We start from the raw sequence: 538,091 nt of genomic DNA, 5'->3' as shown, positions 1-538,091 counted from the left end.
ATCCTTCATCCGTGTGAAACACAAACTGTGCAACGCATGCTGTACAAACAACACGAGTTGGCTGAAAAGGGGGCGGATAGTCTTTTATTAACATTCAGAGGCTGAAAATGTAGGCTGACACGCTCCAGTGAGTTTCACACCGCGCATATTGAAAGCGCAGCATTGAGATGTCATTTAGCTGCTGCCAAGTGAAACATCGATACAGAGGAATAAAGCTCAGATTGTTTCCACACATACATCAGTCGCTGTAGCCAATATGACTTTACACAGATATGAAAACTGAAGGGAAAATTAGCATAAGAAGTAAACATTCTTCACAGAGTAAATTATAGGTCTGTTAAGGATTAAGATTTTCAGAAGGGGGAGAGAAGATTGCATGGCATTTTAAGATAAGGAGGTACATAGTATGGTGTGTTTTAGCTTCTGTCGTACCGACTGTTCCCAGTGCAGTGTTGCATGAATTGCCATCATGGGACAGGGTGTTATTCTTCATCAAGAAGCTGGCTTGGATCTGCTCTTATGGAGGCTACCACAGAGACTCATTATCACAGCATCAGAGCAGCATGTCCCACATTCCTTATTTGTGATCCTCACCCTCCCACTCTTCTCGTTGTAGACACCAGGATTCTCAGTGAATATTTTGGGGTTTGGGTTTTATTATTTTAGTAGTGTGTCACTTTTATTTCTGGTGATTTTAGCACTGAGTATTTGATTCCTGTTTCTGCTTTATTGATATTCTAGTGCTGAGTTTCACTTTTGTAATCATGTCTTGTGGTTTGTGTCAAGTTTTATTAAAAGCAGCAGCTTTAGTTGTTTTAGCATTGCTCTGTTTCTCCCTCTGTCTTGTATTTTTGTAGCTGCAGAGTTATGAGTGGGTTTTTCCCCCCGTTTTTTAAGATATGTGTCTGCAAATACAGCTGGTCACTGTGTGTTGAGTGCTGGGGATATCGGAGGTGATATCTGCTCTTCCCATCTGAGTTTTTTTTATTTGTCTTTTTCACCTCTTCATCTTTGTTATTCTCTGTTTTGTGTCTTTGAGTCTTTATGTTGTCCTTCCATGTTGGTATGGTTCAGCAGGTGTGGAATCTCTATCTACTGACTATTCAATTCACTGGAAAATAGAGTCACCATTCCTGGAAGATCTTTGGGCATGGATAGTAGGAGGGCTACAGTTTCACCAATACTCTCAAGACATTCCGAAGCATCACTGGGAAATACCAGAAAAATCTATAAAATCTAAACACACCCATCATTGTTAAAATATTGTATATGTAATTAATGTCTTTAGTACATGTTGCTAAGTAGAGTAGATAATTATGAAATGAAATGGAAGAGCATAGAGCACGTACCAGGGAGAAACTACTAAACTAAACTAATAACAGACCTTTATTAAAGCACAAGCATTAATAATTTTCAATACCTATCTGTCAATGAGATCCTTGATAAATCACTATGTCAATAAAATAACAGAAATATTAAATATTAATATTAAATATTAATATTAACCATCCAAAATTCTAACATATAAAGCATCAAATCCTTTTGCATTTGGGATTATTACCTAATAGTTAATAAAATTAATATCGAAGCATTAAAAATCTGCTTTTTGTCAGTATTTAATTAACAGATTAATCACTGCAGTTTCACAGTGCCAGTCCAATTTATGTATTGTTTTGTTTTAAAATGTTGGCTCATGTGCATGTTTGTAGGAAGTTTGGTATACAGTATGTTTTTAGTTTATCTGGTTTAACGTAAGATAATTTTTTAAAGATAAATAAATCAGATCCAATTGATTTAAAAAAAAAAAAAATTAACGTATGAAAGAAGTTTTAAATCAAAGCTTTTCTTCAATGGTGAGCAGATTCGAGGTGAAGAGTCCCTTATCCTGCTGCAGTACTGAACAAGTGTGCACCAGGGAACTGAATAAAACCAGAATAACTCCGATCATGAAACAAATATCGTGTCAAGATGTTGCATTCACAAAGGCATTAAAGCTGGAAATTAATGAGAGGTTTCAAAGTGAAAATGTCTGTGCCAATGTGTCCGACAGATTCTCCTGAGCTTTTGACCCGTGACATTTTAAATAGGATACATTAGCAGAATTAATCATCCATGATGCAGTGAGCTGAAGAGAGACCCAAGAGATCCTGATAAAATGCCAGTCTGCTGCATGGAAGTATCTGTTTTTCTGTTTGAGCCTAAAAGCAAAGCTGTAAATTTGCCAGTTGATTTACTTCCCTACCCTCACCTATGGTCACAAGCTGTGGGTAGTGACCAGAAAGACAAAATTGCTAATACAAGCGGTGGACATGAGCATTCACCAAAGGGTGGCTGGCCTCTCCCTCAGAGACAGGGTGAGGAGTTATAACTCTTGGTATAAAGCTTGGTATACAGTATGTTTGTAGTTTTACTCAGTGTGTTTCTGCTTTAATGTTAAGAGTGCCGCGGGGCTGCCCGTGTTCGTGTGCAGTGGCGGTCCTAGCCTGTTTGGCGCCCTGGGCGAACACTCCCTCTGGCTATCTATCTATCATGAACACCAGGCCCAAATGAATTACACGCTGAGCAGGAGGGATGATGGTGGTTTGTACTGTCAGTCAAGAAGAACAAAATTCAAGTATAACAGATGTTCATCTATAATACTGGTTACACGCTCTGCATGTGGTAATCATCTATATATTGTCGTGTCACCTGTCTATTTTTCTATCTGTCGCCTCCATCATCACCACATTACAATTTAGCATTCAACTTTTATCCAAAGTATACTTTTGATTCAGTTATCACTTAGCGTGCAGTCATTTCAAGTAAACATTATTTGTGTTATAGTTACATGATGAAAACAATTGGGATCATTTTAACCCCAGTATAAAAGAGCTGAAATTAACACACAACCAGCCACCCAGCGTGCCCTGGGTCTGCCCTGGGGCCTCTCTTACATGCTCAGCTCTCTCTTCACCACAACAAACTGGTACAGTGTCCACATCACTGCACCAATCCATCTGTAAGTCTCCTGCTGCACTCTCCCGTCCCTTGTGAACAAATCCAGAGATATATATCTATACACCTCTTTTTGGGGCAGCAATCCTTCACACCCCAGAGTGGGCATTGCACTCCTTTCTGGTTGAGAACGATAGCTGCAGACTTGGAGTGTCAATCACTTCACATTCAGCTGCAAACTTCTACAGTGCAATTGGGACATCACCGACTGATGCTGCTATCCTGTATATATCTTACTTACTATTGTTTGAATACTTGCGATTGTTTTATTGTACTTTTTATATTTTACATTTATATTTATTATTGAAACTTGCACCAAGGGAGTGGCACTCCAATTTCGTTGTACTCTGTACAATGACAATAAAGGCTATTCTATTCTATTCTATTCTATTCTATTCTATTCTAAAAGAATCACATCATCTTCAAACAGCAGAGATGAGATCACCAAACCCAACACCCTCTTCCCTCCAGCCTTTGGCTGTGCTGCCAAATTCTGTCAAAAAGTATTGTGAACAAAATCAGTGACAAAGAGCAGCGCTGGTGGAGCTCAGTATCCACCAGGAATGTGTGCAACTTATTCCTGGCAATGGGAAACAGGCTCTTACTATGGCTGCACATGGACTGGAAACAACACACACACACACGCACACACCATGCGGTTATAGCACGCAGTTTCCCTCATGCTTTGCTAGGGACAAGCTGCCGTTTCCTTCCTGTCTGCCTTCCAGGACCTTTTTCAAATTCATTTTCTTGCCGAGCCTTGAACAGCCACATCAGCAGGTGAAATTTTCCGTCACTCATTGTTGTTCAGATTAGCGCTGTGTAGCACCATCAGTTTTCCTTTTCATGTGTTGCATGACCACAGCATGTATCAGTCTCAGGTAGATATAACAATGTCTTGCATACCCTTACCCCCTATTGAAATTGTATTAGACTTTCAATTAGGCTGATTGGCAAATATTAAGTGAACAAAAAGTTCACATGTTTGAAAATGTAAAGGCGAATTTGCAGATTTTGACTGCGACCCTAAAACATTTGTATTTTTAAAAAGCACTAATGTAGTGACATCGTTAGGTCATAAAAAATTGTAATGATAAAAGAAAATGCTGTGCGATGTAACAAAAAACACACCTCTGGGATCTACATGGACCACAGTCAGTGGCACGAGGAATAAGCATGTGAAACACAGACCCACACCCTTCACATCCTAGCAGCCAAAATCTTGGGTGGGCGAAACCATGATAGTGTTAATATTTGGTTCACGCTCATTTCTGCCTCATCATGATCTAATTGGTGCTGCTCAGGTGGGTCTCTGCACTTGCATCTCTGCCATTATTACAGGAATCAATGCACATGAAATGAGAACCCCAAAGACCAATGCACATTTGTCTTGACAGGATCTCATTTCGTTCCAAAGAAACAGGTTAATTTAACTCAGCTAAGTTGTCTTTCAGCACAGGGACAAAGGGGGGAAGTCAGCAGGGAACCACCAGAAAGGAGAAGACAAGTAAGTACTGCTGCAGCTGAGTATTTTAGCAGAGTTGTTATCAAACTTGAACTGAATCCTTACTCGTGTTTCCTTTATAATCTATAGGCGATTCATGGTGTTTTTCGTTCCATAAAGCATTGTCTGTTGGTAAATGGGTGGGCAGGAGAGTGTGAATCAGAGAAGCTTAGGTTTGTAATAAATCCTTCCTTTGCAGGCGCCTCAAGTCCAGCCAAGGCACGCACCAGAGGAAAACACCACAAAGAAAAACGGCTTTAGCCACAGGGCCTAATGAACTAATGAGAGGTTGGCATGCTAGCTGGACTGAAGCTGGGAACACCCCATTCCCAGAGAACAAGCCAGGAACCAAAGGATGCCCCCTGCTTCACCTGAGAGAAAAGAGATCAGGAGAAAAAGTAAGAGAAGGGAGAGAGGAGGCAGAGCGATCAGGCCTGCAGGACCATGACGGTTTCATCTGTTTGTTTGTTTTTAGTGATTTTTATTTATTAATTTATGTTTTAATTGTTTCAACTACGATGAGCTGGCCCTGCTTCTGTTTTTGTTGAATTGAGTTGTCCACACCCTGGAACAAAAGCTAATTTAGTGCAGAGGACCACATGAAATGAATGGTTTCTAAAAATGCCTGAAGGCTTTTCGGTTTTGAAACCTACTATTTATTCACCACTCCAAACCCCTGCGTACTTTATGACTATTCGGACAAACATTAAAAGTCTGGATTAACAATCACCTGGTTATTCTCTTACCTGTAATTAACAAATAACTGCATGAATTCAATATTTATAAGATCTGCCTTACTTTCTTAACTCTCCAAAACCTTCCTCCAGCTATATACATATTGAAACTTTTAAATTTGTGTCTCTCATCCTGCACTGTCAAACGAGGAAAATGACACACAGACCTCCGTGCTCCAGAAAATAATCTCCAGTTTTGAAGGTTTCAACTATAACACATCAAAAAGAAACAGAAGCTGTAAATTAAAACCAAAGATGTACAACTGAAGTTTACAAAAAAACAATTAATAGGTTTAATTTTTCTTGCCTTTAATCATCATTTGTGTCCCATTTGCTGTTAACAGATGCTGCCTTGTTGTATAACTATAATATTAAGTACTCTGGCATTTTTGTTTGCCAGATATAGTTTAGAGGAAATGTACATTGTCTCTGGATTGCATCTTCATCAATTCTGACATTACTAAAATGCCAAAACCCTAAAAGAAAAAAGCCACTGCTGCTACCTTTGATTGAAAACAGAGACCACGTGCTTCAGCATAACCACGGAAACCATTAAATATTTTCACTAGGGAAGAGTGATGTTAAGCAATGCGAGAGTGAATCAGTGTTGCCAACTTAGCGACTTTGTCGCTATATTTAGCGAGTTTTCAGACCCCTTAGCGACTTTTTTTTTCTAAAAAAAAAAAAAAAGTCGCTAAAAAAAAAGACGTGAAAGCGCCTATCGCTTTTACTCTCAACAAGCAGCGGGTGCTGTAACGCAGTCAATTCTTCTTTTACTCTTTTACTCTTATGCTGTTTTGTGGATCACAAGGTTTAAAACTACTTATAAACACACACACAAAGTTACTCCACCAGAGTGCCTATTTCGGGTCACTTTTGCCGGTCCAAGCCCGGGTAAAGGAGCAGGGTTGGAATTGTGACATTAAAAAAAACAATAATTGCTAAAATAAATTTAATTTGTAGTTCTAAATAAACTCTAAATGCATTTAGGACGTTTTTTACTCACTTTATGTCTCTTCCACGATGTTATTTCTCTCTCCAACAACATAGGTTACAATTATATTAGCATGACAAATTATGCAAATTAGGCGATGACGTCATTTAGCGGCTTTAGCGACTTTTAGGACAACCGAGCGATTTTCCTTACTGAGGAGTTGGAAACACTGGAGTGAATGACAGGAAGTGCAAATGTTAGAATGAACATCACTGCGACATGTTTTTTACGTTTGTCTCGAGGTTTATTTGCTTTTTTGAATTAGTAAACAGAGCTACGAGGTGGTTTGCTGGCAGGAGGAGGAGGAAGGACATCTTGCTTCTGGGGTTCCAGAGGGAGTTTAAAGATTAAACATGCAGCTGTATGTAATGAGAAATGGACTTCATTGAGTAAGCAGGTTGTAGTTCTGGTCATCGATCATTTAGATCAGCGGTCCCCATGAGTCATTTTGTACCGGGCCGCGAGAGTTGAGACTCGGGTGCGAAATGTATGGTTTTCAGTTTTTTTCATCGGCTTTTAGCGGGGGGGGGGTTCGTTAACTTGGTTTTCCTGGGTCTTTTCACGTGTGTTATGAATAAATCTTTTTTCGGTATTGGTACTAGTTTTATTTTGTTGTATTCATCCGCGACGCCTTAAAGGCCGGTCCGTAAAAATATTGTCAGGAACAAACCGGTCCGTGGCGCTGATTTAGACCATTTTTAATCTTTGCTGTCAAAATATTTGTAAAAGTTAAACTTTTTTTTTAAGCTGTTTTTAATACATCTATGAAAAAGGGTTTCTTGGTGCTTATGCAGTGCCTTAACAAATTAAAATAATATTCATTGATGGTTGTGTTTGCGATGTATGGCTTCGTCTGTTGCTCCTCATGCCTGTTTGCAGTAATAATAATTCTCACTGTAATTTCAACCTCCCTTGCAACTGAAGAAAACACCACCAATAAGAAAAACTCTGCAAAAGTACACAAAACACAACGGAAATAAGAAAAAAAGAAAACAGAAATAGGAAAAAATTGATTTCCAAAAGAACAAGGGAAGTGTTCCTGGGGAGACAATATCCCGACGGACCAGTTGCAGAAAAAACAACTGTTTTTGGGGTGGTGTTCCTGTTTTATCAGGGTTTTTAGGCTAATAGTTTTTAGGCGTGTTAACCTAATTAGGTTAACACGCTCACCTCATCTTTTCTTTTCTCACAAAACCGATAGATCCTCCACTTCTTTTAAGTGTCTCCCAGCGCAATTCTTAGCATATTTTGGTTCCTGCAACTGGTCCGTCGGGTTATTGGCTGTGTCCCAATTAAGAGACTGCACGCTTGAAGTACGCGCACTACGCGTACCACGTACGGTGCGTACTATAAGTACGAGAAGTGCGGAAGTGAGAGGCTTGTGAAATGGGACTGTATACGGTTCGTCGCGCTGTTCAGGTTGCCTAGCAACCATGATACTAACCACTGGAAACGTGTCATACAGCTTTGTTTGACAGAAATGAAGGAGAAAATCTTTTGTTTTTATTATCATACACACACACACACACACACACACACACACACACACACACACACACACACACACATATATATATATATATATATATATATATATATATATATATATATATATATATATATCACTGACTTTCAGCTTGTTGTGTTTGTGGATATATGACTGACTTTAATTATTACACATTGGCACATAAATAAGTGACGTCATATTCAGTACTTTTGACAGTTCACTCTTCGGCCGCTCCATCTTATTAGGGAAATTCCACATACATAAATGTAAATTTCAAAACTCAACCCCATCATTTAATTTGTTTTTGATTGAATATTACTTAAACTCTCTTAAATTAACTTCCAATAAAAAAGGTTTATCATTGATTGAAATTCAGTCAGAAATGTTTAACGAATGAGCTGTCACAACTTTCAAATACAAAGTTGTTATGAAGTCTGTCACATTCCCCCCTTTTTTCTTTTTTTATCCTTTATTTATTTATCCTTCTTATTTCATTGTACTGTATATTGTTACTCTTATTTGCCTTGTATGTCTACTGTACAAACTGAACTGGAATGACTGACTGTTCGCTTTATGATTTCAATAAAGTTTGGAAAAATAACCAAAAAACAACCTCTTCAGCCGCTCCCTTCTGCCGTATTTTGCGGCAAAATTATCCACACCCACCGCCGCGCTATGAATTGTGGGATATATGGGACCACGAAGCGTGCACCGGAGCACGCTTGATATTTGGGGAAATCGACGGAGCATTTGGAGTATGCATTTGAAGCACACTTCGAATTGGGACAGCCGTCGTCGCGTGGCAGTGACGTAACCGCACTTTAAATGCGTACTTCAAGCGTGCAGTCTCTTAATTGGGACACAGCCATTGTCTCTCCAAAAACACTTCCCTTGTGCTTTTGAAAATCTGTTTTTTTTCCTGTTTCTGCTGTCGTTTTTCCTATTTCCGTTGTGTTTTGTGTGCTTTTGCAGCATTTTTCTTATTGCTGTTTTTTTGTTGTTGTTTTTTTAAGTTGCAGCCCATTATCCTCTCAGGGCCACCGTAGAAAACCCGTTTGGTAATTTAAATGGTTTTTAAATTAATCACAGAACAGCGCATAGTTAGTGTTCTTGTCATGAGACAAGAGAATGATAAACCCGCGTGCAGAACGCTGTGAAAAGTGCAGGAAGTTTTATTTACAGATTGTTAGAAACAGAGAAAGTTGCTCTGTGGAAGGTGGTGTAGATCATTCTGGCGATCAGTGAGCACACACACAGGGAATTGTTGCTGGATTTGCACAGAAACACAGGTTAAAATTCAAAATAGCAACTGATGCACAGTCTTTGATGAAAGCTTACTGTTTTTTGAACTCCAGGGTGACAGGTGAATTTAACTTTGTTTACCCAATGCAGTACCTGAGATCTGACAGATGCCGGAGTCTGGCTCTGGCTGAGGCCCAGCAATAAAACGCTGGGAGGATTGATTCATCTCCTGTGGGGGAATCTGAGACTGCAAACTGGTAAGAGAGAGAACTGAATCGTGCAAAGAGTAATGACCACTTTTCTTGGTGGGAGTTCAGTGTCCACATCACGTATGTTCTGGAGATCTAACTTTGACAGGATGGTGACTAAAGTTATAGACACAAGTTGGTCAAAGGTGACTGGCAAGTCTTTTGGAACCAACTCACATTTCGTCAGCTTTATCAGGTCATGAAGGAAAGCACCATGAGGTGCTTTTTCCTCCCACTTGGTCTTTTAGCCAGTATCACAGTAAACACACTTTTAAAATTGTTAACAAATTCAGCATATGATGCCACATCATTTGGATTAATGACCATCTGTGCCAATTTAGTCAAATCAGTGGCTTTTTACAACTCATGGGCGAACTGGTTCAGGTGAGTGCAGTGCTCTCTTAGAAGGCTCCAGTAGAGCGGATGGAGGAGATGGAGCAGAGGTGTGAGGGGCAGATGCAGATGTAAGGGTTGGGTTTGTGCACACGTGAATTGCATCATTCCACCAAATTCTCCTATGTTTTGGAGCAGGATGTCTCGATTCAAAGTAACGTGATAAAAGACATCTTCTTGTTCATTCAGCTCTTCTCCTAGGGATGTGATTGTGTCCTGAGGTGATGGCTCCATGGTGGTCAGATCGGTCTGTCATAAGACCAACAGAATGATAGACCCACACAGAACACTGTGAAAAAGATTATTCACAAATTATTAGAGACAGAGGAAGTTGCTGTGAATTATAGAGAAGATGGTAGAGATAATGCTGGGGGTATGTGGGCGCACAAACACACACCATCACCAAGAAAGCATGAGGACTTCTGCACAGAAACACAGACTGAAATCTAAAACAGAAACTAATGCAGATAAGTAAAACGCTACCAGGAGTGTGAGACGTTACCAGTGAATTAATCAGCAGATCTTGTCACAAGTTGAATGGTGGCAATGCCAGGAGCCTCCTCTCTAAACAAACAAAAACACACAGAGAATTAGTTATTATCCAAGCCCACGTTTAAGTTTGTGTGACTCATGTGATGTATTTCTCTGATGTATAGACAGTAGAACAGCACAGAGAGATGCCAGCATAGAGAGAGAGAAAAACACAAAAAAACCTTTTGCGTCATGCGAGAACATCAAGCTCTTGGTTATAATCTTATTAAATGATCTCAGATGAAAGATGGCACCAAATTAGTGGTTAAGAAGGGAGGTGATATTTCTAAAGTGAAAATATGCATATCATCATTTTCATTTGCATATGAAAAAAATGCAAAATGTGAAGTATATGTAGTTCAGTTACAATATGTGATGTGTCTACAACTGACTGATTGTGTAACTGTGGCACAAATACATTTCTCTCTAGTAAAATTACAGAACAAACACCATCTCCTATAACACACAAATACTGTATTCATTGCTTGTATTCATCAGAAATATTAATGTCATAAAAACTAACTTAATTTTTCCATTAAACGTGTAATTTTCAGTGCAGACAGACACGAACAGACTACCGGGCGACAAGACGAACATTATAAAATGATCCAAAAATGAGCAAGAAGTAATTAAATCAAATGAATTACATTTCTGAGCGAAGAAAAATATTAAAAAATACGTTTTTAAATAGTTTTTAAATGCAGGTAGAAATGAATGAACTGGGTTCATGTGTTTGCTTTACTGATTTACTTGTGCTGTAATATTATTATTATTATTAGTAGTAGTAGTAGTAGTAGTAGTATTGTTATTATAACATAACTTCAGAGAAACGTTCAGCCATACCGCCCTCAAGAAGGAAGTGCAGAAGCATCAAAAGTAGCCCATATGGAAAAGATATATCTTATAAAGTTTGTATCTGTCTTGTGTGAAACTTGTATGAAAAGCATATAAGAGTGAAAACAGATATAAGATCCCTTGAAAAATTATATAATGAAACTTGTATGTTTTGGATACTTACTAAAAAAATGTATGAAAGTAATGAGAAAGTGGCCACTTTCATGAGTAATCACATATAAGTTTTTACTATTTCTTTTCCATATGGGAGAACAAGTTGATTAAGAAATAGCTTCTCCACATGGGCGGTAAGGACACTAAATACACACTCCTAACACTGATAACACACAGTGTTACTTTATGCTGGAGTCAGCCCAAGGATCTTTTGCACATCTTCAGCTCATTCAAAATGCTGCTGCCCGCCTCTTGACTGATACCCGCAGGCACAAACATATAACACCTATCCTGTCCTCTCTTCAATGGTTTCCTGTTCATGACAGAATCTATTTCAAAGTCCTAACGCTGGTTTATAAATGCCTAAATGGTCTTGGTCCTGCATACCTTTCCAAGCCTTATATTCCTTCGCAGGCCCTTAGATCAGCCGACCAGCTGCTTTTGGTTGTCCCGAAATCTAGGCTAAAACATAGAGGAGAACGAGCGTTTTCAATTATGGCTCCCAAACTTTGGAATACGCTGCCTTTCAATATTAGATAGGCATCTTTGTTTCCTGTTTTTAAGTCACTTTTGAAAACACACCTTTTTTCTATAGACTGGTGTGAGTTGATATGTTTATTATGTGTTTATGTGAGTGTCATTGTTTTTGTCTTACCCCTTTGTTTCTGTACAGCACTTTGGGCAAACTTTCTGTTTTTAAATGTGCTATATAAATGAATTGGATTTGGATTTGGACAGTATAACTCTCAGATCCAATAATTTGGTTGTGTGTGATTTAAGCAACATGCCTGTTTACTTGTGTTTGTTACTTTTTGATGTCTGCTTTCATGACTTTTCTGTTACATGTCTGTATTTCATTGTGTTTTTTTCAGTATTAATGCACCTTCAGATGTAGCATCTTATCTTATTTTATTTTGTCTTATAACCTGGTCAGCAGGTGAGGCTAAAGCAGTAATGCACCTCCTCTGTGAATTTAGCTGTGGGGAGCATTTATCAGATTCAGTTCTGTAATACATTTTATATACGTTTTTATATATTTTATAAATTTTATATATTTAACACGAGAGGCATTTGAACAGGTATCGAGGTATCGAGTTAAAACTAAGTGGGGGAAAGCTGCATGATGGGGTGGGGTTAATTTGCAGCCGTAAACAAGGCAAAGGTGGCAAGAGGTGGATGAATATGTTATTTTCTGGGGAGGCTCTTAACCTACATTCCAATAAAGCCAACCCACTGAGAGAGAGAGAGATCCACTGAGCTCCTGGAAGTCCACAGTGTTATCGGGATGTATTTAAGCACCATCTCAGTTTAACTTTGCACGGTACATGCTTAACTCGATAGTAATCCTACATTTTGAGGGTTTTTTTTTCTGAATTCCACATGTCGGACATGCTCTGAGACACTGGTCGGACTCGGACTTCACTCCTGTAGGCCTATTTTATTTGGCGACCTGCAGGTTATTTTATTTGGTCTGAGCATCGCCGCCGGAGCACTTGTGTCAAGCCAGCCTCCAATTCGAGACTTGCAGTCAAGCCAGCCTCCAGTTTGTTTTACGTTCCCTGTGTATTCAAAGTATCCGGTTGTTCAGTCTGACGTCACTAGCCGTGTCTGGGTCTAAACTCCGCTGCAGGTCCATATATCAAACGATCACTATGGCATTACTGAGAGTTGAAAAACTGTCTAAAGTCTTTCATCTTTAATAAAATGATCAGCGTTCTGCTCTACCAGGTGTAACAATTGAGTTTAACATCCAGGCATCCATGAAAACAGAATTTATGACATTTAACGGAGTTAGAAGTTAGCAGGGAGTTAGCTCGCTAGCTTCTATCTAAATACAATATAGCATGTCCTGACTGCGGGGTTTTGGAAACAAATTAAAACGTACAGCTCTGTTATCACTTCCAACATAAATGAAGACAGAAAGCTAAACAGCAGTGACGTTTGTAGGGTTACTGAAGTTTGGCTAGCTGGTATATAATGATGTGCTACGTGACCGCTAGCGACACAGCTATGTTAGCATAATATAAACAAGCTAACTTTTTTTCCACTTGATAAAAGTTACCGTGAGTGTTCTCGGTGGTCAGGAACAAATGTAATCGCATGGCAGGATGCTGTAAACGGACCAAACTTCAGCCAGGAGAACAACTGAGATAATCCATCCACAATACGAGGTTAGTCATTCATATACTGCTGCATGGGCTGGGCTGTAGTTACATCCTAAGGTTTTAAAAACTGAGCTTAAATAAATGATTAGCGGTAATAAAAGCCGAGGGAGGTCAACAGTGATCGCTGACTGTTTTAGGAGCTTTTTGAGATCAAATAGAAGAAAATACATAACATTAAACATGTTAACAACACAAATGCCATATTAAACGCAGACTACTTTAGACCCGGAAGTAGGATTCGTCGCGTCATCACTGAACAACCGGATTACGGGAATGGATGTGGAAACCGGATTTCAAAATAAAAGCCAACTTCGAGTGAATTAACAGATATGTTAAGAACATAATAACATATAATTTAGGCTTTTTTTTTTTTTTACAAACTCTAATGTTAGATCTATATGACACAGCCTTGTACCCTAATTGTGCCCTGTCACTATCAAGGCCATCTTATTTTGGATTTCAAAGTAAAAGCCCTGTGAATCTTCATTTTTGAACTACTCTTTCAATGACTTAATAATGCTCTTAAAAGCAAAAGTCGTATTTCCAAATACTATTTGAACTTTATATCAACACTTTCCAACCACAGTCTTTTTACAGTGATACCATATCAATATCAAGTCAGTCTGATTTTGCCTTTCATAGTAATGGCCCTTTGAAATTGTCCATAATTGACTTAATCTTCTAACGATTCAAAATGCTCTAAAATGAAAAATTCTTGTTTCCACAGGGTAATTCCACCTTAGATCAACAGTATACAGCCCCACAGTGATACCATATCAATATCAAGTCATTCTGATTATGCCTTCCAAAATAAAAGCCTTTTTAAATTGTCCATAATTGACCTAACTTTCAGTGATTTCAAAATGCTCTAAAATGGAAATTTCCTGTTTCCACAGGGTAATTCCACCTTAGATCAACAGTATACAGCCCCACAGTGATACCATATCAATATCAAGTCATTCTGATTATGCCTTCCAAAATAAATGCCCTTTCAAATTGAGCATATACGGCCTACTTTTTTGACGATTTCAAAATGCTCTTAAATTGCTCTTTATATTTTAAGTCTGTGGAAAGATGTCATTCTAAATAAAGAAATTACAAAACAGCTTGCAAACCAACCATGACATCTTTCCACAGACTTAAAACATAAACGTACTATCAATTACAACCTAGTGGCAATTTCAGCTTCCTTTTACATCATCTTTATGATTCAATTCTGTCATAATCAATTGAGTCTGATTTTGCTTTTCAAAATGAAAACCCAATATGTGTTGAAACAGCAATTTTCATTTTTAAATCATTCTGAAATAATTGAAAGAGTATATCACATATGGACAAATTCGACGGCGAAATCAGACCAACATGAAATTTACATGGTTTTACTGTCGGGTTGGATACTGTTGATCTAAAGTGGAATTATCCTGTGGAAACAGCATCTTTCAATTTAAGAGCATTTTGAAATCGTTAAAAGAGTAGGTCGTATCTTGGCAATTTGAAAAGTCTTTTATTTTGGAAGGCATAATCAGAATGACTTGATATTAATATGGTATCACTGTGGGGCTGTATACTGTTGATCTGGAGTGGAATTATCCTGTGGAAACACGAAATTTCCATTTTAGAGCATTTTGAAATCACTGAAAGTTAGGTCAATTGTGAACAATTTGAAAAGGCTTTTACTTTGGAAGGCAAAATCAGAATGACTTGATATTAATATGGTATCACTGTGGGGCTGTATACTGTTGATCTAAAGTGGAATTACCCTGTGGAAACAGGAAATTTCCATTTTAGAGCATTTTGAAATCACTGAAAGTTAGGTCAATTATGGACAATTTAAAAAGTCTTTTATTTTGGAAGGCATAATCAGAATGACTTGATATTGATATGGTATCACTGTGGGGCTGTATACTGTTGATCTAAGGTGGAATTACCCTGTGGAAACAGGAATTTTCCATTTTAGAGCATTTTGAAATTGTTCCAGGATCAAGTCAGATATGGGCATTTTGAAAATGCTTTTATTTTTGAAAGCAAAATCAGAATGACTTGATATTGATGTGGTAACATCGTGAGGTTGTATACTGTTGACCTAAAGTGAAATTATCCTGTGGAAACAGCAATTTTCACTTTTAGAGCATTTTGAAATCTTTAAAAGAGTAGGTCGTATCTTGGCAATTTGAAAAGTCTTTTATTTTGGAAGGCATAATCAGAATGACTTGATATTGATATGGTAACATCGTGAGGTTGTATACTGTTGACCTAAAGTGAAATTATCCTGTGGAAACAGCAAAATTCTTTTTAAGAACATTTTGAAATCGTTAAAAAAGTAGGTCGTATATATGCTCAATTTGAAAGGGCATTTATTTTGGAAGGCATAATCAGAATGACTTGATATTGATATGGTATCACTGTGGGGCTGTATACTGTTGATCTAAGGTGGAATTACCCTGTGGAAACAGGAATTTTCCATTTTAGAGCATTTTGAAATTGTTCCAGGATCAAGTCAGATATGGGCATTTTGAAAATGCTTTTATTTTTGAAAGCAAAATCAGAATGACTTGATATTGATGTGGTAACATCGTGAGGTTGTATACTGTTGACCTAAAGTGAAATTATCCTGTGGAAACAGCAATTTTCACTTTTAGAGCATTTTGAAATCTTTAAAAGAGTAGGTCGTATCTTGGCAATTTGAAAAGTCTTTTATTTTGGAAGGCATAATCAGAATGACTTGATATTGATATGGTAACATCGTGAGGTTGTATACTGTTGACCTAAAGTGAAATTATCCTGTGGAAACAGCAAAATTCTTTTTAAGAACATTTTGAAATCGTTAAAAAAGTAGGTCGTATATATGCTCAATTTGAAAGGGCATTTATTTTGGAAGGCATAATCAGAATGACTTGATATTGATATGGTATCACTGTGGGGCTGTATACTGTTGATCTAAAGTGGAATTACCCTGTGGAAACAGGAATGTGCCATTTTAGAGCATTTTGAAATTGTTCCAGGAGCAACTCAGATATGGGCAGTTTGAAAATGCTTTTATTTTTTAAAGCAATATCAGAATGTCTTGATATTGATATGGTAACATCGTGAGGTTGTATACTGTTGATCTGGAGTGGAATTACCCTGTGGAAACAGGAAATTTCCATTTTAAAACATTTTGAAATCACTGAAAGTTAGGTCAATTATGGACAATTTAAAAAGGCTTTTATTTTGGAAGGCATAATCAGAATGACTTGATATTGATATGGTATCACTGTGGGGCTGTATACTGTTGATCTAAGGTGGAATTACCCTGTGGAAACAAGAATTTTTCATTTTAGAGCATTTTGAATCGTTAGAAGATTAAGTCAATTATGGACAATTTCAAAGGGCCATTACTATGAAAGGCAAAATCAGACTGACTTGATATTGATATGGTATCACTGTAAAAAGACTGTGGTTGGAAAGTGTTGATTTAAAGTTCAAATAGTATTTGGAAATACGACTTTTGCTTTTAAGAGCATTATTAAGTCATTGAAAGAGTAGTTCAAAAATGAAGATTCACAGGGCTTTTACTTTGAAATCCAAAATAAGATGGCCTTGATAGTGACAGGGCACAATTAGGGTACAAGGCTGTGTCATATAGATCTAACATTAGAGTTTGTAAAAAAAAAAAAAAAAAGCCTAAATTATATGTTATTATGTTCTTAACATATCTGTTAATTCACTCGAAGTTGGCTTTTATTTTGAAATCCGGTTTCCACATCCATTCCCGTAATACTTTGAATACACAGGGAACGTAAAACAAACTGGAGGCTGGCTTGACTGCAAGTCTCGAATTGGAGGCTGGCTTGACACCAGTGCCGGAGCGCAGCGGGAGCAGGACAGCCTCACAGCCTCAGGATGAATGTACCTGCCGTCATGTTGCTCATCCACTTGACCCACATTCATTTGAAAGGTAAAGACACTTTAATGCATTCAATAGGTTATTTCAATTACTCTTCGTACTTTAAACAGATTCAATTTTTTTTTTATTTTTTGTTCATGTGCCAGCATGTTTGATGGACACGAATATCGAGAAACACGAAGGGGCAAAAAATCTGCGCAGCATTATTTACACTGTTAACTGCAGGATTGAAACCATGCGCTCCCCTTTCAAAGAGTCTCGTCTGTCCTGCAGTGATCTGAGACGGACTGAGGTGTTATTCCTGCCGCAGAGGGTGGAAAAGTCTCAAACACACTGCGAGTGCTCATTTCAGCGTGAGCAGAATGATCTGAGAGAAACAAAACGAACACAGACCCTAAAATTCAGGATGCGATACGGACGCTCTGATAGGCTTGAATTTGCATTGCCGAGAATTTGTGTAAGCGCTAAATTGCTCAACGGGACGAAACTGTATCAACCATTGTGACGAATTAAAGTATGAATGATATTATTTTACGTTTTTCTGATTTTTTTTTTCATCCACTGCAACATGAATGAACATTTCTTCCACAACTTGCCACCCTGAGACTCATCTCATCTCCCACAGCATTAGAAAAGTTTGACTGTGTGATGTTGTCTATAAGCGCCTAATTAACTCTTAAGAAAATCACCACTTCCTAATATGAAGATCAATAAATTATATGTGTTTAATACTGTAGGCTTTGTTTTTTTTAAAAAAAAACAAAAGGGGGACATTAATAATGAGCAGTGCTAACATCATGACGGAGGCATGTGTGAGTCAGGCGGCAAACAAGAGACCACACAACATTCACACTTCAGGAAATTATCAGCTGCATCACTTACAAGAGTTTATTTAATACATGTTTACAGAACGGACCCCATTTTTTACATTTTAATTCAGTGTCCAGGACGCTCTTGAGTTTACTGATTTAATCTATGAGTCATGGATCAACAAGCAGCTGACAGCACAGGTTGCGCCAGTCCTTCCCTCTTTCTGGTCAGGATTATTTTCTGTGTTCAGCTCACCTGCACTACAGATGTTTCCAGTTGTGCAGCCAGGGAGGTTCAACTGCAGAAAATACAGTGAAGCAAGAGCAATAATTCAGCCAGTAGTGAAACCCATTACTGTTTTTACAATTCAGTGTTTTGGGCTAATTTAGGTTTTGAAGTTACAGTGATGTGAATCAGAGGCTCCTCAGCTTATCTCAAAATCATGCTTATTTTTAAAATTTGGAGAAAAAAATCTGCAAATTGAAGAAGTTTTGATTTTATTAATATATTTAATATATTTACAGATATGCATAAAATCATCATTTGAGTATGTATTGGCGTTGATCACCTGATATTTGACCCGTTGGTGACTGAATAGAAACACTCGAGGTGAACAGGCAGCACAGAGGCAGACATGATGTCACTTTGTGTTCTTTCTCCACTGCTCTCTTTATGTGTGAATGTTCCCTCTGCCTCAGACAAAGGTGTGAAATTAAGTCTATCTTTATGGTTATTGGAAGACTCTCGAGACACCGGTATACTGTTTTCTTCCATGACTGCCTGAGTTCTCTCAAATGTGGTCATATTTCAAGTAAAGCAGGCTGTATCTCTCTTTCTATGTTCATCATACACAAAAACAGAACAGAGTGTTGATCCTTTGATGGAAGTGGCCTGTAATTCATCCAACAAACAACTCAGTCACCAACAATTTGAACATGAATTAAAACATGATGCATGCAGTGCGGGATTATACTAAACTCCACAAATTTTGCACGAGTAAGTTCTGGCTTTAAAATCAAAGAGTGAGATCACAAACTTAAAAGAATCGTGCTGTGAATATAACATTTCCATCATCCTGATTTCATCTTTTTTTATATTTCTTGCACTTAGGTTTTTCAGATTATCAAACAAATTTTAATATTGGACAAAAACATGCAGTGCAAATACGAAATGCAGTGTTCAAATGCTGATTTTATTTATTAAGGGGAAAAAGTCGACCTGACCGTGTGTGAAAAAGTCATTACAAGGCATTACGTAAAAAGAATATGATACCAACAATCAAACATGGTGGTGGTATACCACTATAGTGTGACGGTCTGGGGTTGCTTTGCTGCTGGAAGACTTGTTGTAATTGATGGAACCACGAATTCGTCTCTCCAGCAGAAAACCCTGAACAAGAGTGTCCAGAAGCTCGAGAGCACTTGGGTTTTACAGCTGTTTCACGGAGTTGTTCTGACCCTTGAGCCATATTTTGTGCCCATGAGAGGGTTTTCTTTCACAGTCATAGACATAACAGCAGCAACAGTTTATACCAGGGGTGTCAAATGTACAGCCCGTGGGCAGGATGTGGTGTCCAATACAATTATATCCACCCCAGTAGATAATTTTATGTGTCAGTTATTATTGGCCCGTTAGTAAGTGGGAGACTAACTTTAAACCCTGCTGAAAATCCTTGCAGGCAGGGATGGGACTGGCACACCATTCAGCCAATCAATCGGCCATTGTGTGAAGGAAGGAACGGGGCAGACGTTCCAAGACAGCAAGTGTAGTGCTGCAGGTCAAGTACACAGAGAGATGGCAGAACTGCCAAAACCTTTTTTATCTGTAATGTCCTTACTCGTATTGGTAAATAGACTAGTGGACAGGACAAAGGGGTTATATATGAAATATAATGTTTGCAAGTATCTTAAGGACCTCATCATTTTACCTACATTATAACCAATTAAAATATCTTTGTAGAACTATTGCTATATTTTTGCAATTTCTGCCGCCCACTTGGCCAGACCCTTTAACTGGATAAATAAAGGATATATGAAAAGTGCCAAAAACTACATGCTGACAGGAATGTTTGTAGCTCAAGATGAATTATATGAATTATACTGTTCACGAGGGACCATAATTTCACATGTTATGGACCAACGAGTGATTTATAGCTTTTATAGCGATTTTTGGCGGACAATCAATTTTTGGCAAAACACTGGATTCAAATGCAAGCGTGTTGGGAAAAAGTGAAGCAAACTGAGCAGTGTCTGGCTGCATTTCAATGCAAAGCTGAGTGCAGAATTTATAGAATTAGGGGCTGGCTACAGTGATACCTTTTTTTATTTTCAGCTATTTTCTATTGTGGAGGACAAAAGGTTTCAAACTTCTCCAATCCTGTTTTATGACTACTGTTAAAAAAATAAACAAAAATAAAAATAGAAAACTGGACAGTCTGAGCAATGAGCTGCCAGAACTTATTCTGTAATTTTGCAGAGTCACGCTGACAGATTTCCGTTTTTGTAACAGCAGCTTTTTCTTTAACATGTAGAAAAACAGTTAAAAAATTTGACTTCTTTACACAGGAAGCAGAGTTTCACCAGTTTGCCCACTTATGTTTAAAGCAGGCTGTATGTGGCCCGTGATATAAAACGACTGACACCTCTGGTTTCGAAGTACTGAAACAGGCATTCACAAAAAGAAGATGTCACAGCCACATTTCACTTTCTCTTTTATTAGTTGCTGCTTTTAGCTTCAGTCTCACAGTCCTGGCAGCCTGCAGGACCTTCGGTCACTAGGGAAAAGTGAGTATTCCTCGATTGGCGTCAAAGAGGGTTCCACGCTACAAACTTCCCTAAGACTGCTTTGGTTGGTGTCAGATTGCTAGGGCTGCCTGTAGTTTGCACTGAAGATGGCAATTTGCCTCCAAACACCCACTGACTAAACATCAGCAAGCAGTAGTAAATCTTAAAAAGCCTGAAACTTTCCGTAAGCCCTCACTATGCGCCTGTCACACCTTTATTTTAACTATATCGTTTATTTATTGTATATTAGACAATTTTTTTCTTTTTTCTATTATTTTTTTTTATTATTGTCAACTGAATAGAGAATTATCTATTTTCCTTAGCAACCAGTGGTTACTAGGGCGTTACTGACGGGTCTCTATGACCAGGGCTTTAGAAATTGATTTCACAGCAACTGCCAGGAACCTGAAAAACCACATAAAAGTGGTCAGGGAATTTTTGTTGTTTCTACATGAGTGGTGTCAATCATAAGGTTCAGGGGCCTGAATTGATCCTCAAAGACTCAAATCTGGCCCATTTGGAAAATTGGATCAATGTGAGCTGTATGTGGCCCTCAATTTAAGATGAGTTCAGCATCGCTGTTCTACATATTACATAAAGCATGGAAAAAACTTTAAGTGCATTGTTTTTCTTAATATTTATGTTGAAAGTAAATCGTTGCATTGTTTAAATTGCATGTTTTCTATCGCAAATTTTTACAGTACTGTTAATCACTATTATTAAAACTGTGGATCAGGGCCCACATTTTCTGACATGACACAAAGAAAACGGGGATTCGGTTTAACATACCAACACTATGAGCCTTAAAATTCCCTATTTGGAGAGCTCACTCATTAAGTCAGGTAACTTTACTTACACTGTAAGTGTACATAGCAACAAGATCACATAAACAAAGATTAAAAAAAAACATGACAGTAACCATTTAAATGAGATAACAAAATAAAATTGTATAAACGCCCTGGGTTAAATTTATAAAAGGGCTTAAATAAAAAAATCAATTAGAAAATTAAATGCACAAATAAAATCCAATGTAATGGAAACATGGTTTGACAAAACCACGAAGCATCTCAGGCTTGACTTGTGTTTGCGTTTGATTTAAAATTGCGAATCACTGGACCGGTTCTTATGTGGGAAGACAGATTATTCCAGAGCCCAGAAGCAACAGCAGAGAAAGCTTGCCTCGGCACGTTTTTTAGGAGAGAGGAGACCACTGAGAGAAGTTTTCGGGAGGATGACCTCAATGAACTGAAGGGAAATTGGGGAATTAAAATATCCATAACATATTGTGGATCTGATCGGCAGAGGGCTTTAAAAACTGTGACGTCTTTTCTTTATTCCCTGGTCAGTCACATTCACTTGCATTCCATTGAATGTGTTTTCGTTTTTTATGCTTAATGTGCAAAAAAACAACAATAAAAGCTGGTGGATCTAGCTAATCATTACACATTAATAATAAATGATTAATAAACCACGTGTGCACTGGCCCTGTTCTCTGGCACAGTGGGTTTGAAGTAAAACCTTGACTCGTTGTTTACATCTGTATTCTGATGAGAGCGAGGACATTCAAAGTGAATGTCAGCATTTTTTCCTCACTGTGTCATGTTGTGAAGTGACGAGTTTGGACCCAAAATGCAGACTCACAAGTAAATACAAAAATTCAACAAAATATAAAAGGTAGGGATGGACCAACCTGATATTACGTATCAGTCAATGTAATCCGATCCATTAAATATCACAAAAATATTTCACAAAACTTGCGACATGGCGTAGCCCAACTCGTGACCTCACGTCGGAGCGGTATGCGTCACGTGATAGAGCAGCTGTGGCGTGCGAGACATGTCGGCGGTCTGGTTGAGCATTTGTATTTTATAATCAATGCAACTGTTTTTTTTTAAATATCTTGCTGCATTTTGTATAAGTTCATACTCAAGTTTTAAAAAACAAAACACTAAAGCTATTCTGTTATACCTGTATGCAAAAAAATACACTGCACCCAAAGTTCAGCAATACTGATCAATCTAATAAACCTACACCATCCTCCCTATTCTGATATTTTAAAGAGTACTTGGGGGAAATATTAAACAACAATCAACTTCCAGCAAAAAAACATAAGGAACTACCCACCACCCTCTGCCTCATCGTAATCAACTTTAATTTAATGCATGTGTAAAACAAATGCACGGAAATCAATAATTTTTCTACAGTAATTAAATAGATTCAACACCTTTCTTCAACAGAATTGCAGACTGCACAGATGGTACCTTCCCAAAGGAAAAAAGAGTACATATCCTACTAACTATTAGACTTAACAGTTACTATATACAGTAATGGACTTATTTACATTTTACATCACATGAAAACTTTGGTTGTAAGATTCAGATAATTATTTATTAAAAGCTCAACATTTTAAATGAGAATAAGAAAGAAAAGTATGTCTTTGTGCCCCCTTTCCCCTGTTGATGCCCTACCTGCCCCCCCGGCAAAACTTTGCTAGACCCGCCCCTGCACAGTTACCAGCCGTCAGCTACACGTAGAAAGTAATATTAAATAAATTCTAACAACAGATTATCAAGCTTAAACGTGCTTCTGTTATTCAGCCGCTGGTTTCCTCTTTCTGGTGCGAAGTGGGCGATGAACAAACAAGAGAGGCGGACTCGCAACAGAAAAGCCGATCAACTGATCATTGATCAGTTTCATGATTTCAAGTAGCAACAGGAGAGGGAGAGAAGAAGAGGCAGTCGCTCTATATATCGGTTGTTAAGCTTAACGTGGGAATGCTTACAAACACATATTTCTGCTAAGTACTCTTTAAAATACCAGAATAGGGAGGATGGAGTAGGTTTATTAGATTGATCAGTATTGCTGAACTATGAAATATTTTGGGTGCAGTGTATTTTTTGCATACAGGTATAACAGAATAGCTTTAATGTTTTATTTTTTAAAACTTGAGTATGAACGTATACAAAATGTAGCAAGATATTTAAAAAAAAACAGTTGTATTGATTATAAAATACACTAAGATAAGATAAGATAAGATAAGATAAGATAAGATAAGATAAGATAAGATAAGATAAGATAAGATAAGATAAGATAAGATAAGATAGAACTTTATTAATCCCTCGGGTGGGTTCCTCTGGGAAATTCGATTTCCAAAAAAGCACAGCACCGACAGAAGTTACAGAGTTACAGAATATTATATATATATATATACACACACACACACACACACATATATAATACAGAGACAATATAAATAAAATATACGAAGGGGATAAATAGAATAAATAGGAATAAAAAATAAAAATAAAAATACAAGTGAATTGCACATTTCAAGTATTGAGGTCTATTGCACTGTTGACTATTTACAAAAGTATTGCACAAAAGGTATTGCACAGTGAGGTGAAGAGGCACTACAGCTTAGTTGTTCCCCCCTCCTTTGTCCTCCTGTTTCCCCTCCCTCTCCCCTCCAGAGAGGAGTTAAACAGTTTGATGGCGTGTGGGACAAAGGAGTTTTTAAGTCTGTTAGTTCTTGTCTTGTCACTATATCGGATTCATATCTGTATCAGCAGATATCCAAATTTATGATATCGGTATCGGACGTAAAAAAGTGGTATTGTGCCATCTCTAATAAAAGGCAACAAACTCTGGAAAACTAGAAACACTAGGAGGGGATGGTGACTAATGCTCTGTCAAGGGACAAAGAGAGACTCAGAAAGTAAATGTAGAGGCAGGTGATTAGAGGAAGAGGAGACACATGGGCACACAGCTAAACTGAATACACTTAATGTCACAAAACAGAACACGATGAACACAGGACAACAGACAGAAACTGAAACTGAGGCACACAAACTTCACAAAAGGGAAAATAAACATGGATTCACCACTGACTAAACATGGTACGTGGAACACAGGGGAGGCATGATAACGGATACACAAAGACTACAAAAAAAAATAAGAAGACCCGAGAACAAATATTAAACAGAGGAATTACAACTATAGTAAGAAGCAAAGCCTCAGAATATTAAATAACCCAAAATCAAGAGCCCAAACACATAAACGCTGGCTCCAGAGCCATGACACACTGTGAGTGCTAATCTGTAGCTGGTTAACAGATTTACTATACATACAAAACACCCACAGTTTGAGACTGTGAGCAGAGACAAACCCAACCTCAGAGGTCATGACTTAGAGAACTACTAGTGCTGGGCTCAAGCCTAGAAAAATGGGAGAGTTGCTTCAGGAGGGGCATACGGTGTAAACTCAGTGCCAATTCAAACATGCAGATACATGTGCTGTGGAGACCCCTGGAGAAATAAGGGATCAGCAAAATAAAATATCTTGTCAGTTTTCAAGAATAATTTCATAACTCGTAAGCAGTGTTGGTCAAGTTACTTGAAAAAAGTAATCAGTAACTAATTACTGATTACTTCCCCCAAAAAGTGATCCTGTTACTTTACTGATTACTTATTTTCAAAAGTAATTAATTACTTAGTTACTTTTTAAAAACACGATTTACAACCTGAATAATAATAATGGATACTTTATTGATCCCCATGGGGAAATTACTTGTTTTTCTCTGCATTTGACCCATTCACTCAGTGAAGCAGTGGGCAGCCCACTAAGCAGGCGCCCGGGGAGCAGTGTGTAGGGACGGTACCTTGCTCAGGGGTACCTCAGGGTAGCCGTTAAGTGGATTCGAACCGCCGACCTTCCGATCATGGGGCGACCACTTTACCTACTGAGCTATCCCTGCCCCTATAGGTGATAAAGCGATAGATCTTTCAGCCCAATTCTACTTTTTCTACATAATCCATCATACAAAATGTAATCAAATGGAAAAGTCTCTTTTTTTAAACTTGTTTTATCAGTTTTAATCTTTTAACTTTATGCATCAAGTAAAAATTTAATTATATGCAACATTCTCTGACTTGAATAAATTAGTTTAACATTTAAACCTATTTTCTACACATTCCAGCACATAAAATAAAATATTTTTTGTGTTTGCACTCAGTCTTTCAAATAGATGCAAGTAAAACACAGCAGAAAATAAATAAAGTCAAAGACTCAGAGGTCCTGTTGCTCTATTTTCACCTGTAAAGCAGGACCTTTACCCTGGTGCAGGTGTGCCGCGGTCAATGGAAGAATCCGTGAGTTTCTCTGCGAGTTTCCCATTACGTCATAGCGCACTAGGTGCTTGCTCGGAAGTTTAGCGTTTTTTTTCGCTGTAAAAAGAAGTTTTCTTCCCAGGCACGATGGACGCTAATGTTTTTGTCACTTTTTATGGAATCAAACTCAAAGTAAGGTCAGTACTTCCAAGCTTTAAACACTGCACGCTCATACTCTCTCCTGCACTCGATATATGATCCATTGTTGATCTGCACACAGCTGTTGTCACTACGTCACTGTCATGAGACATTCTCGCAAAAAATCACGGTTTTAGTAACGCAGTAACGCAGCGTTCCCACGGGAAAGTAACGGTAATCTAATTACCGTTTTTGCAATAGTAATCCCTTACTTTACTCGTTACTTGAAAAAAGTAATCAGATTACAGTAACACGCCCATCTCTGCTCGTAAGCAGTGTGACATATTATCCATTCTTGAGCTGTTGTCACGAACGTCGCACTTGCTTACATCATTGTCATGAGACACTCACAAAAAAATCATGGTTTAAGTAACGAAGTAACGCTTATTACCTTTTTTGCAATAGTACTAAGTGAATATGACAAGAACAATAAAAGTTTTTAGATAATTGATAGGGAGTTTCTGAGGAAAGAAAGATGGGTCACAAATGTGCCTGTTTTCTTGCTGAAACTTTGAGAACTGCTTTGATTAACAAAAAAAGTATTTTGAAATATTCACGTGTCTGTTTTTACACAGAGTTCTGCTAAACAGCTATCACTGATATTCCTTTAGCATTTAGTATAACGTGTGTACATACCGGAGCATTGAACAGCTTAAGGACCCAAATGTGTTTCTCAGGACTGTGTTTTACATCCAAAAAAGGCAATAAAATCATGTATTTTAAGGTTGAAATGCTGCACATGTTTTATGAGGTAATAATGTTACGTTAGGAAATTACATTAGGAGACAAGAACACTCTGGGTTTTGGGACTTTAACGGTTTATCTCTGCACTCTGATTCTTGTTTATCATCAGCATGAACAAGATGAGACTTTGGCCTGTTTGAATAATCCCGGTAATTGTTTCAAGCCCACAGAACATCAGGTTCATTGTTCATTAGATAAAAACTATTTTACATGTTTCTGCAGATTGATTCATTTCTGCCCTGCTGTTAATATTGGTTAAGCATTTTAACAGTGTGAGTTTCCGACCTTAATATTTTTCTTCAGTATCATGATCAAGCAAACAGAATGAGGCTCTAGTGAGCAGCTGCCATGATTAAACAATGGTAATAACAGATGATAAGTAATGATAAATGGTAAATTAAGCCCCAGCAGTGCTGTTTTGCTTTATTTTCCCCATCCCTGTTCCTCTTAATCAAAGCAGGTAACACTTGATCTATTTTGTGTAGAAGAAGAGACAAAGTGACAAATGCAGAAAAAGCTGATATCTGTCACTGGGATAGCCCAGAGAGATTTCTGTGTTTGTTGAACCAGCTAACGCTAAGAAAGCCTGTGGGTTTGTCACTCTTGGTTTCCAGTATACCTCTTTGGTATGAAAAAAAAATTAATACAAACTGCTGAAGCTCAAACTGAGCAGCAGAATGTGGGAATAAAGGTGATTTGAGGGACTTTGAATGTGGCACAGTTGTTCGTGTTGGTCTCAGAATTTTCCCACACAACCATCTTTAGGGTTTACGGAGGATGTTCCAAAAAAGAGGAATAAAAAAATCCTGTGAGCGGCAGTGCTCTAGGGTCTTGTAAATGTCAGAGGTCAGAGGAGAATGGCTAGACTGCTGTGAGCTGATAGGAAAGCAAATGTAATACAGAGTGGTTTTTGAAAAAAGAAAACAGGGACCACACAGCTAAGAACAGAAAATTAGGCTCTAATTTGCACAGGCTCACCGAGACTCAAAAATCCCAACCCCCTGGTCGCCCCGTGGCTCAGGGGGTTGGGATTTTTGAGTCTCGCATCTGTAACCGGAAGGTCGCCGGTTCGATCCCCGGGCTCTCTGTCCTGGTCGTTGTGTCCTTGGGCAAGACACTTTACCCTACCGTTTACTGGTGTTGGCCAGAGGGGCCGATCGCTTCTGTCAGTCTGCCCCACGGCAGCTGTGGCTACAGCTGTAGCTTGCCTCCATCAGTGTGTGAATGTGAGAGTGAATGAATAGCGGCATTGTAAAGCGCTTTGGGTGCCTTGAAAAGCGGTATATAAATCCAATCCATTATTATTATTATAGGCTGATAGGTCTCAGTTTCTGCTGAAACATTTGAATGTACGGTCAGAATTCATGCTCCAGGCTGCTGCTAATGGTATAATAGTTTGATGGTTATTTTCTTGGCACGCTTTGGCCCCATCAGTGCCAACTGAACGTTGTTTAAACTCAACAGCTCCTGAGTGTTGTTGCTGTCCCTTCATGTGTATCCATCAGCTGATGGCAGCAGGATAATGCACCATGTCAAATCATCTCAAACGGGTTTCTTGAACATGGCGATGAGTTCACTGTACCCAAATGACCTCCACAGCCCCCCAGATCTCAGCTCAACAGAGCATCAAGAATGTGCAGCCAAAAATCTGCAGCTAATAACCCCGTCTGAAAGAAATACTTCAAGACAGAAGATGGAAAAAAGCACTAAAAAGCCAATGTATATTTAGGTTTGATTACTGGTAAATCTAGTGGACGGGGAAAAAAACATGTAAAAGACGGAACATTTTGTGATTTTTTTTTTTTTATGTCAGGAAAAGGTCTGCATTCAGTTATTCATGTTTCTTTACAACAGGCAAAAAATAAATAAAAATAATGAGGAATTTCTTTCTGGTTTGTTTTAAAGTACATCATGCTAACTAAAGAGTCATGTGTCTGACTCACTGTGAAAGACCTTAAAATAAATGAATTCTCTGATCAGACACGATGGTTTACAAGTCGTTATGTGTGGGACACAGATGCAAAAGAAAAAAAGCAGTCTAGTCAAAGATTTAATGATACCTTTGATGGATTTATTAGGGGTGTTTTTGAAATAGTTTTTAAAAATACACAGAAAACCCTCAGATTGATGAATTCTTTATGAATTTCATGATTAAATTTGGTCTGCACCTGACGTTTTTGTTGCCTAGAGCTGCACGAGTTGATCTCTCCTAACTCACAGGTATCAGTGCAATATTATCAGCCCATTTTCATTTCTTTTAAATATGTTTTTGCATTATTTTCATTTTTGTTGTGTATTTTAATTCTTATCTGGATAAATTTGCACCTTCTTCTTATATTTTCCTCTCCCTTTCTCAGCTCTGGAGACCAGCTGGGTGGAAGAAGGGGTTAGATGCCCTCTTGGCCAATTCCCATGTGGAAACACGAGTGAGTGCCTCCCTCAAGTTTTGCAGTGTAATGGACACAAAGACTGTCCCAATGGAGCTGATGAGAGACAGTGTGGTAAGTGTGAGCCAGTGTAACAGTGGTTATAAATGACCAAAGGCAGTATTTACTTTTAAGGGAATAGTATGTTGTTTATATTGACTTTATTATATTTTCTTATTTTTTAATATAAGTTAGAATTTTTAAATAAACTTTAGATGTTTGTAGCTCGCATTTTATGAAACGCTGAACTAATGAAATGAAGATTTGGCCTTATTTAACCTTACATGAGTCGAAAATTCACATTTTAACCTGTGATTTCACTTCATAACTGTCTTTCTTTCAAGGTGACACTAAAAGTTTTAGCAAGACAAAGAGAACGACAAGCCCAGTCAGAAATATCCTGTAGTATAATATTATACAATAAGTTTAAGGTATTCATGTTTAGTTATTTATAAATCAGTGCCTGTTGTCCATTACCTACTCCTACTTTTTTTTTTTGTACATTTCAAAACAAAGGAATAAATAATATAAACAGCATTCAATAGTAGCATTAACGACTAGCAGGTTGTTTAGTGATCATGTACAATCCCTGCTTCCTGGTCGAAACTACACTGCATTCATTAAGGATCTTGTCTTCTCTTTTGTGTTTTATTGTGTTGGATCTTGTTCTATTTAATATAAACAACTGTCTAAAAATAGTCAGTGATCACCATGGGCTTCTCTGGGTTTTTATTACCCCTGTTCATCTGCAGCACATTTTAAAGCTCAGTTTTTAAAACCTAACGATGTAACTACAGCTGTTCGCGGTTTGCCTGACACCAAATATTTGAATGGGTCAGAAAAGAATCACTTTGAGGCTAACAAAGATTTGAGTGAGTACATGAATGTGAGGATCAGGACTTTTTCATAGCGAGTAATCTAAAACGTGCAGCAGTATATTAATGGCTAACCCTGTGCTGTCGATGTATCTCAGATGTTGACCTGACTGAAGTTTGGAAGCTTCTTCCTGACGTGCGATTGCATTTGTTTCCACCTATCGGGAACTCTCACGTTAACTTTTATTGGAAATAAAATCTATGGGAAAAAGTTAGCAGTTATACTCCAGTGTCGCTGTGCTAATGTGTTTATGTTATCCTAACCATAGCTGTGTAGAGAGATTCTGGGTTCAAATCCCGGACGAGCCCCCAATTATAAATATCAACACTTCACCAAGTTCTTTTGATTCCTCAGAGGCATCTAATGGAAGACAAAACACTGCTCAGTAGAATGTTTAACACTTTATTACTTCTAGAAGGGAGATGCGTCCTGCATGACACTCTGCCACGGATCTCAAAATGGTGGTGTGCCACTAACAGTTTTATTACAGAAGCTCTCTCATTCTAGTCTAAACAACAGTGTCTCAGTAACTTTCCTCTAGAGATGGTCCCCTCTTATCTACATTTTCCCAGGGAAGCGTGAGCGAGAGGCTACAGCTTTCTACTCCCCAAGGACACGTGGTCTCATGCCTTTATTTTTCAGGGTTGTGTCCACTTAATACTACACTATATAACTTTATAACAGTTATTATTAATAAGAAGCATAGCATTATTGAGGCACTACAAATTATTTAATCCCAACACTAGCAACCACGTAGCACACCACCATATGCTAGCTAGCCCACCATCGGTAACCCTAAAAATGTCACTGCTGTTTAGTTTTCCTTCTTCATTTATATCCGAAGTGAATGCAGAGCTATATGTTTTAATTTTTCTCAGTCAGAACATGGTATATCATCTTAAATAAAAACTAGCAAGCTAACTCCCCACTAACTTCTAACTCTGTTAAACTTCATAATCCTGTTTTTCATGGATGCCTGGATGTTAAATTTGATAGTTACACCTGGTTAGGCAGACATGCTGATCATTTTATTAAAGATGAAAGAATTTTGACGGCTTTTAACTCTCAGTCATGCTGTAGCGTTTGTTTGAGAACTGAAGGGCTTTTGGACCTGGAAATAGCTAATGATGTCATATTTAACAGGCAGATTCCCTTTAAGGTAAATACTGCTTCTTCTTAAAGTGTTAAGAAGCACTAAAAGAGTGCAAAACCTTATATAGTTGGAGTTTGCACTCTTGTAGTGCTTCTTCTTAACACTTTGACCTTCAGATCAATCTATTGCCCCTAAAAAGAGAGTCAGTGATCAAATATGAAATATTTTAAAACTTCATACAATATTATTGTTGAGAATTCACACCACACTTGTAAGAATCGTAGTTTCTAGGTTATAAGCTTTTGGTCAGTTTTCAATCAATAAAGCTGATCTTGAATACCTTAGTTTTCATTCAAAATTTTGAGGTACAGACAGCATGGTAGTCTTGCAGCAAGACTACTTGAAACAGGAGAAAAGCTGTTACACAAGAAGTACTGTAGAAGGGCGTCGATCAAGCATCAGGTCTGGTGTGTACTCCTTTGTGGGAGGAGGACCAGGACTACCAATGCCAGAGTCACACAAAATGACCTCAGATGGGATACTCATGTGCATATTTCTGACTAAACTGTCAGAAACAGAGTCCATGAGGATGGCAACGGGTCCTGACTTCCTTTATTCTGGCCTGTTGCCGCAGCCCAGCATTATGCATTTCAGTTCTCATTCACTAGAGATATACCTCTCCAGACCTTCACTTACCCCCTGCCATTGAGTGTCATAAATAAAGCAGTGAAGGAACTTCTGTTTGTTATACATCGATAATTAGGAGTGACATGCGCCTTAAACAAAAGAACCCTTCTTTTCTTTGGTGGGACTACAGACCAAATCAAGCCTCACTTTCCTACAACCTCTCTTGGGCCTCGGAGTATTAGCCACTGGATCAAACTCTCATGACAGTCTTCCTGCAACTGCAAATCAACCAGCTGAGCATGGGCACGAAGACTGTAATCCTGACAATCTCCAAAGCCTCAGAAAAAGACTGAAGCCAAGAGCCAAGAGTAATTTTCCAAAAGAAACATCCCGTTTTTGCCAGTTTTAGAGAACTAATCTGTTTCAAATTACCATTCAAGACCAGGGTCATCATCTGTTGGATATTACCTCTATTGTGTAAAAGAATACTATAAATGTTACCATGACATCCGAGAATAATCTATTTCTTTTAATTAACAGTCGAGAGTCGCTACGCCATTCAAATATTCATCAGTCATTGTCAATTAAAATGCCAATGTGTTTGTAACTATTTCGTAAACACTCCCTAGGATGCTTGTTTTAGCATTAGTCCCACGGTAAACATGAGTTAGTATTTTTTTGTTTTTTTTTGTTTTAATCATTTAAGCCCTTTTTATGAAACGTTTTCATTTCTGCAGAGCATAGTTTTCTCATCACCCAGGTCAAGAAGGAGCGCAAATTAGTTTCAGTCTGTCTGCGAGGGCATGCTAGTTATCAGAAATCCACTCTGTGTTATATTACTTCTCCATTCTTGTCATCTGCCTCACCACCACACTATGCAACACTGCCATAACGATGACAAGCACAGCAGTAAAGAAGTTCACTTTGTGCACTTTATCAATCTTCTTTTTTTTTTAATTTTCTTAGGAAAATTGGAACAGCAAAAGTACAGTATATAAGCCAAAAATGGAGTCTGTACAATGTTAACAAGCTTGAAAGTGAATATTTGGTATGAACACCTTTGTTCTTCAATACAGCCTGAACTCTCTTAGACAAGCTCTATTGTAATTTCTTCAGGAATCGTGCTCCATGGTGCGTTTTTACCATTATCATGCTCAAAAGTGAAGCTACTGCCAATCAGACACTTGACACAGACCAGTTGGTATTCAGGCTGGATCAGAATCTGATGGTACTGATGATACGTGAATTCCATCAATTTTGACAGGAGTTGTACCTCTCTCCTGACCTCCTCCATACACAGACCAGACCAGACCAATTAAAGATATCAAATTCATATTCATCACTCCATAAGACCTGTTCCCACTAATTTTCAGTCCAGTTCTTGTGTAATTTGCACAAAAGTATAGGTATTCTTTATTTAAGTAGAAGTTAAAAAGTACTGAAGTGCTTTTACTTCTTTACTTTATACAAGTTCAATCTGCTCTGAAATGTACTCAAAGAAGGAAAGTAAGTACTTTGTTGAAGGACATCATAAATCTAACCAGTTTATCCTGCACACTGTTTGTTTTGCAGATCGTTTCAGAAAACTTTCAAAAATTACCTGCCAGTTAAAAAATGTTTATCCCTTTTTTTGTTCGCTCTGCTTCTGTAAGTACTGAAGAAGTACTGCAACTAGAAGACAGAAGGACATCTGCACCAGTTCCAGATCGTTCTGCCCCCATGACAAAAGTACTATGAAGCTCTTTTTCATTTCCTTTTTATGCGATAATCCCTGGTAATGATTGCACCCATAAGATTTCTGTGTTTTTGTTCCCCGTTATTTACACTAGGCTCAAATCACTTTCATGCACATTGTGACCAGCTTCTAGTAAGAAATTACCTGAAGATCTAATTCAGGTTTTTTGTGCTAAGTTGTATGTTACCTGTAGACACAGAAGTGGTTCATCCCTTGAGTCAGGTGCTTTTTATATGATTGAATGATTTATGGGTGGCTTAACAAACAAATATTTCTCTGAAAATGGTCATATACAAGGACTGGACTGAAAACGATTGAAAAAGCAGACAATGTCCAAAGAGAAACTTTGAAAGACCGTTAAAAAAAAACAAAAAAAAAACAAGAAATCTGTCTCCTTGGAACATTTTTACACAGCACTGTGATAATGATTGGCATATTTTGTATGTTTCTTAAAGAGAAGCTTGATAACAGATTAGGGTTTTTTGTTAGTAGCTTTAGAAAGATGTAGCTATGGTAGATGAGGCTTTAGAGTTCATTTTGTGAAAAAACTGGGATAAAATCGTTTCAAAAAAGTAGCTCAGTCCCATAAAACAGAAAATATTGCTCCATCATTGCTGTTCCTCATCGGTACTGATTTGTCAAAGCTGTTTCTGATTTGTGGGCACTTATAGCTCCCAGTATAGCATTAGGGATGCGTTTAAAATGCTTATAATGTTCCAAGGATATGTCAGGTCATTTGACACAGTATAATGCTTATACTCTGGTGGTGACTTTGTGGTGAGGTGGGTCAACACATACGCCTAACATGCAACAGATTCCTGATTTGCGACTGGGAGTAGACAAACCCAGCGTCAGGCGGTCACGAGCTAATGTACTCCTAGCGCCGTTCCCAAGCCAGGAAAAATGGGAGAGTTGCATCGGGAATGGCATCCGGTTTGGATCCATGTACTGTGGTGATTCGTTTGAAAAGAAGGGAGCAGCTGAAAGTACCCATAATGCTCATGTGCTGGTGATGCCAGTGTAGGAAAACCTTGATAAACTATCATTACTATCCAGTCAAGTGAATTTAACTCTTTGTTCTTTGCTTTGGCAGGGGACAACATCGGATGGGCAGATTTATTTGCCCGCACACTACAGAAGACTAACCCTGTGGACCAGTACTTCCTCAATGAGTGTTGTAAGTGTGTGTGTGCACATTAATACACCCCGGGGTAGAAATATGGGACTCTCCACCATTTGACCCTAGAACTGAAAAAGCTTCTCGGATGAGAGGTGAAACCAACCTAAAGAAGTCCAGACGCTTTTCTTTGCAAGCTCCTTAGACTACGATGACCTGGATGACTGAGAACCTTCACAGATACATTAATACATGTAGACCACAGAGAGACATGATACAAATGATCAAAGAAGGAAAATATGATCAGTTTTTGACATCAGCTAGCAAATAATACAAATGATGTGACCTAGAAAAGAAAAAGTTGCCCCACCAAAGATTAATGGACAGCAATTAGCAAATTCTGACAGCTGGATACGACAGCACACGACTCACAGAATTGACTGTTATGTTGACACTGAGGGAGAACTGTGTTGGGCTCTGGAGAAAAACAAATGCCATGTTTTCATTCGACAAATAATTTTCAATGAGCCTCTAAATAAAAAACAATGTGTGTGTGTAGTATTGCAGGAGTTTCCAGAGAGCTGTGACTGCATACAGACAGATGTTGAGTGTGTGGAGGTCAGCCTGCAGGATGTTCCGTCGCTCTCGCCAAATGTTACCTGGCTGTAAGTGTCCTTTGACTCCAAGCACTCTGTCCTCTTCAAGTGATTTGTTATTTTGTAGGTTAGGTTATTACAAGCTGTAACGGCTTGGCAGGTAACAACAGCCCATGTCATTGTGGGTGTGTCACCGTGGCAAAATATGGCCTTGAAGACAGCTATACGCCAAGAACAACAAAAGAGGTAGTTTTGAGTACTCAAAGGTGTTTCTCTGTCTGTCACAGTCCCACAACCATACATGGTACAGCCACAAAGGTTTACAGGTTTGGAGAGCCCATGGATACTGACTAAATGGAGAAAAACCTCTCTGCATGTCTCTAAAGAAAAGAAAAAGAAAAAAAAAAAAATATATATATATATATATATCATTAATCTTGCTTTTCTCATTCCATCAGCTCAATTGCTTGTTACTGTAATAATTTATTGATCCATTGATTTGAATACTGAAGATAAAAGTTTAAAAAATTGAGATTGAAAAGTTGAAAAGATTTTTATTTATATTTTAGATCTATATTAAAATATTGAAGCACAGTTTAATATCCTGGGGGGAAAAATAGGGTATGATTGTCAGCAGACTAATTACAAAAGTTATACTGAGCCTTGTGTGAATTGCAGCTACAGTTCTTTCAAAAATCGCATTCACTTATTTTTATTAGTCAGTGCCAAATTAAATTTATATATATTATACATATTTCTGCATGCCTGTAGTTTGTGTGATGGTTTATTGCACATAACGTGTCAGACATTTCATCGCTTTCTCTCCGTTTTTTCCTCTTTGTGCAAAACGTATGTTTGTGTTTTTCTTACAGCCACATTTGATGGGTTGTGTTACAGGTCCCTGAGGAGCAATGAGATCCGAGTGTTGTCCGATTTTGTTTTCTCAGAATACTCTGCCCTGGAGAGACTGTGAGTATTTTTATGCTGCCATCCTTGTGTTTTTGTTTTTTCGCTGTCTGTTTCTGGGCAATTTAGTTTTTAGTAATGGCAAATGTCAAATCACTTTTATTTGATTTTATCCTTCCTTTAGAATCTGTAGTAATAGTAGCTCAGAAATGACAACGGCTCAAGGAGTGTATTGATTTCTACACTTTTAATACACGTTTTCATTTAGTAGTTTGGTACAGCGGCCTTATAGTGTGACATACTGGACCTGAGCATCCAGTTTTTCCAGTAAATGACTGTTCCATCTACTTGTCTGTTGACAAGAAGATACATTTTCTGTGTTATTTCTTAATAATTATGTAATAAAGGGTAACAATAATATTTCTCTTACAGGTGAAAATAGGATTTTAAGAGCATATGAAAGTTTTCTGTTTTTCCTATTGTCTCAAACATAGTTTGAAATAAAAGAGCATTTGTTATTTTTATTCTGTTCTGTTTTCAGGTTTCTGCAGAACAACAGCCTCCACTTCATATCTAAGCATACATTCAGCAGTCTGCACAATCTAAAGAGGTTGTAAGTATCCTGCCTCGTTTCCCCTGAAGCAAGTGTATTAATTTTGTTTTCCTTCAGTTCTCTTTTGTGTTACAGGTCAACTTCAATTAATTTTTTTTAACCTGAGTAGTACTTATTTCTTACATGGAGAAAAGCAGTTGTAATTTGTGTTTTGACTCCAGGCTTTTCTGTGGAGTCTGTGGGAATGAGCAAAGCTGTGCATTTAAAAAAAAAAAAAAAAAGAGAGAGAGAGAGAGATTTAGTTTATGAAATGTCAACAAATAAAACTGTGGAAAAAATGCCATCATTTATTTAAACTGTCTAAAGATGACTTCAATTTTTGTCTGACCAAGAATCATACCCAAAACTACGGGTATGTCCTATGATTATACCTTTGCTGTATTTTGTTACTTTCAAATGTAGTCATTATAGTTGCCTTTTTTTATGACCAAACTTCTTGTGCTTTTCATGCTTTCTCTCAGGTTTCTCAGTGAGAACTTAATCTCCTTCCTCAGTCCCGGTGTGTTCGGGGATCTAAATCAATTGGAGTGGCTGTAAGTAACTCAAAAGCATACAGATGTGCACTTTCAATAGTCACAAATACGAATACATGGTAGCAAGGAGACTGTGTTAAAAAAAAGTTATCCAAAGACTGCAACATTTTGTTAATTTTGCTTTTAATTTTAAAGGTTGAGATGCAAAAGTTGTCCATTTGATCCACAGGTTGGAAACAAATCCACTAGCTGGATATAAAATTATTTATTTAAGCAGCAGAGTGGAGAAGTGGAAATGGTGCAAAAATAACAAGTTTAAACGGTGCACAGATGTGTGGATTGAGCTTTTTTTCTACCCGTGAAATCTTACTTGACTCAAGTAGTTTTTTCCCTTCTTTCTAAATTCTTCTGTAAAACACAAGAGCTAATGTTGTACTGTATGCTGCTATTGTGAAATACTGAAAATCACATTTGTTTAAAAATCATATTGGGTCACATTTGTAACACTTATCTAAAGAAATTGTAATCACCAATGACTTATTTAATGCAATTAAGCAGTCAAACTGGGTAATCTTGTTTTGTGTGTCAGGATGTTGGACCATAACCCGCTAAGCAGCTTGTCCCAGGACACCTTCACTGGGCTCCAGTCTCTCATGTATTTGTGAGTTGCATTTTTCTTTTAATATTATGTAATAATTTTGACTTGGATTTGTTTCTAGTCTAGGTCTACTCTGAGGTCTTCACTTACAAAATCAAAAGTCTTAAACTCTTGCAAACCTGAAAGCACTCAGTAGGAAAATAAACCTTACTTTGCAGCACATGTAAAAAAAAAAGTGTTTATCATCTTACAAAAGTAATATCGTGCATTGCACTGAACTTTACTTATCTTTAAATATGCTACAATGCAAGCTATTTGCAAGAGGAAAGGTGAGAGTAAATCTATGATTAATGTTAAGAATTAAGTTTAATGCATGTTTAACTTCATATTACTGTTGCTTATGAGGGAGCTAGCATGCAGTACGGAGGCCTGTCAGGACAAAAATGAAGCCGCTAATTCCAGTGCACTTCAGATCACTTTGAGGTTTTCATCATCTGGAATCTTTCACTTTGATAGTTGTGTAATATCTTCCATATTCTTGGTTTCTACGCCCACTCATTTTATTCATTAGTCAAAAACCGGCCTGGCTTTAAGTGATGCAGAACAAGGTTTGTCTCTAAGAGTAGAGAACTTTCAAAATAATTGATGTTATGAATATAAGAAATATGAGATAACTATTGTTCTTGTAGTTTCATTTCCACTGAAGTCACAGCAAAGTGGATTCAGCCTCTCTTTTTATTTTGCTCAGTAGCAGTTACATGTTTTTGATTATCAACAACAATTTCATGGATTAACAGAATTTTTTTGTTTCCTTTTATTTTTTTCATGCTCACTAAAATATTTTTGAATGTTTGCCTCTGCCACTGGTTTCTCTCAAGACTTGTACCAACGATGATGTTTCATCTTTTATTTTGGGTTTTTATGAATGTCTTACAACAGGCATTGATTTTGTCACATAATGCTGGTTCAAGGACCTAAATGCAGACTCGGGAGATAAAATCATCAAACAAAAGGCAAACTTCTTATTGAAGGTGGTGGCAGGGCACATTGGGACAAAAATGAAATCCAAATTCTTCAAACAAGCAGTGACACAGCGATGATTCAACAGACACAGTGAGAAAGACTTCAAGGAAAGACGAGTCTATTTATACACATACGCATACTCTAAGGTCATCAGGGTAAGTGAAAGCAGAAGGTAAACAAGACACAGTTTGAAGACAATGAAGTCAGCGAGACAAGAGGAAGGAAGTAAAACTAAACTCAAGACACGGGACAAATAACTGCCCAAACAAAATGGAAAGTTAGAAACAATAACTAAACAGAGAAATGCAGACAAATAAATACACTTGACATGAAACACTAAAGGATTAAAAAACAACCTCTAATACAAACCAAAATGAGAGTTAAGAGCAAAACAAAATAAACGCTATAACCAAACTAAGAACTGATGATCGAAGATTTTAGTAAACAAGGCCAAATATTCCAAAGAGTCCAATATCCTGGGCCATGACACACTTCTGATTAACTAAGCTGAATTTAGGGCAGCTGATAGTAGGCTAACTAATCCACATTGAGGCCTGGCTTAATTTGAGCTTAGTCTGTGAAACCAGCCATTTAAGGGAGGGAAGAAAGACTGTGACAGGAAGTTTTGTCATATTCCTTTGAACAACCGTTTTACCTACTTTCACTTAACCCCTTGAACTCAACACAGAGATATAGTGGTAGAAATGTGAATACTGGAGTAAAGTGATGACAAGTAACACGCTTAACTTCGTTATTCATGACTCACAGACTACTTTAATCATATTTTAATATACTTTCTGAAACCTGAGCTGTCGTTTGGGAAGTATTTTTAATTTCTCCCAGCTGTTTGGGTTTAGTTGGATCAGATAATGTAAAAAATAAAAAAATCATAATCTTTTAACAGATATTAAGTCATCTTATGGGGACAATGGCTTAATATCAACAAAGTATTAAACACTTTACTGAGCAGGATGACGTATAAGGTGCAGAAAAGCCAAAACGTTATGTACCCATATGACGCAGGGTCTCAGGAGGTCAGGTCCTAAAGCCCTGGATTAATTTACACTAGGTAATGCTCAATCTCTCTTTACCTATTTTCCGCCCATCGTTCCCTTTAGATTAATTCCTTCTACTCTGTCCACTCTGACTCATAGACCTGGCCTAGCTCAACCCTAGCTGCTGCTCTTTCCACGACATGAGAACGTGATTTTGGTTCTCACAATACAATTTCTTGGAAATCAACTTCAGACCCGTCACCCTGAGCTGCATCTGCTTGGCTCATTCTCTGCATGTTTTCTTAAATCCAACCACAACAGGTATCCGTCTCACGAAATAACCCTTTTAATGTTTATGTTTCAGACATAAAATGTGTTCTCACTCCACCTGCCTCCTCAAAGAGTGTTTGCACTTCCACGGAGGGACTGTTAGACGGGGATGACCATATGTCTCTCATTTGATTCCCCATTCATCTTTGGAATCAGAGTCCCTTGTCCTTACTGCCCGCTGAAGTGTTGCCACCCAAAATATTAAACATTGTTTTGATATGGAAACTGTTTCAGAGTTGAGGTCTGCCTGTGCCATAATTCTTAAGCAAATAGGGATTTTTTTTACTCCACATAGTTAAAACCCCATCAGCTACCATTTATATAGCTGGCTCAATGTCTGATTTTTTTTTCTTTTGTTCATCTCAGCATCAGCAGAGATTTGAAGAAAGAAAATTACAGTGAACAGTTTGGTACATCCATTCTGTTATTGTTTGGCAGTGCAGTTGTGAGCATATGTCATTCCTGCCTTGGAAGAACTTATGTATCTAGCATATTTCTTGAGGAATGAAGCACGCTTCTCATTGGTTAGAGGGAAGTCAGTTTGACACAACTGTCCAAGTCCAGAACTGGCAAAACATCCCTACACTTGAATATTGGTGTTACTAAAGGACAAGATCAGAGAGGCTAAGGACAATTACAGGAGGAAGCTGGAGTGGAAACTCCAGCAGAACAGCATGAGAGAGGTGTGGAGGGGCATGAAGACCATCACTGGATTCAGGCCAACCAACAGCAGGGGAGCTGAGGGAGGTGAGAATAGAGCCGACGAGTTGAATCTGTTTTTCAATAGATTCGACACCACAGTGTCTGCTCCCACCCCCACAACCTCACCTGCAGTCAGCCTGGAATCCAGAGCCACACCACTGTGCCAGCCTCTCTCTTCACATGTTGCCTCCTGTGAGATTCCTGACACCCCTCCCCCACCCATCACCTTCACTCAATACCAGGTTGAGATGCAAATGAGGAGACTTCACTCAGGCAAGTCTGCTGGACCAGACGGAGTGAGTCCCCTTGTCCTCAAGGCCTGTGCCCCCCAGCTGTGTGGAGTCTTTCATAAACTGTTTATGCTGAGTCTGAGTCTGCAGAGGGTCCCGGTGATGTGGAAGACATCATGCCTCGTCCCTGTACCAAAGACGCCTCGTCCCAGTGGCCCCCAGGATTACAGGCCCGTGGCACTGACCTCCCACATCATGAAGACCCTGGAAAGGCTCATCCTGGACCAGCTGCGACCCATAGTAAGACCACATCTGGATCCCCTTCAGTTCGCTTATCAGCCTCGTCTCGGAACAGAGGACGCCATCATCTACCTGCTCAATCGTGTCTACACCCATCTGGACCAGCCGGCGAGCACTGTGAGGGTCATGTTTTTTGACTTTTCCAGTGCTTTCAACACCATCAGGCCGACCCTCCTGGGTGATAAGTTAGCAGCGATGCAGGTGGATGCTTCTCTGGTGTCCTGGATTGTTGATTACCTGACAGGAAGACCACAATATGTACGTCTCCCACAGTGTGTGTCTGACAAGGTGATTAGCAACACAGGGGCACCACAGGGGACTGTCCTCTCCCCCTTCCTCTTCACCCTCTACACCACAGACTTCAGCCACTGCACAGAGACCTGCCATCTTCAGAAGTTTTCTGATGACTCTGCGGTGGTTGGATGCATCAGCAGGGATGATGAGACAGAGTACCGGGCTGTGGTCGACTCCTTTGTCACGTGGTGTGAGCAGAATCATCTGCAGCTCAACGTGGCAAAGACCAAGGAACTGATCGTGGACTTCAGGAAGACCAGGAAACACTTGACCCCTGTTTCAATCCAGGGGGTCAGTGTTGACATTGTGGAGGACTATAAATACCTTGGAGTACACATTGACAATAAACTGGACTGGGCTAAAAACACCACAGCACTTTACAGGAAGGGCCAGAGTCGTCTCTATTTTTTGAGGCGACTGAGGTCCTTCAACATCTGCCAGAAAATGCTGAGGATTTTCTATGAGTCTGTGGTGGCCAGTGCGATCCTCTATGCTGTTGCATGCTGGGGGAGCAGGCTGAGGGTCGCAGATGCCAACAGACTTAATAAACTGATCCGTAAGGCCAGCAATGTTGTGGGGATGGAGCTGGACTCCCTCAAGGTGGTGTCGGAGAGGCGGATGCTGTCCAAGATAAAGACAATGTTGGATAACACCTCCCACCCACTCCATGACATGTTGGTCAGTCACAGGAGCTCGTTCAGTGAGAGACTGAGATTACCGAAAAGCACCACTGAACGACACAGGAAATCATTCCTGCCTGTGGCCATCTCCCTGTACAACGCATCCACTTAACACACTGTTTGCTGCTACAACTACACATGTTTCTTTTCCAAATATTTATTTATAAGTGACTTATGTATGTATGTATGTATATATATGTATATATTGTACTATTCTTAGTTAGCGTATTGTCTGTCTTGTCTTAATGTTGGTTTAAAATGGAGCACTGTAACAAAAAATAATTTCCCCCAGGGATCAATAAAGTATTCTGATTCTGATTCTGCTTCTGATTCCTACCACCTCATTTCAGTGTGGGCTTGATGCGCTGCCATATCATTCTCTGTCTTGTACATCTCAGACTTCTATTACTGGCAGAAACCAAAAACTTGGTTTCATCAGAAAACTGAGTTTTCCAGTCATCCGTGGTGAAATGCGGATATGTCTAAGCCAGGGCTGCCCAATCCCAGTCCTCGAGAGCTACTATCCTGCAGCTTTTAGATGCATCCCAACTCCAACACAGCTGAATCAAATGGTTTGATTACCTCTTCAGCATGCCATCGTGTTTGGCAAAGGCCTGATAACAAGCCATTCATTTGATTTGGGTGTGTGGGAACAAGGATGCATCTAAAAGCTGCAGGACGGTAGCTCTCGAGGACCGGGATTGGGCACCCCTGGTCTAAGCCCACCCAAAGCATCTGGACATGTGTTCCTTTCCCGAGAAGTGATTTAGAAGAGACCTTTTTCTATCACTGATGAGAAGCTTGATGTGTATCTTCTTTGAGGTCATAGCATTTTGGTCTCTCCGGCCATGCTTTGGATAAAAATGCTCCAGTTTCAACCCCTTGTTTTATAGCAGGTGAACAATGGCTGCAAGATCATTTAGTTAATTAGCCTCTAATAAATGTAATACATCCACCTGTGTGATATGAACAAAAGATACAACTCAAGGAACTGTAAGCTTTTAGATAAAACAGGTCCGTGCAAAACAATCAAGCTTCAACTTCATGGAGAGAAAAAAAATACTCAGAATTTCTGATTTTCTCAGCAAAGATGTACCTGTAACTTTATTTTGAAAGGTTCGTGGGTGGACATTCTTTTGTACATGCAAATATACTTACTAGAGATGGACTGATCCGATATTACATATCGGTATCGGTCTGATACTGACGTAAATTACTGGATCGGATATCGGAGAGAAATAAAAAATGTAATCCGATCCATTAAATATCAAAAAAGCACCACACAAAACTTTCGACACGGCGTAACTCTCCTCATAACCGTACCACGTTGGAGCAGTGTGCTCACGTGATAGAGCGGCTTTGTGTATTTGTAGCTTCGCTACCAAACCAGCATTTCATCTCCGAGGAAGTGATCCAGAGAGAAGTAAAGCAAGTGTGTAAGTTCATCTCTGAATGTTTGTAAAGCATTCCCGCGTTAAGCTTAACAACCCATATATGGAGCGACTGCCTCTTCTCTCCCCCTCCCTCTCCTGCTGCTACTTCAATCATGAAACTGCTTAATGATCAGCTGATCGGCTTTTCTGTCGCGAGTCCGTCTCTCTTGTTTGTTTATCTCCCACTTTGCACCAGAAAGAGGAAACCAGCGGCTGAATAACAGAAGCACGTTTAAGCTTGATAATCTGTTGTTAAAATTTATTTAATATTACTTTCTAGACCAGGATCCTTTTCTATGCAGCTGATGGCTGGTAACTGTGCAGGGGATCTAGCAAAGTTTAGCCAGGGGGGCCGATAGGACATGAACAGGGAGAAGGGGGCACAAAGACATACTTTTCTTTCTTATTCTCATTTAAAATGTCTAGCTTTTATTAAATAATTATCTGAATCTTACACCCAAAGTTTTAATTTGATGTAAAATGTAAATAAGTCCATTACTGTATATAGTAACTATTAAGTCTAATATACCCTAGTAAGCTATATTACTTTTTCCTTTGGGGAGGTACCATCTGTGCAGTCTGCAGTTCTGTTAAAGAAAGATGTTGAATCTATTTAATAATTCTTGAAAAATAATTTATTTCTGTGCATTTTCTTTCACACTGCATCAAATTAAGGTTGATTACGTCGATTAAGCATCATGAGGTGGAGGGTGGTTCCTTATTTTTTTTGTTTGTTTTTTTTGTTTTGTTTTTTTGCTGGGAGTTTTAGAGCCCTATTAGTTAGGTTGCTTACTCTTTAAAATACCAGAATAGGGAGGATGGAGTAGGTTTAAGTTTATTAGATTGATCAGTATTGCTGAACTATGAAATATTTTGGGTGCAGTGCATTTTTTGCATACAGATATAACAGAATAGCTTTAGTGTTTGTTTGTTTTTTTGTTTTTTTTAACTTAAGTATGAACTTATACAAAAAGCAGCAAGATATTAAAAAAACGTTTTATTGATTAAAAAACACATTATGTCGGATTCATATTGGTATCGGCCGATATCCAAATTTATGATATCGGTATCGGACATAAAGTGCTATCGTGCCATCTCTAATACTTACCTTTCAAAATGTATATAAAAGTTCCTGGGACATAATTTAATAACATCCCAAAGTCATATAAACTGTGTGATAATGTCGTGTATACACTAACTTTTCTTTTTAGAATTTACAGCCTGCCTTGCTGGTGAAATAACAGCCTGTACATAAACAAAGATAATAAAGTTATGAGTCAAGTATATGACATGTGAACATTTTTCCATGCAAACATGTTGCTGCTTCATGCTGTCTGTCTGACTTTTGACTCACTTTTGCTTGACTGACCCCCGATCCTACACTCTGAGGATCAGCACATTTATATATGGATGACAAGAAGTCCAGGAGTAAATTGGCCCTTAAAAGTCACAGTCTAAGCCTTACATCTGTTTAGTAGTCACTCTACAACTCTGTTCAGTCCTATTTAGTTTTGCGATTAAATGTCTTCCTCCCCCCTTCAGGTCCATGGTGAACACTTCACTGCAGCAGCTTCCTCATCCAAGCTTCTGTCAACACATGCCTGCCTTGGACTGGCTGTGAGTGAGAGTGTACTTGTGTGCATGCAGGTGTGTAGTGCATGTGATGTTAGTGCACTAAAAAGTGTAGCAGTTATGCTGATGTGTGTTTGTCCTTGTTTGCATATATAAATAACAAATTAAACTGGTATTATAGAGGTGATACTGAGTTGCATGACGGTTTGAGTCAGCCGATATCTCTGGGGTTGCTCAGATTTGCTTTATTTTTTTCTGAGCAGATTAAGTGCAAGAAAAAATATTCCATTTATTTTTTCTTTCATAACTTTTACCAAAGATCTATGAAAATTACACCCTTATATTTGTATGTTTAGTAAATGTACATTTTTATTTTCCCTCTCCTCCTGTTTTCACTACTCTCAGGGATCTTGAGGGAAACCAGATTCAAACTCTTAACTACTCTATCTTAAAGACATGCAGCAAGCTTGAAGTTTTGTGAGTATCCTGCTTTATTAAAAGTTCAATAAGAATGCTGAAAGCTCAGGGTTTAAATCTGCGCACCACACAGAAAGTTTCCCAAAAGATAAGGTAACGAGAGGTGTTGTTTGATCTTCAGATGCTGCATATATACTCAGCAGCTACTTTGTTAGGTACACTTGTTGAACTACTCAATAACACAAATATCTAATCGGCCAAACAAATAGCCGCAACTCTGTGCATGTAGGCATGAAAACATGGTCAAGACGACCTGCTGAAGTTCAAATGAATGTCACGAGGCTGAAGAAGTCACTTGAATGAGTGACAAAACGTTTCTCCCACTGAAAACACTATGCCCAGATGAACATAATCAAGTTTTTAGGATGTCTAAAGAAGACTGTAAAAATGTTGTCTGGTCTCATGAGTCATGATTTCTGTTGCAACATCTGGATGTTAGCATTTGGCATTAACAACAAGAAAGCATGGATCCATCCTGCCTTGTGTCAAAGCTCGGGTTAGTGGTGGAATAGTGTTGGGGATATTTTCTTGGCACACGTTGTGTCCCTTCAGACCAGTGGAGCATTGTTTAAACACAACAGCCTACCTGAGTATTGTTGCTGACCATGACCACAGTGCACCCATCTTCTCATGGCTCAGATCACTTCGAACTGGTTTCTTGGACATGGCCTCTCAACATCTCAACCCAGTAGAGCAGGTGTTTCAAACACAATGGCCCAACAAAGACAAAACTATGCATAAGACAAGACCCCCCCCCCCCCCCCCCCCCCCCCCACAGCCATTCAAATTAGTAGATAAACAATTAAATAAAAAGTTTGTGTCTTTCATTTTTTTGCATTTTACAAAGTGTCCACAGTAAAAAGAATCACTTGTTGAAATGTTGCTCGTGTCAGAACTATAACAGAATGTGATATAGATACAATATTACAGCTGTTGCATTGTTAGTCTACAGCAAGTGTTAGTTAAGTGTAATGAGGATGTGTTTGTGCATGTTTAATATATCTCTGAGGTCTCAGTTGTGCCTAAACGCAGTTAATGTTGTGTTTACAGGAAATACATTAGAAATGATGGACTTTTCATATATCAATGCAGTTAGTTAATCATCCTTAAGGGACTTAAGTGGCTTAAGTTTTTAGAAAATCTCCCACTTTAATCCTTTAATTATGTTTTATTCATTTTATTTTATCTGTTCATCTAAGTTTATCTCCTGTTCTCTCCCCTTGGCGCGCCCACCCTCAGACACACTTGTTTTCTTTTTATTTATTTCATTAATTAACAAAACAAATTCTGCTGTGCAATCAGATCTTTAAGAAATTGGTCAAACAAGCATAGAAATAGAAATTGGCGCAACTAAATGTGACTATCAGGCCTGGCCTAAACTTGCTTGGAAACTTGGCTCAGGCCAAAAATTACACTGTGGTAGGCAGGCCTGCTGATCTTGGCTTAATTAGGCTTCTCACCAGCTCTTTTCCTGCAGTCATACTTGGAGTTGGCCTCGGCATGCAATCATGTCACTAGACCCAATAGCTCTGGAGAATATGCTTAAGTAAAGCTTTTCCTGGGCACATTGTGCTCTTCATTTATTTTTATCCCAGATGTGGAGGGCCACTGGGTTAAATAGGACATAAACAGAAATTAATGCTCTGGGTTTTAGTCTGCCAGGTTATTATTCCAGGTCCGTCACTACCATGTGATAGTGAGCTTGTGGGATGGCACCTATTCATTCACTTGTCACCACATCTGCCAGAACACCATGTCTGTTGATTCAACTATAGGGTCAGTGGATTGTGTATATGGATCTTTTGCTTCCCACTGTCAACACGATCACCTCATACACCAACAGAAGCCAGACAAATGCCATACACTTAAATTGAACCCTTGTGTGGTGTTCGTATTTTTGTTACTCAGCCAGTGTTCATGGGTCTGGTGGACCCGCTAGAGTTTTGGCTTTCCAAATTAACACTATCAAACAATTTTATGTTAAATTACTCAACAGATGTTTACTTCATCCCAATTACAAGACATATGAACAGCAAACATGGTTAATTTTTTCCCTTTACCTTTGTTAGATCACATTTATGAATTAATGTGCTTCTCGTTTTTCTTTTATATAACATGTTATAAATAAATCAGTTATAATCAAGTGGAGTGAGTGGAAAGACACAACACATTTACACGTGAAAAAATAATTAATTGTTTAATTTTTCTTTTGAAAAAAACTGAACACGGGTCTCACAGACCCGAACACCATACAAGGGTTAAGCTCTTCCACTTCGGTGAGCCAAGTCGCAATCTCCTTGGTGGATGCTGCATCCCTGACCTCACCAAGGCTGCCGACTTGCTGTTTCACAAATGGCCCTGCAAAGCCCAACAGTAAAGCCTGTTGTTTTTAGGACCTATCAGAGCAGCTCATGTGCCTCAGAGGAGGTTAAACTGAGATCTAGACAGAAGTGCAATCAAGGTTTGTTTCAAATGAATGCATGTGCGGCATTTTTAAACTCCACAAATAAAAACACAACATAGGGCTGAGAGGAGATGAGCCATGAGGTTTGGCAGTGAAATGAGCTGAATTAGAGGAAAGGATTCACACGAAGTTCAGTGAGTACGGAGGCCTAAGCAGGGTCATGCAAACTTTGAGGACATGGTTAAGACTGACTAAAGTAAATGAGATTGTATCCATTTATACCAGTTTTCCAACAGCACTTTGCAGCTCTCTGCATGGTTTCTGACAGCAGCTCTGCCTTCTTCAGGTTACTGATAGACAACAGGATTAGGACAATTCCCGAAAACACCTTCCAGTCTCTGTGGAAGCTGGCCGAACTGTGAGTAAGAGCATATTCACAGAAAGCCAGTAAAACCATGTCAAAATAAATAAATAAATATACACCACTGTCTTCAAGTTCACTCAAAGAGATTCTGGTGAGGCTGGTGTTAGAGAGGTTTTGTTCTGATGAGATATGAAGTGTCAGGGATGAGTAAGAAAAGAAACCTGTGTAGAATTTCATGCAAACATTATGTATCTGCACATTTATTTAAAGCCTTTGCTGTTTTCTATGCATGTTTACGCTGTCCATGTTTGGAATTGAATGAGAAAAATGTAAATGTGCTATAAAATGAGTCAGGAGGTTTAATTTTTCCCTTGTTTCTCTTTCATCCTCTTTAGGGATCTGTCTAGGAACAGGATTAGGGAGCTGCCAAAAAACACCTTCAAGAGTCTCTCCAATTCCCTCCTTAAACTGTGAGTAAATGATAGTGTGGAAAATCATTCGTCATTATGTGGGTTTTGTAACAGGACTGAATTAGGACAAGGTCTAAAGTAGGATTAAGAAAAAATAACTTTGTGAAGGTTTCTGAGAATGTGACTTATTCTTAGTGGGATACATGGTGGCTGTAATCAGATGCAGAATAAAACTATTTTTGTTGGAAGCTCTGAAAGAAAGAATTTATAATGTAAAAGAAAAATCAATCACGAAACTGTTGCATTGAGTTAAAATAATAAGTGCAAGCATCATATTTTTAGATAAACTGAGTTTATTTATGTGCCAATTCTATATAATCCTCCATTAATCCTCTTACTTCATTTTCATTTAGTGGTATTTTGAGCTTCTTTTCCACTGTGTGAGAGGAAAATGATATATAGTAATGTAACATAAGAAATATTTACAAACTGAAGACAGGCAGTAAAATCCTGCATCAAACTGCAGTATGTAGTAGGGTTTTTTTGTACTTGATATTTAAGTATTACTTCACTGTATGTGACCCACAATGTATGATGACTTTGACTTCTCTGATGTAGCGGTTTCAAAGGCTCATCAAATCAAATATGATACACTCAGCGTTACAAGGTTAACTCTGATCGTCCGTGTAACTCACAGTTTTAGAGCTGCTCCTCGTATGCATTGTGTCGTGCATTAAGGCATATGGACTGTTTTGATTTTGTAGTGTTAATTGTATGTATAAAATGTCTCAGCCTTTTCTATGCATACTCAAATCTTCCACTTATTACGTAAAAACAACATTTCTGTACTTTTGCCTCTTAGTGCTGAAGGGAAAAAATGTATCAAAATGAATGAACTTTGAGACAAACCTGTTTATGAGCAGCAGCTGAAGACCTTTTTTTGGGAAAGGAGGGGCCAGGACTGGAGATGCTGTCAGTCAGAGTAACAGCGCATGAATAATTGCTTTCATAAAACTATTGCGCTCCAGTTGGTCCGCTGGCTCCGTGTGTGTGTGTGTGTGTGTGTGTGTGTGTGTGTGTGTGTGTGTGTGTGTGTGTGTGTGTGTGTGTGTGTGTGTGTGTGTGTGTGTGTGTGTGTGTGACTCCCTAACGATCACTAGCTAAGACTTAACTAGAACAATGAGATTAGGCTATTTTCCACAGCACGAGCTATCCATGGAAATGCTTTTGAGTCTTGTTGATCCCACACCTCACAGGAAAGAGACAGGCGGAAAAGGCGGATTAGGGGTCTGCTATTTGAATCACTCGCATCACAGAAGAATTGCTGTTTATTGAGACTTTTGGGACAATCTGCTGCCCTCATTCGATGTCACATAATGCACATACAGTAACACATCCAATGGAGTGCATCCCCCTTTCAGTGACAAAACGGGCCTGGCCCATCAAGGGTTGGACTCGACTAGACCCCGGAAGGTGTGCTGTGGTATCTGGCACCAAGATGTTAGCAACAGATCCTTCCATCGTGTAAACTGTGAGGTGGCGCTTCCATGGATCAGACTTATTTCTCCAGCACATCCTACAGGTGCTCGATTGGATTGAGATCTTAGGAATTTGGAGGCCATGTGAACACCTCAAACTCATCGTTGTGCTACTTTTTGCTTTTTGGTGCCCTGCAGTGGACACACTGGGTCCAAAAAGCAGCATGGTCAACATGGGTACCATGAATGATCTGTGAAAATGCAGCACAATACACAACAAACTGTGATGCACAGTATATTCTGACATGTTTTCATCAGTTTGCAGTACAACAGCTCATATGTTGGATCGGACCACACAAGCCAGCCTTCGATTCCCACGTGCATCAATGACCCTGCTGCTGGTTCACCACTGTTCTTTCGTTGAACCACTTGGGATAGATAGTGACCACTACAGACTGGGCACACCTCAAAAAAGCTGCTCTGACCCAGTCGTCAACCCATTACAGTTTGGCCCTCGTCAAACTCGCTGAAATCCCTACGCTTGCCCTTTTTTTTTTCTTGGAAGTGCAGGCTGATCTCACAGATCACTGCTGTCACTTCAAAAGCTGTCCATCGTGAAGTGACTTACAAAGCAGGAAAAAATGTATTATGTCAAAGTATCAAAATATGCTATTGCACAGATCTATCCTGCCATTGCTCATTGCAACATTTCTGGCTTGTAGTTATTCAGGCCCTCTAAAGAAGACTTTAAATCTACTCTAAACTATGTAATCTGAGCAGGGGGAAAAGTGCAGAAAGCATTCTGTATCTAATGTCAGGTGTAATTGGACACAGACCTGTTTTTTTACTTGTTTTAAACAATCAAGGATGTCAGGAATGTACTGTCATTTGGCCATTTGTTATATTTCATGTTGACAGGCTTTGTTGTGTTTATCATCTGTTTCTTGTTTCAGAAATATCTCCCATAATCCTCTCCTCCGTATTCATCCAAGCCATTTCCACCACCTGACACATCTTCAGTCTCTGTAAGTACTCTGACATATACACGTTTGCCTGTTTTTATACATGTGAGGACCTTTATTGCCCTGAGCCTCAAACATCACAACTACATGCTTAATTTTAATAACTTTCCTCTAAATGTTATTCTAACCTCAATCATGAATACTAGTTTAAATCTTCAAACACTTCTTTGAAGTCATCTGGGACTCTCCAGAATATCTTTCTAATGCATTAATGGCTTCTTCACTTTGATGTCTTAATGCTGAAATTGGTCTTCAGAGTTTGCTGTAGTCTAGTGCGGTGGTGAAATCTGTTATTTCCTACAGAGCGCTGGAGGGAATTGAGATCGCAGATATTCAGACTAAGGTGTTCCTTCCCATGAAGAACCTCTCCCACATGTATGTGTAACACACAGCCGTCACTTCAGAAGAACCAGCATGTTTTGTCATCTCTTCTTTGTCGGTTGTGTTTTTGTTTGTTTTTTACAATTTTTCTCTTTTCTCTACAAGCTATTTCAAGAAGTTTCAGTACTGTTCCTATGCACCTCATGTGAGGTCCTGTAAACCCAACACAGATGGCATCTCTTCTTTTGAGGACCTCCTGGCTAACATGGTGCTGCGGGTGTCTGTCTGGGTCATGGCCCTCATCACCTGCTTTGGTAATCTGTTTGTCATCGGCATGAGGTCGCTGATTCGTGCTGAGAACAACCTGCATGCTGCCTGCATCAAAGTTCTCTGCTGTGAGTAACAACGTAGCACCGGGTGAGACAGTCTCGCAAAATAAAAGTACTTGTAAAAGCAGCAATAAATCTAAATGTCAAGCTGTTCTTTTGGAAAGTGAATAAGTCAGCTTAGCCTTGCTTCTATCCAATGAAACAGGATGAAGAAGTTTGTTATACTGGGATGGGATCAAACTGCTTGGAGACTTCCCAATCTACACACTTCTCCTTCATTCTCCTCTTTCACATTCCCTGTGCCTTTCTATGCCACTGTTGCAAAGCCTACTCCAAAAATGCAAAAACTGGGATGTTTTGTAAAGTGGAAATAAAAACAGAATGCAGAAATGAAATAAGGAAAAAGTTCCAGATAAACTATCAGCTCATTTTGAAATCGATGATAGCAAAATTTACCAGTGTATAGCATCCTGCCTTCATTTAACATCAGTCCATAAAAGTCTGGGACCTGAGGAAACCAGCAGCTGGACCTTTAGAAGTGTAGCCTTTTCCCATTCTTGTCTGACAGAGGACTCTAGCTACTCGGCAATCCTGGGTCTAATGCACCCTCATACCATTAGAGAGCCAGGCATCCATGTTTTCCAAAATGAATTTTAAATTTCAATTTGTCTGACCACAGAATAGTTTTCCGCTGTGCCTCAATCCACTTTAAATGACCTTTGACCCAGAGAAGATGGTAGCATTTCTGGATCATGTTCACATATGGCTTGTTCTTTGCATCATAGAGCTTTAAACCTTCTTGGATGGCACAATGAACTGTGTTCACAGACAGTGAAATCTGGAAGTGTTACTGAGCCCATGCAGGGATTTCCATGACAAAATCAAGTCTGTTTTTATTGCAGTGAAGTCTAAGGACCTGCAGATTATGGGCATCCAGGACTGATATTTTTTTCCAGATGCATCTTTTGATGATATTATGTACTGTAACTGGTGAGGTATCCAAAGTCTTCATAAATTTGCAGTGAGGAAAACTGTTCTAAAATTCTTCAATTTGTGTTTTTTTTTTTTTTACAGATTTGTGAACCTCTGCGCATCTTTACTTCTTAGAAACTCTGCCTCTCAGAGATGCTCTTTTTATACCCACTCATGTTTCTGATTTGCTGCCAGTGATCCCAATGAGTTGCAAAAAGTCTCTGCAGCTGTTTCTTTTTAGTATCACTTACTTTTGTTTTCTGTGTTCTGTTGTGAATAGCACGTCACTATGGGTTTATGAGATTGGTATTTGTGTTTACACAGGATCCCAACTTTTTCTGGATTTGGATTTGTAGTTTGCGTCTCCCCTCATGGTAAAAAGCTTCCCTCCCTGAGTCTGTTTCTACTTGAGGTTGCTTCCTCTTTAGAGGGAGTTCTTTCACCACTCTGTTGTCTATGGCTCGCTCATATGGGATTGTCCAATCAAACCATGGGATTGTGGCTATATTAGACTGTCTGGAGGCAAAATTGTTTCCACTTGGTTTGTTTCCAGAAGTAAAAACATGTTTAATTTTTTTTTTAAATTTAATGTCAGAAATCTAACAGCATTGTGTTAGAGAAAACAAAAACAAGAGACTAACTCACTAAGACTCTGAGATGGAGGGAAAAGGAAATGAAGATGTTTGCTGCAAACCATGCAGGTTTTTGGTTTTTTGTTCTGCTGTACTTCTTAAATTGTTTACTTTGTCTTATTTGTACATTATTTATGGAGCACCTTTTCTTTGGAGATTGCAGATAGTTGCTTCTTTAATGTGAGGAGCAGATTGTTCTTTTGTTTTTGTTTTTTTGTTTATTTACTCTGTCATTAATGAATAAGTAAAGAAACATAATCATCTAACTCAAGGACGGGCTTTCTAGGAACATTAAAAATTTGATATAATAGATTAGACGTGAGAAGCAAGTGGGCTTGAGTTCAGATCCTTGATTAATAAATGGAGGTCAATTTTGAATCTGTGAGAAATGCCTCTTAAAATGCAGTTGAGGTCCTGTCAGATCATTAAAGAAATTCACAGTCACTCAGAGATTGTTTGAGCAGACCCCCACCCCCCAAACCTCGGGTTGAGAGGTTTAACAATAAATATATCAAAATTTGTAGCTAGTTGTGAAACTTTAGCAGCTATAATGCATTTAACATCTCACTAAAATTGCATTTTTAATCCAGGGGTGTCTTTGGTTACAGGGAATCATGTTTTTACAGCGGTAATAACTTAGTGAAGAAGAGATTATTGTGCAGCTATTAGTAAGTATAAATTTAGATTGCCATAGTCTTCTTAAAATTAAGATGCTAGCCACAACGACTGAAAATATGCTTTACGTTTAATTTCTAATATTCTAATAAGTAATTACACAGGACACAGAGGGTTCATGTGGTACTCATAAATATACTTTGATTAGTGTGTGATTACATCTTCCAACAAATTGATCTGTTCTCAAAAATTCTGATTTTATCCATTAAAAATACAAAGGAGCATGCATCGGTTTGTGGAAGCCACCAACAACAACAGCTGGTTATAAGCTAACATCATGTATCCAAAAAATCACAGTTTCCTTCTCATAAACAGTTTGTTTATATTCTTGAACCATAGGGTAGCGTTTTTTCATGAGGTGTCCGTTAGAGCCACTATAAAGGAAGTTTCACTAATGTTAATGTTAATGACTAACAGCAGCTAACAACAGCATTTCCCAACAGAAAAGTTTAGCATATCTCAAACAACAATCACTTCAGTATCACTGTCATCAGACGTGAGCTTCACTGTCTCATCGACTCATATCGGACTCCTTTCACAAAGTTTTACAGCCTCCTAATAGACACCAAACAAACTGACAGCAGACTGACAGCCTACACTCCCTACAGATGAACAGACACCAGAGCTGTTTGTCCTAGAGTGGCCACCATACCTAAGATTATGCACTTGAATTGGGAGGGGTAAGAAAACAGTTGACTGCAATCTAGTGCATCTAGATCTAGTGGTGAGATTTTACACACAGTTTTAGTCAACGCTTACCTAATTTCTTTCCAGCCCACCTACACTGAACAAAAATATAAACGCAACACCTTTGTTACTGCTCCCATTCCCCATGGGATGGACGTAGAGACCTAAAATTCATTCCAGATACACAATATAACCATCCCTCCCAAACAGTGGTCACAAATCAGTCCAAATGTGTGGTAGTGGGCACATTTGCTATATTGAGATAATCCATCCCACCTCACAGGTGTGCCACATCAGGATGCTGATCTGACATCATGAGTAGTGCACAGGTGTACCTCAGACTGCCCACAACAAAAGGCCACCCTGGAATGTGCAGTTTTTTGCGCTATTGGGGGTCTGGGGACCCAGAACCGGTCAGTATCTGGTGTGACCACCATTTGCCTCATGCAGTGCAACACATCGTCGCATGGAGTCTATCAGATTGTCAATTGTGGCCTGTGGAATGTTGGTCCACTCCACTTCAATGGCTGTGCGAGGTTGTTGGATATTCGTGGAAACTGGTACATGCTGTCGTATACGCCGGTCAAGCACATCCCGAACATGCTCAATGGGTGACATGTCCGGTGAGTATGCTGGCCATGCAAGAACTGGGACCTTCTCAGCTGCCATCTGCCCTGAACAATGTGAACCATGATTCATCCGTGAAGCGCACACCTCTCCAACGTGCCAGACGCCATCGAATGTGAGCATTTGCCCACACAAGTTTGTTACGGCGACGAGCTGGAGTCAGGTCAAGACCCCGATGAGGACGACGGGCATGCAGTTGAGCATCCCTGAGACGGTTTCTGACAGTTTGTGCAGAAATTGTTTGGTTGTGCAAACCAATTGTTCCAGCAGCTGTCTGGGTGGCTGGTCTCAGACGATCTTGGAGGTGAACCTGCTGGATGTGGAGGTCCTGGGCTGGTGTGGTTACACGAGGTCTGCGGTTGTGAGGCCGGTTGGATGTGCTGCCATATTCTCTGAAACGCCTGTGGAGACGGCTTATGGTTGAGAAATGAACATTCAATGCACGGGCGACAGATCTGGTTGACATTCCTGCTGTCAGCATGCCAATTGCACGCTCCCTCATTGCTTGTGGCATCTGTGGCATTTTGCTGTGAGACAAAACTGCACATTCCAGGGTGGCCTTTTGTTGTGGGCAGTCTGAGGTACACCTGTGCACTACTCATGATGTCAGATCAGCATCCTGATGTGGCACACCTGTGAGGTGGGATGGATTATCTCAATATAGCAGATGTGCCCACTACCACACATTTGGACTGATTTGTGACCACTGTTTGGGAGGGATGGTTATATTGTGTATCTGGAATGAATTTTAGGTCTCTACGTCCATCCCATGGGGAATGGGAGCAAAAACAAAAGTGTTGCGTTTATATTTTTGTTGAGTGTATCTGCATATAGCAAGATCCATCCATGCTTGTGGTTCCATTAATCTTGCCTGTTGTGGTGACTTAAAAAATATTATGATACTGTTTTTGGGAAGGATGTAGCTGACAGATGGGCTTATAATCACACAGGGCACATCTGCCTGTAAATAGACTCATAGATGTCATCCTTATCATCCAGGTGCTGACTGCCTCATGGGCGTGTACCTGTTTTTTGTTGGCGTATCTGATGTAAAATTCCGCGGTCAGTACAACCGTAACGCCCTGCTGTGGATGGAAAGTGCGGAGTGTCGGACCATTGGATTCCTGGCCATGCTCTCCTCAGAGGTACTGCCCATGTATATATCACACTTCAACACACGCAAATATGCATGCAGATTGAGACAAACTGATCTGTACTGTAAAACTGACACATCACAAGGAGTTGCACTTACACATCCTTCGCTTTTTGCTTGTACTTTTGCCCTGCTGTTTTCAGCTAAAGTAGCTTCAAGATTAAAATCATCTTTTGTTCCGCTCACTGGCTGTATCAGCTTGTTTTGGCTCTGCATTATATAAATATCATGTTTGCAGACTAAGGTACTCATATTATGCTCTCTTTTACTTTAAAAACGTGTTTATAATTCACTCTCACTCATTGCTTTTAGCTGTTGCAGATGGAGACATAACAAGCCTCAGCTGGAGTTTAACAACCTGTCTCAGAACTTTATGCACTTTCCAGGATAAATCATCATTAGACTGACTTTATAAATGATGTGAACCCAAGTTCCATCCTCTGCATGTTGATTCCTCTGTCATAATAGAGGTTCTACTAATAACAGTGCAGCCAATATTCAAAGCAGTGTTCAGTTTATAAGTTAAAAACATGTTGTTTTCATTTGCGGTGCATGTTTCTCCTCAGGTGTCTGTTCTCCTCCTGACCTACCTGACTCTGGAGAAGTTCCTTGTCATTGTTTTCCCTTTTAGAAATTTGCGCCCAGGCAAATTTCAGACAGGGGTAAGTTGCACTTTTCAAAATGGGGAACAATGTGCCTGATGAATGTCATCCAACTGTTGTCTTTGTCTACAAAGTAATCGTCACTCTTATTTTGAAGAAAAACTGCTGAAGAACACACTGCACAAAAGTCCTCAACGCTCACTGACTCAGTAACTGCAGAGCTCCAAACCTCCTCTGGCATTAACATCAGCACAAAAACTGTTTGCTGGGAGCTTCATGCCTTCAGTAGGTGTAAAGTGCAGTTAGCTCATTTTAGTCCACTAGTAATCTTAGCTGTAAGGGAAAACAGTTTGTGTGAAGAACAAAAGAGAGATATCCTTTGTTCTACTGGTTTGGTATGAAGTATAAAGTAACCCCTGAACATCACCATCCCCAAAATATTGACCATTTCCAGATTTACTACAGTCTACTATTCATTTTACTGCTTTGAACCAAGTCTAAGAGTCAGCCATTTACTGTAAATATGCCTCCACCCACCTCACATCCACCAGTAAAGAATTAAAAGACCTACTGCTTGTTCTCCCAGATTGTCCACACAGAGGCAGAACATGAAGTGACTCGTCAGTCAGCAGGAGGCAACTTGATTGAAGCAAATGCTTGAAATCTGATTAAATAAATGTCAACTAGAGTTTGGAAACCCAGGCAGTCATAACTTTTCTTATTTGGGGAATTTGAAGAGTACTTTGTGTGAAATCCTGACAGCATGTATGTTGTCCTGCTTTAAGGTGGTCCTGGCCTCGATCTGGCTGCTGGGGTTTATTATTGCAGCCGTGCCCCTAATGAATGAGGACGTCTTTGGGAACTACTACGGACGTAATGGGGTCTGCTTTCCCCTGCACTCTGACAGGCAAGAAAAACCTACTGCCAAAGGATATTCCACAGGGATTTTTCTGGGTGAATAGAAGATTTTGTTTTTCATGAATTTTCATTCCATATTTTATACTTACATAAGTAAGAGACAGCACTCAGAAGTGGGAATAATTCTTTGTATTATTGTAGGGTCTTTACCTTACAACATAAAACACCTTGAGGCAACTGTTGCTGTGATTTGGTGATGTATAAATGAAATTGAATTGAATTGGAGTTCAGTAAAATCTTTTTTTTAAATTGTCTTTTTCAGAAAAGAAAGACAATCTTCCATTTAAACTTTAAACACCCAAAGAAATGCGAAATTGTTCATTATCACAGAATATACAAAGTGTAAAGTAAAAAAAACTACGCAGGACAAATCTGTGAAGCAGAACTGTCCTGTGTTCAAAACCACTTAAATACTGTATTTAATACTGTATGAACTGCATAACGGTGTTTGATATAGTCCCAGCCAGCATGAAAAGCATTTGTATCTCTTTAGGTCTAAACCTGGTGGCTTTCCTGGTGATTGTATTCTCCTACTCCAGTATGTTCTGCTCCATCTATAAAACCGGCATCAATGCCACCGACCTGAGGAGCGGACTGCACAGAGATGTGGCTGTGGCCAACAGGTTTTTCTTCATCGTGTTCTCTAATGCCCTCTGCTGGATTCCTATATTTTTGGTGAAAGTCCTCTCGCTGCTGGAGGTGGAGATCCCTGGTAAGAAGTGAAACATATATATGTATAGATATATGTGTATGTATAGATATATGTGTATGTATAGATATATGTGTATGTATAGATATATGTGTGTGTGTGTGTGTGTATATATGTATATATATATATATATATATATATATATATATATATATATATATATATATATATATATATATATATATATATATATATATATAAAAACACCCAGCACGCCCCTGCGGGCGGTTTATCCTTCAAGCTCGGGTCCTCTACCAGAGGCCTGGGAGCTTGAGGGTCCTGCGCAGTATCTTAGCTGTTCCCAGGACTGCACTCTTCTGGACAGAGATCTCCGATGTTGTTCCCGGGATCTGCTGGAGCCACTCGCCTAGCTTGGGAGTCACCGCACCTAGTGCTCCGATTACCACGGGGACCACCGTTACCTTCACCCTCCACATCCTCTCCAGCTCTTCTCTGAGCCCTTGGTATTTCTCCAGCTTCTCGTGTTCCTTCTTCCTGATATTGCTGTCATTCGGAACCGCTACATCGATCACTACGGCAGTCTTCTTCTGTTTGTCTACCACCACTATGTCCGGTTGGTTAGCCACCACCATTTTGTCCGTCTGTATCTGGAAGTCCCACAGGATCTTAGCTCGGTCATTCTCCACCACCCTTGGGGGCATCTCCCATTTTGACCTCGGGACTTCCAGGTTATACTCGGCACAGATGTTCCTGTACACTATGCCGGCCACTTGGTTATGGCGTTCCATGTATGCCTTGCCTGCTAGCATCTTGCACCCTGCTGTTATGTGCTGGATTGTTTCTGGGGCATCTTTACACAGCCTGCACCTGGGGTCTTGCCTGGTGTGATAGACCCCAGCCTCTATGGATCTTGTGCTCAGAGCTTGTTCTTGTGCTGCCATGATTAGTGCCTCTGTGCTGTCTTTCAGTCCAGCTTTGTCCAGCCACTGGTAGGATTTCTGGATATCAGCCACCTCCTCTATCTGCCGGTGGTACATACCGTGCAGGGGCCTGTCCTTCCATGATGGTTCCTCGTCTCCCTCCTCTTTCTTGGGTTTCTGCTGCCTGAGGTATTCACTGAGCACTCGGTCAGTTGGGGCCATCTTCCTAATGTATTCTTGGATGTTCGTTGTCTCATCCTGGACTGTGGTGCTGACACTCACCAGTCCCCGGCCCCCTTCCTTCCGCTTAGCGTACAGCCTCAGGGTGCTGGATTTGGGGTGAAACCCTCCATGCATGGTAAGGAGCTTTCTTGTCTTTATGTCAGTGGCTTCTATCTCCTCCTTTGGCCAGCCTATTACCCCAGCAGGGTACCTGATCACGGGCAGGGCGTACGTGTTGATGGCCCGGATCTTGTTCTTACCATTCAGCTGACTCCTCAGGACTTGCCTGACCCTCTGCAGGTACTTGGTGGTTGCAGCTTTTCTAGCGGCCTCTTCATGGTTCCCATTCGCCTGTGGGATCCCCAAGTACTTGTAACTGTCCTCTATGTCTGCAATGTTGCCTTCTGGTAGTTCAATCCCCTCAGTTCTGACTACCTTCCCTCTCTTTGTTACCATCCGACTACACTTCTCCAGTCCGAACGACATTCCAATGTCATTGCTGTATAGCCTGGTAGTGTGGATCAGTGAATCGATGTCTCGTTCACTCTTGGCATACAGCTTCATGTCATCCATGTACAGGAGGTGGCTGACAACTGCTCCGTTCCGTAGTCGGTATCCGTAGCCAGTCTTGTTAATGATCTCACTGAGGGGGTTCAGGCCTATGCAGAACAGCAGTGGGGACAGAGCATCTCCTTGGTAGATCCCGCACTTGATGGTGACTTGTGCTATGGGCTTGGAGTTGGCCTCTAGTGTTGTACGCCACATCCCCATTGAGTTCCTGATGAAGGCTCTTAGGGTCCCATTGATCTTGTACAATTCTAGGCATTCCAGTATCCAGCTGTGGGGCATTGAGTCATAGGCCTTCTTGTAATCAATCCAGGCAGTGCACAGGTTGGTCAGTCTGGTCTTGCAGTCTCGGCTGATTGTTCTGTCTACCAGTAGCTGGTGTTTTGCGCCTCTGGTATTCTTGCCAATTCCTTTCTGTGTCCCGCTCATGTATTGACCCATGTGCCTGTTCATCTTAGCCGATATGATGCCTGACAGGAGCTTCCATGTAGTACTGAGGCAGGTTATTGGTCGGTAGTTGGAGGGGACCGGTCCCTTCTTGGGGTCCTTGGGGATCAGGACCGTCCGGCCTTCAGTTAGCCATTCCGGGTGTCTCTCGTTAACTAGCAGCTGGTTCATTTGTGCTGCCAGACGCTCGTGGAGTGCAGTCAGCTTCTTCAGCCAGTAGGCGTGAACCATGTCGGGCCCTGGTGCTGTCCAACTCTTCATACTGGAGACCCTTTCTTGGATATCTGCCACTGTGATGGTTACTGGACCCTGTTCAGGGAGGTCGCTGTGGTCAGCCCTCAGATCCTCTAGCCACTGAGCATTGCCGTTATGGGTTGCATCCTTCTCCCATATGCTCTTCCAGTATTGCTCCGTCTCCAGCCTTGGTGGTGCTGTTCTCTTATTGTTCCCTTGCCACTGAGAGTACACCTTTGCTGGTTCTGTGGAGAACAGCTGGTTTATTCTCCTGCCTTCTATCTCTCTGGTGTACCTCCTCAAGCGGCTGGCCAAGGCTGTGAGTCTTTGCTTGGCAGTTTCCAAGGCCTCAGGTATGGACAGCTTGCTGTATTTCTTAGGCACCTTATTTGTCGCACCTTTCTGCAACTCCGTTAGTTGGCTAACCTCCCTCCGTGCTACTTTGATCTTGCCCTCTAGCCTCCTTCTCCATGGAGGGTACTGCCCCTTGTCGCTGTTCAACTTGTAGCCAAGCATGTCACTGATCACTGTTGCCGTATTGTAGATCAGCTTGTTAGTGTCGGTAATCGTGGTTGTAGGTATTGCCCGTAGTGCTGCATTAACATCATCTAGCAGACCTTCTGAGGGAACTTCACGGCTACACGCCTTTGGGAACACAGGATTGCGAGTTCGATTCCTGCCTGGGGCGTCTGTATCCAGTAAGGGTCCTAAGGCTAGACCCCCTATATTAAGCAAGCCTACCGCAGACATGAGCGAGACGGATAAATATGAAGGCATGCCGGCTCGGACGTCGCCCGGATCAACGAGGTCCGCGTCAGGTGTTGAGGAACCAGGGTACCCTGACGAAAAGTGGGCTACTGGAACAGGAAGGCATCGGTGGGCAAGAGACAAAAAAAAGGGCGTTGTTGGAATGCTACTACGCAAGTAACCCCGGCGGAAGGGGCTACATGAATAGGATGAGGGACCTATGGATATATATATATATATACAGTGGGGCAAAAAAGTATTTAGTCAGCCACCGATTGTGCAAGTTCCCCCACTTAAAATGATGACAGAGGTCAGTAATTTGCACCAGAGGTACACTTCAACTGTGAGAGACAGAATGTGAAAAAAAAAATCCATGAATTCACATGGTAGGATTTGTAAAGAATTTATCCGTAAATCAGGGTGGAAAATAAGTATTTGGTCACCTCAAACATGGAAAATCTCTGGCTCTCACAGACCTGTAACGTCTTCTGTAAGAAGCTTTTCTGTCCCCCACTCGTTACCTGTATGAATGGCACCTGTTTGAACTCATCATCTGTATAAAAGACACCTGTCCACAGCCTCAAACAGTCAGACTCCAAACTCCGCCATGGCCAAGACCAAAGAGCTTTCGAAGGACACCAGGAAAAGTATTGTAGACCTGCACCAGACTGGGAAGAGTGAATCTACAATAGGCAAGCAGCTTGGTGTGAAAAAAATCAACTGTGGGAGCAATCATCAGAAAATGGAAGACATACAAGACCACTGATAATCTCCCACGATCTGGGGCTCCACGCAAGATCTCATCCCGTGGAGTCAAAATGATCATGAGAACGGTGAGCAAAGATCCCAGAACCACACGGGGGGACCTGGTGAATGACCTGCAGAGAGCTGGGACCAAAGTAACAAAGGTCACCATCAGTAACACACTACAACGGCAGGGAATCAAATCCCGCAGTGCCAGACGTGTTCCGCTGCTGAAGCCAGTGCATGTCCAGGCCCGTCTGAAGTTTGCCAGAGAGCACATGGATGATACAGCAGAGGATTGGGAGAATGTCATGTGGTCAGATGAAACCAAAGTGGAACTTTTTGGTATAAACTCAACTCGTCGTGTTTGGAGGACGAAGAATACTGAGTTGCATCCCAAGAACACCATACCTACTGTGAAGCATGGGGGTGGAAACATCATGCTATGGGGCTGTTTTTCTGCCAAGGGGACAGGACGACTGATCCGTGTTAAGGACAGAATGAATGGGGCCATGTATCGTGAGATTTTGAGCCAAAACCTCCTTCCATCAGTGAGAACTTTGAAGATGAAACGAGGCTGGGTCTTCCAACATGACAATGATCCAAAACACACCGCCCGGGCAACAAAGGAGTGGCTCCGTAAGAAGCATTTGAAAGTCCTGGAGTGGCCTAGCCAGTCTCCAGACCTCAACCCCATAGAAAATCTGTGGCGGGAGTTGAAAGTCCGTGTTGCTCGGCGACAGCCCCAAAAAATCACTGCTCTCGAGAAGATCTGCATGGAGGAATGGGCCAAAATACCAGCTACTGTGTGTGCAAACCTGGTAAAGACCTATAGTAAACGTTTGACCTCTGTTATTGCCAACAAAGGTTATGTTACAAAGTATTGAGTTGTATTTTTGTTATTGACCAAATACTTATTTTCCACCCTGATTTACGAATAAATTCTTTACAAATCCTACCATGTGAATTCATGGATTTTTTTTCACATTCTGTCTCTCACAGTTGAAGTGTACCTCTGGTGCAAATTACTGACCTCTGTCATCATTTTAAGTGGGGGAACTTGCACAATCGGTGGCTGACTAAATACTTTTTTGCCCCACTGTATATATATACATGTGTGTGTATATGTATATATATATGTGTGTGTGTGTGTATACATGTGTGTGTGTATGTATAGGTCACTGTGTTACTTTATTGAATAGTTTGCTAACAAGCATCAACACAATTATATTTCTCTAGATTTCAATCACTTGTGAAATGTTTCCTTCCTTAGGCACTATCTCCAGCTGGGTTGTCATCTTCATCCTTCCCATCAACAGTGCCTTGAACCCCATCCTGTACACCTTGACCACCAGCTTCTTCAGAGAGCAGGTGGAAGTTTTACTCTGTCACTGGCAATACTCCTAATACTCTTCTGCCAGGAGGAGTATTATGTCTGAAGAAAGACCGCAAAAGCCTTACCTCGTCCACAATCTTTATGGAGACGTCACGGGGTCTGTGCTACCAGCCACCCGTTTACCTCCAGCAGGTGTCACTTATAAGCGCAGATCCTCTCTATGCCTGATGATGTATTTGTAAAGATACAGCATTTTGTAAGCTACTAGTCCTTTTTTATTGTTTTACGTTCACATTCACACCCACATCCAGGATAGAATCACCAAATATCCTAACATGAACATATTTGGACCCAAATACAAATAGTACCCAAAGAGAGCCCATGCAGGCCAGACCTTTTTGCTTTGAGGCAAAAGACCTAACCACTGTTGCACTTCACCACTTGAATTAATAAAATATAATGAACATAATATAAAAATTCAAGATCTTACAACTGGTCCAGTCATAATTTATAAAATATACTGTTGATGTCAAGCCATCCTGAGGATGGCGCAGACCATAAAATGGGTGTCAAACATAGGGCCCAGGGGCTAGAATTGGCCAGGCAAAAACTCTAGTCCCATTGGGCTGCTTTGGGGAAATTGAAGGAGCTCATAAATCTTGGACTTTTTACCGTACTCTCATAAGTTTTACAGCTTTTTTTCTACTGATAAAAACCACGCTCCCCACTTCCTCCCAGTGAAAACAGAACTTTTTTAATGATAGGACACTCTGGGCAATGAGCTACCAAAACTTTTTATGTAATTTTACACATTTATTTCTTACTGTCAAAGCCCAAAAGTCATTCTGACAGATTTCTTTTTATTTACTTACAGCAGCATTTCTTTATCACGTAAAAGGAGATGCCCAATTTAAATTGCACTTTTCATTAATCTGTTAAGATATAGGAGGGATTAACTGTGCAGTTAACTTCTTTAAAACGATAGAAAAGCGCATTTCAGTTAAGATGAAAATGAGCTTTATGTGGCTCATGTAAAATGAGTTTGACATCCCTGCCTTAAAATTCCTTAAGTCTATCAAGAAAAGTGTTTAGATGACTCTTGTAAAATACACACATAGATCCTAAACAGTCCCTATGGTGAACTTTTTATGAAATTTAGAAGCTGTGGGACAAACACAGAGAGACTGACAAATACCAGTGGCATAATATTAATGAAGAACATATTTTATATACAGAGCTATCCAGTTAATCTCTGCTTACCTACTGGTTTCTTTTTTGTCTTGCCCTTTAATTCCTCCATGCCCATCACTTTTTGGGTTTTTATCAGCTTGTTTAACTATCCTCATAATTCTTGGTTTCATGTCATATTCTTCCATTTACATGTACTGTATCTGCTTTGACTGAACTAATGTTGAAACTGAACCAATATGGTGCTGGCCCTTTGTGCCATAGTCATGCTGTTTAAGAGAACTGTTCTGAACTCTTCATTTGACTGACAACTTGGATGAAAGCATTTTGTACACGTATGTCATATTACATGTAATTAACAAACTGACAAATGAGGAGACTGAATTGCGACACTCTCAACATCTGCACATGAGACTTTGGAGCTGGACTTTTCCAGATTTCTTTCATGTTTTGATGATTGATTTTTTTATTTTTTTTTAATCAGTGCACCAATGGACCTTTAAAAGCTCCTTTAACTTAGTGACAATCATTAAACGTGGAGGAGTTTAGACACTGATGACATGAAAAGGAAAGCTGGACAGATAAATAAAAATGGCTGTTTAATACTTGCATACATTTCTCATTAATATGCCAAGCAATGGAATCCTAACAAGGCCCTTATTTCCTGTTATGCTGTATTGATCTGCATATGTTTGTTTAGTGTATAAAATTCGGTACGCATCCTCTCGGTGTGAGTTGTGTGCTTTTTGATGGTGTTTGTTGGTGTCAGGCTCTATATTGGTTTTTCTTAAATTAAATAACAATAAAAAGACATGAACTAACATGAAGCACATTCATATATTTTTGGCTTTTTTGTATGAGCAGTAGTAGGTCATTCTTTAAGGCTTTCTGTAACCTGAAAGGAAGACAGCGCAAACAAAAATAAGCAGTGGTGTACTTTATGTATGTTTATTTACATACACACGGAGATGAATATTTCCCTATTATAAAATGAACATGACTGAAAACCTTGATTACCAAAAAACAGTGCTGGCATTGTTTTCCTCTATAAAACCATTCTAGCTAAACTTCCAGTTTAGCTCTGTATCCCTCTCTGTCCACATACCAATAGCTACCAGCTACACTTCTCTAAATGGTTACTTTGTCACTTTGGACATGGGATAATTTACAAAACAGACCTACATTTAAACATCCTTCTATCTTCAGTTTATTTTCTCAAGATTCCTATTAGCTGAAGCAGTGCAGCACCTTTATTCCTGGGGTCACAAATCCTTACATTTTAATAGTTTGCTGTTAAACATACACACACACACACACACACACAAACAAACAACAAAAAACAGCTTCTCACAGCACAAATTATACCTGATATAACTTTTACAGATCCAGGCTCATGTTAACAGTTTCTAACTGTAGTCAAAAGTGTTTCTCTCTATCTGCAGTGGCACCAAATTCTATTCCTTAAAGCACCATCTAAAATACTTCTTATAACTGAATTGGTACTTGCTATCGGTAATACAAATTGTCCTCCTTGCTGATTTTTTTGTATTAATAAATATTAATAAAGAATTATAAATTTTTAATACAAAAAATAACATTTCTAATCAATTTAAATGAAAAATGAAGTAATATTTATATATTCAATTTAAAAGCATAATAAGTAATGTAGTGAAGGACACTTGTGGGTGTTTCTTTTGAGAAGTCATTTAATGCTTTAATCTTCTATGTTATGACTATTTTTAGCCATAACAATAGCACTCATATTTTATATTCATATTATTATGTGTAGGATTGTGCACATTTTGTTGTATTTCTAGCTTTTTCTTTTTTTTTTTTTTTAGATGTGTTAGGTTGTATGGTCTCTAGTTTAGCCAGGTTTCTTTTGTAAACGAGATGCTGTTCTCAGTGGGAGTTCTTGGTAAAAAAAAAAAAAAAAAAAAAAGGTAATGATAATCACAATACAAAAATGAAGCTGTTTCACCTCCATATTAGTTTGTGCAGCTACGTATCATACACGTGCCTGTTATCCTGCTACAACGTGTCTTTGGACTTGTTTTCCACGGCTTTTACTTCTCTTGATTTGGTCTCACCTGCGGTTCTCAGCATCCTTTCATAGCAGGTGTCCTGCCCTTGGTCCAAGGTGCGCCCCTAGCGACACGTTTATGGACACAGCTGCTAACCAATAGGAAGCTTGTCTTGCCTCAGTTACCGGCTTCTTGGCGTTCGATTGGTTGCTAAGGGCGGGGCACTCACATCCCGAGCAGTAGCGCTGTCAGCTGAGGCGGCACGACTCCTGGAGGAGAGAGACGAGGAGGATTGATGAAAACAAGCCACCGAATCACATAAACAAAGAACTGGTGCTAGGAAATGATCCTGTAGTGGCCGAGGTCGACGCAGAAAAGGTACAGTTAATCTAAATGATTCGCCAGTGCTATGCCCGGTGCTGTTTAACGGCTCTGTGTCAACCACAAAGGGAACCGAGCAATTTCTTAATACAACATCGATAGCTCTAACTACCACGGGGGGCTTCTACTAGCTCTTTAGCAGCTGAGTTAGCCATAGGCTTAGCCGGTTACAGTGGTCGGCCATTAAAAGAAAGAAAAGGAGAATGTGACTTAACCTAAACTCGCTTCTTTAGTTGCCTCGGTGCCACCAACACAGCGAACAATGCCGAGCGGCTTTGTGAGGCAAGTTAGCTAAAGCAACAGTGTTTATCTAAAACAGCGACTATCATAGTAAATCACACTTTATGATGGCTACGCTACACTTTAGCTATCAGCGAGGGAGCTAATGTAAATACCAGCAGTGCTACTTGCCAGTGATTACAATCTGGGAGCATTAAAAAAAAAAGTGTGTCACGTCTGGAAGAGAAAACACGCACGTCTCTCAGTTCCGGTGCCCGTCTGATACCCTGTCTGGGCCTTTTGGACCCCTCACCGATGAGGTGTTTTTCGTCATTGAGAAGACGTATAGAGTTGTGGGCTGTGGATCAATGTGTAGTCCAGGTCGGGTGGTCTCCCGTTGTTATTATCCCATTGCTGAGATGTCCAGAAGCAGTCAGCTTGGATGTTTTGTGAGAGGAAGCCAGTGTTTGAGGATGTATCATTGCAGGCAGCAGTACCCTGCTGACTGTTTTAAATGTTTTGAAATCTGATTGATATTTAATAGGGGTTTTGTGCTCTTCTGTTGTGTTGTGTTGTACTGTGCTGTGCTGTGGTGAAGTGTGCTGCTCACACTGTTCACACATCTCAGGCTTACTCCCTTTCTTTCTCATGAATCATAGTCCTCTTCATCACTCCAGCTTTTTTGGCACAGCCAGTCAGCAGCAGCAGTAGGAGTGACCCAGTTAACTCTATTGTTTTGGGTATGGATTTACGCTACAAGTAACACACACACACACACACACACACACACACACACACACACACAGTTTGACATGTGTGTCAGAGTATTGTGCTTCTCTGAGGTTCCTTCGATCCCTTTAAGTTTGTTCCCAATCTGGATTTCAAGATGTACAATTCCTGAAATCCAGACTGGTGTTTTTGGAATAAGTTTCCTCTACACCAGTCTAGTTTGATTTCATTTTTAAATAAGCATAATGCATTTGCACAGATAGTGATTATTCTTACAGATTCAAAGCTTATTTAAGGAAGTCCTTCTTTAATTGTTTGAATCTGAAACTTTTTTTAAGATTTAAATTTTCTTGTACTTGCTGTTTAATACGTGGAGGTGCTTTATAATGCGCTGCCCCACTCGGGCTTCAATTGCCTTTGTAGCATGACTGATTTATACATCAGCACCACTGTAGTGGAGCAAAAAGCCCTGCATTTATTACCTTTTAGCATCATCAAACCACATTAAAAATTCATTTTGAGAGAAACTTTATTATTTAAAATTAGAATTGGCATTTGTTTCTGTGCATTTAGTTGTAGAGAATATTGGCTATTCAAACAAAGAGTTTGCTATCAGCCACTATCCATGTGAGAGTATCATTTTAAAATTTTTGGCCCTCTACTATCGGGTTTCTCAAGTTTTGTAGAGAAGCCTTCTTTCACCCCTTTTATGATACTTGAGACTCTGTTTTTTGGCACGTTAGTGTAAATGGCTGAGTTCTTTTAAGCTTTACCGTCTATTTGTCGACAGGCCCTTCAATCCCGCTCACAGGTCACAGAGATCAGATCTAAGGAGCTCATGACAACTTTTTTTTTATTTTTTCCAGACAACTTTTAACATGAGTGGCAGAGACTAATCTGGTATAATGCTGCTGTAAGTTTCCAAAATATATTTTTGGAAGCTTAATTAAGGTTGTACGGTGTGGATGAGCATGGCCACCCTTTATTTGTTTAAGTAAATCTGCCAGAAAGTAACTGCTCAGCCATCTCCACACACACACGCGCGTATGTGTGAACAACAGAAAGTGCGACCTCACACTCTGGACTGGTGAACCTCAGTCAGCTGAGCTCTCTGTCTTTCCTCACCCTCTTTGTTCCCATAGATACCACTAGACACCTCACTCCCACTGCCTTACATAACGTGGTTCTTCTGCCAGAGACACACCAGTTGACTCACACACAGAAGACATCATCACACAGTCCTTACCATCACGCTCCCTGTTTGTTTTGCCCCAGGTGCTCATTTTATGGGTGTGCTGTTCTCCGAATATTATTCAGAGAGCAGCTAAATAGTTTTTGTCTTACATGGCCTGTTAAGCCTGTTTGAGCGGCGTGTCGATGTATTGATTTAACAAAGAATTAATTGAATTTGCTTGTGTGTGTTTTGTGTGTGTGTGTGTTTGTTTTAAGATTTTAGGAAATTGTTGAGGGAGCGTTGTTTCACGCCTGTAGATTTAATGGAGCTCTGAGGCTGTTTGATTATGCATTAGCCCGCACATTGGAGACTCCAGAGATACTGTTATATAACACAGCTCTATATGGAAAGACATATTGCTGTGTGTGTGTGTCTGTTTACACGTACACTTCAATGGCTAGTGTGATGTAATGCCGTGATGCATTTTTTTGTAATTGATGTTTTGATGTCTCATTTTGTTTTTAAAATCAAGCCATCAGTCCTTGCTTTTATCTTTTCTGCGCTGCAGGCAAAGCTAATTGTGTTTAAAACAATCTTGTCAACGTACAAACTAACAAACCTGACCTCCTCAGAAAGAAACGCTATTGGTAAGCAGAGCTTTTGTTTCTGTAATGGGCTCAAGAGGGCACCATTGTAGAGCCGGTGTTTGGGCATGATAATGGCAGGAGAAAAAAAAGATGGAAGATAATCAGTTGTTAAACTACCAATGTGGACAATACAGCTACAATACTGAGAAAAAGTGCTGAGTCACTCCTCATTTCTTTATATTTTATCGGGAAAATGAAAAATAGGTGCAGTGATTTGTTGAAGCATGCAAAAATAATGCAAATACATTATATAATGCAAAAACAGAGTTTTTACACTTCTAACAAACTTGAAAGTCAATATTTGGTGTGACCACCTTTATTATTCAACACAGCCTGAAATCTCTTTGACAAGCTGTCTTGTTATATCTCTAAGTAGTCTTCAGGAATAGTTCTTGGGGCTTCTTGAAGCACATTCAAAACTCTTCTTTGGATGTTGCTGCCTTTTATTCTGCTCTCTGCCAAGATCCCACACTGCTTCAGTAATGTTGAGGTCTGGACTCTGTAGAGAGACGAATCCATGGCTGATAGTGTTGCTTTGTGTGTTTTTCTCTCCAGGTATGCCTTTACTGCATTAGAAGTGTGTTTGAAATCATTGTCATGCTAAAAAAAGAAGACTCCACTATGTTTTACTGATACCTGTAGACTGTTGTACCGCTCTCCTGATCTCTTGGTTCAAACCAAGTAGTTAAGATCTGTTTTTGATTTTTAGTTAGTCAAGTTCTTGTGCAGTTTGACATACCTTGGCTATTTCTCCCTGTTTCCCTTCCACTGAGATCATTTCTGATGAGACCACAGCAAACAGTAGATGGGTCAACTGAAAGGCCAGATGCATCTCTCAGGTCCTGTCTGGATCTGGCTTGTTTTCTATTCCTTAAAGACATGACTTTCAGATACTGTTCATCTGCTATTAATACATTTTTATATACCGCCACTTCTTTTTGTAAGATATGAGACATTTTGAGATAATAGCTCCTTCACATCTGCCTTCATGTCGGTAATTTTCATTGATTCAACTAAAGAAATGGGGTCATATTATGTTTTGTTTTATTTTTTTGTTTTTTGTGACAGGCTGTCTTATGTTATGGTTGAATGGTTCTTAGATTAGTGTTAAGTTGCTTAACAATTGAAAGACAATCCTCTGAAAATGGTCAGAGACAAGGACCGGACTGAAAGTGATTGAAAAAGGTATTTTAAAAGACCTGCAGAGAGCCTGAGGCAAAATATCACAATAGGGTGGCAGACAGTACAGTAATTGTAGTGGTGCATTGCAAACTTTTAAACGTGATCAATTTTAAACTCGTGACACATCTTTTCACTTGTATAGGCTGTTTTAATCAATTGAATCTGTTTGATGTTTGAGTTTAAGTCAACAAAAATGAATTATTAGTCTGATAATCAAGCCTTCCATTCTTCCCCAGCACTGGCTAAAAATAATTACACACCTTTATGGAATGCAATTCTTTTGCGTACAACCTTGTACGCAGTGTACAATGTGGTGTTCATACTTTACACTATAAAACAAAAATCAAAGTAGTTTTGAAAGCATGCGGAAAATGCAGCCGCTAAAAGTGAAAGTTTCATTTTCACTCCGAGAAGTCACTCTCAGCTTAAACCCTGCCCAAACATGCAGTAAATATAAACATGTCAGTTACTTTGCCTGTTTAAACCAGTTTTATGAAGGCATGCATGTATAAAGTAGGTGTTGTACTTAATCAGCTTTGTTCATCACACACCAACCAGCCAATTCTAACATTTAGTGACATCATGAAGGATTCCCTTACTTTTAATTAAATGTTAATTCCTTTGTACTGTTCACAAGGAAAATTTGAATGTAGGATTCTTACATGTAACTTTTACTTAAACAATAACAATTTACTAACCTTCATTTTCTTTATTGTCACACGCATCAATGATGATAATGATTTAGTAAGGCTGAAAGGTATTTGGTGCTTGATTTAACCACAAAGTAAAATCACTCTCCTTTATTATAAGTGTTAACTCAAAATATGCACTCAGTCATACGCTCTTGCGGGAGCAAATGTCCCCTGTGATCTGGACTGATGCTTGTGGTGAGGCGCAGGTGTCATTAACTGTGAACTGAATTAGTCTTGATTTGTTGCTTAAGACCAGAAGTAAACTTGTTTATCTTCTCTTGTTCGACCGGCTTGCTGAGTGTACGGGGGAGTCTGGAAACTGTTAACAAGACAACGTATTTGACTGACAAGAGAGATAAAAGTCCCCTGTCACAGAGGTCCCAGATGGTGCAATTTAAATAGTAGGTGGAGGGATGATCAGAGAAGAAATACAAGGGGTTGCTTTGGGCTGCTGAGGTTAAACTAAGAGGTACAAAGCAGAAAAAGGTGGAAAAAAATTGGGTTTAAAATGACCATCATTCTCAGATTAATAATTAATTCTATGAATCTTGTTAATCTGGGATGTGAACACATGGAAAAAGCAGCAAAATTGCAATTTTTGATTTTTAAAATAAAAGATCCCACAAAAAATGGTTGTGGCACAGTCTCCTTTGACCTAGACTGTGTGGGAGGAAGTAGTTTCTACATTTCAGACTGAATGTTGAATGTGAGACTGGATGGCTCCGCTTTGTCTTCTCAGCTCAACTTTCACCTCTGACTTGCAGGGACACATTTCTTTCTTTGTTGGCAGTGTTGTGGCTGATAACTAAAGTTGAAAAGCTGCACAGTCTACATAAAACTGAACAAAAACAGAGGGACGCTCAGGGGAGGAATCACAGTTAAGGAATGGCAGCTGTTTATTTTAGCCTATGACCCTGTGGTTTGTGTGTGTGTCTCTTTGGGTCTATTTGGTTGTCCCATAACACCAAACCATGTCTGTACTGCGGGCAGAAGCTGGTGCTTATCTCATAATTCATATTCAGGCTGATTTGTGTGCAGGCTGTTAAGTAACTCAGAAATTATGACTAAAAAACTAATATTATACTAATAGTCAGGTCAGGTTGTTTCTAATACATATCTTAATGCAGATAAAATGAAAATGCAGAAAAGACAGATACTTTTATCTGTGGGGTTTCTTTGATTGGTTGGTCAGAATTAAAGATTAAATACAGAATAAAAGTCTCCTGTTTGTGTGTGTTCATGTGAGGAAGAGTGAATGAGTCTGTTTTTAATAGTTGGCTGTTGTACTGCCTTAGGGGACGGCACGCCTCTCTAACTGACTTTGGCACCGAGCCTCACTGTGCCTGTTTGCCAGCCGTTAGCTATTTCCTTGCTCTTTGTTTTGTCTCCAGACACTAGCTTGTGTGATGTATTTATTTGACCTTTGACCTTGATGGCATTTGAAGTCTCCTTTGTTTGTGGTGATTGTGGAGATTCAAGAAAGACAGATTACAAAATTCAAGGAAGGAAAATTCTCATTTCCTGTTAGCAGCCAGTGGCAGGTGTAGCTTCAAGCAGATGGCCTGAAGCAGGGATGAGAAGAGGGCTACAGAGTTGTGGTAACGTCAATTCTTTCTAAAGCCACATGCCTTACGTATATATTTTTTCATTTTCAACAAAGACATCACTTCCTGTGTATAAAAAGCATCACCCTCTGCACAACACCATCTCGCTTTATCCAGCATTTTTCACAATGTGGTTTCCCACTCCACTGAACCTGCAAACAGTGTTTAATGTGTAAAGTGGGTTTAGTGTTTTCCCATACGAGAGAGTTTTAATCATCCTAATTAAACCTGTGTTGCAGTCTTTACATGGAGGGCGTGAAAGTTTTGTTTTCACACCTACATGCGCAAAATCCCGGGATGATTCACCAAGTGAAGCTGATGTCATGACGATGGCATACACAGCAGGAAGTCACCGGAGGATATGGAGCTCCCAAGAGATGTTTACCACCTTACCTGCAGAGAGAAGATTGAGTGAGGAGTAAAGAAAGATTACACTTTTTTAATAAAGAACATTTACTTGAATAATTCATGTAGTGTAAGTGTTTGAAAAAAGACCCTGCACATTATTTGCGAGGCTTTGACTTTAAAAATTTCCATTTACATATTGAGGAAGACTTTTAGTAATGTGAGTTAGGATTAAAGGATTAGCATTAAAGAAACACATAATTAGGGTTAAACTAAAACAGTGCAGTGTATTCCCCGTGAGATTTGTTTTTGGATAAGGGGCTGGGATGTCATTTGCGTTTTGACATTTGGCGTAATTCCTGGTCCCTTTCCAGAATTAGATCAAGGAAGTTTTACCTTCAACAGTAACAGTAGCCTACTTATATCATAATGTTGTAACACTTCCGTGTATAGCTGCCATTGTTTTCTTTTTTTTCATGAGTGTACATAAATATGCATTTGCCAGACTTTATTTGACAGATTTAAAACCACATGACAATCACACCCCACAGTTGTCTCTGAAATGTGTGTACTAATCAGCAGCTGATTGTTACAAACATAATTTTAGGCTACTGTGCTTCCTGTTTGTGTTTTCACCCACCCAAACACCCTACCCCCCACCCCTCCAAGCTTTGTTAATGGGTGTGTCTGTCCTCAGGAATCCTACACCATTAACAATTGAGGTTACTGTAACTGGCTAAACAGCTTCGACCAGTGAGCGCAGGGTATCTGACACACCAACACGCAGTGTTCCGGCTATCCAAAGCAGTAAACAGATGCCATTCTTTAATGCTCTACTGCTACGCGAGAGGGGAAAAAGGATGAAACAAGAGTCAGGAAGCAGGTGTGTGAGAGAGGACGCAAGAAAGAAATCATTTTTCTCATTGCCAAAAATGCCTCTGTGAGGGAAGGTGAGTAGGAGAGAGGAAAAAGAGAGGAAGAAAATGCGACGGAGTGGAGGGGTAAAAGAACCACCCAGATTTAACAAACCACCCAATCAAGCTGCGTTCTTGGAATTGGCTCCCTCCCCTTTTTTCACCACCTGAGAGTGAAGAAACACAGCTGTGCCTCAGAGGGCTGAAAAAGACAGAAGGAGAAACACTCTGAGAGCAGGTGAGAGTTGAAGTGGGGCACGCAAAGAGAAGAAAGGTTTTACAGAAAATCTGCTTTCAAATAAAATAAGATTTTTTTTTACAAAAAAAATGTTTTCAAAATCTTAAACAACTGTGAGAAAGCCTCGAGAGGAAGACCTGAACTCTCAGGAGAACTGTGTAACAACAAAGCGATGAGCTCACTGTCTCAGGATTGAATGAACACAACATAAAGCGAATAAACCCTGAAAGGAAACTGGATACCAAAATGTGGGGAAAAAGGTGAAGAGTGAAAATGGACTGAATGGCCTTTTTAAGTATTTTTCCTTCCTCTGGGACAAGGATTTTTTTTTTTTTTTGAGTCTTCTGTGGAACAATGTAAAGTTGTCTTTCTTCCTCTGAGGAGGGCCACATTTTGACAATATTCTACGAGGTGTCGGTGAGCTCCTGTGGAGACTGGCTAATGAGCAAATAGGGGAGACATGTCTCTAGAAGATGTCAAAAGCACCACCAGCCTTGGGGCTGAAAGCAGTGCTTCAGATCATTGCAATGGCCACTGTCTGAACCAACATCAGGATCACGGGGTGAACCAAAGTGAAGGCCAGGATGAGATCGTTCTGGACCGTATTGCCTCTCTGTCAGTGGATAAGTTTGATCCCAGTGACTTCACAGGGAGGTTTTCAAAGATCCAGTTGAGGTCCAGAAAGAGGAGAGGGATCATTAATAGAGGTATGTGGAGACTGGCTCTACAAATGTTGTGTGTTTTGGGGTTTTTTTTGTTTTCTTCTTCTGAAGAGCACAAATGTGAATGAACACAAGATGAGTCAACACAGAGAGGAGGCAATGAGATACATGTTTTGTAATATTCCCAGGAAGTTTGAATGTGATTGCTTATTTGTCATGACCTGAGGAGTTAAGTTTAAGGGTGGAAATGGCAGAAAGACAGGTCGAACATCCAGCTGAAAAAATGATCCTCCGCTCGCCAGCTGGAATGTGGGTGTGTGCGGTTTTTAGCCGCTTTGAGATTTTAAATAACTCAGATCTTCTGCTACCTGTTTAGACCCCGTCTGCCTCTTTATGTACACCACTGCAAAGCTCGTCTTTGTTGTCACTTGGAAACTAGACTCGACAGGTGTATTTGTTGTGGGTTTTGAAGACCCTGTGAAAACTGATACCCTCTGTGTCTTTAGAAAATGCCACAAGGTTACTCCACTGATCATGAATCCAGAAAGAGGCATGCCATTTCTGGCCTCAGGATTGTTGTTTTCCTCAAACCACTTGTTCTCTCTCAGCTTACCTTAAACTCTGTGAATTGTATGTCTATACACTTCCAACATTTTAGGGAGTCTTTACAGGTACACTTCGGATCAGAGTATTGTTTAAATTTTGTAATAATGTATCAGTTTTTAGATTTATTAAGTCAAGTAATACTGAATGGCATTTGAAGGAAGATCCAATTGAAGGCACTTTAGGATAAGAAAAGCAGAATGCTTATTTTGTGTCTCTGATTGGACTTGAAAAAAGATGGAAACATAGGTGCATGTTGAAGAGTGAAAAGGGGGAATTCTGGTGTGAGGTAGTGTCTGTGCAACAAAGCAGCACCTGCACAAACATGCCTTTATTGAGACTTCTCAATAAATGAGCTTGTAGAGTGCAAATGTCAAAGAAATGCGGTGAAATGTAAGATTATAGAAGCCTCTGCTGCTGAGATAATGTACATGTGTTAGTCTTTGATGGTACACAAATGTGTTCTCACTAGAGTTATCTGACCCAGCTGTGTCAAGGACACACTACTGTGTGAGCCCCGAGCCTCAAACAGCCTCTCTGTGGTCGTTTGAAGCAATTTATTTGCAATCTGTGTTTATGCGTGAGAGTGTGCTCATGTGCTGTGTTATGCTGGTTCGGTTAGCATGACAAAAACACATCACATTAACAGATGTCTGACACATGTTGACTTGTTTACTATGGTTTTTGTGATTGTGTCAATTTGATTTATGAAGCTGAAATGAGTAATACAATCACAGATGAACAGACATTTATGCTAGGAGTTCATTCCTTGATTGAAATGTAATATTAAACATCCACAGCTCCAACATCTCCATCATTAGGTCGTGAATGATAATGCTCCAGTGAAACGATGTCTGTCTGTGCTAGACACAATGTATCAAACAGTCTCTGTTTGACTGATGAAATTGTGTAATCTCACTGGGATTACATTTCAAGTGTGTGTCTTTGATTCAAAGATGTTGTTTAAAGGACATACCATTCGCTCCCTCTATTGTTATTGTAAATTGTTAAAGTCACAACTGTTAATTTTAATTTAAGAGAAACAATAAATTCTTGATTTATCTCAAAAGTTGGCAAATTAGTGTGATACTAAAAAAGTTTTTTAAAAAGTGATTCAGTTTTGAGGTACGGTGACGATCACATGGTTAACTATGACTGTGACTCTGTGCCTGTTATAAACTTTCTCCTCATGCTGAAAGTGAGAAATCGCCTCTTTCTGCATCACTCTCTGTGTTTGTGCTGATGTGGAGGGCAGCTATTTACACCTCTGTACCCATTCTGTGCCACTCAGCAAGTGGGAAGTGTTATATTCATGTAGTGTAAGACTGTCTCCACCCTCCCTGTGACAGCCACTCAACTTTTCTGGTTGAAACATTTTCACTGTCATATTAGATAGTTGACACATGGCAAATATTGGCATGAACAGCTCTGATCTTTCCAGTCTAGAAGACTTTGATTGTTTAGATGGAGTGGCCCCCTAGTTAGTAACCATCATTAGCAGTGGAGTCTTTTGGGCTAAGCTTTGTAGAAGTGTGCAGTGGCTCGATGTTTCCGAGGCTCAAAGGTAGCATACCTTGATGTGGATAACGTCCTCACACCTCCTCGCTAATGTATTGTTTTATAACCATCTTATAACTGCCACATTTTCAGAACAACAGGTTTGCATTATCTGATGCTGAGCAGCCTCATGCTTATTGATTGTATCACTCATTCATTGCACCACAAAAGGTCAGGTTATTATGTTAGACTTATAAACAGACGTATAAATACAATAAAAATGAATTGGTGACCCATTATACTTGTAGACCAAGTATAAATGAAATCTTAATTTACGCTTCACATGTATAAGTACCCTGTATATATGTGTGTGTTCATGTGTGTTTGCCTGTGTGAGTAAAGGAGTCACATTCCAACAGCTGGCATGCCCGGGCCCCTGCTCAGAATGTGAGGAATCTCAGCCGCTCCATAGGGGTGTGTTCATCTCTATGTCCATGATTTTTTTCTCTCTCTCTTTCTTATAGGCTCCATATGTGTGTCATTGTAACCCAATGGGAAATATGCCCCCTTTCCCCGTTGTAAGTCCTGAAATTTTATTGATGGTCCTATTGTGCATCTGCGCTGTGCTCCGGCGAACACTCTGCAGGCTTCATTTACATCAGTCAGAGCAGAAAGAGTCAAACGGCAGTACATAACAATTCAAATTTCCCATATATAGCCCCACCACCACCACCAGCCGGCACATGTAACTGTTTAACCTAATGTGGGTCAACAAGCAAACATGCAAACATTTTCATGCAGTCTCACGAGCAAGACTGGATGAGAAAGATAAGAGTGCAGACTTTTAAATATTTAGCTGTCATCTCATCAGTACAGCACTTGGTGCACCAGAAGTCAAGTGGTTGTTATACACAGGATGTTTTGAAAGTTTCAGGAGAACATTTTGAAAATTGCTTCATATCTAATGATTGTCAGTTGGGCTTGATTGTCTTGTATGCAGGTTAACAGACAAAATTGTGATTTGCTTATTCTGTCAGGCCCAGCACTGTGATGGGACAACAGACGTTGCAGACAGGAATAGGCTTTCAGTGCTTCTTTGATATATTTCTCCTCCTGTGGGATTAAACTGTAATTGTCTGTTAATATGAACCAGGCCATCCATGCTTGGCAGCTCTCCTGTGAGCTGCCAAGCTTTGCATAATACTGTATCCTATACACTCTTTACTCTTCCTCTCACTCTCATTTTTTTGCTCTCCCTCCCTCGGCCGCTCACATGTCCTGTGGCACTTCCGCTGTTCATCCAGGGAATTGCACAATGACCCTAATTATCCACTTGTACTTCCAAGCTTTTTCAGCCAACCGTAACATCACTGCCACAACTTTATGCTTAGGCAGACATTTTCAAAGGCTTTTTAAGGTAGAAAGAATTTAGTTTGTACTTAGGTACACCAAAGACTCAGTTAGAAGTTGAACTAAAGCTATGAGATGTGGCAGGTTATTATGAGATGCTAGCAGAGTCCTGACATACAGTGTGTTGGTATTGGCCTGTGTATCTACTTAAAGGAAGACAAAATTAAATATCAGCTGCACTGCTGAGGTAAGGGATGCTTCATCAAGCAAAGCAGATTCAAATCTCTTAAGCTGTGATAAGCAAAGGGAGCCAACTCTTTGCTTCGATTTGACTTTTCACACCATGACTCTGTATCTTCTCACTACACACTCAAGACAGCAGAGATACCTCGTTTGCAAAAAAAACAAAGAATCAAGCTCACATTCGCCACATTAAATATTTATCGTCTGGAAATGATATCCAGCAGCACCAAGGCACCTGAAATGATCACAAAAACATTCACTCAAATGTCGCGCTGTTAATTACGTGATCAAATTTGTAAAGCATGAACATTGCATCTAAATTATTGACAGGTTAATTTCCCATGTGCCACATGAATCATTTCAATTCTGCCAGAGGTGTGAAGCAGTTGTACCAGCTGATAAGTCAGGAATAAGTCAGACTTCATTATCAGTGTCAATGTCTAGGCTGGCTGACAACAACAACACATTTAATTAAAAAAAAAAATCTCTATTCATCTGAAGGGTGTAACAAAAAGGTTAAAAAATAACTCTTTTGCTTGATTTAATGAATAAAAAATCACTGCAAGCAAACTAGTGACAAAGATGATGATGAATCATGGAGGGAACATGAATGTCTGCACCCGATGTAACTTGCACATGTATTGAATGGTGTTAAAAATATCCATTTAAAGAAAGAGAAATATATTTTAGTTTTATTTTTGTTTATTTTTTGTCTTCTTCTTCCTTCTGGGATTTGGATACAACAAGAAAAGTATGCATACTATACACAAAAACACACTATTGCCCATTTCTTGTTTTTATACTTAAGATGAATTATTCTTAAATGAAGACATTGATCTGACACATGTAAAATGTAGCCAATTGTGTTTATTGTTATCATTTTATTATCATCTCTCTACCCTGTGTTCATTTGAGAACACAGGGTCGGGAGGGCCAGGATGAGGGCCGTCAACTCATCAATTGTTTCTGCATTTTGCTTCTCCAGTTTCTGGCATCTTTGCTTCACTCCTTCTAATGTTGCTTGTGTTTCTCCAAGCTTTTCTTTCAGTTCTTTAGCTGATGCCTCCTGTGTTAGATTTGCCTTAAGCATGTCTCTATTTCTCTCTTGTGCGTTGTTGTGCAGGTGTTCGAAGTGCTCATTTCTTCTCTGGATTTCTTTAAGCGTACGCTGCAGGTCGTCATGTATTTTCTCTTGTTGTTGCTTTTCCGCCTGCATTTCACTGTTCTGGCGCCTCAAGTTGTTGAAGTTCAACAAGATCCCATTAATGAGCTCTGATTATTTCTTGCAATTCCACTGATACTACGCTGCATCTCCGAGCATAGCTTTTCCACTTTTTCATTTTCTCCTTCCAGTTCAGTTGATTTTTCCTTCATTTCATTACAAAATTCTTGCAGTTGTACATTTTTCCTCTCAACGTCCTGGAGAATAAGTTTTTCTTGTTTCTGTTGTCCTTTCTGTTCCTCTTCTACCTGAAGAAGCATTTTATTTTTGAATTCTGTTTCATCAAGCTTTACCTTGAGCATTTGGTATTGTTCCTCCATGCCTTTGAGTTTGCACTGCATTTCTCTCTGCTTTTTGTCTTCTTCCTCCTTTTCTTGGAGGATTTCTTTAAATTTTTCCAGTGCTTCATCAAGTTTTGCTTGGCGCTCCTGATTTTTTTGGCTCATGTCTCGGAGATCCCACTGCATCACCTCAATAGTAGCGTTCCTGTCTTGAAGCTGGGCAGATATCTCTTTTACTTCGGCGCTCTTTTTCTTGTTCTCTTTAATCAGGAACGCAATCTGCTCTCGTGCTTGACCAAACATTATTCCCCAGCCCTCATTAATAATGTTTATGTCAGGCTGGCGTTGTTGTCTTTCTTCAAGGTGTCTATTTTGTGCTTCTATTTGTGTTCACTTCTCCTGGAGTTGAAGCTTCTCTTCTTCAAGGTGTTTAATTTTGTTTGGTAGGTTGTAGTTCTCCTTTCCTTTCCTTCTTTCCTCTAATGCCCTTTGAATGAATAAGGCGCCATCTGGGGAAATTGGCTGGCCACACCAGGAAGGAGAGGCGGCGTAATCCTTTTTTCTTTGTTGGTATTTTCTTGGATACATGTTGGAATCTGTGCACAGTTACTCTGAAAAGGTTTCCAAATATTTCCAAATGTATCTGGTCGAACGTTTGAAGACTGTGAACAAACTGACTAAAAATTGCTGCTTTTCACTTGTATTTATGGAAAATCAATAATCAAAGGACTTAAGATTCCTTGCCAATGAGATTGTGACATGGCATTTTAGAATGGGAATATTGTTTTAAAACCCTTTTCAAAATTAACTTAATATTTGAGTGAAAAGATTGAGGGGAAAAAAAGTGGTTTTTTTTCTACATAATAGAGCTATAATAAATGTTCTGGGGGGTTTAAGTACAGAAATCAGCTGCTAAACTATTTTTATTGACTTTTGGTGTTGGGAATGATTTACAGTCTGTTCTGTAGGAACGCTGAATTAATATATTGGCTGTCTGGCCCCTTCTGGATACATAATAGTTGCTGAAGGAGATTTTTTTTCATCCCCAGCTGATCTCCATCCATATTTATATAAAATCTAGCATGCTCCACACCACACAAAGTCAGAAGCCAGTTAAAATCTGTGTGTGATACCTGAGGTGGTGCTGCACTGACCAGTTGTTTCTGGCAATTTGCTGGTTCAGCCTGCCTATCACTGCTACTCTTGGCTCTTATTGGTCAGTGCAGGCTGACGGCATGCTCACTCAGCACAATATGAAACAGAGCAGGAAAACAATAGAAACATTAGTGCTGTTAGTCTGCTCCATTATAGCTACAGCGGTATGAAAACTGCCTTTTCATTGTCACTCACTCACTAGTTTTCACCATCCCAGTTTATCGCCCTCTATTTTCAACATACCCTCTATGTAGCACTAGCTGGTGTGTGTGTGTGTGTGTGTTTGCCCCCCCCCCCCCCCCCCCCCCCGCACTCTTTCTCTGTCTTCCCTCTAAGAGGATTGGCTGCTTGCGTCTACCAACATCTGTGTATCACTGTCCTGAGAGAGCAAAACAGAGAGGGGATGGGGGGTGTTAGCCAGCAAGATAGCAACACAGAGCTCAGGCAAGCCTGAGAGACACTATTTCTCTTTCTCTCTGGCATACACACACTCTTCCTCGTGCACACATGCAAACAAACACACACACTCAGCAGTAGACAGCCGCAACATCCGCATCGCTCGCTGCCCACCCGCATCCTTCTCCCCCTTTCTCCGAGCCTTATTCCTGTCGGAGCGCTCTCCTCTTTCTCTTACTTGCTCCGTCTGCAACGCCTCATCCTGCCGTCCTGTCCCCGCTCTGCTGTCTGTCACCGTGGCGACATAGCCTCTGCAGCCATGGCGACCAGCCAGCAGGATTCGGGCTTCTTTGACATCAGCCTCAAGTCTCTGCTGAAGTCCTTTGGAGGCAGTGAGTACAGCTAACAGATCACTGTTGTTGTTGCTTGCTGCTGTGCCCAACAAATGTGTGATACAGTCTGCCCTCAACTCATCATTAATGGATCCTGCAGTGTGCAGACTATGCTTATTTGTGTTTACGTTTGGAGTTCAGGGACAAACGGACGGCACACAATGTGATCGACACTGTCAACATTTGGCAATATTACGTAACGTAATAATGGAAGACAAGTAGTTGAGCAAGAGCTCCAGAGAATGAGGGTAAATCTGGCTTCTCAGCAGTTTTCTATACATAACATTACTTAACAGAAAAAAAGTGTCACTATTTGACTTTGAGCCTTTTACAGAAATTCTAAAGTCAATCAGAATTTGTCAATAAATAAAAACAAAACAAACCTGTCTGTTTACATGTGATATTATTATGTGCGGTCCAGAAGACTCAAAATATCTGTTTACAAAACAGAAGGTAAAGCCACCGTAGGTCGCTGTGAGGCAGTCCGTCACCGGCAGCATCTCTCTCGACTGTTTTAACTGGGACATACTGTACTTTACAAATCTGAGACATTACAGTAGTCAGAACACATCGCTGTATTATCGCCCCATTTGGACTCATCTGCGTGCAGCCTGTAGTTTACCTTGTAGAGAATGCAAAAATAAGGCTTTGTTGTTGTTGTGCTGCAGTGATTTTCCTGTACTGGCTGATCACTTCTTGTGGCAGTCTTCAGTTTGTTTATGTGTGCCTCTTTGAGAAGTCTCTAGATTCCACACAGCTCATGTGTCAGGTGTGCTTTGAAGGTTACTGACAGCAGGGGTCACGTCGGTGCAGTGGTTAAGGAGGAATTTCATGGGCCGTGTCGATGGTTCCCCTTGAGCTATTGGTGATGTAATAAAAAATGAAATCACTGCAGAAACAGACGTGTTTCCTCACTTGTCACAGCTGTAGACCAGACGCAGACATGTTGGTTTTGTTTGGCTCAAGGTCATGATATCGATAGCAATCAGAAGACTTAAAAGCCAAGAATCAGGCTTTTAGCTCCAACTTAGGTTGGTGTTTTAACTTTTAAGTTGCTGTGGAGTGAAATCACTAGACAAATAGCTGACCTCATCATCTCCTGCCATCGCTTTGAAATATTCATGCGCGTAATGTCAACTACTTCGGCTTTAGTTTTAATCCTTTTTTAAAATTACATCCTTAAAAACATTTCTAAATTCTTTCACCTGTAATGTTCACAACAACACGGCAGTATTTTGGATTACAGTGGCTAAGATTTGCACTGCTGTTGATATTCATTCAAATTTAAACCTCTCATAACTACACAACTATGGGTTAGTTCAAAAATGACCAAGAATAACACAATAAAAACTCCAGAATACCTTTATCTATCAGGTACCTTCTCTACCAGCATACAGGTTTAGCTCTTCTTGGTCTTGGTGAGTTGAGTCAGTGTGTGTTTGTGTTGTTGTCTGTGCTTTTACAAGTGATTCATCACAGTCCATATTAAACTGCCCTCAGACTGTGCAAGCATGTGCACAACTGATGTCTTTTCACAAGCCCATAAAAACATAAAGGTATTAAATGCTAACCTTAATTTAAACGTCCATATTAGGATTTCTGTGTGACAGCTGCATTGTTGATGCATCAAGATGTGTATGCAGTCACCCTGTCTCATAATGCGTGTTATTCATGACTCATCCCACCAGGGTGCTTGTCTGCTAGTATGACATGATGGTTGGAGGTAAACACCAGATGTAAATTCTCTCCACTTGGTCTATTTTTATCAGATAATCTGCTGATTATTTTTAAGACTTGATGCCCACAGTCCAAGTCAGGGTTTTAAAATGTGTTGCTGTCTCCATCCAGCATCAAAACGGCAGTGGAATTTCCTTCAGTGGAATTGTGGCTCAAGGAAAAACAGTGTTGTTATTGTCAATTCTGCTTTTTATTCCTCTTCCTCTTCGTCTCTTTGCCATTTCAGTCCCTTTCGTCCTTTGTCTCGTTCTCACTCGCACATTTTTAAATACATTTTTCTCAATTAAAATTTGAAATTTATTGTAAATGTAATTAAACCAAGGCAGGCTTGTATTGACTGGACATGGTAGAATTCTGCTGAATTACTCCCTTCATTGCTGAGTCATACAAATGGTCTACAGATGATCACAGGAAGTGCTCCACCGCAGCTTTCCTGGGCCGCCACGACTTTCGACTCTCAAACACAAGCTTGTACACCACTGTGTTTCACTGAGCAGTTGTAATAGATTATCTCAGTTTGAGACCACCTTCTATTGTGTGTGAGTGTGTGTGTTTCTGTATATTATGTCTTTGTGCTCATGTGTCTGCAATTGTGTATGAGTAGGGGTCAGTGGGAGTGGTGGGTATGTAAGAGAGTGACCGCCAGCAGTCTATATATAGCACCTCCCTCCGCCCCTCGGCTCGCTCTCGGAGCAGTGTTGAAATTCCAGCCTAACTCTTCTGGTCAGATCTCCACAAAGGGCAGACTTTACTTAACTGCTATTGGCTACTTAAGGACAGCCCTTAACCATTTTCAAAGAAGCACTTAATTTCAATACTTCTTTCCAAAGGGCTTCAAAGAATTCAAGGTCACAGGAATTGTTGTGCAGAGCAGTGTTGGCAGGTCGGAGGCGGAGCAGAAGCAAAAGTAGAAACTGATAGCTGACCTGTAGGCTCATATAGCTCTCGAGCACGAGGCCCTACGCAGCCTCTAATCTACTCAAACCTCTCCTGGAGCAGGACACTGGAAAGGTTTTTTGATCCCTGTTTGTAGATTGCCCTTATGACAGAATAAATGGTTGTTGGTTGTCTACTTTTATTTTAAGAAGACACTTCTGCACCTCCTCTTCAACTTTCAACTGGAGCTCTCTTGGCTCTGAAGCATCGAGGCATCTTCACTTGGGCGGATTTGCTCTGGCTATGGCTCCTCCAGTGTGTGGCTGCAGCTCATCACCCTGTTTGATTTGGACTGAATGTGGGATAGAGCTGTAGTGCTGCTGTCATGACAGTTTTCTTTTTGACCTCAGGCTCGTGTGTTTCGCTTTTTCTGTCGTTCATTTTCGTAAGGATGGAGATTTACACTTTTAGCTTTGGTTAAACCGACCTGGTGCCAAAGCTTTACATCAAAGGGACTTCTGTAGCATTTTTGACAATGGTGGAGTAGACAAACGTCCTCTGTGACTTTAACCTCTTGCAAGGAATTGCTTTTGTTTTTAATCATGGCTGCTGTATTTCACAGCCTGTAAAATCCCACCGTTTTTTTTTTTTTCCCATTTCACCCACTGTGTCCTTGTAAGGCTGTCTGCACCATGGAGGTGCCAACGAAATGGAGCAGGGCTAGTGTGATCAGCTTCATCAAGGGCCTTGGTAAGCGTAAAGGCTTGCGCATTCATATGAACACCTGTTTGCAAAGCCTGAGTGCTCAGGTTTAACTCAAGGGGCCTGTCATGTCCATGAGTTAGTATTTACATCTCACCTTTCCTGTGAGGTCAGGTCACATGGTCATGAAAGGTCAGGATCTGGCATCGTTCTTAATGCAAGCACACTAGACACATCTGGGAAATGTTGTGGTAATTATTGCTTTGTTTTGTTTGGGGGGTTGGGGAAGTACTTTACACGTTTTTTTTCCTCCGGCATATTCTGGGAATCAAACCTGCAAATGTTTCATTCTGTTTATTTATCCAAGTATGAGATTTATTACCACAGGAGATAGCACTCAGCTGCGTGAATGCAAAGCAGGGAGGATCGTGTAAGGATTGCCAGAATCGGTGTCCATCGCCGAGCCATAACTCAGTCGAAATTTGAACACACAGATGTGGTTTTTATTAGTTTGAATACAATTTATGCTCAAGAAGATGATTTTTACACTACCCCATTCCTCGTGACTCTACAAGTGAGAATCATCAACCATGAGAGCATTGCAAATATGAACTTCTAATGCATATTCAGCGCTGTTTGTCATGGTTCAGAAAGCAAAAGCAGGCTGAAGGCCCAAAAATGATGAGATCTGTAGTTCAAAAACCTTTAGCATTAAATATGCTCCAGTTAGCAGTAACGCTGATAAAAAATGTGTGCACGCTGGGGGCACAGAAGTATTTACTGTAACTCAGGGGTGACCCACAGAGTCAGAGTACTTCAGACTAACTGGCCTGTCTTATATGTCATCAGCTTCTCCAGTGGGGCTGAAGCCATCCATCCCACCAGCCAGCGGTCCCTTGGGTGAGAGGAAGGGCCCCGTCGTCATGGCACCTGTCAACGTGGACCCAGAGAGCAAGCCGGGCGAGTTTGTCCTAAAAAGCTTATTTGCCAACTTCACCTTGCTCTCTGAACGCAAGATCCGTATCATCATGGCTGAACCACTGGTGAGTGACCGAGCTTCGATTCGTTCTTTTTTTTTCTCTCCATGACGCTTAGTCCACTTCTGTCTGTGTTACAGCATCATAAACACGCATTTTGGCCCTCTTATTTCATTATGTTAGTCATCGGAACTTTGGATGACAGTGTATATTGGCTCGACATTTTTATGCAATCCACAGTTTCCAACCTTTTTTAACTATCCAGAAAATCCTTTTGAATTGAAATGAATTTGAAATCCTTTTCTGTTCCTTCATCTTTATTTCTCCCTTTCCTATCCCCCAGCCATGTCTGTCCTGTCTGTAACAACTGAAAATAAAATAAAATAAATAATAACAACAAAGGTCGATCAAATGGAACAAAACGACAAAGCCGTGACGATCCATTTGGCAAAGTAAATCCGTTGGGTATCTCTGTTGGCGTTCAGACATCAATTCTGATGGCTAAAAAAACAAATGGGAAAGGCAAAAAAAAAAAAAAATTCAGCCAAGCAATAAATGGACAAAGCAGTAAATCAGGGAATGCCTTCTCTTTATCGCTGTGTTTAGTGGATTGTATTTTACCTTGGAAACCCATGCACACTCCAGAGTCAGTGATCAAATACACATTTAACCCAAGGTTTTTTTCCTCTGTACTGTTATCATTTGAAAAAGCAGGCAGTCCTAAATAGTACAGGCTTACATGTACCTGTTAGTGTACTTGAACTGTGCATGTTTACACTTTTGCTTGTCTCTATATGATAATTTTCAGTTTATGGTTCACAATGAGACGCACTGTGTTTCCAGTTTTTTGAACAACAAAGTAACCCTAATATGTCTGAGCCAGAATATTGAACCTCTCATCTCACCTTTTTGTCTGTTTGACAAAGTAAACTTCTTCACTTTTTGTTACATTTAATAAATGCGACTATTAGCTTTGACCTTCTGACCTAGTGATTTATGAGTCTCACTCACTCTCTTTTTGGACACAATGACCATTTTGTTCTGTCAGGAAACTGAACTGAATTTCTTTTCCTTGAAATTCAAAGCAAAATATTTACTAATGCTAGTAGACTAACATGAGTGTTTTCCACCTCTGTCTGTTCTTATCTGGCAGGAGAAGCCACTAAACAAATCTCTGCAGAGAGGAGAAGACCCACAGTTTGACCAGGTGTGTGTGTGTCTCATGTGGACACATACTATATACACTGTCACATATTTTGAACAGGACTAACCTTTTTGCCATCCTTTCTCTTTGTCTCTTGGCTCCGTCTCTTCTTCCTGTCATCTGTCCAGCTGATTAACTCTATGAGTTCTCTTGCTGAGTACTGCCTGCCATCCATCCTGAAGACTCTGTTCGACTGGTACAAGAGGCAAAATGGCCTGGAGGACGAATCCCATGAATATCGACCCCGGGCCAACACCAAGTCAAAAAAGTGAGAGAAGATTAAAATATTGGAGCTGTTTGTGCACATGAACACATGAACTGGATCGTGAAATACCTTCCTTTTAAAATGATTTATTTCAAGCAATGTAGGCTCAAATATTCCCAAACCAGCCTGAAATTTAGATGAGGATGATTAGAGTGATGGTCAGTCATTGTCCAAACATAGGTGTGAATGTCGCGCTTACTCATTAATATAACATAGACATAGAATTTGAGGTAGAAACCAAAATATGACAACTTTGAAGACCCGGCAACATTAATGCATTACATAGCGCAGTCAAAAGTGACCTTCACAGCTCTGTGCACCTGGGCCTAACAGAACAGACACCGTTATTGTAAGTGTACTAATATCGTCTTATGTCTGTCTTTCTCAGTGATGAGCAACAGAAGGACTACTTATTGGAGCGGAGGGATCTGGCGATAGATTTCATCTTTTCACTGGTGCTTATTGAAGTTTTAAAGCAGGTGGGGCACATTTTGCAGTCTGATCTGTTTGGCATAACGTCTTTTAAATGTTTAAAGGAGAAGCACTGATAATAATGCATATTATTATTGTCCTTCCAGAATAGCTCGTATGTGTTTAAGTGACAAAGTAAATGTAATAAAATTACATTTTACTGCAGATCCCCCTCCATCCTCTTTTGGATGGACTCATCCAAGAAGTCGTTAACCTGGCCTTCAAGCACTTCAAATACAAGGAAGGGTAAGACAGACGACCTATAAAAATTATATTGATACAATAGAATGCATTAAATGCATTTTAGTTTTCAAATTCGTAAAAACTAACTAGTGCACTTGATTGATAATATTCATGTTAATGTTTAATTTTTAGGTATCTGGGGCCTAACACAGGGAACATGCACATAGTAGCTGACCTCTATGCTGAAGTAGTGGGAGTCGTTGCTCAGTCGAGGTATTGTTGAATTAATTACTGCTTACACTGTATGCATATTTGTGTAGCTGCACGCAATAAATGTTTGTGTCTCTCATGTAATTGTACCTGTTGCCAGTACTTTTTTATTCAGAAATAAATCTCCCTGAAGACCCAACATGTACAGAGCCAAAGCTCAATGAAAACTGAAAGCGAGTGCTTGATATTGAGGCCAGTGTTTTCAAAATGTAACAGCTGAAGTGGGTACGAGAAATCTTAATATTTCACAGTGTTATTGTTTTCCCAGATGTCTACAGTGAGTGGGGTTGTGGAACTCACAATAAAAAGAAAGTCCAGCTTGTCTCGTCAGTCTTTAAAAACTGCTGACTAAGGATGTGTGGTCATAGAGTAGAAATACAACAGAGAGAAAAAAAAGTATTTTTTGTCTTTAATTTGAAGTAGAATCCAGGTCGTGTTACAGCTGTGGGCCTGTTTGTCTGGGTTAAAAATTTAATATGTGGCAACAGTTGCTATCTGCCCTCTTTTTGACCCAATTTTCAGTGAAATCTGAGATTACAAATGCCGTCTCTCCGACTTCAGCACAAGTAAAGAACATAGTGTAGTAATAGCTGTGTTCCTCAAGTCTGAATGTGTGTTTGTGTGCATAAGGGTAATGATAAGGGTCCTCCAACTGTGTCACGTAATGTCATGTGCGATGAAGGATAAAAAAAGAAATAAAAAATCTAATTTTACTGAGTTATTACTATGTAATACAGTTACACATGGCAGCTCACAAACTGTCACACACAAACACACACACACAAAGATAATAACCCCAAAAATCCACAAACTTAATGGAACAAAGTTATCGACCAAGTATGAGATCTAATTGAGCAAAGGGAGAAAAACTGTCTTGTGTTCTTACACTAATCAAGTAGCATTCTGAATCACCTTTCTGTTATTTATTTGCACTGCATTCTGCACACACAGGACTATGACAAATTTGAGTACATACTCTTTTCAGTTTAGTTAATGATAACAGTGTTTATATGTGCTTTATTTAAACTCTCTGCACGTAGAACAAGGCTAATAACTATTTCACTTACTAAACTGCTGCAGTAACACACGTACATATTCCCTGCACATTGCCCCTCCAGCGCCTTTCTAAATATAGGCTTGTAGAGCACTGTTGTACTGTTGGTAGAATCTATCTGGCTGGTTGGTACATATGCAAAAAAGCATATACCCATGTGCATGTGTTTTTAAAAGAGCGGGGGGGGCAGACTAAATGTGCTCAATCTATGCAAATGAACAGAGATTAGAAGACTCTTGATGCTTTGTTTTAGTTATTCTTCAAATGTAACCCCCCCCCCCACTTAGACATAGATATAATGGTATTTACTAAAACTCACGAGACTTGCTCATATCTGGTCACCATTTCCTCGGCAGGTTCCCAGCAGTGAGGAAGAAGTTCATCTCCGAGCTCAAGGAGCTGAGGCAGAAAGAGCAGAGCCCGTACGTCATCCAGTCCACCATCAGCCTCATCATGGGACTCAAGTTTTTCCGCATCAAAATGTACCCAGTGGAAGACTTTGAAGCTTCCTTCCAGTTCATGCAGGTAGACTGAGCTACTACTGTAATAGCTTCCTTGCCAAAGTGGGCTGTATTTAGAAAGCTTAAAGGAATGATGTAGATTTTTTGTTTTTTTTTGGTTGGAATATTTGTACCTGGAAGCTCTTAAGTGTCATCATATGGCTTTCTAACCAAGTTCTACAAAGTAATCTGGGTTAATTGCCTTGTTTTTCACGCCTCTGATGTGAGTCGTAGTTGCAAGAATTCCCATGATCCATTGCAAAACAAAGCAATGGACACATACAGAGATTTTTTTTATCACTTTCTCTCTCTTTCTTTCTTTCCTTCTCTCTGTCTGCAGGAGTGTGCACAGTATTTCCTGGAAGTGAAAGATAAAGACATTAAGCACTCATTAGCTGGACTCTTTGTGGAAATACTCGTACCTGTAGCTGCTGTAAGTGCATTTAATCTTACTCCTCAGAACAAAAAAGAGTAGACATTAGGACAGGCCCAGATTGAAATTACTGCTCTCCATTTATATGATAAGTCTGATGTCTTAGGATCATCAGTATATAATGCTCCGTTTGTCTCGATCAGGTTAACAGAAATTGTTCTGGTGGGGGGAAAAATGAAATCCAATGTATATCGACATAACTTCTGCATTATCTCTCCTCCTCCAGACCGTGAAGAATGAGGTGAACGTGCCGTGTCTACGAAATTTTGTCGAAAGTTTGTACGACACCACACTGGACCTGTCCTCTAGGAAGAAACACTCTCTGGTAACTTTTTCCCCGTATTCGGTTTCACCACTGGTAATCTCTCTTCATTTCCTCTCCATTACTAGCAGTTGGTGAAAGCACTTACTGTAACTCTCCCAACATGTGGGCTTTTATCTCTTCGTGGGAACGAGATAAGAGTGTAGTGTACAGCGCACTGGCTATTTTTTGAAGCTGCGCCAGATGGAGAGTTTTTGCCTACAGCATGGAGGTAGGCAGGGAAATCAGCAGTTCATCTGACTCATTAAAACAGTGCACTAAGGCTAGGCTTTGATTACAAGGTTACTGAACTGTATGTGATTTTCAGTGCTATAACTTCCTTAAAATATAGACACAACTTCTCAGAAATTTCTTAGATGCATGACAACGCTCGCTGAGGTGGTGCATTCTCTAAGATGTAGCCCCACCTTTGGGATGTGTCCTGCGGTTATTTGACGGGCACATTTGATAACAAGACATGCCATCAGGCCGCTGTGCTGCATTATTTTTGCAGATTCTCTGCATACTCCAAGCCACCCATATGCAGCCAAGACCTGACACACCTCTCTCCAAACAAAAGTTCTTGTTTGGGGGGGGGGGGGTTCACTTTTTCCAAGTGAATTACACAGAGGCATGCACACTAACAAGCAGTCATCTGCCATGTCAGGGAGATCATAATTGACAAACATGACAGGAATGATAGCAATGTGGTGCTTTTCCATAATTGTTATTCATTTGCATTCTGGGTGTCTGAGTGAAAGAAAGAAATGGGCGAGAATCAGATAAAGAGTGCTCACTTTGATAAGGAGTGACAGGTGCGCTTCTCAAGGTTAGAGGTTCCAAAACCAGTCGCGACGCCTCTCTCGACCCGCGCTGATCATTAGCAAAGAATTTGTTTTAAAGAATGATCTGCATTCTGACTTACATAACCTTTACGAATGACTGTGTAGAGGAGATGTCAGGTCTGAGCCTGCTGGACATGAAATTTCTGTTAAAAATCCGTAAATATGAGTCACTTCTGAAAACTCACACTGTTGATGGTTTGATATACATTTTTGTTTTTAAAGGACAAAGATGGATTTCAATACCTGGGTTAAAGTTTGCAGCTAGTCAGACTGTCTCTGTCTCTTGTGTAGTTGGGGAGAAAGAATGAGTAATGAAATTTGCATTGATGTGCCATCATCGCACTACCTTTGAGCTTTCATCCAGAGTAAAATTGTAACAAATCAGAGAAGTGCTGTTTATCAACATCAATGTTTGGCTGACAGGTCGGTTCATCCCTCCCAAATTTGTCATGCGCCTCATTTAATTTTCTCCCATCTGTCTTCCCTCCCTGCACCAGGCCCTGTATCCTCTGGTGACCTGCCTGCTGTGTGTCAGTCAGAAGCAGTTCTTCCTCAGCCGCTGGCACATTTTTCTCAACAACTGCCTCTCGAACCTCAAGGTCAGCTGCTTCGTCTGTACGATGCAAATCCACAAATTACTGTAGAAAGGGCTGTTTGTTTCCCAAAACAGTATACTCATAAAAATAAATTATGTGTGAAAAGTGAACTGTACATGCACAAAACACTACAAAATATTTGCTCTACCCGCTAGCCCTTCAGCTTTAAAATCACCCGTCAGTGTTTATTGCTTCAAGTGAAGCACTGCAGCTTAGAGACTGACTGACCGGGGCTCATAAAGCCTCGTAAAGTTTATGATTACACTTTAAATCTTTAGAATCCAGTGTATGTTGGGCACACAGCAACAATTTATACTGTGCCTGTACAATAACAGAAAGAAATGCCCCTTAGGGTTTGTTTTGAGAGAAAACATTTCTGTTACCAATGTGTAACAAACTCTACCTGTTTTAAGTCTAATTGTTTTTTTGTCTGCATGCGTGTGAATGCAGAATAAAGACCCCAAGATGGCACGAGTGGCTCTGGAATCACTCTACCGCCTGCTGTGGGTGTACATGATCCGGATAAAGTGTGAAAGCAACACTGCTACACAAAGGTAATGCTACATCTGTTACTTTTCTGTAAAATAGCATGTAAGATGTAATCGGAAGCTCGGTATCATCATGTTAAGCAATCATTAGTTATCTTTCCAGAAATAATCTTCTTCTTCTTTTTTTTAAAATTGTGCCATAACTTGTATGATTAAGTTATTTAGTGGAATTTCCCTTAAACATGGTACACTTGTAAATATAGTCAAATGCATCAGGAATTACAATGCTAAGATTATTTACATCTCTTTGTCCCTCAGTCGCCTGACGTCCATCACCACCACTCTCTTCCCCAAAGGGAGTCGTAGCGTCGTGCCCAGAGACATGCCTCTGAATATTTTTGTCAAGATTATCCAGTTTATTGCCCAGGTATTATTATTATTATTATTATTATTATTATTATTATTATTATTATTTAACCATGAAAAAAATAAACTCTTAAGATTAAAAATCTCTTTTTCAAGAGTGTCCGGGGACAAGAAGAAAAGTGGTACGCTCATAAGTTGCATAAATTAATAGCACACACACATAAAAATCCATAAACCAGTTAAATATAGTCAAAGAGGAAAAAAATAAAACACAGAAACAACCAAGATTATAACCTTCATTATCTGTAAAAAATGAATACCTTGATAAATGGCATGAGTGACCAAACCACATAAAGTGTTGTTCTTGCTCAGAGAAATAAAGTCACATTTGTGTGCATAGCATAGTGTTTTTTTCTGTACTGTTACTGAAAAACAGACCAATGCAATGATTAATCCAAAATTCTGAGCTGACACGGTTCCAGTAACTACTCAAAAGCTAAACAGTAATGAAAAGTAGAGGCTGACCAACAATGTAGGACATGAGATGTTTTTTTACATTTCACTAGAATCCATTATCAAAATTGATTACATTCTATCTGATGTCTGAATTAGCGGCAGAGGGTTTTGAAACCTGCTCTAATGCTGTTTAAGTGCAGCGCACTCTTTGCTCTTGCATTTGCTGCTGTCATGTAGCAACCGTGTAAAACCCCAGTTGCTACATGACATGAGTTTCTGTGACTCCGACAAAATAAGAAGTATAAATAAGACCTTCAGTGTCCTGTTTTGTTTGTTGTTTTTCTTTGATTTTTTTTTTATAAATAGTTTTTATTAAAATGTCCCACTGCTGACAGCAGATACACCTGCTGCCTCACACCATGTTGCCTCTAAAATCCTGTAACTCCAGCATGTTTGTCCTTTCTTCAGGAGAGACTCGATTTTGCTATGAAGGAGATCATATTTGACCTGCTGAGTGTTGGGAAGCCTGCCAAAGCCTTCAGTCTCAACCCAGAGGTAAAAAGGAGCGGACACAGGCATTCAGTTGCACAAAGATCAACAGTGGATCTCCCCGGGACATTTTATAGATCTAAGCATTCCAACTTTGATTTCTATCAAAGGAATGTAAAGAACAGTATGTGGTCTGCTGGAAGCTTCAACGTAATTAGCCTGAAACGGAGGATATTCACTTTACCTAATAATAGTTAGGAGAGATGGACTTGGCAGTGAGCGTATCCTGTGTTGGACATTATGTGCTAAACTATCGATTGGTGTAATCTGACAGTGCAGTATGCTTTGCACAGTTTAAGGATGTTTACAGTCACAGTGAGGCTTTTTGACAGTATATCAACAGTTATATAAATAGATCCCGCTCAGCTACATTCACTGCAGGATCTGTGTCTTACTGGGAAACAATGTAATAATGTTGATCTACATTGAATTCTGCTTTATATCTTCCATTGCTCTTGAAAAACTGGCATAAAAACTGGCGCTGTATCTGTCTTCCAGCGTATGAACATTGGTCTGCGGGCGTTCCTGGTGATAGCAGATGCTCTCCAACAGAAGGATGGAGAGCCTCCTATGCCCAACACAGGAGCCACTCTGCCCTCTGGAAACTCTCTGAAGAAGAAGAAAACATATCTCAGCAAGACACTCACTGAAGAGGAAGCCAAGCTAATAGGTCTGTGTGGGTGTCTGGAGGCTGCTGTAATTTGAATGTCTCCCCCTTCATCGTCTCTGTTTCTGTCTGGTTCCCCACAGGCATGTCCTTGTACTACTCCCAGGTGCGAAAAGCTCTGGACAACATCCTGAGGCACTTGGATAAGGAGGTGGGTCGTTGCATGATGCTCACAAGCGTCCAGATGCTCAACAAAGAGCCAGAGGATATGATCACGTATGTAACTGCAAAGTGGAGTTTCATTCCGTTTGAAATTTTGCAAACGTGATCGAAAATAAGTGTCCAATGTACTCCTCCGTTTTCCATCTTTAGTGGTGAAAGGAAGCCTAAAATCGACCTGTTCAGGACATGTGTGGCTGCCATTCCTCGTATCCTTCCTGATGGCATGTCCAAGCCTGAGCTCATAGACTTGCTATCAAGGTAAGTTTCAGGTCTAGCTCAAGTTCCTCACAAATACAATAAAAAACTGAATCATTAAAAGAATAGAATACATTAAATTATAAGTCAAACTATATCAGTACAAGTTCTTGGTTTCAGTTTAGTTTTTTTAGTTTCTGTGTTACTTTAAGGCTTTTTTGTCTTAATGTGGTTGCATATTTTCAGGGGAAACATGTAGGAATTTCACAACAGGCATTCAGTGCAAACAATACACAAAAACTAACCAGATTTCCTGCTTCCTTATATTTTTATTATTGTTTTATCCTTTTTTTTTATTCAAATTTCTTTTCACTCAGTTGCAATTTTAGTTTAATTTTGGTGAAATACAAGCTTTGTAACACAAATCTTGCTTATTTTTTGTCTGTCTGTCCCTCAGACTCACAGTGCACATGGACGATGAGCTTCGTCTTATTTCCCAGAATTCCCTGCAGAGCCTGTTACTTGATTTCTCAGACTGGAGGGAAGACGTCCTTTTTGGTTACACACATTTCCTTTTACGTGAGGTATAGCACAACCTTCGGATGTTTTCATGCTGCTCTTCTAAAGTGTTAAAATCATACTACCTACATAGTGACATATTAGAAACATTTCCCCAGAACTAATTTAGATTCTCACAGAGTGATGTGGTCCTTAAACTGAAAGGTGAACATTTAGAACCATCATAGTAGCTTCTTACAATAGGACCTCTTTATTATATGCTTATTCATAATTTCAAAGTGTTAGCCATAAAACATTGTTACCAGTTATGACCGAAGGGGGTTCACTTCACAACAGGAGTGTCGTATGCTAAATACTTCCAGGTCCAAGACACCCATCAGTGTCTGCAGGATGCATCCGTCAAGCTTCTTCTCCAGCTGCTCACACAGTGGAGGTTAGCTCTGCAGCTCCAGGGGAAGATGCGAGGGGGAGTTGAGGTTTGTATAGAGTACTTTATCATTATGACAGTCACACTTAAGCCAACTATTTCCTTTCCTTTAGGAGACATGATGTTCAGTGTATTTAAAATTATATTAAAAACATTTAGAGAAGCCACTGAGCTTGAAAGGTTGTTGAGGTCTTCTGGGTTTGTCGGTCTGAAAATGCATGCTTAATTACTTTTTACTAACCCTCCTAACTTTCCATCAGGCCAGCCCTAGACTGCCAGAGCGAAGCCCTCATTGTTCAGTACTCCATGCGGTGGAGGGCCTTGCTCTGCTGCTCCTCTGTTCGTGTCAGATCAGCACAAGGAAGCTGGCAGTCGGCGTGTTAAGAGAAATACGCTGTCTCTTCACGGCACTGGGACATGCTGAGGTAAAGCACAGAAAACTCACATCTTCTCCTACCAGCTCACCAGCTTGTCTCACTTTATAGACGGTAACAAAGCAGTGAAGAAAAATACAAAAACAGTTCGGTAACAAATGCAACAGCAATCTTGTGACAAACTGTGATTAAAGAGGGAGAAAGGGTATGGAAATAGGATTGAAGGAGAGCCATCTGACTTGCTGTGATTAGACATGCATTGTGTGACGCTGTTATAAAAATAGCTGATTCTATAAATGTCTTTCCCTAAAGGACGATGACAAACCCATGATAGAGGTCATGGACCAGCTGAGCCCTGCTGTAATGGACAGCTTTGTTCACGTGGCTGTTTCTGACTCAGTATGTATATTTGTGCTTAGAATGTGAGAGTGATCAGTAACAAAAGTGTATCGATGTGATAAGTGATTTTACAAATGACTTATTTGCTCCTGTTGCCTCTCTCAGTCCACCTTGCCTCTCAGCCACCACGTTGACCTCCAGTGGCTAGTGGAGTGGACGGCTCGACTGGTGAGCAGTTCGTACGACGTGAAGAGCCCCAGCCATGTCTGGATTTTTGCCCAGTGTGTGAAGGACCCATGGGTGCTCTGTTTGCACATCTTTTTGCGGCAAGAGCATCTGCCTAAGCACTGCCCCGTTGCTCTAGGATACGCCTGGCCCTACGTTTTCACACGGCTACAGCTGCTGCTGCCTCTGGTTGATCCCAAGTACATGAATTCACATTTATTACATTACACTTTAAGGATTTCACTCTAAATAAAATGACATGCAATGATAGCAACTTGTGTATGAAAGATTAAACTAATGCATTTTCACCTGTCTTCATGCAGCAGCCCAGTGAACGCTAAGAAGACGAGCACGGCAGGCGCCAGCGACAGCTACATCTCACTGTGGCGCAATTACCTAATCCTCTGTCTCGGAGTGGCTAAGCCAAGCATCATGTCACCTGGCCATCTCAGAGCGTCTACACCTGAGATCACTGCCACCACACCTGATGGCAGCGTCACCTACGACAACAAGGTGCGCATTTGTCCTTCAGTTGATAGCAGAGACGTAGAGTTTAGAAATGTGCACAATTTTTTTTTTATTCCTATTTATTCTATTTATCCCCTTCATATATTTTATTTATATTTGTCTCTGTATTTATATATGTGTATGTGTGTGTGTGTGTGTGTGTATATATATATATATAATATTCTGTAACTTCTGTCGGTGCTGTGCTTTTTGGAAATCGAATTTCCCAGAGGAACCCACCCGAGGGATTAATAAAGTTCTATCTTATCTTATCTTATCTTATCTTATTATTTATTGATTTCCAACTAATGAAAAGCTTAAATGATTGGATCTGGAAACAAAGAGCAAAATGGACTTAAAGTGTGATATTTTAAAATGTAAAGATTGATCTCTGTGTGCGTGTGTTTTACTTATTTATTTACGTTTCATAGGTTATAGGCACGCCCTCTGTGGCCTGGCTTTTAAAGCAGCTCGTCCCACTGATGAGAGCTGAGAGTCTGGAAATCACAGAGTCCCTAGTGCTGGGATTCGGATGCACAAATGCTCTGGTCTTCAGGTACTGGAATAATAACCTACACAACAGTAATAAAACACAAATCCTGCTTTGATGATGTTAGCCTTGGTTTCAGTGCTAATGTTATTCTTGCCTTTGGCAGAGAATGAACTGAAAAAGACTGAATAGACAGAACAAATACAGTTCTAAGTAGATGATATGCCAGATTTGATCTGAATCTCTTCCATGAGAAAGACACGATTCTTCAGTGGGTTTTATCTTACCTACTCTCACCTGTCTGTTTATGAGCTGCATACCTGACACTGAGAGAAGAAAATGAGTCAGTGATGTAGAAGAGAAATTCTTGGAGGGGCAGAGACATATCACATTTTTTCAAAGCACAGAGGTTCCATTGTGACAGGATGGCATTTTCATTCTAAAGGAGATCAGCTATTTTTAACCTAGAGTATTTTCTGAAAAGGCTCTCATTGTTATTAAAAAGATTAAGGTCTGCCCAGACAAATTTGTTCCGTCATTACGGCGTCTGAGGATTAGTGGTTTTAGGGAACATGACATTTGGGTTGCACTGCATAGATTTATGTCACATATCTTCATTGTTCCCATGAATAATAACTATTTATATACAGGGGAGGATATCTCATTTAGCATTTTGGCAATCAGGTCATTGATTGATTGATTTTTTTTCTCCCTCAAACAGGGAGCTTGTCGAAGAACTCCATCCGTTGATGAAAGAAGCACTGGAACGTAGGCCTGAGGTAAAACACACACCGAGGTTGTGAGAGAAAACTGACTGTGCAAAATTGAGAATATTTTCTAGATTAAGTATAAAACTAGATTACTATAAAATCAGGGTTGTAGCTGATGTTTTCCATAGATTAATAATGTTTTGTTTATGAAAATGGAATATAGGTTTTGTCCACAGTCCACTATAATCAGAAGTACTGCATGTTGTACTGATGCTTTGGGCTGATTGGGACATGATGAATGTAAAAACAAAGAATTACCAGATTTTGTTTTACCTAATTTTTGTTTCTAAGACAAATGAGAGCCACATATAAGGATATTCATTTAAAATTTCAATAGAACAGTAACAGTATAATGTCCTTGTAAGTGGATATCAGGCCCTTGTAAAGCAAAACTGAGTATTTTGGTCTAAATAACCCAAAATGTGATGTCCACATATGTGGACCCCGGGTCCTAGGAGGTTAATCTCGATTTTGGACTTTCACTGTAATTTTTTTTCCTTAACATTTTAAAGCTTTTCCTACTGACAAATGACCATGGCCATATATACTACACCAAAGTAAAGGAGTAATAGATGAACATTTAAATGACAGAAAAGTTCAATTTTGTCCAAAATCTACAATAGAAAGAAAGAGTTAATTGCTAATTTCTTCCATTTACTACAGCAGTATTCCATTATCCTGTAGAAAAACAGAAATACTGCACTTCTTTTTTCTTAGCTGAAGATATCTGAGGGATTCAGTGTGTAGTTCAAGTTTTTTACACTGACAAAAAGGGGAGATTCACTGGTCTGACCTACTTAAGGTCAGAGTTGGTGGATTGTGGCCCAGGAAGTAAAATGACTTTGACATCCTGGATCTGCTTTGTGGCAGGAAACTAACAACCTGTCTGTGCTTCCAGAACAAGAAGCGTAGAGAGAGGAGGGATCTTCTCAGGCTGCAGCTGCTGAGGATATTTGAACTACTGGCTAACGCAGGAGTCATCAGTGACAGGTAGCACATACATGTATCATGCACTGAGTCATCTCGTTTTGTTTACTGGGCTTTGATCCTTATGCACACAAAAAGTTAGACTATATTCATCTCTCATCTCCTCCTGTCTGTAACTCTAGTCTCGTTTAGTTTACCAAGGTCATATTTTCCTCCTTGTTTTCCTGTAGCACTAATGGAGCTCTGGAGCGTGATTCCCTGGCCTTGGGTGCTTTATTCCTCGAGTACGTGGACTTAACCCGGATGCTTCTAGAGGCTGAGAATGAGAAAGAACTGGACGTGCTCAAAGACATACGAGCTCATTTCAGTGGGATGGTAGCCAATCTCATCCAGTGTGTGCCTGGTAAGATTATTATTTTACTTCTTACCCTTTTAATTTTATAGTAATTTTCTAGTTTGACTACTACACGTCCATTTTTCAGTATCAGGCAACATACTGGCCTTTTCGGAGTCATTTTGTCTCTTGTTCTCACCCTCAGTGTCTCTCTTTCTTTCTCTCACGTCTGTGCAGTCCACCACAGGCGCTTCCTCTTCCCTCAGCAGTCTCTGAGGCACCATCTCTTCATTCTCTTCAGCCAGTGGGCCGGGCCCTTCAGTGTTATGTTTACGCCTCTTGACCGGTACAGTGACCGCAACCACCAGATCACTCGCTACCAGTATAGTGCTCTCAAGGTAAGCAGGTCCCAAATCACCAAACTTCTTTTTGCAGTAATTCAGGATATTTTACAGAAATATAAGCATTGCTTTGCTTTTGTCTCCCAGGCCATGTCAGCAGTTCTGTGCTGTGGTCCAGTTTTTGACAACGTGGGTCTCTCTACTGATGGTTATCTCTACAAATGGCTTGACAACATCTTGGCCTGTCATGACTTACGGGTAGGTGGACTCAAGGATTTCTTGGTTTAACTTGTTGTACAGTTAGCTCTCTATGACATGTATTTTGGCATTTTAGTTTAATCTAAGAAGTTACAAATCAGTTTTTAATACATGCACCACAACACAATAACATGTCGTCCTTTAGGTGCATCGTCTGGGGTGTGAGGTGGTCATTCTGCTTTTAGAACTGAATCCAGATCAGATCAACCTGTTCAACTGGGCCGTGGACCGCTGCTTCACCGGGTCTTACCAGCTTGCATCTGGCTGCTTCAAGGCCATCGCCACAGTGTGCGGTAACAGGTCGGGAATCACACCCTGGTTCTAATCTGAACTCCTGATGTTTTTACCATCAGGGAACAGATGTAGATATAAAGCTTACTTTATTTACCACGATGCCCGCTTGCTTGTTAATACTCATTGGTTGAGTTCTTACAGTAACCAATAGCTCTTTCTATTTATTATGCCAGGAATTATCCATGTGACCTTGTGACTTTGCTCAACCTCGTGCTGTTCAAAGCCTCAGACACCAGCAGGGAAATATATGAAATCTCCATGCAGCTGATGCAGGTATGCTCACTTTCATGGCACATATTAAACAAAGTCATAAAGCCAAAACCTGGCAAAGATTTAAAAATAAATGTTTCCTGCAGGTGCTGGAATCTAAGCTGTGTGCATACTCCAAGCGGATGGTGGAGCAGAAGCCTGGTAATATTTTGTATGGGACGCACGGCCCCCTCCCTCCTCTGTACAGTGTCAGCCTTGCGCAGCTCTCCATCCAGCTTGCCAGCATGTACCCAGAGCTCACGCTGCCTCTTTTCTCAGGTAAATTCTTCTCATCTGTTCTTCTGTGGAATTCTTCCAAATGGTACAAATGCAACAAAAAAGAACAGTTAAATATAAACTAACTAATATATCTATATGCATTTTTAGAAAAAGGTATCTCCTTACACTTTAATGTGGAAGAGAAGTTAATAAGGAAGCAGCATAAGTTAAAAAAAAAATGAATAAGTGAATTCTCCTGGTATTTGCAGAGGTGAGCCAACGTTTCCCAACCACCCATCCTAATGGCAGACAGATCATGCTATCCTACCTGCTACCCTGGCTTAGTAACATTGAGCTAGTGGACACAGGTCTCTTACCTCCTGCTTCAAGTCCCTGCACACCAGAGGAAGAACCTCGAGGTCAGGCTCGGGGCCTGAGTGCATCCCCCAGCCTGAGAGGCAGCGGCTGGGGCTCCTTGCAGGCAACATCATTGGTGCTCAACAACCTCATGTTCATGACTGCTAAGGTGGGAAGCCGAGTTAATTCTTACTTGTGAAAACTCCCAAACGCACCTCTAGCTTTCTAATTAGATTTTTTTCTCTTTACAGTATGGAGATGAGGTTCCCGGACCAGAGATTGAGAATGCCTGGAACGCTCTAGTGTCGAACGAGAGGTGGAGCAACAACTTGCGAGTCACCCTGCAGTTCCTCATCAGCCTGTGTGGTGTTAGCAGTGACACCACATTACTGCCTTATGTAAGAGCATTTTTTAGTTAAATGCAGTAATCCTCACAAAGATATCATAACAAATATGCAGAAGTAATGCAAATAACCCAGAATTTCTAACTAATGCTTGCTCATCTGTTGTAGATTAAGAAGGTGGTGATTTACATGTGTCGCAATAACACCATCCAGACTATGGAGGAGCTCCTGTTTGAGCTGCAGCAGACCGACCCTGTCAACCCTGTGGTTTTGCACTGTGATAATCCTCCATTTTATCGCTTTGCTGCCAGCAACAAAGCCTCCACATCCCAGACAGGTGAGGGGATGTGTTCCTGTCACAGTCTGTGGAGTCAAATTAGATTTTCATCTCAACACTTACCCCTGGTTTGAACTTGACAGCTTTTTTCATGTGACAGATGGATGACTCTGCTGTGTTTCTGTTAAATGTGTAGGCACCACCTCCAGTAGTAACACCGTAGTGGCTGGTCAGGAAAACCTGCCAGAGACAGATGAGACCAAGATGGTCAGAGAGAGTGAAGAACGGTAAGTCATTTTTTATACCTTATATACTTATAGCTGCAGCATGGGTTGTCATGGTGATACAGTGTTTTATTTGGGTGAGACAGTCTCTCAAGAGGCTGTCATAAAGATAGCTAAAAAATGTCAGCATCGTATCAGTTACTGTATGTAGCGATGATAATACCATGAGGATATTGTCAATCAAATCTGGAAATGCTGAGTTTGACTTTAAATGTGGTGGATTTTTCACAGCCGGGCGAGGGCTCACAACAGACTGGAGTCTCGTTACAGCAACAGCTCCGGAGGCTCCTATGAGGATGAAAAAAGTAAGCCCTGACTTGGTTCTCATGAGGAATAAAGTACAATCTTTGACACACACAGAGCCCAGGGGTTTTCACAGCTTACAGCTGTTATTTGGAGAGACTCTGAGGATGTAGACTTTTCAGTGATAAATCTTCACCATTTTAACTTTAGACTTTAATGGTAATTGTTACTGACAGTTCTTGTGCTATAACTTCTCATCCCACATTTTTTTTTTTCTGGCCAGATACAGAGACTAAAAGCAAATGTTTTAAATGTGTTGTCATGCACCTTGTAATAGCAGCCATTGACATTCTTGTCAAAGTAGGTTAGATGATTCCTATAATTTAAACAGCTAGCTAAGGCCCCAGTCACACAGGCCAATTCATCAACCATCTACTACACAGCTACAGACCGAACACTGACTCCAAACGCCATCTTTCAAGCTTACTCTTTGTTTCATTCATGCAAAAAACAAAGTGTAAAAATGACAACCTCGTATGCGCTACAGTTGGTAGTATTTTTCAAACACAATAAAATGAAGTCGCAACAAAATTGAATCACAACTACAGTATTAAGGAAAGGTAAAGGTCCCTACAATAAAACAAATACCACTTTTTATTGAGTTTTCCAGTTATGGTGGACAAGGCAAAAAGTTAAGCTTTCAATTGATTTAAAACTCCAAGTCTGTGGTAACTAATAAGCTGGAGTGGAAGATTGCTGCCACTCCCCCTCCTCGGCCTGTGCTTTGAGGATTCTCAAAGGATCAGTCCTTATGCTTTTTAAGTGAAATGGTTAATTGTGCACTACTTTTAATTCAGAATTATTGCTTTGGTGGGATATATGTTTCAGATTTTACTAACCAAATCTTTCTGTGCTCATAGATGACCCACTTCCACCTTACGCTGGATGGCTGCTGAGTATTCTCGAGACCAACCGTCCTCAGCCGTTACCCATGCCTGTTAATGGAGGCTGCTGGGCACCTCTGGTTGACTACCTTCCAGAAACTATCACACCTAGAGGACCACTGCACAGGTGCACACGAACAAACACAGATGACCTTTAGTAAACTTCTGAAAAAACAGGATCTTAGCTAGAAGAGTGATGTTACAATCAGCAGGGCCAGACAGCGTTTCAGAGACATGTTACGCCTACTTTCAGATTTTTGGATAAACTCAAGCACAGAATGAAGCCAAGCCAGCTTGCTCAGGGTCTACTAGGAAACTAGTTCATATTAAAAGAGCTTTCCCACTTAATCTTCTCTGCCTGTCCTGACACTTCAGAGATCAATACTCTAAATAAATAAAATGAAGACTGTTGTAGAGAGCTTTGAAATCTATGATCCATGTACAGTTCATGCACTAGCACAGATTACAGGAAACATCAAACATCAAATGTTTCCATCAAACATGCCAAGATTTTATCGTACTCACATAAAATTTGTGTGTTCCTCAGGTGTAACATTGCAGTGATCTTTATGACCGAGATGGTAGTAGACCACAGTGTGAGAGAAGACTGGGCTTTACACCTGCCCCTACTACTACATGCCCTCTTCTTAGGTAAGCATAACTGAACTCATGTCACGCTTGAATCGGTTAAACCCTGTATGGATTAATTTTGGGGAAAATGGGGTAAGAAGAAAAATAAGCCAAAATCGCCTGCATAGAATGTACTACATGCATTTTGGAGAATGTGGAAGTGCTTGATGGGTTATATAAAAAATTCCTCAGTCTCACGCTGATAAAGCAAATGAAACACGTGGTAGATCGAAAAGAACTTGAACCAAAACAAGATAAAATCAAAAAGCGCGGGTGTCAGGGTGTTTGCCACCGAAACAAACACACAAAAATAGCCTTGAGATGTTGAAGGTATTTTCTGTGACGTCCACTGAGCTCATAGCGTGACGATGTGTTTTATCGCCATCACACAGAGACGTGGAAGTGGACAGGCCGTTCTCAAGTATCACAATGAAACACTTTCAATCTAGCATGTAGACACATACCTACCCCCACCCAGATGCCAGCTGTATTATTATGCGCTCAGCATATTCTACATACTAACTTTCAAGTTCATGAGATTCAGCATCATCTGGTCTTTTTGCATGAAGTTATCCAGGAATCCATGTTTGATTTGATTTGATTTTTATTTTTTTTAGCTTTTTTCATTCACTGTTGCACAAATTGAGGCACAACAAGCCTTTGTAATACTACAAAAGCTGTTGTTGTCTTACTCGGTGTGTACTTCGTTTTCTAGGTCTGGACCACTACAGGTCAGAGGTCTATGAACACAGCAAACGTCTCCTTCTTCACCTCCTCATTGCGCTCTCCTGCAACAACAACTTTCAGGTCAGATTTCCATTTTAATGTTTGTTATTATTCGGCCAGTTTATTACATGAAGTAGGACTGAAACTTACTTTACTGAGTTCTGCAAAGCTTTACATATTCACTGAGCAACACTTCTTTTTGGGGGTCCAGGTAATAGCCTCAGTACTGATGCTGACGAGAGAGATCAGCGACAACAAGACCCTCACAATCAAGTCCAGCTACCACACAGAGTACCAGCAGTCACGTAAGTAGAAAATATTGAGTGTGTATACAAGCATTTAACAGTCCTCTGACATTTACTAGAAAGATATGACCTGATGGACCACTTTTCATTGGAAAACTAAGAAACTAAACAGTGTAGTACACAAAAATCAGATTAAAGACTCCAGAAATTATATTACTGTAGCAGTACACTTCTCTATAGCATGTCATAATATTCCTATAGACGCACCAGACTTTTTGCGGGAGTGGCAGGCATCTCCCGTGGTGGACTCTGGTCTCAGCTCCACCTCCAACTCATCCTCTGCTAGCCTGGGTGGTGGCAGCACAGCCGGCAGTGTTGGAAATCTGCCCCTTGTAACACCCGATGACCTGGAGGATCTTGAAGATGCGCCCAATGAGACGGATGAGAAGACGAACAAACTCATTGAGTTTCTCTCCACCAGGTAAACACAACTCTGGTCATCTTTTGTGCTGTTCTCGAGGTGGACACTGCGTGTGGGTGTGACGTGCGCTTAAATTTCACTGTAGTCCACACTGTGTGAGCTGCTCGTGTAACGTTTATGTGGTGCTACTGGTGGTGGGTATACAGTGCTTGGAGTACTGTGTTGTTATTGCACAGATCATTTGGGCCACTGTGGGTGCATGAGGACATCACACCAAAGAACCCCAACTCCAAAAGCACAGAGCAGCTCAGCAACTTCCTGCGCCACGTTGTCTCTGTCTTCAAGGAGTCCAAGTCAGGTGAGAAACCACTGAATAACAGCTACAGCAGACCTCACCCAATCTTCACAAATGGAGCAATAATCGACTCATTTTAGACCTGCACAAGGGGTGAAATATGTCCATCTTCACAGACTTCCACCTGGAGCAGCAGCTTAGTGACGTGGCCTTACAGACGGCTCTGTGCAGCTCCTCGCGTCACTATGCCGGCAGATCTTTCCAGATCTTTAGAGCTCTCAAACAGCCGATCAACAACCATGCTGTCTCTGATCTGGTCTCACGCCTCGTTGAGGTGGTGGGAGAACATGGAGACGAGGTGCAGGTGAGAGAAGAGACATATAATAGAGATGTAGTGCTTTCAACCTGATGCATTTGGTGAAGATTCACATTATTGCTGATGTTCATACCTGTACCTGTTTCAGGGCTATGTGATGGAGGTGCTGTTAACTCTGGAGTCAGTAGTGGTGAATCTAGCAGAGTGTCTGAAAAACAGTGACCTTATGGCAGCTCTTACCAGGTTAGTCTGCTTTGAATGTTAAATCTTTGGAAGTAATAATAATTTGAAGATTACAACATATGTACAGATTTAAACAGCCTCCTTCTGGTGTTTCAGAGCTACTTGATACTCCAACAGATTCAACATTTTGCTTTCATTGTGTTTGATTTGTAGGACATCCTCTCCAGACTTTGTGACAAGTGACAAACTGATGAACAGAAAGAGCACAGGTCAGCTGAACTTCCCTGGCCCAGGATTTGTCGGCCTGTCATCGCAGCGCCACCAGCGCTCCTATTCTGTCCCCAAGAAGTTCGGCGAGTGTTGCAACCAGTCGAGTGATCCCCCTCGCAGTGCAACTCTGGATCGCATACAGGCAAGAAAGGAAAATTGCTGTGTAATCTGACACCTTAATGCTAAATCCTTAATGCTAATTTTGTACTCGCTTTCGGTCTACAGGCTTGCAACAGTCACGGCCTTGCACGAACAGGAAGAAGTTCAGGCTCCTGCACATCATCGACAAATCGCATTGATCCCAGCGTTCTGTCGGATCCCGCGCACGTGTCTCATCCTTCGTCGATACTGGCCACAGTCTTCTGGGTGGCGGTGTCGCTCATGGAGTCAGACTTCGAGTTTGAATACCAGATGTCACTTCGCCTCGTTCACAAGCTGCTGTCAAAGGTAGATGAGATAAAAAAAATTGCTGATTACAGAGGACAATGTATGTATCTGTAAAAACAACAGTTAACTTAAAGCCAAGATTAAGCAGAAGAAAGCAAACATTCCCTGTAACCTGTGTTTTCCCTTAATGCCATGAAGACTACGTCATCCTAAGACGCTCACACTGCTTCTATTTTAAAATGAAAGAAAGCTTTGGAACCTATTAATTCAAGGCCACCACAGACCTAGCAACTGGCTATTGATTCATTCATTGTTTTAGCATCTCAGATATTCAGTTTGCAGGTGGAAGACAATAAGTACCACAAGCAACTTTCAGCTTCACTTAAGCCAAAATCTCTCATTTCCCAGGTGCCCTTAGACAGAGCAGAGAACCGTGAGCGCCTGGAGAAGCTGCAGGCTCAGCTGAGGTGGAGCGGGTTCTCTGGGATTCAACAGCTTTTGTTGAAGGGATTTACCTCCCAGGCTACATCTGACCTGACCTTACAGCTATTCTGCCAGCTCACGCCAGTCTCCCGCGTGCCTGTTGTCGACAGCTCACAGTCTATAGGTAGGTACTGAGGATTTTATATTGTATCGTTTAGTAGTCGTACGGCAACGTGTTTATTTTTATTTATACTGGCTGTATCTGAAGTTCAAACTCTTCTCCCTGTGTAGGCTTTCCTCTGAATGTGCTGTGTCTGCTTCCTCACCTGGTCCAGCACTTTAGCCACCCAAATCAGTTCTGTAAGGAAAGTGCTGAGAGGATTGCACAGGTACTGCAATACTATGGATTCTTCAAGTGGGCTGAGTCTAGGCTTTAGTTTGCTTTTGCTTTACTTCCTTTGACTTTTTTTTAGGTTTGTTAGACAAACAGTAAAGATGTATATTTGGAGAAAGATAAAAAGCCAGAGTGGATTGGAAAAACCTGACATTTCAAAACACAGAAGAACAACTAAAAGATCAAAAAAGGCAATATTTCTCACATAACGTGTCTGTCTGCTTTTTTGTTTACTTTCTCAGGTATGTTTGGTGGAAAAGAACACAAAGCTGTCCCATCTGGCACATGTGATGACGCTCTATAAGACACGTTCCTACACGAGGGACCCTTTCTCCTGGGTCAGCGTGGTTTGCCGCTACCTTCACGAGGCTTTCTCTGACATAACGCTCAACATGGTCACCTATATGGCTGAGGTAAGTGCTTCTATATATGAAAATATGTCTTATCTTTCTCTATTTTTAGGATTTTACATTTATTGGATGTTTCTATGGAAGCTGGTGCAAGAATGTTGAGTGAGTGGTTTGTGCTGATTATTTGTTGGAAGCCTGTCCTGTTCACTGTTCAGCCAGTTGTTAAAGGACAATCCAATAATTTACAGTCAAGTTATACAAGTTATACAAGTTGGTTATACACATATTGACTTTGCCCTTAAGCAAGATTGGGTTTATGTCTGCGTGCTTACTGAATGTGACTTTCTCTCTCCAAGCTGCTGGATAAGGGACTTCCCAGTATGCAACAGTCTCTCCTCCAAATCATCTACTGTCTGCTTAGCCACATGGACCTGACTGCTGTGCAGGTCAAACAGTTCAACGCTGATGTCCTGAAGACCATTGAGAAGTTTGTCCAGGTGAGTGTCGGACAGTACTCGGTCTTCATTTTAGAGAAATGCACTGCATGCACTGCTGTTTCTCTTACTCTGTCTTTGACATGTGACTTTATAGACAGTACACTGGAAGGATGCCTTAAACATCTTGAAGCTGGTGGTATCACGCTCTGCCAGCCTTGTTCATCCAGTGTACGGCCACACACAGGGTGATCTTTCCAACCTAGAGGTCAGCAGAGTGTGGGACGGCTCTGCTAAAGCTCTCCCTGGGAAAACTCTGGATTTCACATTTGACATCTCTGAGGTAAGAAAGCTGCTGCTACTGAGCTTCTTTTTGTAAATGCCCATCATTGACTTGCAGTTACAGTACACCCCCATGTTTTGCTAGGTCATAAATAGAAAAGGATTTCCTCAACGCATGCAATATGCAAATCATCAAAAAATTTGCATGTCTTTCTGTTTGTTATCTTCCCAGACACCGGTGATCGGGCGCCGTTTTGATGAGCTCCAAGGATCAGGGGGTAGAGAGGGGAAAGCCAGAGCCATGGCTGTGACCCGCAGTACTTCCTCCACTTCTTCTGGATCCAATTCCAACACCATTCTGGTGCCTGTCAGCTGGAGGCGACCACAGTTATCTCAGGTAGCATCAATGCCCAAAACTAAGGTTTCACATCAGTGCTGCTTGGTTTTGTAAGACTTGTAAAAGAATATTATATTAAAATGTGTTGATCAAGTCATTCTTCTTTAGCATACTGACCTCAAATAGCCCAAGAAAAACAGATTTAAAACTTTCTGTTTATAACATGCTTAGAAATTATCCCTTGATCATCAAAGCATGAGGCATGTGAAGCGAGAAGAAAATCCATCACTTTACTGATGAGTTTTTCTTCTACATGCAGAAAAGAACCAGAGAGAAGCTGGTGAGCGTTTTGTCTCTATGTGGACAAGAAGTTGGACTTACCAAGAACCCATCTGTAAGCTAACTTCCTTGTTGTACTTGTTCTTTATGTACACAGTCAACAAAATTCAAGCTTGTATTTCTGTTTTTTTTGTTTCTATTTTGTAGAGGGAGTAAAACCTCTAAAGTTTTCTGGGGATGTTTCTGTTATTAAGATGGCTTCACTAATTGCCTCTGACAAGTCTAAAAACCTGTTTCTGTCTTCTTGTCAGGTGATCTTCTCATCCTGTGGTGACTTGGACATGATGGAGGTGCGGGAGAGCGGCGTGTCATCTGAGGACGGTGGTACCAGAGAGGACACATTAGATGACACCGCCAGTGAGCAGCAGTTTAGGGTTTTCAGAGACTTTGACTTCCTGGATGTGGAGCTGGAGGATGGAGAGGTGAGAGTCACAATAATACTGTATTTCACCTGTGTTCATTTGATTTATGCTGACACAGTGGTCCTTTCTTTCATTTTACCTTTACTGTGTCTTTCAACTTATCCACCTGTCTTTCTTCAACATATTTGAAAAGTATTTCTCTGTCCTCCCACCTCATCTCTTTCTCTCTAACTCTGTCTCTCTCTTTCTTCCCCTCGCTGCCTAGGAGCTCCAGGTAAGTCCCTCACATTGAGTACTTAACATTAGCCTTCATCAGCTCTTTGGTGTTCCTGCCTCTTTTGTTTTGATCTGGAACGTAAAAACAAAATCCTCTTTGTGCTTCATTTTGCTCTCACGGCTTGATTGCAGAACGACATTTATGACAGCACTGCTATTTTTTAAATAGAGATAAATATGTTATAGTTATTATAAAAGATAATTTTACAGGCTGAAAACAACCTTTCCAACATATAATCATATATTCATGCCATGAATAACAGTCCATCTTGCATCTTGTTCTTGTAACTAAAGCAATTATTTTGTGTTTTGAGAGATTAAAGTAAAAATGTTCCCTTCATCGCAGGGATTTTACTTCTACCGTTCATTGTGTCCATGTCTTCCAACATGTATGTGTGTGTTTGTTGTTGTTGTGTTTTTTTAAATCTAGGGTGAGACTGTCGATAACTTTAACTGGGGTGTGCGCCGGCGATCTCTGGACAGCACAGAGCTGCGCGACCTGCTGGAGGAGAGCCAGCACTCAGGCAGTACCCCCAGTCTGGGTCACGAAGACCCTCACGATTCAGACGAGTCATCAGAGGAAGAGGAGTCTTCAACTAGCCAGAGCCTCTCCCATTCTCAGCTTGTGTGTAGCCTTAGCTGCTGAATCAACACATTAAAAATCCTCTGAAGCCTTAAAAGGCTTATTATTTTTCCTGAGTCAACATTCATGATTTGCCTCCCTGTTCCAGACCAACCCGTCTCCATCAGAGGAAACCAATCACACCGATTCTCTGTCTACTTCATACGACACATCTGCTGACCCCCAGTCCCTCAACGCCACCACCCCGAGCCAGGGAGCTCTCCATGACGATCACATTGGTCTACATGTGAGAAATAATAGACTTGGACGTGGATGTGTTGTTTGCCTAGATACATTTTGAAACATCAAAAATGTAATGCTTTTGTTTTCTCAGGTGAGGGTGTGTGGTGAGGACGAGGACACTCAGGCCCAGGATGATGAACTGTCGCTGAGTGTCAACGAGCTCCCCCCCGGCTCCGACTGTGGAGAGAGCTTCACTCTGGATTTGCCGGGGCAACCTCAAAATCAGCTGCCAAATCTGGACCGTGGTCTTAACCCAGACTATTGCCAGCCTCCACTGGATTTTCTAGACCCAAACTGTCTGCCCAGGTAAGTTTGAAAGACAGGATTTAAATATTAATCCCTGCATGCTGAATACACTGCTGGATTGTTGCCAGAGTCTCTGTCAGGGTTTTTCCTACCGTAAAAACTTTTGGTGGCACACGGAAAGAAGTTTTCGCTCAAGCCAAAGGAAAATCACCAGTTTTGTTGCGTTTGATCAACAATAGAAACTCTGATAATGACCAAAAATGGCAGAAAATGTAGATTTTGTTTAATAGTGCAACAGAAAATGACTCCCAAAGCGTAACTACTAAGCCAGAAAAAACCTAATGGGACATTATTCATGGATGTTTTGCCTATTTTGTCCTATTTTTAACATTTTTGAGATATTATTAAACCCTGTTAGATACATTTTTCAAATACTTATCGTACTGGGTGCAAACAGCACAGACTCACTTCTTTCTCATCTCTGTTGTTAAAGCTTGCGTGATGATGTTGATGATTTGGAGGACCTTGGGTTTCCTCCTCCCCCCTCTCCATTTTTTTCCGCCATCTTGGCAGCGTTCCAACCCACGGTGTGTGACGATGCCGAGGAGGCATGGCGCTGCCACATCAACCAGCTTGTAACAGACTCAGATGGGTCATGTGCTGTCTACACATTTCAGGTCTTCTCATCACTCTTTAAGGTACATCACATGAAGGATTACCTTTAGGGTTTTTTTTTTGTTTTGTTTTTTATGTTTGTATTTCTTGTTTTTTGTACACCCATTTTTTTCAAGCTATCACTCATATTATGTATAATAATATATTATATCTCTTCCATTAGCATGAATTACAGTACAGTGTCTTTTTCCAGAACATCCAGGGAAAATTCTGCACCTTAACAAAAGATGTTGCCACTTATCTTGGCGAGGGATTAAGAGGCATTGGATCAAAGTTTCTCAGGTCCTCACAGATGCTCACCACATGCTCAGATTGTCCTACCATTTACATTGATGCTGACACGGTGAGTACAGTTGGCAGGCTTCTTGCTGATCACAGTATTGTAGCTGCTTCAGTCTATGGGAGTCTAAAAACCCCAAAGACAAATCTAATACTGAGCTCATTTTTACTGCTCCTTTCTTCTTGTTGGTCTGTATAGATCATGTCCTACGGCCTCCTCGAAAAGATGAAGTTCAGTGCACTGGAGCTGCAAGAGTACCTGGATACTTACAACACCAAAGAGGAGGCTGCTGTATTGGTAAGTGCACGTTTACTTATTTCCTCCTTCAAATGTGTGCCAGATAAAATATTTACCACCTTTTCTTCTGTCCACTCCTCTTTCCAATGAAGTTTTCCGTTTATTGTCTTTCAGTGGCTCAGGAACTGTAAGGACACATTTCCCAGATGTCCTGGTGACAGTGTGGTTACCTGCCAACCTGGAGATTCAGAGGAGAAGGTACAAACAACTTTATTTATTATTTACTGTACCAATGAAAGCACAGATTTTTACTGGCAAATTGATTCAGTCTATGTAGCTTAATCTTTGTGTTGTATTAATGGCTTTCTTTCTCTGTGGATTGAAATGTTTGCCCTCTTTGCACGCTGGCTCTGTCTCTATATCGTTATATCCTCCTGAAATTTCTTTTCCGTGCCGGAGTCGTTAAGTTTAAAGTTGCTGTTTTTTCTCTACAGTGTTGATTAATTCTTGGCAGCCTGGCTGTAAACAGTCAGGATTTTTAACTTGCTGTGCATGTGTTTGATTGATACTTTGTCTTCCTCTCACTTCACTCTTGATGCCCTAACATGCTCTCTCGCTGTCTAGCAAATGGAGTCTCTTGCAGTAAGTTCTCTTCACTTCACTCTAGATTCCTCTTAAACTGCTTAATTAACTTTGCACAACTGAATCAGTCAGTTTTGTTGTCACGTGTTTGTATTCCTTTGCATGTGCTTACAACAATTTGTGATTGTGATTGTTTGTGATCTCTGCTTCTGATAAATCTTAGCTTTTTTTTGTCACTTGTGTCTTCCAGCAACTGGAGCTTTGTCAGAGGCTTTACAAGCTTCACTTTCAGCTCCTCCTTCTGTTCCAGTCCTACTGCTCGCTCATTGGTCAAGTTCATGCAATAAGCTCTGTGCCTGAGGTGAGTCAAATCATTCTTCATTAAGTGTGACTTGCAGGCTAACAGAGGAACATGCTGGTTCCCTTATGTCTATGTGAGAGGATTCAGAGTCCAAGTAATTCACAATCAAACACATTAAATACCAAGATCTGCATGACTGTTGTTGTTCTAAATGTATTAGTTAAACATTAAATGTCCATCAAATTTGAGGTTTTCTAGGTCAGTGTGATTGATATCAACTAGGGCAATTTCCCCTTGTGACTTGGTCTTTCCTTGTATCATCCAGCTGTATGATAAGGAACATTCTAAGAAAAATGTCTATGATATATAGAGCCACATTATTTTTATTTAAATAGTAGGGGTGCAACGATACACAAAATTCACGGTTCGGTTCAGTTCGATACTTTGGTGTCACGGTTCGATATTTTTTCGATACAAAAAAAATGTTCATGCCTTTTTAATTTGTCATTTATTAAAATTATAAATATATATTTTAACTCAAAAGTACAGTTTTTAAATTTAATGTTGCTGAAACAAAAGTAATTAAAAAAATAAATATATCTCAGGGTTCTCAAAATTTCAAAATCCCTGGTAGCCCTTCGGGCAGGGACTCTTCAGTTTTTGGTAACCCAAAATAAATGTAAGTAGCCCGAATAAAAAAGAGAGCAATTTTTTGATTGATGTTTTGTTTCCTGTTTTGTTTCCTTTACAATATTATACTTTAATGTATAATATTGTAAAGGAAACAAAACATTAATCAAAAAATTGTTGAAAAACAAATTACAACATTGTATAAAAATTACAATCATCAACTCAAATACTTGGTTCTAATTGAACAGAAATTTCTATGAACTTGTAAGAACTGTGTAGGACATGAATCAGTCTGTGTCAGATCCTGAATTTGAAATTTCCACTGAAGTCACGGGTAAGAGACAAGTGGAACCAAGATCTAGGCCATTTGCTTTTTGAAGCAAATGGCCAGCTACATTTCCAGCTACAGCCCAGCTACATTTCCGAAAGAATGCAAAAGCATTGACATATATTTTTCCTTCCTACAATAGCCCGAGGGGCAGGGCAGAGATAGATTTTGGTAGCCCGACTGGAAAAGATCGCTAGCCCCGGGACGTCGGGCTAGCGATTTTGCGAGCCCTGTATCTGATTGAGGAATCACTCATCTTTGGAAAAGAGAGTTTATTACAGAGAAATGGCTCTTTCCAAAATAAAAGCTATACTATCCGCTTCTTCTGGGCTATATTCTCAGCAGCATATTGTAGCGGGTCAGGGCTGTTCATGGTTCTGTTTGTACAGTTATGTTTTGTTTATGTTGCCATAGTGACGGGTGACGCCCTCTCGCTGCAACGGTGTGTCCTTCCGGGGTCAGAGGGCGCCCTGTGTGTTGTTGTTGCTGTGCGGTTGCCACGCTGAGCAGTTAGCTAGCGGCAGTGTTCTTCTGCAGATGTCAATAAACGGCTGTGCTCCCTGGCTAGCTCACGGGAAGCAAGACCAAACGACACCTCCGTCTCCCCCTTGTCTGAGCTCGCCACATTGTTGTCAGAAGTGGGATGATGGTGGCACCCCATGTTCTGACCCGAGTGACTTTTCCCCCGCCGGTCGTGACCGGCCGGTGCGCCAAAAGAAGGCACCTGGACATTTGCAAAGTGAAAGCAAAACACAAGCGCAAATTCAAACGCGATTTCAATGTCACATATTGACAGTGGCTCACCGATGCCAATGACATAATTACCCAGCTACATTTCCGAAAGAATGCAAAAGCATTGACATATATTTTTCCTTCCTACAATAGCCCGAGGGGCAGGGCAGAGATAGATTTTGGTAGCCCGACTGGAAAAGATCGCTAGCCCCGGGACGTCGGGCTAGCGATTTTGCAAGCCCTGTATCTGATTGAGGAATCACTCATCTTTGGAAAAGAGAGTTTATTACAGAGAAATGTCTCTTTCCAAAATAAAAGCTATACTATACGCTTCTTCTGGGTTATATTCTCAGCAGCATATTGTAGCGGGTCAGGGCTGTTCGGGGTTCTGTTTGTACAGTTATGTTTTGTTTATGTTGCCATAGTGACGGGTGACGCCCTCTCGCTGCGACGGTGTGTCCTTCCGGGGTCAGAGGGCGCCCTGTGTGTTGTTGTTGCTGTGCGGTTGCCGCGCTGAGCCGTTAGCTAGCGGCAGTGTTCTTCTGCAGATGTCAATAAACGGCTATGCTCCCTGGCTAGCTCACGGGAAGCAAGACCCAACGACACCTCCGTCTCCTCCTTGTCTGAGCTCGCCACATTGCTGTCAGAAGTGGGATGATGGTGGCACCCCATGTTCTGACCCGAGTGACTTTTCCCCCACCGGTCGTGACCGGCCGGTGCGCCAAAAGAAGGCACCTGGACATTTGCAGGACTTTGTGTGGGGTAATGGGGTCGTCGGGGACGACTGACCCCTTAGGTGGGGGCTATGTAGCGGGTCAGGGCTGTTCGGGGGTCTGTTTATACAGTTATGTTTTGTTTATGTTGCCATAGTGACGGGTGACGCCTTCTCGCTGCGACGGTGTGTCCTTCCGGGGTCAGAGGGCGCTCTGTGTGTTGTTGCTGTGCGGTTGCCGCGCTGAGCAGTTAGCTAGCGGCAGTGTTCTTCTGCAGATGTCAATAAACGGCTGTGCTCCCTGGCTAGCTCACGGGAAGTAAGACCAAACGACACCTCCGTCTCCACCTTGTCTGAGCTCGCCACAATATTAAACATATCAGGTCCCCATAAGGAGAATCATGTGCTAACGGCTGTCTAAATGACTCGGGTAAAGTTTGTAGCATGCATGCTTGTTGTTTTTGTCTTTGCACTAGGATGACGTTGGCGTAAATGTGCAGTCATATTCGTTGTGTTCCCACTAGTGCTGTCAGCGTTAACGCCACAACACGGCAAATCTCCGTTAACGAGCTACCCCTGATCGCCGCATGCATGGGGCTAGACGGCCAACACGTTAACGAGCTAACTGCGCTAACACACTAGTTCCCACCCATGTAATTGAGCATTGCGTGGCACATCCAACATACTGTTTTACTTTAGTCCATGACGCACTTACCTTCAGGGTCATACGTCACATGAAAACCAAAATAATTCCAAACGCCAGATCTGAATGAGGGTGGGGGAGGTTCAATTTGCCATGTTGCAAGGAGAGCTTCTGTCTCGCTAGCTTGCCCTGCGCTCTTCCTTCTGAGATGCTGTCTGTGTTGAACTCTCAGTGGATCTGCGCTCGACAGTGCAGCCTAGGCGAAGTAGTCGAACGCAGATTCACTGAGCGCTCAACACAGACAGCATCGTCAGAAGGAAAGTTGATAAAATAAATTACAAATTTTGTACTGTTCATACATATGCGTACCGAACCGAAAGCACTGTATCGAACGGTTCAATATCGATACGAGTATCATTGCACCCCTATTAAATAGACATATGCTTTTATAAGTATATGTATGGTTTACTAGTTAAATTAAAATGATGTTGACCCTTAGAAAAACCCTGCTACACTGCAGACTTGATCTTGAGCATTTAATCTTTTAATATAGACATAAATTTCACATACACACTCACCCACCACCATCTGTTGTCCCTCCACCTCTTAGCTGCTGAACATGTCTCGAGAGCTTACTGATCTGAAGAGCAGCCTGCAGGCAGCAGAGGCAGCCGTAGCCAGCGACTTGGAACACAAACACTTGGCCCACACTCACTCACACGCCACCCAGGTGGCAGCCATGGTTGTGCCCAGCTTCCCCACCTCAGAGGCAGCGGTGCAGGCCATACTGGAGTGCCTTAGGAACCATGAGTTCACCAAAGCCGTGCGCTACATCCAGGAATGCAGGTGAGCAGCACGAGGCCATCAGCATACATGAGTGTATCCTGGGATTTAATGATTTTATTATTTTGTCTCAACGTAAAAGAACAAATGATCCAAAAAATGACCATGTGAACACACTGTGTCCCCATCACTTTCTCCAATCTTTACAAATGATTTTGAAGTATATAATAAGTAGACATTATAAAGGGCTGTCATTCCTGGCTGAGAAACTTAAGCTTGGGAGATGTTGAGGTCTATCTATCTCTCTTGTGCTTCTGTACGCAGATGATATTGTAGTATTGACAGAATCAGAGCTTCAGATGGCTTTAGATGGAGTAGAAAGATGTTGTGTAGACAGGAAAGTGTAAATCCTAATGAAAGTAAAATTGTAATGTTTGCATGAGGTAAAGTAGGACAGTTCTGTGGCTTTAAATTTGGAAATCCTGTAATACAAGTAGAGGAGGATCTAAGGCATAGGTGTCAAACTCTGGCCCGCGGGCCAAATTTGGCCCACAGCCTAATTACATTTGGCCTGCGAAGCCATACCAAATTATTATTAGAGCTGGCCTACTGGTATTATACAGCTAATATATATATTGTTTAGTATTAAGCTTTGCTTGTTCCATATTCAGTTTTCCAGCAAAACTTGTTTGAGTCCATAAGAAGAGATTCATTCTTAAATCTGGAGGAAGATTTTTTTTTTCAGTAAATATTAATGTTAGCCCGCGACTTTGTTCCAGTTTTGAATTTTGGCCCACTGTGTATTTGAGTTTGACACCCCTGTTCTAAGGAGCTTGGAATGAAAAGCAACTGAACTTCTTTAAATGTCTTGAAGATGTTTCACCTCTCATCCAAGAAGCTTCTTCAGTTCTAAGACCAAATGATGAAGACTTCCAGATTTTAAGCCCTAGAGGGGATTGCCCCGTAAGAGGGTCGTTGACCCACTATTGCTCATGTGGCTCATCACATGATCCAAGGTGTGAAAAAAAGGGTGTGGTCCATTATCAGCGTAAGCTTCGGGTGAAACCATTTTTAGACCTTGCCTCACCCTATCATTTGACTTATTGAGATCAAGAAGTGGGGAGATTTAAGTTGATAAAGATAAAGTTAAATGTAGGATGATTGGTTTTAGGTTTAGATTATCGAATGGAAATAGGAATAAATTGTACTTTTAATGTCTATTTTTCCAAAGAATCAATATGATAAAGGTGTTTTGAAGTTACGGTTAGGGAAGTTAAAACAAATATTTGATTATACGGGATTTTCTTATTTATGGGGATATACCGGAGTGGTGAATGACCGCTATATAAAAGCAGCTGTTAAGATGAGAATATCCAAACCTGAGGCAAAATTGATAGACCTGATATGTTTAACAATAGCATCTGTATAAATTACAGAATATTTAGGCAAGAGTTCGAACTGAAAAATTACTTGCGTAGTTTATTCTATATGGTGTTATTTGGCAAGGTATAGATGTGGGTCTAGTGGCATTCCTGTACTTATGGACACATTTTATCAAGTTGAATATATTAATTGTGTATTTATACTTTGTAGCTTGATCCAATGAATCAAGCTATATTGAATATAGAAAGTATGTCTCTTTATATCTACCTGTAATAATTATAATACTTTTTGTGTCCATTTCAGGAGGCAGTGGCCCAACGGAGTGTTTGGCGGAAGCTCAGAGAGTGAGGTTCAGACGCTGCTCAACGTCTACTTCCGTCACCAAACGTTGGGCCAGACGGGCACAATCGCCCTGGTCGGCTCCCGGCAGGACCTCAGTCTGATCTGCTCCAAGCTGCTGGAGCTCAACGGGGAAATCTGCGACATGATCCGCCACGCCCAGGGTTACCGGGTCGTCACAACTTACCTCCCCGATTCAAGTGCCTCCGCGACCAGTCTCTGACAGGACTTCAGGAGCCCCCCACCCCCTCCTTCTCCACCTTTACTCCCTCCATCACTGCAGCCATTGACCCTTCCAAGACAACCTCTGCAATCCTCTCAGCCTGCTCTTACAGAGGGGGCCCAGCACCCACATACCTGGCCCCTGCCGCCTCCTATGTGTCTGCTGCCCCAGATTCACAGCTCCAGGCAGATACCCACTTACCACCCTGCCCAGCACTAGAACCTGAATTAAACCTTTCATTCCACTCTTCATCCTCATCCACTGCAAACTCTGAGACCTCTTTACTTAATTTTCCCAAACCCCCCGACCTGTTCTCTGCTCATAGCTCCAACACGCCAGGCCAATCACATTTTACACTGCCGCTCACACAAGAGCCAAAGAGACGTTATCTAGATGAGAACGCAAGCCTTTATTATCCTATCAGAGTACATCCATCATGCAGTTTACCGCAATCACATTTCCACTGCAGCAAACACCCGATATCATCTCTCACATCCAGCTCTCTCCCAACTGTGGCCTCAGCGCCCACCTTGCTCACACACTCTTACACGAACCCATCGCCCATTTCTTCCCGGGGCTCTCATCTTCCCCATTTCCCATGCTCTCCGTACAAACACTCAAGCCCGTCCTCGATTCTGCACCCGGGCCGTGACACGGTCTTAACTCACAGCCCTTCATCGAGTTCATCTCTTCCCCCTCCCCCACCACCCCCTCCCTGTCCCACCGGCCCAGGAGAGGCTGCAGCTTGGGGTTGTTGTTGCTCCTTTGGCGGTGCTGCTACGCCTTTGACTCGCTACCTGGGGAAGGTGGGACAAGCTGCCCTGCCCTTACTGACAGTAGGGGGGCTCCTGAATACTGAACCGTCAGATGTCCAAACCTGAGACTTTAAAGTTACCACGCCAGAGGACCTAACGATCCAACATCAGGTCTTTGCATCTGAAAAGTAGACAATGACATACCAGAAATAACTGGACACTTTAAATGTTTAAGGACAGGGAATCATATCCCATGTATAATGGGATTTATCTCTGGATACTACAGATTGCTGCCTGCTGATAAGAATGACCTGATGTGATTATATACAAGCGCAGGCTTTGCTTCTAAAGCTAGATGTCGTGAAAAATAATGTACCTCCTTGTTTAAGTCCCGCTTGACGGTCATAATTCAGCATCTAATCTGTGCTGCACTCCGAGGACCTGTGAAGGCTTTTAGCTTGGACTTAAACTGGCTTCCCAGAGGAACTTTTAGACATGCTTGACACTTGCTGCCTCCTTCAGGAAGGATGAAAGAGACAGTGAGGAAATGAGCCGTGACACTACGTAGCATCACTGGAAGAAGTTTCCTCTGTGGAGTTTTGTTATACGTTTTTTCTAAATGTTGTAGAAAGGAGATCATGTATGTTTTGTTACTGTGAGAGAAAAAGGCTGTCACTTTTATTAAGAAGGAAAAGCCAAATGCTGGAGTGATTTTGTCTCTACTGTTCTGAGGCCTCCTCTGGAGGAAACTGTGCAATGCATGACCCAGCTGAATGCTTTCTACTGTACGCTCCCGTCCTGTCCTTTTCGCTTGGCCCAGACGTCTGACCTCAGCCTGATTGAAAGACTTGCTGACAGAGCAGATGCAGAATATTCAAGCGCATTTCTTTACGCTGCTCTTTGGCCTGTTTCTATTATTGATATTCTGTATCAGTGAATCAACTTGTCCCCTGACTACTGTTGTAAACATTGGTAGAGTAATCATGCCATTATCCGTGCGTGGCGTGCACCCCTCCGTGGCTAGCTGTAGCATCTTTAGTGAGCGTAAACACTATATTTCTGTCGACTTGTTGTTCACATGCAGAGAAGATGGCGCATGTACACAGTCAAGTATTTGCCCGTCTGTATACTGCTAATCGTTACTGTCACACAACCATAGTAGGATATGTTTGTGTGGTTTGTAGTTACCTTACACGTAAGGGAAATGCTGACATTCTGCACTCATTGTAGATGTGCGAAATGAAACCCACGCTACACACTACTGAATCTGAACTCGTCGTTGTCAGCCTTTTTGTGTGTGTGTGAGAGACTCTCCCTTGGTTCGGATCAAGCAATCATTTTGCTGTTGCTGTGCAAATGTCTTCTTTTCCTATTTATATCTGATCAGATATGAAACGACACTTATTTGACTTAAGTTTTATAATGATGTTTGTTCTCTCAAATCAAACTGCCATGCATGCATTTTCTGTTTACTGTATGGAGTGTTTGAAATATTTATTAACAAGATAATTTTATCTGAAAGATACGTTTGTATGAGGTACAAAAGGGAGCCACAAGCTCACGCGGGTATGTTTTTCTTTTTCCTGTGTGTGGGAGAATGTGTTTGCATGCCAAACAAGAAGTTGCACATTTTTAAAGCTTTTTAGATGAAGACAGTAGTTGTTTTTTCACCTTGTAAATATTTTCACAGCCTTTGTGAAGTTGTTTTGAGTTGAAGCTCTGTAAAAGTTGTTAAAGTAAAGACCTATAACTTATGTTGTCTTTTGGTGCTTTATAAATGACTGAAAAACTAATTGTATTCAAGGGGCTCTGCCCTCTTCCTACATCTATCAATGTTCTCTGCAGTCTTCCTCCTTCCTGGCAGCTCCATCTTTAACATCCCTCCTCTACAAATGTCCAAACCCTCTCAGCTTTGCTTCACTGTGTCTCCAAAATGCTCAACCTGAATGGTCCTTCAGGTATATTCATTTCTAATCCTCTTTCTCCTGATCTTAACAGCTTGAAATCTGAACATTTTTAGCTAGACACGCTAGTATTGTTAAAAAAAGAAGCTTGGAGTAATTTAGAAATTGTGCCATCAGTTTGTATGGGAGAACATTGTATCATTGCAGTAGAGTAACATAGTCTACTGTGTATAATAGGCAAGCACCCCATCATTTCCATTTTGACTTCATAGTGTATGTATACATTCAGGAATCTCAACTTTTAAGGTGCAGTGTTTATTTCTTCATACAAAAATAGTTTTCATGTTAGGTACCAGGATCAGTGAGGGGGAATGAATTTTTAAAGTTGGCTCAAACCAGGGCAGCGATTGGAGTGACTCTTCAAGTTTGCTACTGGGGGCGGTGGCAGCTTCTCTTTGTGGCATGACTTTACACATCAGCCTTATTGGTGTAACCTCAGGCTTTCACGGCGGGCAACTTAGACGATGTATTTGAAGCTGTAGGTGGCGTCACAGGACAGCTTCATTCCCTTGCAGCGACAGCACAGGTCCTGACGGTGAGGCTTCTTCATGTTAATGTGCCTCTGCTTCTTCTCACAGATGCAGCAAGTCTGAGAGCAACCCTGACAGGGGGTGTAAAAGAACATCACCAGCATAAGAAACAGCACAGGCTTTTCTCATCCCTACAGAAGGAATGCCTTACTGAGACTGATAGTGCCTTAGAAATGTGATCCAGTTTATTTAAATGCCCCACACAGAATCTGACTGACCCTGCGACTCCACTTTAAGTCCAAGTGAACAAATCATCTTGCGAAAGTTCCTCAAAAACAAGTTCACGTACCTTGCACAGGATAGATTCCACTCTGTAGGGGTTAAACCCCACTTGGCACTTCCGGCAGAGCTGCTTGTAGTACACCTGCCAAAGCAGTCGCTCTATTTTAGCTCAGCAGGCATTTGTTTGTGCAATGCTCGTTACCACTAACCTTACTCGTTCCAGAGATGCACCATACATAAGCACTCTCCCACCGGATGTTGCACTTTTTGCAGTGGAAAAACCCATACCTCTGCTCCAGGAACTGGAAAAAACAAAGATAAATAAAATTTGTACAAAATCTTTTTTTACCACAGCTGGGTTTTTCCCTGTGGGCTGCACTGACTGTAAACATTCTGATGATACTTTTATGGAGAATGTGAGTGAGTGCATAGATTTTGAACTTAACTATCGTGATATGTTTTGAGTTTCCCATTAATAATGGCTCTACCCCGTTACCATTCATACTACAAAGTAGTTAATAAACAAGATAGTTTTTCAATTTAAAAACATTTTTTTATCTTTTCTAAATACAGAACAGTCTGGGCAATTAGTATCTTATACTGCCCTTTATTTCTTTGTATTTTTGAACACGTTATGATCTTTTACACTTCTTAAATCTTAAATAAATCGAGTTTCGTTAGATGTTTTTTAGTGTAAAAAAAGTACCGAGTTAAAATCAGAACAAATTTAAATGAGCCTACGATGACATTTGCCAATTAACTAAAAGAATCTATATTTTCGGATGGATAATAGGTTTTAAATGACAGTCATACTAATTAGGCTATAGTTTGAGGGCTTGAACCATAGATGACTGAGGGACTTTTCTGAGTTACATCGTGGATTGGAAAGCTAAAGACAGTGCTCATTGCCATTTCCCCACACCAGGGGTGTCACTAGGTTTTAAGGACAGGGGGGGCTTAGCCCCCAAGAGATGCACACGACATGAACGAACGTAGTGAATGAGCACAAAATTTCACAAACAGAAAACAAAGACTGAGAAATTGTTTTCCTACTTTTTTGGACAGATTAAACATCCTAGGCCACCAATAGATCTATTGTTTTATTTCAGTCTGCTTTATAATACAGTACAACAAAAAAACAGAGGAAATGTGTTTGCTGCATCAATAACAAGAAAAAAACTGAAAATAAAAAAGTACATTTTTCTGGCTGCAATCACCAGTTACTTGGTGGGTGGAAGCATCAAAGAATGACGTCTGTTTTTAAGAGTGGCAAATCGGTCAATCACTCTGTTGTGACTCAGATGCTGAAGCGTGTCTTTTTCAATAGACATGACTGCAAGACTGTGAAGTCTTTTCTGACCCATTGTTTGACGCAGCCAGGAGTGCAGCCGACGCAGTGCACTAAAGGACCGTTCGCACGAGCAGCTGCTGACAGGCACTGTTAGGGCAACTTGGATGGTTGCCTTCAGAGAGGGAAACATGTCTGAATCAAGGAGGTTGTACACAGACAACATATTTTTGGGTGGACATCCAGCCTCTGTTTTCCGGGTAAGAAAGTTTCTGGCCACCAGAACCTCCTCTTTTTTCAGGTCAAGTCTGTAGTGCTTTGCAAGTTCATTCAAGTGTGGTTCACTCAAGAAGTTCTCAGATTTAGGACTGCATGCCTGGACGCCTTTTAGCAGCCCTGCATCTACACTGCAAAATCTTTGATCAAGCTCGCCAACCATCCGATCCACACAAGGGAAAAGTAACTCTCTTTTCAATGTGTCTGAGTTGTTCAATTCAGTGCGTGAACCCACAGTTGCCTCCAGGACAAAATCCTCCATTTTCCTCTGTTTGTGCCTTGTCTTGGCACCTGGTTCAGGGATACTGTGGGTGTTACACAGGGCCTTGGTTTTCTCATACAGCTCTGTAGCAAATGCATCTGAGTGTTTGCCCTTAAGTGTGTCACACACAGCTTGTTTGCAGATAAAAGCTTCTGCCAGGTCTAAAGTCTCTTTCTGCAGGAATTTGTGGAGTCCTTCGGTTACAGACAGAATCGACTGAAACATCAGTAGTGCATAGACTGCTGAGAACTTGTAGAGCTTTGCTCTGAGACCAACAGCTATGGGGGATCCAATTGCAGATAGGCACTCCAAAATGGCAGGCAATGTCTCAAGAACTGCACTGATTGATCGCAACTGACATGCCCAGCGAGTGTTTGAAAGTTGCACAAGCTCAGTTTTTGTCAATCCAAGCTTTGCCTGAGTCTCCATGAACTTATGATGATTGACTAGGGAGGTGCTGAAGAAAGAATACACACACTCCAACAAGCTGAAAAGCTCCACAGCCTCTGGGACAGCCTTGCAAGTATTGCACAAAACCAGGTTGAGTTGATGAGCATAACAATGCACATAGATAGCCTCAGGATGGAGCCTTCTAAAATGTGCTTGTACACCTCCAGTGGAGCCACTCATAACGGCTGCACCATCATATGTTTGTGCTACACACTTAAGCTCTGCAAGACCATAGTTTTGGATCTGCTGCTGAATCTCATTTGCAATGGACTGGGCATCAAATGATTTTATCTCTGCAAGTGCAAGGAAACGCTCCTTCACTGCCCCCTCTGACACGTACCTGACACAAACAGCTAACTGCTCTGCCTTTTTATCCCTTGCCTCATCCACCATGATGGAATAGACTTTAGACTTTGTCATTTCAGATACAATGACACTAGTAACTTCCTGGGCACAACAGTCAATCATGTCATTCTGGGATGTTGGTGAGATATACTGTGCATTTGATGGGGGATTATGTTTTTGAAGAAAAGCATCAAACTCCTTCAAAAGCTCCATGCACGCAAGAAAATTCCCTCTGTTTGGGCTGTCTTCACCTTCATCATGACCACGAAAAGGGAGTCCCTGTCTCCCTAACATAGAGGTGACTGCAACAATTCGTCTGAGATACTCTCTTCTTTCGACTATCTCCCTCACATTTGCAGTTGCTATCATCTGTGCAACGTTTCCCTGTTTGCTAGTTCCCTGGTAGCTTTTCCATGTAACAACACTGTCCTTATGTGTTTGTGCCATCTCATGCTTGCCAAAGATGACTAAAGCTTTCTTCCAGTTCTTGCAACAGTTACTGACCAAACTATCATGTTTGATGTTTTTGCCAAACACTCTACATGGGAAGCAGAAAGCTGCATTCTGGTTGACTGAATATTCTAACCAGTTGTGCTTTTCAAACCAGCTGTGGTTAAATGCTCGCTTCTGTGTACCAAAAGTATCATGTGGATAGCTCTTCAGCTTCACCTGTCTGGGCCCTGTGTCTTTGTCACCTAAATCAAACCCTGTAGTAGAATGAGTTGCTGCAGCTGCTTCATCATTTTCCCTCTCTTGGCCTGTTTGCTCTCCTCTCTCTGTAATAACTTGATCTTCCTCTGCCTCTCGATCTATTTGCTGCAGCTCCTCTGTCTCTCCTTGCTCTCTCTGACTTGAACTTGCCTGTTGACCTTTTTCTCCCTCAGCCACTCCTTCTGCCTCACCCTTCAAGATACATTAAAACATACTGAATTGTAATGTAAATTGCTAATATCATGACTTCTGCTCCCGCTCCACAGTAATTTGTTGCTCCCAAATATTTTGAAGTTACAAACATTATATTTTGAGCACGCATGTGACTAAAATGGTTGCAATTTAAAGCCCTGAAAAATATTACTAAATTACTTGAATTGAAGTAATATTAAAATAGAACCCTCAAAAATATGTGAGTCAGGCTAATTTGACTTATATACATATCTCTCTCTTTGCTCTCTCCACTTTTTAACCTTGACTCTCCTAAATAAAAGCTCAAGTTAAACAGGTCTTATATGTTGTACCGTGACTGAAATGTTTCATATTTCATATCCATATTGAGTCCCATAAAATTCTAATCAGACTGTCTCCATCACAAATGACTCCATCCTTTGACTCACCTCTCCAGCAGACGTCTCTCCCCTCTGCCTCTCTGTGCTCCTCTGCCCTGACTCCTACAGGTTAATGGGGATGGAGTGATTATTATTATTTCCACTGATGATAACCATACCTGAATGAGCTCAGCTGGATTTTTCAGAGCTAAAACGAGTGACAGAAATTAACATTATGCTAACAATTTAACTTAGTGCGCTAGCCAGGTTTTTATTTACAAAATGGGGAGCACCTGGTTCATTATTTACATGGGACTCTCTGCTGTTAGCTGGAGCTAACTAATTGTTACTACCAGCCAGTGATGAAAACTTACTTTCTTGAAAAACTTGCGTATATCCATGATTTCTTGCCGTTTGCCACATGCACGCTAGTGTTTCTGCAGGTGTATACGAGCGGAGTGTAAAGTAGCAGTGAAAACGAGGACTGGATTTTCAGTCATGTGGATGTCCCCTGTGAACAACTGGAAGGGATTGGATAACGAAGCACTGACGCTACCTTAACAATGTAAAGCGAAAGGGACCAACCGAGTTATGATCATATTTGTGTGAATAGCGACAGGTTTATATTATTATTTCTTTAAACTCATATTCCTGCATCTTTATATTGAATTTGTCTGCAAGTTCTGTAAAAAAAAAAATCGAATAAGTTAAAAAACAAAACAAAAACAAAAACAAAAAAAAAACCCCACCAAATTATTTAGGGGGGCTTAAGAATATTTTAGGGAGGCTTCAGCACCCCTAAAATAGGCCTAACGACGCCACTGCCCCACACGCATCCACCTGAAAGTTGGATCCCTTTGGAGACCGGTGGAAAGCTGTCTTGGAGTCTTCTGGGGCTTCCTCGCCACTTTGATCCCCATCGGCCTCGGACGTGGCCTGCTCGGCGGCGGCTTCACCTTCTCCTTCACCAGCGCAGTCTTCGAGTTTCTTTAGGAAGAGCCTGCGGTCAAACACCGGCGAATAGATGGACACGGGCCTCAGGAAGCGCAGGTTGCTCATTGGCGGCGTGTGGCACTGCGCCTTCTCCTCCGGTGTGGACGCATCGGGGCTCATGGGGAGCTTGCAGGGAGTGGGAAATTCATCGAAAAACAGCGTTTTGGGGCCCAGAGAGCACTGGACAATTTTATCCACCCTGGCGTTCACTTGCACGCCGCACTCTTTGGTGTTCGCCTTCTTGAGCTGAGGGGGTAAACTGGGGTTGACCTGGGACAGGAGGGTCTTGTAGAGCTCCAGGTAGTTGAGGCTCTGGGGGTTCATGAAGCGACCATCTCTCTTGCCCCAGTTGCCGACCTGAGCCGGGGAAGCGCAGACAGGGTTACCATATACATTGTATGGTGGAAACGTGGACAGGAACCCCTCCATCCTGGAGCCATGAAACCAGTCCAACTTCGTGCTCGTGAGATTTATAGCCTACGCGTACCTTCTCTAGGCACTGATTGGTTAATTGAGAACAGCGGCGTGCAGGCTCGAATATAGGTAGAGATACGGTGCCCTCTATTATTTATTAATAATAAGGCTCTGTTGACTACAGCAAGAATGGCTGGCTATGCATTTGAAAGTGTAGTGGTACATTTTTGGGGCCATCTTTAAAATTTAAGTTAAATTAAAATTGTTTTTATCAAAAAACTACAGAAAATCTCTGCTGAAACAAGACTCTGTGCCCAATCCACTTCTGCAGCAAGCGCGATGCTTTATTTGAACGATCCAAATCCGAAATGTTATATTGGAGCTCCCTCTATGGGCTGGCTCATGTTGGCCAGAGACCCATCGGAGAAAGACAAAGCAAGCAGGAGATTAATGAGGCATGCAGTTACATCTTTATTTATTTATTTATTTTTAGTTGGACGTTATGTGAACTAGCTTGGCAAGAAGGTTGTATAACTTCAGTAATATTGCTTTTTTAGTAAAGCCACTGAAGTCAGAAAATCTATCATTTGAAAGCCAAAAATGTGTTAGACGTATTAAAAATGTGAATGAGTAGGTTAGCAAACAAAGGAAATTGAGAAATAAATACCCATGGGCATTGTCCCATAAATGCGATTTTTATTTTTAAAATGTCTGTGTGAATAAATGACTTTATATGGTATATATTCTAACAGTAGGGGTGCACTTAAAACGCCAGAAGGGCCATTCAGCAGCAACTATTTATATTTGTAATTCCAGTTTACACAGGATTAACGTAAATGCACCATTACTGTCATATTCATGCGATCATTTTCACGCACAAACCCCTTTAGTTGAATCATGGGTTGGTGGTGAGTTCAGGCTCTGTCGGAATCCTGGGTTTTCCGTTTGATATGCAAAACAGACAACAATGCCTTAAAGAATAGTGTCAAAACATTATCGTTTGGATGTTTAAAACTCTATTTTTAAAACTGTGGGATTAAATGTAATCTCTGTTTAAGAAGACTAATGTTTTATTTGGCAGGGTTCGTGTATTTTATAGGCCTGTGCTAAATAAAATCCACTCTAAATTAATTTAGTGTGGGTTTTTTTTTATTGCAAATTACCTGCTTTTATCTTTAAAGTGCGCTTCACGAGGACTGTTAGATATATTACAGGAACTTTATTTTATATGTGTTTGAATACTCGAAATCTTTTTGGAAATTTTTACGAACAAAAACTGAAAAAGACGCTCTGCGCGTCACGTGAAGGGCTCAGCAGAAGTACCCGAACTCGCCCTATAGGTGGCGCTACCCACCCATCGATGGTTTTTACCCACGGGCACTGAATCTATACATATTGGCGCCATTTTGGAGCTAGGAGGGGGAAGAGAGCTGCAGAGGAGGACACGATTTATCACAATTCACCGTAACAGGTAAGAAAATGCACAACGAAGCGAATCGTTTTGATTGAAAAGCAGCGATATTTTCGGACGTCGTTGCCACAGAGTCGATGTGATCCAGGATGTATCCGCGGAGCTCCCGGGTTTCCAGCGCTAAAAAAGGCGGAGCAGAGCCCGCCTCGCTTGCCTGTGTTCTCGGCAGCCTTGTCCGATTCACAGCGCTGGTTGACCTGGTCCTGCGGCGGAACAAAAAAATGGTTAGCTAGTAAAATAGTAGTCTGCTGACTGGGCTCCCCGCAGCACGAACAGACAGTGGGGGTCGGGTTGGTTGTGTGAGCGGGCTCGGGATATTGATATGGATATAACGGTAGTTAGCCGGTGTGTTTTGTTCGGTGCAGCGTTACTCTCAGTCCGCCCTCTGTCACTGAGATTGCTCTGCTGCTAACGCTAGCTCGGCACGCTAGTTTTTAGCGTGGATACTAGCGAGCTAACAGCAGCTAGATGGATTAGCCACAGTCAACATAACAGCAATAAGGCAGCCTGGCCTGAACACGCTGCTGTACCAATAACAATACCCTCTATTCACGAACAGCTTCCCGACTGTGTAATAAACTCACCCACGTGAAATCGGCCTTGAGAATAAATTATTAGCCTAACTCTGGTAGTGATCTCGTAGTATTTTCGTTGTGACGCTCATTATTGCGGGCTTTTAGTGAAAGGCGCATTACTTTTTTTTGTTTCTTTAAATTGCAGAGACCTGATCCTCTAGCGGTAATTGTGTATTTAAGGCTTCTCGAGATTTTAAAGACTTTTACTTAACGAGTTTGCGCAACAATGAAAATATGAACACAAATAGAAGCTTTGGGGGTGAAAAAGTAGCGTGTGATCAAATAGGACATATTTATTTTTGCAGCTAAGTCGCTTCCAGAGAGCTGTAGGGCATCTGATGTGACCGCTATCAGTCTATATATGTATATGAAAAATATAATCTCTGTATATGTTTTTAATTTTATTATTGCTATTGTTTTTAAATCGCTTCATCATCAGCATTGCGTTTTGATGAGCGGATTAAAGATTGTAAGCAGTCTAAAATATCTGATTACATGGCCATGAAACGCTGGGTTAGATATTTGTTTCATATGGATTTCTCTACACACACACACAAACACAAACAAAATTAATAAATTAAAAAAAAATCCTCTTAAAAATAACACAATTTAAAATCCCAAATAGGATTTTAATGTATTCATTCTTTGTGCGAATTGCAAATAAAATAATGCTACAGGCAGAACTCATTTATCAGGAGCTGCTTTGCACTTCTTCAAGAGATAATTTGGCCCTATTTAAAAAATCAAATGCAGGCTGTGCTCCTTTAAGCATTAACTGAATTGTAAACTGAGCTCAATTATGTTTAGTCAAGCTCTTCCTCTTCAAAACCAAGATTTTCAGTTTGTTTCTCTTTGATGGTTGCCTTGTGGTGAATGGATACAGAGGAGTAATGATGTGTGTGCTGCCTAATACCCGTAGAGATGTGATTCAGCCTTCACTTGTCCATTTCATTTAATCTGAGGAAAAGCTCAACTCTTTGAAAGCGTTTCCCTTCTTCAGCCAGTTTCCATCGCTTTGTTTTTGTGAGAGTGCCCGTGCGGAGGTTGACGAGTTCGCCCTTAAAGCTGGCCGGTGTCCGGTTCCCTCTCTGTTTGCTGACATTCACCCTCATCCCTGTGATCACCCAAATGGGAGGGGGGTTAAAATCAAGGATGTCTCTGTCAGAGTTCGAATTAGGTTCGAAGAATGGAAAGTTCTCACATTTCTGCTGGCAGCTGCCTTTAAAAGACAAAAGTGGGAAGAGCATAAGCAACTAATGGGGGGCAGGAAAGGCTTTCGGTGGGGGGGATAAATGTGTTTTTACTGTGATAAACCAGTAATAAGCTGAAAGTAGCTCATGTTCAGGAGGTTGTGTATGGGACAGCTTGCTCCTTTGTGATTATTTAGTGCTGGTTCCCTGGTGGATGGTACCCACGCAGCCTCCCTAGGTTGAGAAATAATCTGCTGTGATTGGCTGCCAGAGCTCAACTGTGTATCAGTGTGGCAGAATGAGAGAGGGATGGACTCAAATTTGGCAGCAGCTGTGGGTGGAAAAGAAGGTCAGAATCAAGCAATCTGGCAGCTTGCCAATGTCCTGTGTGTGTGTCTGTGTGTTTTTGTAAAAGCTCAACTACAGCTACAGAAAACTGTTTGGTTGTGATTCATAACTAGGTTTTGGAGTCTGGTCTCTAAATCAAGCGCTTTTGTCAGACGGCAGACCCACTGACCGAGGCCGCTTCATAAATCAGTTTTTCTTTCGGGGTTAAAAGTAGCTGAAATTGAAGGAACAAACAGTTCAGTTGTGAGAGAAGAAAATAATCTGTTCATTTTTCAGGGCTTCTAATAGCTGCATATGTGCAGTGTTTTGTTTTTTTAATTGTATTTTGTTATGTAGTTGTATTGAATAAAACAACTACATTTTTTTTCTTAAGGAGCAGAAGGAGATAATATTAGAGCCAAGTAAAACAAAAAACATTTGGCTAAATTTCATGCTGCCTGGTCTGAACTGTGGATCGGGCAGCCTAACAAATGCCTGTCAGGGAAGCTGAAGTGAGCAGTTGGATGAGGAGGATCTCGGTTTGGCATTTTGTGCACTTTCCAAAGGAATCGTACAGATTTCCCCACTAAAAGGTACTTATCTGTTATGGTAAATGGACTGGTTCTTCTATGGTGCTTTTCTTTTCTACTTGAGCACTCAAAGTACTTTGTACAACTTTCCTCATTCACCCATTCACACTCATTTATATGAGCGTTTTTTTGTTGTTGTTGTTGTTGTTGTTGTTGTTTTTTACTAAGCTTAAATGCTTTCTGTCTAACACTTTGACACATTCACACTCCAATGAACGCATGAGAGAGCAACTTGTGGTTCAGTAGCTTGCTCAAGGATACTTTGGCATGCAGGCTGGAGCAGCCAGGGATCGAATCACCAACCTTCGAATTATATTGAAAGGTTATATTTTGAAAGCTCCAAGTAGGATACTGGGGTTTGTGAAATAAGTTTTTACTTTTGAGCAGACGTGATGCCTTTTTACAGAGAGATATTGCAGAGGTATTAATAGATATTATTGTAGGATCTTTACTTTACAATATAAAGTACCTGTTGTTGTAATTTGTTGCTATATAAATAACATTGAATTGAATAGAGATCTATATGCACGCATAACCACAGGATTGCAGAAACTAAGATTGGGATATGATCCCTTTTTTCAGAATACCCAACCGTAGTCTGGGTTTCTGCAGTCATATAGCAGTTTGTAACACCATGTCATGCACATTGCTTGACAGCTGTCTGTCATATTGGTGCTTGGTGAGTAATTCCTGGATGTTGCTGGTGGTTATTGGGTGAAATTGGTTACAAAGAAGAGATTTTTGCTGCACCAAAAATCTCTGCAAACGTGCTAGCCGAGCAGTAGTAAACTTGGAAAAAGTGTGAAGAAAACTGCATTTGCCTTCAGAGTAAAACTTGTTTCAGCACGACAGTCAGCAAGTTTTGCAAAGGCCTGGTTTGTACTTTGAAGGCAAACTGTCTCAGTTTTGGCAGTTTTCACATTATCACTGCTACTGGAGGAGTAGCTGGCGAGTGTTTGCAGACAAGCTGGCGTGTTCTGTGCATACTACGAGTGACAGCAGAATCAGCTAGGAACCAAAGCAGCATGGTGGTTTTCACCAGTTGTGGATACTAGAGCAGGGCGATATGGCCAAAAATATTTATCACGATATATATTTGAAAATTTGCGATAACGATATAACCGACGATATAATTGATGCGAGACAAAATACAACTCCACAACATTACTAGCGCAAAAAGACAACCTTCCATTTATTTTCACTTAAACAAGAAGCTGGTTTTTATGTACATTAAAGCTTTATAAAAATGTAACAGTGCAAATGCAAATTCCTTGCTGAAAGTTTAACCAAAAGGCATTTCCAGTAGAAATGGGCTGACATATCCTGAGCATAACCATGTATAATATCCACTGAAGTTAAAAAGAGGTGCTTTGCAACATTAAACTGCAGTGTGCAGTATGTATTTTTCGGACCATAAGGTGCACGGGATTATAAGGCACATTAAGCGAAACAAAGCAGTCAGATAAATCAAACTTTATTAAACTCATTCTTCTTGCTTCCTCCACTTCTGTACCATTGATTCATTAATGTTGAATTCTCTGGCAGCTGCTCTATTCCCATGTTGTTGCAATATATTAATGACTAACCTCATATTGTGGACGGATTATCTCAGTTGTTCTCCTGACTGAAGTTTGGTCCGTTTACAACATCCTGCCATGCGATTGCATTTGTCTCTAACCATGAAGAACCTTCACGTTAACTTTTATAAGTGGAAAAGTGTTAGTGTTCGTCCTCCAGCTTCACTGTTTATGTTATGCTAACATAGCTGTGTCGCTAGCGATCACGTAGCACATCATTATATACCAGCTAGCCCAACTTCAGTAACCCTACAAACGTCACTGCTGTTTAGTTTCCTGTCTTCATTTATGTTGGAAGTGATAGCAGAACTGTACGTTTGATTTTTTTCAGAAATCTCTCAGTCAGAACATGCTATATCATGCTTAGGTAACTAGCGAAACTAGCGAGCTAACTTCCGCTAGCTTCCTGCTAACGTCTAACTCCGTTAAATGTAATAACTTTAGTTTTCATGGATGCCTGGAAGTTAAACTTCATAGTTACACCTGGTAAAGCAGCAATGCTGATCGTTTTATTAAAGATGAAAGAATTTAGACAGTTTTTAACTCTAAGTGATGCTGCAGTGTTGTTTGACCTGAAGCATACGGAGTTTAGGACCCAGATTACTCCCAGATTTAAGAGCATCTTAGTCCGACAAATATGACAATAACAACGGCCGCTTGCATGTTCTGCAAAAAAATGTGCTTTGTCATGTATCTGACGGACAAACACCAAACCAGTTCCACATCACGGAAGTTGCACCATTTTTACAAACCAATTCTGGTTCATCTGTTTCACTCAACAATCGGCCATGTGCGTATGAAAACAAAGGCACTGCGCATGCGCGTTTTACTCCCATTCTATCGCGATATTTCATTTTCCTATCGTTGCCTAACATTATACCGGTATTACCGTGAACGGTATAATATGGCCCAGCCCTAGTGGATACTCCATTTTTCTTTCCTTCATGACCAGTGGTTGCCAGGTGATTGCAGACTGGTCTCTAGGCTTGTGTGACCTGACATTACACGTCCAAATTTCCAGTCAAGTTATCAGCATGTGCCTGCATATCCTGAATTGAAAGCACAGTAATTTGCTGCCCTAAGGTGAACTCACAATGGGTTTGAAGTGTGCCTCATGTGCCTTTAGCTGGTGTCCATATCTCTCTTTATGGACAGATTTTGTCAATAGGATAGCATCATAGTGTGGATGTGACAGTGAGCAAAATGAAGGCCAAGATCATTGGTGTGTCATTAAATCAGGTAACATTTTCACGACTACTAAGTGCACATGGGTTTTTTGCTATGTTAACATATCCTGAATACACCAGAGGCCTTTGCTATGAAGAAAGATTTGGATTGATCCAAGCACCGTCAAGCTTTTACCCAGTTTTCAGTGTGATCAGGTGATTAAGAGTCTAATTCTTAGTGGGGTGCATTGCAATGGTAAGTTATTCTGGAGATCTAACATGCTTACCTGACTTATTGAGATAATGGCCACCTTTGTATGACCGCTTAAGGGCTCATTATGGTTGCTGCAGTGGTCATTGTGCACACAAGTAGTGACGTCATCATTTATATCACCAGTGAGGGCGCACTGGGCTGGCTCCAGTATTCTCCTAAGCGGCAGAGGTGTCACCACTCATACAAAACCTCCACATCAGTGTTATTACTGGAGTACAAAAGTCTTTTGGGATTTTTTTTGTCTTTCCAACGTCTCCCTTGGTATAATCTGGAAATCTTTTGCTCTGATGAATCATTAGATCATTATCATACACTCATTCCTTCAGTGTGTGGTGATGCCACAGATGCAAGGTTGCAAAAACTGAAAGCCCCATGATATGCATGAGGGCTGCTTGCTCCATGGCATGTGATGTTTCGGTGATGCTCTGTTTTTTGTTTTTTTTTTTCTGGGGGGGGGGGGCTGCTTAAAGAGGTTGTACATCGGCATAGTAGTGCGGTGTGATGCCCTAACTGCTCTAAAGTATGGAACTCTAAAGCTTCCTCAGGGACAGCTACCTTGCCATGTTGACAAATCTATAAGCCACGTGATTGGACGGTCTGTCATCACATTCAAAAGGGCCCCATTAAACCTGAAAATGCAGAGAATCACGAATGTCACTGTCTAGGACTGAAAGCGACAGTGACTTTGTGTGAGGAGTTTAGGTGCGAGACAAACTGAAGCATACCCAGATCATTAAGCACAGTGTGAGTGCATGCCAGCGGGCGAGTCGGAAAGGGGCGGATACTTGGGCACGACACAAAGTAATCACATCCCCAAGTAGGGAGCTAAATTTCATTATGAGATGTGGGAGAGTCTGAGAAAATTAACAAACAAACTCCTCCACAGCGACGCACAACAGCGAGCAGCTAACACCTCTGCTGATTATCATAGCCGCCACTAAAGTTGCAGAGAAATATCAAGCTAGAACATCTAACCTGTGTGTGTTAACACTGACGCTTTTGCGGTGTGGTTTTTGTATATGACTCACAAAGGTAATCATTATCACTCGCTCTGAAACTTGATTGCATTATTTAAACCGCCATCTGATCTGATTTCATTACTGATGTATGACTGACTATGTGCAAGTTTGATTTTGATTCATTTTTATTTTAAATAACTAAAATTATAAGGAAATAATGAGATGTATGTAAATTATAATTGTATATAAAAGATGGCCCACCCGAGTTACATAGAGTCAAAGGAAGCGTCTTCAGATTGCTTGGTTTGTTGTTGAGAAACCCATTATATGACTCTTTGAATACTGGCTCCTTTAGTCAATGTTTCTTTGGACAGCATAGCAAATTATAAATTGCTTCCTATTACATGTGATGCAACAATTTACCATCTTGCTATCCTGAGGGGACTTTATGTTCTGATGGTTCTCTGGAAATTGAATTGAATTGAAATGGGAAAAGTAAACGACTGCAAAATGAGTCTGTGCACTCACGATCTTCGGCTAAGTACCTACATTCACATTAATCTGCTTCATCTATTAAATATTTTTACATGTCTGCGTTGTTAGCTGTTTTTGTGAGTTTATGTTAACGGCTAGAAAACTGACATGAAAATAGACCAAGACGTGAGTCTGGAGAAAATTACTGTTTTGGTTAATAGCAGCATTTCTGAGCTGTAACCGAGGAAAGCTGCCATGTCTTGGATTCTAGTTTCTAATATCAGGGTTTTGATATATTTAAACCAAGCAGCTCACTGGGCCTAAACATTGTGCAAAAGCTACAAGAGCTGCAGACATTTTGTTAGTTAATGTCAGCCTGCTGTTCTCTTTAAGCCACAACATGTTTTTAAAAAACAGCCTGCAAAGATTATAAAGAACAAGACAGATGTTATGACTTAGTACCCTTATTACCACTAATTAGGGTTGGCTAAATCATGCCAATGTACTCTCACATGTACACTTTTTTCTCTATAGCTATTAGTGTTGTCGTGGAGGGTAGAACAACAAGAACTGAGTGTCATGAAGTGCCCACAGGGGAGCACTGCAAAGCTAAATTAATGAGTCAGCGAGGTATGTCGAGCTTAAAGTTTGCGTTCTCAACATTACAGATGACTGGCTTTTTGCCTAGCTAGAAAAACCTGGCCCAAAGCAGGTTACATTAAGAGTTGAAATAGTCTGGAGTACCATTTTTAAGTAATTGTGTCACAGGCTTCTGACTTTATTAGATAGGGGGCAGAAAAGGGGCAGCGAGGGCCATCAGCATTTTATATATGCAAACTGTTGGGTCATGTCGTACTAATGCTGCAGAGGTTAAGTCACAAGTGATCAAAATGCAGCTCTTATTCACAGCGGTGCCCATGCATTCAGTTGGTTGCTCGTAGAGCTGGGCGATAGAACGATAACGATATGTATCGCGATAGAACTTTTTCTCGATAGAAAAATTAAAAAAAAAAAAGAACAGCCAATCCAAATTACGTAGCGCAGAGCCGAACCAATCACAGCCGCAGCGTCACGTCACATGACTTGTTACGTACAGCACAAGTGCCAAGCCGCACATGTGTATTTGTTTGGGAAGCAGCCAGCCACCGTACCGCCGTGAAGGTATTTCGGCTATTTCAAGTCTGACAAAAAACAGAGTAGCGTGCACTGTAAATTGTGCCGAAAGCAAGTCTGGAAATACAATAAACTTTTCTCTAGATTTTTCTATGCGTTTGCACCTTTCGTCCACACGTAAACAGCGTTTTTGGTCACTGAAAACAAAGATTTTTAAAAACTCCATTTTTGCATTTACTGTGGACTAGAAAAACGGAGAAAACGCAGCGTCAAAGGTGTTACGTTCTGGTCCCGGCAAGTAAATAAACGTAACAAATAGTTTGCCCCACTCACTTCCCACCCACGCAAAAACCCCAACAACGACACCGTTTTTAAGTATTTAAGCAGCCATTTATTTTCCTCAGCAGTGAGCAATGCCAAAACAATAAACAAAACTCCCTATAAAACAATCCCTAATCTTCCCTACACCAAAATAAAAAGAAGCCAAACAAAAGACAAGTCACTTACCTATCTATCTAACGAAAAACAGGAGAAAACTTGTTCAACAAAAGAAAACGGCTTCTCACGCCTACTAGGCTGCGACAGTGAAAGTTATACAACAAAGGAACAAAAAAGTGACCGCCACTGGTTAACTTATTTACAATTATTTACATGGCAAGGCTAGAGGTACACGTGAATACTCCAGCCTGCACTACAATAATCACACACACAACTCCGTGATCGAGTCAACGGGGTTCCCCAAAAACCCTGCCAGGTGTCTGTCATCCGGACGTTAAGTACTGGAGGTGGTCCATCAATTATCCAATCCGAGGATAGGTAAAGACTCCACCCGGATACTTAGCAGCCACGCCTAGGTGTCCACCTTCTAGGAGAGGGAAAAAGAAAGAAAAGGGAAAATACCACCAAACAAATCACTGGGTCATAACAGTTTTCCCCCACCCAAAAAAAAATCAAACATCCAACCCCACACAAAGATGTTTGATTTAAGCCCTAGAGAGGGCATCAGCCATAACGTTCTCTAAGCCCTTTTTATATCGGATCTCAATGTTGAAGTCCTGAAGGAGTAGGGACCAACGCATAAGGCGCTGGTTACTGTTTTGCATCCGAGATAGAAACTGGAGAGGGTTATGGTCAGAGAACACAATGGTTGGGACAGGACTAGATCCCAGGTACACTTCAAAGTGCTGCAAGGCCAATAGCAAGGCTAAGGCTTCCTTTTCAATCGTGCTGTAATGCAGTTGGTGTTTTAGAAATTTTCTAGAAAAGAAGCAGACTGGGTGGTCAATGCCATTGTCATCCTCCTGCACGAGCACTGCACCTGCCCCCAGAACACTGGCGTCCACCTCAAGCTTGAACGGATGTGTAAAATCAGGGGCGGCCAACACCGGAGCACTACAAAGGAGAGCTTTAGCAGCTTCGAAAGCGAACTGACATTTTTCTGTCCACACAAATGGCGATTTTGGACTGGCAAGACTGGTTAACGGGGCTACTACCTCAGAGAAGTTTTTGCAGAACCCACGGTAATAACCTACCATGCCCAAAAAACGCCGCAGCTCCCGGCGAGTCTGTGGAACTGGAAAGTCTACTATTGCCTGCACTTTCACAGCAACAGGGAGGACTCTACCTTGTCCTACTTGTTTCCCTAGATAAGTTACAACCGCCTTTCCAAATTCACACTTAGCCAGATTCAGTGTCAGAGAGGCATCATGCAACCGGTCAAATATTTCCCTGAGAATCTTGAGGTGTTCAGTCCAGGTGGAGGAATAGGCCACTATATCATCCAGATACACTTCGCAATTTACGACTCCCTGTAACACAGTGTTCATCAGTCGTTGAAATGTGGCGGGGGCATTTCTCAACCCGAACGGCATGACGGTATATTGCAAAAAATGATCGGGTGTAACAAAGGCACTGATTTCTGATGCGCGTTGAGTTAAGGGGACCTGCCAGTACCCTTTTAAGAGGTCAAGTTTGGTTACAAAGTTTGCCGAACCCACACGATCGACCAGATCATCCATACGTGGGAGAGGAAACGAATCGGGTTTCGTAACAGCATTTACTTTTCGGAAATCATTACAGAAACGGGGAGTTTGATCGGATTTTGGAACGAGAAGTGATGGTGAGCTCCAAGAGCTATTACTGGGGAAAGCAAAACCGTGGTCAAGAAGATACTGGACTTCTTGCTGCATAATGGCCCGCTTAGTGGGATTTACCCGGTATGCATGCTGCTTTATGGGCTTATGGTCACCCACATCAATATCATGACTTAATACATGCGTTTGAGTGGGGATGTCACCGAAAAGAGCAGAGTAGTTTGTAATGAGCTCACGGACATCAGACTTAGCGGGATCAGACAGGGGCGCCAAATAGGCATCCAAGTCAGCCAAGATTTCAGAGTTCCCAAGACGCGCACCCGAAACAGAGGTGTGCCTGTCATCCAACCCGTCATCGCCGGGACTATACAAGGGTGGAGAAACGGATACCGACACAATAGGTGACACAACAGGTGCCAAACTAGAGCGGTCACGATCAATGTATTCCTTTAGCATGTTGATGTGACAGACGCGACTTTTCCTCTTACGATCAGGGGTTAACACCACATAGTCCGTCTCACTTAGTTTGCACTCAATGACATACGGACCGGAAAACTTTGCTTGCAGGGAAAAACAACAACCGGCAAGAAAGCCAACACACGGTCACCTGACTGGAACATCCGTACTACAGACTTCTTATCAAAATGTGTTTTCATTCTAACCTGAGCCTTTGCCAGCATGTCACGAGCCAAAGCACAGGCATTATGTAGCCTCTCCTTAAACAAACTAACATAGTCCAAAATATTTTCTTTCGGCCGATGACTATCTGAGAGAAATTTCTCTTTCAGGAGACGTAACGGACCGCGCACCGTGTGGCCAAAAACCAAATCAGCTGGACTGAACCCCAAAGACTCCTGACATGTCTCCCTGACGGCAAACAACAGTAGTGGCACCCCCTCATCCCACTCACGGCCAGACTCCGTGCAAAATTTGCGAAGCATGTTTTTTAGGGTTTGATGGAACCTTTCTAATGCACCCTGACTCTCCGGGTGGTATGCGCTTGAAGTGTGATGAGTGACTCCGAGCTCTGTCATGACCTGGGCAAAGATTTTAGACATAAAGTTTGTGCCCTGATCAGTTTGGATGCGTTTAGGCAACCCGAAAGTGGAAAAAAACTTAACTAATGCTTTCACAATCCCACGGGTTTTTAATGAGCGTAGTGGAATGGCCTCCGGATAACGAGTGGTAATACACATCATGGTAAGTAGGTATTGATTTCCGGACTGTGTTTTAGGAAGAGGACCCACACAGTCAACAATGACATGTTCAAAAGGTTCCCCAACGACCGGGATGGGTTGTAGCGGAGCAGCGGGAATCGCCTGATTTGGTTTACCGGCAAGCTGACACGTGTGACACGAGCGGCAGAATCTTACCACATCAGATTTGAGACCAGGCCAAAAGAAATAACGGAGGACACGGTTATATGTTTTTGTGATTCCCAAATGACCGGACATAATGTGGTCATGTGCCAAGCTTAGGACCTGGGGACGAAGCGACTGCGGAACAACAATCTGCTGCACTCCCTCATGGGTGCAGCCAGAACTGGGAGTCCAGTAGCGCATCAGCACCCCATCCTCAATAAGGTAGGACGCAGATCTCCCACTCTTAGGCTCGGTCACATACGCCCAACAAGATGACAAGCTCTCATCATTTTTTGAATTTCTATAAGCTTGTCTTTATCTACTGACAGAGTCATAGTCTCCTCATCCGGCTGAAGTGATACAGAGACAGGGGTACCTTCACAGGCGGGTTGCAAGCTCAGTGTGTCTGAAGCGCTTAAGAAAAAGTCGCTAAGACCCACCACGTCACCCTGTTTGCGTGCCTGCGCACGTGTCACAGCACACACGGGAAACAAAGGAACAGCATTTGATGTAGCACAAGCGAAACCACTATTATCTGTAAGTGGTATATCAACTACTTCTGGCGACGGAAAAACTGTGCAGCCAGCTAGATCGTTTCCCAAAATGATGTCAATACCTGCCACCGGTAACTGGGGTCGCACCCCAAGCTTAACCTCACCAGACAAAAACTGAGACGAAAGCTGCACCAAATGTAAAGGAACCCGTATTACACACATCCTAACTCCCCAGGCTAACACATCAGCCCCACAATAGGATTGAGCTGAAAACGGTAAAACCCCCTCACGAATGAGCGACTGTTTCGCACCAGTGTCTCGCAAAATACTGACAGGAGCCCGCCGATCTTCCCCTATCAAGGAAACAAAACCGTGTGACACAAATGGCTTAAACTCCTCATCTACCTTATCATTTTCGGGTACCATCACCTCCCCCAAAGGAGGAGGGTTTATCTGTAGAAGGTTTATTGGGGAAGGAGATGCACCCTTCCTGGTCATTTCTTTTCTTTTCAGAGCAGGGCAAACCGCTATAAGGTGTCCCTGCTCATGGCAAAAAAAACACACGCGGTTCTCAACGGATGAGGGGATGGCACGGCGGGTGCCCCTTGGAGACCATCGGGGCGGGCCACCGGAAGACGAAAAACTGTGAGCAGGAGCCGAAAACATCACTTTATGTGTCAACACAAACTCATCAGCCCGTATAGCAGCAGCGGCGAGAGTCGTAACCTTCTGTTCGTTTAAGTAGGTTACCACAGTGTCTGGTAGTTGATTTTTAAACTCTTCTAACGTCACCAACTCACGCAGGTCTTCCAAGGTTTTTACTTCTGTAGCATGACACCACTTATCAAACAGAGTTTTCTTTTCTCTGGCAAACTCCACATAGGTCTGGTTGGCGGATTTTTTCCCATCCCTAAATCTCTGCCTGTAAGCCTCTGGCACAAGCTCGTAAGCGCGTAGGACAGCAGCCTTCACCATATCATAGTCAAAACTGTCCTCCAGAGAAAGAGCGGTGCATACCTCTTGAGCTTTCCCCACCAATCTACATTGGAGTAAAAGAGACCACACATCCTTTGGCCAGTGCAGCGCACCTGCGATACGTTCAAACACTGTGAAATACGAATCCACCTCAGTTTCCCGAAACGCCGGCACCATTTTGATGTGTTTACTCACATCAAAGCCACCACCTGGCATCGGGGCCGGTGGCTGCGGAGATGGCGACTGCGGGGATGATGACCCCGGGGAGGGTACCTGCGGGGATGATGACTCCGGGGAGGGTACCTGCGGGGATGGTGACTGCGGGGCTAACCGAGGTACAGGAGGGCTGGCAGACACAGAGGCTCCCCTCTCTACCTCCAGAGCCCTGATCCTCAAGTGCATAGCGTCCACCTCCAACTGCTGTTTCTTTAGCTCCACCTCCTTAATGCGCAGCGTTAACTGCAGCTCCTCCACAGAAGGGCTAGGCGGAACAGGGAGATTTTTCAGTGGGGCAGAAACACCAGCAACAGCCCCCAGCTCAACCCCCCCTGCAGGACCCGGCTCACCAAACAACCCCCTGTCCGTCAACTGGACACACAGGAGCTCCCTAAGCTCTTTCTTCTTCGCAGTCAACGGCACAGTCACATCAAAGAATTCAGCAACAAGCAAGAGGTCAGCCTTTTTACACCTGTCCAACTTCTCCGCAGACGGGCTCAGAGTGAAGTCCTCCAACTTAAACTCCATCCTAACACACACACCCCCCCACACAAGAAAAAAACCGCCAACCAAGAAAACAAGCCAAAAAAAGAACACAAAAGAGACGAGCCCCCAATATGTTACGTTCTGGTCCCGGCAAGTAAATAAACGTAACAAATAGTTTGCCCCACTCACTTCCCACCCACGCAAAAACCCCAACAACGACACCGTTTTTAAGTATTTAAGCAGCCATTTATTTTCCTCAGCAGTGAGCAATGCCAAAACAATAAACAAAACTCCCTATAAAACAATCCCTAATCTTCCCTACACCAAAATAAAAAGAAGCCAAACAAAAGACAAGTCACTTACCTATCTATCTAACGAAAAACAGGAGAAAACTTGTTCAACAAAAGAAAACGGCTTCTCACGCCTACTAGGCTGCGACAGTGAAAGTTATACAACAAAGGAACAAAAAAGTGACCGCCACTGGTTAACTTATTTACAATTATTTACATGGCAAGGCTAGAGGTACACGTGAATACTCCAGCCTGCACTACAATAATCACACACACAACTCCGTGATCGAGTCAACGGGGTTCCCCAAAAACCCTGCCAGGTGTCTGTCATCCGGACGTTAAGTACTGGAGGTGGTCCATCAATTATCCAATCCGAGGATAGGTAAAGACTCCACCCGGATACTTAGCAGCCACGCCTAGGTGTCCACCTTCTAGGAGAGGGAAAAAGAAAGAAAAGGGAAAATACCACCAAACAAATCACTGGGTCATAACAAAGGTGTGCGCATTTTTTGACGTCACACTGCGCCACGTTATTGTTTCGGTGAAATGAATTTCTACAATACTGTTAATTCTACTCTCTGCAGTGTTTAAATGCTTACATATACACACAGTTACTGTCCGTCCACACATACGACTCGGTTCTGCTTCTATGCCCCAGCTTTGTTTACTTTTTCCCACCGTGGCTTCTAGACTTCTGATTGGCCAACATTTCTGCACGGTTAGGAATCTAGCTCCACCTGCTGCTTTGGCATGTTCATAAGGCAAGGCAAGGCAAATTTATTTGTATAGCACAATTCAACAACAAGGTGATTCAAAGTGCTTTACAGAGACATTAGAAACAAAAACAAATAAAAAGCATGATTTAAAATTGATTAAAACAAGCAAACAAACTAACTAACTAAACACACACATTTCACACCTGTTCGCGCGATCTGAACCCTTATCGTAAGGGGAGCTACCAGTCCTTCTGTGGACGAGCTACTTTCTATTTTAAATTCCCTGAATTTAAAATACTCTCTAGACCCAGTCTAGACCCAGTTGGGGAGCTACCCAGAGCTCTAATCCCACACCTGTTCGCGCGATCTGAACCCTTATCGTAAGGGGAGCTACCAGTCCTTCTGTGGATAGCAGCGTTTTCCTTCATTTCTGCCTTTATGTGTGGACGGGATTATTTTTTAAAACGAAAACGGAAAATCTCCGTTTTCAAAAATACCCGTGTACGTGTGGACGTAGCCTCGGTCTCTGACTGGAAGCGCTAATTCGTCATTCGGCTTTTGTCAGACTAAAGTAACTGTTAAAACTGTTTGAAAAGCTCAGCTATACAACAAGGAGAGATTGAAAATTTCCTTTTAGTTCTCAGTTTATTTGATATTGACAAAAGTTAGTCAGTTTTGTCTGTTCTTCTGTAAAACAAACTAAGATTTATTTTTAGAATTAATATTTTGTTTCTAAGTGGAATTGACAATTTAGTCTGTTTCGTTTGTTCTATTTTGGAACTTAAACGCTTTAGCGGCTGCCTTTTGTGTAGTTTGCAATATTTGCCTTTATTTATCTGAAAAAGTCTCGTGTTCCTTAAGTACATCTACCCTGTTGAACTTATTATGGGAAATAAATATTTAAATAAAAACAAGCTGCTGATTATTTCACATTTTACTTGTGAGCAACGGCACATTTAAATCTTACAAATATAGTTATTTGGCTTATATCGTGATAGATATCGTTATCGCCTGAAATGAAAAAAATATATCGTGATATGAAAAAATCTTATATCGCCCAGCTCTAGTTGGCTTGTGATCCTAAAGAGCTGTCAAGTCTGTTTTTAAACTGCTGTAATGCCCACAAATGAGAAAATGAATCGGTTCATTTGAATCACCAAAACTTTTTAAATCTGTAAAATTAATTTTACTTTGATCTGACTAAAAACTAATTTGATTTCAACCTTCTCTGTTATTAGACTGTGGTACCATGTCAGAACTGAATGCACTGATGTTTAAATGCTTTAATTATAAAGCCTGAGAGCACTCAGAGTGCACCGGGTTGGGGGGGGGGGGGAAATACAGATATCTGCTTAAAAGATTAACCGTTTTCTGCAGCTTTGCTCTTTTTCCATATTTGCCACTGTTAACTTCTGCAGTAACATTTTTTTTGTAGATCTCTATCACATGTTCCTCTGATAATGTCTCTGACTGAAGTAGGCTGCACTCAGTTAATCCATTTTGTGCAGAAGAAGAGTTAAATTATGCCTCTTTTTGTCTGAGAGCACACAGAGCCTGAAGCAGAAATCCCGGGTTAACAAAGAAAGCCGATAACCGCTTCTGTGATACCTGTTATCTCTGACTGGGATTTTGTTAAGCCAGCTAACACAAAGAAAGCCTAGCTATGTCAAAATGATTTCATAGTGCACCCCTCAGCTCATTCAAGCTCTTGGTATAGTCATAAACCTTAGCCGGGCTTTAGTTTGTCTGACAATTCAGGCTTTAGGTGAAGAGTAAATTCTTCTTACTGGGTGCACACATTTCTGTTGCTTTTAATGTCATTAATGGGGGGGAAGCCACAGTGGGAATGGTTCATTTAGGTGTTTGAAAGGTGCCGCATGTATTATCTGGTTAAGAGCAGCTAAATTGGACGTCAAAGCACATTTTGTATCATGTGAATGCCCTAAAACGCAAACTGGGTGTAAATCCGTGAAATGCTTGTGGCTGCGGTAATGAAATGTGGAGCACAATGGTAGCAGAAGCTCACAAGGAAGGGAAAAAAAAAATCAGCCTTGCTCTCTGAATGCAGCAATTTCATCCTGGACACAGCTTGTAGGAAGCTATTGCTGCGCTGTGAATATCTCGCTGAATATTTCAGAGGTTGCTCTCTTTCAGGCTGCTTTAGAAGCTTTAAAGTAAAAGATTTCCTGTGGGTCTCAAGAAGTTAACATTGTGCCTTTTCATGCGCCCCCCCCCCCCAAAAAAAAAAAAAAAAAAAAAAAAAAATCAAGATTCAGCAAGTTTTCAAGGTTCTGGGGTTTGACTCTCTTCCTTTGCTCTCTGTCAAAATAGTATTGCTGCTCTTGTGTTTGTAATTAATGCTCTTGTGTCTCTCTGCAGGCAGTGAAGAGCTAAAGAGGATGGCTCACTCTAAAGCTCGAGCCACAGACGGGAAGGTGACCTACCCCCCGGGGGTCAAGGAGATCTCTGACAAAATCTCCAAGGAGGAAATGGTTCGAAGGCTCAAGGTCAGTGTCAGATTGGTCATTACTGCTTCAGTAGTAGTTTTAGGAGTCGTCTTCTATTGAGGAATATTGCTGATATATCAGTGAAAGAATAATCATCTTTTTAAAACAAAATGTTTCACTTTGCTTGGTGTACCTGAATAAACCCATTTTAAACCTCATTGTCTTGGAGTGATGATTGTTTTACCCCTTGCTCGGCCATTAACCTCGGGGACTTGCCTTCCCCCATTTAAAATGCCCCATCTCTTTTCTAGATGGTCGTCAAGACCTTCATGGACATGGACCAGGACTCTGAGGAAGAGAAGGAGCTCTACCTGAACCTGGCCCTCCACCTGGCCTCAGACTTCTTTCTCAAACACCCAGATAAAGATGTGCGTCTGTTGGTGGCCTGCTGTCTGGCAGACATATTCAGGATTTATGCCCCAGAGGCCCCTTACACTTCCCCAGACAAACTAAAGGTAGGGTGATTCATATTTTCTCGAAATGTCTTCACTCTGTCTTGTTAGAGTTACTGTTGTAATTAGACAACTCTGCTTTTGCTTCTCTAGAGGAATAATTTAATGCTAATTGGACAAATTGATATATTCAGTCAACAGGTGTACTTGAAATTCATTCAATGTGTGTCCTTTTATTAACAGTTTGAACATTTTCAATGTATTTCTATTTACTTTAGTGTAATTTTTTGATCATGCCTGAATTTTGCTTAGTAGAGCTGCTCACATGAAGGATTCACTGTATGCGTGTTTTTGTTTTGTCTAGGACATTTTCATGTTCATCACCAGACAACTGAAAGGCCTGGAGGACACTAAAAGCGCACAGTTCAACAGATACTTCTACCTGCTGGAGGTGCGTGACTGAGCTTTTGTGGCTAACGTGTAGCACTGGGGCTTTGGTCACAGTAAATTGAATTTGGTCCCAAGTAGTTTGATCAAAATACAGCGAGGAGTTTAATTTGAGCTTTTACAAAATTTGTGGTGTTGTGTTGTGCTGTCCTGGCTCTTTAATTGCAACAGTGGAGTGTGTGGAGTTGTTTGTTGTGACATTAAATACCAAGAGGTGTACACCTGGTTGCTACAATGGAGGCTTGTGCATCACAGAACTGTCAGGAACAGCCACTTGGATATTGGTTACTTCTTTTGCTGAAGGCTTTGCTCTGTGTGTGGATGCTATCTCTAAATGGCAGCAGAGATGCTTTTTTACAATAAAGTAGTATTTCTGATGTCTCTGAAAGGCATGTTAAAGTGCCACCGCATTCAGCATGCGTTGCATTGTGCAGGTAAAAGGTCAGCCGTGCACTGAGAAAGGATGGCTTCCTCTTTGCAATAGATTTCACTCAGCAACTCCTAGCAACCACTCTCTGTTTGGTCGGAGAGTACACCTTTTCCTTCCAACTTTGTGCGACTGAGGCCTAATGCATGTGTGCACTCCTGGTTGCATAATAAATGACTGTAGCTAACCGTATCTGAACTCCGTTTAAAGGATTAAAAAATGTACTGCGCCTTCAGAAAATTATTTATTTAAACTAAATTAACCTTTAGCATTTTTGGAAGCTCTTTGAAGAATCTCGTTCTGATTTGATTTTTCCCTCGTTAATGGTTTGTTTTGTTTTTCGGTCTTCCTGCTTGTGTGGTTCATTGCGGTGTGTGTGTGTGCGTTTTTCATTAAATTATGAGTTTGTGCCAAGAAGCAATTTCCCCACAAATTGAAAGAGACAAACTGCTTTTAATTGCAAGTCATTGTCTTTTGTATGCAACGTAATGATTATTAGGATTGTAATTAAAGCTGCAGTTCTAACTGTGGCATAAATGGGCCATTTGAAGACGAGGGAAATCTTGCCATTTTTATTCTTCTTTTTTTTATGATTATTGTTAATACAGCAACAGTGAAGTCCAAATGATCTGTTGTGGGAGTGTGTAATACATGATGGTCGTGAGAGATATCGTTTACCTGGGTAATGTTTTTGCTCGAAATTTAGCCTTGAAGCACTTCAACAACCTGCACAAATACTGCCATGTGATGAAATCGGAAAATATTGTCTTCCTGAGATGTTGTGACTTGGCTCAGTCTTTTTAACCAAATGCTTAAAGCCCTGCTTTGCCACCATGTAGCTGCATCAGTAATTTTCATCCACTGTTTGCTCTTACTGTCATATGGAGCGCAGCTAGTGAGTGCTCCAGTGAAGCTCAGTGGAGTTGTCTGTTTACCTTTGGGTCACATGTCACCAGCTGTTAGTATCTCCTCTGTAGACTGCTGGTACTCGGCGGTGTGTTTTAGCCTCAAGCAGTGAAACAACTTCAATGTTCCACCTTCAGAGGGAACAGTATTCTTGCATATTTTACAAAGTATTGTGCATTGTTGAGCTTTCTTTTTAGGTACTGGATCAGAGGCTGACACACAACTCTCGCTTTCAGACGTGCCTGGGCTTATTGTGTTGTAAAATGCACTAGGAAACATAAACACATGGCAATGATTTGACATTTTTATATCACTACAAATATCTCTACCTTACTATAACAGATGGTTTGATATGGCACAGGCCTAATTTATGAACTGATTCAAATTTGATGGTCAAGATCACTGTGAGCTCATCTCAGCCTTATATTAAGCAGTTCTGATGAAGAAGTAATCTTCCTGCAGTAGAGTCAGCTCACACTAACTTCAAAGCAGGCCAAGTTCATACTAACTAGCTTTAAAGAATATATGTTATCCTTACAAAGCATGCGGTGGATATGTAAAACATATCAGTGGAGAGTGGGAGTAGTGGAAAAGGTCACTTTTAAGCATGTTAAGTGGGTGGCTTAATGAAGAACTTGAATTGCTTTTTCAACTGCAAAGGTTTTAATTGTGCTAACAGCACACAGAGTAGTTGTTGGCTTTGGAAGAACAATTTCTCACTCTTTCTCAACATTTGCTTTCTCCACTGTCGTGCTATCTCAGTGCTTTCTGCTGTGTGTATCAGAGCAAGCCAGATCCAGAGCCATGCAGCCCTAATACACTGAAGCCCTTGCACTGGCCAGTATTGATATGCTTTATCATTAAACTTGGTCACTGCCCTGAAATACTGTTTCCTCTGGTGTCATTTGTCCTTACCTGTTGGGACTGAGTGCGAGTTTTATTTTAGTGTCCAATTTCAGTCCTCTTAAGAGGCGGCTGGTGCCTGGTCACGGTGTCACAGCTGAATACCCTCAGGCTTATTTTAAAAAACAAGACTGAATGTTACCTGGAAATGATTGCATTTATAGCTGTTGGTTTTTTGTTTGTTGGTTTTTTCCCTCTTGTTTAGCAAGTTCCATTAGCATAAGATTGCATGCATTACTGTACCCGGTACAGTAGGCACTTCTAAAGCAGTCAGACTTGCTGCAACTTATTGTTTCAAGATTGCTTTATTTGTAAGTCTCTCGTACTTGTTGGTGTTTGCCTGCTTATGTTAAACTACAATTTTGCATGTATTGCATCAAGATGCATTTCCATTAAATGTTGTAAAGCAATATGAGTTTTGACAACAACTGCAAATGTGTTGGATTGACAGTAGCAGTAGCCTTCCATAGAGGAGGATTCTACCAGCTACATGATAAGGACAGGTGGATTGGACCCTACAGTCTGTTAATCTATGCAGCTCCTGTAGATGTTATATACAGGTGGCCCAGTACTTTTGTCCATACAGTGTATATTTATGGATTAATGATAAGTGGCACAATATTTTTTGTTTGTACAGCCTATTAGGTTTTGGAACCTGCATAATATTTTAGTACCCAACCCTAGCACCCACTTAGCACCAACCTCCAGCTCAACCCAGTCAGAAAATGGGAAGTGAACTTAATGGGAGACACTTATTGGAGCGTTGAACTGTTAAAGGGCTTCAGAGGTTGGTGGAGACCAGAAATGAAGGTAAACCAGTTACAGCAGATTGCTGCTCCTCCTTGAGCCTGGTTCTCTCAGGATTTTTTTTCCCCTTCCCACTGCCAAGTGCTTGCTCAAAGGGTGCTCTTTGATTGTTGGGCTTTATCTCTGTGATACAATTTAAAGCATTTTGAGAAGACCGCTGCTGTGATTTGGTGCTAGATAAATACAATTGAATTAAAGGGGGAAGGAGCATTCAGCAGGTAGACGCATGCACACTTCACTGAGCTGCTGCTCGTTCATAAGAGCTGAATTTTGTCACCATATCAACTTTGAAGCCTATAAGTGTTTTAACCACTTGACAAGAAAACACAGCTGTGCTGCATGAATATTTTCATATATATCTTGTCGCCTCTTTTTCTTTTTTTCCCCCCAGAACATCGCATGGGTGAAATCCTACAACATTTGCTTTGAGCTTGAAGACAGCAACGAGATTTTCACCCAGCTCTACAGAACTCTCTTCCAGGTCATCAAGTGAGTCCCTATTTATAAGTCACAACCAACCACCTCGGTTTTCATGGTGTATTGCATGTGAGTCTGTGCCCAGATTTTTATTTTTTCTAATTCCTTCCTTAATTTTTTTTTTTTTTTTGCCTTCCTGCAGTCCTGACAGCACTAAGCTGCTGTGATTCAAACATCTGAAAATTGTCTTTGCTGCTGCATCGTAAAAATGCACAGTAGCGGTACAGTTGTTTCTAAGTGATTGCCCTCTCGCCTCTCTTCTTTTTTCTTCTAAACCCCCACCTCTCAATTTTACTGTGCTGAACACAACCTCCAGGGCTAAATTCTGCAGTACAGAATCTGGCTCTTTGCCACTGGAAAGATTGTGGTTGTCTGTGTCAAGGTTGTGCCAACACGGTGCTTAATTCTTTTTATTTTCTTTTTACTGCATTGAAAGAATCTAAAGAAGCCTGCTTTCCATTTAAAATATTCTCAGTGATCCAGCAGGTGTTGGTGAGATGGTGTTAGTATGTGTGGAAGTGGTGTTTCCAGAGAGTGCCACATAATGAGACTGGTAATGCTTGGTACTTTTAAGGAAGACAGTCAATCAGATTTAACTTTAGCTAATAAGCTTTGCTGCCCTGCTGTAGTGCAGATCATTATGAGCAGGTTTACCCACCCTTTGTGTGAGCGGTGCATTTTCAAAGACGCATAGTGTTTTGTTTGAGAGGAAGGTTACTTTTTGAAATGAGAGGTCCTGTCAGAAAAACAAGTCACATCAGTTATACAAAGAGTCCGTCCTTAATCTTTGTGCATTGTTTCCCTAGCAATGGGCACAACCAGAAAGTGCACATGCATATGGTGGATCTGATGAGCTCCATCATCTGTGAGGGAGACACCGTATCGCAGGAGCTGCTGGACACCGTGTTGGTCAATCTAGTGCCAGCGCACAAGGTATGTCGGGTGAAGTGCAGATGCGCATCCGTTTAACTGTCTCAGTAACGCGCTCGTAGTACCGCCACAAGAGATGATCCAAGTAGAACCGGCTCAGTAAAGGAAAACCTTAAAAAATAAATTGAAATGTTCACTAGACAGAGGCCAGTATGATTTTCCATCCTCTCTAATTCAGTGAGACCCCTGCAGGTGGGAAGAGGTAAAGCAGCTTAAGCACTGGTCCACAAGAATAAGTGGACATCTGCTCCCGAACTATCCAAATGGCATTCAGACAAGAGATGATGGACTACACCCTCGTCTTTCACAGCCACATCTCTGAACATTGCTGTGATTTGCTGTTTTATTCACCAATTTGTTTTTGTTGTTGTTATCCAGAATTTGAATAAACAAGCATATGACCTGGCCAAAGCTCTGCTGAAGAGGACTGCCCAGGCTATTGAACCCTACATCACCAATGTAAGATGAAATCTTTGACACTCTTATTTATAGTGCTGTTTTAATCCTTTACTTCATTTTACACAGGAGACATAGTCATATTTAAAGCTGTTAACAGTCATAACACTCAAAAGTGATACATTCAGAGGTGTAACTGTGGCTCTGAAGTCGGTGGCGTGTAGTGTGATATGAAGAATGTGATATTAACTCTACTTAAAGCACAGCCTGCCATGCTTGAAATGTTTCTGTGCTGTAGGAGTTTCATATCTATGCTAATGAAGCTAAGAGATATGGTGAACATTACGGCAAACTTCTAATGCCTCCTAATCCACGTGGTTTACACGTCCTTGGTTAAAATACCGAATCCCTCCCACCTTCAATAGCTGTTCTGTGATGGATCTCAGATACGTAAGATGATTTATGGTCTTGCACACACGTACTTACTCCTCTCTCCGCTAACGCAGTCCGAGTTTGAGTCGTGCGATCATGTAGGAGTTTCATCAGTAATCGTTACTCCTCCTGCTCTGTCGTCTGCATCAGTTTTTCAACCAGGTGCTGATGCTGGGAAAGACCTCAGTCAGCGATCTGTCCGAGCACGTTTTTGACCTCATCTTGGAGCTTTACAACATAGACAGCCACCTGCTGCTCTCAGTGCTGCCACAGCTGGAGTTCAAGCTCAAGGTATAGGGGAAAAAATCCACATTTATCTATTTATTTTATCTTTGTCTGTGTAGTTGTTTTGCATAATATTATGATGTTTACAAGAATTTAATATTTTTAAAGCAGTTGCATTGTGATGTTAGCAGTAGTTTTAGATTAAGCAGCAATACTTCAATAAGTATTGATATTATAACTACAGTCAAACTGCAAAAGCCTTAAGTCTTGTAGCCATTACACACAGAACTGCACATTTTCACTTTCTCTGCAGGTTTGTTGATTCATATTAGAAAGATAAAGCAGTCAGCATAATGTTGCCTCTGCAGTGTCTCATAAAGGCATCCCGCTGATGGATAACGCTCATTAACTGTTCATGGGGAGTGAGGATCACTGCTGTCTCCTCAAAATAATAGCTGTGATAAAATCTCTCTGCTTTAGACCAGAACCCCTCTCGCTCTCTTTCTCTCTCGCTCTCTCTCTCTTTCTGATGCTTGCTCCCCCTTTGCCTTTCTCTCACTCACGCTCGTTTCATCTTTTTATCTCTCACTCTTTCTTTCCTCTTTCCTCCCCCTATTGCACTTTTGTCTTTCTTTCATGCTCACCCCTTTCCTCTTCCTTCCTCGTCTCCCTTTGTCTTGCTTCTGATTTGCAAACAAGATTGATACCAAAGAAAGTACTGCCATTGTCTGTTATGAAAACGGTAATGTTTCCCGTGTAGTTAATGTAAATGACTTGGCACCTCGTTCCAATCGACTCAGCCGATTTTGGTGCATCATTTCTCTCCCCATCTCTTTGTCTTTCCCCGCTCGTCTCTGCAGAGTAATGATAATGATGAGAGGCTGCAGGTGGTGAAGCTGCTGGCTAAGATGTTTGGAGCCAAGGACTCTGAGTTGGCTGCGCAGAACAAACCACTCTGGCAGTGTTACCTGGGCAGGTGGGATTCAGTGTTGTGGATCTGACAAATGTCTCTATAATCGCGATTTGATTGATAACTTTGCTTTCAAAGAGACAAAAGAATCATCTTTTCTTTTTTAGCTTGCATTTAGTATCAATTGGTTGGTTCACTTTTGGATTAATACTATATTTTAAACCATATTAAAACTAAATATATTTTCTTTTTGTTGTGGTTACACTGGATTCTTCACTTTATTATTACTACATAAATGCCACACAAATCCTGTGTGATAAAACACAGCGAACTGTTTGCCATAGGCCGGAGAGATGATCAAAACAAAGACAGATGGAGAATCGGGTGTGAGCACGAGGCCGTAGATAATTAAAATAAATGAGAAAAATAGAACTGTGCTTGTCTTTAATGTACGCGTGTCATGGTGTTGCATTGAACAGTCGTACAATTGTATTATAAAATCAAGTCTTGCAAAGAACAAAGGGAAGAGTTGAGAATACTTCCTGCAGCTGATCAAGCAGTTTTCAGGTGTGGAATTGTGGGTGAACTGGCCCTTTAATGGCTCATAGATAATACTATGTATTAAAGTAGAGTAGATGAGAGCACAGGATGGAAACAAACGTTAGCAGTAGACTGCTTACATGCAGCGTATCTACAGTTTCCTGCTCTTACCATGAGAAATAAAATAGAATCTACTGGGTTCTCTTATATCAGGGTGTGTGTGAGCACGTCACACACCAGAAGTGTGAGTTTTTTCACCTTAATATATCTCTTAAACCCATTGGGAGAGTCTGGTGAAGCCTGTCTGTAGACGGTTAAACAGATTACATGTTGTTGTTAATCCACAAAGAGAGTCTGGGCTGTAATTTGTATCTCATTAGTTTTACAGGGTTCGACCCTGTCAAGTGCAGCTTAGCTAGTTTATCTGGCTTAGAGTTAGACTTATTCGGCCCCAATATACCTGAATTTTACTGCGTGTCCAAAATATGTGGGAGGGTTTGGCGGGAGTCATGTGACAGAGTGTAATATAAAGTGAGCTTGTTGATGTATGTTGTGTACCCACATGAGACGCCGTCTTCTTAGAGCTATGTTCATGTACGAGCCACCTTTTAAAGTCGCCGACATTAACGTCCGTTTCTTTTATCAAAAAAAGGTTTAATGACATCCACGTGCCTATCAGATTGGAGTGTGTCAAATTCGCCAGTCACTGTCTCATGAACCACCCAGACCTGGCCAAAGACCTTACAGGTAAAAACACACGGACACTTTCGTGCTTTTGTGTGCTGAGAACTGCATGTGCGTGAAGGCCGCTCGAGTGTGTGCTCGACGTCAAATGAGAAGCAGCTGCCTGGTGCTTTCTTTGCGTTCGAGGTAGCCAGTCCTCTCACGTCCCACTCATTTGTTCCTGTTTCCTTCCCCAGAATACTTGAGGGTCAGATCACATGACCCAGAGGAGGCTATTCGCCATGATGTCATTGTCTCTATAGTAACTGCTGCCAAGAAGGATTTGTCTCTAGTCAATGATGCACTGCTCAATTATGTAAAGGAGAGGACTTTGGACAAGAGAGTAAGTCATGTTTTTTAAATCCTGGTCAATAATGATGATGATGTTGTTATTATTAGTATTATTTTATTATTGATGTATCAGATTGTTTCAGATATAGTTACACTGTTGTTGTTTGTTTTGGGTTTATTGATCTAATAGTGAGATTTATAATTTGATTATTAATATTTTTGTTGGTACACGTTTGGCTTAAATGGCAGTAAACAGTCACATCAGCCGCTGCACCTGCCCGTTGAATATTTTATTTTCTAACTAGTAGTTTCATTGAAACGTTTTCTTTTTAATTTGCCGTCAGTGGCGCGTGCGTAAGGAGGCCATGATGGGCCTTGCATCGATCTACAGGAAGTACTCGCTGCAGGGAGAAGGCGGGAGGGAGGCCTCAAAACAGATTTCCTGGATCAAAGACAAGCTGCTGCACATCTACTACCAGAACAGCATTGATGACAGGTTTGTGTGCATGTTTTTCTGTTGGCTACAGTTCAAAATGTATTCATTTAGTACCTGGGAGTTTAACTTTTTAACTTTTTGTGTGATTGCAGAGGAAAAAGCTGGTAGTGGTGCATTTCAGAGTCTTAATTTACTGTGATGAACAATTCCTGCTCTGTGCATAACTAACTGAATGTAGAAAATGAGCTCTAATAAGTTTTTTCCCAGCAGAAACATTAAAATCTGCCTTTAATATCCACCTTTCTCTGCACTGCATTTATCAGTGCGGTGTCATAGCTGTATGGAGGAAGAGAGACTGGTTCTGTCACCCTGCCGAGGCTCATAATGTAGAGCAGTCCCAAATATTTTTGTAAGCGAGTTGTGTGCGTGGGACTTTTTATTATTCTTTGAGCAGCATTCCTTTGATGGTGTGTGATTGTTTCTCCATCTCTCCACCTACACTTACTCAACATGGAAACCATCATTCTGCAAAATGTCACCAGCTGAATTAGAAGTAGATTAGATGATACGAGGCAAACTGAGATGGGTTTTTAAAGCCTAAATTGAGTAAAAGAAAAGGGAGAGGAAGAGAACGAGGCGTCGGACTCGAATCTCAGTGGACTTTCTGTGGGTGTAGGTGATCTCTGCTGCTGTGGAGTCACTCAGCTGCTGGCAGGAAAGTGCCCGATGTGGTCGGAGTGTATGCATGTGTGTTGTGTGAACAGCAGGGTAGCTTTACTTGTGTTGGTTCAGCAGTTTCCCCTTGAAAAGCTCTAAAACTTCAGCACATAAAGGCTGAAAAGGGTTTTTTGTTGTTGTCGTTGTTGTTGTGACGAGTGTTGACATTTGAGCTTATGTTTGAATTAATTAATTTACATATCAGTGAGGTGTGTGATGGTGGTGCAGCACCATGAGGGCTGAGAGACAGTGACAGAAGGCTGATCTTAAGTGGGAGTAGGTGGAAGACACCCTGGAGAGGTGGAGGTATGATGTGGAGTAAAGAGGAATGAAAGTCAATAGAAGGAAGTCAGAATACTCGTGTGTGAATGAGAGGGAGGCAGGAAGTGTGTTTAAGCGAGTGAGTTTAAATATGTGTGGTCAGTAGAGCTGGGCGATATGAGATTTTTTCATATCACGATATGTTTTTTTCATTTCAGGCGATAACGATATCTATCACGATATAAGCCAAATAACTATATTTGTAAGATTTAAATGTGCCGTTGCTCACAAGTAAAATGTGAAATAATCAGCAGCTTGTTTTTATTTAAATATTTATTTCCCATAATAAGTTCAACAGGGTAGATGTACTTAAGGAACATGAGACTTTTTCAGATAAATAAAGGCAAATATTGCAAACTACACAAAAGGCAGCCGCTAAAGCGTTTAAGTTTCAAAATAGAACAAACAAAACAGACTAAATTGTCAATTCCACTTAGAAACAAAATATTAATTCTAAAAATAAATCTTAGTTTGTTTTACAGAAGAACAGACAAAACTGACTAACTTTTGTCAATATCAAATAAACTGAGAACTAAAAGGAAATTCTCAATCTCTCCTTGTTGTATAGCTTAGCTTTTCAAACAGTTTTAACAGTTACTTTAGTCTGACAAAAGCCGAATGACGAATTAGCGCTTCCAGTCAGAGACTGAGGCTACGTCCACACGTACACGGGTATTTTTGAAAACGGAGATTTTCCGCTTTCGTTTTAAAAAATAATCCCGTCCACACATAAAGGCAGAAATGAAGGAAAACGCTGCTATGAACATGCCAAAGCAGCAGGTGGAGCTAGATTCCTAACCGTGCAGAAATGTTGGCCAATCAGAAGTCTAGAAGCCTCGGTGGGAAAAAGTAAACAAAGCTGGGGCATAGAAGCAGAACCGAGTCGTATGTGTGGAGGGACAGTAACTGTGTGTATATGTAAGCATTTAAACACTGCAGAGAGTAGAATTAACAGTAACAGTATTGTAGAAATTCATTTCACCGAAACAATAACGTGGCGCACAGTGTGACGCATGCACCAGTTTATTGTATTTCCAGACTTGCTTTCGGCACAATTTACAGTGCACGCTACTCTGTTTTTTTGTCAGACTTGAAATAGCCGAAATACCTTCACACTACAGAACTTCTATGGCTCTTCCGTTCGACAATCTCTCCGGCATTGGAACCATCATCTGTTTTCTCTTCGGTCACGCTCGGTTGATTTTTCTAGTCGGCACACTCATTTCCTCCATTACGCGCTGGCTCCATTACCCGCTGGCTGCTTCCCAAACAAACACATGTGCGGCTTGGCACTTGTGCTGTACGTAACAAGTCACGCGACGTGACGCTGCGGCTGTGATTGGTTCGGCTCTGCGCTACTTAATTTGGATTGGCTGACTTAAAAAAAAAAAAAAAAAAAAGAGGACAAGAGCGGCGAGGTCTATCGCGATAGCTTAATTTCTCTATCGAGTAAAAGTTATATCGCGATACATATCGTTATCGTTCTATCGCCCAGCTCTAGCGGTCAGCCATCCAAAGCAGCAGGTGGTGCACGAGAGAGGTGAAGAAGACGGTCCAGGCTAGGCATGGGTATTGATAAGATTTTCACGATTCCGATTCCATTTTCGATTCTGTTTAACGATTAAATTCTTTATCGATTCTTTTTAAAAAGGAGTACACTGAGGTTGATTAGCTTAGAACTTTGTTTTATATCGTCTCTTTGAACAAGATAGAGATTTAGGAGTAACATGGCCTTACAAACCCAGCAGTGAGATCTTAAGAGATCCACAGCCTACGGCTCTTCAATGGGGTGTCACAGGGTCCCCAGGAAAAAAAATTGTAAATGTAAAATAATAAAATAAATATTCTTCTGTAGCAATAACAAAGTATAACATAAATTATTCTGTAGCAATTACACAAGAATATCCAGTAATGTCCCTGCCTACAATTAAACACATTCACATACCGAATGTCGGGGCATCTGCTGTGGCAAATGGGTGCAAGCCTTTGACCACAAACTTGGTCACTGCTCGGTGACATTCGTCTATCCTGGCCTGAAAGGAGACGCTACCGGTAGACTGCAGCGAGAACTGCCAGCATCTGAGCCAGACTCTGTCTGTCTCTCTCATCATGGTCACCTACATGTACAGTAATGGCAGGTTTTGTAATAAGGCAGATCGCGCTAACATAATATGCACTGTTAGTTGATTATTTACCTGCCGTATTAAGGGGAGAGGACGTGCAAACGTTAACGCTGCTGCTGGGTTGAGATTCACGAGTCCGGAGTGGAATTAAAAACACGACATTCATTTAAGGTTATCACGTGTTTTGTGAGCAAATGCTTTTGCATATTCGTAGTGTTTCCTCCCTTAAATGAAATATCTACTTTGCAAGTATTGCAAGTTGCCCCGTTGTCATCCGTTCTCGTAAAGTATAACCAAACTTTTGAGCGTTTGAGCCGCGTAGGCGCCGTGTTTCCTGCCAGGTAAATGACGCTCCGCAACGTGGTGACGTCATTCGGGGCGACTGGAATCAATAAGTGAATCGTTTGCAAAAATGCCAAACAATTCCAAGGAGTTGAAACAGTGGGAACCGGTTCTCAACAAGAACCGGTTTTCGATACCCATCCCTAGTCCAGGCAGGGTGGAGTGGGTGGAGATTCAGAGGTGATTTGTTACAGAAGGATAGAAGCAAGAGTGAAAGAGAGTATTTAGAGGATCAGTCGATGTGCTGATGGCAGTTTGGGTCTGAGCTCTGAATGCAGGCCCTTCGAGAGCCGAGGTGCCCTGACGTTAAAGGCGCAGTCCCGTCTAGACTTGAATTTAGACCCAGGAGCTGCCAGCAGGGTTTTGTTGAGGGTTTCTGGCTGCCCACAGGCTAATGGGCTAATTTAAATAAGTAATGAAGTAATGTCTGCAGTAAAGTAAAGCTCCCAGGAGCCATTAGTAAGAGTACTAAATCAAATCAGTAACCTGTGTAGAGATGCTCAGTGATGTCATATCGCTCTTCTGGTTTTAGTTAAAGGTTCAGCTGCTGCTTTCTGTACCGGCTAGGATCTATTAACTATTACTAACCACTCGCACCCAAACATTTTTATTATTTTATTATTATTAATTTAATTTTCTCCATAAAATGTGCCCTCTGTACGTACAGGTTGCTGGTGGAGCGGGTTTTTGCCCAGTACATGGTTCCTCACAACCTGGAAACCACTGAAAGAATGAAGTGTCTGTACTACCTGTATGCCACCCTGGACACAAATGCTGTTAAGTAAGTCAGTTTTTAATTGTTATGCAACAACATGTGTATTAAAGGAGGCCTGGCAAACACATCATTGTGTCCCTTGCTTCTTTCACCTGCAGAGCTTTGAATGAGATGTGGAAGTGCCAGAATCTGTTGAGACACCATGTCAAAGACCTGCTGGACCTGATCAAAAAACCCAAGGTAACTAACGCACACCACAGACTGTAATAACTGCACTATACTTGTCTCTAAAAGGTTTTTCTGTAACTGTGTGCTTGTTTGTTTTCAGTCTGAAGCATCCAACAAGGCTGTGTTTGCCAAAGTCATGGTGATCACAAGTAAGGCATCTCTCTGAATTCAGCACGTCCTTTCAAACAGGAAAAATGAACAAAAGTGATCGCAGGGTGACCTTCTCACCCTGATTTCACATCGATTTCACTGTGACATGCTGAAATTTCTCTGTGAACAGGGAACCTGCCAGACCCTGGCAAGGCTCAGGACTTTGTGAAGAAGCTGGCTCAGGTCTTGGATGATGATGAGCGAATCAGAGATCAGTTAGAAACCTTGGTCAGCCCCGCGTGCTCTTGCAAGCAAGCTGAAGTCTGTGTGGTGAGTGTTGAGTTCCTTTGAGATAACGATGTGGTTTCCTTTAAGCGAAATACTTTCATCCCTCCACTAGCTTTGTGTTATTTGACCCGATTCTTCATATAGGTACTGTAGTCGTAAATGTACTTATTTGTTCATAGAGTTCACATCTTCCAATTTTTGTGCATAAGACAACACTTTTATACACATGTCAGTATTTTGAGTCCAAAGTGTCCTTGTCTTTATTATATCTAATCTGTAATAACCTTTAAATGAGCAGTAACTCGACTTGAGTACATTCCAAAGGTGGTTTTAAAATGTTTAAGCTTGGTTTCATGACAGTTTTAGTGACCGATCGTTGTCACGGTGGGGAAATGTATTGAAACAATCCACCCCTGCTCCGCTGTAAGGAGGATGTTATTAGGGCTGCCCGCCATAATTTCTGTCTCTCTGTCTGATGTCTCGCCGAACACAGAAGACAGACTGAGACGTGTGACTGTAGCGGTCTTGAGCAGTAATTCTCCCGGCTTTCTGAAGATCCTTCAAAGTTTTTCTTTGGACGTCGGCTGCTCTTTCACTCATTTTTAATCCATTTATGGTACCTAATCATATACAGAGGATTTCTTTTTGTTTGTAAAACATTGACCTGTGAATCACTCAAGCACAAAAAGGCACCTGTGCGCCAGCGTTGTGTCTGCGCAAACAACTTAGCAAAGACACAATTTTACGTTGCGTCCTCAGACACTTTGTTAGTAGCAGCCTGATGCATAAACAAACGTTTTCCTGTTTCGTTAGTTGAATCTGCGAACGTTGCCAAAGGTAACAGTCTTGGCAACGTGGTATTTTTGCAACATGACGGTCATTCGAAAAGAGCTACTGGCCAAAAACTCGTATCTCAGCATGATGTGCAGCGTGTCCTTTAAAATTTGAGGAAACTAGACAAGTCGAGTCCAAAAAAAAAGTGGCAGACCTAAAGATCCATCTTAAGAATTAGGGGAGGAAAATATATCAAAGCCCTGACAGAGGACCTCAGAAATGCCTAGAGACCTTCAGTTGATCCATCTGCTACTCACTGAAGCCTCATCAGAAATGGTCTCAGTGGAAGAGCCATTCTTAAAGGAAACAGAAAAGGCTCAGGTATGCCAAGTTATACAGGACCTGGACTGAGAATCAATAGCACAAATGCAGAAAAGTACCACCAGATTTTGATCCAGCATGCAGTACCTTCTGGAGAGCATCTGATTGGCAGCAGCTTCAGGATGACAATGATCACAAACACACTGCCAGTGCACTAAAAGCATAGCTGGATAGAAAAGCACACAATGAAACACTATCTGTCAAGGATTGACCTTCCAAGAGCCCTGACCTCAATAGCATTGAAGCAGTGTGCTTTCATGTTGACCGAGAACAGAACGAAAAGCAGCCATGTCCTTCAAGACGTCTGGAGAAGTATTCCTGAAGATTAACTAAAGAAATTACAGGAAAAATCAGCTAAGAGAGTTGGTGGTCATACCAAATATTGACTTTCAAGCCTGTTAGAACTGCACAGACTCTGTTTTTGCTTTATACACTGTATTTACGTTTGTTTGCACATAAATCACTGTGCTTCTTTCCCATTTTTCTTGGAAAATGGAAAGAAATGAGGGGAAGCATGAGACACTTGCACAATAGAGTATTTCACTAGAAAGTATTTTTGGTATTTTTTCTTGTTGCTTAATCCTGCGGCAGATTTGCTAAGTTGGTAACAATTAAGTGAACTAAATGATGATGCTCACTGCTGTGAGTATATGAGATGTTGGGCGTTCATGCTGCTGTGTTTGTATTTCCACATTTTAAAAAAGAAAAAAAAAGAAAAAAGAAAAAAAGCAGCATTAGATTTTAGTCCAGCTGTGAAATATCACTCCAGGTGGCTTTGGTTTGGAAATACTGAAAAGGCACAGAGAATATTACGGCCATAAAACCCTGAGCTGGTGCTGTAAGCGTTGCCACAAAGTGCCTGCTCATAGGGGGTCATCTGATTGGTGGAGTTTTCTCTCTGTTAGGGTCTTCGTATTGTTGTGGTTTGGTGCTACATAAATAAATTGAAGTTCTTAATTGTCGTCCTTTCAGAGAGACATCACTAAAAAACTTGGCAGCCCCAAACAACCCAGCAATCCATTCCTGGAAATGGTGAAGTTCCTGTTGGAGAGGATTGCTCCTGTGCACATCGACACAGAGTCCATCAGGTACTGTGCGTCAGGATGCAAATTTTAGCTCATTCAATAAATAAAAAGAATGCAAACAACAGCCATATCAGAGTCTAGCGTGCAGAAATTTAACCTCTACCATCATCTCTCAGTGCTCTGATAAAACAGGTAAACAAATCTATAGATGGAACAGCTGATGACGAAGAGGAAGGTGTTCCCACTGAAGAGGCCATCAGAGCAGGGCTGGAACTGCTGAAGGTAAAGATCGGTAATAAACACGAACGCCTGTGGTGTTTATCTGCAGATTGACACGATGGATACTCTGTTGTAAGCCTTTTCATTATCGTGCGTGAGTGCACCATTTAACAAAAATAGAATACCTGCAAGAATTAATCTAAATTATAGGCTCTGCAGTCGCTCAGTAACTTCTGCTGCTGTCGTGTCAATTGCTACCTGCAGTCTAGCAATCAGTGATATATAAATTGTTGTTGGTTGAAATTGTGGAGTGACGGGGGAAAAAGAAGCACTCGGTGATGGATGATGTCTCCTGCAGTCCTGCCTTTTTATAGTGACACAAACACAACAGATAATTAATGAGTAAAACACACACACATCTTTTCGACCCTTTACGGTTTGCTTAAAATATCAATCACGCTTGTTTCTTTTCTTTCTAAGGTGAAAAGGTGTTGATTGTACTCTGCGCAGCTGTTTGACTCACCTTTCATCACTCGCAGGTGCTGTCATTCACACATCCAGTGTCATTCCACTCTGCAGAGACGTTTGAGTCTCTGCTGGGCTGTTTGAAAATGGATGACGAGAAGGTGGCAGAGGCAGCGCTGCAGATCTTCAAGAATACAGGCAGCAAGATGGAGGAGAGTTTTCCTCACATCAAATCGTGAGTTTGATGAGCTAAATTTGGCTGATTTGTTTGCCTTGCAGCGCTGTGTAATGTGCAGTGACACTCCTGGAATGCAGGGATGCATTATTTATACGCTTACTTAGGACACGCTGCTCTGTGCATGACTTGTGACCCAACTTTCTGCTGTGTTTTTGTTGTTCGTGGTGTTCTCCCGTCTGCTCCCCCAAGTGTTCTACTGCCAGTACTACAGGCCAAAGCCAAGAGAGGCCCTCCCCGCCAGGCTAAATATGCCATCCACTGCATCAACGCCATGTTCAGCAACAGAGACACACACTTTGCCCAAATCTTTGAGGTCAGTCACTTTGGTGCCAGGTTTTTATCTATGTGGTCAATGAGAGAGGATATCCCTATCCCTGGCTTAAATCCTGTTTGTGACGGGCAGCCAATCAAAATGAAATTCGATTTAAAAGGAAGGCGAAAAGACCTAAAACATGTTGTTTTAGACGGTGAGTGAACTCTGGGCCAGTATTGGGTGACTGCTGATTATCTGGAACTTTCAAAGCAACTGAATCTAAGAGGGGAAACCAATGTGGTTTGGAGTGCTTTACCCTTTAATTGTGTTATTTCAGCCGATTTTCCTGTTTTTTTGTGTTACAAAGAGAATCCGTCTGCATTCATGGATGTGCTCAGAATATTTACCCCAATGTGACGTCTGCATTAACTTTACATCAAATCCATCCTGAGATTTTTTTAATTTATTTTTTTTATGTGCTCCTAAAACTGTGTCAGTGACATGTTGTGTTTCTTCAGCCTCTTCATAAAAGTCTGGACACTGCTAACCTGGAGCAGCTCATCACTCCTTTGACCACCCTGGGTCACCTGGCCCAGCTGGCCCCAGAACAGTTTGCCGCACCTCTCAAATCTCTAGTCGCCAACTTCATTGTGAAGGATCTGCTCATGAACGACAGGGTATACACACGCATCCACGTATACCTCTTACTGTTCTGCAGTGTTTAAGCACGCCTCTTCTCTTTAGCCTTTTGAGCCTAAGATTAGTGCTTCTCCTTTACTATTATTATTTGTAACTTTTTTATTACTTTTCATTTTGATGTAATTAGTCTTGTTTTACTCATTTAATTATTATAAGTGGGGGGTTTTCTTCTGATTGCACTTTGGCTTAAATGTGCTGTATAAATATTCCCAGCTGTGTTGACCTAAAGTCTCAGTTTATGTGAATTATTCAAATTGTTTGTGTTATTTGTAGATCCCAGGAAAGAAAACAACCAAACTTTGGGTTCCCGATGATGAAGTGTCCCCAGAGACCATGGCCAAGGTCAGCAGTGAACGTTTGTGTGTCTCTTCAAAAGCTCCGTCTGGCTGCTGTTTTTGTTTTTTAAGTAGTTTAATCTGAAGATTACTCTGAGCCAGAATTCTCCTAATTACTTTGTCACACTCTTGATGTATTAATGCAAAACACTTAATCTTTCACTCTTTCATCTTCCTCATTCAGATCCAGGGCATCAAGCTGATGGTGAGGTGGTTACTAGGCGTGAAGAACAACCAGAGCAAATCGGGCAACTCCACCCTGAGGATGCTGACTGCTATCTTACACAGCGATGGAGACCTAACAGAACAGGGCAAGATGGGGTAATTAAAATAAATAAACTCTGCTTCTCAGACAAACCTAAGGTCCTGTGTGTGTCAGGCCCTTGAGCAGCTCAAAGAAAGCTTTGTCCTCAGATTAAGGTCGTGCAATTTTCAGTGAAGCGCTCACTTTTAATGGGTGCTCTGGACCTTTGAGGGTTTTGATGGTAAGAACGTTTGTAGATAAATGAATAAATCTGCTTCCTCTTGTTTCTCTCTAGCAAACCGGACATGTCGAGGCTGCGGCTGGCGGCGGCGTGCGCCCTGCTGAAGCTGGCACAGGAGCCCTGCTACCACGAAATCATCACGTTGGAGCAATATCAGTTGTGCGCGCTCGTCATTAATGTAAGAACTGCCATATTTAATTTGCCGGCTCTGCGTTTTCAGTTAAAGTCCTTTTCTGTGCAGCTCATCTTTATTCCACCTCTGCCTCTTCTCCCTGATATTGTCCCATTTCATCCTCCTCATCATCGCGTTTCCTGTTCTCCGTGTCCTCGTCTTTGCGCTATAGGATGAGTGCTACCAGGTGCGACAGTGTTTTGCCCAGAAGCTTCACCGGGGCCTGTGCCGTCTGCGGCTACCGCTGGAATACATGGCAGTGTTCGCTCTGTGCGCCAAGGACCCCGTTAAGGAGAGGCGGGCTCACGCTCGCCAGTGCCTGGTGAAAAACGTCAACATACGCCGCGAGTACCTCAAACAGCACGCTGCCCTCAGCGGTAAAGAAACCAAACGATATCTGATGATTTCGGATGACATTTGAGGGTGGTGTCATATTCACTGTGTGTGTACCCACAGACAAGCTGTTCTCTCTGCTGCCGGAGTATGTGGTGCCCTACACCATCCACCTTCTGGCACACGACCCGGACTATGTCAAAGTACAAGACATCGAGCAGCTAAAGGAAATTAAAGAGTAAGCGGTGTATGATCTCTTAAATGGGTTTTTAATATTCCAACCTGGCGTTTGTGGTTTCAGTCACGTTTTAGTCTGTTTTTATGATGGTTAATCATGACTTGTACCTTTTAATGTCAAACTTGCTGTCCTGGATAGGGCTCTGTGGTTTGTCCTCGAGATTATAATGGCCAAGAATGAGAACAACAGCCACGCCTTCATAAGAAAAATGGTGGAAAACATCAAGCAGACAAAAGACGCCCAGGCCGCCACCGATCCCAAAACGAATGAGGTGCTCATTTAACGTGCAGCTAATATGGACAGTAGATATCCAGCCAGTGTTTCAGCCGCCGTCATCAGTGCTGCCCTGACGTGCGTTTGTTGTTTCTTCCTTGTGCAGAAACTCTACACAGTGTGTGACGTTGCCATGCACATTATCATGTCGAAGAGCACCACCTACAGCCTGGAGTCTCCAAAGGACCCCGTGCTGCCATCACGCTTCTTTACCAAACCAGACAAGGTCGGTCTCTGCGCTCTGAAGAGTTTAAAGCATCCAAAACATTTTTCACTTTGTTAAAATGAGTAAACGACAGCATTGCTAGTGTTAGCAGATCCTTCCGAAGAGTTATGAGAAAGTAGCTGCCTTAAGTTTTGTATAAACGTGTCCTTGTTTGAAGAGAAATTATCAAAAAAGGGGGAAAAAACAAAAAAGCAGGCATGTTTTGTCTAATGAGATCGTCTGCTTGTGTTTCTGCTTTGTTTTAATTGCTGCTGTTCTCTCTGCTTCTCTCTTTCAGAACTTCAGCAACACAAAAAATTATCTCCCAGCAGAGATGAAGGCATTCTTCACACCAGGAAAGGTAAGCTCGAGCTTTTTAAATGATAATGTGGGCTCACTAGTTTTGTTGATCACACATCCGGCTCACTGCTCCACTCTGACCGCCTCTCCTTCCTATTTAAGCCCAAGTCTGCTAACGTTTTGGGGGCGGTAAACAAGCCCTTGTCATCAGCGGGCAAACAACTCCAGAGTAAAGCTTCTCGTATGGAGACCACCAGTAACGACTCCTCGTCCAACCCGGGCTCTCCGCAGCGCAGCAAAAGCAGGTAGGAGATATAACGGCAAGACTCCCACACTCAGAAAACGTAACGTATCAGCAATATTTTGGTCTGATAAAAGACTCGGATTAGCTCCAGGCACTCCGTGTTTGCACGTAGGATGTTTCCATACGTAGCTGCTCTGCCGTAGGCTTTTTCCTGTTAAAGGAGAGTTTTTCCTTCCCACTGTTGCCAACCACTTGCTCATAGGGGTTTGTCTAACTGTTGGGGTTTCATTCTAATATTGTAGGGTCTATGGATCATTTTCAAATGTTGAAAATTCAGGAGACTGTGTCACTTGTTGCACCCTGTTTTGTTTGTAACTAAAATAGTAACAAGTAATGATTGATGTTATTTTTCAGGCATGACAGCACAGAGATGGATCACAGTGAAAACGAGGACATCAGCCTAAAGAGAGCAGACAGTGTCGACAAGGTAAATCTCCTTTAGGCGCTGCGAGACTGATTGGAAGATAAACGTCGATGTGGCGATCACGTCTTTATTTCTGATGAGATCTTAACAGGATGTATTGTTTAATAATATGTGTTGAAAAAGTGTATTGGAGTAGTTATTGTTACAACCTTGATTGAAATTGATATGACTGTAATCTAAAAGCAAAGAGGCTGTGCAGACTTACTCTATTGTAAGTTATTCTTTCTAGTGTGGGGTGGTTTTTGTTTGTTTCTTTCGTTTGTTTGTTTTTAAAGTAAAACAAAAGCAAATAAGCAAAACCGTGATAAAAGATTATACTGAAGCTGATGGAAAGTAGTGAAGGGAGCGTTGCCGTGATTCGGCAGAGTGCTGCCTGTCGTAAATCCCCGTGTCTCTGCTTTATGATACGACTGTGCAAACACCAGCTGGATTGAAGTCGAGACTAGATTAACGTGTACAAATTGTGTAAACCATCATTATTGCTTTGCATGCATGATTTCATCTGACTCAGAAATCCTTCCTTTCAAAACAAACAACAGAAAAAAGTAATGGTATCTTTTTATGCAAAAATATGAATTTCACATGAGTTTCTCACTGAGTTTGTGGGTTTTAGAAGGGTTAACCTCAGGAATCGAGACGACTTATGTAATTTTTCAGCCTTCGGTAAGGTCACAGAAGGGCTCTGTGTGTTATTGCTTACAGATCAATTCACCAGTCACGTGTGAGAAACCACTCCAAAGATCTCAAATCTCTATCTCTCATCACCATTTTTCTTCTTCCTTTTCTTTGTGCTGCTGTAAAAACTGAATTTCAGTCTTTTTTACTGTGAAACAAAGAAATGGTGAACAATGAGTTTGTGTGCAGGATATCGAAAAGCCCCGGGGTCGCAAACGGGGCGTAACCTCCGGCGATGACCAGGAGAGCAAGCCGAAGCGTGGACGTAAGAAGGCAACTGCCAACACCACCGCAGCGGCTGACTCTGAGGACCCGTGGGACGAAGACAACCGGCCGGAGGACGAACAGAACAGTCCGCCCAAGAAAGGCCGCAGGGGCCGGCCTCCGAAGTCTGCTACGCCCAGTCAGGACACGCCTGCCAAAGGGAGGAGGGGGCGGAAGAAGGCAGCTCCTCCACCCGAGGAGGATGAGGAGGAAGAGGAGGAGGACGAGGAGAGGGGTGAGGAGGAAGTAGAGGATGAAGACGAGGACGACGACAGGAGCAGTGAAAACATGGAGGTGAAGACCAGGGGAGGAAGGCAAGCCAGGGCGCCACGACGATCACAGGGGTACGAAAACAGCCGGCGCACGCAGAAACACGAGATGTGCTTCAAAGTTCTGTCAGCGAGCTTCGTTTTTGATGGAAGTCGTTTTGTTTTGTCTTCCTTTAACAGATCTGACTCTGCAGAGTCCACGCCGCAGAAAAGGAGAGGACGTCCGCCTAAATCGGCTCAGCCGGCGGCCAAGAAGCCAACGTAAGATTCACTTTTGCAAAAATGCACATCAGCGACTGCGACTGCTCCTCCAAGGGCACAAAATGTAATATGTGCACGCTAAGCTGTTCCTGTTCTGTCCGCGGATACAGGCGCGGGGGCCGATGGAAGGCAGCTGCCACTAAGGATGAGTCTGAGGAAGAAGATGAAGAGGAGGAGGAGGAAGAAGTGGAGGAAGAGGAGGATGAGCCAACACCGAAGGTGTCAAGTGTTGTCACATCCATTTTAGTGTCTTTTAAAACAACTCAAGTATTTTAAAGGAGTTTATATGCTTGGTTATTTGTTCAGTTTTCATCCTTTTTCATTTCAGGGTCGCAAGAAGGCAGCTGGGCGAAGAAGATGAGCTAAAAAAACTTTAAAACAAAAACAGAGGACAAAAGAAGACGGCACGTCTCCTCGAGAGTCACGGAGGAATGACGCAAGAACGAAACAAAATAAATGGACATTGAACTTTTTAAAACTTTTCATAAGCCGACGCTCCTACTGTTACACCGACTTTACACACTTGCATATTCCACGTGCACACTACATCAATACATCCGCATCGTCAGCTGTGGGTTGTTGCTTTGTGCTGCATTGTGATGACGTTAAGCCACATTAAGTAGAAATGATTTTAACGAGGAAAAACAAAGGAAAAAAAATAGATCGCTCTTGTAAATAGTCTCTTATGTCTGTTTCATGTTCTGTTGTTGTGTTTGACGCTGACTGGGCGGATGCTGTAAAGCCTTTGCCCACTCATGTTATTAAAAGTGCTCCCAAAAAGCGGCGTTGCTTATCAAACCTCCCTCCGTGTCAACTTTTAAAAACTGAAAGAGATTAACCATTACCTTTTTTTTTATTTTATTTTTTTTATGTAATGTTAATTGTGAGAATTTACTTTTAAACAAAGAAATAAAACGTGCTCTTTTGTTTACAGCTCTGTATATTAAAAACTTTTTTTAAAACCATTGAAAAAGAAAGTGTCAGAACTGTCCGACTGTAGAGTTGCTTCTGGAAACGATTGTAGTGTGCGTCTCATTTTTAGGTTTGTACTTGCTGATAGAAGGAAGTCATGAGCAGCTGTGTTGCTAGTTTCTTGGTTTTGTTTTGGTTTTTTTGTCACTGCTGATTAACTTGGCTTCACATCCACCCAGTCAGACCCTCCATTGTATCAATATAATTCTCTATAAAAACCTGACATGTTCATTTTCTCTTTCTTTTACTTTGATGTGGTTTGTGCTTTATCGGTATGATTAGCTCTGATGCCAGAGGCTGTCGTGAATAGAGATATTTTAGCTATTAAGAATGTTTGAAAAGGGTGAGCCGTTTTTTTAAAGGGCTTGTATAATATCCAGTTGTAATCAAAACAGTTATGTGAACACATTTAATGTCAGTAGACTTCAAAACAACTGCACTGTTTAACCAGAACTTTAAAACCGTTGGTGAAGAATGACTGCATGACACCACAAGACAGCCCCAAAGGTACTGGGTTGGAGCTTTTATGGGGGGGCGCTCCTCGGTGTTAGCCAGGTGGTTGTAAATGAAATTGACAGCAGGTGAAAACCCTCAAAAGAAAATGGTTTTTACAGGTGGTTCAACAGATCACTGCTTTCTCTGGATCCTTCTTGACTGATTTTTCTCCAGTCTTGCTTTTTTGTTAGTGTCCTTGTTATGAGTACCTGCTGCACATTCAGGGTGCACAGGTAGTCCAGATCCTTCAGGATCACACATCCATATGTTATGCCTCCCAGCACAGTGTGGAGGAGATACTAGAAGATGAGCGCTTACACAAGGAGAACTGGACAGAGCCGGAGAAAGTCTCATAAACTCTATATCATGAGCTCCAGCAGGTTAGTCGTGCATATATCTGAGCACGCTGTCACAAACACACTCAGTCAGAGGGCCTCGCATGTTTTAGTCGGACCTCTCCTCAAAGCTCAGCTGGCATTCGCTTGAAGACACCAGAACTGGACCCGTCCCCTTCAGAGGAGAGCAGGCTCACACTGAGCACATGAAACGTTTCACCCCCTGAAACATTATCCAGGATGTCTGCACTGGGGAGGATGAGGGATTTCCTGGGAGGGTCACACAGACTGCTGTGACTGTTCATAGGCGCTGGGATGATGTCCTCAGACCCAGCGTCAGACCTTCTGCTGGTGAAAGACACTGTCCAGCCCATGTTGCCAGAGTTTACTCAATTCCTGGATGATGTAGACAGTGAAGCCACTGACTGACACACGTTTCCCAGACTTGAATCCAATTAAGAACCTCTGGGATGTTATGAATCAGTGACTGACGTCACCAAATAAGGCTCACTGGTGCTGGCATCCAGGTCTGGAGGGGAGGGGGGGTCCCCCGGGACACCATCTGCTGTCTCATCAGAATCAGGGTTTGCAATGCAGCCACATACACAACTGAGCCACAGTATAATGCAAGCTGGATGAGCAATTTCAGCTAGTAATTCTGATTTTTGTAGATTATGAATCCAGCCCTCAAAGGGTTGATGATTTTGTTTATTGAGATTTGATGTTTGTATAAAATCTTCTCTTCATTTCTTTGAGCACAGTAATCTAATGCATCTTACAGTAAACACCTTGTGAGGTGATGCTTTAAAACAAAACTGTGTAGTTTATGTATTAACGCCTTGCACACTCAGACATGTGCAGGTAGGGTCTGCTAAGGATTTGTAACACGGCTGGTTTCAGGATCCATGGACTGACATCAGCAGATTTCAAGTTTTTAAGGAGATGCAAACAGATAAGTCAGTGTCCTTCTTAACTAAATTTTAACCCAACATGAAGATTGCACTTTAAACTGCTGTCAGAGTGGACATCAAGCAGCATCAGATGTGGATTGTCTGTGTATTTAAATTATTTATTTGCAGAGAGTCAAAGCACACTCACGCTGTCCAGTCCAGTGTTTGTGCACTCTGAGGCTGCTAAGCGTCCAATGTTGCTCCTTTTCCTGTGTTGTTTATGAGGCAAGCTGTGCTCCTCGTTGCTTATGCACATGTACTTGAGTTTTGAACTTTTGCAGCGTAGCCCAACTCAGTGGAAAAACACCCACACACCACAATCTGCCTTCGGGTTATGGTCCGTGCCAGGCCTTAATCACATACTGTTCGACTGCCGGCTGAGTCTGTTTCCCTGCATTAGATAAACCACCTGCCTTTCAAGGCAAATTCAATAAATGACAAGAGCATGCACTTCTGTCCCCCGCTGAGCTGAGCTGCACCGACGAGCAGCGACTACACGCTCATCTCCAACGTCCCTGTTCAAATGCACAGAGCTGAATGAGGAAAACAGTTTGTTAAAGGTGTGCACGCATTTCTTACCTCCCATTAGACTAACCAGTAATGAGGATAATGGTTGCTTTATTCTGTAAAGACCTCATTGGCCCAGTCTCAGTTCGAGTATGCACCAGCCTCCACATGACCTTAGCTGGATGAACAATTGAGGGTTGGAAGGAAGCAAAGAAGGAAAAAGCTGAAACTGAAAATCATTCTCACAGTATGGATCCGGCTTCATTTGATGTCACTAATCTGGATTTCAGCAGGTGAACTCTGAGCTTTTCCAAACGGTATCACAAACTAAATCTGTCACTTGTTAAAATTTTGATTAAGTGGTCCAGATGGTCATTTGAACACTCGCGTGTCAGGACAGTCAACATGAGACAAACTGTCCCCATACAAACTCTTCTCATACCATCTTTATAGAGCCTTTCTTTGATCAAGTTATACATTTCCTTACGAGATATGGTTTATGACTTCTTTTCATATTTGTTTACATTTGTAAAGATGAGGACATAATTATTAAGACTACAGACCAAGGTCCAAAGATACCCTCAATTTTATCTTATTTTACAAGCTGTGAGGATTGCATAAGATAAAACACATCATTGCACAGTGGTGGTTTGTGCCATGGCTCAATAAAACGAAATAAAGCTCTTATTGTGTGCAAACAGGAATAATAAATAATACATTCTTTCTAAAGAAAACAAGTATGATTAGAAATGCTTTTGGACATATTTGTTTGCTGCCTTTATATTATTTAAACGATCTGCATTGAAATGTGATTGTGGCATTAGAACTGTATACAGAGTCTGGTGTAGGTTAAGGAGGTCAGGTTAGATTTGGAGTGTCAGGCTGGAAGCTGCCAGCAGCACCAACAGACTCATGTCTCTTCACATATTTATGCAGCAGCTATATGGACCAAAATAGCCGACAGCAAGAGAGGCCTGAGTTTCCAAGCAACCCAGCTGAGAGCAGGAAGATAAGGAAGTGATGTGCTGCAGGGTACACTCAGTCTGCTGTTTGCATACATCTCCTCTTCACCCCCCTCTCTTTCTGTGTGGGGTCCTGAGTGAACCGGATCCGGTGAGAAATGTCGATGAGCTTTTATTGCGCTTGATGTGTGACACCGGAATACAGTTATGAAATTATGTGCCAGCTGAGGATGCATAATAATAGGACCGTTACTGGGATTATATTAGGGGTGTTACACCTGGGCCACTCTCCTTTCCTGTGCTGTGAATACTTTATCACATCTAGACTAAAAAAGAAAAAAAAAAAGCCAAACTGCGGCCTTGCTTGAACAGACAAAACAAGCATATTTAATGTATCCATGTCCCATCAGTTGTTGTTAAAACTAATGTGGTTAAGCAAAGGATTGGCCATTTGGGGCTCTTAACATCAGGTTGTGCCTGGAGAGCTCGTTGCGTCAGGTGCTTTGGCTAATAATTGATAGATTTGGAGAGGCGGCGTGTGGTGGGTTCACAGCTGGCTGACTGCGCTCCACAGTCCCGTGTTTAGTGACTGAAAAGCTCCAAGCATGATTAAATAAGAGCCCCTTTAAGGGACAAAACTGGACATCCAAAGCCAGTATTGACGGCCACCATGAAGGCTTTGCTCACCTTCGTGACATTTCTTGGCTTCTTCACCCCCGTGACCGCAAAGCCTAACGCTGGCTTGAAAACCTGGGGTCGCTTCAATAAGCTGCCCTATCCGGCAGACAAGGCTTTCCTCTATGACACCTTCCCCAAGGACTTCATATGGGCGGTGGGTACGGCCGCGTACCAGGTGGAGGGCGCATTCGAAAAGGACGGGAAGGGGCTCTCCATTTGGGACACTTTTACGCGCGGCGGCACCCGAATGATCACCGGAGACGTGGGCAGCGACAGCTACCACAACATCAACGCTGACATCCGAGCCATTAAACAGCTAGGGGTCAGCCACTACAGATTTTCCCTGTCCTGGTCCAGGATTTTTCCCAACGGTACCCGTGGCAGTTACAACGAAATCGGCACCAACTACTACCGGACACTCATTAAGAAGCTGAAGGAGATCCGCGTGGAGCCGGTGGTCACGCTCTACCACTGGGACCTGCCAGACCACCTGCAGCAGACCCTCGGCGGATGGAGCAACCCGGAGCTCGTGGGGATTTTCAAAGACTACGCCGATTTCTGTTTCCAGGCTTTCGGGGATGACGTAAAGTACTGGATCACCATCGATAACCCCTTTGTGGTGGCGAGACACGGATATGGCACCGGAGTGGTGGCTCCCGGGATAAAGACCGACCCTGATCTTCCATTCCGGGTTGGACACAACCTGCTCAAGGTGATTCTATGTTGTTCCTGTGTGTATGTGTGTTTTTTAAAATATCTAAAATATGTGCTTACATTATTAAAGCAACTTTAGTGAAGAGGATTTGAAGAGGTTATTTCTAAAATAAAGAAATTACCTGTTTTGTAAGTATTCATTTGACTCTGTAGCCAATCCAATACTTAAAGCATCTTTACGTTACATTTTCTGCTCTCTGGGCCAGCTCTCCCATAAAAAGGACATTTTTAATGTCAATGAGACATTTTAGGATGATATAAAGTCATATAACAGTCACTTTACCAAAAACTGACTGGCGCTTATGCCTTGTGAAGGGAATGTTCTTTCTCAAATTCACTTGATATCATTCAGGGGAGATATTTTTGACAGAGTACAGGCCAACAAATCTAAAAAAATTATAACACTTAAACTAAGATTGCCTGAAGTATTTATTGTAAATGACTTGTTTCCATCCAACCTGTCAGTTTGGGGCATAAAGAACACTTCTGTTAATGGGAAATGCATTTTAAAGCAAAAAAGAAAAAAAAAAGCTAGATGTAGCAAATTTGATACAAATTAAAACTCATGTATGCCATTATTTCCCAGTTTAGTCTTTAAAGGGTTACAAAAGTCTTTTTAAAGCAAGATCTAGCCAAGAAATTGCAACAAAAATATGACATCACAGTATTATAAAGAAATTTAAATGGTCAAAAAGGACTTGATTTATTATATTGCAGGTACAATCACACAGAGTCGTAAAGATACTTGCAAAACATGTCATTATTTTATATATAACGTCTTTGTAAATCCTGCTGACTACACATTAGTTCACAAATAAGCAAAGCTATTGCAGACAATAACCTCACAGAAACAAATATCTTACTATGTTGATTGTTTTCTTAATTTTTCTCAGCACCATGAGTAACTCCTTATCATTTTCTGCCTGAGGATCTTTACCGACCTGCTGACAGCGAAGCTCATGGCTTTGGCTCGCCATGCTTATTTGGATTTGGACTCTCTTAAAAATTATGTATATCTTTTTTTATGGTCTTGTTTACTGGAGTGTAGAACGTTTCAAGATGCTTGAAATGTATGACTTACATGAAGACGAAGCGGGTGGAGCAATGACAAGTTTTTTTCTTTAAAACTGTTAATCTATAAACTCCATCATCGTGGATAACCTGATTGTGTAGGAACGAATATTTGATCGAGCTGCTCTCATGAGTAATAATGTATTTGTTTCTGGGCTGCTGTGAAAATAATAAATCTCAAGGCCTTATAATATTTAATATTATTAATGTTATATTTGTTTTGTGTCATCCTTCCCAGCATTTATGCCTACATCCCATCCACCCATCTCCCCTCTTTTTCTGTGCTTCTCCCTCCTCCAGGCTCACGCAGCTGCTTGGCATCTCTACGACCGCCACTACCGTCCACGACACCATGGCAAACTGTCCATGGCGCTGGCCTCTCACTGGATCAAGCCCAGCCGCACTCGCCTGGAAAGCCTGAGAGAATGTCAGTGCTCCCTGGACCACGTCCTGGGTTGGTTCGCCCGGCCACTGTTCATAGATGGGGACTACCCTCCCTGCATGAAGTCAAGGCTGGGCTCACGTCTGCCCTCCTTCACGCCGGAAGAAAGTGAACAGGTGAAAGGAACAGCTGACTTTTTTGCCCTCTCTCACGGAGCGGCGCTGAGCTTCCATCTGATCAACGACAGCCTCAAGTTTGGGCAGCAGGAGGATCTGGACCTGAGGATGCTGCTATACTGGGTCAACACGGAGTATGACAACCCCCCCATCTTTGTGGTGCAGAGTGGTTGGTAGGTGTAGACGCTCTGCTGATTGCACAGCACCTCTTTGATGCCACCTCATGTCTCTGTTGAACGTCTTGGTTTCCATGCAGGTACGTCCTCGGCAACACCAAGACAAAAGACCCAAAACACATGTACTACCTCAAGAGGTTCATCGCCGAGGCGCTAAAGTGTAAGTCCAGTGTCGTGCATTGACATTCTCATATCAGCATAAGTGGTCATAAAAACAATGGCAACCCGATATCTTCACACTGAAACTAAATATGGGTCATCTGCGCTGTTGTGTTTGTAATCCAGCAATCGTCATAGATGGAGTGAACGTGATTGGATACACCGCCTGGTCTCTGATAGACGGCTTTGAGTGGCACAGGGAATACGGGATACGACGGGGGCTTTACCATGTGGACTTCAACACTCCTGACATGAAGAGGGAGCCAAAGACATCTGCCACCTTTTACAGGCATGTGTTCAGTTCTTATCATTTTGTGCAGGTATCTGTTGAATTCCTCCAACAGCAGAATAAGTTACTATGATAATAAAATGCTGTACAGCAGCACAGCAGAGCGATAAAGCTGATGAGCCACACCAACAACTCATTTCCACTACCTTCATGTAGTGGGAAAGAGTTGTTGAAGCTGGATTAAGAAGAGATTTAATGATCAGTAAGCACCAGTACCAAGAAATGGGATGTTTACTTTGAGATCATTGATGGAGAAGATGTAGAGAAGGTTAGACAGCACAACATATCTGCAGTAACCGTTTCATCTTGGTTCAGTTAAGGACTCTTCTCTTTTTATATATATAAAAAAAATCACAATTATGTCTTACAAACACAGTAAAGAGACACAATAAAGGAAGAAAGTTTGTGCCGCTGTCATCATTCCTACAGAAACGTCATCCAGAGCAACGGTTTCCCAGAACTTCCTGAGAACAGACCAGTACAAGGATCCTTCCCCTGTGATTTCGCCTGGGGTGTGTCAGCCAACTCAATCCAGGTGCTTGTGGGTGTTTGTGCATGTAAACTGAGCCCGGGAGGAGATGGTGTGTAGGCACTGCAGGGGGTTTTGCAGATGGATGCGGAAGTCATGGCGGGCCAGAGGTCGGATAATGAATGAAAGGCGATTAGAATGCTTGTAACACACCCAAAAAAGATTCCAGGTCTGACCAACCGTCTCAGCCGTGGGCAAAAAGATGATAGTCAATAAAATTCTAAAAGATAATTTATTGACACGATAATCAAAAGATAAAACAGTCCAGTGTCCCATTTGCAAATCAAGTAAATACACACAGTCCCAAGGCCAGAGCCAGCTATGCCACAATGCCTGTTGCACTCCACATGTTGACTTCAACAGGGGTTAGCACCACCCTGCAAGTAGATAGCCAGTGGTCACTACAGCCTCTGCAACTCTGCTGCCTTTAGGCTGTGGCATATAATAGGCCCTGGCCTGCACAGAGAGACAAAATGAAACACTCACTATATAACTCACAGTGCAAAACCCATCCATCCCAAACATATCAGATTTCATTACATTACACAGTAAAGCGCTATATAAATACAGGCCATTTACCATTTTACACACCTGCAGAGAAAGACAAAATGACACAGCAGTGTTTGTAGTGTGGGCTATAAGTAGACCAGTGTATCAGTGCAATCAGGTACACCTGCCTCTAATTAGTCCAGCCCCATTACAGCCATTGGCTCACCAAAAATGTGACACAACCACTCCCAACCCAGTGCAACTTCAAAAAACAATATGGAGCTGAATTAATACAGGTACATTCGTCTACCATGTTACATGCTTCCTTGGAGATGTCAACTCAAGAAAATATTAACTTAACTGTCTCAGCTTTGATTCAGGGACTCACAATAGAGCTGACAATGGACCTGTTTACCTGTTTCTACCATCTGTGGGGCTGATATCTATAACATATTTAACATGACGGCTCTGTTGGACATTTTGAAGATTTATGCAGTGATTATAATATCTTATTTGAAAGTATTTCTCTTGCCCTGATCGAACTTGCATCGTGTGGATTACATTACTTCCAGCCTGCGTTTTCTATGGTGAAAGTCCAACTTAGAAACAGGGACAGTAATTAACCCTCTCTTAATCATAAACCACATGAACCCTCAGAGACATCCTGCAAAACTGCTTTGATCGTTTTGCATCGTTATTCGCACAGGTGGAGACCACGCCCACCCAGTTTGCAGACCCAAACGTTTACCTCTGGAACATCTCCAACAACGGAGAGCTGCTGAAGCTGGAGGACTTCAGCGCGCCGCCTCTACATCGAACCCCACACTGTGCCGATTACGCCACCATCCGCCAGCAGGTTGGCCATTTTACCCACCTGCCACCTGTTTTGGCTCTTTTTTGGGTTACAGCATGTAAAGGTTTGAGGGAGGTTTCTTAGTTTCAGTGTGTATCCCTCCTCCTTCTCCTCCCTAGGTGGAAGAAATCAGGCAGATTGGAGTAAACCACTTCCACTTCTCCCTCAACTGGTCAGCTCTGGTGCCTACAGGGGATGTGGCTCATCCTAACACCACCCTGCTGGGGTACTATCGCTGTTTCTCACGTCAGCTGCTCCAGGCTAATGTCACACCTGTGGTCACTCTTTGGCACCACACCCGCCAGCGCAGCAGCCTGCCGGCCCCGCTGGATACTGCCAACAAGTGGCTGAACAGGTCAGATAGAGCGCTTATATAAACACCGTTTGAGCTTGAAAATTTGCTCCGAATACAGAACAAATACACCTTAATTTCTATGAGTCATGGTTTATCACAGCTTACAGTAATGGGCAGAGTGGTGTGATATAAAAGCAAACATGCGGCGATGTTTCCAGGAACAGTGTGTCCATGTTTTCACCTGCGTGATCGCTGACTGCTCCGTGTTTTCTCTTCCTGTAATAAAGAGATACTAAAACCAGCAATCCCAATATTTGAAAGTCTGATGTGCTGGCATTTTTAACTCCATTAGTGACATCTGACGTTGTTTTTAAAGTAGAATGATAGCCACCATTATTATTTTTTGAAATCACATGTAAGTGCCTGAATGTTGTCACTGTGCAAAAGTCTTGAGCCACAGCACATACTTATACTGTGTATATACTTATTTTTTATTAGATATATCAGAGCAGCAAGATTACTTCCATTTCAGTTTCTTAATGTAGATATTGTTTTCCCTTGTAACAGTAAGACTCCAGAGGCCTTTGCAGACTATGCCAGGCTTTGCTACAGAGAGCTAGGGGCCTATGTGAAGATATGGATCACCCTGAACGAACCAAACGATGAGATGGTGAGCTACCCGGAGGGCCATGAGATGCTGCGGGCTCACGCGCTGGCCTGGCATGCTTACGACCGCGAGTTCAGATATGCACAGGGAGGAAAGGTCAGTGAAGTGCTGGTTCTGTGTGGACCAGGGGCGGATCTAGAGAAGCTTTCTTAGGGTGGCATGAGGGTGGCAAAGAAATCAAATGGGGTGGCAAAATCAAAGCCTCCCCCCCCAAACACATATGCAGGTGGTTACATATGGTTAGAATGATTCAGTAAGCATACACGTTTTTCATATAAATATAGTCTATAACTTAATTATTGTCTGTAGCCCACATAATTACACACTTTAGTTACATAAAACATGTGAGTTTTGATGTTATGTACTGTATAGCGTGTATAATAAATAAATATGTAGCCCAATAAGTATAAAATCCAGAAAGCTACACAACATGGGGCGGTTCGTTTACAAAAACAAGTCTAACTTAAGTTTCACACTGTTTTTTGTTAGAAAACAATCACATAGTTACAGCTTAAATTACACAAAATTTCAGAAATCTGCACTGTGATGAACAAAAATTTAAACCTAATTTTTCACGATTTGTTGGATTAACCCACTGAGGTCTGAAATACAAACGGCCATTTTTGACTCCTTTTGAGTTTACGTTTCACCCTCAGATTGTTTCATTTTATTTTTTCCCCCTTGCCTTGTTTGGTATCTTTTCAGCTCAACTGAATTTAGTTATTTTTTTCACTGACATACTGCATTAGTACTACTATTACTATTAATAGTACTATTACTGATCTGAAATCACACAAAGAACTTAAAATCCTAGTAGTATTTTTTTTACTGTAAAAAAACCCCACAGACATGTTGAGTACATTTTTATAACTTGAATTGCAAATATAAATTCTGTATATGTTTACAAAATGTACAGCTATTTATCTAAAAATGCAGCCAATACACCTGCCAGGTTTTTTTTTTTTCATTTTCTACAACCATTTAAAAATATTACTAAAACTAAAATGAGAGAACAATCAGGTTTTGCAGTAAGATGCCCCACAAATGACGTGTGCCAGTAAAAAAAAGTTTAAAATAGTCATGTGATTTGGAGGTGCAGCGTGTCCGTGGACCACAGAGGGTTAATAACACTCACCTTCCTTCCATTTCCAGAGTGCAACATCCAACCACCTGTGTAAAAGCCAAAATTCCCATGGTGTTGTTCAAAATGTGCTCTGGCACAATCACAAGCATCGCTTGCTACTAAAAACAAGAAAAAAGCAGGTCCTGCTATGGGCTGAACCATTTATTAATGGTGGTGGGGGGGACGGGACACTATCCAATATATTCAGTTTTAGCATTTATATTCACTGTTGACTGTAACTACACTCAAACTGTTAATGCTATCTTATTTTCATAAACAACACTGTCATATGTAAAACTGGGGTGGCACTTGGGGTGGCAAGGGATCATTTTAGGGTGGCACTTGCCACCCCGTGCCACCCTTCTAGATCCGCCCCTGGTGTGGACACCAGGAGAAAGAAATATTCTCAGATGCTCACCTGAACTTGGCATGCTTTGTGTAATATCAGGTGTCTCTGGCTTTGCATATGGACTGGGTGGAGCCGGCATTTTCATTCAGCCGAAAAGACGTGGAGCCGGCTAAAAGGGTTTTAGACTTCTGCGTCGGCTGGTTCGCAGAGCCAATCTTTGGCAGTGGGGACTATCCTGTGGGGATGAGGAGCTGGCTGCGGCAGCTGAACTCACTCGAGTACAAATCCTTCATTCACAGTGTGGTACAGTTTTAAAGCCTTGTGTGTAATATTAAGTGTACGCAGTTAAATTTTAGTTATATTTTATGTGCTTCCACAGACTGCCAGTTTTCAAGAAGGACGACAGACAGCTGGTTAAAGGGACGTATGACTTCTTTGCCATCAGCCACTTCAGTACCAAGCTTGTGACTCACGCCAAGGAAGACTCGTACGACCTCACTCCTCTGGACACTCCACTCTGTTTTAATATGACTTCAACACTATCCATGCTCATCAGAAATTATTTATTAACTAATAGGAAGTTCTTTAGTCACTCTTATTTTCTACATCTACAGATACACCTACACAGCAATGCTTGAAGTCCAACACATGATTGATACCACGTGGATCATGTCCCCAAGACCTGTCGTGCCCTGGGGACTGAGGAAAGCCCTCAACTGGGTAAGACTGTTGTGATGGTTGTGGTGTGCAACCATCTGTTTCCCGTTGCAGTTATGTGTTTTCATACTGAGTGGATGAAAACTTTCAGGTCAGATGTTGTTTCAGTGTAATAGCAGCATAAGAGGCTCTGTTTTTTTTTTTGCTCTGTAAGGTGAAAGAGCACTACAGCGACGTGCCCGTCTACGTGATGGCTAACGGGGTCCAGGAAGATCCGGCCCGCTTCAAGGACAGCCTGAGAGTTTACTACCTGTACAACTATATCAACGAGGCACTTAAAGGTGAGACTTTTTTGTGGATTAATGTCATGCAACTTGTGTACAATCCTGTAGAGATAAAGTCTTCTCCCCTCTGTGGCCTCAATGCAGTTTAATTATTAGACAGCTATTTAGGTCACTGATCCCAGCTCAGTCAGCTGACTTGGACCCACGTAACTGCAAACACAAATATCAACAGAGATGCACGCACAGTCCACGCTGAAGTTTTGAGTCAGGTCCCTGCCCTTGTAAAGCTTACTGTGTTACACCAAAGGATGATATCTTGTAGTGTTGCTGGAGCCACATTAAGTTTATTATTAGTCATTTTTTTAAGAAAAGCGATGGGAGAGACATTTTCACATGCACTTTGACTTTTGCCAAAGTACAGGAAATAACAAGAGCACTCAGACAGCGCAGCTCCACCCGAAGAGAAAGAGCTATACTTAAACTTTGTTTTATGCTGATGTCAGCATTGGTAATATGAATGTTGTACTGAAAAATAATGTCTTAAAGAGCTCAAACACACAAAGTGCTTATGTCCTCCAATCACTAATATGTTGCTTTAAAGTTTGGAGATAACCATGGAAACTAAGGGTTTTTCCTCATTTTTGTGACCCTGATTTGACCTATGACCTCGAAGAATTCTATAATAAAATGGTGTATTTAATTATCTTTACCCTTATGACTGGAGCAGAACTGGCTAAAATCTTTGGCTTCTATAAGATGTAAAAACTTTTAAAAGATATATTAAGATATATTCATGCAGGGTGTGGTTTTGCAAAACCTTATGGAGTGACATAAGGTGACATAAAAAAGTGCGCTCTACTGCTCTCACTTTGCCGTTTGATATGAAATATTGCTCAAGAGGGTTTGTCGAAATTATTTTTCAAGATCATTTGGCCTTGGGCGTCAACAGTGAAGGTCGATGTCAATTGCTTAGCCAACCTAGGCTGGAGGTTATAGCTAGAAATGTTTTTTTACTTCACTTGGTTGGACAGCTGTTATCTCAGGCTGTAAGGAGAGCATTTGTAGGTAACTTATTCTTAATACGGCGACAGCATCTATGCTTATTTGGTCTTTTTCAAAGTAGTTTATATACACAGGTTAGAGCAATTTTTATTAAGCTCCTGAAGCGCAAATGTAGAGCAATATCTAGCTGCATATGTTTGAGTTAATGAATTATAGAATAACTGTAGTATTTATGTGTTGTTGGCTGTATAGGGCATTAATGTTTTATTTACTTTTATTCATACTGAATATCTGAGGTTGCAGAAGACTGGGTGGTAGAGAAAGATGACTGGGAAAGTACAGCTAAGGTGCTGAGGTTCCTCTCTTGGATAGGGTGCCAAGAGAGGAACTGTGGTACTCCACAAGAAAGTCAGGAGCAGCAGAGAAGTGTGTGAGGTAGGTGAAGGACATGTATGAGGACAGCGAGACAGACAGGTTTAAGGTGGGGGTGGGATTAGGTCAGAGATTGACTAAGTTTATTCTTTTCTCCTGTCACTCAAGAGGAAAAGACAAAGACCTCAGAGAAGATTTATGGAGGCTTGTAAGAGTTTGAGATAGAGTCAGATGATCTGTTGTGGTGACCCCTAAAGGAAGCAACCAAAAGAAGACTCAATATCTAACATGCTGCCTTTCCTCCTCTGTCCTCCACAGCATACACTCTGGATGGTGTAAACCTGAAGGGTTACTTTGCCTATGCCCTGAACGATCAGAGAGACCCGGGGTTCGGCTTGTATGGCCAAGTCCACGAGGAAGTCATTGTCAAAGCCTCTCTTTCCAACTATCGCAACATCATCGAGCATAACGGCTTCCCGATTCAAGGAGCAGAGCCACAGCTGTGTCCCAGTGTGGCACCGCCCTGCCGTAGCTGCCACGTCCTGGGCAAGAGTCCTGTGATGGGCTTCTTGATTCTGGTAGGTTCAGGGGTGCTGATCACCCTGGGCCTCATTATTTACTATACAGCCAAGAGACACAAGGAATGTTACTGATGGCAGGAGCTGCTTCGACCAAAAGTGTGCTTGCAGCAGTGCAGTCTGTTCAGACTGTAATAGTTTGGATTTGATGCTAAAGGAGGTTTGATGTAAGACATGCTGCAATCAGCCTCACATTTTAGGCTTTATATGTCACTAAGTAATGCTGGTGTTAATAAAACATCTCTATTTTAGATAACCTTACGTCTCCAATACGTCTATTTGTTTTCATTGTATGGAGAGAGTGCAGAGGATTAACAAGTTCACAAATAATGGTCTGTCCAGGGTGACACATTCTTTCTCCAAGACGAGTACTAAATAAACAAAATTAAGCAAATGCTACAAGAACTAAGAAGTGGCTGAAAGAGAATCACAAATGAAGCTGCGCAGACATGTTAGAGTTGGGATCAAAGGTCTGACAGTCACAAAATTAATTTTGATTCGCAGGACACAAACCGCATTCATTCCACCTCTAAGTTACTTTGAGTTTAACAAGAAAGATTACAGGACAGTGAGCTTTTAAAAGACATGTAATTATTTATTTGGACACTTAACAAAAAGTGTAAATTAAGCTCTATAATTCAGCTTTTTTGTATTATTTGCATTAGTTTGGCCATTTTTGTTAGTGCAAGTGAATCTCTGTTTGTGTGTCCTGAAGTAATGTGGTTAGAGCCCACAGTTATATAATTACATACCTGCAGCACACATGCTTTGGCTCACCCTGGAAACATGTTGCATTACGCCCTTGTTCCAGCTGCCTTTACATACAGTACGTACAGCTGTGAAAAAGAAAGTTTTCACAGGAGTCTATGCAGGCCTGTGAAAAACCAAGTACACACTACACTCTAAGTGCACTTCCACAGGAATAAAGTAGGTTGCAAGAGTAACTCCTCTATAAAAGCAGAAATTTTGAGTTTGCTGCTCTGGAGCACTAAGCTGTGCGTTTACACGTGTACAGTTTTCCCAGGAGTGGCCTACAGCTCAGACTCATAGTCCTCAGTTAGCAGGTTAAATGTTAGAATTCATGACAATACAATTAAAAAAAGGCTGAACACATGCAGCGTCTTTGGAAGGACTGCCAGGAGAAAGCCTCTCTAAAAGGAACATGGCAGCACAGCTCAGATGCATCTGAACAAACCACAAGACTTCTGGAACAATTTTCTTTCGACAGGAAAAACAAAAATGCAGATGTTGGTCATGCTGCACAGCATTACTTTTAACAAAAGCCAATTAGCATATCAGCTCAAACACCTCATACCAACTAGTGGAGGGCTGATGATCTGGGCTCGTTTTGCAGCCACAGGACCGTGAAGTGGCCACAAACTCCTCTGTATGCCAAAGTATTCTGGTGAAATTAGGACAAGCAATAGGACAACGATCCCAAACACAGCAACAAATTTACAACAGAGAGGCTGAAAAAAGAAAATAAAGTGCTCCAATGACCCAAAGTCCACACTGAGGCCTGATGGAAATGGTGTGGAGGGACCTTCAGCGAGCTGTGCATACATGAATGAATGTATCACCCATCTGTAATTGTATTCACCCTAGTTTGGGCAATCTTGTTATCCATTTACTACAGGCTGACTCATCCTGAAATATGATGCGTTACATCCCCCTTTGCTCATACGTACCATGCATCAATATCTCGATTTCAGGTTAAAAAAAAGGCTCAGTGTTTATGATAATCATTATAGATTTGGTCACATCCATACAGCATACAGATCAGAATATCTGTAATCAAAGCAATTTATTGTTTTGTTCAGTACAATGTGAATCCCCCCCCCCCCGGGGTGGTCATCACACCACCCCTATTAGTAGTTTACACGACTACACAGAGAGATCAAAGTTTACTAACAGCGTTTAGCGCTGAGGGTTTTGGGCAACTACGCATAAAGCCAGAAACTGTAAGACTTATTGTGGAGTAAACTGTGTCAGCATCACCACAATGCCTAAAAAGAACAGAAGCCTGTCTCAAGTCCAGTGAAAGTTGTGGAGGCAACAAAGAAACGCAGCTGTTAAACTCCTGACCAGAAAAATATCGGTCTATTTAAAGTCCACTTAAAGTCAAAACATCATCGCATCCAGACCATCTTCCATGAACTTCTTGTAGATGGCCATGAACTTGGCAGTGAACGCCTCCAGGTGGTAGATGGCTTTGCTCCCCAGCTGTAGTCTGTGCTCATAGTAGGCTGCAATGTGAGCCACCTCCGTCTTCAGCTGCCCATCACAGTTATTAAGCAACTCTTTCACGAGACACTGTTAGAGGAATGAACAAGGACACTTTTACAGCCTCTTCATTAAAGACAACCACAAACTGCACTTTCACAGGAGATAACGTGAAGTAAACGATACCTTCATGATAATCTCAGGAGGGATGCAGTGGGTCAGGAGCTCATACAGTCTGGCTCGGACCTCCAACAACCTGGAACAAACACGGGTGGGAATTTTCATCAAAGTATCTCCACAAGTTTGATCTCTAACAGAACCAAATCTCTGTCACATGTACCTTTGAGGACTCTGCTGGCTGACGATGGCATTAGCCGTTTCTCTAAGATAAACCTCCCAGTCTGTCTCCGGGACGTCTTGGTCCACTGAGAATGGATACCTGTGAATAATAAGATATGCTAAATAAGTATGTGTTTAGGTTTAATTCCAACATAAGAAAGAAAATAGTAAGTTTTGCCACAACTTACTGCTGCACTCGGCAGGCTTCGCACATCAAAAGCGCTTTACGGAGGTTGCGACCAGATTTCTCGCCGATTTGCTTGGCCAGCTCAGGCGGGAGGACGAGACCCTCCTTTTTACAGACGGACGTAAGAACATTACAAACCTTAAAAAACAAGAATACAGCAGAGAAAAAGTTACTTTAATGAACAAAAACACAAGTTCCAAATAATGTAGATTAGTAAGAGCACGCCAAAAGACACCAAATTCGTCTCACCTCTTCTGTGCTCGGCAGAGGAACTCTAATCGCCAGACAACGGCTCCTAATTGGCCCGATGACTTTGGATGTAGAGGTGGAGCAGAGGATGAGTCTGCAGGTGGCCATGTACTTTTCCATCGTCCGACGCAAAGCGTGCTGGGCATCCTTCGTCAGTCTGTCCACCTCTGTTAGCAACACCACTGAGAAAAAGAAAAAGATAAGGGTGCCAATTGCTAAATAAGTGACAGGTAGATGCTGTGACTTCACAGAGCTAAATGGTAAATAGGTGAAATGAGTTCACAGATAAAACATAATCCCGCAAGTCTACATTTTTACTCTTAACGGTTAAGTCTTCATACATTTGACTACAGGCTAAATTAGCACACTTCTACCTTTGAAGTCTCTCTGTGTGCTCGACTGGATTTGCTGAGACTGTGCCACAGTTTTGATCAGCTCTTGAATCACCACGCGGTCCTGGTTCCCCGCATCACTGTACAGCACAGAACAGAAATACAATAAACAAACATTAAAGCTGAAGCAAAAAGGCCTTTTATAGCAACTATAGTTGTCACATGTACTGGAGGGAAAAAGTAAAGATACAGGAGTGCAACTATCAAGTAAGAATATCTCCTCACCTTGGATTTACTTCCAAGTGATAGTTGCTGGCTATGGTGTTAATCTCAATTTTCTTCTTTGAGGGAGCCTGCAGACAAAAACCACAAACTGGGAAATCAACTAAATCTTTAAGTTGTAAGTCTAAAAAGTTGAAGATTGATCAGAGATGTGACTCTAAATACAGCATGTGAAAGGTGTATTTTACAGAAGTTACTCGCTTGGGGAGAGTGATTGTTTAATTATTTTCCCTCTTACCACAATGGTCTGGTGCTCAATGCGAAGCTTTTCCACCCCAGGACCGTAGAGCTCCCTCAGCAGACACATGATGCGAGTCTTCTTGCCTGCACCTGATGGACCGTACACCAACAAGTGTGGGAAGTCACCACCCTGAACCTGAAACATTAACACAAAATTTGTAGTTTTTCTTTCTTTTTTCCTTGTGTTTGAAGTTTTTTTTTCTAAAGAATCAGACATTATATCTTTGCTTTTAAATATTACCAACATTGCGTTATGTTGCCAATGAGAGCAACACTGCTCTGCATGCAAAGAAAATGTAACAACTGTTATTAAACTTTACTTTTCATTATCTACAGTATATTATATACCTTTTTATATTACTTTTTCTTAGCTGTTCTTGTTCAGGAGTTTACGTCAACTCATGAATTATCAAGGTCATGTCATGGTTATTTTGGGATTTTGTTTCTCCAGCGTAAAAACGTTGTGCAGTATACATCTTAAATGACCAAAACACAAGACAACAACCCAAAAAACAAGAATTGGGTGAACAAGTTTAAATTTATTTTATTGATGGTGCTGAAGGTTAACTTCAGACCTATTAACTTCTCATTAGTTATCACAGTCGACTACAACTGGTAGTTTCTCTTTGCCAGCATAGAAAGGATTTGTTTGACAGCACTCATTGGACTGACCAATACTCAGAACAATGTAAAATGCCAAAGTCAGTAATTGAAGATGTGCCAGTGGTAGCGGTACACTGCACAGAGTGGATGGAATAATGGAGAAGGGGGACTACATCCAAAATCTAGATGGTTGAAACTTGGACAAAATTGGGTGCTGTAACAGGACAATCATCCTAAAAATAAACCAAAGCTGGTTTGGAAAAGCAGGCTAAACTACTAAAAGCTCCTGGCTAAACTGAACCCTTTTGTGGACTATGCTTAAAAGCCGGGTCCATGCTAGAAATCAACCAATTTAAATGAACTCTTCAGAGATGAGAGAAAATCTAAAATAAATTCAAACTTTTACAACCAATTATTTTTAAAGTCATAAAAGATATGCACCATGCAATCATTCCAACTTGGAAGAACAATAGTTTGGATGGATGGATAGATGGATGGAATGATTAAAAGCTCAATATTACCATTACACTCATGACCAAGACGTCAGTGGATTAAATTTTCTCACCAAAACTGTATGTTTTTGAAAACACCATTTTCAAGCATTCACATGAATGGAATAAGAAACACAAAAAGTATGAATAGTACCTCCTAAACGATGAACATATGTGAACAAGCACTTCAAAAACACAAGTTGTGTGTGCACAATACTCTGTCTAGGAAAGGATGGTGTGTGTGATGTGTATACAGAAAGTGTGAGAGGATGAGATCATCTTTAAGCGGATGTGAAGCCTTATTAAAATGGCATTTGCTCCATCAGATATAGGGATCTATTTTCCCTCTTGGTCAATACTGTGAGGTTCTGGCTCCATTATAGTGTCAAAGTGGAACAAGTTGCACATAGCTAGTAACGTCCACGATAGCATGAACGGGGTTGTTTTACAAGCTGTACACAAAAACCTCTTAACCAGCTCAGTAAATCCCCCCACAATTGTCTTGCAAAGCTAAACTTGTCGATCATGCCTGCTCACATGCAGCATTATTTACGACGCTACCGCCAATCTGAATAAACAGCCATCATGGAGGAGCTTATTTCTCTTACCAGGTTTTTGAGCTGCGCCGCCTGCTCTTTATGAAAGTCCAGTTTCCCGAGGGACGACGGACGATATTTGTCCACCCACAAACTCATTCTGCTATGGATTCAGTAAAACGTTACAGTCGTCCGTGTTGACAGCAGACACACTCTCCGCTTGCTAATCTCCCGCGAAATGTTATTCACACAGCAACCCGCGCGACTGGTTCCTGCTCGGCTACGGAGAGACGGAGAGGACAAATCTGCTACAGGCGCGTAGGTAAACCGGAATTTTCATTGCGCAAAAAAACAAAAACAAAACAGATATTTTTTTTTATATAGGACTCAGTAAAATAACGTAACTCAGTAATTCAATAATCTGTGAATGCGCTAAAATGTGATTTTTTTATTCCCTCCACATTCTAAAATACACTTTATATGTGATTTATTTAGCTTTTTAGCTACTACTATTGAGAGTTCTGTGGAGTCACACATTCGCAGTCAGCACATTTGTCTTTAAAACTGTGTGTAATTCCTCTAAACAGGCGATACCAAATGACCTTTGCTTGTGCCACTCATGCGTGACATCTCTCGTGTCCAGGTGCAAACGGACATTCATGTCATCGTCTTTACAGCAGATGACATGCCTTACTGGGTGGAAGCGATATAAAGGATTTGTTCATGGAAAACAGACTAATATCACAGAGGAATGTGAGACAGTTAATCCCATGCTGCAAAAACAAAGCTGTCATTTGACAATGAAAAGGTATGAGTGCGTAGTTTTTAGTTTTGGGGATTTTTTTCTAGAGGAGCTGACCTTACTGTACAATTATTTGCGTTTTCTATCTCTGTGATCATTATTTGGTCAGAGCACCTTTTTCTTTAACCCACGACTCTGGTTTTGCATCATTCATAAAAGTGAAAAAGTAAAAAAAGAAAAGAAAGAAAAGCAGAAGAAAATATACACTATATATACTTTAGTAGGCAAGCATTGTACTGGGTTTGGATCCCTTTTGCTTTCAGAACTGTCTTTGTTCTTTGTGATATGGGTCCATATGTTAACATTGGTAACATATCAGAGATGCCTCTGGAGGTCATTTGAGTACAGACAGTTTTTTTTAATGCTCAAGAAACCAGTTTGAGATGATTTGAGCTTTGTGACATGGTGTGTTATCCAGCTGGAAGCAGCCATCAGAAGATACATATGCTATGATCATAAAGGGATGGACATGATCAGTAGTCTGTAGCATTTAAACCATGCTCAGCTGGTACTAAGGGACCTAAAGTGTGCCAAGAAAATACCCGTGACACCATTACACCACCAGCAGCAGCAGCCTGAGCTGCTTATACAAGGCAGGGTGGATCCATGGTTTCATGTTATTTACACCAAAATCTGACCCTACTAGCAAAAATCAAAACTTATGAGACACCAGGTGACAGTTTTCCAAACTTTTGTCCAATTTTGATGAACCTGTGTTAAAATTAACCTCAGTTTCATGTTCTTAGCTGCTGCTGTAGCTTCAGGATTTGTCTTGTTATGTATTCAGAAATGCTACTCCACACAGCTTGATTCTAATGATTTTATTGAGTACTGTTACCCTCCTATCAGTTCAATGCAGTCTAGCCTTTTCACCCTGAGAACTGCTGCTCACCAGATGTTTTCTCTTTTTCAGGGCATTTGTTTTTATGAATGCTAGAGATGGTTGTTTGGGAAAATCCCCGTAGATCAGCATTTTCTTAAATACTCAGAGCAGCCTGTCTGTCAAAATCACCTCTCTTCCCCATTCTGATGCTCAGTTTGACCTCCAGCAGGTCGTCTGGACCATGTCTACTCAGTGAGCTGCTACCATGTGACTGGCCGATATAAATGAACAATAAATGCATGCTTTGAGTGTACGCTCAGGCTCACATCCACAGAACAGAAGCGTGTTTCTCTATGAGTCATTATATTTCCCTCCTTTATCAGAAGAACAGGTTCAGAATTTTAATACCTTGTTTTCTGCAACAACAGAGTTCAAAAGGTCGTTTTTCTTCTCTGATCTGACTGAATGTTTGCTGTCAAAATGAGGATTTATTCTCTTTTGCATTTCAAACAGTATATACATTCAACACTGTCAAGATAAAGCAGTTATTTCTTTCTGCAGCTACTCCTCATAAATGTTTGGTGTGACCCCTCCGTGGAATTGATTTGTACACTTAAAATACCAGAAACATGTTTTTTTTCCCTCTAAACATTCAAACTTTACCCATCAAACATGACCTTGATGTCTGTTTTTCTCCATTTTGTTTTTATTCTTTTCTTTTTACTCTGCTCAACCTGATCCAGGCGACTATACCTTTTTTTTCACAGGAATGCTACACGAAGCGTGTCTCAGCAGGTTAGCGTAGCTTGTATTGAAATACGTGCATGTTTTATTAATAGACTGGAGATAAATCATCACAGCACAGTGGAGCTGTGAAACATCTGGGGAAGGTTTATCAAGATTCTTCAAACAGGATCGCTCTCATGAATGTGAAGTTCTTCAAAACAGTAAAACATTAATCGCGATCGTCACAATTTAAAGTAAATGTTAATCTCAACATTTAAATAAGTCACGATGTTCCTGATGAACCAAAGATTTGGATGTGAAACTTTGAAGTTATTCTGGTTAGGATTTTATTACATTGCTGATGCCTAATGTAACGGCTTAAGTAATTAAGTAATACCCTGAGAAGTTGATGTCACAGTAAGCAAAGAGACTTCTACGGTCTTCCCCCTTGTCCGGACCTCTTCTCCCAAAAAACGGGCCTCAACAGGCGGGATCATTTTCAAGGTTAACATACAAATAGCAGAGCTTCACCCCAGACCACAGAGGTTCCCTCCAAAATGGGAAAATCTGTGTTTTCAAACAATCCTGAAAACTTTTCAGTCCATCCACTTCTCTGTAAATATCACAGGTCTTTCAGTTGTTGATGAAAGCGCACAGGCTGTTAGAAATAGTCTGGAAGGCGAGACATTTACAGAAGATAAGAAGAGTTTGAAGCATTACCTCATGTGCTGTTGAGGAATCTGCTTCTGAGGTGAAAAATCTTTTGCTCTGGGCCATATTGTATAGCAATGAGTGAACAGAGGAGGGAGGGAGTCTGGTTTGTCTTCGTGCAGATATTTAATCTGCTCGATCGACCAACAAAAAGATTTGATTTCCTTTGTCTGGAGTGAATCATTTACCCTTTTTTTCTTTTTTTTGCCTCGCACAAACTTTCATTCACATGAAAAATAATAAATAACAGCCGCACTTCAGACAGGCACGCTTACACAAATAATCTAAACACCTGCCCGTGGAGCTCTCTATGTGTTCTCGGTGAGGTAATGTAGGAGGGAAAAGCATTCCTCAGCCCTTCTTTCACTCTCCTCCCCTCTCAGCATTTCACGTCTTTCCCCACATAAACTTAGTCGGTTTCACGCTGTATAAACGCACAGGTCACTTTGTTAGATCTGCTACCCCCTGATCTTCAGCCTGCTCTGAGGGAAGACTTCCTGGGTGACACAACCTTTGTGCTAAAATGTCTGGTATGTTGTAAATATGAGTCTGTGTTTGTTTACAATGCAGCGTGCTTTCATTTATGTGTGTGCGTTTTTTAAGAAGTAGGTCAGAATCCCAAATTCTCTCATATTCTGTCAGTTAGAGAGGATTGAAATGATGTTGATGATGTTTCACATCTCAGCTAACATGTGGGAAATAGTGACATTTGCGACATTGCTGTATTAATCCTCTATGTTGGAAAGGATTTTTGCATGTAAATACTCTCTGTGCTCTACAGTGAATAAGTATTTCTATGTAATTTGAGGGTTAAACATGAGTGTGTCTGTGTGTGTGTGTCTGAAAGGCAACGAAAACATTGAGAACCAGGGTAGGAAAGGGTGTGTTGGCTCCAGACAAAAATAGCTATGTTGCAGGAAAAAACAATGCGTTTGAGAAAAATGCGAGAAAAGAAAAATAATGAAAATGTCAGAGTTACAGAGGAATCAGCCAACAATCACATTCATGATGTGACTGATATGAGTCACATAATTTCACTAAAAATGGAAAAATATTTTTCTACATATTAAAGTAATCTTGTAAAAGCACACTGCCGCTGAGCTATTTTAATTCATTTTAAGTGTCCTGTATGCAGTGTTGAATCGACAGCAGATTTTAATGGAGCACTAACCTTTGCTCGTTACCCCGAGAGTTATTCATTAAAACAAAACTAATGAATTCACAGAATGGGCCTCTGAAAACTGCCCAAGCAGCAGTTTCATGAGCGCTTCACGTAAGTTCCTCTACATCCATTTACAAAACAAATAGCTCTCTGTTACACATTCATATATATTTTTCGTCCCGCGTACATGTGAACATCGATCAGTTTACCCAAATATGCACACTCTGTTTCACCTGAGGAACACTGGAGGAGCTTTATCTTTGTAGGAGAATGATTTATACTCAAATCATGTGTTTTTTTAATCTATCTGTTTTATTTTAAAACTGCATGTGGCGATGCGGTGGTTGGTACTGTTGCCTTAAAGCAAGAGGGCTCCTGGTTTGACCCTGCTGGCTCATGAAATAATTGGCAGAAAATTCAAATGTTTTGACAACTGAGTGCTTATTGAACCGTCTGACAGTCAAAAAATATTGATTAATTTGCATATATGAGTATGAATTTGTATATTATGTGCTACATCCTTCATGTTTTGGAATTTATGTATAAAGGGGTTATTGAATGGATGGATTTTTAAATGTATTCTTGATTAACCGATTTCTGTTTTTCTTTCCTCTTCTCTATAACTCAGGCATCAAAGAACTTTGGGCCATTTAAATTTGGTCCAAACTGTAAATATCATCCATGCGTACTTTCAGTTTATCAGCTGCAGCTGGTCCAGTTCAGCTCCTTACAGATGGTTCAGTAGAGATGTATGAAGGTCCATCAGCTGCATTGCCTGTGCTGGAATAGTCAAACAGGCATACTTACCATCAGGTTGTCGATCTTCTGTTGGGTGACCTTCAAGGTCGAGCTACTTTCCTGCCTCAAGCCTCCATCGGCCATCTAAGAAGCATGTCTGAGTCTGTTCCTTTGCTGCTTTGTGCTCTGGATCCTGTAACCAGTCATACCACAAAATGGAACGAGCTGAAAATGGACAAGAGCTCCCTGCATGATGCTCCTGTGTCTGATTTCAGACAGAATGGACATTGTGAATGCAGACAGAGTTCAGACATGTCTCCTGGAGCAGGTCAGGACATGGAGGTGTCATCCCTGGATCGCAGAGCAGCTGTTCATAGTGATTCTCAGATGGAGGCAGAGAATGTAAAAGACTGTGGAGCTAAAATACCTCAGCAGAAAGATGAGAGCCCTGCAGAGACCCCAACAGTCCTGGACAAATGTTGTCATAAACGTCTGCCTGCATCTATGAATACACCAGAGGACGTGCTAAGAGTAGTAAAACACCACCCAAGCGCCATTGTGTTCTGTGATTACGACTGTGGGACTGGCAATCAGGTCATCAACGAGAGCTCTGATGGCGGAGAGTCATCGTCATCCACTTCTAAAGAGGCGGAGGGCGAAGACGGTGATGATGATGACTTTCCTGCAACGTTACAATATAAGGAATTCCTGGTCAGCCGTCGTCGTAGAAACTTGAGCAGGAACAGGAAGTGCTTAAGGAGGAGACAGGATGCCCAGCCTAACAGCACACCATTTGACTGGCAAAAACTCAACAAGGGCAAACCTGGGTTCACAGGTAGCCAGGAGGAGGAGGACACATGGGAGAAGAATGGAAAACAGGTAAGGAAAATAAGAGGGGGGCTTGGGCAATAATAAAAAACAAAGAAGTCTTGTTCACTTAGTAGAACAGCCAGAGAAAGCACTTGAAAAGCCTTTATCCTGTGTTAAATTGCACTGCGGAAAGCCTGATCCTTTTTCCACAGCAGAGAGGGATCCGGTCATAGCAGGAAAAGCACAAGTTTTACTCGTGAAATTAACAACTGCTCCATTCAAGTATTCAAGTGAGCCAAGGCAGCCTGGACTGTAACGCCAATTTTAGCCACAATTAATCTTATTATGTCGCCCCTCTAGTTTCCTAAAGAGACCTGCCAGAATGCCTGCAGCTAAAATCTTTTTTTGCAACTGTGATCCCTACAGGCGCCACCAGAGGGCAGCAACGTCAAAACATTTCGAACTTGATTTCATTTGAGGGCCAGGAGTGAATTTCCTAAATAGGAATACTTTCATATCATCTTTGAGGAAAATATTCATTGCATTCGTGTGCTGCGTGCACAGCAAGTTGTCATGTGCTGATCCAGTGCTGTATTTAGGCTATAGATGCAGGGCAGCAGGGGGTCTGCACAATGTATTTGAATTTTTTAAAGTAGCCTGTTTTGTTCTTTCTTTTTATTAAATGCATAAAACTTAAAAAAAAAAAAAGCTTCCATTTTTGTGTGCTACTAAATCTTTGCATTATTTCTTCAATTCAATTAAAAAAAAAGAGAGTCTAAGTAAATAGGAATCTTTCAGCAGGTTCCCCCCTGTTAGAAATTCCTCCCATATTTCCCTTGGCCTGGCCTGGCCTGGTCTGGCCCAGCATCTCCAATCCTCCCAGCATGCAACACACCAGCAGGCTTCCCGTAGTGTGACAGTGCCCCTGACTGTGTTCTCACACCTGTCAGAGCAGCCCTCAGCTGCTGGCACGTTTCCACAACAGTCCTCTGGTTTGCTGTACGCAGCTTTCCCGCCTTGGCCTGAAATAAAAGGATTATGACCAAGTAGCTTTTCAAGTTACTTATTGACAGACTGAGGCCGGGGCTCATTTGAATACCTGTTTAATTGAAGGGAACCCCACTGCTGTTTCACACATTCCTGGAATATTTTGGCCTGAGCAGTTTGGACACATCCCCTGAATGTGGACGACATTTTTGCCAAATTAAATGTTTAAAAGCAAGTAATTAAACTTTGCTTGGAATAAAATGTGTCTTGCAGGCTTGGTGATAATTATTCTGCCTTATTAATAGCTCAGATGTGAAGGTGTATTAATCGTTGCCACAGATTTGTCGTTAGTCTCTGGCAGCCTGCTGTCATGCCCCGAAACTTGAGAAAAATAAATCTGTGTTTTTACAGATAATGATATGACTTCACTTTCTTGAATTTGTGTCTGTGTGAGTATTATTTCGCCTGAGATAACCCTTAATATCTGTAGTTTTCTGAATTTGGATGAATATTGTAGAATTACTTTGCACCTCTACTACCAGTGCTTACAAATGTCAAAGTACACCTAATACTTAAGAAAGCAAAAGCATTATTGGAGACTTCCCATCTCTAATTCAAGTTACAATCTGGTTAATTGTGTTTGGGATAATGAAAGAAGATGAAGTACTATAAGGGAATTACAGTTAGGCCAGCTAGTACTTTACCCTTTGTCTGGGCTGACATTTAGACCAAGTCTAGATACCCTTTAAAGAGTATTGGACAAGACTTAAGCCATGTTTTTATTAGGTCCACTTACAAGATAATATTCAGCTGCGTGAAGTAAAAAGAGAAAATAGTATTTGCTATTTGATTTCATTTATTAAGGGGGAAAAGCTACCCAAAGCTATCTGGCCATTTTGTAAAAAAGTAGTTACTGTTTGTGTCATTTTTGGCATCAAGAGCTGAAATGTTAAAACTGTTTGTCATAAGTGGAAATGAGTCTTTCACATCACTGTGGGGGAATTTTAACCCACTCTTCTTTGCAGAATTGTTTTATTTCATCCACATTAGAGGGTTTTCCAGCATGAATGACCAGTTTAAGCTCATAGCAAAGCACCTCAACTAACATGACTCCAGACCTGTATGAGGCCACCCCATAAACATTCATTTTAGATTTTTTTTGAGCCATTCAGATGTGGACTTGCTGGTGTGTTTTGGATTATTGTCCTGCTTCAGAACTGGAGTGTGCTTCAGCTTGAAGACACAAACTAATGCTCTCTACTAATGTTAGAGAGGAGAATTCATGGATCCAACAATTGCAGGAAGTCTTCCATGTCCAGCAAAGCAGCCCCAGACCATCACACTACATTACCATGTTGGACTGCTGGTGTGATGCTGTGTTAGTTTATGCAGATGTCACAGGACACAAACCCTCCAAAAGTTTGAGGTTTGTCTCATCAGTCGACAGAATATTTTCTCAAAAGTCTTGGGGATCATTGAGATGTTTTTTGGCAAATGTGAAATGAGTCTTCTAACCAGTCCCAGTCTTTTGACTTGTGTCTATGTTGACATTCAACATTATTGTTGAATTGTGACCTCTGACTTTAACTGAGGCAAGTGAGGCCTGCAGTTCTTTAAATCTTCTTCTGGGTTCTCTCACGACTTCCTGGATGAGTCGTCAGTGTCCTGTTGGAGTAATTTTGGCAGGTCAGCCACTCCTGGGAAGGTGTTCCAAGTTTCCTCTATTTGTGGTTAATGGCTCACTGTGGTTGAGTGGATACCCAAAGCCTTTGAAGTGTCTCTGTAACCCTTATCAAACTGACAGATGTCGACTTTGTTTCTCAGCTGTTTCTTTAGATTGTGGCATGATGTGTTGATTTTTCTTTATCTGTTAGTCTACCTCACATTGTCAGACGGGGTCTATTTAAGTGATTCCTTGATTCAGCAGGTCTGGAAGTAATCGGGCTTGGGTGCGTCTACTGAAATCGAACTCAGCTTGCCAAAAAAAATGTGGTTAATCAGAGTTAAATTATGATTTAACAAGAGGGCGCAAGGGTGTGATAACCCTTAATAAATTAAATCATCATTTTGTATTTCCTTGGGTTACTTTGTCTGATATAAAAATTTGTTTGATGATCTAAAACATGTAAGTACAACAGGCAAACAGACTGTATATGAAAGTATTTATCAATGATAAAGCTGCAGGAAAAAAACTATATCAAAATAACAGGCATCTTAGCCTCTCCATATAATGAAAAGGTCTTTTAGCAAATATGTCAGGATGCATTAAAAGCTCTATCTTCTCTGATCCCTCAGAGAGAAGTATATTAACATTTCATGAGCTTTGAGAGCACTCTGTCTGTGCTTGTGTATGCTATGGTGTGCATTTGTGTTCGTGTTGGCACATTTACATTCACATGCTTGTGTCTGCAGTCACTCGTGCCATTGAAAAGCCTCCACTAGATGTGTTCTCCCGTCACTCTGTCACCCACAGTGAGGGTAAAAATAGCACCCCGGTGATAGAAACCCTTCTGTGTTCCCGTGTGTGGAATCTGGAGATGTGGGGGCCGTAACGTGCAGGAAATGACTTTGCTGCCAAAGCCCTTATTGCTGATATTTTTCAAACTGGTCAACATGATGGCTTTGGGAAAGGGAGTGGACAGAAGGGTGTGTTTGTGTCCGTAAGTGGGTGGGTGAGCGCATGCTTGTGTATAGCTATGCATGTGTGTGTGTGAGTGAGGGGGCTGTTTTTGGATTTCAAGCTCCTCAAAGGGGCCCTATGTGCTACTATCAGCCCCTGGGACTCTGGGGTTGGCAGCAGAGCCCCGAACAAAGCAGTTTGTTCATTTCCTGGAAGGCGAGTGAACAAGTGTCTCAGTCAGAGCCCGTGACCAATGGGTGTAGAAGGAAAGCGAGGGAAATTGAGGGTGTAGTGCATGACTATTGGTCTGGAGAGATACTACACATTTACATAACATGCAGTGCTGCTGTGATATGAAGCAAAGCTTACTCCTTACAGGCGACAGTCTTTGACATTGACTTGACAAAAATGTATCTGCTCTACAAAAATCACACTGAGACATGATTAGACTGCAAAGTCTACCCTTAGTTAGGCTGAAAAAGCCCAATGTTCATCTCTAAGGAGCCCTATAGGGAGTGAAAGGTGGAGTAGAAGAATGAGGAAGAGGAGTATATGGTTTTAGGTTCAGCATACACGAAAGGCGTAGTGTAAGATTATCCCCAGAGCTTGTCCTTGAGAAATATTTTCCTGCATTTGTTTTTTTTGTTTTTTTACCTATACGTTCAGGCTTCTGCGTATGACTCCATGACCCTGCTGATGAAAAAGTTGGACCACCTCAATGAGGGCATCCAAGAAGTCCAAGGCGCAATTTCCTCCTACTCAAATGAGGCCAGTGCTGATGAGGAGCAGCAGAGCACCACAGTGAGTCAAGTACAAGTAATGTTATGTTTATTCACATCAGGCTCTCAGAATGCTTTGAATGAATGAAGATTATACGTGGTGATTAAAAAGAAACTCACAGACTTAAAGCTGAAGGAACATAAAGGTGAAGCATTTCTTAATACACATTCACATGTAGCAAGTACGCTGTGCATCACTTAGAGAAACTTAGACAGTGAGGCTTGTAAAATGTAGAAGTTCACTGATTTACGCAGGTTTTTTATGCACGCATTCAAGTTGAGATTGCAACTGAATGCATTCTGCTGATGAAGAGAAGACATTAAACCTGGAGAGATTCTCTGTTCGGGAGGTATTAAATGAGGGAATTTATCAATATTAAAACTACAGCATATGCAAAAGTCATGAGTCACCCCTCATTTCTATATGTTTTGCTTTGAAAATGGGAAACAGGTGATTTATTAAAAAGTGTGCATAGAAAAACAGAAATACAGTACATAAGGATAACTGTACAATTCTAACAAGTTTGAGAGTCAGTGTTTGTATGAACCATTATTCCTCAGTATAGGAAGACGTCTCTCAGGCAGCTTTCCTGTAATTTATTGCTTGTGTCTTCACGGATAGTTCTCCAGGATTCCTGAAGGGCATTCAAAGCTCTTTTCTGGATATTGGCTGCCTTTTTTTCTGTGGTATTTATTTATGGTGAATTAAAGTCTGAATGTTCCCGTGAGCCTAATTCCATCAATTTTTATCTCCAACACTACTGACTGAATTGCAGCCTGAGCCTCAGATGTCTGTAGACACTCACTGTTGTACATCTCTCCTGATCTTCATATGCATTATACATACAGTACATACTGGACATAACACATATTAAACATGCATGAAGTCAACAATTTGAGTCAAAATTCCACATTTGGGTTTTTTGCACAATACTGTGGTATTCAGTGCAGTCACCAAGTCAAGAGGAAAGAGACGTTTTAACACCACAGTTGTTAGTTTTTGTAGCACAGTTTGTGCAGCGTGGTGACGGAGGCATCTTGTCTTGTTTTGGTTTCCTCCTCACAGACTGAACACATGTATGTGTTTACCAGTGATTTTTAATTATAAATGGATGAGTGTGAAGGCCATGAACGGTTATATCTCTCTCTCAGCCCTTTGTTGGACTGCCAATATCATCCAGGTTGGAAACTGCCTCTCACTCAAAGTCAGCGGGTAAATCAATGATAAAACTCAGTAATGACCACTCAAGACAAATTTGTTGTATCAGATAAGCTGATTTTTTTTTTCACTGGTTGATTTGCTGCACAAAGTTTGAATTCTAAGTGAAATATTAAATTGAGTATTGTGTGGGCCACTGCTTTGGTTATAGCAAAAATGATTGCTTTTTAAACAAAGCTTTAGCAACATTTTACTGACTGCGTATATTCATCATCAACACAGAATGTACCATTCACACATGTTAGACAGGCCTCAGTTTTCTATCTCCTCCCCCCTGTTAAGCTACCCACCTTTCATTTAACAAGGCAGCATAGCTAAGAATATTAGTTTGGATGTTCTCCAAGCCTGTTGTTTTTCCATCATTAAGGCATTTCACAAATCAAACAGATCTTGACTCATTTGGCATCCACCTGGATAAAGCGCCGTGTCTCCAGAAAGCAGATTACAGGAGCTGAGCTCATCATTTCGGCTCGCTGTTATTTTACAGGTGTATTTAACATAGTTTTTGGAAGAGGAACACGGTCTGCGGATGGCTGTGCTGCTCTGCTCTCACACAGCATTCCAGCTGCCTCATTACGCTTACCAAGTGTAAATCTGGTAACCTCAAAAGCTCTTTAACCAGCAGCACAGAACTTCAGGAATGTAATAAAATGGTGGTATTTAATCGCGCTAATCTCATCCAAACTGTCTGGAAACAGCAATAAAGCGCGTTTACAGTATCTCTCTGTTTTTAGCTTTATGTGCCACATTCTCTGTGGAGCACGTAAACACACTTTTATTTTCAGTGACAGCAGCATTTTGAATACAAGTGGTGAATTTAGCCGTCTTATGGTGGAAGAAGCACAGAATCTCTTTTATAGATTCACTAAACCCAATGACTTGCAATCTATTTCTTTCTTCTTCTTTTTTTATAGCAAAAAGGTCATCCTTGTTTTGGAGCACAACAGAGGTATTTATATGAGTTAAAAATATGCAATATCCAGCTAAATATCAAAGGTTCCTGGTATATACTGCCACGTTATTCCTCTAAACAACACTCTTCATCAGTCTTGCCTTTGATTTGGCCCAAAGTTTAAGGTCATGTGCTCAATATAGAAAAACTAGTGAGTTCAGTGCTCCAAATAATATTCTCTTTCATTCTTTCCTCAGACACTGTCCTGCAATCATGAAGTACCCTACATGCTCATTATACTTTCCAGAATTGCGTTAGCTATGTCGGTGTAAAAAGTTGTTATTTGTGTCCTTGCTTTTGTCATGATAGTCATAGAATCACAGCTCACATGGGTGATGGTCCCAGTCAAGCATTTGGATCCCGACTGCAATATCTCAACTATTAAATTGATCACTGTGACATTTTGATAGGGCGGTTAGGGATGTTGTTGGGTTCTCACATAGTCAACATGACTGAGTGACTTTCATCTAATGCAGCCATGAGGTTCATATTTATGCCTTTTAGTGAAATGAACGAATTACAGTGAATCTCAGGGCACATTTAAGTGCACCTCAGGAGGAATTGTGACAGAAACCTTCCAGTGAACTAATGTTCATGCTTCATGCTGCACTGTTCAGAGCTGCTAGAGCTGCTTTTGTGTAATGAAGAGGTGTGCACTGTGGTAATATCCTCAGTGCCCGGCTAGTTCATAGAAAGAACCGAAATATCAAAGTCAAACAAACCTTTTTACGTAAGAGTAACACAATTAAAATTAAAGATTAGTTTTGGGGACACGGTGTCCCTGATGTTTTTATGTAACTTTGACCACACAGTTATATAAAACTAGCAACAGCATCATGCCATCTCTATGATGGCAATGCTCTGCAAGGTCAGAGGGGGAATTTTCTGCACAGACAAGCCTTGTGTGCTGTAATAAAGAGAAAATGTGGCTCTCTATCCATGCACTTGTAGATGGAAATCTTGGTGGGGAAATCAGCATGCCGTTTACAGACACGAATGCCATCCCTGCTTCAGTTACACACGCTCACATTTGCACACACATCCCTGTTATCAACTCAGCGATGGACAGGAGGGAAGAGCGGGAAGCATGACGGCGGGTCTTCCCACTGCTGGGTACAGTAGTTGAGCAATCAGGTCAAGCTGGACTTTCCAGTGTTGTCACTGAGCGGAGATACTTATGGCATAAAGGGGGATTTTTCAGAATAAGAGAAGGGCAGATATATCATTACCAGTGTCTTATGTCTTTCATCACGCACCACCAACACCAGCTCCACGAAATACTCCACAGAAACCAGAGAGCTGCTGAAGAGACAGGTGACATGAGGACAGGGACTGGGGTAAGAAATTGAAGGGGACACAACTACATGGAAACTTTCTATAAAGAAAATTAGAGTTATGTTATTTAAACTGGCATTTGTCATGAGGAATTAAGATTTTGTTGTTCACCATGCCATAAAAAATTTTCAGAAATCAGGGATTACCATTGGTTATGAAACATGTTTTGACTTCATTTCTTCTGTTCTTCCTTATAGTTTTAATTCTTGATGGTCAACATGTATTTATTTTTTTTAATCGCTTATTGTCAAAATAAAATCTAAATATAATGCTAAATAAAATCATGTATGTCCTTTAAAAGCTTTGAAATCATTTTGTGTTCTGATGACGAGTGAGCTGAATTTGTTGTTGGATTTTTCTTCAGCTGCTGCTTTTAAAAGTGACACTGAACCTTCAGCTGGCTTGAAGTCTCATGCTGCTCCATCTCACTGTTTTTCTTCCCTTTGGTCCTCCGAGGGTTCTGTGGCTGTAGACAGGATGGTAAGCCGAGTAAATCAGGATCAGGGAACCTCCAGATTTCCAGACAAATCTGAGCCACTGTCCAGGCGCTGCTCAAGACCTTTGACCCGCAGCAGACCACTGACGCGCTCGTCCCTCTCATCCCCTATACACCTGCAGGCCCGCCGGGCTAGGGTGAGTTAGGCTGAGTTTCTATGTGTGTGAGTTTGTGAGGTGAGAGTGACACATCTGCTTGTCTAACTGAATGAGTCTTTGCTGTGAAGTCAGTGGATTAAAATGAGTGCAGTGCTCCTGATAATCATTAATACTGTAGACGAGGTAACAGGAAGGTGTTTGGAAGGATATGAGCTGCAGTCAAAAAGCTGCAGTCTTCAACATGAAAAAGCCCTTTTTGCTCAGTTTGATTACAGATTAATACATTACATCCTCAGACACAAGGTGATAAGATGTCTCACTTTGATTAAATTAATGCAAACCTAGAATCTTTCCAGCAGTTACTCCTGAGTTACTTTTTTGATAAACACACAAAAGATGATCCTGTAGACCGGCTCTGCAGATATATAGTCTGTCTGATTCAGCTGAGGTCAGTTATTTCGGGAAATGTTTTCAATTTGTAACACCAACTGAGTAAAACCTTTAGGCTGCGATGTGTAATTGTGAACAATCTTTGCACTTCCTCTTGTATTTTATGTCTAATATTGGGAATTTCTAGGCAGAGCTTTTAAGGAATGCGTCTGCTTGTTTATTGTTTTGACTACTAGTCAGGATTTATCCCCTGCCTTTTTCTGGGCCTCTGTCTAGTCTGCATTACCCCTGCTGTTGTGTAAATAAGGCGAAAGTCAAATTAGGAGACAGCTCCGCTCCATCCGGCAGTATGCAAGGTCACTGTTTTCTCTGTCAGCACTGCAGCAGCAACACAAACTATCACAAATACACCACTGCTCATCCACCAATGAGTGGAGGCCAGAAATAAGGAAAGGGGGAGTTATAGTCCACAACCTCCCCATACATTTTTGTTATTGAAATATAGTTTTTTTAACGAATGATGTGTGCAGTCCTTTTAAAAAGTCTTGAGGCTCTCCATGTTTCTTTATATTTTACTTCCAAGGAGACACACTTTCTTGTAGTTTTTTAAAGAGGACTTGATAAATTGTTTTCCAGTCTTACTGAAGGGCTTTCAAAGGTTTTCTTTGGATGTTTTTCACTGATTTTCAGTCCAGTCTATCTGCCTGAGCATGTTCAGAGGAATGATACGAACCGTTCATATAAATAAGGCTTCTAACTCAAGAGAAGAGCCAGTGTTGTGTCTCTTTACAACTCAGCAAACAAGCTATTTGAAATTATATGTTTAGGTGCTTTGTTACTAGCAGACTGTTTCAAAAACGTAACGTAAAATAGTATTTTGTTATCAACAAGGTGAATCCTAAACAGACATTAGCTGAAAACCTACTGTATCCTAGCATGGAGTTCAATGTGAGTTTTAAAATAACTGTGAAACTGGACAGAAAAAAATCTAGCAAATACCTGATGCAGGACTTAAGAGATGCATCCAGCCCTGATACAACTCTTTGGTCTGTATGCAGGTCAATTTTTAGTTGTGTATATGTTTGTCTGCACATATGTTTGTGGGGACCAAAAATTGGAATGTTAATATACTTGTGGGGACCAACAGTCCCTTATGGGGACAAAATGCCCATCCCCACGAGTTCGAAGCCATTTTTGAGGCTCAAAATGTGGTTTTAGTGTTTAGTGTTTTAATGGGTTACAGTTAGGTTATGGTTACGTTTAGGCATTTTTGATGGTTAGGGTTAAAGTTTGTGTGTGTGTTTGGATGGAGGTAGAGGGAGCTCTAGGGACCATGGGATCAAACTGATGCAGAGGCGTGGATTTATTTTCTTCTAACCATGACTGATAAAGCACAGCTGCCTAAACTTTCTCTCTTTCTTTCTCACACAGACACGAACACACACACACACACACACACAAGCACGAGAGAGATCAAGATCAGATCAAAGGCACATTTGCATCAAAGCTATTTGTAAAAGCTTTTCTGAAAATAAGCTGATCCACCCTTCCTTTGTTCACTTTTCAGCTGTGAACTTTAAAACAGCAACATTCAGATAAAAAGCTTGTAGGAGCTGATTGAGGGGCTGCTATACACTACTGTTTCAGCACCGAGCATGAAACATTAAACAAAAATCTACTGCTACTCTCACCTTCTGACTTTGTGGATCAATTAGAATGTTTTTACATTATTACATATATAGCAGACATTGCTGACAATCATCTATCATATGATTGTCAGCAAACAAGACTGTTTTGTTAAAATGAGCATTGAAGTGCTTTTATTTTGAAAGCATAACTGACCATTTAGACAATATAAATAACTGCTTTCATGTGAAACTTCACTTTTACTATGCATCTGTCCTTTTTAATTGTGAACTGACAGTAGAGATAACGATTTGAGTAATACACAGTTTGACCTCAGGAAAACCCAGGATGATCACACTGAAGTTCAGTGAATCTCAGCTTTTTTGCATGGATGTGGGGTTTTCCATTCGTTGCACACTGTCTGTGTCAGGATGAAGTTTCCCACACAGAGGAAATTGGACTCTTGGGATCCCAAATCTTTCAGTTTATCAATTTTTGTGAACAAGGATGCTAACTGCATGTGTAATGCTCATCTCCTCATCCGAGTCTAACCTTTTGTTCTGACTTGTGCTGTCAGAAAATCACACAGGGACTAAAATCTATCCACTGTACTCAAGTTTAATGGAATGATTTACGATGATTTAAGTAGCTTTTTCTCAGACAGCCCTCTGCCTCAATCACCAAAAGCATGTCAGCGAGTGTACCACATATCCTTCACATGTGACACTTTTTCCTTTTAATTCCCAATAAATCTTTGGTAATACTAGTAAATAAGCTGTCTGGGCTTTGTGGGTTTTCATGAGATCGTATGGCATAAACAGTCATGAAATATGTTTCTCTTATTTGAGACAGATTTGGAATTTGAGTCATATTCCCAGTGTAGCTACTGCTGCTGTACGAAAAGCGTGTATGAGGGAAACAATGAGATTACTCTGCACTGTTTTACACGGCATTTGTACTTAACTCCTATTTTTTCCTCTTCTCTTTTTCCACGCCAGGCTACTGGAAAGATGACCAGCGACTCGGCAGGTACGATACCTTTTACAACAAGAGTGTGTGTGCTTGTGTGTGTGAGTTGGCGGCTGTGTACTTTCACTGTCCTTTCTGTTGGATTGTTTGCATTCCCACTTTGGGATAAAGCTGGCTTCTGGGAATATCTCCCTCAGGATTTCCAGCCAGTAGGTCAGCCACTCAGACGTAATGATATACTGTTTCTGCTGAAAATGCACACACACACACGCACGCACACGCATACACATGTATATTTAGTTGCAAAGCCATAGATAGTAAAACACACAAGCCATCTCTGCTTTGAAGCTGTGGTTTGGTGGAATTTTTTATGTGATAACAAACAGAGGTTTAACATCTCAGTCAACAAAACACACAAAAAAAGGTCTTTAATCAAAAATATCTTTTCTTTTGTTTCTCTCTGGTCATCGCATTCCCACACACTGTGATACAAAGGTCTGGGTAGATGATTAATGAGCACAGCTCTGCCCCCGTCCGTATCTCTTATCCTCACAGTGTGTGTCCTTTGATTGACATGCACAGGCGTCACAGCTACTATAGTTAAGTGCAACCCAGGGAGATGTCTTGGTGACAGGGTCACATTCGCTGCACTGTGGAATTGTTTGCTTTTGTGTGTTTTGTCTGCATGTGTGTGTACCTGTATGTACGTTTGTGTAACGCTCGGAGTGTCTCAGATGTATTGCATCCAGTCAGACGTCTGGTGTGCGCAATGAATCCTTGGAGGCCGCGGGGAGGTCAGAGGTAACGCAGTCAGAGGCGATGCTGTGAGTGGCGTGTGACGGGGATGTTTGTGTATTTATAAGTAAGAAAATTTTTATACAGACGTGGCGCGCCGAGGGAGGAGTCCAGATTAGATTTGCCAGCGGCAGCATACGTGTGTTACAGTCATATCTCTGCTCCCATTGCTGACATTCACCCTGTGCTCTCTGACAGATAAACAGGGATTTTTTTGCATTTGCTTTAAACACAACTAATGGCAGCCATACTGCGTTCTGTGAGGGATCTCTCCTTGTTTGTTTGCAGATTATTGTAATTTTCCTCAGTGTGTATTTATTCATTGTGACAGGTTTATTGAATATCTGTGGCCGCGTATCACAGGGGATGGTATGCATTTGCAACTCATGCGTTTTTCAAGCCTGTGGAGAAAAACACCTTAATCCCTGCAAAGGTTATGCTTTCAACATGAATATGCAGTAACAGGCATTTACGCACTTTTGATCTTAAATTAATTTGCATGTGAAGGTTCCCTTCGTAGTGCCTGTGGCGTCTTACATCAGCATCGCTGAATGTTGCACTTTTCTGCACCTTAACCCACTTAGAAACTTAAAATGAGGACAACTGTGATCATTTTGTTTAACCGAAGTGTCATTTCCCAGAGTAATCTGTCAATCTACCGCGTTATCCTGATTAAAATGTTCTAATTAGGTTAGGTTAGATTAACTGGTGATTCTAAATTGTAGGTGTGAATGGTTTCTCTCCGTGTTAGTCCTGCGACAGAGTAGTGACCTCTCCAGGGTATACCCTGCCTCTCGCACTATGACAGCTGGGATAGGCTCCCCCACGACTGTAAATTGGATAAATGGAAGAGAATGGATGATGGATTCCAAACAAAGTAATGTTGCAGCAGCTAATCTCCTTAAAGCAGATAGAAAGGTGCAGACCTGGGACTTTATTAAGCAAAGCAGTGACCTCATTCTTCCTAGTATCAATAACAGGAACTCTTATGTGTTGAAAGTCCACTTCATGAAATTACCCTTTTTGGGTTTTGCATTTTTTCAGACAGGCCACACACTGTCACTTCTCTGGCAAAGGTATTTAAGTAGAGCGCAGCTATTTTATAGCAGCCGATAAGCTACAGATGACCTTGGTTTAAAAAATGCACACTGACACACATTCTCCCCATTTTCACTGCAGCCCAGGATTATACATAACATATAATCCATCAGTATTTTTTCATGATTGAAAGGTGCTTAGGGAGGATGTGAGTAGCCTATGGCCCGCTGCCCTTTAAGTGTGTCTTTTGTCGGTCTGTGATATGTTTTAAAAATGTCTGGCTAACCTGCAGCTCCTGCTGGCTTCTGGTTCACATTTTCTGCTGATATTTAGCCCAAATGTTTAAAAAACATAATTGTAGTTATTGTTAAAGTGACAAAAATCATCCTATTTAACATAAAACATGTTTCAGTTTGACTGTAAAATTCTGCTGCTGTGTGTTTTGGATGAGTAGAAGTTTGCTCAGCAATTATGTTGCAATAAACCTTTATAACTTAATGTGATGTGCAGACCCACCCTCAGCAAACATTAAAGGTTTGTAGTCTGATGTAGGAGGTCCCTTATAAAGCTTTTGCTTGGCATGTGTGCTACAGTGTGTGTTTGTGTGTGTGTAAATATTGCTGCAATATGCAGCAGTGCTTTAACAAGTCTGGAAGTGGATTTGGCTGTAGTCCAGCTCTCTCCTGCTCTTCCCTCCTTCACCTCCCTTTTCATTTTTCTGCTGTCCTTCTGCCCTCTGCTGTCTCTGTTGAATTTCTAAACTCCCACAGTGAATTTCTTTTTTTTGTTTTAATGTTTCAATATAAAATAAAAGACTCTCCCTCACCCTAAAAGCTCAGACTTGGAGACTTGGGCAGGATGTAGTTCAATTAACCACACAGCAAGCCATATTATTTACCAGGTAATTGCATTAAAACACTCCCAAAGGCACGGCTACCACGCCCGTCATTGAGAGGTCCAGTTCAGGGACTTGAATTAGCTGATGTGAAGCGTAGCAGACAGCTTCCAGTTAATGACACTTGTGTTTGAACCGTATAATGCACGACTTTCAGTCTTTATATAAAAATATACTCCCTGTTGTCTTGAAGGCGATTGAATCCACCCTTCGGAGCCACGCTCAAGTGGCCACTTTAGTTTTTGGCATTTCCATGTTGCCACTTTGTCCACAGCCGCTACTTGGCAGCAATGCTATGTTCACCTGGTAGCTGGTTGCTGATGGCTCTTTGCTGCACAGCAGTTAGTGTACAGTTAGAGTAGCAAAGTTCAGAAAGATGCCTACCAATGATCAAAGGCCTGAACCCTGTACTATGAAGTGAGTTCCACATACTCAGGGTATCTTTCCATTATCTGGATTCAGTTGCATTCCTGAATTCCTAACATTGTGTTGGGTGATCAGGATAAGCAGTCACACAAAGCTCGTTATCAACTTGTTAAGTTAACCCAGGGTTTACCCTGCACGTTCACATGAAAGGGTGGTCTTGGCAGCATCTGATCAATCTAAAAAAGGTATTACACGTGTCATATGACTCTTCATGTACAGAAAATGATCCCTATGAGTGCTTCCTACTGTTGCCAAAAGAACCAGAGAGGAATGCTGAAGAAAATCGTTAACCTGGTAATTAAGCACAGAGATTGGTAAAAGAAAGATTTTAATTCCAATTAATTATTTTATCACTAATTGCGCTCTCAGTTCTTCTGTTTATTTCTAAGGTCACAGCCGAAATTTTAAAGTGTCCATGTAGTGTATCCAAGTGTATCCACATTAAAGTTTGGACATTGCTTCAGTTTGTTACAGATTAACAAAAGAAATTAATTTGATTCAGTGAACAGGTATTCTTGCTGTTTAAGCATCAGAATACTTTATTAATCCCAGAAGAAATCGCAGTTGGCCCAATACAGTAAGAACAGCAGCAATCAAGTTAAAGCACTAATATTAAATAATACAATATATTCCCAAATATTGCATAATAGCTCTAATATATAAATATTCCCATATTACACAAAATTAAAATATAAAATAAAGTTAAAATTGACGTGCTCTTCTAATACTATCATACTCTTATTTTCTCTCTTTATAATACAGACCTCTGCACTACAAAGCAAGATTTTGTCTTATCCAGGTAAGTTCACAGTTAGCCCTGGGTTTTCAGTGCTACAAAGATGGTTACTTATGCTACAAAAATAATGACATAAATTCTTTTGTTTCCACAATTAACGTCAGTACGGACTTTAGAGTCTTGCAGTTAGTTTTACTTATTTAATTAAAATGTGTCCAGAAATGACAACAGAAAATGTAACAAACAGTGAGAACCATCCAAATGTTAAATACAGATGAAAGAAAATATAGACAGAAGGGTGACTGGGGCAGAGTGGAGACGTCTGGGAGACACAGTAGACACTAATGAGGGAAAACAAGAGAGGAGAAACAAAACTAAATAGAAAAGAAGAAGAAGAAACTATCAAAATAAAACTGGAAATAAGTCCTAAAAACACCCACCACACATACTTGACATTAGGATTCGGGAAACACAGGGAATGTAAAATAAACTGAAAACTCTAAACCTGAGCAGACTCCAGATAGCTATGATCAAGCTAAGGCCTGCGAATTAAAAGACAGAAACCAAGACCCCAAACAGGAATAATTACTGAAAGTGCAAAACTGAAACTCAGGCACAAGAACCAGCAGCATAATATACCCCAGGGTATAGATATAAAACCAGAATTCCCCAGGAATTCTCTCAGATTCTCAGATTATTCTGTCTTACTAACAGAGCTGTGATATGTGTGATATGTGATCAGTTTTTGGCATTAGGCATTTTTACCAACTTTCTTTCCTGGCTTCAAATAGGCTAAACGTTATTAATATATCGTCTCTATCCCAATGTGACTGACCAAAGAAGATAAAGCGCACGCTTTTACATTACAACGATTCTCCTCTCAAATACTCTGTGTTTTTCTTTCTGTGTGATTAACCTCTTCACATTGGCCCATCATATCGTTTCATCCTCCTTTGGAAAGTCAGCCACTCGGTTGCCAGTACACTTACTCTTAAACATTACACTTAAGTAATTGTGATTGGTCAGATGCTGCCAACGAGTCTCTGCTCATGTGAACACACAGAGGGAAAGCCTGGGTTTACTTAGGGTACGTGAATCGAGATAACGGAATGACATCCTCTGTATGTTGAACTTGCTTCATAGCACAGGCCTCGGAGCTGTGCCACAGGTCATAATCAATCACCAAAAAACAACGAGCAGGTCAAGGCATAAAATGCTCCACAAGTGCTCAGAGCGGAGCAGAACTGAGATGGATGATAACTCTGTGAGCTTGTCACATCCTTTAACACACAAAACACCATTTGATTTATTAATAATGTGAAAATATTAATAACAGCTGCTGTTATGTAAACATTCAGCCAGTCTTAGACAAACAGACTGACTAAATATAGCGAACGTGAAGAAGACACGGCGACTCGAGTTTCAGTCTGATTAGTCTAAATGTTTCACCGTAATCATACACTTGTAGTTAATTGTAACAAACGCTTCAAACATTCAACTGTACTACTTGTGTATTTCTATGTATATTTTGGTGTGAGTATTGGTGGTATGTTTTTATGTTTATCTTATGCAAACTTATGTGTTTACTGTGTGTGGTCTTGAAACCCTATCCCAACACTGAGGGCTCCAGGAAGGAAGTTAGTCCTTGAGGATTTTCCAGGTAAAAAATGTTTATTTTAACAGCTAGTGTCTTTAAAACGAGACAGAGGGCAATAAGGAGGTCTTATCAGCATATGATCTGCACTTCAATGACCTGTGGAGTTTCCCTATAGACCCCCCTCCCGGTCATGCCCCAGGTCCTTCTTCTTCCATGCCACAGTCTGCACCCCATGGTCTTCTCCATTTAGCTTGCAAACCCCCTCGTCTCTCTCCTCCTCTGTCTCCTTCGAGCCTGCTTTCCTCTTTTTCCCATCTGCATCGTCTCTCCCCTTTGGTCCACATGCCAAGACCATCACTTTGTGTCTCACGCCTCGGGTGGGCCACAGTAATAGCCATATCCTGTAGGTGATCCAGTCCCCAGAATAGGAGGTGGACAGTATCAACAGACTTATCTTCACAGGCTGGACAAGGGAAGTTGTTGTTGTTGTTACTGGAGAGTGTGCGGATAGAAACTCTGAATGAGCTCCTGACCCACTTTCCCCTCCTCCGGCTCTTTTTTCTGAGGGAGGTGACCGGAGTACAGCATTCCTCAATGACTGATGCAGAAACATCAAAGAATCTTTTTTTTTCTTTTTGCCTGTCCCGTTTGGCTCTTTTGCCATCAGAATTGTTGTCTAAAGGCAAAGAAAGATGCCCAACGGATTTACTTTACCAAATTGACCATCCCAGCCTTGCCATAATGGTCCATTTGATTCACCTTTTATTGTTTATTTTATTTTCACTTACTGAATACGGGACAGACTTGACTGGGGGAAAGAAGGGGAGAAAGAAAGAGGGAAAGAGAAACAGCTGAGAAGAGGGACGGGGGAGAAGGGCAAAAGACAAAAACCAACAGAACGGGCAGAAAAAAAAATGCATATATCAATCACCTGGGTCACCTGCTGAGAAAGAAAAAAGAAAACAAGCAGAAGAGAACAAGAGTAATAGAATAAACAGCATCACAATGATATATGGGAATATGACAGTAAATACTAAATATTAAACATTATTGTGCAGCACATCAGATCAACAGAACACAGTGTGCTTTGAGGTAGGAGCCAAAAAGGGTGTAGTTTGTGGGTGTGATCACCCGTGTGTACACCTGTGAGCATGGACGCGCTTGTTTTTTGTTTTTTAAAAGGTTCCTTCATGTAATGATCTGCTAGAGGGTGTGGGGGGGCCACAGCCCCGTCCTCCAGGGCATGAAGCGGGTATGGAGGAGATCAAAACTCCAGACATCCAGAGGCCCCCAGAACACAAGAGACCAAGGAAGACCAACAGAGGGGCAGCCGCGCCACTGTCCCAGAAAGAGCTGAGGAGAGTCCCAGATGAGGGCTCACTCAGCAGCCGCGGAGCAGAAGCCAGGGGGAGTTGCAGTGACGCGCCCGTGAGCTCCGCCGGCAGCCAGCCGCGCCTGAGTGACCGAGCCCCAGGCCGAGAGGCCGGGGGCACCCCACCTCCGAAGTGGCCCGAGCGAGCCCCAGGCTCCAGGCCCCGATAAGTGGCCGCCAAGGAGTGAGCCGGTGTGTACCTGGACGCCCATCCCCGGACACAAAGAACCACCAACGCACCGATGTCTGAGGGCGTCTGCCACTGGCAGGGGAAGTGGTGGTAGGGGGAGATAGGCCTCCATATCTTAGAGGTCCTGAGGTGTCCCCAGAAAGGTGGCGTCAGATACCCAACCTGACACATAGACACAGGCATACAGGCACACACAGATACAAACATCCATTCCCACCCTCATGCTCTCATATGCACTCACTCCACACTCAACCAACGTGGAGACAGACATAAAGAGACGCTGTACACACGATCACACTCCCCAAGCGTACTCTACAAACCGGGTCTAGGAAAAGAATCATTTTCACTCAGGCTTTTTTTTTCTCTTGAAAATTTAATATCTTCAAGATTTTTGGTAAACAGATTTTACATCTCATTTGACTTTTTTGTCTTATTTGGGTTTATCTCTGTTCTCGTCTGAGTGCCACCATTGTCTGTCTGTCCCCACTACTTATTTCCGCTCATGCTGAGGGTTCACTGTCTGCTGTTGCTGGAAGCACCTGCCAATCACAGCATCGCTCTGATGTTTCAAAGGTCAAAACAGCAATATCAGTTCTGAATACTAAACACTGCAGCTTTTGTCAGTCATAAAAGCTAGCACTAAGAGAAAGGCCTACTTTTCTTTGAGGATGTTTCATGTTTTTTTTATATTTACCTCTGTGGAAACTTGTATCCTTAAATAGAAGCAACAGTGACGTGTACATGGTAGTGTTGTCTTATTCTTTTGGCTGTTCCCCGTAGGAGTCTCCACAGCATCAGCTCTATCCCTAGTTTCTTCTTCTGTCACACCAACCCTGTGCATGTCCGCCTTCACTACATCCAAAAATGCTTGCTGTGCTCTTCCTCTTTTCCTCCTGCCTGGCAGATCTATCTTCAACATCCTTTGCCTACTATTTCAACTATGTCTTCCCTGTACATGTCTAAACCATCTAAAAAACCAACTCATTTCTAATCTCATCCTTAAACTCTGCCACCTTTTCATCAGTGCCACCGTCTCCAAACCATACATCATATCAGGGCTCACTACCATCTAAACCTATCATTGTGTAAGCCTGCACTCTTTTCTTCACCTCTCTCTTGCAATGTCTGTTGTGGGTGGTTAACTCCAGGTATTTAAACCCATCCACCTTTACTAACTACACCTCTTGCTCATTCACACACATGTGTTCTGTCTTGCTTATACTGACTTTCATTCCTCTTGTTTCCTGCATGCACAGGTATATCCAGCTTCATTCTCTCCATCACATCAGCCAGCCCTCTACCTACATTTAGTCCCTGAATTTAATGTCTCTACTCTCACCCTGACACTCTTCCCTTTCCGTCTCTCCTTTCTTTGTCTTCCTCCAGCAGTCGCATAGTTTCCATTGGGAATGAATCTCATTCTTGATCAAAGATTTTACGCCTTACGCCCTTCCTGATGCAACCCTTCTTATTTTTTCAGCATTGTGACCAGTACTACGAGTGCCCTGGCTTGTGACCCGCCCTTTTCTGTGGCTGGGTTACTTGTAAAGGGCAGTATTTTTATTTCATGTTAGGCTGCTAAAGGTAAAGTACACAACCAAGATTGAGCACATTAACAGATGTGATCTGAATCCTAAAGAGTTAGTCTTCATAATACTTTCTGAGGATGTGAGCATATGGAATAACTGTGATTCAGTGTAAGATGATTACGTGTGTGTGTCTGTGGGTGGGCGTGTAAGTGTGTGTGTGTGTGTGTGCTCTCATGGATAACTAAAACACATAGTATGAGGTAGGAATTTAGGTCGAGGTCACACAGTGCCATCTGTTCAATGGTTTCATTTAATCTGAAGGTTTTCCACTCAAGTGGGCTGCTGGTACTCACTGCAGGTGACACGATGACAATTAAATTTACTGACTGAAATGAGTATTTTTGCCACACACAGATGAGGTAAGCCTTTGTAAGTGACACAGGGGGGGAAAAAGGAGGTTATATGCATGCTCTTCAAGCTCAAACTGTTGGGTCCAGCGAGCTTTGCTGCTTGGCCTGAATGACTGAGTGTTGCTGAAAATAGAAGACAGGGAGCAGGGAGGGAGTAGCAGGGATGAGGAAAAGAAAAATGAGCTAGTGCAAGAGGAGGAGAAATGGATAGAGGGTACATGTTAGCTGAGAGGACATGGAGCATTTAAAGAAACGTTGAGAGAGTAGTTTGGTGAGATGGTTTTGTCACGGTCTTTGGTCACGTGATCTGTTAAATCATTGATTAGACTGAACTCGCTAACCCAGTCTCTGTGTGCAGCTATTGACTTTTTACAGTAATTTTATTGCGGTGAATGAGCGAAGCCTTCGACAGGGTTACATTTTTCTGGGAAAGAATGTGCAGGCCTTAGAAGATGACTATGTACATAAGCATATGGATGGAAAAAAAGACAGTGCGTGTAATGGTCTTTGTGATCAGTACATGCACGGGCACTGGCTGCACGATCTTTGCAACCTTAAATGACCTGATAGGAAAAAAGCAGGAGAAACTTGATTTCTCTTCCTGTTCTTCCTCCTCCTCCTCCTCTGCCCCTGGAAGACAGCAGCCTTTCCCAAACCATCCCTGTACATTCTTTTTTTTGTAGCCACTGCAAGATCTGATTGCTCCCCTGGTGGAGACGCCCATGCTCTGCTGTGTATTTGTTCAGAAATTCAGATACAGGGTCTGCCCAGAAAATATCAGTTGTGCTGCTTTGATTGGCTGTTTGAGAGCTGGAATGTGTTGGGTTTGGTGTTTTGATTGCCTGCTGCTGTGAGAGACGGTGATCCTGTGGTGCTCGTTCTCTCTGCCCAAAGCAGAGGTTGACCTCACGGACCAGCTTAGCATCCACATATCACAGCCTTCGACATCACAGGGATGAAACCCAAAACCAGAGGTGGGACCAAGTCATTGTTTTGCAAGTCTCAAGTAAGTCTCAAGTCTTTATCCTCAAGTCTCAAGTCAAGTCTCAAGTAATGTCAGGCAAGTCAGAGTCGAGTCTCAAGTCACTGGTGTAAAAGTCCGAGTCAAGTCACAAGTCTGAAACTTTGAATTTCAAGTCCTTTCGAGTCTTTAAAAAAAAAAACAACGAAAAAATAATGTTGCAGTTATATGCTAAATGTAAATATTAGACCATGTAATTTTAAATCTGTGTTTTTCTCAACACATGACAAAAGTGAACGTAGAAAATATACACAAATTGTGAAATTGCACCTCTTTAAAATGCAGCTCAATTAAACCTAGCTCCAAGAATAATTTTCACCGACAGTTCTGAGATAAGCTGCATGTTATTCTTGGATGCGGTTGTAGGACCAGCTTTAAAATCGCATGACAAAAATATCATACACATTAAAAAAACTGTATCACCAACGTAGCCTGGACAACATTTGCTAGTTAGATGAAGTCAGCTATCTCATCGTAGCATATTTATATGCATATTTATAATTATACGGTTCTTGGAGTGAGTGCATACACTCATGAAGTTTAGTAACTTCAGGTCACTGCAACAAGCCCAGGTACAGTTTACCGACGGATGGGTGCAGGACCTTGAAATGCACCGTGTAGAACGAAAGACCATCGTACGTATCATAAGTTTACCAGTCTCACAAATTGTCGTCATAAATACACATTCATTAACCGTTTATTAATAGGACCTTTGAGCTCAACGGTAATTAATTAGCAGTGGAAATAATTTCTGGTACCCATCACAGAAATGTAGCAGTGACAATAATATTGTATGCTGTAATCGTACTGGGCAATTAGTGATACAAAAAACCTGTTTTATCCTGTGAATAAAAGTATATGTTTTTGTCAATGTACCATAATAACAGAGGCGAAACGCAATATTGTGTCAGGACAATTCACTATTTATGCACAATAAATAAAGGAGCATAGCGCGACAATTTCTGTTCAGCGCCAGACTTGCTTGTAACCTATATCACCAATTATGTTATGAAAATGACGCATTAACTACAACAGCAGACTGACCTCCGTGTAAATGCTTGGAGCAGACTAACCTGTGAGCTGGAGTGTTCTGGGACGTTATATTTGATCTTTGAATGGCTGCAATCCAGTCGCGTCTTTGTTACTTTGGAAACATGGCTGAACAATTTCTCTTCAACGACGTAATCCGATAACAACCGATCTCTTTACCCGTCGGCTTCCCGTGGCTGTCATGCGACCGGCTATTGCAGTTAATAATACAACAGCTTCTTGACATTTTTGTGTTTCTTTTTATCGCTGTGTAACTGATTTTAATTGAAAGCCTGCGTGCGCTAGTACCGCTTGCCACGAGTTCCCAGAATCCTTTGCGGTTCTACCCGTGAATGACGTCACATTTTCAATCTCCATATAATATGCATGTTAAATTTTATATTTGGGGTAAAATATCAAGTCTTTTCAAGTAAACCGGTTCAAGTCCAATTCAAGTCCCAAGTCATTGGTGTAAAAGTCCAAGTCAAGTCACAAGTCTTAGAACATTTTTTCAAGTCAAGTCTAAAGTCATAAAATTAATGACTCGAGTCTGACTCGAGTCCAAGTCATGTGATTCGAGTCCACACCTCTGCCCAAAACTGACGGACTGTGGATCCAACTCCCGGGATGCAGTTTTCAGAGAAGTGCAGTCAGAGACCAGTTTTTCACTCTCATTGTACTGATATATACAAACAACACAGAAGAACCTCATAAGTGCGTTATTATGTGGGTTTTTTGTAAACACAGTATGTAATTATTTCATGTTTCTTGGTTAATTATTATTATTAGTATTCTTCTTTATTAATTGTTTTGTAAAAATAATAATTCATTAGTTACCCAGTTTCAGCTATGCATTAATAGATGTACATAAGTGTTCAAACACAGTGGGCCACTCTAAAACTAGAAGGTAAAGGTTTTAAATTTAATTTATTAGTTCCCCAAGCCATGACAGAGCCTCCACCGTGTTTTACACATGCGTGTAGATACTCACTGTTGTACATTCCTCCAGATCGTGATAGTATTATACATATATAATCTCAGTTATTTTAGATAAAAGGTTCAAATTTGGATTCATCACTTCATGAAGACCTGTTGCCACTGATTTTTAGTCCAGTTCTTCTGTAACTTTGCATACGTCACCTTTTACTCCCTGTTTCCCTTCCTTAAGAATGACCTCAGTGAACATCCAGATACATCTCTCAGGTCCCGTGGCAGCTCTTTGGTGGATTATTTACTGTTTCTTATGGACATTTTCAGACACTGTTCGTCTGCTGGAGATTATTTTAGCCCACCACATCTTTTGTATTCTCTTGTCCAGTTTATTCATAATTTTTAAGGACACGCTGCACACTGTGAATGCCTTCAATAGCAACAAAGTGTAAGACTCATTAAATTTTTCTTTTCCAAAATATATTCCCTCGTTTAGTGTCGTCTATTTACATATTCAACCAGTGAGCTCTAATGACAGCAAAGGTTTGGTTTTACCTGCAGCACTCTGTAAAGTGACCCACGGCACACGCTTTCTGCTTTTCCACGTAACCCAGCTTCTCTTTAGTTTGTCAGCTGTGCTTTGCTGCAACATGTACACTAGATTTTTTTTTTTTTATGTGAATGGAAAGAGTTAATGTTTATGTTTTTGTGAACCAAAGAGTGCTGCGGAATCTGGCTTTGCTTTACTCCAGATGCCTGCAGCTGGAAATAAGAACCTTGTTTGTGCTTTTCATGGCTCCCCTTAAGACATGTGTTACTTGTTTTAAAGGCACATACATGCTTAACTTCTGCACAGCCTTATTCTTTTTGCATGCTGTCATCATTATCATCATATATTTTATTTAATTCACAATTCCTTGGATGACACACAGGTGCACTGCCTCCGCATAGCCTCCCAGCATTCTCAGCATCATTAGTACACACCTACATTTCTATGGGGGCTGCCTGGCATCCTCCCCCCTTCTCCTCTTTCATTTTTCTGTTTCTGTTTTGAGTATGTGTAAATGTAAAAGACAGATCGGCATTTGTCTTATCCTCTTTTTGCAAAAATATTACTTGCTTGTTTGATTAAAGTAATGAAAACAGGAATTATAAAGCAAATGATTTAATGTTATCTTTGCATTCTCTCATCTTTAAGTAGTTCTGCCCCTCTTCTTTTTTTCCTCCCATGCACATGTTCCCCTCTTTTATCCTTCCAGCTGTTCGACTACAGGTTCATACTCCAGTCTCAGAAGTGAAAGAATATGAATCAATGGGACACTCTGCAGCTAAACTGTCAACTTACTCTGTGTCATGCAGGGCAAAGCAGGGAAAGTTAGACCAGCCTCCATCACCTTCACCTTCACCGTCTTTAATGTGGAGCAATTTCAGCTGCACAAGTCACATTCTGGGTGGAATTATGTCGCCAAATATTTGCTCAGTGCTTCGACTAAGATGGTGAGCCGTGCCAGTAAAGCAGCATTTGGCAGCCAGATAACCTCAGGATTCTGCTGACTGCTCAGGGATCCAGTGAGCAGAGACCTGATTCAATAGTTCATCTTGTCGAAACACGTGTTTCGACAAGATGAACTATTGAATCAGGTCTCTGCTCACTGGATCCCTGCTGACCTGCAATTTAACACCACAAACAGGACATCCGATGGTATCAGGCAGACGGCAACCGAGGAGCGTCCTGGTCGGTCTGATCGCTCGGTCTGGCATTCCTGGAATGACATGGGAATCTCTGAAATTCCCACCTCTTAACCTGTCAGAGGGGTGAATGTGGCTCTGAAAGAGAGGCAGCTCACATGCTCGAGCACTTTCACTTTAGGCTGCTGGCAGCAGCAGTACGCGACTTTATCTCAGTTAGTCAAGAAAAAGTCAGTTACTCAATCACCAGTTAGTGCTGTTACAGGTAAAGTTAGAAACTCCCTGAAGCACAAAACACATCTGTGAGAGCTTTATTGCAATTTTTCTTTGTCCTGTACAAAACTGGCAGCTTGTATGGTGTTAAGATCACAGACAGACATTTTTAAAGCAGCCACATCATGATTCAGCATTTTAAATTTGAGAATTTGCTGATGCTTTCTATTGGTAATTGCAAACGTGTTGGAAACATCACCTCGAGTTTTAAAGATTGTCTTAGCTAGTTGTCATAATTTCTGACAGAATTTAAAAGAAACAGAAACGGAGGACAAAAAATTAAGTTCCTGAGTACCAAAGCCCTCTCAGCTGCTCTCTGAGGTCAGACCTGTGACCAAAGCACAGATTCAGTCCCAAAATATCAAGGGGCACGCTGTAGCCAGCAACAGAAAGACATATTTTATTTTTCAATTTTTACAATACCACAATTCTAAACACAAACAGACTTTAATTATGCATATTCTCTACCTCGTTAACCTCCACTCACAAGTTAATGGTTAACACGAAGGAAAATCTGCTCTTTACCTGGAGATAATCTGTGGTTGCTGCTTGCTGATATTTGCAGATGTCTTTCCACTGAGTTTGAGATTCTTGCTGAATTGATCAAGCAATTTCAATAATTATTCATGCAATTTAAGATTCCCAAAACATAGACAGGATTGGTCGACACACAGCTCCAAATCACATCCTGTGCGTTCAGTTAAATCATTTTAAACTCTTAGATTCAGCACAGCATGCCGGTGTGTTTTTATTTTAGGCTCGTCTGTCCTGGCTGTGTTACCAGTAGCCTACTGGGATTGAAAGAGATCCTTGTTTGGGTGAGTGGGTGGGTTTGTGGCGTGGAGAACGCGTAGACTAGGTTTGGTTCTTGTGTGTGTGTTTGCATGTGTTTGAGAGAGAGCGAGTCCAACCCTTGTGGCGGGGGGCCGCCTCTCACATCTGGCTCGCCTTGTCAGAGTTCACGCCTCACATGCAGAAGTTATGTTTTAACATTTCTGCATCTCCGCCCTACAGACGTGGACGAGTAGGGCAGAAATGCAGAATTTGTTAAATCAGTACATCATTTTTTAGAGGGGGTCAGGATCCTGCCGGTAGGACCTCATCCGCCTCCACTGGTACAGGAAGGTGACGCAGCGCTAGAGGAGCTGTATACCAGGTGTAGCAGTGACGACTATTGCGGCAGCCAGACGCAGAAGCCGGGGCGCACTGCCTCATCCCGGGCTGTTCGCATAGCGGAATAAAGGAGCTGAGGAATGAGCGTGTGGTTGACAAGAGCAGTGGTTTCGTTTTTTTAATAGTCGGGGGAATATGAGTCCGGCTGCACAGCAATGACAACCCAGCGAAAGTCTGCCAAGCTACAGCTGCGGCGGTCGATCAGCGAGCAGCTGCGGGACTCAACGTCCAAGGCTTGGGATCTGCTGTGGAGAAATGTCCGGGAGAGACGGTTAGCAGGTCAGAGCCAAATACAAATATGCGGGATGCAGCTTGTCCTCACAGATGAAACAGCCTAACTGTAACCACAGTAAGAATAATGACGTGCTAGGCTACATTAAACCACCACTTACTTTTTTTCATAAAATCCTGGTCTGAAAATTCAGATTTTTTTCTGTTTTCTTTCTAAGTGGTTGAACATTTGCCTTATTTTTCCCTCACTCTTTGGTTGTATGATTTTACGCACCATCGTATTTATTCCTTTAGACCTTATAATATTATTAGAAGACAGAAGTTTATCTTCAGCCTATGTGCTGCATATAGAGCTGTTTGCCTGTAGCGTCACAGCAGCGCGCACCCTGGTATTTTGGGAAGGTCATTGTCAAATTTAGTCCTCAAAACAGCACCCAGGCATGTGCTGTGGACAGGAGTCCAAAGAAGGGGGGTCCAGATGCCAATCATTCACTTTCTGTTGTTCTAATCCGGACTCTGGTTTACTTTCACTTATTTTATTCTCGCTGTTTATTATTTCGGATTATGTCGTCCGGAGAAGGAGTGAAATATTCTCACAATGCAGCAGGTTCCCCCCCCCCCCCCCCCCCCCCCCCTTTTTTTTTTTTTTTTGGAAGGGTCGCTGGGTTTGCTCTGTATTTGGCCTGGATGCGCAGAGTTTACCATCTCTCTCTCCCCCTCTCTAAACTGTGCGTCAGAGAGCTACAGCTGTCCCCTCAGTTTAATGTAATTACCGAGATGTGCGCCTCTTAAGCAAATTAAACGATGAACATTCCCACATTCACGACAACACAAACCACCACAGACCAGGATGTCGGTCAAAGTCAGTGTGCCTATTCATGGTGTATTACAGTGCTTAGCAGTGATAGATTGCATGCACGGCCAGCAAAATGATGCTGGAGCCCTGCTAAAGATTGTTTTCAGCATTGCATGAAGGACAGCTACTACAGTGTTTGTTGCTTTAGTGAATCTTTGTGCACAATTAGAAAGAGAGTATCTGCCTAAGGAAGCATCAGAGAACACCTGCTGGCTGTGTAATCCTCTTTTTCCTTATTTCTAGCCCTTCCATCCTCCTTTCAGAGCCCCAAACCCACAGCCCCTCATCCAGCACCCCTCCTTCATCCTACTGCTGAACGCATCAGCTCAAAGGCACACAGTTCACATCTGTCTGGATCTGATATGGGGATGGGGAATCCTTAAAAATGTGCACATCTGGCCTTACAGTTATGCTGGCATTCAGAAGTGCATTTTCCACCCTATGAATTAGTCAGGACAGTGGAATATCTGGAGAATCCATGCTAGTCAAATGTTATGAATTTAAACCTGTTTTGTATTTTTGTTTGGTGGGGGGGGAGAGAAATACTGTAAGTAATTTTCCAGACGAGGCTGATTTTATTTTGATGGTGATAAACAGCACAGGATTAAATTCACTGACATGTAGTCATGGCAAATAATGTGAGCATCTTTTTAAAAAAAAGAAACCCTGCACTGATTACCAGATGTAATTCAAAGATTGTGCATATTAAGCAAAAGTCAAGAGGCAGATGCAAAAAAGCAGAGAGTGTGTGTATCTTTGTGTGTGAGAGAGAGAATTGAGAGTACAGCATAGCACCTGGATTTAGTTGTAATTCCACAGATTTTTGAGTTAGTAGTAAGTGTGGGTCTCCCTTTGAATGTGGCTTTTGCGAGCCTGAGTTTCTTTGGTGTGGGAGTTTATGTGTTCGTGTGCGTGTCGGTTTGTTAGAAAACACCGATGCAGAAGAAAGAATTTACACAAACACACAGGAACGTGCAAAAGTCTTGAACCACCATGCATTTTGTCATATTTTGTTTTCAGGAGCCAAACGTTGTTGTCATTTTAAAGTGGTCGAGTGATAGTTCTCCAGATTTTCTGAAGGTCTTTCATAGGTTTTCTTTGGACATTGGTTGCTTTTTCACTAATTTTCAGTCCAATCCTTGTACCTGACTATTAAACAGAAAAAAGGCACATTACTTGTGTTTGTGTCCATAGATAACAATTTAGCAAAGAACTGATTCACTGTCATACTCGCTGCCTGTTGGAAAAATACATAATTTGTTCCCATTTCTTTAGTTAATTTATGAAAAATACCAAACATAACATAGTTTGATAGTAGTTAAAGTTTCAACCAGTGTGATTCTAAATGATCCCAAACATCTTTGGGAAGATCTTTTTGGTTCATTTGCTGTAATCCTAAAGATTACAGGAGATGACCAGTATCTGAAAAAAAATCCTGACACATGACCTCAGAGATGAGTCTGACCTGTCAGTTGAGCCATCTACTGTTCAAGCCTCATCAGATATGATCTCATTGGAGGGGTGGTTGTCAAGAAGCCATTTTAAAGGAGGGAAACAGAATAAAGGGTGAGGTATGCCAAATTACACAAGAACTGGACTGAAAATCGGTGGCAACAGGTCATATGGAATCTAGATTTCCATAAGTTTGAACTGTTTCTGGATGTCAGGAGGAGTATCTACAGTGATATGTAAAGTACAGTTGAGGCTCTGTTGTGATTTGGTGTTTTGGAGATATGGTCAAAACTGATGGAATTACAAATACAGAAAACCACCATCAGAGTTCGATTCATCATGCAATACCATCTAAAATGTATCTGATCAGCAACAGCTTCACTTTCATCATGAAAATGATCCCAACTGAAGCAGTGTGGGATCTTTTAAAAAAAGAATCTACTTAAAGATATTACAAGAAAGCTTATCTAACAGAGTTCAGGCTATGTTGAAGAACAAAGGCGGTCGTGCCAAATCGCTCATCAGAGCTGTACAGACTCTGTTTTTGCCTTATATACTGTATTTGCATTTATGATTGAGCATAAATCACTGTGCCTATTTCTTATTTTCCCAGGAAAATAGAAAGAAATACGCAGTGGCATGAGACACTTGCACAATACTGTATTTCTCTAGAAAGTATTTTTTGAGAATACTGTTGCTTAATCATGCAGCAAATTTGGCAACTTGGCAACAATTAAGTGAACTAAATGATGACGCTCACTGCTGTGAGTATATGAGATGGTAGGCGTTCACGCTGCTGTGTTTGTATTTCCAAATTTCATTAAAAAAACGTATATACGGTATGTCCATTTGCACACGTTTGCACCCATTTGCCATTTTCCTTGGAAAATACAATAAAATCAGGAGTAGCTCAAAACTTCTGCACGGCCCTGTGTGAAATGATCTTGAATCATCTCTTTCCTACTAGGATTTATTTTCACTGCTCTGTAAACTGGACGTGGCGCTCACTTTGCCTCGTACTCAGGATGACCTTTGACTTCTGCGCTGAAAATACTCAGCCAGCTTTAAGTAAAACCCAGCTGCATTTTATCTGCCGCTGGATGGCTCAGGGCTTCCTGCTGTTTAAAGTCCATTTCTCTGTAATGGTCCTGACTGCTTTTTAGATCATCTCAAAGAGCTAATAGAGCCTTGAATATTTGGGCATGAAGCTCCTTAGTTTTTGGTCTTTAGGTTAAAGGTGACCTCGCGTTGATGTTCAGAATTGTGAAGTCTGCCTGGCTGTGAAGGTCAGAGTGTTTACTTTAGTACTGTCCTTAAAAATGACTTTAAAACCTTATCAAAGGTCAAAAATAAGAACTCCAGCTTTTTTTCCTAATATTAACTCTTTTTCTTTCTTAATGCTCACACACATAAATGATTTATGAGCATCTGGTGATCTCATTTATTTTGTCACAAAGATATTTTGCACTTAAAGGCTTCATAATGTTAACTGCAATAAGTGCTGCTACTACTTTTTGATCAATATCTCATTTGCTTTAAGACCTAAATACATCCTCCAGGATTTGCCCATTCGTGACTGTAAATGGGATAATGACACATCAGATGACTTAACAAAGAAATGGAAGTAATGCCATAAACACAGCTTGCTCAAAATCAATGAAACTACAGACCAAAACAACATTTTCAGAGGTTAGACATAGTAGGATGTCTTATATCAATAATGCTTTATATTGTAAATGAGAAGAACAGGTTTTAAATAATGCATAAATCAGCTGTCATGCTGACATAATTTCAACAATAATTTCAGGTCTCACAACAAGCAGGTTCTTCACATTTCCTCGTACTGTCCTTTTAGGTCTTCTTGTGTCCTCCAGCTGCGTATTTAATTAAACTTTAGCTGTAGCTGAGTTTTCAGGCTCATCTCTAGTCGATGTAGCTTCGGTCTTGTCGTGGCCTGCTGTAACTGAAAGCGATGAATATTATATTACTCACTGCTTACTACAGCCCTGCCCTTTGCCGCTTTGGTTGCACACATCTCCATTACTTAGCTCTCCATTACATTATTATGCCAACCGTCTGTGCCAAAGATCACATGGGACGTTTACTCAGTGCCCTGCTTAGTGTTTCAAATTTATTTTTCTTTGTCGGTTTATCTCGAGTGAAAACAGAGATAGTCCAAACTTCCACTTTTGCAGAGAAATTGTGCAGATCATGATTTTGATTTCCTCAAGAGGGCGGTGTAATCAAACCCAATCACAGATTTTATGTTTCACAGTTTCACTTGTTTGACTGGGAGTAATTTGGCATTTCTGGGATTTCGGACTCGTAGCTTCCAGCTTTCTCACAGTATATGGCCTGCAGGCTAAAGAAAAACTGTCCTGTAACTGCTGACCTGTAAGTGACTTTGCTATGGCGCTTTTTTCACACCCTCTCTTACCTCACCTGCCGATTATTACCTCCCTAAAATAAATTCAGGTGACAGCTTGGGTCCTCGGGTCTTGGTAAACCATTATTCTGCAAATCTGGGTCAAACTATGGCTTCTCTACTTCCACTCACTTCTTTCCACACATTTATCCCCTAGTTTCGTTACTCTGTGGCAACTTTCAGTCACATATTAAAGACTTCAGCTTACTATATCTGCTACATGGTAGATTTATTTAGATGTATTGGTATGTGAAAGGAGTGTTAGCAGGGAAAGTGGGTGATGTATATCTGTCATGTGGTCTAAATGTGATGGTGTGGGTTTATTCTTCAATGGCATTGCAGTCCTACTCAGCATAAGCAGCAAACATCTTACTCCTACTTACATTCCTCTGCACCGTCTCACAAATCCACATGCTCTATTGTTCTGTTTGTTCCTTCCCGTTTCGCACTGGGATATGGCTGCTGGCATTGTATATTTTTCCAGGCCTATCCCCTTCCCTGTCCTGATTACGTGTCCCCTCACAGATATCCCCACTAATGCCTGGGGCGCGTACCAAAATTGATTCTTTGGCAGATCCTCAGGAAGCGGTGCAGCGTTCCCTGAGCGCTCAGGGCATTGGTTGCTGGTCATGTGACCAAAGGAAGGACCTTGTGAAAGTCGGTCTTCCTCCCATCTCAAACTCAGCTGAGCAGTCAGCCTGTGTTTACCATCTGAGTCAGGTGGTGTGATGAAACCTGCGTGTTTGTTAGACTGTGGTGATTCGGAAGGAGGAGCCAGGAGGGAGAAGAGCTGATTTGGCTTCCAGTAAGGACATGTTAAAGGCAGGAATTTACAAGGAGTGCTCACTCTACAATCCACCACCCTGAGACTTGGAGTGTAGATTAAACGTTATGTTATGGAGACTGGAGACATCACTATGGCCCTTATGGATGACATGGAAGCTGCAGTGAGTACAGTCCACAGGGCTGGCTTAGTGCACTGTGAAGATGCAGACAGAGCAGATTCTGCAAGGAATGAAGAGACAGCAAACGTAACAGAAACTGCTAAACATGCGAATGAGGACACGAGGAGTTTAACCGCTGCTGACAGTGTGGACAATACGAGGGATGAGAGCGCTGACAGCATGTGCACAGAGGACAGTGCAGACTGTGCTGATGTCACAAACAGTAGGAACATGGAAATCGGTGACAGTACAGACTGCGGGGATCACAGTTCCAAGGGCGCCAGTAATGACAGTGAGAGTGACTGTGAGAGCAGCGGTGAGAGTACCTGCCTGGAGGCCATGACACCCGATGGGCAGGACTACTACCTGAGGCTGGGCGACACCCCTCAACGGCGCTCTGCCCTGCGCCTCTCGCGCATCATTGCTCGCAAGCAGCTTCTGCGGAGGCTGGCACAAGGTAGCTATGGAGAAGATGTTTTAATGCCTTTGATTTAAATTCAATCTCATGCCTCAGTAAAACATAAGAAAGTATGTCAATGCAGTTTTGAACTTTTTTTGTTTTTTGTTTTTCTCACATGTGTGTCTTTCTTAAAAAAGGGGGTGACAATAGGTTGATAAGTAAACTGAAAAACCTCTCATTAGATCTTTGAAGCCTACCAAGTGTAAATGTCACTCATCACTTGTTCTGTCCATTGAAAGAGAGAGGAAAGTGCTGGGTGCACATTTACACAAAGTGCTTTGATAAGTGTTCCAGCTGTTAAACAGGGGAAGGAAGATTCTGATTGCAGGGCTTTAATGTTAGATTGCGTCTCCCCTGTTTGGAATTGGGCCTATTCCACAGTGGTTCCCACCTGATGCCTTAATTATGCTTCAGTGGGAAATCTATGAAAGGGTAACCACCTGAAGTGGTTCTTCCACTTCTAAATTCCAAGAAACATCATCTAGTCAGACATGTGGAGCCACTTCCACTCCAAAGATGTCTTTCATAAATCTGAAAGAAGCCATAACAAATGCTTGAGGGCTGTAGTGTTCTTGTTTTTGTCTCTTCCCCCTACCCGACTGGTTACTTCCTGCACTTCCTGCACTTCCTGTCACGTGACTCAAGCTTCCCAAGGAGTAAATTTAACAGAACAACACTGTCACCGCAAAGGCCGCCTGTGTTCATTGAAAACGACAGCATGCTCTTTCTCTGTAAGGCTGCATTGTTGGTGCTCTTGAAACACATCAGGCAGTTAGTGGTCAATTTTTTTTCTCCCTCAAAATGCCATGCCACATAATTAGGAGCAGAAGCGTGTTAAGTCTTGTGCTACGTGTTATCCCTGCTTCATGATGAATGGGTCTCAAAGAATCCAGATGATATATGAAGTAACTAAAAGAAACAGTGATATGCTGGAGGAGAGAGATGAACAGGAATGTAGACGGGGAAGCAAGTTTATGCCTGTGCTGGGTGATGGTATGACTTTTTAACTTTCACTCACTCCTATTTTTGCACTCTTACATGCACTTCGCTCTTCTCAGCCCTCACACAAACACACTGTCTCCTTCACCCACTTCTGTTGCATTCCACTCCTCAGCAGCTGGTCGAGTGTGAGGCAGCCTTTAAAACAACACAACTCAGTGACCTAAACAGTCGGTCACCGAAATCAGAGGCTTTTTAACAGCAGTAGTGCTTAATTCATGTCTCCAGGTACAATAAAGCTACTTTGAGCTTCTTCCTTGCTCACAAGTTGTTACCACAGCAGGTAACCCCCTATATTTGATTACTTACTTTTATATTGGATGCCCTTCCTGACACAACCTCAAAGGGGTTTGTGTCTCCTCCTGTTCTCAAACCATTGGCTTTTCATGCATAAAACAAATGTGCAAACTGCTGCCCTGATTTATAAATGTGTATGGGTGACATACAGATGTGTTAAAGGCTTTCATAGTGGATCTAATCACTGTCTTGCAGCAGATTGCCCCCCTCTGAGCCTGGTTCTGCTGGTGGTTTCTTCCTGTTAAAAGTAGGCTTTTCCTTCCCACTTTTGCTAAGTGCTTGTTCAAAAGTGGTCCTTTGATCACTGGGTTTTCTCTGTATTATTCTTTACAATAAAAAGCTCCTGGTGTTGTGATTTGGCACTATATAATTAAAACTGAATTTCATTGAATTGATTCAAACGCTACACAGCGTTCACATGACATTATTACCTAAATCTGTGAATCTGAATCTGATTTCATCGACAGCCACTTAACTATTTGACTGATTGCTCCCGACTGTTGATTGAGTCCATCTCTTTAGTTTAAGGCTTGAAATATGGTAATTGTGAGGCGCATGTATGTAATGCTAACATGATTTTTTATTCATAAAATCAGTGCAACTCCTGCATTTCTGCTCTGATGTTATCCTTCCTGTTTAAATTAACAGCCTAATCACTAAATGACAAAGGGGCTAATATGTGACGCAAGAGCCAACACCATAATGGTTTTCTTTTGATTTCTCTAACAAAATGCTTTAGCACCCTCTGTTGGAGAAAAAATGACATAACCAAACATACAGCTTGACCTTCACTTTTCTTCACTCATCCTATTAATCTAATCTGGTAACACTCAGTATTGCCCTGTGCCTTTATTAATTATGGTCAACTGCTTAATTACAGCAGTCCTCGCATTTGTGCCATGTCGCATATATGTAGGACTGAGTAAACTCTGCAGTCCTTCATGTGTGCATGCTTCCACCGATTCTGTGTCACAGTATATTTCCAAAGCTCGGTATTTGTCACAGATGCACTTCATGAGATAGAACAGGCATATTCCTCTTTAATGTCCTTTGCTTCCTTCTTCATTTTCTTCACTGCCTTAAAAAAAAACCTTTAAGAGTAAAGGACTAAGTGCTTTAGCGTATGTAGGAATATGGCAGCTTTCCAGGCATCCTGTGTGTGTGTGTGTGTGTGTGTGTGTGTGTGTGTGTGTGTGTGTGTGTGTGTGTGTGTGTGTGTGTGTGTGTGTGTGTGTGTGTGTGTGTGTGTGTGTGTAGTCTGTGACTGCTCAGTGTTATTTAGACTAAAGGGACAGATCTTATAAAAAAAATCTATTCAATTAAACTAAAAAAAAAAAAAAAAAAAAGCTCTCTTGTGGGCTTCACTTTAGCCCAGGAACTTCCTGCTGCTGTTCTTAGCTCACATGTCACTTTGAACACATGGGAAATTTAGAACAGGAAATGATGTAATCCAGGGGACTTTGGGGTCCTTGGGACCCAGTACGAGGCAGACATAACACAGATAAAAGGCTGCCAGAAAAGTCAGGGTTACTGGTGTGGGATGAAAAGCAGGAAATGAAAGGTAGAGAAAAGAAAGTTTCATTAAAAAAAGCTGTGAGGAGATTCGGGTGTTTGAAATATATGCGTTACGTCAGATTGCTGGCACCCTTGTTATGTAAGAAATTAAATTACAGCCTCTTTGTCCCACACATGAACACCATAACTCACAGACCAACCCACAGTCGAGCGCACTCGTACACATACCATCTGTCTGGCTGTTGTTGGCTTTCTGCCTGTTGTCGTATATTCTCCTCAGCACCAGTGCAGTGAGATATGCTGAAAGACAGCATGGCGGGCAGCTCGGATTAGCTCCGTCTGACTGCGTGCACTGGGGTGTTTTGTGGCCTGCTAATAATATGTTTGTGTACTAATTAATCTCTTGATTAAATTCTGCACAGATGAATGGCAGTGCTTTGTTCCTGTGCTGAGAGCAGCTTTGCCGTTGCCAATTACACATGCACAAACATAGCAATGAAGTATGCCATTGTGTGTGTGTTTGTATTCTAGGCTTTTCAACTTTTTTCTTTTGACATTGGCTGCTTTTTCACTCATTTTCAGTCCAGTGTTTGTACTTGACCATTTTCAGAGGTACATTTTTTTTTATTAACTTGTGAATCATTCAAGCATAAAAAGACACCTAACTCAAGGAATGAGCCAGCGTTGTGTCTACACATAACAGAAAACTTAGCAAAGAACCCATTTTAAATGTTATGCTTAAGCACCTTGTTACTAGCATCCTGTCAGAAAAACACAGAAGTTGTTCTCACTTCTTTAGTTAAAGCAAAGACCTGATACAGGACCTGTGAGATGCATCTGACCCTTCATTTGATCCATCTACTGTTACTGAAACCTCATCAGAAATGATCTCAGTGGAAGGGTGGCTGTCAAGAAACCATACTTAAAGAAGATCATCAAGCTAGATCACCATCCTCACATTCAAAACCTGAAATCTCTTTGTGGTGCATATTTTTTAACCTGTGCATGCACGCATTTTAGTGTTTAAAATCTCAACATACACTAAGCAGACAGCTGGTGTGGTATGGCTTCCTCCTTGTGGTGTTCCCACAGGGTCCATCTCAGCTGCCACTCCCCACCCCAGCTGTCTGTCTCACCCTTGTTGCATTCTCTGACTCACTGGAGGCAACATCTGGACTCTTCTAAATGTCTAGTGTGTCTAATGCATGTGTGTTCGTACACATTTGTTGCTCGGATGTGTAGGCTTGTGCTATAAACCCAGAGACGGAAGGTTCGAGCGTCCTTGCTAACCAGCCAGTAGGTCCAGCTGACATGTGAAGTTGGCATCCACCACTTGTCAGGCTGCGACCTCGGGGTCTGGCTGATGCAAACGTCAACTGAAATTATTTCTTCATGGAATTCATGGGGCAACATCACTTCTGGTAATGACAATCATGGTGTGACGTGAAGATGTGCAATTGACAGGAACAAGGATGAGTAAATTTAATGGAAGAAGCAAACGGGGCGGCTACATCCTTTGTTGAGAGAAGGATTCAGAGGAGGATGTGGTAGGAAAGGTTGATAAGAAGAAGGATGTAGAAAGAGCGCAGTGAGGGCAAAAGTAAGTAAATAAGTTTAAATGAGCACATAAAAATCTGAGGAATTAGTAAGAAATTAAAGCATGACAAGAAGAGCCTAAAGCAGAAAGTCTGTAAAAGTAGAGAGATGTTGTATGTAGATCCTAACTAATATGAAAGTGCGAGAGAGGAGGTTGAGGAGAAAATTAGAGGGAAGAGAAAACCTGCATGGGGCAGGCTGGAAGAGGGAGGCAGAGTTGTAAACACACGGGTTGGAAAGGCAGCGGGGAAGAAAGCGCAAAATCAATGCCACTTGACGGAAAGCTGCATAGCAGCGACTGGACGTGCCACGGGATGGAGAGGAAACGTCAGTCTGAGCAAAGGACAAAGGCATAGAAGCATGTCATCACCTACACCATGAGAGCTCCCAGTAAGTTTTCACGTTTCTCCTGAAAGCCTCTCGCCCATGAAATGCTTCTCTCTGGGATCTCTCGGTCTCTGCAGTCTATTTTCAGAGAACTGGAAATATTTTTACCCCGAGCGCTGCTTCATATGTGACTTAGAGAGAGGAGTTATGCTGAGAATGTTGGAAGAGGGTTGTAATTGCTGGATTGTGGTAATGGGATCATTTCCTCTGGCCATTCTCATCTCTGAGGGTGAAGTCTGACATTTGTTTTATTTCCCTGCTGAACTTTGTCCTCTGTGGTTCTGCGGTGACTTTCTCAGGCAGTGCCAGCACCTCTGTGAGAGTGAATGAGACACGTGAGAGTGAATGAGTGTGGCTTTGACAGAGAGATCAGATAAGAGCCATGAAAGTAAAATGATGAAGTTACAGTTGCTCTTATTTGACCTTTAATACTTATCATTTAACATTTCATTTTTTTCACATGTAAATTCCTTCCCATTCTTTTCACTTCCTTATTATTTATGATTTTTGTATTTTTCTAGCATGTCTCAGTGCGCATTTTAAGTCATATTGCACCTAAAACACATGATTGCTGTCACCAGATTATTAAGATGTCTTTGTCAGCACAAAGAGGCGCTGCAGAGCGGTTTAATAAGTGTCTGCTCATAAAGTGAGCGTACTGTACACACACATACCCACACACTTGTGCATTTCAGGGCTGCCAGTTTAGAGGTGTGTGCAGTACATAGGCTTGTGGAAAAAAGTAGTAAAACAAATGCCTGTAAAATGTCTCAAGGTGTTGGCGGCACCGTGCTGACCTGTTTTATTCTTTATACATTTATACTTTCAATTCTGAAGGCTGGTGTATCTATATCTGTAGTACAGATGTAATGTTAGACAATGTACGCTGCTTCCTTTGTCCACTCAAGATAATGTGCATCCTTCTCTGGCAAATTTCCAGCTTTTCCAGTCTCATCATTCTTCTTAATTCCCAGAGGGAAGTCTCGTTTTCTGAGATGTTCCTCCTCTGTTTCCGTAACACGCTCAGAGATGGATCATGGAAAATGAGTCACTGCGAGTCTGTCTTTAATTTGATTTATCATGTTTTTCAATTTATTAATTAAGACTTTCAAAATGTTGACCTTGTTCGGCTGCGATTCTCAGAAAGGAAATCATTTGGGGACTTTCCTCCATAAAATTTGGTTGTGGTGATATATAATGCAAACTAGAAGCTGTAAATTTGTAAAAATACATCGTACTAAAAATATAGTTGAACAGTAGAGATCCTACATGATAAAATAAACATGCATATGTTGATGTTTGCTCTCAACATGCCTCTACTGCTTTCTTTGCTTTTCAGAGATTGAGGCTAAGGAGGCTTGCGACTGGCTTCGAGCAGCGGGATTTCCACAGTACGCTCAGCTGTATGAAGGTATCACGCACACAGAGGAGCCAAAGTTCAGCTTTTACCCAGCTGACTTGTTTCACACAAGGACCTCCTCTTTCAGATCTCTCCTTTTGTTTATTCTCTGCGTTCTGTGTTCTTTCTCTGTTTTATTTTTCCACCATCTGTGCTTCTCTCTCTCTTTCTGCCATCTCTCCATCCTTGTATCCTCGTCTTCTGGGCCACTGCGTTCTATTTCCAGGCTTCAGTTCCTGTCTGGAGGGAGGGGTCATGGGAAAGGCCTTGTTATCACTGCTGGGACTCTCATAGCTTCTACTTCTGTCTTCTTTCTCCCACCTTTCTCCTTGTGCCCTTCCTCACCCACCACTTTTCTTATAGTCATCTACCCATCTTTCTTTCTTTCTTTCTTTCTTTCTTTCTTTCTTTCTTTCTTTCTTTCTTTCTTTCTTTCTTTCTTTCTTAATAGCAATTATTCATGTGATGATTTTTTATACGTTTCAAACATAAACAGGAAATGGCCTAATCTAAGAAGTTGCTCTTAAAGCACAACAGTCCATCTTTAGCAACACACACACACACATGCACACATATGCACACACACAGCTTCTCTGAGAAAACTTGAGAGCTTCAGTAATGTTGGGTTGTGGATGCCGGGCTCTGGGACTCTGTGGCTGCTCCCCAGGCAAACATGAAGCCTGCAGTCTGCAACCACACGCTGAGAATCACCAAAATAAAAAAAAGCTTGAGTCATTTTAGCATTGGCGCTCTGTGGGATTTGAGCTATTTTGGGATTTGAAAGCGTGTGCGTATGTGTGTGCATTCAGAAAACTTGAGATGCAGATGAGGAGTGTTAACAGTGGTGGCAGCAGACTTCTTTAACAGTTAACTCAAAGAGGAATATGCAGACTCATGTTATCTGTTAGTCATTAACTAAAAAACTCATTTTCTCTGTCTCTTTCATCCAGATTCCCAGTTTCCGCTTGACATTTCGTCTGTTAAAAGGGACCACGACTTTTTGGACCGGGATCTGGTGGAGCCTCTTTGTCGGTAAGAACGCCGGCACGTCGACGCGTTTCAGTGTTTACACTTATGCCTCCACCCGTACACACTTAAGACCAGAAAAATTCTAGCTTCCTTTTCCTGCTCAGTTCTCTGGCTTGTCCTGCGGCCTCATGCTAACTGCTACTCATTAGATGTCTGACCTCCCTCTCCCTAATGAACTCCCCTTCCACGTCTCCCACCCATATACTTTGAAGCTTTGATCTGGTCACCTCCCCTCCCCTCTGTCGAACTCTGATCTCCCATTCAAAGAGGAGAGACCCTCGGGGGAAAAGCAGGGGGCGAGGAATGGGTGAGAGTAGTGGGGAAGGAGTGAAGGGATGCCAGTACTTCCCAACACTTCCCAACTTTGTGGTGTTTCTTTCCACATGTATTTGATTTTTCCTCTTCAGATCTCCTGTTTTCATTTTATTAAAGCTTTACATGGTTGCAACAGCTTATCCTGCTCCTTATCTGCTTCTTTTCTCTCTCCTGCTTACCCCCCATCTCCCCAGTGTCTATGGCAGAGGAGGGTGTGGTAATTAAAACGTTAGTGGCTCCTGACAGCTATACCGTGAGAGAACACACATCAGATCCCCTGAAAGTGTCTCAAGAGCTATAAAACATGCTCATAATGTGTTGTTTAAATGTTAAATTATATAGTCATTTTCGCTATGACACAAGTTGTGCAGAGCAATTCTTGTCTGGCCATTTGTATGAGAGGACAGAGAGGTTTACAGTGAACGAAGGAGGATTTCCTACTGTGTTGTTAGAGGGCTGAAATCCTTTCAAATGACAGAGGTCATGAGCCCTGAAACGTGTTTTTAACAATCCCGTCTTAAAGGCACGGACACAGACACCACCCCGCTAAAGAGCCACTCATCACATCCTAAATGAAGGTGGAGACAGTGGAAGCTTTCCTCAGGGTGAAGGGAGAAAAGTGAAGGGGAGGAGCTGGCCGTGTTCGGGACTGAGAATCAATTTCAGGGGTGTGATGCCAGCAGAGAAAAGTAGAAGAAGAGAAGAAGAAAATCAGCGTGGAACATGTGTGTAGACAGACTACAATGAAGATAGTGTCTGAGAAGAAGTTTAAAGCAGGCAGTGAAGAAGCATATCTGAAAGTGGACCCAGCAGGGATGTGAGAAGGTGGTAGTGAAAAGCAAGAAAAGAGACTGAAAGGGAGCGGCGTCAGAGTGCAGATGGATAGAGACACACAACAGACAAATCGCATCCAGAAGAGCAGCTTTAGATGCAGCATTTGACTGTGCGCTTGTCTGTTGCAGGCGTCTGAATACTCTGAACAAGTGCGCCTCCATGAAACTGGACGTCAGTCAACCCAAGAAGAAAGTAAGTCAAAAATTTTGCCAATGAATTACAAGAACAGAGGTTTTTGCAGCTTGATTGTTGTTCCTCAATTACTATACACAGCTACAGTACTTGCTTGCCTGAAAATTATGGTGTGGTGTACTGTCAGTCACTGTGATGAAATGCATTTTGATTCATACTGTAAAATTGTTAGCTTGTTCAACAATGGATCCCAAATCTTTCAATAAATTTAAGCTATTTTTATTTTCTAGTATCCTAAACTTAAGACAGTAGAAGCTCATACTTCCTTTTTCCTTCCACAGGGTGATGACTCCGATGAAGATGATCCATTGGCTATCAGTAAAAGGTGGACGTTCGAGTGGAGCAGCCGACGCTGGTCTCGCCTACAAGACTTCCTGTCTGACAGCACCAATGAAAGCAGCCCGACAGGTCAGGGGGAGGGTCTGCACAGCACAGTGAGCAGTGAGAGCGTGCTGACAGACCTGAGTGAGCAGGAGATCACGGAAATCTCCTCGCTACACAGTGAGGACTCTGCCTCTGCCATGCCCGACTCCATATCGATGGCCTCCCTCTCTGCTTCCTATCAACCACCACGGGAGCTCCCACACTATAACTCCCTGCCGATCAAAAGCAGCCGCCACGGGCAAGGGAGGCGGAATAAAGCCAAAGAGTTTTTGCGGCGAATGGAAATAATGCGTACTTGGGGGCCATCGACGAGGCGCAAGGGCTCAAACCGCAGGCCACCGCTGGTCATCAGCGGGCCGGTGTTACAGGGGGAGGAACCTCAGGCGCTGCAGATGCTCCAGTGTACGCCTATCAGCCAATTAGAACAGAGCCCTAAACACAACCACCAAACTGATGGTGACATTTCCCCTGACTCTCTTAGCAAGGATTGTAAAGACCAGGTCACAGTGAGTGTGAGCCCCAGCAATGAGACTGTGGAGCTCCCTGTGAAGGAGCCTGTGTGCATAAAGCCCCGCACTGCCAGCAAGAGAAGCAGCATGTATCTGGAGGATATGGTGTTGCCTTCTCAGGGTAAAAGGACCGAAGGTCAGAGCCAGTTTGGCAGACACCAGTTTCACTCATATGAAAACCTCCTCATTCACATCCCCAAAGACCATAAACCAGGCACATTTCCAAAAGCCCTCTCCATAGAAAGCCTGGCGCCTTCCCCTGGTGACAGAAACAACGACTCTCACGTGCATGCCCGAACTTCTCCCCGTGACAATGGCCTGGGTGAACCCTGGTCTGGTAAACCTTTGTCTAAACCCTGTCCTGGAGCTCCACGGGGCAGCAGAGTGAGTGTTTATGACAACGTGCCAGGCTCCCATTTGTATGCCAGCACAGGAGACCTGCTGGACTTGGAGAAAGAGGACAATCTGTTCCCTCACCTGGATGACATTATCCAGCATGTCAGTGGTCTGCAGCAAATTGTGAACCACTGGAGCCGTAGCGTGCTGCCCGAAGGGGAGACGGGGGAGGGGGAGGAGGAAGGGGAGGGCCGGACCACTCCCAGCGAAGGTGAGAGAGACGGGGTCTCCTTAAATGACACAGATTCAACGGGGACCAGCCGGGAGAGGAGAGACTCTGGAGTTGGGGCCTCCCTCACAAGACCACGGTGAGCAGCCCTTCAGCTTTTTAAAGGATAATTATGGTTTTATTACTACTTGAGTTGTGTTTTTATAGTTTTGGCCCTAAATTGTATTGATTATATTAACAGTGTAATCACTACAATCATGGCTGAGATCTTGAAGCACACCAAAGTACTCATGATGTATATAAGCAACAGTTTATTTGGGGAAAAAACAAAAGAGCACAACCAAAGTGTTAATGAAGCAGTGCACAGTAAAAAGGGTGGTGATCCTGGGTTAAATTGTGTTTATATTTACAGCTCGTTGTTCACTTTCATTGGTGGTATAGATTCTAAATGATAAACCATAAAAAAAGGGTCAGTTACTGCTTGTATGTTTCATTTTCTCTTGCCTGCGTAAGAGTAAATAGCTAATAGATAGACATCAGGCTTAACTGCTGCCTAGCAACACCTCTGTCAAGTATCCAGTACTGGGAAATTGGTGCGATGCCCTTTGTTGTCCATATATGCCTCTCTGGACATGTACTATAAATGTTGGGAGTCCAAATAATATTGCATGGTTCCTCTGAAGTTAAAATCGGCTCCAGCAGCCTGTGCTTGATGAATCAAGTGGGTGCCTTTCAAAGCTGAAGTCTTCTCACTCCACATCAGCACTTTGTCCTCCACCTTTGAACAGTTCTTACTAAGTTCATTAAGAAAAGTAATATATGCTTCTCCTACTCTCTGCTGGAGAATCATAAGAGCCCCTGATGGTTGAATGGTTGATTTTTAATCAAGGACCTCCTCTTTAACATTGAACAGGTTGGGTAATGTTTCTACTGGCTGCCTTCAGCAAATCAAATCTGTCTAACCTGAAGTTTTGTTTTAAACCAGTACAATTATATTCTTCCCTAAACGCTAGTTCCACAAAACTATAATAACAAGACTCAAAATAAACTAGACTCATATTTACAGTGACTGAATCACAGTGTCTGATTGTTTGCTGGTATTTTCTTCCCATCCCAGTCTACGATGGCCCAGTTTCAGAACTTCAGATCATCTCAACCAGCCGGCATCTTCTCTGCAGATCAGCAGCCAATCAGCGGGCCAGCTCAGCCTGCTGCAAAAGTTTTCCCTGCTCCGCCTCACCGCCATCATGGAGAAATACTCGATGTCCAACAAACACGGCTGGACGTGGTGGGCGTGCATTACAATCACTGCACAATTTCAAGTCTACGTTTGTCTTTCAGTCATTCATTTATTATAAAACTAGACATTCACAACCTGTCAAACATACACGCAAAGTATCTCAAACTGTTTTATACATTTCTTTATCAAACCTCTTTCTTCATCTCCCCGTCTTTTTTTCCTCAAATATAAAAAATATAAACCATCTTTTTGGTTTTTCCTTATGTGGTCCAGGTTAGCAAGGTACAGTATGTTCTATACGCGTGACACTTTTTGCAGTGGTTATTTTTACTGCTTCCATTAACTCTGCAGAAGAGCTGAAACAGCAGGACCATATGGCCAACCATCAGCTTCATTTGGTTTCAAAACATGCATGCAGTTGGGCTCGTGCATGCCGCAGTGTTTGAACAAACTGGCTTTAGGTTGTCACCCCCACACACTTTCATCAGTTGATTATGCTCTCGAAACGCAAGCTTTGACTTGTTTACGGTGACCTTTGTTTACTCCTGTCAACCGGCATTTAAATAAAGAGAAGATAATCAAAGTATGTGCCACTTTTTCTGCCACACACTTAATTCTCTCTATTGCTTTCAGGTCTGTGCCAAAGTTTATGAAGCGCATGAAGGTGCCAGACTACAAAGAGAAGAGTGTGTTCGGGGTTCCCCTCATTGTCCATGTCCAGCGCTGTGGTTTTCCACTCCCCTTGTGTTTACAGCAAGCCCTCAGCCACCTCAGAACACATTGTCTGGACCAGGTTAGAATCAATAAAACTTTGTCCTTCTTAAAGCGCTACTGAAGGCGTGAATAAGCCGATAAACAGTTAATGCCCTGCCTGTCTCTTTCCCGTGACTGTCCCTTCCCTTCTGGTCTTCTTCTCTTAGGTTGGATTGTTCAGGAAGTCCGGCGTGAAGTCTCGTATTCAGGCGTTGAGGCAGCAGTGCGAGTTGTCTCCTGACTGTGTGAACTATGAAGACCAATCAGCTTACGATGTTGCCGACATGGTCAAACAGTTCTTCAGAGACCTGCCTGAACCTCTCCTCACAAGCAAGCTAGGAGAAACCTTCCTGCATATTTATCAGTGTAAGCCACCTCAGAGGCACACCTGCAGTCATTTGCATGTGACTGTAAATAGCTTTAATGGTTTAGTTGGCCTTAGTAAACAGGCAAACACAGTATATGTGATCTGTTTGTTCTTCTAATCAAAAATTAAAATCACATTTTAATTTCTGAACCAGTAAAAAACTGCTTCAATCTTTAATCAACGATATGCTATAAAACAACGTTGTTAATTGTATCCAAAATCATAAATCATATTCAGTCAAATATTGAAAACAGTATTTGCTATATAATGAAGAATTTCTATTGTTTAAAACCTTAACCACATTGTTTATTTGACCCATCACTCCTCCTCACGTCCATATTTTTCTTCAGATGTCCCAAAGGAGCAGAGACTGCAGGCCGTCCGAGCGGCCATCTTGTTAATGCCAGACGAAAACAGGGAGGTTCTGCAGACGCTGCTCTACTTCCTGCGTGACGTTACATCAATGGTGGAGGAGAACCAGATGACACCCATGAACCTGGCTGTTTGTCTGGGGCCGTCGCTCTTCCACCTCAGCATACTGAAGAGCGAAGCCTTATCACCAAGGTGCGCATATGGGATGATGAACACGCTGATTCTTGCATAAAAAACGTAGAAGCTGATGAAAGTGAAATTAATAACTCGTATTTGCCTTAAACATTTGATTACATTTAATTACACTGTTTTAATTGTTTTTAGTTCTCCATAAATTCCACAAATTTACTCCTTTTGCTAAAATCTGATGCCACACAACACTAGTCTTTACAAATATTTCCTTGCATATAAAAATATCGCTCAAATTTCTCTTTTTAACTTTTGGATATTGGTAACTGATTTTATGCTTTGTTAATTGAGCAAATCTAAATACTACTAAACATTTGACTATTACAGTCATCAGTTAACAAAAGAAGGATTCAGTTGGTTCTCAGTTTTGTTCACAGTTATGGATTATTCTGAGCAGTGTAAAAATGTCAGTGTAAACGAAGATTGTAATTATGTGTCAGTACATTTAGAAAATCAACAATCATGGTAAAAAAGAAGATACGTCCCATTTCAGTTATAAGGTTTCATGTTTGAGGATAAAATTCAATAGTACTTGGTCCTTACCAGGTGTTAAAATTAGATGTTTAAAACTTCAGGTGTGTCATTATTTATTTATTAAAATTGAAGAAAAAGTGCAGACACACTGTGAAAAGAGAAGTACACATTTATTTCTTCCTCCATAGAAAATAATGGGGTAAGTAGCAGCAAGGTTCTGCTAATCAAACGGTGTAACCACCCTTATAAAGATTGTTTGTCGTGCTACCACTCTGATTCTCCTTCCTTGTTGTAATGTTTGCTATAATTTGCATGAAGATCATTTGTATGTTAGGGATCTGGACTTAATTCTGTCCATTAATGACTCCGTATATATCACCTGTTGTACAGTTCTGTATATTTAGGGCCCGAGCACTGATAGTGCGAAGGCCCTATTGTAATTGCTCTGTTTATTATTATTATTATTATTATTATTATTATTATTATTTCGGCAAATGAATTGGCCGTTTGAGGGCCTAAACATGCTCGAAAACTCATGAAATTTTGCACACGCGTCAGGTCTGGTGAAAATTTACGTATTTTAATGTTCTCAGACATGGCCAGGGAAAATTAGCTCAGTAGCGCCACCTAGAAAAATGAAAAACGCGAGCCCCCGGTATGGGTATGGCCTACAAGTTTGAAAGTCGGTACACCTATATAATGTTCAGAGTCGAACAAAAAAGTCTATTATGGCAATGTCCTAAACCCAACAGGAAGTCCGCCATTTTGGATTGAAGGTGACATTTTGGCTCTGATTTTACCATTTCCATGCCTCGAACTTTGACGAACTCCTCCTTGGGGTTTGATTTCATAACCTTCATATTTGGTCAGTGCCAACTACACCCTTGTGCCATGTTAAATTGCGGAGCTTTTGAGTTTTCACAATACTATGAGGCCGTGGCGCCATGGCGAATTTCGATGACTCGCCATGAAAATCTTATTGCCTCTCATTTTGTCATACATTTTCTGACCTTGACCAAAGTGAACACATATGATAAGACTCCACCCCTGAACATATTTCAACTGCCATATTTGACACCAGGGACAGCGCCACCTAGTGGGAACAGGAAATGTCATGTTTTACACTTTGGGGTACAGTATAGTGATGGGTGACACCTGCAGCCTCAAATTTCTCCAGGAAAGGCGTAAGGAGTTGGTCTTGGGTTACAGTGAAAACTGTGACTTTTCGCAAAAGGGTGTGACCCCAGCAGCATGGCGAACTTTGATGTCACGCCATGAAGAAACAAATTAGTATAACTCAATGAAATCCAGTCTGTTCAGTACCAGACTTTACAGGCATGATGTCAGACCCGCCCTGAACAGATTGATGTGCCCATTGTCGGGAATACGTACAGCGCCACCTAGTGGCAACAGGAAATGTCATGGCTTTAATTTTGTTGTACTGATTTTCACAGGTTCATCGTGGCCACCTCAAAAGCGGTGAATATCAACATCAGTCGCTCGTGATGTTTCAGTGCAAAAATTGTGACTTTAAACTGAACGGCGCACCCTGGTGGCAACGCTGTTCACCATGAAAAATGAAGTGGCTTTTGAGGGTCTTGGCAAGTTTATAGAGGCTTGAAATTTGGCACACACCTCCAATGTGATGAAGGCTTTGTTGTCATGTGATCATTTTCATTGAATATCCCAAAATGGCTCCACAGCGCCCCCTACAAAATTTCAAAACCACAGCCCCAGCTCTGTGTTTTATGTATGAATCTGAAACCTGGTAGGCTTATAGGAGATATCAAGATGTACAAAAAAGTCTCTTGGAGCAATATCCCAAATCCAACAGGAAGTCAGCCATTTTAAAATTAATGTGCAATTTTGGCAACATTTTCCCCTCTTTTCAGGCACCGTGCTTTGACGTACTCCTCCAAGGGATTTCATCAGATTGATGCAATCTCCTGTGTGTGGAATCTAAAGACCTTTGTGATGTTAAATTGCGAAGCTTTTTACATTCAGGGAAACGGGGTGGTCATGGCGGCACGTAGAGTTTCAGTCACTCGCCAAAAAGCACAAATCTGCTGTCACTCAAAAACACAATGTCCAATGTCTCCCAAAGCTCATAGGCGTGATGAGACTCGAGCTCGGAAATGTTTGTTATGTCATTTGTACATAATGGTTAGAGCGCCACCTAGTGGAATGACTAACTAATCACGAATGAATGAGTTGAAATGTTAGCTGGTGGTTAAATGCATGAATTCCATCAATGTGACATCAGATCGGACGTGCTGGTTTTAGGTGTTGGGCGTGGCTCGACGCGCCGGGGGTGCGAGGGCCCTCATAACGCTGCTTGCAGCTTTAATCAATAATAATTTGTGTTCCTCAAGGTCAATTCAGAGGAAGTACACTACAGGCCAACCCGATCAGAAAGACCTCAGCGAGAACCTGGCTGCCACTCAGGGCCTGGCACACATGATCACCGAGTGCCAACGTCTGTTTCAGGTCAGGATCAAATACGCCACTATTTATTTCTGTTCACAAAGAAATAATACACGACTCTATCTTTATGTAAGACACTGACAAACAAACATGAAGCTGACTGATGTTTGCCCTGCTGCGTGGTTAGTAGCCAAGGCCACGTTATAATTGCATTTAATGAGCTCATTTCTAAAACTGTAGCTCATCATTACTTTGAGGCTGTCAGCGTGTACAGTATGCTGCTGCTTTCAGGGAGAAAGACAAACAGATTTGATTACTATGCATGCGGTTTGAAGGGTTTTCATACAGGACTGAATGATTAGCTCTTCTTAACCCACAGAGGACTGCAGAATTCCTCCAACACAGGGAAATGACCAGTGAGGTTATGTTTAGAAGATAATGGATATTAAAACGTTTTACCAAACTGACAGGAGCTGCTGTAATACACTATTAAACTTATAACTACAGTTCATTTTCCTCTGTAAAAGTTTTTGTATTTAGCTGAAGTGGTGCTGTGTGATCTGATTCACTTTCTCTGGCTGTTCCACAGATCCCAGAGGAAATGGTGACCCAGTCCCACAACTCCTACATGGAAGCTGAGCTGATGGTGCCCCCGCTGGACGAGCTTTGCAAAGCTCACGAGGAGGAAGTGGATGTGGACGAGGAAGAAGAAGATGAGGAAGGATCCTATCATGCACACCTAGAAAGGCTGATCCAGAACCTGCTGAAAGAGGCCAAAGATAAGAGCAAAGGCTGGGTGTCTCGCTCAACTACTGACCATACAGAACTGTCATTTAAAAAGGTATGTGTGGCTACTGAATCTCTAGAATAATGGATGGATATTGGGAGGGTTTGGAAGAAACTGGATGCAGAGCAAGGACCACAGTCATACAGGCATAGAAGCTGTCAGTAACGCCCAGTAACACTCAATTGCTGGGGAAAAGTGTATGTTGCACAACCAGTTGGCTAGTGGTTGTGACTGAGAGGATCCTGGCAATTGCAGCAGTGAAATTTCTGCAAACACTTGCAAACTACTTGCTCGATGATGATGCAAACTACAAATGTTGGAAAGCTGAATCTTTTGGAATGAGGCCATTTCCAGTTTAAGATGCACTTTTTCAAGTTTTACTACAACGTGAAGAGATGGTAAACTGTTTGCAGAGTCAGCATCTTCCATACAAATACTGATCACTGTAGTTTGCTAGTAACAAAAGTTTTTTGGGGGGGGGGGTTTGACCATCTCTATATTTGCATGTGATTTAAACCTAGCTACAGCCAGCAGCCACTTGCCAACTAATTAGAAAATGCATATTTTTCTTTAGCAACAGAACGTTGCTCAGGTTTTTTCTGACTAGTCTCTTGACCTCTGTGACTTCGGCTTGAAGTGGAAATCAGAAAAATATTGTTCTTATTCATGTCTGTGCAAGCAGATTATCAGAAACATATACTGATTACATCTACATCTAACCACTTAGTCTGGTCTAGGAAAATCAAATCTATAAAGTTTCTAGTATTGCCCTTGAGATACACCTTTACATAATATTTCGCTCTTCCAATGTGTTTCTCTCTAAGGTAGGAGACGGTAACCCTCTGAGGAGGTGGAGAGTGTGTGTCGAGGTGTCGGCAGCTCCCGCTGAGGTGCTGCATCGGCTGCTGAGAGAACGCCCGCTGTGGGAGACTGAATTACAGCAGGAGAAGATTCTGGAGACGCTGGACAAACAGACGGATGTGTACCTGTACTCCTGCTGCAACATGCCACCTCAACCCACCTGTGAATATGTGGTACTAAGGTCAGGGAAACTAAATTTCGTTTGCATTTTCTTTTTGCAATCGGTGTTCTCCCTCACATAAAGACTGACGTGTTGAATGAAAAGATTAAGCAGAAAGAGCAACAGTATGTCTGTTTAAACAGGGCTTTACATACAGGAGAATTTTTAAAATACCACACTGGGTAAAAAGAAGAGCTGTGACAAGCGGCTGATTAGTTGTTGGAAAGAAAATTGATATGTTCTCCAACTCCTACAAATGTAATGGGGGCAGGTTCTTCATATGTGACAGTTTGCAGCTTTTATTCTTGGCAAGACGAGACATTTATTATTTAATAATATGAACATTTTGATTGCCTGTTTCAAAAATGTAATCGCCCGAGAATTTACATGAAATTGTTCCTGAAAATAAACCATTGATAGTTGAAGCCCTAATAAGAAAGAATACCTCAAATTGACTCCTTGCTTGTGTCCTTTAGATCATGGCGTACAGACCTCTGTAAAGGCTCCTCTGCGCTTGTTAGTGTGTCTGTCGATCATGAAGACAGCCCACCGATAGGATCAGTGAGGGGGGTTGTGCTGGAGTCACAGTACCTCTTAGAGCCCTGTGGGACGGGGAGGACCAGACTCACCCATATCTGCAGAGTGGACCTCAGGTGTGGATGCACCTCCAGGGTTTTTAAAGTCTTATGTTTCAACCTCGTCTGCAGTCGCTAATGAGTGTGTTTCTTGTTACAGGGGAAGATCTCCAGAATGGTACAACAAGGCATTTGGTCACCTATGTGTTAACGAAGCCCAGAGGATCCGCTCTTCTTTTCTCCCCGTTGACCAGACAAGCCCTGAGGCCAAGCTCTGAACCCCAGAAATTAAGCTTTGTCTTGGGTCACACTGCCAAAGCAGCTGAGCCTGAGAACCAGTGACCCAGGAGGATAATCACCCAGGCAGTGGACTTCAGCCTTTTCACGGTGCTGAGGCATAGGAAGCTTTACTGTACCACACACAGACACACACACTGAAGGAAAGAGTATTTGTGTCATTTTATCAGGTGTCTTTAAACAACATATCACTACTTATTTTTATCATAAATCATTATTTTCCAAGCCTTTAAAAAACACAGATTCAGTGTTTGTTTCCAGTAAAGTAATTTAGTGATTTGACACCAGGTCTCATGTATCCATGTAGATTATTGGAACTACATTATTATATTATTATATTTCTCTGATTTAATCTTCCAAATCTTCCAGTGACGAGGTAAGGAAGCCAGCACCAGCAGGTATGATCATGACGATGCTGCTGCAGTGGTTGGGTTAGTGTTTAACCTTCACCTGATCACTTTCATGGTTACTGTAACAGAGTACCTAACAGAAATGTACACCGAAGTTAAATATAAGTTATATTAGAACATATAATATAAATTATATGAATATAAATACAACAGATATTAATTATCTTAACTAATTTTACATGACCTGCCTGACAAATATACATGACAAATTTGATCAAAGCATTTCACAATGTTTTCTATTAATAGAAAATAGATAATGTTACTTCTATTCTGATTCCATTGTAGAGTATTTATATAAAAAAAACAATCACACAGCATTGATAGTATGTGATGATCTTCAAATCTAAACTAATAATACACTCGTGCAAACCTCCATGACATGCAGGTTTGCTCCTTTATTAATTAATACACATGTAGTTATTAAATGAAAAACTACACATACTGTAAAAATGCAAAGAAAACATCTGTGCTCTAAAAATACCAAGACCAGCACATAGTTACGTGTCAGCACTGTGTTGTGAAAGCTGCACTAGTTTCAGGTGAAATGACTTTCACAAGGATCTGAATCACATAAAGGGAAAACACTCATCGGGTCCGTGAACGTGCTCAGCATACATTTTGTGGAGATTACTGTTTATTTTGTTCTCTATTGTCACTATTTACAGTGTTATCTAAATGAAATGCCATTTTAAAGTTATTGTTGTCATTACCTTTCTGTATATTGTGTCACTGTTGCTTGTTTTGTTTGTTTTTTTTGCTCTCATATTATACAATGTCTAAGACATGTGACCATTGCTCTGCTTCTGGGAAGCATGTTTGAAATGTTTGCGAGTGTGCACGGTGATGCCTGTGTATCTGCATTCTGAATATATGTACAGGCTGTACTGTAAATATCTGCAATGCTTTCTGTGCCAGCAGATCAAACACCATAGTTTTTCAGGGTCTTCCTATCATATTGATATATGCTGAAATGTGAACCTTCCATATATTATCCTACTAAAGCAATAGCAGACTAAAGCTTTGTGGCTCTTATTGTTTCAGCTGTAGGCGGCGCTGCTACGGTGTTACTATGATAGGCTATAATATTTTTACAGTGCTGGCATAATCCCGCGCGGATGCCTTTCGCTGGGGAACAGTGTGACGCGTGTGTGTCTAGATGTGTGTATGTGAGCGATAATAAGACAGACAATGAGTGAGAGTCTTTGACGTGAACCCTCAGCCGTGTGTGATGAGGCTTCAAACCTAGCTGGGTAGGCCTGGTTGATTTATGCTTGACTATTTCTGATAAAGTGACAGAAAACAGAACCGTGGTTACTGAACATGAGAATAAAAATATCAAATGTCAACAAAAATGAAATGTCGTCTTCAGTTTTTCTGTCTCTGATTTGTGTAAATTATTCAGTAAATTCAAGAATATCAGGTGTTATATATCCTCATGTCCACTGAGGGGTGCTGTTGCCCCTGAGGAGTCTGAATGAATCTGGAAAGTATGCCATGGAAAGTATTTTTAGATAACTGAGTTAATGAAGAGTCATCACAGCATCAGGGGGGGCATCCCTGAGGACTTTTTCACTCTTCTCTCCTTGAGTCATTTCAACTAATGGATGGGAACTAAAACTCCGATGCTCAGATCAATACTCCATCACATTTACCTACTTAGCCATGTTAGATGGGGACTCTCGCAGAGGGCAGCGAAGGTGTTTGAACACAGACTGCTGCTCCTCTCAGCTCCCCTGTCTGTTATTCTTGTGACAACACAGAAACACTACTTTAACTTCTACCTCATTTAACATGTCAGTGGTTTTATCAGGAAAGTAGGGCATGCAGTAACATCCCCTGCATGTCAATGATCCTCTGCGCTGTGGGTGTGCTTCAGCTACACTACTCCATGGGCGCTGACAAATGAGAAACACCATGTTGCAAATTACACTATGAAAAAAAAAATGTTACTGAATCAATAGTTTTCCCATGAATCCTTTTTCTTTTGTTTTTTTCTTGGAGCCGCAGAGGTCTAAGCAATAAATGAAGCCATGGTCTGTGTAACAGAAAACTGATGTGACATGATGGCCTTCAATATGTGCAGAAAAATACAGAGGGATTTAAAACAGCATCAATATTTTTCTCACACAGGATGACCCTGCAAAATGATTAGAGAGGGGGGGGACCTCTTCTGGAGGGAACAGGAAGTCCAGCTGCTGCACCATCACTCTAAATAATCTGGTATGTAGGGCACCGTTTTGTCATGTTTAAATTTACTTTGTGTTCATTTGCAGAGGTTTTAAACATGAGGAGATCGCGAGGCCGAAGAAGACGAGCAGGAGTACAAGCAGTGTGAGCTGGAGGCTTATTTTATCATGTCAAATTACTTTTTAATGCAATTGCCCATGTCATCTTTCCACATTCTGCATTTCTACTTTGTTAGTCATGTGTGTCTGTATGAGACAGTAACAATCAGTCTAAATCAATAAAGGCTCGTGCTTAAAAAGTCTTTGTTAAAATTCAGTTCATTATTTATTGACTTGATATAGTTTAGTTATCTAACATGTTCCAGTATGCACAGTATTCAGTTTAACAGCATTTGTTTTGTGATGTCTAAATACATTCAAGTCCTTATGTGCTTTATTGTACTTTCTTCTCAGAATCCTTCTGAGGACTTTTTGAAAACTTGACAATATATAATAGAGTTCCAGAGTTGTTGACAGACGTATTTGTGATAGATACACTTCAAAGCCAACTGGGGCTTTTCTTCTTTGCTTTTACTCACTTTGTGTTCTGGCCTCTGTCACAAATACAAGAGTTACTGCAGTTGGCCAGTTGTAATGCATTCTTTCTTATATAACTGTCATATTATATATGAAGTTACATATTAAGTCAGGTGACAAAAATGAATCAGTTATAGATGAGACTGAGGTAATGAGAAGACTGGAGAAGGCCTGGATGTACCATAATTTTCAAAAGATGAGATAAAATCGAGGTCACTATATTTGGGCCTAAAAATCTTAGAAACCAGATATGTTCTCTGGATGGCAATTACTTGGTCTCCAGCAGCACTGTGAGGAATCTTGGAGCCATTTTTGACCAGGATATGATACAATATAAGCATATTTAATACATATGCAGGACTGCTTTCTTACAATATCTATAAAGAAGCATCCTGTCTCAGACGGATGCTGAAAAACTAATTGTTTATGCATTTGTTATTTCTAGGTTGGGTTATTTTAACTCATTATTATCATGTTCTTCTAAAAGTTCCCAGAAAAGCTGTCAGTTGATACAAAATGCTGCAGAGAGAGTACTGACAGGAGATTATTCCATATTAGGGGCTCCCTGTTATATCCATAATCAAATTTAACCTCCTAAGACCTGAACTCTTCCACGGCATGCATTTTTAATTTCAAACAAAGGATTACAAGATTTTTGTTTTTTACCTAATTTTTGTTTCTAAGAATGATGAGAGCCACATATGAGGATATTCATTTAAAATTTTGATAAAACAGTAGCAGTATAATGTCCTCGTAAGTGGATATCAGGCCCTTGTAGAGCAAAATTGAGTATTTTGGTCTAAATAACCCAAAATGTGATGTCCACATATGTGGACCCCAGGTCCCAGGAGGTTAAACCTCTTCCCCTGACATACAAGGTCTTGAATAATCAGGCCCCATTTTATTTTAAAGACCTCATAGTACCACATCACCTCAGTTTACTTCCCACCTTCCTGACCCTGGTTCTGCTGGAGGTTTCATCCTGTTGTAAGGGTGCTGGCTCATATGGAGCCATCTGATTGTTGGGATGTTCTCCAGAATCCGGGAGGATCTATACCTTCCATTATAAGGGGCCTTGAGCCTTGAGGCAACTGTTATTGTGATTTGGTGCTATATAAATAAACCTGAATTGAACTGAATCAAATCTCTGAAATGGTGTCATAAAATATTTTTCACACTGAAGAACTCAGTTTGCAGGGATGAACTTTTAGAACTTTGTTGCTGCTTATCTGCACCATGTTCACATTATGAAAAATGCAAGACAGACAGACAATGAAAACATATGCATGTCCTCTGAGACCGGCTAATCTAATGTCTCTTTCCAGACATCCACGATAAGGTCATTAATGAATAAATTATCCAACAAATGAATCATTGATGAGACCATGTTGGCAGTTCTGTGTAGTATCCTCAATTACATGTTCAAATTGTTCCATACAACTAAAGCTTCATTTAATGAAATGAAGTGTGCTGTAAGTAATACATACAAGGGAGGCATTGTGCCATAAGAGAAAGTGTTTTTTCTGCATTTCCAAATTAACTGTTCGTGTTGCTTACCTATACATCTAATGTACAAATGAAGTATCAGTGTTTTTGTGACTTACACAGAAAAGCAAAGCAGAGTAGATAACATATACATTTTAGCCAATGCTATGCAGCACACTTTTATCCAAGTTGCCTGAGTGAAATCTGAGTGAATGACCAAGCCGGCCACATTCAGAATGATCTGGCTGAATTGTAATGGCACCTGATCGAGCTCCATTTCATTGGAGTAATGGCTGACATTTCGAGTGGTTATAGGAGTGAAAGTGCAACTAATAGCTCAAATGATGGCTTCACTCCATTTACGCATTCAGAGAACCGTACGAGTCATCCAAGCAAGCGCAATTTCAGGAATCAGGTACAGGAACAGCTAATAGAAATCCAGTCATTAATAACATCTGTTTCTGGCAACTTAGTATGTTATTAAAATAAGTCTAATGGGTGTTACACTGTAAAAGTCAAACCCTCTTCGAGATTTAGTCCCACAGTGCATCTGTCTCAGGGGCAGCCATTACTTGTGAATAAAGTAAAGGTCGTTTGAGGGATTATGGTTTATGTGAAAGTGTCCAGAATCCTCAGTGAATATTCTCATACACACAAAAGCAAAAAAGGCTAGGCAAAACAAGTTTGACTTTCTTCTGCATCTGCACATAAATTTATGCACAGCCAAAAGCAAAGTTTTGGCATGACTGCTCTGTTATATGACCCTCCACAGATGATTAACTCTGTTTACATTCAAAAGCAGCATCTATACATACACTATTATAAATGATAAACACTTACAGTTAAACTTAAAAACACTGACATTTACAACGAACATATTTGAATTTAGAAAATGAGTCACATCTTCTGCAGAATGTAGTTAAATGTGTGTTACTGCATGGCAGGAGTCTGTGGGAAATGTTATCAGAGCAGTGCCAAGTGCACAGCACAGTCAGGTTTTGCTACACTTGCAGCTGCAATCCAGGCCTAGTTTTTGCTATATGCAGAGGCGTGCCTGCATGTCTTTAAAATGTTTTTATATTGCATTGGTAATTGTAGGCTGGACCTTCACTAAGCTGCCAGTAAAAGGTTGTTGGTGCAGCACAACCTGTGAACACAACTAACTCTCACACTTAACACTGATCAATAAGAATTTTGTCTCCGTTTGCACAAAATAATCGAAACTCTGATTTTCGTCTCGATGCATTCTCAATCATCCAGGTAAGTAAATCTCCAAAAGTTGATTCTGTTCATCTTGACGTAGCGTTTCTCCCACTGAAAACCCTACGTCCATATGAACAGAATCAACTTTTGGAAACTCTGATTTTCACTTCTGGAGTACATCCGGCTTTCTTAAATATTTCCATCTGCCTAATTTCCAGTACAGTCACTAAGAAAAGTGAACCCACTGTTCAACAAGTTAAGCTCTTAAGTACAATTCCCAATATCCCACTGCCTCTAAAGCTCACACCAGCGTGGAGTAAAAACTCAATATTCTTTTAGGTTAAGAGTTAATTATCCCACAGTAAATCCTGGTGTTCTGCTTCACCATTAATTCAGCCTGATTTTTATGGAAATCTTGAGATCTGGAGTTTTTTTTTTAAAGTTCTGAGGATGTGAGCCATGCAGAGCCTTCATTTTCATGTCCCTCTTCTGTGGAGCCAGCTCCCTGCTTGGATTTACTTTTAAGATTAGACTCAAAACTTTCCTTTCTGACAAAGCTTATAGTTAAGGCTGGATATGATGACTCCGAACCCTTGGTTACAATGCTGTAGGATCAAACTGCTGGGAAGGCTTCCAATGATGCACTGACTCTTTCTTCTTCACTCATCTTATTCCACTCCTCGCGTGTTTCCACCAATGACTGTATTTACTAATTTGCAACTATAAAACTATGGCTCTCTCTCTCCCATAGTTTGCCTTTCGTCCCATCTCACTTTGCTCTCTTCATTTCCCATCATTTCCTGTTTCTTCCTGTCAGAAGGGAGGTTTTCCTTCCCACTGTCACCAAGTGTTTGCTCATAGAAGGTTGCTTGATTGTTGTATTTTTCTGATATTGTAGGATCTTTATCTTATAATATAAAGGGTCTTGAAACAACTATTGGCTGTAAATTGGCAGGAGATTAAAAAAAAGAAATTTTATTGAATTTAATCCTTTGACAAATTCTTGTTAAGACTATGATGAAGAGTTATGCAATATTGAATACATTTTTTATGTTTTTGATGATCTGTGTACCTAAGCTTTTCTATAAAAATTGAAGAGTTTTTTGTCTCAAGCAATAGCTGAGGAGCTCCATGTCCCAGTAACCCAGAGACTTTTCCAAAGAGCTACTTCCCGTTTGCAAACAAGAAAGTGAGTGGTTTCATAAATTATGGCCTGTCATCATACAGATCATGAAAATGACAAATAATGCCATAGCTGACAGTTAAAAATATATGATATTGGAATATTTTGTTACTCTCCATTAGGTATTCTTTGTATTTAAAATTTTCTTGAACTAAAACATTATCACACTGCACACGTATGAGTTCATCCAGGCAGCGCATGGAAGGGAATCATAAGAGCAAAGATGGTCTTATCTTCTTAAGCCACAGAGGAGCATGTAATCCTTAAAACAATACAATGACCAATAGTCTAGTTATTAGATTTTAACAGGCTGGCTTTTTCCTCTATGTGTGCTTTTTCCTTCAGCCCAATATAAAAGTGATTTAAAAAAAAAAAAAATGCTTAACCTATGATAAGCTACCCTGTGGTGTCTTTTGTGAATCACCTTCTCAATTCTGAAAGTATTTATCCTCAAGATTGCAGAGTATCCAAGTAAAGGAGCTGATCAGAAAATCTCATTTAATATCAGAATGTGTTTTAGCCTACAGACTTTATTTTATTGCACATAATTTGTTATAGCAGGAAAAGCACAGGTATTATTGATAACATCAAAAATAACTGCACACTAAGTGCTTTGTTAGTTTCAAGGTCCTCGCATTGAGGAGAAATGTCCTTCACCTAGATTTAATCTATTGATCTATTCCTTCATGTGCACAATAAGTTTTAGAAAAATAGGCATGACAAATGGACAGTAATTGCACTATGAGGGGACCAGTGTAAAGATGACTGTACTTTTGTAAGGAAATCTTTCACGATTATCATTGTAGTACTGCTTATTCAAGCATTTCTAAAAAAAATAAAATAAAACAACTTTTTTTTAAATCAGAAGAGGAAAGTTTGTAATGCTTGTGAACATTTTTCCTTCACGTGGGAGAAAAAGATAGTTGGCCGATTCACAGAAATCGAATTGAAAATCTCAGAGTTGCAGTGTTGTGCCACCTCTGCAATCAGTGTTTTTTTCCCCATTTCCCACCTCTGTCATGGTCTCCTTTACACACACGCACAGGCACACACATTTATGGACATGTACTAAAACGAAAATGTGCAAGGCTATCTTGATAGTGACTCATATCTGTCTATGTCTATGGAAACAGGAAGTTATTACCTGTAACTATGTCACTGTCTGAGGTCATTCCTGTGCACATCAGCAAGTCTGCTTTTCAATTCTCCTAATAGCAGAGACAGAGACAGAGAAGCAGAACAGACAAAAGTAACATCTAAGTAATTCAATCTTGAACACTGACTCAATCTTTAATATAGACTCAAAGATCTGAATAGAACAGGAAGATTGCATAATATAAAACATGAAAAGAGAACCAAATAAAAACACAAAAATCATTTATCTACAGAAAGATCGCTGAACTGTCTGCACAGCCTGGATCGATAATGCATGTCACTAAATCTTATACTCACGTGAACTTAATTTACAGAAGCACTGATCCTGTCTGATTAATCAATACATGAAATTTTTTAATGCGGCCTTATATGTACTGAATTCAGCAGCTACTGAACCATCTCAGCATCATTATAAGCTGCCTGAAGTTTCCATGTACTCAATTTCTTATAGTTTGTCCAGAAGTATGCAGCAGAGGTCTCAGCTTTATCTGTAAATACACTAAACTTGCAAAAGGGGGCGTTTGCCTGTGCATCTCTTTAGTATTGCATATAAATATCTTCATCATCTAACATTTGATATGTAATAAAATGTAATTAATATGACCCCTCGAAAAGTGATATAGTGACTCCATGGTGTAGTGGTAACCACGACTGCTTGGCAAGTGGAAGGTTTCTGGTTCGTATTCACCTGGAGACACAAATCCCTTTTAAGGTTGTGTCAGGAAGAACATCTGGTGTAAAACTCTGCTAAAGCAAACGTGGAGTTCCCTGTCTTATGCGACTCCTTCTGATACCCTACCATTGAAAGCAGTTTTATCAGAAAATACATTTTAAAAACATAACTACTGAAAAAAGAAAGAAGGACTGTTGTCGTCTCAAGTAAGCTAAAAGACAAAGTGGTGAAGGACGTTGGGAAACCTTATTAATTAATGGTATTTATATAGCGCTTTACTAGTCCCTAAGGACCCCATATCCAGTCATTCACCCATTCACACACACGTGATGGCAAGCTACATAGTAGCCACAGCCACCCTGGGGCGCACTGACAGAGGCGAGGCTGCCGGACACTGGCGCCACCAGGCCCTCTGACCACCACCAGCAGGCAAATGGGTGAAGTGTCTTGCCTAAGGACACAACGACCAATGTCCAAGCCGGGGCTCGAACCGGCAACCTTCTGATTACAAGGCGAACTCCCAACTCTTGAGCCACAGTCGCCCCATAATGAGACTTGGTCTATCTGAATGTTACCTGACATGGATCGTATCTTGTGACTGGTGGTGCTGTGGCTTGAGTGGCTTCTCCTGACAAACAGGAAGTGGCATTTGGACGTTTGTGCCATCAGATTCTTGAACAGCTGACCTATTTTTGACAGTAATAATAATTGTTTTGCACATCAGGTCATCCTACATATTAAGCCAGCATATTAAGCTATAGCTCTTTTGCACACAACTCTGTTTCGAATCTCCATATTTTGTCTCTCTTTCTGTCTTCATTTATTTACTTGTACTATTTGTATTTATATGTTCTATTTCTATTGTATATATGGGGGTGGACAGCAAACAAAGAATTTCATTGCACAGAGAAATGCCTTTTCCCCTTGTGACACATGACAATAAACACTTTCATTTCATTTTCTAACTTATTTTTCATTTATATTTAATTAATTTTTCAATTTTTTTGTTTTGAAAATTTATAAAAAAAAATTATATTTTTTTGCAAAGTTTTTTATTTACTCTATTTTATTTTTCTCTTTCATTTTTTGCCCAAGTGGACTTTAGAGTCCTTTACATATAGAACAGATAACAAGCAGTGGCTCATACAGCCAGTAAAAACTGAAAATGTGGCATTACTTTCATGCAACTTTGTATAAATAATCACTTAGTTTTTGTCATCAACAATTTTTATTTATTTCATTTTAAACTTCAATAACAGAACTTAAGGATAACTACATAAATAAATAGTTTAAAAAACAAACAAAAACAACAACAACAACAACAACAACAACAAAAACACAACAACAAAAAAACCCCCAAAAAAACAAAAAACAAAGGAAAGTTATCCTATTCTTTCTTCGCACACCAATCCCCACACCACCACTCTGTCATTACTCTTCTATTCTTCAAGTTACAGAAAGCCAGCTTGTAAAGGGGGACCAAATACAATCATATTGATGCAATTTATAATAATCACTTATTTTAAAGACAAACAGCTGATAGTAGTTTCCTGTCAAACCAAATCTAGCTGCAACTATTATCAATCTAAGAATCATCCCTAACATTCAAACTGTATTGTCTCCTGTATGTGCTGATCAAACCTTCCCTGACAGACATCACCTCTTCTGCACTCTCTCTGCCTGATCTTCACTGAGTCCCAGTCCCCTCTGAAGCTCGAGCTCTCTGATCATCAGCCCACACAGGACGCTGGCACTACCTCCACACATCTCTACAAAGGTACACCGGAACAGAGAGGATAATAACTGCCCGCCTGCAAGTACTGCAGCTCTGCTGGAGGTGAGGGAAGGAAAGGCATGAGGTGGAGGACAGATGAGGGGGAGAGAGACTGAGAGAAAGAACGAAAGAGGGGAACAATGTTAATGCTTTTACCCAATCGCCAGCCAGATCCCGGTTAAGACCTCTCTTTCTCCCAAAGAAGTCTTTTGTGGAATCATGACAAAGCTGAAAAAGCAAGCCTTTGTCTGAAAACAAAGAGAAGTGTGTGCGCGTGTGTGTGAGAGAGAAAGAAAGAGAGCTTGCTATTGTAGTTGTATATCTGTGTGTGTGTGTGTGTGTGTGTGTGTGTGTGTGTGTGTGTGTGTGTGTGTGTGTGTGTGTGTGTGAACCCAAGTGTGTTCACATCCAAGAGCAAAATCACATGTATTGGCTTGAGAAATTGCTTCTCTTGAGTGTGGGGAAGTGAGTAACAGATACAACTGTTGTACGCAGTGTGCGTTTGTTGGAGTGTGTGTGTGTGCGCTTGTCTCCTTTTTGCTGAAGATTGGGTCGGGGGAGGGGTGTGTATGATGGCCTCTGTTCATCTGTAACATTCTTTAATGATTTCACACAGTGTGAAATACACTTGCGTGCACACACACACCATTACAAAATGCCCCTCCCACATCACCCCCAGCTCCCACTCCTGTCAACGGTCAGCATCTCAAGATATGAAGCAAGACATCCAAGAGACATCGCGTCCTCTGTGAAAACACACTCAGACATGCTCCAGAAGAGTAATGAATCAGCCTCTATAGCTGCCTTGTTAATGGAAATCCAACCCGGCAGATGTGGCCTTCTGGAAGAACACGTGGAGTGTAAAACAGGCTTATGTGTGCACACACAGGTGCCAGTAGCCACGGTCTGTTCAGCCACCAGAGGATAGTGTAGGTGTGTGAGTTATGTGTTTGTGAGACGCTGTGGCTGGACCTGTGAGTCACTGCTCAAAGAGACTCAAATGAGTGCATGACCTAAAAAACCTAAAAGGAATAAAATCCAGACGCGGTTAAGCAGCCGAGACATCGACTGAATTGATGGAAATGGTAACAATTTGCAAGAAGGGTACATAAACTGACACTTGAATTCATGCATTAAAAGCCATCCAGTCATGTAAAACATCATGAATTGTCATGAATTTACTTGAGCTAATAGCATCTCCAGCTTGCACTGACATCAAGCCTCATTAGATTTTCTAAAAAACTGATGAATAAAAGCAGTGGATGGATATATATATTAAACAAGAAAATGTGAAATAACTCAAAACATGTTTTATATTTTAGATTCTTCAAAACAGCCACCCTTTGCTTTGATTACTGCTTTCCACACTCTTGGCATTCCCTCTGTGAGCTTCATGAGGTAGTTACCTGACACGGCTTTCCAACCGTGTCGAAGGAGTTCCCAGAAATTCTGAGCACTTGTCTCCCCTTTTGCCTTCACTCTGCGGTCCATCTCATCCCGAAACCACCTCGACTGGGTTTAGGTCAGGAGTGTGGAGGCCAGGCAATCTGGTGCAGCACTCCATCACTCTCCTTAGTCAAATGGCCCTTACATAGCCTGGAGGTGTGTTTGTGGTCATTGTGCTGTTGAAATATAAATGATGGTTCAACTAAACGCAAACCAGATGAGATGGCATGTTGCTGCAGGATGCTGTGGTAGTCATGCTGCTTCAGTGTACCTTCAATTTTGAATCAATCCCCAACAGTGTCACCAGCAAACCACCCCCCACACCATCACACCTCCTCCTTCATGCATGTCGAGACCATCCGGTCACCTTTCCTGCGTTGCACAAAGATACGGTGGGTGGAACCAGAAATCTCAAATTTGGACTCATTGGACCAAAGCACAGATTTCCACTGGTCTAATGTCCATTCCTTGTGTTTCTTGGCCTAAACAAATCTCTTTTGCTTGTTGCTTTTCCTTAGTAGTGGTTTCTTAGCAGCTATTTGATCATAAAAACCTGATGCTATTTCTAAATGTCACCTGGTGTTGTTGTAGCCCTCTGCTTCAAGCTTCTTCATGTTGTACATGCCTTGGTATAACAAGCATTTTCTTTTTGAGTTACTGTTACTGCTTTCCTATCAGCTCAAAGCAGTCTGACCATTCTCCTCAGACTTCTGGCATAAACCCAGAGAGTTGCTGCTCACTGGATAATTTCTCTTTTTCCGACCATTCTCAATAAATGTTTTGAGGAAAATTCCAGTAGACGAGCGCTTTCTGAAATGCTCAAACCAGTCCTTTTGACACCACCAACCATGCCACATTCAAAGTGACTGAAATCACCTTTCTATCATTTGAACTGCAGCAGGTTATCCTGACCATGTCTACATGCCCAAATGCATTGATTTGCTGCCATGTGACTGGCTGATTAGACCGAGCAGCTGAACAGCTGTACTTAATGAAGCGGCTGGTGAGTGTATGTGTTTAGTATTGCCAACCCATCCTATTAATCCTAAGTGCATTTTGGTTTCTGTACCATTAATCATTTGTTAATCATAAACACTAGCAAAGAATTGCCCTGCGGGAGGTTTTTCCAGGCCTGCGGCTGCTGTGTAGAACACAGACATGTATGTTAATTTATCATGTTCTTCTTTTTATCTTCATTATACGACTGTTTACGGTCAGGTAGCAAAAAAAAGAGTTCATGGACACCAAAGAAATTAATAATAAATAGGCTAAATATATTTCTTCGTCTTTGGAAGCTGTGGTGCAGGCGCTATTCGCATCACTGCTTGTTTGATATGCGCAACATCATATTCCTGTGACACGTGTCACTGCATTTTGGCAAAATTTATTCGTAAACAGCAACTTACAACTAACATACACGTTCGTTTTGAGATCGGCTGCGATTTATAAGGATTTGGTGGTTTTAAAAATGTTTTCCAAAAGAACTATAGATGTTGATATCAGTATCAGATCGACACTAGAATGATAGGATCGATATTTTGTTCCTATCCTCTAAATACAATATGTAGCCCACCGAACTGTGTTAAAAACAATTTTTTCCAGAAATGTAAAAGTATGCATCTATAACCTTTTTTGTGTTGACTGTCATGTCTATTTTGGTTATAGGTCATTTAAACAACAACCCAAAGAGCTTCAGGGACAGGCACATTTACCTTTCAGCTTTTCATGTATTTTTATGTACGCTGAAAGGAGTGCTTTGTTGTGTTGACCAATTTTTATGGAATGTAAAAATCACAGTAACTTACTGGTCAGTAAAATGTGTTCATAATTTGCATAAGTCACACCACACTGCTCTTCCCTACATAAGCTGGCTTTATAAATTAAAAGTGTTGGCATTCGCAATACCGGCTCTGTATTTACTCATTATACGACAGATATAAAAGAATGCAGTATTACACAGCACTACCTGGTACTCTAGGCAGCTTAAGTATTACGTTTCATCCAGACATGTTTAGGAGGAGTTACAGAAATACAGATATACACTATGATCATATAGGGTAAGATTCATAAAGGATCAAGTCATAACTATAGCTTATGAAGGAGCCATAAACACAATGAAGCCATGGAAGACATATAGCCTATAAAACATTTTGAATTTGACACAAAACACATTCACTTCTATTACTGCTCAGGTTTTTAGTTCCTCTCTCATAAACACACCTGAACCTGAGTAGATCACCAACACATGGGCCATGTGACAGCTGAGATATTGTATTATTGTATGCAATACCCGTCATATATGTTAATTTAATGCATAATTAAATGCCCCCCCATACACACACACTCACATACACACATTATGTTATATTATTTTAAGATAATCCACGTACAATTACGAAAAACAGTTTCCATGGCAACTGCTTGTAAACACATCTCCAGGCAAATATTTGCACATTCTGTTAGTTTCAGCCAGAAGGGATACAAAAACAGAGAAGTGAAAATAGAAGGTTTTTTACTTTATTTCCTGTCATACAAAGATATCAGAACAATTAGCCGTAGTATTATTATTATTATTATTATTATTATTATTATTATTATTATTATTATTATTATTATTATTATTATTTTAAGTTAGGCAGTATAGTAAGGACCACGCTTTGCAAACCAGAAGGCAAAATAAGGATGGAGAGGTGATGAGGTAAGGAAAGTGTGAAAGTGAAAAGACAAAATTAATTTCTTGAAGGGGAAGACAGTTGATGACGACATAAAAAAAAACGGGGAAAATGAGAAAATCACACAAGAACAGATTAGTGTCAGGAGAACAATAGTGGGATGCTTAATGGATAAACAAAGGCACCAGAGCTGAACTGGGGGACAGAGGTAAGTGGGACAAATGGATGGCTTCTGAATATATAAACAGCCTCTGTCTGGAAACCAAGCGCCCTAAACTCCATCTGGATTTACCCCTGCACTACACCCAAAATACATCTGTGGAGGTTGACCCAGCCTATTTCTGCTACTTAAAGAAATGTAATGAAAGTTCCATCATTAATCCATGTTCGCACCCTCGCACTATTAAATATTTACAAGTAAAACAATATTTATATATTATATATATTTTTAAAACTCACAATAACACACAGTTGTTTCGACTGTGCTGTGTTCTGTGTGAACCCATGCATGGATGGCTCCATGTTATTCCGCTTCAGCACCCTCCCAGAAATCCCCACACTGCGCATGCGCGGCTTAAGCGCGCTACCGCAGACAGGGGGCGTTAACATGGCGCTGTCTCCTCCACGACCGCACTGACTGCAACCTGCCAATGAGAGAGAGAGCGAGAGAGGAGAGACAGAAAGAGGAGAGAAAGCGAGAGAAGCGTAGGTTTCCATTCCTGTCAAGCTTCCATCATTTTTTTCTCCTACACCTATGAGTCCCTACACATTTTCAGGTGGATAGGGTGAATTTCCAGAGTTTTTCAAACGCCGCTCCCCCTTGTTTCACCTGCGCAGTGGATGGTTTTTGTTCGGCGGCAGCAGCAGACGCCCGAGCTTGTAGAGCAGGTGTGAGGGACAGCGGCGACCGCTCCTCTCCTCCCTGTTTCCGAGGGGAAATGTCGAGCGAGAAGCCGGTTTCAGTACCACCGGGCTCTGCTTCTTCGCTCACGGACACGGACCGAGAGTCCCATCCTCCGGCGGGCTCCTCCACGCAGCAGCCGCCGCCACCGCAGCAGCAGGTCGCCGCGGGCTCTGGCTCCGGCACCACCGGGGAAAGGATGGTGTCTGCAGCCGGCTCTATGGTCCTCCCGGCTGGGGTGATCAACCCCGCTGTTCCGATAAGGAATATCCAGATGAAATTTGCCGTGCTGGTGGGCCTGATCCAGGTCGGGGAGGTTAGCAACAGGGACATCGTGGAGACGGTGCTGAACCTGGTGAGTGGGAGCAGGACCGAGCAGTCCTGGAAAACGCTGAAAGGAAGCCATAGAGCACAGCACAGTCGCTGCGCCCCAACCCGCTATGTTTTATTTACGATGCTTCGCTCTCTCCTGGTTGTGTGGCTTTCAGGGGATGATGTCATTTGTTTGTTCGAGAGGTGGTTGATATTTCTCTTTTATTTCCTTTAGATGAAACAAGGCCGCTGTAAGAAATAATAGTGTGTTATATTTAAGACCAGAGAAGTTGAATGAAGCATGTGACCCCACCGAGGCTCTGAGGGTAGTCTAATCACCGGCCATTGTTGACTAAATGACCCGTTTGCGGTAGCTACAACAACCGGAGACATTCGCAGTCAAACTGTGGGGGATACTGAAAAAGTCTATGCAGGCTATTCTCCTGACCCCGATATGTACCCTGAAGTGATGCATAGGCAGATTGTAACAAGCCGCGAGTGGTTTTAATGTTGCGCACAACATCAGGACCCCTACAACGTACTCCATTCGTGTCCCTAAACGGGCAAAATCATGCATGTGTGCACGTCCTGGCAGCACAAAAACAAACAGATCCAACGCGGACAAAGGCCGACTAGCATTATGCTACCATCGACATATGTGTGTGTGTATGAGAATGGGTCAAAATTATGCACAGGCCTATTGTTGGAGGCAGGGCCCTGCATCCCGAGCCCAAAGGAGTCACATATACGTTTGTGTATAGGTGGCTTTGGAGCTGTTAATGGTTTATATTACTCTGCTTCAAGCAGCCATTATTTCTGGAGCACATATACGTTTCCACCCCTCTTCCATCTTTACCCCTCCATCGGAGGCTTGTGTCGGCGATGCAGGGCCTAGATCAGAGGATTTAATCCAGCTGGGTTTTTTTTCTTCTTTTTTTTTCCCATGACTGGTGTGTACTGTTACGAAACAGATGAGCAAAATGTACAGCCGATGTAGGTCTGGAAGACTAATGCTTTTGGGGAGAGGTATAGGACGTGTGCGCGTTGGCTGTGTCCCCCTCCTTCATCTATCAGGCGATGGCGTGTGCTGCATGATATTACATGCATCTAGCATGGAGAAGAGGAGGAGGGGGTCTGATCATTATTGATTTTCTTTTGAAGGTAGAATAATAATGACTTGATAATGAATTTTTTACCCGATTACAGTGCAGCGAGTCTGACGGCCTGTTAACTCACTGGATGCTTGGAGCAGGACAGCCTACAGTTGAGCCAAACCAGTTTGATCTCAGTCAGACTGTGGTGAGCCATTCTGATTCAGGTCGCCTCTCATCTCCCCAATCGATTATTGGTACTACGGGGAAGTGCAGAGGGGCTTTCGCTGGCTCACTCCAATCTTGTCTCCTTCTTTTACAACCCCCCGGGTTGCACAAGCTGATAACCATCCATCCTGTTCCACAGCCTCCTCCTTCACTCTGGAGGGACTGAGAGGAGTGATGCTGCCTGCATAGACTAGGTTGGCAGGGCAGCGCCATGCATTTAAAAGCAGGTGGAGAGGGGTTGAGGGAGGGTGGGGGAGGAGAAGAGAGAGTGGAGGAGGAGGAGGTGGTAGGATGCTGCAGTGGCTATGTGCTCAGAAAATCACCAGCTGATGCAGCGGAAGAGGACAGGACTGGTCCACATCAGATCAGTGAAAGCCCATCAGAGCATTCAGCTGAAATGCACTCTGCATCATTTTCTGTAAATAACCCGCTTTTAAGGCCTTAATGTTTATTTGCAAGTGTTGCATTAGGCCCGACACGCTGACAAATTAAAGCAGCGTGTGTTGGTCATACAAAGCTTTACTTGCTAAATCCTGAATTGAACAATCAGTTCTGGTTGCAAGGCTGCCAATAGCTAAGCCTGTTAGGGAATTCGGCTGCCCAGCTCCTTAATTAAAAGAGTTGAAACAAAGAGGTGTGGAGGCAGGAAACCTCAGTGGTCATGCTGCTGGTACAATGAGTCCACTGTGACCCAAAAGCTGATCCATTATTCCAATCAGTGTGGGAGACCACAGCAGCCACATTCTCCTCCACCGGGGCTTTATTGATCAGATCCCACTGCGGCTGGAGTGAACAGATGGGCCTGTCTGCTGTATCAGATATGCTCCTTGGTCTGTACGGCGACATGAAACTGTGTAGAAAGAAAGAGAAGAACAGTTGAGAAATCAACTTTGAGCCCGAACACTTCAGTGCTGCCCTTGTTTATTCTTAATCTTTTAATAAGTCCACACACATAGACTAATAGACCTTCACTAGGTGTGGGGGGGTGCTGACAGCAAGGTGCTCAGCAATTATCATCAACAAGGCATCACAGTTGTCAAGGCAACACCGGTCTTTGATTGCCTGCATCCAGACGCTCCACCACCTGGTGTTGCTCTGCACTTCCGGACTTCTCACACAGCACTCTTCCACAGCGTTTCTTTGCTCTCCCTCTCTCTCTAGCTGCCTTTGTCAGTCTCCTGTTTATGTGCTTAATATATCTTAAAGTACAGAACAGGCGATGAGTTACTTTTTTACTTATTGTATCTCCCATTGGGGTTAAGATTGACTTGAAATCTGGCAATTGTTAAGTCCATAGCATGTGATTTTCATACCTCGCTGAGCCCTATGTGGAGGCATCTATGATGGATGTGTTTGTGTTCTAATTTATTCAGTCTTTCTCTTAAATTTGTCACCTGTCTGTAGGTAAGTAGATGTACATCAAACCGCCTAATGTAGATTTTACAGATCAATGGTTCTCAGTCTAGGAGTTGAGGCCCTTTCCGAGGGATCATAAGATGATTAATAGGGGAGGGGAGCAGTAAGCAGATTTATTTTTTCAGACGTTCATTTAATCTTTTGCTTTTTTTTTCTATCCTTAAGAATTACTGAGTAGTTTGACATTTTTAGGTCCCAAGTAAAACTGGGAACCCAGATCTCTTCAGCTGACCTGGAAATATTCAGCTGGTGTTGCAGTAATTTAAAGTTTAGGCACCACTCTTATGGGCAGCCCTCTCCACGATGGGATACTTCAGTCTGTTTGATTGGGCCCATTTCACAGTTGAGTTTTCCCCTTCCAAGAACTTCCTGTCGTTTGCCTCACTGCACTGTTTGTTCTGTAGATTTTAACCCTAAAATCTTTCCAGTTAATGTTCAGCCACTTCTTCCACCCAGTCGCTGGTTATTTGTGTGACACGTTGTGATGCTGGTGGAAGAAAGCCAGGTGAGAAGCAATTTTTGTTGACAGAGAGAAGAGTGTTGATGTGTGACTTATCTGTCTGAACCGTACTGTCATATCTATTCTTTGTTTGAAGAACTGAGACATATATTTCAAATGCATCTACAGGCAATACTGTCAGTCCCTCTGCCTCAGTACAGCACCAGCTGGGCTTATTTATAGGCGGCTTTATCTAGTTGTAATGCTTTTTTTGGGATCAAAACGGCGTGTTTATCTGGGATAGAAAATGATTGGTGACACACTCTGGCTCACTCTTAGTTTTTATGCCACCTTCTTTGCTTTTCCTTTCCTCCTTTGCCATCCTCCTCGGTCAGATGCAATATCTTCTGGCAGTGTCAATCCCCACCTGAGCCTCCTCAGTGGTCCCACTGACTCTCTGTTAGCAAACGTCTCATTATTCTTGTCCACACGTTCCACAATCACCAAGGTCACCTGATCCTGAGTCCTCAGCCGGCAGAGCGAGACTCGGCACAGCACACCAAGTCAGACACATCCTGATTATAAAAATACACCGAGGTGAATGCAGGCACACTTCAATCCATTCATCGAGGTTATAAATGGAGGAACAAATGCATCACAGAGACTCGCTCTGTGTCTTTGAATCTCTGTCTGGTGCGCTGCGACTCTGGCATGCTGATTTATGCTTCATGAATTTGTAAAGGAATAGGTCACCCATTTTCAAGATGCATTTTGTGCCATTGTACTTTGCCCTGAGGTGGTTTGAGACATCAGCACAAAACTCAGTTTAAATGAACCGTTTTTCAAGGGTGCCCTGTGGCTGCATACCTAGGGCATAGGTTAACTATTTCCCTGCAGCACTGTGATCTTCTTGCATGGCCTTGCGGTGGAATAACAATGCGTCATCTGGTGCTCGCACAACCGTGGAGATGAGCGTATTAACAAGCATCAGCTAACAGACTTGAACAGTCATTTAAATCATGTGCTCTCTTGCTAGCGTGGTTTAAATGGACTTTTGAGTATAGTGAGTAGTTTTAAAGACACAAAGACAAAGATCTGATTGAAAGTTGTTGTTTTTTTTAACCGTTCAGTACTGCTGGCCCATATTGGACTGTCATATAATATAAGTATTGGTATGTATATTGTCTGATATGCACACATATGTTTTAAATCTGCCAGCTCCACTTTGTTTTTTCAAAAACTGTTTTCCCATCTTCTGCAAGATGATATTGAGGTGGTTATTTTTGGGAAAGATTAGCTGCTGTAAAGCTGCAGAGAAGCTTATGGTTGCCAGTTTGTGCCTAGGGTCCACAGGCAGTAAGCAGCGTTAGCTAACGATGTAAACAGTGCTGGACAAAAACACTGCATGAACGCTCTCTTATTTTGTTTCCCTAAATGAGTATACTATATATATATATATATATATATATATATATATATATATATATATATATATATATATATATATATATATATATATATATATATATATATATACACACACACACACACACACACACACACACACACACACACACACACACACACACACACACACCCCTATGTAAGGAAGAGCTAGAGGACAGAAGGTGTGGCTTCTGCTGCAAGGTCATGGATGACTTTGCTATCTATCACACAGCTGGGTTGTCCTGACCTCTGCATGAGCCAAAGGAGAGACAGGGAGCATGAAAGCCAGGAAGAAAACGATGATGTGGAAGGATGCTCATCTTGTACTTTAAAAAAGAAAAGAACAAAATGCGGTTGAAGGAGAAAGATGGTGAACTAAAGGGTGAGAAATGATGAAAAGGATTCAGAGCGGTTCAGTTTGTGATTGTCCTTCAGGTGCTCTTTTATTCTTGAGTGTAACATAGGTCCAGCTGTATGATGTTCTGTGGGGGTCTGATGAGTTCCAGCCCCCCTGCGGAGCCTCATCATGCTGTGGGTATCACTGTTCTCCTCTTTCCTCTGCTCTTTTGGGTACAGCAGGGAAATGTAGTTGGGAGTCCCATAAACCAGGGAAAATGTGAGACTTCGCTCACATTTAAACTTTTAATTGGCCATTTTTCTTCATCGATCACTTGTCACAGCGTGGAATTAACTTGTACTACTTTGTTAGCATGGCTAGCGTTCTTCCAGAGCCGAGATCTGCACCTCTCAGATTCTCCCGCAGTCCGGACAAATCTACAAACTCTTTTCATAGTGTTGCAAATTTCTGGGGAAGGAAAATACCCAATTAGAAGTATAAATGCCAGGTTGTCCATTAAACTACAAACCTTGTTGCTCCCAAATCCTCTTATTACCAAGCTCCTCCAGAATGATCTGCTTCTGAACCAAAGAATCTCTTTTAAGGCATAATGCTGAGGCCCGCTTTCATTATCATTTCTTTTTCAGCCTTTTTAGCTTGAATTAAAACACGATTTGCGCTAAACTCAAACCAGACTGATTTGTATGCGTGTGTATTAGGCATCCGGGCTAAAAACGTTCACCTCTCTGTCTTAAGGCTCCTAAATTCTGCTTCGCTTCTCTAAATTCCTTCTCATCCTTTGTTAGCAGCTATTTCCAGATGTGGGGTTTTTCCAAGGATAAGCCGTGTAAGATTTGGGTGAGCATGTCTTCTGAGAATGGGAAGAAAACAAGGGGCAGAGGTTTGGTGGGGAGGAGGGAGGAAGTGGCTTCTCTGTCACTTCCTCCATCCCTCTAGATTGTTCATCTCCTCTAAGCACATCCACTTCCCCTTACCCACTGGTGTAATCTTGTCTCGCTCTTTGGCTCCCTGGCTGGGTGAAGCGGCCGTTGGATGAATGTAGATGATCCCTTTTATGATTAGGTAATGGAGCTGTCTGCAGCGCCACCCCTCACTGGTTCTTATTCTCGGAATACTTTCTCCGTCTTCTCGTCTTTGAGCATTAGAAGGTCTGGAGGGAGACTTTGTGTTGTCCTGTCATCACCTCTTACCTACTGTTGCTAGGTTTTTGTAAATGCAACTGCAGATGGAAGAGAAGTGCAATAAGGAGATGACATAAGGCGCTCAGGCCTGGCTTTTACCTGCAATGCTATAAATTGTCATAGAGGGGATTTTATGTCTAGAGTTTGATTTCTTTAAAACACCATCGGCATAGGGGTCTTAATTAAGCAAGAGCAGGTTTTATGAATTATGAATGAATTGCATAAGGGAAGCACATGCTTGTTGGCAATTATCGAGCTGAAAATGTAATCGCTTTTGAACCGAACAGTCACCTTCTGTGTTTGCTGTATGCTTTAAGGCTCCATTATCAATCTTGATAATTTTTTGATTGAATTTGTTATAATTACCACTCATAAATAATTCAACTTTTATTGATTTTTTTTAATGCCTCAATATGCTAATATGAGATTTGTTAGGTTAAGGACTGAACACTGAGTACACTTCAGCAAATCTAAAATGTGATTCAACACATGATTCGCATCATTAGCAAAGTCATTAGCACAGAGGTTCAGTTACTTTTTCCAGTCTGCGCTGTGATTGACGACCCAAGGTTTTCAATAAAGACATTAAAAGGGCAGCTGTTTGTGTGTTATTAGTTTAGGCGTAAATGTGACCTGAAACCTGAAACACTCAGCCCTGTTAGTAATTCGCTGCATCAAAAGTATCCGTGAATAGAAGTAAGGTCCGCATATTAATACTGTGTAAAGTACTTAACCAAAGATAACCAACTCGTCCCTTTGCATTTGTAAAAGTGTAACCAGCTGGACTTTGAGATTTCTCTTAAATTCCTTAAGATATAAAATATTAATTGATTAATTTAATATCAGCTTTTTTTCTCTGGCCTAATGCATAATTCATTTTCACAGCTTCACATTAAGAGCTCCAGGAAGCATATGTTCTCGATTGTTCTGGTTGTCCTCTGCTGTGCTCCTTGCTTCAACACCATTGTGTCTGTGTGTCTGGCTGCTTCATGCTTTTGTGTCTGCCTCTATTATGTTTTGGTTTTTTTTGTGTGTGTGTGTGTGTGTGTTTTTTTTTTTTTTCTCCCCCAAAAGTGTGCATTGTCTGCGTGTGATTGTAGTGAGATGGGAGGGGCCATAACAATATAATTCCTATGTCATCTTAATACAAAACATTTGGATCAAAAACACTGTTGAGAATCTTGTTTGTTTTGCATCGGTGTATGCGTGTGTGTGCGTGCATTTACATCTGGCACAATGACAATGCAGTAATCTCCAAAATTATAACAAGCTGCTTTGTTTGATTTACCTGGTTTTTGTGTGCCGGCGAGGGTGCGCCCCCAACATCCCAGAAAGAGGAGAAATGAGTGTTCCTACAGAACCCCTGCTTTAGTTTCCTACACCTTCATCTGCACATTTTCTCTGGCAACACACACACACACACACACACACACACACACACACACACACACACACACACACACACACACACACACACACACACACTCTCTGCTCTCTTCCTTTTTGTAGCCCACATCATTCCCTGGCAGGGGTGATTTTATATTCATGCTGGCCTACTTCGCCTCACTCCCTTGGCTCTAAACACACACACACTTGCCTTACTGGAAGTATAGCTAACTGTGTACCTATTCATCATGCTGCATATTGCAGTGGCCGACGGTTGATTATAGCCAAGTTTGTAGTGTGTGTGTGTGTAATTTTAGTATTCTATATTAGATATCTAGGATCTCTGAGGTATGTTCGTGCATCCCCTACAGCCTGAAAACGGTGTCAGAAGTTGTCATTTAACACCACATTACACTGGTTAGTAGTTCTGCTCTGCATCACAGCAAATCATTGTCTGCTTTTTGCTTTCCACCCTGTTACACAGTGAGTGAAGAACATATCAGGACGACATGGCCACCACATGACATAGACTTGAAATAGTGTATATATATTAGACTTAAAACTTGTTGTTTTTTTCCTAAGTAAGAATAAGAACACTAGTTACCCAGGCCACAGTGACACTGTATGCTTTTTTTTGTGTGTGTCTTCCTTTTTTGTGGAGGTGATGCCGTTAGCGTAGCAGCGCTGGTTTTGGCTCACAAAATGAAGTTAGGAGTGTGAGCCATGGTTCATATCATCAAGGGAAATAAGAACAGTATCATAATCTACTGTAGAGTCCTTATTTGGCAATAACATTGTGTAGGTGGGCTGGATATCAGTCAGTAGTGTCGACAACTGATAAGAAAGCAGTTCGGGCCATGACAAATCTTACATGTGGGGTCTTTCCAGTGCAGGTGCTTGGAGTAGGTGCTACGTGGAGCGTATATTTACACGATCGACCCTCTTAATCAGCTGTTCTGTGTCCATTGAGGTGTAGGATCAACTGGACTTACGAGGAGAATCATTTTGCGGCAGCTTTGGCTGTGGTGTCAGTTGTAAATGTGCCAACACGACGACAAACACAAAGACGGTTGCTGCAGTGTTGTTTCCTGTGCAAGCCTATATGCCGGGTTTGAAGTCGTTTATAGTGAGAGGACTGCTACATCACCTGTAGCAGAGTTCAACTAGTCTGTATTAAGCCAGGGCCATTGAAGCCTGTTCTTCTGGGTGGGAATGTGTAAGAACTTACTTTGTTTTACATCTAGTAACCATCTGGTACAAAAGTTTATTGACTGATGTTTGGATCTAGCACCTTTCTAGTCATCTATGTTAGCGTGGGCAGCTAGAAATACTGTATTAGGTGGAAACGTGGAAAAGCCAATACCGGAAATTATAGTAGCCGACTAGTAACCTGTCGACCTGTTTTTTTGTTTTTGTTTTTTCCTTGTTTTGTATTTAGTTTTTTCGTTTGTAGCTCTAACAAAATAATTGCAATGACCCAAAAACCAGCTATACATATATTAGATTTCATTTTGACTGGTTGTTTTTAAATCAGTTTGGTTTCTGAATTTTTGCTTTTAATCCAGAGTTGATTTTCCTGTTGATTTCCTTATTTTAGATGAGGTTTTATTAGTCATCAGTGTCAGAGTCAAAATTTAGGTATTGCAATAAAAACACAGAATGTCTTGAAATCAGTGCCTCATCAGACAGGTTGTAACATTTTTACCAAACTAATAAAAACTAAAACTAAGGATTTTTTTTGTGTTTTTCCAAATTCAAAAAATCATTTCAGTTAGTTTTAGTTAACTATAATAACCTCAGCCTCAAAAACAGCAGTTACTGCAAAAATCAGCCTCACTCCATTTATTCTCTGGAACAGAGAAACTGTAAGCACATGCAAAACAAACCCTCTGAAGCATATCAGGGTGTATATGTGTGTTAGATCACAAATGCTGCTATAATCAATGCTCTTGCAGTATTTGCATTAAAAGCAGGATAAAATATAGTCAGTGGGTAAAGTTAAAAAAAAAAATGTCATCGCTTCACTGAAAGTCTACTCCTCCAGTTTACATGTAAGTATAAATAATGGCTTTTCTTAGACTGCTCATTAGATAAAGAGCTTATTTTTGTTGTTATGCTGCTCATTTGAGGCAGTTATTCCATACAAGTACACAAGAATATTACAGATAATATATATAGCACACATCTAATTAAAAAGTTAAAACACAAAGACAGTGGCAGGCTCACTCTCGGTGCCCAGCAGCCAGTCAGAAAAGATGCAAAACCTAGTACATCTTTGAATTTAACAGACTTAATTGAACACCTTTGGAAACGCTTCATGACAGTGTGGCCTGTTTTGCCTGACCTCTGTATTTGCCCACCAACCAAAAGTTGAAAAGGTGCTGATGTTTCGGTATTTCTCCTTAGGATGGAAGAAAAGAACTAATGATTGATGGAGAACAAGATGTTTGTAAAGCCCATCCTGCCCTTAGCTAGAAGCATCTGTGTGACATTCCTAAACCTATTTCATAGTAATTGAGGAAAAATAAACCATGTCACAAAAGGCTCAAAATCCACTGAAACTCTTAACAGCATGTGGAGTAGTGTTTGTGATGGTAAAGTGCTAAATTATCACATTTAAAAAAAGCTGTGCTGTCATAAGACCTTTTACAAAGCATATAAAAAGAAAAAAACTGTTTTGTGACTTAAATCAAATATGTGTAGAAAATGCATTAAAAAAATCACTCATTTGTTTTAACCTGAGAAAATAAAAGCCAGTTTTCAACTAAGCTGGGTGTGCCATTTTATTTATTTATTTTTCAGCAGAAATTTGGTTTCAGACAAACACTCACAGCCACACAACATGTAATTAGCATTGAAGCGCCTCGTAAAGTTTGCCAAAGTAAACCATGGGAGGACCACCGTCATGAAAATACTCCTAACAATAAACCCAGTCACTCAAATCACCTTCACACAACTATATATGAACACTTTAAAGAAGCTAGCAAAGGGAAAATGGTCAAAGCTAAAGCTAGAAGGAACACAGAACTAGCTAGCAGCCTCAGTATGAGCAAAGCATCAATGCAATTACAAGGAGAAAAGCACCAATGTCCCGTAAACATGCTGGGAAATGATTTAAAAACCTGACATTGTTATATAAATCTGTTGCAATTGCTTTTGTTTGGGAAGGTAAAATATGTCACATAAAGGTGGCTGTAGAGCGGCTCATTTCCAGTGAATTATTTATAACTAACTGTTTACAATTAATTATTTATAGTTAAAGAGCACTTTATTTTCAATTGTTTCAGGGAGAGAAGATGATCCTGCAGCTTAATGCAATTTGGAGGAATTGTAAAGTTTACACATTTCTTTTATAATGAAATTAAGTTCAGGCACTGAAGAAACGTCATCATGTTGCCTAGCAACCATTTCCCAATAGGCTAAAGAGACCTGTTTGTAGCGTTTATGCACCTGTAACATCTTGTGTTGTATCATTTTAATTCCATAACAGTGTCATCTCATTAATTATCCCCAAAACTTAAATAATCCATGATATATTATGACATCAAGATGTTGCCTAGTAACCAGCCAACAACTAACATCATGAAGTAAACAATACTGAAGCACTGGCATGTACTGGTTGAATTAAATTAACTCTGACTAGTTGTACAAATAAATATTGGAGAGAAAAAAAACATTTATGTTATAATTGACATTTATAAGTTTTTGGTATTTATGAGTAAAATGACACAAACCAGTTATTCAAATAAGACGTAACCACATGTAGAAATGTTCGTTTCTGATACCAGCAGGACAACCATGATCCTGTAGCACTATGTCATGGTTTATCCTCACCCCTCCTTCAGGCACTTTCACACTCGGAAACCCTCGAGGAGAGAGGTACAAGAAGTCATTTTGAAGCCAATATCTGACAGTGTTGGTGACTCACTGTACTAACCTCCAAAAGCCCCTGTGCCTCACCAACCCACCCCTCTATATCCACTGACCCCTTACCCTGCACTCGCCACATTCAAGCTCTGAATGCGGTCAGCTCAGGGTAAGGGTTGGATTATTTTATCTGAGTGCAGAGATGGAGGCTCTTATAATCAAGTTAATGTATGGATTCAATAGATGGCTGAGTCTCACCCTGTGCATTGTACCGTGGGGGTCACGCATGGAAATTGTTTCATTCCCAGTTGCACAGTGACCTAAATGAAAAATCTGGCATTGCTGACAAGAATCATACAGACATCGATTTGTGAGAGAGTGTGTGTGTGTGTGTGTGTGTGTGTGTGTGTGTGTGTGTGTGTGTGTGTGTGTGTGTGTGTGTGTGTGTGTGTGTGTGCATAGATAGTCAGATGGATGGATGGGTACCTAAAATGTGATTTTGTTGCTTGCCTAAGGAACTGGAATTGCACTGAAATGTTTATCTCCAAAGCTGCTACAAATGATTCATGAGATGTCTGTATTTGAATGTCACTGCTGACTCCTGCCAGGAGTTATTCCTCCCATGACATAATTTTAGTCACTGCAGTCTTTCTTTTTTTCTTTTCTAAAAATCCTAATCTTTCCGTGTGTTTACTCTCTTATTTCAAGTGTGAGGCCTTCTTGGCAAAGAGAGCGTGCATGCTGGCATGGCTCTGTGATATTTGAGAATGGATTTTGTGTTGATATGACCTTTTGATTGGAAATAGTTTGTGTGTGTGAGTGAATTTGACATTCATGAGATCATTATCTGGGTTTTTATATTTTTGTAACTTTATCATAACCGACACTTAAACATTTCGTGTACGTGTAAAATGATGACAGAGGTCAGTAATTTGCACCAGAGGTACACTTCAACTGTGAGAGACAGAATGTGAAAAAAAAATCCATGAATCCACATGGTAGGATTTGTAAAGAATTTATTCGTAAATCAGGGTGGAAAATAAGTATTTGGTCAATAACAAAAATACAACTCAATACTTTGTAACATAACCTTTGTTGGCAATAACAGTGGTCAAACGTTTACTATAGGTCTTTACCAGGTTTGCACACACAGTAGCTGGTATTTTGGCCCACTCCTCCATGCAGATCTTCTCGAGAGCAGTGATGTTTTGGGGCTGTCGCCGAGCAACACGGACTTTCAACTCCCGCCACAGATTTTCTATGGGGTTGAGGTCTGGAGACTGGCTAGGCCACTCCAGGACTTTCAAATGCTTCTTACGGAGCCACTCCTTTGTTGCCCGGGCGGTGTGTTTTGGATCATTGTCATGTTGGAAGACCCAGCCTCGTTTCATCTTCAAAGTTCTCACTGATGGAAGGAGGTTTTGGCTCAAAATCTCACGATACATGGCCCCATTCATTCTGTCCTTAACACGGATCAGTCGTCCTGTCCCCTTGGCAGAAAAACAGCCCCATAGCATGATGTTTCCACCCCCATGCTTCACAGTAGGTATGGTTGACCTGTTGACCAGTAGTTGAGTTTATACCAAAAAGTTCTACTTTGGTTTCATCTGACCACATGACATTCTCCCAATCCTCTGCTGTATCATCCATGTGCTCTCTGGCAAACTTCAGACGGGCCTGGACATGCACTGGCTTCAGCAGCGGAACACGTCTGGCACTGCGGGATTTGATTCCCTGCCGTTGTAGTGTGTTACTGATGGTGACCTTTGTTACTTTGGTCCCAGCTCTCTGCAGGTCATTCACCAGGTCCCCCCGTGTGGTTCTGGGATCTTTGCTCACCGTTCTCATGATCATTTTGACCCCACGGGATGAGATCTTGCGTGGAGCCCCAGATCGAGGGAGATTATCAGTGGTCTTGTATGTCTTCCATTTTCTGATGATTGCTCCCACAGTTGATTTTTTCACACCAAGCTGCTTGCCTATTGTAGATTCACTCTTCCCAGTCTGGTGCAGGTCTACAATACTTTTCCTGGTGTCCTTCGAAAGCTCTTTGGTCTTGGCCATGGCGGAGTTTGGAGTCTGACTGTTTGAGGCTGTGGACAGGTGTCTTTTATACAGATGATGAGTTCAAACAGGTGCCATTCATACAGGTAACGAGTGGGGGACAGAAAAGCTTCTTACAGAAGACGTTACAGGTCTGTGAGAGCCAGAGATTTTCCTTGTTTGAGGTGACCAAATACTTATTTTCCACCCTAATTTACGAATAAATTCTTTACAAATCCTACCATGTGGATTCATGGATTTTTTTTTCACATTCTGTCTCTCACAGTTGAAGTGTACCTCTGGTGCAAATTACTGACCTCTGTCATCATTTTAAGTGGGGGAACTTGCACAATCGGTGGCTGACTAAATACTTTTTTGCCCCACTGTATCTAATAGCATCCAAGAAAATCTCCTCCAGGATGATGGCATGCACCAAAACAGAAGTCATCAGATAAATTGAAGCTATGAGAGATAAAGTATTAATGTATTAAATCCCCTAAAGGCATGCAAATAATGCAAAGGACAGAAGGAGATGACTTGAAAACATGGTTTATGTAAAAAAAAGAACTGGCCAAAACTGACTTGATTTGAATCTAAAATGATCAACACCAGCACAAACTTCAATTGGTTGTCTTTCAAGGTTTTATTTCCAAAGCACGAGCTTCTGACAACTGCTTCTCTCTTACCGCTGTTTTTGTTTTACTTCAAACGCCTCATGTTCACCACTGTCCAGCGTGGAGGACGAGTCTGAAGTAAAGCTGATGGACAGGCCTGTACTGGTACAGCACCACAACAGATGTGTAGTTGAGGCCTGAGCTCATTCTTTTGGCCGTCTTTTATTAAAAAGCACATTTTGGAATTGTTAGAGAATAATTATATAATGAAATACGTCAGAGCCGAGTTTGGCTTCAGCAAATTTGGCTTCTTTGTGTTCAGTTTTGTAATTGTCTGGCTTGACTTTTGATTGTCTTGGGTGTGTGTGCACACTGTGTGTGATCTTTTTTTTTTTGTACAATAACGCAAAGTACATCATGGTCCGCTAACCCCTCAGCCGTATTTTGTGTGCGCGCGCATTTGAGTGTGTCATTCCTGACTGTGTCTTATGATGATGGATTACTGAGACCCACTGGAGCTGCTTGCTCCCGCTCTTATCCTCCATCAACTGCGGTTCAATGGAACAGTACTCTCCATTGTTTCAGCTGATGGCGAACATGCACGGAGGCATGCGTTTGTGTGTGAGTACTCACACACACACACTGTGCATGCACACATCCTATCTGATGTAGTGCATGCACGACAAACCAAACCAAGCAAACAGATTAGCGATCCTGAATTGCCACCAGCTTGATGCGAGGCAGGTCTGCTGGGTCTTATCTAGTGATCTTTGAACTTAACATCAGCTAGTCTACAGCGGCCTCATCTCACAGACACACAAAGACGCACACACTCAAACGCATTCCGTAAAAAGGCAATCATCACATAACTGAATATGGAGCCAAAAAGAAACACACTTGCACATATAAAACGCCAGACTACTTGCATACTGCAAACAAGTTGCTCTGATCAATCATTCCTTGCGGAGGCTGAGAAAGAACAAGGAGCACATAGTGACTTACACCCAGTGAGGTGTAAGCAACACGCTGGATGCCCTGTAGGACTTCACTTCCTCTCAGCTTTGAAATTATCACATTTTGAGTGAAATCAGGAGACAAGTTGCGAAAGGCCTTGTTAAAGTACAGAACGCAAGCCTCGAGTGCTTCCTTCTGAGGCTCCCATGACATAACGCACAAGCATGCCCTTGTTACTTCCTGTCTTGAGGAAAAACTGAAAAGAGAAATTAAGTTACATCAGTTCCTAGACAGAATCTGCTGTTTCCAAGTGGAAGAGGAGAAAAATGCTGAAAGAAGGGTCCTTAAAGTTCCACTTCAGCACCTCACGGTTTAACTAATGCCTTCACCCGGCTTCAGCAGCATCTCTCATTTGTTTGATGCAGTCCTTCCCACGGTGAGAACATGTCCTTGATTTCACTTCTCTCCTTGGCCCTTTCTATTTTTTCTCTCTTTGAGCCTTTCTACTTTAGATACTTTTTCGCTCTCCCACTCGTGACTTCCAGGCATTTTATTTTATTTTTTATTTTTTTGGCCTTAACACATAAATCATAAAAGTTGTGTTCTGGTAAAAGGCCCAGGCAGTGCTTCCTTACTGCAGCTCTTAGGTTGTCTCCAGAGTGTATGAAGAAGTTACACCCGTGTTCATTCATTCCTTTGGTTTCAGGTGTTAAATGAGCAAAGCTAAGTGCAGCACGTGGTGACTCTGGCATATTTATTTAACGATTTATCGATCTGTACTTTCCAGAAATGATGAAGCTAACGCTGTTGCCATTCTGTGAAAAAACATTTCTTTTACAAAAACAAGCAGCTCAAAAGGCAGCCGATTGCCTTAATTGCCCTCATTAACTTGATTAGCTTAAAAGTCAGTTTACATTCTGGTGCTGCCTCTTGATTACAGTTCACTTAAAATACTTGATCTGATATTTTCTATGAACATGACAAGCTTTTCACCTCTCTCGTGGCATTAAGTGGAGAGCAGTCCTTATGGTGTCACAGTTTTGCAGCTTTATCACAAAAGTAAATAAAAACACAACCAGCGTAGAAGAAATCGGAACGACTACGAACCTCGAATTTCTCAGATGACGCCACTCTGGAGGCTACGCTTGAAAGACACACACTAAGTTATTAAAATTGTATAGTCAGTTCCTTCAGTACAGAATAAAGTGTCATTGGCTGCTCCATTGTCACATGGGGTTGCCACAGCAGGTGGTGATGCGTGTTTGATTTGGCAGAGCTTTTACTCCAGATGCCCTTTCTGACACAATCCCAAAAGGATTTGCGTCTATGGCTGGAATCGAACGAGCAACCTGCCACTTGCCAAGCAAATGGTTAGAGACGACTACACTATAGATTTAAAGTGCAGCTGTTTGACTTTATACACGTCTTTGTAGAAAGGATATGTTGCTGAGGGTGGCTGCCGCACCCAACAATAGCACGATATGACTATACCACTTTTTTATTTTTTCTTTGCGTCCTACTTACTTATTCCTGGGTCCAGGACCCAGTTAACACTAGATGAAAGGGATCAACTGAACAACAAGAGCAAACTGAACTGAAAAGGCCATCGACTGAATTGTGTTGTATAAAGAAAGATGTAAATTTATTCATGAGAAAGTGCATCGGCTTATTATTTTAGCTGAGAGGCACGGTTCTAGCAGTTCAGCGCTGTCAGTCTCAAGCACATGCTTTCAGATTTCTATGATAAATGGTTTTATGTAGGGGATGCACATGCATTTTAATTTTATATATCCAACTCCTTTTTTTAATTCCCTGGCTAAAATAAATAAATTAAAAAAGTAGCACCATGCAGCAGGCTTTTATTGGAAGAAAATCCAAAAATCTCAAACTTTCATTGGCGCTCAGGCTTTCCTAATCTTCAAATTTATTACATAAACTTAAAAAAGCATTTTTTAAAGATCCCACTGATAAACAGCCAAACGAGCTGTGCCTAACTTTAATCAAAAGTCTGAGCTACTGTTACTGCTATACCTACTACTCAGTACTGCATCATTTCAGTGTGATGTTTTTATAGCTTTTTGAATCGGAAACGTGGTTTTTAATAATGTGTTTGTGAAAGAGTATCAGGGCGTGATCTATAACACGAAAGAGCAAAAAAAAGTTTTTTTTTGTTTTGTTTTTGTTTGTTACCCAATAGCATGTGACAAGGCTTATTGCAAGATCCGTTACTAAGCCTCTTTAGCCAATCAGGTGGCAGACATTTTAAACTGCAGTTGGATGAAGTCAGCTTTGCGATCACTTGGCTGCAATCCTCCAATCCCTGCAGTGTGTGTGTGCGTACGTGCACATCTTTCTGACCTGGATTTTTTCCCCCCTGAATATAATATCAGCCGTGCTGAGTATGGCTCTGCTCTGCTGCGGGGGCTCCTGCAAAGAGCGGGGCTTTCGCATCTTTGGTCGTATTTTGCCGCCACGCACTCTTAGACCTTGAAAAGATCCTGGTGGTATTAATACAGCAATTAGTGCAGTTGCAGCTTCAGCTGTTTGTCAATGACTTTTTCCGCCCAAATGAAGGATTTCCAATGCAGCTTCTCTTAGTCAGTGTATCTGTCAGCAGAGAGAGCAGGAGCTGTCCGCTGTGCTGAAAAGAGTCCGCTGTATCTGTCCGTCTTCTCTCTTTATCTGTCATTTCCCCCAAGCAAACATTCACACTGTTACTCTTTCTGCAGTTTTTCCTTTCTGCCCTGTTGGTGACATCTGACCTCACTTTATTTCCATCTCCCTTTCCACTCTTGATCTCTTCTTCTGTTAAAAGCTCTTTTTCCCTTCACTTCTGCTCCAGTAAACAGACTTCTGAAAAATCTTTTTTTTTCTTTTACAAGCTACTCAAATGCTAATGAAATGGTGGCTCATTATTATTGGATTATTTTGGGAAGACTCTCCGCATCCCTGCAGTTCTCTTCCAGTTATCTCCTCCCTTCTCTCTCTCTTTTCTCTTTTCTTTGTGTTTACTCATGCTGTCATTCATGTGAATTGCTGCTACTGCTGTGTGTTGGTGACGAATCAAGCGAGAGTGCGAATGACTAAGACCTACAAGACATTTTGCAATGAATTGTTTAAAGGCCTTTAGCCCTGTGAATGCTGAGTATGTGTGCTGGCTTTGGCCGACTTTAACAGCGGCGTCCGAGTGTTTGCGCTCACTTGTCTGCGTGTGTGCACAGTATGTTTTAAGCTAGCACTTGATAAGGTTTGAGTCAGGAAGCGGGAAAAGGCACACTGAACTGGTCTGCAGCGAACTGGAGACTTTGTAGTGGCTGTCATAAGAAACACATCTCAGCAGGTATTACTGTCTTATCTTGCCTTTTCTCACTCCTCTTTTATGCAGCTCTCCCTCTTTGGTTGCTGGCGGTGCTAATAGAAACAGACAAGCCGGTACATGGGAGTGCTCAATAGCTTTGCTTCTCTTTGATGCATGTACAGACGCACATTCATGCTTATTTTTGTGGAAAACGTGCCCAGGGTACAGCTCCTGGCACTGAGAACCAAAATGCAGTTGTTTTGTTTTTTTTAAATGCATTTCTTTTTTATGTAATGCAAATGTAGAGCTTTCACTTATTTGCTTAATTGGAGGCAGCACATGCTTGATTGGAATTCGTCACCTTACCCACACAGCACCCTTGACAGGATTACACTAACTGATGGGAAACAAGCCTTCTTTGCCCATGGGCCTAAATATTTATGCATACAGGGCTTTACCCAAATTAAGTCCTGAAATGGTACAAGGACTGAATACCTAATTTTTAATTTGGTGCATTATGGCTCAAAGTTATTGCATACATTAATGCAACACACACAAAAAAACACGCCTATAAATACATTCGTATTTGCCTTATTCAAACCAAATGTGGCCCGTGTTTACTACTACAAGTGGGAAACATGATAAGTGAGAAACGAGCAAATCGTTTGGGGAAACATGAAATCTTACAAGCCCTGGCCCAAGATAAGCGCGTCGGATAAGCACTCTCAATCAGACGTTAAGCCCAGTTTATTTTCTCCGGTTTTCTGTGTGTCAGACCTGTGATTGGATGGCTTATGTGTGAGAGGAAAAAAAGTGAGAGGGATGAGAACAGTGTTGATGTTGCTGCATGGAGCTGCTGTATGTGGCTGACGTATCAGCTTGTAATAAACGGCCATCTGCACTCTTCTTCGGGGAAAACGCAAAGTGCGTATTAAGAAAGTGCATTTTGTGTGGCAAGTTCTATGAGATGTTTAAAGCTCCCCGATGCTTTTTGTTGTTTTCTTATAGATGTATACTCATATGTATTGGTGGAAGATGAAAGATGGTGCTCTGTTGCCACATTAGCTTCAATGCAGTTTTTGAGTGGCTGGTTGAAAACATGTCATTTTGTGTCAGCTCCTAAAGAGATGCTGTAGTTTTTTTGTTTATTTATTTATTTATAAAATGAGAGTGTTGAGTCTATGTGAGGATATACTATACCATGCCTAGTAGCAGTACGTCCATAGTGATGTCTACCACACATTTTTATTTCTCTGTCCATCACCATTTTCAGGTTAGCATATTAACACGCACTGTTTACCTGCATGGATTACAGGACTACAAACAGAATGCAAAAGGAACCAGAAAGCTTCCCATACCTAAAATTTTGGTTATGCTTTATTTTCATTAGAACTTGACCAATAGATATATATTGGCCCAGCTGACATATCGGTCCATATTGGCTATTTGCCAATAAATGCTGATAAATAAAAATCTTAAAGTAAAAAGAGTTTGGGGTCTTAGAAATCCTGCATCCGTCATTCTCATTCATATGCAGACTAAATTTCCGTAAACTGTTCAAGAAAATAAAAAAAATCTGACTCTTAAAATCAGTTATAGACGATCAAAGTTATTTCCTCCTTAGAAAAATGGGAACGTTTATGAGTCAAGCTGTCTAGAAGCTTTTAAAGCATTACAGTCCAAAACCGAAAGTGCACCTGTCAGCCTGGACGGAGGGAGAGGAAGGGAATCATGTCAGTAGGATTCATTGTTTCAGGCCCATTAATGGCTGTGGCTTGGCAGTCCTTTAAGTAGTTATTTCAGTCACAACTGATGTGGTGAACTTTAAGTATATAAGTATAAATACTGCACATCCGCTTAGTGTACAGTACCAGTTTGTGTAGTTATGGCAGATTTTCATGCCGTCAACTTATCGTCTGGTTTTGGCGAATGCTGTCATCTTCATTTCTTTGCACAGGCTTTACTGCCACTCTTTTGTTTTTGTCCTGCATCTCCGACTCATCCCACATGCCTGCGTCTTTGATTTTTTTTTTTTCTTTTTATATTTGTGACCTTAAAAATAGCTACGCTGATCACAGGGTGACCTCACCAGTTTTTACTGGTCCAAACCACCCATATATCCACCCCCCTAGTGTGGATTTATGTAATTCTTGCAGTATCTGGTGTGTGCGTGTGTCTGACATTTCTGCAGTTATCTTCACTTCTCTCTCTTCATCGCACTCCAAAGCTTGAAGTGAAAGCCCTACACTTTATGCATGACAGCCTTTAGATATTCCACACACTCATGGCTGATCATGTTTATTTTGCTGACTCACTGGGTGTGTGTGCGTGTACGTGTGTGTGTGCTGACTGTGTGATTGTGTGATTGTTGTTTTGAATGAGGCTTCATGAGTTTCTCATCCCATCTGCCATCTGTGCAGACGCTGTTACGAAGGCCCATGGGAAATGCAGTCTTGGAGGCTATCCCCTCCTCCCTATGTGTCTAGAGGCTCCAGTCAGTCAACATGTCATTGTTAATCACAATCACAGAGGAAGAGGGAGAGACACATGCATTGCCCTTTTTATTTCAACATCTCATCCTCTTTTCTTTCTTCTTCTTCTACTTTTTATCATGCTGTTTTCTCTGGGGGGTGGGGGTGGGGGGGTGGAGGAGGCTGGATCCTGTTGCAGCTGAAACTGGATTAAAATGCCAACTATCATTTTTTTTGCCATTTATTTTGATTGTTTACACATTAATTATATTTTTGTTTATTCTATTTGACTGTATTGGTCCTGGTTAGCTATATATTTTTCAAAAAATAACCCCCTTTTTAAAAAAAATATTACATTTTATATCACACTGTTGGTTCACAGAGCTTCAAAATAATACATCGTATTCATCCTGCTGGGTTGTCTGATTACATATCCAAAACACTACCATTAGTAGTTAATCACTTATAGAATTAATCAAATCTCATTCTCTCTCATAGTGCAATCCATTAATCAACTTTTTTTTAGAATATGTTGTTGGAAATATGCCTGTCTCCTCCAACCACCGTTGGGCCCCTCATATATTTTCAACCTAAAGGTATAAAAAAACAAGATTAAGAAGAAGTTTATCCTGTGAATCTGCGCTAGTGATAAAATTAACTGAGGCTCTTATCAATGCAGTTTTCCAGAAAATGAGGTCATGCAGGATACAGAATGTGGATTATTGAGTGTTTAGTGGCCAGTTTAGCCCTAGTGTAATCCATATCTTTGCAGAGATTTGCTATGGTCATCACTGGAGCACTAAACCCTCAACTGCTCATTGTAAAGCTGCGGGCAATAAAATCGCTCTGCCGGCCTGATAAGAAAAGCACAATAGCATTCGGCCGCTGTCTCGCCCTCATTTTCTTTTTCGCTCCATCTCGCCCGTTCGCTCTCACAAACGCACTCTTTCTCATCACTGTTTCCCTTCAGTGCAAGCCGCTTCCTCTTGCCCCTTTGCAGTTCACACCATTCACTCTGTTGTTTGTTTTTCTCTCATCATCTCCCTCTCTGATTCCCCCTTTTTTTCCCCTTTTTTTCCTCGCTCTCCTTCAATTTTGCTCTCCTGCGCTCTGTTGAGCCCTCTTGGCGAAGCGTTAAGTGTATAATCTGTGATCTCATGTCTAGATGGGCCTCTCGTCTCCTCTCACTCTGCACACAAAGGGCTTGAATGGCCACGACTCACTCAGGGGACACAAATGAGTAATGACTCACACATGCGCGCACTCTCACACACGCCAAATAAACACACACGTACACATGGCCGCACCTCTCCAGCACACTCCCGGGGGCTTTGAAGTTGCATATTGATGATGCCATTTCCAAAGGCTCAATTGAATGTGCAGAAGCAGAAGAGGTGGCTATTGACCGTCCACTCACCTCCCTGACCTGTCATCTCTCTGACAGCCATAATGAGCAACAGGTGCCTCTTTTGCCAGGTTTGGCCTTGATAGTTATCCAATATTCAACAGTCAGTCGTAGTAATCAGCCAGCATAATCGCTTGTTTGATGTGCCATCACAGCACTACATAATGGGCTGCGGTGGGTCTGTGAGAGATTGTTTTCGATTAAATAATAATTACTGAGATGAATTTTCACATTCAGTTAATGCTCAGAATAGCTGTGTTTAAAGGCTTAAATTAAGGTGATAAAATAAGAATTTTAATTAAAAGGATTTGTAAACGAACTAGAAAGTAACAAAAAAATTAACGGTAAATAGGTGCTTATAAATGATGAAGCACAATCATTAACAAAAAAAATGGCGTGTGGTAAGATAGCTATTGTCTTCATGTCACGTCAAGACCTTTTCATGTCAAGCTAAGAATAAGCAGAGGCAGAAGAAGTCAGATCACTAATGCCTGAATGGTGCTTTCGTTTAAGAGTGGCGAGAAATGTGTTTTCTGTGTCGTTGTTATGTCTTATCCTTAATTTATGCCGCGATTCGTGTGCAAGTTCTTGCCTACAGCGAGCCCACGGAAAGCGGTTTTCAACCAACACAAACGTGCTCCCATGCAGTCATCCAAAATCCCAACTGCACTTTGCTTGACGTGGATGACACTGTGGGTCAGTCGAATGTTGATTGGTTGACAGGTGGGCTTGAAAATGGATGTGACAGCAGGTTTCACAGAGAATGGCAGAGACAAAAAACCATCAAGGATAAAAAAAAAAATGCAGTAAGAAAAGTGCAGACAGTGGCTACAGCAGATATTTATCATTGTTTTTAACACTTGGTCTCACTTCAGCTCTTTGTTATGATTGTTATTCATTATTCATTCTTCTTCATGGCTGGCTGACAGACTGATAAGACTAGCCCGGAAAGAGGTTGTACCACATATTTTCTATACTGCCCCCATCTGGCAGTAAATACTCTCTGTGTGGAGATGAGCAGTCAAAAGCTGCCGATGAATAATTTCCCCATTACAAGGACACTTGAATAGAACAGGGCATTTTATGAATTGCTTTCATTGCATTAGATTACTCATAAGTTTCATTTTCATTTACACAAAACCTTAAAAACTTTCATTTTTATTTTTGGCCTTCATCATATTGGACACTGCAGAGAGAGTTAACAGGCAAGGAGAGTAGGAAATTCAGGAAAATGGTCTGGGGCGGACTCAGACCCATGTGATTCACCGCTGATTTCACATGTCTCCGCCAAAATCTGGCACTACCAAGATGCCTCGAAATTCCTGGAAGCAATGACATCAGTGACTGCAGGAGTGGCATCTACAAGGAATACAGTTGATTCACAGACACAGCCACAAATTCTCTCTGTAATGATTTTCTCTCCATAAAAATGACCAAACTTATACAGCGTAACGTTTCATTTTTTACTATTATAAATAGGAAAGTGTGATTTGTTCTCAAAAGGCACCAAAGTTACACATTGGTCAAATGAGCTGCACCTCAGAATGACATTGAGCGACTGCTAGCAGGTAATATCGCTGATTAAGAGACTCGTTCCCGGTGGGTGATGGGCTCCGCCAGGGCTGCCCTTTGTCTCCGGTTCTGTTCATAATTTTTATGGACAGGATTTCTAGGCGCAGCCAAGTGGCGGAGGGCTTTCGCTTTGGTGGCCTCAGAATCTCATCTCTGATTTTTGCAGATGATGTGGTTCTGTTGGCTTCATCGGGTGAGGGCCTCCAGCTCGCACTGGAACGGTTCGCAGCCGAGTGTGAAGCAGCGGGAATGAGGATCAGCACCTCCAAATCTGAGGCCATGGTTCTCAGCCGGAAAAGGGTGGAGTGCCCACTCCGGGTCGGGGATGAGTTCCTGCCCCAAGTGGAGGAGTTCAAGTATCTCGGGGTCTTGTTCGCGAGTGATGGGAGAAGGGAGCCGGAGATCGACAGACGGATTGGGGCTGCAGCTGCAGTAATGCGGACGCTGCACCGGTCCGTCGTGGTGAAGAGGGAGCTGAGTGTAAAAGCGAAGCTCTCAATTTACCGGTCGATCTACGTCCCTACCCTCACCTATGGCCACGAGCTGTGGGTAGTGACCGAAATAACGAGATCGCGGATACAAGCGGCAGAAATGAGCTTCCTCCGAAGGGTGGCTGGCCTCTCCCTTAGAGATCGGGTGAGAAGTTCGGCCATCCGGGAGGGGCTCAGAGTAGAGCAGCTGCTGCTCCACATCGAAAGGAGCCAGCTGAGGTGGTTCGGGCATCTGACAAGGATGCCCCCTGGGCGCCTCCTGGGTGAGGTGTTCCAGGCATGTCCCACCGGGAGGAGGCCCCGGGGCAGACCCAGGACACGCTGGAGAGATTATATCTCTCGGCTGGCCTGGGAACGCCTTGGTATTCCCCCGGATAAGCTGGAGGAGGTGGCTGGGGAGAGGGAGGTCTGGGCCTCTTTGCTTAGGCTGCTGCCCCCGCGACCCGGCCCCGGACAAAGCGGATGAAAATGGATGGATGGATGGATGGAAGAGACTCAAAAGCTTGTGTAGTCCAAGAAATGAGTAGATCGTAGCCAAAAACATCCAGATAATTGCCGTTAAGATAACAAAATGTTTATTTTTCACAATTTAAGTTGGTTACTCAATGATAACGACATTATTAATGGCTTCATACTGTTAAGTGTCCCTTTAAGGCATGATTATGTTAAACTCATTTAATATGAACAATACTGGGCCCCCAGGGTGTCATTTATTTTATTACTTAAAGCTTTTGAAATTCTGACCTGTCTTAGCTTGAAAATGCCGATGACCCTTGGAGCTGCTCTGGATTATCTGTGAGCAGTGTTGCTGGCGAGAACCGCTCGGAGGGACAGAGGGACTGTTTGTTTTACCGAGCTCTTATGAGAGCTGGTTTTGGCTGGCCAAGGAGCCTGCCCGTATAAGCCCTTTGTGGTGTGACGGTCCTGGCACCCTCCACCCCCACCCCAGCCTTCTTGAAACTCCCACTTCCCTGACACAGTACGGATGATGCCAAGCTCCCAGTGCCAGCTCCCGTTGGGGTCTGAATGAGCAGTGCTGCAAGGCCAAACAGTACAGCAATAGAAATGGGAGAACGGGCGTGGTTTCGGGCGGTGGGGGGGTGAAACGGCAACACATAAGTGAACAATTATAGAGCTGGTACATTGCAGGAATAACTGACTTTTATAATCACCTCAGTCACAGAGTGAAAAAGTGAGAACGAGTGGTGTCTGGCAGACAAACACTTCTCAAGCCCATAAATACACCACAATATAAGGAGATTACTCATCAGTCATGAGCCCTGTGGGAGATATTCTTACATTTCAGACTGCTGCTGAGTATGTTTCAAGGTTAAACAGCACATGCTCAGTGATCAGAAGAGTGTACTCTACAGTGTAGGCATATAACAAGTAGGCTTCTGTTCATATGCATTCCAGTGTTTACCTGTCAAATGTGAACTCTAGCTGGTTGCCTTGCTCTCTTTTTCTGTGTATGTGCGTGCGTGCGTGCGTGCATGTGAATGGAACATCCAGCCCTGGACGGCGTGCTCTGGGAGCAATCGTTGCCGTAATGGAGCCAACGCAAACGTCTTCTAGCAGTTGCCAGGAAGACGGTGAGGTCAGCGAGTGGGTGGCACTGCCATGCCTGTTTATCGTGATGCATGAGGAGCAATGTGGCTCCCTCCCTGGTTTGTGTCTTTTACCCACCAGGGTGGGTAGTAAAGGCCTCTTGTGTGTGCTCATTGATTTGTGAGGGCATTGTCGTTATGGGTGGGAACCGACACTGTAGACACGTGGACCGGGGGTGAAAAGAAAGATTGAAGGTTACGAGTCTTTATGCAAAAGAATCATGTTCCCTCATAAAACTAATTAGGAATCTTTTGTGGCTGTGCACGATGGAGGCGGTGATGGTGCTTGAGTGCGCTCGAGTGTGCTCAGGCTGTTTGTGATGAGCCTTATTGCTATTTAGGTGGCGTGTTTATTTATACATCAATTAAAAACCCCATTCCAGCAAATAATGGACTCAGGCATCTATCACTTTTATTGAAGTCTCATGAAATGGAGAACATTAATTTTGACTGGAACATTTTTATACTGAAGAAGTCTTTTTCAGTCTGACTTTCCTTCCTTTTTACGTTTTGAGGTTCAGGCGGTTTTTGGCGGTGTCATCCAGGTTGTTGTTTTTCTTTTCTTTCCCCCCAGATGTTGTTTCTGGTAGAGCAGACATAATAATAATTATTCAGACACTTCTATTTCTCCCACTGCGCTTTCTGCACTCGCGCTTTCCCCCCTCCTTATTGTTTGTCACGAGACTCAATTCGTTGCAGTCGTTTGCATCACCCCTCTCATCTTGGTGTGATCTTCCTCACACGGGTGGGAAGCAGTATGCACAGCGAGATTCTTGTGCTGTACACGTGTAGGTTTGGCCCGGGGATGTATGCGTTTCTCTGTTCAAGTTGCTCCGTATCCGTGAGCAGGTTTCTGCAGAAAAAAATAATTACGCCGCCTCCCCCCCTTAAGCCTCTATTACATGTAATACTGAGCGTCTTCAGACGGACAGGCTGTATAGATGTAATACAACACAGTGGTCCCCAGTGAGCTCTGTAATTGGGAACCTCAGAGGAGAAGGGGAAATTCAATGTGGGATGAGTTAATTCTTCCTCTTTTTATTCCATACCTCATTCAGGGGTCCACTCTAATCTGTGCATTCACGGAGTGCAGCGGATCAATTCTTATCACTGAAAGGGGGGAGGAGAGACATAGGGAAGAATAAGAAAGAGGCAGGAATGAGAGGGAGGTAAGAGCAAGTAACATGCTGATTGTACACTTGGAAGTGTTGAAGAATTGAAAAAGGTGCAGGTCTGTAAAAGGAAGGGAAAAGAAGCATGATGGATATTATGGATAAGGACCAACCTTTAATCTTATAGTTCTGTGAGCCTGAGACTCACAGAAAGTCATTGGATGGGGCAGCACATGACAAATGTTGGTGTTGCTAATGATTGCCGCACCTTTTTTATGTCAATATTATATATGGCAGCGTCATTTTTCTTTAAAGTGAGATCAAAGCCAGGTTTGCAGGAGCTTCGGTGACAAATGGGTTACATTAGTGTTCATTGTTTGATGTTTGTTTGTTTGAAATGTATTCATAAGTCAGGTTTTCTAAATTTTGACTTTCAACTATTATTATTTTTTCTAATAACAGTCTTTTGCAGTGCTGTAACTACTGGCTGTTAAACTGAAGCGTACTTGCTCAGATTTTGTCAGTTTAGGTAGCAAAACATCTGTGCACTAATAAATGGTGACAGCAGCGTGTCCCTTGTTCCATTCCCCAGCAGCTGGTCTTTTACTACATGTCACTCCTCTGCTCTCTTCCCACACATTTCTCCTGTCTGTGTTAAAGTTTGCTGTAGTGGAGTGTTTATTGGTATTCCAGCATAGGGTGAGCTTACATTGCTGGGTATGACATTTATACAGGTAGGAAAGTAGGATGACATAATCAAAGACTATGCTTGTTTGCAAAGTTGCTTGTAATTATAAAAGCTCTGAAGTTTTCTTGGTGTGCCTAAATGAGACCCACTGATACTGATTTATTTTTCCCAATTCTTATTTGCTTTGTAACTACAACTGACAGCATAAGCAGACAAAAATAAACTTTTCTTCATGGTAAAATGTTATTTTCATTATAAAATCAATCATTAAGTGTAGGATCTTCTCTTGCTTACCCTACCGAAAAAAGGCAGTGGTAATAGATTTATATAACAAAATAAATGTCAGATACTTGCATTATTTTTCCAGTATTTTTATAAAGTCAGCAGATAATAGGATATCGACCCTTTGCACTTTTTCCCCTTGTTTCTATAATTTTCCTCTTGCTCAGCTTTTGCTCATACCGAGGCTCTGGATAGCTTTAGCGTTAGCCACTTTTCCTTTGTTGTTTTTTTTCTTTAAAATATCCAAGTTCGGTTTGGTCTGTTAAGAGTCTGATTGGGTTTTGGAAAGGTTTGTGTTTTTACTCACACTGAGATGCTTCCACCATGCTAACGACATGTTAGCATTAGGCTGTGTGTGTGTGTTTGTGTGTGTGTGTGTTTGGTTGTGCTGCTATGCACGCATGAAATAGACTGGCTTGTAATCGGGCACATGTGAGATTGGCCAGTCACAGATGAGGCCCGAGAATTATAGAAATTGGTTGATTCTGGTCCCTAGCTGATCGATTCATGCGTCTGTACGTGTAATATTCAAACCGACCAAACATTTTGATGATGAAAATGAAAGTTGAACCAACATTGTGGTGACTACAACAACTTCAGTTCCCCTTCTGTGTCCTTGGATTATTTGTTAGCCCTTCTACCAACAGAATTGTTTTCTTGTCTTTGATAATCAATTAATTATTTTTTTAAAATTCTAGTAGGTTAATTAACTTATTGCTCAACCCTCATCATCCCTGCGGTTATGATGCTCATACCAGGGACAGAGATGTGCTATCTGTAACAGGCTGAAACATAAAATTTCATATGCAGCAAATGAGGCAAAGATGAGCTGTTCATAAACAGCTTTAAGGTAAATGGACTGGTTCTTCCATAGTGCTTTTCTACTCTACATGAGCACTCAGAACGCTCTATACAACTTGTATGAGTCACCCATTCACACGCACATTTCTATCTAAGTGCTTTCGAGCTAAGATTCACACACATACACACTACGATGAACACATCGGCAGTAACTCCGGGAATGCTCCGGAATAACCAGACGCATTTAATTCCTTCATTTCAATAATCTGCTCTATCCTCTATAAGTTCTCTTGCTGAGAACATTTGGTTCATCTGCAACAGGAGGTGTATTATTTGTCAGTGAACACAAACGATTGCCTTTTGTTTTAGACAATTGCCAGGAAGACTCTTGGTGGAAAACAGTGCTGGACACAATGAAGTGAATCTAAATGTCTCACAAGGTGTATTGATTCATCCGGGATGTGTTTAGCTGCTGTCGAATACAGATTTGTTGATTTGTCAGATGAATATTATTGTGTATTGGTTCTTTAAAAGTTTCATTTTGAAGCTAAGTGTGTGAAACTTATTTTTTTTTAACAGTGATCCAAAAACAACACAGTTTGTAAATTGCTATGTGATCATCTCTTAAAGATAGCAAGAGTGCGCAGAGTATAACTTTACATTCCCCGCTGAGCTTGTAATAGTTTTTGCTTAAGGGTCGTTTAACCACATGCAGAATGAATTATTGAAAATAAACCCTTTATTGAACAGCACCAGCATTATCTGCGTCTTCCCGCTCCTGACTGCAGACAGCACACCACAGCCCTGCTGCCCCTCCAGTTTAATCACATTGTGAAACAGACCGACTCTCCTTGATTTATCGATTAGTTTTATTCTCTCATGCCGTGTAAACACCACAATAGTCATAATGTTTATCCTGTTTGCTGTCTTGCTAGCTTCTGATAATCTATTGCATGTTTCTTTTCCATCTGATTTAATAACCCCTGTGGTGTTCTCATAGCTTGCTGGTTGCTATGGCTACCGTTTCCTGGATAGCGTAGCGTGCTGAGGGTGAACTGTGTGGGTATGGCTGTGTTCATGTGGCGTGTTAGTTAATGTGCTAGCGTGTTGTTGCTGTACTTACCCAAGTAATTATAGTTGCCAGCCATTAAGAGACGGAAAATCATTTGCATTTAGTTTTTAAAGTGCGGTCTCCTCACACTAATGCCATCAGAGAGGAGAGGGACTGACATGTGCGTTAACTTTGTATGTGTTCAATTGGTGTTGTGCATCTGAGGTGGTAGAGAGGGGCATATTTATGCCTGCTGTATTCTGAGAGTAATTGGAGGAAGAGAGGAAGGAGAGGAAGGACGATCTGTGTGTGTGTGTGTGTGTGTGTGTGTGTGTGTGTGTGTGTGTGTGTGTGTGTGTGTGTGTGTGTGTGTGTGTGTGTGTGTGTGTGGACGTTTATTTGTTGCAGCATATGAGGCCCCGGGCAGAAGAGATGCTTTCCCAACCACAATCAGCATCCATCAGATGCCAGGCTTACCTCTCCTTCAGACATAAGGTTAAATGCTACACTAAATCATTCACTCTTCGTGTTCTCTCTCTCCACCCTCCCCCCCCCCCATTCCTGCTCTACGTCTGTTCCCTTCCCAAACCCTCCCCCTTCTCCCCCTTCCCACTTCTTCTCCTAAAGCTGGTGGGCGGCGAGTTTGACCTGGAGATGAACTTCATCATCCAGGAGGCGGAGAGCATCGGCTGCATGGTGGAGCTGCTTTCCCACTGCGAGGTGACGTGCCAGGCGGAGATCTGGAGCATGTTCACAGCCATACTCCGCAAGAGTGTGCGCAACCTGCAGACCAGCACCGAGGTTGGCCTCATCCAGCAGGTGTTGCTGAAGATGAGCACTGTGGACGACATGATTGCAGGTGAGCAGTGGGTATGGATACATGCGCACATACTTTGTATTTTGATCACTTTTTTTCAAGATTGGACAACCTATAAAATGAGAATATAGTGGGATATAATGATAACTTTACAGCTTAATTCCCCTGAATTAACTCCACCCTGTAATAGCAAAAACCACGCCTGACTGTTTTTAGATAATTCCCCGAATTACCACAATTTTAATATGACCTCAAATTTGTGGCTTTGAACCAGGTCCAAACAGCTTACAGAGGAAGCGTCTTCAGTGTCCGTGTCCAAACATATTAATGTCTTTTTTACTGGGCTTGGCACTGTGAATTCATCCCAGAGTCAAACTGTCAACGCAAAAATTTTGCCTTCTGTGGGGTCTGAGGACACAAACAACTGGATCGTGCCATTGTGCACCTGCTCTCAGCACACTGAAAATTCTGGTGTTTTTTTTTAATATGAAACATGAACACAGTTGTCAGTAACTACAAAGGATACTCTCTAAATTACTCTTCTTCCAACCTCATGCTGTTTCGGGACAGTGTAGGGGATCCAGCACACATTGCAGATACACAAGTGCAATTAGTCTGGAACGGGACTTCCAGAGAGCTTTCAAAAAACACTGGCAGTGGCACAGAGGTGGACTATGACATCACTTTGAAGAGAAGATCAGCCATATTTAAATAAAGGCTTTTGCTCTTTATGGCTGAAGAACTTACTGGTCACACTTAGTTTATGATGATGGTAGTGCTTGAGGAGAGAAACATGCGGATGTATCGCTTATTGATTCTAACTTATTGGTATTTGAAACAAATGCTAACAAAATATTATGATATTATTATTATTATTATTATTATTTAAATGGTTAATAGGCCTTAAATCAAAGTTTGGGATTGAACACAGCTGCCTTGGTTACCATTAGCTTTTACTTTTAATAGCATGTGTTTTTTATTCAGTTGCAGTGACACACACACACACCCACCTTATAGCTATTAGGCCACCAGCGTTATCTGTATGCATGCCTTCACAATGACTGTTTGCATGTGAGGCGTTCAGGGGACATCTTCAAACTGTGACTACAGAAAGTCGAATGTGTCAAAACTTTGTTAAGTTCTGGAAGAAGACCCAAAACGTCACCCATGGAATTTTCAGGAACCACTTATTTTGAATTGCACGCTTGGTGTAAAACTTCTCTGATACTGAAAAATAGGTAAGACTCAGACTAGAAGAGCAGAGTCTGTGCTAAGGTCAGTGTCTAAATCTGCATTTATATGTAATGAGTTCCTTCTGTAAACTCCAGCTCTCCACTGTGCGTCCAAGTTTCATGCACTTTGTTCTGCACTTTTTGCATAACCTTGCTGACAGAGAGGAAAGAAGTCCTCTACCAAGGCCAGTGGCCTATCTCTCTACTTTAACGAAAGTGATGGGGATCCATACCAAAACCTAATGGGCTGTTCTTTAACAGATGCCCAACCTCTCAACCTTGTAATCGTGTTGACGAAGCAACAACCAGCTGAATCTGTAAACGTGCCTCCACCTTGATGGAAAAAACTCAGATGTTTTTCCCTTATATCAAAACCTATTCCACGTGTCCATGAGTGTTTGCCCTGCAGTGAAACATCCATAAAACCCTTCGGTGCAGCAAAAGCAAAATACTAACCTCGATGTGTTTCTGTGTGCTCACTGCCATTTGTTCACGGGGCTTGATTGCACATTCACCTCTTTACATGAACGTATTGACCTTGGCTTCCCTTTAATGATGCCTCGGAGTGCACATCTTTTGCTCCACCCCCCCAGTGTCCTCTCTGCCCTAGCTAGCGCCGCAGGATGATGTGTTTTATAACTTCTTTGACTTATTACTGCTCACTACAGCAGAGTATACGCCACTTAAATCAATTTAATGCCGATTCTTCCAGAGAGCTGTGATTATAACATTTTTCCAAACCTATGCAAAATGACCCACATGAATTGAACACAACAAAAACAGAGCTTAGGGGTTTTGAATCTAGGACATTGTGTATTGCATTTTCCTCTCATACCCAGCACCTCAGTGAGATATCCCTCTCCTTTATTCCCTGTCGCTAGGCTTTGGCTAATGAAATATTATGGGAAGACTCTATTCATATCTAGCAGGCCTAATGGGAAAGAAAAGCCTTTCTAAGCAGATTGGCTCCCTCTGAGAGAGCTGTGCTGTCTCTCTGCCATATCCACACTGATCTGTTGTGGTTGTGTAAAGTGAAAGTCAATGAAGCAGGAAGGTCATTTGGGCTAAACAAAAGCCTCAATGTGGTATTTAATTATATGCTTGAATATTGAGAGGGAATTGTATTTAAAGTCTTGTTTTTATCATTTCATGACATGTAGCCATTAAACAAAAGCTCTTTCGCAGCCTTAGAGAGGGAGGTTTGCCACTATTGTCTGTTAAAATGTGAACAAATTAAAGGAATAGATTATGATTTTGGTGAATATGAATATTTGTTTTTTGTTTCTTTGGGGTTTATTTGCTAAAAGGAGATTAATACTACTCTGCATGCTGTTTTTTGTACTATTAGCAGTTAAATGACATGTGTGGTCAGAAGTTTACAGACACTCATCATTGTACAGCATCTTTAATTACTTTAAAAAAAGGGAAGTGGGTGCACACGTTTGAATTTGGTTTGGATTTTATCTAATCGACACAGGATCAACATTTAAAAATGTAGGGCCTCTAATATTTTCCTATACTCAAATCTTTTAAGTTATGCTGTAGCTTCTTCGGTGCCTTTTAACCCTGTAAAGCCTGATACAAGTTAAAGATCATATCTGCAAATTAATATTGAATTCATTAATTATTTTTTTTTATTCTCACACTTATTTCACAGTTCAGGCTTAAAGGGTTAACCTGACAAGTCCAAGGTCTGTTAACTTCTTGTGAGTGATTATAATTGATTTTGCCAGGTTAAAAATTGGTATTGGACCAATGCTCAGAACAATAGGAAGGAACTCTGTGAAGATTTAAGGAGGATTGTGTAGATTTACATAAATAAACAATTGTATGTAAATACAGGATATTCAGATGCGTCACCCTCAGATGAGAGGATATTTGGTTAGGTTAGGATGTTCAGACAACCCAACAAGCCTGCCATGAACTGGAAACTGTTGGAACACTGGCTTCACTGGCCATAGTGGAGTGAGCTTTTGCCATGGACTGAGGAGATCCAGAACAAACAAGAAGCTCCTGTTCCAAATTCGACACCTTCGAGCTAGACTGGAATTTGCAGCTGTCCACATGAATCAGCCAAATGGCTTTTGGAGAAACGTTTTGTGGTCAGAGGAGACAAAGATTGAGCTAACTGGCCACAATGACATGAGCTTTCAAACATAGGAACGTTGGGTCTGTACCAAGAAGCCAACCAGTTTAGATGAATCCCACCAGTCCATCCAAAATTATATCAGAAGCTTTTTGATGGCTGTCAAAACTGTCTGATTGAGGTGCACCCTGCTAAGTGATGTTTACCCAAGTGGGAGTAGAGGTGATGTATGTGTATAGTCGAGCCCGTATGTACAATTGTGACCCTGTGTGGATTAGAGAAAATCAAAACTCACTTCATGTTCTTAAAGTGATTAAAGATGTAAGCTGTACAGTCATTGCACTCTGGAAAAAGAACAGTTCAAAGAAATCATTAAAAGCCCCAAATCACCACAACATGTAAACGTTTGACCACAGCTATATTTGTGAATCATAATTAACGCTGTCACAGCTGACAATGTATTTAGCCCTTTCTCAGTTGTTTGGCCTTCTATTCCCTGATGTATTAAGATCATTATGTATTAATGGAGCTTTATCCGTTGTCATGTGTACTCTGACCGTATTTAGCAGTGCTGTGAAAAGCAACACTCGTTGAGGTTTGAGGTTGTGTGTGTTTTGTTTACATGGCAGTAGCTCTGAGTACTTGGATGAAGCGCCGCTGATTTTTACTTCTCTGAATAATAAATTGCTCAACTGACAGTAGAACAACCTGTCAGTGTCTTATGCCCTCACCATATTCTATCAGAAATGTCAGTAGAGAGACTTCCAAACGCTGACTCACACACAAACTCATAGGAGCATGCACATTCAGGATATCTCTGCTGTCTTACACTTACTTTCTGCCTTTTGTTTGTGTGTGTGTTTTCTTTGTTGTCAGACCTTCTGGTGGACATGCTGGGAGTCATGGCCAGCTACAGCATCACAGTCAAGGAGTTGAAGCTGCTCTTTAGTATGCTGAGGGGCGAAAACGGCATCTGGGTAAGTTTTGGTGGTGATTTAAGAAGCGATTAGAATTTTAGATTGTGGGTACGTCTCCGCAGGATCTGTCATTTCCACGACTTCCATTCATTGTCTGTGTAAGCAGGTGAGCAGTGTTGTGGTCTAGGCTCCTTCATGCAAATCAAGGGCATCCAGCGCAACTCAAAGCCTCTATAAACTGAAAACTAGCTGTTGTCAGTCGACAACGACAGCAACAGCAACTGCAGGTCTTAAATTCTTGCAGAAACACATTTTGTTACACTAAAGCTACTTTGGGCTGCTCTCTTATTCCCCAAGGGGGCCGCGTGTTTGATTTGGCACAGATTTCATGCTGGATACCCTTCCTAACACAAGCCTCCCATTTATCCTGGCTTGTGACCCCCACCCCCATGAGACTGAAATTGTGTCTCTACCTGGTCATGAAGCAGGGCTATTTCATGTGTTTACCTCTGCGCCAGTCTTAGAGAGCTTATTTGGAAACGAGCTGCCACTTTGGTCTCGGTTTAAAAAGATCTGGAACCAGACAGCCCACACGAGTTCATCCAGTAGGGTGCAGATTATGGTTTGCATGGTTGTAGCTGTAGAGAATAAAGTACGTCATCCAATCTAGCGAGTTCTCCTGCAGGCCAATGCCGGGAAGTGGCGTGACACGCACCATTAGCTACGGGCTAAGACTCATGCACTTAATGGTTCTTTACAGTTTAACAAATATCAACACTGCAAAAAATTTTTTGATGTATGTCATGTGTTTCATATTGGGAGCATTTCTGATGTGGTGTACCTCAGGGGACAATTCAACGACAGAAGGAGCTTCAGTCAGAAACCCTTTGTTTGCTCAGATGGCAGCAGACCAACAAATATATCAGAACATTATTGAAGATTCATGTCTGGTTTGAGAGGAGCTGGTATTCACGAAGCAATATTAATTTTCTCTGCCAACACTGATGATTATTGGGATGTTGTAACCTTGGATATGTTTGATCTTTTTAGGTTTTTTGTTTTTACAGATGTCACATTTGCTGCTGAATTAGACATTTCACTGTTTTTGATTTACTGGTATTCACTTGCTGTGGAAGCTTAAAAAATGCAAACTATATTAGCCATACAGCATGAGTTTGTCTGCGTGTCATTAGTCTGGATGTCACTTAGTGAGATGTTTGTGCTAATGCACTAGAATAATGCAGGATGGGTGTGTATACCTTTGACTCCATATTAGGATTCATTTTTGTATGTTTGTTAAGACACTTTAGCTTGTGTTCTTGTTTTTGTTTTTGCTTGTAATTGATTTTATTAGTGTAATTGAAGAGAAGCATGGTGAAAAAAAAAAAGTGACAGTGAAAGCTTAATCAGGTGTGAAGGTGAAGGAGCCAGTAGAGTCCAGTAGAGTCACATTCAGGACACATATAATCATCTGAACCGCTCTATGAAGCTGAATGCTTTGTTCGGGGATTTCCATTTCTTCTTCTTTACTTCTCCTTACCTCAAACTTTCTTTACTCTTGCACAGTGAGCCAAATAAACGTCTGTTATCACAACCTGCCAATTTGTATTCTCAGTGAATTGCTTTGCAGGCAATTGGAAGAGAGTTTGATTAATACATTTCCTCCTTTATTGAAACGGCAACACGAACCACTCTTGCACTTTGGTTGCTTCAGGCTTTTATACTGAAACCCGTATGCTGTTTATTGTCGAATTTCTGCTTAAATTGGCTTCTGCTATTGCTGATTCATGCTTACTTTTAGAGCTACAAACGCCAGTACCTGAAAATGGGATTAATTCAGGAGCTTAGATTTGGGAGTGCTTAGTGCAATCTCAGCTTACATTGCTTCTTGTTGTAAGCTTAACAGCTCCCTGTAGTTTGCTCATTGGCCCACCTTCTAGTCGGACGGTTTAGCTGACTCAGAGCGGATGTTTTAAAACTGTACTGTGAAGATTAACGAGGGTTTTATGAGTCTAAACCGTCTCCTATGACATCCTTACTGACTGTAGTTTTAGCAAGGTTTGCAGAGTGTGCGATGATTCGGTGTTTGTTAACTCATCCTGTGAATCCTTGCCACTTCTTCGGCAATCCCCCCTTCTAGGCAGGCTCCAGGGCAACCTCCATCAGCAACCTCTGGTCACTGATCAGCAGTCCACTGCTCTCTGCTGTCCAATATCTATCACTAACCCATCCACCTACCGCTGTTTTCCCATCTTTTCCGATTCCTCCTCCCCTCAGCAGCCCTCTCCAGAGACAGATCGATTAAGGGTTGCCATGGTATTGATGAGGTGTTGTCGGGGGTAGGACGGAGGTGATTGAAGAGTTATTGATCCAGCTGGGTTGTGGTAGAGATGTGATGTCACACCATGTTGTTGTTTTTTTTTTTTTTTTTAACAGTCTTACTCTCTCCTGTGCCCCTGATAGGGAGCATCTGTCACTTAATAATGGCAGTCACTTTGGTCTTCCCTCCTCTCCTCCAGCCAAGACACGCTATCAAGCTGTTGTCAGTGTTGAACCAGATGCCACAGAGACACGGCCCGGACACCTTTTTCAACTTTCCAGGCCGGAGTGCAGCGGTGAGACCGACCAGCACGCACTAACCACTTATACACCACTTATCTATCAGAATAATTCTTTTTTATCCAGATTAATCTATGCTTGTTTGCAGTCAGTCAGCTCATATTAAAGGGCATTTTCTCGTGCGTATGAGTGTAGTGATAGCTGATTGTTCTGCTCCAGGCTATAGCTTTACCACCAATTGCCAAATGGCCATACCAGAACGGATTCACTATCAACACTTGGTTCAGGCAGGATCCACTCAACAACATCAATGTGGATAAAGACAAGCCGTACCTCTACTGGTAAGTTCATTCATCTGGACTGTTGAAAAAGTTAAACATCTTCAAACATGTACGTTTTCTTGAATTTCAATGAAAAATCAGCTCGAGTACTGTTAAAGAGTTTCTGTTAGCTGTGAATCTTGCACTTATTTCCCTGACTTGTTGACCTAATGATGTCACCCTGATATTATTGTGTTAGAGAGGCGTTAAATCGAGGAAAAGGAATCCAAACGTCGCCAAGTTGGGTTTTTTTATCAGCCCTCCGGGATCACAAAAGCACAGGATTTCTTTGTAGACTCTTGGTATGCTTTAAAAAAAAAAAAACTCTAGATAGGTTTGAGAAAAAGAAAATGACAAAAGAGGCTCAGACATGAGCAAATTTCTATAGTGGCAGCACTCGCTAGTGTTCTCAGTTTAAAGAAATTTTACTTGTGTACGAAGTGGTTTTAGTTCGTACAGACGTCCTTGTGCTTTCACTATTGATCCAAGCAGAGGAGCCGACATAGCTGCACAAAGCAAGTTCAGGCCTGTTCCTTCTGGATGTCAAAAAGCATTATAGTTACAGTTGAAAGAAAACTAACCTGAGGTGAACACGGATGACACAGTTTGAAAGTGTGCTGCACTTAATCACAGTATGCGAAAGCACTTAATATACTGCAGACTGCAATCTGTCGCAATCTGTATGAACGCCATACAGGATAGGTTCACAAATGTGCATGTAAGAAAGGTTTCAATCGGTGCTTTTGGAAAGGTTGAGTGGACAGATTTCCGTCAGGGTGCACGCACGTGATGGGTTTTAACGTCACGTCAGAAACTGAATGAATCAAAAGAATTCTGGGTTAAAGGAACGGGAGGTCAAACTGCTTGTGTGAGACAGAGGATGAACTGAAGTTGTTGTTGTCTTTAGGCAACAAAAGCTACTTTTGGCTTGTTCAGAAGGGTTCACAACAGCAAGCACAGTTTCCCTTGTGGGATCAACAAAGTGTCTGTCTATCTATTCCTAAGAACTCTCACCGTGGGAACTTGTCGCGGAGTCATGGGGTCAAAGTGCAGCTGTTACAAGATTAAAAAAAAAAATAAAAAAATCTGAAAATCAGACAAGCATTTTTTTTCATGTTTTCAATCATCACAACAAGTTGCATTTGTAGGTTTTTAATAATTTTTTTTAATACAAGTAAATACTCAGACGGCTTTAGACAAGTAACAAACTGTTAGCACTCGCTGTTGACTATCGCAAACAAATTGTGATAGTTTGTTTTGATTTGCAACAGGCGTTAAGACATTGTTTTAATCATGTTTCTGTTTAGACGCGTAATCCATATTATATTTGTGAAAAGGGAAATAAAAATGAGGATTTTTGGTCTAAAATCAGATGTAGAAAAATGCTGAAGTTGTTTGAGTCCATTCTTATGGTGTTTTTCAGCAATTTCAGTACTGCGAGACTCGTAGGAAACAGATCAGCTCTTCTAACACCTCACTTCCATCTTTTTGTCATCTTAGGAGTGTTAAAGTGTTGTGTTGTCAGCTGGCCACAGACACAGCGATGATCACATAGCTCCCGAATCCTAAACAATCAGATCTATTCAAATCTTTTTCCAGCGTTACATTTGTTCAGCTTTTGAGTGTCTTCAGTGAAACATTTAATATAATGAGTTAACTAGTCAGACTGAATGACATGGTTAGGAAGTTAATAGATAAACAGATAATAAATTAGAACATAACTTTAAATGTCAACACACTCCATTATAAGTGACCTGTTGGGTGGATGCCTCCTCCTCGCTGTGCAGCTCTGGCCCTCGCTGGCCTCACCGTTAGTGTTGCAAGTGCAAGCCGTTAGCTGCTATGAAGCTTCATTAGCTTTGACCTTTTATTTAATTGAACTCCCTCACGCCACTGCTTGGCTTCTTCTCTCTACCTCTTCGCTCTTTGACACTAACTAGCGCCGTCCTGCCTTCACCTCTCCTCCCTCTGATTCATTACGGAGGGAAACGGTTGTGAAGTCGTCTACGGAAGCGCGATGTGCATCCATATATCCTCCAGATACTATCTCGGAGATGAGTGCTAATCAGGAAAAGTGCTCAGATGTAATCTTGTTTCCTTAGTAACAGTTTGGTTTGTCAGGTTGTCATGGTAAGCAGGGTGCGAGAGAGGGAGGGCAGCCTCCTCTTCTCTGGCCCCGGTCTTATCATCCTCCCCCAGATGCAGCTGCTACTCCAGCTGCCTGTCTGATATTGGCCTCAGCAGCTGCATGAAGGCCGTGATAACGCAGTACGTGTCCTACTAATGTGTACCAGGGATTCACTTGAGAGGGATTTATATCTCCTTCCTGCTGTATGCGCGATCCTTCTGGGTCTATTTTAAAAAGAAAATATGTCTGCTTGTTTCAGGAAGAAGCTTAGCTGTGAGACTAGGTTTTATGTGGAGGTTACAAGCGCGGGAAGAGAAAAATTATGCGGGTAAAATGGAGGGATTACTGGTGTTTCTCACAAACCTACAATCTGGGACCCTTGGCATCGCTGAAAAGAAAGCACCTTAAAATCCTGCTTTTTGTGACCCTAAAAGATGCGATATGTGGCTGTGAAAGGTGCCTTGTGCATGTATTTCAGTAGTAAGGGTATCTTGAGGTGCAGTTGTATTTGTGAAATAAAATCCAGCTCTTTTAGTCTAAGCAGCTTCATGGTTCACATGCCATTAAGAGGGACAGCTCATTCATAAAGTTAGCCTAAGCTAATTTGTTTTCATTTACAGCTAGCTGAAAACTTATCACAGCCATTTTCAGACTCGTATCTCGACTCTACACCAAAGTGAAATGAGTGTTTCTCTTTCTCATTCTTCTTCAGTTTTCGCACCAGTAAAGGAATCGGTTACTCCGCGCACTTTGTGGGAAACTGCCTCATTGTGACATCGTTGAAGTCGAAAGGAAAAGGCTTTCAGCACTGCGTGAAATATGATTTCCAGCCCCGCAAGGTAAGAAAAAGAAACACCCATTTTCTGGAGCTCCTGTGCCACTTGTTAAATGACACAGCATCAGGAGAGTGCTGCTGCTCTCCCCCATCTCTCTGCACACACGCCGAATGTTGATGAGTCCAGATAAGGTCTGTCAATTAAGACCTGCACGCTGCCCCTGTACCGCGCTGTCAGCATTTTGCCACTGTCCCACACACGCGCTCGCACACATCCTCGCACGCGCACATAAACAAACACACATTACTTGATGAGATGGCCTTCCAGAGGATTTGCTGACCCAGTAGAATCCCTGCACCGCCTAACGAAGTTCCCAGTGGTTCCATTTGATAAATTTCAAAGCCACCGTGTCTCACAGCGTTTTGCCTTGTCGTGCACATGCGTTAATGCGTGTGTGCATGCATGTACGAGAGACTGAACGCTGGCAACGCACACTTTGTGCTCCCTACTCCCCATGTATACATGCACCTGCAAAATTATAGCTTCCCCACCCTCCCCTTTGCACTCCTGTTCCCCATTGCAGTCTCTCTCCAGGGAACCTGTGTGTATTATCACCAGGGAAGATGTTTTCTAATGAAGGCACACAAGCATATTGCTGTAGCCATGCACTATAAAGGTGGGCAAAGTGAAAAAAGAGAGAGAACAACAAGCGTTCTGTTGAGTAAATGAGTTCAACACTGTTGTAATTCATGTTAGCTGACCTTCTTATAGTGAGCTAAAGTAGAGGGCAGTGAGAGTGAGTATTCTCTGTATTACAAAGATATGAATTTTCACTAAGCTAGGAAATAAAATAAAGTCTTGATGAAAACATACAGTAGTGGATACAGCAGGAGGCTTTTGTCAATATCTTTCAGTAGTTTGTGTTTATTAAATAACAAGTGCAAAGGTGCAAGTAACACATTTTGTTCACCACAGGCTTCAACTGGTTTGCTTTTACAGTAGCTTAGTAGTCTGTATGATGCATTCAGCCACCAACAGAGCCATTGTCCAAATCAACAACATCAGTGTACCAGATATTTTGGAGCAATCAAGGCTGACAGTGTTTTTCCTTCTATTACTTGCAACCCCGAGAGATCCCTTCACTCTCTCTGAGAAGCAAAAGGGAAAAAAAAAAAGAATAAAAAAAGCAAATTATTTGCCTAACTTGTGAGCCCTTTTTTGTGTTTTTTTTTTTTTTTTGTCGTTGTGTGTTTCACTCTTGGTTTTCCTCTCTGCTGTCACAGCACAACACCCCAACAAACACATGACAACAGGCTATAACTCGCTCTGCATTTCAAAAGCAGATGAGGTATAAAAATAGGAAATCCCAAAAAGTGCCATTGCAGCACGGGACTCAGGTGTCATCGCTGTGGACCGCCCGACCCCCGTAGCAGTAAACATTATACGCCAAGGCCGTTGCCGTATTTCTCAGTTCTCAGTATGAATGCGTCACCTTTTCACTAAGTTTCAATTTAGTTTCAATTCAGCCCTGAGGGTTTGGATGTAATGCGTCTGATGGACAAACAACTGTCAGTAATAGCCAAGGTGAGAGCAGAGGCAGAGGAATAAAATCGATTAAAATACCGTTCTGGTTGTATATAAAAACGAAAAAAACCAAAACAAGAAAGGTCTCAGTCGTCACGAAACAGTTCTGAAGAACTCCCACAAATATAAAAGCCTCAGGTAAATCAAAGAACATTTAGTTCTTGTTTTGGTAATTTGGTGCAGTGATGCTTTTCTTGTTTTGATTAATCATCTTGTGTGTGTGTGTTTTATTTTAATGTGTTTTTTCAATTTTTCAGTGGTATATGATCAGCATCGTCCACATCTACAACCGCTGGAGGAACTCCGAGATCCGTTGCTATGTGAACGGTCAGCTGGTCTCCTATGGTGATATGGCCTGGCACGTCAACACCAACGATGTAAGGGCGCTGATGTTGTTTGCTGTGGATTTTACGTGGTAGCGTGCACAGTTGATTATGAACGTGGAGTTCATTATTCAGCTGCTTCTATTTGACGATTGCTTAAAAAAATAGATTTAGCTTCAAAATAAGGATTTCCGCAGCACTGTCAGAAATCCAGTACTGGCCTGGCTCTACTTCACACCTCTCTCCTGTTGTGATATTGGCAGACATCTGAGGTTTGCCCTCTGCATTTGTCAGCAGGAACAAAGTTGTCCTTGGGCCTCTTTCCAACATAGCTCACCCAAACTCCAACTTCCAACTTTTCCATTTAGCAGGTGACAGGTAGCTGCACGGCCTTTGTTCCCCTTCCATCCTGGCCAGCTTTTGACATTTCTGCTGGTATTGAAGGTTGACGTTGTTGTAAGAAACTGAGGGAGAGGGTTTTGCTGTTCATGCAGCTCATTCAGAGACTTGAAATCAAGGGTCTCGGAAAACGTCGACGGTATCGGGGTTTGTTTGGTCCTGAGGGCCGAAGATAAAACGTTTGTCCTCATTTTGAAAAAAGGCAGAGGAGTAAAGATTTCATTGTGATAAGGGCTATGAGAGCGAACGGGACAAATGTAATAGCAGGTGAGAGTAGAGTTGGGACCGAGCGATTAGGAACCAGCAGCTATCAAAGGTTTATCTGTTTTCCACCATCCACTGTTTATAGCTTCAGAGATCTTATGATTCAAAATGAACCATATCTGTCTTTCAGATCACTGTAAAGATCAGCAAACTTCAAAACATATTATTTTTCTCCAAACTGTCGATTACTCTGATTACATTTCTGTTTGATTATGTCTGAAAGGTAACATTATCTTGTGCTCTGTCTTTCCTTCAGAGTTACGACAAGTGTTTCCTGGGTTCATCAGAGACAGCAGATGCTAACAGGGTGTTCTGCGGTCAGCTGGGGGCCATTTACGTTTTCAGTGAAGCTCTCAACCCAGCTCAGATTTTTGCTATTCACCAGCTCGGCCCAGGATACAAGGTGAGATAGCGCCCGCATCCATGCTTATCACCACTATAGCACATGTTCTCCAAATGCTTTGCAGTGCTTCAGTGTCACAGTTAGAACATCCCGGCCTCCTGACTATTATTTAATGTTTCTATATGCTGTCGGTTTCCATTCATGTTGTTGTTTATAACCTGAGGATTTTACCTGTATCTTCAAAGTCTGCACTGTGCACTGGTACCTGCTGTGTGCTGATTTAAACACAAACAATAACGGTGTTTGATTAAATGTAATATCATAAATCAAGGCGATCTTGAAATATTGGGGCCTCACCACAGACCACAAATCTTAATTATTGCACTATTTTAAAGTTAAAGGCAGGGTTGAACTTTAAAAAAACTAAGAAGGCTACAAAACCAACACTGGATAGAAGCTTGGAAAAACATCTGGTTTTCAGGACCCTGTTGAAGACATTATGAAGTACTTCATCCCAGTACTAGAATATGAAGTGTGTTTAACGAGCTGATTAGAAGTAGTATTTTAAATAAGAACATTTTTTTAGGCACTTCAAACATTTATCTGTTTATAAGACTTTTCTCTGCTGCTACTGTTGACGTGTCCGTTGTCTTGGTTTAAGTTGAAGCTACTTCTTGCTTTTTAGCTCTAATGTGTGAAGCCGTAACTTGAAAGCAGGTAAAAACATCTGTACACATTTTTAACAATAATACCAAGTTTATTCCAGTATAGAAAACGCACGTCTTAGAAAACTAAATGTAAAAATATACATCAAACGTTATTGTTCAAAGCCAGGCTTTCTCATAGAGGTCATCAGTAATGTAATCTAAAAGGTGCAGGAGTTTTTCCATTTGATTCATCGTGCTTCTGTCAGTTTCAGTGTCATCAACATCAGTTTGTGAAGACAGCAGCAGATGATGTTGTACAGCTTGAGTTCATCTACCTTCCTTCTCAGTGAGCTTTTTGAATGCCTAGATTTACTCATACACCTAGTTTTTTTTTTTTTGGTTGCACTCATTTCCTTGAGGTTAAAAAGGCACAAAAGGCAAATACAGAACTATCCATACATGCCACATTTTAACTCAAGTGTTTTTTGGTTTTTTTTTTAGGACTTTGTGTTCCTGTGGTTATTAAAGTTATTTAAATGAGGCTTCACAATGTTGGGTGTTGAGCTCTGATTGCTTTAGAAATCACAGTTTCTGCCTTTTGGTCTGGCTATCAGTGGCAGCTGAAATGCCTTGCCAGCTGTCTGCTTCTTGTTTTGGCACACTCGCACGCCTCAGGCCACTTACGACTTGTTTATGAAGGTGTCCAAAGATGTCAGAATTTTAAAAACCGCGAGTCGTCATGGGGATAAGGCAGCTGATGTGATTTCAGCTGCTTATTAGAAAGAAAATATCCTTAATCAGATTTTGTTCTTTTAAATAATGTTTTTCTTTGGCATGTTTGCATGTATTAGATGGCAGCTGTGTGTATACATGAGCGATCTGGGGGAAGGAGAACAGGTGAATGGGATGCAGTAAAGATCTGGCCGGCCTGAAAGTGAAACTACAGGCGCACCGGTGAAGGGATTTGAAATTGTCACTGTGACGCTGACGGGGAAAGATGCAGTATATAGAATGCAGGAGTTAGAGCTGTCTCTCATATACGAGCGCTGAATCATACATGTGGCCTTTACACCTTTCCTTTTTTCTTTTAATCATCGAGGCATTTGATGAACTAGACTTCTCTTGTGCTCCTCGAAATGATCGCATGCATGGAGTTTGCTGTTTCTCTGCCATGAATACTGATTCCTCTCTCTGTCACAGCCCACAGTTTCCTGAGGCTGATCAGTCAGATGATTGCCTCTCTGCATGGCTTAGAATGGGCTTCTCAGATGCCCAGAAGAGACCATTAAATGGCTCAGTTGTTTTAAAGCCACAGGCCTCGGCGCTGGCATTGTAATGACAAGTGCGTGGGCTTTTCGCTCAGCCAAAGGAGGGACGCCAGTGGGTCTGTTTGTGTCACGCAGCTTCCTGTCTTAACTCGAATGTAGGTCGGTCCTCGTTCCCGTGGCTTCACGCATATGTGGACGTATGTGTGTGTGTGTTATACGTTTCTTCTTGGGTTTTGCCTAGTCTGTGTTTAATCGAACTGTATCCACATATATACACACAGTATGTGTGCGCGCAGCCGTATGCGGCTTCTTAGTCCCGGCCACTGTCAGTGTTACTGTTCAGTAATGAGGAACAGGAAGCAGACAGACACTCTGCTTTAGCACAGTGAGGGTGCGCGTGGTGTTCCGGTTCGACGAGGCTTATGATGGCTGACACGCTGTTTGTGCTAAATGTCTGCGTGCGCAGTTCAGCACTTCCATGTTCTCCTAATGACAGAAGAAGACGGGACATAACGTCTTGTTTTTCCTGTGCGGGCCACGGTTGAAAGGAAGCTCTGGTGTTATTTTTATCTTCCTCTGCGTGTGTATGTGTGTGTTCTGTATATGTCCTGCCACTCATGTGTTGAATATGTCATTGGTTACACTGTTTATAGGAGGTCCAGATGTCCTCGTTGCAGAGCTCTGCCAGCAATCTGGCCACAACTTAATTAATGAACCATGCGAGTATGTATCTGGACACCTGCATTGTGCGCTTGTGTGTGTTGTTGTGTGTATGTCTCATATGTTTCATTATAGTGACATTCACAATCTTTTTTTGTGGTGCGAGTTGTTAATGTTGAACCTTTAGATTTCTGTGCAGATTAACATGTGTGACTAACGCTGGCTACAAATGTCTTGGTAGATTTCTGATATTTTTGCTCTAATTCAGTTTTAGAAAGTGTTTAGAGTTGACATTTAGTTTTGAATATTTACAGATAGCCAGTCCTAGATTTAGATTTTTTTTTTTTTTATAAATAGCTTATAATAAGTCAGGAAACATTTCTGTCAGATGCTGGAATTCTCATCCTGAAGAGTTGGCCGTCATTCAGTAAACTGTCTGGAGTTGCAGGCAGGCGAAGGATGAGCTGAATGGTTTAAGCGTGCGTGCACGGGCTCGTGCGCCGTTATCACTGCAGGCCATGTCGCATCTGCATCTGTCAGGTGCGAAAAAGGCAAGAGTTGTCGCTTTCATTCCTTTCGGTGTGAGGGGACACATGTTTTTAAGTGCAGCCGCGTAAGGCTTTACATATGTAAAAACCCACGCTTTAATGCATGTTCCTCCTTCCACCTGACGGATATCCCCTTATGTCTTCGTACTTTGAAGAGTCAGCAAAGATCTTTCACGCTTTCAGCAGCCCGCCTTCCCCCTTTTTACTATGGCAACCTGAATGCAAGCTCACATTTAAAAGAGCTGCGTCTATACATACACACACACACACACCTTGTAAGTACAGCACAATAAACAGGCTGACGCTGCAATAAATCTGCATCCTAATAAGTGCATTAATTTCACATTCAGGCTATACAATACTTTTGTAGGGCCCGCTCCAAAATAAACTGAAGAGGCTTTTTATTAGTGATTGTGAAGAATTATTGCAGAATTTCAGACAATTTTTAACAGATAAGCTTATTGACACACGCTGCTTCACAGAGGAGCTGTTTAACACGGGGTCATCAGCTCCCGTATCTGACTAAAGTAATATCTTCTTAATTCAGAAAATAGAAGCATGCTGTAATTACCATTAATTACTCTTGCAAACAATGCTGTGCTGTGAAGACTGTGTGAAAAGTGGCTTTAGATGCAGATTAGTGGCCTCTCCCGGCTCCTCTTTGCGTGTCCATGCAAGGAAGCGTTTTGTGTTTCTCGTAACTGAATCAGAGAAGGTTTAGTGTAAATTTGTATTCAGCCCTTGGATGGAAATAAGGATGTTACATTTAGTGGTGCATGGTTAAAACTGCTCAGGGCATTTTTAATCTTTTTTTACGCTAGACCTCAGATGAAAGGTTTAGAAGAAGACGGGCCTGCAGGTCTGTCATCGGCCCGCGGTTTTCCTGTGCAGTCAGGCTGAGTGAGGTACCTGGGGACCCAGACGCTTGTAGGTGGAGAGCGGCCCCCGCCTAGAGCTGCTGCAGAGGGTGGCAGATCAGTCCGCTGGCCTTTCATCTGCTGGGCTTTATACTTTGTGTGTAGCAGCACTGCTGCAGGACACATGAACCCAGAGACCTGTGCAGATAGACGGATATAGATACAGATGAAGTGCAACCTACAGTTCCTACAATTTGTGCGTGGACTAAAGAAATGCGTCTATCTTTAGACCGCGTGTCCTGGTTTCAACATACTGCTGTGTTACATTCGTCCATAATGTCAGTGGAGGAACAGAAAAGTGAGAAAATGATCCAAAGTAAAGCTATTTTAGATTCCAGGCTGTGTGGGTTTTTTGTTGTTTTTTTTTGTGGGATAAATGTAAATAATGTTTCCCTTCTCTTTTGTGTGTTTGGTGTTGGTGGACTACAAGGAGATCCAAATTTATCTCTCTCTGAGTGCTCCTCTCCCACACATCCGCTCCCCCATCCATCTCTTATTCTGGGCTAATTGAATTAGTGCCCGGGTTAGCGCTGTGTTCATTAAGCTAATGCTGTGTTGTTTACACACGGCTCATGCTGCAATTAAGCAGACTCCATTTTGGGTGTTGAACTTGTGCACACAGAGACGCGCTTCTGTCGTCTCGGGGAAAGTCATTTGTCTGTCTGATTCAATGGTTTCCTCACACAACCCTTGACATCTTCTTCTTCCTCCTCCTCCACCTCCACCGCCACTGCAGAGCACTTTCAAGTTCAAGTCCGAGAGCGACATCCACTTGGCTGAGCACCACAAGCAGGTGTTGTATGACGGAAAGCTGGCCAGCTCCATCTCTTTCACCTACAACGCCAAGGCAACGGATGCCCAGCTCTGCCTGGAGTCGTCGCCCAGGGAAAACCCTTCCATCTTTGTCCACTCACCGCACGCACTCATGCTACAGGTTAGTTTGGCTTGTTTCTTCTGAGAGAGCTCGCTCTAAATCACAGCCCACAGCTCTTGATGTGTTTAGTAATGCATATGTGAATGACTGAAGTGGAATGAAGTGATTGCTCAGTGTGATTATCAAGCTAGTTTTTCATAGGCTGACTCACGCTCGCCTCAATTGCATTTGTGAAAAATAAGTGGTATTTACCTTGCTTGGAGTACTGTAGATATAAGGGATTTCCTCAGTATAAGATATTATAGCTGATATGATATTTAAGAAAATATAGAAAACAGATTTGATTTTGACAGGACTCTTAGATCTTAGTTTAACCTTCTTTGAAGGATACTGCTTGTAGTTATGTTTAAGCATATATCTTTCAAGGTTGATGGAGGTCTGCTCAACCAGTGGTGCTTTTCTTTTCTTAAAAAAAAATCTCCTGATTTCTGAGAATTCCCTCAGTTGCACAGTGTGTGAAAAATGCACCAACCATTCAGGCAGCAAATTCTCTATTTTATAATTATGAGGGCACAAAGGGAGTCCTGTTTTCTTATCCAGTTAATTTAGTTAAGGAAGGTCTTGCAGTCGCCTTTTTCATGATTTTAGTTCAGTGGGTTAAAACAGCTTAAAGTGGTACACAGGTACCATTTATAGCCCTAAGGAAATGCTCCGTTTTGAGATAATTAAAATTATTTTGAAGTAAATTGTTTCAATTTGTCTCTGTGGGATCTAAAACTAGTCTTTAAAAAAACAAAACAATAGATGCACTAAATGTGTGTGTGAAAAGAAGCGAGTCTTAAATTACCATATGTGGAATAAAAAAATGTCTGCAACATTTTCTATTGTTAAGTCTGCATATGAGAGCTGTTTGCTCTTTAATAGTGGAAGTGAGCATGTGATTTCTACTGTGTGAACATGTCAAATAAAGTCAGCGCTAACAGTCTTTTTTCCAACCCCCAGGATGTGAAGGCTATTGTTACCCACTCCATCCACAGTGCCATTCACTCTATAGGAGGCATACAGGTCCTGTTCCCTCTCTTTGCACAGCTGGACTACAAGCAGCTCAATGACAGCAGCGTGGACACCACTGTCTGGTGAGTCATCTGCATAAATACAGAGAACCTGATGGCTGTCTGAAGAGCACTTATATCAACTGCACCATTTTTTCTTTTCCAGCAGAGGAAATCAGGCTGAAGCTTCAAAATATTACATGTTTTGTTTGCTATGCAGTGCTGCAGCTGATCCTGGTAGGGACCCCGAAACAAACTAGGGAAAATGAGAAGAAGTAAATATAGACAATGGTTGACATTAGAGAAAGGTAAATGTCGTATGTGGGAGAGTTGTCTTTCTTTTAAAAGAATAGAATAGAATAGAATAGAATTCAACTTTATTGTCATTGCACATGCACAGGTACAGGGCAACGAAATGCAGTTTGCATCCATCCAGAAGTGCTTTAGTGATATAGATATATTACAATATATATTAGCAATAATATAGATATGTGAGTATATTACAGAAATGGGTCTATTATGGTATGTTATAATGTACACGGTATGAAGTATGTTGTGAATATTCTATAACTATAAGTATGTACAGGCTGTAGTGAGTACAAGCTATGTACAGGATATGAACAGGATATAAATATGAAAAACTATACAGAATATGAAATAAATAACTTTACAGAATCTGGGATATACAGCTATACAGAAATGGGAACTATGCAAGTTGTAAACAGTTGTAGGATTAAAAATTATCGAATGTACAGAATGATTATTTACACAGAGCTATACAGTAGTGCAGTTAAGATAAGTGAGGGTGTAGATAGTTTCTACAGAGGCTATATAAAGTGCTAGTGGTTGTGAGTGGTGGTTCAGTCCATGTTATTATTGTGTTTGAGGGTACAGTTGTCCATTGTGGGTGTGTGTATGTTCAGTCCATGAGTTTAACGTGGGTCAGATGTCAGGAGGCAGAGTTCAGGAGTCTGACAGCTGTGGGGAAGAAGCTGTTCCGGTACCTGGTGGTCTTAGTCCGGAGGCTCCTGTGGCGCCTCCCAGAGGGCAGGAGGGTGAAGAGTCCATGTGATGGGTGACTGGGGTCTTTGATGATTTTCCCAGCCCTTTTCAGACACCGCTTCCTGTAGATGTCTTTTATGGCAGGAAGTGGTGCTCCGGCGATGCGCTGGGCAGTTTTCACGACCCTCTGCAACGCCTTCCGGTCCGAGGCAGAGCAGTTCCCGTACCAGACTGTTATACAGTTGGTCAGGATGCTCTCGATGGTGCAGCGATAGAAGTTCACCAGGATGTCTGAGGACAGGTGGTTCTTCCTCAGAGTCCTCAAGAAGAAGAGGCGCTGGTGAGCCTTCTTGACCAGCTTGGAGCAGTTGGTCGTCCAGGTGAGATCCTCGGAGATGTGGACTCCCAGGAACTTGAAGCTGCTCACACGCTCCACAGCCGTCCCCTTAATGTGGATGGGTGGATGTGGGTCAGCATTCCTCCTGTAGTCCACGATGAGCTCCTTGGTCTTCTCGGTGTTAAGCAGCAGGTTGTTTCTGTCGCACCACTCAGCCAGACGATCCACCTCCTCCCTGTAGGCGGCCTCATCGTTGTCACTGATGAGGCCAATCACCGTGGTGTCATCTGCAAACTTAATGATGGTGTTGGAACCATCAGCAGGTCTGCAGTCGTGGGTGAAGAGGGAGTAGAGGAAAGGGCTCATCACACAGCCTTGTGGTACACCGGTGTTCATTGTGATGGTAGATGAGCAGCGGTTATCCAGCCGGACATGTTGGGGGCGGTTGGTCAGGAAGTCCAGTAACCATTTGCAGATGAGGGAACTGATACCCAGGTCTGTCAGTTTCCTGATGAGTTGTGAGGGGTGGATTGTATTGAATGCTGAACTGAAGTCTATAAACAGCATTCTGGCGTAGGTGTTGTTGTTGTCCAGGTGTGAGAGGACAGAGTGCATTGCGATGGAGACTGCATCCTCTGTGCTCCTGTTCCGGCGGTATGCGAATTGGTGGGGGTCCAGGGTGGGGGGGAGACAGGATTTGAAGTGTGCTAGGACCAGTCGCTCTAAGCACTTAGTGATGATGGGGGTGAGTGCTACCGGGCAGTAATCATTGAGGCAAGATGGGTTGGAGTTTTTGGGTATCGGGACGATGGAGGTGGATTTGAAGCAGGCCGGTACCACAGCGTGGGCCAAGGACAGATTGAATATGTCTGTGAGCACTCCTGCAAGCTCCCCAGAACACGCTCTGAGAACACGCCCGGGGATGCCATCAGGGCCTGCAGCCTTGTGGACATTGATCCTGCTCAGCACCGCTCCTACATCGGTGGGGGAGAGAGTCAGAGGTTGGTGGTCTGGCGTCACGTCTGCTTTGGTTGTGGTTGTGGGGTTCCCTCGCTCAAAACGAGCATAAAAGTTGTTGAGCTCGTTGAGGAAGGAGACATCAGAGGATGCGGGGGAGGGTTTGGTGGTCCTGTAGTCTGTGATGGTCTGGAGTCCTTGCCACATGCGTCGGGGGTTGGAGTTGGAGAAGTGTTCTTCTACCTTCTTTTTGTAATGGTGTTTGGCTTTTTTGATGCCCTTCTTTAGATTAGCCCTGGCTGTACTGTAGGCGTGTGCATCTCCTGACCTAAAGGCAGTGTTGCGGGCCTTCAGGAGGAGACGAACATCCCGGTTCATCCAAGGCTTCTGGTTGGGGTACATGGTGATCCGTTTCTGGGTGGTGACACTGTCTGTGGTTTTGGAGATGTAATCCAGTACAGATGAGGCGTACTGGTCCAGGTCTGTGTGGGTGAACATATTCCAGTCTGTGTTTTTAAATCTGTCCTGGAGCACTGCGTCTGTCCCCTCTGGCCACACTTTAATTGTCCTCACAGCAGGTTTCACACGTTGGATGAGTGGTGAATACCGAGGTGTGAGGAACAGGGAGAGATGGTCCGATTGTCCAATGTGGGGGAGGGGTGTGGCTTTGTAGGCTCCAGCCAGGTTGGAATACACATGGTCTAAAGTCTTGTCTCCTCTGGTGTGGCAGGAGACATGTTGGTGGAATCTGGGGAGGACTGTCTTTAAGTTGGTGTGGTTGAAGTCGCCAGCAACAATAAAAGCAGCCTCGGGGTGTTTATTCTGGTGTTTGTTAATGGCTGCAGAAAGTTCTTTCATGGCCAACCTAGCATTAGCGTCGGGGGGTATATACACGGCAGTGAGTATGATCGAAGTGAATTCTCTGGGGAGATAATAAGGTCTGCATTTGACCATTATAACCTCGGTTGTGCTGCAGGCTACAAAATAACTGATTACAGAGAGTAAAAGGAGGAAGAGCAAGGTGTTTTAGAAAGTCAACGTGTTCTCCTTGCTCCGAGATTCCCCTAAACCGCCCCATCTCATCAGTATTAATCCAGTTACATCCAGTATCGAGCAGCTTTGCAGTCCGATTATTTAAAAAATATATCATCAAGGAAATGACAATAAGAAACAGCAAAGCACCTTGCTTATTAAAAATATATGCTGGGGTATGTGAATGTGGGTCTGAAGAGTGATGAAGCAAACACGGCATGGATCGTCTTGCCTGCAGTAGTAAACATGTTTGTCCAGTAGTGATTTCAATGCAGCATTGCTGGTGTGTGCTTATGTTGCAGTGCTACTCTGCTGGCATTCCTGGTGGAGCTGCTGAAAAGCTCAGTGGCCATGCAGGAGCAAATGCTGGGCGGTAAAGGCTTTCTGGTGATCGGATACCTGCTCGAGAAGGTCAGTACAAGAGCCTCCAGGAAAGAGTTTGCATTCTATTTGAGCTCCATTAAGTTCATCAGGGTTTTTTATCAAGCTTTACTTACATTTCCGCTGTATTCTCTGCTAGGTAGCTTATATGTATATAGCTATTTAAACCTGATGCGGCGTGATGCAACAATATTTTTGTCATTTGTTGTTTTGTTAAAATGTTTTGGGCTATACTGACAGGTGTTTCTTTTATTTTATTCAGTGCGATATTAAAGGTCAAATTTATTGCAGTGTTGATTGCATTTCATCAGTATTACAGAACTGTGCAAAAGTCTTGAGCCACCTGTCTTTCCTTTATGTTTCGCTTCTAATGAGCCAGAAATTCCTGATATACATGTTTGCATGTATGTTTTCAAGCTTTCCGAAGGTCTTTCAAAGTTTTATTTGGACATTGGTTGCTTTTCCACTCATTTTCAGTCCAGTCCTTGTATTTGACCATCTTCAGAGAAATGCTTTTGTTTGTTAGTGTACCTATGAATCACGAGATAAACCAGTGTTGTGTCTACACATGAACCGCAATTTAGCAAATTTAGCATTTAGTTACTAGCAGCCTGTCACAAAACACATAATTTGTTTCCCATTTCTGCTGTTGAATCTGTAAATTTCCAAGACAAATCTGACATAAAATAGTATTATTAGTTAGTTAGTTCGTTAGTTAGTTATTTCCAGAGAGCTATTAGCCAATAATGTGGCATATTTCCACATTATACTGCGTGTACAACTTGGTGAGAGGAAAATGGACTAGTGGAGGACAAAAGCAGAAGTGGCAGGCTGAAAAATCATACAGCAGATGAACAGTATGTGAGTCAGGTCCTTAAGAAATAGGACAAAATCCAGCAAAGACCTGCCACAGGACCTGAGAGATGTATCTGGATCTTAAGTTGATCCATTTACTGTTCACTGAAGCCTCATCAGAAATGGTCTGAGTGGAAGAGTGGCTGTCAAGAAGCCATACTTAAGGAAGAGAAATGGGTGGGGAAGGCTGAGATATGCTAAATTACATTAGAATAATTGGACTAAAAATCAGTGACAACAAGTCTTATGGAGCGATGAATCCAAATTTAAATATGTGAAGTTAGGAGAGAGGTACAGCAGTGTCTACAGCCATCTGTAAAACACGCTGGAGACTTTTACCATGCAGTACCATCTGCAACATCTTTATCAGTGAAAACATTTCAGCATGATAATGATCCCAAACGCCAATCTAGTAAAAGCATACCTGGATAGAAAAACACACTGAAACACTGTCGGTCATGGATCGGCCTCCCCAGAGCTCACGCCACAATATTACTAAAGCAGCGTGGGATCATATTGACAAAGAACAGAACAAAAGGCAGCATAAAAGAGCTTTGAATGTCCTTTAAGAAGGCTGGAGAGCTATTCTGCTTAAAGACATTACAGGAAAGCTTACCTAAGAGAGTCCAGGCTGTGCTAATAAGGTGGTCATATCAAATATTGACTTACAAGCTTTTTAGAATATGATTTAGTTGTGTATATGTTTCCCATTCTTCTAGAAAAACGTAAAGAAAGGAGCGTTGTCTCAAGGCCTCGGTGCAGTGTAGGTATTAGAAGTTGTTGTGCGAAGATAGAAATGTGCAGAGGAAAGAGACAGCGATATCATATGCACACTTCTTAACAAAACAGATGGTGTAAATTAATTACCTGAGACCTGTGTTGAACTCTAGCTTAGGTACCTAAAATTATGTATTGAAAAGCGTCATTCAGCAGGTGATTGGCTGTATCCGTGGTTACACTGGCTGTACTGTAGGATGACAGCAAATAAAACGTTAATAATAATAATTTAAAAGAGTGTTTATCAGCTTTTTTCTTTTATCAGCTTCAAACCTATAATTGCGTGCTCTTTTCCTAGTCTTCACGGGTCCACATCACCAGGGCAGTGCTTGAGCAGTTCCTGTCCTTTGCCAAGTATCTGGATGGTTTACCTCATGGAGCGCCACTCCTCAAACAGCTCTGTGACCATGTCCTCTTCAACGCTGCCATCTGGATACACACCCCCGCCAAGGTCTGTTTATTTTCAGGCATCTCCTAAAAATGTGTGCGAGTGTGTTTTACATGACCTTGCTGCAAAGAAAATAAAGGTCTGGAGGCCTGTAAAAAAATAACCAGCAGAGGGAAGAACATAAAACATAAAAAGAAAGCAAGAGATACTGTTTTTTTCTGATTATTGTGTGCTCTAGGTTTGGTCTGAATTCAGGAAAAAAGAGAGACATGTAAACATCATAAAAGAAAGATGGAGGGGCTGATATCTCTCACTGGCTTTTGCCCTTTACAATAATATAATAAACAAGGATGGAAGAAGACATTGGGGGGAGGGGCTGGGGCATTACACAGGAGAAGGACAGAACACGCGAACGAGGGGAAACAATAAGAAAAAGTGACATTTGAAAAGACCTCGGGACAGAGAGCGATGTGTTGTTCCTCTTTTCCTCCTCACTCTGAACTCGATGTGGCATCGCTGAAGGGCCCCTCAGCTCTTGCCTCCATTTATTCTCAAATCTTCCTGGCTCCCTGTCTCCTTCCCTCTGACCCCGAGAGCTGATTGGCCTCTGGGTATAGCGGTGCAGCCGACGGCGTCCTGGAGTAAAAACAGAAGCTATGCAAGCTTCTCAGGAGATGGAGGAGTGTGCGAATGTCAGAATGCAACACTGTACAAATACAGCGTATTGATCTTGGCTTTTATCTCAGAGATTCAAAGTGACTGAAGTATGTGATTACATATTGTTTTTTGTTTTTTTTTTTTACCTGCAATTGAGTGCCACTGCAGGAAAGACGATAAGTTCTTATTACATGATAATAATTAAGGTCACAATAAGAACAGCATAATAAACATACTAAGCAGCCCCACACACACAAGAAATCTTAAAATCCTTTAATCTTACTTCCTTTGTACCGTTCTGCCTCCCACTGAGTGTTATTATTTTCTGCCTCTCAGTGTATTATCATTACCTTTGTTATTGGCGAAAATAGCCTCGGTCATGTTCAGGACTTAATGAAACACTTGAAGAAATCACATGTGAATCACATCGCCCGTCTCTCATAATGTGTCCCCTGCTCAGTTTTAAAAGAGCCCGTTTCTCCTGGTAAACACAGTCCTTTCAGAGAGGGAGGAATATATATTCTTCTTGTTTTTGTTTTAATAAGCCATTGTTGGAGCAGCGGAGCCCGAAGTGTTGCAATACGATCAAGAATTTTCGTAAGTTCTGCTGAGATGGTTTTAAATTGCACCAGATAAACAGCTTAATGTGAGAAATGTAATATAATGAAGGCCATTTAAGTCATCTGAGTGCACTCTCCTTTTTAGATGAGCTGTGATGTGGTATGGTCAGGCAGTGGCACCCTGCTAATTTCATCCGTCTAAACAGAGCTAACTCGTTAAGGCTGGTCCTTAGCGTCACGGTCACTGTAATGAGCTCAGAGATTTCTGAGCGTACAGCACGCTCCAATCTATGAAAGTGCGATTGAGAGGATTTGTTAGTGGAATATCAATAGAAGGGGGGGACTTTTTACTTTTTACTTTTTTTTTTTTTCTTTTTAAACGGAACATAAAAGGAGGAAAGGAGCAAATTAGCGATTGGAGAACGCACGCCTCAAATGCCAGAGTCAGTAACTGCCTCCTCATATGAGGCTCGAAGAGCTTCAGGCACAGAAACATCAAAATAACACAAAGCAGGAAAACACTGGTGCTTTTACTGGAGGGAAGTTTCCGCTGTGGCCGTCCTTTCACTGTTAAACAGCTTTTTTCATGAATATCATAAACACAAAGTGATGATTTATTTCTCTCCCCAAACTACTTGTCCGTCAACATGCGCATATAAAGACAACGCACGTACCGTGCATGTGTTGTTTGAATGTATTTTGTGTATTTCCAGGTCCAGCTGTCCCTGTACACATACCTGTCATCGGAGTTCATCGGCACTGCCACCATCTACACCACCATTCGCCGCATCGGCACCGTCCTGCAGCTGATGCACACTCTGAAGTACTACTACTGGGCAATCAACCCCCTGGAGTGCAGTGGAATCACCCCCAAAGGTCTTGGTATGTTTACAGTGCACACAGTTTGCATGAACACAAAGGCATGCTCGCTGTAAGAAGAAAGACAAGAGTGAATAAGGAGCAATGACAGTCCCTTAGGCTCACAGCTCACATGCTCACAGTGTTTCCATCACTTCACCACTAGGGACTCAAAGACAGTGCATACGGTGCACTCTGCCACACACACACACACACACACACACACACACACACACACACACACACACACACACACACACACACACACACACACACACACACACACACACAAGTGATAAATTGTGCGCAGTTTTACGGTTCAGTATCAGGTCCAAGGACAGTTTGTTATGTGGACTGAGCCACAGCTGCTCTGGCTTTGCTTCTTTTATTTTTTTTGCTAATTTGTCAGATCCCATCCTCTGTGATTCAAATATTTAAAGAGGCTGCTGTCACACACATCACAGAACTGATACAGTTACAGCCAAACTAATGCGCAGTTTAGCTGGTCTATTACCTTAGTTTAACAGACTTAACTTTCTAGCATTAATACATGACCACATAAAGGCTTCCAGTCGTCTATCCAGGAAGTTTCTTTTACTGTGTTTTGCTCTAAATCTCCATTATTTCTAAATTAATACGATAATTGTTACCTTTACACGCCTGTTAATGACTTCCTTCTTTCCTTGGTTGTGTTAAAACGCTTCATCTCCTGCCTCGTGGCGTTGTTGTTTTTGTTGTCTCGGTTAACAAATGAATTTCACACTTGTCATGAAAATAGAGAGTAAATAATTCAGAGCTCGGACAGAAGATATTTGCTAGAATATACAGTAAAATATTCTCTTCTTAAAAGCCTGACAGTCGCCCGTTTGAACCACATCAGTTTAACATTTAAACGACTCTTAAAATCATGATTATGTGAGATTTAAGGAATGTTTTCTTTCACAGTTATGAGCAGTAATTTTGAGCTTCTTGTTAATCATTTTCATTTGATTTTTATTGTGCTGTAATAGTGGTGCACTTGCTTTTTTTTCTTAAAAGATGGAGATGGGCCTTGCAAAAAAATAGTTTTAGAAATGCAGCTCAAGAGGTTTTTAAATTGTGAAAGGGAGTTTTTTGCTGACAGTTGACAACTAAAGGTCACCTCAATACCCGAATAAGTGATTAATAACTTCAAATTGCCGTACAAATTTGCAGTGACATCGTACTCAGTCATTTCAAATAGTTAAAGCTATGAATGTATATACAGTAAAGAAAATGATCATTTCTGCTATATATTACACAGTTGTCTTGATGTATGCTCAATCATCCAGGTAAGTAAATCCCCAAAAGTTGATTCTGTTCATCTGGACGTAGTTTTTCAGTGGGAGAAACGTTTCGTCACTCATCCAAGTGACCCTAAAAATAAACTGAACTTGACCCAACCTAAATCTTTGGACTAAAATATAAATTTTATTAAGATATCTACATTGTGGGCACTTTCTTTTGATCACCAATACTTTCTTTTGCAGTTCTCCACAGGGTGAAACAGATTTATGCCTCCACAATATGAGTAATACATGTATACACACACAGACACACACACATTCAGAGTTTTTCCCAACAACCACTGGTGTTTATGGGAATGGCTGAGCGGCTTCTTTTGTGTATTTAAGAGTGAATAAGACCATTTCAGAAGCAGACACTGCATGTTCTCTTTTCCAACTGCTGCATTTTATTTCTTAAGAACAGAACAGGTGATAGCTGTGACACCTGTGTAAATAAATCTTTTATATTTCCTTAAATGTACCCACACCTTGTGCTTCTTGTGAATGCAGTTTTTTTGGAAAAAGGTCTCAAAGACTTGTCCATGGTTTTTTTTTTTTATAAAGCCACTATAAAACATATCTATTTTAAAATAACACAGGGCTGACTCAGATATTCAATTTTCTTTGCCTTTGTAATAGAGCAGGGAACAGCTAGCAGTGCTAGCACCGCCGCTGTTGTCACGCTCTGTAGCAGCAAAAGGTCGGAGGAAGCCTCACACTTTAATCAACCTCTCCTTTTGCCCGGGACCCTCCGCTGACTATGAGTACGCATCCCATGTCTCCATGGTAACAGACATGTGATTGGCAGATCCAAGGGAGCTTTTGGAATTTCTAATCAAGTGGCTGTCTGGCTTCTTTTCTGTTTGGCGATATTACTGTTTGCCTGCTGGGATTTAGCCCCATAAAAAAAAAAAGGCGCAGATAACAGTATAGCAGCAATTAGCCTCAGACACATTCGTACTGTAGTTCAAAGCTAAAAGCAGCTAGTTGTGGTTTGAAAGCCTGCAAATGTATGCACTTGACTATACTGTATGAATGTGATATGCACTCATTTGCATAGTAATGGACAGTTATGTTGCTCATACCACGAGCTTTGTGGATAAAAATGCATTCAACTAGCTGAAGAATGGGCTTGAATCCGAGTTGGAAGGACAATTTTGTATTTTTAGTATTTTCTTTTTTATCTTGCACCAGACTTGGACTGAGCTTAAAATACCAAATTCCTTTAACTGTGTATTTTACAAATGGCTAAATTAGGTGGTGGTTGGAAGTTCCAAGGAAAGAGTGTGTAGTCTTCACAATAAAACCTCTTGGGTCTTTTGCTCTTAAATTGCATTAACTATAATCAGATGTCCTCCACTGAATTAAAAAAAAAAGAAAGGAAGGGGCTCTAAATGAATTACACTCAGCGGACACTTAACGTACGACTTGTTAGTACCAGGCTGGAGCTCATTTTCCCTCCAGAGCTGCCTTAATTCTTCATGTCAGAGATTCAATGAGGTCCTGGAAGTCCTCTGACATTTTCTTTCTGCATTGACGTGATAGCCTCAAAGAGTTGCTGCAGATTTGTTGTGATGAGTCTTCTGTTCCATCACATCCCAAATTTGCTCGCCTGGATCTGGTGAATGGTGAGACCATTTGATGACAGTGAACTCCTTGTCATGTTTCATAAAGCATTTTGATATGATTTGAGCTTTGAGACATGGTGTGGTATCCGTCAGAAGGTGGTACACTGTGGTCTTAAATTGAAGGACATGGTGTGCAACAATAGTCAGTCAAGTCATGGTGTTTAAACCATGCTCAGTTGGTACCAAGGGACCTGAAGTGTGCCACCATCAGTCTGAACCGAATATACAAGGCAGGATGGAGCCGTGCTTTCAGGTTCATGTTTCACACTAAATTTTGATTTTGTCATTAAAACGGAATTGATCAGGTGATTATCAATTTTGGCAAGTTTTTGTTTAATCTCAATTGTCCCTATTAACCCAGTGTGGTCTTCTGTTGCTTGTAGTCGATCTGCAGTCAGAGATGCTCTTCTGCAATAATACCTTGGTTGTGACGAGTGATTATTTGAGTTACTGTTGTCTTCCTGTCAGCTCAAAGTAAACTGGCCATTCTTCAGATTGTTATGAGCTGACAGGTATACCTAATAAAGTGGCCAGTGAGTGTCTTAGTCATGACAAATCTCTTTTTTTTTTTCTGTCTATACACTTTTTTCTTTATGTATTAAGCCTCGTTCAGCCAACTTCCGTGACTTTTTCTATGTACTTTGTGTTAATTGTTGTAAAATGGGCAAATCTTGAGGAAATTCATTTTCTTTTTAGATCAAATCTGAAGCGTGTGTTTGTGTGTGTGTAGTTGTGGCAAAGGGCCCAAAGTCAGAACAAAATCGCACCACTTTAAACCTCTTTATCTCTCGAAAGCTTGCCATTATCCAGTTAAAATAAAAACTACTCGTTTGTTATCGTAAATTAGACTAGATAAAACTGTGCAGCCAGACTAGGAGCACACAAAGACGAAAATTAATTTCAAAGAGTAAGTGATGGTAATTAAACCTGCCCAAGGAAAGCTGTTTAGAAGAATATAAGCTTTATTCAAGGCGTCTTATGACATAAGAGCTTTAAATAAGGAGGTTCCACTCACACCGCTTTCACCTGGTCATTTAATGCAGAGTGGCTGGGTAAACATGATGGATGGTCAGTGTCACCGTTCAGGCTACACGCACCAGCTTGACAGATAAGGATGATGGATCGCAGTGGATTGCTTGGGTGTCATGTTTTGGCTCCGTGAAGAGCAGGAGAACAGACTGAAACACGTACACACTCGCGTGATTGAAGGGCAGCAGAGCGTGACAAAGAAATGGAGGGACAGGCTTCACATCGTCTTCCTTTCACACCCTCGGCCTTTTATGTTTCTCGTGAGCCTACTTCTGCTGGCTAAGCAACAGTGGGTCAAGTCTTGTTTCTGAGAGGACGTGGTGCATTTTATTCCGTTTACAATAAACACTGTTTGCGATTGTATTTCTCTTCCTTTGAGGAATACATAATAAGGGATAGTTTCAAACACCCTGACACAGCAACGTGTGAAATGACAAATACACACAAACTGGACATCATAAATGTTTACTGGTTCTAATAAACAGAACAATTCTGTCGGGAGTGATGAGGACACGTAGCATTTGAGGTTTATTGGGTTGCATTGTGGGTGCTTGGTTGCTAAAGGCATCGATACAAAAAATAGAGTAGTTGAGGAAAATGGAGAATAAGTAAAAAAAAAAAAGTAGGAAAGGAAGAAGGGAACTTTATCTGACTGCAGTGGGATTCAGAGGATAAATGTCCTTGTTTTTGAAGGGTGGGTCTTATATCATTCTTGTTTTGATCTAAATCAATGCATTTTTAGGCTTCCTGGCACCGCTTTCCATTAGCTAGTTATTTGGCAGCTGTTTTGAGCCGATTCATCACAGCTATAAATTCAACTGTATCTGACGTGCACATTAAACACTTAAAAAAAAGAATGAAATACAGTTACATCAATTAAAATTTAATGCCATCATCTGAGTTGTCAGTTTTTTTGTCTTAATCATTTTAAAAGTGATAGAGTTGTGAAGCTTTGACGCAGAAGAAACAAACACTATTGCTCTTTTTGCATGTGTGTGTGTAAGTTGCCCAGTTCTAGATGTATCTGCTATAGAAAGCATGCACCTTTTCCTGAACCTTAACAGAACTTTAGTAATTCAATTTTAGTTATATTCCGCCAAGTCACCACAACAGTCTCCTCAGCCTGCTTTATATTTCAAGGTAAAGACAGCACAATAATACAGAGAAACCCAACAATCAGATGACCTCCCTATGAGCAAGAACTCGGTAACAGGGGGAAGGAAAAACTCCCTTTTAACAAGAAGAAACCTCCAGCAGAACCAGTGTCAGGGACAGGCGGCCAGCTGTCGTGACTGGTTGGGGATGAGTGGAGGGATGCGGGACAAGAGACACACTGTGCCGCTCTCAAAAATACATTTTAAATCATTTTTGCATCATTTGGTTTAAAAAACAAAAAAAATGGCACAGCATTAAATCAACAGGGCGCTGCTTTCATCTTTACATAGTTCTACATTAAGTTAATCTTCATAAATTAAACTATGCAGATAAATAATAGAAACTCTTTCACTTCATTCATCGTACCAGCGTGATGGATGTGACTAAAACTCGTAGCAGAGTAGTCGACAGCTCTTTTCCCTCCTGCATACAGTGCAGATTTTGCCACATTGGAAAAATAATTGCTCAAGGGGAGAACATGTCTTTTGACAAGTATGTTGACCATTTTCCTGAAGCCTTCATTACTCACTGTGTTTAATGGGTGCACATTTTTGGCCTAAACGAAGGGGAATGTGTTGGTTATTTAAGGGCTTCTTTGTGTGCTCGGTGGATTTGCAGATGCACTGTACAGGCTCGTTTTTACGGACGTTTGAGTTCGCGATGGACAGTTCACGTTACAAAGCACTGCACTGTTTTTCTTGGTCTTCATGCATTTATCACACTGCAGTTTGTGGTGTGTTTTCAGGTGGTGGAATTGTTAGTCCAATAATCACACAACTGGTATGTTAACTCCAACTTTAATGGTTGCCTTCTTTCGTTCCTCCACACAAGAAGAAACCGACCCTCCAAAAACTTCTACTTCCCCTTCCAGCCTCCGCGTAGCCATGCCCCCCTTCACTGGACACTTGCGCAGTGGGACAGATACATCTTAAAAGAATAATTCAATGTTTTGCTTTGCACATGACTTCTTCTTGGTTAACATCACTTGAGTTAGAACCAGAGTATTTCAAAGCATCGGATGAAGACCTTTTATAAGGGCATGCTCTTTGCCTTCTGTGAAAGTAAACTTACACGGAAAATACTGTTGTGTTTTTTTAGCTCGATTATTTGTGTGTAAACCACCACAGCAAACAACTCATCCAGTACCAAAGCTGTAAAGTATATACAGTGGATTACAGCGGTTGTTTGGTTTGGATCACATTTTTGTGAATTACTGCGTCTTTGCTGTAATACGTTAGATTAGTACAATCATAAAATATCCAAATTGCCACTAGAGTTAATGACAGTTATTTACAGTCATATAGCAGAGTGAGTGTGTGCGAGCGTGTTTGTGTTAACGTGTTTTTCTCTGCTCTCCAGGAAGCCTAATAAAATCCAATATCAGTAAACACCAAGGCTCAGTGGTGGGCTTATTTAGCCGATCATTATCGAGTGTAAAAATGTATTTTTAACAGGAAATTAATTTTGTGTTTGCGCGTCTTTGTCTAGATGGACCACGACCGTCCCAAAAGGAGATCATCTCACTCAGAGCCTTCATGCTCCTCTTCCTCAAACAACTCATACTCAAGGTAAAATGAGAGAAACCGATTTACCGTGATCTTCATCGCATAAGATCCAAGAAATCGCTTCTTTTTTAGCTTTCTTTTCCTATTATGTCCTCTGTTGTTTTTTCTCCTGGGGACTGTTGGCTTAATCTAAAATGTGTGTGTGGAGAATTGCATTATAGATTTGCAGCGTGAATAAAACACTGTAGCTTTTGTGTTTGTGCGCTCTGATATTGATTTGTTCCTGTATTTGCGCGCGCGTGTGTGTGTGTAAGGAGGTTGTTACTGCTTCATGGTAAAAATGCAGCCAGAAACAGAATTAATGAAGCGGTGTGTAGGTAATAAGAGGTAAAAAACAACAGGAGATCACGAATGTTTAACTGAATGTCTGGTTTTCACAGGACCGGGGCGTGAAGGAGGACGAGCTGCAGAGCATTCTCAACTATCTACTGACCATGCATGAGGTAAATGCTAAATTCTGTATTAAAATAGACACTGAGAGAGGGCAAAAGAGGGAAACGGAGAGACTGTGAGAGCGGTTGAGTGGAGCTGGTGGCAAAATGTGCATTATAATTTGTGGGCTGAAGTTATGGTCCACTTAAACAAGTGAGTGTGAGTCAGCTTCAGTGCTGTGACCGCATGAAAAATGGAGCAACAATGAACTGAACAGAATGTTCTCTTCTGTAACAATTATATCTATTCTTGCTCTGAAATACCACCTGCCATTCTGTAATCCACCCCCTCCGCGTCCACCCTTACAACTCTCTTTGTCCTCTTAACCCTGTGTCCGTCTGTCCCACAGGGCTTTCTCCATCTCACCTGCTTCATCTTTCCTTTCTTTGCAGGATGAGAATATTCACGACGTGCTCCAGCTGTTAGTGGCCCTTATGTCTGAACACCCGGCGTCCATGATCCCCGCATTTGACCAGAGAAACGGCATAAGGTGAATGCTGCTCACACATCTGCATACATATTAAAAAGGTTTTACACAACACCAGAACCTGAAAAAATAAGTTTATGGTTAGAGCTATGCTGTTTGTGTCAACATAGGCATCCATATGCATCTATGTCGATATCTATATTAGTATTATATATTATTTTGTTATAAGAAAACCCATGATTTATTATGAATAATTTAATTGAAGTAGATAGTGTTCATTCAGAAAAGTGTAATATCTTTCATAAATCCCCAAACTGCTGCGTCATAGGTGTTGTGTTTCTTATTATTATTACTATTTGCCTCCTTGGCAAACTTTTAAAAGAATAGGAATGGTAGATGTGGTTTATACATTAAAAATCATTTTAGTTTCTTTCTTGGCAATTTATTGTTTGAAATTAAAACGACAGGATGCTTTCATAAGGTTTTATAGGTGCATAAAGGTTGAAAATATGGCAGTTTAACAAATTGCTACTTGGTTGCCAGGCAGCATGATAGCGTCATAATTTCAACATGCATAATTTAACTTTTGTAGACGAGTTAAAGGTTAGTGTCATAAAATAAAAATTGTACAATGCTTTTAAAGGGTGATGTAGGTGTATAAACGCTAAAAGCTGACCATTTTAACCTGTTGGCAGGTGGCTAGAAGGCAACATGATGATGTTATATTATCTGATGTAGATAAGAACCTTCGGGGGTCTAAGATTTACCTATGTGCCAAGTTTGGTTGCTCAGCTCCTGGTGGTATAGGAGGAGTTTGGGGACAAAGAAACAAATAGAGATTTAGTATATTGTAGTAGGATATTTAACAAGTGTCTCCATAGTGTAGTGAATTACACATTTGCTTGGCAAACCAAAGATTGCTGGAGAAACAAGTCGTTTTTGGAGTTGTGTCAGGAAGGGCACCTGGTTTAAAAGTCAAACACGCTGGCCCACCCACTGTGGCGACCCCTTGTGACAAGGGAGCAGCCAGAAATAAATGTTTAAGAGCAGGTCGGTCAAATCAAGGCATACACCAACAAAAGTTCGAATGTGACCTGCTGAAGTGTGAAGATTGCAGGAAATTAGGCCATCGATGTTTGACTTTTCACTTCTGTACCAGTAAGAATTACGTTGCAAATTGTTCAGAAAGAAAAGGACCTGTTGTCCGAAAGGTTAAATTCATCGAGCCAGAGGTCAGAATCATCATTGGGGCCTTCTTACTAACAAAGGCATTGCATTAAGGTGGTAGGTGGGCGGATGTGTTTCTTTGATTCATAAGAAGAGATCCTTTGTAACAGCAGACTAATTGAATGTGGGAAAACTGAGATGGGATGAGCCCGACTGATATAGGATTTTTAAGATCAATATTTGGTCATTTATATATCTGACATATTGGCCAGTTTTTTTTCCTAAAATTTGATATGTGTAGATATTCAAAAGCCAAATATTACTTATGCTCTGCCTGACTGCCTAGCTGGTTTTATTTGTGGTGTTGCAAACGCCTGTGCCCTCTGGTGGACAAACTGTGCAATGTCAGTATTCGTGGTTGAAGGGTGTTTCTCCCATCTCTTTACTTTTTAAAGTTTCATTTATTGGATGTTATAAATCCTGATACTGATATATCAGCACCACTCTAGTAATTACCCTTGTGTCAGTCTGTTCTGTTCATCATCCATAAAAATGTGAATGTTTTCACAGTGGGCTGCTTTACAGTAATAGAAAGGGGGTGTGGAGAATGTGTTGGTTTTTGGTATGAAGCCCCTTTCTAAAACCAGTGAAAGATTTAGACATAGATTTAAAATTTACTCAATAGTATTAGTTTAATTGTTTAATTCAGATAAAATTCCTGTAGTTTCACATTATGTTTCTCGAGTAGCTCGAACTACGCAGGCTTTTTCAAAGACGTACCCTTGCTGTGCTTGTAATTCCCCCAAAGCACGACGACACATGGATGTCTTTTTGGTTGCTATGGTAATTCTTCTGTTGCTAGAGAGCTAGTTGCAAACTGTGGCTTGTTCCTCTTTTTTTTTTTTTTTTTTTTTTTTTTTTGATGTACTGTGTGCACGCTTCTTTGAAGAAAATGTTTCAGTCAGCGCTCGTGTTGCAAACTGTGACTCTTAAGAATGTTTGCTGAGTTTCAGGCAGCAGGTGTTTACTACACAGTGAAGAACCCCTAATTTTGCTCTTGTTTTTTTGTTTGCTTGATGTTTGCTATTGTAGTAAAGAAAGATGTTATAACTGTCTCTCTGACCTGTGACTCTGTCTCACATGTTACAGGGTAATCTGCAAGCTCCTGGCCTCTAAGAGTGAGAGTATCCGGGTCCAGGCACTCAAAGTTCTGGGCTACTTCCTCAAGCACCTTGGTCACAAGTCAGTACTGCTTGCTGAGCTTTCCTGGTATATTTCCTTTGTGTGGTTTTCTGCAGCACTGAAGTGAGGGAGTACTTGATATTTTCCTATAATCCTTTTATCTTTTACTACTAAACCCCCCCCCCAAAATGCTGCATCAGTGGAGGGAGATGGAGATGTGCCACGCATAGTGTAGGTTTGAGTGTGTGGAAAGACACTGCAGTAAAGCTGCAACAGTGCAGTCTCCACTGAACCTTAGAAAGACTGTTTGTTTGTGTGTACACCAAGATAATGCCCTCGTCATCATGTCCAGGCGGAATAATCCTTTTGACAGTGTGCACTGGCAGGGAGGTGGAACCTTGATGAGCAGTAGTGAATGCTGGGGGATTTATTCATCCCATGTGACAGCCGCGCCTCTCGCTGCCTGACATGAGAGCAGGCTGCCATAATGCACCTGAGCCCTGCACCGTCAGCCCCCCACCTACTTAACATCTGCTTTAGCCAAACATCCCGTAGGGCTGCCCCTTTCAGTCTACATGTCATTTCACTGCATATGGAAATTTAATATCGATCCTAATCAGTACATCAGTCTTAAATTAAATAGTAAAGCCAATCATGCATACGTTACAGTAAAGTAAAAAGTGCTTTTCCTAATAATCTTCAAATATTCTTAAATATACTGAACATTGTCAGGTGGTATTAGATTTACTGATAATCTGATTTCTCATATTAAAAAAAGAAAGCACAATAAAAAAATCAGGGTTCTGCTATGATAACGTCTTAAAAGCCAGTGACATTTTGAATATAAATGTCTGATGTAGCCAGAGCAAAATCTTTAAAGTTCATGCGATGTCCACTGTAAGAGCGATCTAGGTAGCTGTCGACTTTATATTTAAATAAATACACGTCTGCTGCTGTGTTTCTTGGGAAGGTTTTTTCCAGCTGTCAGTCAACTCAAAGTGCAGCTACTCCTAAAAGGCAGATGGCCTACTTTAATCATGCGGCATAATGCAGAACTGTGCGCAGGTCTTGAGCCATCCCTCAAGTCCTTAAAGTGGTCTTGAGTTCTCCAGGCTTTTCAAGTTTACCAAGTTCTTTTGGACATTGGCTGCTTTTTCAGCCATTTTCAGTCCAGTCCTTGTACCTGACCATGTTCAGCTGAGCTATCTGCAGCAGTATCTGAAAGTCATGTCAAGGAATAGGAGAAAATCCAGCAATAAACTGACACAAGACTTGGTAGATCTAGCTCTAGCTAGTTGATCCATCTACTGTTCCCTGAAACCTCATCAGAAATGGTCTCTGTGGAAGGGTGGCTGTCAAGAAGCCATACTTGAGGAAACAGGGAAAAAAAGAGTGAATTGTGCCAAATTACATAAGAAATGGACTAAAAATCAGTGGCACAAATGCAGAAACGCGCCAGATTTTGATCCACCATGCAATGCCGCCTGGAAAGCAGCCTTAATTGCCAGAATGACAGTGGTCCCATACACTGTCAGTGCAGTGAAAGCATGTATGGATGGGAGACTGTTAGTCATGGATTGGTCTCCCCAGAGCGCGGACCTCAACATTACTGAAGTGTGGGATCATCGTGGGAGAGAACAGAATAAAAGGCAGCAAACATCCACAGAAGAGTTTCAAATGTGCTTCAAGAATTATTCTATTCCTGAAGACTACTTAAAGAAATTACAACAAATTTTGGCTCAGAATTGTACAAACAGTGTACTTCCATGTGTGTTTGCACGTTTCAGTAAATCGCTGGATCTTTTTTCCATTTTCCCTGCAAAATATAAAGAAATGAGGAGTAGCTCAAGACTTTTCAACAGCACGGTAGTTTAATACCTGTCGTAGTCGTCTTCACTGCCATCCTCTACAATAGCCTGCCAGACTCGGTAACAGCTTCTTGAGTACGGTTACACTGAATCTATAGACTTGCCTTATTATGACAGCCAGGTATATAGACGATGCTTTTATTTATAAGCCATTTTGCCTCGAGTTTATTCCATTTTTTTAAACAAAGTTGGAAGTTTGAGCTGATGTCAAAACCAATTTCTCTAAATGAGAGTATGTTTTTGGAAAATATCATTTAAAACGGCACAATAGTAGCTAAAGTGACTCATTATTTTGACTGTATATGCGCGTGTGATTAAATCCTCCAAAGGCTTTGGTCAGGAATATGAAGGCGCTTCAAGCATTATTCATTTAATTCAATTGTAAAATACTCAGAAGTTATTCATCCCTGATTCCTGAGCCTCTCAAGTTTAAACCCTCTTTTATAAGCACAATTTTTACCCACCGGCAAGGTAACTAATAAAAGTTAATCATTCACAGCCATATGAGCATTGCCCCGCTGCCTCCTATGGTGTCGTCGTATTGTTAATGCCTCTTGTTAATTTCTCTTGTTGGTATTCAATTCGTATCCTCTCTGGTCCCATCATCGCTGACAGGGCCACATGGTGCCACCTGCCAATATCAGACCGTCACCCGGTCAGTGACAATCAGTGTCAGTTTCAACTGTCATAAAGCCTTTACAAATGTGTGTGTTTGTTTCCCTGCAGGAGAAAGGTTGAGATCATGCACACACACAGCCTATTCACGCTGCTGGGAGAGAGGCTGATGATGCACACCAACACCGTCTCTATCACCACCTACAATACTCTGTACGAGGTAGGTGAATGTCAGTAAATATTACAATGGATCAAGCCATCGGATCTGAGTTGTTGGGATCTGTGTGTTTAGAATTTAATGACTACTGTCAATCTTCTAACCGTGCAGATTCTGACTGAGCAGGTCTGCACTCAGGTTGTTCACAAACCACACCCAGACCCCGACTCCACTGTCAAGATCCAGAATCCCAGTAAGTGTATAAGCACTTCACCTCGCATCTGTGTCTCTCTGCGGTCTTTGGTCTGCCAGTAATGGAGTGTTTTGTTTGTTTTGCCTTTTCTTAATGCGAGTAAACAAACAACAAAGCGTAAATTGAGAAGCTGACACTGCTGCCATCTTCCACTTCTTGATCTCATTCCAAATGCTTTAAAAGTATTTGCTTCTCCTTCTCTCTCATCTTGTTCTTCTCTTCCCTTTACTTGGTTTTCTTTTTACCTCACACCCAGTGATTCTGAAAGTGGTGGCCACCTTGCTGAAGAACTCCAGTCCCAGTGTGGAGCTGATGGAAGTCAGGAGACTTTTTCTTTCTGACATGATAAAACTCTTCAGTAACAGCCGCGAGAATCGCCGGTAAAAAGCACACAAATCACTGTACCTGCACTTATCCAGCCGTGTTCATTAGCTCCTCACTGTGGCTTTTATTTTGAAATCAAACTCATGCTACAGCTCATCTCACATGCTGCCTGTTTTGTGCACCAGCTGCTTGCTGCAGTGCTCCGTGTGGCAGGACTGGATGTTCTCCCTCGGATACATCAACCCCAAGAACCCAGAAGAGCAGAAAATAACCGAGATGGTGTACAACATATTTAGGATCCTTCTCTACCATGCCATCAAATACGAATGGGGAGGATGGAGGGTCTGGGTGGACACCCTTTCAATAGCACACTCCAAGGTAAGAGTGGGAAATGCACAATTCAATAACAGTTCCCAGTAGTCTTATTTCGTTTAGTACAAGTATAGCTTGTTATTTCGATTATGTTATTTCTGCTGTATTTTAGATTTGGTGGTATGTCTCTGTCCTGGGACTTCCAAAGCCTTCCATGTACATACATGAATGCCAAAGATGGCGAGATTGGCAATAAGACCGAGCAAGAGCAGTGAAGGTGTCAATAAAAGCAAACGTGACATTAGTAAAAATCAGAAATGGCAAATAAAAAGGAGGAGCTGTAGTAGAGGGGAGTGCAAAGTGGCTTGCAGATCGGTAACAACTGCAAGCGAGCTAATGGGAGATTGTCCAATAGGAGCCTTAGATAGGGCTTAAGCTCATGTGGGCTGCCACTGATGACAGCTGTTGTGCAGCACTGCCGGTTGAGCTTGACTTTCTTGTCTGCTGTTTGGCTACAAATGAGCAGATATTAATGGGGATTTTCCAGGTGCTGATATTCTGATTCAAGCTGCTTATAAGCTGTACAGAAACCTGGTGATTTGTGCAATTTGACCACTGTTATGTGTTGTTTCAACATCTTCCAGGGCCAGAATGACCCAGCATTGAGACACTTTCAGAAACTGATCACCTCTCTTTTCACTGTTCAGTGACAGAACTTTAACTCGCCCTTTTTTCTCATCTCGGGGTAAAAGTGAAGGGGCATTATGGGTAATGGTCTAATGGCCCCGGAAGGCTAGTGTCCCAGTTTTCTGCACTTTGGTGTAAATGATCTATGAGTCTCCTTTGGACTACCGTGTGGCTATTGATGTGAAGATTCACTTTTGTTAGTGCTTGTGTGCCGATAACATTACCAGTTATAATCTACCATCTGTCACAGGTGACCTATGAAGCCCATAAGGAGTATTTGGCGAAGATGTATGAGGAGTACCAGCGACAGGAGGAGGAAAACATGAAGAAGGGAAAGAAAGGCTCAGTTTCCACCATCTCCGGCCTCTCTGCCACACCTGCGCCTGTCGTCAATGGCAACTTGGAGATCGATGACAACTCCCAGACGCAGACACCTGAGAGTGAGGCGGAGTACAGCGAGGGGGCCGGCGCAGACTCACGCAACCTCCTCGCAGAAGGCGCGGTGAAGAGACCTAACGGAGAAGCACTTACACCTGGGGAGCAAAGTGCAGGTCCAGGCGTGAGAGTGGAGGTCCATGACCTTCTGGTAGACATTAAAGCAGAGAAAGTAGAAGCCACGGAAGTAAAGCTGGATGACCTGGACCTCTCTCCTGAAGGTCTTGGTGGAAGTGTAGGTGGAGGAGGTGGGGGAGGAATGGAAAATGGACCTCTGGTTGAGGTAGATTCTCTCTTGGACAGTGCTTATTGCAGTGTGGTTCAGAACCTAAATGGGAATCTGGCGCCTAAAGATGACACATCTGGTTCGGGGGTTGGAATGGGGACAAACCTCGGGCTTTCAGGAGTCAGCCTGGATGATGATGGGAACATGGGTCCCCTCATCACATTGGCGGATGAGAAAGACAGTGTCCCGAGCAACAACGGATTTCTCTTCAGTAAGGTAGGATTAGTATTACTGTGCTGCCTAATCCTTCTTAGTCCTTTTTACTCTCCCAAATAATGTTTCTAAGTTTTCCTCAAACCTGAAGCTGTACTGTTTTCCCATTTTTCCCCATTCATTCCTTCCAGGTTGATGAGAAGTTGCTTCCAGCTTTGGCAGCCACAGACCCCCTTGTACTGCCCAGTCCAGATCAGCCCACTCCATCCGGCCCAGCCCCAGCTCACTCCACCACCAGCGCTAGTGATGACCTCAGCCTGCTGGCCCACATGACCAGCTGCGGCTCTGATTTAACACAAACCCAAAGCCACACTACCGGGGAACTTCCAGAGGATGGGCCCTTCAAAATCCAAAGCCCTCTTGCTGACATCAGCTCAATTGCTGAGGCTGAGAGCCAGACCCAGGGAACCTCTAGACCAGATTTCCCAGAGGGAGAGGGCACAGACGGTGCAGACGGAGAGACTGCAGGGCTTAAGACTGGAGGAGATACAGCCAGCACCACCTCTGACACAGAGAGGTCAGATGATGGGAAAGACAAGGACACAAAGAAGATCCAAACTACTGCAACCACTCAGGTGTGTTTAAGTGTGTTCAGCTGGTTAAGAGGGAGCTCCTCACATGTTGTGTACACACTGGTCAGCAAATAAACTAAGTAACTCTGCCATGAGGTGTTATCCTGCACATATGAGTGATTTTTTTTATTTCCTTCGCTGCATTTATCAAAATGTTAAAAAAAATTATAATGTGAATGCATTAAAATAAAAATAGAAAAAAGTGTGTAATCATCCTTATAAATCACATTAATACCTATTGTCTTTCATCTAATACCTCATGACTTTCAAGTGGCTGCAGTGCCTCATTATGTTACCCTTGCTTGTTGGAATTTTGGGTAATAAAATCACAGAAAGCTGGGGAAAGTGCTTTTTCACCTCCCCCACTGAGATTTATCCTCTCAGTTTAAGGACTGAACAAGTGAGCCACTGGTCACAAGCCTGCCTCTCTACCCTGTCCAATGTGATTTGTGTTGTGATTAAAATAAAAAGTTCAGCAGCAGTCCTGTTTTCCCGGCCAAAAAGCTGAGAAGCTGCCCACACACGAGCTAAGTTTCAGCAACCGATCAGTGAATGCACAATGAGAGTCTTCTGTGTTTTTTGGGGGGCTTTTTTCCTGTGGTTTTGACACCTTAAATGAAATTGAATTTCATCGATGCGTGTATGCCAAGTCTTATATTAGACCAAATGAGCTTCACTTGCTTATTCAACAACTGTTACAGGCCCTCCACGGTCGCACTGCAGCCCAGTTGGAGAGGGACCTACGCGTTGATTTGGGTTTCAGGGGTATGCCCATGACGGAGGAGCAGCGGCGTCAGTTCAGCCCAGGCCCGCGTACGACCATGTTCCGAATCCCAGAATTCAAATGGTCTCCAATGCACCAGAGGTTGCTCACTGACCTGCTGTTTGCCCTGGAGACAGATGTGCATGTGTGGAGGAGGTGAGTTCGATGCTGTGTTCGCCAGGTGTGTGTTAGTTGACCATTTTTAGTCATTTTACGCCTCGTTTTAAATAAACTGATTATGCTAAAGATCTGATTCATGTGACAGCTATATTGTGTTTTCCTGTTAGAAACTATGTCTTACTTTCAAACGGTTTGCATTTTATTCTCTTCCAGCCACTCCACAAAGTCGGTGATGGACTTTGTGAACAGCAATGAAAACATCATCTTCGTCCACAACACGATCCACCTCATTTCTCAGATGGTGGACAACATCATCATTGCCTGTGGAGGCATTCTGCCTCTCCTGTCTGCTGCCACCTCCCCTTCCGTAAGTGGCTCTTCTGCACCCCTCTGTGGTAGGAGGGAAAACTGCAGGTCGACAGCTCTTTCACAGGCCTGTTACTGGAGCGTTAAAGCCCACACAGACTTTTTTTTTTTTTTTTTTTTTTGTATGTGTGTGTGGTTTTTTTAGTTCCCCTTGCAGCACAGATCTTGTGTGCCTTGATAGGGCTATTTCCCTGAATTAATCTAGAAAATCACAGTAGACAAAATAAAATAAAAAAAAGACTTGTAAACGAATTTAACTCCCAATTAAACCAGTATGTGCAACTGTCAACCTAACCCTTCTTAACAATATTTAGTTCTAATCCCTTCAATTAACCGTTTTCGTTAGCTTGATAGCCTATTGTTTTAAGCGTTTTTGCATTTTAACCTTTCTTTTCCTCTCTGTGTTACATGTGTTTTGTGTATTTTCTTGTCTTTTTTTCTCTCTGTTTTTGTCTGTTTTGCATGTGCAGAATTCTAAGAGTAGTGCCAACACTGTAAGTTTGCAGTTTCTTCCTCTTTTTCTATTCTACTAATACTTAGCTCTGGTTTATTAACCATTGTGACTGACACTAACCCTTGCTTGTCTGACATCCATAGTGTTTCTGCGTGTTGTGCTCCTCTGCTGCTTACCTTATATTGTCTAAATCTATTGATTTCTTAGTCTCTGTTCATAAAGATTAAGTATGTCAACCCAGTTAGAATACTATGTGAATATATAGGGGGTGAAAAAGCCTAAAAAGCCACAGCATGGATCAATAAGAAACAAAAGGGAGAAGATTATTTGGGGGGTATATAGTCTGCTTATATATTTTACGAGAGAGAGTATTTCCAAACGTCCTTGGGGGTTTCATCTGCTAAGCCTGTCCCATTTGTATCAACGCTAAAGAAGGCAGGAGGAGCCGGACCCCAGAGGGGGTCAAAGGGAGAGGAGGTGACCCCTGTTCCTGGGGGAGGAGGCGCAGGGGGAGAGGTGCGTAAAGAGCTTGAGACTCTCATCATCACCAGAAGAGCTAAGAGCACCAACCCAAGCCCTTCTGTCTTCACCTTGTGTGTCTGTTATCCCCCAAAATGTCTGTGCTCACTTGCTCTGATGAGCCACCAGATGCTTGCGCTGTCAGCTCTCCACAGCCCTGCACGTCCTGCTTACTGAAGCAGAGACACAGAAAACTACACCGCTTGGTTTTGACCCCTGCAATGCTGCCTTCAGATTTTCAATGTAGTCGCACCACAGTTTGATAAATCAAGGGGCCCATAAGATATTCAAGGCTAGCCCAAGTGTGTCCACACTACTGCTGTTAATGCTAAAAACCCACACTGTCTTTGCCACAACCCCACTGTCACCATGATATGTGTGTCACCAGGCTGTACTTTGTGTTTTGTAGAACACCTCATGTTGCCAAACGTCATCATTATAAGTATGTTTTTCACTAAACCAGCATGACACTCAAGGTTGCCTTCCGTGTTTGTTGTGCAACAGCCAGCCGTGACCGTTTTGGTCCTGCTCATTGCAAGGCGCGACTGCATAGGTTTTTTCTGTTGTTTGTTAAAATAATAAGATAACTCAGGATTTCTTCATCCCTCCTAACTTCTGAGAGCATCCAGTGCGTTGTGTTTAAGTGCCAGTTTTTCACTGAATAACTGGCGAGCACGTGTTGTGTTTTCCCTCTTTCGCAGACGGAGTTGGAGAACATCGAGGCGACGCAGGGGATGTCTTCAGAGACGGCCGTCACTTTCCTCTCTCGTCTCATGGCCATGGTGGACGTGCTGGTGTTTGCCAGCTCCCTCAACTTCAGTGAGATTGAAGCGGAGAAGAACATGTCGTCAGGAGGACTGATGAGGCAGTGCCTCCGCCTCGGTGCGTCCGAGTTGAATCTCTTCAGTGTTTATAAAATGTTTAGATGAGCTGATTCTTAGTCGAGACCAGCAGTTCTCAACTACGAGGGCCGCAGGAAGAAGTGCAGGAGGAGCATGGGTGACCAGGTCAAGCTAAATTATAAGGCAGCTGTTGTGTTTTGGCAACTATCAGCTTCTGAAGGCTCGTGCAAAAAAACAAACTGCTTCATGGCCTTGTTGCATATGACTGGAACTGAAAGTTACTTATGTCAGCATTAAGATTACTGAACAGTTTTCAAATTAAATGTGTAGTTTTAAAGTTAAACATATGAAAATATGCCAGTTTTTATTTCCCTGAGGTTTAAAATGCTTTTTTGTTTATCGCTATTGGAATAAGTATTTTTAAATTATACAGATATACTGTAGATAAGTCCATCCATTTTTATCTGCTTAGCCAATTCAGGTTTTGGGGAATTGGAGGCACCTTGGGTGTGTGAATGGGTGGATGACTGAATGTAGTGTAAAGCGCTTTGGGGTCCTATGGACTAGAAAAGCGCTATACAAATGCAGGCCATTTAGAGAGCTTAGAGAAAGAGAGGGACAACCACTGGAGATTTGAAAATAAAAAAACAAATTCATTTTTTGCTAATTGGCAAAATAACCGCAACAAGCTTTCATTCCAAAATAATTGTTGATTCCCTTTACACCATGTTGGAGGCAGTCCTGGCTAACTCTTGCTAATAATTGGCTGTCTCTGTTGTGGACCACCTTTTTATCATTTAGCAGCTTGTGACAAATCCCAGGTCTCAATCCCAGATGACCCCCATTTTTCACAAGCTGGCTCAAGCTGACTAACAAGGAATCCATGCAAGAGGTTTATGTAAATAAAACATTCATTAGAGAGAAAACAAACATGAACTTGAGTGGAAAACCCAGGTGAGCTGCTTTAGCCGGTGAAAGCAGGCCACGACCGCCTCAGTAGGAGGTTCATCACAGGGTGCTTCCAGTGGATCCAGATTACTTATATTTAATCTCTGAGTCTTTCTGTCGCTGTACCTTTCTAAGGAGGAAAGATGGAAGGCAGTTCCTCAGTTTGAGAGCTCCAGTGATTGGTTAATTAGCTGATTATTGACTTGTTCAGTGTTTTATAATCAAGTGGTTTTTCTCACAGAAATATTTGATTGCTGGCAGAGCACATCAGTTTACTTAATTTCTTAGATTATTGTAAGTGGAGTATTTCTAGGATGACCTTACATTTCTGCTACACCATATTGTAATGTCATTTCTGATGTAGGGCAGAGAAATGATCACATCACAAAATAAAAATCGTTCTTTGTTTGTAATGTATGGGTGCATGTATGTGTGCTTTAAATAAATGCTTATACACGCTGCAGTCATGACATGCATGACTTCAGGACATCCCCTGTTTGTTTTTTCTTGAAATGTAAAAGCCGACTCCATTACACTATACTTACCTGTTTTTTTCCTCTACCTCTCTGTCTCGTTCAGTATGTTGTGTGGCGGTTAGGAACTGCCTGGAGTGCAGGCAGAGACAGAGAGATCGGAGTTGCAAGTCCTCCTTAACCAGCAGCAAGTCACAGGACAGCCTCCACAGTGCCTCCACCGCCAGCAAGGTAGCACACGCATGAATCGAGGACGCATTCAGCAACACCTAAAACTGTCACAGAAACATGCATATGTATGACACGCCACCTTTTGATATCCTGTCTTCCATATTTAGCAGGATCCAGACAGACTTCTCCAGGATGTAGACATTAATCGTCTCCGAGCTGTGGTTTTCAGAGATGTGGTAAGCGTGCGGGTGTATTTTTGGTATATACAGTATTCGTCTGGTTATAGATACAGGGAGCAAAAAAAAAAAAAGAAGATGCCTGAGTGTTTCTCTGCTGAATAACTTTGTGTGCGTGTGTTGTTTTGCTGCAGGATGACAGTAAGCAGGCTCAGTTTCTGGCGCTGGCAGTTGTTTACTTTATCTCAGTTCTCATGGTTTCGAAGTACCGGGACATTTTGGAACCCCAGCGAGAGATTGGCAGATCTACCAGCTTATCCGGGAGAAGCATCCGCCACGAGATTAACTCTCCAACCAGTACAGGTGACCTTTGTTTTTCTTTTGCTCCATCATCCTCCACATGCAAGCATGATTTTGGATGTTTGCATTGTTTGACCAAACAATGATACTGATAAGAAGAATCAATATGACACCAATAAAATAAAAAAAAGAGAAAATAAGGGTGTTACTTGAAAAAATGCTTTAAAGCATTAGTCTTTTTTTTTTCAGTTGAACATCAAAGGTCAGTATGTTGTGGAATTTCTTGATAATCCAATCTGCACTGAGAAAATATACTTCTTTAATTGTATCAGTGTTTATCCATAAAAAAAAAATTTCTTCCAAATTTCTCCAGAACATCCATCCACAGCCTTCCCCGACCGCGACAAACAGACCCCCACCCCTGTGGATGACTCCCCTCGTGCCGGCCTTCCACACACAGACTCGGGCATTGGAGAAGAGGGCCATGTGAGCGGATCGCTAAACGGTTCGGAGATGGGTCTTGGACTCGGGCTGGGCCTGGTGGGGAGAGAGACGGATAAAGATAGAGACAGAGACATCGGAGGAGGAAGTGGGGGAGGAGGCACAGATCTGTTATGCAGTCTGTCATCTGATGTTAGAAGGTCACAGGAGAGCCTTTTGGATTCTCCCCATAACCCCGGCTCCACCCCCAACGCTAGTCAAGCCCCGCCTTCGTCCATCTCCAGCATCAGTCAAACAAACAAAGGCATCAATGTCAAGGTGGGCGTGTGATTCCAGCATCCACATGAGCCTAATTCTGAGAAAACAATAGTCAGCACATATCTTTAGATCTCTCAGTTGTAGTTTCTTTAAATATTTGAAAATCACTGTGTTTTATTTTAACTAATAGAAATCTGGTTTAATGCAGTCCAAATGTATGTATCCATTTATGTTTACCCTATACTGTAGAGGTCACGTGAATTTTCTATTACTTTTATCGCCTGTATTTGTAGCTGGTTGATTACCTGAGCTTAGATGCTCCTTTCAGTGAGCTTATGTGTGATTAGAACATACTCACTTTTCCATGTTAGATAAAAGAACAAAATAAAACCACCATTCAAAGCAAAATTTAGTGATACGCCTCATAAGTATCGTGTTCTGTCTCTCGTTCGCTGCTCTCGGGAATGCAGGAAATCCTGAAGAGCCTGGTGGCAGCTCCCGTTGATGGAGGGGACTTGGGACAGGAGTCTGGGCCAACTCCCTATCACCCAGACCCTGCCTTGAAGACGCACCCCATGCTGCCCATGCAGTTCCACTCCTTCGACAGGTCAGTCCCAGTTTTTGGACCTACGTGGGGCATAAAACAAGCAGAGATATTAGCTTCGGTGCAGCCTGACACATCCATCAGTTAAACGATTTTGGGTACAGAGACTACATTGTTTAGTGTAGTGCTGTTTGTCAAGTTGCTTTGTACCAGTTTTAGAAAAACAGTGGGTGCAGAAAACGATCGTTGCCTCATATGTGGATAATTCTCACTTTGAACAAAGTTCTTTTGATGGTAACATTTACAAATACACACATTGTGCTCCCCTGCCAGCAGTCTGTGATATGTTTTGTTTGATGGTGACTACAATGGCACAAAGACAAGAAAGGCAAATGCAGCTGAGTGGTTTGAGTAAAATGGATGCATTAGTTTGAAAATTCAGTTTTAAAAAACCCCCCAGTAATGTTAATTTTTGTTTATCAGCAGTGATAGCAGGATAGTTTGGATTTTAGATTTAGATACTTGGACACGATGGGGGATGATAAGTTTAAAAAAAGGTTTCAGTTTTTTTGCTGACGACATGCTGATATCTCCTGTACAGAAACAGGAAACAATCACATCTGTATTATTAGTAGTTTTGAAATGCGTGCTCGCCCTTTCAGTTTTGACTGCTATGTTGACATTTTTGGAAGATTAATCAGATCTCCCTCTGTATCTCTGCACAAAAGAAAGACCTGCACTTGTTTTAAAAAAAGAAAAAGCATGTTCGCAATAGTTTTACCTACTTTGACATTTAAAATAGTCTCTAATATTGCTGCTAAGCTCCCAGTAGTCTCTACATCTGAAAAATAAATGTCCTTGTTGCTCCCTGATTTTTGTCAGCTGTTATGAATAAAAAGCAGAAATTACTCTTTGAGAGGATGTCTCGATATCTTTGGGGACATTACTGGGCCCTGAAATTCACTGGTACTAAAAGGAATGTGAAAAAAATGTAACGATGATGATTCATAGGTAGAAAAATTGAGTTTGCTAAAAGAAAGTTTTCTGTTTCTTAGGTCAATTAATACATTAATTAAATTAAGAAACCGTAGTTTCTACATTGAAAGACCCCTCCCTGAGCCTGCTTATGCTGGAGGTTTCTTCCTGTTAAAAGGGAGTTTTTCCTTCCCACTGTCCCCAAAGTGCTTGCTAATAGGGATCATATGATTGTTGGGTTTTTTTCTCTGTATGTATTATTATAGGGCATGGATGAGCAACTCCAGGTCTCGAGGGCCGGTGTCCTGCAGGTTTTAGATCCTTGATCCAACACAGCACTCGAGGCCTGGAGTTGTCTACCCACGTTGTAGGGTCTGCCTTACGATATGAAAGCACCTTGAAGCGACTGTTGCTGTGATTTGGCGCTATATAAATACAACTGAATTGAATTGATGTTTGCACATCTGTCTGAAGAAGAACTTACCCCTTGAAAGCCTAATAGGAAGAAGTTAGTGAGGGTGGTCTACCCTTGGAAAAACTCAGAAACTATTCTAACTTTATTGATATATACTGAGGTGTCAAAACTCATCATTAGTGTTACAAAGGACGTTTTCAAATGTCATCTTCGTGGGGAAAAGAGTTTATTCTATTCTATTTTATTTATTTGGTGCTGTAGCATACAGTAAAACCCAGTGATTTGACAGTCTGACCATGCACTAGGCGACAGTGGGGAGGAAGAACTCCCGTTCAACAGCAAGAGACCTCCAACAGAACCGGGCTTAGTGAAGGACAGCCATCTGACATGACTGGTTGGGGTTTAGGACGGAGACAAAACAGAAAAGAGGATCATAGAGAAATGGCAAACAGCAAATGGGATGCACCACATCGCATGCAGTGGTCGTATATGCATATATGGAGAATTCAGAGGGTAGTGGACGTGAAACACTCAGAGCGTCATGGGATGTCCCTCAACAGTCTGAGCTTATACTGTAGAAGCTTAACTTAGGGATGATTCAGGGTCACCTGACCTACAGGGTTTATTAGAAAGCATAGTTTTAAGATAAGTCTTGAAAATGGAGAAGGTGAATGTCTCCTGAACTATCTCTCACTGTACTTTTACAATAAGCCTATTTCAAGGTCTAGACGTAACAAATACATGGATACATGTTTGCCTGATGCCTTTATGTCTCGTCTTTCACAGGAGTGTCGTGGTTCCAGTCAAAAAGCCTCCACCCGGCAGCCTGTCAGTCAACACTGTGGGCACGCCCACCACTAGCGGAGGAGCCTCAGCTGGCAGCACACCCAACATTTTTGCTGCTGCAACAGCAACACCCAAGAGCATGATCAACACTACAGGTGGGAGAGAACACACAGCTGTAGCGCACACTTAACCCACCCATGTCTTTTTGAACCTACTCGTGTAATTTCGACGTGCATATATTCGATATTTTACTCATAAAGACTTTTGCCCAGTTGGTAGTGTGTGTGCTAAAGGAGATAGAGCACATAGAGAACTGCAGCATGACAAAGGTGTTTGTGTAAAAGGCCTCAAGCAGCTCAGAAACCGCTCAATCAAGCAGGGTTGAATTTCTTCTTTTGTTACAAAAAGTCTTTGAAGCTTCATGCTTTTGTCCTTTAACAGGCAGAGCAAACTGAACCAGCAGATCCTTTCAGGGTTAGTTTTAGCTTGTATATGAGGGCAGATGAAGGAAGTTGCAGACTGCGCAGCAACTATAAGATACTTATCTTATGGTGGACGTTGCACATATGGCTCATACTTAATACTGAATGCAGAAAAAACAGAGAGATATTGTCTATTAGATGATCCTTGACCCAAATTTAGGATAACGACAACATCAGCAGACTTGCAGATCATCCTTTCTGAGTAGAATCATGCTCAGCAGATCCACTGCAGCAGAGTGGATTTCTATTTGAGGCTTTGTCAGCCTGTTAGACATATTGTACTTTATCATACATGCATAATGGATAAGGAAGGGATTTGTTCTCTGGAATGGATTCTGTATATTGATTGAAAAGCTTTTTTCTCAAACCGGGGCCATTACCAAAAGGACAAGCAGCAGCATGTCCAGTTCCTTTATTACTACCATTACTGTTAACTTCATACTAATCTTGGTTCTTGTTACTATTTTCCCTCCTGTCCAGGTGCCGCAGATTCGGCCTCCTCATCCTCATCTTCCTCTTCATCTTTTGTCAATGGTGCAACTAGTAAGAATCTGCCAGCGGTGCAGACAGTGGCACCAATGCCAGAAGACACCATGGAGAATATGAGGTCAGAACTCTCGCCATCATACAGCCTTTGGCCATTTCATTTCATAGGTTCAGTTCCATCCTACTTTATTTTGTCCCCCTGTCTCCGGCTTTTGTTTTTTATGTTAAATTGTCTTTTTTCCTGCCTCATTCCTGTCCCTTCATCCTCCCTAAAGATTTCTCACTTCACTTACACGTTCATTACAGGATTATAGGGTAAGATGAAGTTTTTTCTGGACTGATGTGGCTGTGGACATTTTTATTAGGCTCATGTAAGACACACCACATTTGACATGCTAAACTAATCAACCGCAAAAGACGGGTTCAGGTATCGTTCCATCAGCTAATATCAGCTAATATTAATCATCTTCTAGCCACACATATTATATGTTGTCATGCACACGCACCCCTGACACTTCTCACTTACCGTACAGTATGATGCTCATCACCTCTGATATGAAAACTTTGTATGAAAACGTCACCACTTACTAATTAAGACCGTTAATGTCTTAGGCTCAACAGTCTTTTTTTTGTATTTGTAAACATGTAAATGAACTTGTCATTAACAAAAATCTGTTTTGTCTTCAGACTTTATAGGTGTCACTAAAAAAATTATGATCATCTGCAACATGAGGTCTTTACTAATTACCAGTTAGCGTGATTAGCAGTGTTCCTTTACCATTGTAGGAGTTTGCACTGTAACATTTTTGTTGTACTCTACTTAGACATGTTAGCAGATACAGTCATGTGTAAAAGCAAGTTTTCGCAGGAATCTGTGCAGTCCTGTGAAAAAAACTAAGTACACCTTCACGGAATTAAGAAGGTAAGTCGCAGCCAGGTGCTGCTAATCGAATGCACCTGATTAATTGATCATCGCCACGTGTGAGCATCTCTATGAAAGCAGATGCTTTGGCAGTTTGCTGCTCTGGAGCATTCAGGTGTGTTTAAGCACAATGCCGCAATCTTCCCCAAGTTTACTCCAACGTCAGAATGTGCAATGCTTAGGGAAACTGCAGAAAACTCAAGAACTACATCTCAGACTCCACATAGTAACACTGCTTAGGTTTGCACAGCTGAACAAACCACAACGAGATCAAGTGGAGATGTTTAGCTGTAATGCACAGCACCATGCTTGTCAGCACGGTGGTGGAGGGGTGTAATGTTGCTTGTTTTTCAGCCAAAGAACCTGCTTTTTGGCTCCTTTTGTTATACCAAAGTATTTTAGAGTAAAACATGAGGCCATCTGTCTGTCAGATAAAGCGTGGCCCAAATTGGGTCATGCAGCAGGGCAATGATCCCGAGCACAGCAGCAAATCTACAACAGAATGGCTGAAAAAGAAAATGATCAAAGCTCAGACCTCAACCTGATTAAATGTGGTGGGCCCTCAAGAGAGCTGTGCATAAATGAATGCCTGAAATCTTCAGTGAAGTCAAGCAGTGCTGTAAAGAAGAGTGGGCCAAAATCGCCACACAGCGATGCAAGAGACTGATAAGGAAATCAGGAAATCATTACTTTGCTCTGTAAGGTGAATCGTGGGGTTTACTTTCACAGGTTTTTCACAGGACTCCATATAGTTGTGTAAAAAGTTTTTTTCACATGGCTGCACATGTTCTTCTAAAAGTGCACACACACAGGAGTGGGTGGGATGCGTGTGCATGTCTCCCTTAATCAGTGCGCATGTCTGCACGTGTGTTTTTATGTGTGTGTGTGGTTTGTATTGCAGTGCCTATTGTGAGGTGGCGCAGTGTGCGCTGCGCAGCGGTCAGACGCCCCCTGAGCTCAAGTCTTTTAGCTCTCTGGCTGGCTTCCAGGCAGCCCCCCGAGATGCAGGACAGTGTTTTAGGCAAGGAGATACTCGTCCTGTCCCCATGCCCCTCCCTCTGCCCCTCCTCCACCACACACCCTCTGCCACGCCCAACCACTACTAAATGTTCCCAGAATGCCATGCAAGAAAGGGCCGACTTCCTCAACAGCTTCAACAATTTTTCAGTAGCAGAGTCAACTCTGTCATTTCTGGCATGGTCATCTCCTCACACTAACCCCAAACTCCAGGCCAGACCTGAGTCGAGATGCTTGTTTTAACCTTCACCGCAGCTTTCGCAAATCATCTGGTTCTCCGAGCAGGTTAAAACAAAACCACAATTGGTAGATTAGCGACCCAGGTCTGTTTCAGAGATCGCATTACCTACAAAGCCAGGAATATAAACTTCACTGCCATCGCGGCTCCATAATTGAGTCTGCTGCTTTGTACTCTTCATGTCTCAATTTCTAAAGAATGGAAAAGCATTTAAAATGCAGCTGTACACACATAAAGACGCAGTATACCATTCAAGAGACAAGTCTGGCAGTTTTTCAGGTTCAGTTTTTATCACACTTTAACCTTCACTCATCCCACAGTGCTAAGCTGACCGGCTAACAATTATCCTTTCTAACTCATCTTTTTCCTAGTAATACTAATACAGACATACTGCTTCCATACCACACCATCGTTTTTTTCTACATTCTGTGTCCGACTTGCACTTTTTTCTGTTTCCTTCACCTGCTTTTTCTCTTCTCCTGTGTCCTGTGCCTCCCTTCCTTGTTCTCACGTGTCTCCACATATTTCTTTCATTCACATTTGTCCCTTCTCGCCTACTGTATATCCCCTGAGATTTTTCCTCAAACGCTCTTGTACCCTCATCTGTATGTTGCTCATGTTATCGGCCCGCCTATCGTTTTCATCCTTGTCTCTCGATTATCTCCGCCACAGTATCACCACAAAGCTGGAGCGCGCTTTGGAGAAGGTGGCCCCTTTGCTCAGGGAGATATTTGTGGACTTTGCTCCGTTCCTGTCCAGGACGCTGCTGGGTAGCCATGGGCAGGAGCTGCTCATAGAAGGTACAGGTGCTGTACACGGCTCCTTTTTCTCTAACTGGCGTCTCTCTGTGGAGTCTCCTCATTCACTGTCCCTCACAGTAATGTATGTGTGCGCGAGACAGAGTGAGATCGAAAAAGAGTGAGTGGAGGGTTGAGAACGAGGTGGTGTGTGTGTGTGTGTGTGTGTGTCTGTCTTTGAACTGGCTGCTTCACCCATTCGTCAAGCAGGTAGGATTTTGCACTGTTTCTATTCAGCTAGCTAGATGTGTCAATATTTTTAGATAAGATTATGCCAGTTTTAGCGTTACGGGTGTAAGAGATTGTACTAAATGCGTTGCAGTCCTGCCTCTGCTCACCTGCTTCCTGGTGTCCCTCATCTTTTTCTCCACCGTTTGTTCTTGTCTTTTCTGTGGCATGCTTTTTTTAAACGATGATTGTGCACAGCAGCAGAAACCGCTGACACTACAGTGTCTTCTTGATGATATTTTTGTATCTTGCAGTGGTGTGCGTGTGTGCGTGTGTGCGTGCGTGCGTGCGTGCGTGCGTGCGTGTGTGTGTCACAGAGAATAAAAGAGAGGCTCCTGACTGTGTTGTATGTGTCTGTGCCACAGGTCTGGTCTGTATGAAGTCTAGCACGTCTGTGGTGGAGCTCGTAATGCTGCTCTGTTCTCAGGTTGGTAACTTCTCACCTCTCCTCTCTGTGTCTTGATGAAATGTCCTCACGCTTTCAATCAGTTTTGTCAAAACCTGACGTGCCTAAGTGTTTTTGAAAGGCTTTTTTTTTCGGGTGGGGGGGTTAGAGCACACCGGAAGCTTCAGAGTTATTGATCTGCCCTGTGAGGCAGGGACGACTGTGTAATAAGCGCATTGCAGATGTAATCTAATATCACAGCATAGTTTTCCCTCAATAATAATAAAATCAGGGCTAGAATTGTGACATATGCAAGGTTTAAGTTTTACATAAAAACACATTATGTCACAGACGTTACATCTTAATTCGTTTTGTCTGGCTCATTTATCCGTCTGCTATCACAGTAAGCCAGTAAGCTCAGTTTACTTCAATAAAACTCCATAAAACTCAAAGCGAGAGTGACACTTACCTTCGCAGAGCCTTTCACAAGTGGAACCTGTCACCAGCTTTTCTTTTCTTTTAAGTTGTAAAGTTTCTCAAAGCGCTCTTGTTCTTTTAGGTGTTCATTTCCATCCTCTCGCTCTCCATTTTCTTCATCTTTACCTATGTCATCTTCTCTCTCGCCTTTTGTCCTCTTACATCTTCAGCCGTGGTCATTTTTAAATCGGTGTTTCAGGAGCAACTGCTTTCATCTCGTACCACTCTCCACACTGCCCTTCTCTTTACCACTCCCTTTTCTTTTCCTCTCTGTTCCACTTCTGGGTGGCTGCTCGTCAGCATGTATAGTATTACCATTGGCTCCGGCCTTGTCTGCCATTAGAGACCCGGGAGAGCAAACCCTAGCCCAGAAATCGATCCTCCGGATGGGGGGATGTAACAGGAGATAGTCCCACGTGTCCTTCACAGCCTTAAGAGCCAGTGGAGCTAATGGAGGTCTGATAGTTTGAGGCTTTCAGCAGCACTCTTACCCTTCTCCACTCTCCATTCTCTCACAGACAGGAGCATTTTTACTTGTTTCTTTCATCTTTCCTTTGATCAGTGTTGCACTACTGTGCACTTTTCACACAGTCAATGGTAAATGATGAAACCGTTTATGTCCTCTGAAATAAAGCTTTTTTTAAATTTCTTTTTTAAGCCTTTTACGTGTTGATCAGCTCGTCCAGTCAGGGTCTGATGATGTAACAGCATTTACTGTGGAAGAATGAACAAATGTTTGACCAATTAAAGGAAATCCCCGATATAACAAATGCAGATGCCTTCACACAGGTTCACTGCAGTACTGTGTATTAATAATCAAGGGTTTCTGGCATGTACTAAAAAGCCAAGAAGGCATAGTTGTTGTTGTTTTAATCAGCATCATTGAAGATAAGTGGCTTTGAAGCAGGAATCATAGTTTAAAAGGATGGCCTGGATGATTTTAGATTAGTGGAAAAAATACTTCAGTATTATTGGTTGAAAATATCAATTACCAACACATATTTTATCACTGTGATGCTGGTCATTAGGTTGATGTTTAATGAAAACAAGAAGGCCAAGAAAGCAGGACACTTGTGTTGTCATGGTTTGAGGAAATGCTGGCTGCAGATCAGTTTTGTCCTGTATTGAAACTTCTCTATCCTGATGAGAGAGATCCTTTCCAGTATATGACAGTGCCCCCATTGCATGTCACGAGAGCTCAGTGAAAGTTTGAGTATGAAGGTCACTAGATCACAACGATATTGAACGCCTATAGCAGATGAATTCTGGGAGACCAGTTTTCTCCACTTTCACTATCAAGACACCAAATGAGGGAATATCGTTTGGAATAATCATCCCTCCTGTAGAGTTCCACGCGATCAATATCGGATCAGTGAAGCTGCTCTGGCATCTGCTGTCACTGCGTTTCTGAGGTGCTTTCAGCAGGTTTCCCAGGCAGGAACTTCAACCTACTGCAGGCTAAAAGAAAAATTAAATTCAACACTCCATTAAAACATGTTTATGGGAACTGAACCGTCATGTGTTTTCTTTGTTTTTCATCAAATACAAAGATATTCAGATGTAACTCTGAATATGGTACAAATATATTATAAATTGTTAATCCTGTATATACTGATATGTAGTGTAAGCTGTAGTAGATACTACATGTGTATATACTTTGCATTGCATTGCATTTGCATGCCCGTGCTATAATATTGTTTGGCCTGTCGGTGCTGGTTCCAAACTGATTTACTTGATAAACTTGAGAAATGTTTAAAAATGGGGCGGTAGATGTGGTTGCTAGGCAATATAACAGCATCATAATATAGCATCCTTTCTGATCTAGCACAGGTGACTCAGAAGGGAGTACGCTAATTTAGATTCTGGCAATATAAAGAAAATGTGTTTGTGACAAAATTATATGATACATTTTATAAGATTTCACAGGTGCATAAATGGATTATTTTAGCTTGTTGCTAGGCAACATGATGACGCCATAGTGTCTGATATGGATAAGAACCATCGGGGCACCAAGATGTACCTGCATGCCAAGTTTGGCTGCTCAACTCCTGATGAGCTAAGAGGAGTTTGCAAACAAACAGACACCCAAACATAGATTTTGTGTATCGTAGTAAGATTACCTGTGAGTGTTCAAGGATTACAATTTAATTCTTTAAAACAAAGAAATGGAGAGCAGAAGTAGAAGGCAGCATAGCACAGAAACACTCAAGTAAAATACTTGTAAATCATATGTTTTATTTCATATTTTATTGAAGTATTTGGGTAATTGTATATTGCGCCACTAGTCATTCTGATGCTCTGATCCACTTTCATGAGCCATTGTAAAACCAACAGTAAATGAATTAACATTCTTTAGTCTCCAAAATAAACTGACTACATGTTTAGAACATGAATAAAACCAGTATAAAATGACCCGTAGAGGTGTGTGCATGGCATGACCTGTTCATCATTTACCCTTTTTTACTCCCAGCTGTGGTTCATCGTACTCTTTTTGGTGTCTCTTCTACACTTAGGAGTGGCAGAACTCAATTCAGAAGAATGCTGGACTCGCTTTCATTGAGCTTATCAATGAGGGAAGGTAATCCATCACACTTAATGATTATCGCAGCACATCACTCTGTAATTCACACATTAACACTAATTCTGTATCAGTGCTTAACAACTAATGGGTGTGATAGAGCCCTAATGAGAACCTTGCCAGGATAAGTGCACAGTGCCATGTGTGACCAGCAGGAAGTCGAATCATTATTGTGCAATTACATTTACAGCTGATTTGAGCCGGTCTAATTTCAGTGCTTGCAGTTTTGCTTTTCCTTTTTACTCCAAACTACCCGAGTATCAGTGCAAACCCAACAAAGAAAGCACAAAGTGGAAAACGACAGCATTGCATTGAAAATGAAGCAGATGTTAGCTGAAATCATTAGCCATTCTTATTGCTGCACATCCCATCTTGTTGAGAATTTATGTTTTCTCTAAATAGAGATGGTTCCTTCCATTTTATTTTATTCTTTTGCTCTTTTTCCACTTACTCCCACTGCCAGACTCCTGTGCCATGCCATGAAGGATCATATTGTGCGCGTTGCGAATGAAGCGGAGTTCATCCTGAACAGACAGAGGGCTGAGGATGTACACAAACATGCTGAATTTGAGGTATAAGCACAAAATACAACTTCTGTTTGTCACTTGCTGTATGTATGCGAGCAAGAAGCCACAGAAACTGGACGATATGTATTGTTTTCAACGTTTTTTAAAAAATCAGTGCAGATAAGTGAAGTCCTTTTGTTTTGTGAGGGCTTCAGGTAAATATTGTTCAGGTTTATCTGGTCCATTTTCCAGAAAGCAGGTTCAACAAACTAACTTTGAACTCTGGGTTGGACAAATTTAAGTTTTCAGCTCCAGAAATAAGGTCAGTAAACTCTGCGTTAAGAGCATGCATAAGTAATGGAGCAAAAAGCCATCATTAATGGAGCTCTGATACCAAGAGTCACCATGGCAACAAGTAAATAATAAGCAGAGCTTATTTTTATCCATTGGAATATGAGTGTGAGTCGGTGTGGGCCATGACTTTTATCTTATGAGAAAAGAGTCAATTCAACCATCGTCTGGGTTTGGGTCAGCAGTCTCTGTGGATAAGCCACTACCCACAGCTTATGACCGCAGCTGAGTGTCGGACCGTACACTGATTTCTAAATCAAATTTTTACACCCAGTATCACCGATTTAGATGATTTTTAGTGGAAATGGCCCCAAAGTTTTCAAACTGTGAATTTTCAGACACTGAAACCTTTACAAATTATGCATCTAGTAACTGCATATCAATGTATAATCGATGCATATCGAGGCATATATTTGCAGCCTGTTTAACTTTACAAAGTTTCGTTCTGTTTTATTGTCATGCTCCCACTTTTTCTGTCACTGTGAGCGATTACAGCATCACAAATTATTGTGTTTAAATTTAATATTTAAACTTTAGTTTTAAAACATTTGCAAATATTGCTGTCACTGAAGTGAAGTGACTTGAAAAAACACTTTTTTTCTTTAGAAAAAACAGCTGCATTATTGTTCAAAGAATCACGGAGTTAGAAAGATGTAGCCTGTTATTTTAAACTGTTCATAAATCCATGATGTCCACTGATTGCTGTCTATGCGCTGACATCATTGACTGATTGATCATAAAAGCACTTGTGTGAAATATAACATGAAGCTAATACCGTATATAATTGGGATTTCATGTCTGCAAAGACGTAAAATTGTGCGATGAATTCACTCTGCTATTCATTTTTTCTATCAGCCTTACAAATGAGGAACTAAAACCAGACAGCAGACAGGTTCACAGAGTCTGTTACCGCAATAAATGCCTCAAAGTTTTATTCAACTCTTTTTGGAACAGAAAACTCAGTTTTTTCTCATCTCAGGGTTGACAAACAGCCTTGATCCTCCAAGAAAATGATAATCAACTAATTGTTGATATTTAAGAGTAAATGGACTATCAGTATATTTTTTTATATAAACATTTTTTACAGTTTTTTTTTTTTTACATTAGATTGCAATTGACAGTTTCGGAATAACTTCAGATAAATCTTGTTAGCATATGTGCAATATAAGATAAGCAGTTATCCACGCGTGTATCGGCCTGATGTGTAAATACTAAGGATCCTCATCTGATCACCTACTGACTCCTTGTTAGAACCATGTCCTCGTCACAGTAATGGTCCACGGTCTTACTGTTTCTGGTCCTTGTTTAACTTTCCACGTCCCCTTCTCCTCCAGTCTAACTGTGCGCAGTACGCTGCAGACCGAAGGGAGGAGGAGAAAATGTGTGATCACCTCATCAGCGCCGCTAAGCACAGAGATCATGTGACTGCTAACCAGCTGAAACAGAAGATCCTCAACATCCTGACCAATAAGCACGGAGCATGGGGAACAATGTCACAGAGGTAGACCATCACTGTGTAATCTCACGAGCGATCCCTGCAGGAGTATGAGTAAGGAGTCAGATTTTGATATAAATTAATGAAATGGGTAATAAAAATGTGCAGTATCTGACTCCTAATATATTTACTGCCTGGAAGCATCAAGAGACTGATGTCCTTATTTTGTTTTAATGCACTTCAGCATTTGCTCATCCAGACCTTCCTACAGGCTGGCGGCCACATGTGATGTAACATGTAACATCTAACCTTATCCATCCTTCATCCGTTATGCCACTATTAAAGAAACTGTTGGTTGTTTACAGTTCATAACTCAACAATATTTGTTCTTCCTCTTTATCTAAAAGCCCGTTATTGGTGTTTGTAGAGTTGGAAAAGCCCTCATGGTCAAATGATGCCCTTTATCCTAATAACGAGGAACCTTTTAGACTGTAGGAAATTAGTTTGGGTGGTTTTTAGCATAAACGTCACATATAACGTCATCTCTGTCTTTAGACAAGTGCCTCAACTGAAATTGCTCATCTTTTTTCCTCCCGACTTTCAGCCAATTACACGACTTCTGGCGTCTAGACTACTGGGAGGACGACCTCAGGAGGAGGCGGAGATTCGTGCGAAATGCCTTTGGATCTACTCACGCCGACATGCCGCTCAAAGCTCTCGATGAGTACAGTCAGTAATGTTTACTAACATACAAATATTGCTTTGTTTTGTTTTTTTCCTGCATATTCTAACATGCTCACTTAAACATAAACAGGTACAGAAGACGAGGAGAAGGGACTCAAAAAAAAGAATTTCCGGAGTCAGTCGGTGGTCACCCAAAACCCGGAGGCAGAGCTCATGCTGGAGGGAGACGATGACGCTGTTAGTCTGCTGCAGGAAAAAGAGATCGATAACCTCGCTGGTAAGAAACAAACAAACACACACACACACAGACACACACACACACACAGACTTTGTTACAGTCCAGCTGAACAATAAACTCTCTGACTCTTGTTTTTAGTACGTTTTCGTCCGAGACTTTTTATCTCCAAAGGCAAGTTTGACATTTGAAAGCTTTGCAGCTAATCTAACCGTCTGGCTGATTTATCTCACAGAAGATTAAATCACAATTCACTAAAAACTGATGCAAATCAGATCAAACACCTTGTTTAATCCAGTGATTCCTCCCTGGCTTTCATAACCGATCGGTTGTTTCCAACAGAGGGGAAAGAAGCCAATGATTGGTCAATCTTAACTAACATGAAATGACCCTAATGTGCTGTTTTATATTCTCCTGTGATCATGCTTATTGGCATGACCCGGATACTTGTATAACTACCGATAGTAATGCCTGACCCTTGAATTTGTCCCCACAGGTCCGGTGGTTCTGAGTACTCCAGCTCAGTTGGTAGCACCAGTGGTGGTGGCTCGAGGCACTCTGTCCATCACTACTACTGAGATCTACTTTGAGGTAGATGAAGAAGATACTGCGTTTAAGAAGATGGACCCTAAAGTAAGAACAAATCATTTTTCTTTATAAGTGATCAGTGCACAGAAAGAGAGAGGAGGAAAACCGGTAAATTACAGGGTTAACTTATAAGTCTTTCTTTGTGCTTTTTTTCCCAATAATGTGCATCTTCATTAGGTGCTTGCGTACTCGGAGGGTTTGCATGGCAAATGGATGTTCAGTGAGATCCGAGCTGTGTTCTCCAGACGATACCTGCTACAGAACACTGGACTAGAAGTCTTCATGGCCAACAGAAGTAAGTCTCCAGAGTTCTTACTGAAACGATCATACTCACAGGTGACACTGCAATTAACCCGCTTTAGTATAGAATGACTACACTACCTGATCTGTTTAAATGTACTCTTGGATATTAGCTCAGTGTTAAGTGAGTGGTTCATTTTAAATCAGCATTAACTGTATCTTGTTCTCCCTCTAGCATCTGTGATGTTTAACTTCCCCGACCAGGCCACCGTTAAACGGGTTGTCTACAGTCTCCCGCGGGTCGGTGTAGGAACGAGTTATGGTCTGCCACAGGCCAGGTATGCACAGCTCTGTCTTCGAAGGGCAATGCCAAGATTTGATAAATGGAGAATTACATTTCGTGTGTGTGTACATTTCAGGCGGATTTCCTTGGCCACTCCTCGCCAGCTGTTCAAGTCATCCAACATGACGCAGCGCTGGCAGCGGAGAGAGATCTCTAACTTTGAGTACCTCATGTTCCTCAACACTATTGCAGGTGAAGTCCACTTTAAATGAGCGCTGACTCTTCTACCTCTGGACCTGTCAATGATATACGTGTGAACAGAAGATCGGTCAAGCACACAAATCTGGCTGATATGTCCAAACATTTCTGCTGAGTCATACGGACATTTCTTATTCACTGTGAAGTTTTTTAGCAGTTTAAACTTATTTGGTTGCTTCGATTGCCAAGGATAGAAAACGCACACTTCCATTGTGTATTTCCTTCATTGGTGATTCTATAAACACTTTAATGAAGAGGGCAGACAAAGAAGGTGACAGATTTGTAATAAGATGAATGCTTTGTCTGCAGTTTGCCAAATTGTTCTTTATATACTAGAAAACAGATTTAGAAAAATGAATAAAACCACTTGTTTTAATACATATTGAGATACTGAGTAAGTGTCAGAAGCACACAAAGAAACTGAGTGAATATTTGTTTAACTCCTGACATCATTTATCAACAGTTTGTACTTTTATCTCTCTGCTTGACTTTCTTTTTTTTAACTAAAAACATGCGTCTTTAGTTAATGTGTGTATAACATTTCATCTGGGCTCAGCGGTTCGTTAATATTTCAGCACGAGTCCGGCATAATGGATGTGTAAGATTTTAAAATATTTATAGCAACGTTTCTTTTCCCAGAGTAACATTTACACAGACATTTTATAGTTTGTTATAATCTAAGAGGTGTGTGTGTGTGTGTGTGTGTGTGTGTGTGTGTGTGTGTGTGTGTGTGTGTGTGTGTGTGTGTGTGTGTGTGTGTGTGTGTGTGTGTGTGTGTGTGTGTCCTTGCAGTTTATAACAAGACTAACGCCACACTGTTGTCGCTGATGGCTGTTGTGTCTTCTGCAGGGAGGACCTATAATGATTTGAACCAGTACCCTGTCTTTCCTTGGGTCTTGACCAACTATGATTCAGAGGAGCTCGATCTCACACTACCGGGCAACTTCAGAGACCTTTCCAAGGTTAGAGCTCCCACCCATAAAACTCTTTATGCACCTTTTCCAATTTCCTGCGTGTGTGCTACTTGGAGATGCTATCAACTCAAATGAATCAAAGTCACAAAATAGCATTTACGGTACATAATGTACCAAGGAATAGCACAAATCTCTCCTTATCACATCCCCACCAAGAGCGTATACACCCCGCTATGCAGAAGAACGCTAATGTGTGGTTTCTCTTCAAAGTATTCATCCAGTTATTTCTCTCTGATTTCTTCTAGCCAATCGGTGCCCTGAATCCCAAACGAGCAGCATTTTATGCTGAGCGCTACGAGACATGGGATGACGACAGCGCACCTCCTCACCACTACACAACCTTATACTCCACAGCTCATTCAACACTGATGTGGATGCTCAGAATAGTGAGTGCCTACTTAACACACTTATAAACTGGAAACAGCTAACTAAACACACGCCAGACACTCAGGGCTGCTTTTCACATGAACGTGTCTGTTTTCTGTTCCTGTAGGAGCCCTTTACCACATTTTTCCTCAGCGCTAATGATGGTAAGTTCGACCATCCAGAGAGAGCCTTTTCTGGCATCGGTCGCTCGTGGAGGAACTGCCAGAGGGACACGGCTGATGTGAAGGTAACGTGGAACAACCTACTGAAGTGACTGGTTTGAGGTTGTTGGACTAGATGTATTCAACATAAAATCCATCCGCACTGAGACCTAACACCAGGAGCATGAAATTATGATTTTCTTCTTTCATTTCCAATTTGAAAGTATTTAGAAGTGGCCTTATGGCCTCAAGTGGTTAACATATTTGTTTTGCATATGAGGAAAGGTCCTCAGCTTAATTCCAGGAGGAGGCACAACCCCAGTTTTAAGGGTTTGCAAGTCAGCGGTGGTCGCACTCCAGGATAAATGGGAGTTTTGCAGGGAAGGAAAAGGCATCTGGTGACAAATCTGTGCCAGATCAGACATGTGGAGCCGTTTGCTGTGGTGACCCCTTGGGAAATAAGGGAGCAGCTGAAAGTACCATATGTGAAATATTTGATAATAATTTGCTAAAGGAGCGTCAATAATTGATGTGAATTTTTCTTAGATCCAGTTAACTAAAGCAGCAGCATAGCCTGTTATTATACTGAGAGTGCAGAGGGTGGATTGTTAGATGTTCACCAGGCTAGGTATTTTGTGTGATTTTGGTTTGTTGGCTGTTTGTTTCTGATCTTGGGGTGTTCGTTTTATAATATAACAATTTCAATGTTTTTTTATATGAAAATGCATTGAAATTAAATTTAGCTTCCACTAAAACAACAAATAACGAGTTGGTTTTTTACATGTAACAAAGAAATAATTATACTGTAAGTAATTTTAAGTGCTGCATAATTATTTTCAAGTACTGCATAATTTTCTGGTAATTTGGCAGAAAACAAAATAATATTTTGCCATCTTACAGAGCAAGTAGGCTGTACCTGTGTGTGGGCTGTATTATAGAGTGGCTTAACCGAAATTGTTTCTGTTTTATTGGAAAGGAGATACAAATTATACTGTAAGTAATTTTAAGTACTGCTTAAGTAATTTTCGGTATTGTTTAATTACCTGGTAATTTTGCAGAAGAACAATATTTCCCCATCGTAAGTAGGCTGTACTCTTCAGGTCTTTATTTTTTCTATTTATTTAATTGTGCTTTTTTGTTTATGATGTACTCAAAATCAGTTACAATATCATTTGTGTCTCCTTTCCAGTAAGATATGCAGACATTAAGCAAGCTTAAGCCACCACATGGCACAGCATGCTCCTCAAAAAGAGGCAGTGACTGAACAATGTGTTTTTGCTCGTGTCCATAAGGAGCTGATCCCAGAGTTCTACTACTTGCCCGAGATGTTCGTCAACAGTAATGAATATGAGCTCGGGATGCGCGACGATGCAGTTCCTGTAAGTGATGTGGAGCTTCCCGTCTGGGCCAAGAAACCCGAGGATTTTGTTCGCATTAACCGCATGGTGAGAAAAACAGAGACTTGTTTTTTTTAATACTAAACCTGGAAGTTTTGTTTCTTTTTTTTCTTTGCCTCACCTTCAAATCTGGAGATAAACTGCGAATATTCTCTCTCTCTGATTCTTTCCCTCTCTCCAGGCATTGGAGAGCGAGTTCGTGTCGTGCCAGCTTCACCAGTGGATTGATCTAATATTTGGCTACAAGCAGCGAGGGCCAGAAGCGGTGCGAGCTCTCAATGTGTTCAACTTCTTATCCTACGAGGGAGCAGTCAACCTAGACAATCTAGATGCTGTACAGCGTGAGGTTTGTTGACGATTATCATTAAAGTGCAGAAATCGAACTTGTGCGTGGTAAGCCCATCTCTTCCTCTCTGATTCCAGCTGATTGAGGCCCAGATTCAGCTTAGTGGTCAGGTGCCCTCCCAGCTGCTGATCGAGCCACACCCACCTCGGTCCTCCGCCATGCACCTGGTGAGATACCTCAACAGCCTTAGCACATCTTGGCACGCACTTACAGACAAACACCTGATGAAAACACCAAGTCAACTGTAGGAGCGCTGCAGAGCTACTGAGCTAGCAGTGCTTTGAATCTTCATTGTTTTCATTTATTTATCATATTTTTAAAACATTTCTACCCAGTGCATCAATTATTTTTAGTCCGCATTCTCCGAGAGGAATAGCTTCCATTAGCAAGATGTAAGCTATTTGAAGTTTTATTACATACAGTAGTATGTAATGGTGTTTGTAGCCTCTCTGTAGTCCCTGCTACTCTCAGCAGCATGAGGCCTCTGCTTCTCTACATCAGAGCCATCAATGTCAACCCAAACCCGTCAGACCCCGAGCCCTCAGCAACCGGTGCATCCGCCTCCTTTCCTAGACCTAGAGCCGCCCTCAGTGTGTGTACCTGCTCTGACCCTGTGCTCCCACTAATATACCGTTTCCCCTGCCGTCCCTCTGTCCCATCTGTTCTGTCTGTCCCTCTCCCTTCGTCTCCATCCCCCTTCCTCCAACCTACCCTCTTGCCCTTTCTCTCTCTCCCTTTCTCTTTCTCTGTCTGTCTCACCAGTGTTTCCTTCCCCAGAGCCCTCTGATGTTTAAGGATCAGATGCAGCAGGATGTCATCATGGTGCTCAAGTTTCCCTCCAACTCTCCCGTGACACACGTCGCGGCCAACACGCTCCCCCACCTCAGCATACCAGCAGCCGTGACGGTCACATGTAGCCGGCTGTTCGCCGTAAACCGCTGGCACAACACTGTCGGTGAGTGTACGTTGATGGAAGTCTGTGTAAAATTTAAATTATTAAAGAATTTTTGCGACTGATTTCCCAAAGCCGGTAATGCTTGTATACTTACAGCTGAGCCTGAAGCATTTGCTCTTGTTGTTTCATAATGCCCTTTAGTCCTGTTTTGTTCACACCCTCGATGTTGACATAGAAATATTTGTTAATTAAAGCTTCAATTAACCTTATTAATGACCTCATTAGCGCAACAGACTACGTGTAATTAATCATGGTAATGTGATTATACAGGATCACGGGCAGCTTAAGTGGCTTTTAGTACCGACTGCCACACGAGGCACTTAATTTTTAATGTACGCTTGCATCAGAGCTCCCATCAGAGAGCACTGGATCAGGCCTTCTTCACCACTTGAAGATGTGCGTATGTATGACTGTGTAATATTTGTGCCTCAAACCCTTCAGGCCTCCGTGGAGCTCCAGGATACTCCCTAGAACAAGCTCATCATCTGCCCATTGAGATGGACCCTCTCATTGGTCAGTTCTCACACATATTCACAGCATTTTATCCATTCAAAAAGTTATAGATGCAATTTATGTCGTATTTTATTGACCAGAGGTGGGATGTGGCCCAGATGCAGATCTGAATCAAGGAGTTTTTAATATTATAGGTTATTGCAGAATTTATCACAGATGCTTATATGCAGCTCTTGTTTTTATATAAGCAGTTGCAGACCATAGTTTTGATACACATGTTCTGTAAGTAGATAAAGGGAATTTCCAGATCACTGGGGGAGCTGTGGCCAAAAGCATCACGTGATGCATCGGGAATTTAGATATACGGTTAACCATTTTCCATTTTTCTGCCCTCATTAGCCTGATTACATCTTTTTCTTCCCATGTAGCAAACAACTCAGGCGTGAACAAGCGTCAGATCACTGACCTGGTGGACCAGAGCATCCAAATTAACACACACTGTTTTGTGGTTACTGCTGATAACCGTTACATCCTCGTCTGCGGCTTCTGGGACAAGAGCTTCCGTGTTTACTCCACAGAAACTGGTTGGTTTTTGTATTATTTATAAGTCATGTCAAGCACTAAGTACAGCAAGCATTTCCTCGAGGCTGTCAGCTTCCTTTTTGAAGCTTAAATTTATGATTCTGTCAGAGTCTTTGCTTTGCATGTTTATTAATTTATTACATAGAAGAGATGCAGGCTTTTTTGGAAATACATGCAGGCACATGGAGGTAGATGCTGTTTTTACTGATCCTCGGGTTTAAAAGGAGACACGGCTTGATTAAGTTATCATCACGAAGCATTTTTATCCCACCGTCGCCTTCCAGGAGTTTGATAAGGAGAGGCACACACACGTTGGCAAACTTGTCTACCTCCCTGCTCTCCACAGGAAAGCTGACCCAGATAGTTTTTGGCCACTGGGATGTGGTGACGTGTCTGGCTAGGTCAGAGTCTTACATTGGAGGAGACTGCTACATCGTGTCAGGATCCAGAGATGCCACTCTTCTTCTGTGGTACTGGAGTGGGCGGCACCATATTATAGGGGACAACCCTAACAACAGTGAGTGGTGAAATGGTGGATACAGAATGTGTGCAAGTTAACTAGTCGTTGTTTGGGACATGAGTGCATGAATGCGCTTCAAGGTCAAACATTAAGTTGAATAATTAGAGCATGTTTATTGTATATTTACAGCAATGGAAACATTTTTACTGCAAATGTAGTGGTTTGACTCTTAACTGTGTTTTCCTCAGGTGACTATCCTGCTCCCAGAGCAGTACTGACAGGACATGACCACGAGGTGGTGTGTGTGTCCGTCTGCGCGGAGCTGGGATTGGTTATTAGTGGAGCCAAAGGTTTGTACATCTTTATATGTCTTTGCCCAGAAGAGGTTTATTTGCAAATAAATATTTAATTTAATTATAAAAGATGCACATCAGAGAACAGTGGCGTGGACGCAGTGAACGTTAATCACAGTGAATGTTGCTTTTGCCAAAGCTTTACACTATCTTGCTTTGATCTTTTCCCTCAGAGGGCCCGTGCCTCGTCCACACTATCACAGGGGACCTGCTCAGAGCCCTGGAGGGTCCAGAGCTGTGCCAGCAGCCACGCCTCATCTCGGTGTCTAGCGAGGGACACTGCATCATCTACTATGAGAGAGGCCGCTTCTGCAACTTCAGCATAAATGGAAAACTGCTGGCACAAATGGAGGTCAACGATTCGACACGGGTAAAGCTGTCAGGGTTACTCGAATGCAAACATTTTCATACACTGGTGTTCGCATTATTCAGCCATAAACCAAGAGCTTCTTTTAACTTGGACTCTTTTTTTTCTTTTCCAGGCAATCCTGCTAAGTAGTGACGGGCAGAATTTGGTGACAGGAGGCGATAATGGAGTTGTTGAGGTGTGGCAGGCGTGTGACTTCAAACAGCTTTACATCTATCCGGGCTGTGATGCCGGAATCCGTGCCATGGACCTATCACACGACCAGAGGTAAAACAGGAAGAGGACAAAGACTGCGTCACCTTTGTGATGTGATTGCAAAAGTTTCGATGGTTCGGAGATGTGATTTACTGTGTTCTCTGCCCTCAGGACTTTGATCACTGGCATGGCGTCTGGCAGCATTGTGGCATTCAACATAGACTTCAACCGCTGGCACTACGAACACCAGAACAGGTACTGAGGACAGTGCGAGGAAGAGGACGATGGAGGGAGGCGAGGAGGTGATGCATTCTGCTGTGTATCTGCAGCACAGGGGAAACTACAGGTTCAGAGACGATGGAAAAACAAGTACCGGACCTTAGGCTGTATTCCCTTGTGAAGTTCACTTGATTTTAGGATGCGACGGCGCTGGTGGAAACTGCTTCCTCTGTGCATACGTGTATGTACGCGCACACACACGTGTGTAACCACAGACACTTAATACCCAGAAGATACACACCAAAACCTGCTAATAGAATAAGAAGACTGCAGAGTGGGGAGGGGGAGGCAAGGTGAGCAGATATTGTAGAGGTTTTTCATACCTGTACCACTCACAGGACTGGTACATTTGCTGTTCCTCAAAGACATCCTAGGTTTTCTTTTCTTTTCTTTTGGCTATGTTTAACATTTTGTTCTTTACTTTTCATTTGAGGAGATGCCAGCACATCGCTTATTGGGTGGATAATTAATGAAATATGTATCTAAACTGATAAGAAATGGTCAGAAATGAACTAGCTCTACCCATTGTTCAAAAACAGGTGCTATTGGCTTGATCTTAAATTCACCCTTGAAAAATTGCTTAATCTTGTTTAATTTCACCTGTTTTATTCTTTTCTTTTCTTTTTTTGAATATTCATTTAGGTTTTTTTTGTTCTTTACCCTCAGCAGGCTTAAATCAGATTTTTATGTAAATAAGGCTCTGCTTCCTTCAGAGTCTACACTTCTACTTTCACTACACGAACTGCGCTTATCACCTTTAATTTATTAATGACTTGCTGTATGTAAAATACTGTGTAATAATTATTATAATGTTGACAAGGCTGATGGTAATAACGGTGGTAAATGTTTTGCCAGGGAAGGTAATGATAAAGAGGTCTTACCAGTGCCACCAAGGATGACGAACACAAGACTGACATGATTTCCTTTGTATATTTGGTGATCGTTCTGTCAAATATGTACATATAGTCTCGGTTCAGGCTTGGCGGGAGACTTGATCAGCTGAATAAGACTGGAAGCGCAAACTTTCACTTACCCACATTTGTTGATTATTTAAAAAAAAAAAAAAAGAGAGAGAGAATCAAATCAATGTAAAAGTTTTGTTTTGTATTTGCACTTTGCACCAATCACATATCATTATTTATTAGCTTGGTTCTTTCTGGTCGGCTGCCATTTCGTTTAGGTCCATTTTCCTACGGGATAATTTGTGCATTGATGTTTGTATTTAAAACGTTGAGCTCATCTGTGATTATAAGTTTTACAACCTCACAGTTGTAAGCAATATCATGATTCTGTAGCTGATAGAGGCGGGGCGGAGGGCGGAGAGAGAGGATGAAATGTGAGATGTACCGTATGTGTGAAGCCATCTTGATCAAATGCGCACATGCACATACTCTATCGACAGGTTCAACTTACGTATCCAAAAAAAGGTTAAATATTTTTGGATCTATGAAACCCTAAAAAAAAAACTATTGTATTCATGTTTTATTGCAAAGATGTAAAATATGACGTGTGAGTTGGAAAAAAAATCATGATAAGAAAATAAAATATGCAAAGAATTTGATGACTTGGCTTTTCATTGATCACAACCGTGTATCACGCGTAGATTTATTGCCATTTTGAGTGAAATCTTACTTCCATAAATGCAATTTCTAGTTAAAACGCTGCATTTTGCACACACTTGTCATTCGTTGAACTACCTGCTGTTTTTTTTTCTTTCCTGTTTGTGAAAATAGCAACATCCTGCATCACAGACATCAATACCCTGTTAGTAGTACAAAATTACCACTTTCAGTTTTCAGCATTTCCTGCATTGTTCTTTTCTAAAGAACCCATTTAAACCTACTCCTGTGGAGCTTCTTCAAATAACACAGGAACAGAACAGCCGTCCTCACTGAAAGTTGTCACAGTGATTATACAACCTGAAATTTCACAGACGACATTAGAGGTTCAGTTTTATCTATTTTCTTTTATTTCACCAGTTTAAAATAGTCATTTGTTCTCATAGCTGAACATCTTTATGTGCAAAATTAAACTAAAAGCTAAAATTATACACTAGTTGTTGAATTTGTGAACTTTCGCTGTGAAACTATAAACAGATTATTATTTTACTGCTTTGCTGCAACTCTTAAAAAACACAATCTTGCTTGCTTGGCTGCTTATAAAAAATGGCCACACATTGCTCTCATCAAACATCATTTAATAATTTGATTCAATTCAGTTTTATTTATTCATTAAGCAGCCTGAACTGTTAATACAAGGCAGGATGGATCCATGCATCGTTTTTCCAATCTTCTGTTGTGAGCCCTTACCAACTGTAGCTTCAGTTTCAATTAAATTCCATTTTATTTACATAGTGCCAAAACACAACTTGCCTCAAAGCGCTTTATAATGTAAAGACTACAATAATAAAGAGAAAACCCCAACAATCAGATGACCCCCTGGGAGCAAGCACATGGCAGCAGTGGGAAGGAAAAACGCCCTTTTAACAGGAAGAAAGAAATTGTTTGTTTTCTAATAAAGTTTCTAAAACGCACCTTTCATATTCACCCAGTGCATCAAATGTAAGTCACTGACCGGCCATTGGGAGTAACTTGGGGGTTCAATGTCTTGCCCATGGACACTTCAGTAAGCCACTTACTCTGTGATACTAGGTCTGCAGATTTTAAACATGCCTCAGCTCTTTGTTCATAAATATATAGAATATATGTCTCTTTATGTTTTAAGTGCTTCTAAATAAGAGAAACATTGGTTTTGATAAAATTTACATGCCAAACAGTTAAAATGACCAGGCAGTAGAAAATAACACTAGTTTAAGTATCAATTTATGCCACTAAAAGTGAATTTTATAGTCTAAAATTATAAATGAAATATTAAAATGATATGACTTAATTTTATACTGAAACATTTTGATTTCTATTTTTTTTTTTTTATTAGATTTAAAACTAATTACTTTAAAATGACCAGAACTTTACAATCTGATTGACTGACTGACCTGGGTGTTTATTAATCCGATTACAATAAGAAATATAGTAAAATAACAAGGCTATGGTCACTATTTTAATATTAAAATTAATACCACCTCATGTTTTAAAAGAATCTGTATTTGAATGTGCTATTTAATGCTATCAATGTTACCTGGAAATATTTGCAGTAGTTATTACTTTGTAATAACCTTAAATCAGGCCAATATGTTTACATATTATCATACTGTAAAACATTAACTGTACAATTACAAATTACACTTACTTTTATTTGCACATTATCAGCCCTAGTTATTAATCTCTTTATTTATACTTTATACTATACTACATCTACCATTGCTCACCTAAAAACTACGTTCAATACCGCACTCTATTTATGGTTATTATTGCTTTATTACTATATTGTGTACCCACTTTTGTTTCCACTGAGCTGTATAGCCACCGAAAATTCAATTATTAAGGTCTTGTATACCTAATTATGGCATCTTATTGATGTATCTAGCACAGTTTTTATAAAGATATTACCAGAATTGGCCACATATTAATAATAAAAGATGAATGGATACATATTTTTGTATATATTTTTGGGTTGTATGTGGCATTTTTTCAATCATTTAAAAAAAAATTAAAATCCAGGGATTCGTGGATTGGGAAGAATGAGCTGAAGTGAAACTACAGCAAAGCTAATAATTACATCCAATTTGTTTACAGTATATTTGATGCTTTATCTTATGCTTAGTACTACAGCCATTTTCCTAATTTTGCAAGACAAACAAATCCATTAACACCTCAATTATAACTGGAATGATAAACGAAAGCATTGCCACTAATCTCTTTTTTAATTAGTGTGATGTTTCAGCATGTATAGAAGTTAAAGGGATTTTGTGATTAAAGTTTATACATGGGGGAGTGCTGAGTCTGTCAGACCGTACCACTTGAAATACACAGATTAATTGGAGAACAGTGAGGATTTGTCAAGGAGTCTGACAGCTCTGGCTGTTTTTATTGCTTGCGGCTGCCATCTGTGAGCCTTTGTGGTCTTTACAGTTTATTGACTTTTCTGACAAAGTGTGGCAAAGATGAATGAACCGTTTTCAAATAATTCTCTCTGTACGTGCCATACATTTTTGTCACAGTGTCAAAAAGACTTCAACTCACAATATTAAAAAAATAACAAACAAGTAAATGATGTATTTTCAGAGTAAACAACCATTTCTCTAACCGAAGCCTGGAATAAAAGCTGATGGCAGCACAGAGCTGCTGTAGTCTCTATGGAGACCGGGATCGGACGCCTTATAAATTGACAGGCAAGAGTGGTAATCTGTCGCGCTGGTAGACCTGTCTTTCAGGCTCGGAATTTCCTCTTGTAGTTGATGGCACTTTTGACCTGGCCTGTCTGGAGCTGGAGTCCGTGGGTGCCTGTCTGTCAAGTCTCCAAGCGTCATTTCTTTCTTACCTTCACATCCACATCACCGTTATCGGTCCTCTTCTTGTGCAACCTCCTTTCTTCATACTTTGAATGATTACAAGCCTGACGTGATCACAGTTTGGATGTATCTTGCCTTTTCATTTCCAAAACCTTACTGAACAGCTGAGACACATCTATGTACTTCATGTACAAAGTTAAAGAGCTTTAATAGGATTTTTATACCGAGTTTGCAATGTAGTCTACAGACATTATGAAGCTTGCTGTACAAAGCTTCACTTCAAACAATAGTATTTCTTCTAAGTTGAACACGAGTGCAATACGAGAAATGACAAAAAGAAAAAAGAGGAGAAAAGATAATGAGTCCCTCATTATGCTGTTCCCCGCAAAGGGAAAGCAGAATCTCAGATTCATTTGTCTTAATTGTGAAAGTAAGACTCAGAAGGGTGCATTCACACTCACCCTTCAAGACCTCTTCATCACATTATGAGCAGATATTTCCCCTGTGCCTATGCAGATTGCATGGCCCCGCCAGAATTAGAATATGCATGCACGGACTGTAATGCCATTATGTCAGCTTCTTTGGGGCTGACAAAAGGTTTTTGTGTTTGTATGTCACAGTGAGGAGGTGCTGGACCTCTGTGTGCTTTATATGTGTGCGCATGCTTGCCTTTGTTTGCATGGGCATGCACCAATGAGAGCACATGTGCATATGTCTGTACTGTATGTGCTCCCTCCCACATCCCTCAGGTGGAGAGTGCAGAGATGGTGGACCTCTGAGATGAGATGCTACATATCTCCATGTTGGTGAAGGAGCTTCCTCCCTCGCTGCTGCAGTCGGGGACAGAGGAAGAAGAGGAGATGATGTTCTTGAGCCTGTGTAGGGAAATGACGAGCAGCGTCAGAAGGAACACCAGCAGGCCGAGAAAGAGCCATACATAAACATAAACATTCCCTGGACGCCCCGGAGATGAGGCGGCCGCAGATGTGGAGGCAGAGGTCGGGGAGAAACGGAGGAAAGTCCCATTGTCTACTGACGAGATTCCGGTCTCATTTTGGTCCATCAACGGAACGTCAATCCCAGACATCCTGACTGTTGTTTCGTCATGGAATAACAAGAGAGACAAAAGGAAGAGGAGGGAAATTTATTGAGGAGCAAAAAGACGTTTAGTTTAAAAATCCAGTATTTACAAAAAGCCTTTAAAAAGTGATTTCTCTTTGTCTGCTGAAGAATGGGAGATGCTTCCTGATGCCCACACCCTCACATAATCCCAAACAGCCTTGGTTGGAAATGATCAATTAAAAAAAGGATTTTTGTTCAGATTAAAAGTCAGGAAGCTTTTTGTTTTACTTTATTTATGCCGATGACACTGCCATGAACAGCAGGGGGAGTGCTTGTCTTATTGAATGCCTGTCAGGCTCGGTGCCCAAAGCTGTGCGTGCTCATAAATGAAGCCATCCTTATCTGATGAAATTAAACCCCTTATAATCAGCTTTCACAAAGACAGATGAAAACCAATCCTCCTCCACTGTATATTAATATTGTTAATAATATTCCATCACAAATTACTGCATGGCACGAAACTGGCGAGGAAATGCGAGCGACCGCTGGAGGAGCAGTCAGAGTCTTTGTGCTGGTGAGACACAGAGGGGAAGGGGGCTGTGCTGAATTTGGGTTAGACCAGCCTTGTGTCTTGACTTGATCTATGACAGCAGAGGAAAGACACTTCAAAGCGAGGAATAAATGACCATGACCGGTATGAAAGCTAGAGGTCAGCAGCACACTTTTCATCTCCCAGTGGTATGAGCTCAACTTCTTTCTTATCTTCTGTTCCTGGCCTCCTTTTCTCCCCATTTTTTATAGCCTACATTTCAGCATGCCCCATATGTGAGCCCGGCCACTCGTGCGATATTGAGGCTGGAGAAAATTATACTCCTGCCTTTTGATCTGCAGTAATAACCTCTGTTAATCAGATCAGTGCTGCTGAAAACTGCGGAAGTAGCTACAATGTAAAAACATGTTAGAAACTGGAAGGTTTCACTTTAAATGCTTTGCCATTTCATTTCATTATGATGTTTCATTCCGGAAATTGGGAATGTTGCTCTGACAATATTAATAAAAACATTATAAACTTGTCTCAGTGTCACAAAGTGTTCTCTCAATTTTGTAGTTTGCTGCTCAGACACCAAATCAGTTTGATGTGGACTAATAATCATTTATTTAACCTGACCAATGAACACTGTGTTTTAAATTTAATAATACTACAAAGGGACAGTTAGCTAGTAGATTTAACCTTCATAAGCTAATTAGTTAACTAAGCTTGAACTAGCTGCTTGTTATTCTGAATTGGCAGAGATTAAATGATGCAAGTTGAATAGCTAGTGAATGCAAGTTATAAGCATTTTCAATCTATTAAACGCTCATAATGCTACATTGTTACAGTCATTAGTATTTTTTATATATTATTATACACTGATGAATCCCAAGCAGCAAACCCCTGGGTCTGAAAAATGATAATACAGACGTACAAAACTGAAATTCTTCAAATGGACATTTGAGCAACTGAAGTCCATGCTAACCTTATGGAAGCTTCTTTTTGACACTATTTTGATTAATTAATTGCATTTTTCATCAGTAGGCCAAAAGTTTTGGTTAGTATCTCAAGACATTCACACTAAATTTTAAATAAGTCATCTCTAAATTTGGATTTACCCAGAAGTGACTACAAACTGCAAGCTACTCAGTGAAAACTTGAAATATTGAGAAATTTCTACTTCTGTTCGATCCTGTTTGTTATCTAACAAATAATTCCCTGTCATGCAGTTGATTAAGTAGCACACAGTAAACCGAAAGTTCAAATCTTATTAGCAAGTTGCTTACATCTAATTAGCCATTTGTGGATAGTCTTAGCAAACGAAGTTTGCTAAAACATTAGCTAACAACTGATGCTTATTAGCTTAGCACTCCATGCTTTCTTTCATCCATCCGCTTCCGCTTCTCCTTTTTCAGGGTCGCGGGGGGCGCTGGAGCCTATCCCAGCTGTCATAGGGCGAGAGGCAGGGTACAACCTGGACAGGTCGCCAGTCTGTCGCAGGGCCAACACACAGGGACAGACAACCATTTGCATTCACATTCATTCGCACATTCACACCTAGTGACAATTTGGATTATCCAATTAACCTATCCCCACAAGCTGCATGTCTTTGGACGGTGGGAGGAAGCCGGAGTACCCACGCAAACACGGGGAGAACATGCAAACTCCACACAGAAAGACCCCGGCAGTGCTAACCACTGTGCCACCGTGCTGCCTTTCTTTCAGATAAGGTAATAAATGGTGGGAGGTGTAAAAGATTAGGCTCCTTTTTGATAAAGTTTACAGTTAAGGCTGCCTGCCCACTTTTTTAAGAGCTTCATTTTATCCACTGACGCTTTGGAAAATCATTACTCAAAGAGTTATAAGACTTGAACCAAGCCAATAAGCTACTAAGTGAATATGACCATTAAAAGATTTGATTTGGATAATAAATAAATAAATAAATAAATAAAAGAAAGTGAAAAGACTGTGCAACTTAAATACATTTGGCAGTGAATGAACTAATCATGCCAAAATGCACACCAAATACCAGCTTCCAAAGGGACTAACTTCAAGCCTTCACGAATGGAGTTGTTTTCATCTAAAATATTGTATACTACTACTACGTCTAATAATAATAATAGTTTTGTGTGTGTATATATATATATATATATATATATATATATATATATATATATATATATATATATATATATATATATATACATATATATATATATATATATATATTATGTGTGTTGTGTGTGTAGTTAAATATTGATATGGTGCTCCTAACTGCATCCACCGCTCTCACTTTCTAAGATTTTGCGCTCTCTGAAGTTTAAACATTTCCATGATAACAGTAACCTCCACCAATCAAAGAGATCTCTGTTTCAGCTGAGGATTGTGGGTAGAGTTCTTTTCCACAGCACTGCAAATTAAACACTTTTTTATTAATAACACAAAGTTGATAGGTTTCCACAGCAACACATAGCACCATGCCACAATGTTCCACTTAGTAACAGTGGATAGCTGAATGGTTACAATATAGTGACTCCAAATCAAAATCCCAGTGGGGAAAATGAGGGGGATTTTCACTTCTGGAAACTCACTTTTCTACTTTCTTCTTTACTTGACTATATTCTACATATTGCTGAATAGTTTATGTTTTGTCCTTGTCCTCCACTATGCTCTCCTGTCGTGGCCTTGAGGCTGGTTCTACTAGAGGTTTCTTTTTGTTAAAAAGGAGTTCTTCCTCCCCACTGTCACCAAGTGCTTATTAATATGGGATCATCGGATTGTTTGGGTTTTCTGTCTAATATCTGAGTTATGTACCTTACAATGTAAAGCGCTTTCAGGCAGTTGTTAATCTGAGATTGCTCTGTATAAACAAAACTGAACTGAATGTGCAAACCAGTGGGTGACAAACAGTGGCTATATCCATCTTTTATATACAATCTGTTTTGTTGCACAAAGTTTCAGATAATTTCATTTGGTACAAAACTTTCTGTGATGATTTTTGCTTATGAAGTTTGGCAATTTGGCACTCCATTCCCAGAATCTTTTCTTCCCTACGTATTCACTCCATTTTATTCTCTTACTGTCTCTCTCTGGATGGTACATTTGGCAATAACTCTAGCTCTCTTTAATTTAAAACCCAAACTACCTTCAGGGAGATGCACAGCATAATGAGGAGGAATGAGTTGGGCTGCAGCCTTTCTGTGATTGCGTGCTCTCTTGCCCTAACTCTGTATTCTTTATCAAACGCTCCCAATGGTTGTCCTGGCCCAGTGAAAAACTGTCTTGCCACTTTTGTTAGCTTATAGTGCCTCTCTTTTTCCCCCAGACTCTTTTGGAAACTTGTATTGATATTCCCTGCACACGCTGCTCACATTGCCTTTCATTGCTTCTGCTGTCTTTTTGCAATGCATCGTTCTCTGTACTGTTTTCTCTCCCAACCTGACATCTTTCATTTAGTGCATAAAATGTTTTGGTCACATTAGATTTCCAATATATTGAGGTAAAAAAAAATGTCAGTAATTAGTTGTGTATACATCTGAAACATCCCCAAAAACTTGCCAGTGAACTCCTGCCTACTTATCTATCTTCAAATCTCTCTTCTTCTCCTTCTTCTCAGCCACATTTCCTCATCTTACCTGTTGGCCTCATCTTTCCATACCACTCTTTCCTCCTCTGTATAGGTTGTTGATTTTAATGATATGTTGTTTTGAAATTTGCACTGAAGCTTGTTCATTGTGAGCTGAAGTGGCTGATAATTGTGCTTAATGATGCTTTTTGTATCCAGGCAACGATGCACGCTCAGTTCTTTTTTTCAAGCTAATCTACTTTAAGAGGGCAGGCCATGCAGTCCTTCTGACTCTGGAGAGGTGAGCCATACACATGCACACACACACACATGCACACACCCGCCTACATATAATAAATACCAGTAGCTATTTTCCTTAGGAATTGCTGCAAATGTAGTACAGAGAACACAGAGGACTAATTGGGAAAATGAGCTATCTTTATACAGGAAAATTATATGAATTTTAAAAGTGGCTTGCCTTTCACGTGTTGGAACATGAGTTGTTTATTCCTGCCTCCAGTGAGTCAGCAATCTCACATCACATGCTTCTGTTAACAAATTTATGGTTTTTCTTCCTTCTGAAGGTTACACTAAATTCACATTTTAGTGTCAGGTAGAAACCCAAGTCATTGACTTTATGTATCAAGTCTGTTGCAAAAGTTTTCTTTGTTGATCCTTAACTGCATCCAGAGTGATGTAGTGCACAAGTGTACGAGATCCCAGAAGGCTGTCAGCAAAAATATTTACACTGTGTTAAGTTAAAATTTTAAGTGGCCTTCGTCTTATCTCTTGTTTTTCTCTGGTTGTGCTGGATCTGGGTTTTGTATAATGTATAATGTTTTGCTGCAATCAGGCCTTGCTCACTATTCATTCTGCTGACTTTGGACAGATCGTTGGTTATTTGCCCTTGAGCCTACACCTCCTTTCTCTGACAGGGGGTTAAAGATAAAACGCTGGCTGCTGAAGATGGACTTAATTTCTTTTGCCTGTTTTAATGTGTGCGCTTTATTCCCATCTTTTTATGTGTCTCCCACAGAGTTGTCGTCTCAAAAAATGATGTATCTGCTCAGTAATTCATGATTTTTATTAAGATTGCTCATAAACATGGATATCAGATATTCAAGCCCATTTTGGGGGCAAGAGGCATGCTTAATACCTCATGAAAATCCTTACATCATTACAAATAAACAGGATTTATTTTCTAGGTGTAAGGTCAGCAACATAATTAAAAGCTTTGTGATTTTAAATTGTTGCTCAGAGAGACACTTTTTTTAATAGACACAATATAACATTTTTTTCTATCCATGCTGTCAATGTCTTCCTATTCTTGCCACATCTCAGATTCACTGAAGTGTGATCTGGACTGCTCTCACACCTCCCTCTGAGCAGAAGCTGCTTTTTTAAAGCCAGAATGGCCCCTCTGTTGGACAGCCTCTCCAACAGAGAATGAACACCACTGCTGGTAGCTGCTCCTCTGAGAGGAAATAGGATGAGTGAGGGCCGTACCTTGAGGCTGGACATCAGCAAACTTTACTTGACATGACTTACATCTCTGTCCTTTAATACTTTTCTCCCAGTTTTACTCCCAGTCAGGGTTGCACAGAGTTCAGCACTGTGAGACTGTTCTGCCTTTTAGTCCTCTTATTCTCATGTTTCCTCTTGAGTCTAGCAGCCTGGAGCTCATCAGTGGGTTCTTGCTGAAGTGCTCTCTTTTTTTTGCTCTCTGATATGACTTGTGTCTGATTAAGTATTTCAGCTTTTTATTCCTATAGCAGCATTGGTTTCTGGGCTTTGTCATGAACTTGAAATATGTTCTGTATAGACACGGCTGTCTGCTGCACACTTCAGCAAATTTCTCTGCGTATCTTCACTGTTGCTTTCTTAGACTTTATATTTTTGCCACTGGTCTATCTCTATAGACAGTGAGCCTCGATTCCCAAGGCTCTCTCTTTTTCCTGATCAAACTCCTTCTCTTTGATCTGCACAATTTCTCGAGGTCTCTCCTCAAACAACCTCATCCTCTGCTACTGGAGTATGTTCAGCCAAACTCCTTCTGAGACACGGTGCCGCGTAGCTTCCCGTGCTCCACTTTCTCAATCTGTTCTTCACCCAACACCCTCCTAATTTTCTCATCATCTCTGTGTAATCTTCTTCACGGTCACCATTCAGCTTATGCCTCTGCCCATTCGTCCCCATCAGCCCTCTTGTCCTATTTTGCATGTTTTCATTTCTTAGTGCGTATCGTCTTTTTTTTTCTTCTATGCTTGTTGATATTGCTGGACAGTGCACGTCTTTGCAGTTTTATACCCGATGTGTCGATAAAATCATAGAACAAAGCAAATCTTACTGTGCTTTCTTGTAAGCCTTGTATGAGTCTAATATTAATTACTTGATTAATAAATGTTCAGTCTTTACGCAAGTCTTTTTTTTTTTTCACATTCAGCACCATTCATGCTCATTCAGGGCCAAACAGAGACAGCCTTGGAGCCTCTCTGCAACTTTTTATTAAACCTTGTGGTGTCCGAGAAAGAAAATAGGCCCGGCCATTGCTGGAATTTTAACAATCCATGCATGCGGCTTATGCAAATATTTACTAAAACTGAAAGTTCCCACTGAGATGGATTCTCGTGTTTGTTTAGTTCTGGTACTAGCCCTTCACTTCATGAATAATGGACAACATCCATGTGTTTCAAAATGTCATGGCATTTGGACCATATTCTTTTGTGGAAGTGTGTGCATGTGTGTCGATGCGCACATACTTTTTCATGCACGAAAAAGCACACAAGAGGAGCCAAAAAAAACCAGAAATCCTGGGGATATACATTGTATTGGAGGCATGCAACACTTGCACATGCGTATGTATACTTCTATAGTCCAAATAGCAGATTACCAGGAGATAAAAGTAACCTGGATTTCAGCCATGCTACGTATCTTACATTCAAAGCCAGATCAGCTGAAAGCAGACCTAAGCCTCACCACATGAATTCCAATTTGCTTCTGCAGTTGCAAATACCACAGATAACGCACAAAGGGTCAGAGATATGCAGGAATGATGAAAGTATGAAGAAACAGATGTTACAATATTCACCAGAAGCTGTAAACCGTTTCTCCGCTCTTCTTGTTTAGCATGACAACAAACATCATCTCCAGTTTTTTGTGCACTTAAGCAAAGCATTAAAAAAATGTGCACAAATATAAACATAACTGAAGAGGCTCCAGATTTAGAAAAAGGAGGAGTTGAACTGACTGCAAAACTACTAAAGAGCAAACTGCAGCTTCTATTCTGAGCTTTTTACATTTCAATAGCAAAATCTCGAAGCGCACCTGACTGCACTCAAAGCTTTACTGGGGGTCGTGCCCCGGTGTTCAAGCTGCTATCTGATTCTCTCAGATATTCAGGGCATGAAAGTGCTGCTTTCAAAAGGCCAAATTGGAGTGAGATCTCAAAGGTGCTGCGAAGGGTTTAATCTAACTGACAATAAGGTAGCATGAGTTAACCCACGAGCAGACAGGAACAGTGATCATCATGAATAGGAAGCACTGGACGATTTTTTTGGTCAGTGGCCAGTGTGGATAATGAGCTCCTTGCTTTGATGTTTCACTGTGTGTATGTGTGTGTGTCTGTTAGTTCATCCCTGTGGTAAAGTGTATTTTTACACCTCATTCTCATATCTGTTAATTACTCCTGATATTTCTGAGCGCCGTGGCATAAAACCCGATGCTGAGTTACTCTGCCTGTGCAGCTCATTTACTCTCTGATTATTATGATGAGCTGAGTGAGTCATACATCAGTTCAAATGCAAACAAACCCCGCTCTTGTCAGGATTGCTCTGAAAGGACGCTTTCCTCACCCTCTTGGGGGGAACAATTGCCCCACTCATCGCTTGTCACGCTTTTCCTCCTTTTCCCAACTGTCACACCGGAATCCCGCTCACCTTCCAAGTTGGTGACTAAAATGAATTCTTCCCGCCATGCATGCGTACATCTCGCACACTTTTCCTTTTAAATCTCTCTGACTTTGACAGAAAGGCTGCCGGTGACAGCAGCTTCACCGCAGCTCTGCGGGTGTTGATAAACCATAAATAAAGTTGTCTGTGAATGAAGAGATGAGTTCAAGCTGAATAATCTCTCTGTGTTTAGCAGGATCCTTCCTTATAGATCTCATCAACAGATTCCCTGCTCTGTCTGGTTCATTATAATAATTTGGAAAAATGTTGTAAAATAAAACAAAGTAGCCTGAAGCATCAGCAGCATGCATGCAGTTGCTGAGAAAAGAAAGAGGAATAGATACAGACCTTTATTTTTCTTATGTGAAGCAGCTGCTCCTCTCTCACGTTGTGCAAAAATCCATCTCTTGTTTGGTCTTTCAGCCGAGCAAACCAGATCTGTTGCCCCTCAGAGCTTCCCTGTGAGCCTCCCCTCTCCCTCTCTCTCTCTTGCTCTCTCTCTCTCTCTTGCTCTCTCTCTCTCTCTCTCTTGCTCTCTCTCTCTCTCTCTCTCTCTGTCATTCAGTGTGAAACACGGCCGCACAGGCTCGTCAGCCAGAGACGAAGCAGTCACATATGGGTCCCTTCTAGAAATGGAGTGACACATATAAAAGGCCTACAACAAAAACTGTGGCTGCTTAAATGTACTGACACTTCCTTTCCTTGAGAAGCAGCAAAGATGGGCAGAAGAGAGGAAATTTTAATTCCATCCTCACCTCTCTCCCCTTTCCACTTCTCCGTCTCCACCCTCCCACTTTTCTCTTTGCTTGCTCATCAGCTTCAATAACGATCACACCAACGATCAGACACATTCACAGAGCAGTTAATAAGCTGTTCGCGAAGCCTGTTAACGCCACACCACAAGTTGTCCGACAGACACGCAAGTAAATGAAATGACAGTTTTAGCCATTTTAATACATTTCTGTCATTGTGTGCTCAAACACACAATTGAGCCGCCTTTGCTTTGGCTCTTCCGTTTGTGTGAGGGACACACGGCCCAGCTCTGTGCTCTCAGCTAAACTGTGTCAGTAGACAGCATCCAGTGGTGAGTAATAACCGGCTGCTGTTGTGGAGAGGCAGACCGAGCTGTTTTTTTTTTTTGTTTTTTTTTTTTAAATGACATCAGAAACAGCAGTATGCGACATTACGTGATGGCAGAGCTTCAGTTCATCCTTTGTCATTTTTTTTTTTTTTTTTTTTTTTTTTAATAAATAGGACAGGGGGAATGAATGAGAGAGAGAGGGGGAGAGAAAGAAAGAAAACCAAAGGGGAGAAGAGACGGTGAGAAGGGGGGGGAAGAGAGAGAAAAAAAAAACAAACTCCTGGGTCACCTGTATGGAGAAAAAAAAAACAAAAAAAACAAACAAACAAAAACAAACAGAGGAGACAGCAAACAACAAAGAGCAACATAATAATAGAGAAAACAAAGCACCATCACAATAAACTAGCTAGTCATAGATATCAGTATTTACTAAGTAATAAACGATATTGTGCAGCACGCAAGATAGACAGCGCACAGTGTGCTTTGAGGCAGCAGCCAAGAAAGCTTTAGTCCGCGTCTGTGAATACCCATGTGTGCATACCTGTGTGGATCAGCATGCTTGCATTCCAAAGGTTTCTCCATGTAATGATCTGCTAGGGAGTGTGGGGGGGGCCACAGCCCCGTCCTCCAGGGTGTGAAGCGGGTATGGAGGAGATCAAAACTCCAGACATCCAGAGGCCCCCAGAACACAAGAGACCATGGAAGACCAACAGAGGGGCAGCCGCGCCACTGTCCCAGTAAGAGCTGAGGAGAGTCCCAGATGAGGGCTCGCCCAGCAGCCGCGGAGCAGAAGTCAGGGGGAGTTGCAGTGACGCGCCCGTGAGCTCCGCCGGCCCCCAGCTGCGCCTGAGTGACCGAGCCCTAGGCCGAGAGGCCGGGGGCACCCCACCTCCAAAGGGGCCCGAGCGAGCCCCAGGCCCCAGGCCCCGACAAGCGGCCGCCAAGGAGTGAGCCGGTGTGCACCCGGACGCCCACCCCCAGACACAAAGAACCACCAACACACCGACACCTGAGGGAGTCCGCCACCGGCAGGGGAAGTGGTGGTGGGTGGAGATAGGCCTCCAAACCTTGGAGGGCCTGAGGTGTCCCCAGAGAGGTGGCGTCTGATACCCAACCTGACATATAGACACAGACATACAGGCACACACAGACACAAACATCCATTCCCACCCTCATGCTCTCATATGCACTCACTCCACACTCAACCAACGTGGAGACAGACATAAAGAGACGCTGTACACACAATCACACTCCCCAAGCGTACTCTACAAACCGGGTCTAGGTACCCTTGCCCCTGGAGGGGGGAATTGCACCCAGACCCAGGTGGTGTTACCCTTTTCCCTGCGGTGGGGAGAGGCAGACCACCCCGACTCCGCAGCAGCAGGGAGGCCCCACACCCCAGACCGCAGTCGGACGGCCAACTCCTCCTACTAGCCCTCCCGCTCCAGCAGGCCGCAGAGAATGGGGGTGGGAGAAGACTCCAAACCTCCCTCCACCCGCTCATTGTAGTGTTGATGCATATGTGTTCTAAGGTGCAATTAAAACCCAGGAGGGCATGGAGCTACCGAGCTGTTTAAATGAGACCCCAGACCTGTGGATGAATGAACAACAACAAAAAAAAAAAAACGTGGGGGGGGGGGGGGGGGGGGGGGAGCCCAAGTGGAAAGTCGTAGCATTCAACATCTCTTTCTCACCTCCCTTCATCTTAAAGCTCTTATCTCGTGTTTTCACTCCAGTCTCTCTTCTCTCTTTTTTCTCCTTCACCTCCTCAAACCAGTTAGCAGCGGCTAAGCGCATCTGTTCTGGTGAAAAGTCTTTTTATGTGAACTGAGTATGGACACATGCCGCAAATTACACATGAAACGAGGCGCCTTTTTAAAAAAGGCTTCCCATAACTTATCACTTGCTGTATTTCATCGAGTGATGAAACAGAGAGGATCGTATTCTCGACAAACTATGTCGATTTATAAGCAGGAGAAACACTCTGCCAGTGGTGTCAACCACTCTGGATTTATTGGGACAGGCTTTGAAATATGTGTCTGCAGCTTGACAGCAGAGATTTAAAGCAGACTGGTGGCTGTTACAATTTCCGTCTCTGTCCCTGCTCTAGGCCACTCTCGCTCTCTTAATAGGTCCCTGCATTCCATTAGAACTTTGTAGATTTGCCCTGCCAGCCACGATCACACGACTGCACACCTACCAACATCCCAACTATCTTTCTGCTACTAACAACAGACCAGCTTCTTTTACGCCTGGCTGCCTGTCATTTTTTAAACCTGCTTGTTCCTCACAGTAGCCTCTGCCTATCTGCTTGCCCAGAAGCCTCAGCCGTTTTTCATCGCCTGCTCTCCATCTGTGGCCTCCAACCTGTGCTGCACATGGTTTTTGAGACTAAGGCACAGCTGTGATTTGACTAGATTGATATGCTAATTTCAGCATGCTAAAACCTTTTAAGAAAATGATGCCAGTGTGTTAATTTTAACTAGATAAAATTCTTATTGTGTGCACCATGCCTGTTTAGCATGTTAGCATGCTATTGATCATTTACTTCATTAAAATTGAGCTTGATCGTGTCATTAAATGAAGGGTCCAGTAACCTCAGGTGCTGCTGGAACTGAAATATTTCACTAAAAAGGGAAAGGCTCAAAGCCTCTAGAGGAAAAGCTACTGAATTCATTCTTTACATGTCTCTATCAAAGATTTCAACCCATTAATTATAATTATTTAATGTGTTTATAATTATTTAAAATTCTTACCACACTTTGAAATGCCCCGCCCCCTACTTTACCTGACTTTTCAAAAATGATTTATTTTATCTGGATGAACTGACGTTTAAATTGCTTTGTTTGGCACTAGATATGTCTTCTTTTGGTGTAAAGCACTCCAAATAAAATCCAGTCTCATCTGACTTAGCATAAATTATGCTTGTTAGCACCTTAATGGTATTCATGAGGTGTTAATTGTGTGGCAGATGTCACCTGTCTCTGCTCTGTGAAGGGAAAAAGGCACCTCCTCCTCCTCCACAGATGCCTCTATCTCCTGCCATCTGCCCGCTGACATGCGCACCAGAGAGGAATAGCAGCAAAGAAGAACGCAGGGCAGAGATGAGATGACTTTATTTAACATCCAAATCCAGCATCGGCAAACATCACCGCTGGTATTCAGGTGTACGTACTCTGACAGCTATGCTAGAAAAAGGGCTTTGATTTATTGGATCTGCACAAATATATATATGACTATATTTTGATTGGCAACCCAATAAGAAGCTGGTTTTGCATTTCATTTAACTACTCTAATAATTATTTGGCCTGATCTCACACCATAGAAGACTATTTCTAAACCTATCAAAGGGAATCACTGCGGACAACTTTTTTTCTAAATAGGGAATATGCTAGGCAAAGCTAATTAAGGCAATGGGAGTACATGCACCCTCACTCTGTGCAAACTCAAATGTTCTTGTGTGCGTTTTTGTTTCATGTGTGTGTGTGTGTGTGTGTAAGAGCAAGAAAGAGGACTGAAGGATAGAGATAAGCGCTTCGGCCTCAGCTGGCTTTTGTCACTAATCCCAGAAGGCGAAGAAGTAGCTGCCGATTCCATGTCATTCCCTGATTTCCCAGCCTGTTCTCAGTCCATGCCATCCTAGAGCTGCCCTTGTAAGGACACCAGTCTCTGCACTGCATGTTAATGAGAAGAAACATGCAGCAGTCAGGGTACAGCTGCAAAGGAAATCTCTGTTTGCTAAAACCCGTGTGAACACAACTATGAACTCTGAGATAAACGGCAGGAAAGTGTCACAATATTAGTTACGGATTATGTTCCAAGATGCGTACATTTTAGATGTGCCGCAAGATATGATTTACATCCCTCTGGTAATTTGAACCAATTTGCCGAGCATCCCGCTGAGAGGGAGGCTCATAAAAAACAAAATTTCCCTCTGTGATGAGCACAGGAAAACTGCTTCATATCCTCTCCTGACTGCAGGAGAAAGTATTGCTGCGTCTTTAATCACGGGGAGGCAGCGTGCCTTTGTCTCCAAGATGTACGAAATTATTAGTGACATTTGAAAGATTCTGAAACCAATAAATATGCAGCACACTGCCGCTTTTCGTCTCATGGCGGTGGCGTGCCAATCAGAGTGATCTTCAGAGATCTGAGAGCGTGGAGCAGAACGAACATACTGAGGCGTATCAGTGACACACCCACATGTCCACGCACACACACACAGAGGACAGAAGCCTGATAGGCGAGCACTTGTCCAGAATAACAATGAGAGATAGCAATGTGATACTGGGGCTGTCTCAAACCACCCCCTAGCAGTGCGGGCAGCTCGACCACAAGAGCACAAGCGTAAGCTCAAAAGTCCGACAGCCGACCGAGGCACCATCCTACTCCAAACTTCACCATTAATAGCACTTTGCAATTTTTTGGCGCTCTCCTTCTGCAGGGTACACTCTAAATTCATGAAAGAGGAGAAGAAAGAAAAACATCCTCAAAGTCAGATTCATTTGAATATATGAATAATTTACTGCACCAAAAGATTTGAGGCCCTTAAATTGCAAAAAAAAAAAAAAAAAATAGAAGCCCTTAGTCTCTTACTCAGACATTCATAATTCATATGTCCCACAGCTCTGACTGGGAGATATTTGATGTATGAGCAGTCCGCAGAAGGTACTGGGGATACAAGGACAAAACGCGGCACTTTGTCTTTCAGCGTGATTACTGAATCGTTTTGTCTTTGCTGTGAATATCAAGTGGTTGACTTTGTTTTCTGTTCTGCTCTCTCCTCCTTTATGTTTTCCTCTCATTTTTTTAATTAATGAAAAGGGAAAAAAAGAAGAAGAAAAAAGCAGTAAACAAAGTTTTTGTCAAAGGTTTGTTATTGTGGCACGCCGTGATATAAAGTGTAGGCTTGGGGTTATAAACTGAACAGCCTGTGTGTGTGTGTGTGTGTGTGTGTGTGTTATACGGCATCCTGATTTAAGCAACATAATTATCCTGCCATTATAAGAAACAGACAATAGCACACCCCTGCTCTCTGTGCTAATTTTCCTTTCATGCCTCTGGTTTACTGCAGTGATGGACCTCTTAATGAATCAGACTGGCACCAAGCTTCCGCATCATATCCCTGATTAAAAAGTCCTTAAATCTACATGACAGCTTATAAGTAAACAATAAATAGAGTGGGTGGACGGTGGGAAACAATATGACCTTTAGTTAAGAGACAAGGGAGGAAGATTGTAGTCATCATATTTAATGTAGGTTGTTGGCATCTCCTGCGAGCACTTAGACTCCGTCCTGCAGTTTTCTTCAGTTTGGCACAGATGATTTGTCCTCTTTGGAGTTCTCTGGTTTGAAAATGTGCTTATTAAAGCACTGATTGCCTTCTTTAAGAGCCAGTCACTGCTGCTGATCAGTTTTCAACCCCACACGAGGCCTGTGTTGGCAGCAACTAACAAAGCAATGCTAGAGTTAAAGACCTCTTCTGTGTGGTGTTTGCGTGTGCAGATAGGCTGCAGAGACAACGCCATACAATGGGCTTGTGGGAATAGGGATTGGGATAAGCTTAATCAGGCTGAGCTGCCAGTGTAGGTTAGCTACATAATATTTCCTCTTCTTTGAGCAGCTGTAGCATGAAAATGACAAAAGGTAAAAGGCAACTGTAAGAAGATATATCTGACTACATTCCAGTTTGCCATCCTCTAAATGTGCCATCACTGGGATGATTCACTGGACTCTGATGATACATTCATGACCAATTAAATCTTTTTTCTTCTTGCAAAAACCAGTGAATTTGAAAATATCTGTCCAGCAAGAATAATCCTCAGCAGATTGGGGATGCCTTTTCATCTCCTTATCCTTCAAGTTAGTGGCAACTTTCATCATCCTTGCTTCTATTTTTGAACTTTTCTGTGCTCAGGATGGGAGACAGTCTCAGCTCTGGTCCCTCTCAGCACTGTAACACCTCTGGACCAAAGGCCTCCTAGAGATATGAAACTCGTCCTCAGCTTGGTGTCTCCTGGACTGTCCTGCTCAAACCCCCAGCACATCTGATGCATCCAAGCCTTTCACTGGCAATGCATCCCACTAATGAAATGGTACCAGCCCTATGCTATCTGTCACGGGCAATCTGCATCTGCTTAGGGAATGAACGGAAATGAGAATGAGAGATTAGGAAAACAGAGGAAGACGGACAGACTTTGTGTCCCATGAGCTGGTGCCTGTGCAGATATTGATTTTATTTTAACAGAAGAAAATAACCACATCAGGAAACCTTATCCCCCATGCCTACTGTATAAAATAGGCAAGGATATATTATCAGGTCTTTGGTAGAACAAAGTTCCAAAAGCATTTTTCCTGTTAGAAAGAAAATTACTGCTCTCCCTCGACGTAACATCCTCCTGTTTGTGTTTGTTTCTCCCACACACTGATTCAACAGATGACGGATGATTCAAATTTTAACGTATCAATTTACATTACATTACTTTGGAGGAAAAGAATACACAGCTGAGTTTAAAAATGACCAATAACAGTGGAAGAAAGATGCTCCTTCCTCTGCTGTGGCATGAAAACACTGTTTAAATCCAAATCATCAAACATGAATTTTAAATACATGAATATATTGTTATATGTGTGAGGAAAACATGTCTAAAAAGGGTCGTTTTGAGACACTGTGGACTCTGTTTAAAGGTGGAAGGTTTGGTAATGTGCCCGTAAAAAGGCACAGTCGGCTACAAGCGAAGGACCCTTACATCAAATACTAGTGTCAGAACATATTAAGAGCAATGATTGACTCGAGGCTAAAGAAGCATCCTTGTGACCGAAAGGCTAAAAGTGGGAATTTCTAAACTCAGCAGCAGCATGACTGCTTCCTAAATACCTCTATACCTGTAGTTCCTGCTGTGACTAAATAACACTAATAAAAACAACAACTCAAGATTATTCCACAAGGTCTGTTGCCAAAGAAAGACATAGACTTTGAGACACTTTGGAATTTTAATTAGCTGAACATTTCCTCAATTTGCATCACCTCCTTTCCCGAGTGGGCAAAAGTTCAGGGCTTTTTTGCTAAATTAAATTTAACAGGGTCACAGTGTCATATGCTTAGAATTTTATTCAAATCTTATTATTATTATTTCCTTGCACCATGACTGAAGAGAAAGCCTGCCACCTGATGGACTACACAAAATGTGCACTCATTTTTCTCAGGCAAAACACACACAGGCTTCAATAAAGATCATTCATTCTCTGTGAATCCACTGACTACACATTTTTGTGTTTATACTTATGTACATGGAAACTCCCTGTTCAGGGGCACATTACATAAAGGTATTTTTTAGCTTCTAGCAATTTATAGTTTCTTGGAATACATTTTAATGTTTGGATATGAATGTTTCCGCTTTGTTTTCTGCTTGTTTGTTTTTGTTTTTTTGGTGTAGTTATCTAATAATGGATCAGTTGTGACTCCGACAATGTGTCATCTTAAAAATGTAAAAGATATTATTTGCATTGCTGCTTGTCTTTGATCAGTGGCTGTTGATCAATGGTCATGACAATTTGCATATTAATGATCAAAGAACTGACCTCACAGCCCATTGTTCACCAGAGGTGCTAGTTTCAGTCATTGTGCAGAGGTACTGTTTATAGGTTTGGGGAAGCCTTCAGGAAACCTGAGTAAGGAAACATTTCTCCCACTGAAAACGCTACATCAAGATGAACAAAATCAACTTTCTGTGACTTCCTTACCTGCATGATTGAGCCTGCATCAAGACGTGGTGCTGAAGGTTCTACAAAAGTCTTTTAACATGATAACTTGTCTTCTACTTATGGATCTTTATTGACTACAGCTTAAAAGATGGCTCAGTGCCAGAAAATCAACCCATTTAAATGAACTCAGTCAATTCTGCCATGAAAGTTCAAATTTCACATTTCAAATTTTATTTGTCACATTCACAATCATACACAGTACGACATGCAGTGAAATGCTTGTTGCTCTGCAATGCCCGACCATAAAACTACAGGAAACATTTACAGGAAAACGGATATAAGAGTTGCATAATAGATAAAACAAAACAAAACATTGAAGTAAGCTTGTAAAGAATAATATGTAAAGAATAAATTAAGAATTTAACCTAAGAAGTAAAGTTTGAACTAAGAATGAAAGTTACATTTTAAAATAAAATGTGCAATAAACAAATTGAAGAAATTATAAAAAACTGTGCAAATAAACAGTGTGCAAAGTAACAGTTTACAGTGGAGTAAACAGGTTACTGAGGTATAGTAATGAGGTACATCATGTTATTATTATTAGAGTGCATGTGCATTGATGTGATGTATGAGAGAATCCAGTCCTACAGTCCTACATCTCCTTATGATGGCTTCTAAAAGCATCTGATTGAGAAATTGAAAGAAATCATCAAAATCCCACAAATTGCTATGACATCCATGTCCATGATGACTGAAAGTAAACTTCTGACCACACATGGTTGTGTAATCAGGCCTGTACAGCTTCAGGTGTTTCACCAAATGCTGCTTGATGGAGTCAGCAGATTTAAACAGTGACCCAGATAAATGTCATCTTTACTTTCTGCTGTCACATTGTTCCTCCATCCATTACCAGGTTTCCCATGTTTTAGCACGTGAGTGAGAGAAGACACAACGTTAATATTATTTATAATATAATATAATATTTATATTTATAGTTGTGAAAATAAAAGTAGGTAAATAGATTTTGTACTCAAAACTTTACAAAAGTTAGGGTTAATCAGTGTGTATATTTTTGTAACACCCACAACTTTATAGATGACGAATATGGTAAGAAAGTGAATTTAAAAATAATATTTAACATTATTCATAAAGCAGAAGAGGGAAAAAGGCCAAGTGAGATTCTCTGTCAAGCAGTTTTTTCAGCATGTTATAAAATGATAAAGTCCTCTACGATTCACAGAAATAATCTTTTCTTTTTCTTCTTTTCCCTTTTTTGGCAAAGACTATTTATATGTGGAGTATGGCGAAGAGTATTAATAACTTATACATGCAGGCAGCCTTCCTGTTCAATAATTCTCCTACAGCCCCTGCAGCACCTGTAGATTTAATAAAACACACTGACCGAACACAACTCATTTTTCTCGCCTCAGGGCATCAGTTAAGATTGATCTATAATATGTAGAGTCGAAGTTGTGAAGAGTTCAAATAAAACTAATCAATCACGGGAAAATATTGAGCGGATAAATCCAGTAACCCATGTGACGTTGACCGTCGGCGGTTGCGTTCTGCCACGTGATTGGACAGAGACTCAGGAGGAAATAGCTGATTTTCGAGGCAAACATCGCCGAAAGAAAGTAAAAAAAACCCTGCTACACCCAGAAACCTGCTTCAAGTCACGCGAAGAGATCCAGAGGGCGCTGTTGGTACAGATTATTAACAACCAAGTCAGGGGCAGCTGTCGATTGTCCGACTTGGTCGGTGGTGGTGACGCTGAAACGCTAAACTGCTAACTGCACTGATCCTGATAATGGTGAGTTTACAGTTAGGAACAAATACACTAAAAAGTACATGTAACCATGAGCTGGCAGTGGTCTGTGATACATCGGGGTGATGCACTGTGTTTTCACAGTGCAACATCCTGTTTTCCTTGATTTTTTTCTGACTGATTCCTTCTGCTAATTTTTAGTAACCATGGCAATGTGAGACCATAATTGCACCGGGAATATTCATAGTGCCGTGCAGGTCCTGAGTCACCCCTGATTCCTGGATATTTTTCCTCCAATGATCCAGACTGTCTTGTATTTTTTAAGTGGTCTTGAGCAGTAGCTCTCCAGGCTTTCTAAAGAGCTTTCACAGTGTTTTTTTTTTCACCCATTTTCTGTCCGGTCCGAGTAATATTTTTGTTTTCTTCGGGTTTCTTTTATTTATTTGTTTGTTTGATAAGGCACTTAACACTGACACGAATGATTAAAGCTTAAAAATAATATATCAATGTTGCATCTACAACAACTTAGCAAATAAACAATTTTTAATATCATACTTAAAAAGGCCGACACAAAAACATCATAATTTATTCTAACTGCTTTTTTTGGCGAAGAATTTTCAGTCGAAAATTTTGAAATGTATCCTGCATTTGCATGTATGTTTGCACATTTCAATAAATCTGTCCTCCAAAAAACCTTCTTTTTTAAAATTTTTCTAAAATATAAAGAAAGGAAGGGTGGCTCAAGACTTTTCACACCACTGTAAATGATTCTTTATTTCATTTTTAGAAAATATGAAAACAATGCATACTAATCTTTCCTTACTGAAAGATTAAAAACATGCCTTTTTAAAAAATAGAATTACTGAAAAGACACTGTGTTCACACGCTTAGTGAATGGGAACTTTTATACTTTTTAACATCCTAATAGTGGATTATGCTTCTGAAGTCACAGAAAGTTGATTCTGTTCATCTGGGCGTCGCATTTTCAGTGGGAGAAACGTTTCACCACTCATCCCAATGACTTCTTCAGTCTTAGCTGACTCCAGGTTTTCCCACCCTTCTAAACAGCGCATGCACTGACTAACGATGGGCTGTGAGTTCAGTTTTATGACTGTATACAGTTGTCATGACCACTAATCAATGACCATGAGTTAATGTAATTAGCGAACTGTGTCCTGATATATTTATATGGCTCAGTGGTATTTCAGAACAGGATAATAGACCCCTTCTTTCACTTCCTCCATATGCAAAGTAGACATTCTAGGTGAAACTGGGGAACTTATGGCACGCCCATGTTTATGCCATATTTGTCTACATAGTGTGTTGATGTTTGTGACACACAACTTCTGATTATTAGATCAAAAGTAGATCAAATTTCCTTTACTGCCTGATCTCATACTTTAAATTCAGATACATTTTGAAGAGTTTACTTATCTCAAAGTCTTTATTGGATCTGCTTTTCCTCTGATTTTTAGTACATTAATGGTAAAAACAAAACAAAACTGTCTCACCTGTTTGTTTAGCAGGTGACTCTATGATTTGTGAAGCTTGGAGACCCTTAACAGAGGATTTCATTTATAGATTTAGACTCGTAATTTTTCTGCAATCCGCGACTGAATCTCGGTTCCTGTGATCCGCCATCTTACTCACGCACTAGCTTTAGGCAGTCCTTGCCAAAGTGAGTAAAAATGACATCAAGATGTCATTTGTAAGAGTTACAAACCCATTCTCTCTCACTGTAGTATTGAAAAAGGACATGCTCAGGAATACACGGTGTAACACTTTTGCAAACAGTTTTTTTGTTGCTATGACCTCAGTTGGTGTAGATTTAAGATGACCTATGACTTTTCTCTCTTTTACCATTTTTTTTGTGTATTTTTAATTGCAGAGATGAAAGATTCACTTTTCAACTTTTAGTTGTTTAACTCATTTAATACCAGCAGTTTTTAGTAATAGTAAACTGATCAATCCATGCATTTTTTTTTTCACGTAGCTTCACCGGTCCCTGCCTCTTGTATTTGATAGCTACAGTTGTGGTTAGAAGTTTACATTTACTTATCAATGACATGAATGCCCTGCTAATTTTGGGTTTTGCCATCTTCAACCAAACAGTTTCAGTAAAAGCAGTTTTAATTATAGTATACGCAGCACAACACTGAGCATCATCCCTGCCATACATGCTCCACCTCCTGTTTTTAGAAAAACAGGAGGTGGAGAGTGATTGGAGTCAAAATGAGCTGGAAATCTGTGACAAACTAGAATCAGTAGAGCTTTAAAAAGGGAACAGTACAAATTTTATATAGAAATTCCACCCATGATGCCAGCAGGGACACAAACAGTAACTATATTCTACATTGGAGAAACTAAAAGGACATTCAGCTGTGGTCAGAAGTTTGAATTGACTTTTCTCTAATCCACACAGGGTCACAATTATACATACGGGCTCAAATACATGCATTCACTTAAATCTTTTTATAAGTGGTCAAAAAGTTGTACAAAGTCTTGAAAAGGCCAAGGAGTGTTAACTCATTATTAGTGATTATGGTCGACTACAACTGTTATTTTCATTTGCCAGGACAAAAAAGATTTGTTTGACAGCACTCATTGGATTGACCAATGCACAGAACAATAGGGACGTCTAAGAAACTCAGTGAAGATCTAAGACGGAGAATTGTAGAGTTACAGAAGTTGGGAACGTCGCTAAACAATTTCTAGAAACCTGCAGATTCCAAGATCATCAATTCAAACTAGACTATATAAGTACAAGTTATTCAGATGTGCCTGAAGTCTGGAAGAAGACACAAACTTTCACCTTCGTGCTCATCTGAAATTTGCAAGTGCATACATGGATGACCCAAATTCCTGTTGGAGAAATGTTTTATGGCCAGAGGGGTTTAGGAACAACCCTTACATTGGGAGGGGGTCTGATAAATTTGTTAAGCAATATAGGAATAAAAGCTTTAATCGTTACACTCCAGAGGCACGTCATCTCATCAGAAAAAGACTTGGCTATGTTGATCATGACTCAAAGAGGGAAGGACACTCTTGGCAGGGTTTACATTCTGGGCCAGAGAAGACAGACGGTTTGAGAAAGCAGTAAAGGAAACCAAAGCCCCCATCTGTGAACGACCATCGTTCAAAACGGGTGTTGGCTAACGACTCGAGCTTATCCACGTAATCATAGACAAAGATTAAGCTATTTGGCCTCAATGACAAGTAAATGTAGTAAGGAATAATGATATGTAATTCATCAACTTCACATCAAAACAACAGTTAGATGGCTGAAGCTTGGACACAGTCGGGTGTGAACTGTGATCCCAAACACAAAACTGGTTTTGTAATGGATAAAGCAGGCTAAAATTAAGCTTCTGGAATGGCCTTCCCAAAGCCCTGACCTCAACACGACTGATAATCTGTGACACATGTCCACCCTAGTTTAAATATGAACCCTACCAATTCTGTCAAGAAGAGATCTACCCAGAATTATGCCAGAAACTCGTTGATGGCTACCAAAAGCATGTGGTTGAGCCACAACATGCTAAGAGACATTTAACCAAAGAGAAACTTATACCATAGGTTAGTGGGGTGTGTATGTATATTTTAAAGCCTGTGTGTGTACTTTTGAGCCTGTGAGAATTATAGAAAGCTATTAAAGATGCTGTACAAATATTGCACCCTGTTAAAAGAGCAGTTGAAAGTGATAATTAAAAGCCCAAAGTGACCATGACTTTGATGCACATGATGAATGCGTATAAACTTCTGACTAAAACTGTAGTTGATCTCCCTTATATGATATTTTCTATGTGATAGTTTTATTATAAAAAACAAACAACTTCATCCACTTTAGCGCTGCGAAACCTGTAATGTGTTTTCCAACATTTCTCTAACTTAAAATCAGTCACTTGCAATCCTGTTTGGCTGCTATACTGCTTTAAAGCATTTTTACTCTGAAAGTAAAGTCTTCATACTTGCTTGCTGTGTTTGCCAATGTATACAGGAAATTGACAGAGACCTGATAATCATTATAATCTTTCTGGATAAAAAAAAGCATATTTTTTACTTGTTCTTTTCCAATGTCTTTGTTTAAAGATGAACTTTAGCAAAAGTCAACGCAGTCGAGCCAGCAAAGAAAATATGGCACCCTCAGCCAGAGTAGATACACTGCAGAGGTCCAAACAGCGGACGGTGCTCGGAGTCTTGTCAGAAAATGAACTGCGAGGTCGATCCCTCAGCCAGGTAGGTGACAGAGAAAAAACACTCCCCACCGCTGTTAACGTGACAATCATGTTAGCTTGTCTATGTTGGTTCTCAGTCATCTAGGACAAAGTAAATGTTTCAGCTTTCATTTAAGAGGCTTCTTCATTTGATATTCAACCTCTAATGGAGATTGTGCCATTGGATGTCATCCCGAAGGTCACTGAGCTACTATTGTCACATGAGCCAGGTACAGCAAATTTATTACACCATAAAAACAAGAAAAATTAAATATTTTAGAAATACCTCAAAACCTTTATAAAACTAGCAATTACTGTATTTACCAACATACTGGTCTTGTCTGAGAAGCCAGAAATTAATCAAGCATAAGATTTAACATCTAAAATGGATTTTTCTGTTCAGGAATGCAAGTAAATAATTTTAGTTTGGCTTCGTAATCACATCATTTTCCTGCTTTTTTGTAAAACAGTAAAATTGAAAATGAACTGTTCACCAAAATAACAGTAATAATTATATTTTATACTTAAAATTGTCATTCTGATTAAAGAGCTTATGCGTATTGGTAGATTAATATTACAGAAACCAAGGTTGTTAAATCTAAACTGAAAATTAAAACTAGACACAAAAAACTAAAAAGCAGACCTTTGAAAAAAAGTTAAATTACTTTGTGAACTTGGAAAACTAAATAAAATAAATAATAATAAATAGTGTTTTTTTTTTTTTTTTATCAGAAATTGCCTCATGAGGCTTTGATAGTTGTGTTTATTGAGACTGTGGATGACTGTGTCAACTGCTTTCAAAAGGTAATGGGTCGTTATTGTAATGTATTTACTGATGTCCTTAAATCTTGTCTCTGGTATGTGCCCACCATAATAAAGTGAATTACTAACAACTAACAACTAAAACTAAGACTGAAACATTTGACTTGAAGCAAAAGGTTAAAATGAAATAAAAATAAAAATTAAGACTAGAAATGAATTAGAAAAGTGTTTTTGGTTATTATCAATACTGCTGATTTAGGGTGGATGAGTAATAAACCTTACACTAGGAGTTGGTCGGATAAATTTGTTAAGCACTGCATGAATAAAAGCTTTGATCAGTGCCAGTGCAACACAAGACTCCACTAGATTGATCAAAGGAGAAAGGAAACTCTCGCTAATGTTCACAATGTCTGGACTGAGAAAACAGACGGTTTGAGAAAGGTGTAAAGGAGGCCTTAGTCTTTGGCGCCAAAGAAAAACGATTACAGGTCACCAGAGAACTTCAATCTATACATCTAAAAACCACAAACCAGGCGAGAAATTTGGGTGTAGTGATGGATGCAGACCTAAACTTAGAAAAACACATTAAGACAATAACAAAGTCAGCTTACTATCACCTCAAGAATATATCAAGGATAAAAGATCTGATGTCTCAACAGGACCTGGAAAAACTAGTCCATGCATTCATCTTTAGTAGGCTTGATTACTGTAACAGCATCTTTACAGGTCTACCTAAAAAATCAGTCAGACAACTACAGCTCATTCAGAACTCTGCTGCTCGAGTCCTCACTAAGACCAAAAAAGTGGACCACATCAGTCCAGCTCTGAGGTCCTTACACTGGCTGCCTGTCCGTCAGAGGATAGACTTTAAAGTTCTGATGCTGGCCTATAAAGCTCTGAATGGTTTAGGACCAAAATACATCAATGACCTCCTAACCCAGTATGAACCTTCCAGATCCCTCAGGTCATCTGGATCCGGTCTTTTATCAGTTCCCAGAGTCAGAACCAGACACGGAGAAGCTGCATTCAGCTTTTATGCTCCTTATATCTGGAACAAACTCCCAGAAAGCCTCAGATCAGCTGAAACACTCAGTTTATTTAAATCCAGGTTGAAGACTCACCTGTTCTCAGCTGCATTTGAATAAAGCACCAAATCCACACTTTAAGCTTAAATTTCAAAACTTACATTTAACTACTGATTTTATCTACTGTTCTGATTTTATCTGTTTTGATTTTATATACTGTTTTGTTTGTTTGTTTGTTTGTTTGTTTGTTTGTTTGTTAATTAGTTAGTTAGTTTATTTGCTTGTTTTAATCAATTTTAAATCATGCTTTTTATTTGTTCTTGTTTCTAATGTCTCTGTAAAGCACTTTGAATCACCTTGTTGTTGAATTGTGCTATACAAATAAACTTGCCTTGCCTTGCCTTGCCTTTGTCCACTGTGAACGACCATCGTTGAAAACGGGTGGTGGTTGACGACTTGGGAAGCTTTCTCAGGAGTTTCAGCTGCCAATCAAGTTGCCTCAGATAATTTTAACAAATCAAACGATGATGAATGGGACAATGGTAGATAGAGGCTTCACCCTTTGTCCCCATTCTCAGTAATGATCAACGCCCCTTTTTCATACCTTCACTCAGCGACTCTCAGGACCAAGTCCCACTGGGGGTTTATATATCTGGAAGTTCTCTCCTCTGTTATTTCAAAACTGAACAAGACTCGTGGAGGAGAAGGGAAACATCACGCAAGAAATCCAGCTCTCTTCTTTTTAAGGAACCAAGGCCATCATGTTGGGTTATTATCATTTTCAGGGTGGCCAGTTTTCCAGACACAGCTCAACCTCAGAAAGCTCTCAACTCAACTGTCTGGGCTGCCCTTCCAGCTCCAGCTTTGATGTGTACGTGGAAGAGGCTTGCGAAGTTGTCCTTGCGGCTTCTGGCGAAGAAGTTGTCGGACACCGTAATTACCAAGATGAGGAAACCAATGCCCTGCACAATGAAGATATGGTAATCATGCTGGAGCTGAGTTCAAGTGAGTATGACAGATTAAAAAAGAATCTACCAAGAAAACTTGCTGTTTTTTCCTCTTTCCTTAATGCTCATTACTTTTTACTTTTATAGGTCCATGCCAGGATGCTTCTACGCCTTCTGAATCTGAGGAGGTTTTTTGTGTGGAGTATGCCAGAGATATTCACCAGCACTTGAGGAATAATGAGGTTTGAATTTTTTTGTTTGTATGTTTGGTTATTTTTATTTATTTATTTGCCCAGTGACCTCCATAATTTCTTTCAACCTTATTGCAATGTAATTGTGACTTGTTGTTCTTTAGTTCACTATATAATGTTTTGGCTTCTGATTGCAGATTGCATTCAGGCCAAGGCCAAAGTATTTAGAAAGACACCCAGAGATCACGGATGATATGCGCGTCGTTCTGGTGGACTGGATGGCTGAGGTGGCGCAGGAATTCCAACTTCAAGCTGAAACTCTTCATCTTGCTATCAATTACTTGGACCGATTTCTCTCCCTCATCGGAAATGTGAAACGAGGCAAGCTGCAGCTGGTTGGCACGGCTGCCTTGGTGATTGCTGCGTAAGTCACTGTTTGTTTCTAATGATCAATGCTTTTTTTTCCCTTTTCTTTTTTGCTAATAGTCTGTGCTAATAGTCAACCTTACATATAACATGCCATCTGATCTGCTACTTTTTTTTTTTTTTAGAAAATATGAGGAGAAGTCACCTCCTAAACTCGACCAATTTGTGACCATCACAGACAACACCTACACTAAGAAACAGCTGCTTCGGATGGAGCAAGCATTTCTAAGTGTGCTGGGCTTCAACTTGGCGGCACCCACCATAAACTCGTTCCTTCACCTTTTCATGGCCATCCAGTCTGTCTGTGCCAACACCAAAAACCTGGCCCTGGTGAGTAAATTGAACCATTTAACAATAGTCAGGCCAAATGCCTTTAAGGAATATGGATATGATTTTCTATTTTTATTTATTGTATTTTTTTTTTATTTCTGCTTTCTAGTATGTGGCGGAGTTAAGCCTGCTGGAAATGGATCCATTTCTACAGTACAGCCCATCTATGGTTGCTGCTGCAGCCTACTGCCTAGCTTCCTACACCATAAATACGTCTTTATGGGTAAGTTTAATATTTTATTTGGTTAATCTAATTTTATTGAAATTTCTTAAGAAATTAGGAAAAAAAATGTGACTTTTAACCTGTGTTTTTCTGCTTTAGCCCGATTCTTTAGTGGCTTTTAGCGGATACACGATGGCTGACATTTCTCCCTGCCTGACTCACCTGTACAAGCTATACGCCAGCGCAGAGAGTCGCCCACTACAGGGCATCAGAGAAAAGTACAAAAATTCAAAGTAAGGAATGGTTTATGTATTTTAAAATTCAAACCACTTTAAAAACAACTATGATAAGATGAAAGCCTGTCATGTGCAGTTTTGCATGTCTTATTTTCTGTCTTTCCTTATGATGTTTTCTGTCTCCGTTTACAGGTACTGTGGCGTTTCATGGATCACTCCCCCTGCTTTTTTGTTTTTCCCGTGACTCACTGCTACACCCATCTGACACAATGAAATGAAGAACAAAACAAACAAAAAAAAACCAAGCAAGCAAAGTGGCATTTGCTGCCAAGACTATTCATATAAGCCGATCTGGACTTTTTTTTTTTTTAAATTTATGCAGATGAAAATAACCTGTCCAGATGATCCAGATATCTGCAATAATAAGCCATGTCTGATATTTTTCGAGTTGTTTTGCATGAAAATGTCTGTTTTCTGGTAAGATGCCGTAGAAGTGGTTACCTCAGAAGGTTTCCTGCATCACACACTATTGTCTTTTCATGCAGAATATTTGCTTTTTACATTTGTATATATTTGCAGTGTGTGCTTTTTAAACTTTTATTAACTTTTTTTTTCTACAGCACTTGTACATGTGCAATACATACTTGCAAACACAAACCGCAAGATTTATGTTAACACAGAAAATGATTTGCATTAAAACAAACCGCCTTTTAAGCCTGAACTAAGGCACCATTCTGCGCAGTTAATGTAAAAGTGAACTAAAAGCCACTTTTTATATGTACATGGTGGCAATGGAAAAAGTTTTGGAAGGTAGTATTTAGTGGTAGTTTACTAGAATTATGTATTATGACTGATTGAAAAATGTTTTTAGATAGTATGAACTTTTCAATAAAAGTTCATAGTTTCACAAGAGTTTTTGTCACTGTGTTTTATTTCTTCTTCTGAATGAAATTCTTAATGCATTTAAATTGCAATGTTTAAATATTGTTGTAGCATCCAGTCGAACTGAGAAGGCCAGAACTGATGGTTGTTGAATGACCTTTATTATTCCTTGCCGTGTATCAGACAACGAACCAACGTAAGAGCTAGACAAACGAATAAAACAATTAACATATTATTCATGTAACAGCATCTTAACCGCTCATTACGCTGGTCTAACCGTTTTCTATTAAACTATATAATACATATTATGCATTTCAGATTGCTCAAATTAAATCATATACATTACAAACCTTGTTCCCCTGTCGACTGTAGCTAGAACCATTCGTTTTTGTACAATTTAACTATATTCTTCTCTCCCTTTTCTCCGTTAGCATTAGTTTTCCGTTTTCTTCCGTCTCTTTTGCACATCAAGTTGTTTACCGTTACATCATTCACTTCCGGTCACATAGAAAGTTACCAAAATAAAAGCACAAATGTCATATTACGTGAATATGAGATAGCTTTACATATTCGCCGTTACAATTGTGCATTAAATTGTAAATTAAATATCACACCGGGATTTTCGGCGTTTTTAATTTGTCATCTTTAAAATGACATCTTTAATTTTTAAAGGTATAATTAAAGGATGTATAAAAGTCCGTGATTTGGGGGTCTAAACGGCTTTATCGTCATCATCATTCAGACGGGACTGACATATGTTTCGTAGATTTTAGACTGGCAAGGCATCTACAACAGTTAAAAGACGGACAATCGGTTTGGAGTTTACTTTGAAAGGACTGGCCGGAAGGGTTTTTTTTTTTTCTCGCGCCTATCCCGGTTACTTTGATGCGCGAGGCTGGTGGAGCGCGAGAAGACGCCGCAGAGTTAAGAGAAAACTGATATGAGGAGGGGATTTTCAAACCTAAATGTCAGTAGAACACTTGAAGATTCAAATAACGACTCTTTGAAGCATTTTCTTTTTTTTTTTGGCAGTAATTGAAGTTCAGTTTCCTAGTAGTCTCCCAGTGATGTGTGGGAAAGCTTTAGAAAGCTCGCACGCAGGTCTTGTTGTTCAGGTAAAACCTGCCGTTTAACCTCTCTGCTGGCAACAGCTGCCAATAACAGTTACATTGCTGAGATTTTTCTCACGTAACTCATAAACGCTGCTGTCACAGAGTACGTAAGATCTGAATTAGTGCCACTGACTACATTTTCTTTCTAGAACAGGTACTATACACACACAGAAGAGAGCTAACAAGCTTTCATTATCTCCTCTCTAGTTTTCTTGCGCCCTTTCCTCAGTGGTAGGCAATGGGTGAACCTGCTGAATTACTGCTCATCAGGGACCAGTATGAGCTGGCGTTTCATTCTTTGAGTCGTGGACTGGCTGCTGAAGAGGCAGAGAAAAGAGCCGAGGCCCTCGAGTATTACAGGAAGGGTCGGCTGCACCTCACTCAGGGACTGGAGGTTCCCACTGGAGGGCAGCAGGGAGCGAACTGGGACACAGCCCGGCGGCTTCAACAGAAGATGAGGGATACTTTAAAGACAATTGAGAACCACCTTTCTGACCTGGAAACATCTCAGCTTACTATAACAGCAAACCAGAGAGACCAGCTGTTGAAGGATCTTTCTGTTCCCCAACTTTATCCAGACCTGGCACCTAACGGCCAGCCTCCCCAAAACTCTGTCCACCATCTCTACCCCACCATACCTGCTACCACCCACAACATTGTCCCAACCCCCAACACAGTCCCTGTCAGTCCTGCGACCCCTCCTGCTCCAGACACACTCCCTGCAGTGGTTTCAAAAACTATAGCCATGGCCAGTCCAGCAGAGCAGCCTCCAGCATACACACCACAGCCCACAGATGGGCACCGTATCCTGGCTTATGCTCCTGTTGAAGGTGGCTTTTGTCCAGGAAGACAGACTGCAGCAGTAGCAGGAGAAAATGGAACTGAACTGCTGTGCATCCCTTCCGGGGTGCAGCTGTTTTTTGTGGCACCAAACGGGCAAGTCAGCTCACTCTCCTCTCCAGGCTACCTTCGCATCATTGTGGTGAACAGTCAGCAGGATTCCCCTGCTGAAAAACCTGCAGTGTTTTTACATGTAAGTATATTTATTGTTAAGTGTATGTTAACCTGTGAGAGTGTGTATTTTAGAAAAGCATTTTTATTTTGGGCGTGTGTCCTGAAGAGCAAGCAGGTGTGACCTCAGGGGAATTGTTTCTTCTGTTTGAGAAGCCTTTCATAACTCTGAGTCAAAGAAATGTTCCTCTTACAAATGATGACGTGTTTTTGACACATTCCTTAACCACTTAAAACACAAGAGAAGTTCCCTACAATAATAAATACACCTTTTAAATGTATTTTTTTATGTACAAGTCGAACAAGACAGTGTGGGACTCATGTTTCATATTATAATTTATGCTATATGCAAGGTTTACGTAATTTATACTTACTTTTTATAGTAATGTAGTGTGAGAAAATTAAAAGGTGCCACTTTTATTAGTAAATTATGGTATTATAAAGTCTTAAGTTTTTTTGTAGACTGCAATTTATGGATATGTTTAGTTCAACAATAAGTATGTGTGTCTACAAAATGTTGGAACTGAATGCTAAAAAGGCAGTGTTGTTAACTGATTTCTTACACCTTTTTTTTTTTTTTTAGCAACAAATGGTGGATTAGATGTATTTCTTTTCTGAAAAAAGGCCTTTAACATTTTTTAAAAAAAATATTAAAATAGTTACATATTAAGTTTTAATCATGCCACCAATTGATAGATTGCCCAAATGCTTCACCCTCAGCTTGCAATCCCATCATTGTTGTTACACTGAAACAGCAATGTTGCAGATGAAATTGGTTGCTGAAGTACAAATGCTTATTATTTATTAGACTCTTAAATGAATAACAGTCTAGTTTTCATTTAACAGAAAACTAGACTGTTTCATTTGAGACTTATTATAGCTTGTTCATCTATAGAGCAGATATTCGTTGCTTAATCTTTCCTGTGCAACAGTGTGATTTTATCTACTTTATATCCATTCATATCCTTTTTACTTTGTGCTTTCTGGCAACCTTCTGTGTGATGGCTTTTGTATTGAGTTTATATAAAATACCAATCTATTCTGGCACCTTTACAAAGCCTGTATTATGCTGTGCTGTAAACTGCACTGCAACCCATGACTCTTGTTTCCCACCCGACCAGGCTGGTAGGCTGCTCCTGTATTCTGTCCTTGCTTTGTTTTGGGCCAAGACAATGGTCCCATTAACAGATGACTCTGCGCTTCTGTTGTATTGCTGTTCAGTGTCCTGTGCCCTCACAGGGGTCATGTTATCAGCCGGCATACCAGTGGTACGATGCAGCAAGTGTCTGTATTTTGCCTCAGTTGAGAAGTGACATTAATCCTGAATCCTTAAATCCTACAACGTGTCTATAAACAGACTAGAGGAAATTGTAAATACTTGGAAATGAGAGTACAGTTTTATGCTCAAAAGAGAAAAAGAAAGCACAAATCCTTGGGAAACCCTTCAAACCAAATCTTATAATATCTTCCAGTGAAGTTATTTGATGAAATAAATTGCATATGGGACATATTCCCCCTCATGGAAACAAACACTCAGCAGATGTTGTCATTTCTCACTCTCTGTGTCATATTAAAGATTTCAGGTTTCTGTTATAAACAGCAGATGTGGATCTAATTTCAAGGACTCTTAACATTCATCACCTACATATTTTAATGTCATTGTGTTTTCCAGGTATGCGATTGGATGTACCCACTGACAAAAGACACCCCAGTGCTGCTGGCTAACTCCGGGATCTTTATGTTCCCTGACTCCTTGGCAGAAATGCCAGGGTGCTATGCGGGTATAGTGTTGTCTTCTGAACTGCCTCCTGCAGACCTGCAGACTTTTCAGGACCTCCTGTCACAGCTTGCTGAATTCAGGATCCAGGTCAGCTTTTACTTCCTTTAGGAAACAAATGCAAGGGTGTGTATGTGTTGGAGCGGAGCTTTGGTGCAATTTTTATAGGATGTTTCTCCTGGTTTGGAAACAGAAAGACCTTGTAGGTAGTAGCTCCTGATGGCGCCTTGGAAATTTTATACATACATATACTGTCAATTTGCTAACTAGTACAGGGAAGATGAAGCTTTTTGAGGTCTGCTATTTATTTGTGCCCAAAAATGATCATTGGGTATGTGAGGGTGTAATGATTTTATCTCTCCATTTTTACCTGTCTTATTGTCTCTATCACAAAGGTTAGCTGTAAAACTACCCAAAACTGTCAAACTGAATTAAAAGCCTTGTGAAACTCTACATTCAAAGCAGTTTGTTATATTGTGTCCATGCATTTAAACAAGCCCTGATTTAATAACTGGAAACGATGCAAAACAAACTCAGTGTCTTAGTGAGTTGTCTTAGTAAAAGCATTAATTGAACCTTTTTGTGGAAACTGAAAACTCATGTTGTGGCTGGTTTAAGTTGTTACACTAGATATACTAGAAACACATTTTTCTTTGACACTTCTTTGACACAGGAGGAATGAAGTGGTTATGTCATGTTGTAGGTAAAAAAATATGCCAACTCTGTTTGGGCGTACTTTTTTTTTTTTTTTTTTTAAAGCAACCCACCCACTGTTTTTGTCCCTTGACTTAACAGGGTCCAGAGGGCACAGAGTCAGAGGTAGTCAACTTGAGTACGAAAGTCCCCCTTAATCCCACAAAAGAGCAAGTAGAACCGACTACATCAGCAGGAGAGCAGGAAAAACTACCACTTCCTGGATGGAGTGAGAAGATGGGTCAAGGAATCTTGACAGGTGAGTTTATAAGCAAGAGTCCTAATGAAGGGGAAAAAAATAACTTGTATATATCCCTTCAAAGTGTTGTATTGAATTCTTATACATTAGACATCCCTCTGTATAAAAAAATGCCCACTAGTGGGTGTTGTTTATCTTTGTAATGCCCTTCAGTGCTTCAAAGAAAATGTTGTTGAAATAGCTTTCATATAGTTTTATTAGAAATTTTTTAAATGACAGTTTCTTTGCTGTTGTACATTCACTATCTCAAATATATCTCCATAGGAGCGCTTCGGTTGAGTGATTCACTGATAAAAGGAGCAGAAGCTACTGGTAGGGCCATTCACAAAGGAGCAGCCAAGATTCGAGACCAACTCACACCTGAAGAGACTCCTTCAGAGGTCAGCCCCAGTACCACCAAACGTCTGGAGATGGCCAGAAAGGCCACTGGGGGTGCTGTTCGAGTCAGCCAGTTCTTGGGTGAGCACTACTTTGAAATAATCCAAGACATCATGTTTTTAAGTCATGGAATCTCTGAACTCTACTTCCAAAATAATAATGATTACCTTTCTGTATCTTTAGTGAATGGTGTAGGCACAGTGGCAGAAAAACTGGCAGAAAAGATGGCACCTCATGTGAAGAAACATGGTGCAAAACTGGTTCCAGAAGCTTTGAAGAAGAAAGAAGACGGCCAAGCTTCCAAAATGGATGGAGCCAAGTTTGTAGCGGTCAGCACTGTGCATGGTATGTACAAGACTTCAGGATGTTCACAACAAGGTTACAGTGCAGTAAAAAAAAAGTACTGAAATGAGTGGACTTGTTTCACATTTACCAAAAAAAAAAACATCCTGATGATTCTCAAGACTTTTGGAAAAATATTCTGTGAATTGATGAGACAATTTTTTGGAGGGTTTGAATCCTCTTGTCTGCCATAAAGCTAACATAGCATTAGTAAAAAGAAGATCATACTATTAGTCAAACATGGTGGTGGTAGTGTGATGGTCTGGAGACTGGTTTGATGCTTCAGGACCTGGAGAACTTGATGGAAATCAATTATGCTCTGTATTAGAAAATCTTGAAGGAGAATATCAGGCCATCAGTTCACATCCTGAAGCAGAACTGTGTTTGAGTTATGCAGCAGGACAGTGACCTGAAACTCACCAGCAAGTCCACGTCTGAATGATTAAAACCCCCCAAATAAATGTCTTGAAGTGCCATAGTGAAAGTCTGAACTTAAAGCTAACAGAACCAGTTATTAGGTTTAGAGGGCATTTACTTATCTTTGTCCAATATTAAAATTTGATTGATGATCTGAAACAACACCTGCGTGACAAATATGCAAAAACTCAAGGAGAGGGCAGATGTTTTTTCAAGACACTAAATGTTAATCAGTTAAAAAATTGTGCATAGACTGATACAATTCTCATATCATCACTAGCACTAACTATCACATTAAAGTTCTAACGTATAAGGTTTCTAAAATCGGTGATATTTTGAACTAGGTTTGGCTACCATTTGGTCCAGTCTGGAGACTGGAGCAAAACTTGTTGGGAAAAGTGTGGCAGCAGAGACGGTCTCAACTGTCACTTACAAGTAAGTTCATATATTTTAATTAATTCATGCTTTAGTATCATGAGTGGATTAATGTTATCTTTTGTTTCCATCTTGTTTCTGAACCTGTTTGGTCATTTTAAACATCAGTACCAAGCTGGATCAGAAACCAGTCTGATTCTTACCTACTTTGCCTCTTTCTTCTTGGGATGGTGGTGCTCTGACCTGCTTTTCACACCTATTTCTTTTCAGATTTAGGGGCTTAGAGAATCTTTTAAACTTGTCCAGAAACATATGACTGCACAGCGGACTAAAGGAAAAGGCTTGTAAACTAACACGTGTACCTGCTCAACCCTTTCATGCACACAGCAGTAAACTGTCAACAAGATAAATACAACAACATAACGCGGAACTAACTTAATCAAAATGGCATTTCTTAGTCATACATGTCAGACACAGAAAGTATGTGTTTTGGTTTCTGTTTTGACTCTTTGTAATTTAAAACCTTGCCTAAACAGGATACGTAACAGATTGGGTGTTTCCTTTGCTCTAGCCCCATAAATGCAACACTGCTTTTATGCTTCGTGTCTAATTCCCTCTGTGTGTTATTCAAAGAACAGTAATGGCTTTGAAAACATAGGTGACCTACACTCAGTGATATGTCTGAACACCTTCTGTGTAGACAAATACATCCCTGGAGTTGGTGCTACTGGGCTAATGTTCTGTTTGAGCTGTGGCTTCTGTGTAGACACAATATAAATATCAGGTGTCTTTCTGGGTCTGTCCATGTTACTGTTACATGTCAGCTTGTGCTGGGTGGTGATGCTTATGCTCTTCATACTATTTATCTGTAGATATTTTCCATAGTTTGTTGTTAATAAACAGCTATAAATAATGATATGACTGTGTTTTCCTAATTCTTTTGTCTTTTTTATGTGAATGACTGTAGTAAACAAACTTGCCCCAGATTTCAATTCACATGCTCATTAAATTTTCTTCCATCACACAACTCTACCACCATTTCTGTAACCTCACCACATTAATTGTGGTGAAGGTACGGCAACAATGCAGGCGAAGCCACAGACACTGGTCTCCAGTCGGTGATCAACATTGGCGTGACTGCAAACAACATCGATAATGTAGGCATCAAAGCCTTTTTCAAGAAGGCCGGCAAATGCACGGTCAAGGAATTGGCCGCAAAATCAAATGAAGAGAAAAAGTTGCAGAAGGAAGTACAAGAGGATGAGGCTGAGGCAAAAGATGTACAGAAGAACAAGGAAGAAGAGAAGAAAAAATAGATTTCCAGTGCATCTTAATGCCTTCCTGCATGTTTTATCTTTGATAGGGATCTTATGAAAAATAGACCTTTCAGTTCTTTGCTATATTTTGTCATGTCCATGTGAACATACTAGAATTAATTTAACACTGAATGGAGTTTTGCTTCTAATTTTAAGTTATTTAAGTCTGTGTTTTATTTATATACAGATATTAAGATATTCATGTTATATGTACAGATAGTCTTCAGCCTTGAATGTATGTATTCTTTTACTAATGTGATTAAACGTTTTTAGGCGCATTTAAGCAAGAGATGAATTTATAAAATGTCTGTCAGGAAAACAGAAAAGCAACAAACCAAAAACTCCTGCGCCCTTGTCGACGTTTCCTGATAAGCTGTGCCAAAAAAAAAAAGGTCGTCTGCCAAAAACTGCACGTATTTAAACTATGAATAACTTGTTGGTCTATAATATGTGAAACATATGTCACATGTATCCCTCGTGGAGGATATCAAGTCATCTTGAGCCACAAACAACATTCGTGTAACAAGGTAGAAGCGTCTGTTTTTGGCAGTGACTTCTATATATCCTTAATTTTTCCAGTTATAAAAATCTGGTTGATATTAAAAACGTGTTTTTAAGAGTAATCTGGCCAAGAGGATAGCAGATATTGCAACAAATATAACAATAGTTCTGTAAACATACTTTAAGTGGACAAAATGGACCGGGTTGGTTATAATGTAAGTACAATAGAGGGAGTTATAAAGATACTTAAAAAAACATCTAATTTTATGATTTGATATATAACCCCTTTGTAAACCCTGTTCACGGAGGTCTCTCTACCAAGATACGTAAAGATATTCCACATAAAAAACACAAATAAAAAACACAAAAAACACTGGATATCATTTTTTGGCACGCGATCACTTTTTGGCACAACACCGGAAACGGCGGTTTCCGTAGAAACCCAAACAAAGCTTGGATTTTTTTCAGAAACATGGCTAAAGCTAGCGAGGACTGTAAATACGCGTTGGCACGGCTGCAGGTAGAACTGGAAAAGGAGAGGGGGATGAAGTAAGTCTGAAATAACAACAGAAAGACCTTTTTTGTTTGTTTAAATAAATGTTAACTTACACACTGCAAGAATAGTATAATTTAGTTCTTGGTCGTAGAGAAATGCTTGAAGAGTCAGTGTCTGATCTGCGGAGTACCACGAGTGAACTCCAAGAAAGACTGCACAGTGTTGATGGGGAAGGTAAGCAAAATTAAAGTGACTGGTAGAATTGGTTGGTCAATTGGTTGACTAAATATCCGTGCTAAAGAGCGCTTGAACAGGTGTAATAAACTGTCTAGTGAGTGTATGTGTTTAAATGTATGTTAGCTTGAGTACTGTTTACCACATGATATTACATTAGGACCTCCAGAAAAAAAAATAAAGGTCAGACATGGTTCTCTTTTTGTTGTCGGTAATGTCTTCAGTCCTCAAAAGGACTATATTATGATGGTTTTCTATGTTTCTGCTGATGTATCAGGAAATGAGTGGAGGACAAGGTATGAGACACAGGTAGAGCTAAATGGGCAGCTGGAACGGCAGATCTCACTCATCCGTGAGAGACTGGAAGACATAAGAGGAAACCCTGTGGGTAAGTTCTCAGGCTTTCAAAAAACTTTACTGTGAAAGCACATTCATTATGTTGCAGTTTTTTCACAAGTGTTTGTAAGTAACAACACTATACCTCTGTGTATAGTGTGGTTATCTTTCTCCAGATCAAGAGTAGTGTCATCTGCAAAAACTCTTTTAAATATATGAGCTCAACATTTCCAATACATGAAGCATTTGTGATGATGATGTTGCTCGTGTAAAATAGGCAACTTGGGAGGAAAATATTTATTTTTCAAATAAACTCTCTTTTTCCATTTAGTGCAATAAATAAGACAAGATGGAATACTTCCACCCATCTCGAGAAGTTTTTTTTTTCAGTATTATGCATACACACATAATACTCAAATGCTCTTGCTTTTTTTTGCAGACCGACTGGCTTCTATTCGGTCGTATGAGGACATGCCAGTGGTGAGCGCAAATGTTCATTTTCCACTGAGGGTTTGTCTTTATCAGTTTTGTTAAATTTGATATTTTTTTTCCAAGGACAGTTTGACAAAGCGAGAGGGAGCTGCAAGTGTAAGACAGAAGCACGCGCCACAAGATAGAGCCAGAGATGCAGAATCGGTTAAAGAGAGTGGACAGCACAGGCAGAACTGTTTGGCCAGCTGCTCTCTATTCTCCTGCTGATGCAGGATGAATAAGCCAGAGTTTAATCACAGCGCTGTAATCACAGGATTACAAACCATGGGAGAGTAATACACACTAATTACAATACTTTAAGGCACACCAAAGGTTGCACAATACAGTCTAAATATGTGTGTATTTCTTAGAGCAGTGCTAACAGATGCTTATTAGTGTAACCAAGGAAACAATATTGCATACTGGAAGTCTTTAGACAAACTGAGCATGACAGTATGAGAGAGTGAGCATGTGAGAGGAATGTTATCACGATACTGTTAATATGGAGGTAAATGAAAGTGTTCTGGTAAAGTAAGCAATACAAGAGCATGCTACTATGTCTAAAGCTCTAAAGAATGAGGCTAAGAATATTTCTGATTAGTGATCTCAGTGCCTCAAATGCATCCTCTTAGTGGCATACAACTCTAACACAATTAATGATTAGGAAGAAAAAAAATGTGATCTAACCAAGCAGAAAAGAACACTTGGCTGATCCGAAGACATCAGACTGATATTCAGAGAGTGGTACTCATAGATTTCAAGTATTGCAACCTTAAAACACTCTCCTCTCAGGTGCACAATGAAAAGAAGCAGACTGTTCCAAACCTAGAAAATTGCAAAGGTCTTACTGGTCTTTTCTGGGCTATAAATCTTACCATTTCACAGGGCTAATGTGTTTATATGGTTATTAAAATACGTATGAGCTCAGTCCATTTTTGTACTCGTGTTTTCTGCATTAACGATGCTGCTATTGTTTGATCCCGTCAGGCAGCACAGTGCAATTCAAGAACAAATTGATTGGTAATTCAGCAGCGTGACACCCTCGTACTCTGTGGCCTCTTTGTCGTGATTTGTTTCTAATTAACGGGAACGCTTTGGCACAGGAAACACTGAGACAACGTCTGAAGCTCCTGACCGGGGAGAAATCTGACCTCCAGAGTCAGCTAATGGATTGTCATCTTCAAATTGAACAAGAAGGAAAGGTGTGACTCCTAGCTGTCCCTTTTGACATAGAACAGTGAGAGGGATTGTTTGAGGTCACAACGTCTGCTGTTCTACTTATGTTTTGTTTTTTTTAATTTCTTAGACAAGCAGCTTTAGTTTTTTCCAGGTAATAAATAGTTTACTTGTGAGTAGCCACCATTAGCAGTGGATTGAGAAAGATTTAGTTTTGTTTATTGTTCTGCTCAACAAAGAGAGAGATATTCGCTGAATGCTGGTTTAGCAAACGACACGTGCAGTCAGTAATCCCTGTTGCTAATTAACATTGAAGACTTGAGAAGTGCACACACAAACATACACACATTGTACCCACGAGCAGATAGATTATTGCCTGATAGAACAAGCGTGGCTCATGAATACAAATTTGTGACGGTATAGCTTGCTGTTTTTTCCAAATTTCAGGCTTTTCATAAAACCAATGATGAGAGGCGGGCATACCTGTCAGAAATTGCTAAGGTAAGCAGTCACAATCTTAAGCAAATACCCGTTAACGACTAATCCTTGACTGCTAAACACATGCTCTGGTAAGTGTTACAGTAAGTGTTATACTTCTAATGACATACTCTGCATACTGTGTTTCTGCTTTTTTCATGCAGCTCTCATTTATTCTCCTGTTATATAACAGGTCAGTCTGCTCAGGCAAAAAAGGAAGTCAAGGACTTTCCTCTGTATGTTGCAACAAAACAGGTTTCTGCAGAGCGCAAGCTGAAGTGAAACTGTGTTTTAGAGACCATAGGTCACAGTTACTGCAGCTTTACATCATGTGTCTACAGCAGGGATGTCAAACTCATTTTACATCATGGGCCACATATAGCACACTCTGATCTTAAGTGGGCCAGACCAGAAAAGTACATTTAACTGAAGATTTAATCACTGAGATGTCTTTAATGTACAAAAATGTCAGTTTAATGGTGCATTTACGTTTTTCTTCATAATAATGTGTAAAATTACAGAAAAAGGTTCTGGTAGCTCATTGCTTGCCCAGCTGTAAAACTGATGAAAATAAAGTTAAAAGTTCAAAATCTATGCACTTCTTCACATTTTTCAAAGCCTTCCAGTGAGCCAGATTTGAGTCTTTACTGGGCCAATTCCTGCCCACGGACCTTTTGTTTGACACTCCTGGTCTAGAGTGGACTTGAATTACTAATCGGTTCTCTTCTCCTACAGCTGTCATCTACCCATGAAGCTCAAAGAAGACAGTACTTTGCACAGCCACAGAGGGCACCAGAGAGCAAACAAATGAGGTCTGTGAAGCACAAGGCCCACAGATTATGGACAAAATAACATAAACTGCAGCGCAATAACATGCTTTATAGAATGAATGCAGAATGAGCTTCACTTATTAATTTGGGAGGAAGCAATACATGTGTCACTGAAATCAGTTTTCCCTCAACTCCTTAACTGTGTATTCATGCTTGACAAACAATTCATGCTGTAAATAAATAAATAGATTCTGACATTTTCTAAGGCTATTATTGACATAATGACTGTTAGATAAAGCCACTGACATTGTTGTTTTAATCAAAGCAATTTTGGTAGATATAAATTGTACTTTTCTCCCTTTCATCTCCTGTTGCTTAGAGGGAAGCAGACTGGCAGGAAGGCAGAGGCTGATTCTAAGAAAGGAAAAGAGGGAGGAGAAGAAGATGGTGGCGAGGCCTTTGTGAAAGAAAGAGGAGGAGGTGATGGTGGAAGAATAGCAGAGAGAAAAGGAGAGAAGAAATTACAAAGGAAAAGCAGGTTACCCACGCTTAAGCACAACCCGAAGCACGATCCGTAACCCAAACTTAGTCATGTTGCTTTTGGTTATGCTTTAGTTCACATTGCGACTGATTATGTTGAAATACTGCAGTTTCTACACTAACCAGCCACTTAATTAGGTACACTTTGTATTGTCCAGTACTCAGCTGGACCTCCTTTTTCTTTAAGAGCTGCCACAATTCTTTATGGTATTGATTCAACAACCTGCTAGAATAATTCCTCACAGATTTTGGTCCTTTTTGCATCATGCAGTGGCTGTACATTTGTTGGCTGCACATCCATGATCTAAATATCCCATTTCACCACAACTCAAAGTTGCTGTACTGGATTGAGATCTGGTGATTGTTGAAGACATTTGAGTAAAATTTGAGGTGATTTGAGCTTTGTGACATGATGCAGTGTCCTGCTGCAAGCAGCCATCAGAAGATGGGTACACAGTGGTCATAAACAGATTATTAGCAACAACACTCAGGCAGGCTGTGGTGTTTAAACAATACAGCGCTGATACTAATTGACCCAACGTGTGCCAAGAAAATATCTCTCACACCATTACACCACCTCCAGCAGCCTGAACTGCTGACAAAAGGTATGATGGATCCATGCTTTCAAATTGTTTATACCAAATTCTGATGCTGCCAGCTAAATGTTTCAGTGGCAAGACTCATCTTGCCAGACGACATTTTTCCTATCTTCTGTCGTCCAATTTTTGTGAGCCCTTTTTCGATTCAGTTAAATTTTATTTATATAGTTCTCAGTCATCACAAGGCACTTTATATTGTAAGGTTGAGAGCCCACAGTAATACAGAGAAAACCCAAACAATCAGAAGGAACCCCCATCAGAACCAATTTTGAGGGAGGGGCAACCACCTGCAGCAGCTGGTTGGGGGTGAGGGGAGGGAGACAGGACAAAAGACACGGTGTGGAGAAGAGCCAGAGATTAATAATGACTAATGATTAAAAGTAAAGTGGTGGATAAACACATAATGAGCAAGAACAGGTGAATGAATGAGAATTGCTCAGTGAATCATGGGAATCCCCCAGCAACCTAAGCCTATTGCAGTGCTGCAGTGGGAGGATTCAGGGTCACCAGGCCTGATCCTAAAATCAGAGAGGGTGTCTGTCACCAAAACAAAATCAGAACCGCAAGTAAGATAGCAGTCTGAGTGCTCTATGTGGTACTATGAGGTCTTTGATATGAGATGGACCTTTAGATTTGATTCGGGATTTAACATGGAGCCAATTAAGAGGACCTAAAATGGGAGAAATACTGTCTTTCTCTTGTCAGGACTCTTGATGCAGCATTTTAGATCAGCCAAAGGCTTTTTAGGGAGTTTTTAGGACATCCTGATAATAATGAATTACAGTAGTCCAGCCTAGAATTTGTTTTTCCAGCATTACTCTGACACAGGATGTTTCTAATTTTAGAGATGTTGTGCAAATGCAAGGAAGCAGTCCTACATATTTGTTTAATATGCGTATTGAAGGACACATCCTGGCCAAAAATAGCAAGTAATACCATACTGAGGTGCGGTATTCTACTTCAGTAGCTCGTTTGCTTCAAGGTTCAACGTGTTGCGTGTTCAGAGATGCTCTTCTGGTTATTTGAGTTACTGTTGCCTTCAATTTGAAGAAGTCCATTCTCCTCGGACCTTTGACATCAACAAGACATTTTCAACCTGAGAACTGCTACTCATTGGATATTTTCTCTTTTTCTGACCATTCTCTGTAAACTCTCAAGATGGTTGTGTGGGAAGATCCCAGTAGATCGGCAGTTTCTGAAATACTCTCTGGCACAAACAACCAGGCCACATTCAAAGTCACTGAAACCACCTTTATTCCCCATTCTGATGCTCAATTTGAACTTTGGCAGATCAATTTGATCATGTCCATATGCCTAAATGCTTTGAATTGCTGTCGTGTGATTGGCTGATTAAATATTTGTGTTAACAAGCAGTTCAGCTGGCATACTTAATAACATGAATGTGAATGTATTTTGTTTTTTCTGTCCATTTGCTGCAGTTGGTATTGTGTTTTTATTTTTGTATTTTTTTTCATTTGATAAGGTAACCACAGTATTAACCTGATGTCAAGCTATAAAAGGCTACATTCACAACAAAGTGTGGGCTTAGTGTTTTCTTACGTGTTTCTTTGAACAAGGAGATGAATTATTTAAAAAGAGAAATGTTTCAAATATGGGTTTTTAAACTTTTGTGGCTAAGGCCTTTATTTCAGGACAGGAAACAAGCTGAAGGCTTTGAGTCTAGTGTGCTACAAGCCTGCCAAGTTGAACATTTCTTGTGTCACTGCAGTTTTTTTTAACACCTCCTACGATTCACATTACGTATGCAGCACCACATCACCGCTCTCGCTGTTTGTAGTTTCTCCACAGAGCAAACAGTCACCCATGTCCCACCTACTGACCACCTTTTCAAATGTGGGTGTCAGAAAACTATCGATATGAGATGAAGTAGTGAATAGGAAAAAAACAACAAAAAAAACAAACACCAGGAGTACTGCTTCAGTTGTATTTGTGAAACGTGTAGGATGGTTTCAGTTCTTCTCAGCCTTGCTGAATTACACTGAATTAAAACAAAATCACAAAGCGGACAACATGGTGCCATAGGCATAAATTGTATAATTTAATTTTTTTGTCCTGTCCCTGTAAATCCTCTGAAAAGTATCGCCTGATCAGCTCGAGTCCTAATGCTTCAATTTCCACGGGAGGAATTTGTTTATTGAGCTGGTATTTACTTTTTGATATGGCTGACTTGGTGTACGCTTCTAAGTGTGATCCACAACAGCTTGTTTATCTTAGATTCATGACTTCATTTAGACATAGCCAGTTCACATCGCCTCATGAAACACTGAGCACATTTGCAGTGTACCACTCTCTCCTTCTAACTAGTCTCTAGTCTTCTGCCATCTCAATTTCACGTATAAGCTTTTTTAATTTATTACAACTCAATGCGTCTTGCCGATGAATCACACAGCCACAGAGGAACTACCCAAATATCTTCTCCTGACAGGTGAAAGAGAATGACAAATCACAACAGCGACTCTCAAAACACAATGATTCACAATACTGCTGCATTACTATGCTAATTCATTTGGCTCGCGCACTTTTGTGGTAGCACACGTGTTCACACACCCTTCTGTGTAGTGTGAAAGCATTGCATCAAAATACATTAATCACAGGTTGTAAATTGAAAGCAGGTTTTAATTACTCCAGATGAGACTTCAATATCAGTTATCAGTCCATAAATCCATCCAATTGAGCTTCAGCTTCTTTATCATAACCTCACAGAAGTGTATTTGCAGAAGTGTTCTACATCGTGCCTTTTTGTGTTTTTCTAACATTTGAATGAAAACGTGGCCGTTATGCACATTACTGAGAAAAGGAGCTTGGCATAAAAATATGTTTTTATGATTGTAAAACTGTCCACTTACATACATAATATACAAATAAAATCATACATGCCCACATGGAGGCTTAAAAGTCTTAACCACACACACTTCTCTTTATATCTGCTACGAGTCATGCTGTGCTACGCTTCAAGAGTTGGCCTCTATGAAGAATTGAAGAAATGAAGAACTTACCTAATTAGTATGGATGCAGTATTTCCAAGCTTATTTCATTCTGATTTTGTTCCACCCGGTCTGTAATTAGTCAGTGGCACTGGTGACACAAATGTAGATGGAAGCAATATATGTTTGAAATGCTTGATTACTATGAAATGCTGCTTGCTAACTGCAAGATACTGTATGATCCTAAGACAAACAGAGCTGCTTTCACAGTGTACCTCACATTTTGTCAGTTCTAATATCAGATATGTTTGTTTTAAGTCTACCACAACACCAAAATCCATTTCTCTGCGCTCTCATCTGTTATTTGAACAAAATGTGGAAATTTATAAATCTGACATATCTGACTCTCTTTTGAAAATCACATTATGTCTGAGAGTGTCATCTCCTCTCTGTTTGTGACGCACACCAAGTCCCCAAAATAGAAAAAAAATTGTGGGTGTGTTTTTTTAAATTATTTTATTTTAAATGTATTTATTTGTCTTTCACTCTCACACAGTAAAGAATTCATGGGCACTCACAGGCCACTTTATCAGGTACAAGTACTGGGTTGGACCCACATTTACACACATTGCTCTCAACAATGCTTATTTTGTTGTGGCGCAAATTCAGCAAGGTGCTGGACACGTTCCTCTGAGAGTTTGTACCATATTGACAGGATAGTGTCACACAGTTGCTGCAGATTTATTGGTTGCACATCCATCATAACCTCCTTAAACTACATCCCAAAGGAACTTTAGTGGACTGAAATCTGGTGACTGTTGAGGACATTCGAGTGCACTGAACTCATTGTCATGTTCAAGACACCAGTTTGTGTTGATCTGAGCTTTGGGACACGGTATGTTATCCTGCTGGAAGGACCCATCTTCTGATGGAAGCAGCCATGAGAATATGGGAGCACTGTGGTCATAAAGGGATGATCATGGCTAGCATGGTAGGCTGTGGTGTTTCATTATCACACACAAAGACACAGAGAAAGACTCTGTATTATTACTGATGAAAGTGACATCATCAAAACATAACGCTGTAAATAAAATAAACGAATGGCAAAGATGTGAGAAATTGACGGCACCTTCTTGTTCTTCTTTTTTTTTATCATCATCACTGGCACATATAAATGTTAGATAATACGCACATGCATGTGTGTGGTTCATTAGTGAGTGGTGGAGTGGGATTTTTGTAGTCTCTGGAGTCTATGATGTAGGTCAGCGGTCTTTATCTCTTCCTGCACTGTGAGACTGGTTCCTGTCTTAACCTCAAATTTCAAAGCTCATAGGAAGAAACGAGACAGAAGCATCATTTACATCTCTCAGTTCTCTGCGTTGATGAATTCAGTGTAACTGAACCTCTTTTGAGCTCATCCATACATTTAATTCCCAAGAAAAAAAAGTCTTCATACAGCAACAACAGTAAGTCATTGTAGAAGAAATACAGCATGTGGGTTTGTGTATAGAGTTAAAGTATTACATAACAACCCACGTGCAAATGTGGGTTAAACACAATGCTGCATTTACGATCAGTTAAGCTATAAATAATGATTTATGTGAAATATGAGGAGGGAATTAAACTGGAAAATAATCACAGAAAAATATCTGTTTTCTCTCTTTACTGAGCACCACAGTGATGATTTAAAATGCCACAAAGCAGGGTTGACACCACCATCCACCCACCTCAGTTGACGCGTGCTTTTGAGGGGCTGGGTGGGGGTGCAGGACCAACATCCTCCCCAGCACGGGTGGGAAGCGTGTGGTTGCATCCTAATGAGGGGTGGGGGCGCCGAATGAAAATCACGACAGAGTGACGTGGAGGAGGAGAGAGAAAGGGTGGGTGTAAAAAAAAAAAACAGAAAAGAGAATGGGAGGGGAAGCAGCTGCTACCAAGTCCATTTCCAGTCCAGCCTCTGCTGCTTGCTTTCTCACAACGCGCACACAAGCACACACACGCACGTATTCACTGGTTTGGTGTGGTGGGGCACATCAACCGGACAACAAAGAGACGCACAGGGGGGGCTCACACACTGCAGCCAGGACAGCATCACATATCACCGGCGTCCAGTGTCAGGGACGAGCGCACTGAACTCCTTTCTCACATCTGCTGGGAATTAAAGCGTCAGTCAGACTGGAGGTGACCGTCACAGAAGCGTTAATTGCTCGCGTAGGTAAGCCTGAGCAGTTGCTTTTTAAAATTATTATTATCATCTCATACCAGCGTGATTAACTGTTTTATTTGTGGTTTGCTGCAAAGTCTTGAAACACACTTTTATATGTTTTTAACGAGTCTTTTTGGGACTGCAGAATATAACCTGGCATATTTTAATGATGGGCATCTATAACGGGACCGCGATGTTGTGTTTTAACTCCGGCCCAGGAGGGATGTTGGTCCAGCTGCGGCTCTTCTGAATATTTATAGGGCCAAATTAATAGGTTATTATCGATTCGTGACCGAGGCTCTCCAGCCATCTGCGCGTCACAGTAGCTCGGGCGCACTGTCACACACAGCGTGGGTCGTCAAGAAGCGCACTGTCCACTGCTCGGCTTAAGAGCACTTAATCTGTCATTAGTGGGGTATTTTGAGACAGTGCGCCAGCGACGGATACCGGCTGGCGGTTATATCAGCCTTCCGAACCTCTCTTGGGTCGGATATTCATTTTCGGCACCTCCTTTTCATTTGTTATTCGGTAGTTCAAACTTTATCTTCTCCCTCCCCTCCCCTCCTCTTTGTTGTTTCCCAGACAGTACTGCCGTACTTGTGAGCCTCGGTAGCGAAATGGAGATGGAGCATTTTGACGAGCGGGACAAAGGTCAGAGGCACAGCCGCTCTAGTGCGAAGATGAACGGTGTGCTGAGTCCCACACACAGCGCCCACTGCAGTCTGTACCGGACCCGGACCCTGAAGACACTGAGTGCGGAGAAGAGAGCCAAGAAAGTCCGCTTCTACCGCAATGGAGACCGGTACTTCAATGGGATTGTGTACGCCATTTCTGCTGACAGGTTCCGGACCTTTGACGCCCTGCTGGCGGACCTGACCCGTTCCCTATCCGACAATGTCAACCTGCCTCAGGGCGTCCGGACCATATACACCCTGGATGGGTCAAAGAAAATCACCAATATTGAACAGCTAGTAGAAGGTCAGTATAAATACATATGTATATCTGCGACAATTCAAAGCACTGAGACACACTTCCTCTCATCTATGACCTTATCAACATGTTTGTGGTTATCTAACATAATAGGATGCCTCTCTTCTACTCTCTAAAAGAGTAAACACTCCCTGACCTGTGAGCTGTGGTGTTATGTGATCTTCCCTTGCTCCCCCTCCTGCTGCATAGAGTAAGGTCACTAACAAGACTGTAAATGTAAAGTAAGAAGCCCCAATGATAGATAATATGAAACAGCCTGTACATGATACTTTTAGGGGGCATTTCTTCACACAAAAAAGCCTAACCCAGTGAGCACACTGTAGATGACTGCTTTAAGATTATGCAACTCATTTGATGGCCAGATGGCGGTCCAGATATCCGGTGTGTCAGCTCAGGTTATCTTGGTCTGTTTTACTCTCTAAAAGTTACAAGCCAATATCATTAGGTCAGGAGGGGTGAAAGAGGAAGAGCTCTAAGCTGTTGGCAGCAGGTTTAGATGATATGGACTGTTGATTATGTGCAAACAGTAAAGAAAAAAAAACAAACCTTTGACCTCAACATTGATAGGGTCCACTGACTCTGGCATAATTATCGCCTGAGATGGAAAGGTCGCTTCAGATCAATACAAAGCTGATCTGAGTAATCGCATTCGTCCAGTGATGAAACATCTCTATTGTGACGGGAGTGGCCTCCTCCAGGATTTAAAGGGCACCAGGGGTCACTGAATGGTTTGAGGGATCTGAAACCAATGTTAATCATATCCTTTATATGCACGTCGCTCTGAATATAGCAGAACAAATAAGAGTGTATATTTTTTTAAAGAATGGTGTTCACCCCTTCAGTAGAGTTTACCTTTAGATTCTCACCCAAATATATAGTTTTTACTCTTTATAATCTATTTCTTTTGCCAAAAGAAGCCTAAAGATTATCTCTTTTGTTTGGCTGTTTTCTAAATAATCCATCTTTGATACCCTCTCTTTTTTCCAACCCCCCATCCCAATAGGTGAAAGCTATGTTTGCAGTTCGACCGAAGCCTACAAAAAGTTGGATTACGCAAAGAACGTGAACCCCAACTGGTCAGTGAACGTCAAGGCTGCGGCAGCATCGTCCCGCGGGCTTCCGTCTCTGGGCAGCACCAAGACCACCGCCTCAGAGGGTCGCGAAAGCAAGGACTTCATCCGTCCGAAGCTTGTGACGGTGGTGCGGAGCGGAGTGAAGCCCCGGAAAGCAGTGAGGATTCTTCTGAACAAGAAAACAGCCCATTCCTATGAACAGGTCCTTACCGACATCACAGACGCCATAAAGCTCGACTCTGGAGTGGTGAAGAAGATCTACACGGTGGATGGCAAACGGGTGAGAATTCCTTACACGGTTCACTGATTTGTAGTTGTATGGAGTAAATAGAATTGCGCTTGCAGAAGATAAGCAGCCTGTTAGTGTTTGCATGGTATCAAAGAACATTAGACGTGGCTTTGAATTGGTTTTATTGTGGATGACATTGGCTGTTAGCCTGTATTAAATTCGAACTAAATCTCACAATGGAGCCAGTGGGAGATGTGTCACACATGATGAGTGTCTCCACTGAGAGACACACTCAGAAAAAGAGGGAGATATTATATGGCTGTTTTAGACTGGATTGGAGAAGGGAACTGAAGATCTATGGTCTGGTAAAGGAATCAAAAAAAGGGTGTAAATATTTAATGAACACGATCCTGAGCCTTTTATGAATGACGAACATTTTTGTCCCCGTTCACAGCCGGAGCTGTGTAGGGAAAGAGCGGCACAGAGACTGAAAGAGGTCAAATGAAGGGAAAAAAAAGAAATCTATGAATGGAGTCTGAGTTCTCACCCACGCTGCAGCGATGTGTGCCAGAAATCATAGTCATACCCCCCCTTGATAGTCCACCCACCTAACCCGCTTCCTCTCTCAGTGGGTGGGAGGCAGACACTATAAAAAGAACAGGGTTTAAACCAGTTGTGTACGCAGACGTAGTGTGTGTACGCGGATCACACATATTCCTCTCTTTATGTCTGAGTGGAAACAGCACTGGACTTGACCTGCGTGGCAGCCGTGTGAGATCAAGTGCTCTTTCTCACACCTGTGTGTCAACAAGAGGACGGTGCAGAGAGAAAGAGGCCGTCTCTGCCAGCGTGTCAGGTTTTAGCTTATACTTCTGACATGCTTTAACTCCCCAGTCTCTTCCTGTTTGCTTTCATGTCCCCAACTCCATCCCTCACGCCAGCCCACATCATCATCATCATCATCGTTTCTGTCTGTGCATCTGTCCATGCTCCCCCCGTCTCTCTCTCTGCCTCTCTCTAGGTCATGTCGTAAGTTATTGAATGCACCGCCAGCAGGAGCATCAGTTAAACAGATTGTACTGGATGTAAAGGGTGTCTGGCTACTTGGTGTCATACAGCTATCTCCTAATAGGGCGCTGTTTGACTCGTCTTAACAAATATTCTCTTTGCCTTGTGGTATTTTCATGCTTAATAGGCATTTTGATACACTGCGCTAGCATCTATCCCAACTCTAATCATTGATCTGCATGTGTTCGCACTGGTTTATGATCCCATTTCTGAAGCCACACTGTCTATTTAATGATCCACCGCTAACCCAGCAGGAAGTGACCTGCTGTTTGAACGCAGGCCCAGCCAATAACATCCTGGAATCGCCTTAAGAAACCTCCTGTCGGGGATTAAACTCACACTTTTGCCCAGTGCCCACTTCCTCTGCCACTGGTTACACTTATGTTGGAAATTACAGAATAAATTCTGCTCCTGCCACGTTCAGCCTTCTGCAATTTGAAGTAAGCGTATTACGGCTATGCTATTTTTAGTTAAAGTATTGATCGGCATGGTAACACGCACACTGCCAAATTAGCTGGGCTGGGCTGAGTGCAGATCCAGCTCCTTCGCATTTTTATGTCTGATTTTGTACGTAGGTGTCGATTAATGCCTGTGGGAGAGTTTGCGATTATGTTATTAAGAGAGGAGAAAAAGGGGAGAATGTGGGATTCAACTTGTAAGGTGGGAATTACTGGTGAATAAGCAGCGAGCAAAAGGGTTCAGAACATTTTTGCGTGGCTACAAAAAGGGGAACTCATTAAAGAAATTTAACCTCAGCATGTTTTTTTTTAAGTACCAATGAATGAACTATTATGTCTGAATAAGCATAGGAGTAACATTTTGGATAAATAATGGCAGGGGTTACCTAATGTACCTTTTGACATATCAGAAGTGTGCCAAAGGTAATTTCCTAAGGATAAAGGGACTTTAAGGTTTAAGTAGAGTGTGCGCGCAGGTGCATGCTCGCGTCCTTGCATGGTTTTGCCTGTGTGGCCTGCTGCCGTCAGCTGAGCCGCGTCAGTCATTGAGCCTACGGCAGAAGTAGGTTTCTGGGCCTTGCTGGCAGTAGCGTCGAGTCCCAACAGAGCTGCAGAGCCTAGAGAGAGAGAGAGAGAGAGAGAGAGAGAGAGAGAGAGAGAGAGAGCTTGTGAAAACCAGAGCTTGGGCTTCTTTCCTTCATTAACCCCTGTAATGAGGACAGAGTCAGTGCGGAAGGGTTTACGTGTACGTGAAAAACGATCTTCAGAAGTTCAGTTCAAGGAAAAACATGCATATAGATGCTGCTGAGGGAATGTGTTTAGCTGTCAGTCATTTGGTTACACCTGTTCATTTCTATATGCAGGTTCAGGTGCATGTATGAATCTGTACCTGACTGTGTGCAGTGTTTCAGGTCTTTTGGTTGAAATGAAAGCAATCGTCTTTGGGAAACGCTGGGATATTTCTGCAGTGCTTGTTATGTTAGTATGTTATGTAATCTCAAACAGTCTTATAATAACATGCCCCGATTAAGAAATACATACTACATATAATATAAATTAGATCTGATTCTTAGTTTGAACAGGCATTAAGTAACACATTTCTGCACTTAGTGCCGCCAGTACATTTTAGTCAGTAATAATAAAGTATTAGGATGTTCTAAATCCTGCATACCTACGTGTTTATCTACAGTAATGCATGTATGCAATAATGCATGCGATGGAGATTGGACAAGTTGTGAACTCTCTCCGTGAGCTCATTCCACCGTGTCCATTTGGATATCATATTTCCGACTGTAATGCAAGAATCTAGATCAAGTTCCGACCCCCACTATACTGCTACATTGATGCTAACATGCTGGTCTCTTAGTATCTGATAGCTGTTATTTTTAGCTCCATCCTTTCGCCTTTGGGGTTACCACAAATCTCCTATTTCTCGGCAAACTCTTAACCCTGCCAGTTTCTATGAAGATTTGATCTAGTTGCTTAGGAACCAGCAAACCTGATGTGATATCATAGCATGGTGGGATTGTGTAGCTTGGTCGGTCTTAGGAGAACAGAGACGAGCCATAAGTGGCTTAGGACACAGACACGGCTGGCCTATTAATACTTTTGAGCTGTGTTTACACACACACACACACACACACACACACACACACACACACACACACACACACACACACACACACACACACACACACACACACACACACACATTATGTAGGACCCCAGCTGCCAGCCTTGAGCCTGCTGAGGCCACTTAGCATGGATAGTGACACACACCCTTTTTTGAATGGATTCATTTAGATTTCTGCTCATGCATCGCTGGCCATTAACTGCAGGCACTTGATGCTGATTACTCATTTCTAAGGTCGGTTGCATTCTATTATTCAGAGTCTCATTACTCAGACCTTGTAGTTTGTACCTCAGGGGGTTGAGCACAGGGAAATAGTAGCATTCTCACATTAAGCGCTAATGCTAATGCTAAAGCTAAAACACGCATAAAAAAGGGGACACTTACCCAAAGTGGTATAAATGCTTACAGAAAAGGTTTTAAAATGGAAAAAATATGCAAAACAAAGAGAAAAAACTGCTAAAGAAGAGGAGCTGGCAAACAGTCAATTAACTTCCATAAAGTTAGAAGACAAAAAAAACCATGAAATATTTTAAATCATTGGTAAATTAAGCAGCATAGGCTGATATGCTATTTTTGTTCTCTAAACTGAACAAGGTGGAACATTACTTGAGTCCACACTTCTCCTAAAGCATCATATCATATCATTAAGTTTAATGCCATGGTGGCCATGTTGCTTTAGGGTTAATGGGATCAGCCTGTCTACTTGTTCGTCCCTTCAATGATGAAATTATGCTAAATTATAGAAAAAAACCACAACACTGTTACATGTAAGTTGCTGTTTGCTGCCAATTAATTTGATTTAATTTAAAGAGGTTATGCACTGTTCATCTCCTTTTCCATTATATTCTTATGTCAACCCTCTTTTACATTTGGTATTAAAAAACAACATAATAACGTCTCTTAAGGTGAGGTAGAGGTTACTTGTAGGAGTGATGAACTACTTGTTCACTATCTGCAGTGCAGCTCTCGCTTCTTTAACTGCATTGTTGGCTTGTCCTTCTGCTTGTTGGCAAGGCAAAAGAATCTCTTATATCCTTTTATCGTCATCTTCTGTTTCCTCTGCAACCTCCTTTTTCTCCACCACGCCCCCTTTTAAAATTTTCTCTCCACCCATGACTGCATCTGTTCTATTTGCATCTTCATATATTATTCATCCTCATCACCCAGTTTTCAATCCCCACATCTTTACGTCCTCTGGTCTTATATGTCCTCTCTCCTAACTTTTCTCAGTGTGTCTGTCACTTTGCTGGCAGCCTTCCGCTGTTTTCTTTTTTTCATGGCTGTCTAGTCTTCATTTAATTAGCACACTCGACATGCATCCCCAAATCCAAGAGGCTGCAACATATGGCATTGCTCTTTCTGCCCCCCCACCCTCCCTACCCACCCTCCTTTTTTTTTTTTGCACATTACTCCATATTTGCTTTGTTTTTCATTGTTTTAATTGTGCCTGTCTCCTTTCTCCCTCTGAGTCTGAATCCAGCTCTGCAGTGACTATAGACAAGGTGCTACATTAGTGATACTTACAGAACGCAAGGACAGCAATTATGTTATGCTCATATGCAAAGCATTAGATCTTGTTATTCGCTGCGGGATGTATTTAATGTTGATGATGTCACCTTTTCTGTATATGAGGATCGTGGGAAGCAGAGCCCCCATCTGCTCCTGCTGTTCTGCTGAGTCACAGTTACTCAGCACAGTGTGGATATGTGTATTTGTTGCTAGTACATAGTCAATTTGTTACTGTGGAGTGTAGTTTTGCATTCCCAAGCAGAAATGCTAAGACTATACTGCTGTTTTTGTGTGTAAACAGGCAATATAGAAGGCTTTTTTGTCAGGCTGTCTGTCTGTCCGTCTGTTTCCTTCTGGTTTGGTAAACCAGTCTGTGTGTGTGTGTGTCTTGGTCCACCAGTGAAGAGTGACTGTAGCAGATTGGAGAGCCTATTGTAGTCAGAGGATCTGCTGCCAAATTAGGATCGATGGCAGACGTTTCCAGCCCTGGCAGACTGTTCAGGACTTAGTCACACCACAACTTTATCACACGCACACACGCACACGCACATGCATATACATATACATATACAGTCTGACTCATTCACTTCCTGAGTCACTCATTCTCTAATCTGCCTCAAATGAATCTGCATTTGAAAGATTGGATTCCAGCTTCATGCTTTTGGCTGCTTAAAGAGTCGGACTGACACATATCATCTGTCAGATTAGATTTTGTCTAATGTGACAGAAGATATATCTTATTTGAACAAAGCTTATCCAGGCCAGCTGGAAGGCAAAAATGCCGTGCTTTGTTAATAAACACCTCAGAAGTTTTAAAATCGCAAAAGATAAATGTTAATGTGTGGCTAACAGAACCAAACCTTCAGAAGCAAAATCTTTGCATCCTTTATGACCAAGAGTTGTATTTAATGCAGTAGTGGGTAGTCAGCACAACTCACTACACTTATTATTATGCATTTTTTTAATGGTGTCATGAATGTTTTTTAAACCATCATCAGAGCCTGCACTATTGCTCATTGTTCTTTATTTCTGTCTATCAGCATCAACTTCAAAAGGTCAGAGTTTAATCTGCATGTTATGCATTATAGAGTAGTGCATGTTTGTCTTTCCTCTATTATTGCAGTTAAAAAAGGCTGAAGTTACATTTTAATTGGAAGCCATATTGGAAGATTTGTTTAGCCGTGGTTGAGTCAGTCAGACTTGGACTGACGACTTATTTGTTCTTGATTTATTGGTAAATGTTTGTTTATGTTTATTGCAAGTAGCATATTGGGACCGCATCCTTATCCAGCCTCGTTTTGTATAATAATTAACCTGATTTTGAATCCTTGCCACAGGTTTTATTTTCTTCTGTTAGTTGAGCAAAATAAGACATTTCAAAGCATTTGTCAGAAAAAAGTATGATGGAATTTACATTTTATGGATTAATTGAGAGCGTGATCAGCAGGTGAATCAACCATGAAAGAGTATTCCATCTCAGCCCTCAAGTTTGTTCTGCTTAGCAGTTAGTTAGACTGCTTCCTCGCTGCTCACTTAATTGATCCCATGGCACCCGCTTACTTAGGCTCTAAAAACCTGTTTTAGCTCATTAATTCAGCATACATTCGTATTTTATGCATCACACACACGTGCTCCTGCACGCGCACCGGTTTCCCACTATTGGCTGAAACCAGTAGCTTGAAAGAGAAAGAAGGAGGAAAAACATCTTTACACAAATGAATGACAGGAAGATGTTGTCAAATTTAGAAAGACGTGCATCAAACAGCTTCACAAGAAAGTTTGCTTTCCCCCTGTGGAGGCCAGAAACAGTTACACAAGCTGTTATGCAACAAAGCATCCAGCCAGGCAGGCAGGCAGCCTGCTGCTCTGGTTTGAGGTGAACGCAGTAACACCAGCGCCAACTCAGCCTGCTGCACAGTTACTTGGCCCCACATCAATGCTGCTTTTTGTTTCTTCTGTTTGCTTTCCCCCCGGTTCTTCCTGCCATCCCTTGTTCCCCGCTCCTCTCTGTCAGTTCACATTCAGTTTCTGGTGAAACTGGGCTCTTTGCGTTGTGCTGATTAAATCAGCGGGAGGTCACGTGTAAATTCACCGTCAGGGTACGGACAGTGTCCTGATCTCTGTTAGATCACTGTCTCTCTGTCCTTTAGTCAGGTGGCTCTGCACTTCTCTGCGTCTCCTCTGGGTCTACGAGGACATTAAGAGGTGATTAGAAGAATAAGGAAATTAGCTTTAGTTGTTTCATGTGAGAATGTTTTTGGTGATGCTTTATTGCTGCTTAAATATTAAAGCTTTGTCAGTCAGTGTCATGGTTTTTTTTTCTTCACATCAGAGGCTCTGAATGATAGAAACAAACACTTTACCCTTTGTTGTTTCTGTATATCCATATTTGTGTCAGAGCATCTGTCAGTTAATCCGTCAGTCTGTGTGTCTGTCAGTTCCATCTGTCTACCCTCCCATCTTCGGTATCCTTACAAGGAAAGTTTTTTTCAGAGCAGCGTGAAAGGCCCTGTTGGCTCGCTACGGTCGATTCAGCACCACAGACAGCTCCTCCTCAGTCTGAGACGTGGCATTTCCGTGGGCTGGATTATGTTGACCTCACCATCTATTGTGGTGCAAAAGATTAGTGGTTGAATCTTCTTTTCTTCTCCTTCTGCTCTTGTTTCTTTTTTTTTTAAATTCTGGAATTGTAGCCATATGTTTGACTAAGTTTGTTAACAGAGAAAGAAAAAACATTTTAAAAAGTACCCAAAAATGAGGTGCAGGAAGGGTACAGACTCATTTGTATTTTTGTTTTCTTTTTTAATTAATTGGGATTATTTCTGGTTCATAAAAGTCATTGAATGATCAAAATCACAAACTCCCACCTATGCTGATGTGTTCAAAAGCCAACAATATCAACTGAGTGACTAGTGATGTGAAATCAAGAGTACGAACTAAGTGAAATTTAAGCAGAATTCAACCTCCTGTTACCTAGTAGTAAATACAATTGCATGCAGCCTCACGTAGTTGCACATTATCGTCTCTATCTATGATTGGCTGTCAGAAATTCCCACTAAAATGTGACAGGAGCTGACAGGTGTGTCTTCCACCTGTCAGCTCCTGAAATCAGACAGAGGGACATAAATAGGCGATCCAAATGAGTAGAGCGAGAAGTGTTGTCACTGATCATTTGCTACCAGCATATGATTCACGAGAGCGGATGGAAAGTGAGAGCCAGGCAGATGCTTTGATTTAAATGTGTGTGTGTGCATTTTTCCTTGCCAAATAAGCATTAACACTGTATATGCCATATGTTATGTGCGATCTTATAAAAAACAGGATAGATGCTATGACTCACAGTAGATTAATCTGCATACTTAAACTGTTTTCATGTGTTTTTTAAAGTTCTTTTGAGTCCCAGATGTTCCTACTTAAGCTTTACGTAGGCGAATTTAGGTGAATACATTTGCATATGTTTAATTTCAATTGTAGGTTGTTCTTTTGTCATTACATTTATGTGCTTCAGTTCTCTTGATTCAAGGTAAATTGAGTCAATTTCTTTTTTCATTTGTGGGATTTTGTACTGGCTGTGTCCTCTTCCTGTGATTATTAACCAGCGCCACCGTGTGGTGGCAGTTATTTCCCTGCGTCAGTTTCTCATCCACCTTTGCTGTGATGTTCTGGACATTGCATTAGCTGCGACACCGTGTAAGACCAAAACCTGCAGGTTTCCCCAGATATGATTTGTATTTGTGCTGAAAGACAAAATGAAAAGCAAATAGAAGAAAGAGCGAGGAACAGACACGTCATGGAGTTAGGTGATTCTACACTAGATGGCGCAGTGGCGACATAAAACAGCTTCATAATGGCCTGTTGGTTGTTTTATGCACGATGATCGGGAGCTGGAGGCTTATTCTGCAAGGATTTCTCTAACTGTTTTTTTTTTCCATTGTGGAAAATAAACAAAACTTGCCCCCATTGTTATATAAAACACAGTGATACCTATTAAACTGGCCTGTTAAGCGTGATAGCAGTGGACAGTAAAGGAAGAAGTTCAGGGTCAGGCCCATAAGGCCCAGCAAAGAATAAGCTGACATTTTTTTCCTTACTGGTGCTGAGCTGATGGGAAGATTATGAAATCTCCACACTCCTCTGCTCTCCTCTCACTGTTTTAGACTAGATTAGATTTAGATGAGTCTTTTCCTCCGGTGCTCCGTTTCTCTCACCCCGGCCTTGTTTATAGCAGCAGTAGATGTTGTGTAACTGTGCTGGTTCTCTGGGAGAAGGGAGCATCAGAAACATCAAAGTGGCTTGTTTTGTCATTGGGCTCGGATAAGGGCTCGGAGCAGCAGTCAGGAATAAATCTTCTCCGCTGCCCCCCCTTCTGTTTGCTTCCTCTCTAACTCAGGGGATTTGATGATTTGGTTTAATCTCTCTCTGATTTTCTTTTTGATTGTTTTCTTTTCCTTTTGTTCTCTTCACCTTTACCAGCTCACTCATCTCTTCATCATCAGTTGATCCATCTTCCTGAGTGTTTCAGAAAAGCGCTTCTTCCTCTCGCAACATCTTTTTTTCACCATTAACCAGGTCATTTGCCACAAGGGCGTGTTTCTGCATTTGTGTGAATGAAGCAGATCATATCATACTATGAGCAAATCATACTCATAGTAGGTAAAATATTAATAATGGAGCTCTCTTATCACCATGTACGCATTGTTGCAGTCAGTGGCATGCATCAACCATGCAACAGTGCCTTAAGGGCATCATCACCATGGCAGCTATACTTTTACTCACCAGTCTCAGTAGACAGTTTGTGTTTGTGTGTTGCTCATTAGCTGCCCCAGATGAAACTCGTCCTTATCTTCCCGTCCTTATCATCCCTGAATCCTCATTCTTTCGCTTATTTATCTTATTACACTCTGCTTTTTCCCCTCCGTGTTTGCCCAGTATTTTTGTTGTTCTCAGGTTGATATGCTTCAAATATCCTAATTTCAAACAAGGGTCTTTGTTAAATAGCAGCAGTCCTGGCTTAAGGACTCAATCTAACTGCTTCAGAGCAGCAGATGTATACAGATATATAGAGCCCTCTGCTCCAGTCCTGCACAAATTGATTGGAACAACAGGATGTGCGTCATGCCAATAAAGATCACAGATTTCAAAAGAGCCCAAGTTTTAAATCGATGAGGCTCAAACGAAGAGTCTTAGACGTCAAAAGAAAAATCTTTCCATTAGAGATGAAACAACTAGTGGATCAATATTTGCACTCAACATTTTGCAGTTGTAGCTCCTCAAATCAGAGAGCATTGTTGGCTCATTTTCTTTTATATAGTGTATACAACATAAACATTGTTAGAATAGCTCTAATAAAGAAACTTTTTTAGAGATCATAGATTTGTGCATAAAAATGCATATATAAGAGTCATTTCTACAGTCTCTGGTATGGATGAACACACAAAAATATACTGGTTCATATTGATTAATAAACAGTTGTGCAAATGCAAGGCTGTATTAAACTAAAACCATCAAAAGAAATATTTGTTTAAAGTAATTTTTCTGTGTTTAAAAAAAAGTGCAAAGGTGCTGAGACTTAGCATGATAATTACTATAATTGCATGCAGTACAAGAGGGCAAAAGGTAGAGGGCGAGGACAGTTTGGCAGTTTTTGCAAAAAGGAGAGAGCCACATGTGTTGGTTTATGTTATGCTGTCTGTTATACACCTGGAGACAAAATCTGTGTGGTTGCACTTTTTTCTTGTTTTTAGGGACGTAAATGAGAAATACACAATATAGCATATGGTGAGCCCATAGGATGGCAAGTCCATGTCGTGCTTTTGGGCTGTGCCTGGCTGGCCTCTTGGAGTTAGATGAGGTGCTTTGGGCATCTGGCTAGGGGACCTCCTTTTCACCTCCTAGATGAGATGTTTCAGGCATGTTCTGCTGGGAGGGGGATGCAGAGCAGACCCAGGATACTCTGGAGAGGTTATTTCTCTCAGCTGACTTGGGTTTCCTGCAGACATCAGTGGTCAGAGTGCTTGCTGCGACCACACATGCTGCAAGAAGTTAACCACTGAGCCCATACAGCTGATAGGGGACACTGCCACAGCAGCTGAGAGCGGCTCAAGATGGCTTGCAGGTAAACCCTAACCTTGTCTTCACCACTCAGGTAACCTTGACACACCTACTGAAGGGTTCCCAGGAAAGTGAGCACTCTCACCACCTCGCCTGTCCTTGATTATGACAAGAAAGCCATTACATCCAGTTGCTTCAGCTTATAGCAAAGCATCTTTGACATTTGTTTCACCCTGTCAGATCAGTAGTTCAAATTGCAAAGATATCATCAGGACTCAGAAGCTCAACATCTCTCATCTCTCTCTCAAAAACAAGGTCACAATTGTGTTTGATTATCTAAACAATTGGCAATTCATTTTCTTTCAGTCAGCTCATTAATTAATTGACCAAGCAGCATGCGTCATTAGAGAGTGACTGATGTAACGTAGGCTGTGTAAAGACAAAGAGAGATGCGTTCATTGGAGCATCACAGGTGACAGATTCAGCTTGCTGCAACTAAACACGAGTGTATGTGAGACCAAAGTTTGCCTGAGCCTGAAGCAGCCAATAACATTATCAGTGACAAACTTTTCAGTAATCGCTGTGCTTTCAAAGTAGAAGTTGTGTTCAGTGTACTGTAAGCACAAAATCTGATATCACTTCGAAAAAAATGTGAAAAATACTCGAATTAAAAAACTTTACCTTTAGAGAAGTGGCCAAGTCGTCAGCACTGACGCACTTGGGAAATGTTTCCGGCATCTGTATCACGCCATCTTGTTAGGAAGTTAATCACCAGCGCTATCAGGGGACATCAGGGAACAAAGCAATATGCACTCTGTTATGAAACTGGAGTAATATCATTTCCACACGCAGACACACACACACACACACACACACACACACACACACACACACACACACACACACACACACGCACACACATATGCAGACACACACACACACACACGCACACATATGCAGACACACACACACACACACACACACGCACACATATGCAGACACACACACACACACACACGCACACATATGCAGACACACACAAGCATTAATTTAAAAAGTTAAATGAAAGTGATCCATACTCCACAGAGAGCCTGTGCCTGAGATTAAACTTGTTTTCTATCTCCCCGCTGGCTCATCTGTGGGTCTACGGGGGGTAAAGCAGGACAACTCCCTTCTTGACACACACAGACGCACACACAGAATGGCCTCTTTGCTGTTTATTTGGCATTTTGCTGATAATGCTGTTACATCATTTGTGACTTTCTTTTGGGGCACTGATTGGTGGCTAATGGGAATCTAAATGGATTCTTAGATGCTAATTGCCATGAAAATGCAATAACTGAAGCTTTGTGTTTGTGTGCTAACTTCAGGCGGTGTTACACTTGCATGCAGCCTAAACTATAATAGCTCCTAATAGGTTTTTGGTAGGAGATTTGTCATACTAGATGAATGAACTATTGTCTTCCAGTAAATCCCTTTCTGACTGTACCGTTTCCAGTGGAGAAATATCATTTGGAATATTGATGTCTTGGAATTGAAGTGTGATGGTTGGCCTTTGGGGTGTAATTAAAGTTATTTGAGCAATTCACGCAGCGTTTAGATCAGATATGGAATTAGCTGTTGACTAAATCAAATAGGAAAAAAATGAACGGTGGTGTGCTTTTCATCCTGTTTGTCATCATAAACAGCCCATTGCTGAGGTTTCTTCCTGGTAGAGAACCAGTGATCTTACAAATTAAAAAGGCACATAACACCTGTCTTGTGCTGCAGCTGAAGATTTGTGAACAATGTGTTTATTAGGCATGTCTTAATGAAATGGTGTCCATCTGTAGACAGCCTTAAAAAATAATCCAACACTAACTGTGGTGTTAACCAAATCTGTGGCTTTGGTTTTAACTGCACATTAGGGAGCTCATCAAATAATGACAGCGACGCCTTCAGAGTCCTTTTATCCGTAGGTCCGTCTACCTCATCCATCCTTCTCTTTGTTATTCACCACCATTTATAAGATACTGGCCTTCATTTAACCCCACTTGCTTCTCTGGATGTCCGGTGCATGAGCTACGGTGCATCAACAAATTAGTGAGTCAGCAAGGTCCCATTATAGTTACTGATAGACTGATTAGGTGCAGAAGCAGCACAGCGCTGCTGCTTGGGGACTTGTCGGGAACATGGACTGTCTATAAAGAGGTTTGGCGAGCACACAAAATGAACCAAACAAAACCAGCACGCACACACCTCTGGTGTTCTTCACAGTCCTCGGGCTCAGTGAATGTGCCCCTTCACCCGAGCACAGGCAGAGGAAGCCAGTGTTGTGAGCATGCACAATGCAGAGTATGTGAGTGGCTCTCGCAGTTTGCAATGTATACATACAAACACTATCAGCAGCTTACAAGTGACTAAAGTAGACTATGTGACTAAATTTGCCAACATGTTAGCAAATTGCTGTTGTCAGAAAATCTCATTTTCCTGAATAAAACGTTGAGCATTTATCCAACCTTACAAAAACTGAACTCTTCCATCTTTTCAGGTGTCATGCCTGCAGGACTTCTTTGGTGACGAGGACATCTTCGTGGCTTGTGGACCAGAGAAGTTCCGCTATCAAGATGACTTGATGCTGGATGAAAGTGGTGAGAAATACCTTCTCTTACATTTCTATCCTCACGTTTCCTATTTTATTCTTCCCTCCCTTCCTTACTTTCTATTTTCTATCAAATTAACCAAATCTTTTTTTTTAAACCATTAGTCATTTTATAAGCACTCTTTAAATGACCCCAACTTTGTTATTGTTACGGTTTGACGGGGAGAACTCAAGCGCAGGACTCCAGAATCAGCTATACACAATAATTTATTTACAGAATCCACCTTGTGTATTTACAGGAAGTGCAGGGCAGTGCTATATACAATTAAGTGAGCGACGGGGCTCTGGGGAAATCCAAGGGGGTAGTCACGCGTTCTCCAACTCTCCACACTCACGGCCACAGGTTCACTCATCCACACTCGACACAAAGAATCACACGGGGAGGGAATCCAGGAGGAGAGACGGGGAGACGAGGAATAGTTACACAGTTCACTTCTAAACATTTGACTTAGCTTTGCTGTAGACTTGACTTTCACTAACGCGTGGCAGACAACGATCCAGCGAAGAACAGCAGTCACCTCCTGGCTTAAATGCTGACCGCCCTGATTAGGCTCAGTTGTTTCCTCCCACCGAGGGCGTGAACCCACAATGACAAGAGGAGAGAGAGAGAGTGGAAGTTGGAGAGAAAGATAGAAAAAACCTCAGATCAGCTGGACACTGATCCTGCTGGGTGTGACAGTTACTATTTGTGCTAGAGACAAAAGGAAAATACTTTTGGAAAGAATAGAAGATATTTGGTGTATCATGGCAGCACAGAGCTGTCATAAGGTACTGCTTTCTGAACACAGCTCTTCCTTCATTAGCATAACTTCTCAACCACTTTAGGCTAGAGAGAAAATTCAAAGGATTCCTGAACGATAACAATTATTTTGACATTTTACAGCCAAAATTACAAAATAAGTCCAGGGTCCTGCATGATACTTGGGTGATAAAGGGCTAAGTACATGCACGTCATCATAAAACATTTCAGTGAATAAAATAAAAAAAACATTACCGGTAATCTTCCTGGTTCAACCCTCTGCTTGATGTCCAACACATTTTAAATTTTGGGCCACAAACAGCCCACTTTGACCAGTGAAAGTCCCATTTCTGTCAGTGTAAAAGAAATTTAAGTACACATTTCACCCTGGAGATATCTTCATATAAAAACTGTCTGTTTCTCTTCATGATGAAGCAATGCTGCTGACACTTTGGGCTAAAGTTGCAAGAAATAAATGTATAAAATTGCAATAAAAAAAAGGTTTGGTAGCTTGTTGCCCTGACTGTGTTGGAATTGTAACACAGAAGAGTTTTGCTAATTCACAGCACGATTTGTCTCACTAAAATAAAACAAGATCTTTTCTGTCATTTAATTGTTTTTTCTATTACTTTTTAACTGGTGTTGTACAAATGTAGCAAAGGCTGTAAAACTAAAAAGCAGTTCAATAACCGAAATTTATGTCCTCATACATTTTTTCCGAAGCCATTGCATGGGCCAAACTGGAGTTTTTGAAAGGCCCATTCTGGCCACCGGGCCTCATGTTCGACACCCCAGCTGTAGGCTGTCTACTTCATCCTCTCCTCTCGGTCCACTGCACTTAAACCACCGTCTAACCTATTTTACCATTGTTCCTCTCCCTCTTTTCTGCCTGTCTCCCCACCGCTATCCACTGAGGATGTGTTCTGTCCTCACTTTACCCATCTGTGTGTGCTGCTGCCTGTCTCTCTCCCCCTTCCCTTCACTCCTGCCATTTAGTGCTCATCTGTATTCTTACCCTCTCATCTCTCTTCCTGTCTCCTACATGAATGAGTGTGCACTGGGTTTTGTTGAAAGGTTTATTCAATTTATCTGTTTCCCAGGTATCCATCCCGCCATGGTTGCAAACCTCCGCCCCCTACCCTCTTTTGTCTCCCTTTTCCCCTCACTCCTCCTCCTCACTGTTCTTTCATTTGGAGCACATTGTGCCTTCCTGCTTTCATTAGCTATGTCTTCCTTTGGTAACCTTCCTCTGTCTTGAGAATGATAACAACAAAACTTTTTCCTTCATGCAGCAAGGTTTATAAGCCTGTGATTCGACTATGTTTAATTAATTACTGACGATTGTCTCCATAAGCATTTTAAACCAATCACTTATAGCTAAGAAGCACCTCTTATCCGTGTGATGAAAATTTAATTATCTGCCCACGCTTGCTACAACTGTGTGTGAACAAAAAACACACTAACAGCACAGCAAGCATGCCCACTGTCGTCCTTGCTCTTAGAGTTCGTAGAGTACATTAGTACATTTTCTAGTACATCAGGATTTGCTGTATTTTCTTGCTGGAAGAATACAATAGGGTCATTTCCGCCTCAAAGCTTCCTCCAAATTCGTTTTTTGAGCTGCTGTTGTGAAAAGAGCTCCAGTCCTCTTTGAAACACTGTAAATCTGTGGAGTTCAGCTGCCTGTTTTCGGTTTCTTTTCATGTATTCCCAGTTTGTCTCAATGATGTTGAAATAAGGGCTCTGTGGGGACCACAGAAGTGGTTGCAGGGCTGCTTGTTCTTGTGTCTCTGCCTGTATCGTAGGCTGCTGTCATGCTACTGAGTGAAGACTAGTCAGACAGCTCCCTGATGAAAACACGTGTTTGAAGAATCCAGATATGTCAAACTCAAGCCTGTACATCTCTAACTTTCACCTAAAACTGCGTTTAAACTTCAAGCGTTGATTTCTGACCTTGTGTTGACTATTTAATGTGTGAAGGACATAAAGGCCTGGTAATGTAATCGTAATTCAGTTAATTATACTATAGTGATCTAAAGGAAAGTTTTCAGGCGCCCATGTTTATATTTTGCTAGAAAAGTGTGAAATAGGTCCAAAGATGCATTTGTGCAAATACATAATAACAGGCAAAAACTGAGGTTGTATAAATCTAATGAGCCTGAAAGTCAATGTTTGGTATTCCCATCTTTATTCTTGCACACAGCCTGAATGCTCTTAGGCAAGCCATCTTTTAAGTAGTCTTCAGGAATAGTTCTCCAGGCTTCTTGAAGGATGTTCAAAGCTTCCTTTTTTTTCTGTTTTCTGTCAAGATGATCTCACGCTGCTTCAGTAATATTAAGGTTCAGGCTCTGGAGAGGCCAATCCATGACTGATATAGAGTTTGTGTGTTTTTCTATTCAGGTGTGCTTTACGGCAGCGGGAGTGTGTTTGGGATCTTTCGCATAAGACCTGTTGTCACTAATTTTCCGTTCAGTTCTTGTGTAATTTGGCATCCATAAGTCTTTGTTCTCTATTTATCTTCCTTGAGAATGGCTTCTTAACAGGTACACTTCCATTAAGACCATTTCTGATGAGACTTCAGTGAGCATTAGATTTATTAACTGAAGGGACAGATGTTGTTGGTACAAAAATACTATTTTAAGTCTGTCAAACTGTGTTATCTGTATTATTTTTCATAGACTCATCTAAAGAAATTGGAACAAATAATGTGTTTTGTTCAGGCTCCTAGTAACAAAGTGGCTAAAGATACTATTTAAAATGGATTCTGTGTTATCCGTTACGTGTGGACACAACACTGGTCATTCCTTGTGTTATGTGCGTTTTTTAAGCCTGAATGATTCATGGGTCAGTGTTAAGTGGCTTAATAATTAATGAATAAAAACATTCCTGTGAGAATGGTCCGGTACAAAAATGAGCAGTGATAAAGCAGCCAATGTCCAAAGAAAAACTTTGAAAGACCTTCAGAAAGCCTGGAAAACTAAACCAAATTAGTAATGGCTCAATACATGGTACCATATATCAACTGTCCCCCGATCTCTCCCAGTATTTCCCAAGAATGTGTGCCAAATGCATTTAAATGCAACACTTCTAGTTGCAAATAGCCAGATGTAACATTATCTGATTGTTGTGATAATTGTTGTAATCAGACTACTCCTTGCTCCATCCCCAACCATATCCAATATTTATTAAACTTCAGTTTCATTTAACTTTTATTAAAACGAAAAAGGGTGCAATCTCTTACATTTATAGGGAACATCTTCTTCATATCCAAAATGTTTCCACTAGTCTCGTATGAAAGGTCCTCATGTAAATATTGTGAATAACAGATTACCATAAGAAAATGTACCCCAAAGATACCAAATGTCTGCTATGAAATGCTGCAACATGACCATAAAGGAATGAAAATGATCTTTTTAAAAATCTTACTGAGAATGGAGAGTATACATTCAGCTTTTACCCACGTAGGATCCTTTGTTTAATTTCTCAATTAAATGATCTCATGTGACCATTGAGGGGCAGTATGGGAATGTTCTCTAAACATCCCAAATGTCCTTTATGAAAGTTTGGGCACAATCAACACCGTTAAAAACGTTACACAGACTCTTCTACATAGGTCGATTTTCGTCAGGAGAATTCGTCTGAACCACATTTCCCCCCCAAAAACAGTGATTATAACACAGCCATATCTAATGTTTTATAGACACAGAGCATGATTTGACACCTCATCATGCGCTGGCAGACAGAGAGCAAGAGGCAGAAATAGACAGACAGGAACGGAGAGCGACAAACGAAACAGACAGCGTAACAGAGAGACATCTGGAGTCAGAGCTGCAGACAACTTCGCCTCCTCTCAGCATCGCTATAATTATCGCCTCTGCCTCAGCTCTGGCACACTGTCATCATGTTAACACTCGGTATTGTACATTAATCACTGGGCCACAAACGTCTGCCACACAAGCAAATGCAAATACAGACAGACACACAGCCAGGCTCTCATATGCACGCACGCATGCACACACACACACACGCACGCACACAGACATGTGCGGGGCAAGCTGTACAATTTGTCTTTCCCACTGGTCTATAATGGCAATGAGCTATAATGGGGCTGGGTTAATGAACAGTGGAGGAGTAAAGTTTTGGGGATGGAGCCGACACGGAGCGTGTGTTTTAATACCATCACATGGCTCATTTACTAGCGCTGTGTGTGTGTGTGTGTCTGTAAGACCTCCGTGAGTCATAGCTGTCACTTCTGAAGCACCACAATAATTGCGTTTGGAAAACGAGCCCACTGAAGGTCAGGGCTCGTTTTTGCAGGGGGACCTGAAGGTAAAACCAATTACAAGTGTGGCGATACATTAGTGGTTTGCTGTTTTCTTGCATGGCTAAAGGTTAGACTCACTCAAAAACAATATTAAAACAGTAGCTGGCTTAAAATCCATAAACTTTTCATTTCAGACTAACAGAGCTGTCGTGTTGTTCGAGTGCTCTGATGGTGTAATATTAAGGCTGTTTCTGTGCCACAAACCAGTGTCATGTTACAGTGTCGCACACCTAATGTCAGTTTATTTGAGCATGAAATCCCGAGTGCTGCAAGAAGGTAAAAAAGCTGCTACCTCCTTAGGATTTGAATTTCTACAGCTTACACATTTTGGATTTCAGCGCACTGGATGAATACATAAAGGTGAGTGGATTAATATTTGCTAAACAGTCCCTGAACACCTCTATCTGTCCTCTCTTTGTGCTTGCAGAGTGTCGTATGATGAAATCATTGATCTATGGGAGGATGTCAGGCTCTTTGAACCGAGGCTCCCCCAGAACTGTTGTCCAATCGCTGCGCAGCAAGTCGCCTGCATCTGGTAAGACAGCAAAAGTTTCTGTCTTCTTCTAGTCCTCTCTTTAAGTAGTTTAACACACCCTGTAACTCATCCCCTGCCTTTTTTTTGAGCTTGTGCATGTCTGCAGCACCTCAGATGCGTTCGCCGTGGTCGGGAGTTGTTTGTGTAATAATAGCTCATCGTCTGATTGCTTGGTGTTTTCTAGATCGTCACTTAATCGGCATCTCAGCGCAGTATGAATGAACACGATGAAATCTGAGCTCTGTGGAGTGTCTCGCGGCGTACATATGTGAGCTGCGCCTTGTTGCTTGAATGTGAATTCAAATGAGAATGTTTTCACAAGGGAGGAGAGAAAAAGGCAAACAGGGATGAGAGAGGTAAAAAGCAACAAAAAAAAGAGAGAGAGAGGGAGGGTGGAAGGAGTGAAGATGAGAGGGAAAGATGAACGGGGCTGGTGACTCAATCCTGCAGCTCCCCAACAAGCCGTGCTTCACCTGACATACTAATGAAATGTAATAAGCTTGCACTGGTGCCTGCTCTTATTGTTTGTGCCTGAGAGTCTGTCTAGAAGTCCTTTTGAGATAACAACAGACCAAACGTGTGTGAAAACAATCATTCTGATAGATGAATGCAGCTTTCATTAATGCACCACAACTGTTTGTGTGTGTGTGTGTGTGTGTGTGTGTGTGTGTGTGTGTGTGTGTGTGTGTGTGTGTGTGTGTGTGTGTGTGTGTGTGTGTGTGTGTGTGTGTGTGTGTGTGTTTAAGAGGCCAAACATTCATTCGGTCTGTCTCAGAGCTGGCGAGAACTTGATGATTAGTTTAGAGCTTTGAACAAAATCAGGCATTGTCTGATTGCACAGCTTGAGCTTTGGTTGTGTGTAATATGCCTGGTTATGCAACAGTGCACTTAACTTTTCCTCCACACTGTAATCATTTTATGATTTGTACGCGTATAAAGACCTATTGGGGTTTTTTTTGGTAGGGGGGTTATTGAGTGGCTGATGCAACACACAGAAACTACTAAAGAAGAATTTGTTCCACCTGCTGCTGAAGTCCAGAGGCACCATTTATTTCTTTATTATTATTATTATTATTTTAACCTTAAATCGTAACCGTAACGTGACCACGCAGAACGAACGCGAACATTTGCTGCTGGATTTTTTGTTGACCTGAATAGGAAGAAGGATGTAAACAGCTGGGGTAAGGAGAGAAACTTCTGGATGCTGAAGGCTTGAAAACTTTGGGGAAAGGTTATGAGAGTGAGTCATACACCACCATCTGATCTCGCTGGCTGCAGCAAAGTCTGGAATAAAGGTGTATCCTGGTGTGTGTGTGTGTGTGTGTGTGTGTGTCTGTGTGTGTGAGAGAGAGAGAGAAAGAGAAAACAAGAGACTGGCGGAGGGAGGGACTGATTCGTCTTGGTTGCCATGGGAACATAGCACAGTAGGAGCATGTAGCTACAGACACAATGGCCTGTGACAACCATATATGGCAGGGACTTCCTGTGAAATGGCCTGCAGAGGGGAGAGGAGCTGACTGACGTTCGGCCCTCGCCCTGACTCAGAACGTCCCTGCGTTTTTTTCACGTCGCCAAAATGTTCACCTTCTGGTGTTGCTTCCGCTGCTTAACATGATCAAATATTCCCTGACTGGTGTTGACTGTTTTCTGTTTGTATTTACTCCCTCAGACATTGTTGGTCAGGAACAAAACAGCAGTGGAAATCTGTCTGACCCTGACTAACCTTCTGCTGCTCTTTTATTCAAATGTTAAAAGCACATCGTGTTCCCTCCCCTTGAGGACAACATGTTCTGTTATAGTAGTGAACAACAGCTGATACTGCTGAACCAGGAGCACATTCACTTATCAATCTGTATGTACAGTTAGGTTCATATTTTCTTTGGACAAAGACACAATTATTGTAGTTTTCTGTGGATTTTAAATCAAACAATCACTGTGTGACTGAACCATAGACTTCCAGCTTTAATTCAAGGGGCTCAGCAAATGTATTCCATTAACTCTTTAGGAATCACTTTTTTTTATACACAGTCCCCAATTTTTAGAGGCTCTAAAGTAATTGGACATTCGTCTAACAAGCAGTTTAATGGCCATGTGAGGCCTGTTCTGCTGTTATTCCTTGAGCTCATTCCAAGTGTTAAAATTTGAATTTGGAAGCTGTTCACTGGACCTCTCAATATGAGGTTTAAAGATCCATTCTTAAAAAGAAGGAATGAACTGGCCAGCTCAGCAACACCGAAAGACCAGAAAGATCACAGAGGAGAACTAAAGTGGATGATCAGAGAATATGTTCCCAAAGAAAAACAACTTCATAACATCAAGCCAAGTCAAGACCAACACTCTTGGGGAGATAGCAGTATCATTGTCAAGGTCAACAATCAAAAGACACCTTCAAAAATATAAACAGACACTTGTGCAAACTACTGGTTTGGCTCAAGAGCAAGACATCCATCCACATTAGGCTTTGCCAGAAAACATCCAAAACAGCCTGCACACTTCTGAAGCAAATTCTTTGGACAGATGAAACCAAAATGAACTTTGGGGAGGAGAAAAGTAAGAGAAGGAGAACAATAGCTCATGATCTGATCCACAGTATCTGCCAAACATGGTGGAGTCAGTGTTATGGCATGAGCATGGATGTCTGCCAGTGAAACCAGTTTACTAGTGTGTGTCGATGATGTGACTGCTGGTAGAAATGATAGCAGATGGACTGTGATAAGGCGTACAGGGCTGTACTCTGCTCAGACTTGAGAGCATGCTTTTCAGTTACTGAAGAAAAACTGAAGACAGAGAGACCCACAAAAACACATCTGAAGATGATGTAAAGGTCTAAAGAAAACACAGCATTTGGTGATATCTGTGGTTTCTAGACTTCAGGCACTCACGATTTTCATCTAAGCACTGAAAACAGTCTTTATATTTAAAATCATGTTATTTTGTTCAATTACTTTTGAGCGTCTGAAAATGGGGGACTGTGTCAATGTCCAATGACATTTGATAGGCGTTACTGTGATCAGGTCTCATCACTGGTAATGAAAATAAAGACAATGTATTTATTTACAAACTTTATTTACATCTAAAGTGTTGCGTTAAAGGCAAGTTCAGTGGTGCAGTTTCCCAGTGTGTGCCGTCTCCTCTTGCTATGTGCAATTTGCAGGTTTAAGTATTACTACTGCTGAAATATTTGATCACAAGTGTTTCTTTACTCTGTTTTATATCATTCTGATCGGACACGTTATGGTTATTGGACTGCTATTTACAGATGTCAACTTGGGATTTTTGGAAATTTTGAGTATTTTGGGTAATTATAGACTACAAGCATTTAATCAGTAAATCAAGAGAGAAATTAACAGATTAATTAGCCGTGAAGCTTATTCTTAGTCCTAAATTAGAATAAATATAACAAAAACTGAGATCTGGGGAGCATGTGATCTTACATCATCAACACATTTTCTCAAAATAGAGACATTTTGAGCAGTAACCTGCTATTCCTGAGCTTTGAGTTCACAGCCTCCTGATATCAGGACACAAATTAGAGTTAGGTCTTTCAAATAAACATCATAAAAGACATCACATTTTGGACAGTTACATTCACTTGAAAGCCAAGGCTAATTTTCTCCATTGTAGTCCTGTGTGCGGCAACGTATTAGTTAAAGTTGAATAAATCCTCAGAGTTAAAATGCAACAAATTACTCAAAAATCACTGTGTGATCATATTGCTGTTAGTTATGGATGGACATCTTCACAGTGGAAATAAGACTTCGACATCAGAAAGACTCTTGGCAGACAGTAGAAGTGTTATTTTTCATCCATGATGTCAGTGCATGATGACGATCTCCTATAGTTTTTAACCTTGCTCCGGGTCTTTGGGTGTGCTGAAAAAGCAGCCTTGAATTCCCACATTAATTTTCCCTTCAGCCAACACAGACATAAAATTCTTGATCACATATAATAAGCTGGACCTGAGGAGCTGCACAGAGCAGATGTGAGGCGAGAATTATCTGCAAGGTAGTGAAAGCCAGATAGTGAGTGCACGTAACACAACACGTGTGCTGCTAAGCACCACCTGGTGTTCTTTGTGTGTGTCTGGCTGCTCCTCATTCTGCACGTTTGCAGGGTAGACCTGGACACCACTAAAGAGGCACAGAAAAGCAAAACAAGCGAGCTATAGACAACCGCACACTCATACGGAGACAAAGAATGCGATCGGGAGAATCAAACTGAAATCAGAGCTTTTAAAATGTATCCACATAAGGCACAGGTGTGGTGTTTAGTTTTCTGACTTTGTGCGGTTCGCTTGTGCAGGTGTGTCGACGCAGTGATCGCAAGACCTTTGGAGGAGTTGGTCTCGTTGCGTTTCTAAATGAACTCCAGAGTGGTTGGTTTTTGGTGTGAACCTCATCCAATCAGGATCCCAACCAGCTACCAGGTGTATGTTGTAAGTTATAGCTAAAAAAAAAAACTATAACCCCGTGTGCTTTGCATTCTGAGACGCGGCAAGATACTATAGATGTGCAAAAGTCTACACCAGCTAACAGCTAACTGTGAAACAAATGCAAATGTTCAGTGTACTCCAATAGTCCAGGACACAGCACCTTTTTCCTGTATTTGCTTTTGTTCCTTGCATCCCAGACACATCTGGGCATTAAGGAGACTGTATAAAAAAACCCCAACCAAACAAAAAAAAAAACACGGGGAAAAGCTCCAAGCTCTTCCATGCTGAAAGAAGGTGGTTAGGATGCCTCCTGGGCAATTCCCATTAGAGGTTTTCCAGGCACCCCTCACTGGGAGGACACCCAAAACTCACTGGAGAGATTATGTACCACATCTGGTTTGTCTTGTCATCTTATCAACTTTAGATAATCAGAAGGTAATGGATGGATGGAGAAGTTATGTGACTTGTGTGGTGGGAATAGGCAGCAAACGATTAGGTAGAGCTACTCTACAGACCTGCTGTGCAGTATGTGGAGCAGGTCATCTACTGATAAGAATCCCTGGCTGCTCCAGTCTGCATGCCAAATATGCAAGATACTAACCCCAAGTTGCTATGAGTATGAATGTGTGTGAATGTTAGAAAGAAAGAACTTAAGCATAGAAGAAAGTGTTTATGTGAATGAGGCATGTTGTATAAAATACTTTAAGTGCTCCGGTAGAGTAGAGAAGCTCTATATAAGAATCGGTCTATTTACCACGAGTCTGGTTCACTCTGAAAAAACGCTTTCTTGACTAATCCCTAACTTTTTAACAATTTTACTGTGTTTTCAGAAGAAAGCAGCTATTCAAAAAAATCATTCTATTTTTAATAAGCATTAGATCTAAAAGGTTCACACTAAGGATTTGTGATAAACAGCGCTTGTATAGTGATCAACAAAGCAGTCACAGTTGTGTATTGCTCACAGTGAGATTATACTCCATATAAACTGCAACACACAAAAGTGAATGGAATATATGTAAAAGCATCTCTGTCGAGTATCGGATTTATGTTGGATATGTGATGGAGCAAAAAAAGGATGGTGCAGCCTTTGCGTTCCTTTATCAGACTAGAAAAACACGTTGTCTTTGGTCTCTTTCATGAACAGAAAGCCTTCTGAGAAATATGCTGAATCAATGCAGAACAAACAACTTCTCGTCCCGCTTCCCAGCACAGATGAAGTTTAACTCTCCGTCCTTGTACGTACCGAAGAACATCAAAGCTCAGAGACTTGTGTGCTGAATGTTTGTTAGGTGAATCATGCTCTGTCTCGCCGATGAATCATAATTGCACAGAAATAGAATAATTTGAAATTAACGAGAAGGCATCAAAGTGAAGGAAAATTAAATGTTATGTTACAAATTCCATTTAAAATTATTCAACCTTGCAATTTTAATGCGTCGCTTGGATGCTGCCTCGTTCCCCTTTCGTATTGACGGTGGTCGTATTTAGCATTAGTCTTTTGGTTGTGTGTCGGCAGATTGTTGCTTCTCAGGCTGACATTGTCACTCGAGCGTCGCTCTGAGATGATGTCACAAGCACACAAACCCAAAATAAAGTGAGAAAACATTTTGCACTCATACATAGTTTCTCCTTCCCCTCCCCTCCATTTTACCATCTGTCCCCCGGCTCTCCTCGAATGCCTCATGTCAGCTAAAATTAACTGAGAAGTGCAGATGTAGTCAGGAAGAATCGCTCTCTCGCTGCCTCGGCGTCTCACCTCGTGCTTTCCGTCATAAGCGGCTCCTCGTGAATGGAGAGACTTCACGCTGAAGTGTTTGGGGCAGCTGACCCAAAAATAAATGCAGGGTGTCTCGAGAGGATTCCCTGCTGGCAGCGGCAGCTTCTGAACTGTGAACACATGATGTCTGCAGCCTTCAACACATCTCTTGCTCGGAAAAATCCAATCATGAAAGGCCCGAATGTACTTTGAGCAGAGGGGATGCAACAAATACAAAACAACAGCACTAAATGCATAAGGACACATCCTTTCAGGCAGCTTTGGTGTTATGAAACAGAGCTGCTCTGGTGCTTTTATTGACTTCTGTTATGTCATTTGAGAATTGAGAATTGAGTCATATGAGAATTTGTAATGTTTCACTGTGTTGTCCCAAAACCTGCCTTCATGCATGATTTTATCTATAGAATTTGCTCAAATATGCTGAAAATATTCAATTTTTAGAACAGAGTGTGCATATTTGGATCTAAGAATAAAGGCTGGATACACACAAGCTTCCAAATTCCTCATATGGAGGAGGATGTGAGCCGATGACAATGTAGAAAATCAAGATCACACATTTTTCTCTTATACTGACATTATTAAATAACAGTTTTAAACCACTGTGCTTGTTTACCCATACAGCTTGTAATAGCTGAATGTGTTGCTGCTGGGTACCATAATTGAGCAGGCATTATTTTATGCTTGTGTGGATTAAATTGAATTTTTAGACGCATTAATGTCTCGACTTGAGGAAAGGCAGTGTTGGTCTATACTTGGTCCGCTCTGTCACAGAAATTTACAGTTCCCAGATGAAGAACGGTGCTGTCTTGTTTTCTACTTAGGAACCGAAAACACTTTAATTAACTCGCAGGCTTTACGTCGGCTCCGTGTAATGGGTTATTTAAACAATGAACATTGTACTGTCACACTGCTCGTCAATAGCAGTGACAGATCTCCTGGATATACTTCACATTCACTCTGAGGCTGTGTTTTTATTTCTTTTTTCAAGAGTCTTACATAATATGCAGCCAGTGCATCAATCAGGGCATCACTCAGCAGGAGACAGGAGCACACGAGGTGCTTTTCAATCTTCGATACTAGCCCAGCTCACTTGTCATTAATATTATTATTATTGTTGTTGTTTTTTTCTAAGCATAACACTTGCTGCATTTAACACAGTAGGTGTGAAAGAAGCTGAAAAACAGCGTCTTTTTGTGGCTGCATTGTGGCCAAATTGGTATCCTTACTCCAACAGTGGATCTCCTCATGTGTGAATGTTGAGTCACGCTGGAAAAATGAACCTAGAAAGAAAACAAGTTACACTGAATTCATTTGGAACCGTTCGCTTTACAACCTGGCGACACATACTGGGAGAAAAAACCTGCCTGTGTATCACAACCACAAACTTCTCCATTAACTGGTCTTACCAGAAAGTCTTCCAGAGCTTTTGTGGTGGAGTTGTTTCAACATTTAGCCTAAGGTGGGCCCATTTTACAAGCACTTTTTAAATGATCATAATCCTGTTATTGTTGAGACAAAACTCAAACGGTTTCTGAAAGTAGATAAGACGAGCTTTACGGAGATATTTAATGTATCATAGTAGCACAAGGCATTCATAAGGCACTGCTAGCTGAACACTGATAGAAAGAGATTTCATCATCTGTGTGTCACCTTGCTGTAACTCCTCAACCAGTCTGGGCTAGAGAGAAAATTCAAATGCTTCCTGAAGGATGAGATTTTATTTTTTTCATTTACAGCCAAAATTAGAAAATAGCTCCAGTAGGTCTGGGTGAATCTTGTTTGCAGTATCCTCTAGTTTGGCCATGTAACTTGAGGAATGATAAAACCTAAAGACATGCAGAGGACGCTGGTGCAATGGCTGCTGCTTTGGGTGAGACTTCTAATAAATAGAAGAATTATTGTTCTTGATTTTTCCTGAGGATGTTTCCACGAGGAAGTGTAAAGCTCTTAAAGTAGGACAGGCTGCTCCTGAGCATTACAGCCTCCTTGGTTGGATCTATATCTACTGCATTAGTTATATTATCAGTTCTAATCCGCCCCTTTCTCAGCTTGTCTCATACAAGCAAGGAGGCCAGTGGATAGATATTTAAAATATAGATGTTATTTTTTTGTACTACACCCCCCTCCTCTCTCTCTCTCTCTCTCTCTCTCTCTGTCTCTGCTCACTGGTGCGCGTCAGAGTTTGCGCAAGCAGCCTCTCCGCCTCTCTGTGTAGTACACTACAGCCCTGCTCCGTCTCTCCCATTCACCACAGTTTATTATCACACTCGGACGGAGCGAGTACAAAGGTGCTGTTCTTCCTCCTCCTCTCTTTATCCCATTTTGGATTATCACTGTGCTTTTCATCATGCTGGAAGTGGAAGGTAGGAAACCATCCCATCCAGAAAATAAACCCCTGTAATGCATGCAGCTTTTATAATACCATTTCCCCGGGTAACGTAAAACTTTAATTGTCCCTGGATCGGATCATTTTTGGACACCTCTGATTGTGTCCGCCGTGTCACCGCAACACATGCCAAGCTGCTGACTTTGTAAAGTGTCGTGTAGGGATTTTTCTGGTAAGAGGTCAGTGAGAGCTGCCGTTAAAATGTTAATGCTTTTGTTGTGTAACCAGGAGGAGTGTCTGCCTGTGTGCGTAACGCCGTGATGTTGAATTTCATCAATGAAGAGCTTTAGGAGAAGGGTTTCTTTATTTTTTTATGTTTTAATGATGATAATGATGATGATGATGGCGATGATTGTTTTGTTAGACTGAAAAAAGAAAAAAAAACTAGTGTGGACTTCGGTGCTCTTCTTTATCTTTCTCCCTCACTCTCTCCCTTGCTCTCCTCTTCCTCTGCCTCATTCATGTTAATGGAGAGATGCTGAGGGCGGAAGTGTAGGCTGTTGCTAGACACTAATATAGCTGTTCTAAAAAAATAGGCATTTTCATTTAAGGAGTCATCTATTACAATATTTATGTGTTTTTTTTTTGTTTGTTTGTTTTTTAAAGTGGTCGCTCCACTCTCATCCATCCTGCTCCGTTTTTTCTCTCCTTTCTTTTCTCCCTCCAGTGAACGGGACGCCGGCCAGTCAGCTGTCAACTCCTCATTCGGGAAAATCTCCCAGCCCCTCCCCAACCAGTCCAGGCAGCCTTAGCCGACGCAGGGTAAGAATGGGAATACACGAGCACGCTCGCAAAGCACGCACTAAGAGTCAGCCCGTAGCATTTAGTGACTCCAAATCACAAAACTTATAACACAATTATTCTATTTTCTCAGGAAATGGACAAAGCCGGGACTGAGCATAGGCCGACTACATCTTAGAATCACTAGATTATGAAGAAAGTACAACTTCCCAGCATCTTTAGTATTTCAGACCTCACCCAGTGCTGCTCTGGGCTTCCAGCAAGGCAAATGTTCATTTCATTTGGATATTATAGCACATATTCTGTCCCTCATAAAGAACTCTGTCTGCCTTTGGTGGCTCAGCACTGAATAACGTTAACACCGACCTGTTGAGATCACCTGATCTGCTAGTCGGTAAATTGTGCAGTATCTGATATAAAGATGAGACTGGCTGATTGGCAGTCTGCCCCAGTCTGCAGTGTGTTTTTAATTTCCAGAAATTGGATTGCATCCTTCTTCACCTGCTGGGCATTGCATTGCATTTGACCATCTTTCAGCAAAAAGATGCAATCAGTACACACTTCTGATATAGAATTTCTTTTGTTTTTTTAATCAAGTCACATTATTTTGTACATGTCGAGTTGTGTAAATGATGTAGAAATACATTTTATACTAGTCTATTTGATTATTTAAGCCCTTTTTTGTCATGTATGCCTGTTAAAGTACCTTAATAGCAGTCTGTTTTCTGTAGCTAACAAATAAAATTACTGCTGTGCAGAGCAGGAGCATGCAACTCAAAGGGAAAACTTCGAATTAAATATCTCGACTTCGTGTACACTGTGCGCGCGCATGTGTGTAGATGCTTATATCAAAGTATTTGTTAATCCAGTCTTTGACAGTGATGTGGGTGAGCTTTTAAGAACAGCTCCAATCCCAATCACTCAGCTTTCTGACAGCATCTCTTAAATTTGCGCTTAAGCCGACTGCTGTTTTAGTGTCTTCTCCCTCCTAAACAAACACTCGCTAGCTCAGTTCACCTCAGCCTCTAGAATACCGAAATACAGATACATGTGTATCCACATAGGCTTCTACTCGCAGGTTTCGTGTGTTTCTAATGCACACTGATTGAAACTCACTGCACGTTCTGCCTGACTGCAGGGATGCAGCTATGATGTATGTTGCAACTATTTATTTACACAGGCGGATTTTATGGGAGGAAAGCAGAGGGGGTCATTACCTTTTATATAAGTATGTGTGTGCGTGTGTGTGCGTGTGTGTGCGTGTGTGTGTTCATGCATGACCGTATCCTCAGTCAGCGTAGGTTAAAGAGTCCATTCCTTGGGTTTTCCTGTGCTATTTTCCGTGAATCGGGAAACATAGATGAATGGCAGAGAGTCTGAATCCATCAGTGAGAAGTTATATTGACGCAATCTGAAGGTAACCCAGGATAACAGATCAGCTATGAGCTGTAGCTATAACAGGGCTTCCACATTCATCTGAATTATGGAACTGGGTCATTATAGTTTACAGTGTTGAGAGGAAATGTTCTGGCTCGTGCGCACATTTATAAACTCTACCTCCCTTTCTATGTTCTTTGCTCTGGTTAAATAAATGTGGGGCAGTCATTGTAGAAAATGACCCCGCCCACTTTCTGCCTCTTCCACAATATGAAAATCCAGTGCTATAAACGCAAACACACCACCTATCCTTTGGTTTTCGTAACCTCCTTAAACCTTCTTTTCTAGCCCATTTCAGAGCTCACTGTTGCAGCAGTTACATTCCAGTTGAGTGTCTGTTTCTCAAAGAGGGATTATTCCAGCCTCTGCAGCAAGCCCGCGATGGCTTGACTGCTGTAAGGAGGGGAAGAAGCCTCACAGGCCATTATCTCTTCCTTCCACTCTGCAGCTCCACGCTCTTCAGCCATGTTACGATGTAATTCTCCTCTCCACTTCTTACTTCTTCTATCTACCCTGTTACAGATTTCCTCCCTGTCCCTGTCCCTTCCCTCCCCGACACCTTCTAATTTCTCTTTTACAGTCGTTTCCCAGTCATTCTCACACCCACCCCCTCCCTCTCGCCTCCCCATATCAAAGGGTATTAACCTCATGGGGAGAAATTATATTCCATCATCTCTCTTATAGATGTTATTTAATCTTCTTTGAGAAGGAGGCAATAAGTCCAAGACCCTAATTTGCACATTTCCTCCTCTCCTTCTTTGTGATTTGCGTGTAAACCCGCACGAATAATTACAACTCTGCACCCCTTTAAAACTAGCAAGTAACATTACCAACCCTGAAGAGCAATCTGAGGCTTAGAGTGGCTAAAATAACACAGATATGAGGTTTAGGTGGTAAAATGCAAGTTAAATATAACAAATAAAAGAATGAAAAATCTATTTCCTAAGCAGCCACAGGGGCTCAGTGACCTACTGCGAGTGCTGTATTTAACAGTTCACCTCGCTGGACCATGCATTTAAACACTTAGAGGCACTTTGCTGCTTGAAGTAGGTTGCTAGCACATCTAGGACCATCACAACCTATTTCCCCAAGCAGAGACTACAAACATAGCATTGCACCATTGCATGCACACGTCTTCAGAAGAAGGTGCATGCACAGTAACTTTCATGTTCGTGCACACTTCAGTGGAACACTTTTGTACAGAAAATTTGTGCACAGCAGCTTCATGCACACTCACACATTTTGCAAATTTGATGCTCTCTGTGACCCATTTTTACTAATTGTCAAGCGACGCATGAAAGTCATTCACAAAATCGTCCCCCTGCCCGCCGTCCCCCCGCCCTTCCACTTTGCACTTCTTATGAGCTTTTCAAGGCCGCTTGCCTCAGTGAAAGCACTGAGAGCATCCTAAATTTCCGTATTAGTTTTATTTTCATATAAGATCTATAGACACATTATTCCACACAGGCACGCACCCACAACAGTGTTTTCTGTCAATATCAGCTCTGAGGCATAATTCAATGTGCCACCGAGGTCAGCGCTCTTCGCAGTCTGTCCGCTCCATTTGGTGTGAAAACAAATAAACATACAAAAAAAGACAATGCATTAAGAGGAGAGAGTGACAGATCGAAGGCGACACTAACAGGTCTGTGTCGCAGCAGCTGTGATGCATTTAGGAGAGTCTAAGAGAAACAGAGTGCTAATTGTTATCTGTAGTATCACCTTCATCCTCCTCTCACCGTTCATCCATTCACATCCGTAATCTGTTGAATTGCATGCTCCGTCTCTCATTCTCAGCGTTCATGTTATGTGTCGGGTGATTCATTTTGAAATTATTTGTGTGCGAGTATGTGTGAAAGGAAGAGTGCCGACTGAAGCAGAAAGTGCGCATCGTGAACTTCTTATAAATGTCTCATCTCATTCCCACGAGTGTATTGTTGCTGAAGATTGTATTTGTTATTTTTGGTTGTAATATATTTCTTATTATGTGTTGTGTTTGATGTCATTAGTTGGCTTGTTTCTGTGACTGTCAAAGAGACCGGCCGCATCACACGGTGGACTGACCCGGAAGAGTGTTTTTTGCCTTTTTTTCAAGAATCATTTTTTGTCTTTTGTTTGTTTGTCACACGCACAAAAACAACAACCACAGAAAAACATCAGTTATCCAAATTACTCACTAATGATTCAAATAGCACTCGCATCTAAAAAGGCTTGATGATAATTTTGGCTCTTTCCATTAATGCGGATTTTTGTAAACATGTCAATTATCGACATGTTGTCGTGGTTCCATCGTGCGATGCTGCTCGCTCTTTTTGGCTCATTTTTGTTTTTGTTTGCTAAATGTGTTCATTTTCATTTGTTGACGTCCTCATTAAATTCATTGTCATTTCATTTTCATTTCGTGGTCTTTATTCTCTTAACTCGACACCGTCACTCATGTTCCTCATGTTCCATCAGTACAGCCGTGGGGATGGCGATTTTCTTCTGTAGCACATTTATCAGTGCTTCTCCTTTGTTAAACCTGCCTGCTGTGGGCATTCATCAGAGCAGAACAGCTATTACAACACAAACAGTCTCAGAGGAGCAGTTATCTTTCATTGCTCACTGCTTTTACTCTCAATTTCATAAATATATGGGCGGGGCAGCCTAAATCTCCCCTTCTTCCCTTCTTTAATTTTCCCTGAAGTATTTAATCACGTTTCTGTGATTTCCTGGGATTGGAGTCCATACGGATTGTGATTAGGAACCTTCACTGTGTCCAACTGGCAGAGCAGAAAGACAGAATCCCCCAAATGGTTTTGATCTTTTCATGAAAGTCAAGTAGATTATGTTTTCTGTCCGTCTCCCGTACCCTGTGTTCTTGAGGAACAACAAGAAGGAAAAAAGTCCCATTAGCATCAAATCTTATTAGATTTTTACCACCAAAGTAAACACTAATAAATCTTGCTTCTGCTGGATATTGCCTGACAGGGAAAGCAAAAATAAGAGGTCTGGCTCTGGCAGCCTGAGGGGCAGAGACCAAGAAAGCCTCGCTATGTGTGCTGTAATCAGATTCAAACAGAGGCATGAAGGACAAAGCTGGCATTACGCTTAAGTTGGTTATGTAAATGTGTGGTGCATTTTTAATGCTCGGCTCTACAGTTGACAGATTTCCTTTCCAGCCACGGAATGAATGATTCTTTCTTTCTGCTGCAAACCTACTTCTGAGATGATGCTCCACATTTAAGGTCAACTGTGGACATCCTGTTTAATTCCTATTTATGAGCTGATCAGTATGCAGTTGCTGAGTGTTGCCCTCGCAGGTCTGAAGAGCAGTGGCTCCAGTCATGATGTAAAAGGTTTGTCAGTGTCATTGTGAGTCATAGTTACAGAAAAGGTGTAGAGATGTAGAGCTAGGAATAGTGTATTGTGCAACAGGGAGAAAGCTGGAGTGTCTAACAATAACAAGACAGTTCCTGCCAAATCTCATGATCAATATCAGCTAGACCAGACTCCATACATTTCTCTGCTGCTTCATCACTCCACCTCTCTCCCTCTCTCCCTCTCTCTGTCTTTCTCTGTGTTTCCCACTCTGTCTGTCACCCCATCTGTCTCATCGTTTTCCACACAGAAACGAGAGACTCAAATTTCATAGAAGGCTGAACCTATCTCTCAGCCCGCAGACAGGAAGTGCCCATATATAGGCTACCGTCTCTACACTGGAAGCTGCTGTTCTCCTGTCTGTGAGCAGTTTCCATAGCAACAGTATTTTGTTTCCCTCAGTGGCAGGAAGCGAGAGAGAGAGAGAGAGAGAGAGAGAGAGAAAGGAGTTCAAAATGAGAAAGCGAGCTGAGGACAGCACTGGATGTGCGATAAGAGCACAAGAGAGGTAAATATCCGAGTTGGGATGAGAAAATAAAAGAACAGAATAAGGATGTTTTTTGAGATAAAGCACAGGAGGGTCATTGGCTTTATGGGTATTAAGTGGGTTTTCTTGTTCCGGGATGAGTGCCCAGCCAACAACAACATTACATAAACCAAACTGAGCCTGACTCACAGCTACATTTACCTACGTGGTTTTCAGGTCACAGCAGCTGAGATGAGTAAAAGAGCAGACAGCTACTATGGCAGAGATACAGGGCAGATCAGCTCTGCAAATAGTTTTCAGATCCAAGTCATTACAGGCATGGCTTTTATCCCAGTCTGCCAGGACAGCAAGCTCCCCGGGATTTACAAATGCTTAGGACATTTCTCTTTCACTTAAAAAAAAGACATTCAAGATCACACACAAATGTTCTTTTCTGAGCTTTTAATCACAGACTGTATGTAAAAGATGGAATTAAACGCCGTGACATCACCCACAGAGTTTAAACATATCTTTAAGACTCAGTTTTGATTTTAAGGATATTGTCATGTTGTCAATTTTTGGAGCCAGAAGTCACTGTGTTTGAACAATAGGGTCCAAGTCCAATATTAATTATCAAACAAAATCACAGACAGCAGATCCAGCTCAGTGACTTGAAAGAGCAAATGTGAAGCTTAGCAGGCAGCAGTCTATCACGGTGAAAGGGATTATTGATGAGCGATTGTTATACAACGGAAAGCAGCAAAATACATCTGGCTACACATGTAATGGGAAAAATGTGTCATGTCCTGGAGAGGTCGTCCATAATTATGTAGTTGAGTCATGCATGACGCTCACAGACACAGACCATCTACAGAGCAAACTGCACTTGTTAATAATGCACAGTGGCAACGTTGCTCCACTTATATTTTAGAGGAACTGCAATGGTGCGTGTTGCCATCACTGGCCAGCCTGCGTCTTCCAGCTGCAGCTAGTGGATTTATTCAAGCATTGGAAACGCCCCAACCCCGAAGACTGACTGTAAGCCACGAGAACGGATTTGAGCAGAGGAGAGATTAGTAAAGAGTAAAGAAGGTGGTAAAATCCACCGAACACGTGAAAAACGCCACCTTCCAAACGAAACAGGATGAAAGTCTTCTAGTGCAGTAAAAGACTGAAGCAAAACAACAGAGTTTGGCAGCGAGGAGAAGAGAAAGGTGCACAGGAGTGGAACAGACACAGAAATACAAGAGGGGTAGATTCCCATTTACAGTCCCGACTAGATACTCTCCATCCTTGTTGCTTCCATGACAACCAGACAGAAGGTTACAAGGTGGAGGGCATAATGAGTTTTTGTCTTTAGATAGATAGATGCAGACGCCTCTTCTCATCCTCTCTCTTTCAATTTAATGACCCCCCACTTACTATCCAGATGAAAGGCATCTGCCTTTATTTAGTGTCACCGGAGCCCATGTTTTTATGATTTATTAAAGGTAATCGTAAGGAGTGAGAAAACAGGGAAGAATTACTTCCAGTTGTGAGGTGAATGGAAAGGAGCTTATTTGGATGCAATCATCTCTATGATATAGACACACATAGGGGGGTTGCTGGCTTATATGCAGATCAAGTAAGTCTGTTCGGACTCGTTTTCAGATTTTTTTTTTCATGAGCACAGTATAGACACAGCACAGGGCATTACATCAGAAAGATGCGCAAACACAGCCACAGCAGTAGGGCTGTTGTGAGGATAAGGCGGGTTACACAGTGTTCCTTTGTCTATTTTTGAACATACATATTTGTTTAGGCTAGGACTGTAGCAGAAGGGACTGTGATTGTGTTTGTCTGGGTTTTTTTTATCGTGATTATGGATTGCAAACTATTTTGGGTAATGCCGCAGATTAGTAATAAACCCCTTTCCATCCTGCTCTCTACCCTGTTCCTTTCTCTGCAGGGGTCCCAGGGTTCTTCCACCTCTCTGTCTTCCACTAAAGGTTCGAGCCCAGTGGAAGATGGTGATGGACTTGTTCCTGAAGGTGAGGAAAAAAAGCTTGCTTTGTGCTTGCAAATATCATGCATGTCTGAATCATGCGCGTGACCTTTGACGCGTCCCTTGCCTGCATAGCATGATTAGTACACGATGCTTACGGCAACTTTCCGCTCTTATGCTGTCTTACTCACCTCTCTGTGACACTGCTTTGAAAGGCTGGAGGATTTTTGGTCTCATATGTGACATTTTCATCTTTGATTTTATTTTATTTTTTTAAAAAGTATCCAGAGGACCTTTTTTCCCCCCTTATAGATCTTTCAAACAGATTCATGAGACTCATTAACACTTAGCTGAGCATTGATAAATCATGCCTATTTGCATCTTGATTTATAAACAAAAAAGTCTTCTGTGTGATGTAATTGCAGACCTCACTAGCTGTAAAAATATGAATCTTTTAGATTTAAAAGGTTTCTGCTATTTGCTTATTTTTACATTTCAAGTCTGCAATCATATTACAGTTTGTTTAATTGTGAAGGTTTTTAAATCTACCTTTATGTCTTGAAGAGACTGGTTAGACAACAGTTGATAATCAGACATCATAGCTTCCTCAGCATATATCTGTGTATATTCTATGGTGCTAAACTGTGTAAACCAGTTTATGTTCCCTCTAAAAACCAGTGCTTCTTCTCTGCAGCTGAAGTTCTAGTCAATGAGGTTCCAGCTGTGCCGTCCTACATATCAGACCGTTACAAGGTGGGGCGAATGTTAGGAGATGGGAATTTTGCAGTCGTCCGGGAATGCACGGAGCACTCCACAGGACGAGAGTACGCTCTGAAGATCATCAACAAGGGCAAATGCAGAGGCAAGGTAAACAAACATCCACCGAATACGACCCAAAAAAGGCAAAAATTGTACTGACACGTCAAGAAGGCTAAAGCTCCACATAATCCTAACTTCAGAGGATAAATTCTTCCTCCTTTCACCCCATCCGGGTGAGGCAGATGGCCGCCCCTTCTTGAGCCTGGAACTTTCTTCCTGTTAAAAGGGAGTTTTTCCTTCCCACTGTCACCAACACGTTTGCTCAAAGGAGGTCATGTGATTGTTGGCGTTTTCTCTATTTTCTTTGGACTGTTGTGGAGTCTTTACCTTACAGTTAAAAGGGCCTTTAACTATTGTTGTGATTTGGCATCATTTGAAAAAACTGAATTGAATTGAAATTCAGTTTTGATAGCTCATTTTTTTTCCACCCAGAAAAGAATATTTTGCATTTTTAGAGTAATATCCCTATTTTGCTTAAAGACCCGCTGATATCTTCGGGTTAATGTGCAACCTTTATTGGAAGGTTGTAGAAATGTACTCCAAGGTGCTACTGAGTTGCTGTAGAGAGGCTGGTGTGACATACATAAAATAAAAATCTTCTAAATGTCTTCTAAATGATTCCTTTACTGAATGTCTTCCACTTGGCTGAACACCTGAACTTCTTTTTACCAGGAGCACATGATCCAGAATGAGGTGGCCATACTTCGCCGGGTCAAACATCCAAATATCGTCTTACTCATCGAGGAGTTTGACACTTACAACGAGCTCTACCTGGTCATGGAGTTGGTCAAGGTGTGTGGCCATGTTTGTACACTGTTGCTTTATGAGTTTGTGCACCATCTGCTCCAGTTAGGAACGAGCAGGGACATTTTGCCAAGCTGAGATAACGGATGGGTGTATTCTCTTACAATACAAGGGTGATCATCATTATCTCAAATCTACGACTTAGAGGAGCAGGGAGGCAGTAATAGTGACAGAGACAGAGGAGCGGCATTCAGCCTGTGAAGCAACTGATGAATTTTTCCAACCAGTCACACAATTCGGGACTAGAGTGAATCCGCCAGTGGCCCCGAGTGCTCGTGCGCTCGCGTTCTTCATTCTCTCTCACTCTCTGAGTCAAGAAATGTTTGTGCATAATTCAGGAGCCAGGAATGTGATCCATCTGTTCGTGCTGTGATGTGGAGTACTACAGAATATAGATGAGAGGCAATTTGTGGAAGAAGTGTGTGTACTTGTGAGCATGTCCAAAGTAGGAGGATCAAGAGGATGAATGGGGTGAAAAGAGTCGCTGCTAAAATAACAGGGGCCGAGAGAAAGAGAGAGATAGATGAATTGAAAGTAGAGGATAGGCGCAGAGAACGAAAGAGAGAGAAAATGAGTGTTCTTTTGCTTGGTCCTGCTCAGTTCAAGTCCTTTAGTTTAAACTGTGGAAAAGCAATAATGAGGCAATAATGTGATCAGACAAAATTGTGTTGCAATTCCAGGGAAGGCTCATTCCTGTTTTTACAAGCGGAAATGATACCCATAAAAAAGAGTGAGGAGAGGATTTACAAAGGACTGATGTAAATCCCATCTTTTGGCTTAATTTCTCATTGACTAACTTCAGCAGCCACGTCCCAAAACTTTGCAGAATGCCCCCAAATTTACAGCAGTATATTCATGTTCGTGTACTTTTGGGCCTCCGATAGCGGAGGCAGAGAAAAATAAGTGAAATGTATTAGCTAAAGCCTGAGCTGGCATTTGACAACTCTCATATTGAAACAGCTGCCAACGAGCAGGTCAAAGCCTTACAGTGTGCTGTGCTGTTCGAGGATAGAGGGAGATTCAGCACTATTTTAAGCCTCTGTTCCACTTAGTCCACTCAATGAGAGAAACGCAGAGGGAATGAGAGGGAGATTCGGACAGGATGAAAAATCAGAGAAAAGAGACTGAGAAAAGCCTAAAAAATGACAAAAATGAAAAGAAATATTAACGCGGGGGGGTCGTCTTTCAAGCAAGGTGAAGAATTAGGATTTACCCCCACCTCCTTGCTGCTGCTGAGCAGACAAAAAAGTCTTGTGGTTAAATGAAGTTTTTAGCCTCTTTTCAGAAAAAAAAAGGCAAGCAGCTGTGAAAATTTGCAAGTGAATCTGTTCTGCTGGTGCAAAAAACACCAACCAAACTCTTGTGACATCTCCTAATACTGACCCGTCCATCATGTCTTGTCCACAGGGGGGAGATCTGTTCGATGCCATCACCTCTGCCAATAGATACACAGAGAGAGACGCCAGCGGCATGCTCCACAATCTGGCCAGCGCCATCAAATACCTTCACAGCCTCAACATTGTCCACAGAGACATCAAACCAGAAAACCTGCTGGTGAGTGGACGTCACGCAGATTGCATACATGTAACTTGGTGCGGCACTGGTGCACCTCCTCTCCTTTCCCGCCGCCTTTCTGAATGATCAGTGAAGTAATATCACTCACTACGGGGCCCTCCCAGAGCAGAGAGATGACTCATCCCTGCTGCCCTCACACCTTCTGCACGCTCCTTCTCCAGCCTCCCTCGTTTGTTCTTTCCTTCCCTCCTTCTCCCTTCTGTCAAACTCCCCATCGTCCTTGCTTAACTTCAAATACCGCTCTTTGCCCCCCTACTTGAGATTGTCTGGGCAGGAGTCAGACTTCAGAATTCAGCTTTTTAGTGGCCACATTTAAACCTAGTCAGCCGATTTCCTGTTTTGCTTTTTCTCTCCAACGAAATAAGAAAGCCTTGAATGGTTAAAAAAAAACAGTGGCCTTCTATTCATGTAACTTTTTGAAGGTAATGACATGCAGATTACCCCATCCATGTAGCAGACACCCAGCAACACTAACATTAGTTTTATTTTTGGCCACATAAATGCTTTGCTGCGTTAAAAAGCTGGTCGCTCGCTTCGTCTGTGTCTGTAGGCGTAGGGCAGATAGAGTAGCTACAGCTGTGAGCTGTTAAACAACACACTGAGTGGTGAAATTATTAATAGCAACCCCCATCACATAATGTGTTTTAAGTTTGTTTGTTGTTTGTTGCCCTCATAATAATGCTGTACATTATGATCCTGCTTCTTTTTTTAAAAACATTTTTGCATTCCTGTGTGTTTAGGTGTACGAACATGCAGATGGCAGCAAGAGCCTCAAACTGGGAGACTTTGGTTTGGCGACCGTGGTGGACGGACCCCTCTACACTGTCTGCGGGACCCCAACATATGTAGCACCTGAAATCATTGCAGAAACAGGGTGAGAGCTGCAGCTGCATTTAGCAGGCACCTTTAAGATCAAAGTATGATCACTATGACGGCCAACATATCTGTCGTGTCTTAATCCATTTACAGTAGTAGATATTTGCCTTAAAGGTCATGCTCTGCACGTTTTCTCTATGTTTGCTTTGATTTAACCTCTCTTTTTTTTTCAGGTATGGTCTTAAGGTTGACATCTGGGCAGCTGGAGTCATCACCTATATCCTCCTGTGTGGTTTCCCACCCTTTCGGGGGTAAGTTAACAGCAAGCCCTACCCTACATTTCTCCCTCTGCTTTAGCGCCTTTCTTGAAAGTGTGTTATGCAGGACCCTCTACTGGTCAGCAGTAGTATTGCACCTTTATTTGTTGACTCGCTAATTAATATTTGGTTGATGCACCCATTCATGTGAACTTTTTTTTTTGCAGGAGCAGTGACGATCAAGAAGTGCTTTTTGATCAGATACTAATGGGTCAGCTAGAATTTCCTCTGCCCTACTGGGACAATGTGTCAGAGACCGCTATGGTAAATATCTGCTGTATGTCTGATTGGTGTGGATGGATCTACATGTTATAGAAAATCCAGAGTAAAAAACTAACTGCTTTTTACTTTTGGGGGGGGTGTAGGAGCTGATTCGATCCATGCTGGAGGTGGAGGTCGATAAGAGATACACTGCCCTCCAGGTGCTGGAGCACCCCTGGGTCACTGTAAGTACAGTGTCAGTAAATCTGTTCATTTCCTTTGTTTTCACCAAAACACTGAATTTACTTCCTTTCTCCTCATTTGTCTAATCCAGGATGAGGGTCTGTGCGAGAATGAACACCAGCTGTCGGTAGCAGGAAAGATAAAGAAGCACTTCAACACCAGCCCAAAAGGCACTGACACCACTGCTGGAGTGTCAGTCATTTCTGTAAGTAACCATTAGCAACCATCTAAAGATGTAGCTGTTACACTGAGTTGCATCAGTTTGTAGAGAAATCAGCAAGTTTTTCACGTGGCGTTTAGATTGATTGTGCCGATTTCTCTTTTGTTGTTCAGTTGGATGACAGCTTTTCTATGCAGAGATCTGGGTCGTTGGATTTCTACCAGCACCCGGCCATGTACTGGATAAGGTACGCCAGGTTTCCATAGAGACACGACTGGGTCACAAATCAGCGAGAAATCAAAACAGACCAAAACAGTGTCTCTAAAATTGATGTCTCCCCCTCCTTTGCGTGCTGCCCCGCTGACTGGCTGCTGCTGTGCTGCTTTGACAGCCTCATGTTGTACTTTCTGTGCTCGGCTTTTTGCTTCTCTCCTTTCATCCCTCGCTGTAAACACAGATTTCATTCCTGCATTACCTGCATCGTTATTGTGCGTCACCGGTTAAAGCCTTGTCCTCTGTGTTGTGTCACCTTTTTATCGGTGTCCCCTGCTTTTCTTTAGTGTGTGTGAGTAACGACGTGCCCAATTAGAATCACCCTTGCTGATGATTCTCCTGCACATCTCGTTTGCACAGTTCATTTGTGAATGAACCCTTTCTAAAGAAATAACCCTGCGGTGTTGCTTGTCTGAGTGATTTGCTGTGATGTTTTTGTCTGATGTGATGCTCCCTCACCTGGTTACCTCCTCAAACACCAGGGCTCGTTACTGAGCTCACATTACCTGACTCCTCTTGTGTGACTGTGTCCCCTGATTTAGGAGGACCACAAAGTGCATTGTTATAAAGGTCACAGAACTTAAAGTAATATGGACACTGACTAGAGGAATTAAAAATAGGCTGGAAAAAATTAACAGTGACTTAATTTATGAATTATTTGGGTTGAGATTCCCAGTTTTCCAGCACGACAGAGTTTAGTTTGACTGATTAGAAGTCCGAACATGATGGACCCGAACTTGTGCAGATGTTTCTGATTTGTGTTGTGATTAAAAAGTGATATCCAGAATCTCCTCTTTATAATATTTACTGTGCCTGAAAAATTAAACAAGAATGTTGAACCTGCCTTTATCCGAGAGATTTATTGTGGAAAATTAGATAGACTGTTCCTCAGATAAACATAACATTTCAGAAAAGAAGAAACAATTGTCAGTGTCCATGGTTTTTCACTTCCTTGTTACTGTCCAATTAAATATTCATTAGTAACTTAATGAACATGTGCAAAGTTCTTCTGCTCCTCCTTCCTGGATAATCGACTGTGCAGCAGACAGATCTGATCCTTACCTTTTCCTCCTTCTCTCTTTTTCAGGCCACCCCTCTTGATAAGGAGAGGCAGGTTCTCGGACGAGGATGCCACCCGGATGTGAAACCGCTGCCGCTGCAGATGATGCCAACTGTGAATTCAGTAACAACAACAACAAAAACACTACGGGCGGAGCCCCCCAGTTGCCTCCCTGGCCTGCCCACGGCCCCTCCCTCTCTGACCCCTGACACTTGCTCTGACCCCTCCCCAGACCCCAGACTCCCATCCGACTCTGATGACATCTCCATCAGCTCAGCCAGCACCGCCTGCTCCCCCAGCTCGCCCTTCTAGAGAGCAGGCGAAGGGGAGTAGGGGGAGGAAGAGGAGGAAGGTGTGCAAAGGAGGAGGCGGCGAGGGAAAATCCTCATCCAGCTCCTCCCTCTGCATGTGGAGGAGGAGGAGGACGAGGTGTCAACCCCTTTCTCCCAGTATCTCTGAAAAAAAGAAATAAAAATATCAACAGAGAACTTCACACTTCCCTGAATCCAACTTTCCGAACCTGGAGGAAAGATGGACCAAGGGGTGGATAAGAAGACGTTAGAGAGGTTGGGAGAAAGATTCAAGAGGCAACAAGAAACAGGGATCGAGAGGAAGAGGGAAAAGCCAGAGTGAGGTGAAAGGCTTTTGTTGATTTCTTTTTAACATTTTCTCATCTGAGCACATGTTGTAGAGCTCAAGGAGCAAGAAAGGGCTTTACCCTTCAGTGATGATCCGGGCTCGACATGGAAACTTCCTCAAGGCGGAACAGCTCTACAAGGCAATATGAGAATATGGACCAATGTTCATGTTTTATTGAACCTTATTTATTCATACTTTAATTCACAGCATTTTTTGATATGTATTTCTCTTTTTCATAGAAAAAAAAACAATGTTTTTATTGACTTCTCCTTAGAGCTTGGTGGATTTAAAATAATGGCAAAGTGCTTAGAAGTAGAGTGCAGAAACGTTTAAGTAGGTGACAGCAGACGTGATGAAAACACAATGTTGGAAAGCGAGCTAAAACACGTTGGGGAAGGATTTTATGGTTTTTTTCAGTTGCAAAATGTGTTTTAAAAATGGCTTTGATGAAAAAAAAAAAAGATGAAATTGTGCTGTGACGCTGTGCTCAACACAGTTTCGGCGCTGCCTTCCCCCGTAACGTTGGATCGCAGTCATACAGTTTACATTTTACACAGACTGCTATTCTAAGACGACAATGGTGCATTTGACTGCTCCTTCTGGTTTTGTTACTTGCTCGGTTCACGACATCTTGATACACAAAACTCAGCAGCATCCTGGTGCTTGTGTAGCAAACTCGACATCTGAACCCATTTGTCCTCAAGCCACACATTTTCACAGTGATCATCACGCTAATTCTTTTTATATTTTATGAACACTAGACACATGTTTCATCAACATGTTCAAGCTATGGTTGGTGCAGCTCAAATATATGGTTACACAGACACGTTTTCAGATGGAGAAGGCGCACAGTTAACAGTTCACAAGAGGTGCCTATTTGCACATTTGCACTGCAGTCTAGGTGCAGTGAGACATGATCGAGAGAATGACAGTATGGATGCCAGAGAACCAGCAGTACAGCGAAAAAGGGTGGAGGAGAATTTATTTCAGCTCTGTACAACCTCATTCATGGCTTCATTTCTTCAGATGAAAGCATGACAGACATACAGTAGCCTATTCTTATAAAAGAAACAGTTTAGTGATGAAGTATTGTTTATATGTTGTGTAAATAACAATTTTATTTATTTTGATAGTTCACAATACAGTATATTTCTTTACTAGTAGTCAGTCTATGAGAATTGTACAATAATAATACAAAAAAATACAACAAAATCAGTCATACATGCGTATCAGTCAGTCAGCGAAGAAAAAAATAATAAACTAGAGGAGATCATCAGGTTGATGTGAAGCGTTAAGCATGGGTGAGTTGGATGGATCGGTAGTGGATATGAAGAAGAGATCATCAACTTTGCCTCCTACTGGGAATGATGTCACTTCTTTTCTTCAGAAAAGCAGCCAGTAATATAGTTTCCCTTAAACTGATGTGAGATAAGAGATGAGAAGACAGATGAGTGAGAGAAATACACAGAAATGTTAGGTTTTTTTGTTTGTTTGTTTTTTGCAGATGATCTCCTTGCAGTTGTCACACCAGTCAGACTCTCTGTATTTATTCTCATCATTGCACATATGCGGTAATGTGCTGCCACATTGACCAGATCAGTATGAACTTGTGCTCTCCAGCGCACGGACACGTGGTTTACCAAAGTGCTCTCACAGCTGACCCACTGTATTACAGTCCATTGCAATACCAATACCTGTACCTCTGTTCAACAATGGTCTATGACTATAGTAATAATTAAAATATGTTTAAAATCAAATTGTTTGAGTCTTTTGTTTTGTGTTTAGCTCCTGTTTATAGGACTTTTGTTTCATTACCGGTCTGTACCAAATACACAACTCAGTCCTTGGCTTAACTTTTTATCCATACAGACGTCAGTTTTGTTTTCTATGAAATAATTGCACTTATTCCACACAGGCCCTCTGCTTATTATTAACTTTTGAATGCTTGGTGGTACTTGGCTCTGTTATGGATCCTGTCTGGATTTGAGTAGAAAGTGTGCAGAGAGGTTATTTGAAAACCTTCTGCGAACATAAATTGTAAATTAAAGATGAATGTATTGAAAGTATGAATTTAAATTCATACTGGCTGCGGGAGCAAGGCCAGAACATCCAAGTAATATGCTTCCTAGCATACCCCTCTTCCATCAAGCCTTTTCAAGAAAGGTGTCTATTTTAGTCTATTTTTACACATAGTAGAACTCTAATGTGTCCATGTGACAGGAATATTGTGAACATAAGCATCCACTATGATTAGGAAAGGGTAAATATATAAGTAGGATTGTAGGGGCATTGCCCTTTCAGCAGGCAACAGTGTTATAGTAAACATCTCACAAGTTGGTCGTAGTTGCCCGTAACTGGCGTGCATATGTTATTTTGACCACTAGGTGTCGCTTTAACACATAAACCTAAAGCAGAGAAGAAGAAGAAGATTTTCATGTTTCCTGACCGGTGACAGGCTAAACCAATAGAAGTAAAAACTATGACATTTGCTTCTGAAATACTGGAATATTTATGACCTTTTATTTAGAAATTAATTTAACGTCTAATACTGGAAAAATGGACCAGTAAATGTAAGCGAGTAGCTGTTTTAGCTAACCAACGTGGGGCTACTAGCTAGGTCGCTGTAGCGTCGTTTGTTTGTTTGCTGCTATCATGAGCGAAGAAGACGCTTCCTTATCATCAAGTAAGGACAAAGACTCCACTCTTCTGCTTACTAAAGACGGACATAGGTACTATGTAAATAAAAGCGGAGTTGTGGACAGTAGAAATGTGATAACGCCGCACGAACCGGAGAACAACGCCTCCTACGACATGGACGATCCGGACGAAGAGAGCGACGTTCTGGACGCCTCAGATCCCAGAGACGGCGCAGCTAGCCCGGAGGAGCTCAACGACGAAGAGACCTCCGAGGGCGACAACGCCCCCAAACAGTGTACCTACGATGGGTGCACGGAGACAACGACGCAGGTGGCCAAGCAGAGAAAGCCATGGATGTGCAAAAAACACCGCAACAAAATGTACAAAGACAAGTACAAGAAGAAGAAGAATGATAAGGCCATGTCCAGTGGGAAACTTGATGTAAGTTAAATACTCTCAGTGCTAGAAGCATTTACCATGATGTGGAGGTCTGATTTCCACACTTTAGAGCCAAGCCACAAACAAAACCTGCACATTTAATTGCGTTTTTCTGTCTGTAGGAAAACTCTGAAGAACGTCCTGTGTCTGTGAACAAACAGCGTCTAGGTGCCATGGGGGACCGTCCAGCCAGACCTTCTCTGATAGAGCAGGTCCTCAACCAGAAAAGACTGGTAAGACTGGTTGATTGTTCCATGACGAACATGCAGACAAATGACAAGCATATTATTCTGTGGCACCCGGCTTTAAGGGTTAAATGGACATGAAATGTGATATATTTGCATGAAATCGCATATTTGCTGCAGATTTATTGGCTGCACATCCACAATATGACTCTCCTGTGCCACCACATCCCTAAGGTGTTTACTGGATTGAGATCTGGTGACTGTGGAGGTCATTTGAGTGCAGGGAACTCACTTTCATGTTTGGGAAACCAGTTTGAAATAATTTGAGCTTTGTGACATAGCTTTTTGTCCTGCTGAAAGCAGTGATGAGAAGATGGGTACACTGTGGTCATACAGGAATGGACGTAGTCAGCAGTAATACTCAGGTATGCTGTGGCATTTAAACAATGTTCATTTGGTACTAAGGGAAACAAAGTGTGACAAGAATATATCGTCCTCATCATTATAGCATCGCCAACAGCCTGAAACATTGATAGAAAATTTGATGAATCTATGCTTTCCTGTTGTTTACCTAGATTCTGAACCAACCACTCGAATGTCCAATTTTGATGAGCCATACTGACTGTAGTCTTAGTTTCCTTTTCTTTGCTAACAGCAGCAGCATTGGTGTGGTCTTCTGTTGCTGTTGCCCAGCTGCTTCAAGGTTTGACATGTTGTGTTTTCAGAATAGTTTGGTTCTAGCAAATGGTTGTTTATTTCAGCTCAACACAGTCCAGCCATTATACTCTGACTTCTGGCATCAACAAGGCATCTTCACCCAGAGAACTGTTGCTCACGGGGTATTTTGTCTGTTTTTGGACCATTCACTGTAAACCTTGGAGGTGGTTGTGTGGGAAAATCCCAGTAGAGCAACAGAATCTGAAATGGAGCAGCCAGACTGGCACCAACAACTACTCTAATGCTTAGCCTGAATTTCAGAAGGTTTTCACCATGTCTGCCTTAATGCTCGAGTTGAGCTGCCGTTTGCTTTTTAATGCAGTTGAACAGGGCCACCTAATGATGTGGCCAGTGAGTGTAAGTGTCCTTATTCTTAGTTTCACATATTTTGTTTTCTCAAAGGAGAACCTTTAACGTCTCCTTTTTTTTTTTACTTTACAGTTTTTTGGTTTTGGGTTACACTGATGTATTTTCTTCCAATGATCCCAGAATTAGGAAAGTTTCTTTCAGCTGGACTAAAAAAACAAAAAAGAAAACTTACATAAAAAACAGGCATACACGCAAACCCAAATACTGTAATATTTTAAAAGCCAACAATGTTCCAAGTTCATAGAACTCGAAGATTCCCGGGAATCATGGGAAAACACCTATTGGTAACATTAAAGCATCCAGTTCATAGAACAGTTATGACACATATTTTATTAGTGAAAGCAGAGTAATGTTGATTGTCTTGTACTGCAGCTTTGTAGTGAAATATCTTATGTTTTCCAATGTATTTGTCTTGCAGTCGCTTCTCAGGAGTCCAGAGGTGATCAGCTTCCTGCAGCAACAGCAGCAGCTTCTAGCTACACAGAGCCGTAGCCAGTCACAACAGCAGTTCCAGAGCTGCTGACGGTGGGTGGCGGGCGTTAGTTTTTGTGATGCATAAAGCGCACTAAAGAAATACACTGGCATCTGATGCGTAAATGAATCGTAAGCGTACACTGAAAGCATGGATTTCTTCCGTCATGCTGTGAGAGAATAAAAGGACATTTTGAAGTTGTGCTGAGAATGGAAGACTAAACTGATTCAACTCCCAGAGAGTGAAGATTTCTTCAAATCACATACTGACCATGTATTTAAACCAGGACTGGTGCTGTTTTTGGTACATTTTGTCCTAAATTTAAGCCAATATTCGTTTTCACTTTTTGTTCATTTTAAAAACATTGTCCTGTTTTGTTTTGTTTAGTTGTTGAAACTCCAGTTCAGACTGTTTTCTCTGGAAGAATTGCGCCTTATAGGAAATGTTGTGATTTGGTGCAGTATTAATAAAATAAAATGAGTTATAAATCCTTAGTGTGTGTGTGAGATTTAACTTGAAATGCTATTGTTGTGACAATCATTTGTGTGGTGCATGTCGTTTCCTGCAGGTTGACGACTTGGTTTTGACAAGACTTTGTCTATTCTCCCTGAACTGTTGCACAAACCTTAAGTGATAACTGAATACAGAGAAGGAGGGATATACTTTACAAATGAAACTCTGTTACTGCATTATCCCTCTGTGTTTAAGTTGTAGTGTTTGTCCCTGATGAGTATATGACAATAAAAAAAGATGCAATATGAGTTTTGTTTTTTTTTTTTAATGAGAAAAACAAAAACAAAAAACAAACAACAACAAAAAAAAAAACACCAGAAATTCAAACCTTGGAAAACTGGAATCACAGAAAAAACTTAATGTAAAAAGTAAAAAGCAACCAGAACATGAAGTCAAACATTGGTTGACACAAATACAGTACATACCACGCCAATAACACTTTGGACGTATAACAGTTTAAGTACCTACAAATATATCCCACTTTTCCTGTGCAGTTAAAGCATCCCAGAGGAAACGGAAGAGGCTAACTGCGTTATACTGAAATTAGGAACGCTTAGTGTAAATTCAGCTAAATAAAATTCATCTTCACGTCTGCTTTAGCCGTGTGACAAAGGTGTAACGCATCTTTGTAACTTTGCATGAGATGTCAAATGTAGGACAGAAAAATGTACAGAATCTGTGACTACCTGTCAGGAATGAGAGCGCGCGCGCGCGCGCACACACACACACGCAAGGTGTGTGTCTGTGTTCATGTTACGACACTGAAGAAATTGGGTTGTGTGGGGAACCCATCTGTGTAAGGACTTTATCCAGCCACTGCAGCGGCCCATGCAGATGCACTTCAATCCAGCAGGGGGTGCTGGTCACATCTTGACGGTGGTATTCAGCTCCCCAGCCCTAAAGGAAAAGATGCAACAACTGGTCAGCTGGTAATATTGGCTCTTCAGTTAACTATAAAATATTTAATGCAAAGAAAACAAGTAATCCCACCTTGTGTATGGGAGGATCTGACATGACTGGCAGCACTAAGCATGGGAATTTTAAGTTACCCTGAGAAACTGAGCGTATATCCAACCCTTCTCATTTGATTTTGACTGAGCATGAATAAAAGCATTCGTATGCACTACAGAAGTTAATTTCACGGTTTCCAACCTGTACCGACCTCCGTTTCTATGCATCTAAACAAACAAAACTGAGAATTGCCATAATGGGCGCAAAAATTGCTATCAAATAATCAGCATCCTCTTTCATAAGAAAGCTCAGTCAGTACCTTTACGAAGCTCATGCGGATGGTGCACATCTTGGTGAGCTCATAGACGACCTCGAAGCCGTGGTTAACGGACTGGGTGAGAAGCTGAGCAAACAGCTGGTTGTTAAAGATCTTGAGGCTGCAGCCACTGGGAATCTTGCACACGGTGGTGGTGTGGAAGCCGTGCTGGAAATTACAGTTGCGACTCTGGACAAAGATGCTGCTGTCACTCAGACACTCTGCATACACTTCGCCGCCCACGTAGTACAGGTGCAAACCTGGAATTAAAGGGAGATGATTAAAAAAACAACAACAACTAAATACTAAAGTTGCTGAATGTTTGGTGCTTTAAATGTGGTGGAAATGCAATATTTACAATTTAGCATAGCAGATCTAAAGAGTATAAAAAAAGCTACAAGAAAGACATAATTAATGAGCTAACCACAATATTTCATTACTTCACTGAAAATTAACTGATATTGATGGATTTTTCTCATATTCCCTTGAAAGAAAAACCACAGAGGCTTTTATGTCCGCAAACAAGGAAACGCTGAGTGGTGTTGGTACTGTTTGTGAACTGGGGACCAACTATCCTCAAGCCTTTGTCCCATCTCTGTCATTTAAAACCACACACATCCTCACACTGCACAGTTTATTGGAAGCCACTAAAATGCTTGATGTCGATCCAACAAAGGCAGGCTTTGTAAACACTGAGCATGAGGGGAAAAAAAAAAATCAAACATTATTTGGCCCAAAGGATTTATTGCAAAATGACAAGCCGAGTTTAAAGCATGACAATGTTTTACAAAGACTAGCACATGCACACCAAAGGCAGTGATGAAACCAATAGTGAGCAGATTAACTTTTTAAACAACCTTCCTTTAAAAGCTCTTGCTCTCACCAAATGCAAAAAACCCCAAAAAAACCCCCACCCCCAAAAGCCATCCAGCCTACCTTTGCCTATGTGCCTGCGCGTGTGCTCGATGGTTGAGTTGCGGTTGACATTGGAAAGTAGGCCGAGGCAGAAGCGGTTCTTGTTGTTGGACGGGTCTGTGAAGCCGTCCACCAGGACGCTGCGTGATGAGGCATGGAAAGTCTCCCCCACCCGGTTGTTGAGCTCATAGTAAGCTATGGAGCACCAGTACTCTGGTTCCTCGTAGCAAACGGGCCTTAAATCTGAACAGGAACAACAAATGCTCGAGAGGTGGGTGTTAGGGATAAAACATTTTATCCTATTTATCCATTTTAAATTTTAAACCCAATGCAAATTCATATGAATCCAACCTGATAAAACTAAAGCAAGTTTTGCATCGATTTTATGTATTCTAACACAGACTGTATATAAAAGATGGATGCAGCTTCCAGCTCTGAAAAGTAAAGCAAAGTCTATTAAACTTATATTCTTTCTGATGGCTGGTATTCCTCAGCTTATTTAGACTGTGAGCTCAGTAAACTCTCCTGATGAGTTCATGGTCTCCATCACTGGTTTTAAGTCTTGAGGAATACAGCACGATTGTCATTTTGTAATTGATGTTCCTCGTTATAGTCACAAGGAGACCAGCGCATTGCGATTGACAAGTTGCTACCATACTATTTGAACTTCACTTTCTCAGTCAGTCATCACATCCACTTTCAAATCATGCACCTTGAGGTTTTACAGCAGGACAGGTGGGTGATGTCACAGTGGCTAACACCATCTTCCACATAGAGTCTGCTGTTCCTAACACCTGTATATCTTTGTGTTGTGAAAGGATACCTCTGTGCGGAGCAGAAAATGTGAGTTTAGGGGTCTCCATGGAGTTGCTTGGCTTCACGTCCTCTTGGGGATTTGTCTCCATCATGCTGTACGGAGGTGGTGGAGTCTCAGCTGGAAAACCGTGTTTTGAATGACAGAAGAGAATAAATTATGTACTGTTGTGTGAAGATTCAAAGTGAAGGTATTAGCTTGCATACTGTGATTCTTACCTGTGATATGATATGGACTACCAGGTTCTGCAGAGCTGTTGGGGGAGTTGGGGTAACTCTGCGAGCTGGGAGACTGGGCGAGGGACAATGGAGGGGAGGAGGAGGAGAAGGAGGAGCAGGGAAGGGCAGGGAAGGAGTCTGGGTAGATGGCGTTCTGGGGCATCAGCGGCTCGTTGTGAAGGGAGGCGTTCCTAAACTTTGCCAGTAAACTATGTTGAGGGTTGAACTCGCTGTGGCGTGGAACAAGGACTGGTGGCAGCACTTGGGGGAGGGGGGCAAAAAAGGGTGGGGGTGAGAGCCAGATGGAGCTTTAAAAGATCATATTACGGCAAGTGCTTTAGGCTTGGGAACACTATTTGATCAGGCGCCCTTTCTCTAAGGCTAAAATTCAATAAAGGCCATATTTTTACAGCAAATTTAAAGTACCTGGCGTCTCCACCCGTCTGTAGTGGTAGGGGTTCACGCAGATGTCCTTCTGCTTGGAGCCGAAGGCGAACTCGCAGCACTCGAGGGCTTTCAGCTCATGGTGGGACTGCAAGTCAGGCCAGCGCCACACCCTGCAGTAGATAACATGGGGCAGACCCTTCCTGTGGGACACCTGCAACCTCCCGTCCAGCGACCGAGGAATGGTCACACACTTACCTGGAGGATTCACATTAAATAGCTCTTTTTAAAAACAGAACTCTACCAAATTAAATGTGCTGTGTGCACATTAACATTAAATGTTTTTGTACCACTGACCGTTTTACTGAAATACTAAAGCATTATGAGAAACTCTGTTTTCATTTTATTTATTGTATATTTAATTTACATTTTTAAATTCTTCTGGATATTTTTAACCATGTTAAAAAAAGAAAGAACCAACATTGCATGTATGTGTGCATGTTGCAACTAATGTGGCTTTTATTTGAACTGTGAAGCACTTTGTAAATCTACTTTTTGAAAAGTGCTATACACATGTAAAATAATTGGAAATAATTTATTATATAATATATATTATGTATGAACTCTGATTTATAGTTGATAAAATTTATACCTTGTGATCTCATCAATGAAGTGCTGCCCAAGTAAAACCCTTAGTCATTTCCTTTGATTCCCCACACAGGTAAAAGCACCCCCCCCCCCCCCGCTTGTGTTGTCTTTCCCATCTTGTAAACGTCATCCTGTCTAAATAATCTTCATGTTTATTTTGACCTCTACAATTAGAACCGCTAGACTAAACTTCTATATTGGACACTGTGATACTCACTAGGCTGCCCGGGGCAGCTGAGCGCTCTCTCCAGCTCTTCCATTGCCCCCTTTTTCTTTTTCAGTTTCTTCACTAGAGAGTCTACAGCCTTTTCCGCCCACTTCTCCTCCTCGTCCCCTTGTTTCCAGCCGAGCAGGCGCTTCACTGCCGGGCTGGTGAAGGAGAATAAGGATGTAATGGAGGTAGAGGAGTTCATTATGAGATGGATAAATGGGTGGCAAGACGAGCTGATGGGTCCTGTTAAAGGGATAAAAGTTCCCTTGTGGATAACAGTGAAGATGCAAATAATGAGCAGCCAGAAGAGGAAACAGAAGAGGTGAGGATGAAAGACGTGGCGTGATGAGTCTGTGTAAACAGGCGCCGTTTTTTCTTTTCTGTATTCCACTGTTACTTCCGAGCAGCTCTAGTAGAGGTGCTGGACTCCTGCCAGTGCAGCGCAAACCCCCTAAATCCCCTCTCTGTGTTGGGATCCGGCAGCTCTGGAGTCGAAGCCTCCAGCGGGGAAGGTTATTCTTTACACAGCCAGAAATCCAGGTCAAGTTTCAATCATCTGGCAGGAGAAGCAAGAGATTGTATTAACAGATAATTCAGCCAAAAAACAAAAAGAAAAGAAAAAAAGTTTGGAGGTTAGGAAGAAAAAAAAAAGAAAAGAGACCTCGGGTTTTATTGGAAAAGCAGAATTAAGACAGAGTCACTAAGGTGATAAGCTGGTGATGAGATGAGAACAGCCAGAGAAAACACCTCATAACCAAAAACTACTCATATTTAATGAAGTGGGCATCGAAGGTGGATTTCCATGATAAGGACGGCCGTATCAGCAGGGCGCTGTTACAGAAAGCACGCCCGCATGAAAGTGATCTCCCCACATGCTGAACAGCAGTGTTATTATTCTCTATGGAGAAAATGAAACACTTCACAAAACTGCTGCAGAAAGCGCGGGCCAAGATGGCCAAGCTCATTTCTAGATTCACCAACAATGAGGAATGTCCTTTCTGGCCTCTGTTTCTATGATCATGCCACTGACGCCCAGGAGCCATACTGTCTGGCCAGAACACATCACAGGGCAGGAGGGGGAGAGGGAGGGCGACAGACAGAGAGCTCTCTCCCTCTGTTAGCCTCTCTGTCCATCTAAATCTACTGAACAGTATATATTATTATATGAATGCCAAGAATAAGGTGCAGACAAAAAAAGTATCAGATTAAAGTTCTATTATTTAGGTAGGGTTCGTGGGTTCGGCAGCATCTTTCTACTCAAAGAAATTCCTAGATATTCATAAAAATAAACACGTAATTTTATTAGTCTCCTGTTTGTGAGTCTTTCTGCAGCATCATGCCCAACCTTTTGGGTAAAACGCATAGTTTTACATCTTGTACTATCAGCTCTTTGCACATCGTCCTTGCATGTCAGAACACTTTTCCACATGTTTGTGCGCATCTGATGCCGAAAGGGGAAAAAATATGAATCTATTGGCAGACAGAGTTTATAAAAGTGAACTGGAAGCTCAGCTTTCCCCCTTTCCTGTAAAAGAAACAGAACCACTTTAGACTTTCTTCCGAATTTCTGTTCTTTTTTTTTTTGTCAAACTAAACACAGGTGATGAGTTATGCGGATCTGTATGTTCACTCTTTTTGCCCTCATGTGCTCATGGCCAGCGCCGGTTTCCCGCAGACAGACACACAGACAGCTGGGGTTTACAATGACAGCAAAAAGCGCACAGGGCTCAATGCGGCATCAGTCCACCGCTGCTGCTGCTTTTATGAAGCCTGGCGTCACTCAGTCTGCAGGCTCAGATAGGCTAATTACCTAATGCTTTATCACCAGGACACCCCTTCCCAAAAAAGTAAACACGCCAGCTTCCTTTTTACTACAACTCAACTGCGAGTCATTCTGCAGCTACAAAATCCAGGCTCGGACCTAACCTCCACACCTTCACTGCAAATATGCGATTAGGAGCAATGACATTGAAGTCGCTCGGCTCATTCTTGTGTGATGAAGGCATGCTACTACAGAGAAAACACGTGTAGGAGCAAAGAAAACTGCAGTTATTATTTTTAAATACATCTTGAATACTTAATTCAGCTCAGCTTTGCAACTTTATACTGAACTCAGCATGTAGATGACAACTCTGAACAAATGAAACCCCCCTTAAAGTTTACCGACAGTGCAAGAGGGTAACATTTAATTTTGATACTATTTCTCTCTTAACAGGAATTCAAATTCGCGTGACATAAAAAACAAATATACATTTAAAATATTTAAAGGAAAAACGAGCCAGTTAGTTTAATTTCTCACCTCTGTAACAAGTGCAGTGCAGACAGCCGTGTGAGTGTGCGAGGCTTTCCTGTTTGTAGTAAGTCAGGCCAGCACACTGAGGCTGCGAAGGTGTGTGCGATTGAGTCTGTGAGCATGTGTAGAAGGGTCAACTTAGCCTCAATAACACTTTGCGCCCTGCTGGTGATTTCTAAATAAAAGCATCGCCAACTCAATTTGTAGATGCCAGTTTATAAACGAATATAGCCAAAGGCTCCATTTGACAAAAGCCAGATTTAAAAAAATGAGAGAAAAAGTTTCTATATGTTTATACATTTTTGTCTATCTTCAATCAATATTTGAAAATTCTACTTTTAAAAGTGAAGTACAAAACTACTTTTGTCCGCTGTGGAAGAGAGACAGACATAATTAATAACTAATGATTAAATGCAGAGTGGTGCGGTAAGCACCAAGAAAGTGGAAAAGGTGAGTGAAAAAAACACAAACACTTGGCATTACAAGTCATTAACTTTAATAAAATAACATCATTATTTTTTATTTAAATCTTCTAAGTGAAATTATTATCAGTAATTTCTACAGGTAAGTGTTAGAAAGGAGGTTGTAAAGTAAGTCTACATGAAAATAAATAAATAAAAAACATTAAAAAAAATGTTTTGTTTGCTTTTATAATCTTGTAGAGGACATCGCACATAGTGTGAACTTCCGCGTTTATTATGAAGGCTCAGTCTTAGTTATTTCCGGCGTTGTTCGTTGCGGTCGCTTTGACGCAGGTTTGTGAAGCTCGGAGGCTCCACTCCTCCAGCAGCCCCAGCCGAGCGCCACACAGCCTCGGCGGCGTCAGCCTGGCTGGAACCGCAGCGCCTGCATGCTAGATCCCTCCGCCTCACCCCCCCCTCTCCTGGAACTTTCTCAGGATTTCAGATTTAGCGCTCGCGGCAGCACGCACGAGCGTTTGTGTTCGAGCACCTGAGCTCCCAATCACCTAATCACGATATAAAGGAAAAGAAAAATAGAGAAATAAAAATCCCCAAATCACACCTGTTCTAGTATTGCTGAAGATTTCACTGACTTTACCTGATAAAACTCTAATAATTATTGTACTTAAAGTGTTTATCAGCGAGTTTTTGTTACACCCATCTCTCTGCCTGTGAGGGTCTGTTTGCTGTCATCTTCTTCCTTTACAGCAACGAGCACCTGTTGGGCGCAGGCCAGGCTATTGGTGCAATGTACCGAGTATAAGACTAAATCTGCTTCTATATATTAACTCTTAAGTTATATATAAAGTCCAGCTCGGGGAGGATCAAATCTGCTATCATATCCAACCACCTCACACTGTTACTTGCCTGTGGCCGCGCGCACGTGCACGCACATGCTGCACCTGTAGGCTTAAAAAAGAAAAGATCAAGTAAAACATCTTCCCGTTTAGTACTCAGTCTTTATGCATGATTCCACACATGCGGTGAAATCATCTTTATTTATATATATAGTTTTTCCTCGTCTTAAAAATCCAGGTTTGTTTTTTTATCCATTGTTGGGAGCGCTGAGGTCTTTCTCATTGCGGATGGATACGATCCTTTATTGGGAGTGCCGTGACTGGTCCAGTTAATGACGCAAGCCCGGCTGGCGACAGTGAGTCTACAAGTTTGACATTTTCAGAGTTTACAGCAACTGCTGCGGGATGTAACAACACTCCCAACGCGAAGTGAAACTACTTTGAATATCTCATAAAAAAACATTTTTTTTTCATCTTAACCACCAGGTAAACCATCAGGACACACCACTAAATTCAATTGGCCGGTGTGCGCCTAAAAAGGTGGGGGACTAAGAGTCCAAGGTTTGGTTCGGGGACCGCCAAAGAAGCCGCGGGAAGGTTTCAGAGCAGGACCGAGAGCAGTGGGCTGTGCAACCTGTTTGATCACCGTTTTAGATGCGAGCACAACAGCCTGGAAGGGTTTTAATCGCCCATTAGAAACACAGGGCCTATTTTGTGGAGCATTACATTTGGTTTCTTGAAATTAAATTAAATTTCATTTCATATCATGGAGCTAATTGGTGCCAATCGAATGCTTTTGTAAATCTTTAAATAGGGCACCCTAATTTTCTGCAGTGCCAAATCTGGAGGCAGGAAACTAGAAATGTGCAGCTTGCGATTCCCCACTTCTGTGTCTGGTAGGGCAGACACAGCCAGACGAGCGGGGCACAAACAGGATGCGCTCCCTGGGGCTCCGGGAGGCCCTCAGAGACATCTGCATGAGCGCGAAGCACAGACCTCAGGCTTGCATAAGAAAACAGCACTATTAAAGTTCATTTACTCAGACCACAAAAACGCTTGCTGGACTCCTTCCAAGATGTCCACACTGGGCCTGGGAGACAAACAAAAGGATGAATATTGAGATAAATACCGCAGTCCAGGGTTTCCTACTTTCTTTCATGTTGAGGAAAGGCCAGATCACACTGCCTACTGTGCTGAACATTTCCTAGAGCTGACCCCAGATAACTTAATCAGTTAAACATGATTTATACCAAATTAAACGTTTAGTGGAGTTAGAGCCTGCAGACATCTAGTAATAATATTTCAAAGGTACGTTCCTGACCCTGGTACTCTGTGTAAGAAGCCTGAAAGGTGCCTCACTGCATGTTTGGGAACATCAGTCACAATTAGTCAAGTTTTAAGACCCATTAAAGATCCTCGGCCCTACAACAAGAAACTCCTTTAGCTTCAGTATTAACAAAGACATGTCATGTCTTTACCAAACACTGTAGCTGCAGTAAGCATTGTTACAAACACAGCAGAGTAGTTTAAGTTTCTATGTATTGTATGAAACCATGTCATCACTTATGGTTCTTTAATCTCTACGTCAGAGGTGTCAAACACGAGGTCTGGGGGCCAGAATCGGTCTGGCTAAGAACTCAATTTGGGCCACTGCTCGAATTTGGGAAATATAAAATGTGAAGGAGGGCATTGATTTTGGATTTGAATTCATAGGTTTCATAGCATTTCCTGCTGATAAAGAGCTGGACCATTGCAATTAGACTTCTTTTTATACTAAATGGGGCTAACTGTGTAGTTAAACATCTTTACACTGACAGAAAGGGCAGTTTCGTTGCTACGGCCAAAGATCAAAGTGGGCTGTATGTGGCCGACCGTGTAAAATGAGTTTGTTTACTGCACATTTCTATCAATTTCTTTCTCTTTCTGCTCAGGATAAATCCTGCCTGTCACTCGGTATCAGCTGGAATAGGCTTCAGCCCAACTGCAACTAAGGTGAGAAAAGCAGTTAAAGGATTGGATTAATGGATGTTTTTCCTCCCATTCACCAATCTGATTACATACTGTAAAGCATGTTGTTTTCATACCATCAGTCATTCGTTGATTCTATTTGACAGCAGTGCAAATTGGGAAAAAAAAACAAAAAACAAAGAAAATCAGCAAATTCTGACAACTCAAAATCAATCAAATGCTCATATTTTTTTGAATTAACAACAGTTGTCAGTTACATTTCTGTAGCTCAACCTATTGTTGCAGCTTTGGTTACTAACAATTATCGAGTCATAAATCACTGACTTTTTTATTATTCTTGTTCATGTCATTAAGCCCATCAACCCTACAAAATAAAATTAGTCCTCCACATAACACCACTAAAAGTCCTTCTCGCGGCTGACTGGGCACAACATGATGTAACTTAGTTCAAGGACAAGCCACAGAGATGTTCTGTAACCCATGGCAACAGATTTTTTTTTTTTTTTAACATAAGCCATAACAAACAGTAATCAAATAAAAATAAAGGCAGGATCCAGGAGGAAACCACAACTGTGTCATTACTTCACATCCAGTGATGCCTGGAAAGGAGAAGTATTGATACACCGTGCTTTGCTTCTGATTACAGTGAATGATGGACACAGCTGTAACGCTTCCCCCCCCAAACCACCCAAAGGCTCGGTGGCCGTATCATAGGCCGTCTCTATGATACAAGGGCTCGTCTGATTGGCTAATCAGTCTTATGCGACGACTGCAGTTTCCAGGCTCCGGTGATGTAGCGCAGGCGAATGAAAACCAGGTCTCGTCCCATCTGCAGCCAGCTCCAAAATGGTACCAGCTTGGACCCTGTTAGAACAAACCCAGAGGCGCTTCAGCTTCAAGTCGTGCTTTCATAAGACAAATACTGGAAATATGCCTGTGTAGATCAACTTCTACAAATGCCTACAATTTTCAATTATTACAAAAGGTCTAAAAATAAATGCAATCAACCACAAACAGACTTCCAAACACACCCTACAGAGATATTTATAGCCCTCCAGATAGGTGGCATGGTGGGAAGAGACATATTTCATAGAGAGAGAAAAAAAAGTCGTACCTTCTATTTCAGTCCAGTTGACTGCCACCTCAGCTATGGGGATTTTAAAACACTGGGCGATATACAGGAGCTCCACATCAAAAGCCCTGTGAGAAGAAAGTGGATTTAAAGTTCCTGTTTTACTGCAGGTTAAAACCTAAAACCTCACTGTAACTCCATCACCTGTGCTAGGTATAAATCCTCAGGACTTCTTAGTTATTTAGTATTAATTAAGACTGTTTAAATTTCACCAAAAATTCACTTCTTGGAGTTTTCACCAGTTAATTATCAGAAAACAGATGAAACATCCTTGTGACTAGTGTTTGTTTCTGTTACTTTGTATCGTGGACAGTTTGCTGCTCACCTAACGGCCACTCAGGAGGGCTCTTAGCAAGATGTCTGAACCACCTTAACTGTCTGTTTTTGATTTGAAGGAGAAGCAGATATATTCAGAATCTATTTTAAATTTCTAATGGAGAGCCCAGCAAGCTCATTTCTTTCACTTGTATCTGCACTCTCCTTCTTTTTGGTCTCTACCCACAGCTCATGGCTCTGGGTGAGGGTAGAAACGTGGATTGACCAGTAAATCAACAATTTCACTTTCACACTCAGTGCTCTCTTCACCACTGCAGATCCATCTGTGAATATCCCAATCCACTCTTCCCCCACCCGTGAACAAAAAACACAGGATACTTAAACTCCTTCACTTGGGGCAGCAGCTCATCCATGTCCCCGAGTCAGCGGCGCCACACCATTTTATGCCTGAGAATTGTGGACTCAGACTGCTTAAAGTCCTAATTCACTTTAAGCGTGTGTAAAGTTTATCTGGTTGCAATTTGTAACATGACATAAATGTGGGTCTCAGCCCTGAAAATTCCTCATGACATAGATTTGCCATCCTACAGTTCATCTGGGGTTGAGATGACACTAAGAGTACACCAACTGTAATTCCCTGAGGCATGGATTTTGCACATATAATGTCCACAGCTCCACCGAGACCTTGTACTGCTCATGTGAACGTCAAAGCTCTGTGTAAAGTCTTCTCCAGCACATTCCAAAGAATCTCAGCGAGGTTAAGGTCTGGACTCTGAGGTGACCAATCCTGCTCCCTCAACCACTCTTTGACTCATGAATCCCGGCACTGTCATCTTGGAATACTGTGTGTTGATTTAATTGATGTAACTTTCTGGGTTTAGACCCGACCAACTGAAGCAATTGCAGACATAACAATAATCTTGTACGGTAGGCATCACTCCATCTGCCTCTCCTCTCAACCTGATGTAGTCATCAGGTTGAGACGACTCATCCACATGACCACATGACCTTTTTCCATTGCTCCAGAGTCCAATCTTTATGCTCCATAGCAAATTAAAGCCATTTTCTCAGATTAGCCTCACTGATAAGTGGTTTTCTTAAGGCTATGCAGCTGTTCAGTTCCAGCCCCCTGAGTCCCTTTTTGCAGTGTTCATTGTGCACTTTGCACAATTAAACATAGCCCTGACTTCTACTGCTTTCATAAAATGGCTTTATTTTTTATTTTATATATATATATATATATATATATATATATATATATATATATATATATATATATATATATATATATATATATATATATATATATATATATATATATATATTTTTTTTTTTTTTTTTTTTTTTTCTCTTTGCGGCTGAAGTTCAATTTCTTTGAATTTCTGAATAAAAGGACCTGAACAATCACACCACTGCGTTTGGCAACAAGCACGTTCGCAGCTCAAAAAGCGCACTTTACTGAATAAACAATGATGTGGAACAAGTGAAGTAACACTATTTTAGCTCAGACACACAGCTAGACGTCGCTCTGGGTCCGGCTCTCTGAAATTATTTCTCTGCCTTCTCAGATGTGGCCTCAAAACTTAATTTGACTTTTTCACAATGCGCTCAGTGTGTAATGGCCTTTAGACAAAATTTTCCAGGAATCCCTTTGCTAAACATATGACACATTGGTTAAGATTTGTAAATTTCTGCTTTTAATATAGTCGAGGTGAATGCACATTAGAGCTAATACTTTAAGCTAAGACATCATCATGTGCCAACAGTGGAGGCTGTTTCCTTACCATCGCTCTACATGGAGAGAGGAGAAGGTCTTGAGTGCAGCCTCACGTGTGAAAAGCTTGAAGCCACACTGAGTGTCCTTGATCCCCTTCACGCAAAAGAACCACACCAGGAAGTGGAAGCCATACATAAGGAACGTCCGAAACAAAGACCGCTGCAAAGACACCAAAGTGTGGTTATTTACTGCTCTGAAATTTGTTTTCGAACACATTATTTTTTTTAAGCAGAATAAAATAAAACCCTGTTACCTGAGCTACAGAGTCTTTCTCTAGGTGAGCTCTGGATCCACATGAAATTGCCATGTTCTCCTAGATGTGAGAGCAGCACATGAGGCGTTAGGCTTGGCCACATTTTAACCACTTTTACACACTTACATATCGAATAAGTGAGACTGAATTTAAAACAGAACAGAACACCATCACACCGGTTTGGGGTTGAGGTCATTGAGTCCAGCCTCCACTTTCTCAATGTCAGAAAACTTTGTGGCTCCATCAGCATCTGCCATCAGAATGACTTTCCCTCTGGAGCTCAGAGTTCCCTTTAAAAGAGATAAAAACAAAACAAAAAAACCAAAGTCAGCTCCAAACTGCTGCTTCAGGGTTCCCATTTGGACACACACTGTAATCTCACATCTACAATCTCACCATCCGCACAGCTCCTCCTTTCCCTCTGTTCTTCACCAGCGTCAGGACGCGCACTTTATCAGCACTGTACTTCGTAGTGTACCGCAAAGCAACCTGCCAGGACAACACAACAGTGTCCACTCATGAAACCGATCTATACTGGCTGAAAATGTTTAGCTGAGCAAAACGGAGTTGTGCTAAAATAGAAGGCCTGGTTAAATTTGCCCCAAAAAAGATTTAAAATTATTACCTCTGTGGTTTTGTCTTTGCTGCCATCATCCACCACGATGACCTCATAGGTAAAAGAGGGGTTTTGTTTCTGCAGTCAGAAACAAAAACAGACAAAAAAACAAAAACAGGAGAGACTTGTTTCACAACAGCCACTTTACCCAGATCATTGTTGCCACCTACTGGTAAGTCTGAGAATAACATATCCAGCAATATATGTTTTTTTTTTTTTTTTAAATAATGAACGTTATCCATCATCAGTGCAGACAAAAAGGCACTAACATCAGTTATTCAAGAAACCTAAATACACAAGGTTGCGGAAAAAAAGGAACCAGTGACCAAAAAATGTAAACAAAATATAAAAAAACTAAACAAAAAACAAACTTGAATTGTATCTCTGATAAGATACAACTAATTTAAGGGCTTTCCTGTCATTAAAATTTTTAAACCATCTGTTTATACATAGTTTAGCCTTAAAGTATGTACATTTATTTATTAATAAATGTTCTTAATAAAAACACAGTCCTGATAACAGCCTTTTTTTGTTTGCTCTTTGTGTGTCAGATTTTGATTATAAATAAATATCCCAAATGTAATTACAGTTACTGTTAAATGTGGTAATTGGATATCTGGTGATACATGTCGTTGTATATGCTTTTAAATGTGCTGCTTTTTACTGTAAATATAATTAAGCTTTAATTCAGGCTCTGCACTTACCTGCCTGTTTTCCAAGTACTCCATAGCTTCATCCATCATCACAGGTACTGAAGGGACACACAGTAACACACATATAATAGCAAGTACAACCTACTGCAGGTGCACAGTGACATGACGACTGACTGCACCAACCTGGATGGATTGCACTACTAACGCCTAAGTGAAAACTGTGACTATTTACAGTGTGTGTCTAATGTGGGCATTCATAATGACTGACTGAGCAGAAAAGCAGACTTTACTCACATCGGAGCTCCTCGTTGTAGGCCGGGACCACCACAGAGAGCTCCCTGGAATGGGGATCATGCAGACTGGGGAAGAGCCGCTTCTCTCCGGTGGCGGTGAGAAAGTATTTCTCCTTCTCATGGCGTGTCAGGTCCACCATCCCTGCGGTTAAGTGTGCTATTACGAGCAACTGAAAAGTGAGAAATATGAGAATTGCATTTGATTTACAATTGAATCTTTCTTGTGATGCATTTTGGCCAAACATCTCCAAACCACATAAGTCTTGTGGTTTGTTTAGATCCAAGACTGAAAACCTACGCTTCGCTCCCATGTTGGTTTTAGAGAGAAGACCTTATAAGACTTTCTAGACTCATGATAACATATGGTACATATTTGCTCGCATGCTTTTAGATATAGACCAGTTTCTAAAGTTTTACATTTTAGGATATAATAAAAAAATAATCTCGTCCTTAGCAGATCTTAAAATTGAGTAAATACAACCTCAGATGAACTACAAAATATGACATAGGAATGCAGAGAGTAATTAGCAGCCAGGTGCCTGCTATTAACTAATGATTAGCAAGTTTGAGCACCTCTATAAAAAAAAAGAAGAAGGACGTTTTCGGTCTGTGTTACCCCATCCCAGGGGTGGAGTAACACAATGCCAAGGAGGAAAGAGATCAACTGTGTCTGTCATCATCAGCTTGCTTCTCTGTGCTAGAGAAGCAATTGGTGGTTTTATATATGCTTTCTATAGTCAATAGGACTAAAGCTCTGAATAAATACCAATCAATACATGACTTATTTACAACCAAAAGATCCGGTATCAGCCAATGTCTAGTTTTTCTGAATTAAATGTCCGTTTCATGCTCAGATATTTTTTCTGCATGACACTTGACCCCTCTGTTGCTTTAGAACAGAATGAAAAGGAAGTATCATAAAACTGAGGTACATGAACAGGCCTGTAAAAGTCTACAATGGCCCGAGTCAAACACAATGCTCAAGGATAACTTGGAAAAAGTACAAAAGGAAAGATACCCACGCTATCACTGTAACTGTATTTGGGCAACTTCTCCCAAAACAACTTAGCTACAGCATCTCTCATCCAAAGCACTGATTACTCACCACGACGAAAACTACAGCTGCCAGTGCGACGAGGGCTTGAACTATTTCACAGAGGAAATCCATTTTCCATCAGGTTACCTACCCTACACCCACTGACAGACAGACCACCTGCAGGGGCTAGCTCAGAAACTAGCTGGCTTTCTCCTTTCTTTTGCTTTTTGACACACAGCCTGTGCTCTAACTTCCTGGTGTGTCCAAATATATGTACCAAATTACGGGCTTACGATATTATTCAGAAGGTTAAAATGTTAAAAATGAGTCCTTATGTTTCCATTGCTGTGAGGACACTTCACCTAACTCCACTTCCAATCACAACTGAACACAACGACGATACGGAAGTAGTGACTGTTTTTCTCCCACATCATCATATTGGAGGAGGAGAACAACGAGCGGCACAGTACCGCTCGGCGCTGGGGCACACTGCCTCATAGCGGACAGGGGTGGAAATGGTGGCAAGGACTCTCTTTAACATGTACGGTACACAAAGAGAAAAGGGAGGTATAATGCTAGGAAGAATATGATTATTTGTCAAAGCAATAAAGACTTTTCTTCTAGTCCGCAACATTTTGTTGTAACATTTATGGAAAACAGGGCGATCGTGGCTCAAGAGTTGGGAGTTCGCCTTGTAATCGGAAGGTTGCCGGTTCGAGCCCCAGCTTGGACAGTCTCGGTCATTGTGTCCTTGGGCAAGACACTTCACCCGTTGCCTACTGGTGGTGGTCAGAGGGCCCGGTGGCGCCAGTGTCCGGCAGCCTCGCCTCTGTCAGTGCGCCCAGGGCAGCTGTGGCTACAATGTAGCTGCCATCACCTGTGTGTGTGAATGTGTGTGTGAATGGGTGAAAAGGAGTTTGCATGTTCTCCCCGTGTTTGCGTGGGTTCTCTCCGGGTACTCCGGCTTCCTCCCACCGTCCAAAGACATGCAGCTTGTGGGGATAGGTTAATTGGATAATCCAAATTGCCACTAGGTGTGAATGTGCGAGTTAATGTGAGTGTGAATGGTTGTCTGTCCCTGTGTGTTGGCCCTGCGACAGACTGGCGACCTGTCCAGGGTGTACCCTGCCTCTCGCCCTATGACAGCTGGGATAGGCTCCAGCGCCCCCCGCGACCCTGAAAAGGAGAAGCGGAAGCGAATGGATGGATGGATGGATTTATGGAAAACAACAACCTGCATCCCAGCAAACAGTCCCCCAATTCCCTAAAGGTCATATTTTGGACAAAAATGATTTTGTAAAACCTATCGGAAATGTTTCCTGAAAATGTCCTACAAGTTCAACAAAAATATAAAAAGCAACTCAATAAATGGCTGGAGTTTATTTACTTGCAGATAGATTTGATCAGAGACGACTATGGACAGTATAATGCTATGATTTGGTTAGAAACGCGTTTGGTTAAACTTTGGTTATGCGCTTCTTCCTACCCGGCTACCGTAGGTCATAGCGCGAACCAACGTGGTTAATCAAAACATCATGGCGGCTGGCTTCAAGTAAGAATATACAAGCTCTCCGTTCTATGTTAGTGAAAATATCACTTTTAGTTTGCTCTGTTTATTTTTTCCTGTACTTACCAGCGGAGCAAATGCATATTTGGTGTTATAATAAATTAAATTATTTATTACACAAAATAAAACGAAAATTCCGGACATCATGCACGTGACATACAGCGCACTTTATTCATTCTTGTGTCACAGCTGTAGTTTATGACTGGCTCAGATATTTGTCATTGACGTGTATAGCAAGAGTACTCGGTCACTCTCTTCGCTGTGCTGTTTCTGACGGAGCTTCTGATGTGTCTGTGCTATGGCTTTCTTTACCGCGTTCCCTTTTAACTTGCAGGACTGCTGAGCCTCTGGAGTACCACCGGAGCTTTCTGGTCAGTGTTGAAAACAAGTTTATCCAACACTTGACAGACAAGTGTTGCTCTCTGGATAGATATGAACTGTTATTTGTTTCTCTTCAGAAAGAAAACTGTCGGCCTGATGGACGAGAGCTGACCGAATTCAGAACCACAACACTGAACATAGGTGAGACTTCCCCACAGTGTGTGTGCGAGAGAGAAGTTTCTGTAACCTACATAGGATTTTTAACTTTATTTCCATGTTTAGGGTCAATTTCCACAGCAGATGGCTCAGCCCTGGTGAAGCTTGGAAACACCACAATCATATGTGGAATTAAAGCGGTAAACACATTTGCTTTTCCTTTTTGTTGTTTTATTTCGTGAGTGTGGACCAGGTTGATGAGTACTCACCTATATCTCCTCCTCCTGCAGGAGCTAACAAACCCTACAGTGGAGGCACCTGGTAAAGGCTACATTGGTAGGTGTAGTAAGAAGTCTTCGTTTTCTCCCATTCTTTCTTTGTTAATTATCTGATATCACATCATTCAAACATTGATGTCATCTCTGTCAGTGCCCAACGTGGACCTGCCACCCCTGTGTTCCTCTCGCTTTCGTCCGGGACCACCGGGAGAGCAGGCCCAGGCTGCCAGCCAGTTTATCGCTGATGTCATTGAAAGGTGCGCGACTTCAATATATGTTAGCTTTTTTAGTTTTTATTTTAAATGAGTGACAGTTTTTAAGCCTGGTGCTGGTTTAACTGAGTTTTTATGTGGCTTTTTGAAGCTCTGAAGTGATAAAAACAGAGGATCTGTGCATCGACAGAGGAAAGGTAAACCCAAGAGTCGCGGAGCTACACTGACACACAATTTGACCTTTAATTATCCAGCCATGGGTACTAAAACTGCGGACTCTTGTTGCAGCTCTGCTGGGTGCTGTACTGTGACCTCATGTGTCTCGACTATGATGGGAACATATTGGATGCTTGTATTATCGCTCTGCTGGCTGCTCTAAAGAACAGTATGTAAATTTCTACTGTAATGTAAATAAAAAAAAAAATTAAAATAAGTCCATGTGTCGTAACTGGTAATAATCAGTAGTTGAAACAAATCAGTAGTTTTTCTTTAAGCAGTACATGAACTTAACAGTATCCTGGCTCCTCACAGCACGACTCCCAGAAGTCACCATCAACAAGGAGACCTCTGCACCAGAGGTGAATTTAGAAAAGAGACGTGAGCTTCAGATTCACAAACATCTGGTCAGCGCTTCTTTTTGCATCTTTGATGAGTAAGTTTGTCTAGCCATTATAAAAAAAGAAAAAACCCAAAAAACAAATTTATAATTTCTATTTTTAAGTGACATGTGCTTCTTTTTCTAATCCTGGCCTAATCTTGTTGCAGTTCCATACTGATTGTGGACCCCACAGCTGAGGAGGAGACTCTGTCAACAGCAAACCTGACGGTGGTGACTGATGAGGATGACCGGCTCTGCTCTGTGCACAAACCAGGTGAGAAATAAGTTTGAAGGGATTTGCCTTTCTGAGACTGCATGGTATGTAGCATGAATCTAATTGGGTTGAAGATATTTTGGGCTTATCCCTTACTGGAAGAGCCAAAGCGTGTAGCTGATTTGCCAGATTTAATGCCAATGTCCTTCCTGGCACGATGATTTAGTATTAACACGAAAAAACCATCCTCAAAATACCCCTGTTGTATGAATCAATGCATGTGTAATAGTAACACCAACATAAACTGACGGCTTCAAAATGAACACTCAGGTTCAGTCAACAGAAATTAAAAAAACAACAACAACAACAACTCAAAAATGCCAAAAAGACATTTTTAACTTAACTGGGAAATACTGTTCTATACATTGCTACTTGTTGCTCAGGTGGGACATCACTGTCAGGAGAGAGGCTGCAGGAGTGTATCAGCCGAGCAACAACACGACAGAGAGAGATCCAGAAACTCATTGACAAAGTTGCACACAGTGTGAAGAAGGCACAATAATGACACTCGGACGATGTATTTATTTTTTTTTTATCTAAAAGTTGTATTTTTCACTGTCAATATATATTCTTTTTTTTTTTTAATAACAATAAAACTGCTGACAAAGACCGCTTTAAAAAATTATTTCTCAGTGTCCGGAAATGTCTCACACACACACTCAGTTGATGCCTCGTAAGAATATGCTCATGGCTCCTGTACTAATTAAAAGGAAATGCCTTTTCAAAATGTGCTGTACAAAAGCAGGTACACCATCTTGCATGATGATCTTGAGTCCTCGTTTGAGCCCTGTGCTGGGACTGCTTAAAAGAAGAAAGACTTCCAACAGACTGAGAGGTAGAGAGCTGCCCCCAGGCACAATTCCAAGATCAGATTTGCATTTCACATGTAACGGTTACACAGGGAGGATTTGGTGTCGGTACGCTCTGTCGGGATCCGTGCTTAAAGGGCAGTTTCTACCTGGGTCAACCGAGCAGAGGCAGGAGGATCGGGCTTCTCGAGGGGAATCCTCTGAGAATGTGCATCTGCGATCCTCTCAGTTCACAGGGCCTCCATCAGAGACAGCTCTTCCACAACGGAGGGGGGTGGTGCGTTATTGTGGAAGCCCACTACCTACAACAATCCTCTTCTGTGTCATCTCAAAAAATAGCATTAATAATTTTTTTTTAACTTTAGGGCTCCCTTTTCTAACACCCCCCCCCCCCCCCCCCATCCCCTACGGTGGACACAGTTTTGGTTCTCTCCCAAACATCTGACAACCATTACATACAAATTTGTCAGCTAGAAAAAGACAAACAGAAAAGAGTTTTTTGTGGGGTTTTTCGTTGTTGTTTTTTTGCCTACACTCTCGACAGCGAGGCAGGTAAAGAGCACAATGTGGATCATTCACGTCCTTTTGTGTGTGGATTTGGGTGGGGGGAAGGTTTTAGTGTGATTTAAGTCTTTCATGATTTGGGGAGGGGCTGAGGCGTGCTCCTCTTCCTCTTACTTCTTGGTTGGCTGGCGGTATGGTGCCGTGGCACTCCCCCCTGAGGAGCTGCTGCTCCCATAGCCATTTGCTGCTGCTGCTGCATTTGGTGCTGCAAGAATTGCAACTGTTCAGTGCAAAAAGAAACATGGAAGAAGGACAAAAAAAATAGACTTCAGTATGTTACGACAAATAAGATAATGCAGAAAGAAATAATGATATTGACTTTAAGATTTATGTAAGCATCTCAAGCTCGTTTAACACATGTAAACTGGAATCCCTTGCTAAAACGTCGTCTAGCAGAGTGCCTTGTGTCGTACAACTGGCATGGGTTAGTGAAGCCTGATACATAGAACATACAAGAAGAGTGTGCGGAGAAACACAGGAGAGTGGTTAATGGGTTGCAGAGGGGAAGGAAGAGGAAGGAAGAGATAAGATTTGGGGCATGTCATGTTTTGGGGAGTGAGGCGGGATACAGTCAAGCAGCACCAGTGGCGTCTGGAAGACAAAAATTATTGGCTGTGATCCTGGCATAAAAACAAACAAACAAACATGCAGCTCAGCAAACCGTGCGTTGTGCTCAGAGTAAGCCAGCAACCTCAACTGGGCAAAAGAAAAAAAATCTTAACTCAGATTCATGCTTACAGTGGAACAACTTAATGTCTCTGTCGCAATGCCGTCGGCTACCTTTCAGCGGTCTGTTCCCAGTGACACAGTTTCAGAACCTGCTGCTAAATGGCTGTGCAAGAACATGCCTCCCACTCTGACACTTTGTTAGTTGTTGCCATTGGAAGTGCTGCGAGCTCTGGTGTGTGGGTTGCTGGAAGTACTGGGGCTACTGTGGTCTTTATCAAACAGCATAGTAACCAAACATACAACACAATATGGAGTGAATGGTGTTTATCTATAAAATGTATTTGAAAGAAGATTTTTATAAAAACTTATAATTATTTATTTATTTTAGGAAAATAATACGGTTTATACTAAAACTATCTCCGTATTATATAAAGGTTATGGATGGAAGCTATTTTTAAAATCCATTAACGCGATAAAAATACTAAATCTATATGTCAAAGCTAGTTTACCTAATTCCCTCACACTTTATGGTGCAGCACAACAGAAGCCTGCAAGATAAATAAAAACAAGGAGAGCTGGTGGAAGCAGGTGTGTCTAATCTCAACAGCTCTTATAAACTCTATATGTGTATATGGATGTTAATGTTGCCGTATTACTTGGATCTGTGGCTGGTGCTGCTGCTGAAGCCTTGGAGAAGGCAGCGGGGGCCCAGACCCGTCCAGCCCACAGCCCAACTGGGACAGCACTAAGGTGGAGGGGAAGGGGAGGAGGGAGACAGGGAGCCCCAGAGGGAAGGACATGATGGCGAGAGGGAAAGAAGCAGCAGAAGAAGGAATGGGGGGGGGGAGTGTAAAGACAGGAAATGAACAAGTGAAAAAAGTAGAATATTTGCGAGGATTAGCGGGAGAGCAGGGGTGAGTTGTGGTTTCAGGAGTGCGTAAACACACACAGAGATGGAAGAGAGAGAAGCAAAAACAAATGTTGCAGGGAGGCCAAAGATAAATGACCGTGTGCGTTGAGTTTTAAAAAGCGCATTATGGAGAAATAGCGTGAATTGGGAGATTCAGGGAATTTAGCGAATAGGGCAAATTGAGAAGAGGGACAGGAGGACAGTGTAGGAGGAAAGACAGAAGGGTGGGGGCAAAAAAAAAAACAATTAAAAAAGAAAAGAGAAAATGTGGCAGAGAAGAAGGGGAAGTTGAGTCTCTCCTGTCAGATGTTACATGTTCCACTGAGAGGAACAATGGCTAACTTCAACAAAATGGTCATGTTTAGTTACAGACTGAGAGTCCTAACGAACAGTAATTACAGTCATGAATACATTAGTACATCTTATCTTATTAGTACTAGTTAGTGTCACGGTGTCATTTTGTTTAGGAACAGGTTAATGAAGAGAAATGTTTTGCGTGTGTGTGTGTGCTTGTGCGGCTCATACCTGCTGCCTGTGGAGACATGAAGCCTCCCACTCCCAGATTTATGACAGCCGTTTGCTGGTTCCCTAAACTTTGATCTGACCCCTGGTCACTCTATGAAGAAAGTCAAAGACAACACAAGGCTGTCACACACAACTGCCACCAAAGCAGAACATGTGACAGTAAATCACACACATATATGTGGGGCAGGGATAGCTCAGTAGGTAAAGTGGTCGCCCCATGATCGGAAGGTCGGCGGTTCGAATCCACTTAACGGCTACCCTGAGGTACCCCTGAGCAAGGTACCGTCCCTACACACTGCTCCCTGGGCGCCTGCTTAGTGGGCTGCCCACTGCTTCACTGAGTGAATGGGTCAAATGCAGAGAAAAACAAGTAATTTCCCCATGGGGATCAATAAAGTATCCATTATTATTATTATTATTATATATTTAAAAAACTTAAAAGGGGCAAGCAGTAGTGATTTTGGTTCCATATCGTTAGGAAGTGAAATGTTTTGGCAGTGGTTACAGATTCTGTACATCACGGCCGCTAGACGCCATTCCCTGTTATTCCAATCAGATTTGTTCAAATTAATCTTTTTTAAGATGCAGAGTGTCTCAATAACTATTAAGAGGTGTAAATACTTCGCAACAACTCAAATCCAAGCAGGATTTATCAGGTTCAGTAGTTTCAAATTGTTGTTCTAAAGCCATTATTCATTCGCCTCTTTAGGACTACATTTCTTTTGTATTTGTGACTTTTTCCTAGTCAGTCTGGCATGCAGCCCAGTTACTCCATCACATTAGTTTAATTATAGCCCTTTTCCCATTGTACCTACTCAGCTCAACTCAACTTGGCCTTTTAGAGTTTTCCATTAGTTGGCAGTACCTGGTGTACTTTTGTAGTACCTACTCGCCAATCTGAAAATGTGGCATCAACAGACCACATACAACCGACTGGCCAATCAAGTCCACTGGCGAGTCCTTCCCAAAAATCAAACCCAACATTTTTACAACACAGCAACGAGGGAAATGCCAAAAACCCAGCGTAGTACACCATCATCTCGATATCCTCCATTGCTGTGTTGTGTCGCATTAAAATGACGCCATGGGACTTTTGGCTGTGTTGCTATAATGACGGAAAACCCATTGAGATGGCACTCAACTGTAATGGAAAATGAATGAAATTGAGTAGAGCTGCGTTTAATCTAAAATGGTGGCTTGGATTTTTGTGAAGGAGTCGCACTCATGACTCATTGAGTGATGCCACTGATTGGCCAATCGGTCGCATGAGATCTGTTGATGCCACATTTTCGGATCGACTCAGATCGCTTGGATCCCTGGGCTGAATAAGTACTAAAAAGTACATGGCAGGTACTGCCACCTAATGGAAAACCCTAAAAAAACCAAGTCGAGTCAACCCGAGTAGGTTCAAGTGGAAAAGAGGCAGTACAGCGCTCCCTTTAAAACCATGCTAGTTTTCTCAGTTCACAGGTATGAATAGTTTTTGTATTCTATATTTTTTTAATAGGTGTGCCTAAGCTAACTAACTAAATGATGCCAAGCTACACATCTGTGAAGATGGACACTAAACATGACCAAAATCAAACCTCTCATATTTATTAGAAGATAATTTCTAACATCCCTCTGTTGCTGTAATTTAATTAAGATGTGTTCTTCTATACTATGAAAATATGGTGTTTGAGTCTCACCGTCTCCCCCCCTTGCTGCTGAGGACTGGAGGTGGCTGACTGACTCTGCTGTGGGGAGAACTGAGACAGCTGCTGCTGCTGCAGAGAATTAAAGATGAGAGGACCAGTGGGGATCTGAAGATGTAAAATACACACACCAACGAACAAAAAGTGGTGGAATAAAACACAGGGAAATGAGGATGAAGGACAGAGGGAAGGCAGAGGGAAAGGAATGATGCACACATAACCAAAAAGGGAGGAAAAAGGAAATGGAGCGTTAACAAAGAGATCGGCACTGATCATTACTACTATCAGACTAACAGAGCTACAAAGGACTATAAAGGGAATGGCACAAGCAGTGATCCTCAAACAGGCTGTGTCTGCATTCAGATTACATCCTTTACTTCTTCTGCTGCTATTCCTCTAGCAAAAAAAACCTTTGCTAAGAGACTCTTAGCAGTTCAAGAGGTAAAGGGGGTAAAAATGTTATAAAGCTAAGTTGTTGTTCAGGCCAGGACATTGCATAACAAAAGATGCATGCCCCTTATTGCACTAAAGCACTTTCAAGGGTTTACACTACATTGCATATGCAATGAGGTGTGGGGAAATTTAAGCTGCTGATTTCACTATTTCAGGTGTGCCAACACAGGTGAAGATCAGGACTAAGTCACTATGCCAAACAAATACCCAGTGCATGCTACTGAAAGTGTGTTAAGACTAAACTGTAGAGTCATACCTGGAGTAGGTTAAGAGGTCTCAACCCAGCATTGCTATTCAGGCCAAAAGGACTCCCTGGAAAACAAATCGGAGTTACCACGAAACAGCGAGACAATCAGGGCTTTATCTTATCTCTTCTAATGTCATTAGACCCAGTCTTTTTTTTTTTTTACTGGACAGCTACACTCTCTAGAACTGGATTTAATTAAAAAATAACTCTGTAAATGTAATGCAAAGGTAATAAAAAGGGGGGCATAACTATGGAATCTTACCCGCCTGTGCTGCAGACTGCATGGTAGGCATCAACCCTCCAGTTGGCAGGATTCCACTCAGGTTTAAGCCTGTGCCCAGCATGGGATTGGAGCCACTCATCAAAGCCTGAGGACTGCTACACAGACAGTACAAGATCATTATTAAAAGTGACAGTGATCAGCAGGTGCTATGTGGCATTCGAGACAGTTTAAAATTATTACCAGACTGAGCTGACCACGTTGATGAAATTGAGCCCTGCTGGATTGGCCATGACCTGTGACGATGTGGTTCCTGTGGTGATGGATGTACCCATGGTGGGCAGGGGAATGGTCATGACGGGCAGCGTCTGGCTTAAAGCTAGCGGCTGTTGGGTAAAAGGCGTGAGGAGGGCATTCTGTGACTGGTTCTGAACCAAGGGAGGGTCTGAAGGGGTAGGGGTCACTGAGAGAGGAGCGGAGAGGGCATCAGGGGGGTGAGGGGTCGAGCATGGCGTATTGGTAGGCGTTGGGGTAGATGGCTTGGGGGTTCCCGATCCTGAAAGGGGGAAAGAGGGCCAAAATAGTACAACACTTTAACAAGACACAGTACTTTTCAGTCAATTAAAATCCATTATTAAAACTAAATTTAAATTATGAGGCACTAGTTATACCAAAACCTGATCCCCCTTTTAATGTCAATTTGCGTGACATCTTAGTTAATCCTTTGATAATACTTCAGAGAATAGGGCTTGCAGTTGTCCAGTATTATGTGTATTTGCTAAGCTCCCAATATGTTACTGTTTTTCCATTTTTGTCAACATAATTTATGAGAATATGTTCAAAAACTCCAAATTGGGAAAATTCAGAAGCTTAAAGCAGATTTAAAACATTCCAGAATAACTAATCGGACTCCAGCACTCACTCTGATTGGATCCCATTGGGGAGAGGGAGGCAGGTGACAGCAGGCCCACCTGGCCCAGCTCCATTGAGTGCTTTCTGTTCAGAGACTGGCTTTTGGCTGGAGGGGGTGTAGGACACTTAAGTAGACCACTGGTGGTTTGTGAACTATATGGATTACCTGAAAAATAAAGACATAACATATTTATAATAGAGATGGCACGATACCACTTTTTTATGTCCGATACCGATACTGATATCATAAATTTGGATATCTGCCGATACCGATATAAATCAGATCTAGCGTATTTTATAATCAATAAAACGTTTTTTTTAATATCTTGCTGCTTTTTGTGTAAGTTCGTACTCAAGTTTAAAAAACAAAACAAAACAAAATCTATTCTGTTATACCTGTATGCAAAAAATACACTGCACCCAAAATATTTCATAGTTCAGCAATACTGATGAATCTAATAAACTTAAACCTACACCATCCTCCCTATGCTGGTATTTTAAAGAGTAATTCGTGGAAATACTAAGCAACCTAACTAATAGGGTTGCCAACTCCCAGCAAAAAATATAAAAAAATAGGAAACCACCTCCACCTCATAATGCTTAATTGACATAATCGACTTTCATTTAATGCACGTGAAAAAAAAAAAGAAAAGAAAAAGAAATGCACAGAAATCAATAATTTTTCTACAATAATTAAATAGATTCAACATCTTTCTTCAACAGAATTGCAGACTGCACAGATGGTACCTTCCCAAAGGAAAAATTACTGTAGCTTACTAGGTTATAAATTGGACATAATAGTTCCTATATACAATAATGGATTTCTGTACATTTCACATCAGATGAAAACATTGGTTGTAAGATTCAGATAATTATTTATTAAAAGTTAGACATAACAATTAGAAAGAAAACTATGTCTTTGTGCCCCCCCTTCCCTGTTAATGTCCTACCAGCCGTCAGCTACGTAGAAAAGGATCCTGGTGTACAAAGTAATATTAAATAAATTTTAACAACAGATTATCAAGCTTAAACGTGCTGCTGTTGTTTATCCGCTGGTTTCCTCTTTCTGGTGCAAAGTGGGCGATAAACTAACAAGAGAGACGGACTCGCGACTGAAAAGCCGATCAGCCGATCATTGATCAGTTTCATGATTGAAGTAGCAGCAGGAGAGGGAGGGGGAGAGAAGAGGCAGTCGCTCCATATATCGGTTGTTAAGCTTAACGTGGGAATGCTTTACAAACATTCAGAGATGAACTTACACACTTAGTTTACTTCTCTGGGACAGCTTTCTCAGAGATTAAATGCTGGTTTGGAAGCACGTAGCGAGTCTCCAAATGTTCAACCAGACCGCCGACAGGTCGCGCAGGCCACAGTTGCTCTATCACGTGATGTATACAGCTCCGACGTGCTAAGGTTATGAGCTCGGTTACGTTATGTCGCAGGTTTTGTGAGATGCTTTTGTGATATTGAATGGATCAGATTACATTTTGTATTTCTCTCCGATATCCGATCCAGTAATTTAGGTCAGTATCGGACCGATACGTAATATCGATCGGTCCATCTCTAATTTATAATACTCTTTTCCAAAAAGAATGCACTATTAGAGCAGATCTGGTTCCACCTTTGCTGAGAATGACCTTGAACAGACTCAGAAACATGTTTGCAGTGCACTTAATGCCTCTCTTATAATGCAACTTAATTATCCTAAAGAATCAAACTATCAGATTTGCCTGCAACCCTTTTTTCCCTTCAAAGTAGCACACAAATACGGGGTGTTTTTAGCCACTAATTAAGGATTTGTGTGACGTCAATGAACAATCGCACTAGAAGTAGAAGTTGTACCTGAGGAGCTGCTTCCTGATCCTGACGGCAGTTTGATGGGAGGGGGCCGGTGCTTCACCCCTTTTCCCAACAGAGAAGTCTGGACCAGTGGAGAAATACCATCACCCTGCGTGTGACAGTTAAACCTGTTTTTTAGCCGCACTGCATAACAAGAGTAACCCAAAAGTAATGTTCTCATCTGCACTAATTCCAAATCACCAAATATTGATTAGTTTGACACATCTGAATCTCCCAGGCAAAGAAGTATGAATCTTCATGTTTACCTCATCTTTGCTAGGGGAGGGAGGCCCCTGACCCATGTTGCCTGAGTTATGGGACACTTTGACCTGACACTTGACGTCTCTCTCATACACTCCTTTGTACTGAGTAAGAAATCTGTTAAAAAGACAAAAACCTTGCATCACACTTTCTAACACCAGATCCCTAAAAAGTCTGTATGAATGAATGAATTTCTGAAGAGCAGCCCACAATGTGACTTACCGGTCCGCATCGATCTTTGAACCTATGAGGAAACTGTGAATGACACACAAAAAACGATGAAGATTAATTTAATCAAAGCAGCATTTTAAATTCAGTTTAATATAACCAGTTTGTCTTAAAGGTGTCCTTACGGAGGATGTATGAGCTTTAGGTCTGGACTGTCGTCCTCTGCTTTTGATTCTTTAGCACAGTAGATCTTCCCGTACACAAGCGGGTCTCCCATTGACTGGAAAATAGAAACCTTGGTCCTCTGAGCTTGGCCCCCAACTTCACACTCAAATGTGTAGTCATCTACAACTTCCTGTGTAAGGAAAAAAAAAAAATAAGAGGACAAAAAAATCTAATGACAAGAACACCTTAAATGGATGTGTGCAGTGACATTATATTTTTGTGCAAAATTTAGCAACTAAGTATTGTAATCATACAGTCCGTATATTTAATGTATGGTAGAACTACCTGTAGCATCTTCAGTTCCAATGCTACAGTCACAATAGAAATTGTAGATACTGGGAGAATAGTATTGCTAACTTGGTTTATATAAATATTTTGACTTTATATAATATTAACACATTAAGACATATTGAGAAGAAGCAGAGGTTGAAGAGAGTTGGGAGTAAGCAGTCTTTAATGTGGATATTAAAAGACACATTCCCTGTATTGAGCTTCAATTCTTTAACCTTCAGGCGACCAGATGACCCCAACTTCAAATTTATATTTGCCATTATCATGTTTTTAATGGTAAAATGTTACATGCCACATGTTTAACAATCTACTTCTCCAACGTTTTTTCCCCATTTTTAAAACAGAAACTAACCGATTGTTGTAGCAAAGGATAATGGAAACTAATGTGGAGTCATAATTTATGACTTTATATTTTAGTGTAATTTGTTGGTAATTAAGCTTCTGAGTTTTTTGTTTGTTTGTTTTTTTACACAAAATATTTTAAATGCAACACACTTCAAATATGATGCATGTCTAGATTAAACAGAAGCATGGGGACAAAGGCTGAACAAGACCCTGATGAACAAGTATTGCCTAAACAAATGAAAAATTGATGTAAATTTACTTGTAGAATTTGTGTTTTTTTTTTTTTTAATTTATTTTATTTTATCACATAAAAATGACTGAAAACCATCATTAATCATATCAGAAAATTTTAGCAGATTTGTGACGGACAAGGAAATAGTACAAGCAACTGGATGTATTTAAAAAACACAGCATAAAAAGGTGACAGTAACAACCTCAGCTCGGTCATTTTATTCGTCAGTCCCACAACATTAAAAGTGGGACAACCTCCTTGTGGATAGGGAAAAAAATCAGTGGTTATCTGTGGACTGCATAATTTTTTTTAATTTATTTTTGCCCTTGAAGACCAATTGCAAGTAGCTGCACCATAGTTATCTCAGTTTTTTAGAGACTGGTTGCCTCCCACCATGTATCCTGTGCAAACACTTTGCAATTGCAAAGGCTGCTTGGTGGGAGAGATGTCTCTAAACACCTGTGGTCTGACTCAGACTGACTGCTATCACTCTCAGACAAATTGGAAAAGATTAGTATATAACTGCCGCCTCATTTACAAATAGAAAAGAATTGGAATCAGTCTGTGCCAGTAAGCTCAACTTATCTGTGACATCTCTTTGCAATAGGAGACTCGGCTCAGCTGGTTAAGTAAATGCATAAAACCAAGTTGCAGAGCACCTTTATCACTTTCCAGTTAAGCTGCCATCCTGCAGAAACTGTGTCACTATTTGTGAAAGAACTACACTGTAGAGTGTGAGAATGTAAATGTTTGCTTTTCTTCCTTTAAAGAAATAATTACCATTTTAAACAAACACTCCTTGCTTATTTCTGACAGCAAACAGCCATTAATGATCTCAACAATGTAAGGTTATCTGCTGCAAAACTTACCTCAGCAGGCCAGATCACAGTTTTATGTTCAGAGCTTGCCAACTGCAAAGACCTCTCAACCACAGCGTACTTTTCCACCTAAATCAACATACATATAAAACTGTCTGTTACAGGATGCAAATTTCATTGCCAAGCAATCACTTGTGTGGTATTAAGTGTTTTTGTTTTTTTTTATAAGTAGTGTTGGATCAAGTATTTAAGTGTGGGTTTTATAAAAGAGCCACTCACATCAATTTCCTTGGGCACAGTTAGTTGGCAGTTGTTCTGCTTCCACATGTCAACACACTGCAAGAGATGATAGTTGACAAGCCAGAACAACAGGAAGAAAAACAGGAGGTGTTAGAGAAAATCTGTGAGAATTAAGTGACGTGAGATTTTTGTCAACGATAGTTAACGGTAAAGAGGAACACACCAGAGTACTGACACACCAACTTGTTTTCACCTATTGTTCTAATGACTCCCTTTGGGTTTAGTCGATAATTTAGAAAGATGTAAATAGACAAAAAAAATGGGATCTGTGCTTTGGGACACAGTGAATAGACCCGAGATTTTACCATGGCTGTTATGCAAAGTAACATCATCTACAATTATATTGTCATAACAAACAGGCGAATGATTCTCATTTACGAAAACGTCTGCCAAATTTATGTGTCACGTTTTCATGTAAAACTGTAAATGATCACAAAAGTATCAGCTTTTAGAAACATTCAAAAACACAGAAAGTGTCAGTGAGATAGAAGCTCATCCAGCTCGTGAGCCATCACAATTCAGAAGTGATTGTGCAGAATTAAGGTTATAAGTTCTGTTGTCACTGATTGGCTGTGTAATCTAACGAGGATTTAAATCCACTAAGAAATCAAAGAATCTTACAAATAGTCATATCCAGAATTATTAATTATTATTCTTTCACTAAAATCTGACAGATCAAGGAGGAGTAGCAATTCTTGTGAATTGTGGAGGGATGGAACAGACAGATACCTCACCGTTGAATAAACTTATAGGGCCATTGACTGGATGAGCTAAAAACAATTAATGCAGCAATCAAATTGAAACAAATTTTTGGCATTTATCTTAACTCTTCTGTACAAAAGGTCAGATATCCTTGAGCTATATCTTCCCAATGAAGCAGAAGATGCTCATATTGGTGCCACAGCAACTCTGTTATAAATACGGCTGTACCTCGAATTTCCAGGTCAGTGTTACTTTTTTTTTTTTTTTTTTTGCCTGTCCCATTTGGTTCTTTAGCCGTCAGAATTGTTGTCTGAAGACCAACAAGGATACCCAATGGATTTACTTTGCCAAATGGATCATCACGGCCTTGCCGTATTGGTCCATTTGATCAATCTTTGTTGTTATTATTTATTTTATTTTATTTTCAGTTGTTACAGACGGGGCAGACATGAAAGAAAGAAAGATGAAGGAAAAGAAAAACAGAAGGGAAGCGGGACAGTGAGAAAGGGTACTTAAAAAGAGAAAGAAGAGGAAAAAAAATCTCCTGGGTCACCTGTTGAGAGAAAAAGAAGAGAAAACAAGCAAAAAAAAAAAACAGCAACATCAATCTAGCTAAGTGTAAACAGCAGTAAATACTAAATGTTCAATGTTGTTGTGTAGCAAGCAGGACCGACAGCGCACAATGTGCTTGGAAATAGCAGCCAATAAAGGTGTAGTTTATATCCCTCCTCTGCACCCTGGTGACACACCCGCACCCCAAGGCCCTACTTGTGTGGGTGGGTGTGTTGGAACAGGAAGAGGGAGGCAGCCGGGGATGGGGAGGAAAAGAAGGGAGGAGCAAGATGCCCCTCCCTGGGGCCAGCTCCCCCGCTGACCCCAGTAGGCACCCCCGTCCTTCGGCACCCACCAAGGCAGGGGAGCCCAGGCCCATCCAGATTGGGGCCTACGGCAGCAGGACCGCCCAGCCCCACAGGACCCGGGGCAGCCCACCTGACCCCACCGCATAGGAAACTGTACCCACCCTAACATTCAATCATCTCCCAGACTGCACAAGACAATAGACACCCAGGTTAAGTTTATTCTCCACCTCTCCTATGACTCTCCCCCACCTGCAGAGTGGACAAGGATGGAACAAACTCCCTGTCAGTTGAAGAGCCCCCTAGTTAGGCCGATGCGCCAGAGGCCCCCTGCGCCAGGGCTAAGCCCCCATGCACCCACCCGCCCACAACCTCGGCCCCCAAGGCCCAGCCAGAGCCCTAGCACGGAGGCGAAGCACCCATGAACCCCAAGCCCCCACGCCTGCCCCGCATCCACTCAGGGGCAGCCAGGCTACCAGACCAGTAACCTACGTCCGCCAGCACAGACCCTCCCCCAGCCCTGCTGCACGCAGCCACAAGGAAAACACCTTGGTGCAGCTACTTGCAGAAAAGGTCAGTGTTACTTACTAAATGACATAGTTACAGCGGGAAACGCAGCAACAGAACTAACTGTGCTGTCTTTGAGAAGGGCTTTCTCAGAGTCAATCACGCGTAGCCTAGAGGCTACCAAAGCCTCCAGTGGATGTAAAATACTGCACCAACAGTGCTAACAAGACACATCATATTTCTCCCATATTAGGTTCTCTTCATTGGCTCCCTGTTAGAATTGAATGAATTGAATTTAAAATTCTTCTCCTAAAATACAAAATCTTGACCAATCAGGACCCATCATATCTTAAAGGCCTCTTAGTATCATGCTATCCCAAAAGCACACTTTGCTCTCAAACTGCTGGCTTACTTGTAGTTCCTAGAATTCCTTAAATTAGAACAGGAGACAGTGCCTTCAGCTATTAGGGCCCTCTGCTGTGAAACCAAATCCCAGTTTGGATTCAGGCCCTCACCTTCCACGTAACCTGATGTGTACCTCCCGAGAAATGCAACCACACTTGGGGCTGACGCAGCATGACTGGCGCGGATTATGGCATATGTCTAAGAGGGGATTGCAGTTACACTGCAAGTTACAATGTTACAACGTAGATTTCCTGCATGTAGATTTCATAGATTTCAGACTAATGCCTGAACTAAAGCACAATTCAGGCATTCGTCTGTGTTTAGTTTTATCTCCTTTTTCGCTCTCTTTGCTCCCTGACCCTGATTCTGCTGGAGGCTTCTTTAAATATTTCCTTCCAATTGTCCCAATTTCTTGATCATGAGGGGGATTGCCTCATTGTTGGGGTTTCCTCTTGAATACCGCAAGGTCTGTAACTTGTGATTTGAAGCGACATAAATAAACCTGAATTGAGGGGCATGGCATAAAAAAATGGATCACCTGCATCCATTATAATAACATGGACCCTCAGGTTTTACACAAACTTGTGGAGTACATACTGTTAATAAAGCCAAATGGAGGAGACAAAATACAAGGAGATACAAATATAATCTATAATAAAATAGTAGTAGTCCCAGTTCATACTTTTGGACCTTGATATATACTCTACAAACTGTGTGGATGTTTCCCACTTACGTTTCCGATCTTTGAGATCTTCAGGTCTATGACAGGCGCGGGTTTCCTCTCTTTTCTTCTCTGTAGGTAGTCGTAGAGTCGTAGCTGTGGTGGTATGGGAAGGTGGGACAGCTCCTGCTGCCTGTTCAGTGCAGCCCGAGAGTGCCTCTTGAAACACCTACAAAGCAAACAATTAACGCGTGTTAACAAAACCAAGGTCTTTGCTTCATTTATTGGCTTTTTTCCTTTATACAGTCACAGAGCTTGCACTTCCCTGCCTTCAATTTCACAAAATAAACATCCGTAAATGAGATCTTTATCCTGGCATAACCGATTTCACACTGAGCTGGCTTCAACCTAGATGAGCATGAGAGGGTATTCAATACCGTTTCATGGAGCGAGTGTTCATTTTCTGTTTGTTGTAAAGCAGGCGGTTAGCTGTGCAAGTAACAGAAATGGAGGGGTCCAGGCACAGAGGTTCAGCTGTAGCCAAAATCAACTGACTTTCCAACTGCAGTTTGTCATCCTAAAGCAAAGAGAAAGGACATGTTACAGAAAACACCTGAGCCTGGAAAATTCTGGGATGGAGCACCACACTAGTAACTCCAAATGCACTTTAAATGAAAACACACAACTACATGTTTCAGATAAAACATACTGAACAATACTTTACCTGTGTCCACTTGTGGTGGTCACTGGTCATGGCATGGACATCACAGATGAGAGTCTGCAGGGAAACAAAGTTGTTATGAATATAATGTAAGTCAGATTTATTGTGCTAAAGATCTAATGTGGTTTTCCACTCATGCCTCCTCATAATCTTATTCTGTCTTTACCTGCATGGTTGGCCGCAGTAGGATATGTCTGCTCTGATAGGTGGGAATCTTGGTATTACCAGACTGCCGGTAGTCTCTGACCTCTACTATTACACAGCCACAGTGGAAGATGTTCACCTGACACACAAAGCATGACCGAGAGGTGGTTACAAACACAGGGAGCTCATTAATCAAAATAGAAACCTTACATGGTTCTTAGCTCTTTATATAATTAAGCAGAAATGTGACACTTTTGCACCATCTTTTGTTTAAAATGATTGGATTTCAAAATGCACCACGCTTGCACACAACCTGTGATTTCTCCAACAAATCCACCAAAATAGGAGGCAACTCCTCAGCGTCGAGGTACTCCAGCAGTTCTCCTTCTTCATATGGCAGGCGAATGGTTTCAGAATCTAGAAAGTAACACAAACATGCAGGTGAGACAACTGCAGCACAAAGAGCCAAAAAACAAAACCCAACGGTCAATGTAATGATCTAACTTGACTTACCAGATCCATTTTTGCCCCTGAGCATTAAAGAATAGCCTTCATTCCCAGGGTACAGATTGACCACCAGACATGATACAGACTCCTGAGACACCAGCTTCTCCAGTAGATTCACATTCCTCCTCAAATTCTTCAGAGAGACAGCAAATGAAACACACAAAAGGCAAATTCTCCTCATTAGAAGCACAAACCTTATTAGTTATACCTGCTTAATGGCATTTAAAAAAAAAAATTTTTCTTAAAAAAAAAGAAAAAAGATATTTCTCTTGTGGCGAGTGCTACAGAACCAAGGACTCCTCGAAGTGAAGCCTAAGATGCCGCCCCCCCCCCCCCCCCCCCCCCAAAAAAAAATGAAGAAACATGTATACAGATTAGCAGCAGTGTCTCTTTCCAAAGAAAAAGAAGAAAATCCACAAACCTTGTCATAAGCAACTTAACATAGGGTCTATTTTACCTTTCTTTCTTTCTTTCTTTCTTTCTTTCTTTCTTTCTTTCTTTCTTTCTTTCTTTCTTTCTTTCTTTCTTTCTTTCTTTCTTTCTTTCTTTCTTTCTTTCTTTCTTTCTTTCCTTCAATGAAAAAGCAAGCATGCCACTAGGGAGGACGACTCCGTAAATGATTATATCCTGTCATGCTGTTACTGGCAATAATCTCTTATCACAGCTAGATATAGACTTCCTTCTTCAAAGTTATGTAGTGAATGTGGTTAGTTAGAGGGAAAGTAGTTCCTGCAAGAGGCTGCTGAACAACATTTTTTGTTGTTGTTTTTTGAACAATTGGTGGGGTTTAGGTTACGATTTATTTGAGAAAAGACATCTTAAAAATCTGACAACTCTCATCAAAACAATCGAAACAACAAAAGAAAAAGTATGTCAATCTATTCTTGAACAAATTGTCTCTCTAAGAGAATTTTTAGCCAACAATTTTCCTCCCCAGTGGCATGACAATTTTAAATAAAAAATACACAAATAAAATAAAAGGTACTTTGAAATGCTCCCTTATTCACAAGAGGTTGCCACAGCAGGTAGCATGTTGGATTTGGCAGATCTTTACGCTGGATGACCTTCCTTGCTCAGCCCTAAAGAAATCTGTGTCTACTCCCCAGATCAAACCAAGAATCTTTAACTTGTTTGGCAAATTTGTGAAGCAGTAATATACAGATCCATTAATTTATAAAAATGATAGAATGTGTATTCTCCAATGAACAAATACGAAAGCCAATTTAGATATTCCTGAGCTAATGTTTATAATACTTTAATAAACATGTACATGCTTATTCCTATATTATTTAAAGATAATAATGTGAGTTATGTCACGTTAATTCAGCAGGTTTCGCAGTAAACAAAAGCAGGAACCAACTGTAAGTTCTGGATCCACAAGTTACTGGGGTAAATAACTGTTACAAAATTGTTGTTTCTCTAACTTTACTACAGCTAAAACGTGTTTGTGCAGGTGATGGGAAACAAAGCGGTTTTGTGTCGCAAACAAAAAAAAATCCACTTTTTCCAAATCATTCCCCAAGCTTGGTTTTAAGTAAGGTTTTATTAGATCCAGTAATTACCAAGTAACAAGTGAGTCATGGTGCATAACACAAACCTTTAACTCTGGCTCTTTCTCACATTCCTCTATGTAGAGCTCATAGAGCTTCTGGTACAAACTCTTCCTCCCGCCAGATGAAATTCTTCGTTTGGCTGGTCGTTGTCGAGCACTTTCAACAATGTACTGAATAACAAATAACACACGCGTTATTAATGAATAATGGGGCAGGAAAGAACTTAATAACACGATGAATAAATTGTGCTTCATGTTTCTGAGTACATAGTTTAAATTTATTTCAGAGCAAAAAAAACAACAAAAAACAGTGGTTATATTACCTCCGCTCGATCCAATGCATATTCCAAAACTTGTTGCTTTGGGGGATAAAATTAAAGTGAAACAGATCAGCAACAGCTGGAAGTCACAGACCAATAGAGATCGGAATCTCACATGAAACACTACAGCAGGAGTCCTTTGTCTATGTAGAGATGAATGAACTGACAGAGATTAAACTTACCATTGTGGTCCACCGCCAGCTGCGAGCTGAGTGACGGTAGACGATGCTGTCCTTTCTGACCCACACTGTCACCTTCCTAAAGTGACCATTCACAGCCTGCACGGCAACACAACAGAGGACACGCAGGCAGCGTGAAGAGAAAACAAAAACACAGATTACTGGTACATTCATAGAGATGCACTCAGTGTGTTGCTGGCACGCTGGTAAGAGAGTGCTGATGCCAAATCATCCAGCTGACACTCAGCGATGCCACACACAAGCAGCTGCAAGGACTGAGGAGCCAAACTGTTCCATCTAAGTTCTTTTACCATTAGCTTATATTTTAAAATGCAATAACAAAGTAAACGTGACCACACGATGTGTCAGAGTTAATACAACAAAACGGCAAAGGTTAGTGAACTCTGGTGACTGTGAGCCCAGCCAAGAGAGAGCAGCTGAATAGCAAGAACTCGTTGATGCCTGACCGTTGGGCTAACATAGCCACCGTTAGCATGCTAGCCCGTTCCGAGTGGGCAAAGCTGTAAGTTACAAGCTACGCTGCCAGGCTCACGTCTTCCGAGACACAACCCGAACAAGCGACGACAGTCTAAACAAACAGAGTCGACTTGCCTTTTAGATTGCATAGCGGTCGACTGTAGCTCCGATGTAAGAAAACGAAATGAAATTGAAATATCGGTGTCTTCATTGAAAAAAAGTCGGAGCAGCAGCCATTTTCTTCCAGTGTGTCAACAACAGCTAAACTTCCGGTTTGAGCAGCTGTGGGCGGAGCCATACTGAGCGCCTACAAAGTTGCGCGTACTCTTGGACTTATAGGTATATTTATATATTTACAATAGGCTATAACTGTTCATAAATAGAGGCTGTCCCAAACTTTAAAGCAAGCACATAACTAGTTGCAGATGTAGACCTCTGGAGGTTTCAACTTTATTTACTTTCATTACTTCAAGCAGTTAATTTCATAAGTGAATAAGTTCATAAAAAAGCAAAAACATGTTGTAAATGCATCTACAGTTACATGTCTTATAATATTGTATATTTTTAAAGGTTTTTTTTTAAAACAAAAATGTTGCTAGGCTAAATTATACCTAATGTACTATGTCACCTTTATTACTAAGCTTAAATATGTTTTGTTGATCTTTTGTTTTTTTTTCTGTTTTTTTTTGTCAAGAAATAAAAAAAAACAAAACTAAAAAGCAGCTCTTATGATAGTAAAGGTTGCTGACTCCCCTGAACCAGACACATTTGCTTTTTTTTTTTTTTTTGCAAAATATATGATTAAATTAATCTGAAGATTATAGTTTACATCTTGATATGAAAGTGGTGGAAAAACAAATGTGTGCAACTGCTGATTAGCCAATGCTATCAATTTAAAGGATGTTAGTAAAATAGAATTCTTTAGAACTGCGGACTGAACACAAACATCCCCCCAAGGCAGCTCACTCTCTGGGCAGCATCTTCTTTTAAGGGAATTGTTTTATAATGTTTATATATTCGTTTTGTTTCCAATGTTATATTTAAAAATACTTTAAGAAGTTTGTAGTGCAGTAAAAACCTGATAAAGGTGGTATGACAGATGTTTACTTTTATTACCAAACATTATGTATTAGGTAATGGATAATATTAGGTACTAATTTTTAAATAACTGGACATAAACGACTTAAGCTTATGTAACTTGTTTATTTCTCAGCTCATTCTCTTTCTCTTGACAATACTTCAATACTTTATTTAGAGATATAACACAAAGAAGGAAAGGCAAAATGTGAAATGTAAAACTGAGGTCAGAAGTCAAATGTTACATGATATTTGGATGCAAACAATATTGTGATATTTACATCATTTCATACATGTTCCCAGTATAAACAGAGAAGGATAAAATAAATTTTATTCAATTCAATTTTATTTATACAGCGCCAAATCACAACAACAGTCACCTCAAGGCGATTGTAAGGTAGACCCTACAATAATACATACAGAGAAAACCCCAACAATCATATGACCCCCCCTATGAGCAAGCACTTTGATGACAGTGGGAAGGAAAAACTCCCTTTTAACAGGAAGAAACCTCCAGCAGAACCAGGCTCAGGGAGGGGCGGGGCCATCTGCCAAGACCGGCTGGGAAGAGAGAAGGAAGACAGGATAAATCTTTATGAAAGTTTGACTTTATTTGACCTTGAAAAAGAGGTCAGAGATCCAAAGCACTGTGATATTTAAAATCCCCATATATCATTCCCTACATGCCTACATGTTGTCAACGCAAATAATGTCAGTAAGAAACATAGTTTTAATAAATAGCTCTGTATTATTATATTATTATCAATTTGACCTTCAGATTAATCTATTGACCTTAAAGGAGAGGTCAGAGGTCAAACGTGACATGATGTTTTAAATCTTTTTATGGTATTTTCTATTTTCAATACACCAGCATTTGTAAGAGTCATAGTTTCTAAGTTATAAGGCTTTTTGTCAACCAAAAAGTCATTAAGCCGACCTTGAAGACCTTAGTGGATGCAAGAAAAATTTGAATGGATTGTTCGCATGACCCCACTCCAAACCCCTACAAAGTTGTATCCCAATTTATTCCAAATGTTTCGAGTTATCATGTTTATATTCAGACAGAATGAAATGCAAGAGGTTTGGAAGAGACAATGAAAATGATCCGAATGGATGCATTTAAAAACAAACAAACAAAAATCGTTTTAAATAAGACAGAGCAGCAGTTGCAGTATATTAATTCAGGTTTCCAAGTAATTTAAGAATTTATTTGTTAATCAAACAGCAGCTACTTTGTTGCCAAATTTTTTGCAAAAACAAATCGTTCTTCTAATTCTTGAAGGGATATTTCAAAGAGGATGAGAAGCCACTTAAATGATAGTAAGTTTTACATACAGTTACAGTGTATGCAAATTGGTTGATTGAAATGCCATGACTGTGCAGTAGGGGGAAGTGTAGGATAGCCAATTCATCATGCTCATGTTTCATGTTCCATTTGGCCAACAGATGAGGTGCACAAATATAAAGGAAAATTGATTTCATATGCTATAAAGTTACTGTGTGCTTTTTTTCTTTCATTCTTTTCTTTTTTTGTACAGTTTTTGTACAGTTTACCTCTGAACTTACCTCGTAAACTTAATATTCACTTTAGAACACAACAGAATTTTAGTTTTGAGCATATAGTAACTTCAGATTGTGCTTTAGAAATGTATATAAAAGCATTTTATATAGCCAAAAGAATGGGCATGATTATGATTTCAAAATATACACTTCACAGAGAAGTTAGATAACTGAAAAGTTCTGAATATTATTGGTTTATTTCAGTATTAGTGAGCACCATAAATGTTCTGGCTGGGAATCAGTTAGGACCAGTACTCACTTGCTCTGCACACACACATGCACACAGGCAAACACAGGACGGGGCTTGCCTGAGGTCAGTCACATTTCAAATGAAAGCTTCTAAAACATTTGTATGTACACAAAGGGCAGGACTGCAGTTCATTTGCCTGTGGAAACGGCTTTGACTGACTCAGTAATGAATGTTTCTCCACTGACTCAAATCCCACAGCTAGCTTTATGAAGTGATGAATTGACCAGAAATGAGGCATTACAGCAACACCACTTCTTGGACAGTTATTTGAAAGGAAAATAACAATCAAACGGATGGGTTACTGAATTTTTGTGTGCACATATATAAACAGATTAAGAAAATGAGTAAAGGAAAAGTCTGTTTCACATTGGATAATGAACACCATTCTCTAGCTTTTATACTCTGACTTGTTTCTGTCCAGGACTTTCGCAAAGACCCATGCTGCGATGCTGAATTGACATATCTCCTCACAATAATTCATTCTTTATGTCATTACAAGCTGAAATTCATTGGAGTTTGGCATGAACAGTGAAGTATCACATAATACTGAACAGCGGGAGAGTTGGAGACTGTGCTGAAGAAAAGCGCAATGTGACTAAATGTGATGCCAGTACTCCGTAGAAGTGCCCAGATGAGCCTTCCTTACTGGATCTGGAGCATTTCTAGATGTGTGAAAAGATTAGCATCAGAGCTTGTGCAAAAAGCAAAGTCACATAAATCTGTTAAAAGTTACTGCAGACATGTGCACCGTGAATGCATACGAGGAAGGTATGTTCCATTTTAAGCTTATTGGGATGATTATGACTCCGAACACAAGTGATGGGAAATATTTGGCAGGAGGTCAAGTGGGTGGCAACTGGTGCAATACATCATAATTTATCTTGCTTGGTCCTGAGTTCAATTCAACCATCAGGCCAGGGTCTTTCTGTGTAAAGTTTGCATGTTTTCCCCATGTTTGCGTGGGTTCTCCCCGGGTACTCCGGCTTCCTCACACATGTCCAAAGACATGCAGTTAGTGGGGATAGGTTAATTGATCAATCTAGGTGTCAATGCGGGAGTGAATATGAGTGCGAATGGTTGTTTGTCTCTGTATGTTACCCTGCAACAGACTGGCGACCTGTCCAGGGAGTACCCCGCCTCTCGTCCTATGACAGTTGGGATAGGCGCCAGCGCCCCCCCGCGACCCCGAAAAGGATAAGCGCAAGCAAATGGATGGATGGATAAATAAAGTGCAATTCAGTGTTTTAAAATGAAGGATGCTTGTTTCCATACAGATTTTTTTGCTGATTTTTCACACTGAATGTATACATTTTTCTATTTACAGAAACCTCTGTAATAGTAAAAACAAAAACTGATGGCAGAAAATTACCAGCACATTTTCCTTTTTTGTTGGAATGTATTTCTTTTTTCTTTTCTTTCTTTCTTTTTTACAGTGTAGTAATCCTTTGTTCCTGACAAATTAAAAATGACAGCTCAATACTCATGAACTACCACTCATGAATTGTGGAGAAAGTTGCATTTGGGTTTTTGGATATTGTTTCCAAAATAGACCTGCAATCATTTTGCTCATCCATGGTGCACTCTGGAAAGGTAGCCAGAGGCCAAGGCTGTCGACTTACTATATAGGACATATTTGTATGCAATGGTGGGATTGCAGTATAAACAGCTCTTGGTTTTCATAGGAGTGTACTGAGTCCAGACCACATTTGTTTTTCTTTGGATAAACAATATAGTATATTACTTTATTCTATTGTAAACAGTATTTTATTCTATTTTATCTTATCCTATTCTGTTGTGTTTTTCTTAATTTTTACTGCTCTTAACTTGTACTTTCTGGCGTGACCAAAAATTTCCCGTGTGTGGGACTAATAAAGCTTTATCTTATCTTATCTTAAGACATCTTTTTTCATAGCTGTCTCAGATCTATTGGGGATACTGTAAGGATGCTTGACAGTGATTACATAACAATTAAACAAATTAATGTTCAAATTGACATTTGCTTTAATCAACAGCTGTTGTGTTTTTCACTAATAACTACAGAATAAACTTGTTCTGGCTTAATTAACTGTGTGACTTTGACCTATTCTTTCCTGTACATCTGCATTTGTTATAAAAATGTACAAAATCATCATGGCAATATTTCTAATTTATTCTTACATGGTGGAATTTAATGTGTGATTTTACTGGATTGGCACAAGCAAGGTTGACAGGTGGTCTACATATTTGTATACCATGGTTGTGAAATAAGCAAAATTAGTTATGACAAGCAAACCTTGAGGGAACAAAATAAGCACAGTAAATGACTTTCAGGATTCACAACGTGGCAGAGTTTCAAAGTCATTTAGATGTGATTTCTTACTATAAAAATCTTAAAAACTAATCATGCTGGTTTACTTACAGAGCACAGGGGGCCTTTTTCCAAATGCATTGTCATTATTTAGCTGTGCCGTGAGCTCTATTCATATTTTTCCACTCCAGGGGGAGATTTGAGTGAACTTCACGCAGGCACGTCATGGTAAGAGAGACATTTGAACATAGTAGCAGATCACGAAATAACAGGGAGATAAACATGTGCTGAGGAGGAATGGCAGAAACAAATTCTTTACACACTGATGACAAGCAGCTGGCCTAATTATGCACACATCTACCATTAGTCTGTTCCCCTCCACGAATTCTCCCACCTTGTTAAATATGCAACCTGGAAAACTATGGGAAAGAAGACTTTTCCATCGGGACTTGAGAGTCAAAAGATGGAGACTGCAGCTGTGCTGGAGTTTATAACATCAACCTCAGCTGAAGGCAAAGGATGCACTGATTTTCCAAACCCAATACCTTGAAAAGCGGATGAGATAATTCTCTGGAGGATGTGGCTTTTCAATACTGCACAATCTGACTCCACATTTACATTTATCTAACTTTAATTATAAACCAGACAGTTGCCTCTATCCCGAGGAAACTGACTTACGGCCATGAATGAAACACAGGAATTGTTTGAATGTGAAACTAAAATAAGTGAAATGCCTATTTTCTAGAAATGTTTTCACCTAAAATCTATTTACTCAAAGCTACCTGAATTTCTGAGGATCATCCACTCAGTGCTCTCACTAAGCGAGCTCTTATTATTACTTAACAGGGAAAAATGTGTAGCATGAGTTATTATTCATTAATATTAACCATCCTTGAAAATATTCAATTTGCATCCCCACTTGAGAAGCTTTTATCCATGAACTTTCTGCTGTGAAATTTAATAATTCAACTCAATAATTTGATCGTGTCACATCCTGACCATAAAGCGAATAGCGAACTGTTCAGAAGTGGATCCAAATGTAGCAGCAAGCATGAGCTGCATATGATTACTTTATGAATGCTGGGGAAGATAACAACGCTGTGGTTCTGAGGGCCACCAATCACCGCTTCAAAGGGCTCAGTTGTGGTCCTGAGGGGATTATACTGTAGCTGTATAGTTGGACCTGCATGCTGCGAGCTTGTGACTTGGCTTTTGTTCCAAACAATGAGCCATTTGGTCCTGTTGCATGGAATTACACTGCTGAAAAGGAATCTCATTATTTCACATGGAAGAGGAGCAGGAGACCCACAGAGAGTTGGCCCGTAGCAGCAGTGAGAAAACCGCCTTTCGCTTTATGGATATGATTGAAATATAGCCCGTGTTTTACTCAGGGTTTGAAAAACAAAACAAAGTCTCGTTTGTTTTAATACACTTCCTTACTTTTTCAGATTTCTCATTCAATATTTACTTCTTATGACGCATCAGACACAGGTGATAAGTTATGCATTACATGGTAAAACAGAGAGGAGAAAACAGTTGAGTTTCTAAAGGCTGCCTTCAATTATAAATCTAATCTTCAGTTCAAAAAACTCCATTCCTGTGACATGCAGTAAACACTCACACATATTAAATCAGTTTATTATTATGACTTTCATCAGCATAAGTCTTTTGCTGTTGGAGGTCTAAGATGACTTCATCTGTTACAGAGGCAGAGCTGAAATAAAAAATGAAAACGTTTCTTTGGTCATTTGCTCAAGTTCAACTCATACTACACTAGGAGCTTACGAGAATTCAAAAAAAAAAAATTCTCAGCATTACATTTCCAGTTCTGGGGAAGATTTGGAGATTTACATGGAACCAAGCTGCCAAGTTGTGATCGTCAGTCCCACTGACATCACAGCTGCAGCAGTTCAGTAAACTGTACACATTTCTTGTTTGTCTTTGACAAAAACCACAGCCGTGAAACTAGCACACTTCTCCTTTGTTTCAGGTGGACAAATATTAAGATAATATGCTGTTTAAACCAAGATTCATGGCTCAAGATAATCTTGCTGAATGGTAGGGCTATTGAAAACCTGTCTGACCCTGTGGTTTCATGTTTCTTGGTCACTTGGGGATTGGTATAGTAGGGATGCTGCCACATTTTAACAACTGACAAATAATAGACACAGTAAAATAGAATAGAATGTGGTGGAACTGGACTAATACAGCATAAATAAATATTTATAATCTCTGTTATATGTAAGACTATAAGAAAACATATTAGTATATGAAAAACTGTACTGGATCTTAGAAATACATATATTGCACACCATCCAGTGTACATACACCATTTTAGATATTTTGCACAGCCCTAATTATACAGCCATTTAAAACAGTTCAGGAACAGTTTCAGCATGTGGCTTATGCACATATTGAAAGAGGGGGAAGCAGTTGGGGAGGGGTTGCTGTGGGTTACTGAGAGTTCAAGAGTCTGATGACTTGAAACAATTACAGAATCTGGCTGTCTTGGTCCAGATGCTACAAACCCTCTTACCAGAACATTGCATGATGGGGGTGAGCAGAGTCTCTGTTGATGCTGCAGGATCTGCTGAGACAGCCTTTCTGCGCGACATCCTGGATGGATGGAAGAGACGTCTGGATGAGGTTTCTTTTCTGCAGTCCTCACTACTCTCTGCAGGACTTCTTATCTGGGGCCTTATCTGGAGCTGCCAACCCAGACGGAGCAAGAGCTGGTCGGCACGCTCTTTATTGTTCCTCTACAGAAAGTGATGAGGATAGAAGAGGAAAGGTGTGTTCTCCACATCAAGCACAGAAAGTGCACATGCTGCTGAGCCTGTTTAACCAGTGATGATGTGTTTAGTGACCACTCCACGCTGTCAGTCATCTGTACACCCCAGAAACTTGATGCAGCTGACTGCCTTCAGCTCCGCTCTATAGGGCTGATTTTTGCTGTTCTGATGCGACCCATCACTGTTGTGTCATCTGTATACTTGATGATGTGATTAGAAGCAGATGCAGCGTAAACAACAGTAGACTGGGGACAAAACCCTCAGGGGATCTGATGGAGAGAGAGAGATGGAGCTGGAAATGCTTCCCACTTTGTTTCACACTCTCCCTGACTCTGGTCTGTTGTTAAGCAACACTAGCAGCCAAGTGAACAGAGAGATGCTGGTACCCAAGTGGCTCAGTTTGCTCACCAGCTACTGGGGGATGATCATATTCAATGCTGAACTAAAGCCAACAATCAGCATTCATACATGAGTGACTTATCCATGCCATGCTAGTGTTGTGTATTTGTGTGCGAGTTAATTTGTTGCACAAAGTTTTTTAGTCCTGTGCTGATGCTGGGGGAAGAGCAAGAGCTGAGGGCTTCCCTTCTGAGGTTTTAAGTCGTGTCATGAACAACCCCAAAGCCAACTAAAGAACGGAGCTACAGTTTAAAGCTTGAAGCTTTGGCAACTGCCTCTCTTTACTTGTAATAGCATGGTAGCAGACTAGGTGTCTACATTTCAATAATGTGACCTCTTGGCACTCTCTGTTGTTAATGGCAGCTTCAGAGTTCAGGCCAAAATGGGGTGATTCACATCCAGAGAGGCAGCTGAAGAGCTGCTGGATAAGTAATAGTGAACGTCAGTTACCCAGCAGCTCTTGGAAACAGTCCCGAAACTGCAGGAGGGACCAACGAATATGTGGGTGTGGGGGGTCAAGGGAGGAACAGAGTGAGAAGTGGATGGTATCCAAACCAGCAAACATTGTTCAAGTTTAGTGGGTAAGCACTGGTGGTTATTAGTCTTGGATGCATTTTCCTGGTGGAGGCATAACAAACAACATCCTTGAATGATATACTGGTTAATGAGGTCTTCACTGGCTAAAGGAGCTTGTTTCCCCTTGTTTATTCGACTTGGGCATTTTTTTTTCACAATAGTCTTACCACACCACTCATTATCTTGATGGTTTTAATGTCTTTATGGACGAACTAAACTGGAGAGGGTTTGTTAACTGGTAAGTTTACATACTTGAGCTAATAAAAAAATACATATAAGAAATATGTCTGAAAACCACTAACCTAATTAAATTCTTACCTACAGTGTGTGTTGCTTTTGTAACAATTATCAAATTAACAAGTTAAAATTGCTCTGCACTGAGGCAGCTCCTCTTCCTCTGAGTGAAAATGAGACCACAGAAACAAAGTGTACACACCAATCAGACATAGCCTTATATTTAATATTGTGTTGGTCCTGCTATTGTTGCCAAAATAGCCCTGACCTCTGAAGGTATGCTTTGGTGTTTGGCAACGAGATGGTAGCAACAGATCTTGTAAGTTGTGAGAAGAAGCATCCACGGATCAGAATTGTTTGTCCATCACATTCCATAATTACTTAATTGGATTGGGATCTGGGGAAGTTGGAGGCAAAGTCAATACCACAAACTTATTTTTTGCTCCTTAAACAATTCTTGAACCATTTTTACTTTGTGGCAGGCTGCATTATACTGCTGCAAGAGGCCACAGCCATCAGGGAACTCGGTTTCCATGAAGTTGTGTACATGGTCTGCAACAATGCTAGGTAGGTGGTATGTGTCAATGGACCCTAGCAAGGGCGTAGATTTGGTTTTGGCATTGGTGGGGATGGATGATTCACCGAACCCTGCCGTTTCTTTCCCCCCCCTTTTTGTCTTTGCTTCTTGATAAAAAAGGAGAAATATACTTGCCTACACAGGGCTCTAGACTAACTTTTTGCCATGGGCGTACCGGTAAAAAGTTAGGCGTACACAAATTTTATAATAATTTATATAATATAATGTGTTTTTCTGGGTATACTGTGCTTTTTCAGCATTCAAAGATTGATGACACCATGTCAGAGCACTGGCTATGAATTTCAGAAGGATCAGGCCTTAACTTAACAGAAAAGTTAGCAATAGTTCTTTTCCTATTACAGCTACATCCACGTCTGTCGTGCCTAGGCTGCTCACTAGGGCTGGGTATCATCACTGATTTCTATAATCCATTCGATTCCGGTTTTCAAAGTCCAGATTCGATTCATCTTAGCCTCAGACAGTCAGAAATATTATAATTCTGATCATTTATCAGTACTGACTTCTTCAGAATTGTGAACATCACAGCAGATGCCTTTGTGTGAAAGTAATTGAGAATAAAACACAGAAAAACATGAAGGAGATTTTCCTGGTCTGGCTTTTTATAGCAGATAACCTTAAAAATATTCTACAATGTTCTGCATATAAAGTTTAAATTTCTTCAGTATTGAACAACAGAAAAAACAGGCTTTCTTGTCCGAGGTCATTTAAGTGAAAAAAAGAATAGAAAAAGACAGCAGCCACAGCGCTGTAAACAACGGTAGACTGGTGGGTAATAAGCGAATGAATAATACAGAAAACAGAGATTGGAGACGGGAAACTGTTCTTGAAGTACAGAGAGAGATAGAGAGAGAGCTAGCTGTGCATGAAGTGTGATTTTAATTGTCGTGGAAGCAAAACAGCAAAATTCATGACGCATTGATCAAATGTGAAGCGCAGTTTGCTGCTTCTTTTGCTGCTGGCTCGGTGAATTTTGGTTGGAGAGAGACAAAACCTGCAGCTCAGAATCAGCGCAAAAAGACGTAATCACAGCGCGGACCCGACGCATCAGGATCGGTAAGCTCCGACAGCGTGTCCGTCTACGGTCCGTCGGGTGAGAAAGCCGAGAAAGACAAAGTTGATTCTGATGCGTCGGGTCTGTGTTTACGTCTTTGTGTGGAATCCGTGTACCTGCTCTCATTTGCTGTTTGGTTGTTGTTGAAATGGTTTTGTGAGCTTTAATCGGAGAATCTGGCGTTTCTGGCAAAACACAGTTATATTTAAAAGTCGATTCAGGATTTAATGAATTGATATCGCTTTATTCAAGCTACTCACCTCCCACTTCCACCTGCACTTTCAACTGGACCACGGCGAATCAGAGAGGTCCCGCCCCTGATTATCTCTGATTGGTTTAGTCCACGATAGGGGCAAAATGTGTGTCTGTTGTTGACCACAGGGAAGGGTTTTTGTTTTTTTTGCTACCTGAACAGTTGGTCGCACAGGTGCAACCAAATATTTTTTTTAGTCGCACCACTGAAAAATTTGGTCGCATTTGCGACCAAATTGGTCGCACTCTAGAGCCCTGTTACATATGCTATTCTACATGCTTTTAAACCATTTAAAATTACAATTCATAGTTTTATATGTGAATTATATAATGTTAAATTACTATTAAACAAATGACTGACTAAGTATTTTAGACTTTAGTTTACTTCAACCATATTCCATATAAATCAGGTATCATACAAAGATAAAAATACAGTCATGACAGTAAGAAAATATGACTTTAAGGACTTAACAACATTACTTCAGTTATATTACACCAACATCTCTTATACATTAGCACTAAGGGAACACTGAATGACCTGATGGTTTTTGTCCATAAAACTACTCATCTAAGATTTCCACAAAGTAAAAGACCTCTCAGCAAAATGATGCAACATTTTAGCAACACTATTGGCCCGATCAAATCAGTGAGCTGGGATTTTTTATTCTAAACATGAACTACTGCTACAGCAACAGACATAGACTACTGGTGTCTCACACAACAACTCAATGTCCACTATGTGAAGGAGCCAAACACATGCCTGCTCCTCTCGTTAACTGAGATAAACTGCTGGCATATTGGTTTTTACATCTGTACTGTCCAGTCTGTCCTGGTGGACATACAGCAGCATTGTTTAATCTCAATTGAGTCACTGTTGACCGTAGCTATGTTTTTAGTCTTCTGAGAGCACTGAAGCTTCTTTTAGCCTCAGTACATGCGTTTTATCCTCAGATTAAAATTATTAATTATGTGCTTGATGTGCCTCATGTTTGGCCCTGGCTCTTCCCTGCCTCTGTCACCTGATAAATAACAATTCCAAATACATGCATCAAATTTCACCTGTAATCTTGTATTACCATTGCTCTCTGAGCTTTGTGTTGGTTGGAATATTTGCAAAATCATGACTACCTCGTGACATTTTGTCTCAAAAATTAACCCTATGAATATGTCAGTACCATTAGGATGAAATTATTGTGTCACCAACATTTAATGTTAGACGTATAATTTTAACAGCCTCTGTAAACTAATATCCTGGCTTGCTCGAGGCTGCCGTTATCTCTGACAGCTTCAATCAAAATTAGAAATGCTACTGTGGGAGACTGAGAGAACTAATAGTGCTGCCTGTTGTGCATTTAGTTTCCAAAACACGTTATTCATGGTTACATACAATTTTATACTGATGTGGGCCAAAGCCTAGCATAGCCTGTAACGTTATTATGACGGACACATTTTATGCGTGAACTTGACTTTAAGTGACTTACAGGTTTCTTTGAAAAATACTTTCTTATATCCAGGTTCTTCATTTTTGCTGCCATCCTCCTCTCCTCCTTGCAGGGCCTCGCAGCGCAGGCTTGCCGCTGCTAAAACTAAACAGAGCTCCCTAAAAGGCACAGCCAATCACATTGGCCATATTTCTCACATGAGGTATGACTCCATTAGAGAACGTAATTTAACTCTTTCTGCACCGCTGGGTGAATGAGACGTCGACAGATCGTTTTTTTCTTTCTATCAGGTTTGTTTTTCTTTACTCAAAGAGATCAAATTATTGGTGGGTACAATTCAATAATTGCTGGATATTGGTGAGGACATGTCCCTTCCGTCCATGCCAAATCTACGCCCTTGACTCGAAGAGATCAAATTATTGGTGGGGACAATTCAATAATTGCTGGATATTGGTGGGGACGTGTCCCTTCCATCCATGCCAAATCTACGCCCTTGGACCCTAGGCTTTCCAATACAATATTGCCTAAATCATCCACATCCTCGATGTGGATCCTGTTGCCAGGTTTTCCCTGGGTAACCAACACACATGCAGCTGGCCATCCACATGATAAAACAGAAAGTGTGATTCACCAGACCAGGCCACCTTCTTCTTTTGCCCATTTTTTGTGCTTCTAATGCATCAGTGACTGAACTGCCTACAAGGAGATTTGCAGAGATTTCCAACACAAGTGCTAATTAAATTATCCTTGTCAGGAATTGACACTCACTACATTACCAGCACTAACTGTCTTTTTACAAGAGGCACAGTGCAGCTTCATGCAGCTGTGGCTCCAGGGTAAAGTTGGTGGACTGATGCCCGACTCGTTGAATCTACGCGCTGAGGTATTTTTGAACTCTGAGTTGCAACTGATGCATCCATCAGAATGCAAATGTTAGAAAGTGTTTAGGCATGTGTGCATGTGACTGGGTGAATCATGACTTGCAGTAGAAACTGCTTTTGATTGCTCAACCGAGTAGAAAGGCACTATATAAATACCATGTGCTTTTGACTGTCTCAATGTGCGGACAGGCAAGAGCAAGTCACTCGTTTTCTTTGTCACTGACTCATTCTTTCTACTTTTTTTCAGCTGCAAATAAAGACTCGAAGGGACTTTAAAAAAAGACAGGAAACACACACGCACCTCCTGTTTCCTTTTTCTGCTCATTTTCAGATCTGGCAGCTGGATGTGTGTTTTGTTAAAGCAGAGATTTACTGCAAACCCAACACTGTGCCAGTGTTTGTATGCATGCATTAACATCCAATCATAGCAGGAGCACATGCACGGCGTCACACTGAGAAACATGAAAATAAGGACAGACATAATGTAAGCCAATTACTGATGTTAGTGACAGGATACTTTGGCTGCTGCCATGCTGACAAAAACATGTCACAGCAATACGTAACCCAAATCAAGGAAATGGTGAAAACTAGTAATTGCAGTGAGCCATAAATTAACTTCTGCTCAAGTGCAGGAGAAATCCTATTCTCTTATGACTCATGCACTTGTGCAACAAAGGGGGTAAAGCGATCCTTTATGGCGATACAAGACATTACCGAGGATGGATGCCATGTAAAGCAGTAAAGTGCTACTCCCCACCAGTTACACTGGTGCAGGCATAATTATACCCATCATTACTGTTCTTTTAAAGATAATGAGATGATTTCAAAGTTTCCCAATTCATTGCAACATAACACACATATGGATGTTGTAGTTTGCAAAAGAAGAAATAAAAAAAGCCACTCATACCCCCCTTTGTTATAGAGGGCTATGGACTGAGTGGGAAATATGAGTTTCTACCTGGAATCAGTAAGATGAGCCACTTACAATACATGCTGTGGAAGGAAATGAGGAGCAACAACTGTCAAAGTGATCGGGGGGGGGGGGGGGGGGGGAAGTGGGGAATCATTTTTAATTTCCTGTTACTTTTATATTAGTGGAAAGTCTCAACATAGCTTTAATATTATCAAGTGTCAAGGAAAAACACCAACAAAAGCTGGCCGTGGGATATACTATGACAGAAACAACTGCTTTATTGTGACAAATAAAACCTCACAAAAACACAAGTAACCTTAAGCATTCCCAATTCAATAATTTATGAGGCAATTTATGACATTGCCAGGACAGATGCAGTAAAAGTGAGAAATGTAAGTTGAAGCAAACTGCGTACGCGCTCACCTCTGGCGAGGAAAATTAATTTAGTGAGAACTGGCAACATTTCAGGCTTTAAATCCAAAAAAGTGTTAGGATAAGATAAAGAGTCTTCGTAGTTTCAGGCAACACTCGTGAATTGCAATAAACTGCTGCACAACAGGTGTGAAAGTCTTTGTCCTTCAGTGCACGCGTGTGGAAAAGGCAGACTCGGCAACAGTAAGCTGATGTGAGCTGATGTGTGGTGACGTGCTTTCGATATAAATTGCTGCTCTGGAAATGACCCAGATTTGTTCTGTCTTCGTCCCATGCTTTTGATTTTATCTTAGCATGGGCAGGCCTCGGACTTTGAAACAACACATGGCGGTCCTTTATGAACATTAAGCTGGGAACAGACCCAAGCTAAGTGTGCGATAGTGTGCTTGTGTTTGAGACAGGGAAAAGGAGAAAGCCAGGAATAATTTCAGACGGGAATGGCCTGATGGGTCAACTTAGCATGAGGCCCTGGCCAAGGGAAACACATGCAGTGCCAGTGAGTGAACACATGTCCTCTGTTTTCCAATACAGTGACAAGTTTACTCCATTACAACTCTTCACACTTTAATACAGCAATTGTCTGTGAGGATTAACTGGACATTCAGGGCACATGAATGTGGAACAGCCTTGAATACAACAATAGAAAGTCCTGTCATGTAACTACAATGGCAAAGACCACTGAAGGTCCTTAAATAAGATTCAGAACATTCAAATCGTTAGTAGCATCAGAATTATTAGGCTTGGAGCTCTGGGTGACATCTATTGAGTGTTAAATTCCATTTTGACCCTAACAAGGGGAAAACGCATTGATTATACAGTATTATAGCTGGACAACAGCTTCTCAGACAGTGCTGCTCATAGGGTTTAAATTTCTGCAAGATTGGCGAGATTGCTGAGGTGTGTTTTCCTACAAGTCCTTCAAAATTCAGTCCCCGCACTGAGGAAATGTTGTGAGGCTAGCCAAAATATATACACTACATGTCTCCACAACTCTAAAACAACGAACACTTTTTTCACCCCGATGACTTCAATTGCTTTTAAAGCTTACTTTAGTTTATTGTTCAACACACGACAGGCCAGAAATATTTAGATTCCTATGATGTAGTCTGTGTAATGGAGGGGTGTCAAACAAAAGGCCCGGGGTCCAGAATCGGTCTGCTGAAAACTTAAATCCAGCCCACAGAACAGCTATAGAGAGTGCATAGATTTTTATTCTACGATTAAATGACAAATACTTTTTTTATAACTATTAATAGGTTGACAGTAAATTAACAAAAGTGTGTTTATATTGAATGTTTATTGTAAATTACCAAAAAAAACCTTTATATTTTATAACGACAGAACAGTCTGTGCAGTGGACTGCCATACCCTTTTCAGTAATTTTACTCCTTGATCATGTAGATTCACTGTTCCGACCCATTTAAAATCACTTAAGATCAAAGTGGGCTGTATGTGGTCCACGATGCAAAATAAGTTTTGAGCTTCCTGGGCTAATGGTTGATGGTTGAAAAATTGAAGGGCTTAATGAAATATAGACATTTCTTTTTCTTCTGGGAATAAAAAGTATTGTATTTCAACAAAATCCACAAATGTAACCCTTTCCCTTTTTATTTATTTATTTTTTTGTACATGTATCAACAAGTGAAACCTTCTTTCAGACACAATCAAAAGACTTTTTCCATTAAGTTTTCTTCTATTTGTTTCAAACCTGACGTGTAAATGTCTTTGCTTATTTAGGACTTCTAAAATTGAATGCTTTATATTTGATCTTCTCTGGTCCTTGAACAGCACATTCTGACTGTGCCAGTTTTCTTAGTATTAAAGAGTTGACATAGTCTAAGGGCAAGTGACTCACGCTTACATCAACCCTTTAATATCCTGCTTCAGCATGTTGAACCGTAGTTCACTTTGTTCTCTTGTCTCTGTCTTTTCTGGCCCTAAAATCTTATGCAATGTACAAGGAAAGTATGATCAGACAGACAAAGTATTTGCCAAGGTCAGTGTGGTGACATGAAGCAATAAATCATCCTAATTTCCCTGCATGTGTTTTAAGTGAAATCCATGGTTGTTTGATTTTTTGTTTTTTTGCTGAAACTTTTATTACAGTGAAATCAAAATAAAAAAGCACTGTGTGTCACGGTCCTGGGTCTCCTGACCCAGCGTTTTTAGTTCTTTGTGATTTTTGTATTATTGTACTTGTGTGTGATTTATTCTATGGCTTCTAGTTTTGATCCCTTGCCCTTCATGTCTCTCTGTGTCCCCTCTGTTCTGTGTAATTGTGTCTTTGCATGTTTGAGTTTCTTGTTTTCTGTCACTCTGCATTGTGCATTATGTTCTCATGGTTGGTTTTTTGTTACTCTCTCTAGTCTAGTCTCTTGTGTTCCCAGCTGAGTATTTCCCTGTGTATTTTGGTTCTTAGACCTCTGCCTTATGGTTTATGTCTCTGTATTTCTTAGTTGCTGTCTCCACTGTGTCAAGTTCGCGTCTCTGTGTGATACTTCCTGTTTTACTTTGATGGTCCGTGTCTCATGTGAATGCGTCCTGCTTTGCTTGTCTCGTCAGTCCTGATTTCTCCCAGCTGTGCCCTCCTTCTGTGTCTCATTCCCCTCGTTACTTCCCAGTGTATTTAAACCCTGTGTTTCTCTGAGTCAGTGTCGCGTCGTCCCTCATGCTGTGTGTGGATCTCCCTGTGTCTCCCTGTGAGTTCTTAGTTTATGGTTTCCCAGTTTAGTCTAGTTTTGTATGTTTGTTCTACCAGCAAATAAAGCTGTGTTTTGAGTTCACCTCCCCGAGTCTGTGAGTCCTGCATTTTGGGTCCAACTCCTGCCTGCCGCACAGCGATTCATGACAGTACGACGCGACCAGACATGGACCCAGCAGGCTCCTCCCGGGAAAGCGATTTGGCCCACATCTTCAGCCTGTGGGAGCGAGTTTCCCATGCCTCGGACATTAAAGCAATGTCCATTGGGATAAACGCCATCGAGGCAATTCTCAAGGGGAATCCCCATCTTCGCGAGCTCTCAGGATTTTCGGGCCTACTGTCCAATCTGCAGAAAGCCAAGGAGACAGTACAAGCTCGCGAGCTCGTCATACCGCAACAGCGACCGCCACAATCGGGAAACGTTTCCACGCCGCTGCCACTGGACTCCTCTCCATCCACCCTCCACTCTGACTGTCACTCACCCGCTGCTTTTCTCGCAGCAATGTGGTCGGAGGATGAGGAGCCGGCCGTGATCTCTCCGTCGTTGCCAGTTTCCTCCATCACCGCACCTCCGGCTTCCCGAAGAAAACGGCATTCACGCCGCCGACACCCACCGCCACAGCCAGACCCCAAGACGTCTGAGTTGCCAGCTGTGGTGAGTGGAAGGGACAATCAAGAGTTTCCTGACTTTGGGACTGTTTATTCCGGGGCTGTGTTTTTTCACTTAGCTGCCCAGCCAGAAGCGCTAGCTCCATCTCCTGTGTCCCCGCTAGCACAGCCATTAACTCCACCACACGCTCCATTTTCACCTCTACCATCGCTTCAGTCATCAGTTCGGTCTGCCACTCAGTCGCCCTTAGTTCCGTCATCCACACTACCACCTGTTTCCCTTCCACCACCACCATCACTACACCCAGCCATTCAGGCTGCTACTCAGTCAGACATTCAACCCATAGCCCTGCCGTTAATATGCTCTGTAGCTGAGCCACTAGCCGCCCGACCCGCAGCCACTTCAGCCACTCCTCCACCCGTCACACCTCCACTACAACCATCACTGCAGTCTCTAGCGCAGTCTCCTGCAGCTCTGCTTTCCCCAGTGCAGTCTCCAGTGTCCCCAGTGCAGTCTCCAGTGTCCCCAGTGCAGCCTCCTGCAGCCCTGCTTTCCCCAGTGCAGTCTCCAGTGTCCCCAGTGCAGCCTCCTGCAGCCCTGCTGTCCCCAGTGCAGCCTCCTTTAGCACAGTCATCCACTCAATCACCAGCTCCACTTTCCCCTCAACTATCACTACCACCTCTAGCTCAGTCTCCTGTGCACTCACCTCTGGTTCATTCTCCTGTGAAGTCATCAACTCCCCTGCCTACTCCGCTCTCACCACCTCCGTTACAACAGACATCAGTTCAGTCCCCTGTGCCAGTGCAGACGCCCTCAGTTCAGTCTCCCGTGCAGTTATCTACTTCACCACCATCAGTAGCTCAGCTCCCACTCTCACCCGTGTCGCCAGTAGCTCAGCTCCCACTCTCACCCGTGTCGCCAGTAGCTCAGCTCCCACTCTCACCCGTGTCGCCAGTAGCTCAGCTCCCACTCTCACCCGTGTCGCCAGTAGCTCAGTTAGCTGCCCAGCAGCCTCTCTCTGCTCAGTCTCCTGTGTCGCCAGTTTTGCTCATTCACTCCATGCAGAGAGGTAACTTGATTTCTACTCAGGGTACTTTTCATGGTTTAGCCGCCGTTGGCACAGTTGGCCACTCCAGGGCTTCCCCAGAGGCTAGGTCTCAGTCCCCAGCTGATTCTGGACCCCTGAAGTTTAAGCAGCCCCCTAAGAACTGCACCATGTTCGCATTGCCTGGGCAGAGTCAGTGCTCAGTGCAGCGCCAGTTGTCCTCATGTCCGCCAGAGGACTTCATGCCTGTTGGCTTTGTTTTAGCCTCCGCTGGAGGGTCCGAGGGGCCCGTTCAGCCGCCCGTCTCCGCTGGAGGGTCCGAGGGGCCCGTTCAGCCGCCCGTCTCGTCAGCTGGAGGGTCCGAGGGGCCCGTTCAGCCTCACGCCGCATCAGCTGGAGGGCCCGAGGAGCCTGTCCAGCCGCCACCTGCGACCGCCTCGTCATCGCCTGGTCCGGCTGCATCCGCCTGTGCTTCTGCTACGCCTGGTCCAGCTGCATCCGCCTGTGCTTCTGCTACGCCTGGTCCAGCTGCATCCGCCTGTGCTTCTGCTACGCCTGGTCCAGCTGCATCCGCCTGTGCTTCTGCTACGCCTGGTCCAGCTGCATCCGCCTGTGCTTCTGCTACGCCTGGTCCAGCTGCATCCGCCTGTGCTCCCGCTACGCCTGGTCCAGCTGCATCCGCCTGTGCTCCCGCTACGCCTGGTCCGGCCTCAGCCTGTGCTCCCGCTACGCCTGGTCCGGCCTCAGCCTGTGCTCCCGCTACGCCTGGTCCGGCCTCAGCCTGTGCTCCCGCTACGCCTGGTCCGGCCTCAGCCTGTGCTCCCGCTACGCCTGGTCCGGCCTCAGCCTGTGCTCCCGCTACGCCTGGTCCGGCCTCAGCCTGTGCTCCCGCTACGCCTGGTCCGGCCTCAGCCTGTGCTCCCGCTACGCCTGGTCCGGCCTCAGCCTGTGCTCCCGCTACGCCTGGTCCGGCCTCAGCCTGTGCTCCCGCTACGCCTGGTCCGGCCTCAGCCTGTGCTCCCGCTACGCCTGGTCCGGCCTCAGCCTGTGCTCCCGCTACGCCTGGTCCGGCCTCAGCCTGTGCTCCCCCGCCTGGTCCGGCCTCAGCCTCTACGTCCGGTCCGGCCCCCGCATCGCCACCGTCTGGTCCTGCCTCGTCTGGTCCTGTGCCCACCAGGCCATGGCCAGCACGCCTGAGACTGGAGGGCCGCCGCTGCCTTCCGCGCGGTCGGCCCCCTGAACTGCTCCGTTGTCTCCTTCGCCGCCGCCGCTGCCTTCCGCGCGGTCTGCCTCCTGAACTGCTCCGTTGTCTCCTTCGCCGCCGCCGCTGCCTTCCGCGCGGTCGGCCTCCTGAACTGCTCCGTTGTCTCCGCCGCCGCCGCCGCTGCCTTGCGCGCGGCCGGCCTCCTGAACTGTTTCCGCATCGCCGCCGTTGCCTTCCGCACGGTCGGCCCCCTGAACTGGTTCCACGTCTCCGCCGTTGCCTTCCGCACGGTCGGCCCCCTGAACTGCTCTGTGTTTGGGTTGTTTTCTTGGGCTCCGGTGTTTGCCGTGCTCTTTTGTTTTCTGTTCCGAGCCCTCCGTCCTGGGCCCCCGCCGCCTGCCCTGGGTTGTTTTCTGTTTGGTTTTGTCTTTCTGTGTTTGGGCTGTCTGGAGCCAGCCCTTTGGGGGGGGGTACTGTTACGGTCCTGGGTCTCCTGACCCAGTGTTTTTAGTTCTTTGTGATTTTTGTATTATTGTACTTGTGTGTGATTTATTCTATGGCTTCTAGTTTTGATCCCTTGCCCTTCATGTCTCTCTGTGTCCCCTCTGTTCTGTGTAATTGTGTCTTTGCATGTTTGAGTTTCTTGTTTTCTGTCACTCTGCATTGTGCATTATGTTCTCATGGTTGGTTTTTTGTTACTCTCTCTAGTCTAGTCTCTTGTGTTCCCAGCTGAGTATTTCCCTGTGTATTTTGGTTCTTAGACCTCTGCCTTATGGTTTATGTCTCTGTATTTCTTAGTTGCTGTCTCCACTGTGTCAAGTTCACGTCTCTGTGTGATACTTCCTGTTTTACTTTGATGGTCCGTGTCTCATGTGAATGCGTCCTGCTTTGCTTGTCTCGTCAGTCCTGATTTCTCCCAGCTGTGCCCTCCTGTGTCTCATTCCCCTCGTTACTTCCCAGTGTATTTAAACCCTGTGTTTCTCTGAGTCAGTGTCGCGTCGTCCCTCATGCTGTGTGTGGATCTCCCTGTGTCTCCCTGTGAGTTCTTAGTTTATGGTTTCCCAGTTTAGTCTAGTTTTGTATGTTTGTTCTACCAGCAAATAAAGCTGTGTTTTGAGTTCACCTCCCCGAGTCTGTGAATCCTGCATTTTGGGTCCAACTCCTGCCTGCCGCACAGCGATTCATGACACTGTGGTTTACCAGAATCCAGATTTACTGTTTTAATTTAATCTAGCAACATGTTTTTGTTGTTGTTTTCAATCAAAAGCAGATGGCTGTTTTTGGTGAAATATATACAAACACACTTTGTTAGGTACATGTGTTCAACTGCTCATTAAAGCAAATATCAAATCAGCCAATCACACGGCAACAACTCATTGCCTTTGGACATTTAAAGATGGTCAAGATGACCTGCTGAAGTTCAAACTGAGCATCAGAATGGGGAGGAAAGGGGATCTAGCAGATTTTGAACGTGGCATAGCTCTTTCTGTGAGTGGTCAGAGTATTTAAGAATCTGCTGATCTACTTAGATCTTCCCACACAACCATCTCTAGAATTGACAGAAAATAGTCCAAAAGGAAAAATATTAAATGAAAATGACAGAGATTAGAGGAAAATGGCCAACCTGCTTCTAGCTGATAGGAAGTCAAAGAACCAACCAAGGTATACAGAAGAGCATCTCTGAATGCACAACATAGCAAACATTGAAGCAGATGGGGTACCGCAGCAGTGCTGCTCATGTCAGCTAAGAACAGGAAACTGAGGGTACAGTTTGCACAGGGTCACCAAACTTGGACAGACGACTGAAAAAATATTCACGAGTCCCTGCGTGGATCCATCTCGCCTTGTATCAGTGTTTCAGGCTGGAGGGAGTGGCTTAAAGGTTTAAAACATGGGTGCCAAACACAAGGTCTGGGGCCAGAATCAGCCTGGCAAAGACTCCAATCAAGTCTATTGAACAGCTTTGAAAAGGAGCTTTTGGAAAGGAGCGACGGAGTCCATACATTTGAAACTTTTAGCTGTATTTTCACAGGTTTTACAGCTTTTCCTATAGAATTTAGAGTATAGCGCAAAGTAAAACAGACAGACTTTTTGATTTAAATTTGTCATTGACACGAATGACTCCCATGAATGTTTCCGAGGTGATGAAGTGTTGGCTTTTTCTTAAATATTTTACTGAATTAGTAGGACAGTAGGCTGGCTTTCAGACAGCCTTTGTGACCCACACAAAGGATGAAAAAGAGAACTGCTGGTGGAGGCGGAGGTTTTAGTGTTCCTGTTTTTTTGTCTAAAACAAGTGGACCAGAACTTGACTGGAGATTCATACAACTGCCTGAGGCTGTTGGAACCCTTTACCTTTCACCAGACCAACTTTCAGCTCTCTGCTCTGTGAAATCACTGCTGAGCCCTCCTCCTAAAAATGTAATTGCTTTCATCCTTCACCCAAATACAGTTGAATGGCTGTTTAGTTACTCTGTGATATAATCAAGATTATAAAGGAGCTTTATAAATGAATTCCACTGACTAATATTACTACCACTACCAGTAGTAATAATGATAACAATAAAGGTTTATTCATATTAAAAAATATTTTGTAAATGAGAATTGTTGTCCAAGTCTACAATTGAGAATAGTTTTAAATTTTAAAGTCTTACATTTAATCCTCCTGTATACCTTTAGTCATTCTTAAATCTAGACAGAATTAAAACTGCCAGCATTCAGTACGTATTTAAAACAGTTTGTGCCTGTATCACATTATAAATGCCCGAGGAATGGGTAAAAGTACAGCCAGTTGTGGAATCACAATGCCCTGGCCAAGTCTTATTTAACCATAAATCATTGATACTGTCTAATATTATTTCATGGTTTGATATTCTTTTAAGATTTATATCGCTGATAGCCTTGGCTGTACTGTGCAGTTCAATGGATGATTGAGCTGGAGGGATTGTTGGCTGTAAATGTATTTGGCAATGGTTATTGGTTACTTTCTGACTCCTTTAATTGCAATGATGATTACTGCCTGAGAGAAAAGTGCTAAAATGATGGAATGACACCCATGCATGCATGAATATATCCCCATGGGCTTTCCAAATGCACATATTCCATTTGCATTAAAAAAATACTTGTTGCTTATTAGACATTATGGAAATCATTAATTGTCTTTTTGGCTCCAAAATCTCAACTGAAAACATGCGTGCACAGTAATTACTTGGTAAACATTTTCCCCATTTTCTGGCATGACCTAATATGTCTGGATAAGTGCCACTGAGTGGAAAACCTCAATAGGTGGCAAGAATAGAAAATATATAATGTAAAAAATCTATTTCTTATGTAAATGGATGTTTTGGCAGTGTTTGTTGCATGCATCAGTTGCATTCCTATAGTTTCCACCCAAAGGGGAATGTGTCCTGTTTAGGATTTAGGGGGGGAAAAAAATCACAATTGTTATTATGAATTATCAAAGTCAAAGTCAAAGTCAACTTTATTTGTCAATTCTGCCACATGTACAGGACATACAGAGAATAGAAATTTCGTTACTCTCAAACCCTAGATGAAATAGCAAATGAACATTTAAATATAAGAGAGTGATTAAAAAATGCAAATAAAATAATTAAAAAGTAAAAATTTAAATAAATAAATACAATACAAATTAACAAGAAAGCTATGCAATATACAATATACAATATTCAGGTAAGGGTAAATGACATTGAGTGTAAACCAGGCAGAGTAGTGCAAATAGGCAAATAGTGCAAATGGAGATTTAGTAATGTACGGTAAGAGATAGTATAACAACAAAGTCTTATGAGGTAATGGCAGTCCAATGCTCCACAAAGTGACTGGTAACTGGTGCAGGCCAGTGAGTGAGTCAGAGAGTGTGTGTGTGTGTGTGTGTGTGTGTGTGTGTGTGTGTATGTGACAGAGTTCAGTGAGACCATGGAGGAGAAGAGGGGAGAGGGGGCAGAATCGGGAGGGAGTTAAGCTTCCTGACAGCCTGATGGATGAAGCTGTCCTTCAGTCTGCTGGTCCTGGCCTGGAGACTCCGCAGTCTCCTCCCCGACGGCAGCAGCTTGAAGAAGCTTTGCATTGGGTGCATGGGATCAGCCGCTATGCAAAGGGCTTTTTTAGTGAGACGGGTGCTGTAAATGTCCTGGAGGGAGGGGAGAGAGACACCAATGATCCTCTCTGCAGCTCTCACTATGCGTTGGAGGGTTCTATGACAGGACGCATTGCAGGCTCCAAACCACACAGTGATGCAGCTCGACAGGATGCTCTCGATGGTGCCTCTGTAGAAAGTGTACATGATGGGGGCTGGTGCTCCTGCTCTTCTTAGTTTGCGGAGAAAGAAGAGACGCTGCTGTGATTTCTTGGCCAGTGCTGTGGTGTTGTACGTCCAGGAGAGATCCTCTGTGATGTGCACACCCAAGAACTTGGTGCTGCTCACTCTCTCCACAGACGCTCCGTCAATGGTCAGAGGAGCATGTTGGGTGTGCATTCTCCTGAAGTCCACAACAATCTCCTTCGTCTTCTCCACATTCAGAGAGAGATTGTTGTCAACACACCACGTGGCCAGGCGTCTCACCTCACTTCTGTAGTCGGTCTCATCCCTGTTGCTAATGAGACCCACCACGGTTGTGTCGTCCGCAAACTTGATGAAGAGGTTGGAGCTATATGATGGAGTGCAGTCATGGGTCAGCAGAGTGAAGAGGAGGGGGCTCAGCACACATCCCTGCGGGGCCCCCGTGTTTAAAATGATGGTGCTGGATGTATTACTGCCGACCCGTACTGCTTGAGGTCTTCCGGTGAGGAAATCCAACAGCCAGTTGCACAGTGAGGTGTTGAGCCCCAGCTGGACCAGTTTTTGTGTGAGCTGTTGGGGGATTATAGTGTTGAATGCTGAACTGAAATCTATGAACAGCATTCGAACATATGAGTCTTTTTTGTCCAGGTGTGTGAGTGCTGAGTGGAGTGCAGTGGAGATGGCATCATCGGTTGAGCGGTTGGGCCGATACGCAAACTGGAAGGGATCCAGGGAGGGGGGCAGGACAGTCTTGATGTGTTTCATGACTAGTCGTTCGAAGCACTTCATCAGGATGGGAGTAAGTGCAACAGGACGGTAGTCATTAAAGCAGGAGGGAGATGACTTTTTTGGAACCGGAATGATTGTGGTGGCTTTAAAACATGTGGGGACGACAGCCTGGATGAGTGATATGTTGAAGATGTCTGTGAAGACATCAGTGAGTTCCACTGCACAGTCTCTCAGTACACGACCAGGAATGTTGTCAGGACCCGGAGCTTTACGTGCATTGATCCTGCTGAGGGATCTCCTCACGCTGTCCGGGGACAGAGTCATCACCTGGTCACCAGGAGGGGGTGGGGTCTTCTGTGCAGTGGTGCTGTTTTGGACTTCAAAGCGAGCAAAGAAAGTATTCAGCTCGTTCAGCAGGGGGATAGTGCTATCACAGGTCTGTGGTGGGGGCTTGTAATCTGTGATGGAATTATTGTTCTGCACACACACACACACACACACACACACACACACACACACACACACACACACACACACACACACACACACACACAGAAAGTAATGATAATTGGGCAGTAAAATCCATATTGGCATGAATACAGAGACTATACTTTCTTGTGTTTATTGTCCCCAGAGTTCTGGATTATAGGGTTGCAGTGAGGTGAAATCAGAACTTTTTGGATTTCTATACTCAGAAACTCATGCTTGTCATCTGTTTTTTGTAGATGGCAAACAAAGCTTACTGCAGAGTGCAATCATTAAGACACCTCATGTAGTGCTCTTGTGGGGTTTAAAAATGAATTATGAGTTGTGATGATGCAAATGATAGAGCCGTATATTGCATTTGAAATAAGATATACAGCGTTGATTTGAAAAGCGCAATACTTACCACACACATATGTATGGAAGGGGCGAGTCCTTGGTGTCAGAGATGATAGAAACCCTCAGGTTCCCATCACTCTTTTTCACTTCTTGCACTCCTTCTTTTGAACCCACTGACACCCTATTAGCATTCCAGCTCCTTTTCTCTGATTGTTGCCAAACATAAATCACAGGTTTGCATTGAGAGGGGAATGGCTCAGTCACGATAGTGAACCTGCTGGTTCAGGGCAATGACATTATACTTATCCCTCTGGTTTAAATTTGCACTTGGATAACTGACTGGTTAGTGTGATGTCCCTGGGTTATTTTACACAGAGGGCCTGTGAGACTGTTAGGCGATGATGGCATCTTGACTAAGGATAAAAGGAAACATTCATTATCAAAATACAATAGAAAATGTCAACTAAAAAAACCACTAAGAAACAACAAAATGAATATTTCAAGAAAGCAATGAGAGCACTAAATGCACCATTTAAAAAGCAAAGAGATTCTGGGCTATGTACAGTACATATGTGGCTCACATTACTCTGTGTTTGGTCGTGCACTCTGCCACACAAATAAGTCAGAACATTTTGTATTGATGACGCAGCCCTATTTGCAAAGCAAATAAACCCAGAACTCTCCACATATGCTTTATCTCTGCTGTCCTATAACCTCAATGGCCAGAAACCTCATGACCGATGTTACATTACCAGCAACAAAACCTTTCAGACATAGATGGAGTGATTTCTAGCACATGCATGTTTGCTTGTAAAGTTAAGTCAAATGTTTGACATTTTGGAGAGTGCACCTTCATGACACCATTTTCATCCATATGGTAACACTTGAGCCAGCAGCTGGTTCTCCTAGTTTAGCATGAAGATGGTAGCTGTGGGAAAACAGCTGTCCTGGCTCATTCAAACGATGATGTCTATCCAACCAGTTTAGAGTGGTTTTTAAAAAATGTACAGCACTGTTCATAAGTCTTAAGCCACCCCATGTCTCTTTATGTTTTATTAGAAAAATGGGGGTGGTGGTCCAATTCGGCTCGGGCCTCCTCCATGTGTGTGTGGGGCGGTGTCTCTGCCATGTGCTGGGCAGTTTTTGGATGCCTGTGGGCCTGGGGTCATGTTCTTGCTTCGTGCCAAGGTGACAGGCCTCTGGCAGGGTCAGCTTACAGTTCCCTTTGGTTCACTGGGACTCTTGCCTTTTGGGATCAGCCTTTCCTGCTAGGATAGTTGCAGAGTTGTTGCCGAGATGTGAGGCCTCAGGCCTTTGGTACTCTTGGGGGCTGTGAACGCCCGGATCTCAGGCTATAGTGGGGGGATTATTGTACCTTCCTACCCGCATTATTAATTACATTTTATGACAAAGACACAGATACTCACGCTCACTCACGCAAACACACAATGAGAAGATCGTTGATTTGTGTATTTGTGCACTTTCATATTTTTCTGTTCCAGGTGCTGCATGTCTTTTTCCTTTTTCTTTCTTTCCTTACTTCCTAACAGTTGGTGAAACATTGTGCTTTTTCATTTGTGCTCTAAACTTTATCTATATTTTCTCCCATTTTTTCCTCACCTGTCAGCTTACACTTTGGTTTTACTACACATATATTGTAAAAACTGAAATAAGAGTAATGGGAATTAATAAATACACAGATAAACAAAACATACGAACAAGAGACGTCTCGAGAAAATTTATAGAGCTCAAAGCAAAATATGTTTGGCACTACATCACATTCAGAGCGTAATTCTGATTGCAAAAGCTGCAAGACAAGACAGGTTTAAAAAGGAAGAGAAAAAGATAGATGGGAAATAGGAGCAGTGATTTATTAAAACAGGTAAAGACACATGGAAATATCAGTCTGAAATTTAGCCCCAAACCATGGCAGAGTCTCGACTGTGTTTAGATGGTGGTGGTAGACACGCAGCGTTGTACCTTTCAGCCACTGTTCCATTGACAAAAGGCTTTTACTGCATATCCTGAAGGGTATCTGGCCCTTCAGCTGATACATACTGACGGGTGGATGGATCAACTGAAGGAGCAGATGCATCTCTCTGATCATGTGTCAGGTCTCTACTGGGTGTTTTCCTATTACTTAAGGCCTGACTTTCAGGTACTGTTTATCTGCTGTTGGCAATTTTTCAGGCCTGCCACATCGCCCTTAGTCATCCACTTATCCAGATTCATCTTTTTTTTTATTATTAGAGGCTCACTGCACACCTTATGCTAATCTCTCTGATTGTTGCCAAACATAAATCACAGGTTTGCATTGAGAGGGGAATGGCTCAGTCACGACAGTGAACCTGCTGGTTCAGGGCAATGACATTATACTTATCCCTCTGGTTTAAATTTGCACTTGGATAACTGACTGGTTAGTGTGATGTCCCTGGGTTATTTTACACAGAGGGCCGGATAATATATCGAGTACGGGAGAGAGTATGAGCGTGCAGCGTTTAAAGCGTGGAAGTACTGACCTTACTTTGAGTTTGACTCCATAAAAAGTGACAAAAACATTAGTGTCCGTTGTGCGTGGGAAGAAAACTTCTTTTTACAGCGAAAAAAACCCTAAACAAGCTCCGAGTGCGCAACGACGTAATGGGAAATTCACAGAGAAACTCGCGGATTCCTCCACTGACCACTGCGGCACACCTGCACCAGGGTAAACCTCCGCCTACCTCAGTCCTGCTTTACAGGTGAAAATAGAGCAAAAGGACCGCTAGTCTTTGACTTTATTTATTTTCTGCTGTGTTTTACTTGCATCTATTTGAAAGACTGAGTGTAAACGCAAAAAATATTTTATTTTATGTGCTGGAATGTGTAGAAAATAGGTTTAAATGTTAAACTAATTTCTTCAAGTCAGAGAATGGTGCATATTTTAGTTGATGCATAAAGTTAAAAGATTAAAACTGATAAAACAAGTTAAAAAAGAGACTTTTCCATTTGATTACATTTTGTATGATGGATTATGCAGAAAAAGTAGAATTGGGCTGAAAGATCTATCACTTTATCACCTATTCAGGTTGTAAATCGTGTAATTAATTACTTTTGAAAATAAGTAATCAGTAAAGAAACAAAATTACTTTTTTGGGGAAGTAGTCAGTAATTAGTTACTGATTACTTTTTTCAAGTAACTTGACCAACACTGCGGCTGACTGCTTGAACAAACTACCAAAAGGCAAACAATCAAACAATCAGCTGCTATTACGTTGGCTAAGGAAAGCCTCCATAACTAATAATTTATGACTGTTTATTTTATTGTTACATTTTTAATGTAATTTATCAACACAGTCATGCAATGTTGACGCTGCCTTTAACTAAATCCTCCAAACTATGTAAACATCAAAATTTGATTGATTTAAGAGTCATTCATTTTTTCCACAGAGGCATTTTTATATGGATATTTTTATCCATAGATAATTATTTTTATCCATATAAAATAGATAACATTTTTATCCATGTAGAAATCAGTGATTTACTTAAAACCTAAGTAAATTATTCAGTAAGATGATATCTAAGATGATATCTAAGAACATATCAGACCACTGTACTTGCTTTGGTTGATCTCCTTGGTTCTCCTTTCTACTTCAGTATTCAGCGTGACTAAGTAATAATGCTAAGCAGGCCCAGTAACTCAAGTCTGGTCTGGAGTAGCATGTTCTGGCCTTGTGCTATTGCCCCATGTACCTTCAAATAATAAACAGCTGTGGTTACTTAGACATTTTTTTTATTCTGTCTGGATTGGATTCAAGATCTGATTACAATCTGATTACCTTGTGGCTATGTAATCTTTCTTGGCATTTCTTCGATTAGCTCCCTGAATTCTCTGTTATCTGTTTTTTTTAATTTAATGCAGTAATTACCCTTTTTTATACGTTGTCCTCAAACAGCAAAGGACCAGTTCAGCTTAGAAGCTGCTATTTTTCCTGAAATAGGAGGAGGATTTCTATGATTAAATTATGATTTGATATTAATTGGATGCACAGAAAAAGAGAGCAGAGCAGGGCAGAGGGCCTGTGCTGAGAGAGCCAGCAACAAATCTGGTGAAGTCATGTATATGGCACAAATTTTCTGGACTCTTTTTGATTATTTTATGAAAACATTTAAACCATCCCTCCTAAACTTGACAGAAATCTATTCATTGTAACAACCCACCTTCCAGGCTTCATGCTCTACTTTGTTTTCTTTTGGCAGCAGCCTTGATCATTAGAGAAGTGAAGCTAAGAGTTGGGAGTGATTAAGGTTACAAAAGTCTGTTCCTCTGGTCTACTCTCTCTCTGGGAAGTTGTACTTATAGTTTCCTTGGTTTGTTGGTTTTCTTTGTTTTGATGACTTTGTCTAATTCTCTTACATACATTCACAATCGCCCACGCATGCCTCGATGCATTACATTCCACAACTTGCTGTAAGTTTTGAGAAACTAATTAAATAAGGTCACTGGAAAAAATAAACCTTTTGTTTGGACTTTCTTTTGTTTCTAGGCTAAGCCAAGTTTGTAACATCATCCACAACTGTATCCAATGGGAACCGTCAGGAAAAGGCATGAGAGATGCTGGAAGCAATTGCTTAACAGATTCCCAAGAAAGTGCAACAAAAACCTGGAAATGAGTGCTTGAGCAACTATGATGCTTAATAGTTTAAGAAGAATTTTTCTGGAAAGCAACGATGCCCCAATGGATACATTTTTAGAGTTTTTATAAAATTTACATGATGTCATTAGGGTGTTTGATTTTCACTGGAAACGTGAGGTAGAGTGGGTTCAGAGCTTTGCAATGGATTCCACATTAAATCTTACTTTAAAACATGACCAGTGCTGGATTTTGTAATACTGGAACACATCTGGAAAACAAATGTGGTAAACATGATGGCTGCAACTCGGTGCATTTAGGAGTGTAGATATGGTTAAGATTACCTGCTGAAGTTCAAGCCATGCATCAGAATGGGGAAGAAAGGTGATATAACTGACTTTGACCATGCCATAAAACTCACTAGACACTGCTGGTCTACTGAAATGTTTCCACGACCGGCTCTAGAGTTTACAAAACTATCCAAAAAAGAGCAACTATCCAGGGAGTGGTGGTTTCCTGGGTCCGAATACCTTGTTGGTTTCAGAGGTCAACCAAGGTATACAAAAGAGTATCTCTAAATGTAATGTGTGTTCGTCGTCGTAGGGAAATTACTCCTGTGCATTTAACCCATTCACCTAGTGAAGCAGTGGGCAGCCAATGCAGTGCCCGGGGAGCAGTGTGTAGGGACGGTACCTTGCTCAGGAGAACCTCAGGGTAGCCGTCCCGTGGAGTCAAACCCACGACCTTCCGATTGTGGAACAACCACTCTACCTACTGATGTGTGAATATGCAAATGTAAAACTTACAGCAGCAGAAGACTGCATCAGATGCCATACCTCCCAACTAAGAAAAGCAATCCTAGACTACAATTTGCAAAAATATGAATAATTTTTGTTTGTTACAATATTGCTCTGATGACTTTTGATTCATGCTGCAACAGTCAGATGGTGGGGTCAGAATTTAGCATAAATAACATGAAAGCATGGCTAAATCCTGCCTTGTATCCACAGTTCAGGATATTTACTTGGCACATTTTAGGCCCCCTAGTACCAATCTTCTGATGGCTACTTCCAGCAGGACAATGTGCAATGTGATAAAGCTCAAATAATCTCAGAGCTATTTAAGCTATTGTGTTTACTGACAAAATGATGCATGCAGGCACACGCAAATTCTACCAGTAACATAACCTCCTTGACAGAGGTGAAAAAGAAAAGCCTGAAAGTAATAAATTAGGTACTTTAAACAACCAAATTCAAATATAAAACTAAACAGAGGAATGATACTTAAGACTTTGACGTGCCATGACCTGCACTGCTGGCTTTCAGAAGGTGGAGACTACAGTGAACCTGGTTTGTCTTTTCTACCTAACACAGACTTGTCAGTTTCTCCTTTTCACCTACTGACAATTAATCTGATGTTTGTGTTTACAGTTAAATTATTTTTTTCTCATAACCACCACTGATGTTTGAAGTTTGATGCACTTTTAATGCATTTTTATAGTCAGCAGTGTTGTCCAGTGTTCTGCACACAAGATTTTATCTGCACTGACAGGAACATGTCACAACATGACACTTACCTGTCAAATCTCCAGGTACATGTGACATGAATCTGTGTGGTATGCCATGAATCTGTCTATTTAAATTGCTGAGAAGAAAAAAAGAATTCACTTTTCTTTTTTTCTTAGATACGAGGTAACTGCAGCTGAATGCCTGCCTCTCCAGACAGAAATCAATCAAAGCAGCTGTACTTTTCAGCCAGTTTGTGCTGAGAAGTGTTGGGGTTGTTACTCAAAAAGTAATGTATTACACATTACCTGTTACTTAATTGCTTGCTGTAAAGTAATTTGTTACACTACTCA

The 538,091-nt window shown here is 41.4% G+C and overlaps 20 protein-coding genes and 1 long non-coding RNA gene across 63 annotated transcripts; 13 read left to right on the top strand and 8 right to left on the bottom strand.

Annotated features, from left to right (window-relative positions):
- Positions 1–8,787: 8,787 nt before the first annotated feature.
- On the bottom strand, positions 8,788–13,559 carry LOC308387308. The gene is made up of 3 exons (XR_013969924.1): positions 13,218–13,559; positions 10,119–10,180; positions 8,788–9,905 (listed from the first exon to the last, which is right to left on the bottom strand). It is a non-coding gene; the product is annotated as an uncharacterized lncRNA (long non-coding RNA).
- Positions 13,560–17,155: 3,596 nt separating this feature from the next.
- rxfp2a (relaxin family peptide receptor 2a) lies at positions 17,156–64,651 on the top strand (the record flags this gene model as incomplete). The annotated part of the gene is given in 21 exon segments (XM_080867062.1): positions 17,156–17,257; positions 29,204–29,347; positions 34,697–34,780; positions 35,280–35,385; positions 36,214–36,285; positions 36,764–36,835; positions 37,297–37,368; positions 37,898–37,969; positions 45,436–45,510; positions 45,871–45,942; positions 48,693–48,764; positions 49,106–49,180; positions 51,552–51,623; positions 51,924–51,995; positions 52,107–52,336; positions 56,863–57,008; positions 57,583–57,678; positions 58,404–58,572; positions 59,030–59,248; positions 64,361–64,485; positions 64,487–64,651. Coding segments are annotated over 21 exon segments (2,265 nt in total). The 5' UTR covers positions 17,156–17,202.
- A 3,224-nt stretch (positions 64,652–67,875) lies between these two features.
- On the top strand, positions 67,876–123,717 carry fryb (furry homolog b). Of its 7 annotated transcripts, none has more exons than XM_080867353.1 (66): positions 67,876–68,013; positions 87,726–87,919; positions 89,007–89,060; positions 89,186–89,325; positions 89,711–89,801; positions 89,960–90,039; positions 90,169–90,249; positions 91,657–91,825; positions 92,141–92,233; positions 92,460–92,558; positions 93,877–93,978; positions 94,426–94,529; positions 94,782–94,890; positions 95,754–95,840; positions 96,333–96,504; positions 96,585–96,717; positions 96,814–96,921; positions 97,316–97,442; positions 97,740–97,853; positions 98,065–98,229; positions 98,491–98,577; positions 98,683–98,942; positions 99,066–99,255; positions 99,681–99,805; positions 100,461–100,518; positions 101,408–101,499; positions 101,667–101,839; positions 102,008–102,168; positions 102,259–102,369; positions 102,515–102,669; positions 102,837–102,936; positions 103,020–103,191; positions 103,401–103,657; positions 103,740–103,886; positions 104,001–104,169; positions 104,306–104,396; positions 104,625–104,698; positions 105,557–105,707; positions 106,128–106,231; positions 106,926–107,017; positions 107,148–107,241; positions 107,443–107,662; positions 107,809–107,960; positions 108,074–108,261; positions 108,362–108,456; positions 108,610–108,808; positions 108,892–109,113; positions 109,462–109,660; positions 109,768–109,865; positions 110,113–110,283; positions 110,577–110,717; positions 110,812–110,997; positions 111,169–111,333; positions 111,593–111,667; positions 111,864–112,034; positions 112,681–112,875; positions 112,982–113,119; positions 113,207–113,421; positions 113,855–114,059; positions 114,230–114,379; positions 114,515–114,613; positions 114,728–114,811; positions 115,178–115,195; positions 115,386–115,496; positions 119,092–119,327; positions 120,951–123,717. In XM_080867353.1, the coding sequence occupies exons 2-66, from the start codon at positions 87,800–87,802 to the stop codon at positions 121,207–121,209; spliced, it is 9,003 nt and encodes a 3,000-aa protein (XP_080723479.1). In that variant the 5' UTR covers positions 67,876–68,013; positions 87,726–87,799; the 3' UTR covers positions 121,210–123,717. The 7 variants fall into 7 exon arrangements, with proteins under 7 accessions (XP_080723479.1, XP_080723480.1, XP_080723477.1 ...); XM_080867351.1 differs by lacking the exon at positions 67,876–68,013 and adding an exon at positions 75,389–76,467 and having other exon boundaries at positions 107,839–107,960; XM_080867349.1 differs by lacking the exon at positions 67,876–68,013 and adding an exon at positions 75,389–76,467.
- A 470-nt stretch (positions 123,718–124,187) lies between these two features.
- zar1l (zygote arrest 1-like) lies at positions 124,188–130,281 on the bottom strand. 3 transcript variants are annotated; one of them, XM_080866397.1, is made up of 5 exons: positions 129,404–130,281; positions 128,633–128,686; positions 124,890–124,982; positions 124,748–124,822; positions 124,188–124,529 (listed from the first exon to the last, which is right to left on the bottom strand). In XM_080866397.1, the coding sequence occupies exons 1-5, from the start codon at positions 129,983–129,985 to the stop codon at positions 124,386–124,388; spliced, it is 948 nt and encodes a 315-aa protein (XP_080722523.1). In that variant the 5' UTR covers positions 129,986–130,281; the 3' UTR covers positions 124,188–124,385. The 3 variants fall into 3 exon arrangements, with proteins under 3 accessions (XP_080722523.1, XP_080722525.1, XP_080722524.1); XM_080866399.1 differs by having other exon boundaries at positions 124,969–124,982; XM_080866398.1 differs by lacking the exon at positions 128,633–128,686.
- A 1,007-nt stretch (positions 130,282–131,288) lies between these two features.
- pds5b (PDS5 cohesin associated factor B) lies at positions 131,289–172,677 on the top strand. Its single transcript, XM_080866712.1, has 35 exons — positions 131,289–131,441; positions 148,697–148,824; positions 149,076–149,279; positions 149,581–149,667; positions 153,098–153,195; positions 153,990–154,116; positions 154,492–154,572; positions 155,092–155,232; positions 156,027–156,142; positions 157,269–157,363; positions 157,537–157,682; positions 157,975–158,126; positions 162,237–162,350; positions 162,443–162,524; positions 162,613–162,661; positions 162,793–162,932; positions 165,018–165,133; positions 165,247–165,352; positions 165,829–165,989; positions 166,182–166,305; positions 166,764–166,922; positions 167,218–167,286; positions 167,464–167,600; positions 167,819–167,942; positions 168,109–168,313; positions 168,393–168,507; positions 168,646–168,778; positions 168,887–169,006; positions 169,284–169,346; positions 169,448–169,590; positions 169,944–170,016; positions 170,878–171,296; positions 171,402–171,482; positions 171,593–171,701; positions 171,811–172,677. Exons 2-35 carry the CDS (start codon positions 148,717–148,719, stop codon positions 171,841–171,843), a joined length of 4,230 nt encoding a protein of 1,409 aa, XP_080722838.1. The 5' UTR covers positions 131,289–131,441; positions 148,697–148,716; the 3' UTR covers positions 171,844–172,677.
- Positions 143,871–146,092, bottom strand: LOC308387012 (uncharacterized protein; the record flags this gene model as incomplete). Its single annotated transcript, XM_080866884.1, has 3 exons — positions 144,883–146,092; positions 144,040–144,852; positions 143,871–143,987 (listed from the first exon to the last, which is right to left on the bottom strand). Exons 1-3 carry the CDS (start codon positions 145,351–145,353, stop codon positions 143,871–143,873), a joined length of 1,401 nt encoding a protein of 466 aa, XP_080723010.1. The 5' UTR covers positions 145,354–146,092.
- Positions 172,678–176,284: 3,607 nt separating the features above from the next.
- Positions 176,285–186,762, top strand: kl (klotho). Its single transcript, XM_080867398.1, has 13 exons — positions 176,285–177,093; positions 178,467–178,897; positions 178,981–179,060; positions 179,186–179,348; positions 179,778–179,883; positions 181,073–181,222; positions 181,339–181,574; positions 182,082–182,277; positions 183,753–183,931; positions 184,033–184,140; positions 184,268–184,373; positions 184,525–184,651; positions 186,287–186,762. Exons 1-13 carry the CDS (start codon positions 176,374–176,376, stop codon positions 186,619–186,621), a joined length of 2,937 nt encoding a protein of 978 aa, XP_080723524.1. The 5' UTR covers positions 176,285–176,373; the 3' UTR covers positions 186,622–186,762.
- Positions 186,763–187,136: 374 nt separating this feature from the next.
- rfc3 (replication factor C (activator 1) 3) lies at positions 187,137–192,302 on the bottom strand. The gene is made up of 9 exons (XM_080866442.1): positions 192,101–192,302; positions 190,397–190,534; positions 190,162–190,229; positions 189,919–190,016; positions 189,545–189,726; positions 189,297–189,433; positions 189,110–189,208; positions 188,956–189,025; positions 187,137–188,859 (listed from the first exon to the last, which is right to left on the bottom strand). Exons 1-9 carry the CDS (start codon positions 192,185–192,187, stop codon positions 188,668–188,670), a joined length of 1,071 nt encoding a protein of 356 aa, XP_080722568.1. The 5' UTR covers positions 192,188–192,302; the 3' UTR covers positions 187,137–188,667.
- A 4,841-nt stretch (positions 192,303–197,143) lies between these two features.
- stard13a (StAR related lipid transfer domain containing 13a) lies at positions 197,144–250,755 on the top strand (the record flags this gene model as incomplete). 6 transcript variants are annotated; one of them, XM_080866287.1, is made up of 17 exons in its annotated part: positions 197,144–197,869; positions 202,074–202,208; positions 206,149–206,325; positions 209,301–209,331; positions 236,876–236,947; positions 237,886–237,967; positions 239,242–239,305; positions 239,587–240,902; positions 241,881–242,051; positions 242,637–242,796; positions 242,924–243,122; positions 243,474–243,687; positions 246,531–246,645; positions 247,172–247,423; positions 248,194–248,411; positions 248,867–249,043; positions 249,126–250,755. In XM_080866287.1, 17 exons carry the CDS (start codon positions 197,144–197,146, stop codon positions 249,241–249,243), a joined length of 4,227 nt encoding a protein of 1,408 aa, XP_080722413.1. In that variant the 3' UTR covers positions 249,244–250,755. The 6 variants fall into 6 exon arrangements, with proteins under 6 accessions (XP_080722413.1, XP_080722416.1, XP_080722415.1 ...); XM_080866289.1 differs by lacking the exons at positions 197,144–197,869; positions 202,074–202,208 and adding exons at positions 205,438–205,470; positions 205,626–205,694; XM_080866290.1 differs by lacking the exon at positions 206,149–206,325 and having other exon boundaries at positions 197,751–197,869.
- On the top strand, positions 209,961–216,300 carry LOC308387011 (uncharacterized protein; the record flags this gene model as incomplete). The annotated part of the gene is made up of 3 exons (XM_080866883.1): positions 209,961–210,072; positions 213,188–213,224; positions 215,941–216,300. The coding sequence occupies exons 1-3, from the start codon at positions 210,041–210,043 to the stop codon at positions 216,298–216,300; spliced, it is 429 nt and encodes a 142-aa protein (XP_080723009.1). The 5' UTR covers positions 209,961–210,040.
- A 13,579-nt stretch (positions 250,756–264,334) lies between the features above and the next one.
- Positions 264,335–367,358, top strand: nbeaa (neurobeachin a). Of its 12 annotated transcripts, XM_080867847.1 has the most exons (62): positions 264,335–265,281; positions 295,667–295,898; positions 300,051–300,151; positions 302,611–302,706; positions 302,870–302,991; positions 305,811–305,937; positions 307,716–307,835; positions 308,701–308,847; positions 313,564–313,761; positions 314,704–314,837; positions 318,384–318,492; positions 320,393–320,545; positions 322,413–322,581; positions 329,162–329,241; positions 329,619–329,681; positions 330,063–330,160; positions 332,414–332,506; positions 335,041–335,149; positions 335,258–335,339; positions 335,596–335,719; positions 335,849–336,041; positions 336,913–337,599; positions 337,728–338,171; positions 338,870–339,087; positions 339,265–339,418; positions 339,888–339,911; positions 340,304–340,387; positions 341,092–341,272; positions 342,760–342,884; positions 342,992–343,060; positions 343,195–343,363; positions 343,674–344,059; positions 344,470–344,606; positions 346,720–346,874; positions 347,682–347,808; positions 349,511–349,630; positions 350,537–350,670; positions 351,255–351,316; positions 354,265–354,329; positions 354,793–354,901; positions 356,521–356,687; positions 357,226–357,350; positions 357,436–357,582; positions 357,682–357,714; positions 358,037–358,173; positions 358,306–358,423; positions 358,604–358,706; positions 358,788–358,903; positions 359,759–359,871; positions 360,129–360,269; positions 360,377–360,496; positions 361,703–361,855; positions 361,989–362,153; positions 362,231–362,320; positions 362,916–363,108; positions 363,550–363,621; positions 363,990–364,145; positions 364,490–364,660; positions 364,852–364,953; positions 365,130–365,326; positions 365,439–365,590; positions 365,690–367,358. In XM_080867847.1, exons 1-62 carry the CDS (start codon positions 264,964–264,966, stop codon positions 365,778–365,780), a joined length of 9,180 nt encoding a protein of 3,059 aa, XP_080723973.1. In that variant the 5' UTR covers positions 264,335–264,963; the 3' UTR covers positions 365,781–367,358. The 12 variants fall into 12 exon arrangements, with proteins under 12 accessions (XP_080723973.1, XP_080723970.1, XP_080723969.1 ...); XM_080867844.1 differs by lacking the exons at positions 340,304–340,387; positions 357,682–357,714 and having other exon boundaries at positions 264,337–265,281; positions 350,537–350,664; positions 362,931–363,108; XM_080867843.1 differs by lacking the exons at positions 340,304–340,387; positions 357,682–357,714 and having other exon boundaries at positions 264,338–265,281; positions 342,995–343,060; positions 350,537–350,664.
- A 658-nt stretch (positions 367,359–368,016) lies between these two features.
- sertm1 (serine rich and transmembrane domain containing 1) lies at positions 368,017–379,808 on the bottom strand. Of its 2 annotated transcripts, none has more exons than XM_080867497.1 (2): positions 379,660–379,808; positions 368,017–371,297 (listed from the first exon to the last, which is right to left on the bottom strand). In XM_080867497.1, the coding sequence occupies exon 2, from the start codon at positions 371,290–371,292 to the stop codon at positions 370,951–370,953; it is 342 nt and encodes a 113-aa protein (XP_080723623.1). In that variant the 5' UTR covers positions 371,293–371,297; positions 379,660–379,808; the 3' UTR covers positions 368,017–370,950. The 2 variants fall into 2 exon arrangements, with proteins under 2 accessions (XP_080723623.1, XP_080723624.1); XM_080867498.1 differs by lacking the exon at positions 379,660–379,808 and adding an exon at positions 373,086–373,146.
- Positions 371,311–398,994, top strand: ccna1 (cyclin A1). 2 transcript variants are annotated; one of them, XM_080867495.1, is made up of 10 exons: positions 371,311–372,005; positions 375,584–375,665; positions 393,951–394,097; positions 396,648–396,867; positions 396,957–397,051; positions 397,198–397,424; positions 397,552–397,756; positions 397,866–397,979; positions 398,079–398,212; positions 398,348–398,994. In XM_080867495.1, the coding sequence occupies exons 3-10, from the start codon at positions 393,951–393,953 to the stop codon at positions 398,397–398,399; spliced, it is 1,194 nt and encodes a 397-aa protein (XP_080723621.1). In that variant the 5' UTR covers positions 371,311–372,005; positions 375,584–375,665; the 3' UTR covers positions 398,400–398,994. The 2 variants fall into 2 exon arrangements, with proteins under 2 accessions (XP_080723621.1, XP_080723620.1); XM_080867494.1 differs by lacking the exons at positions 371,311–372,005; positions 375,584–375,665 and adding an exon at positions 389,458–389,906.
- A 924-nt stretch (positions 398,995–399,918) lies between these two features.
- On the top strand, positions 399,919–406,717 carry sparta (spartin a; the record flags this gene model as incomplete). 4 transcript variants are annotated; one of them, XM_080867829.1, is made up of 8 exons in its annotated part: positions 399,919–400,152; positions 400,357–401,182; positions 402,833–403,027; positions 403,733–403,889; positions 404,154–404,348; positions 404,451–404,612; positions 405,371–405,461; positions 406,474–406,717. In XM_080867829.1, exons 2-8 carry the CDS (start codon positions 400,388–400,390, stop codon positions 406,715–406,717), a joined length of 1,839 nt encoding a protein of 612 aa, XP_080723955.1. In that variant the 5' UTR covers positions 399,919–400,152; positions 400,357–400,387. The 4 variants fall into 4 exon arrangements, with proteins under 4 accessions (XP_080723955.1, XP_080723954.1, XP_080723957.1 ...); XM_080867828.1 differs by having other exon boundaries at positions 399,919–400,252; XM_080867830.1 differs by having other exon boundaries at positions 399,956–400,004.
- A 962-nt stretch (positions 406,718–407,679) lies between these two features.
- ccdc169 (coiled-coil domain containing 169) lies at positions 407,680–413,848 on the top strand. Of its 6 annotated transcripts, none has more exons than XM_080867833.1 (8): positions 407,680–407,767; positions 407,866–407,948; positions 408,226–408,336; positions 408,724–408,764; positions 409,859–409,957; positions 410,379–410,432; positions 411,144–411,220; positions 411,558–413,848. In XM_080867833.1, the coding sequence occupies exons 1-8, from the start codon at positions 407,691–407,693 to the stop codon at positions 411,754–411,756; spliced, it is 741 nt and encodes a 246-aa protein (XP_080723959.1). In that variant the 5' UTR covers positions 407,680–407,690; the 3' UTR covers positions 411,757–413,848. The 6 variants fall into 6 exon arrangements, with proteins under 6 accessions (XP_080723959.1, XP_080723958.1, XP_080723963.1 ...); XM_080867832.1 differs by having other exon boundaries at positions 408,724–408,794; XM_080867835.1 differs by having other exon boundaries at positions 407,685–407,767; positions 407,853–407,948; positions 408,724–408,794.
- A 3,397-nt stretch (positions 413,849–417,245) lies between these two features.
- On the top strand, positions 417,246–464,859 carry dclk1a (doublecortin-like kinase 1a). Of its 3 annotated transcripts, XM_080867488.1 has the most exons (17): positions 417,246–417,477; positions 418,051–418,446; positions 419,462–419,811; positions 433,010–433,109; positions 438,611–438,718; positions 447,981–448,075; positions 455,266–455,347; positions 455,996–456,168; positions 456,793–456,912; positions 458,332–458,478; positions 459,240–459,373; positions 459,549–459,626; positions 459,800–459,896; positions 459,998–460,078; positions 460,168–460,281; positions 460,410–460,483; positions 461,597–461,804. In XM_080867488.1, the coding sequence occupies exons 2-17, from the start codon at positions 418,086–418,088 to the stop codon at positions 461,652–461,654; spliced, it is 2,172 nt and encodes a 723-aa protein (XP_080723614.1). In that variant the 5' UTR covers positions 417,246–417,477; positions 418,051–418,085; the 3' UTR covers positions 461,655–461,804. The 3 variants fall into 3 exon arrangements, with proteins under 3 accessions (XP_080723614.1, XP_080723612.1, XP_080723613.1); XM_080867486.1 differs by lacking the exon at positions 460,410–460,483 and having other exon boundaries at positions 461,597–464,859; XM_080867487.1 differs by lacking the exons at positions 417,246–417,477; positions 460,410–460,483 and adding an exon at positions 417,833–417,953 and having other exon boundaries at positions 461,597–464,859.
- On the top strand, positions 464,630–467,520 carry rfxap (regulatory factor X-associated protein). Its single transcript, XM_080867493.1, has 3 exons — positions 464,630–465,286; positions 465,406–465,516; positions 466,973–467,520. Exons 1-3 carry the CDS (start codon positions 464,861–464,863, stop codon positions 467,075–467,077), a joined length of 642 nt encoding a protein of 213 aa, XP_080723619.1. The 5' UTR covers positions 464,630–464,860; the 3' UTR covers positions 467,078–467,520.
- Positions 467,521–467,832: 312 nt separating this feature from the next.
- smad9 (SMAD family member 9) lies at positions 467,833–474,406 on the bottom strand. Its single transcript, XM_080867489.1, has 8 exons — positions 474,296–474,406; positions 472,003–472,552; positions 471,180–471,395; positions 470,754–471,014; positions 470,545–470,655; positions 469,743–469,964; positions 468,810–469,066; positions 467,833–468,436 (listed from the first exon to the last, which is right to left on the bottom strand). The coding sequence occupies exons 2-8, from the start codon at positions 472,196–472,198 to the stop codon at positions 468,293–468,295; spliced, it is 1,407 nt and encodes a 468-aa protein (XP_080723615.1). The 5' UTR covers positions 472,199–472,552; positions 474,296–474,406; the 3' UTR covers positions 467,833–468,292.
- Positions 474,407–477,068: 2,662 nt separating this feature from the next.
- On the bottom strand, positions 477,069–483,963 carry alg5 (ALG5 dolichyl-phosphate beta-glucosyltransferase). Its single transcript, XM_080867490.1, has 10 exons — positions 483,621–483,963; positions 482,517–482,685; positions 482,274–482,320; positions 481,579–481,647; positions 481,350–481,442; positions 481,130–481,243; positions 480,954–481,013; positions 480,708–480,859; positions 478,630–478,715; positions 477,069–478,379 (listed from the first exon to the last, which is right to left on the bottom strand). Exons 1-10 carry the CDS (start codon positions 483,681–483,683, stop codon positions 478,264–478,266), a joined length of 969 nt encoding a protein of 322 aa, XP_080723616.1. The 5' UTR covers positions 483,684–483,963; the 3' UTR covers positions 477,069–478,263.
- A 1,091-nt stretch (positions 483,964–485,054) lies between these two features.
- exosc8 (exosome component 8) lies at positions 485,055–487,539 on the top strand. 2 transcript variants are annotated; one of them, XM_080867491.1, is made up of 11 exons: positions 485,055–485,103; positions 485,453–485,489; positions 485,577–485,640; positions 485,722–485,795; positions 485,886–485,931; positions 486,025–486,130; positions 486,237–486,282; positions 486,374–486,470; positions 486,617–486,737; positions 486,851–486,957; positions 487,341–487,539. In XM_080867491.1, exons 1-11 carry the CDS (start codon positions 485,087–485,089, stop codon positions 487,457–487,459), a joined length of 834 nt encoding a protein of 277 aa, XP_080723617.1. In that variant the 5' UTR covers positions 485,055–485,086; the 3' UTR covers positions 487,460–487,539. The 2 variants fall into 2 exon arrangements, with proteins under 2 accessions (XP_080723617.1, XP_080723618.1); XM_080867492.1 differs by having other exon boundaries at positions 485,059–485,131.
- supt20 (SPT20 homolog, SAGA complex component) lies at positions 487,523–505,762 on the bottom strand. 6 transcript variants are annotated; one of them, XM_080867480.1, is made up of 24 exons: positions 505,607–505,762; positions 504,998–505,093; positions 504,819–504,854; positions 504,541–504,666; positions 502,950–503,076; positions 502,750–502,853; positions 502,459–502,575; positions 502,296–502,349; positions 502,009–502,148; positions 501,644–501,800; positions 498,419–498,475; positions 498,191–498,268; positions 496,414–496,583; positions 496,283–496,315; positions 496,066–496,177; positions 495,803–495,908; positions 493,971–494,126; positions 493,292–493,604; positions 493,091–493,203; positions 492,838–492,893; positions 492,123–492,236; positions 490,435–490,525; positions 489,656–489,744; positions 487,523–488,550 (listed from the first exon to the last, which is right to left on the bottom strand). In XM_080867480.1, the coding sequence occupies exons 2-24, from the start codon at positions 504,998–505,000 to the stop codon at positions 488,401–488,403; spliced, it is 2,502 nt and encodes an 833-aa protein (XP_080723606.1). In that variant the 5' UTR covers positions 505,001–505,093; positions 505,607–505,762; the 3' UTR covers positions 487,523–488,400. The 6 variants fall into 6 exon arrangements, with proteins under 6 accessions (XP_080723606.1, XP_080723608.1, XP_080723605.1 ...); XM_080867482.1 differs by having other exon boundaries at positions 487,524–488,550; positions 492,123–492,200; positions 493,091–493,206; XM_080867479.1 differs by having other exon boundaries at positions 487,526–488,550; positions 493,091–493,206.
- Positions 505,763–538,091: the final 32,329 nt, after the last annotated feature.

The sequence above is a fragment of the Rhamphochromis sp. 'chilingali' genome (genome assembly GCF_963969265.1).
Source record: "Rhamphochromis sp. 'chilingali' genome assembly, chromosome: 19".
Lineage (NCBI taxonomy): Eukaryota > Metazoa > Chordata > Actinopteri > Cichliformes > Cichlidae > Rhamphochromis > Rhamphochromis sp. 'chilingali'.
The sequence above is the reverse complement of the archived record's forward strand: the minus strand, read 5'-3'. Positions and strand labels throughout refer to the sequence as shown.

What these genes read in the sequence shown, in the direction of transcription:
- fryb (XM_080867349.1), top strand. Translation starts at nt 76,221, where the DNA reads ATGTCTCTAGAAGATGTCAAAAGCACCACCAGCCTTGGGGCTGAAAGC. An exon ending in GAGAGGGATCATTAATAGAG is followed by an intron (nt 76,468 to 87,725) that starts GTATGTGGAGAC and finishes ATATGTCATCAG; the next exon opens with CTTCTCCAGTGGGGCTGAAG. An exon ending in ACGTGGCTGTTTCTGACTCA is followed by an intron (nt 98,578 to 98,682) that starts GTATGTATATTT and finishes TGCCTCTCTCAG; the next exon opens with TCCACCTTGCCTCTCAGCCA.
- zar1l (XM_080866397.1), bottom strand. Translation starts at nt 129,985, where the DNA reads ATGGAGGGGTTCCTGTCCACGTTTCCACCATACAATGTATATGGTAAC. An exon ending in CAAAGGGATCCAACTTTCAG is followed by an intron (nt 128,687 to 129,403) that starts GTGGATGCGTGT and finishes ATTAACCTGTAG; the next exon opens with GAGTCAGGGCAGAGGAGCAC. An exon ending in TGGAATCTATCCTGTGCAAG is followed by an intron (nt 124,530 to 124,747) that starts GTACGTGAACTT and finishes ACCCCCTGTCAG; the next exon opens with GGTTGCTCTCAGACTTGCTG.
- pds5b (XM_080866712.1), top strand. Translation starts at nt 148,717, where the DNA reads ATGGCTCACTCTAAAGCTCGAGCCACAGACGGGAAGGTGACCTACCCC. An exon ending in ATCTGCTCATGAACGACAGG is followed by an intron (nt 166,923 to 167,217) that starts GTATACACACGC and finishes TGTTATTTGTAG; the next exon opens with ATCCCAGGAAAGAAAACAAC. An exon ending in ACAGAACAGGGCAAGATGGG is followed by an intron (nt 167,601 to 167,818) that starts GTAATTAAAATA and finishes GTTTCTCTCTAG; the next exon opens with CAAACCGGACATGTCGAGGC.
- kl (XM_080867398.1), top strand. Translation starts at nt 176,374, where the DNA reads ATGAAGGCTTTGCTCACCTTCGTGACATTTCTTGGCTTCTTCACCCCC. An exon ending in ACGCCACCATCCGCCAGCAG is followed by an intron (nt 181,223 to 181,338) that starts GTTGGCCATTTT and finishes TCTCCTCCCTAG; the next exon opens with GTGGAAGAAATCAGGCAGAT. An exon ending in GCCAACAAGTGGCTGAACAG is followed by an intron (nt 181,575 to 182,081) that starts GTCAGATAGAGC and finishes CCCTTGTAACAG; the next exon opens with TAAGACTCCAGAGGCCTTTG.
- rfc3 (XM_080866442.1), bottom strand. Translation starts at nt 192,187, where the DNA reads ATGAGTTTGTGGGTGGACAAATATCGTCCGTCGTCCCTCGGGAAACTG. An exon ending in CACTTGGAAGTAAATCCAAG is followed by an intron (nt 190,017 to 190,161) that starts GTGAGGAGATAT and finishes TGTGCTGTACAG; the next exon opens with TGATGCGGGGAACCAGGACC. An exon ending in CTCTGCCGAGCACAGAAGAG is followed by an intron (nt 189,434 to 189,544) that starts GTGAGACGAATT and finishes TTGTTTTTTAAG; the next exon opens with GTTTGTAATGTTCTTACGTC.
- nbeaa (XM_080867847.1), top strand. Translation starts at nt 264,964, where the DNA reads ATGTCGAGCGAGAAGCCGGTTTCAGTACCACCGGGCTCTGCTTCTTCG. An exon ending in AATCACCCCCAAAGGTCTTG is followed by an intron (nt 322,582 to 329,161) that starts GTATGTTTACAG and finishes GTCTTTGTCTAG; the next exon opens with ATGGACCACGACCGTCCCAA. An exon ending in TTTCAATAGCACACTCCAAG is followed by an intron (nt 336,042 to 336,912) that starts GTAAGAGTGGGA and finishes CATCTGTCACAG; the next exon opens with GTGACCTATGAAGCCCATAA.
- sertm1 (XM_080867497.1), bottom strand. Translation starts at nt 371,292, where the DNA reads ATGTCTGGGATTGACGTTCCGTTGATGGACCAAAATGAGACCGGAATC.
- ccna1 (XM_080867494.1), top strand. An exon ending in GAGGTCGATCCCTCAGCCAG is followed by an intron (nt 394,098 to 396,647) that starts GTAGGTGACAGA and finishes TATCATTTTCAG; the next exon opens with GGTGGCCAGTTTTCCAGACA. An exon ending in AGCACTTGAGGAATAATGAG is followed by an intron (nt 397,052 to 397,197) that starts GTTTGAATTTTT and finishes TTCTGATTGCAG; the next exon opens with ATTGCATTCAGGCCAAGGCC.
- ccdc169 (XM_080867832.1), top strand. Translation starts at nt 407,691, where the DNA reads ATGGCTAAAGCTAGCGAGGACTGTAAATACGCGTTGGCACGGCTGCAG. An exon ending in ACCTGTCAGAAATTGCTAAG is followed by an intron (nt 410,433 to 411,143) that starts GTAAGCAGTCAC and finishes CTTCTCCTACAG; the next exon opens with CTGTCATCTACCCATGAAGC. An exon ending in CCAGAGAGCAAACAAATGAG is followed by an intron (nt 411,221 to 411,557) that starts GTCTGTGAAGCA and finishes CCTGTTGCTTAG; the next exon opens with AGGGAAGCAGACTGGCAGGA.
- dclk1a (XM_080867486.1), top strand. Translation starts at nt 418,086, where the DNA reads ATGGAGATGGAGCATTTTGACGAGCGGGACAAAGGTCAGAGGCACAGC. An exon ending in AGGGCAAATGCAGAGGCAAG is followed by an intron (nt 456,169 to 456,792) that starts GTAAACAAACAT and finishes TCTTTTTACCAG; the next exon opens with GAGCACATGATCCAGAATGA. An exon ending in CTGGAGTGTCAGTCATTTCT is followed by an intron (nt 460,282 to 461,596) that starts GTAAGTAACCAT and finishes TCTCTTTTTCAG; the next exon opens with GCCACCCCTCTTGATAAGGA.
- rfxap (XM_080867493.1), top strand. Translation starts at nt 464,861, where the DNA reads ATGAGCGAAGAAGACGCTTCCTTATCATCAAGTAAGGACAAAGACTCC. An exon ending in TGTCCAGTGGGAAACTTGAT is followed by an intron (nt 465,287 to 465,405) that starts GTAAGTTAAATA and finishes TTCTGTCTGTAG; the next exon opens with GAAAACTCTGAAGAACGTCC. An exon ending in TCCTCAACCAGAAAAGACTG is followed by an intron (nt 465,517 to 466,972) that starts GTAAGACTGGTT and finishes TTTGTCTTGCAG; the next exon opens with TCGCTTCTCAGGAGTCCAGA.
- smad9 (XM_080867489.1), bottom strand. Translation starts at nt 472,198, where the DNA reads ATGAACTCCTCTACCTCCATTACATCCTTATTCTCCTTCACCAGCCCG. An exon ending in TAGTCCATATCATATCACAG is followed by an intron (nt 470,656 to 470,753) that starts GTAAGAATCACA and finishes ACGGTTTTCCAG; the next exon opens with CTGAGACTCCACCACCTCCG. An exon ending in ATTTTCTGCTCCGCACAGAG is followed by an intron (nt 469,965 to 470,544) that starts GTATCCTTTCAC and finishes GTTCCTGTTCAG; the next exon opens with ATTTAAGGCCCGTTTGCTAC.
- alg5 (XM_080867490.1), bottom strand. Translation starts at nt 483,683, where the DNA reads ATGGATTTCCTCTGTGAAATAGTTCAAGCCCTCGTCGCACTGGCAGCT. An exon ending in ATGACCTCAACCCCAAACCG is followed by an intron (nt 481,014 to 481,129) that starts GTGTGATGGTGT and finishes TCTCACATCTAG; the next exon opens with GAGAACATGGCAATTTCATG. An exon ending in CAACTGGACTGAAATAGAAG is followed by an intron (nt 478,380 to 478,629) that starts GTACGACTTTTT and finishes TTGTTCTAACAG; the next exon opens with GGTCCAAGCTGGTACCATTT.
- exosc8 (XM_080867491.1), top strand. An exon ending in TGTGCATCGACAGAGGAAAG is followed by an intron (nt 486,283 to 486,373) that starts GTAAACCCAAGA and finishes CTCTTGTTGCAG; the next exon opens with CTCTGCTGGGTGCTGTACTG. An exon ending in TCTTTTTGCATCTTTGATGA is followed by an intron (nt 486,738 to 486,850) that starts GTAAGTTTGTCT and finishes ATCTTGTTGCAG; the next exon opens with TTCCATACTGATTGTGGACC.
- supt20 (XM_080867479.1), bottom strand. An exon ending in ACCACCACAAGTGGACACAG is followed by an intron (nt 502,149 to 502,295) that starts GTAAAGTATTGT and finishes TCTTTGCTTTAG; the next exon opens with GATGACAAACTGCAGTTGGA. An exon ending in AACACTCGCTCCATGAAACG is followed by an intron (nt 501,801 to 502,008) that starts GTATTGAATACC and finishes TTTGCTTTGTAG; the next exon opens with GTGTTTCAAGAGGCACTCTC.